Source organism: Phyllobates terribilis, unplaced genomic scaffold, assembly GCF_046119375.1.
Source record: "Phyllobates terribilis strain yellow unplaced genomic scaffold, ASM4611937v1 Scaffold_4__5_contigs__length_816908805, whole genome shotgun sequence".
In the NCBI taxonomy this organism is placed as follows: domain Eukaryota; kingdom Metazoa; phylum Chordata; class Amphibia; order Anura; family Dendrobatidae; genus Phyllobates; species Phyllobates terribilis.
This window is the reverse complement of record NW_027362764.1, coordinates 583,415,522-583,992,237: the sequence shown is the minus strand read 5'-3', so window position 1 is coordinate 583,992,237 and position 576,716 is coordinate 583,415,522. Positions and strand designations below refer to the sequence as shown.

Genomic DNA, 576,716 nt, shown 5'->3' with positions numbered 1-576,716 from the left:
ACTCACATTTCTCCAGCTTAGCAAAAAGCGAATTGTCCATTAATAACTGTAATACCTCACGCACGCTCCGCCAATGAGACTCCAGATCCGGCGAATAAATCAAAATGTCATCCAAATACACAACCACATTTTTACCGATCAAAGGTCTAAGGATGTCATTAATCAGATTCTGAAAAAATGCAGGAGCATTAGTAAGACCAAAAGGCATAACCAGATTCTCAAAATGACCCACAGGAGTGTTAAAAGCAGTCTTCCATTCGTCACCCTCCTTCATGCGCAACAGATTGTATGCCCCCTTAAGGTTAATTTTAGAGAACCACTTGGCCCCCATTAACTGGTTAAACAGATCAGGAATCAATGGCAGTGGGTAAGGATTGCGTACAGTAATTTTGTTAATCTCACGAAAATCCAGACAAGGACGTAAACCGCCGTCCTTTTTTTTTACAAAAAAAAATCCAACCGCCACAGGAGACTTAGAGGGCCTAATGTGACCGGCGGCCAAACTTGTCTGTATGTATTCCTCCAAAGCCTTCCTCTCAGGAATAGTAAGGTTAAATAAACGACTTTTAGGAAGAGTCGCTCCAGGGACAAATTCAATAGAACAATCATAGTTTCTATGGGGAGGCAAAACCTGCGATTCCTTCTCAGAAAAAACTCTCCAAAAATCCTGAATAGGAACAGGCAATTCTCCCCTATCCAAAGCTGCAATACGCCCATTACAACACTTGTCATAACATTTATGGCTCCAGGATTTAATTTCACTGGTAGACCAATCCAGTACAGGATTGTGAAATTTTAACCAGGGCAATCCCAATATTACTGGAGAAGGCAAGTTATTCAAAACTACCAAATCCAATTTCTCATGGTGAACACCATTAATAGTGAGAGGAAATTCACAGACCTTGAGAGTAATATTCTTCAAAGGGGAACCATCCACAGAAACCACAGCAATGGGGGATGATAAAGGTTCAGGTTTTAAATTGAGTCTTTCCACGAATCCCCCATCAATAACATTCAGAGTAGACCCACAATCGACAAACACCCGAAATTCCATTAATTTTTCCTGAGCAATCGTGGAAGCAGCTAAAAATACACCCTTGGAATTTAAACAGGCAATACGGGCATGACTGACCATTTTTTTTTTCTTTCTTCATACGAAGCTCACAGCCTTTAATCAAATGACCAGATTTTCCGCAATAGAAACACAAGCCTTCAAAAAATCGACGGTCTTTTTCTTGAGAGCGAGGTGCCACCGATCCAATCTCCATCGGTTCACCACTGTTAGTACACACATTCTCATAACCAGAAACTGACATAGCAGAGGATTTTCTCTCATTAACCCTTGCACGCAGTCTTCTATCCACCCGTATAGCTAATTGCATAGCCTGTTGCAAATCTTCAGGTGTAGGATAAGCAATTAGCAGGTCTTTAACCCTTTCACTGAGCCCAGCAAGAAATAGACTTTTCAGAGCAGAATCGTTCCACCCTGTTTGAGTAGACCAACGACGGAAATGAGTACAATATTTTTCCACATTACCTGATCCTTGTTTTAAACGTCTCAACTCAGTCTCAGCTGATGCGACACGGTCAGGATCATCATATAATAGTCCCAAAGCAGAAAAAAAACTATCCACTGATCTGAAGCATGTATCACTAGGTTGCAAAGAAAAGGCCCACTCCTGAGGCTCTTTGCGCAAAAGTGACATTATGAACCCTACGCGCTGGGATTCATCCCCAGAGGACTTAGGTCTCAAATGAAAATACAATAAGCAAGCATTTTTGAATGAAAAAAATTCTCGGTGTTCACCAAAAAATAAATCCGGCAAACATACCTTAGGCTCCAAGAAATGTGCTCCAGGACAGTTACTCACGTGCTGATGGAGCTCGGCCACCTCCAGAGAGAGTCCCTGCAGGCGATGAACCAAATCCTGAACCGACACCATGATGGAACAGAAAAATCTTTCCTTAGAGAATTTGCTGGCTGGACTTACTGTTATGTTCTGCTACCAGAGCTAAGGAAAGAGAGGAGATCTGTCCCTACGATAGAACTCAGCTTAATCCCTACGATGTAACAGGGGACCTGATCCTGCGATCAGACCTGCTAAAGTCCTAAGCTAGTCTGTACGGAGACCTATAGATGTGGGGAATTAATCCCTACAAGTACTAAGGACTGGGAGGAATATGGGACACCTCCTAACAGAAATAGTAGCAGACAGACGAACAAACAAAATATATAGAACATAGAGGTCAGTAGACCAAGCAAACTAACAGAGCAAGACACAGAGCACAGGCTAGCTAGAAAGTAGATATACAATGAAGTCCAGCAAAGCCAGAAGGGCGGAGCAGGATTAAATAGGCCAACAAGGTCATGTGACCAGCAAAGGAAAAAAAAACTAAGAGCAAGGTTCTAACACTCCCCACCCACTGCCAGTGACTGACAAGTCTATATTATTACTGTTTGCTAGTGATGGGCGAGCACTAAAATGCTCGGATGCTCGATGCTCGGGTCGAGCAAATTGGGATGCTCGGGTGCTGGACCCGAGCAACGAGCCCAATGTAAGTCTATGGGAAACTCGAGCATTTTTCTGGTGGCTCCCCCCGGCGGTCTGCAGAGCCCTAAAAATTGCCCAAATCGATGGGAACAGTACTCAAATGACATGGGAACAGCATGGAGAAGACCCCTGGAAGCATTTCTGACTCCCAGGTCACTGCTGTCAACAATGTTGTCAGAGGTATTATGCCACTTTTACGGACTCACAAAAGTGACAAAATAAATAACCAAAAACAAAAATACTCCTCCACACCTTGGGCTATGTTCACACGTAACGTTTTTGATGCGTTTTTGTACTTTTGCATTGCTTTCAACCGTGACAAATGCATTCACCGGGAAATGTCATTTTAACATTTAACAACCTTATCTGGCCATGTGGTGTGTGAGACATGATCAGACACATCCTGTTTCATTTATGAAGGAGGGACTCTGAAAGTCACAAAGCCTATTTTTATAGGGCTTTCAGGCGGCCTTTACTATTCTTAAAGGGCCAGCAGTCGGCCCTCGCTATTCTTAGAGAGTCATCAGCGGGTTTTGCTTTGTTGTTCCCATTACTAAAAAGTGGGTCTCCTATACTGTTATTGCAAATGAAGTGAGTGGCAGGGCAGCCCAAAATTAGGACACACCCCAATATTCCTTTGAAACTTTGGACGCACCCCAATACCCCTTTGAAGAGACTTAGAGGAGGGCCTCCTGAAAACAATGTTCCCATTATTAGGAAGTGGGTCTCCCATTCTCCTATACTGTTTCCCTATGCAGTGAATGCAAGGGCTGCCAAAAATTTGGACCTACTCCATTGGAGGATGAGGAGAAGGAGGAGGACAAATAACCAAAATAAGGAAGCGTATATCCATGTGTGGGTGTGAAAAGGTGCATGGGATACACCTCCCATAAAAAGACACTGGATTTGAGTTTATGTTACGCTGCTATCATTTGGTGGTGTTGAGAAGTCTGGCCCAATCCAGTCCTTGTTCATTTTTATAAGAGTCAGCATGTCAGCATTTTCAGTTGCGCTTCTCAGTTATAATTCCACCAGAGGCACTAAAAACCCGCTCTGATAAAAAACTAGCGGCAGGGCAGGCCAGGACCTCCAAGGCGTAGAGAGCCAGTTCATTCCATGTCTGCAGCTTGGATACCCAGTAATTATAAGGCACAGAGGAATCACGGAGGATGTTGGTACAGTCGGCAAGGTACTCCCTCAGCACCTTCCCAAACTTTGCACTCCTTGTGAGAGTACCACACGCTTCAGGGCCTGTGGGATGGGAGGGGCTGAGAAAACTCTCCCAGAACTTTGACAGCGTTCCCCAGCCTTTGCTGGATTGGAGTTGTGTCTCTCTCACCTGTACTCTTTGGTTGTCCAACGAACTGTGACATCTGCCGCCAGCGTTTTCAGATGGGAATTTTTTTAATAGTTTTGCAACAAGGGCCTTCTGGTACTGCCCTATTTTGGTAGACCTGTCTGCCTCAAGAATAAGAGATATAAAGTTCTCCTTGTAGCGTGGGTCACCAACCAGTAATGAGTGTCACCAAAAATTTTCAGAACGCGAGGGTCACGGGAAAGGCAGCGTAACATAAACTCATCCATGCATGCCAGACTGCTAACAGGCAAGACTTCCGTGTCCTCACCAAGAGGACGACTGACCATGCTCTCCTCCTCCCTGTCCTCAGGCCATCCACGCTGAACAGACGGTATGACAGTTGTGCAGGTAGTACCGTCTATAGCGCATGAAACTAGCTCCTCCTCCTCTTCCTCACTGTCACTCAATCCACGTTGGGATGAGATGAGGCTGGGTTGTGTGTAATCACCCTGTATGGTTCCTTGCTCCATCTCATCGTGCTCCGCCTGCAATGCATCCTCTTTGATTGTGACCAGAGAGCGTTTCAGAAGACAGAGAAGCGGGATGGTAATTATGGCGTCATCGCTGCTCACCATCTTGGTGGAGTCCTCAAAGTTTTGGAGGATGGTACAGATGTCTGACATCCATGTCCACTCTTGAGGTCTTATGTGTGGAGTCAAAAATTAGGACGCACTCCAATACACATTTGAAGAGACGTAAAAAATGAATAAAAAATAAAAATAAAAACACAGTAGGATCTTTCTTTAGTATAAAAAACAGACTCACTAATGTAACCTCATTGTTCAGCTCCTTTACCTCCTCCTCCAGTTCGGCCTCCATCAGTCACAAGCTGAAATTACTGCAGCACTGCCTTGGCCAAGTGGCAACAGGCTGTGCTGAAGATAACATGCTTAATGCTTAGGTGACAAACCACCCACCATTGCAGAGTTGTTGAAAGCTGTAACACAGCAGCCTGATCTGTGGCTCTCACCGCTGAACATATAGCCAGGCATGGTCATGTGTGACAATGGGTGGAAACTGGTAGCAGAGAAATGACAGCTGGAGTAGATACGGTTTCCCTCTATGCCAGTGCTTTCACCGAGCTAAAGAATATGGCTGTGGTGAAATACAACTCTCACGGAGAAGCAGTGTCAGACTGAAAAACATTGGGCCCACCAGAGGATTTGATTCTGATGGCTCACCTTTCTCCCCCACTCAAGAGCCCCATAGCAGCTGCAAAGTTTGCACTATCATGAACTCTCCTGATGGAGAAGCCAGGACTCACCTGAGGATTCTCTGGTGGGACCGTCCAACCTTGTCGAGAAGCAGCCCTGGCTAAAAAAAGGGTGTGGAAAGGTTCCCGGACACCCTATGGCTGCTTTTTTACTGAGGGGGAAACCCACGCAAACAAGCAGATGTTGTCCTTGCTGGGATTTAAACCCAGGATCCCAGCGCTGCAAGGCTTCAGTGCTAACAACTGAGCCACTGTGCTGCCGTTCACCCAATGATATCTAACAGGCTGGAGAAACTTGCACCTACTGCCACTCTATTTTAGCTCATTTGTGAGAAACTAATGTATTTGGGCAGCCACTCAGTCTACCAAATAAAATTCCTGAGAAGGAAATTAGGGATGGCTTTGCTACTGGTACTGGGGGCAGTGCTAATACCATGGTGTCGTACCATAGTTTACTGGAAATATTCCAGGTTGGTAGGAGGCAAGCAGATTCCCACAGAAAAGTACCAGCAGTAATGTTCAGGGACCCCCGTTTGTGGAAGGCGGGGACGACACCGGGAGAAATAATGGCGGCAGGGGACCGAGTATGGACACCCGGCCGCCGCCGCCATGAGGTTGTGGACAGCTTCCACCTCCACGAGCCTAAAAGGCAACACTTCAAGTGCAAGCAAACAGTCCAGAAATGTGGCAGTTTAGTATTGCGGCCTGTGGGTAGGTGGCTGGCTGCATACTTGCGCTTGCATTCCAAGTAACAGAAACCTAAGCAGATGGTGGCCTCTATCATCATCACAACCTCACCTCAGCACCATGAACTCTCCTGATGGAGAAGCCAGGGCCCACCGGAGGAGTCTCCAGTTCTCTGGTGGGCCCGTCCAACTCTGCCGAGAAGCAGCCCTGGCTAAGAAAAGTCTGTGGGAAGGTTCCTGGACACTCTATGGCTGCTTTTTTACTGCGGATTAGACGTGCTTATGCATGTTATTTCTCAAACCGCATTGCAGATCAGGCCATTGCCCAACTCTGTAGTCATTAAATTAAAGGCGCAAAGAGAGATGTTTGTGTGTCGAAGCACCACCGACAAGTGTGAGCTGATGTTGGATGGGCTGCCATTGCTTATGCAACAAGCTGCATTAGAGGACTTCCTGGGAGTAATGACACCTGGAGTAGATACGGTTTCCCTCTATGACAGTCCTTTCACCGAGCTAAAGAATATGGCTGTGGTAAAATACAACTCTCACTGAGAAGCAGTGTCAGCCTGAAAAACATTGGGCCCACCAGGGGATTTGATTCTGAGGGTCCACCTTTCTCCCCCGCTCAAGAGCCCCATAGCAGCTGCAAAGTTTGCGCTATCATGAACTCTCCTGATGGAGAAGCCAGGGCCCACCCGAGGATTCTCCGGTGGGCCCATCCAACCCTACCAAGAAGCAGCCCTGGTTAAGAAAAGTGGGTGGGAAGGTTCCCGGACAGTCTATGGCTGTTGTTTACTGTGGATGGGCTCCGTACCATCCCTGGCCACATTCTTCTGTCCACGTGTTTGTGGTTAGGCGGTCCTTCCCAGTAAGTGCACTGGGGAGGACACGGATAATGTTCTGGGACCCGTGCTTGTGGAAGGCGGAGACGATACCGGCAGAAATAGTGGCGGCTGGGGACCGAGTATGGACACCCGGCCGCCGCCATGAGGTTGTGAAAAGCTTCCGTCTCCACGAGCCTAAAAGGCAACATTTCAAGTGGAAGCAAGCAAACAGTCCAGAAATGTGGCAGTTTAGTATTGCGGCCTTTTTGGCTGCATACTTGCGCTTGCATTCCAAGTAACAGAAAACTAAGCAGATGGTGGTCTCTATCATCATCATGGCCTCACCTCGGCACTATGAACTCTCCTGAAGGAGAAGCCAGGGCCCACCGGAGGAGTCTCCGGTTCTCTGGTGGGCCTGTCCAACCCTGCCAAGAAGCAGCCCTGGCTAAGAAAAATGTGTGGGAATGTTCCCGGACACTTTATGGCTGCTTTTTTACTGTGGACTTGGCTCTAATGAGATGTACCGTCCCTGGCCACATTCACCTGTCCACGTGTTTGTGGTTAGGTGGTCCTTCCCACTTAAATCCACTGGGAAGGGCATGGGTAATGTTGTGGGACCCATGCTTGTGGAAGCCGGATACGACACCGGAAGAAATAGTGGCGGCAGGGGACCCGGCCGCCGCCATGAGGTTGTGGACAGCTTCCACCTCCACGAGTCTAAAAGGCCTCATTTTAAGTGCAAGCATCTGCCCAGAAATCTGGCAGTTTACTATTGCGTCCTGTGGGTAGGTGGGTGGCTGGCTGCATACGTGCGCTTGCATTCCAAGGAATGGGGTAAGGACAACTGAACGCTGTGCTGGGACAAGGACGTGGACTGTGATTGTTGCTAGTCTGCAACGACAGGTGCATGCGCCAAGGATCACTTATGATGGGCACACTTTTAGGCAGTGACCTGAGAGTCAGAGATGCTTCCAGGAATCTTCCCCATGCTGTTCCCATGTCTTTTCAGCACTGTATGCATGTGTCTGATGATGTGTCACACACCACATGGCCAGATAAGGTTGTAAAATGTTAAAATGACATTTCCTAGTGAATGCATTTGTCTTGGTTGAAAGCAATGCAAAAGTGCAAAAACACATAAAAAACGCTACGTGTGAACATAGCCCAAGGTGTGGAGGAGCATTTTTTTTTTTGGTTATTTATTTTGCCTTACATACAAGTCATTACCCTGGAAAGGATGTTCCTTAACATATTTCCCAGCAAAATCCATTTTGGTTTCGTTTTTGCATGTTTTATTGTGAGTCCGTAAAAGTGGCATAATACCTCTGACAACATTGTTGACAGCAGGTTGGGAGTCAGAAATGCTTCCAAGGGTCTTCCCCATGCTGTTCCTATGTCATTTGAGCACTGTTCCCATCGATTTTGGCAATTTTTAGGCCCTCTGCAGACCGCCAGGGGGAGCCGCCGGAAAAATGCTCAAGTTTCCAATAGACTTACATTGGGCTCGTTACTCGGACCGAGCACTCGAACATTCCAATTTGCTCGACTTGAAAAACGAGTACCCGAGCATTTTTGTGCTCGCTCATCACTAGTTTTAATCTGCACTTAAATAGCTTTTAAATCATTCCTATCCGGAGCAACTGCCACAGGAAGTACATTACGTATTTTCCCTGTTCGTTTTCTGGCATCAGGCAGCGCAGGTGTGGCGCCCTGCTGCGCATTAGTGCCACAGATCCTAGAAGGGTGCATGGACGGATTCCTCCACAAGAGGCCCTCATAACATACACACACCTCCACCTTCCACCTCAGACCACCAGACGGAGCCCATTAGGGATATAAATAGGGAAGGTGGAGCCAGGCAGTCAGTCCGGTCTGGAGTAAGTCTGAAGTCCAGTTTCCTCAGGGGACAGAGCTAGTTCCAGTCTGTGAGAATCCAGTCTGTATAAGAAAGCCTGTTGAGAGGAGCTCCTGTAGAAGCCATCCTGCAGTGGAGCACAGTCCAGACTCAGAGAGCTCAGGTTAGTGAGCCCAAGGCGTGCCGACGCCATAAGAGCGGTGAAGAGTAGCGAGGCCTACTGCTGTATGTAGCCTAGTGAGGGCCCGGGCGTGGCCGAAGGCAAGTGGAGTAAGCGAACTACATAGGGGGCAGAGGAACTTAGCCAGCTAACCCCACAACCATATACCGGACACTGGGTCCGTGTCTGCAAGGATCTCTAGGACCAGGAGAAACCACCAGAACCCCTGGCGAACTACAATACAGACCAAAAGTTTGCACACACCTTCTCATTTTAAGATTTTTCTGTATTTTCATCACTTTGAAAATTGTACATTCATGCTGAAGGCATCAAAACTATGAATTAACACATGTGGAATTATATACTTAACAAAAAAGTGTGAAACCACTGAAAATATGTCTTATATTCTAGGTTCTTCAAAGTAGCCACCTTTTGCTTTGATGACTGCTTTGCACACTCTTGGCATTCTCTTGATGAGCTTCAAGAGGTAGTCACTGGAAATGGTCTTCCAACAATCTTGAAGGAGTTCCCAGAGATGCTTAGCACTTGTTGGCCCTTTTGCCTTCACTCTGCGGCCCAGCTCACCCCAAACCATCTCGATTGGGTTCAGGTCTGGTGACTGTGGAGGCCAGGTTATCTCGCGTAGCACCCCATCACTCTCTCACTTGGTCAAATAGCCCTTACACAGCCTGGAGGTGTGTTTAGGGTCATTGACCTGTTGAAAAATAAATGATGGTGCAACTAAACGCAAACCGGATGGAATAGCATGCCTCTGCAAGATGCTGTGGTAGCCATGCTGGTTCAGTATGCCTTCAATTTTGAATAAATCCCCAACAGTGTCACCAGCAAAGCACCCCCACACCATCACACCTCCTCCTCCATGCTTCACGGTGGGAACCAGGCATGTAGAGTCCATCCTTTCACCTTTTCTGCGTCGCACAAAGACACGGTGGTTGGAATCAAAGATCTCAAATTTGGACTCATCAGACCAAAGCACAGATTTCCACTGGTCTAATGTCCATTCCTTGTGTTCTTTAGCCCAAACAAGTCTCTTCTGCTTGTTGCCTGTCCTTAGCAGTGGTTTCCTAGCAGCTATTTTACCATGAAGGCCTGCTGCACAAAGTCTTCTCTTAACAGTTGTTGTAGAGATGTGTCTGCTGCTAGAACTCTGTGTGGCATTGACCTGGTCTCTAATCTGAGCTGCTGTTAACCTGCGATTTCTGAGGCTGGTGACTCGGATAAACTTATCCTCAGAAGCAGAGGTGACTCTTGGTCTTCCTTTCCTGGGGCAGTCCTCATGTGAGCTAGTTTCTTTGTAGCGCTTGATGGTTTTTGCAACTGCACTTGGGGACACTTTCAAAGTTTTCCCAATTTTTCGGGCTGACTGACCTTCATTTCTTAAAGTAATGATGGCCACTCGTTTTTCTTTATTTAGCTGCTTTTTTCTTGCCATAATACAAATTCTAACAGTCTATTCAGTAGGACTATCAGCTGTGTATCCACCAGACTTCTGCACAACACAACTGATGGTCCCAACCCCATTTATAAGGCAAGAAATTCCACTTATTAAACCTGACAGGGCACACCTGTGAAGTGAAAACCATTTCTGGTGACTACCTCTTGAAGCTCATCAAGAGAATGCCAAGAGTGTGCAAAGCAGTCATCAAAGCAAATGGTGGGTACTTTGAAGAACCTAGATTACAAGACATATTTTCAGTTGTTTCACACTTTTTTGTTAAGTATATAATTCCACATGTGTTAATTCATAGTTTTGATGCCTTCAGTGTGAATGTACAATTTTCATAGTCATGAAAATACAGAAAAATCTTTAAATGAGAAGGTGTGTCCAAACTTTTGGTCTGTACTGTATATGTCCCAGGTTAACCCAAACGCTGACAACGTACCAGGGTCAGGAGTTACCAAAACCCCAGAAACCAGGGAGTGTGAACTCCAACAGAAGGCCCTATCACCGGGATCAGCAGATGCAAGACAGAGACAAAGTTAGGCCTAGCTCCAGGCAGGTCAGAAACTTATTAAGGAAAAGGCAAGAAACAGGAGGTCCCACACCCGCTCACTGGGGAGAGTCCTGAAATGCACCCTTCACCTTACAGTGCCCTGGATCGTGCCTGAAACACCACCAGTAAAGGTACTGAAGTGAACTATTGTGTGTGTGCCTATTCTTCCTCCGACCCGGCTGGGTCCCCTCTGTCCTGCATACCCCCTTCTACGCTGCCCTGAGGCCCTGCTCCACCTGTGGGGAGCCGCACCATCTAGCTGCCTGATCACCGGCCTCAGAGGACTGCAGCAGCGCTGGTGGTCTTCACCAGACACCACGGGTGGCGTCACGAACTTTCACATAATTACCCACCCTTTTAAAGAGAGGCCCAGGGTACGGTGCCGGGAGCCGACCACCGCGACATCCCCAAGACCAGGCAACAAGGCCCGGGCGCCGAGTCGTCCCCATCTCCTGGGCGCGTCACAGGGAGCTGTTACTGTCACTGCTCACTATACAGTGAGTGTACTGTAATAAATCTTAGGCACAGTCTGTTGCAATGTGTGCAGTGAAAGGCTGGCAAGCAACATGCCGGGGGTTCATTTCAGCACTCACTACAGTGCGGAAAATAAGTATTTGACTCACTGATGATTTTGCAACTTTTCCCACTTACAAAGAATGGAGAGGTCTGTAATTTTTATCGTAGGTACACTTCAACTGTGAGAGACAGATGACGCGCCCCCTGGGGCCATGGGGTACTTGGTAGCCGGGCCGGTCCTTTTTGGGGTAGTCACGGTGACAGTGACCCAGTCCAAGGTCCAGGGCGGTCAATAAAGTAAAGTCAATTGGGGAATAAAGATTCGGGGATAAAGTTTGTGATGCCACCCGTGGTATGCAGCTATAGGGGGTCGCCACTGCTGTGCAGATCCACTGGGGCTGATGTAGTGTAGTGCAGGGCCGGTGACGCAGCAATTAAGTCAAGGACACAGCGGGTGCAATCTTCAGGCATTACTCACAGTTATTAAGATGCTCCAGGTTACAACTGCCAGATTATAACCGCCCACGTCGTCCTGTGTCCTGTGGGGAAGTGATCCAGCCAACTCTCAGATAACTTGGGTGCACTTGAACAGGACCCCTTTCTTATGTACCTTTCCAGGTCATCTCTCTGCGCTGTCTCTCGTCCTCCTGCCCTGCGCCTCACACACAGTGTCCCGAGCCAGTGGCCGCAGGCCTTGTTGGGCGACGTCCTATCTGTCCCCTTTGTCCTATATGGCCACCTTTTCAGCGATTGTGTGTGGATTTTGTCTATGGCACATGAAGATACTGCAACCTCTGGTTTGCTAGCTGAGCCTTAAAGTACTCCACTTGTCTGGGGCCGGTCCCCTCCACGGTCAGCGTGAACTCAGGCGCATGGGTGGCCTCCGCACTCGCCGTGCCCCTAGGATCCTTTCTTTCTCTGGAGCCCCTCTCACTGCTTCGGTGTTCTCTCCTCACTCTCCTCCTGGGCCCATTTGACTGGGCCCCCTCGCCGTCAGGACCTTACTCCTCACGGTCCTCTGAAGAACCAAACTCCCTTCTAGATGTTTTCACCCTCCTTTTATACTCTTCCTTCAGTGCTTCCCTAAACTACTTCCTCCACCCACCTCCTCTACTTAGTTCCACCTTCCTAACTGGGACCAGGCCTGTGCTCTCCCTTAGGAGCTATCTGGACCTTCCCTTATGAAGTGGTGTAGTGTTGGATGTGAGTGGGTGGGTCCCGGGAAGTGCTCCCTCCTTACATACCTCTGGATGAGATGCAGTACCTCTGTGGCAACTGGAACCGCAGGGGCGCCACACAGAATATTAAAAAAAATCCAGAATATCACATTGTATGGTTTTTAATTAATTAATATGCATTTTATTGCATAAAATAATTATTTGATACAATAGAAAAACAGAAAATAATATTGGGTACAGAAACCTTTGTTTGCAATTACAAAGGTCAGACATTTCCTGTAGTTCTTGACCAAGTTTGCACACACTGCAGCAGGGATTTTAGCTCACTCCTCCATACAGATCTTCTCCAGATCTTTCAGGTTTCGGGGCTGTCGCTGGACAACATCGAGTTTCAGCTCCCTCCAAAGATTTTCTATTAGGTTGAGGTCTGGAGACTGGCTAGGCCACTCCAGAACCTTGAAATGCTTCTTATAGAGCCACTCCTTAGTAACTCTGGCTGTGTGCTTTAGGTTATTGTCATGCTGGAAGACCCAGCCAGGACCCATCTTCAATGCTCTTACTGAGGGAAGGGGGTTGTTGGACAAAATCCCACAATACATGACCTCATCCATCCTCCTTTCAATATGGTGCTGTCGTCCTGTCCCCTTTGCTGAAAAGCACCCCCAAAGTATAATATTTCCCTCATCATGCTTCACAGTTGGGATTGTGTTCTTGGGGTTGTACTCATCCTTCTTCTTCCTCCAAACACGGCGAGTTGAATTGATACCAAATAGTTCTATTTTGGTCTTATCTGACCACATGATCTTTTCCCATGCCTCCTCTGGATAATCCAGATGGTCATTGGCGAAATTCAAACGGGCCTGGACATGGGCTGGTGTGAGCAGGGGGACTTTGCGAGCCTTGCAAAATTTTAATCCATGAAGTGCATTGAGCTGTAGGTTGGATTGCTGCTAAATGGGGGGAAAAAAAACCTCTTTAAATCTTCTTCCTTAGCGCGTGTGAACGAGCTGAGTGTGACCGGAGCATAAGCGCAAACGGAAGTAAGTGTGTGACTTGTTTTTCAGTGAATAGGTAATTGGGAATCCTGCAGAAAATACCTGTGTGAATTGCTGTGAGTTGCTGAATTGTGAACCGCTGAGTGCTTTTCTACCTGTTTAGTTTTATTGGGCTTTTTAAAACCTATTTTCTCTCTACAGTTTTACAGTCTCTTATTTTACTACCTGTGTGTTTAAGGGTTAACTACATTGCACTTAAATCCTGAGGTGTAGCTATACTCACAAGGGGTTAATTAAGGGTGAGGGGTCATAATTAAGGGTTTATAAGGGGCAGCTGGTTGGGGCATCCAGTCCTTTGGAAGTGCATTGAGCTGTAGGTTGGATTGCTGCTAAAGGGGGAAAAAAAACAACAAAAAAAAACTCTTTAAATCTTCTTCCTTAGCTATTGGACCTGTGCACAATATATACCCTATGGGAATTAACATGCTAGAAATAGGAGGAAACCACTATGGCTAAATAGAGCTGTAAGGGGCGCAATAAGTGACAAAAAGAAAGCATTTAGAGAACTAAAGCAAGTAGGTAGTGATGAGGCAGTAAATAAATACAGAAAATTAAATAAATTCTGTAAAAACCAAATCAAGGCAGCAAAGATTGAGACAGAGAGACTCATTGCCAGAGAAAGTAAAAATGATCCCAAAATATTCTTTAACTACATAAATAGTAAAAAACAAAAAATGATAGTGTTGGCCCCCTTAAAAATAGTCTGGGTGAAATGGTGGATGAGGATGAGGAAAAAGCCAAGATGCTAAATGTTTATTTTTCAACAGTATTTACACAAGAAAATCGCATGACAGAAAACATGATCAGTGATAACAAATATTCTCCATTAAATGTCACTTGCTTAACCCAGCAGGAAATACGACGGCGTCTAAAAATCACTAAAGTTGACAAATCCCCGGGCCCGGATGGGATACACCCGCGAGTACTGCAGGAATTAAGTAACGTCATAGACAGACCATTATTTTTAATGTTTAAAGATTCCATAATAACAGGGTCTGTACCACAGGACTGGCGTATAGCAAATGTGGTGCCAATATTCAAAACAGGGACAAAAACCGAACGTGGAAATTATAGGCAAGTAAGCTTAACCTCTACTGTGGGTAAAATCCTGGAAGGTTTCCTAAGAGATGCGATATTAGAGTATCTGAAGAAAAATAACCTCATGACCCAATATCAACATGGGTTTACGAGGGACCGTTACTGTCAAACTAATCTGATCAGCTTTTATGAGGAGGTAAGTTCCGGACTGGACCAAGGAAAGGCAGTGGATGTTGTGTATATGGACTTTTCAAAAGCTTTTGATATGGTTCCACACAAAAGGTTGATACATAAAATGAGAACAATGGGGATAGTGGAAAATATATGTATGTGGGTTAAGAACTGGCTCAATGATAGGAAACAAAGGGTGGTTATTAATGGAACGCACTCTGACTGGGTCACAGTTAACAGTGGGGTGCCACAGGGGTCAGTATTGGGCCCGCTTCTTTTTAACATATTTATTAATGACCTTGTAGGGGGCATACAGAGTAGTATTTCAATATTTGCAGATGACACTAAACTCTGCAGGGTAATCAATACAGAGGAGGACAATTTTATATTACAGGAGGAGCTATGTAAACTAGAAGCTTGGGCTGATAAATGGCAAATGAGCTTTAATGGGGATAAATGTAAGGTAATGCACTTGGGCAGAGGAAATAAAATGTATAATTATATGCTTATGACGCGCCCCCGGGGCAATAGGGTACTCGGCAGCCGGGCCTATGGATGCTGGTGGGGGATAGGGATATGTCACAGTGGCTGGCCCGGTCCATGGCCCAGGACGGTCAACCAAAAAGGGGATTGTAACTTGGATAGAAAATAAAGATAAAGTAAATAGTTTGTGACGCCACCTGTGGTACCTGGTAAGGTTTACTGCAGACCTCCGGGGGGTGATGGGATGGCAGCTGAGGTGTTTCTGCTCCCCACAGGTGGAGCAGACCCCCGGGGCAGTGTGGAGTTTGATGGTGGTGATGCTGGGACTTGTAGTGCAGGCGGATGGCGCAGCAGGAGTAACTGACAGAGACAGGGGATTCGCTTCAATACCTTTACTGGTGCGGATGTCAGGTACGGTCCAGGGTACTCAGTAGGATGGGTGCACTGCAGGACTTCTCCCCAGTCAGTAGGTATAAGGCCTTCTGGTCCATGTCTGCCTCTCTGTATGCTCCTGGCCAGCCTGCAACTGGGCCTAGCTTATGTGTCGTGCTGTTCCTTCACCTGTCGCTCGGTAGTAGGACCTTCTGCTGGTAACCACTCTCCCTGGATGCTGGGGCCTTGTGGTTCCTGGTCCTGTAATGGGTCTAGCCTCAGGTCGTCCAGGGACTTGTAGTCCTCCTTGAATGCTGGTGATCCCTACTGGGTATAAAGGGACCCTGTAGGCGCAGACCCGGTGTCTGGTTTGTATACTGGGGTGAGCCTATGATGCTCCTCTGCCCCCTCAACTCCTCTCTCCTTTCTCCTCTTGCCTTCGGCCACACTCGGGGCCCTCAGAACTCAGCAGCAGACGCGCTGCGTCTTCGCTGCTCTCAGCGTCAGCACGCTCTCAGACTCTCTCTCAGTCTGACTACTCACTGAGCTGCCTGGCTCCACCCTCCATATATATATCCCTATCGGGCTCCCTCTGGTGGTGTGAGGTGGAAGGGTGGAGGTGTTTGTATGTAATGAGCGCCTCTTGTGGAGAAGTCCGTCCATGCACCCTGGGTTCTGTGGTACCTGTGCGCTGCAGGGTGCCACACTTAATTGTAAAACACTGGGCAAAACTGTCACTGAAAAAGACCTTGGTGTATTGGTGGACAAGAAGCTCACGTTTGGTGGCCAGTGTCAGGCAGCTGCTGCAAAGGCAAATAAAATAATGGGATGCATTAAAAGAGGCATAGATGCTCATGAGGAGAACATAATTTTACCTCTATACAAGTCACTAGTGCGACCACACTTAGAATACTGTGTACAGTTCTGGTCTCCGATGTATAAGAAAGACATAGCTGAACTATAGCGGGTGCAGAGAATAGCGACAAAGGTTATTAGAGGACTGGGGGGTCTGCAATACCAAGACAGGTTATTACACTTGGGGTTATTTAGTTTGGAAAAACGAAGGGTGATCTTATTACTATGTACAAGTATATGAGGGGACAGTACAAAGACCTTTCTACTGATCTTTTTACTCTGAGGCCAGAGACCTGGACAAGGGGGCATCTTCTACGTCTGGAGGAAAGAAGGTGTAATCATAATCACAGACGGGGATTCTTTACTGTAAGAGCAGTGAGACTATGGAACTCTCTGCCGCATGATGTTGTAATGAGTGATTCACTACTAAAATTTAAGAAGGGCATGGATTTCTTTCTTGAAAAGTATAATATTACAGGTTATATATACTACATTCCTTGATAGGGCGTTGATCCAGGGAACTAGTCTGATTGCCGTATGTGGAATCAGGAAGGAATTTTTTCCCCAATGTGGAGCTTAGTGTTGCCACATGTTTTTTTTGCCTTCCTCTGGATCAACATGTTAGGCTATGGGTTGAACTAGATGGACTTAGTCTTCCTTCAACCTTAAAAACTATGTTACTATGTTACCATGACGGCGTAGTAATGTTTGATACTGTGATCCCAGCTCTCTTCAGGTCATTGACCAGGTCCTCTCGTGTAGTTCTGGGCTGATTCCTGACCTTTCTCAGAATCATCCTTATCCCACGAGGCTAGATCTTGCATTGATCCCCAAGATCAAGGAAGATTGACAGTCATCTTGTGTTTCTTCAATTTTCTAATAATTGTGCCAACAGTTGTTGCCTTCTCACCAAGCTGCTTGCCTATTGTCCTGTAGCCCATCCCAGCCTTGTGCAGGTCTACAATTCTATCCCTGGTGTGCATAGACAGTTCTTTGGTCTTGGCCATGGTAGAGAGGTTGGAGTGTGATTAATTGTGTGGATAAGTGTCTTTTATACAGGTAATAAGCTCAAATAGGGTTACCATGTCAACGATAGGGCCCTCACTATGACGTCGTGGGGGGCGCTGATCAGAGGGGAGAGGGAGCCCCCTCAGTCTCTGTGGCTTCTAAATTCTGCGATCAATATTGATTTAGGGGGTTAAACTGCCCGGAGTGGTGCGTGAGAGCCGGGTGTCCACTGTCAAATTCGCTGAACACCCAGCGACGATCGGGCGCGCACAGGGCTTGTACCCAGAAATAGGTATTTTTTGTAAAAAAGAAAATAAACAAATAAAAAGTACACATATTTGATATTGTCGCGTCCGGAACGACCTGACCTATAAAACTGTCACACGAGTTAACACACTTCAGTGAACACCGTAAAAAAAATTATATATATTAGGCAAAAAACTATGCTTTTTCATCATACCGCCGAACAAAAAGTAGAATAAAACACGATAAAAAAAATGTAAATTAAAATGGTATAGCTAAAAACGTCATCTTGCCCCACAAAAAAACAAGCTGCCATACAGCTCCATCACAGGAAAAATAAAAAAATGAAAGCTCTCAGAATACAGTGATGCAAAAATATTTTTTTTGTCTATAAAATAGTTTTTATTGTGTAAAAGCACCAAAACATAAAAAAATTATATAAATGTTGTATAGCTGTAATCATACTGACCCGAAGAATAAAGCTGCCTTATCAATTGTATCACACGCGGAACGGCATTAAAAAAAAAAACAATTTCTGAATTGCATGTATTTGTTCATTCTGCCTCCCAAAAATTGGAATAGAAAGCGATTAATAAATGTCATGTGCCCAAAAATGATACCAATAAAAAAATCAACTCATCCCTCAAAAAACAAGTCCTCACATGACTCTGTTGGCAGAGATATAGGAAAATTATAGCTCTCAAAATACGGTGATGCAAAAACTTGCAAAAAATATATATTTTAGTGTGTAACAACAGCAAAACAGAAAAAAACTATATAAATCTGGTATCGCTGTAATCGCACCGACCTGATGAATAAAGCCGTCTAATCCCTTACGAGAACCAGCGTTAAAAATAAGTAAAACCAATTATTGACCTACTATTGATTTGTTCATTCTGCCTCCCAAAGGTTCGGCTCACATCTATCCTGCGCTCTGCGCTGAGCGCTTACACTGGGCTTTCCATGTAAATCTCTGAAATACGTGATTCAGACGGAACCCCCGACGGTAAATTCCCTATAATGAGGCAGATGGAAGCACTGTGGACGCCATCTGGCCTGTGATCCGGCAGTGTTTGTCTTTTTAGGAGTGCATAAAAAAGCGGTCAACCACAGTTTTGAGGCCAGACGGAGTCCAGAGTAACTCTGCTGCCTCATTATAGTGAATGGATCTCTCATGGGTTTCATCTGAATCACGTCATACGGACATTTAGATGGAAACCCTGATGTTAGTACTCAGCATAGAGCACAGGATCAATGCGATTTAAAATGTTATGCAAAATGTTCCCAATAAAAGCTTAAACTCAGTCCACACTCAGGTCCGTCATCTGTCAATGGAAATATAGGGGACTTCCATGTTACTGGTAGTATAAAGGCTCTGGAAAATCACTTTGGTTCCTCACCCCCCAAAAGAAATCCAGCAAATTTGGCACTCCCAAATCCAAATGCCCCTCTCCCTTTTCAGCCCCATAGTGTGCCTAAACCACATTTAGCATCCACATGTTTGGCATTTCTGTAGCGATGAGAGCCAGCTTAATTTATGGGTGCATGTCTCCAGAAGCATGAGCTGGGCACCACAACATACTTGTCACTACAATGTATGGGCACTACAATGTACGTCCACTACAATAGCAGATTTGCAATTTTCACTCAGCCAGATCCACTGCTGCTTGTTTTTGGAAATCACCCATGGAGTCAAATAATCACTACACCTGTAGATAGATTCCCAAAGGGGTATAATTTCCAAAATGGGGTCATTTGAGGTGGGTATGCTGCTCTTCTAGCACTTAGGGGCTCTGTATATGCAGTCTGCAAACTATTCTAGGAAAAACTGTGCTCCAGTAGGCAAATAGTGCTTCGTCCCTCCCGCGTCTCGCCGCGTGGCACACCCATGGTGTAAATACGATCGCTGCACCCTTAGATGAATTTATTGAGAGGTGTAGTCTGTATAATGGGGTCAATTGTGGGGAGTTCTGCACTTCTGGCACCTTAGGGGTTCTTCCAGTGGGTCATGGCACCCGCAAACCATACCAGTAAAATCTGAACTAAATTATGGCGCTCCTTCTCTTTTGAGCTTTGCACTGTGCCTGAAAAGTAGTTCCCGATTACATGTAGGGTATTGACTCACTCAGGAGAAATTGCACAACAAACTAAGAGGTCAATTTTTTTCTTATTAGCCCTTATAATTTTGGGCTGAAACAACATCTTAGGGGTAAAAATGTAATTATTCTTTCTTCAGCGCTCAATGTTATATATTTCTGTGAGGCACATGTGGCATACAAATGCTCACATGTGCCTCACAGATGCACCCCTAGATTAATTCATTGAGAGGTTTAGTTTGCAAAATGATATCACTTATGGGGGGATTCTGCTGTTGTGGCACCTCAGGACCTCTGCCAATGTGACATGGCACCTTCAAACCATTTCAGCAAAATCTGAACTCCAATATGGTGCTTCTTGCATTCTGAGCTTTGCACTGTGCCTGAAAAGTAGTTTTTGACCACATAAGGGGTATTGGTGTACTCAGGAGAAATTGCACAACAAATTGTATGGTCTATTTTGCTCTCGTGAAAATGAAAAATTTGGGGCAAACCAAAATTTTTAAGGGAAAAATCTATTTTTTTATTTTCACAGTTCAACGTTATAAACTTCTGTGAAGTATCTGGGGGTTTAAGGTGCTCACCACACATCTATATAAATTCCTTAAGGGGTCTAGTTTCCAAAATGGTGTCACTTGTGGGGCGTTTCCACTATTTAGGCACATTAGGGGCTTTCTAAACCTGACATGGCGTCCACTAACGATTACAGCCAATTTAGTGTTGAAAAAGTCAAATGACACTCCTTCCTTTCTGAGCCCTGCCGTGCGCCCAAACAGTAGTTTTCTAACACATATTAGGTATCAGAGTACTCAAAAGAAATTGCACAACAAATTGTATGGTGAAATTTCTACTGTTACCCTTATGAAAATCAAAAAAATGAGGCTAAAACAACATTTTTGTGGGAAAAATATGATTTTCATTTTCTTGGCTCAACATTATAAACTTCTGTGAAGAACCTTGGGGTTCAAGGTGCTCACCACACATCTAGATGAATTCCTCGAGGGGTCTAGTTTCCAAAATTGGGTCACTTGTGGGGGGTTTCCATTGCTTAGGCACATCAGGGGCTCTCCAAACGCAACATGGCGTCCGTTAATGATTCCAGACAATTTTGCATTCAAAAAGTCAAACGGTGTTCCTACTCTTCAGAACCCTGCCATGCACCAAAATAGTAGTTTTCCCCTACATATGTGGTATCGGCCTACTCAGGAGAAATTGCACAACAAACTAAGAGGTCAATTTTTTTCTTATTAGCCCTTATAATTTTGGGCTGAAACAACATCTTTGTTAGAACCTTGCTCTTAGGTTTTTTTTTCCTTTGCTGGTCACATGACCTTGTTGGCCTATTTAATCCTGCTCCGCCCTTCTAGCTTTGCTGGACTTCATTGTATATCTACTTTCTAGCTAGCCTGTGCTCTGTGTCTTGCTCTGTTAGTTTGCTTGGTCTTCTGACCTCTATGTTCTATATATTTTGTTTGTTCGTCTGTCTGCTACTATTTCTGTTAGGAGGTGTCCCATATTCCTCCCAGTCCTTAGTACTTGTAGGGATTCCTTCCCCACATCTATAGCTCTCCGTACAGACTAGCTTAGGACTTTAGCAGGTCTGATCGCAGGATCAGGTCCCCTGTTACATCGTAGGGATTAAGCTGAGTTCTATCGTAGGGACAGATCTCCTCTCTTTCCTTAGCTCTGGTAGCAGAACATAACAGTAAGTCCAGCCAGCAAATTCTCTAAGGAAAGATTTTTCTGTTCCATCATGGTGTCGGTTCAGGATTTGGCTCATCGCCTGCAGGGACTCTCTCTGGAGGTGGCCGAGCTCCGTCAGCACGTGAGTAACTGTCCTGGAGCACATTTCTTGGAGCCTAAGGTATGTTTGCCGGATTTATTTTTTGGTGAACACCGAGAATTTTTTTCATTTAAAAATGCTTGCTTATTGTATTTTCGTTTGAGACCTAAGTCCTCTGGGGATGAATCCCAGCGCGTAGGGTTCATAATGTCACTTTTGCGCAAAGAGCCTCAGGAGTGGGCCTTTTCTTTGCAACCTAGTGATACATGCTTTAGATCAGTGGATAGTTTTTTTTCTGCTTTGGGACTATTATATGATGATCCTGACCGTGTCGCATCAGCTGAGACTGAGTTGAGACGTTTAAAACAGGGATCAGGTAATGTGGAAAAATATTGTACTCATTTCCGTCGTTGGTCTACTCAAACAGGGTGGAACGATTCTGCTCTGAAAAGTCTATTTCTTGCTGGGCTCAGTGAAAGGGTTAAAGACCTGCTAATTGCTTATCCTACACCTGAAGATTTGCAACAGGCTATGCAATTAGCTATACGGGTGGATAGAAGACTGCGTGCAAGGGTTAATGAGAGCAAATCCTCTGCTATGTCAGTTTCTGGTTATGAGAATGTGTGTACTAACAGTGGTGAACCGATGGAGATTGGATCGGTGGCACCTCGCTCTCAAGAAAAAGACCGTCGATTTTCTGAAGGCTTGTGTTTCTATTGCGGAAAATCTGGTCATTTGATTAAAGGCTGTGAGCTTTGTATGAAGAAAGAAAAAAAAATGGTCAGTCACGCCCGTATTGCCTGTTTAAATTCCAAGGGTATATTTTTAGCTGCTTCCACGATTGCTCAGAAAAAATTAATGGAATTTCAGGTGTTTGTTGATTGCGGGTCTACTCTGAATGTAATTGATGGGGGATTCGTGGAAAGACTCAATTTAAAACCTGAACCTTTATCATCCCCCATTGCTGTGGTTTCTGTGGATGGTTCCCCTTTGAAGAATATTACTCTCAAGGTCTGTGAATTTCCTCTCACTATTAATGGTGTTCACCATGAGAAATTGGATTTGGTAGTGTTGAATAACTTGCCTTCTCCAGTAATATTGGGATTGCCCTGGTTAAAATTTCACAATCCTGTACTGGATTGGTCTACCAGTGAAATTAAATCCTGGAGCCATAAATGTTATGACAAGTGTTGTAACGGGCGTATTGCAGCTTTGGATAGGGGAGAATTGCCTGTTCCTATTCAGGATTTTTGGAGAGTTTTTTCTGAGAAGGAATCGCAGGTTTTGCCTCCCCATAGAGACTATGATTGTTCTATTGAATTTGTCCCTGGAGCGACTCTTCCTAAAAGTCGTTTATTTAACCTTACTATTCCTGAGAGGAAGGCTTTGGAGGAATACATACAGACAAGTTTGGCCGCCGGTCACATTAGGCCCTCTAAGTCTCCTGTGGCGGTTGGATTTTTTTTTGTAAAAAAAAAGGACGGCGGTTTACGTCCTTGTCTGGATTTTCGTGAGATTAACAAAATTACTGTACGCAATCCTTACCCACTGCCATTGATTCCTGATCTGTTTAACCAGTTAATGGGGGCCAAGTGGTTCTCTAAAATTGACCTTAAGGGGGCATACAATCTGTTGCGCATGAAGGAGGGTGACGAATGGAAGACTGCTTTTAACACTCCTGTGGGTCATTTTGAGAATCTGGTTATGCCTTTTGGTCTTACTAATGCTCCTGCATTTTTTCAGAATCTGATTAATGACATCCTTAGACCTTTGATCGGCAAAAATGTGGTTGTGTATTTGGATGACATTTTGATTTATTCGCCGGATCTGGAGTCTCATTGGCGGAGCGTGCGTGATGTGTTACAGTTATTAATGGACAATTCGCTTTTTGCTAAGCTGGAGAAATGTGAGTTCGCTGTACAGAGAATTAGTTTTTTGGGCTACATTATCTCCAGCAAAGGTTTTGAGATGGATCCGGTTAAGGTTCAGGCTGTGCAGGAATGGCCTAGGCCTATTGGTTTGAAATCGATACAGAGGTTTTTGGGTTTCGCCAATTACTACAGAAAATTCATAAAAAAATTTTCTAGTATTGTCAAACCTCTGACTGATCTCAGCAGGAAAGGTGCTGATGCGGTTCAGTGGTCTTCTGAGGCCATTGAAGCTTTTGTGTATCTCAAGGAGAGGTTCACCTCTGCTCCCATCCTTATGCAGCCTGATGTTACTAGGCCGTTTTTGGTTGAGGTTGATGCTTCCTCTGTGGGGGTTGGCGCAGTATTGTCTCAGGATAACGGGGATGGATTACATCCCTGTGCCTTTTTTTCAAAAAATTTTCGGAGACTGAACTGAATTACGATATTGGTAATCGGGAATTATTGGCTATTAAACTCGCATTTGAACACTGGCGCCACTTCTTGGAAGGTGCGGAATTTCCCGTTCAGGTTCTTACGGATCATAAAAATCTGATATATCTTGATGCTGCCAAGCGCCTGAATGCCCGTCAGGCTAGGTGGGCACTGTTTTTCTCGCGGTTTAATTTCTCCGTTACTTACATCCCTGGTACTAAGAATGTTAAGGCGGATGCCTTGTCTCGCAGTTTTTCTCCCATAGTCGGTGCTGAGAAAGAGGAGAACATTTTACAAGAAGGTGTTGTGATAGCTGCTTTGGACTCCGTTTTGGAAAATGAGATTCTTAAAGCACAGGAGAATGCCCCTTCTAACACTCCTCATGGGAGGTTGTTTGTGCCTGGGACCTTTAGGAGAGATTTGTTTGTTGAGTGTCACGAATCTCGGTTGGCAGGTCATCCCGGAATCTCTGAGACCAAGAGACTGGTGGGTCGCAGTTTTTGGTGGCCTGGATGGCAGAAGGAAGTCATTAAGTGGGTGCGTCAATGTACTATATGTGCTAGATCTAAGTCCTCACATACTCCTGCTGCGGGGTTGCTTTGTCCTTTGGAGGTTCCCAGTGCTCCTTGGACACATTTGGCTATGGACTTTATAACTGACCTTCCCCCCTCTGAGGGTTTTACTGTCATCTGGGTGGTCGTGGACCGTTTTAGCAAGATGTGTCACTTGGTTCCTTTCGTCAAACTGCCCTGCGCTAAAACTCTCGCTAAGGCCTTTGTCAAGGAAATTGTCAGACTTCATGGCGTTCCTACTGACATTGTTTCTGATAGGGGTCCTCAGTTCGTGGCTCGCTTTTGGCGTGCCTTTTGTGATAGGTTGGGAGTTCATTTGTCGTTCTCGTCCGGATATCATCCTGAATCTAATGGCCAGACAGAAAGGAAAAACCAGGATGTTGAGCAGTTCTTGCGTTGTTTTGTGGCAGACAATCATGAGGGGTGGTCTGAGTTTCTGCCACTTGCTGAATTTGCTCTGAACAATCATACATCTTCTTCTGCTGGTTGTTCGCCTTTTTTTTGTTGTTCTGGGAGACATCCGTCGTTTGGGTCGTTCTCCAAGTTGGGATCTGCCGTGCCTGAGGAGGAGAATTTTTCCGGTGATTTGGAGAGAGTTTGGACGGATGTGCGTGGTAATCTTCAGGAGGCCAACAGAAAATCTAAAGACTACTTTGATAGGAAACGACAGGAGGTTTTGTTCGCTGTTGGTGACATGGTTTGGTTGTCCTCTAGGAATCTGCGGTTGAGGATTCCTTCAAAGAAATTGGGTCCCAAGTTTGTAGGGCCCTTTAAGGTGCTTCAGGTTGTCAACCAATCTGCTGTTAGGTTGGAGGTTCCTACCTCCTGGAGAATTAATCCGGTATTTCATGTCTCTCTGTTGAAAAAAGCTGTTGTATCGGATTGTGACGCCTCTGCCTCTGTTCCTCCGGTGGTGGAGGACGGGGAATATGAAATTTCTCGCATCCTTAACTCTAGACGGTATAGAGGTAGTTTGCAGTATCTTGTGGCCTGGAAAGGTTTCGGTCCCGAGGATAACTCTTGGGTGAGGTCGGATGATGTTTCCGCGTCCAGACTTATCAGAGCGTTTCACAGGAGATTTCCTGATAAGCCTGGTCCTAGGGGATCCGGAGGATCCTCTTAGAAGGGGGGGTACTGTTAGAACCTTGCTCTTAGGTTTTTTTTTTCCTTTGCTGGTCACATGACCTTATTGGCCTATTTAATCCTGCTCCGCCCTTCTGGCTTTGCTGGACTTCATTGTATATCTACTTTCTAGCTAGCCTGTGCTCTGTGTCTTGCTCTGTTAGTTTGCTTGGTCTTCTGACCTCTATGTTCTATATATTTTGTTTGTTCGTCTGTCTGCTACTATTTCTGTTAGGAGGTGTCCCATATTCCTCCCAGTCCTTAGTACTTGTAGGGATTCCTTCCCCACATCTATAGGTCTCCGTACAGACTAGCTTAGGACTTTAGCAGGTCTGATCGCAGGATCAGGTCCCCTGTTACATCGTAGGGATTAAGCTGAGTTCTATCGTAGGGACAGATCTCCTCTCTTTCCTTAGCTCTGGTAGCAGAACATAACAATCTTAGGGGTAAAAATGTAATTATTCTTTCTTCAGCGCCCAATGGTATATATTTCTGTGAGGCACATGTGACATACAAATGCTCACATGTGCCTCACAGATGCACCTCTAGATGAATTCTTTGAGAGGTTTAGTTTGCAAAATGATATTACTTATGGGAGGGGGTGGAATCTGCTGTTGTGGCACCTCAGGACCTCTGCCAATGTGACATGGCACCTTCAAACCATTTCAGCAAAATCTGAACTCCAATATGGTGCTTCTTCCATTCGAGGGGTTTAGTTTCCAAAATTGGGTCACTTGTGGAGAGTTTCTGTAACGGGTCTGGGAAGGAAGCGGGTGGCTCCCAGGGAAGGCGGGCAGGTAGTCACGGCTAGTGACGGAGACCATCTCTGGGTAGAAGGGCAGGAGGACACGGCAGGTGACGGGGACAGTCTCTGGGTAGAAGGGCAGGAGGTCACGGCAAGTGACGGGGACAGTCTCTGGGTAGAAGGGCAAGAGGTCTCGGCAAGTGACGGGGACAGTCTCTTGACAGGCGGGTGGTCACGGCAAGTGATGGCAGAGCCTCCAGGTAGGCTAGCAGGCAGGTAGCAGGTGGATGCTCCCAGGTGAGCGGGCAAGAGTCTCTGGACAGGCCGGTGGTCACAGCAAGTGACGGCTCCAGGTAGGCTAGCAGGCAGGTAGCAGAGGAGCGCTCCCAGGTGAACGGGCAAGAGTCTCAGGACAGGCAGGTGGTCACGGCACGTGACGGCAGAGCCTCCAGGTAGGCTAGCAGGCAGGTAGCAGGTGAGCGCTCCCAGGTGAGCGGGCAAGAGTCTCTGAACAGGCAGGTGGTCACGGCAGGTGACGGCAGAGCCTCCAGGTAGGCTAACAGGCAGGTAGCAGGTGAGCGCTCCCAGGTGAGCGGGCAAGAGTCTCTGGACGGGCAGATGGTCACAGCACGTGACGGCGTAGCCTCCAGGTAGGCTAACAGGCAGGTAGCAGGTGAGCGCTCCTAGGTGAGCTGGCAAGAGTCTCTGGACAGGCAGGTGGTCACAGCACATGACGGCGGAGCCTCCAGGTAGGCTAACAGGCAGGTAGCAGGTAAGCGCTCCCAGGTGAGCTGGCAAGAGTCTCTGGACAGGCAGGTGGTCACAGCACGTGACGGCGAAGCCTCCAGGTAGGCTAGCAGACAGGTAGTAGGTGAGCGCTCCCAGGTGAGCGGGCAGACTGATCCATAGACAGACTGGCAGGGCTGGTAGGCAGACTGTCGGACCGCAGATAGATAAGTAACAGGCAGGAATCTGGCAGGTGACTGGCAGGTGACTGGCAGGTAACTGGTAACGGGACCTGAGGGCTGAAGCAGAGTTGAAAGGCTTTGCAACAACATTGCTCGGGCACCTCCATTTTGGAGGAGGTGCCTTATATATGGTGAGGTCCTCCGGCCATTGGCCGGGGACTCCTTAGGACGGCGCGCGCGGCCCCTTTAAGAGAGGGGAGCGCACGCGCACGCGCCCTAAGCACAGAGGCCGGGAAGCAGTGCGTGCTGCCAGCAGAGCGGGAGGAAGCCGCCGGGCACGGAGCGGAGAGGTGAGGGGAACGGCGTCCCTGCCTAGCAGGAGGCAGGGACGCCGACGCTACAGTTTCCATTGCTTAGGCACATCAGGGGCTCTCCAAATGCAATATGGCGTCCGCTAATGATTCCAGACAATTTTGCATTAAAAAAGTCAAACGGTGTTCCTTCTCTTCCGAGCCCTGCCATGCACCTAAATAGTAGTTTTTCCCTACATATGTGGTATCGGCGTACTCAGGAGAAATTGCACAACAATTTTTAGGGTAAATTTTTTCCTGGTGCCCTTGTAAAAATAAAAAATTAAGTGCTAAAAGAATATTTTTGTGGGAAAAATTTGATTTTTTATTTTCACGACTCTACGTTATAAACTTTTGTGAAGCACCATGGGCTTCAAGTTGCTCACCACACATCTAGATACATTCCTTGAGGGATCTAGTTTCCAAAATAGAGTCATTTGTAGGGGGTTTACACTGTTTATGCACATCAGGGGCTCTCCAAGCACGACATGTCCGCTCTCGATTCCAGCCATTTTTGCATTCAAAAAGTCGAATGGTGCTCCTTCCCTTCCGAGCCCTGCCATGCGCCCAAACAGTAGTTTTTCGACACATCTGGGTTATCAGCATACTCAAGAGAAATTGCACTACAAATTTTGGGGTAAATTTTCTTCTTTTGTGAATATAAAAAATTTGGGGCTAAAGTAACATTTTTGTGAAAAGAAGTAAAATGTTCATTTTTTCCTTCCAAATTGCATTAATTCCTGTGAAGCACATGAAGGATTAATAAACTTCTCGAATGTGGTTTTGAGGCATTTGAGGGTTGCAGTTTTTAGAATGGTGTCACTTTTGGGTATTTTCTGCCATATAGGTTCCCTAAAGTCACTTCAAATGTGATGTGGTCCCTAAAAAAATGGCTTTGTAAATTTTGTTGGAAAAATGAGAAATTGCTGATCAACTTTTAACCCTTCTAACTTCCTAACAAAAAAAATTATGTTTCAAAGATGATGTAGATGTAAAGCAGATATGTGATAAATGTTATTTATTAACTATTTTGTGTGACATAACTCTCTGATTTAAGGTCATAAAAATTACAACTTTGAAAATTATGAAATTTTAAACATTTTCGACACATTTCTGATATTTTCAAAAATAAGCGCAAGATATATTGAACAAATTTTACCACTATCATGAAGTACAATATGTCACGAGAAAATATTCTCAGAATCACTGGGATCCATTGAAGCATTATAAAAATTATAACATTTTGCCTGGTCATGAAGGTGAAAACTGGCTTTGGGGGGTGAAGGGGTAAAAATTAGATGCCAACTATGCAATATATTTGACATCTGCCCAGTCTGGAGCAGGCTCAGACCCTAAACCCGCTCCAAACACCCTAAACACCCTAATACACTCCATGATATAATAGTATGTCATGGAGGGTTAAGGCATAGCTCCCAACCATTACGTATTCGGCGGGACTGTCCCGACTTGAGGGCTCAGTCCTGCGTCCCATCACGGCACAGCTGTTCTCCTGGCAAGTGCCAGGGCCCTGAGGAAGTGGGTGGCCCAGTCGCCATCGGGGACCCTGGCACGCTATGGGCCCGGCGATTTATGAGCCCAGGGCCAGCGCCCACAAGTGGGCCCCCTCGGCTTCCTCAGGGCCCCAGCATTTGCCATAGTAACTTACCTCTCCCCGTTCCTCCACAGCTCTGGCGTCTTCCGCATCTCCTGACTCAGTGACGTGTCAGGGCAGAGAGCACGCTGACATCACTACAGTGCCCCCTCTGCTCTCACAGTGCAGAGTGCAGGAAGATGCTGAGGAGTCCTGACCTGCTGCCAACAAAGAGAAGTGAGTATTTGATTTTTTTATATATATATATATATATATGGGGCCCATGCTGTATGTGACTACATATGGGGCCCATACTGTAAGTGGCTATATATTGGGACCATACTGTATGTGGCTATATATGGGGCCCATACTGTATGTGGCTATATATGGGGCCCATACTGAATGGAGCAATATATGGGACCCATACTGTATGCGGCTATATATGGGGCCCATACTGTATGGAGCAATATATTGGGCCCATACTGAATGGAGCAATATATGGTGCGCTTACTGAATGGAGCAATATATGGCCCCATACTGAATGGAGCATTATATGGGGCCCGTACTGTATGGAACTATATATGGGGTCCATTATTCTGAATGGAGAATTACATGGGGTCCATTATTCTGTATGGAGCATTATATGGGACCCATTATTCTGTATGGAGCATTATATGGGGCCCATTATTCGGTATGGAGCATTATATGGGACCCATTATTCTGTATGCTCAATATATGGGGCCCATTCTGTATGGAGCATTATATGGGGCCCATTATTTTGTATGGAGCATTATATGGGCTCGTTATTCTGTATGGAGCATTATATGGGGCCCATTATTCTGTATGAAGCAATATATGAGGTCCATTATTCTATATGGAGCAATATATGGAGCTCATTATACTGTATGTAGGACTATGTAGTGCCCATAATACTGTATGGAGCATTATATGGGGTCCATTATTCTGTATGGAGCATTATATGGGGTCCATTATTCTGTATGGAGCATTATATGGGGTCCATTATTCTGTATGAAGCATTATATGGGGCTCATTATTCTGTATGAAGCATTATATGGGGCCCATTATATTATATGGAGGACTATGTGGTGCCCATAATTCTGTATGGAGGACTATACTGTCCGGTCTGCACTGTGCACTGTGAGGATTCCCCGGTTTCTGAGCTATTGTGGAATTTACAATAGATATCTCTCATGTAATGTAAGAAGTGAAATCTTTGTCATTGTACTATATATATATATTTCTCTGCCGTATCTGTGCATCATGAATCGTGGTATGTGTTAAAGGGGCCCACTGAGAACTCTTTTGCTTGGCGCCCGTGAAAACCTGGAGCCGGCACTGGGAGAAAGAAAAGGTAAATGGGCATGGATTGGGATGTGGCCAGAGACGTGGCCAAAATTTGCCAGCTGCAAAAAATAGCTTAGATCAAATAAACAGTTTACATCATTATATTATATTAACAAAGGCTATTAGTGTGCATAAATGCAAGAATATAACTAGCTGTAATGTGTCATTTTGAAAAAGGAGATATATCAGATTCAGAAAGAATTAGGGATTCTTAAACCTATCTTCCACTTCCTAAATTGATATACCTGCCAGCATAAACTGGGGATTAATAAGCAGGTCCTGCAGGATTGGTTATTACCTTTGATTATTGGATATATATATCTCAGAAGAAAAGTCCCCAGTGAATTAATCAGTCTATATAAACATGTCAGACAAAACTCTGGCCATAAGGTATATAGATTTACTGGCTGCCTAAAGCCAGAAGATCTTAAGGTCTGTTAAAATGTATGCAATTGTTTAGAAGTATTATGTTACATAAATGTTCTAATTGAGGTATGTGTGTTTTCACAGTAATATCCTGCCAAGAGGCATATGATGCTTGCCTACCACAACAATGGATCCTGGAATTATGTTGGAGATAGAAATGTTACTGCTGGTGAAGAACAAACTAACAAAACTCGCACTGTGGATGATGTGAGAATCTTCCAAGCTGTTCTGATGTCTCTTGTGATCAGCGTGACAAGCACAGGGAACGCGTTGGTCATACTTGGGTTTATGACCAACAAAAAACTCAGAACTTCAAGTAACTATTTTCTCTTAAACTTGGCTATTAGTGACTTTTTCACAGGTAAAAACACAATTATAGTATTTTTTTATGTAACTGCACAGAAAATATTAGAATGTATATTTATTGTTGATTTAAAGGAAGAAGAGAAATATACCTGACTCTATCTGAGGCTTCAACATCTACACATGCAAAAATTAGCGTCATTCACTTTTTCATCCCTATTGTTTCTGGATTTTACAAAACAATGCTAAACTAATTTTCATTTATACAGTATAATGCTGACCCTGTTACATTTTGCAAAAGAATTACTCTCGCTAATCTCTGCGGCACAGACCTGACTAGTTTTCAGTGTACAAAGTGTTTTTTGTCACATTCTGTTCACTATTTACCTTTAGGCAGCACAATTTTCATAGCAGCCACTTGTCTTCCTGCCTGGATGAAATCCACACATGTACAGACAAGCATTGAATCATTCATTTATAAAACACGGCATCTTGCACCCAGTTGTACTTTCTAACGGGAGATTCTGATTTTTTCTCCAATAGAACACTATTGTAATATAGTGTACTACCAGGTTAATGACACAGATACACATTGGATGAAAAGTGGCCAAAGTTGCCAGTTTCGGCAGGGATTCCCAACTCTACTTCAACAGATGATGTAGAAGATGTGACATTTTAAAGTCGAGAAAAAATATATAAAATTCCAGACAAGGATTTTTATTGTGTAAAAATCTGCTTACAATTATATGAATCCAGAATAAGTGGAAAGCTATGACCCTGCAAACTTTATCTAAGCGTTAATGTATTATCTACAGTTAGGTCCATATATATTTGGACAGAGACAACATTTTTCTAATTTTGGTTCTAGGCATTACCACAATGAATTTTAAACAAAACAATTCAGATGCAGTTGAAGTTCAGACTTTCAGCTTTATTTGAGGGTATCCACATTAAAATTGGATGAAGGGTTTAGGAGTTTCAGCTCCTTAACATGTGCCACCCTGTTTTTAAAGGGACCAAAAGTAATTGGACAGATTAAATAATTGTAAATAAAATGTTCATTTCTAGTACTTGGTTGAAAACCCTTTGTTGGCAATGACTGCCTGAAGTCTTGAACTCATGGACATCACCAGACGCTGTGTTTCCTCCTTTTTGATGCTCTGCCAGGCCTTCACTGCGGTGGTTTTCAGTTGCTGTTTGTTTGTGGGCCTTTCTGTCTGAAGTTTAGTCTTTAACAAGTGAAATGCACGCTCAATTGGGTTGAGATCAGGTGACTGACTTGGCCATTCAAGAATATTCCACTTCTTTGCTTTAATAAACTCCTGGGTTGCTTTGGCTTTATGTTTTGGGTCATTGTCCATCTGTAGTATGAAACGACGACCAATCAGTTTGGCTGCATTTGGCTGGATCTGAGCACACAGTATGGCTCTGAAGACATCAGAATTCATTCGGCTGCTTCTGTCCTGTGTCACATCATCAATAAACACTAGTGACCCAGTGCCACTGGCAGCCATGCATGCCCAAGCCATCACACTGCCTCCGCCGTGTTTTACAGATGATGTGGTATGCTTTGGATCATGAGCTGTACCACGCCTTCGCCATACTTTTCTCTTTCCATCATTCTGGTAGAGGTTGATCTTGGTTTCATCTGTCCAAAGAATGTTCTTCCAGAACTGTGCTGGCTTTTTTAGATGTTTTTAGCAAAGTCCAGTCTAGCCTTTTTCTTCTTGATGCTTATGAGTGGCTTGCACTGTGCAGAGAACCCTCTGCATTTACTTTCATGCAGTATTCTCTTTATGGTAGATTTGGATATTGATACGCCTACCTCCTGGAGAGTGTTGTTTTCTTGGTTGGCTGTTGTGAAGGGGTTTCTCTTCACCATGGAGATTATTCTGCGATCATCCACCACTGTTGTCTTCCATGGGCGCCCAGGTCTTTTTGCATTGATGAGTTCACCAGTGCTTTCTTTCTTTCTCAGGATGTATCAAACTGTAGATTTTGCCACTCCTAATATTGTAGCAATTTCTCGGATGGGTTTTTTCTGTTGTTTGCAGCTTAAGGATGGCTTCTTTCACCTGCATGGAGAGCTCCTTTGACCGCATGTTTACTTCAGAGCAAAACCTTCCAAATGCAAGCACCACACCTCAAATCAACTCCAGGCCTTTTATCTGCTTAATTGAGAATGACATAGCGAAGGGATTGCCCACACCTGTCCATGAAATAGCCTTGGAGTCAATTGTCCAATTACTTTTGGTCCCTTTAAAAACAGGGTAGCACATGTTAAGGAGCTGAAACTCCTAAACCCTTCATCCAATTTTAATGTGGATACCCTCAAATGAAAGTTGAAAGTCTGAACTTCAACTGCATCTGAATTGTTTTGTTTAAAATTCATTGTGGTAATGTCTAGAACCAAAATTAGAAAAATGTTGTCTCTGTCCAAATATATATGGACCTAACTGTATATAAGTGTCCTTATGGAATTTGTAGATAAACTGTTTTCAATATCAAATGCCTTTCTTTAGCCAGTTAAAAAAATCACTTGAAAGAAATACTGAAAATATGTCTGTCAAAAGGAATGAGCAAACTGCACTTTAACATAGACAAACTGTCAAGCTTTTGGGTTCAAACCCTTGAGCCTGTGTTTTGAGGTCAACTTTTCTGTCCACTGAGCCACAGCAGACACACCTTTTTTCTGGGTGTCTAGGTTCTGCTATCTTGGCTGCAGTCTGTTTACCATAACACAGGTGTTTTCATTTGTCTGTCCTATCACCTTTTGGGTACGGCTTTATATTCTTTTCCCTCTGCTGGTATTTTCTGTTGGTGATAGTCTCATTTGGAAGTCCAGCAATTCTGCTCTCATTTAAAGGCAGTTAGTGAAATTCCAGCTAGGGTTTATTTCTTTGCTGTTTCAGTTTCTTTACTCTGCACCTAGCTTCTGCTTCTTTTTGGGAAGTAATATTTTCTAACTACATCCTTTATACTTAATTTTGTATGTTGTGGTTTGTTTTACTCACTCTGGAATTTCTACTTTTTCAGCACACTTTCCCTTTTGTAGGTAATTCACACTCTGCTCTGCCCTCCGGTTCTTTAGGAGGAACATGAAGCACTCAACGGCCTTTCAGGTAGCCTAAGTCCGAGTTGCCATCGTCTAGACTGTGCTTAGGGCTATCTCAGCTCACGCAGGCACCATTAGGGACTGCGGGGTCAGGATCTCTTGTCTGTACAGCAACCAGCAGGGTCAGTTGCAGATTTTAGCTTTACCTATTATTCCGAGTGAGTTGCTACATTAGCATAATAGAAGTAATATAAATCCACAAAAACATAAGGTACCGTTTAGAACAAAACACCTCTCTTAATTAATTGGGCACCAGGGGTACATAAGTGTTTATAAGTAAATTAAAGACAGTTCTGTGGTCATAACAGACTAAACAATAAATGTGTTAGAATTAGAAAATTATACCTATACAAAATGTCTCGTTAACTAAAACAATCAAGTTCCCCATGTACTTTATGAGCTATTTAATTTGTTGTTGAATACATTTCTTATAATATGTCCTGTACAATTATTTAAAGTGGTTGCTTAGTTTAAGAAATCATTAAGAATCCATGGTCTCCATTATCTTAGTAGGCAGTCTACAATGACCAGTAACTATTAGGCTAAGTACACATGACCGTATAAAAAATCATCAGCTTCATCCAGAAAAATTGGACAATTTTTTCTCACTTGACATCTGTACGCAATCCGTATGCAATCTTTTTTTACAGCAGCAGTTATAAATAATTTGCCCACTTTTCCCTAAGAGGTAAATTACCCGACTGATATACAGTTATATGAAAAAATTTGGGCACCCCTATTAATCTTAAGCTTAATGTTTTATAAAAATTGGTGTTTTTGCAACAGCTATTTCAGTTTGATATATGTAATAACTGTTGGACACAGTAATGTTTCTGCCTTGAAATGAGGTTTATTGTACTAACAGAAAATGTGCAATCTGCATTCAAACAAAATTTGACAGGTGCATAAGTATGGGCACCCTTATCATTTTCTTGTTTTAAATACTCCTACCTACTTTTTACTGACGTACTAAAGCACTTTTTTTGGTTTTGTAACCTCATTGAGCTTTGAACTTCATAGCCAGGTGTATGCAATCATGAGAAAAGCTACTTAAAGTGGCCACTTGCAAGTTGTTCTCCTGTTTGAATCTCCTCTGAAGAGTGGCATCATGGGCTCCTCAAAACTATTCTCAAATGATCTGAAAACAAAGATTATTCAACATAGTTGTTCAGGGGAAGGATACAAAAAGCTGTCTCAGAGATTTAACCTGTCAGTTTCCACTGTGAGGAACATAGTAAGGAAATGGAAGAACACAGGGACAGTTCTTGTTAAGGCCAGAAGTGGCAGGCCAAGAAAAACATCAAAAGGCAGAAAAGAAGAATGGTGAGATCAGTCAAGGACAATCCTCAGACCACCTCCAGAGAGCTGCAGCATCAACTTGCTGCAGATGGTGTCACTGTGCATCGGTCAACTATATAACGCGCTTTGCACAAGGAGAAGCTGTATGGGAGAGTGATGCGAAAGAAGCCGTTTCTGCAAGCACGCCACAAACTGAGTCGGCTGAGGTATGCAAAAGCACATTTGGAGAAGCAAATTTCTTTTTGGAAGAAGGTCCTGTGGTCTGATGAAACCAAGATTGAGTTGTTTGGTCATACAAAAAGGCGTTATGCATGGCAGCAAAAAAACACAGCATTCCAAGAAAAACACTTGCTACCCACAGTAAAATTTAGTGGAGGTTCCATCATGCTTTGGGGCTGTGTGGCCAATGCCGGCACTGGGAATCTTGTTAAAGTTGAGGGACGCATGGATTCCGCTCAGTATCAGCAGATTCTTGACAATAATGTTCAAGAATCAGAGATAAAATTGAAGTTACGCAGGGGATGGATCTTTCAGCAAGACAATGATCCAAAACACCGCTCCAAATCTACTCAGGCATTCATGCAGAGGAACAATTACAATGTTCTGGAATGGCCATCCCAGTCCCCAGACCTGAATATCATTGAACATCTGTGGGATCATTTGAAGAGGGCTGTCCATGCTCGGCGACCATCAAACTTAACTGAACTGGAATTGTTTTGTAAAGAGGAATGGTCAAAAATACCTTCATCCAGGATCCAGGAAATCATTAAAAGCTACAGGAAGCGACTAGAGCCTGTTATTTTTGCGAAAGGAGGATTTACTAAATATTAATGTCACTTTTCTGGTGAGGTGCCCATACTTATGCACCTGTCAAATTTAGTTTGAATGCAGATTGCACATTTTCTGTTAGTACAATAAACCTCATTTCAAGGCAGAAACATTACTGTGTCCAACAGTTGTTACATATATCAAACTGAAATAGCTGTTGCAAAAACACCAATTTTTATAAAACATTAAGCTTAAGATTAATAGGGGTGCCCAAACTTTTTCATATAACTGTACATAGAAATAAAAATGTACTGACCCTTAAGCCATGAACCATAATCATCTTCACTTCCTTTGTGTTATTGTTGTAGTATACTGATGTAGTATTTGATCATTACTATGCAGTGTAAAAAAAATAAAAATTATTTATAAAGCATAATAATGTAGTAATTTATTGTCATTACATAAACTGAATAGTCCTTTGACACATAAAAACATGTTATTTTCCCTTAGGTTCTTTCTCTCTTCCACTGTACTTAAAGAATTACATTATTAATGGAGAATGGGTCCTTGGAAGACGCATCTGTAAATTTTGGCTCACTGTTGATTATACCTTGTGCCAGTGTACAATATATAATATTGTTCTCATCAGCTGTGACCGTTTTATGGCCGTCACCAAAGCTGTAAGTATCTTATATATATACATATAACAAATGGCATATCCAGCAAAAGGATCCGTAAACATTCAGAAGTTTATTATAAATCCATTAAAATTCAATCCATCGCCTAGAAATCGCAGAAGCGTTTCAAACTACGTCTTTACTCATTGCATTATATATACATATTACATATACACCATTAGCATACATCGTGTATGGTGAATATATACATAAGGACTCGGCTGCTACAGGGGTATTACGCCTCAAGCCAGAGGTGTGGTATTCCACTCCCGGGTAAGGATGGAGTGTGGAACTGAGCTAGTAGGCTGCATGCACTACACACATCCCATTTCAGAGGAACAGACCGATGGTACTCCCACTAGAGAAATGTGCAGGTACGACAGTGTCTGTTCCTGGCTGGAGTGGGAGGGGGGTGGAACATCCCAGTAGTGTAGGGGCAGATAGGGGGAGCAGCCTGGGTAAAGCTAGGAGCTCATTGGGTGCTGGTCACCTGAGCTCACACATAGAGGGAGTATATAAGGTGGGCACCATCTTAGATCAGGGTCAGTCTGTGAGACGTCGGTCAGTCTGTGAGACGTCGGTCAGTCAGTCTGTCTGAGAGCCTGAGAAGCAGAGCAGAGGAGAAGGAAGAGAGACCCAGAGGCGCAGAGGTGACCCCAAGATCCCAAAATAAGGACAAAAGGGTGAAGGGTCGGCAAAAGGGTACCGGATCCCAAGCTGGCAGAGGCTACAGCACACCTTAGCCAGGAACCGGAGGTCGTGGGCAGGATCTGCCACGACCACCCACTAAATCCACCCGGAAGGCAGACCAAGAATAGGGTCAGGGAACCCAGAGACAAGGGTTTACCACCAAGAGGCCCGAGGGAGCCGGACTTAGGTGGATCCCTGGTGGGAACGGCCAGAAGAAGGGAGAGTCAGAAAGGAGCTCAGGACCACACTCCGGAGTTGCCTGGGAGTTGACCGAGTCCAGGACCTGGTGGACGCAGCACGGCTCGGGTGGTCACTGCTGTACACAGTGACCCGAGCAACACCAGTAAGTAAAACCCTGGAACTGCATTTTATGCCTCTGAGTCTCTTTGCTGCACCTTCACAACCACCATCCTCCACGGCTGACCCCCTGAGGCTATACCCCTCCCGTTGGGGGTTATACTACCAAAGCTGCACACATACCAACAGCCTCAGCGGACCCTGCTGCAGCGGCGGCCTTTTGACCGCAAATCAACGGGTGGCGTAGTCGACAAAAAGAACTAATAACATCTGTAGGACTGCCACACACTGAGCTTGACACCCTGGGCACGGACCGGGTCACAGCCACTCGGAGACTACAACCCCCATCTGATCCGGTTCCGGGTATCCCCAACAACACTGGCCCAGGGGGCGCGTCACATACATCTTATCCATACACCATTTATATTTATAGTCTTTACGCATTGTATTATATATAGGTGAATCTCACTAAATTAGAATATCATCAAAAAGTTAATTTATTTCAGTTCTTCAATACAAAAGATGAAACTCATATATTATATAGAGTCATTACAAACAGAGTGATCTATTTCAAGTGTTTATTTCTGTTAATGTTGATGATTATGGCTTACAGCCAATGAAAACACAAAAGTCATTATCTCAGTAAATTAAAATAATTAACAAAAAACGCCTGCAAAAGCTTCCTAAGCGTTTAAAAACGTCCCTTAGTCTGTTTCAGTAGGCTCCACATTCATAACGAAGACTGCTGATTTGACAGATATCCAGAAGGCAGTCATGGTCACACGCCACAAGGTCCCAGAGTTCCAATTTTCATTTGGAAATCAAGGTCCCAGAGTCTGGAGGAAGAGTGGAGAGGCCACAATCCAAGCTGCTTGAGGTCTAGTGTGAAGTTTCCACAATCAGTGATGGTTTGGGGAGCCATGTCATCTGCTGGTGTAGGTCCATTGTGTTTTATCAAGACCAAAGTCAGAGCAGCCATCTACCAGGAAATTTTAGAGCACTTCATGCTTCCCTCTGCCGACAAGCTTTTTGGAGATGGAAATTTCATTCTCCAGCAGGACTTGGCACCTGTCCACACTGCCAAAAGTACCAATACCTGGTTTACAAACAACAGTATCGCTGTGCTTGATTGGCCAGAAAACTCACCTGACCTTAACCCCATAGAGAATCTATGGGGTATTGTCAAGAGGAAGATGAGAGACACCAGACCCAACAATGCAGACGAGCCGAAGGCTGCTGTCAAAGCAACCTGGGCTTCCATAACACCTCAGCAGTGCCACAGGCTGATCGCCTCCATGCCACGCCGCATTGATGCAGTAATTGATGCAGAAGGAGCCCCGACCAAGTATTGAGTGCATTTACTGAACATACATTTCAGTAGGCCAACATTTCGGATTTTAAAAACATTTTTCAAGCTGTTGTTATAAAGTATTCTAATTTACTGAGATAATGACTTTTGTGTTTTCACACAAAATTAGTGGAACACAGGCACCACTTATAGCATGTGTCTAATAAAAACACCCTAAAGTGGTCATCTAATTGTTTTTTTGTTCATTGGCTATAAGTGCCCATTTTACTAGAAATGAAAATAAACTTTTTTATGAACTTTTTCTCACTTTATAATTTCTGACATCCCATCTGGCAGGCTGCAGCCACATGGCACATTGCAGCTGTGTTCAGCCCGTGCATGCTCCATTCCAGTGTACATTGTACAGACTAAAGCTCAGTATCACAGGGCCCAAAGATAGTAACAGATCTGCCATACACACAGCACCCAGTGAATCAGAAGAAGCAGCCATATGACAAGGTGACATTTTAATTATATAGTTCGTCTATTGTGTATCATACAGAAAGCGAGAATGTACAGGAAACAAAGTTCTTCTGTCCATGTTTAACCCCTTTGGGACAAGCCCATTTTTAATCTTGTGCTTTTGTTTAATCTCCCCCCTCTACCTTCTTCCAAATGCAATAACTTTTTTTCATTTTCCATTGACACTGCCACATAAAGGCTTGTTTTAAGTGGGACGAGTTGTTGTTCTGAATGACACTATTCATTTCACAATGTCATGTAGTGAAAAATAGGAAACAAATTAAAAAAGGAGATGAATAAGAAAAAATTAATAAAACACAGAAATGCTGCCATTGCTTTTTGTTTTTTCTTCTTGCAGCCTTCACTTTATGGTATAAATAACCTGGTAGCTTTGTTCTACAGGTCAGTTTAGTTACGGTGATACTAAATTTATAGTTTTTTTTAACTACTTAGAAAAATATATTTGGTTTCCGTCGCTATATAATTGCTGAGTTGTAGTTTTGAATGCCACCATCATTTTACCATATAATGTACTGAAAAATTGGGAAAAAAAAGCTTTACAGGGAATCTGTCAGTAGGATCAACCCTCCTAAGGGTGCTTTCACATTGCCTTCTGTGTCCCTATCGGGGAATACATCCGAAAAACCCCCGCAAAACAGGGTCCGGATTTATGTGCCAGCGTGGCCATAGACAAGCAGACAGAGCGAACGTGCGCTATGACATTGCTTCATCTCTGGGAGTGTCTGCCTACATGAGGCGGACACTCAGACATAGTACAATGTGTCTGGGTGTCCGCCTCCTGTAGGCGTACACTCCCGAAAGTGGTGCATGTCAGAGCGCAAGTTCGCTTTGCCATCACCATTGTGGTCTATGGCCCCACCGGCGCATACCTCCGGACCCCGTTTTGCAGGCAATTTCGGAAGTATGCCCGAACAGGGACACAGAATGCAATGTGGAGCACCCTAAGCTGTCAATATGGGCATGTAGGTGATAGAAAGCTGAATAAAACGATACCTTGATATCTGCGGTCTGATGTCTTATTCCAGAGAAATCCACGTTTTTCTTATAAAGACATACTGATAGGGAATGTACATTGTGAGCCCCAATGGGGACAGTGCCGCTAATGTCTGTAAAGCGCTGTGGAATTAATGGCGCTATATAAGTGAGTAAAATAAATAAATAAATATGTAAATGAGCCCCAGACAGACTATGGGAGAACGCTGCCTCCAGAGCTTATTTTATATGAAAGGGGTGGCAGATTCCCTTTAAATGAAGTGAAATAATGAATGCAATTTTGCCATGGTATTTTTGGGTTTAGTTTCACTATGCACAAAAAATTACCTGGCAAACTGATTCTTCAGGTCGTTATTATATTGATACCACACTTTTTTTGTTTATTTTAAATCTTAATTGTTAAAAAAAAATCAGAACTTTATAAAAAAAAAAATAGTTTAGTGTCACCATTTTCAAAGACCAATAACGTTTTTATTTTATAGTTGATACAGCTGTGTGAGGCCTATTTTCTAGCATGGCAAACTGTAGTTTTTATTGAAACTATTTTTGGGTATATAAAAATATATATTTGTATTTTTGAGGCGTTGCGGTGACTGAAAAACATCAGTTTTAGCATTTCTGACTTCTTATTTTATGAATGTTTTACTGTATGGGTTAATTAATTTTATATTTTCAGAAATCAGACTTTTATGAACTCAACAATATCAAATACGTTTATTTTTTGTTTTATTCCTTTATTTTTGTTTCGGTAAAAGGGGATTGATTTTATTTTTTTTTCTTTTAATATGTTTGTAAACATTTTTTTTATTAATTTCACTTTTCACTTATTTTTAGTCCCCCTATTGGGCTTGAAAATCCAATCATTGAACTATATATACTGCAATACTAAACTATTCCACTATAATGGTAAATTACTAGGCTCCAACAAAGCCCAGTCACAGACCACAATGTGGAGGGGATGGTGGGCCCTTCAACAGGCCTCTGGCTACCAAGGCAAGCCATCATCACCCAGCAATTTTGTTTCAGGGTGTCAATGGGTGCCTTAATGTACATTTAATGGCAATAGAACCATTTAAATTCCACTGTTGGTGATTGACAGTGACATCTAAATGGTTGAATACCAGTGATCATAGCTCTAATTTCAGCTGTTCGAGGCAGGTGCTGGCTGTATAACACACCTGGTTTGTGCTTGTAAGGAGCAAGCTCAGCTCCTGAGCCTTCTCTACAAACCAGCACCTAGGGACATCATGGACATCCATGGACATCATGGTGCAGGAAAGGGTTGAGTGAAGATTACAAACTAATTTATACACTAAAAACATTCAGCCTGCCTGTTTGTACTTTTGATCTCTAAGGGAGGAGTGATCTCCTGGAGGCGGACTCTGGACATAATCGGTTTCCTTCAACTTCTGACAGCTGACAATATAACCCATTCTTATTTGCAGCAGAAAGAATTTTCCCAACTATACTATCACACGTGTCTACAAAGGCTCTGACCCATCAGCCCATTAAATGGACCTGCTCATTGCTATACATTTTTATACCTTTTGGTGTTATACTCTGTAAGCAAATGTCACTATTCTTCACTTTTATTTAGCAGTAGACGTGCATTTTGTATGTTCTATACAATGAATATGATATTTAAAAGGGTTATCCAGGACTAAAATAGTTTTTTACTATGAGCCACAAAAAATTACGGGTAGGTAGTTGCTAACTAGTTACCAAATACCTGCCTATTCTATCCAGTCCCGGCTCAGAGCGGTCCTGCCGGTTATTTAGCTGCTCCATGTCGACAGAGCAGCTCTTCTTCTTCTGTGCTATTTTATCTACAGGATGTTACTGCCAACATCATGCTGATTGACAGCCGATGTCCCGCAGTTAGTCAGCGCAGAGACGGCTTTCAATCAGCTTGACATCGGCAGTCACGCCCGTCAACAGAGCAGAGCGGAAGAGAAGCTGCTGGTCTGTTGATGTGAAATCAGTGGAAGCAGCAGAATCACCATCAGGAGTGGTCAGTGACCGCTCTGTGTCAGCAGAGATTTGCCTGTTAGCTCTTAAGCCCACAGTATAAAATTAATATAGTCTTAGATAACCCCTTTAATGGATGAATGGATGTATCCTCCTACCATAGCAAGGCCAAGTGATTCATATATTCACAATACCAAAGAAAAATAACTAGTGTTGAGCGAGTATGTTTTGTTAACCCTTTCGCCGAGTATGCTCGGGCCGAGCACCGAGTATTTATAGCTGCTCGGTGATATGCTTGAATCGCTCCCGTGTGCACGATTTGCGACTGTTTGACAGTTTTATTACATGGGAGGAATATCTATTTCTTACACATTCCTCACATGTAATAAAGCTGCCACACAGTTGCAAATCATGCACAAGGGAGCGATTTAACCATATCACCGAGCAGCTGTAAATACTCGGAGCTCGGTCCGAGCATACTCGGACAGAACATACTCGCTCAACACTAAAAATAACATGTAAATGGACACTTTGCACATTGTGTCAAATAATTGTTATTTTCTATTCTAGAAGTTATTTCGAGCTTACATCAGATTACTTTTTTTTGTAGGTAACGTATAGGGATCAGCAACACAGATTGAAACCAGCTTTGATGAAGATGGCAGTAGTATGGATTATAGCTTTCTTAAATTTTGGACCAGCAATTGTTTTTTGGGAATATGTGGTGGGTTATAGTGTGATACCAGAAAGTGAATGTAATCCAGAATTTTTCTATGGAGGTCGATACATGCTCTATTCTTCTATTTTTGACTTCTTCACACCGATATCTATAATAGCCTTTTTCAACCTTAGTATTTATTTTAATATAAGAAGTCGAATGAGGAATAAAGTACAAAACTCTAGTAGTCCTAACTCTAGTGATTTATATGGAGACAAGAGGAACAATGATGTATTTGTTATAGATTGTAGAGATCATTCCCACTGTCCACAAGCTTCAACACAATGTAATCAAGAGAGTGGAGCAGAGAACAAAAAGGGACACCTACAATATTTGTTTTCAATATTTAAAAATAAAAGTCACCATTCAGCTGCAAAAAATGGAAGAAATGAAGAGGCAAATGGAGGAAGAACTGTTGATTTAACAAAAAATTCTGCATTGGCCAAGGATAAGCAAATGGCGAAATCTTTAGCATTTCTTGTGAGTACCTTTTGTATCTGCTGGGCACCATATTCTTTCTTAACAATTATTGCAGAGGGGTTTTGTAATGTTTGTGTGTCGCCCATTGTGTATGATATCACAACTTGGCTATTCTTCTTAAACTCCTCAATTAATCCATTCCTGTATCCTTTTTGCCACCCTGCATTTAAGAAAACCTTACTACAATTGATCTGTTTTAAAAAAACATAGCTGAGGCCAAGAATTATTTTTGAGCTTTTACACACTCAGCTACAATACAGTGGAACTCACTGATCATCTGAATACCTAAGGTTTCATGTACATGGTTTCATAAAAAAAGATATATTTCCTCTTGACATCTATGGTGATGTTTAGGAACTACTAAAGATGTTGTATTTAATAGTTCCAAGTCATGTACAGAACTTACGATCCTAGTCAAGAAAAGGCAGTAGAAAAAAGTGTGAAAATATGACGTTTGTGTAAATATTCACTTATTTTACATAGTAGCTATATTTGTATATCTGTCTACACTGTATAGCCAAAGTATTTACACCCCCACTAATTATTTAGTTCAGGTGTTTAAACCATACCCATTGAAAATAGATGTGTGACACCCCAGGGGTCTGGTTGCCACAGTAATAGAGATATTATGTCTGAGAGCAAGTGGGAGGTTTCTCTGGTCAGGAGCCCTAAACATGCAACACGGCCCACCCAGACTTGGGAGGGGAGGAAACTGCCCTTATAAACTGGGTCTGGGGCGGGATTAGAGTAGTCAGAGTCAGAGCCAGAGTGGAGCTGCAGACAGTTCCAGACACAGGGAAAGCAAGAACAGGAGCTCTGTAGGAGCAGTAGCAGAAGTCCAGGGGCTGGAGCTGAGCAGAGTTCGCCCTGGACGAAGATACTAAAGCCGGACACAGGAGTTCGAGGCTGTGGGGACTGATATACACCCAGCAGCAGAAACCAGCCGGCAGGGGATTCCAGGTCCTCTGGCCATAGAAGCCCGGAGGCTCAGTCACAGAGAAGGGACCAGCGCCGCCATCCAGGAGCGGAGGCTAACAGAAGGCCCCAAGTCACCAGCCATACGGGTGAGCACCACACGGTATACTCAGGGACGTGGGCTACTTGTAACCGCTGACAGCAAGGTAGCCAGGAAGAGTGCAGATAAACGGGGAGGCCTACAACTCCACCTGGCCAGGGGAACTCCTGCTTGCTCGCAGACTGACCAGGCCCCTTACACTAGCCAGTACTCCCGGGAGGGTCTGCCTTGTACCATCAGTAAAGACCCTAAACTGCACCTCACGTCTCTGTGATTCCTTGCCGCTCCAGTACCATTAGCACTGGGACACTCACACCATCACTCCCATCATCTCTCACATTAGCTGCCCTGAGGCAATACTCCTCCCGTGGGGAGTTATCCCATACGCAGCTGCGCAACCAACATCAGCCTCAGCGGTCGGCAGCGCAGCGGCGGTCCCCACTGACCGCAATCCACGGGTGGCGTAGTCGGACACTTATTCCAATACAAATAGACTGCCACTGGTTTGACCACCCTGGGCACGGACCGGGTCACCGCCACGGAGAACTACAACCCCCAGCGATCCGGCTCCGGGTATTCCCCCTGCACAGCAGCAGCAGCACAGGCCCAGGGGGCGCGTCAGATGCATAAAATCAAGCATCCAGCAGCAATCCATTGACATAAAAGTTGTACAGAAACAACTGATTAAAAAACTTATTTCAGCTGGATCTGTTTTTTCAATCCCTTCATCCCCAAGCCTGTTTTCACCTTCATGACCAAGCCAAATTTTACAATTCTGACCACTGTCACTTTATGAGGTAATAACTCTGGAACGCTTCAATGGATTGCACTGATTTTGAGATTGTTTTTTGTGACATGTTGTGCTTCATGATAGTGGTAAAAATTTGTTCGCTATGACTTGCATTCATTTGTGAAAAAATGGAAATTTGGCGAAAATTTTGAAAAAGTTTGCAATTTTCAAACTTAATTTTTATGCCCTTAAATCAGAGAGATATGTCACACAAAATAGTTAAAAAATAACATTCCCACATGTCTAATTTACATCAGCACAATTTTTTAAACATATTTTTTTTTGTTCGAAAGGCTAAAAGTTGTCCAGCGATTTCTCATTTTTCCAACAAAATATACAAAAACATTTTTTTTTAGGGACCACATCACATTTGAAGTGACTTTGAGGGGTCTATATGACAGAAAATACCCAAAAGTGACACCATTCTAAAAACTGCACCCCTCAAGCTGCTCAAAACCATATTCAAGAAGTTTATTAACCCTTCAGGTGCTTCACAGGAATTAATGAAATGTGGAGGGAAAAAATATACATTTAACTTTTTTTCACAAAAATGTTACTTTATACGCATTTTTTTTACTTTCACAAGTATAACGGGAGAAAATGGACTCCAAAATGTGTTGTGCAATTACTCCTGAGCACGCCGATACCTCATATGTGGGGGAAAACCACTGTTTGGGCGCCATGTTGCGTTTCAATAGCCCCTGATGTGCCTAAACAGTAGAAACCCCCCACAAGTGATACCATTCTGGAAACTAGACCCCGCAGGGAACTTATCTATATTTGTGGTGAGCATCCTGAACCCCCACGTGCTTCACAGAAGTTTATAATGTTGAGCCAGGAAAAAAAAATCACATTTTTCCCAAACAATATTATTTACCTCCAAATATAGCATTTTCATGAGAGTAACAGGAAAAATTGCACTGTGCAATTTGTTGTGCAATTTTCGATACGCCGATACCCAATATGTGGAGAAAAACTACTATTTGGGTGCACAGCAGGGCTTGGAAGGGAAGGAGAGCCATTTGATTTTTTGAATGAAAAATGTGCTGGAATAATTAGTGTTCGCCATGTCACGTTTGCAGAGCCCCTGATATCCCTAAACAGTGGAATCCCCCCAAAATCAGGGAACTTATCTGGATGTGTGGTGAGCACCTTGAACCCCAAGGTGCTTCACATAAGTTTATAACATGAAGGCTTGCAAGGCTATCAGCAGGATACCCCGGACATGGGTCCCACTTTCTCCTGGTGAACCCAAATCCTATGGGGAAACGTGTCGAGAAAACTAGAAACATAATGGGGAGGTGAGATCCCTCTATAATGAGATAAGTAACCGGCTCTATTCTGATCTTTGTCCACCAAAATGGAGTTTACCTGATATCATCTATTGTCTCTAATGATCACTTTTGTTACTATCTCGCATAACCTAGCTGGGGGACCTGAAAGCTATATGGGATGGAGTGGTCCCCTTTTCGTACACTTATATAAATTGGTGATATTGGCTTGCCACCCCTTAATTACCAAAAAGGGAGGCTTTTTTCCACATGCCAACTCGGGGTATATGACCATCAGAATTATCGAGATTTGTGATGATACCCCTGCTTGATTATGTCTGCATGTTGAGTTTACTAGTGCAGGCTCAAATATTTGCATTTATGTACACTCCAGACCCAATTTTTCATTTATGTGTCTTATTCTAGTGGTGACGAGTAACTATATTATAATCATATGTACTACAGTCATCTAATAAGACTATCTATGCCAGTAATAAAAGTCCTGACTCTTGGTCCTAGAGTAGCTATTTATACTTAGACTTTAGCAATTGACTGTAGGATCATTTTGTTTGAGCACTATGTCACTTTAATTATCGTGTTCCATTTTGCTACACACAGCACTTATTGTGTGCCCGTTAGGGCATCTTTTTAGCTATATCTATTAAAATGTAAATTTTAATGGTGTTATTCTTTTTTGTTATAGTATAGGAATGCAGGAACATTGTTATGCTTTACAAACTGACTGTCAGCACTGCACTGACAGACAAACTTGATACATTATGCATTGTGCATGATCTAGCAAGGTTGCTAGCTTTGGTGACCCGGATGTCATCATGGCGACATTGGGCCACCATTGCAAAGATCGGGCCCCCCGCATTGATGTTGCGGGAGCGCCGATCCAAGAGCAAAGGGGGTTTCTCCCTCTGCCTGCTCTCTAAATGCTGTGATTGATTTCGGAAGGGAGTTAAAGTGCCAAGAGTGTCAGCTGTCAGAATCACAGCACAGCTGTCTGCACAACTTTTTTGTCAATGGATTGCGGCTGGATTCGTTCCAACTGATGATTACTGGACATGTGAATATAGCCTTAGTAAAAGTTGTAATCTGATAGATGTGTCACAGTTAATTGTTTCAGGGAATTTAAAAGTTGCCATGACATCTTGATAGCTGAGCCGAATTCATAGTCAGTGTACTTAGCATGGTGAATGCATAGGCAGTAGACAGTTGTTTTATAGCAACATACAACTACATAATTCCAGTTGGCACCGAGCACAAAAGCAGAGTACAAAAAGGTTTTTTTATTAATACAATTAGTATGCTAGTTAAAAAGCTTACTTTGAAAGCCTATTTTAGCTTTCAGAACTCCAGGATCAGTCACATCTTCCATTATTACCATCTTCATGCTAATTTTTAATTATTGTTACTAAAAATATTGTTCAATTAATATATATACGGTATATATTAATTCATTCATTTTTGGTGGAGAAGCTTAAGAAATAACAGTAATTTGGAAATGTATTCTTTTGAATTGGTTGGGATTGTTTATTGAGCAGTATAAATAACATAACTTTATTAAACAAGGTTTTCCATCTATGCAAATACCATATTTGTATATACTTGTTTTTAATATGTTTGATAAATAAAAGCACTTTCATATAAAATATATATTGTAGAACAACTACTTTAAACCCCGTTCCTGGCTCTGTAAATAAGTTGGTGGAGTGAAACCTTACATGACTTGTCTTCCAACAAGCAATAAACACAACATTCCTGCTTATTGGGGGGTGGTGTGCTTTCCCTCTGCAGCTCAGAGTAACACAGGGGGGCTTCTGTTGATATGATCCAGCCAGCTTCCCAGCAGCTCCTACAAGCTCCGAAGCATAGAATTTGCAAGCGCTGGATTCTTTGCCTAGGAAACAGGCAATCTCCGATACACTGCAGAGGTGGCTGGTGACCTAGGCAATTAGCAATAAACTATAGAATTAAAAAAATCATTCATTTTTGAGAAAGGAGATGATTTCACAGAGAGGATTTTAAATAGCAGGAAAAATGCAAAGTTAATTGTTTTAACTAACACTTTGCAATTTTACCCATTTAACAAGGTAAGACAATACCTTTAAGTTTAATGAGACTCTCTCACTAGTTCTAACAATATTATTCATATACATCATGAAATAGATCACCTGGCCCTGATGAGTACTGTGTATTTATTATGCAAATCTATCCCAGAACGACTTTTTAATCTGTTTTTTAACACTTTGTTACACGCACGCCGCTAGGTTCAGATAGGGCGAGACGGGTTTCATGCAATTCAGGGATATTACAGCAACAATCTTCTTTATAGTACGGTCTAATAAAGCAGGCACAGTAAGGTCAGTCTCTTCAGTAGTATAATTTAGCATAGATTAGATCTCTTAGGATAACACTTCTATGCATACACAACCACAGGCTTTTCCTTCACAAGGACTCAATAGTACACAGCATTCTTTATCCTGCATGGAGATGGAGGGGGGGGGGGTTTGATGAAGGAGAAGATCCCTATGACACGATTCCTTCTAGTCCTTATCTTTCTGCCCGATAATATTCTACACTGTTAGCTCAGGGAGTCTATTTGACCTGTGTTTAGCTTCCCTCCTGACCTGAATTCTGCTCCCTTGCCTTCTGTGAGATACAGATAACACACCAGCTTTCTCTTTGGCTCCAGCCAGACAGTAAACAACTTCCCCACAATCCCCCTGGGGCTCTGCTAAAACACTCCCTGTCTCCTGTGACTGTGTTAACCCCTCTAGTTGCTGGATGCTTCTGGAGCACAACACTTCCTGTCTCCTGTGCTTGTGTTACTTCTAATAGTTGCTGGATGCTTTTGAAGCAACAGCACTACTTCTGCATGTCACAACTTGCATTTTATCAAAAATGTCAAACTATATACTGCCAGATGTTATGAGTTCAAGTGTATTGAGGCTGTAAACTGAATCTCTGACCACTTAGCTTGAATGACAAAATTATTCAATTGGATAAGGATGGAAAGGCTTAGGCTATAGAGCTTATTGGTAATCATGTGGGATCGTGATAAGTTATTTTGAACAAATAAAGCATAAGATGCAGACTGGTTTTCAGCTTTGGTCTGGATCCTTTGTCAGGCAATGAATATAACCCCATTCCATGCTCTTTCCACTGTCCTCCTCCAGCTTCTGCTGATGAAATCTTGTACATGCTCATTAAAAGCTGCAGTCTACATAGCAATACTGTATAGAAAAGTTTTTATCCGAGCAGCACTCTCAGTGTGGAGTAAAAGTTTGGCATATCACATCCGATGCAAGAGCATCGGATGTGATATGGTAATGACACTCTGCTCCTGCTCTGCAGCTCAGATCGTCTCTCATGAGAAGATCGCAGCACAGCTGCGGAGGAGATGGAGAAATTCATTGGGGGGAATCGCACTGCACTCGGTTGATATCAGAGTGCAGTGCGATGTTTCACACGCACCGATAGACTTATATCCGATCCAAATTTTGCATGCAATCGCAGCATGCTGCGTCTTTTTTCCATCCAATCGCGATCCGAGTGGAGCAGGAAAAAAACGCCATTGAAAACACAAGCATAGGATTAAATTGGTACGAGTGCAATCCGATTTTTAATCGGATTGCATTTATCCGATTTAATTTCAAGTGGGAGAGAACCCTTTCTAACACCACCTTCTGCTAGAACCAAGTACACCAGGGTAACGCTGCGTGCGTGTGTGTTACGCTACTGGCGTAGCAGTGCTAGAAACCAGTGGCTAAAGGCACACGAGCAGGAACAGCAAGCGGTTATAGATGTTCTTGGACATAGCAAAGGAGTTGTAGGTAGAGACAACTTCGTCTGGAACCCCATGAAAACTAAACTTCTTGTGTTTTTTTTAATTCCTTTCTGTCCAGCTAACTTGGAGTCATAGATTAGTTTTAATACTTTAAGTCTCACAGTTTCTGGAACATAGATGCAATACTAGTGTTGAGCCACCCCCGTAGTGTTCGAGTTCGGTTCGGTTCGTCGAACACCCGTGTGTTCGCCGAACTGTTCGTCGAACTGTTCGTCGAACACCTTCGAACACCGTTAAAACCAATGGCAGGCAAACAAAAACACATAGAAACACATAGAAAACACCTTCAAAGGTGTCCAAAAGCTGACAAACTGCTCAGAAGACATAACTAACACATGGAAAAGTGACAAGTACATATAGTCATGCGAAAATAAAAGAGGTGGAGGAGTAAAAGGAGGGGGAGACACAGATATAGGCATGTCATGCCCTTCTAAAATCCAAAAAGTGAGAAGCCGACACGGCCAGTCCGCTCCTGCCCGTGCCACCTCCGTGTCGCCGGGTTTGTGCCAGAGCCGCGGTGAACCCTGACGGCCAGCCCCCCTCTCCCAATACTGGTGCCTGTCCGCTGGTGGGTCGAGCGAGCCCCCCTGTGGTGGAGGCAGCTCTAAGCTTTTTAATTTAAATTGTCTCTCTAATTTGAATGAATACACTTTAAATCCATTTACAAGGATCTATTGGAGGGCAAGTCTCATGCCAGCAGCCGCGGTAATTCCAGCTCCAGTAGCGTCCACTAAAGCTGCTGCAGTTAAAAAGCTTTTATAAGGATCGAGCTCGGCTGTCCACCGCAAGGCATCCTACTGCCAGTCCCAGCCCCTATGCCTTGGGGTGCCTCCTGATGCTCTTCACTAAGTATCCCATGGTCCCGAAGCATTTCCTTTGAAAAAATTAAGTGTCTAAACTACAGGTGGTGCAGCTTGCTTAACAGCCGGGATAATCCGCTTACTAGCAGACACTGCTACTAGGCACAAAGTATTTCCTGGGCTAGATGCAGTTAAAAATTTGTAATTAGATACTCTCGTTGGATGCTGAGAAAGCATTCCATAGAGTCTCCTGGCACGCCATATATGATTCTCTTAAAAAGCTTGGGGTAGGGGTCTAGGGGACCCTTTTATAGCCAAAATCACGGCCCTGTATCGCAATACGTCACCTAGGCTGAAGATAAATGGAACTGTAGCACCCTGAGGGCTCGGTTGCTAAAGACGTATTGCACCTCACCCAGAGGTGTGATATCTCACTCTCAGGTAAGGATGGAGTGTGGATCAGGACCCGACACCTGCATGCATTACACCACATTGCCGTGGGGCAGGGCGACCAATATGCCCCTGAGATGGGCACGACAGTCCCTGTCCCTGGCTGGAGTGGGGGGAGGGAACACTGAGGAAGGGGAACCCTGTAGTGCAGGAGCAGGGAGGAAGCAGTTCCTGGGTGCATTGAGAAGGGAGTATAAAAGGTGGGCACCATCTTAGTTCAGTGCAGAGAAGTCTGAGCAGAAGTGGCAGGGAGCAGGGGCTCTGCATGAGCTCTGCTCCGGAGGCGGGCCTAGTAACAGAGGCCCAGGCCTGGAAGAGGGAGAAGGAAGGAAGAGGAGCGGAGAAGGCTCCAGGAACGAGGAATGAAGGGATCCCAGGGGTGCGGACGGGCGAGTCGCCACCGCATGCCCGAATCCACCTGCGTGGAGGGGTCAGGCCAAAGGGGGAGACCGGTCCCCGAACTAGTGGAGGCAGGAAACGACCCTCAGCTAGAAACCGGAGGCTCTGACATTTTATGTGGCGCAGCCCCTCGCTACACCCGCTAGGAAGGCACCACATAGGGTCAGGGAAACTGGCGCCAAGTTTACCAAGAGGAGGCCCGAGGCAGCCGGACAGAAGTGTTGGTAAGAAAGGCCAGACAAAGGACACACAAAGGGGGTCCTGTGAAGTGCTCCAAAGTTATCTGGGAGTTGTCTGAGCCCCTCACCTGGTGAGCACAGTACGACGTGGGCAGCCGTTACCTGCAGACGTGGTCTGGATAATAAGAACTGTGAGTAAAGGCCCTGAACTGCATCACTGACTCCGTGTCGTTACTGCTGCTGCCCTGCACCATCACCCCCATCCTCCGCATACACTGCCCTGAGGCTATACTCCTCCCGTGGGGAGTTATGCTACGCTCTGCTGCACCCACAACACCAGCCTCAGTGGTCTGCCCTGTAGCGGCGGTTCACTCTGACCGCAATCCACGGGTGGCGTAGTCGGACATTTAAACATGAAAACCACATAAATAGTTCCGCCACTGGTTTGACCGCCCTGAGCCACGGAACTGGGTCGCCGCCACGAAGACTACAACCACCAGCATCCACCAAAAAGGGTCCGGCTCCGGGTGTCCAAAGGCCCAGGGGGTGCGTCAGAACATTTTCATCACCTTTCACAATCACCAATGGGACAAGGCAGTGATGTCCTCTGTCCCCTCTCTTATACATCCTAGTGACGGAGCACCTGCTCTCATCAATTCGCCATAACCCCAATATTAGGTGGATTGAGGTGGGAGGCACCGAGTACAAGTGCTCTCTATTTGCTGATGATGTCCTAGTATATATCACTCAATCACATATATCCATCCATGCTGTTATGGCTGAAATAGATCACTTTGTTACATGGTAAAATTTTAAAATCAATGCAGCGAAGTCTGAGGCCCTCGATGTCTCCCTCCCCAAATCCATATAGGATTCCATCCAGTCCAACTTTTCCTTTGCCTGGCCCTCACAGGGTATCAAATACTTAGGAATTCCTATTCATAGAGACCTCTCCCATCTATGTTATCTTAATTTTGGGCCCTTTATTGAACAACTCCATACAGACCACGGTTGGCAAGTTAGAACTGTAAGATTCACTACGTGAACCACTGGTGTTTTGTGGAAAAGCACATGTACACTGCGTTCCAAATTATTATACAAAAAGTGTTTAGGAGTGATAAGGGAAGAATTTGTTTGTTTGTCAGTTAAACTCATTGATGGTGATGTGTGTCAGGGCTCTTTATATCACTGTAAGCAATTGCAGACACCTGTGCTAATTAGTTTGGCAGGTGTGTCCAATGAAAGGCAAGACTACTTAAGAAGGCTCTCTCACATTATTAAGCAGCCTACATTTTCTGCCAAAATGGGAAAGAAAAAGGATGTGTCGGCTGCTGAGAAGCAACAAATTGTGGAGTGTTTAGGTCAAGGCATGACTACAATCAACATTGTGCGATGATCAGGATGAAGTGTCCTGGCAATCAAGAAGTATGTAGCTGATTCACAGTACACACGTGTGCGTGCTGATAAGGGCAAATTGAGGACTCTTTCCTACAGGCAATTACGTCAGGTTGAAAGAGCAGCGGCAAAAAAGCCTTGTCATAGCAGCAGACAAGTTTTTGAAGCTGCTTGTGCCTCCAACGTCCCCCGAACAACAAGATGCAGGGTCCTTCAGAGGTTTGCAGCTGTGCATGCGCCATCCTGTCGACCTCCTCTATCCACTTCACACAAGCAGAAACGGCTCCAGTGGGCCAAACATTACATGAAGACTGATTTCAAAACTGTTTTGTTCACGGATGAGTGCCGTGCAGCGCTCGATGGTCCAGATGGATGGAGTGGAGGATGGCTGGTTGATGGACACCCCACGCAAACACGGCTACAGCGCCAACAAGGAGGAGGTGGAGTAATGTTTTGGGCTGGAATCATGGGGAGAGAGATTGTCGGCCCCTTTAGGATCCCTGAAGGCGCTAAAGATGAACTCCATAATGTATGTGGATTTTCTCAAACAGCACTTCCTGCCGTGGTTCAAGAAGAAGAACCGTGTATTTCACAGCAAGATCATTTTTCTGCATGATAATGCACCATCTCATGCTGCACATAAAACATCTGCATCTCTGGCTGATATGGGCATAAAAGGGGACAAACTTATGGTGTGACCCCCATGCTCCCCTGACCTCTACCCCATTCAGAACCTTTGGAGCATCATTAAAAGGAGTGTCTATGATGGCGGGAGGCAGTTCACATCTAAGCAACAGCTCTGGGAGGGTATTCTGTCCTCATGCAAAACAATTGAAGCAGAAACCATCCAAAACCTGACAAATTCAATGGACGAGAGAGTTCAGAAGCTCCTTTCGAACAAGGGGTCCTATGTGAAAATGTAACATCACCTAGAATAAAGTTTTGAGTTGAAAACTGTTTGATTTCAGTTTCTAACAACCTGCTAATGCTTATAATTTCAAAAATGACCATTTTTTTGGTCTTTATTAAAATGAAAAGGTTGATCGAAAAGTTTGGGGGATCTAAGAGTGTGGCAACCCAGTAGTCATGATTACTTCGAATTCTGACAATATGAGGGTCATGCTGCAGGTAGTGCAGCAAGAAGGCACTTATGTGCCTTGCGCATCTCGGAGCCCCAAAATTATTTTCCGGGCTAGATGCAGCTAAAAATTATTTTTAATTTTAAATCTGGTGAAGCTTTAGTATAGATGGCCTAATAGGATCAGTGCTGCACACTGCTACAAAGCCCAAATTATTTTCCAGTCAAGATACAGATAAACATGATTAGTAATTTGAAAGCTTAAAACGGTTGGTAGGGTGATTTTAACCAATCATCAAGCTTTTACTCTCCCCAGGATGACACAGGGGTAGAAAAGTCGTTTCGGATCCATGATTTGTTCATCTTTATGAACGTGAGTCTGTCTACATTATCAGTGGAGAGCCGCGTGCGCTTATCTGTCAGCACACCACCAGCAGCGCTGAACACACGTTCAGACAGAACGCTGGCTGCGGGGCATGACAAGATCTCCAAGGCGTAAGTGGCTAGCTCCGGCCATTTATCCAGATTGGAAGCCCAAAAAGAGCAAGGGTCCAGTGACACAGTCGTGGCTTCAATGTTTACTTGGAGATACTCCTGTACCATCGTCTCTAGGCGTTGACTATGTGTCAGACTTCTTGTCTCCTGTGGCCTTGCAAAGGATGGGCTAAAAAAGTGGTGAAATGATTCCGCAAAATTGATGTTACCAGCAGATACTGTGGTTCTGTTACGGTTTGAGTGCTGAACACTTGACGGTCCCACGGTTGGCAAGTTGGAACTGTGAGATTCACTACGTGCACCACTGGTATTTTGTGGAAAAGCACATGTAAGATTCTGCAACAGTCTCTGCTGATACTCCTGCATGCGTGCATCCCTTTCTATGGCAGGAATAATTTCTGCAAATTTACTTTTGTACCGGGGATCTAACAGTGTGGCAACCCAGTAGTCAGGATTATTTCTAATTCTCACAATTCGAGGGTCATGTTGCAGGTAGTGCAGCAAGAAGGCACTCATGTGTGTTGCGCATCCAGGAGCACCAAGTCCCTGTTGTGTTGGTGGCGAGGTAACAATCATGCTTCCTTCCTCTGTCCTCTCCCCCCAACCTCGCACAACAGAAATGTGATCAAGGTCTCCCTCATCTGATGAGTCTTCCATCAGTTCGTCCTCCACTTCTTCCTGGGCTCCTGCACCTTCCTCACTAGTTTGGCTGCTACCATGCGCCCTGGTAAAACCATCTCCCCCACCCTCACATGCCTGCCGCCTTGGTGCTGCCGACCGTCTGGACCTTGCAGATGTTAGCCCTTCCGCATACAACTCCTCCTCCTCTACTTCCTCCACCTCCTCTTGTGCCACCACCTGACTCCGAATTCTGTTTAACATGTGCTCCAGCATGTAAATCACCGGAATAGTCATGCTGATAATGGCATCGTCAGCACTAAACATCTTCGTCGCCATTTCAAAACTGTGCAGAAGGGTGCATAGGTCCCTGATCTGAGACCACTCCTCCAGCGTGATTTGCCCCACCTCTGAATCTCGTTGGCCCAGGCTATACGTCAGAACGTATTGCACCAGGGCTTGTCGGTGCTGCCACAGTCGCTGCAACATGTGCAGAGTTGAATTCCACCGGGTAGGCACATCGCATTTTAGCCGGTGAAGTGGCAGGCCCAACGACTTCTGTAGAGATGTAAGTCGCTGAGCTGCGGGATGCGAACGGCGGAAGTGAGCACACAGCGACCGTGCCCTCTGCAGAAGGCCATCTAGTCTGGGATAGTGGGCTAAAAATTGCTGGACAACCAGGTTCAACACGTGAGCCATACAAGGCACGTGTGTGACATTGCCCCGGCGAAGGGCCGCACCCAGGTTTGCAGCATTGTCGCACACGGCCTTCCCTGGTTTCAGGTCCAGTGGAGACAACCATTCATGAAACTGGTTCTCCAGAGCTGACCACAACTCCTCAGCTGTGTGACTCACATTTCCCAGACATTTCAATGTAAAAACCGCCTGATGACGTTGAGCCCTACTGCCAGCATAGTAAGGAGGTGTGCAGGATCCCTTCTGCGCAGTTAGAAAGCTTGTGGCATGACCAGACAGGCTTTGGGTGCAGGTGGAAGACCGAGAGGAGGTTGAGGAGGCAGAAGCAGTGGAGGAACTTTGACATAAAGAGGATTGACGCACAACTCGTGGGGACGGCAAGACTTGGACAGCAGCCCCTTGTCCTGCTGTCACCATAGTTACCCAGTGCCCAGTCAGCGACATGTAACGCCCCTGTCCATGCCTACTCGTCCAAGTGTCTGTGGTGAAATGCACCCTGTCACACACAGAGTTTCTCAAAGAAGCGGTGATGTTGTGTGCGACATGCTGGTGGAGCGCAGGCACACCTTTCTTTGAGAAGTAGTGCCGACTGGGCATCTGGTACTGGGGCACTGCGACGGACATAAGGTCTCGAAAATCCTCTGTGTCCACCAGGCGGAAAGGCAGCATTTCTGTAGCCAAGAGCTTGCAGATGGTGAAATTCAACCTCTTAGCTTTCTCATGGCTAGGAGGAAATGGTCTTTTACTTGTCCACATCTGAGGGACCGAGGGCTGGCTATTGTGCTTAGACGGGGTTGATAAGGGTGTCCCCGGCAAACTGCCGGTCTGTGAGGAAGATGCAGGCGGACATGTTAGGTTGCCTTGATCCAAAGGTGGTGCTATCGATGTCGGACAGCGCTCAACACCAGCTGGTGTTACCACCTCCAAAGAAAATGATGACCTGCCAATCACGCTGGCTGTTGCGGGTAAAGAGGTGGCAGGTCTGCGCCCCAAAACAGGTGTGACTGCTGTCCCCCCAGTCACAGAGGATGAAGAGGCCGCGGATGCACAAGATATGGCAGACGGTGATTGGCCCGGCCGGCTAGGCCGCATTGTAGCACACTGAGCTTCCCACTGCAACTTATGCTTCATGTCCATGTGCCGGTTCATGCATGAAGTACTCAAACTATGTATTTTTTGGCCTCTACTTAGCTTTTGCTGACAAATGTTACAGATAACACGAGTTGGGTCATCTTTATCGATCTGAAAAAATGCCCAGGCTATGCAAGGCTTAGCACCCATGCGACCTGAAGAGCCACCACGACTTGTGGTGAGAGGCAGAGTTGTGTTTGAGGATGCAGTTGTTGACGTGCTTCCAGTACTACGTCTCTGTCCAGGAAGGCGCAACCTGACCTCGTCGTCACTAGCATCTTCCTCCACCTCCTCTGCTGACCTCATCTCTTGGCTGACTGTGGGTTGACAGTAAGTGGGATCTCCGACCTCATCATCATCACCCTGTGCGTTATCACACCCGTCGTCCTCAGAGCCAACCTGTTCCTGCCCTGACAAAAAACTAAAGTTGTCGCTCCAATCAGGTATTTGAGTCTTATCATCGTCTTCCTCATTGTCTCCACCAACAGGAGTTACAGTTTGGGAATGAGGGTCTACATTATGGTCAGAACCTTCTGCGTCTGGTCCTGGATCCGACTCATAAAGATTCTGGGCATCAGTGCAGATCATTTCCTCGTCTGGATTCACAGAAGCGCTGGAGTCGACCTCTGATTCCCAGGCTATAGTATGAGTAAACAGCTCTGCAGACTCAACCATCTGTTCTACCTCACACTCAGACGGGCAGCTGGAGATTTGGGAGCTGTGAGGAAGCAAGTGCGATTTGGGTGACACCTTTGAGGACTGGAGTATTTGTGATGTTGAAGTTGATGTGGAGGAGAGCCCACTTAAAGGAGCACTTGATATCCGTTGAAGCACCTGCTGTTTTTGTGCCTCATCTGGAATTTGTAGCGATTGGCGTGGCCGTAAGAAAGGGATCTTATCACATTGTCCGCTAAAAGAAGTAGACATTTTAGTTTGGCTGGAAGATGGTCTTTCTTCTGCACCTACCCCACGGACACAACCTTTTTTCCCCTTCCCAACACGCCTATTCCCCTTTCCACCAGCAGCAGGCCTTTTTCCACTCATTTTGGTGGTTAACTAATTCACAACTCTGGAGTTGTTTGCACAAAAAAACAATGGATGGTAACCGAGCAGAGCTGAGTGGCCAAACTGTGGTATTAGGCCAAAACTATTGGCTGGGTTAGATGCAGAAAAAAATTATTTTTAATTTGCAACCTGATGGAGGTCAGTATAGATGGACTAATAGACCAAGTCCCACACACCGCTAGAAGCCCAAATATTTTTTCAGAGCTAGATGCAGAAAAAAATTATTTTTAATTTGCAACCTGATGGAGGTCAGTATAGATGGACTAATAGACCAAGTCCCACACACTGCTAGAAGCCCAAAAATTTTTTCAGAGCTAGATGCAGAAAAAAATTATTTTTAATTTGCAACCTGATGGAGGTCAGTATAGATGGACTAATAGACCAAGTCCCACACACTGCTAGAAGCCCAAATATTTTTTCAGAGCTAGATGCAGAAAAAAATTATTTTTAATTTGCAACCTGATGGAGGTCAGTATAGATGGACTAATAGACCAAGTCCCACACACCGCTAGAAGCCCAAATATTTTTTCAGAGCTAGATGCAGAAAAAAATTATTTTTAATTTGCAACCTGATGGAGGTCAGTATAGATGGACTAATAGACCAAGTCCCACACACCGCTAGAAGCCCAAATATTTTTTCAGAGCTAGATGCAGAAAAAAATTATTTTTAATTTGCAACCTGATGTAGGTCAGTATAGATGGACTAATAGACCAAGTCCCACACACTGCTAGAAGCCCAAATATTTTTTCAGAGGTAGATGCAGAAAAAAATTATTTTTAATTTGCAACCTGATGGAGGTCAGTATAGATGGACTAATAGACCAAGTCCCACACACCGCTAGAAGCCCAAATATTTTTTCAGAGCTAGATGCAGAAAAAAATTATATTCAGTTTGCAACCTGATGGAGGTCAGTATAGATGGACTAATAGAATGATGCTATGCCCAAAAGATTTTACTTCACTAGGTGCAGTAAAAAAATTGGTATTCTATACACAGGTGTTATATCTTGCAACACAGATAGGCTACTCCACTGACTAACACACTCTGCAATAGGCCAAAAAGGATTAGCTTTGCTAGATTCAGCCAAATGCTGTGAAAAAAACTTGCACAGCACTGGCACAGACCTGCCTGGCAAAAACTGATAGGAACTCATGTAACCTAGTCCTGAAAAGGACTCCAATTACAATTAGTCTTTACTCCCACAACCTATCTATTTAAGAGTACAGACCTCCCTGATAAAAGTCGTAGGAAATGCTGTAACCTAGTCCTTAATAGGACTGCAATCACAACTATTCCCTACTCCCAAGCTATCTGTATATTTGTGCGAAAATTGGCTTGAAATTAACAAGGTATAGCACACACAGCAACAGCGGTGCCGTCTAACACGCAGCTGCAGCAGTGAGAAAATGGTGGCGACGGGGAAAATGGCTTGGTCTTATAGGGCAAGGACATGTGACATACACTGCCAATCACACATGCCCTTGCTTGTGTGAAAAAAAGCACTTCGCTCCGTGTGTGCGCTGCTGATAGGCTGACAGATTGCACCTCCCCACTGCAAATGCGGGAAAGAGAAAAAAAAATGGAGATCTTCATTGTTCCTGCAGAGATCCATCCCCTGCCCCTCCCCCCGCCCCGCTGTACACTCAAACTGCGTATTAACATTAATTTTCATCATTACTGAGAAAAAATCCAGTTATGATTTTGGTGCACGAACAGTTATCGAACATAACCTCGAACAGCCGAATTTTTCTCAAATTGTTCGTGTTCGCCGACCGGCTCGAACACCGCCCAAAACAGCTCGAATTTGAGATTGGCGAACAGTTCGAGTAGATCAACGCTCATCTCTAGTCCATACGTTATTTTGAAAGGTAAGAGATATATCATCTGGTGGATGCATAAGAATTGGGTCTGTCTCGTATGCTTCCCGTGTATCTTCTAGCAAGTCTTTGTTATGGATCAGGAAGTTGTTGGTGATGCAGCTGTAGAAGGATCTTTGGAGAAGATCCTAGATAAAGCATCAGCCTTACCATTACGGGAGCTAGGTCTGCAAGAGATAACAATGTTGAATCGGTTAAGAAAGAGTCTCCATCGAGCTTGGCGGGGAAATAAACATTTGACAGACCTGATAAATTCAAGGTTATGATAGTCAGTTAGAACAACAATTTGTTGAGCTGCTCCTTCTAGATGATGTCTCAATTCTTTGAAAGCAGCTATGATAGCTAAGAGCTCTTTGTTCCCCACATGATAATTCTTCTCTGACACAGTTAAACTTTTGGAGAAATAGGCACAAGGATGTAGCAAATCGTTTGTTCCTGTTCTTTGTGATAGAATGTCCCCTATTGCACCGTCTGAAGCATCCACTTCTACAATAAAGGCATTTTCAGGATTGGAATGAATCAGTATAGGAGTTGTGGTGAACTTCGTCTTCAGGCAAGAAAAAGCATCTTGTGCTTGAGGAGACCAAACAAACGATTTGGCTTTCTTTGTTAACTCAGTGATTGGTGCAATTATACCTGAACAATTCTTAATGAAACGTCTGCAAAAATTGGCAAAGCCCGCAGGTCGTTGGACTTCTTTCACATTTTTTGCCATTGGCCACTCAGTGATGGCTTAAATCTTGCTAGAGCCCATTTGCAATCTTTGAGTAGAGATTATATAGCCCAAGAATTGGATCTCTGTTTGATGGAACTCACGTTTTCCACCTTAATATAAAGATGGTGGGTTCTTAGATGCTCTAGTACAGTTTTCACATGATTCTGATGCTCTTCTGCAGAATTAGAAAAGGTTAGTATATCATCCAGATAAATGACTAGAAATTGATCAAGCAAGTCTCTGAAAATGTCACTAACGAAATGCTGAAACGTTGCAGGAGCATTGCACAGTTCAAACGACATGACTAAGTACTCATAGTGTCCATAACATGATCTGAATGCCGTTTTCCATTCATCACTTGGTCTAACACGAATCAAGTTATATGCCCCTCGAAGATCCAATTTTGTGAACAACTTTGCATGATGAACTCTGTCCAGCAATTCAGAGATCAAAGGCAGAGGGTAATGATTTTTATAGTAATTTTATTCAATTCTCTGTAATAAACGCAAGGTCTCAAGGAGCCGTCTTTCTTTTTAACAAAAAATATAGGTGCACCTGCTGGTGATGAGGATGGATGAATAAACCCTTTAGCTAAATTTTCATCTATGTATTTCTTGAGTGTTTTTAATCCTTGCTCGGCCAGTGGGTAAATGCTTCCCAAGGGTATTGCTGCTCGAGGAAATAGATCAATTGGACAATCATACGGCCTAAGAGGAGGGAGTTTGTCTGCCTTTTTCTTGTCATATACATCATCAAATTCCTTATACATAGATTATTATTATTATTTATTTGTATAGCACCATTGATTCCATGGTGCTGTACATAAGAAGGGGTTACATACAAAATACTGATATCACTTACAGTAAATGAACTAACAATGATAGACTGGTATAGGGGGAATATAGCAGTTTAAAAGATTGTTCAGGATCCTCTACAACCTCTTCATTTGGTGAAGCCTGTGGGAAGTGTACAGTAGATGGAAAAGACACTTCTTTGGTTTCCCAATTGATTGTTGGATTTTGAGTATGTAGCCATGGCAACCCTAGGATTATTGGAAAATGTGGAGATGAGATTAGTAAGAAGGATAAGACCTTATGGTGAATAGGTTCCATAACTAGAGTTGAAACCAGAAGTTTACATACACTGTATAAAAAGACACATATACATATTTTTATCAATATCTGACATGAAATCAGAATAAACCTTTCCCGTTTTAGGTCAGTTAGGATTACTATAAATTTTAATATTTGCCAAATGCCTGAATAAATAGAGAGAGAGAATGTTTTAAGGTATTTTTATTACTTACTGCAAAGATTAAAGTGCTATAGTGCTATACAGTATTAGTGCGCATGTCAATTGGCAAATTAATCACCTAAAATCTAATAGGAAAACGCTGCAAAAATGTACATAGAATTGACATGCTGCAGATTTAAACGCAATGACAATCCTGACAGGAAAATTCCTGATCATGTGTACAGCATTTCAGGATTGTCATTGCATTAGCTTGCACAAGGATTCCCTAGCATTTTTGGCCCAATTCCGCCCAGAAAAAACGCTGCAAAAATGCACCAAAAAAGTGTGCACACAGCCTTAAAGAGTAAATTGCTTAGTGCTGTAAGATAATTATATACTGGTCAGTCACTACCTTACTCCATCTGGACCCAAAAAATGAGTGTAACAGACCCAAGCATGCCGACCCACCATAGTAATGTGTCATCCAGTAACTCTTGATGCATGTTTCACATCAAGCTTCATCAGAAAGGGTTAGCTGGATGATTGGGAGGCTGATGTTATATCTCGTCCACATACCTGATTCAGCACACGTATTTGACGCCTGTGTTGGCGAGTCCGGAGGTTCCGGCCACGGCGTCCAGTGATGTGAGAACACACCCCTGAGACACATCATGGGTCTGGTGTCTCTCATCTTCCTCTTGACAATACCCCATAGATTCTCTATGGGGTTAAGGTCAGACGAGCTTGCCGACCAATCAAGCACAGTGATACTGTTGCTTTTAAACCAGGTATTGGTACTTTTGGCAGTGTGGACAGGTGCCAAGTCCTGCTGGAGAATGAAATTTCCATCTCCAAAAAACTTGTTGGCAGAGGGAAGCATGAAGTGCTCTAAAATTTCCTGTTAGACGGCTGTGCTGACACAGTGGACCTACACCAGCAGATGACATGGCTCCTCAAACCATCACTAATTGTGGAAACTTCAGACTATACCTCAAGCAGCTTGATTTGTGTGCCTCTCCATTATTCCTCCAGACTCTGGGACCTTGATTTCCAAATGAAAATTGGAACTCTGAGACTTTATGGAGTGTGTCAATGACTGCCTTCTGGACATCTGTCAAGTCAGCAGTCTTCCCCATGATTGTGGAGTCTACTGAAACAGAGTAAGGGACCTTTTTAAATCCGTAAGAAGCCTTTGTAGGTGTTTTTTGTTAATTATTTTAATTTACTGAGATAATGACTTTTGAGCTTTCATTGGCTGTAAGCCATAATCATCAACATTAACAGAAATAAACACTCGAAATAGATCACTCTGTTTGTAATGACTCTATGTAATATGTGAGTTTCACTTTTTGTATTGAAGAACTGAAATAAATTAACTTTTTGATGATATTCTAATTTAGTGAGATGTACCAGTATCTGTTACAAACAGCAAAGGACAAGATTAGCCTTTAGAAGGACTGTTAGTATGATGGTTCAGCTTCAGCACCAGTATCAACACCACAGGACTCTGATTAAACTGTGTGCGCAAATGCCTGGAGAAGCCCTCTCTCCCTCCAATAACAACTGTCTCTGAGCTGTGCAATAGTGTCAGTGTGCCGAGCGTGGTGGCACTTGTCCTTTTGTTACACGCACGCTGCTAGGTTCAGATAGGGGCGAGACAGGTTTCATGAATTCTTTGGCACTCTGGGAGAACCGTTACTCAGGGCGACCATGTATTGCAGTTTCCTCAGGCACAGAGGGGGGTATTGACTCCCAGACACAAGGTATATTCACTTGCTGACCAGACATACTTGACAGAGTCCTCATAAATGGTTGAACAGTAGAGTTTAATGCAACAGCACGACCAGTCCAAATCATTAGTCTCTTGAAGCAACAGGCTTCATCAAGAGTAGCAGCTTCTTCTTACAGGTACATTGACTAACAGTCTATTTACAGCACAATGCAGCACAACCACGCTCTCAGTCTCTTGAGTCCCACTATTCAGTACACCCACCAGTGTCCCTGTCCACAGTGTCACAGGTTTTAGCTTGGAATGCAGTCAGCTATGAGGGGGGAGTTAGAAAGGAAGGATGAGTCCAGTCCTCAGACGTGGTGTTCCATCCTTGCTTCTGTTAAACAACAGTTAACTCCTGTCTCCACTACTTTCTCCTGTAAATACCACTAACAACCAAACGGCAGTTGCAGTGAGAGAGTCCCAGAACCCTCATCAGCCTGGTGAAGAGGTCTGCATCCTTTAAACTCGCTCTCCAGCTCAGAACTGACACTACCCAGTCTCTCTGAGGCAAGCCTGGCCACTCTCCCCTAGCTGCACCCTGTTAACCCCAGTTGCTGGATGCTTAACAACACCATGTGTGGTATCTACCTGTCATACTCTTCCCTCCTTTTTGAATGTCATCCTTACCTTAACCAGCCCCTTGGAGTTGTGGTAGTTCTCCTCTAACTATCCTTGGATAGTGTTCCTCCAATACTGCCCCTTTAAATAAAGGTGAGGTGTTGGTTGGACACTGTAGACACTCTTTTTAGCACTTTACAAAAGCAACACATTTACCCTATCTAACTCTCTTGTTGGTCGTCCTCCTGCAAGGAAAAAGCATTTATAACCACAATTTAAACCAACAGTCGCTTCTTCAGCCGGAGCTTTTCGTACGTCTTCAACCGGCTCTCCCTAACTACTGCTAAACATACTTATCAATTTCAAGTATAAAACAGTTCAAGTATAAACATTTAAAGGCTGCAACAGTTTTAAAATTAAGTGGCAGTCAACAAACACATATCATCAATACATTCAATGTTCCTGAAAAGGGTTGTGCCGCTTAAGAACACAGTCCTTTGTTTCCTAAGGCACGGGGTCCTCGGTCCTTCTGGGTAAAAACCCTGGAACAGGCAAAGGGGAGAGTCCTTTAAAATAGGGGCAGAAACAATGTCTGTTTCTTGTAAACTATTAAGGCACAACCCATAAAATGCAATTGGGAAAACAGTTCCTGGACAGGATACGGCACAGTCCATAAGTTGAGAGTGAGGACTCCCCAACTTGCTTGAGGTGTCCGCATATCCAGCAGAAAAGAGCACAACAGGTGCAAATAAAAGTAAAGAAAAACAATAATAAATTGTAGCTTGTCCAGCTACCGAAGTCTTTTTTTTTTTAACAAGGTCTATTCAGCCTTAACAAAGAACAGGTTAGCAGCAACAGTCCTTTTACTGCGGCAACAGTCACTAGTGACTTTTCCAGCCTCTAAAGGAATTCATACTCACCACCTCGGCTCTGTGGGTTCAAGTCACATCACCTGGGCAGAGACGGGGAAGTATCCCTGGCAACAATAGTGCAACAAGCACAACTTGGTAACTCACAGGTGGGGTCCCACAGCCTCAGTCCATCTTCTCTTTATTTGGAATCTTCGCTTGGCCCGAGGGCACGCAACAGGTTACGCAGACCTGGCTGTTTGTAGCCTGGATGGTGGGTAGGTACACCGAGACCGCCGGTGGTCCTGTGCTCCTAGATGCGGTTAGAGCAGCGGTCTCTCTGGTTTGTGGGGCAGGTTTTTTCTCTTGAGGGGGTCGGACCCCAAATTGGTGTACTGGGAAGAGTCCACTTACCTGACCCTCTGCCTTAGGGTCCTCCGGTCACTGCACAGATGGCTTCTCTGGCGTATCTTGTGGCTGTGCTGTGGGCAATTGTCGCATGTGGGGGTCTTGAACTTCCAGTTCCCTGGCTTTGGTGCTGCTGGGCGCTGCCATTTTCTCACCGCATGACATCTCGGTCTGGTCCCGAAGCCCAGCCCCTCTCGTGAGAGCAGGTGTCGGCCATGCGGACGTGGTGACGACGTCAGGCTGCAAGCCTGTCCTGGCCTCCTCTCCGGTGAGTACCTTCCATTGCTGGTCGGGGTAGGCGGCTGTCGGCTGTACCTGCCTGAGTATGCCTCTGGTCAGATACAACAGTAATAGGAGATGCAGCCTCTTCCTCCAACTCTCCTGACAGGAATGGTGTTCTTCCCACATGGAAAGCTCTTGTTCCTCTTTACTCCTCCCCCTCTGGGACAGTACCTTACTGGCCATTGGTCCTGCACTTGGGTGGGTGGGGTTGCTTTCCCTAGAAGACAGCCTTGTCCTGACTGCGCCTCCACAGGGGGTTTGGCTCTGTTTGGCGCGCTTTTATCATACACTCCTACAAGATGTAATGTCCTTCTTCTTCCCCACTGTGCTGTCGCGCGTCATTTTAACAAATACCATCGCCATTTTAACTGTCCAACATGTGCCAAGTCTTGCATCTTGCAGGTGCCTGGTTCTCTGTACTTGACTTCCTCTTTCTTCCTTTGCCCTTTTCACTGGTGTAGCAGAGTTGAGTTGAGGTATTTTCCAGACACTTTGCCTCTTCTCCCTCTACACGCTAATTCCCGTGCAGAATTCCCCATACGGGCCACCAATGTGACACGCAAGCCGCTAGGTTAAGATAGGAGCGAGACAGGTTTCATGAATTTTTTGGAACTCTGGGGGAACCGTTACTCAGGGCGACCATGTATTGCAGTTTCCTCAGGCACAGAGGGGGGTATTGACTCCCAGACACAAGGTATATTCACTTGCTGACCAGACACACTTGACAGAGGTCTCATAAACGGCTGAATAGTAGAGTTTAATGCAACAGCACGACCAGTCCAAATCATTAGTCTCTTGAAGCAACAGGCTTCATCAAGAGTAGCAGCTTCTTCTTAGAGGTACGTTGACTAACAGTCTCTTTACAGCACAATGCAGCACAACCACGCTCTCAGTCTCTTGAGTCCCACTATTCAGTACAACCACCAGTGCCCCTGTCCACAGTGTCACAGGTTTTACCTTGGAATGCAGTGAGGTACGAGGGAGGGTTACAACAGGAGGATGAGTCCAGTCCTCACTTGGTGTTCAATCCTTGCTTCTGCTAAACAACAGTTAACTCCTGTCTCCACTACTTTCTCCTGTAGATACCACTAACAACCAAACGGCAGTTGCAGTGAGAGAGTCCCAGAACTCTCATCAGCCTGGTGAAGAGGTCTGCATCCTTTAAGCTCAGAACTGACACTACCCAGTCTCTCTGAGGCAGGCGTGGCCACTACCCCCCTAGTTGCACCCTGTTAACCCCTCTAGTTGCTGGATGCTTAACAACACCATGTGTGGTATCTACCCGTCACACTTTTATAACCCCTGATGATGTCATATGGCTAGCCAATCACAATAATGCCACTAACAAGATGGTTATGGCATTACAGTGCTAAGCAGGCAATCCTGGCATGCTTATTGGCTGTGTAAAAGGCGCCAAACATGCGGGGCAGGGATTCAAGTTTGAAATCTAAAGCTAATGTTTGCACATCCGAGTACCCAGATACTCAAGTGATGTCCGAGTTGTGTTGCAGCCAATGGCACAGGGAACTTTCACAGGTAGAGGAAAGAATGGATTAAATGAAATTTCAACCAATTCTTGATGCAAACATAACACCATCTATAAAAAAGCTGAAATTGAAAAGAGGATGGCTACTACAAATGGATAATGATCTAAAACACATGTAAAAATTCACAATAGACTACCTCAAAAGGCGCAAGCTGAAGGTTTTACAATGACCCTCTCAGTCCCCTGATCTGAATATCATTGAAAATACAAAGGAAATGTGTCATTTTTAACTTTAGACCTTTTAGAGATAATTTCATCGCCATCTTACTTAACTGTTCACAATAACAGTAAATTTGAGCAGGGGTGACCAAACTTTTATATGCCACTGTATATGTATATATATATATTATTTATATATATATATATATATATATATATATATATATATATACACTGCTCAAAAAAAATAAAGGGAACACTCAAATAACACATCCTAGATCTGAATGAATGGAATATTCTCGTTGAAAACTTTGTTCTGTACAAAGATGAATGTGCAAAAAAAAGGAGCATGGACCGCACCTCCAAAAATCATACATTTGATCTAATGCCTCTCGGCAAAAATATATATAACTGAACATGAGGTTCTTAGTTTAACATTCTGATTAGACTGTATGAAGCCCACTGCCACGTCACGGCAAACCTTGTAGTGGGTCCTAACATTTCCTACCTGAACGGGAGCAGAGCCGTGCGCCAACCACCACCGCAGCGACAATGCACCAGCAGGGTGGGCGGCCTGGTGCCTCACAGCACCCATGCTGCAAGACCGAGTCCCCATGACTCCAGGCCACGCCGCCACACAAGCACAAAACCACAGCAACAATGGCCGACACACTGCACCAACACCACAAGAAAGGAGCATTGTGACTCACCTTCCTCAGGCTCTCAAATGAGAGCAAAAATAAGCTAGACCCTCTTTGCAGTCTCCTGCTAATTAAAATCACCTGTGCCAAATGGGAGGAGTGCTTGTCCAAGAAAGGGGAAAGAATATGCAATGCAAAAAAAAGGAGCATGGACCGCACCTCCAAAAATCATACATTTGATCTAATGCCTCTTGGCAAAAATATATATAACTGAACATGAGGTTCTTAGTTTAACATTCTGATCAGACTGTATGAAGCCCACTGCAATGTCGCGGCAAACCTCGTAGTGGGTCGAGATGACGCTCCCCCAGGGCAGTGGGGTACTCGGTGTCCGGGCCTATGGATGCTGGGGGGGATATGTCACAGTGGCTGGCCCGGTCCGTGGCCCAGGGCGGTCAACAAAAAGGGGATAGTTTATATGGGATTTGTAGTTTGATCATGACGCCACCTGTGGTTTCTGGTCATTTGTACCAGCGCTGCTGCAGACCTCTGAGGCAGTTGATAGGGCAGCTAGGATGGAACAGCTCCCCACAGGTGGAGCGGGCCTCAGGGCCGTGTAAAGTTTGATGGTGGGTGGTGATGCTGGGGCTTGTAGTGCAGTCGGGATGGCGCAGCAGGAGTAACTGACAGAGACAGGGGATTCGCTTCAATACCTTTACTGGTGCGGATGTCAGGTACGGTCCAGGGTACTCGGTAGGAAAGGTGGACTTCAGGACTTCTCCCCAGTGAGCGGGTATAAGGCCTCCTGGTCCGTGTCTCCCTCTCTCTAAGCTCCTGGCCAGCCTGCAGCTGGGCCTAGCTTCTGTGTCGTGTTGCTCTCTTCACCTGTCGCTTGGTAGTAGGACCTTCCGCTGGCAACCACTATCCCTGGGCGCCGGGGCCTTCGTGGTTCCTGGTCCTGTAATAGGTTTAGCTTCAAGTCGGCCAGGGACTTGTAGTCCTCCTGGTATGCCGGTGATCCCTATTGGGTATAAAGGGACCCTGTAGGCGCGGACCCGGTGTCCGGTTCGTGTCTTGGGGTGAGCCTATGATGCTCCTCTGCCCCCTCAACTCCTTTCTCCTCTCCTCTTTGCCTCGGGCCACACTCAGGGCCCTCCATACAGCAGCAGCCGTGCTGCGTCTTCGCTGCTCTCAGCGTCAGCACGCTCTCCTCAGACTAACTTCTGACTCTGACTGAACTGCCTGGCTCCACCCTCCATATATATATATCCCTAACGGGCTCCCTCTGGTGGTATGAGGTGGAAGGGTGGAGGTGTTTGTTTGTAATGAGGGCCTCTTGTGGAGAAGTCCATCCATGCACCCTTTTGGGTCCTGTGGTACCTGTGAACAGCAGGGTGCCACATTCCCCCCTAGTACAATTGTACAATTCAGTACTCCTGGACGGAAGCATTTTGTAAACAGGTTACAACAATAACAACAATTATAATAACAATAACAATAATAAAGTTACCGTAACCAGGTGTCCATTTCACCGATGAAAGTGCAAAAATGAGTAACATGAGGGACCCGCCTGAAAACCCTCAACGTAGGCCCTGGGCGTGGCTACAGGGCATAAGTGATCCAGGTGCTGGACCACGTCTTTGGCCACGCCAAAGGGGTTTTTGTTCAGTGGTCAAATAAGGGGCACTTTTGATGAGTGCAACTATTTACAAGAACAGTTTTTGGCTGCTCACAGTCCTCAGCCTACAAGTCTTTATACCCTTACGGGTAACTAAATGCACATATTATTTCAGTTCATACAATAAACAATAGTAGGAAATACCCAACTGGGTAACTTTTTATAATATAGGCACTTCGTACTTATTCCCTAAACCTTGCAGGGATTTGTCCTTGTGTGCTGCGTGTGGACCTTCGTAGCACTGGGGTGTTACTAGTGTCTGTGCATGCACTCTCTGTTAATCTAGCAGGTGTACGTGCTGGTAGATTATAAAACTGCCTTAATCTCTCTATGGGACTGGCAAGTGCACTGATTACTGGGCCTTCAGGCTCTGCTTCAACGGTTGATCCTCCTCTTACTGGGGACTCTTCCCGTTCCTGAGCAGGTTCTTCCAGAGCTCTCACAGGTTCTTCTTGTGGCTGATAGAAGTGTATTACGGGTATAATAACTGCTCCATCAAGTTGAGGCCAGTCCGCAGGGAAATCTCCTAGAACTGTGTGAAGCACTTCTTCCTTGGGTTCTTCCGGTGCTATAGGAGGTACTTCTTCCTCTGTTGTCTTCAGTAGACCTGGGCACACTTTCAAGTGGTCTCTTGAGACTGTTGCGGTTGTCTTACCTCCATCTTTACTAATGAGGCAGGTTTTACTGTTGTCAAATCTGGAGTTCAACACTGTGTAGGGCTCTCTTTCCCACTGGTCATCAAGTTTGTGACCTCTCCTTTTCCGTTTTAGCACTATCTCTCCAGGTGCCAATGTGACACCCCAGGGGTCTGGTTGCCACAGTAATAGAGATATTATGTCTGAGAGCAAGTGGGAGGTTTCTCTGGTCAGGAGCCCTAAGCATGCAACACGGCCCACCCAGACCTGGGAGGGGAGGAATCTGCCCTTATAAACTGGGTCTGGGGCGGGATTAGGTTAGACCAGGGGTCTCAAACTCGGCTGGGTATATGGGCCGCACATGGAAAAAATTTGAATTTGGGGGGCCGCATTCTTTGTTCAATGTGACATTTTTAGTGATACCATTTTTTTTGTATACACCTTTTGAACATTTTTGCCGTGTTTATTTTTTTATGGCTTGGGTCGTTATGGATGTGGCGATAATAAACGTGCACTTTTTTGTGTTTACTTTAGTTTACATATAAAACAGCATTTTTAGTGCCCAATATTTTTTCATGCTTTATTTTATTTTTTATTTTTTTTACAATTTTATTTCCCCCAATTGGCCACATACAGTAATATTGTCTTACAATTAGCATCATATAGTAATAATGGAAAACATCTTGTAGTAATGTTCCCCATCCAAGTCCCCATCTTGTACTAATGTGCCCCATCCAGGTCCCCATCCTGTAGCAACGTTCCCCATCCTGGTGCCCATCTTGTACTAATGTGCCTCATCCAGGTCCCCATCTTGGGGCTATGTGCCCCATCCAGGTCCCCATCCTGTGGCAATGTTCCCCATCCAGGTCCCCATCTTGTGGCTCTGGTCCCCATCTTGTGGCTCTGTGCCCCATCCAGGTCCCTATCTTGTGGCTCTGTGTCCCATCCAGGTCCCCATCTTGTGGCTCTGTGCCCCATCCAGGTCCCCATCTTGTGGCTCTGTGCCCCATCCAGGTCCCCATCTTGTGGCTATGTGCCCCACCCAGGTCCCCATCTTGTGGCTATGTGCCCCATCCAGGTCCCCATCTTGTGGCTATGTGCCCCATCCAGGTCCCCATCCTGTGGCTATGTGCCCCATCCAGGTCCCCATCTTGTGGCTATGTGCCCCATCCAGGTCCCCATGTTGTGGCTCTGGTCCCCATCTTGTGGCTCTGTGCCCCATCCAGGTCCCCATCTTGTGGCTATGTGCCCCATCCAGGTCCACATCTTGTGGCTCTGTGCCCCATCCAGGTCCACATCTTGAGGCTCTGTGCCCCATCCAGGTCCCCATCCTGTGGCTATGTGCCCCATCCAGGTCCCCATCTTGTGGCTATGTGCCCCATCCAGGTCCCCATCTTGTGGCTATGTGCCCCATCCAGGTCCCCATCTTGTGGCTATGTGCCCCATCCAGGTCCCCATCTTGTGGCTATGTGCCCCATCCAGGTCCCCTCTTGTGGCTATGTGCCCCATCCAGGTCCCCATCCTGTGGCTATGTGCCCCATCCAGGTCCCCATCTTGTGGCTATGTGCCTCATCCAGGTCCCCATGTTGTGGCTCTGGTCCCCATCTTGTGGCTCTGTGCCCCATCCAGGTCCCCATCTTGTGGCTATGTGCCCCATCCAGGTCCACATCTTGTGGCTATGTGACCCATCCAGGTCCCCTCTTGTGGCTATGTGCCCCATCCAGGTCCCCATCCTGTGGCTATGTGCCCCATCCAGGTCCCCATGTTGTGGCTCTGGTCCCCATCCAGGTCCCCATCTTGTGACTATGTGCCCCATCCAGGTCTCCATCTTGTGGCTCTGTGCCCCATCCAGGTCCCCTCTTGTGGCTATGTGCCCCATCCAGGTCCCCATCCTGTGGCTATGTGCCCCATCCAGGTCCCCTCTTGTGGCTATGTGCCCCATCCAGGTCCCCTCTTGTGGCTATGTGCCCCATCCAGGTCCCCATCCTGTGGCTATGTGCCCCATCCAGGTCCCCTCTTGTGGCTATGTGCCCCATCCAGGTCCCCTCTTGTGGCTATGTGCCCCCTGTGTTGTTCTTCACACACATAAAATAGAAAAAAAAAAAGATGATTCTCACCTGTCCTCCGTTCCCTCGGCGGCCTTCCTGCAGATGTGGCCCGCAGGCACCACAGAGTCCGACCCCTTGACGATCCCGACCTGGTCCAGGAGGAGCCGCCGACAGCAGCGCTGCATTGCCGCACAGAGACTGTCTCCCAGCACTGCATTTCCAATGCCAGCCGCTGGCCAATCAGCACCTGACATCTGCATATGGCAATGACGTCATACTCGCTGCGCCGACACGCAGATATCAGCTGCTGGCCTCTGATTGGCCTGCGGCTGGCATTGGAAATGCAGTGCTGGGAAACAGTCTGTGTGGCAATTCAGCGCTGCTGGCGGCGGCTCCTCCTGGACCAGGTCGGGATCGTCAAGGGGTCTGTGCCTGCGGGCCGCATAAAGCAGCCTCAGGGGCCGCATGCGGCCCGCGGGCCGCGTGTTTGAGACCCCTGGGTTAGACAGAGACAGAGCCTGCAGAACAAGCAGAGCAGTCAGAGCCTGGAGTGAAGTTCCAGACACAGGGAAAGGAAGAACTAGGAGCTCTGTAGGAGCAGAGACAGAAGGCCAGGGGCTGTGAGCAGAGATATAGCTCGCCCTGGCTGAAGTTACTAAAACCGGACACAGGAGTCCGAGGCTGTGGGGACTGATATCCACCCAGCAGCAGAAACCAGCCGGCAGGGGATTCCAGGTCCTCTGGCCATAGAAGCCCGGAGGCTCAGTCACAAAGAAGGGACCAGCGCCGCCATCCAGGAGCGGAGGCTAACAGAAGGCCCCAAGTCACCAGCCATACGGGTGAGCACCACACGGTATACTCAGGGACGTGGGCTACTTGTAATCGCTGACAGCAAGGTAGCCAGGAAGAGTGCAGATAAACGGGGAGGCCTACAACTCCACCTGGCCAGGGGAACTCCTGCTTGCTCGCAGACTGACCAGGCCCCTTATACTAGCCAGTACTCCCGGGAGGGTCTGCCTTGTACCATCAGTAAAGACCCTGAACTGCACCTCACGTCTCTGTGATTCCTTGCCGCACCAGCACCATTAGCACTGGGACCCTCACACCATCACTCCCATCATCTCTCACATTAGCTGCCCTGAGGCAATACTTCTCCCGTCGGGAGTTATCCCATACTCGGCTGCGCAAACAACATCAGCCTCAGCGGTCGGCAGCGCAGCGGCGGTCCCCACTGACCGCAATCCACGGGTGGCGTAGTCGGACATTTGCTATACATTAAGACTGCCACTGGTTTGACCACCCTGGGCACGGACCGGGTCACCGCCACACGGAGACTACAAACCCCAGCATTCTACAACAGGCCCTGTTCCGGGTTCCCCTGCACAACACAGGCCCAGGGGGGGCGTCAACTTTGGCGTAGTTGGCAGGATTTCGTGCCCGCAACCACCGGGTACTGCGTGCCTGAAAAAGAGACTTTTATACTTACCTGTGGTGAAGTTTCCCGCCGTCCGGAGTCGTTTCCCGCCATCCGGAGCCGATTCCCGCCATCAGACGCCATCTTGGACCGTTTCCCGCCGTCTTCTGCCTTCTTCCCGCCATCCACAGCTGCTTCCCGCCTTCAGACGCCATCTTCGGGACGCCGCACAGGAAGAAGAGGGGCGTGGACGCCGAAAGCGCGCGAGATCCGAAGCTCCGCCCCACGCTCTGACGCTGCGCAAGGTCCTGGAAGGGAGGAAGAGCGACGCTGACGTCATCGGAGCGCGACGCCAGGTCCTCAACCCCGACGATCGACTGCGGAGCCGCGGCCTATGGAAGAAGAGCATCGCAAGGTAGGCCACGGTCCACTAGGGGGGAGGAGGATGCCGGATACCGAGGGGAGCTCCACTGCCACAGCCACCGCCAGCGCAACCGCTGCAGCAGTCGTGCCATTCACCATGCCCTATATCCCGGGGGCAACCTGGCTACCCCAGTACTCAGGGGAGTCACATACTCTAAATGACTTTAGAGAAAGACTGGATAGTCTCTTCCAGGTGTACCCCCTCACAGAAGAGCAAAAAGTGAGCATCCTGGTGGCCCAATTAATTGGGGCAGCCCAAAGGGAGGTAAAGTACTGGCCACCTGGGAGGAAGAGGACTGTCAGAGAAATACTAGCCCGGCTGAAAGACACATTTGATACCCGCACCTCAGCCGAAATAAAGCTCAGATTTTACGGGTGTAAATAGCGGGCACATGAGAGTATAAGAGACTATGCTCTAAACCTACAAGAGGCCCTGAGAGCCATTAAGCAGGCAGACCCTGACAGCGTGGGAAATGAAGATAAGCTGTTGACTGAACAATTTATTGAGGGTCTACTGTGCAATGCCCATCGAACCCAGTTGCGGGCAATGGCCTTACAGGACCCTGACCTGGACTTTGCACAGTTCAAGGACAGAGCCATCCGGGTGCTCCGAGAACCAGCACCAGGTGGCGCTGTGACCCACAGGCGCCCTGCTATCACTTACCACCAGGAGACGGCGCCCTTGTCTGCAGGGCCTGTGGGAGCTGATGCGCAGGCTTTAAACAGTGACCCGGCTACAGACCTGCACCATCAGGTCCAAGAGCTGACTAAGAGCGTTGCCGCGCTAACCAGAACTGTGCAGTCTTTACAGGTCTCTTCTCCAGGAAAGATCCAGCTGGCATCCGGACCGGAGGACGTCCCGTGGCACCGACTGAGGAGGACCCCACCGGCCAGAGGAAGACCCAGCGACAGATACAACGAGGTCGGACGACCCATCTGCCGCCGCTGCAATCAACCCGGACATGTGGCAAGGTACTGTCATTTAAACGGGCACAACCTGGGGTAGAGGGTCAACCCCCAGGCATAAGACCATCAGGCCCATCAAACTGGCGTGATAAATACGTAGGGGGACGTCCAATCTTGCCTGTGGTACTGGATGGCATTCCTATGAGTGCCCTACTAGACACTGGGTCACAGGTGACCACCATCCCGTACATGCTTTTTAAACAGTACTGGAATGACTCGGACATAACCCGCTACCCAGGTGACGACCTGAGTATCATCGCCAGCAATGGTCAGCCCGTGCCGCAGGTGGGATTCAAAGAGGTGACCATTAAGATCGGTAAAGTCGAACTGGCGGCACAAGGACTGATTATAGTGGACATAGACCGTCATGAGAGTCACCCTAGAATAACCTTGGGAACTAATGTGATTGAAAATTATCTTGCAGAGGTGATTCTCATTTTACAGCAGGTTGCCAAGAACGCCAGTTCCGGCCAGCAGCGTGTGCTCCAAAAAGAGATCCGGGCACTGATGAAGCGGCAACAGGTGGAACTATCTGGTGGTGAGATAGGTAGCGTGAGAATGTGTGACCCGTTCCCTATTGCCATGCCCCCAAAAAGTGAGATGATGATTTGGTGCCGGGCAGCTATTGGTCTAAGAGGTAGAGACTACCAAGCAATGGTAGAACCCGTCTACTCAGACAGTAGGCCCACCATTTTGACAGCACGGGGGGTGGTCGATGTACGCCATGGGAGGGTGCCCGTTCGCATCATAAATATCGGGGAGAGAGAAGTACACCTGCCCCGGTATGCCACGCTAGCCAAATTGTTCACCATCAACCAGAACTCTGTACAGGCCGTGGAACCCTTGCCTCCATCTCAACCAGAGGAAGGTAACGGCTCTAAGAAACCAATGGAGGACTGGTGTCAGCAACTGCATTTGGGTACTGACTCCACTCCCTCACACCAGAAACAGGGAGTCTATCGGGTGGTTCGAGAGTACGAGAGAGTGTTTAGTAAACACCCGCTAGACTTCGGGCGAGTAAAGGGGGTAGAACACCACATCCCCACGGGAGACCATCCTCCCATAAAGGAGAGATACCGACCCGTACCCCCTGCACACTATCGCCAAGGGGATGCTTAGAGACATGAAGGAGGCTGGGGTACTCAGGGACAGCTGTAGCCCCTGGGCAGCTCCACTAGTCTTAGTGAAAAAGAAAGACAACACCATGAGAATGTGTGTAGACTACAGGAAGGTCAACCGTATCACACACAAAGATGCGTACCCGTTACCAAGGATAGAAGAGTCCTTAGCTGCATTAAAATCTGCTAACTTCTTCTCTACTTTGGATCTCACTAGCGGGTACTGGCAGGTTCCTGTAGCAGAGGCGGACCGGGAGAAGACCGCATTCACCACCCCGATGGGTCTCAGCGAATTTAACTGTATGCCGTTCGGGCTCTGCAACGCACCAGGAACCTTCCAACGGTTGATGGAATGCTGTCTGGGACACCGGAACTTCGAGACGGTCCTGTTATACCTGGACGATGTCATCGTCTATTCCAAGACCTACGAGGACCACCTGAAACACCTGGCGGAAGTGTTCGAAGCTCTGGCAAACTACGGCCTAAAGGTGAAACCCTCCAAGTGTCACCTCCTGAAACCAAAGGTGCAATACCTGGGACACGTGGTGAGTGCTGACGGAGTGGCTCCTGACCCTGATAAGATCACCGTGATTAAGGACTGGCCAAGACCCTTCAGCATAAAGGAAGTGCGGCAGTTCCTCGGGTTGGTAGGCTACTACCGAAGATTCATTCCCGGTTTCACCAAAATGGCAGCCCCTATGCAGGACCTCCTGATAGGTCAATCTCGGAAAGCCAAAAACCAGAAGCCGCCTTTAGGTGGGAAAAGCTGGAAGAGGAGTCCTTCTGCCAGCTGAAGATGGCCCTCACGGGGGATGAAATCCTGGCATATCCAGACTACAGCCAGCCCTTTATCCTCCACACGGACGCAAGCAACATCGGGCTAGGAGCCGTACTGTCCCAGATCCAGCAAGGGAAAGAACGGGTAATCGCTTACGCCAGCCGAAAGCTACGGCCCACGGAGAGGAACCCTGAGAATTATAGCTCATTCAAGCTGGAGTTCCTGGCAGTAGTGTGGGCAGTGACCGAACGTTTCAAGCATTACCTTGCCTCCTCCAAATTCACCGTGTACACGGATAACAACCCGTTGACACACCTGGACACTGCAAGGCTCGGTGCCCTGGAACAGAGATGGATGGCCCGCCTGTCCAACTTTGAATTCACCATCAAATACCGGGCAGGACACTCAAATGCCAACGCGGATGCCCTGTCTAGAATGCCGAACTTACCGGACGTAGGGGAAGATCCAGAAGATCTGGAAGAAGTTGAGCTCCCTGCGTTCCACCGTCATGGGATTACCCTGTATTCCCACCGTGTGAAGGACAGGCGCTCCGTGACGTTCAATCCCTTGCCCCACTACAACTGGGCGGAGACGCAAGACAGTGATCCCGCAGTCCATTTGGTGAAGGAAATGCTGACCCAGGCCGATGCCCGTCTTGACCCAGATGCTCCGGAGGAGACCAAGCAACTGTGGAAGGAGAAAAGTAAGCTGTTCCTCTACAGGGAGAAGCTGTGCCGGAGAATGGTTAACTCTCGAACACATGAGTTGACCTGGCAGGTAGTGGTCCCAAGACGAGACGCGGCTATGGTTCTGGAGGCATACCACAACGGAGCAGGGCATTTCGGATGGAAGAAGCTGGAGTTCTTGTTGCGTGAACGGTTCTACTGGGTAGGCATGAGAGGAGCCATCGAGAGGTGGTGCAGAGACTGTGGCCCGTGCCACCTGAGAAGAAAAGACCGAGCCAGCCAGAAGACTCCCCTGCAGCCCATCATCACCAGACAGCCACTGGAACTGGTAGCCCTGGACCATGTGAAACTGGCTCCAAGCAGATCTGGGTATGTCTACGCCCTCACAATCGTAGATCATTACTCCCGGTTCCTGGTGGTGGTCCCGGTCAAGGACTTAACGGCTCAAACAGCAGCTAGAGCCTTCCAGCAGCACTTCTGCCGTCCACACGGGTACCCAGACCAAGTGTTGACAGACCAAGGACCAGCCTTCGAAGCGGAGGTCTTCCAGGAGTTCTGCAACCTGTATGGCTGCAAGAAGATAAGAACAACGCCCTATCACCCTCAAACCAATGGACTCTGCGAGAAGATGAACCAGGTGGTGATAGATCTGCTAAAAACATTGCCCCTGGAAGAACGCAGTCTGTGGCCTGAGAAACTGCCCGATCTGGTGGACCTGTATAACCACATCCCTGTAGGTTCCACCAACTGTACCCCGGCTTACCTAATGAGAGCAAGACCTGGTAAGTTGCCTATTGACCTGGATATGGGAGTCCTGACGCCTTAGGACACCTCGCCAGAGGCAGACTGGGATACAGAACGGCAGCAGCAGTATCGGAAAGTACAGGAGAGCGTCGAGCGAAGTCTGTCTCAAGCTAGAGAAAGGCAAGAGAAGGCTTATAACCAGTATGCTCCCGCTGTTCCCCTGGTACCTGGAGAGCAGGTCTTGAAGAGGAAGAGGCGGCTCCACAAGTTGGACGACCAGTGGGAGAAGGACCCGTACACCGTACTGCCATCAAGCCATGAGAACCCAAAAATCTGTGTAATCAGTAAGGATGGAGGAGAAACCACAGCCATTGTCTCCAGAGACCACCTGAAGAAGTGTCCCGAGCAGCTGCAAAGCCCTGAAGAAGATCAAGGAAACCCTCAACCCGCAGAGGAAAGGGAAGAAATGATCAGTACCGTACTCGGAGACTTCCCCCGGTCTTGGACACAAGTAAACGGCGCTGTCGTGGTACCCGTCCTCACCTTTCTCCAGCCAGCCCCGCAAGTGCCTACAGAGGAACCGGTAGAGCTGGAAGAGCAGCCGGCCCAAGAGGCAGAAGAGTCCACACCAGCAGTACAGGAGGATCAACACTCTGCTAGTAGTGAGCCTGCCGTGCCCCTAGTGAGCCAAAGAGTGCGCAGACAGCTGCCCAGCTTACCCATAACACCTCCTACACCCTGTAGTGCAGAACCAGTTAGTGAGCTCCGTAGGTCCACTAGAGTCACTAGAGGTCAGATGCCCGCTCGCTGGAGAATCTAAACTAATGCACTGTGAATTTATCTGTTAACTGTTTATGGTTTATGTTTGTTGCCTGTTATTAATTATGTTTCTCAGTTACCCTGCAGATTTTTATGGACTAACAGGTTATGGACTCTGGATAACCGGAACAGTTTTGTAGATAGTTGCACCTTGGTGCCTCTTGCGAAGACGGCCGCGGAAGAGAAAACCTGTCTGGCGTGGCCTCCTTGCGGCCCAAAGTAGTTAGTCTACCCTTGCAGCCACGCCCAAGGCCAACGCAAGGGGTTTGCTTTGGACAGGTCCCCTACTTCGCTTAAAGCTTCACCTTGGGTGATATGGACACCCGGTTGCAGACACGCCGTGACCTTTAAAGAACTAAAGCTTCTTGTAAATATGTTATCGTATTATTGTTTATACCCTGTTATTATGTTTTAAAAATGTGTTTAGTCCCGGAGTACTAAAATTTACTAGGGGGGAATGTGACACCCCAGGGGTCTGGTTGCCACAGTAATCGAGATATTATGTCTGAGAGCAAGTGGGAGGTTTCTCTGGTCAGGAGCCCCAAGCATGCAACACGGCCCACCCAGACCTGGGAGGGGAGGAATCTGCCCTTATAAACTGGGTCTGGGGCGGGATTAGGTTAGACAGAGACAGAGCCTGCAGAACAAGCAGAGCAGTCAGAGCCTGGAGTGAAGTTCCAGACACAGGGAAAGGAAGAACTAGGAGCTCTGTAGGAGCAGAGGCAGAAGGCCAGGGGTTGTGAGCAGAGATATAGCTCGCCCTGGCTGAAGTTACTAAAACCGGACACAGGAGTCCGAGGCTGTGGGGACTGATATCCACCCAGCAGCAGAAACCAGCCGGCAGGGGATTCCAGGTCCTCTGGCCATAGAAGCCCGGAGGCTCAGTCACAAAGAAGGGACCAGCGCCACCATCCAGGAGCGGAGGCTAACAGAAGGCCCCAAGTCACCAGCCATACGGGTGAGCACCACACGGTATACTCAGGGACGTGGGCTACTTGTAATTGCTGACAGCAAGGTAGCCAGGAAGAGTGCAGATAAACGGGGAGGCCTACAACTCCACCTGGCCAGGGGAACTCCTGCTTGCTCGCAGACTGACCAGGCCCCTTATACTAGCCAGTACTACCAGGAGGGTCTGCCTTGTACCATCAGTAAAGACCCTGAACTGCACCTCACGTCTCTGTGATTCCTTGCCGCACCAGCACCATTAGCACTGGGACCCTCACACCATCACTCCCATCATCTCTCACATTAGCTGCCCTGAGGCAATACTTCTCCCGTGGGGAGTTATCCCATACTCGGCTGCGCAAACAACATCAGCCTCAGCGGTCGGCAGCGCAGCGGCGGTCCCCACTGACCGCAATCCACGGGTGGCGTAGTCGGACATTTGCTATACATTAAGACTGCCACTGGTTTGACCACCCTGGGCACGGACCGGGTCACCGCCACACGGAGACTACAACCCCCAGCATTCTACAACAGGCCCGGTTCCGGGTTCCCCTGCACAACACAGGCCCAAGGGGCGCGTCACCAATGGTCGGCTGGTGCATGTTTATTGTACTGTTCTTCTTGTTTTTCCCTTACTCTGTTTAGACTGTCTTCGACACAGGCCTGTACTCTCCTGTACTGCTCCTGCCGGTTTGTATCCAAGTCTTCAGTGGACATATCTGCTTCAGGTTCTACCACTCCGAGTTCCAGGTCCAGGGGCAACTTCCCGGGTCTTGCTCTCATGAGGTACGCTGGGGTACAATTAGTAGAACTCACAGGTATGTGATTGTACAGATCTACCAGGTCAGGTAGTTTGTCTGGCCACTGGTTCCTTTCTTCCAAGGGTAAGGTTTTCAGCAGGTCTATGATGATGTTGTTCATTTTCTCACACAAACCATTGGTCTGAGGGTGATAAGGCGTAGTCCGGATCTTCTTGCACCCATACAGATGACAGAATTCTTTAAACAGCTCGGCTTCAAAGGCAGGGCCTTGATCCGTCAGCACTTTGTCCGGGTATCCATGGGGCCTGCAGAAGTATGCTTGGAACGTTCTTGCTGCAGTTTCTGCTGTCAGATCCTTGACAGGGGCTACCACCAGGGACCGGGAATAATGATCCACCATGGTCAGTGCATAGGAATAGCCTGACCTGCTGGGTGACAGCTCGACGTGATCCAGAGCGACAATCTCCAGGGGCTGGGTTGTTTTGATGGATTGCAAGGGTGCTTTCTGGCTGCCGTAGTCTTTCCTTCTGAGGCTACAGGGCCCACAATTCCGGCACCACCTCTCTATGGAACTCTGCATTCCAACCCAGTAGAACTGGTCCTTCAGCAGGGTTTCCAGCTTCTTCCAGCCAAAGTGACCTGCTTGATCGTGGTAGGCCTCTAACACCATCTGGATATCTGTCCTGGATACAACAATCTGCCACACCATTTCATGGGTCTTGGGGTTGACATACCTTCTGCACAGCTTCTCTCTGTAGATGAACAGCCGGCTTCTCTCATTCCACAGGTGTTTGGCTTGTGGAGGAGCATCCTTCTCCAGGTGAGAACCTTCTTGGGTTATCAGTCCTTTGATGAGGCTGACAACCGGGTCACTGTCCTGGGTCTCCTTCCAGCTGTGATGAGGTAGAGGGTTTGGCGTCCTACCATGACATCTTCTGGAGGCGTGTTGCTCGTGGACCACTTCGCTTCTGTGGAAGGCAGGTAATTCAACTTCTTCTAGGTCATCCACTTCATCCTCGGTGTGTGACTGGTGGGGCATTCTTGACAGGGCATCGCCATTGGTGTTCTTGTGACCTGCCCGGTACTTGATGGTGAACTGATAATTCGACAGTCTGGCCACCCAACGCTGTTCCATGGCTCCCAACCTGGCTGTCTCCAGGTGTGTCAAAGGATTATTGTCAGTAAAGGCTGTGAATTTCGTTGAGGCTAGGTAATGCTGGAACCTTTCAGTGATAGTCCAGACCAAGGCCAGGAACTCCAGCTTGAAGGAACTGTAATTATCCGGGTTCCTCTCAGTAGGGCGAAGCTTCCTACTGGCATACGTAATTACCTTTTCTCTGCCATTTTGCTTCTGGGACAACACAGCTCCCAGGCCCTCGTTGCTGGCGTCGGTCAGGAAAGGCTGGCTGTAGTCAGGGTATGACAGGATTTCTTCACCGGTTAGGACTTCCTTCATTGATGCAAAGGACTCAGTCTGCTCTTTGCCCCACTGGAATGGGGGACTTTTTCCTCTTTTGGACTGTCCTACCAGGAGATTTTGTAGAGGTGCTACCTTTTTGGTATAGTCCTTTATGAACCTCCTGTAGTACCCGAGAAGTCCCAGGAATTGCCGTACTTCTTTGATGCTTCTCGGTTCAGGCCACTTCTGGATGGCAGTGACCTTCTCCGGGTCTGGTGCTACTCCCTCTGAGCTGACTACGTGTCCCAGGTACTGAACCTTCTCCTTGAGCAGGTGGCACTTAGAAGGTTTTAGTTTCATCCCATATCGGGACAATGCTTCAAATACCTCCGCCAGGTGCTTCAGATGGTCTTCATACGTCCTCGAGTACACGATAACGTCATCCAGGTACAGCAGCACTGTCTCAAAGTTCCGGTGTCCTAAGCAACACTCCATCAGCCTCTGGAACGTTCCAGGTGCGTTGCAGAGCCCAAACGGCATACTGTTAAATTCGCACAGTCCCATCGGGGTGGTGAAGGCTGTCTTCTCCCGATCTTCCTCAGCAACAGAAAAAAAGAGAGGGGTCGCTCACTGGTCTATTCGGGTGCTCTGAAGAAAAAAGTCATCTCAATTGCAAAAAGAACTTCGGCACTCCATACATGAATATATAAGAAATATTGTATCTAGACTAATGTCACTTTGAAAAATGAAGGTTTTTTGCGCATAATTTGGCCAATTTATGTGTGCCCATCAACCACGACAAGGTCACCTTCGTATGATGGGAAACTACGCTACCCTACCACTAGATATGCCACTCTTGGGCTGTAAGCCTGTATGGACAATATGTCTCTGCTTGGGCTTTTAACCTACAATGTATGGGCTGTTAGAGCTAGTTAAAACCACCTGTGACTGAATGGGAGGGACACATGGTCAGAAAAAAAGCTGTCAAACTTCTAATAGTGTGAACACGTACCTGCTGCAATGCTCCAGGAGCGGGATCCCAAAAATGATTAATAGAAAAAAAGAGAGGGGTCGCTCACTGGTCTATTCGGGTGCTCTGAAGAAAAAAGTCATCTCAATTGCAAAAAGAACTTCGGCACTCCATACATGAATATATGAGAAATATTGTATCTAAACTAATGTCACTTTGAAAATTGAAGGTTTTTTGCGCAGAATTTGGCCAATTTATGTGTGCCCATCAACCACGACAAGGTCACCTTCGTATGATGGGAAACTACGCTACGCTACCACTAGATATGCCACTCTTGGGCTGTAAGCCTGTATGGACAATATGTCTCTGCTTGGGCTTTTAACCTACAATGTATGGGCTGGTAGAGCTAGTTAAAACCACCTGTGACTGAATGGGAGGGACACATGGTCAGAAAAAAAGCTGTCAAACTTCTAATAGTGTGAACACGTACCTGCTGCAATGCTCCAGGAGCGGGATCCCAAAAATGATTAATAGAAAAAAAGAGAGGGGTCGCTCACTGGTCTATTCGGGTGCTCTGAAGAAAAAAGTCATCTCAGCAACAGAGACTTGCCAGTACCCGCTAGTGAGATCCAATGTAGAGAAGTAATTGGCAGATTTTAGTGCAGCCAGGGATTCCTCTATACTGGGCAAAGGGTAAGCATCTTTATGTGTAATTCGATTAATTTGTCTATAATCTACACACATCCTCATGCTACCGTCCTTCTTTCTGACCAGGACCAGGGGAGCTGCCCAAGGGCTACAGCTATCCATTACTACCCCTGCCTTTTTCATATCATGCAACATTTCCTTGGCTTTTTGGTAATGTGCTGGTGGTACGGGTCTGTAACGCTCTTTAATGGGTGGATGGTTACCGGTGGGTATGTGATGTTGTACCCCTTTAACCCTTCCAAAATAAAGTGGGTGTTTACTAAACACTTGTTCATATTCCTGAACCACTCTGTAAACACCGTGTTTTTGATGGACAGGAGTGGCGTCAGTTCCAACATGGAGCTGTTGACACCAATCCTCCAGCTGAGCTTCAGAGTCATTGTCCTCCACTATATCCGGTGGGGTCAAGGATTCCACTGTGTGTATAGCATCATTATCCACAGTATACAATCTGGCAACAGTGGCGTATCTTGGCAATTTAACTTCCTCCTCCCCACAATTTAGGAGACGTATGGGTACCCTCCCATTGCGTGTATCAACTACCCCTCTAGCAGTTAGGAGTGTAGGTCTGTGTTCTGAACTGATGGGCTCCACTACCGCCTGGTAGTTCTGTCCCTTGAGACCTATTGCTGCCCTACACCAGATCAGCATTTCACTCATTGGGGGGATAACAATGGGTATCGGGTCTGTCACCCGTACATTACCGATCTCACCACCTGTTAGCTTTACCTGTTGCTGGTACAGGAGGGCTCAAATCTCTCTCTGGAGCACCTTCCTCTGCACTGGTCTGGCAGTGTCAGCAATCTGTTGGAGTAAAAACAACACTTCTCCCAAACAGTTACCAACAATATTTGTACCAAGTATTATATACGGATTGGTATCACCAGGGTTAGATTCTATAACAATTAGTCCTTGGTCCTTTAGTTCCACTCTCCCCACCTTCACTGTTACGTCCTTAACCCCTACTAGGTTAAGAGGAAGGCCGTTAGAGGCATACACAGAGAGGTTCGGGGCTGGCGGGTGGAGTTCATCTATGGACCAGTACCTTTTGTAGAGGACATCAGGTATGATGGTTACCTGTGAGCCGGTGTCCAGTAACGCAGGTGTTGCTATGCCGTCCAGCACGATGGACAGGAAAGGCCTTCCTCCTACAAACCGGTCGTACCAGCTTGATGGGCCTGGTTGAGTTACTCCTGGGTGTCGGCCCTCGGCCCCAGGGTTTGCCCGTTTAAAGGACAGTTCCGCGCAATGTGGCCTGCTTTGTGGCAACGGTAGCAGATGAAGTTTCCTGGAGGGCTTCGTTGGTCGTTGGTCCTCCCACGGGGTGGCGTTGTCTTCCTACGGGGTGGCGTTGTCCTCCTTCTTCTCCTCATCCAGGGGACATCCTCAGGACTGTCGGCGAGTAGGATCCTTCCTTCCGGCTCAGGCTCCGTCTATAGCTGCAGGGTGCTCAGGACAGTGGCCAGGGTTTTACTTAGCTGACGCACTTCAGAGCGCAGGCTGTCCAGCTCACTAAGGGGCACTATTTGCATCTTTGTCTCAGCCGTTAATGAAGTAGCAGTGGGTGCTGCGGGCACTGGGGTGGCCCCACCCTGGTAATGCTGGATAGCAGTCCCTGATATTTCCAGGGGCTGAAGGCCCTTAATAGCCATGTCCTTCAGGGTGTCAAAGGTGGCATTTGGATGATCTAAGGCCCACCACCGTACGGTTCTGCTCTCCTCCTGGGACCTCAACCCCCGGATGAATTGTTCTGCCAGCATTTTATTCTCATCTTGTATGCTGGTTGGACTAACCTGTTTCAGGGCCCGCAAGGCTTCCTGTAAGTGCCAGGCATAGTCCCGGATACTGTCCTCAGGTTTCTGGGTACAGTGGTAGAACCTCATCCGGAGATCTGTCTCAGTGCGGTTTTCAAAGACAGTTTGCAGTCTCTTAAATATGAACGATACTGATTCCTGGTTTGCGGCTGGCCAGGTTTCAACTTCCCGCTCTGCGGCACCAGTCAATTGTCCCAGCACAACAGCGGCTCTCAGCTTACCAGTCATTGAATACATGTCCAATACACCGCATATCTTTCTCTTGAATCCAGACAGGGTGTCTGGTTTGCCATCATACTGGGGAAGCCATTTTGCTCCAGGGATATACCGCAGGGCCAGGGCTCCGGCCTGTGCAGCGCCGGGCGCGAGTTGAGCATCAGGAGCGTTAACCGGTGCTCTGGCGTTTTGCTGGTCATCGGCCATGGTTGCGCCCCCCTAGTAAATCGTAGCCTACCTTCTGTTTCTTTTTCGGGTAGGCCACAGCTCCGCAGCTCCGCAGTCCTTCCAGGACCTGCCGCTTCCAGGTGCTGCGTCAGAGCGCGAGGCGGGGCTTGAGCTTCGGGCGCTTCCAGCAGTCAAGCCTCTCCGATTCCCGCGGTTACACCCCTCTTCTTCCCGCGCGGCGGTAATGGCGGCGATGTTCACCACAATAAAAACACAGTTCAATTACAGCACACAGTACCCGGTGGCAACAGGCACGAAATCCTGCTCGTGACGCCAGAGATGACGCGCCCCCAGAGCAGTGGGGTACTCGGTGTCCGGGCCTATGGATGCTAGGGGGGATAAGTCACAGTGGCTGGCCCGGTCCGTGGCCCAGGGCGGTCAACAAAAAGGGGATAGTTTATATGGGATTTGTAGTTTGATCGTGACGCCACCTGTGGTTTCTGGTCATTTGTACCAGCGCTGCTGCAGACCTCTGAGGCAGTTGATAGGGCAGCTAGGATGGAACAGCTCCCCAGAGGTGGAGTGGGCCTCAGGGCAGTGTAGAGTTTGATGGTGGGTGGTGATGCTGGGGCTTGTAGTGCAGTCGGGATGGCGCAGCAGGAGTAACTGACAGAGACAGGCGATTCGCTTCAATACCTTTACTGGTGCGGATGTCAGGTACAGTCCAGGGTACTCGGTAGGAAGGGTGCACTTCAGGACTTCTCCCCAGTGAGCGGGTATAAGGCCTCCTGGTCCGTGTCTCCCTCTCTCTAAGCTCCTGGCCAGCCTGCAACTGGGCCTAGCTTCTGTGTCGTGTTGCTCTCTTCACCTGTCCCTTGGCAGAAGGACCTTCCGCTGGCAACCACTATGCCTGGGCGCTGGGGCCTTCGTGGTTCCTGGTCCTGTAATGGGTTTAGCTTCAGGTCGGCCAGGGACTTGTAGTCCTCCAGGTATGCCGGTGATCCCTACTGGGTATAAAGGGACCCTGTAGGCACGGACCCGGTGTCCGGTTCGTGTCTTGGGGTGAGCCTATGATGCTCCTCTGCCCCCTCAACTCCTTTCTCCTCTCCTCTTTGCCTCCGGCCACACTCGGGGCCCTCCATACAGCAGCAGCCGTGCTGCGTCTTCGCTGCTCTCAGCGTCAGCACACTCTCCTCAGACTAACTTCTGACTCTGACTGAACTGCCTGGCTCCACCCTCCATATATATATATCCCGAACGGGCTCCCTCTGGTGGTATGAGGTGGAAGGGTGGAGGTGTTTGTTTGTAATGAGGGCCTCTTGTGGAGTAGTCCATCCATGCACCCTTTTGGGTCCTGTGGTACCTGTGAACAGCAGGGTGCCACACTAACATTTCCTACCTGAACGGGAGCGGAGCCGTGCGCCAACCACCGCCACAGCGACAATGCACCAGCAGGGCGGGCGGGCTGGTGCCTCACAGCACCCATGCTGCAAGACCGAGTCCCCATGACTCCAGGCCACGCCGCCCCAGAAGCACAAAACCACAGCAACAATGGCCGACACACTGCACCAACACCACAAGAAAGGAGCATTGTGACTTACCTTCCTCAAGCTCTCAAATGAGAGCAAAAATAAGCTAGACCCTCTTTGCAGTCTCCTGCTAATTAAAATCACCTGTGCCAAATGGGAGGAGTGCTGGTCCAAGAAAGGGGAAAGAATATGCAATGCAAAAAAAAGGAGCATGGACCGCACCTCCAAAAATCATACATTTGATCTAATGCCTCTCGGCAAAAATATATATAACTGAACATGAGGTTCTTAGTTTAACATTCTGATCAGACTGTATGAAGCCCACTGCCACGTCACGGCAAACCTCGTAGTGGGTCCTAACATTTCCTACCTGAACGGGAGCAGAGCCGTGCGCCAACCACCGCCACAGCAACAATGCACCAGCAGGGCGGGCGGCCTGGTGCCTCACAGCACCCATGCTGCAAGACCGAGTCCCCATGACTCCAGGCCATGCCGCCCCACAAGCACAAAACCACAGCAACAATGGCCGACACACTGCACCAACACCACAAGAAAGGAGCATTGTGACTCACCTTCCTCAAGCTCTCAAATGAGAGCAAAAATAGGCTAGACCCTCTTTGCAGTCTCCTGCTAATTAAAATCACCTGTGCCAAATGGGAGGAGTGCTGGTCCAAGCAAGGGGAAAGAATATGCAATGCAAAAAAAAGGAGCATGGACCGCACCTCCAAAAATCATACATTTGATCTAATGCCTCTTGGCAAAAATATATATAACTGAACATGAGGTTCTTAGTTTAACATTCTGATCAGACTGTATGAAGCCCACTGCCACGTCGCGGCAAACCTCCTTTTTTTTGCATTACAAAGTTGAATGTGCTGACAACAAAATCACACAAAAATCATCAATGGAAATCAAATTTATTAACCAATGGAGGCCTGGATTTGGAGTCACCCCCAAAATTAAAGTGGAAAAACACACTACAGGCTGATCCAACTTTGATGTAATGTCCTTAAAACAAGTCAAAATGAGGCTCAGTATTGTGTGTGTGCTCCACGTGCCTGTATGACCTCCCTACAATGCCTGGGCATGCTCCTGATGAGGTTGCGGATGGTCTGCTGTGGGATCTCCTCCCAGACTTGGACTTAAGCATCCGTCAACTCCTGGACAGTCTGTGGTGCAACGTGACGTTGGTGGATGGAGCGAGGTCTGAAGAACGGGCGGGCCAGTCCATAGCTTCAATGCCTTCATGTTGCAGGAACTGCTGACACACTCCAGCCACATGAGGTCTGGCATTGTCCTGCATTAGGAGGAACCCAGGGCCAACCGCACCAGCATATGGTCTCACAAGGGGTCTGAGGATCTCATCTCGGTACCTAATGGCAGTCAGGCTACCTCTGGCGAGCACATGGAGGGCTGAGCAACCCTCCAAAGAAATGCCACCCCACACCATTACTGACCCACTGCCAAACCGGTCATGCTGAAGGATGTTGCAGGCAGCAGATCGCTCTCCACGGCATCTCCAGACTCTGTCACGTCTGTCACATGTGCTCAGTGTGAACCTGCTTTCATCTGTGAAGAGCACAGGGCGCCAGTGGCAACTTTGCCAATCCTGGTGTTCTGTGGCAAATGCCAAGCGTCCTGCACAGTGTTGGGCTGTGAGCACAACCCCCATCTGTGGACGACGGGCCCTCATACCACCCTCATCGAGTGTGCAGACACATGCACATTTGTCGCCAGCTGGAGGTCATTTTGCAGGGCTCTGGTAGTTCTCCTCCAGTTCCTCCTGTCACAAAGGAGGTCCTGCTGCTTGGTTGTTTCCCTCCTACGGCCCCCTCCACGTCTCCTGGTGTACTAACCTGTCTCCTGGTAGCGCCTCCAGCCTCTGGACACTACGCCGACAGACACAGCAAACCTTCTTGCCACAGCTCGCATTGATGTGCCATCCTGGATGAGCTGCACTACCTGAGCAACTTCTGTGGGTTGGTAGAGTCCATCTCATGCTACCACGAGTGTGAAAGCACAACCAACATTCAAAAGTGACCAAAACATCAGCCAGAAAGCATTGGTACTGAGATGTGGTCTGTGGTCCCCACCTGCAGAACCACTCCTTTATTGAGTGTGTCTTGATAATTGCCAATAATTTCCATCTATTGTCTATTCCATTAGCACAACAGCATGTGAAATTGATTGTCAATCAGTGTTGCTTCCTAAGTAGACAGTTTTATTTCACAGAAGTTTGATTTACTTGGAGTTATATTCTGTTGTTTAAATGTTTCCTTTATTTTTTTGAGAAGTGTATATATATCTATAATATAATGCTACAAGCATCCCTCAGTCTGAAGCCTCTATAGACTGCGCAAGTACGACACGTGTGCGCAGTCTGGCTCCAGACAGAAGAACGCATGGAGCCGTTACAGGTAAGAGGAGTGTATGGCGCCGGAGATCGCGGTATGCGTAGACACTGAACGCATATCGCGATCTCCGGCACCATACTTACATACTTAACTGACCAGGAGGAGCGTTGCCGTGGCGCCTCTCTTCTCGCCGGAGACCAGGGTAGGAGTGAAGGCGTCGGAATCGGCGCATGCGCATAGCGCGATCCGGCGCCATTTTACTGAAGACACATTTGCAGTGTGTCTTCAGCAAAATGGCGCCAGACAGCGCAGTATGGGCACGTGCGTACTCCGGCGCCACACCCCTCCCCCAGCCTTCGGCAGAACAGGGCACCGCAGTGCTGGACCACAGGGAAGAAAGGTGAGTATAAGTGGGGTTTTTTTGTATGTGTGCAGCGTGAAAGGGGTGAGGGGGGTACACATACCAGGATTGGGGGATGAGGGGGCCACACATACCAGGATTGGGGGATGAGGGGGCTACACATACCAGGATTGGGGGATGAGGGGGCCACACATACCAGGATTGGGGGATGAGGGGGCCACACATACCAAGATTTGGGAATGAGGGGTACCATACATACCAGGATTGAGGGGTGAGGGGACCATGCATACCAGGATTGAGGGGTGAGGGGACCTTGGATACCAGGATTGGGGGGTGAGGGGACCATGCGTACCAGGATTGGGGGTGAGGGGTACCATGCATACCAGGATTGGGGGGGTGGGGGGACCATGCATACCAGGATTGGGAGGTGAGGGGGGCATGCATACCAGGATTGGAGATGAGGGTGCCATGCATACCAGGATTGGCGGGTGAGGGGTGCCATGCATACTAGGATTAGGGATGAGGGGTGCCATGCATACCAGCATTGGGGATGAGGAGTACCATTTATACCAGGATAGGAATGTGAGGTACCATGCATACCAGGATGATGGATGGGGTGCCATGCATACCAGGATGAGGGGTACCATGCATACCAGAATAGGAATATGTGGTGCCATGCATACCAGGATTGGGGGATGAGGAGTGCCATGCATGCCAGGATAGGGATGAGGGGGCCATACATACCAGGATTGGGGATGAGGGAGCCATGCATACCAGGATGAGGGGTTGGGTGCCATGCATATCAGGATTGGGAGATGAGGCCATACATACCAGGATTGGGGAATGAGGGGTGCCATACATACCAGAATTGGGATGAGGGGTGTCATGTATACCAGGATGAGGGGTACCATACATACCAGAATAGGGATGTAGGGTACCATGCATACCAGGATGAGGGATGGGGTGCCATGCATACCAGGATGAGGGATGGGGTGCCATGCATACCAGGATGAGGGGTACCATGCATACCAGAATAGGGATGAGGGTTACCATGCATACCAGGATAGGAACGCGGGGTACCATGCATACCAGGATGAGGGATGGAGTGCCATGCATACCAGGATTGAGGGATGAGTTGGCCATACATACCAGAATTGGGATGAGGTTTGCCATGTATACCAGGATGAGGGGTACCATACATACCAGAATAGGGATGCGGGGTACCATGCATACCAGGATGAGGGATGGGGCGCCATGCATACCAGGATGAGGGGTACCATGCATACCAGAATAGGGATGAGGGGTACCATGCATACCAGGATAGGAATGCGGGGTACCATGCATACCACGATGAGGGATGGAGTGCTATGCATACCACGATTGAGGGATGAGTTGGTCATACATACCAGAATTGGGATGAGGGTTACCATGCATACCAGGATAGGAACGCGGGGTACCATGCATACCAGGATGAGGGATGGAGTGCCATGCATACCAGGATTGAGGGATGAGTTGGCCATACATACCAGAATTGGGATGAGGTTTGCCATGTATACCAGGATGAGGGGTACCATACATACCAGAATAGGGATGCGGGGTACCATGCATACCAGGATGAGGGATGGGGTGCCATGCATACCAGGATGAGGGGTACCATGCATACCAGAATAGGGATGAGGGGTACCATGCATACCAGGATAGGAATGCGGGGTACCATGCATACCACGATGAGGGATGGAGTGCTATGCATACCACGATTGAGGGATGAGTTGGTCATACATACCAGAATTGGGATGAGGGGTGCCATGTATACCAGGATGAGGGGTACCATACATACCAGAATAGGGATGCGGGGTACCATGCATACCAGGATGAGGGATGGGGTGCCATGCATACCAGGATGAGGGGTACCATACATACCAGAATAGGGATGCGGGGTACCATGCATACCAGGATGAGGGATGGGGTGCAATGCATACCAGGATGAGGGGTACCATACATACCAGGATAGGGATGAGGAGTGCCATGCATAACAGGATTGGGGGATGAGGGGTGCCATACATACTAGAATAGGGATGTGATGAGGGGTGTCATGTATACCAGGATGAGGGATGGGGTGCCATGCATACCAGGATGAGGGATGGGGTGCCATGCATACCAGGATGAGGGGTACCATGCATACCAGAATAGGGATGAGGGGTACCATGCATACCAGGATAGGAATGCGGGGTACCCCATGCATACCAGGATGAGGGATGGAGTGCCATGCATACCAGGATTGAGGGATGAGTTGGCCATACATACCAGAATTGGGATGAGGGGTTCCATGTATATCAGGATGAGGGGTACCATACATACCAGGATAGGGATGCGGGGTACCATGCATACCAGGATGAGGGATGGGGTGCAATGCATACCAGGATGAGGGGTACCATACATACCAGGATAGGGATGAGGAGTGCCATACATACCAGGATTGGGCATGAGGGGTACCATGCATACCAGGATGGGGATGAGGAAGCCATGCATACCAGGATGAGGGATTGGGTACCATACATACCAGTATGGGGGATGAGGGGTGCTATGTATATCAAATTTGGGATGAGGGGGCCATGCATTCCAGGATGAGAGATGGGGTGCCATGCATACCAGGATTGGGGATGAGGGGTGCCATGCAAACCAGGATTGGGGATGAGGAGTGCCATGCATACCAGGATTGGGGATGAGGGGTGCCATGCATACCAAGATTGGGGATGAGGGGTGCCATGCATACCAGGATTGGGGATTATGGGTACCATGCAAACCAGGATTGGGGATGAGAGGTGCCATGCATACCAGGATTGGCGATGAGGGGTGCCATGCATAACAGGATTGGGGATGAGGAAGCCATGCATACCAGGATGAGGGATTGGGTACCATACATACCAGGATTGGGGGACGAGGGGTGCCATGTATATCAAATTTGGGTTGAGGGGGCCATGCATACCAGGATGAGAGATGGGGTGCCATGCATACCAGGATTGGGGATGAGGGGTGCCATACAAACCAGGATTGGGGATGAGGAGTGCCATGCATACCAGGATTTGGGATGAGGGGTGCCATGCATACCAAGTTTGGGGATGAGGGGTGCCATGCATACCAGGATTGGGGATGAGGGGTGCCATGCAAACCAGGATTGGGGATGAGGGGCGCCATGCATACCAGGATTGGAGATGAGGGGTGCCATGCATACCAGGATTGGGGATGAGGAGTGCCATGCATACCAGGATTTGGGATGAGGGGTGCCATGCATACCAGGATAGGGATGAGGGGTACCATGCATACCAGGATAGGGATCTGGGGGGGCCATGCATACCAGGATTCGGATGAGGGGCCATGGATAACAGGATAGGGATGAGGGGTGCCATGTACATCAGGATGAGGGATGGGGTGCCATGCATACCAGGATAGGGATGAGAGTTACCATGCATAACAGAATGAGGGGTACCATACATACCAAGATAGGGATGAGAGATGGGGTACCATGCATACCAGGATTGGGTATGAGGCAGCCATGCATACCAGGATGAGGGGCGCCATGCATGCCAGGATTGGGGATGAGGGGTGCCATGTATACCAGGATTGGGGATGAGGGGTGCCATGCATACCAGGATTGGGGGTGAGGGGTGCCAGGGATTGAAGCTTGAAGAGGACAATTTGCATATTCCAGGTGCCTTCTGGGAAAAGCAAAGAGTCTCTTTCAGCTAGAAGATCGTTGGGTACAGCCGGGACCAGCTGCTTGGAAAGCATCACCAAACCAGGGATTGAAGCTTGAAGAAGACAATTTGCATATTCCAGGTGCCTTCTGGGAAAAGCATCGCCAAACCGCGCGCCGTCAGGGTATCACAAGAAAGAAGACAGACGTCAAGTCAGCAGGGACAAGGAGCAGCATGGCAGATGTGACAACCTACATGGTGAGCTGCAACATGTGCTACATGTTCACAGATCAACCAGAAGCTGAAACCAACTTCACCTGCCAGAAGTGTAGATTACTGGCTCTTTTAGAAGAAAAGGTGCGGGGACTGGAAGAAAGAATTGCGACATTAAAACTCATCAAGGAAAATGAAGACTTCCTGGACAGAACAGAAGCGTCACTACTGGTCACGGAAAGTGAAGGAAGCGTCAGAGAACCTCCAGAGGCAGACAAGTGGAGGCAAGTGACCAAAAGAAGCAAGAAGACCATGGAGACACCACCAACCACACAACTGAGAAACAGATTCCAAGGACTTGTGGAGGACGAAGATGGCACACCTAAGGATGAGGAACTACCAGCAAGCAAAAAAGAAAAGAGTACCCAGAAACATCCAGAAGCGACAAGAAAAGGGACAGCCAAGAAGGGAAGAAGAGTGGTGGTGGGAGACTCACTACTGAGAGGAACAGAAGTAGCTATCTGCAGACCGGACATAACCGCAAGAGAAGTATGCTGCCTCCCAGGGGCGAAGATCAAGGATGTTACCGATAGGATACCGAAGCTAATCAGTTCCAAGGATGTCCACCCATTTCTTCTGATACATGTTGGCACCAATGACACGGCAAAGAAGGACCTACCGACAATCTGCAAGGACTTTGAAGCATTGGGGAAGAAAGTAAAAGAACTGGATGCGCAGGTAGTTTTTTCTTCTATCCTTCCAGTAGACGGGCATGGCGTCAGGAGATGGAACAGGATCCTTGATGTGAACAACTGGCTGAGACGATGGTGCAGACAACAAGGATTTGGATTCCTGGACCACGGTGTGAATTACCTCTGTGACGGACTCCTTGCCAGAGACGGACTACACCTCAACAAACCCGGGAAACACACATTCGCCAGGAGACTCGCAACACTCATCAGAAGGGCGTTAAACTAGAAGAAGAGGGGATGGGAAGAAAAACGCCGGACACGAACATGCAACCAGAGAACATACTAATGAAAGATATGAAGTGCGACAAAGAAGGTCCAAGACAAGATACTTGGAAGGGAGGTAAGAAAATTTCTAATACAATCCACAGGGAGAAGATTGGAACAAAACAAAATCGTGTAAACTGCGTGCTAGCAAATGCCAGGAGCCTGACAAACAAGATGGATGAACTGGAAGCAGAAATATCTACAGGTAACTATGACATAGTGGGAATAACCGAGACATGGTTAGATGAAAGCTATGACTGGGCAGTTAACTTACAGGGTTACAGTCTGTTTAGAAGGGATCGAAGAAGTCGGAAAGGGGGTGGAGTCTGTCTATATGTAAAGACGTGTCTAAAGCCTACAGTACGGGAGGATGTATGGGAGGGAAATGAGGAGGTCGAGTCCTTATGGGTGGAGATACATGAGGCAAAAAACAATAATAAAATTATCATAGGAGTCTGTTATAAACCACCAAATATAGCAGAAGCCACGGAAAGTCTATTAATGAGACAAATAGACGAAGTAGCAAAAAATAACGAGGTGATTATTATGGGGGACTTCAACTACCCCGATATAGACTGGGAAACCGAAAGCTGTAGATCTCAGAAAGGAAACAGGTTTCTGTCAATTATCAAAGACAATTATTTGTCACAACTTGTGCAGGAACCAACTAGAGGGACGGCCCTTTTAGACTTAATATTAACTAACAGGCCAGACAGAATAACTGGGGTGCAGGTCGGGGGGCACCTGGGAAATAGTGACCACAACATTATACAATTCCACATGTGCTTCAGTAGGGTGCCCAGCAAGGGAGTCACAAAAACACTGAACTTCAGGAGGGCAAAGTTTGATCAGCTAAGAGATGCCCTTCACTTTATAGACTGGGATAGTATCTTTAGTAATAGGAGCACGGATAGAAAATGGGAAATTTTCAAAACAGTCCTACATAGTCACTGTAGAAGGTACATACCTTATGGGAATAAAAGGGCTAGGAATAGGAGGAAGCCAATGTGGCTATATAAGGAAGTCAAGAGGGCAATGAAAAACAAAAAAAGGGCTTTTGGTAAACTTAAACAAGAAGGCAGCGAGGAAGCGCTAATATCTTATAGGGAAAAAAACAAAATCTGTAAGAAACAAATAAGAATAGCAAAAGAGGAGACAGAGAGACTAATTGCCAAGGAAAGTAAAATGAATCCCAAACTGTTCTTTAACTATATAAACAGTAAAAGGATTAAAACTGATGGAGTTGGCCCATTGAAAAATAACCTGGGTAAAATCATAGAGGGTGATGAGGGTAAAGCAAACCTACTCAATAGCTTCTTCTCCACTGTTTTCACAAAAGAAAACAATTTATGGGAGGAAATGAGAGTGAAAAAGTAAACCCTCCGCTAAATATCACCCACCTAACCCAGGAGGAAGTTCAGAAACGCCTAAATAATGTCAAAATAGACAAGTCACCAGGCCCAGATGGCATACACCCCCGGGTACTAAAAGAATTAAGTAATGTGATAGACAGACCGCTGTATCTTATATTCAAGCACTCTTTATGGACAGGGACTGTCCCACTAGACTGGCGCCAAGCAAATGTGGTACCAATATTCAAAAAGGGGTGTAAAAGTGACCCTGGGAACTATAGACCAGTCAGCTTAACGTCTGTTGTGGGTAAATTGTTTGAAGGATTTCTTAGAGATGCTATTGTAGAATATCTTAATGATAATAACTGTCTAACTCCATATCAACATGGATTCATGAGGGATCGCTCCTGCCAAACAAACCTGATGGCCTTCTACGAGGAGGTGAGCTCACAGCTGGACCAGGGAGAGTCAGTGGATGTTGTATACCTTGACTTCTCCAAAGCGTTTGATACCGTGCCACACGAAAGGTTGGTATATAAAATGAGAATGCTTGGTCTGGGGGATAATGTGTGCAACTGGGTAAATAGCTGGCTGAGTGATAGAAAGCAGAGGGTGGTTATCAATGGAGTAAGCTCGGGGTGTGTCAGGGTTACTAGCGGGGTGCCTCAAGGGTTTGTCTTGGGCCCTATATTATTTAATATGTTTATTAATGATCTAGTGGAAGGGTTGCATAGTAAAATAGCAATATTTGCAGATGATACTAAACTTTGTAAAGTAGTTAATACAGATGAGGATAGGGCACAGCTACAGGAGGATTTAGATAAATTGGGGAGTTGGGCCAAAAAATGGCAATTGGGGTTCAATGCCGATAAATGTAAGGTTATGCACATGGGAAAGAAAAACAACAGTCACCCATACATATTAAATGGGAAACCGTTGGGGAAATCTGACATGGAGAAGGACCTGGGCGTCTTGGTTAATAGCAAATTAAATTGGAGTGCCCAGTGTCAGGCAGCAGCTGCGAAGGCAAATAGAGTCATGGCATGCATCAGAAGAGGAATATGATGAGAACATTGTTCTTCCTCTGTATAAAGCGCTGGTAAGGCCGCACTTAGAATATTGTGCACAGTTCTGGGCTCCGGTGCTCAGGAAAGACATATTGGAGCTAGACAGGCTACAAAGGAGGGCGACTAAGGTAATAAAGGGAATGGAGGGACTAGAATACCCAGAGAGGTTGTCAAAATTAGGCCTATTTACGTTGGAAAAGAGAAGGCTTAGGGGAGACCTCATAAACATGTATAAATACATCAGGGGGCAGTACAGAGATCTCTCCCATGACCTGTTTATACCAAGGATGGTGACAAAGACGAGGGGGCACACTATGCGTCTGGGGGAAAGGAGGTTCCTGCACCAGCATAGAAGGGGATTCTTTACGTTCAGAGCCGTGAGACTCTGGAACTCTCTGGGAGAGGAAGTGGTGATGTCCAACTCACTTAATGAGTTCAAGAGAGGCCTGGACGCCTTTCTTGAGAACAATAAAATTACATATTATGCTTAGTGATAGTTAATTAATCCTGGGATTTAATCTGACTGCCAGATTGGTGTCGGGAAGTGAATTTTTCCTCAATGATGTAAATTGGCCTATACCGCATGGTTTTTTTTTGCCTACCCCTGGATCAACGCTGCGGAATAGCTGCAGTGCACAAGAAATAGGCTGAACTGGATGGACGCTTGTCTTTTTTCGGCCTTATAAACTATGTAACTATGTAACTATGGATACAAGATTGGGGGTGAGGGGTGCCATGCATACTAGGAATGAGGTGAGGGGTGCCATGCATACCAGGATTGGGGATGAGGGGTGCCATGCATACCAGGATTAGTGGTGAGGGGTGCCATGCATACCAGGATAGGGATGAGGGGTACCATGCATACCAGGATAGGGATCTGGGGGGGGCATGCATACCAGGATTCGGATGAGGGGCCATGTATAACAGGATAGGGATGAGGGGTGCCATGTACATCAGGATGAGGGATGGGGTACCATAAATACCAAGATAGGGATGAGAGATGGGGTACCATGCATACCAGGATTGGGTATGAGGCAGCCATGCATACCAGGATGAGGGGCGCCATGCATTCCAGGATTGGGGATGAGGGGTGCCATGTATACCAGGATTGGGGATGAGGGGTGCCATGCATACCAGGATTGGGGGTGAGGGGTGCCATGGATACAGGATTGGGGGTGAGGGGTGCCATGCATACTAGGATTGAGGTGAGGGGTGCCATGCATACCAGGATTGGGGGTGAGGGGTGCCATGCATACCAGGATTAGTGGTGAGGGGTGCCATGCATACCAGAATAGGGATGAGGTGTGCCATGCATACCAGGATAGGGATGAGGGCAGCACTTAACAGGATGAAGGAACAGGATTGGGGAGCACAAATACCAGGATGGGGGCAGCAAAAATACCAGGATGGGAGACCATATACCAATAAAAATGCTCGCCACCCAGGAGTAGAACGGGCTCAATAGCTAGTATATATATATATATATATATATATATATATATATATATATATATATATACAGCTCTGGCAAAAATTAAGAGACCACTGCACAGTTTTATAAAAATCACCATCTTTACATGTCTGACAGCCATTCCAGTGTCAGTTGAATTCCAACCAAAGTACACCTCATTCTACTTAATGTGCTTCTGATTAGTTGATCACCTGAACCAAATCTTATGTAACGAGGGAAAGTATTAAAAACACTGCTGTGGTCTTCAGTAGGACAAGCTGGATGGCAAAACAAGTGCTAGGAATAGTACAAAAGAAAAATACCTTTTAACCATGCCAAAGGAGTTGAAAAGTAAAGTCTTGAGTGAGGAAAAGAAGGGCTCAATTCTGGCTTTACTAGCAGTGGGATACAGTGAGCGTCATGTTGCCTCCATCCTTAAAATTTCAAAGACGGCAGTCCATTAAGGCAGCAGACATTGGGGACAACAAAGCTACAGACCGGCAGAGGGCAAAAGCGACTCTCCACTGACCGGGATGACTGTCATCTTATTCGAATGTCACTCAGCAATCGCAGGATGACATCAAGTGACCTACAAAAGGAATGGCAAATGGCAGCAGGGGTGAAGTGCATGGCAAGAACAGTTCATAACGGGCTCCTAGAGGCAGGTCTTAAGTCATGTAAAGCTAGAAAAAAGCCTTTTATCAATGAGAAGCAAAGCAGAGCCAGGCTGAAGTTTGCCAAAGACCATAAGGATTGGACCATAGAGGACTGGAATAAGGTAATCTTCTCTGATGAGTCTAATTTTCAGCTTTGCCCAACACATGGTCGTCTAATGGTTAGATGGAGACCTGGAGAGGCATAAAAGCCACAGTGTCTTGCCCCCACTGTGAAATTTGGTGGAGGATCGGCGATGATCTGGGGATGCTTCAGCAAGGCTGGAATATGGGCAGGTTAATCTTTGCGAAGGACGTATGAATCAAGCCGCATACAAGGTTATCCTTGAAAAACACTTGCTTCCTTCTGCTCAGGCAATGTTCCTCAACTCTGAGGACTGTTTTTTCCAGCAGGACAATGCCCCATGCAACACAGCTAGGTCAATCAATGTGTGGATGAAGGAGCGCCACATCAAGACCCTGTCATGGCCAGCCCAATCTCCAGACCTGAACCCCATTGAAAACATCTGGAATGTAATCAAAAGGAAGATGGATAGTCACAAGCCATCAAACAAAGAAGAACTGCTTAAATTTTTGTGCCAGGAGCGGCATAAGGTCACCCAAAAGCAGTGTGAAAGATTGGTGGAAAGCATGTCAAGACGCATGAAAGCTGCGATTAAAAATCATGGTTATTCCACCAAATATTGATTTCTGAACTCTTCCTGAGTTAAAACATGAGTATTGTTGTTTCTAAAAGAATAAGAACTTGTTTTCTTTGCATTATTTGAGGTCTGAAAGCAGTGTTTCTTTTTTATTATTTTGACGATTTCTCATTTGCTCCAAATAAATACAAAATTTTTAGCCTTGAATTTCGGAGACATGTTGTCAGTAGTTTATAGAATTAAACAACAATGTACATTTTACTCAAAAATATACCTATAAAGAGAAAAATCAGAGAAAATGAAAATTTTGCAGTGGTCTCTTAATTTTTGCCAGAGTTGTGTATATATACAGTGCCTACAAGTAGTATTCAACCCCCTGCAGATTTAGCTGGTTTGATAAGATGCAAATAAGTTAGAGCCTTCAAACTGCAAACGAGAGTAGGTTTTATGAACAGAAGCATAAATCTTACAAACCAAAAAGTTATGTTGCTCAGTTGAATTTTATTAAATTTTAAACATAAAAGTGTGGGTCAATTATTATACAACCCCTATGTTTAATATTTTGTGGAATAACCCTTGTTTGCAATTACAGCTAATAATCGTCTTTTATAAGACCTGATCAGGCCGGCACAGGTCTGTGGAGTTATCTTGGCCCACTCCTCCATGCAGATCTTCTCCAAGTTATCTAGGTTCTTTGGGTGTCTCATGTGGACTTTATTCTTGAGCTCCTTCCACAAGTTTTCAATTGGGTTAAGGTCAGGAGACTGACTAGGCCACTCCAACACCTTGACTTTTTCCCTATTGAACCAGGCCTTGGTTTTCTTGGCTGTGTGCTTTGGGTCGTTGTCTTGTTGGAAGATGAAATTACGACCCATCTTAAGATCCTTGATGGAGGAGCGGAGGTTCTTGGCCAAAATCTCCAGGTAGGCCGTGCTATCTATCTTCCCATGGATGCGGACCAGATGGCCAGGCCCCTTGGCAGAGAAACAGCCCCACAGCATGATGCTGCCACCACCATGCTTGACTGTAGGGATGGTATTCTTGGGGTCGTATGCAGGGCCATCCAGTCTCCAAACGTCACGTGTGTGGTTGGCACCAAAGATCTCGATCTTGGTCTCATCAGACCATAGAACCTTGAACCAGTCTGTCTCAGCGTCCTCCAAGTGATCATGAGCAAACATGTAGACGAGCCTTGACATGACGCTTTGAAAGTAAAGGTACCTTACGGGCTCGTCTGGAACGGAGACCATTGCGGTGGAGTACGTTACTTATGGTATTGACTGAAACCAATGTCCCCACTGCCATGAGATCTTCCCGGAGCTCCTTCCTTGTTGTCCTTGGATTAGCCTTGACTCTTCGGACAAGCCTGGCCTCGGCACGGGAGGACACTTTCAAAGGCTGTCTTGGCTGTGGAAGGCTAACAGTAGTTCCATAAGCCTTCCACTTACGGATGATGCTCCCAACAGTGGAGACAGGTAGGCCCAACTCCTTGAAAAGGGTTTTGTACCCCTTGCCAGCCTTGTGACCCTCCACGATCTTGTCTCTGATGGCCTTGGAATGCTCCTTTGTCTTTCCCATGTTGACCATGTCTGAGTGCTGTTCACAAGTTTGGGGAGGGTCTTAAGTAGTCAGAAAAGGCTGGCAAAAGAGATCTTTAATCCACACATGTGAAGCTCATTATTCTTGGTGCCTGAACTACTTCTTAATACTTTAGGGGGACCAAACAGAATTCTTGTTGTTTGAGGGGTTGAATAATAAATGACACTCTGAATTAACTTTTTACGTTTTAAAAAAACAAACAAAAAAAAAACAAAAACAAAATTTGCTGCAGTGCATTTCCCACTTCCAGGCTGATCTACAGTACAAATGTCACAATGCCAAGTTAATTCCGCATGTGTCAACCAGCTAAATCTGCAGGGGGTTGAATACTACTTGTAGACACTGTATATATATATATATATATATGTATATATATACATAGTATGTATGTATGTATATATATATATATATACAGTACAGACCAAAAGTTTGGACACACCTTCTCATTTAAAGATTTTTCTGTATTTTCATGACTATGAAATTTGTACATTCACACTGAAGACATCAAAACTATGAATTAACACATGTGGAATTATATACTTAACAAAAAAGTGTGAAACAACTGAAAATATGTCTTATATTCTAGATTCTTCAAAGTAGCCACCTTTTGCTTTGATGACTGCTTTGCACACTCTTGGCATTCTCTTGATGAGCTTCAAGAGGTAGTCACCGGAAATGGTCTTCCAACAATCTTGAAGAAGTTCCCAGAGATGCTTAGCACTTGTTGGCCTTTTTGCCTTCACTCTGCAGTCCAGCTCACCCCAAACCATCTCGATCGGGTTCAGGTCTGGTGACTGTGGAGGCCAGGTCATCTGGCGTAGCACCCCATCACTCTCCTTCTTGGTCAAATAGCCCTTACACAGCCTGGAAGTGTGCTTGGGGTCATTGTCCTGTTGAAAAATAAATGATGGTGCAACTAAACGCAAACCGGATGGAATAGCATGCCGCTGCAAGATGCTGTGGTAGCCATGCTGGTTCAGTATGCCTTCAATTTTGAATAAATCCCCGACAGTGTCACCAGCAAAGCACCCCCACACCATCACACCTCCTCCTCCTTGCTTCACGGTGGGAACCAGGCATGTAGAGTCCATCCATTCACCTTTTCTGCGTCGCACAAAGACACGGTGGTTGGAACCAAAGATCTCAAATTTGGACTCATCAGACCAAAGCACAGATTTCCACTGGTCTAATGTCCATTCCTTGTGTTCTTTAGCCCAAACAAGTCTCTTCTGCTTGTTGCCTGCCCTTAGCAGTGGTTTCCTAGCAGCTATTTTACCATGACGGCTTGCTGCACAAAGTCTCCTCTTAACAGTTGTTGAAGAGATGTGTCTGCTGCTAGAACTCTGTGTGGCATTGACCTGGTCTCTAATCTGAGCTGCTTTAACCTGCGATTTCTAAGGCTGGTGACTCGGATAAACTTATCCTCAGAAGCAGAGGTGACTCTTGGTCTTCCTTTCCTGGGGCGGTCCTCATGTGAGACAGTTTCTTTGTAGCGCTTGATGGTTTTTGCAACTGCACTTGGGGACACTTTCAAAGTTTTCCCAATTTTTCGCACTGACTGACCTTCATTTCTTAAAGTAATGATGGCCACTCGTTTTTCTTTACCTAGCTGCTTTTTTCTTGCCATAATACAAATTCTAACAGTGTATTCAGTAGGACTATCAGCTGTGTATCCACCTGACTTCTGCACAACACAACTGATGGTCCCAACCCCATTTATAAGGCAAGAAATCCCACTTATTAAACCTGACAGGACACATCTGTGAAGTGAAAACCATTTCCGGTGACTACCTCTTGAAGCTCATCAAGAGAATGCCAAGAGTGTGCAAAGCAGTCATCAAAGCAAAAGGTGGCTACTTTGAAGAACCAAGAATATAACACATATTTTCAGTTGTTCCACACTTTTTTGTTAAGTATATAATTCCACATGAGTTAATTCATAGTTTTGATGCCTTCAGTGTGAATGTACAATTTTCATAGTCATGAAAATACAGAAAAATCTTTAAATGAGAAGGTGTGTCCAAGCTTTTGGTCTGTACTGTATATATATATATATATATATATATATATATATATATATATGTATATATATATTGTACCCATAAATAAGTGATTTTATGCAAAAAAAAGAGTACACTTAATTGGTATCATTGCGTCCGGAATGACCCGACCTATAAAACTGTCACACTAGTTAACCCCTTCAGTGAACACCGTAAAAATAAAAAAACGAGGCAAAAAACTACGCTTTTTAATCATACTGCCTAACATAAAGTGGAATAAAACGCGAAAAGATGAATGTAAATTAAAATGGTATAGCTAAAAACGTCTTCTTGTCCCACAAAAAAAAAGCCGCCATACACCTCCATCAGCGAAAAAATAAAAAAGTTAGAGTTCTCAGAATACAGTGATGCAAAAATAATTATTTTTTCTATAAAATAGTTTTTATTGTGTAAAAGCGCCAAAGCATAAAAAATAATATAAATGTAGTATTGCTGTAATTGTATTGACCTAAAGAATAAAGCTGCCTTATCAATTTTACCACACGCGAAATGGCATAAAATTAAAAATTCCTGAATTGCTAGTTTTTGTTCATTCTGCCTCCCAAAAATCAGAATAGAAAGCGATCAATAAATGTCATGTGCCTGAAAATGGTACCAATAAAAACGTCAACTCTTCCTGGAAAAAAAAAGTCCTCACATGACTCTGTCGGCAAATATATAGGAAAATTATAGGTCTCAAAATATGGTGATGCAAAAACTAGTTTTTGCAAAAAAAGGTGTCTTTTAGTGTGCAACAGTGGCCGATCTGGTATTGCTGTAATTGCACCAATCCGAAGAATAAAGTGATCTAATCACTTATACCGCACGAGGAATGGCGAAAAGAATAAATCAAAACAATTCTTGATTCTTGACTTTTTTTTTCATTTGTTCATTCTGCCTCCCAAAGATCGCAGTAATGCTCAGCTTACATTTATCCTGCATCCCGGTGTAAGCTGAGCGCTTACACCGGGTTTTCTATGTAAATCTCTGAAATACATGATTCAAACGGAACCCCTGAAGGAAAATTCCCTATAATGGGGCAGACAGAGGCACTGTGGATGCCGTCTGGCCTGTGATCTGGCGGTGTCTGTCTTTTTAGGCATGCATAAAAGCGCAGTCTGCCACAGCGTCAAGGCCAGATGGAGTCTAGAGTAACTCTGCTGCCTCATTATAGTGAATGGATCACTCAGGAGTTTCATCTGAATCACGTCATTCGGAGATTTAAATGGAAACTCTGATGTAAGTGCTCAACATAGAGCACAGGATAAACATGATCCAAAACTTTATGTAAAATGTTCCCAATAAAAGCTTCAACTCAGTCCACACTCAGTCCGTCATCTGTCGATGGAAATATAGGGGGCTTCCACGTTACTGGTAGTACAAAGGCTCTGGAAAAGCGCTTTGGTTCCTCACTCCCAAAAGAGATCAAGCAAATTCTGCACTCCCAAATCCAAATGCCCCTCTCCCTTTTGAGCCCCATAGTGTGCCTACACCACATTTAGCATCCACACGTTTGGCATTTCTGTAGCGATGAGAGCCCGCCTAATTTACGGTTGCATGTCTCCAGAAGCACAAGCTGGGCATAATGTACTGGGTACTACAACATACTGGGCACTACAATGTATGAGCACTACAATGTGCGGACACTACAATAGCAGATTTGCAACTTTCACTCAGCAACATCCTCTGCTGCTTGCTTCTGGAAAACACCCATCGAGTCAAATCATCACTACTCCTGTAGATAAATTCGCAAAGAGGTATAATTTCTAAAATGGGGTCACTTGAGGTGGGTATGCTGCTCTTCTAGCACTTATGGGCTCTGTATATGGAGTCTGCAAACTATTCTTGGAAAATCTATGCTCCAGTAAGCAAATAGCGCTCCGTCCCTCCCGAGCAGGCCTAGGGTCAGCACCAGGTGCACCCGGGCAGGTGCCGGAGCCCTGAGCAGGCAGGGGGCCCACTCGTCGTCAGGCACCCCGGCACGCTATGGGGCCCATGAGCAGAAGAGCTCGATGCCAGCACTCACGACTGGGCCCCCCTCCCGCTTGCTCAGGGCCCCGGCATAATACTTACCTCTACCCATTCCTCCGCAGGTCCTGTATCTTCCGTGTCTCCTGACTGTGACGTCTCAAGTCAAAGGGCGTGATGACATCTTTTCAGCGCGCCCTCTGCTGAGCAGTCAAAGCACAGAGAGTGGGAAGACAGCGGCGCTGAAGAGTCTGGAGCAGAGCAGCTACCGTGGCAGCAGGAGAGGTGAGGTGAGTATTTAATTTTTTAGTTTTTTTATTTATGGAGGCATGGGGCATTATATGAGGCCCAGCCAGAATTGGGCATTATATGGGGCCCAGCCTGCATGGGGCATTATATGGGGCCCAGCCTGCATGGGGCATTATATGGGGCCCGGCCTGCACGGAAAGTATTCAGACCCCTTTAAATTTCACTCTTTGTTTCATTGCAGCCATCTGGTAAACTCTAAAAAGTTCATTTTTTTTCTCATTAAAGTACACTCTGCCCCCATCTTGACTGAAAAAAAATAGAAATCTAGAAATTTTTGCAACTTTATTAAAAAAGAAAAACTGAAATATCACATGGTCATAAGTATTCAGACCCTTTGCTCAGTATTGAGTTGAAGCACCCTTTTGAGCTAGTACAGCCATGAGTCTTCTTGGGAATGGTGCAACAAGTTTTTCACACCTGGATTTGGGGATCCTCTGCCATTCTTCCTTGCAGATCCTCTCCAGTTCCATCAGGTTGGATGGTGAACGTTGGTGGACAGACATTTTCAGGTCTCTCCAGAGATGCTCAATTGGGGTTAGGTCAGGGCTCTGGCTGGGCCAGTCAAGAATGGTCACAGAGTTGTTCTGAAGCCACTCCTTTGTTAATTTAGCTGTGTGCTTAGGGTCAGTGCCTTGTTGGAAGGTGAACCTTTGGCCAAGTCTCAGGTCCAGAGCACTCTGGAAGAGGTTTTCATGCAGGATATTTCTGTATTTGGCCGCATTCATGTTTCTTTAAATTGCAAGCAGTCGTCCTGTCCCTGCAGCTGAAAAACACTGCCATAGCATGATGCTGTCACCACCATGTTTCACTGTTGGGATTGTATTGGGCAGGTGATGAGCAGTGCCTGGTTTTCTCCACACATACCGCTTAGAATTATCACCAAAAAGTTCTATCTTCGTCTCATCAGACAAGAGAATCTTATTTATCATAGTCTGGGAGTCCTTCATGTGTTTTTGAGCAAACTCTATGCAGGCTTTCATATGTCTTGCACTGAGGAGAGGCTTCCGTCGGACCATTCTGTCATAAAGGCCCGACTGGTGGAGGGCTGCAGTGATAGCTGACTTTGTGGAACATTCTCCCATCTCCCTACTGCATCTCTGGAGCTCAGCCACAGTGATCTTGGGGTTCTTCTTTACCTCTCTCACCAAGGCTCTTCTCTCACAATTGCTCAGTTTGGCTGGACGGCCAGCTCTAGGAAGACTTCTGGTGGTCCCAAACTTCTTCCATTTAAGGATTATGGAGGCCATTGTGCTCTTAGGAACCTTGAGTAATGCAGAACTTATTTTGTAACCTTGGTCAGATCTGTGCCTTGCCACAATTCTGTCTCAGAGCGCCTTGGGCAGTTCATTTGAGCTCATGATTCTCATTTGGTCTGACATGCACTGTGAGCTGTGAGGTCTTGTATAAACAGGTGTGTGCCTTTCCAAATCAAGTCCTATCAGTTTAATTAAACACAGCTGGACTCCAATGAAGGAGTAAAACCATCTCAAGGAGGATCACAAGGAAATTGACAGCATGTGACTTAAATATGAGTGTCTGAGCAAAGTGTCTGAATACTTATGACCATGTGATATTTCAGTTTTTCTTTTTTAATAAATTTGCAAAAATTTCTACATTTCTGTTTTTTTTCAGTCAAGGTGGGGTGCAGAGTGTACTCTAATGATAATAAAATGAACTTTTTAGAATTTACCAAATGGCTGCAATGAAACAAAGAGTGAAAAATTTAAAGGGGTCTGAATACTTTCCGTACCCACTGTATATGGGGCCCATACAGCATGGAGCATTATATGGGGCCCATCCTGCATGGAGCATTATATGGAGCCCATACAGCATGGAGCATTATTTGGAGTCCATCCTGCATGAAGCATTATATGGGGGCCAGTATTCTGTATGGAGCATTATGTGGGGGCCAGTATTCTATATGGAGCATTTTATGGGGGCCAGTATTCTGTATGGAACATTATATGGGGGCCAGTATCCTGTATGGAGCATTATATGAGGTCCATTATTATGTATGGAGCATTATATGAGGTCTATTATTCTGTATGGAGCATTATATCAGGTCCATTATTCAGTATGGAGCATTATATGAGGTCCATTATTCCGTATGGAGCATTATATGAGGTCCATTATTCTGTATGGAGCATTATATGGGGTCCATTATTTTGTATGGAGTATTATATGGGGTCCATTATTCTGTATGGAGCATTATATGGTGTCCATTATTCTGTATGGAGCATTATATGGGGTCCATTATTCTGTATGGAGCATTATATGGGGCTCATAATACTATATGGAGGACTTAGTGGTGCCTAGAGATGAGCGTTGTTCGACTCGATCTGTTCACCAATCTCAAATTCGAGCTGTTTTGGGCGGTGTTCGAGCCGTTCGGCGAACACGAACGATTTGAGAAAAATTCGGCTGTTCGAGGTTATGTTCGATAACTGTTCGTGCACCAAAATCATAACTGGATTTTTTCTCAGTAATGATGAAAATTAATGTTAATACGCAGTTTGAGTGTACAGCGGGGTGGGGGGAGGGGCAGGGGATGGATCTCTGCAGGAATAATGAAGATCTCCATTTTTTTTCTCTTTCCCGCATTTACAGTGGGGAGGTGCAATCTGTCAGCCTATCAGCAGCGCACACACGGAGCGAAGTGCTTTTTTTCAAACAAGCAAGGGCATGTGTCATTGGCAGTGTATGTCACATGTCCTTGCCCTATAAGACCAAGCCATTTTCCCCGTTGCCACCATTTTCTCACTGCTGCAGCTGCGTGTTAGACGGCACCGCTGTTGCTGTGTGCGCTATACCTTGTTAATTTCAAGCCAATTTTCGCACAAATCTACAGATAGCTTTGGAGTAGGGAATAGTTGTGATTGCAGTCCTTTTAAGGACTAGGTTACAGCATTTACTACGACTTTTATCAGGCAGGTCTGTGCTCTTAAATAGATAGATTGTGGGAGTAAAGACTAATTGTAATTGCAGTCCTTTTCAGGACTAGGTTACATCAGTTCCTATCAGTTTTTGCCAGGCAGGTCTGTGCCAGTGCTGTGCAAGTTTTTTTCACAGCATTTGGCTGAATCTAGCAAAGCTAATCCTTTTTGGCCTATTGCAGAGTGTGTTAGTCAGTGGAGTAGCCTATCTGTGTTGCAAGATATACCACCTGTGTATAGAATACCATTTTTTTTACTGCACCTAGTGAAGTAAAATCTTTTGGGCATAGCATCATTCTATTAGTCCATCTATACAGACCTCCATCAGGTTGCAAATTGAATATAATTTTTTTCTGCATCTAGCTCTGAAAAAATATTTGGGCTTCTAGCAGTGTGTGGGACTTGTTCTATTAGTCCATCTATACTGACCTCCATCAGGTTGCAAACTGAATATAATTTTTTTCTGCATCTAGCTCTGAAAAAATATTTGGGCTTCTAGCAGTGTGTGGGACTTGTTCTATTAGTCCATCTATACTGACCTCCATCAGGTTGCAAACTGAATATAATTTTTTTCTGCATCTAGCTCTGAAAAAATATTTGGCCTTCTAGCAGTGTGTGGGACTTGTTCTATTAGTCCTTCTATACTGACCTCCATCACGCTGCAAATTCAAAATAATTTTTTGTCTGCATCTAGCTCTGAAAAAATATTTGGCCTTCTAGCAGTGTGTGGGACTTTCTCTATTAGTCCATCTATACTGACCTCCATCAGGTTGCAAATTAAAAATAATTTTTATCTGCATCTACCTCTGAAAAAATATTTGGGCTTCTAGCTGTGTGTGGGACTTGTTCTATTAGTCCATCTATACTGACCTCCATCAGGTTGCAAACTGAATATAATTTTTTTCTGCATCTACCTCTGAAAAAATATTTGGCCTTCTAGCAGTGTGTGGGACTTCCTCTATTAGTCCATCTATACTGACCTCCATCAGGTTGCAAATTAAAAATAATTTTTATCTGCATCTAGCTCTGAAAAAATATTTGGCCTTCTAGCAGTGTGTGGTACTTTCTCTATTAGTCCATCTATACTGACCTCCATCAGGTTGCAAATTAAAAATAATTTTTTGTCTGCATCTAGCTCTGAAAAAATATTTGGCCTTCTAGCAGTGTGTGGGACTTTCTCTATTAGTCCATCTATACTGACCTCCATCAGGTTGCAAATTCAAAATAATTTTTTGTCTGCATCTAGCTCTGAAAAAATATTTGGCCTTCTAGCAGTGTGTGGAACTTTCTCTATTAGTCCATCTATACTTGACGCGCCCCCTGGGCCTGTGCGGTGCTGCTGTGCAGGGGGAATACCCGGAGCCGGATCGCTGGGGGTTGTAGTTCTCCGTGGCGGTGACCCGGTCCGTGCCCAGGGTGGTCAAACCAGTGGCAGTCTATTTGTATGGTAATAAGTGTCCGACTACGCCACCCGTGGATTGCGGTCAGTGGGGACCGCCGCTGCGCTGCAGACCGTTGAGGCTGATGTTGTTTGCGCAGCTGAGTATGGGATGACTCCCCACGGGAGAAGTATTGCCTCAGGGCAGCTAATGTGGAAGATGATGGGAGTGATGGTGTGAGCGTCCCAGTACTAATGGTGCTGGTGCGGCAAGGAATCACAGAGACGTGTGGTGCAGTTCAGGGCCTTTACTGATGGTACAAGGCAGACCCTCCCGGGAGTACTGGCTAGTATAAGGGGCCTGGTCAGTCTGCGAGCAAGCAGGAGTTCCCCTGGCCAGGTGGAGTTGTAGGCCTCCCCGTTAATCTGCACTCTTCCTGGCTACCTTGCTGTCAGCGGTTACAAGTAGCCCACGTCCCTGAGTATACCGTGTGGTGCTCACCCGTATGGCTGGTGACTTGGGGCCTTCTGTTAGCCTCCGCTCCTGGATGGCGGCGCTGGTCCCTTCTCTGTGACTGAGCCTCCGGGCTTCTATGGCCAGAGGACCTGGAATCCCCTGCCGGCTGGTTTCTGCTGCTGGGTGTATATCAGTCCCCACAGCCTCGGACTCCTGTGTCCGGCTTTAGTATCTTCGTCCAGGGCGAACTCTGCTCTACTCCAGCCCCTGGACTTCTGCTACTGCTCCTACAGAGCTCCTGTTCTTGCTTTCCCTGTGTCTGGAACTGTCTGTAGCTCCACTCTGACTCTTACTGCTCTAATCCCGCCCCAGACCCAGTTTAAAAGGGCAGATTCCTCCCCTCCCAGGTCTGAGCGGACCGTGTTGCATGTTTAGGGATCCTGACCAGAGAAACCTCCCACTTGCTCTCAGACATAATATCTCTATTACTGTGGCAACCAGACCCCTGGGGTGTCACATTCCCCCCTAGTAAATTTTAGTACTCCGGGACTAAACACATTTTTTAAAGAAACATAAATACAAGGTATAACAATAATACAATAACATATTCACAAGAAACTTTAGTCTGTAGAGGTCACGGCGTTTCCGTGACCGGATGTCCATATCACCCAAGGTGAAGTTTATGAAAACAAAGGGGGTGTCCATGTCACCCAACAAGGCGAAGTCTTGGCACAGAATAGGGGACCTGTCCAAAGCAAACCCCTTGCGTTGTCCTTGGGCGTGGCTGCAAGGGTAGACTAACTACTTTGGGCCGCAAGGAGGCCACGCCAGACAGGTTTTCTCTTCCGCGGCCTTCTTCACAAGAGGCACCAAGGTGCAACTATCTACAATACTGTTCCGGTTATCCAGTGTCCATAACCTGTTAGTCCAAATAAATCTGCAGGGTAACTGAGAAACATAATTAGTAACAGGCAACAAACATAAACCATAAACATTTTTCAATAAACAGTCAACTTTACAGTGCATTGGTTTAGATTCTCCAGCGAGCGGGCATCTGACCTCTAGTGACTCTGGTGGACCTACGGAGCTCACTAACTGGTTCTGCACTACAGGGTGTAGGAGGTGTTATGGGCAAGCTGGGCAGCTTTCTGCGCACTCTTTGGCTCACTAGGGGCACAGCAGGCTCACTACTAGCAGAGGGTTGATCCTCCTGTACTGCTGGTGTGGACTCTTCTGCCTCTTGGGCCGGCTGCTCTTCCAGCTCTACCGGTTCCTCTGTAGGCACTTGCGGGGCTGGCTGGAGAAAGGTGAGGACGGGTACCACGACAGCGCCGTTTACTTGTGTCCAAGACCGGGGGAAGTCTCCGAGTACGGTACTGATCATTTCTTCCCTTTCTTCTGCGGGTTGAGGGTTTTCTTGATCTTCTTCAGGGCTTTGCAGCTGCTCGGGACACTTCTTCAGGTGGTCTCTGGAGACAATGGCTGTGGTTTCTCCTCCATCCTTACTGATTACGCAGATTTTTGGGTTCTCATGGCTTGATGGCAGTACGGTGTACGGGTCCTTCTCCCACTGGTCGTCCAACTTGTGGAGCCGCCTCTTCCTTTTCAAGACCTGCTCTCCAGGTACCAGGGGAACAGCGGGAGCATACTGGTTATAAGCCTTCTCTTGCCTTTCTCTAGCTTGAGACAGACTTCGCTCAACGCTTTCCTGTACTTTCCGATACTGCTGCTGCCGTTCTGTATCCCAGTCTGCCTCTGGCAAGGTGTCCTCAGGCGTCAGGACTCCCATATCCAGGTCAATAGACAGCTTACCAGGTCTTGCTCTCATTAGGTAAGCCGGGGTACAGTTGGTGGAACCTACAGGGATGTGGTTATACAGGTCCACCAGATCGGGCAGTTTCTCACGCCACAGACTGCGTTCTTCCAGGGGCAGTGTTTTTAGCAGATCTATCACCACCTGGTTCATCTTCTCGCAGAGTCCATTGGTTTGAGGGTGATAGGGCGTTGTTCTTATCTTCTTGCAGCCATACAGGTTGCAGAACTCCTGGAAGACCTCCGCTTCGAAGGCTGGTCCTTGGTCTGTCAACACTTGGTCCGGGTACCCGTGTGGACGGCAGAAGTGCTGCTGGAAGGCTTTAGCTGCTGTTTGAGCTGTTAAGTCCTTGACCGGGACCACCACCAGGAACCGGGAGTAATGATCTACGATTGTGAGGGCGTAGACATACCCAGATCTGCTTGGAGCCAGTTTCACATGGTACAGGGTTACCAGTTCCAGTGGCTGTCTGGTGATGATGGGCTGCAGGGGAGTCTTCTGGCTGGCACGGTCTTTTCTTCTCAGGTGGCACGGGCCACAGTCTCTGCACCACCTCTCGATGGCTCCTCTCATGCCTACCCAGTAGAACCATTCACGCAACAAGAACTCCAGCTTCTTCCATCCGAAATGCCCTGCTCCGTTGTGGTATGCCTCCAGAACCATAGCCGCGTCTCGTCTTGGGACCACTACCTGCCAGGTCAACTCATGTGTTCCAGAGTTAACCATTCTCCGGCACAGCTTCTCCCTGTAGAGGAACAGCTTACTTTTCTCCTTCCACAGTTGCTTGGTCTCCTCCGGAGCGTCTGGGTCAAGACTGGCATCGGCCTGGATCAGCATTTCCTTCACCAAACGGACTGCGGGATCACTGTCTTGCGTCTCCGCCCAGTTGTAGTGGGGCAAGGGATTGAACGTCACGGAGGGCCTGTCCTTCACACGGTGGGAATACAGGGTAATCCCATGACGGTGAAACGCAGGGACCTCAACTTCTTCCAGATCTTCTGGATCTTCCCCTACGTCCGGTAAGTTCGGCATTCTAGACAGGGCATCCACGTTGGCATTTGAGCGTCCTGCCCGGTATTTGATGGTGAATTCAAAATTGGACAGGCGGGCCATCCATCTCTGTTCCAGGGCACCGAGCCTTGCAGTGTCCAGGTGTGTCAACGGGTTGTTATCCATGTACACGGTGAATTTGGAGGAGGCAAGGTAATGCTTGAAACGTTCGGTCACTGCCCACACTACTGCCAGGAACTCCAGCTTGAATGAGCTATAATTCTCAGGGTTCCTCTCAGTGGGCCATAGCTTTCGGCTGGCGTAAGCGATTACCCGTTCTTTCCCTTGCTGGATCTGGGACAGTACGGCTCCTAGCCCGATGTTGCTTGCGTCCGTGTGGAGGATAAAGGGCTGGCTGTAGTCTGGATATGCCAGGATTTCATCCCCCGTGAGGGCCATCTTCAGCTGGCAAAAGGACTCCTCTTCCAGCTTTTCCCACCTGAAGGGCGGCTTCTGGTTTTTGGCTTTCCGAGACTGACCTATCAGGAGGTCCTGCATAGGGGCTGCCATTTTGGTGAAACCGGGAATGAATCTTCGGTAGTAGCCTACCAACCCGAGGAACTGCCGCACTTCCTTTATGCTGGAGGGTCTTGGCCAGTCCTTAATCACAGTGATCTTATCAGGGTCGGGAGCCACTCCGTCAGCGCTCACCACGTGTCCCAGGTACTGCACCTTTGGTTTCAGGAGGTGACACTTGGAGGGTTTCACTTTTAGGCCGTAATTTGCCAGAGCTTCGAACACTTCTGCCAGGTGTTTCAGGTGGTCCTCGTAGGTCTTGGAATAGACGATGACATCATCCAGGTATAACAGGACCGTCTCGAAGTTCCGGTGTCCCAGACAGCATTCCATCAACCGTTGGAAGGTTCCTGGTGCGTTGCAGAGCCCGAACGGCATACAGTTAAATTCGCTGAGACCCATCGGGGTGGTGAATGCGGTCTTCTCCCGGTCCGCCTCTGCTACAGGAACCTGCCAGTACCCGCTAGTGAGATCCAAAGTAGAGAAGAAGTTAGCAGATTTTAATGCAGCTAAGGACTCTTCTATCCTTGGTAACGGGTACGCATCTTTGTGTGTGATACGGTTGACCTTCCTGTAGTCTACACACATTCTCATGGTGTTGTCTTTCTTTTTCACTAAGACTAGTGGAGCTGCCCAGGGGCTACAGCTGTCCCTGATTACCCCAGCCTCCTTCATGTCTCTAAGCATCCCCTTGGCGTGTTGGTAGTGTGCCGGGGGTACGGGTCGGTATCTCTCCTTTATGGGAGGATGGTCTAAGGTGGGGATGTGGTGTTCTACCCCCTTTACTCGCCCGAAGTCTAGCGGGTGTTTACTAAACACTCTCTCGTACTCTCGAACCACCCGATAGACTCCCTGTTTCTGGTGTGAGGGAGTGGCGTCAGTACCCAAATGCAGTTGCTGACACCAGTCCTCCATTGGTTTCTTAGAGCTGTTACCTTCCTCTGGTTGAGATGGAGGCAAGGGTTCCACGGCCTGTACAGAGTTCTGGTTGATGGTGAACAATTTGGCTAGCGTGGCATACCGGGGCAGGTGTACTTCTCTCTCCCCGATATTTATGATGCGAACGGGCACCCTCCCATGGCGTACATCGACCACCCCCCGTGCTGTCAAAATGGTGGGCCTACTGTCTGAGTAGACGGGTTCTACCATTGCTTGGTAGTCTCTACCTCTTAGACCAATAGCTGCCCGGCACCAAATCATCATCTCACTTTTTGGGGGCATGGCAATAGGGAACGGGTCACACATTCTCACGCTACCTATCTCACCACCAGATAGTTCCACCTGTTGCCGCTTCATCAGTGCCCGGATCTCTTTTTGGAGCACACGCTGCTGGCCGGAACTGGCGTTCTTGGCAACCTGCTGTAAAATGAGAATCACCTCTGCAAGACAATTTTCAATCACATTAGTTCCCAAGGTTATTCTAGGGTGACTCTCATGACGGTCTATGTCCACTATTATCAGTCCTTGTGCCGCCAGCTCGACTTTACCGATCTTAATGGTCACCTCTTTGAATCCCACCTGCGGCACGGGCTGACCATTGCTGGCGATGATACTCAGGTCGTCATCTGGGTAGCGGGTTATGTCCGAGTCATTCCAGTACTGCTTGAAGAGCACGTACGGGATGGTGGTGACCTGCGACCCGGTGTCTAGTAGGGCACTCATAGGAATGCCATCCAGTACCACAGGCAAGATCGGACGTCCCCCTACGTATTTATCACGCCAGTTTGACGGGCCTGATGGTCTTATGCCTGGGGGTTGGCCCTCTACCCCAGGTTGTGCCCGTTTAAATGACAGTACCTTGCTACATGTCCGGGTTGATTGCAGCGGCGGCAGATGGGTCGTCCGTCTTCGTTGTATCTGTCGCTGGGTCTTCCTCTGGCCGGTGGGGTCCTCCTCAGTCGGCGCCACGGGACGTCCTCCGGTCCGGATGCCAGCTGGATCTTTCCTGGAGAAGAGACCTGTAAAGACTGCACAGTTCTGGTTAGCGCGGCAACGCTCTTAGTCAGCTCTTGGACCTGATGGTGCAGGTCTGTAGCCGGGTCACTGTTTAAAGCCTGCGCATCAGCTCCCACAGGCCCTGCAGACAAGGGCGCCGTCTCCTGGTGGTAAGTGATAGCAGGGCGCCTGTGGGTCACAGCGCCACCTGGTGCCGGTTCTCGGAGCACCCTGATGGCTCTGTCCTTGAACTGTGCAAAGTCCAGGTCAGGGTCCTGTAAGGCCATTGCCCGCAACTGGGTTCGATGGGCATTGCACAGTAGACCCTCAATAAATTGTTGAGTCAACAGCTTATCTTCATTTCCCACGCTGTCAGGGTCTGCCTGCTTAATGGCTCTCAGGGCCTCTTGTAGGTTTAGCGCATAGTCTCTTATACTCTCATGTGCCCGTTGTTTGCACCCATAAAATCTTAGTTTTATTTCGGCTGAGGTGCGGGTGTCAAATGTGTCTTTCAGCCGGGCTAGTATTTCTCTGACAGTCCTCTTCCTCCCAGGTGGCCAGGACTTTACCTCCCTTTGGGCTGCCCCGATTAATTGGGCCACCAGGATGCTCACTTTTTGCTCTTCTGTGAGGGGGTACACCTGGAAGAGGCTATCCAGTCTTTCTCTAAAGTCATTTAGGGTATGTGACTCCCCTGAGTACTGGGGTAGCCAGGCTGCCCCCGGGATATAGGGCATGGTGAATGGCATGACTGTTGCAGCGGTTGCGCTGGCGGTGGCTGTGGCAGTGGAGCTCCCCTCGGTGTCCGGCATCCTCCTCCCCCTAGTGGACCGTGGCCTACCTTGCGATGCTCTTCTTCCGTAGGCCGCGGCTCCGCAGTCGATCGTCGGGGGTGAGGACCTGGCGTCGCGCTCCGATGACGTCAGCGTCGCTCTTCCTCCCTTCCAGGACCTTGCGCAGCGTCAGAGCGTGGGGCGGAGCGTGGGGTGGAGCTTCGGATCTTGCGCGCTTTCGGCGTCCACGCCCCTCTTCTTCCCGTGCGGCATCCCGCAGATGGCGTCCGAAGGCGGGAAGCAGCTGCGGATGGCGGGAAGAAGGCAGAAGACGGCGGGAAACGGTCCAAGATGGCGTCTGATGGCGGGAATCGGCTCCGGATGGCGGGAAACGACTCCGGACGGCGGGAAACTTCACCACAGGTAAGTATAAAAGTCTCTTTTTCAGGCACGCAGTACCCGGTGGTTGCGGGCACGAAATCCTGCCGACTACGCCAAAGTTGACGCGCCCCCTGGGCCTGTGCGGTGCTGCTGTGCAGGGGGAATACCCGGAGCCGGATCGCTGGGGGTTGTAGTTCTCCGTGGCGGTGACACGGTCCGTGCCCAGGGTGGTCAAACCAGTGGCAGTCTATTTGTATGGTAATAAGTGTCCGAATACGCCACCCGTGGATTGCGGTCAGTGGGGACCGCCGCTGCGCTGCAGACCGCTGAGGCTGATGTTGTTTGCGCAGCTGAGTATGGGATGACTCCCCACGGGAGAAGTATTGCCTCAGGGCAGCTAATGTGGAAGATGATGGGAGTGATGATGTGAGCGTCCCAGTACTAATGGTGCTGGTGCGGCAAGGAATCACAGAGACGTGTGGTGCAGTTCAGGGTCTTTACTGATGGTACAAGGCAGACCCTCCCGGGAGTACTGGCTAGTATAAGGGGCCTGGTCAGTCTGCGAGCAAGCAGGAGTTCCCCTGGCCAGGTGGAGTTGTAGGCCTCCCCGTTAATCTGCACTCTTCCTGGCTACCTTGCTGTCAGCGGTTACAAGTAGCCCACGTCCCTGAGTATACCGTGTGGTGCTCACCCATATGGCTGGTGACTTGGGGCCTTCTGTTAGCCTCCGCTCCTGGATGGCGGCGCTGGTCCCTTCTCTGTGACTGAGCCTCCGGGCTTCTATGGCCAGAGGAGCTGGAATCCCCTGCCGGCTGGTTTCTGCTGCTGGGTGTATATCAGTCCCCACAGCCTCGGACTCCTGTGTCCGGCTTTAGTATCTTCGTCCAGGGCGAACTCTGCTCAGCTCCAGCCCCTGGACTTCTGCTACTGCTCCTACAGAGCTCCTGTTCTTGCTTTCCCTGTGTCTGGAACTGTCTGTAGCTCCACTCTGACTCTGACTGCTCTAATCCCGCCCCAGACCCAGTTTAAAAGGGCAGATTCCTCCCCTCCCAGGTCTGGGCGGACCGTGTTGCATTTTTAGGGATCCTGACCAGAGAAACCTCCCACTTGCTCTCAGACATAATATCTCTATTACTGTGGCAACCAGACCCCTGGGGTGTCACATACTGACCTCCATCAGGCTGCAAATTAAAAATAATTTTTATCTGCATCTACCTCTGAAAAAATATTTGGCCTTCTAGCTGTGTGTGGGACTTGTTCTATTAGTCCATCTATACTGAACTCCATCAGGTTGCAAACTGAATATAATTTTTTTCTGCATCTAGCTCTGAAAAAATATTTGGCCTTCTAGCAGTGTGTGGGACTTTCTCTATTAGTCCATCTATACTGACCTCCATCAGGTTGCAAATTAAAAATAATTTTTTGTCTGCATCTAGCTCTGAAAAAATATTTGGCCTTCTAGCAGTGTGTGGGACTTTCTCTATTAGTCCATCTATACTGACCTCCATCAGGTTGCAAACTGAATATATTTTTTTTCTGCATCTACCTCTGAAAAAATATTTGGGCTTCTAGCTGTGTGTAGGACTTGTTCTATTAGTCCATCTATACTGACCTCCATCAGGTTGCAAACTGAATACAATTTTTTTCTGCATCTACCTCTGAAAAAATATTTGGGCTTCTAGCTGTGTGTGGGACTTGTTCTATTAGTCCATCTATACTGACCTCCATCAGGTTGCAAATTGAATATCATTTTTTTCTGCATCTAACCCAGCCAATAGTTTTGGCCTAATACCACAGTTTGGCCACTCAGCTCTGCTCGGTTCCCATCCATTGTTTTTTTGTGCAAACAACTCCAGAGTTGTGAATTAGTTAACCACCAAAATGAGTGGAAAAAGGCCTGCTGCTGGTGGAAAGGGGAATAGGCGTGTTGGGAAGGGGAAAAAAGGTTGTGTCCGTGGGGTAGGTGTTAAAGCAACAGTAACATCTGCAGAAGAAAGACCATCTTCCAGCCAAACTAAAATGTCTACTTCTTTTAGCGGACAATGTGATAAGATCCCTTTCTTACGGCCACGCCAATCGCTACAAATTCCAGATGAGGCACAAAAACAGCAGGTGCTTCAACGGATATCAAGTGCTCCTTTAAGTGGGCTCTCCTCCACATCAACTTCAACATCACAAATACTCCAGTCCTCAAAGGTGTCACCCCAATCGCACTTGCTTCCTCACAGCTCCCAAATCTCCAGCTGCCCGTCTGAGTATGAGGTAGAACAGATGGTTGAGTCTGCAGAGCTGTTTACTCATACTATAGCCTGGGAATCAGAGGTCGACTCCAGCGCTTCTGTGAATCCAGACGAGGAAATGATCTGCACTGATGCCCAGAATCTTTATGAGTCGGATCCAGGACCAGACGCAGAAGGTTCTGACCATAATGTAGACCCTCATTCCCAAACTGTAACTCCTGTTGGTGGAGACAATGAGGAAGACGATGATGAGACTCAAATACCTGATTGGAGCGACAACTTTAGTTTTTTGTCAGGGCAGGAACAGGTTGGCTCTGAGGACGACGGGTGTGATAACGCACAGGGTGATGATGATGAGGTTGGAGATCCCACTTACTGTCAACCCACAGTCAGCCAAGAGATGAGGTCAGCAGAGGAGGTGGAGGAAGATGCTAGTGACGACGAGGTCAGGTTGCGCCTTCCTGGACAGAGACGTAGTACTGGAAGCACGTCAACAACTGCATCCTCAAACACAACTCTGCCTCTCACCACAAGTCGTGGTGGCTCTTCAGGTCGCATGGGTGCTAAGCCTTGCATAGCCTGGGCATTTTTTCAGATCGATAAAGATGACCCAACTCGTGTTATCTGTAACATTTGTCAGCAAAAGCTAAGTAGAGGCCAAAAAATACATAGTTTGAGTACTTCATGCATGAACCGGCACATGGACATGAAGCATAAGTTGCAGTGGGAAGCTCAGTGTGCTACAATGCGGCCTAGCCGGCCGGGCCAACCACCGTCTGCCATATCTTGTGCATCCGCGGCCTCTTCATCCTCTGTGACTGGGGGGACAGCAGTCACACCTGTTTAGGGGCGCAGACCTGCCACCTCTTTACCCGCAACAGCCAGCGTGATTGGCAGGTCATCATTTTCTTTGGAGGTGGTAACACCAGCTGGTGTTGAGCGCTGTCCGACATCGATAGCACCACCTTTGGATCAAGGCAACCTAACATGTCCGCCTGCATCTTCCTCACAGACCGGCAGTTTGCCGGGGACACCCTTATCAACCCCGTCTAAGCACAATAGCCAGCCCTCGGTCCCTCAGATGTGGACAAGTAAAAGACCATTTACTCCTAGCCATGAGAAGGCTAAGAGGTTGAATTTCACCATCTGCAAGCTCTTGGCTACAGAAATGCTGCCTTTCCGCCTGGTGGACACAGAGGATTTTCGAGACCTTATGTCCGTTGCAGTGCCCCAGTACCAGATGCCCAGTCGGCACTACTTCTCAAAGAAAGGTGTGCCTGCGCTCCACCAGCATGTCGCACACAACATCACCGCTTCTTTGAGAAACTCTGTGTGTGACAGGGTGCATTTCACCACAGACACTTGGACGAGTAGGCATGGACAGGGGCGTTACATGTCGCTGACTGGGCACTGGGCAACTATGGTGACAGCAGGACAAGGGGCTGCTGTCCAAGTCTTGCCATCCCCACGAGTTGTGCGTCAATCCTCTTTATGTCAAAGTTCCTCCACTGCTTCTGCCTCCTCAACCTCCTCTCGGTCTTCCACCTGCACCCAAAGCCTGTCTGGTCATGCCACAAGCTTTCTAATTGCGCAGAAGGGATCCTGCACACCTCCTTACTATGCTGGCAGTAGGGCTCAACGTCATCAGGCGGTTTTTACTTTGAAATGTCTGGGAAATGTGAGTCACACAGCTGAGGAGTTGTGGTCAGCTCTGGAGAACCAATTTCATGAATGGTTGTCTCCACTGGACCTGAAACCAGGGAAGGCCGTGTGCGACAATGCTGCAAACCTGGGTGTGGCCCTTCGCCGGGGCAATGTCACACACGTGCCTTGTATGGCTCACGTGTTGAACCTGGTTGTCCAGCAATTTTTAGCCCACTATCCCAGACTAGATGGCCTTCTGCAGAGGGCACGGTCGCTGTGTGCTCACTTCCGCCGTTCGCATCCCGCAGCTCAGCGACTTACATCTCTACAGAAGTCGTTGGGCCTGCCACTTCACCGGCTAAAATGCGATGTGCCTACCCGGTGGAATTCAACTCTGCACATGTTGCAGCGACTGTGGCAGCGCCGACAAGCCCTGGTGCAATACGTTCTGACGTATAGCCTGGGCCAACGAGATCCAGAGGTGGGGAAAATCACGCTGGAGGAGTGGTCTCAGATCAGGGACCTATGCACCCTTCTGCACAGTTTTGAAATGGCGACGAAGATGTTTAGTGCTGACGATGCCATTATCAGCATGACTATTCCGGTGATTTACATGCTGGAGCACATGTTAAACAGAATTCGGAGTCAGGTGGTGGCACAAGAGGAGGTGGAGGAAATAGAGGAGGAGGAGTTGTATGCGGAAGGGCTAACATCTGCAAGGTCCAGACGGTCGGCAGCACCAAGGCGGCAGGCATGTGAGGGTGGGGGAGATGGTTTTACCAGGGCGCATGGTAGCAGCCAAACTAGTGAGGAAGGTGCAGGAGCCCAGGAAGAAGTGGAGGACGAACTGATGGAAGACTCATCAGATGAGGGAGACCTTGATCACATTTCTGTTGTGCGAGGTTGGGGGGAGAGGACAGAGGACGGAAGCATGATTGTTACCTCGCCACCAACACAACAGGGACTTGGTGCTCCTGGATGCGCAACACACATGAGTGCCTTCTTGCTGCACTACCTGCAACATGACCCTCGAATTGTGAGAATTAGAAATAATCCTGACTACTGGGTTGCCACACTGTTAGATCCCCGGTACAAAAGTAAATTTGCAGAAATTATTCCTGCCATAGAAAGGGATGCACGCATGCAGGAGTATCAGCAGAGACTGTTGCAGAATCTTACATGTGCTTTTCCACAAAACACCAGTGGTGCACGTAGTGAATCTCACAGTTCCAACTTGCCAACCGTGGGACCGTCAAGTGTTCAGCACTCAAACCGTAACAGAACCACAGTATCTGCTGGTATCAATTTTGCGGAATCATTTCACCACTTTTTTAGCCCATCCTTTGCAAGGCCACAGGAGACAAGAAGTCTGACACATAGTCAACGCCTAGAGACGATGGTACAGGAGTATCTCCAAGTAAACATTGAAGCCATGACTGTGTCACTGGACCCTTGCTCTTTTTGGGCTTCCAATCTGGATAAATGGCCGGAGCTAGCCACTTACGCCTTGGAGATCTTGTCATGCCCCGCAGCCAGCGTTCTGTCTGAACGTGTGTTCAGCGCTGCTGGTGGTGTGCTGACAGATAAGCGCACGCGGCTCTCCACTGATAATGTAGACAGACTCACGTTCATAAAGATGAACAAATCATGGATCCGAAACGACTTTTCTACCCCTGTGTCATCCTGGGGAGAGTAAAAGCTTGATGATTGGTTAAAATCACCCTACCAACCGTTTTAAGCTTTCAAATTACTAATCATGTTTATCTGTATCTTGGCTGGAAAATAATTTGGGCTTTGTAGCAGTGTGCAGCACTGATTCTATTAGGCCATCTATAATAAGCTCCACCAGATTTAAAATTACTAATCATGTTTATCTGTATCTTGACTGGAAAATAATTTGGGCTTTGTAGCAGTGTGCAGCACTGATCCTATTAGGCCATCTATACTAAGCTCCACCAGATTTAAAATTAATAATAATTTTTAGCTGCATCTAGCCCGGAAAATAATTTTAGGGCTCCGAGATGCGCAAGACACATAAGTGCCTTCTTGCTGCACTACCTGCAACATGACCCTCATATTGTCAGAATTCGAAGTAATCATGACTACTGGGTTGCCACACTCTTAGATCCCTCAAACTTTACGATCAACCTTTTCATTTTAATAAAGACCAAAAAAATGGTCATTTTTGAAATTATAAGCATTAGCAGGTTATTAGAAACTGAAATCAAACAGTTTTCAACTCAAAACTTTATTCTAGGTGATGTTACATTTTCACATAGGACCCCTTGTTCGAAAGGAGCTTCTGAACTCTCTCGTCCATTGAATTTGTCAGGTTTTGGATGGTTTCTGCTTCAATTGTTTTGCATGAGGACAGAATACCCTCCCAGAGCTGTTGCTTAGATGTGAACTGCCTCCCGCCATCATAGACACTCCTTTTGATGATGCTCCAGAGGTTCTGAATGGGGTAGAGGTCAGGGGAGCATGGGGGTCACACCATAAGTTTGTCCCCTTTTATGCCCATATCAGCCAGAGATGCAGATGTTTTATGTGCAGCATGAGATGGTGCATTATCATGCAAAAAAATGATCTTGCTGTGAAATACACGGTTCTTCTTCTTGAACCATGGCAGGAAGTGCTGTTTGAGAAAATCCACATACATTATGGAGTTCATCTTTAGCGCCTTCAGGGATCCTAAAGGGGCCGACAATCTCTCTCCCCATGATTCCAGCCCAAAACATTACTCCACCTCCTCCTTGTTGGCGCTGTAGCCGTGTTTGCGTGGGGTGTCCATCAACCAGCCATCCTCCACTCCATCCATCTGGACCATCGAGCGCTGCACGGCACTCATCCGTGAACAAAACAGTTTTGAAATCAGTCTTCAAGTAATGTTTGGCCCACTGGAGCCGTTTCTGCTTGTGTGAAGTGGATAGAGGAGGTCGACAGAATGGCGTATGCACAGCTGCAAACCTCTGAAGGACCCTGCATCTTGTTGTTCGGGGGACGTTGGAGGCACCAGCAGCTTCAAAAACTTGTCTGCTGCTATGACAAGGCTTTTTTGCCGCTGCTCTTTTAACCTGACGTAATTGCCTGTAGGAAAGAGTCCTCAATTTGCCCTTATCAGCACGCACACGTGTGTACTGTGAATCAGCTACATACTTCTTGATTGCCAAGACACTTCATCCTGATCATCGCACAATGTTGATTGTAGTCATGCCTTGACCTAAACACTCCACAATTTGTTGCTTCTCAGCAGCCGACACATCCTTTTTCTTTCCCATTTTGGCAGAAAATGTAGGCTGCTTAATAATGTGAGACAGCCTTCTTAAGTAGTCTTGCCTTTCATTGGACACACCTGCCAAACTAATTAGCACAGGTGTCTGCAATTGCTTACAGTGATATAAAGAGCCCTGTCACACATCACCATCAATGAGTTTAACTGACAAACAAACAAATTCTTCCCTTATCACTCCTAAACACTTTTTGCATAATAATTTGGAACACAGTGTACATGTGCTTTTCCACAAAACACCAGTGGTTCACGTAGTGAATCTTACAGTTCTAAATTGCCAACCGTGGTCTGTATGGAGTTGTTCAATAAAGGGCCCAAAATTAAGATAACATAGATGGGAGAGGTCTCTATGAATAGGAATTCCTAAGTATTTGATACCCTGTGAGGGCCAGGCAAAGGGAAAGTTGGACTGAATGGAATCCTATATGGATTTGGGGAGGGAGACATCGAGGGTGTAACGGGTCTGGGAGGCGGAACCTCTGAGCTACTATACAAGGGGGCGGTCCTTGTAAGGGAGCGGGTGGCGACCAGGGAAGACGGGCAGGCAGTCACAGCAGGTGACCGGGACAGTCTCTGGGTGAACGGGCTGGAGGTCACGGCAAGTGACCGGGGTAGTCTCTGGATGAACGGGCAGGAGGTCACGGCAAGTGACCGGGGCAGTCTCTGGATGAACGGGCAGGAGGTCACGGCAAGTGACCGGGGCAGTCTCTGGGTAAAGGGTAGGTACGACCTGTGATGGCTGAGCCTCCAGGTAGGCTAGCAGGCAGATGGTAGATGTGTGCTCCCAGGTGAGCAAGCGAGAGTCTCTGGATAAACGGGTGGTCACAGCATGTGACGGCGGAGCCTCCAGGTAGGCCAACAGACAGGCAGCAGATGAGCGCTCCCAGGTGAGCGGGCAGGAGTCTCTGGAATGGCAGGTGGTCACAGCACGTGACGGCGGAGCCTCCAGGTAGGCCAACAGACAGGCAGCAGATGAGCGCTCCCAGGTGAGCGGGCAGGAGTCTCTGGAATGGCAGGTGGTCACAGCACGTGACGGCGGAGCCTCCAGGTAGGCTAGCAGGCAGGTAGCAGATGTGCGCTCCCAGGTGAGCGGGCAGGAGTCTCTGGAATGGCAGGTGGTCACAGCACGTGACGGCGGAGCCTCCAGGTAGGCCAACAGACAGGCAGCAGATGAGCGCTCCCAGGTGAGCGGGCAGGAGTCTCTGGAATGGCAGGTGGTCACAGCACGTGACGGCGGAGCCTCCAGGTAGGCTAGCAGGCAGGTAGCAGATGTGCGCTCCCAGGTGAGCGGGCAGGAGTCTCTGGAATGGCAGGTGGTCACAGCACGTGACGGCGGAGCCTCCAGGTAGGCTAGCAGGCAGGTAGCAGATGTGCGCTCCCAGGTGAGCGGGCAAGCTGGTCCATAGACAGACTGACAGAAGTAGGAAGGCAGACCGTCGGACCTCAGGCTAGCAAGCAGGTAGGAGGAATGTCAGGCAGGAAACAGACAGCAAACTGGCAGGATTCTGGCAGGTAACTGGCAGGTAACTGGCAACGGGACCTGAGGGCTGAAGCAGAGTAGTGAACAGTGCAACAACATTGCTCGGGCACCTCCATTTTGGAGGAGGTGCCTTATATATGGTGAAGTCCTCCGGCCATTGGCCGGGGACTCCTTAGGATGGCGCGTGCGGCTCCTTTAAGAGGGAGGGAGCGCGCGCACGCCCTAAGCACAGTGGCCGGGAAGGAGCGCGCGCTGCCAGCAGAGCGGGAGGAGGACGCCGGGCTCGGAGCAGAGGGGTGAGGGGAACAGCGTCCCTGCCTAGCAGAGGGCAGGGACGCCGGCGCTACAGTACCCCCCCCTTTAGGCCCCCCGTTTTTTAGGCCAGAGAGAAATTTAGCTAGGATGAGAGGGGCATGGATCTTCTCCCGGGGCTCCCACATTCTCTCTTAAGGACCAAACCCCTTCCAATCTACTAGAAAAAAGGTCTTCCCTCTTACCCTTTTGGTGGCCAGAATGTTCTCTACCTCAAATTCGTTTTCAGCGGAAACCGGAGCAGGAGGCGTACCTGTAGACTTGGAAAAAGAGTTAAGTACCACAGGTTTGAGGAGAGATACATGGAAGGAGTTAGGGATCCGCAAGTTGGCCGGGAGTTTCAATTTATAGGCCACCGGGTTGATCTGACTGATGACCTCCAGAGGACCGATGAACCGAGGCCCTAACTTATAGGAAGGAATCTTGAGCCGGACATACTTGGACGAGAGCCAGACCTTATCCCCTGGACGGAATTGAGGAGGATCCAGACGTTTTTTGTCAGCATGTCTTTTCATACGCTCGGATGACAGAAGGAGTGCGGACCGGGTACTCTCCCATATGGAGGAAAATTTGTTAACAAGAGATTCCGCAGCCGGATTGTCCACCGAGGTGGAGACGGGAAATGGGATCCGAGGATGCTGACCGAAGACAACAAAAAACGGGGATTTGGAGGAAGATTCGCACTCGTGATTGTTGTAAGAAAATTCAGCCCATGGCAGGAGATTCACACAGTCTGAATGGTGGGCATTAACATTAACGAAGTGCCGGAGGTAACTGGTCAGGTCCTGATTGATCCGCTCCACTTGACCATTAGACTGTGGGTGGTAAGCGGAGGAGAAGTCCAGGGTGACGTCTAGCAGTTTACAAGTGGCTCTCCAGAAGCGTGAGGTGAACTGTACCCCACGATCCGACACAATGTGGAGGGGCAGGCCATGAAGACGGAAGATGTGGCGGAAAAAGTCTTTAGCCAGCTCGGGTGCAGACGGGAGGCCTGGCAGGGGAACGAAATGAGCCATCTTGGAAAAGCGGTCAGCGACCACCCAAATGACCGTACAACCGGCAGAGACGGGGAGATCAGTTATAAAGTCCATTGCTATATGCTGCCAGGGGGCAGCAGGTACTGGGAGCGGAAGGAGGCGACCGGCTGGCAGGTGTCTCGGAACCTTGTTGCGGGCGCAGGACACACAGGCAGAAACAAAGTCTATTACGTCCTTGTGCAGGGTAGGCCACCAGTAGTGCCGAGTAATAAGCTGGAGGGTCTTTTTCTGACCGGCGTGGCCAGCTAGTTTAGACGAGTGACCCCAGTGTAGGATCTTCTCCCGATCAGGTACTGATACGAACGTCTTACCGGGAGGGAGACGATTTAGACTCACGGGAGCCACCTGCATTACTCTGGCGGGATCGATGATGTGTTTCGGTTCTTCCTCGAGATCAGACACCAGAAAGGATCGGGACAAGGCGTCCGCCTTGATGTTTTTGTCAGCCGGGCAAAAATGAAGAATAAAATCAAAGCGAGCAAAAAACAAGGACCACCGAGCTTGGCGCGGGTTAAGTCTCTGGGCATGCTGGAGGTAAGCCAAGTTCTTGTGGTCAGTGTAAATTATTACCGGGTGAAGAGCCCCTTCGAGCAGGTAACGCCACTCCTCCAATGCCAGCTTGATGGCCAATAACTCTCGATCTCCTATGGAATAGTTGCGCTCAGAAGAGGAGAAGAGTTTGGAGAAGAAGCCACAAGTTACCATTCTCCCGGAAGATGATTTTTGGGTAAGTACCGCTCCGGCTCCAGAGGAGGAGGCGTCAACCTCCAGGAAGAACTGCTTGTTGCCATCTGGGCGATGCAGCACCGGGGCGAAAGAGAAGGCCTGTTTTAAGGAAAGAAAGGCCTCCTCTGCTTCAGGCGGCCACTCTCTGGGATTAGTGCCCTTACGGGTGAGCGCGGAAATTTGGGCAGTCCGGGAAGAGAAGTGCGGTATAAAGAGGCGGTAGTAGTTGGCGAAGCCCAGGAACCGCTGAATGGCCTTCAACCCCTCCGGTCGGGGCCATTTCTCGATGGCAGACAGTTTCTCTGGATCCATTCGTAGGCCGGTCTGAGAAATAATGTAGCCCAAAAACGGAAGCGAGGTCTGCTCAAAGAGGCACTTCTCATATTTAGCGAAGAGGTGATTCTGCCTGAGCCTGAGCAGGAACTGACGAACGTCTCTCTGGTGAGTCTGGAGATCCGGAGAGAAGACCAAGATGTCGTCCAGGTACACCACTAAGCAGGAGTAGAGAAGGTCCCGGAAGATGTCATTGACCAACTCTTGAAAGATGGCAGGAGCGTTAGAGAGACCAAAGGGTATTACCAGATATTCATAGTGGCCGTCCCGGGTGTTGAATGCAGTCTTCCATTCATCCCCTTGACGGATACGGACCAGGTTGTACGCCCCACGGAGGTCCAGTTTGGTGAAGATTCTAGCCCCCCTCAGACGATCAAATAATTCTGGAATGAGCGGAAGGGGGTACTTATTCTTCACCGTGATCTGGTTAAGGCCTCTATAGTCTATACAGGGACGGAGAGAGCCGTCCTTCTTTTTTACGAAAAAGAAGCCTGCTCCCGGCGGGGAGGTAGATTTCCGGATGAATCCCCTGGCCAAATTCTCCTCAATATATTCGGACATCGACCTGGTCTCAGCAGCGGACAATGGGTAAATACGCCCACGGGGAGGCGTAGTACCGGGTAACAGGTCGATAGGACAGTCGTATGGTCTATGAGGGGGTAAAGTCTCTGCCTCCTTTTTATTAAAGACATCAGCAAATGACCAATAGGGAATCGGAAGTCCAGGTAGATTAGTTGGGGTAGGAGAAGGACGGGCGGGATGAACAGGAACCAAACAAGTCTTATGACAGTCCTGTCCCCAGCGAAGGACTTCTCCGGTCTGCCAGTCAAGCACGGGTGCATGTCTCTGGAGCCAAGGTAGACCTAGTAAGAGGGCGTGAGAGAGTCCAGGCAGAACGTGAAAAGAGATGCTCTCAGAATGCAGCATTCCCACCTGCAGAGTTATGGATTCGGTGATGAGTTGGATGGGACGTGGTAAGAGGCCCCCATCCACAGCAGCGACAGATAATGGTATAGCCAGATGTTTGGTGGGAATGCGGTATTTTTCTACCAGGGCCTGTGAAATAAGATTCCCGGCCGCTCCAGAGTCAAGTTGGGCTAGTTCGAAATAACGATTCTCCCCGCAGATAATTGAGACTGACAGCAGCAGAGATGGAGAGGATTTATTCTTGTCTAGGTCGACCTCTCTGAGCGAACCTAGACACAGGCGTTTCCCGACCTCTCCAGGCAGGTACGGATCCGGTGCTCCTTACTGCCACAGTAGAAGCAGCTCCCCTCGGCACGGCGTAAGTCCTGACGGGTTTTGACCATCTTGGTCTGGTCGACCTGCATAGGCTCAGGAGAGTGTACCTGGGGAGAAACGGAGGGAGTGACGAGTTTCTGAAAAGTAGGAGCTAGACGTGGAAACCTCCTCTCACGGGTGACTTCTTTGGCACTCTCCTGGAACTGTAGGTCAATCCGGGTGGCAAGAGTTATTAGGTCATCGAGAGTGGTAGGAATGTCTCGACCGGCGAGTTCATCTTTAATACGGCCGGACAGACCCTCCCAGAAGACAGATACCAGAGCGTCGTTATCCCAGGCCAGCTCCGAGGCAAGGGTACGGAACCGTATGGCATATTGGCCCACGGTGAGACTTCCCTGACGGAGGCGTAGCAGAGATGATGCGGATGAGGTCTTCCGTCCGGGTTCGTCGAAGACTTTCCCGAAAGCCGTGAGAAAGGCAGGCAAGTCGGACACCAGGGGGTCTCCTCTCTCCCATAGAGGATTTAGCCAGGCCAGGGCCTCCCCGGTGAGATGGGACATGATGAAGGCAATTTTGGCCCGGTCAGAGTTAAACTGGTGGGACAGGAGTTCAAAGTGCAGGGTGCACTGATTTATAAAGCCCCGAGCCTGAGCGGAGTCACCTCCGAAGCGAGGAGGTGCAGAAAGCCGGGGTCCGGGGTAGGATACCATAGTATTGGTGGGCAGCGGAGCTGCAGGATTGCGAGTCATGGCACTGGCGGTGGTTGCTGGTGGAGCAGTCAGAGTGTCCAGGCGAGAATTGACATTCCGCAGGTGACCCAGGATGGACTCCTGTTGGGACCTCTGACGGGACAGTTCATGACACAGGTCCGAGAGTGAGGGAGCTTGGGTGCCACCGGGTTCCATGGCCCGAGCAAACTGTAACGGGTCTGGGAGGCGGAACCTCTGAGCTACTATACAAGGGGGCGGTCCTTGCAAGGGAGCGGGTGGCGACCAGGGAAGACGGGCAGGCAGTCACAGCAGGTGACCGGGACAGTCTCTGGGTGAACGGGCTGGAGGTCACGGCAAGTGACCGGGGTAGTCTCTGGATGAACGGGCAGGAGGTCACGGCAAGTGACCGGGGCAGTCTCTGGATGAACGGGCAGGAGGTCACGGCAAGTGACCGGGGCAGTCTCTGGGTAAAGGGTAGGTACGACCTGTGATGGCTGAGCCTCCAGGTAGGCTATCAGGCAGATGGTAGATGTGTGCTCCCAGGTGAGCAAGCGAGAGTCTCTGGATAAACGGGTGGTCACAGCATGTGACGGCGGAGCCTCCAGGTAGGCCAACAGACAGGCAGCAGATGAGCGCTCCCAGGTGAGCGGGCAGGAGTCTCTGGAATGGCAGGTGGTCACAGCACGTGACGGCGGAGCCTCCAGGTAGGCTAGCAGGCAGGTAGCAGATGTGCGCTCCCAGGTGAGCGGGCAGGAGTCTCTGGAATGGCAGGTGGTCACAGCACGTGACGGCGGAGCCTCCAGGTAGGCTAGCAGGCAGGTAGCAGATGTGCGCTCCCAGGTGAGCGGGCAAGCTGGTCCATAGACAGACTGACAGGAGTAGGAAGGCAGACCGTCGGACCTCAGGCTAGCAAGCAGGTAGGAGGAATGTCAGGCAGGAAACAGACAGCAAACTGGCAGGATTCTGGCAGGTAACTGGCAACGGGACCTGAGGGCTGAAGCAGAGTAGTGAACAGTGCAACAACATTGCTCGGGCACCTCCATTTTGGAGGAGGTGCCTTATATATGGTGAAGTCCTCCGGCCATTGGCCGGGGACTCCTTAGGACGGCGCGCGCGGCTCCTTTAAGAAGGAGGGAGCGCGCGCGCGCCCTAAGCACAGTGGCCGGGAAGGAGCGCGCGCTGCCAGCAGAGCGGGAGGAGGACGCCGGGCTCGGAGCAGAGGGGTGAGGGGAACAGCGTCCCTGCCTAGCAGAGGGCAGGGACGCCGGCGCTACAGAGGGCCTCAGACTTCGCTGCATTGATTTTAAAATTTGACCATGTAACAAAGTGATCTATTTCAGCCATAACAGCATGGATGGATATTGATAGTGATAGTGATTGAGTGATATATACTAGGACATCATCAGCAAATAGAGAGCACTTGTACTCGGTGCCTCCCACCTCAATCCACCTAATATTGGGGTTATGGCGAATTGATGAGAGCAGGTGCTACGTCACTACGATGTATAAGAGAGGGGACAGAGGACATCCCTGCCTTGTCCCATTCGTGATTGTGAAAGGTGATGAAAATGTTCTGATGCACCCCCTGGGCCTTGGGACACCCGGAGCCGGACCCTTTTTGGTGGATGCTGGTGGTTGTAGTCTTCGTGGCGGCGACCCGGTTCCGTGGCTCAGGGTGGTCAAACCAGTGGCGGAACTATTTATGTGGTTTTGATGTTTAAATGTCCAACTACGCCACCCGTGGATTGCGGTCAGAGTGAACCGCCGCTGCAGGGCAGACCGCTGAGGCTGGTGTTGTGGGTGCAGCAGAGCGTAGCATAACTCCCCACGGGAGGAGTATAGCCTCAGGGCAGTGTATGCGGAGGATGGGGGTGATGGTGCAGGGCAGCAGCAGTAACGACACGGAGTCAGTGATGCAGTCCAGGGCCTTTACTCACAGTTCTTATTATCCAGACCACGTCTGCAGGTAACGGCTGCCCACGTCGTACTGTGCTCACCAGGTGAGGGGCTCAGACAACTCCCAGATAACTTTGGAGCGCTTCACAGGACCCCCTTTGTGTGTCCTTTGTCTGGCCTTTCTTACCAACCCTTCTGTCCGGCTGCCTCGGGCCTCCTCTTGGTAAACTTGGCGCCAGTTTCCCTGACCCTATGTGGTGCCTTCCTAGCGGGTGTAGCGAGGGGCTGCGCCACATAAAATGTCACAGCCTCCGGTTTCTAGCTGAGGGTCGTTTCCTGCCTCCACTAGTTTCGGGGACCGGTCTCCCCCTTTGGCCTGACCCCTCCACGCAGGTGGATTCGGGCGTGCGGTGGCGACTCGCCCATCCGCACCCCTGGGATCCCTTCATTCCTCGTTCCTGGAGCCTTCTCCGCTCCTCTTCCTTCCTTCTCCCTCCTCCAGGCCTGGGCCTCTGTTACTAGGCCCGCCTCCGGAGCAGAGCTCATGCAGAGCCCCTGCTCCCTGCCACTTCTGCTCAGACTTCTCTGCACTGAACTAAGATGGTGCCCACCTTTTATACTCCCTTCTCAATGCACCCAGGAACTGCTTCCTCCCTGCTCCTGCACTACAGGGTTCCCCTTCCTTAGTGTTCCCTCCCCCCACTCCAGCCAGGGACAGGGACTGTCGTGCCCATCTCAGAGGCATATTGGTCGCCCTGCCCTACGGCAATGTGGTGTAATGCATGCAGGTGTCGGGTCCTGATCCACACTACATCCTTACCTGAGAGTGAGATATCACACCTCTGGGTGAGGTGCAATACCTCTGTAGCAACCGAGCCCTCAGGGTGCTACAGTTCCATTTATCTTCAGCCTAGGTGACGTATTGTGATACAGGGCCGTGATTTTGGCTATAAAAGGGTCCCCTAGACCCCTACCCCAAGCTTTTTAAGAGAATCATATATGGCGTGCCAGGAGACTCTATGGAATGCTTTCTCAGCATCCAACGAGAGTATCTAATTACAAATTTTTAACTGCATCTAGCCCAGGAAATACTTTGTGCCTAGTAGCAGTGTCTGCTAGTCAGCGGATTATCCCGGCTGTTAAGCAAGCTACACCACCTGTAGTTTGGACACTTAATTTTTTCAAAGGAAATGCTTCGGGACCACGGGATACTCAGTGAAGAGCATCAGGAGGCACCCCAAGGCATAGGGGCTGGGACTGGCAGTAGGATGCCTTGCGGTGGACAGCCGAGCTCGATCCTTATAAAAGCTTTTTAACTGCAGCAGCTTTAGTGGACGCTACTGGAGCTGGAATTACGCGGCTGCTGGCATGAGACTTGCCCTCCAATAGATCCTTGTAAATGGATTTAAAGTGTATTCATTCAAATTAGAGAGACAATTTAAATTAAAAAGCTTAGAGCTGCCTCCACCACAGGGGGGCTCGCTCGACCCACCAGCGGACAGGCACCAGTATTGGGAGAGGGGGGCTGGCCGTCAGGGTTCACCGCGGCTCTGGCACAAACCCGGCGACACGGAGGTGGCACGGGCAGGAGCAGACTGAACGTGTCGGCTTCTCACTTTTTGGATTTTAGAAGGGCATGACATGCCTATATCTGTGTCTCCCCCTCCTTTTACTCCTCCACCTCTTTTCTTTTCGCATGACTATATGTACTTGTCACTTTTCCATGTGTTAGTTGTGTCTTCTGAGCAGTTTGTCAGCTTTTGGACACCTTTGAAGGTGTTTTCTATGTGTTTCTATGTGTTTTTGTTTGCCTGCCATTGGTTTTAACGGTGTTCGAAGGTGTTCGACGAACAGTTCGACGAACAGTTCGGCGAACACACGGGTGTTCGACGAACCGAACCGAACTCGAACACTACGGGGGTGGCTCAACACTAGTGGTGCCCATAATACTGTATGGAGCATTATATGAGGTTCATAATACTGTATGGAGGACTTAGTGGTGCACATAATACTGTATGGAGGACTATATTGTCCGTTCTGCACTGTGCACTGCGAGGATTCGTCGGTTTCTGATTTAATGTAGAATTTACAATAAATATCACTCAGGTAATGTAAGAAGTAAGTGAAATCTTTGGCATTTTACTATACCTATATTCCTCTACCTTATCTTTGCATCATGAATCGTGGTATGTGTTAAAGGGGCCGACTGAAACTCTTTCGCCATGGGCCCATGAAAACCTGGAGCTGGCCCTGCTCCTGAGTCTCACCGTGTTGCTAAGCAGTACTGTACAGCCACATATGGGGCATTTCCATGTTCAGCAGGGATTGTGTGACACATTTTGGTGCCATTTTTACCCATTTCCCAGTGTGAAAATGTAAAATCTGGGGTTAAAACAAAATGTTTGTGGTAAAAATTTAATTATTTTTTCTTCACTGCCCAATTGGTATAAAATTCTGTGACACACTCGTGGTGTCAATATGATCACTGCACCCTTAGATGAATTCATTGAGAGGTGTAGTTTTTAAAATGGGGTCACTTATGGGGGGGTTCTGCTGTTCTGGTACCTCTGGTACCCAGTGGGTGATGGCACCCACAAACTATAACAGTAAAATCTGCACTAAATGATGGCGATCCTTCCCTTCTGAGCTTTGCACTGTACCTGAAAAGTAGTTCTCGATTACATGTAGGGTATTGACGCACTCAGGAGAAACTGCACAACAAACTGAGAGGTCCATTTTTTCCTATTAACCCTTATAAAAATTTTAAATTTGGGGCTGAAACAACATTTTAGCAGTTAAAATGTAATTATTTATTCTTCACCAATCACCACCCAATGGTATGAATTTCTGTGAGGCACACGTGGTGTCAATATGATCACTGCACCCCTAGAAGAATTAATTGAGAGGTGTAATTTGTAAAATTACATCACTTATGGGGGGCTTCTGCTGTTCTGGCACACCAAGGACTCTGCCAATGTGACATACCGTGTTTCCCCGAAAGTAAGACACCCCCGATTGTAAGACGTATCGGGGGTTTCAGGGGGGCTCGGCTAATATAAGCCGTACCCCGAAAGTAAGACATATGTCTTACTTTCGGGGAAACACGGCCGTCTCCCTCTCATCTAGCTGCGCGCCGCCTCCTGCCCACTTCCTCGCCGCCCCCCCCCCTTCATACGTCACCGCGTCTGCCGCCTCCGTCTGACCCACGCCTGCGCCGTCCCCCTCTCCATACGTCACCGCGCCGTCCCCTGCACTTGTCACTGCCGCCTCCTGCTTAAAATACGGTAATGCACACAGTATTACATCAGTAAAACATACACATTGGCATACTGGGGTATCATCTGCTGTATGTAACCCAGTGGGTATCAGCAGGTGTCACACTGGATTAAATACAGCAGGTGGTACTGTATCACACTGGGTTAGATACAGGTATAGGTACAGGTTTGCACTTTGCTGTGCCCACATGAGCTGTTTGACGGCTTAGGACGCGCCTATGCAAATTTACTCGGGCACGTCCCTACTCCAAAGAAACCTCCCCCCCCGCCCGTCACAGAAGGTAAAATGCATATACACTAAAAAAACACATTTTACACAGTTTTTTTAGCTGTCAGTGCCCCTTTAACTGCGGGATGCGGACGGTTAGAGCGGGATGAGCGGAGGGATGTGGAGGCCGCGGGAGCAGCAGTAATGTTTTCCGTGGTCCATCAGGACAACATACAAAAACACGCTGTGTGGGATACTGTATGGGGCTGTAACCCTATGGAAGGCGGTGTGGGATACTGTATGGGGCTGTAACCCTATGGAAGGCGGTGTGGGATACTGTATGGGGCTGTAACCCTATGGGAGACTGTGATACAAGCAGTGCTTATACCGTATGCTATATTTTAGGCCCTAGACATGAGCGCTTCCGGTTCCAGTGGTAAAAGGAAGAGTTACACCGTGGAGTATAAAAAAGCGATTGTCGAAGAATCTTGGGGCAAAAATGTAGTGCAGTTCTGCAAGGAGAAAATGCTGGATCACCGACTGGTCCAAAAATGGCGTGCAGAATACACTAACCTGAGTGAAAAAGTGGAGAGCGGAATGGCTAAAAAGCGCAAGATTGGATGTGGTCGGCAACCAATGTATACAGAGCTGGAAAGCCTAGTCTCTGAGTGGGTTGCAGACAGGAGAGCAAAGACATTGGTGGTGACCAGGGCTCAGATTCAGGAATATGCCCTTGCAGTGTCGCCACAGTTTGACATTTCCCCTGAACAATTCAAGGCATCACAGCACTGGGTGGATAACTTTCTTGAACGCAATGACCTGTCTTTGAGAAGATCCACAACCCTCTTTAGGTTGGAAGATGCTGAGATTGTTAAACGTGCATTAGCCTACAAGAAGTTTGTGGATGACATTGACTTCTCTAAATACAGTCTTTGCAACATGATCGCCATGGACGAAACTGCCGTGTTCATGGGCCAAGCAGCTCAAACCACCATTGATCAACGAGGTGCCTCCTCAGTGTACGTTCCCTCCACCGCTTATGAAAGTGCACGTGTCACCTGCATTTTAACGATTCGTCTGGATGGCACTAAAGCAACACCGCTACTCATTGCAAAGGGCAAAAAGGAGAAGATTGAGCGGGTTTCTGGCATTTATGTGCTGGAAACTGAAAAAGCCTGGGCCACACAAGATGTTATAAGAAAGTGGCTTGATTTAATGCTGCCGCTTGTAATGCGCGGGAACAAAAGAGGGATGCTGATCTGGGACACACAGCGCGAAAACCATGAAAAACTTCCTTCATGAGCGGAGAATCGACCAAATCATGATTCCTGCAGGGATGACGGCTTATCTTCAGACTCTCGATATCGCCATTAACAAGCCGTTCAAGGACTATCTGCGTGTGGAAATCAATGACTACATTGAAAACCGAATGGAGAGAAATGTACGTGGGAACTTTGTGAAGCCCAGACTGTCAGAGATTGTTAACTGGGTGAAGAATTCTTGGAATAAGATCACTAACACCTGCGTTGCAAATGCACTGCAAGCTGGCTACCTGGACAAAGCCTGCTCATTTCAGGACAGTGCCGTTGCTACCCATGAGAAATATGGGCCAATGATTCGGCAAGAAATGTCGTCCCGAGAGTCCCAAGAAAATCCACAGGAACCTAAGAGTGTGGATGTTTATGATGATATTCCTGAGGATGATGACATGGTTGTCATGGAATAAATCTGTTTTATCTTCCAGTATTCCACTGTTCGTTCTTACCATTTTTCATTGTTTTACATGTTATGCAATGTTGTAACAAGACATTCTTGGCACTTCCTTTTATAAAACTGTTTTGTGGTGAATACAATACTGTTCAGGTTGTTAATAAATGTTAATTTTATGGTTAAAACAAAAAATTCGACAATTTTTTTCCAATATAAGACATACCCCGAAAGTAAGACATAGTGGGGCTTTTGGGGATAAAAAGAAAGTAAGACACTGTCTTACTTTCAGGGAAACACGGTAGTACCCTCAAACCATTCCAGCAAAATCTGAACTCCAATATGGCGCTTGTTCCATTCTGAGCATTGCACTGTGCTTCAAAAGTAGTTTTCGACTACATAAGAGGTATTAGTGCACTCAGGAGAAATTGCATAATAAATTGCATTTTTTCATTTCCACAGTTCAACGTTATAAACTTTTGTGAAGCACCTGAGGGTTCAAGATGCTCACTAAATGTTTAGATAAATTCCTTGAGGGGTCTAGTTTCTAAAATGGCATCACTTGTGGGGGGTTCCCACTGTTTAGGCACATCAGGGGCTCTCCAACCCTGACATGGTGTCCGCTAAAGATTCTAGTTAATTTTGCATTGAAAAAGTCAAATGGCGTTCCTTCCCTTCTGAGCCCTGTCGTGCGCCCAAACAGTAGTTTTCCAGCACATATGAGTTATCAGCGTACTCAGGAGAAACTGCACAACAAATTGTATGGTGAAAATTTTCCTGTTACCTTTGTGAAAATCAAAAATATGAGTTAAAACAACATTTTGTGGGAAAAATGTGATTTTTTATTTTCACAGCTCAACTTTATAAAATTCTGTGAAGCACCTGGGGGTTCAAAGTGTTCACCACAAATCTAGATGCATTCCTTGAGAGATCTAGTTTCCAAATGGGGTCACTTGTGGGGGGTTTCCATTGTTTAGGCACATCAGGGGCTATCTAAACACGATATGATTCCAGCCAATTTGGCGTTCAAAAAGTCAAACAGTGCTCCTTCCCTTCTGAGCCCTGCCATGCGCCCAAAGAGTAGTTTTCCCCCACATATAGGGTATCGGCGTGGAGAAATTGCACAACAAATTTTGGGGTCCATTTTTTTCTGTTACCCTTGTGAAAATAAAAAATTTGAGCCCAAAAGATAATTTTTGTGGGAAAAATGTGATGTTTTATTTTCATAGCTCTATGTTATAAACTTCTGTGAAGCACCTGTAGGTTCAAGGTGCTCACCCTACATCATGATACATTCATTGAGTGGTCTAGTTTCAAAAATGGGGTCACTTGTGGGGGGTTTTCACTGTTTAAGCATGTCAGGGGCTCTCCAAACGTGACATGGCGTCCGCTCTGGATTCCAGACATTTTTGCATTGAAAGAACCAAATGGTGCTCCTTCCTTTCTGAGCCATGCCACGAGCCCAAACAGTAATTTCTTCCCACATATGAGGTATCGGCGTACTGAGGAGAAATTGCACAATAAAGTTTGAGGTCCTGTTACCCTTGTGAAAATAAAAAAAATATGGATAAAGTAACATTTTTGTGAAAAGAAGTAAAATATTCATTTTTTTCCTTCCACATAGTATTAATTCCTGTGAATCACCTGAAGGATTAATAAAGTTCTTGAATGTGATTTTGAGGCCTTTGAGGGATGCAGTTTTTATGATGGTGTTATTTTTGGGTATTTTATGTCATATAGGCCCCTCCAAGTCACTTCAAAGGTGATGTGGTTCCTAAAAAATAATGGTTTTGTAAATTTTTTGTGAAAAATGAGAAATTGCTGATGAACTTTTAACCCTTCTAACTTCCTAACAAAAAAATTATGTTTCAAAGATGATGCAGATGTAAAGTTAACATGTCGTAAATGTTATTTATTAACTATTTTGTAAATGTGCTGTTGACTAATGTTTGCATAATATTTAAATGTTTGCATTGTCTGGATGAAAATATACCCTTAAATAAGTAAAATAGTTCTTTTGGGATCAAACTGTGTAATAGTTGGTTTTCTCGCCCATGGCTCCGCCGTGTCCTGAAGAACACTCCCGGTACACGACTTACAAAGATACTCTTTGGCAAAGATCAGTCGTTCCATTTTATGCCTTTTCTTCAGCAATAGTTTCTTCCTTGGCCTTGGCCCATAAAGCTCTGCTTGGTTTAGTGTGCGGCGTATGGTACTTGTTGAAACCATGACCCCCGACTGTTCCAGGTTGGCCTTCAGGTCTTTGGATGCTTGATGGGGTGTTTTTTCCACCATTAGCACCATCCTTCAAAAACATCTCTTGTCAATTTTCCTCTTTCCCCCATGTCCAGGGAGGTTCTGTCACGCCAAGTGTAAGTGCAACACAGAGGGAAAAGGGAGAGGGAGCCCAGACACACTGAGTAAAGGCTTTCTGTGCAAGTGGCGCCGAGTCAATGGCAAAGATGGGAATAGGCTCAGCTATAGCGAAGCAAGCAAGACCATGAGTTTTCACAAACTCAGCATCAACCATGCAAACCCCAGCTCCACTGTCAACAAACACAGAAATGTTTTCGGTTTTGCTCTCTAGCACCACCTCTGCTGTCAGCACAAAGCGGGAACTGCAGATTGGCCCCAAATGCACCCCTTGTTTATCCAACCCCAGACTACCGAGAGTTAATTGAATCTCCTTTTGTTTAGGAATTGAAGGACAGGTCCCAACAAAGTGTCCCTTTTTCCCACAAAAAAAACATACTCCCTTTTTCTTGCGAATCTGCAGGGAGGTGTATGATGTATAGACACCCCCTAACTGCATGGGTTCCTCCACCTACCCCAGTACTGGCTCACCCCAGACCGCTCCCCTGGCAAAGGAACACAACCCTGACCAGAAGGCCCCGGAGAAGGTGGTCGCACCCGTCTATCCCGAAGGCGCCTGTCCAGGCGTATGGCCAAAGACATGGCAGCCTCCAAGGACTGAGTGGTTTCATATACAGCCAAGGCATCTTTTAACCTTTCAGTAAGCCCCTCACAAAATTGACTTCTAAGGGCTGAGTCATTCCATTTGGAATTTGTTGCCCATCTACGGAATTTCGAATTGTACGTTTCCACTGACCGAATCCCCTGCTGAAGGCGACGAAGCCTAGACTCAGCCAAGGTGACTCAGTCAGGGTCATCATAGATGAGGGCCAGAGCTCCAAAAAAAACGTCCACAAATTGGAGACAAACTGAGTCCTGCGGTAACGAAAACGCCCATGACTGAGGATTGCCCTGCAATAGAGAAATCACAATACCAACCCGTTGCTCCTCATTACCGGAGGAGTAGGGACGAAGTTTGAAATACAATTTGCATGCCTCCTTAAATACAAAAAACCTGTCCCTACCTCCTGAAAACCTGTCCGGGAGGGCAACCTTGGGTTCAGGCTGGACAGGCCTACCTGTAGAGACCCTTACATTGGCAGCCTGTAACCGCTGATGCTGCTGCTGAACCTCACAGCGGAGGTCATTCACCTCCAGAGACAGGCAGCGAGCTCTGCAACTGATCCCATACCAAGGGAGAAAGGAGAAAATTGTGCATGCCCAAAAACACACAAAGAAAAAAAACAAACAAAATGTGAGGTTTTTTTTCCTAAATGTTATTCCAGGTGTAAGTGCAACACAGAGGGAAAAGGGAGAGGGAGCCCAGACAATAGGGAAAAGGGGGAAGTGGAGACCTAATAGTCTGGTCTAGCATCACCCTGTCTCAACTAACGTCCCTGTATAACCTCCTCAGCTATCACCGATCGCGTGCCTCGCCCTACTTTCCCTGGCATATGGCTATGGCTAGGGATGGAAGGAGATGAGCACTAGTCAACTCTCCACTAAAACTCTAAAGAAAACAAGACAAAACAGGGGAAAATGGCTTAGCTTTAGATGAACTCCAAATGTACACAAGGCCTCAAGCTCCAGAGAGGACGAGGTACTGCTCCTGCTAAGCTTCACAAGTAGAAATGAATATAACTGGCGACGCCCTGTCAGACACACCAGGTATATATACACCCAGGCCAGAGAGCAAATTAGCAAGAGAGAGGTAGTCACTCTGCCCTAAAGACAGCCTCCTATCTAAGCAGCTGTCTGCAATGCCAAACATGGAGATCTCCTGTAACCCACTGCAGGGTGACTGTCTGTCACCTCTGACACACCCGTGACAGGTTCTTCACGGTTCCATGCTTGGCAAACTTCTTAATAACATTGTGCACTGTTGAAACTGGGGTACCAAGGTCTTTGGAGATGGCCTTCTACCCTTTGGAAGTCTTGTGTTTGCAAATAAGAGCAGTTCTAATGTCCCCAGACAGCTCCTTTGTCATCACCACTGTGGCAAAGCAACAGGGCCTACCAGATGGCTTTTTAAAACACTGATGTCATCATTCATTGGCTAATTCATGTTGTGGCACCCCAGGGGTCTGCTTGCCACAGTAATAGAAATATTACGTCTGAGAGCAAGTGGGAGGTTTCTCTGGTCAGGAGCCCTTAAGCATGCAACACTTCCTGCCCAGACCTGGGAAGGGAGGAATCTGCCCTTATAAACTGGGTCTGGGGCGGGATTAGTGAGTCAGAGCCTGGAGTGAAGTTCCAGACACAGGGCAAGAAACAGCAGGAGCTCTGTAGGAGCAGGAGCTGAGTGCCAGGGGCTGGAGCTAAGCAGAGTTCGCCCTGGCAGAAGAATCTAAGTACCGGACACCGGAGTCCGAGGCTGTGTATCACACACAAAGATGCGTACCCGTTACCTAGAATAGAAGAATCTTTAGTTGCATTAAAATCTGCTAACTTCTTCTCCACTTTGGATCTTACTAGCAGGTACTGGCAGGTTCCTGTAGCAGAGGCGGACAAGGAGAAGACTGCATTCACCACCCCGATGGGTCTCAGCGAATTCAACTGTATGCCGTTTGGGCTCTGCAAAGCACCAGGAACCTTCCAGCGGTTGATGGAATGCTGTCTGGGACACCGGAATTTCGAGACGGTCCTGTTATACCTGGACGATGTCATCGTTTATTCCAAAACCTACGAGGACCATCTGAAACACCTGGCAGAAGTGTTTGACGCCCTGGCAAGCTATGGCCTAAAGGTAAAACCCTCCAAGTGTCACCTGCTGAAACCAAAGGTGCAGTACCTGGGACACGTGGTGAGTGCTGACGGAGTGGCTCCCGACCCCGATAAAATCACCATGATTAAAGACTGGCCAAGACCTTCCAGCATAAAGGAAGTGCGGCAGTTCCTCGGGTTGGCAGGCTACTACCGAAGATTCATTCCCGGTTTCACCAAAATGGCAGCTCCTATGCAGGACCTCCTGATAGGTCAATCCAGGAAGGCCAAAAACCAGAGGCCGCCCTTCAGGTGGGAAAAGCTGGAAGAGGAGTCCTTCCGCCAGCTGAAGATGGCCCTCACGGGGGATGAAATCCTGGCGTACCCTGACTACAGCCAGCCCTTTATCCTCCACACGGACGCGAGCAACATCGGGCTAGGAGCCGTACTGTCCCAGATCCAGCAGGGGAAAGAACGGGTAATCGCTTACGCCAGCCGAAAACTAAGGCCCACGGAGAGGAACCCTGAGAATTATAGCTCATTCAAGCTAGAGTTCCTGGCAGTGGTGTGGGCAGTGACTGAACGTTTCAAGCATTATCTTGCCTCTTCCAAGTTCACCGTGTACACGGATAACAACCCGTTGACACACCTGGACACTGCAAGACTTGGTGCTCTGGAGCAGAGATGGAAGGCCCGCCTGTCCAACTATGAATTCACCATCAAATACCGGGCGGGACGCTCAAATGTCAACGCGGATGCCCTGTCCAGAATGCCAAACTTACCGGACGTAGGGGAAGATCCAGAAGAACTGGAAGAGGTTGAACTCCTTGCGTTCCACCGTCATGGGATTACCCTGTATTCCCACCGTGTAAGGGACAGGCGCTCTGCCACGTTCAATCCCTTACCCCACTACAGCTGGGCGGAGATGCAAGACAGTGATCCCGCAGTCCATCTGGTGAAGGAAATGCTGACACAGGCTGATGCCCGTCTTGACCCAGACGCTCCGGAGGAGACCAAGCAACTGTGGAAGGAGAAAAGTAGACTGTTTCTTTACAAGGAGAAGCTGTGCCGGAGAATGGTCAACTCTAGAACACATGAGCTGACCTGGCAGGTAGTGGTCCCAAGACGAGATGCGGCTATGGTTCTGGAGGCATACCACAACGGAGCAGGACACTTCGGATGGAAGAAGCTGGACTTCCTGTTGCGTGGACGGTTCTACTGGGTAGGCATGAGAGGAGCCATCGAGAGGTGGTGTAGAGACTGCGGCCCGTGCAACCTAAGAAGGAAGGACCGCGCCAGCCAGAAGACTCCCCTGCAGCCCATCATCACCAGACAGCCACTGGAACTGGTAGCCCTGGACCATGTGAAACTGGCTCCAAGCAAATCTGGGTACATCTACGCCCTCACAATCGTAGATCACTACTCCCGGTTCCTGGTGGTGGTCCCTGTCAAGGACTTAACGGCTCAAACAGCAGCTAGAGCCTTCCAGCAGCACTTCTGCCGTCCACACGGGTATCCGGAGCAAGTGTTGACTGACCAAGGGCCAGCCTTCGAAGCGGAGGTCTTCCAAGAGTTCTGCAATCTGTATGGCTGCTGGAAGATAAGAACAACGCCCTATCACCCTCAGACCAATGGACTATGTGAGAAAATGAACCAGGTGGTGATAGACTTGCTAAAAACGTTGCCCCTGGAAGAACGCAGTCTCTGGCCTGAAAAACTGCCTGATCTGGTGGACTTATATAATCACATCCCTGTAGGTTCCACCAACTGTACCCCGGCTTACCTAATGAGAGCAAGACCTGGTAAGCTGCCTATTGACCTGGATATGGGAGTCCTGACACCTGAGGACACCTCGCCAGAGGCAGACTGGGATACAGAACGGCAGCAGCAGTATCGGAAAGTACAGGAGAGCGTCGAGCGAAGTCTGTCTCAAGCAAGAGAAAGGCAAGAGAAGACTTATAACCAGCATGCTCCCGCTGTTCCCCTGGTACCTGGAGAGCAGGTCTTGAAGAGAAAGAGGCGGCTCCACAAGTTGGACGACCAGTGGGAGAAGGACCCGTACACCGTACTGCCCTCAAGCCATGACAATCCAAAAGTCTGTATAATCAGTAAGGATGGAGGAGAGACCACAGCCATTGTCTCCAGAGACCACCTTAAAAAGTGTCCCGAGCAGCTGCAAAGCCCTGACGAAGATCAAGAGAACCCTCAACCCGCAGAGGAAAGGGAAGAAATGATCAGTACCGTACTCGGAGACTTTCCCTGGTCCTGGACTCAAACGCAGTCGTGGTACCCGTCCTCACCTTTCTCCAGCCAGCCCCTCAAGGGCCTACAGAAGAACAGGTAGTGTCAGAAGAGCAGCCGGCCCAGGAGGCAGAAGAATCCATACCAGCAGCCCAGGAGAATCAACCCTCCGCTAGTAGTGAGCCTGCCGTGCCCCTAGTAAGCCAAAGAGTACGCAGAAAGCTGCCAGACCTACCCGTAACACCTCCTACACCCTGTAGTGCAGAACCAGATAGTGGGTTACGTAGGTCAACCAGGAGCACTAGAGGACAGATGCCCGCTCGCTGGAGAATCTAAAATATAATGTGAATTTGCTTGTAAATTGCCAATGTTGAAAAAGGTTTATGTTTTTGTTACCTGGTTACTAATTATGTTTCTCTAGTTACCCTTCAGGTTTATTTGGACTGACAGGTTATGGACGCTGAATAACCGGAACTACATTGTAGATAGTTGCACCTTGGTGCCTCTTGCGAAGATGGCCGCGGAAGAGAAAACCTGTTTGGCGTGGCCTCCTTGTGGCCCAAAGTAGCTAGCCTCAGCCTTGCAGCCACGCCCAGGGCCAACGCTTGGGGTTTGCTTTGAACAGGTCCCCTACTCTGTGCCAAGACTTCACCTTGTTGGGTGATATGGACACCCGGTCATGGACACGCCGTGACCTCTAAGACTAAAGCTTCTTGTACATATGTTGTTGTATTATTGTTTATACCCTGTATTTGTGTTTTCTTAAAAATGGGTTTAGTCCCGGAGTACTAAAATGTACTAGGGGGGAATGTGGCACCCCAGGGGTCTGGTTGCCACAGTAATAGAAATATTATGTCTGAGAGCAAGTGGGAGGTTTCTCTGGTCAGGAGCCCTTAAGCATGCAACACTTCCTGCCCAGACCTGGGAGGGGAGGAATCTGCCCTTATAAACTGGGTCTGGGGCAGGATTAGTGAGTCAGAGCCTGGAGTGAAGTTCCAGACACAGGGCAAGAAACAGCAGGAGCTCTGTAGGAGCAGGAGCTGAGTGCCAGGGGCTGGAGCTAAGCAGAGTTCGCCCGGGCAGAAGAATCTAAGTACCGGACACCGGAGTCCGAGGCTGTGGGAACCTCTAAGTCCAGCAGCAGAAACCAGCCAGCAGGGGATTCCAGGTCCTCTGGCCATAGAAGCCCGGAGGCTCAGTCACAAGGAAGGGACCAGCACCGCCATCGAGGAGCGGAGGCTATCAGAAGGCCCCAAGTCACCAGCCATACGGGTGAGCACCACACGGTATACTCAGGGACGTGGGCCACTTCCACTCGCTTACAGCAAGGTAGCCAGGAAGAGTGCAGATAGATGGGGAGGCCTACAACTCCACCTGGCCAGGGGAACTCCTGTTTGCTCGCAGACTGACCAGGCCCCTTATGCTAGGCAATACTCCTGGGAGGGTCTGCCTTAATATCATCAGTAAAGACCCTGAACTGCACTGCAAAGACTCTGAGTCATTCCTGCTTTCTCACCGCATACAGCACTACTAGTACTGGGACGCCCATGCACCATCACTCCCATCTTCCACATTCCCTGCCCTGAGGCCATACTCTTCCCGTGGGGAGTTATCCCATCTTTTGCTGCGCACACCACACCAGCCTCAGCGGACTGCCTCGCAGCGGCGGTACACCCTGACCGCAATCCACGGGTGGCGTAGTCGGACAATTAACCTAAAACCCATAAAAGACTGCCACTGGTTTGACCACCCTGAGCCACGGGACCGGGTCGCCGCCACGGAGACTACAACCCCCAGAGACCCGGCTCCGGGTAACCCACACACGTCCACACTCGGCCCAGGGGGTGCGTCAATGTCACATGGGCACCGACAATTAATAACAGGAGAATCCTTTTTGTGATTTACCACAGGCGAGTCAAAATGTGTTTCCATACTAAATCAATGTAAAGGGTGCCAATACCAGTGACACAGCAAGCTTTAGGTTTTTCTATTTTTCCCTTCTATTTTTTTTTATTTAAATTATTGCTTATAATTTGGTCTTTTATATTTAACATGAGTGCTCTGTACAAAAAAACTGTTTCACTTGATTAATTTTTTTTAGGAGATATTCCACATTATGTACTTAAACTTCATGGGTGCCAATAACGATGAGCAAGACTGTATATCAGATTCAGAAAAAATTAAGGATTCTTGAAATTACTTTCCACTTCCTAAATTGATATACCTGCCAGCATAAACCAGGGAATTATAAGCAAGTCCTGCAGGATTGGTTATTACCTTTGATTATTGGATATATACATCTCAGAAGAAAAGTCCCCAGTGAATTAATCAGTCTATATAAACATGTCAGATAAAACTCTGGCCATAAGGTATATAGATTTACTGGCTGCCTAAAGCCAGAAGATCTTAAGGTCTGTTAAAATGTATGCAATTGTTTAGAAGTATTATGTTACATAAATGTTCTAATAGAGGTATGTGTGTTTTCACAGTAATATCCTGCCAAGAGGCATATGATGCTTGCCTACCACAACAATGGATCCTGGAATTATGTTGGAGATAGAAATGTTACTGCTGGTGAAGAACAAACTAACAAAACTCGAACTGTGGATGATGTGAGAATCTTCAAAACCGTTCTGATGTCTCTTGTGATCAGCGTGACAAGCACAGGGAACGCGTTGGTCATACTTGGGTTTATGACCAACAAAAAACTCAGAACTTCAAGTAACTATTTTCTCTTAAACTTGGCTATTAGTGACTTTTTCACAGGTGAAAACACAATTATAGTAATTTTTTTTTATGTAACTGCACAGAAAATATTAGAATGTATATTTATTGTTGATTTAAGGGAAGAAGAGAAATATACCTGACTCTATCTGAGGCTTCAACATCTACACATGCAAAAATTAGCATCATTCACTTTTTCATCCCTATTGTTTCTGGATTTCACAAAAAAAATGCTAAACTAATTTTCATTTATACAGTATAATGCTGACCCCTGCAACTTTACTCCTCTGATACTATATCAGTGTCCGTATGTTTTTTCCAAAAAAAAATTACTCTCTCTATTCTCTGTGGCACAGACCTGATTAGTTTTCAGTGTACAAAGTGTTTTTTGTCACATTCTGTTCAATACCTACCTTTAGGCAGAACAATTTTATAGCAACCACTTGTCTTCCTGCCTGGATGATATCCACACATGGACATACAAGCATTGAATCATTCAAATGAGTTGTTTTCCGCCATACAAAGTACTGCGTATTTGTACTGAACAGATTTATTTCAGAACTCAATCAGGAAAGCACAAAAAATGTTTCCCAGGAAATGTCCAACTTCTGGATAAAATAAGACAAGATTTTTTTTTTTTATGAACCATGTGTGACAAACATGACATTTCCACTTTATGTACACATCTATATCACCTCTCTAGCTAAGCCTTTATAAAGCACGGCGTCTTGTACCTGGCTGTACTTTCTTAAAGGAGATTCTGGTTTTTTTTTCTAATAGAACACTATTATAATATAGTGTACTACCAGGCTAATGACACCGATGCATATTGGATGAAAGGTGGACAAAGTTGCCAATTTCAGCAGGGATTCACGATTCTACTTCAAATGATGGTGAGACCATTCACAAAAAATTTACACAAGAACCATATAGTAAAAAAAAGTAAATATTTATTAATCAAACAAAGCAGAAAAATAAGACTGATAAAAAAAAGTGGGAAACCACAAGATGGCGACACACAGCCACAGGAGCTAAGATATTGTACCATATGTGCTTCTCTATTTACCTACGTTTATATCTGGCTCTATGAGACATAGGACACTTGTACCATGGAACAGTGAAGTGATTTACTGCTACATTTGGAGCATTTTGGCACTATCTTGTTGTTTCCCACTTTTTTATCAGTCTTTTATGAATTTTTCTGCTTTGTTTAATTAATTAAAAAATTACTATTTTTCACTATACAGTTCTTGTGTACATTTTTTTGTATATGATCTGATCTTACCGTACTGAACATCTATTCTTTCCATGTAGGTTAGTTGGCACTCTTATACTACGTTACACACATAGTTTTTCATAGGTGCCGTAACCGTTGATACAAACCCCCCTTCCTCTTCAACAGATGATGTAGAAGAAAATAAGACATTTTACATTCGAGAAAAATATATAAAATTCCAGACAAGGAGTTTTATTGTGTAAAAATCTGTTTACATTTATATGAATCCAGAATAAGTGGAAAGCTATGACCCTGCAAACATTATCTAAGTGTTACTGTATGTTATGCACACGCCCGGGCTGAGCGGCGTGTGCGTGTGATTGTAGTGATTCCACTGGACCATGAACCGGAGAGTGCCTGGAGGGGCGTGACTAAGTATCTGGCCGATCCGACCAAGATGGCACGACGGCATACGACGCCAGTGCACCAGGGAGAAACCGGGCAGAGGGACCAGGTGCTACTCCAGGTCAAACTCCGGACACGGGGGTTGACCCACACAGGGATTACTGGATCAGGCTGGTTAGGCTGGCGCACAGACTGGAGGGTATAGGCAGGCACGACTGGTATGCAGGCAGGCGGGTAAAGGCAAGCGCAGCTAGAGTGCAGACAGGGAGGCACTAGCAGGTAGGAACACAGGCGGGATAGGACCCAGTAGACACTGGGACTCAGGAACAATACAGGTAGAGGGGTACAGGCAAGCACAGCTAGAGTGCAGACAGGGAGGCACTAGCAGGTAGGAACACAGGCGGGATAGGACCCAGTACACACTGGGACTAAGGAACAGGCAGGTTAGGCTGGCACAGACTGGTGGATATAAGCAAACACGGCAGGTATGCAGATGGGTGGATACAGGCGAGTATGCAGGCAGGGAGGTACTGGCCGAAAGGACGGGCTGGAGCACAGAAAGGTTAAGACCCAGTACAGACTGGGTCACAGAACCGCAGATGCGGTAGACAACCACAGCAGAGAGGGAACGCCCGAAGCGGTGGGCAAGAACAGAGCAGGACAGGGCTGCAGGAGCAGCGAGCACAAGCAGGGCAGGACAGGACTGCCGGAGCAGCGAGCACAAGCAGGGCAGGACAGGACTGCCGGAGCAGCGGGCAGAAGCAGGGCAGGACAGGACTGCCGGAGCAGCGGGCAGAAGCAGGGCAGGACAGGACTGCCGGAGCAGCGGGCAGAAGCAGGGCAGGACAGGACTGCCGGAGCAGCGGGCAGAAGCAGGGCAGGACAGGACTGCCGGAGCAGCGGGCAGAAGCAGGGCAGGACAGGACTGCCGGAGCAGCGGGCAGAAGCAGGGCAGGACAGGACTGCCGGAGCAGCGGGCAGAAGCAGGGCAGGACAGGACTGCCGGAGCAGCGGGCAGAAGCAGGGCAGGACAGGACTGCCGGAGCAGCGGGCAGAAGCAGGGCAGGACAGGACTGCCGGAGCAGCGGGCAGAAGCAGGGCAGGACAGGACTGCCGGAGCAGCAGGCAGAAGCAGGGCAGGACAGGACTGCCGGAGCAGTGAGCAAAGGAGTCAGAGCAGGCTAGGCTGAGTAGGGGGGACAGGGCTCTGTTCACACGGAACAGACAGGAAGGGAAAGGCAGAGCCAGACACCCACAGGGTACTTGCAGTGAAGTAGCGAGTGGACCACAAACTCACAAACGGGAGTACAGAGACAACAAGCAGGAGTTAGGTACGAGTTCAGACTCTGCAGAAAAAGGAAGGGAACGGACATAGAGGCAAAACAGGTAAAGGATAGGAGAGAGTTCAGACTGGAACTGAGTGTACGGAGGAGACCGACACTGCAGCGGGATACAGGAGCGGGTCTGGGAATACGGCCCCGAGAGAGGCAGGACAAACAGGCAAGGAGCGTGTTCAGACAGGACAGACAAGATACAGGAACAGGTCTAGGTAATCGGCCCCTAGAAGGCAGGAGGAACAGGCTAGGAGCGTGTTCAGACAGGTCAGACAAGATACAGGAACGGGTCTAGGTAATCGGCCCCTAGAAGGCAGGAGGAACAGGCTAGGAGCGTGTTCAGACAGGTCAGACAAGATACAGGAACAGGTCTAGGTAATCGGCCCCTAGAAGGCAGGAGGAACAGGCTAGGAGCGTGTTCAGACAGGTCAGACAAGATACAGGAACAGGTCTAGGTAATCGGCCCCTAGAAGGCAGGAGGAACAGGCCAGGAGCGTGTTCAGACAGGCCTGGAAATACAGCCTCCAGGATAGGCAGACAAGAGAACACAGAACGGGACCTGGCACCTTCAGAGTGCAAGCACACACTGAAAGAAACACTATGCTCAGGCAGGGATAGATGGGCGCAGCTGAGCTATATACCAGGTGACAGACAGCAATAGGCTGAGGACGCACAAGGGGTGTGACCCACAGCAGGTACAAAAAGCAGGAAGTGATCGGGCGTTGCCCTTAAGCAGCAGAAACAGACACAAACAGACAGCATGGAGGGAAGCCAGAGAGACATTCTGGACAGGAGATCAAGTGCGCGCTCTTGCACAGTGGGAGATGGACCACTATGCAAGGACGCCGCCAGGTATGTTACAGTACCCCCCCCCTTACGCCCCCTCTTCTTCAGGCCTGCCAGAATCTTCCGCAGGGAATTCGAGGGCCAATTCTTCACTTCGAAGAGATCACTTCCCCTGTCCACCGGAAAAACTGGTCTCCTCTGGGTAGCTAGGATGCTACCTCCCATCCAGCCACCCTTAGCAACAGACGAAACGGGTGGAGTACCAGGAACAGCACACAAGGAAGTCTCTCTCCACATATTTTCAGGTGGCACCCCAGAGGGTACAGGAGACAACTGAAAGTCCTCCACCGAGTTGGAGGGGGACAGAGACTTGGGGGTAATCTCTGCTTCGAGGTACATCTTGTCAAGCTCACAGGAAGAAATAGACGGGTTATCAGGTACATAATGAGGAAAAGTCACTGTCTCTTTGTTTTCTGGTGGTACCCCGGAGGATTCAGGAAACAACTGGAGGTCCTCCGCCGGGTCAGAAGAGTGCAGAGGCTCAGAGAAAACATCTGCTTCAGAGTACACTAGGTCGGACTCACTGGACGAAGCAGGCGAGGTATCGGGTACCGAGTATAGGAAAGTCTCTGTCCATTCTCCACCAGGTGGCACCCCGAAGGGTTCTGGAGACAACTGGCGGTCCTCCGCCTGGTCAGAGGGGTGTAGAGACTCACGGGTAACCTCTGCTTCAGAGTACACTAGGTCGGACTCACTGGACGAAGCAAGCGAGGTATCAGATCCAGGATATAGGAAAGTCTCTATCCATTTACCACCAGGTGGCACCCCGAAGGGTTCTGGAGACAACTGGAGGTCCTCCGCCTGGTCAGAGGAGTGTAGAGACTCGGGAGTAACCACTGCTTCAGAGTACACTAGGTTGGACTCACTGGACGAAGCGAGCGAGGTATCAGGTACAGAGTATAGGAGAGTCTCTGTCCTTTCGCTACCAGGTAGCACCCCGAAGGGTTCAGGAGACAACTGGAGGTCCTCCGCCTGGTCGGAGGGGTGTAGAGACTCGGGAGTAACCTCTGCTTCGGAGTACACTAGGTTGGACTCACTGGACGAAGCGAGCGAGGTATCAGGTACAGAGTATAGGAGAGTCTCTGTCCTTTCGCTACCAGGTAGCACCCCGAAGGGTTCAGGAGACAACTGGAGGTCCTCCGCCTGGTCGGAGGGGTGTAGAGACTCGGGGGTAACTACCACTTTGGGGTACCCATTGTCAGGCTCACAGGACGAAGCGGACAAAGTATCGAGTACCGGGTGTAGAGAATTCTCTCTCCATTTGTCATCGAGTGGTATCCCGGAGGATTCAGGAGGCAACAGGGGGTCCTCCGCCAGGTAGTAGAGGTGCACAGACTCTGAGGTAACCACAGCTTTGGAGCATCCTTGGACATGCACACCGGTTAAAGTGGGTGAAGCATCTGATGCCGGGTGCAGGAAGTTCTCCTGTGTGGTGTCTGGATGGGCAGAAGTCTCTTCGGGCAGGAGAACTGGTGCACTACCCACGCACATTACCCGTTGGGGCTTCTCCGGGATACAGGGAGATGAAGCTTCAGTAGGGACTTCAAGGTTGGGGTCAGGAGGTCTCAGGGAGGACAGACCCTGGCGTGACGGCTTGCCTCTACGTCTAGCACGTCTGGACTGCCTCTTGAGGTTGGGAGAAGTATTCCGGAAAGCGTAGTCACCCTGTGAGGATTCTGGGTGGGCAGTAGTCTCATTGGGCTGGAGGACTATTGCGCTACCCACACACATTACCCATTGGGGCTGCTCCGGGATATTGGGAAGTGAAGCTTCAGCAGGAGCCTCCGGGTTAGGATCATCGAAGACCATTAGAAAGGCCACCAGGAAGGCCATTAGGTCCAGGAGGATCGGATCCTGTGTTTCATATAGGGGGTTGATCCATTCCAAGGCATCACCCGCCAGGTAAGACATAATGAATGCCACCTTAACCCGATCGGTGGGAAAACATAGAGGGTAGAACTTGAAGTGTAGCATGCATTGCTCCACAAATGCACGACTTTGTCTAGGATCCCCATAATAACGTAGCGGATCCGCGGGAACGAGAGCAGATAGATCCATCTGGACGGGTGCGTAATTCGCCTGGAACTCAGCTAAAGGAAAAAAAAAATATTTATTTATTTATTTTAATGCATGTATTCGCTGGAAAACTTCTCAGAGAGCGAAGGCCGTGGGGCTCAACGGGAACCATGGCCTGAGCATGCTGTTATGCACACGCCCGGGCTGAGCGGCGTGTGCGTGTGATTGTAGTGATTCCACTGGACCATGAACCGGAGAGTGCCTGGAGGGGCGTGACTAAGTATCTGGCCGATCCGACCAAGATGGCACGACGGCATACGACGCCAGTGCACCAGGGAGAAACCGGGCAGAGGGACCAGGTGCTACTCCAGGTCAAACTCCGGACACGGGGGTTGACCCACACAGGGATTACTGGATCAGGCTGGTTAGGCTGGCGCACAGACTGGAGGGTATAGGCAGGCACGACTGGTATGCAGGCAGGCGGGTAAAGGCAAGCGCAGCTAGAGTGCAGACAGGGAGGCACTAGCAGGTAGGAACACAGGCGGGATAGGACCCAGTACACACTGGGACTCAGGAACAATACAGGTAGAGGGGTACAGGCAAGCACAGCTAGAGTGCAGACAGGGAGGCACTAGCAGGTAGGAACACAGGCGCGATAGGACCCAGTACACACTGGGACTAAGGAACAGGCAGGTTAGGCTGGCACAGACTGGTGGATATAAGCAAACACGGCAGGTATGCAGATGGGTGGATACAGGCGAGTATGCAGGCAGGGAGGTACTGGCCGAAAGGACGGGCTGGAGCACAGAAAGGTTAAGACCCAGTACAGACTGGGTCACAGAACCGCAGATGCGGTAGACAACCACAGCAGAGAGGGAACGCCCGAAGCGGTGGGCAAGAACAGAGCAGGACAGGGCTGCAGGAGCAGCGAGCACAAGCAGGGCAGGACAGGACTGCCGGAGCAGCGAGCACAAGCAGGGCAGGACAGGACTGCCGGAGCAGCGGGCAGAAGCAGGGCAGGACAGGACTGCCGGAGCAGCGGGCAGAAGCAGGGCAGGACAGGACTGCCGGAGCAGCGGGCAGAAGCAGGGCAGGACAGGACTGCCGGAGCAGCGGGCAGAAGCAGGGCAGGACAGGACTGCTGGAGCAGCGGGCAGAAGCAGGGCAGGACAGGACTGCCGGAGCAGCGGGCAGAAGCAGGGCAGGACAGGACTGCCGGAGCAGCGGGCAGAAGCAGGGCAGGACAGGACTGCCGGAGCAGCGGGCAGAAGCAGGGCAGGACAGGACTGCCGGAGCAGCGGGCAGAAGCAGGGCAGGACAGGACTGCCGGAGCAGCGGGCAGAAGCAGGGCAGGACAGGACTGCCGGAGCAGCGGGCAGAAGCAGGGCAGGACAGGACTGCCGGAGCAGCGGGCAGAAGCAGGGCAGGACAGGACTGCCGGAGCAGTGAGCAAAGGAGTCAGAGCAGGCTAGGCTGAGTAGGGGGGACAGGGCTCTGTTCACACGGAACAGACAGGAAGGGAAAGGCAGAGCCAGACACCCACAGGGTACTTGCAGTGAAGTAGCGAGTGGACCACAAACTCACAAACGGGAGTACAGAGACAACAAGCAGGAGTTAGGTACGAGTTCAGACTCTGCAGAAAAAGGAAGGGAACGGACATAGAGGCAAAACAGGTAAAGGATAGGAGAGAGTTCAGACTGGAACTGAGTGTACGGAGGAGACCGACACTGCAGCGGGATACAGGAGCGGGTCTGGGAATACGGCCCCCAGAGAGGCAGGACGAACAGGCAAGGAGCGTGTTCAGACAGGACAGACAAGATACAGGAACAGGTCTAGGTAATCGGCCCCTAGAAGGCAGGAGGAACAGGCTAGGAGCGTGTTCAGACAGGTCAGACAAGATACAGGAACGGGTCTAGGTAATCGGCCCCTAGAAGGCAGGAGGAACAGGCTAGGAGCGTGTTCAGACAGGTCAGACAAGATACAGGAACAGGTCTAGGTAATCGGCCCCTAGAAGGCAGGAGGAACAGGCTAGGAGCGTGTTCAGACAGGTCAGACAAGATACAGGAACAGGTCTAGGTAATCGGCCCCTAGAAGGCAGGAGGAACAGGCCAGGAGCGTGTTCAGACAGGCCTGGAAATACAGCCTCCAGGATAGGCAGACAAGAGAACACAGAACGGGACCTGGCACCTTCAGAGTGCAAGCACACACTGAAAGAAACACTATGCTCAGGCAGGGATAGATGGGCGCAGCTGAGCTATATACCAGGTGACAGACAGCAATAGGCTGAGGACGCACAAGGGGTGTGACCCACAGCAGGTACAAAAAGCAGGAAGTGATCGGGCGCCGCCCTTAAGCAGCAGAAACAGACACAAACAGACAGCATGGAGGGAAGCCAGAGAGACATTCTGGACAGGAGATCAAGTGCGCGCTCTTGCACAGTGGGAGATGGACCACTATGCAAGGACGCCGCCAGGTATGTTACACTGTATTATCTATATATGTGCCCTTATGGAATTTATAGATAAACTGTTTTCCAGATAAAATGCCTTTCTTTAGCCAGCTAAAAAAATCATGGAAAAAGAAGAGAAAATACAGCAGCCGCAAAAATATATAAAACATCACATTTATTAGAACAGTTAAAAAAAGAAAAGGTGGGAAAAATATTAAAATAGCATAGTAAAGTCGGGTCTATGTGTTTAGAGCTTTCACAGCTCTTAGTCTATAAGAGCTGTGAAAGCTCAAAACACGTAGACCCGGATGTAACTATGCTATTTTAATATTTTTTACAATTTTTTCTTTTTTCATTTTTTTAATAAATGTGATGTTTTATATATTTCTGCGGTTGCTGGATTTTCTCTCTTTTTCCATGGTTTCTCAGCTCAGGAGCCAGCCTGATGCCTCCGTGCACGGCACCCTCATTAAGGGTACTCTTCACACTGGTGAACTGATGTTAGTTCGTTTTTTTCCCAGAAAAAAAAAATCACTTTAAAGAAGTACTGAAAATATTTTTTAAACATAACACAGTCAAAACCAATGAGCAAACTGTACATTCACATAGACAAGCAATATAAATACACAAAAAAAACATAAGGTACCTTTTAGAACAATAAGGCCGCAATTCATCAAGGAGTTTTAGCCAGATATCTGGCAAGCCCACCCAACACCTACAGTGGGGTAAAACAAAACACCTCTCTTAATTAATTGGGCCCTAGGTGTGAATAAGTGTTTATAATTATATCAAAGACAATTCTGTGGTCATAACAGACTAAACAATAAATGTGTTACAATTAGAAAGTTATACCTATAAAAAAGGTTCATAAAGGATGTCTCGCTAACGAAAACAATCAAGTTCCCCATGTAGTTTATGAGCTATTTAATTTGTTGTTGAATACATTTCTTATAATATGTCCTGTAGAATTATTTAAAATGGTTGCTTAGTTTAAGAAATCATTAAGAATCCATGGTCTCCATTATCTTAGTAGGCAGTCTACAATGACCAGTAACTATTAGGCTAAGTACACATGACCGTATAAAAAATCATCAGCTTCATCCAGAAAAATTGGACAATTTTTTTCTCACTTGACATCTGTACGCAATCCGCATGCAATCTGTTTTTTACAGTAGCAGTTATAAATAATTTGCCCACTTTTCCCTAAGAGGTAAATTATACGACTGATATACATAGAAATAAAAATGTACTGACCCTTAAGCCATGAACCATAGTCATCTTCACTTCCTTTGTGTTATTGTTGTAGTATACTGATGTAGTATTTGAACATTACTATGCAGTGTAAAAAAATAATAAAAATTGATTTATAAAGTATAATAATGTAGTAATTTATTGTCATTACATAAACTGAATAGTCCATTAACACCTAAAAAAACATGTTATTTTCCCTTAGGTTCTTTCACTCTTCCACTGTACTTTAACTATTACATTATTAATGGAGAATGGGTCCTTGGAAGAAGCATCTGTAAATTTTGGCTCACTGTTGATTATACCTTGTGCCAGTGTACAATATATAATATTGTTCTCATCAGCTGTGACCGTTTTATGGCCGTCACCAAAGCTGTAAGTATCTTATATATATACATATAACAAATGGCATATCCAGCAAAAGGATCCTCAGAAATTCAGAAGTTTATTGTAAATTCATTAACCCCTTTAATCCCGGGCCATTTTCCGTTTTTGCGCTAACGTTTTTTGCTCTCTTCTTCCCAGAGTCATATCTTCTTTATTTTTTTGTCAATATAGCCATGTGAGGGCTTATTTTTTGTGGGACGAGTTGTACTTTTGAACTACACCATTGGTTTCACCATATCATGTACTGGAAAACAGGGAAAAAATTCCAAGTGCGGTGAAATTGCAAAAAAAGTGCAATTTTTTTTTTACCATGTTCACTAAATGCTAAAAATGGCCTGCCATTATGATTCTCCAGGTAATTACGAGATTGTAGATATCAAACATGTATAGGTTCTTTTTTACTTAAGTGGTGAAAAAAAAATCCAAAGTTTGTTAAAAAAATAAATAAAAGTCATCATTTTCCGAGACCGGTAGCGCCTCCATTTTTTGGGATCTGGGGCTGGTGGAGGGCTTATTTTTTGCGCGCTGAGCTGATATTTTTATTGATACCATTTTGGGGAAGATCCGATGTTTTGATTGCAAGTTATTGCATTTTAATGCAATGTTGCAACGATCAAAAAAACGTAATTTTGGCGTTTTGATTATTTTTTGCTCATTACGCCGTTTATCGATCGGATTCATTATTTTTATATATTGGTAGATCTGGCGATTTTGAACGTGGCGATACCAAATATGTGTATATTTGATTTTTTTTATTATTGTTTTATTTAGAATGGGGCGAAAGGGGATGAGTTAAACTTTTATTTATTTATTTAAAAAAAAAATTGATTGAGATTGAGACAGCGGCATTTAATATGTTAACTGCTGTGGGTGGATTGCGATTCCACCCGCGGTTGTTAGGGGCACATGTCAGCTGATCAGATCAACTGTCATGTCCCCGGAAAGGTGTGGGCTCATCGCCGGAGCCCAGGGCAAAGGGAGAGACCCGACATGTGCCGTGCATGTAAGGCACATGTTGTTAAGGGGTTAAAATCCAATCCATCACCTAGAAACAGCAGACGCATTTCAAACTACGTCTTTACTCATTGCATTATATATACATATTATATATACATCATAAACATATATTGTATATGGTGAATATATGCATAATTCTGTATATATACAGTACATCTTATTTATACACCATTAATATACATCGTCCTTACTCATTGCATTATATATATACATCTTATATATACACTATTAACCAAATCATAGCCAGAAATAGTGAGACTACATCTGCACATATTCTGTATCCTCTTATGCCACATACATTTTTGGGTGGGCAAACTCTGGTTTGTAGCCACCAGAGATTTAGGGGGAACATTTCCTATTCCTTTTTTATATTTTTTAACAAATAACTGTTAGAAACGTTGAGCTATTAGTGGAACACAGGCACCATTTATAAAAGCAAGTGTGTAATAAAAACACCCTAAAGTGGTCATCTAGTTGTTTTTGTTGTTCATTGGCTATAAGTGCCCATTTTACTAGAAATGAAAATAAACTTTTTTATGAACTTTTTCTCACTTTATAATTTCTGACATCCCATCTGGCAGGCTGCAGCCACATGGCACATTGCAGCTGTGTTCAGCCCGTGCATGCTCCATTCCAGTGTACATTGTACAGACTAAAGCTCAGTATCACAGGGCCCAAAGATAGTAACAGATCTGCCATACACACAGCACCCAGTGAATCAGAAGAAGCAGCCATATGACAAGGTGACATTTTAATTATATAGTTCGTCTATTGTGTATCATACAGAAAGCGAGAATGTACAGGAAACAAAGTTCTACTGTCCATGTTTAACCCCTTTGGGACAAGCCCATTTTTAATCTTGCGTTTTTGTTCAATCTCCCCCCCTCCACCTTCTTCCAAGGGCACTAACTTTTTTTACTTTACCATTGGCACTGCCACATAAAGACTTGCTATATGTGGGATGAGTTGTTGATTTCAATGACACTATTAATTTCACAATGTCATGTAGTGAAAAATAGGAAGCAAATTAACCACTTCGCACCAGAGCCTGTTTTTGCCTTCGTGACCGGGCCAATTTTTTCAATTCTGACCACTGTCACTTTATGAAGTAATTACTCTGGAACGCTTCAACGGATCCCCCTGATTCTGAGATTGTTTTTTCGTAGCATATTGTACTTCATGATAGTGGTAAAATTTATTCGATATCACTTGCGTTTATTTGTGAAAAATTTGGAAATTTGGCGAAAATTTTGAAAATTTTGCAATTTTCAAACTTTGAATTTTCATGCCCTTAAATCAGAAAGATATGTCACACAAAATAGTTAATAAATAACATTTCCCACATGTCTACTTTACATCAGCACAATTTTGGAACCAAATTTTTTTTTTGTTAGGGAGCTATAAGGGTTAAAAGTTGACCAGCGATTTCTCATTTTTCCAACAAAATTTACAAAAACATTTTTTTAGGGACCACATCATATTTGAAGTCACTTTGAGGTGTCTTTATGACAGAAAATACCCAAAAGTGACACCATTCTAAAAACTGCACCCCTCAAGGTGCTCAAAACCACATTCAAGAACTTTATTAACCCTTCAGGTGTTTCACAGGAATTTTTGGAATGTGGAAGAAAAAAATTAACATTTAACTTTTTTCACAAAAATGTTACTTTAGACCCAATTTTTTTTTATTTTCACAGGGGTAACAGGAAAAAATGGACCCCAAAATTTTTTGTGCAATTTCTCTTGAGCGCGCTGATACCCCATATGTGAGGGAAAACCACTGTTTGGGCGCACTGCAGGGTTCGGAAGGGAAGGAGCGCCATTAGACTTTTTGAATGTAAAATTTGTCTGAATAATTAGCAGACACCATGTTGCGTTTGGAGAGCTCCTGATGTTCCTAAACAGTGGAAACCCCCCATAAGTGACACCATTTTGGAAACTAGACCCCTTAGAGAACTTATCTAGATGTGTGGTGAGCACCTTGAACCCCAAGGTGCTTCACAGAAGTTTATAATATTGAGCTGTAAAAATAAAATTTTCACATTTTTCCCACAAAAACGTTTTTCATCCCTTAATTTTGCATTATCATAAGCGTAATAGGAAAAATTGCACCATGAAATTTGTTGTGCAATTTCTCATGAGCACGCTGATACCCCATATGTGGGGAAAACCACTGTTTGGGCGCACGGCAGGGTTTGGAAGGGAAGCAGCGCCATTTGACTTTTTGAATGTAAAATTAGTTTGAATAATTAGCGGATGCCATGTTGCATTTGGGTAGCCCCTGATGTGCCTAAACAGTGGAAACCCCCCACAAGTGACACCATTTTGGAAACTAGACCCCTTAGGGAACTTATCTAGATGTGTGGTGAGCACCTTGCACCCCCAGCCGCTTCACAGAAGTTTATAATATTGAGCCGTAAAAATAAAATTTTCACATTTTTCCCACAAAAAATGTTTTTCATTCCCTAATTTTGCATTATCCTAAGGGTAACAGGATAAATTGCACCATGAAATTTGTTGTGCAATTTCTCCTGAGTACGTCGATACCCCATATGTGGGGGAAAACCACTGCTTTGGTGTACGGCAGGTTTCTGAAGAGAAAGGAGCGCTATGTTGGCTGGGATAGGTTGCAGACACCATGTCACATTTGAAGAGTCGCTGACATGCCGAAACAGCAGAAACCCCCACAAGTGACCCCATTTTGTAAACTACACCTCTCAAGGAATTCATCTAGGGAAGTAGTGAGTATTTTTTAGTTTTTTAATTTATACCATTGGGCAGTGAAAAAAGCATAATTATATTTTTACCACAAAAAAATGTTTTACCCTCAGATTTTACATTTTCACACAGGGCAATGGGTAAAAATGGTGCCGAAATGTGTCACACAATTTCTTCTAAAAGTGTCAATACCCCATATGTGGCTGTATCGTACCGCTCAGCCATACGGCAAGATCTGGGGGGGACGGAGTGCTATTTGACAATTGGAGAACAAATTATTGTAGAATAGGCATTTGGATTTGGGAGCACAAAATTTTCTGAATTTCTTTTGGGGGGCAAGGGCCATTTCGCTTTTCCAGAGCCTTTCTGCTACCAGTAACTTGGAAGTCCCTTATATTTTTAACAGATGACGGACCTGAGTGGGGACTAGCTTTTTTTGAGGACTGAGTTGAAGCTTTTATTGGGAACATTTTACGTAACATTTATCCGGCACTCTAGGCTGAGAACTTACATCGGGGTTTCCATCTAAATTTCCAAGTGATGTAATTCAGATGAAACCCCTGCGGGATCCATTCACTGTAATGAGGCAGCAGAGTTACTCTGGACTCCGTCTGGCCTCTGTTTAGCGGTGTCCTTTTTTTCAGAAGTGCACAAAACTGTGGCCAGCCGCACTTTTATGCACGCCTAAAACAAATGACACCGTGGGATCCCAGGCCAGACGGCATCCACAGTGCCTATATCTGCCTCATTACAGGGAATCTTCCGTCATGGGTTCCAGCTGAATCACAAATTTCAGAGATTTACACGGAAACTCTGGGGTAAGTGCTCAGCGCAGAGCGCAGGATAAATGTAAGGCTCTGCGCCTTACTGCGATCTTTGGGAGACATAATAAACTAATCAGTAGCAGGTGAAGAATTGGTTTTATTTATTTTTTACGCCGTTCCCAATGTGATATAACTGATTAGATTACTTTATTCTTCGGGTCGGTGCGATTACAGAGATACCAGATTTATATTGGGTTTTTATGACTGACAGCTGTCACACACTAAAAGACGCTTTTTTTTGCAAAATCTAGTTTTTGCATCGCCATATTTTGAGAGCTATAATTTTTCCAGATTTTGGCCGACAGAGTCATGTGATGGCTTGTTTTTTGCGGGACGAGTTGACATTTTTATTAGTACCATTTTTGGGTATGTGACATTTTTTGATCGCTTTCTATTCCGTTTTTTGGGAGGTAAAATTAACAAAAACCAACAATTCAGGAGTTGTTTTTTGAGGTTTTTTTTATGCCGTTCTGCGTGTGGTAAAAGTGATCAGGCAGCGTTATTCTTCGGGTCAGTACGTTTACAGCGATACTACACTTACTGTATATTTTTTTATGTTTTGGCGCTTTTACACAATAAAACCATTTTAACGAAAAAATATTTTTTTTGCATTGCTTTATTCTGAGAGGTATAACTTTTTTATTTTTCGGCTGATGGAGCTGTATGGCGGCTTGTTTTTTGCGGAATAAGATGACGTTTTCAGCGGTACCATTTTTATTTCCATTTTGCTTTTTGATCGCATTTTTTCCACTTTTTGTTTGGCGATATGAGGAAAAAGCATAGTTTTTTGCTCCGTTTTTTATTTATTTTTATTACGGTGTGCACAGAAGGAGTTAATTAGTGTTACAGTTTTATAGCTCGGGTTGTTTCGGACGCGGTGATACCAAATATGTGTACTTTTTTTATTTTTGCATAAATATACGGATTTATCGGTTTAATATTTTATTTATTTATTTTGTAATTTTTTTTAACAGTTTAAAAACATTTTTTTTTACTTTTTTTTTACATTTTTACTTAGTCTCTGTATGGGACATTAATTTTTATTTTTCTGATCACTGATCTCATGTAATGTAATAGACATGTATTACATTACATGAGATCTTCCCTGACTGTTTCACAGTCAGTCTCCTGCCTGGCTTCAGCTGCAGGCTGAGCCAGGCAGGACACCATATATGGCAGATCTGGAGGCGGTCATGTGTCCTCCAGCTGCCATAGCAACGTCAGGTCCTGGAAGGTATAAGGGGGCCGTCGGAGACGTAAGTGGACGACCCCCTCTCCTCCTGCTGTCTTCTATATGCCGCGATCACTATAGATCGCGGCATATAGAAGACAACAAAGGGTTAACATCACTGGGACCTGATCCAATCAGGTCCCGATGATGTTCCCTGTCAGAGCTATCGCTCTGCACCGCTCCCGCAGCGCTTGCAAGACCCTGGGGGTCCTGAGCGCTGCGCGACCACCCACCATTTTTAAACGTCCGCGCTGCACAGAGCCCAGGCAGCGCGGACGTTTATCTACAGCGGGCGGTCGGGAAGCGGTTAAAAAAGGAGCCGAATATGAAAAAAAATAAATAAAACACTGCAATTCTGACATTGCTTTTTGTTCTTGCAACTTTCACTTTATGGTAAAAATAACCTAGCAGCTTTGTTCTACAGGTCAGTTTGATTACAGTGATACTAAATTTATATAGTTTTTTTTTTAACAATTTAAAAAAGTATTCTTGGTTTCCTTTTCTGAATACTGAGAGCTATACCTGCTAAGTTGTAGCTTTCAATGCCACCATCATTTTACTATATAATGTACTGAAAAAGAGGGAAAAAAACTTTAAAGATAATATGTCAGTAGGATCAACCCTCCTAAGCCGTCTATATGGGCATGAAGGTCATGGGATGCTGAATAAAATGATACCTTGATATCTGTAATCCAATGTCTTATTCCAGAGAAATCCTAATTTTTCTTATATGTAAATGACCTCTTCCAAGCTATGGGTCGGATGTTGGCTGGAAGATAACTCTGCCTCCAGAGATTATCTTATATAACATGAGGTGGCAGATTCCCTTTAAATTAGGTGAAATAATGAATGCAATTTTGCCGTTGTTTAGTTTCACTATGCACAAAAAATTACCTGGCAAACTGATTCTTCAGGTCGTTATGATTATATTAATACCACACTTTTTTAATTTACAATGAATATTATATTTAAAAGGGTTATCCAGGACTAAAATTGTTTTTACTATTATGAGCCAAAAAACTAACAGGTAGGTCAACTACCTGCCTATTCCTTCCAGCACAGGCTAAGAGGGATCACTGACCTCTCCTGATGGTTATTTAGCTGCTCCCCATCCACAGAGTAGCTCTTCTTCTCCTGTGTTATTTTATCGACGGGGTGTACCTGCCACGTCAAGCTGATTGACAGTCGAGTTCCCGCAGTTAGGCAGCGCAGAGCCGGCTTTCAATCAGCATGACATCAGCAGTCACGCCCTGTCAACAGAGTAGATCAGAAGAGAAGTTGCTAGTCTGTCGACGCGACATCAGGCACAGAATTATTGTAGAAGTGGTCAGTGCTTGTTGGTTCTTAGGCCCACAGTAAAAAAAATAATATACAGTGACATGTAAAAGTTTAAGCACCTCTGGTCAAAATTACTGTTATTGTGAACAGTTAAGCAAGTTGAAGATGAAATGATCTCTAAAAGGCCTAAAGTTAAAGATGATACATTTCCTTTGTATTTTAGGGACAAAAAATATATATATATATTTTCATCTTTTCCATTTTAATAATTACAAAAAGGAAAATGGGCCGATGCAAAAGTTTGGGCACCCTGCAAGGTTAGTACCTAGTAGCACCCCCTTTTGAAAGTATCACAGCTTGCAAATGCTTTTGTAGCTTGACAAGATTCTTTCAATTCTTGTTTGAGGGATTTTCATGCTTTCTTCCTTGGAAAATTCTTCCAGTTCTGTGAGATTCCTGGGTCGTCTTGCATGCACTGCTACTTTGAGGTCTAGCCATAGATTTTCAATGATGTTCAGATCAGAGGACTGTGAGGGCCATTGTAAAATCTTCAGCTTGCACCTTTTGAGATAGTCTGTTGTTAATTTTGACATTTGTAGTAGCCATCCTCTTTTCAACTTCAGCTTTTTTACAGATGGCGTTATGTTTGCATCAAGAATTTGTTGAAATTTTATTGAATCCATTCTTCCCTCTTCCAGTGAAAGTTCCCCGTGCCATTGGCTGCAACACAACCCAAAAGCATGATTGATAAACTTCCATGCTTAATGGTTGGCGAGATGTTCTTTTCCTGAAATTCTGTGCCCTTTTTTCTACACACATACCTTTGATCAATGTGGCCAAAGAGTTTTATTTTAACCTCATCGGTCCACAGGACTTGTTTCCAAAATGCATCAGGCTTGTTTAGTTGTTCTTTTGCATACTTCTGATGCTTGCTGAATTTTATGATGAGGATGCAGGTGAGGTTTTCTTCTGATGGCACTTCAATGATGGCCATATTTGTGCAGGTGTCTCTGAACAGTAGAACAATGTATCACAATTCCAGAGTCTGCTAAATCTTTCTGAAGGTATTTTGCAGTCAAGAGGGGGTTCTGATTTGCGTCTCTAGCAATCCTACGAGCCACTCTCACTGACATTTTGCTTGGTCTTCCAGACCTCATCTTGACCTCCACTGTTCCTATTAACTGCCATTTAATTACATTTCGAACTGAGAAAAGGGCAACTTGAAAACGCTTTGCCATCTTCTTATGTCCTTCTCTTGCTTTGTGGGCCTCCACCATTTTCATTTTTAGAGTGCTATGCAGCTGCTTAGGAGAACCCATAACTGCTGTTTTTGGGCACAAGGTTAGAGGAGGCTGGGTTTTTATAAAGCTGGGAAATATGCATCACCTGGCCTTTCCTAACGATGATAATAAACAAGCCATAACCCTAACAGGCTAATTGAAGTATGAAACCTTGGTCAAAGTTATCTGAGCACACAAATTTCCAAAAGTGCCCAAACTTTTGCATTGGCCCATTTTCCTTTTTGTAATTTTTAAAATGTAAAAAATTACAATATATAAATTTTTTGGCCTAAAATACAAAGGAAATGTGTCATCTTTAACTTTAGCCCTTTTAGAGATCATTTCATCTCCAACTTGCTTAACTGTTCACAATAACAGTAAATTTGACCAGGGTGCCCAAGCTTTTACATAACACTGTAGTCTTTGATAAACCTTTTAATGGATTAATTGATGTATCCTATCTTAGCAAGGCCAAGTGATTTATATATTCACAATGCCGAAAAAATAGAATGTAAATGGAAACTTTGCACATTGTCTCAAATAGCTTCGAAAATAGAAAATAAAATTTATTTTGAGCTTACTTCTGATCACTTTTTTTTTGTAGGTAAAGTATAGGGATCAGCAACACAAACTGAAACCAGCTTTGATGAAGATGGCAGTAGTATGGATTATAGCTTTCCTAAATTTTGGACCAGCAATTGTTTTTTGGGAATATGTGGTGGGTTATAGTGTGATACCAGAAAATGAATGTAACCCAGAATTTTTCTATGGAGGTCGATACATGCTCTATTCTTCTATTTTTGACTTCTTCACGCCGATATCTATAATAGTCTTTTTCAACCTTAGTATTTATTTTAATATAAGAAGTCGAATGAAGGGTAAAGTACAAAACTCTAGTAGTCCTAGCTCTAGTGATTTATATGGAGACAAGAGGAACAATGATGTATTCGTTATAGATTGTAGAGATCATTCCCACTGTCCACAAGCTTCAACACAACGTAATGAAGAAAGTGGAGCAGAGAACAAAAAGGGACACCTACAATATTTGTTTTCAATCTTTAAAACTAAAAGTCACCATTCAGCTGCAAAAAATGGAAGAAATGAAGAGGCAAATGGAGGAGGAACTCTTGATTTAACAAAAAATTCTGCATTGGCCAAGGATAAGCAAATGGCGAAATCTTTAGCAATTCTTGTGATTACCTTTTGTATCTGCTGGGCACCATATTCTTTCTTAACAATTGTCGCAGAGGGGTTTTGTAATGTTTGTGTGTCGCCCCTTTTGTATGATATCACAAATTGGCTATTCTTCTTAAACTCCTCAATTAATCCATTCCTGTATCCTTTTTGCCACCCTGCGTTTAAGAAAACCTTACTACAATTGATCTGTTTTAAAAAAACATAGCTGTGGCCAAGAATGATCTTTGAGCTTTTACACACTCAGATACAAATAATACAGTGGAACTCACTGACCATCTGAGTACCTAAGGTTTCATGTACATGGTTTCATTAAAAAGATATATTTCCTCATGCACATCTAGGGGGGATGTTTAGGAACTACTAAAGATGTTGTATTTAATAGTTCCATGTTATGTACAGAACTTACAATCCTAGTCAGAAAAAGGGAGTAAAAAAAGTGCAAAAATATGACGTTTGTACTAATATTTATATTAATATTCACCTATTTTACATAGTAGCTTTATTTGTATATCTGTCTACACTGTATAGGCAAAGTATGTGCACACCACTGCTAATTATTTAGTTCAGGTATTTAAGCCAAATAGGCGCATAAAATCAAGCACACAACCATGCAATCTGAATAGACAAACATTAGTTGCAATTCAGCCTGTACTAAAGACCTTGTTGACTACATGGCATTGTTTTAGGATGGCATCTTAGGCTATGTTCACATGTCCAGTAATCATCCGTTAGAACCATAGGCGGATTATAATGAGGGCAATCTGGGCTACCGTCAGGGGCCCGAGGCTCCGGGGGGCCCATGGCCAGATTGCCCTCATTACAATGTTGTGTGTGCCGCCGATATCCCAGCAGGCAACGGAGGCCCGGGGGCCCCGGGCTGCTCCCTCAGCATCTGCGCAGGGCCACCTGCTTCTTCTTCGGCAAGTCTGGACAGGGCATCAGCATTACCATATAGCCTCCTGGGCCTATGCTCCACTGAGAAACTAAAGTCTTGCAGTGCTAAAAACCACCTAGTCACCCGGGCATTCTTACCCATCCTTTCCTTCATCCATCTCAGGGGTTAATGATCTGACACTAACCTGAACTTCCGACCTAACAGGTAGTACCTCAGGGTGTCAACTGCCCATTTGATGGCCAAGCAATCCTTTTCCACAATAGCATAATTTTTCTCACAAGCCGAAAGTTTTCTGCTTGGATATAAAACGGGATGTTCCTCCCCGTTTATTTCTTGAGACAACACGGATCCTACCCCGACTTCTGAGGCATCCGTCTGGACTATGATCTCATTATTGAAGTCAGGGGCAATCAAAACTGGCAACTTGCACAGAGCGAGTTTCAATTCCTGGAACGCCATCTCAGCCCCTCTTTTGGGTGTCCGCCCTTTTGCGAACTCCAGTATGGAGATGCTACGTCCCCTTGCTTCCCCAAATAACTCTCTACCACCTCGGAAGGGAGTATATGAATCTGTCCATGACAACTTTCTCCACCATCTGAGCTGGGGAGGAAGATTCAGGTTGCAACAACTTCTGGACGAGGTGAAGGAGGTCGAACATTTGGGACCGGGGAGATTTGTCATTGCAATAGGCCCAGTAGTGCACCCGTTGCGCCCTGACAATCAGAGTCAGTCCCAAGCATGCCAAGATCTCAGTCTTCAATTTGGCGTACACCTTTGTGTCTTGCAAAGCCAGGTCATAATAGGCCTTCTGCGGCTCCCCTGTTAAATATGGCGCCAGAACTTCCGCCCACTGCTCCGGAACCAATCTCTCCCGTTCCGCCACCCTTTCAAACACAGTCAGGAATGCCTCAACGTCATCCCTCAGGGTCATCTTTTGTAATGCTCTTCTTACCGTCTTCCAGTCATCACCTGGATTTGGGGATGGGGCGGTTGACCTGCTACGGATCTCCCCCTGCTAGCTCCATCTGTCGTTGCTGCAGTTGGATATGCTGCATCAGGAGTTTGTCTCCTGCTGTACCTGCTGGCCCTGTTGCTGCTCTCGTTTCTGCTGTAGCTGCTCCCGGTGCTGCTGCCGCATGTTGTTCTGCCTCTGCAGGTGCTGCTGGTGCTGCTGTTGTTGGTTCCGGACCAAGTGCTTGATTAGCTCTTCCATGCTGTCAGACGTCTCCTGCTGGCTGATAACCTTTACCCAGGACATCTACCATTCTCTGTGGCAGGTACACATGCTCCTGGAATCTTGCCCGCATTCTCCACCACTTGTGCTGACTGTACCTGGAGGTAGACACAGGACATTGTCTCTTTAAATTTAGGGTCAGTTTATTAAGCATCATAAACTAACCTGGAGTCCATAAAGAAAAATACAGCCCATTCGGCTAAAAATGGCAAAGCAAAATACAAAGTTGCAGCACAGTCCGTGTATCGGCCAAGGTCTGGCCACTCAGGGTTAATCACACACTGTTCAGCACAGCACATGCGAGCTCCCCTCTGGAGCAAGTCCCTCTAGACACTGAACACCACCTGAGTCAAAAGGCTGGCTATTTAAAGTCCACACCACTCCCTGGATTAGAGATATGGTGGATGGCATCTTGCCCTGCACTTCGCCATCCACTAAAAACATGCCCTTGTAAACCTAGGCCGTTAATCCTCTCTGCACCTAATGTTCAGGAGAAACTTCCATGTTTCACATCACTGAGGCTAACAGCCTCAGTGAAACATATCTCCCCTCCAGTATTCTGCCATTGACTTTGTCACAATGTCTTCAAATATGTTTATGTCTGTATGTGTCTTTGTATATGTCTGTATATGTTTGTGTGCATGCAAATTTTTGTGACCCATATATGTGCAAGTCTGCATGTGTATACGTGACTGCGCGTGCGTATGTACGTGACTGCATGTGCATGACTGTGTGTGTGCATACCTGCTGGTGTCTGACTGCGTGTGTGACTGCATTTGTGTGTGTGTGACTGCATGTGTGTTTATAAGACTGCATGTGCGTGTGTGACTGTATTGGTGGGCAGTGGTGCTGCCGGAGCGGAAGTCACACGACTTCAGGTGGCTACAGGTGGGACAGACAGCGTGTCCAGTCGGGAGTTGACATTCCGCAGGTAATTCAGAATGGTTTCCTGTTGGGATCTCTGACGAGAAACCTCCTGGTACAGGTCCGTAAGCGAGGAGGCTTGGGGGCCACCGGGTTCCATGGCCCAAGCAAACTGTTACGGGTCCGGGGGGTGGAACCTCTGTGCTACGGTGCAAGGAGGGACCCAGAGGGGCGTAACTAAGTGTCAACTCGGACCGACCCTGGTCGTACGGCGGCTAATGACTCCATGACCAGGGAGGGACCGAGCCGAGGGACCAGGTGCTACTCTGGGGACGACCTTGTAAGGGAGCAGGTGACTCCCACGGTACAGATGGCAGGGACTGACCGATATAACAGGTAGGCACAGCAGGCAGGCTGGCGAGCAGAAGCCTCCAGGTAGGCTATCAGGTAGACCAGGCAAGTGACGTCAGGAGTCTCTAGGTGGGCTGGCAGGTGGTCACGGCAAGTGACGGCAGGAGTCTCCGGGAAGGCACGGCAGGTAACAAGCAGGTAACAGGCAGGTCACAGGCAAGTGCTCCCAGGTGAGCGGGCTGGTAGGCACGGCAGGTAACAGGCAGGCAACAGGCAAGTGCTCCCAGGTGAGCAGACTGGCAGGCACGGCAGGTAACAGGCAGGCAACAGGCAAGTGCTCCCAGGTGAGCGGGCTGGCAGGCACGGCAGGTAACAGGCAGGTAACAGGCTGGCGGGCAAGACTGGTAGTCAGGCTAGCAGCGGGACCTGAGGGCTGAAGCAGAGGTAAGAAACACTGTGCAACAACTTTTGCTCGGGCACCTCCATTTTGGAGGAGGTGCCTTATATATGGGAGGACCCTCGGCTATTGGCCGGGGACTCCTTAGGACGCCCTGAGCACAGTGCCTGGGGAGCTGCGCGCGCCAGCAGCAGGAAGAGGAGCGCTGTTGAACGCAGAGCGGGGAGCGCGAGGAGCGAGGAGGTGAGTGGGATGGCGTCTCGGCCTTGCAGGGGGCAGAGACGCCGATGCTACACTCAGGAGAGAATAGTGAGGAGGTTTTATTGGCCAGGATGTTACCGTGAGATCTTAATCTATTCTTGGTCCTGCCCCACCTCCCAGATAACCGTGCCTACCTCACACTTCCGTAGCCCCTTAGTTCCACTACCTGTGATAGAAGTTCACATTGAGAGGATTGCCATGGACCTTGTGGGCCCCTTAGTTAAATCAGCCCGGGGCCACCAATACATTTTGGTCATCATGGGCTATGCAACGCGGTACCCCGAAGTGGTACCCTTAAGGAACTCGTCCAGTAGGAGCATAGCTCGGGAACTTGTCCATATCTTTGCCAGGACCGGCCTGCCGAAGGAAATCCTGATGGACCAAGGAACCCCATTCATGAGCAAGGTGATGAAAGAGCTGTGGAAAGTGCTTCGAATTACCAGCTGCAAACCTCCGTTTACCATCTGCAGACCGATGGCCTGGTGGAGCGCTTTAATAAGACTCTAAAAGCAATGCTCAAAAGGTCGTCAAGAAGGATGGTCGAGACCGGGACTACCTGCTTCCGTTTCTATTTTTTTCCATCAGGGAAGTTCCCCAAGCCTCCACTGGCTTCTTTCCGTTTGAGCTTCTATATGGCCGGCATCCAGGGGGTCTCCTAGACATCACCAAGGAAACCTGGGAGGCCGAGGTCACACCCCACCGGAGTATCATCAAACATGTCGCCCAGTTACAGGAGAGAATGGCGAAAGTGATGCCCATCAGTAAGGAACACCTTCTCCGGGCGCAGGAGGGTGTACAACCGGTCGGCAAGGCTGAGACAGTTCCAGCCTGGGGATCGCGTTCTGGTTCTCCTTCCCATTGTCGAAAGTACAGTGGGTACGGAAAGTATTCAGACCCCTTTACATTTTTCACTCTTTGTTTCATTGCAGCCATTTGGTAAATTCTAAAAAGTTCATTGTTTTCCCCATTAAAGTACACTCTGCACCCCATCTTGACTAAAAAAAAACAGAAATGTAGAAATTTTTGCAAATTTTTAAAAAAAGAAAAACTGAAATATCACATAGTCATAAGTATTAAGACCCTTTGCTCAGTATTGAGTAGAAGCACCCTTTTGAGCTAGTACAGACATGAGTCTTGGGAATGATGCAACAAGTTTTTCACACCTGGATTTGGAGATCCTCTGCCATACTTCCTTGCAGATCCTCTCCAGTTCCGTCAGGTTGGATGGTGAACATTGGTGGACAGCCATTTTCAGGTTTCTCCAGAGATGCTCAATTGGGTTCAGGTCAGGGCTCTGGCTGGGCCAGTCAAGAATGGTCACAGAGTTGTTCTGAAGCCACTCCTTTGTTATTTTAGTTGTGTTCTTAGGGTCATTGTCTTGTTGGAAGGTGAACCTTCGGCAAAGTCTGAGGTCCAGAGCACTCTTGAAGAGGTTTTCATCCAGGATATCTCTGTACTTGACTGCATTCATGTTTCCTTCATTTGCAACCAGTCGCCATGTCTCTGCAGCTGAAAAACACCCCCATACCATGATGCTGAAACCACCATGTTTAACTGTTGGGATTGTATTGGGCAGGTGATGAGCAGTGCCTGGTTTTCTCCACACATACCACTTAGAATTATCACCAAAAAGTTCTATCTTCGTCTCATCAGACCAGAGAATCTTATTTCTCATAGTCTGGGAGTCCTTCATGTGTTTTTGAGCAAACTCTATGCGGGCTTTCATATGTCTTCACTGAGGAGAGGCTTCAGTCGGGCCACTCTGCCATAAAGGTCCGACTGGTGGAGGGCTGCAGTAATAGTTGACTTTGTGGAACTTTCTCCCATCTCCCTACTGCATCTCTGGAGCTCAGCCACAGTGATCTTGGGGTTCTTCTTTACCCCTCTCACCAAGATTCTTCTCCCACGATTGCTCAGTTTGGCTGGATGGCCAGGTCTAGGAAGACTTCTGGTGGTCCCAAACTTCTTCCATTTAAGGATTATGGAGGCCAATGTGCTCTTAGGAACCTTGAGTAATGCAGAAATTCTTTTGTAACCTTGGCCAGGTCTGTGCCTTGACACAATTCAGTCTCTGAGCTCCTTGGGCAGTTCCTTTGAGCCCATGATTCTCATTTGGTCTGACATGCACTGTGAGATGTGAGGTCTTATATAGACAGGTGTGTGCCTTTCCAAATCAAGTCCTATCAGTTTAATTAAACACAGCTCGACTCCAATGAAGGAGTAGAACCATCTCAAGGAAGATCACAAGGAAATGGACAGAATGTGATTTAAATATGAGTATCTGAGCAAAGGGTCTGAATACTTATGACCATGTGATATTTCAGTTTTTCTTTTTTAATAAATTTGCAAAAATTTCTACATTTCTTTTTTTTTCAGTAAAGATGAGGTGCAGAGTGTACTTTAATGAGAAAAAAATGAACTTTTTAGAATTTACCAAATGGCTGCAATGAAACAAAGAGTGAACAATTTAAAGGGGTCTGAATACTTTCCGTACCCACTGTAAGTTCCTGGTCAAGTGGCAAGGCCTGTATGAGTTGGTGGAGAAACTCAGTGAAGTGAACTACCGAGTCCACCAGCCTGGCCGAAGAAAGCCGCACCAAGTATACTATGTGAACTTGCTCAAGCCGTGGCGGGACCGGGAACCTGTGGAAACTCCTTGCCTGGGAGCTGCTCCTGAAGGCAAGGTGGAAGAGGTCACTATAGCAGAGACTCTATTGCCGGCCCAGAAGCAACAGTGTCAAGAACTACTACAGCGAAATATACAGGTGGTAGAGCATGACGTACTGACAGAGCCAAAAGTAAGAGTGAATCTGAAGCCGTACCGGATTCCGGAAGCATGCCGGAAGGTGATCTCCGACGAGGTAAAGAGGATGCTAGACCTCGGGGTGATAGAGGAGTCAAAGAGTGGGTGGTCGAGCTCAATCGTCCTCGTACCAAAACCCAACAGAGAGTGGGGGTTTTGTAATGACTACCGCCGGCTGAATGAGGTGTCCAAGTGTGACACATATCCTCGGCCCACATCAACAAACTCATCAAGAGGCTTGGACCGGCAAGGTACATCACCACTCTTGACCTGACAAAGGGCTACTGGCAGATCCCCATGTCCCAGACGGCCAAGGAGAAGACGGCTTTCTCGACACCTGATGGGTGCTTTCAATACACCCGGATGCCGTTCGGACTACAGGGAGCCCCAGCCACCTTCCAGAGGGCTATGGATCAGATCCGACCCCCACATAAGAAGTATGACTACATTGTAGTCTTTAGCCCAGACTGGGGTAATCATCTACCTAAGCTACAGGTCATTCTGGATGCTCTAAGGAAGGCGGGATTTACAATAAATCAAAAAAAATGTGCCGTTGGAAAAGAGGAGGCCAAGTACTTGGGCTATGTCATCGGGAGAGGCGAATAAAGCCGCAAGTTAATAAGGTGGAGGCAATCCAGACCTGGCTGAAACCGCTCTCCAAGAAGCAAGTGAGAGCGTTCCTGGGAATGGTGGGATATTACCGGCAGTTTATCCCAAATTTTGGCATGATGGCTGCGTCACTGACGGATGTTCTAAAAAGCACCTGATCAAGCATGGTGAAGCGGATGGAGGAAACAACGACTGCGTTTCAACTGTTGAAGTCAGCACTGTGTAAACAGCCGGTCCTGGTCGCACCAGACTTCAAGAAAGAGTTTGTGGTCCAGACAGACGCTTCAGAGGTTGGTCTGGAAGCCATACTCTCTCAAGAGATAAATGGTGAAGAGTATCCCATTCTCTATCTGAGCCGGAAGCTTTCGTCCTGTGAGAAAAACTACGCAATAGTAGAAAAAGAGTGTCTAGCCATAAAGTGGGCCGTAGATACACTAAGATACTACCTACTAGGCCGGAAGTTTAAGTTGGTGTCAGACCATGCCCCGTTGAGATGGTTGTGGGAAAAAAGGGGTAAAAATGCCAGGGTAACTAGATGGTTGCTACCTTTTCAGGACTTCAACTTTCATGTAGAGCATAGGCCCGGAAAGTTACACGGGAACGCTGATGCCCTTTCTAGAATTCCCTGTCTGGTATCGAAAAGTGGCCAAACCCCTGGCTTTGGGCAGAGTGGGGGAATATGTGACAGAGTCACTGGTTTGATTTATGAGGGGAGGTATGTGTCACACAAGTTGCTAAACTGTGTTTACTGAAACCAATAAACTTTCTGCCAGCATGTTATATGCTGGAGGGTTAACTCACTTAAAGGGTGTGGTTTTATGGGAATGACTTAGAGAGAGAGGGAAGTCATTCCCCATACCTCCACCTCAGGGTGTGGCTGAGGAGGGTTTAAATGCTCAGTCACCATTTTTTCTGTTGCTGTGTTTGGAGAGGCAAGGTATCCAGACTGGACAGCCATAGCTCAGGAAGGAGCTGAAGGCTTGACATAACCCTTGTGGACGAACCGCACACATATATGGGCTGTGCTACAGTTTATCTTTTGTTTTGTTATTTTGCCAAGTAAGGCTGTACTTATTTTACTGGAGTGCAGAGCTTAATGCTGTTAATAAAGCCTGCAGAGAAAACGCGGGTTCCTGAGTCTACTTCCAGAAGCGGCCAAGCGAGGCGTCTTGCCACAGTAGGCTATGTGGGGGCTCATACTGTATCTAGGGAGCTACATCGGGGCTCACACTGTATATATAAGTGGATCCGTGCGGCCTCATACTGTATATAGGAAGCCATGTGCAGCCTGATACTGTATATAGGGAGCTACGTGCGGCCTCATACTGTATTAAAGGGGTTTTCCCATGAACAATATATAGGGAGCTACCTGCAGCCTGAAACTGGATACAGGGAGCTACGTGCGGCCTCATACTGGATATATGGAGCTACGTGCGGCCTCATACTGTATTAAAGGGGTTTTCCCACGAACAATATATAGGGAGCTACCTGCAGCCTGAAACTGGATACAGGGAGCTACGTGCGGCCTCATACTGGATATATGGAGCTACGTGCGGCCTCATACCGGATATAGGCAGCTATGTGCAACTTCATTCCATATATAGATGGCTACATGGGGGCTCATGCTGTATCTAGGGAGCTATATGGGGGCTGATACTGTATCTAGGAGGTTATATGGGGGCTCATACTGTATATAGGGAGTTATATGGGGACTCATACTGTATAGAGGGGGATTAAGTGGGGGCTCATTCTGTATGTAGAGGGTTATGTGGGGCTCATACTGTATGTAGGGGGGCTATGTGGGGGCTCATATTTTACGTAAGGGGCTATGTGGGGGCTCATACTGTATATAGGTGGATGTCAGCATACTTAATTGTGCTCAATATTAAGTCATACAATTAAAAAAATATTATAATTAATATGTTAATATTAATATTGAGCACAATTAATTTCAGTCTATTGGTTCGGCCTCCACAGCAGTCACAGTCTCTCATGTGGCCCCATGGGAAGATTAATCTCCCACGCCTGCTCTATTTTATATAGTAGTATGTCATGTATAGTGATGTACACAATTTGCGCCTCGTGCTATGCGCACCACTATCTCCTTCTTTTTCCATTTACAGTTGGGCACCAGAGCACCTGTGTGTTACTCACATGGCCTATCACATGATTTATCAAAGGGGATCATCTGACATGTCATGTGGTACATTTGGTACCTTGGGGAGCCCACGCCTTCTAAATTGCCCGGGCCCCTGGCTACTCTTAATCCACCCCTGGTTAGAACAGATCCAGCAGCAATCCGTTGACAAAAAAGTTGTGCAGACACAACTTTTTTGTCCTTTTTTACAAAACTGATTTCAGCTGGATCCGTTTCGTTAACATTGAAGTCTGTGGAAAGCAGATCCATTATATAACCATCTGCTTTCTTCCATTTGAAACGGATCCAGTAAGCAAAAAACAGTTCCTTTTCAACTGAAAGCAAAAACAGTTGGCTGTTTAACGGATCCGTTTTTCATAGATTTTAATGTTGAAAAAAATGGATCCAGCTGAAATCGTTTTGTTTTTTTAAACGGACAAAAAAAACTGTGTCTGCACAACATTTTTGTGAACGGAATTGCTGCTGGATTTGTTCTAACTGATGATTACTGGACATGTGAATATAGCCTTAGTAAAATGTGTAATCTGATAGATGTGTCACAGTTACCGTAATTATTTCTGGGAATTTAAAAGTAACATCTTGATAGCTGAGCCGAGTTCACAGTCTGTACTTAGCATGGTGAATGCATAGGCAGTAGACAGTTGTTTTATAACAATATACAATTGCATAATTCCAGTTGGCACCGAGCACAAAAGCAGAGTACAAAAAGGTTTTTTTACTAATATAATTAGTATGCTGGTTAAAAAGCTTAGTTTGACCCCATAAAGACACAGCCAATTTTAGCTTTCAGAACACAGTGCTTTTTTTGTTCTATTCATCAAAGCCATCTGAGAGCAGTAATTTTCTTTCACCGCCATGTCTGTTTTTTTTCCAGGATCAGTTGTATCGTCCATTATTACCATCTTCATGCCTAGTTTTAATAATTGTTAATTAGAATATTGTTTAATTATATGTACTTGTTAATTAATTTATTTTTGGTGGAAGAGCTTAAGAAAAAACAGTAATTTGGAAATATATTCTTTTGGGGGGGTTGGGGTTGTTTATTGGGCAGTATAAATAACATAACTTTATTCAACAAGATTTTCCAATGACATAAATACCATATTTTATATACTTTTTTTAATATGATTTATAAATAAAACCACTTTCATCTAAAAATACAGTGGGTACGGAAAGTATTCAGACCCCTTTACATTTTTCAGTCTTTGTTTCATTGCAGCCATTTGGTAAATTCTAAAAAGATCATTTTTTTTTCTCATTAAAGTACACTCTGCACCCCATCTTGACTGAGAAAAAACAGAAATGTAGAAATTTTTGCAAATTTATTAAAAAAGAAAAACTGAACTATCACATGGTCATAAGTATTCAGACCCTTTGCTCAGTATTGAGTAGAAGCACCCTTTTGAGCTAGTACAGCCATGAGTCTTCTTGGGAATGATGCAACAAGTTTTTCACACCAGGATTTGGAGATCCTCTGCCATTCTTCCTTGCAGATCCTCTCCAGTTCCGTCAGGTTGGATGTTGAATGTTGGTGGACAGCCATTTTCAGGTCTCTCCAGAGATGCTCAATTGGGTTTAGGTCAGGGCTCTGGCTGGGCCAGTCAAGAATGGTCACAGAGATGTTCTGAAGCCACTCCTTTGTTATTTTAGCTGTGTGCTTAGGGTCATTGTCTTGTTGGAAGGTGAAACGTTGGCCAAGTCTGAGGTCCAGGGCACTCTGGAAGAGGTTTTCATCCAGGATATCTCTGTACTTAGCTGCATTCATGTTTCCTTCAATTGCAACCAGTTGTCCTGTCCCTGCAGCTGAAAAACACCCCAATAGCATGATGCTGCCACCACCATGTTTCACTGTTGGGATTGTATTGGGCCGGTGATGAGCAGTGCCTGGTTTTCTCCACACATACCTCTTAGAATTATCACCAAAAAGTTCTATCTTCGTCTCATCAGACCAGAGAATCTTATTTCTCATAGTCTGGGAGTCCTTCATGTGTTTTTGAGCAAACTCTATGCGGGCTTTCATATGTCTTGCACTAAGGAGAGGCTTCCGTCGGGCCACTCTGTCATAAAGGCCCGACTGAAGGAGGGCTGCAGTGATAGTTGACTTTGTCAAACTTTCTCCCATCTCCCTACTGCATCTCTGGAGCTCAGCCACAGTGATCTTGGGGTTCTTCTTTACCTCTCTCACCAAGGCTCTTCTCCCACGATTACTCAGTTTGGCTGGACGGCCAGGTCTAGGAAGACTTCTGGTGGTCCCAAACTTCTTCAATTTAAGAATTATGGAGGCCACTGTGCTCTTAGGAACCTTGAGTAATGCAGAAATTCTTTTGTAACCTTGGCCAGATCTCTGCCTTGCCACAATTCTTTCTCTGAGCTCCTTTGGCAGTTCCTTTGAGCTCATGATTCTCATTTGCTCATGCACTGTGAGCTGTGAGGTCTTATATAGACAGGTGTGTACCTTGCCAAATCAAGTCCTATCAGTTTAATTAAACACAGCTGGACTCCAATGAAGGAGTAGAACCATCTCAAGGAGGATCACAAGGAAATGAACAGCATGTGACTTAAATATGAGTGTCTGAGCGAAGGGTCTGAATACTTATGACCATGTGATATTTCAGTTTTTCTTTTTTAATAAATTTGCAAAAATTTCTACATTTCTGTTTTTATTCAGTCAAGATGGGGTGCCGAGTGTACTTTAATGAGAAAAAAAATGAACTTTTTAGAATTTACCAAATGGCTGCAATGAAACAAAGAGTGAAAAATTTAAAGGGGTCTGAATACTTTCCGTAACCACTGTATATTGTAGAATGTGGTCAACCACTTTAAACCCTGTTCCTGGCTCTGTACATGAGTTAGTGGAGTGAAACCTTAGATGACTTGTCCTGGATCAAGCAATAAACACAACATTCCAGCTTGTTGGGGGGTGGTGTACTCCTGAAAATTAACAATTTGATCCAGTGGCCCAAAAGAGCGTTCCCTCTGCAGCTCAGAGATACACAGGGGGGCTTCTGTTGATATGATCCAGCCAGCTTCACAGCAGCTCCTACAAGCGCTAAAGCATAGAATTTGCAAGCGCTGCATTATTTGCCTAGGAAACAGGCCATCTCTGATACACTGCAGAGGAGGCTGGGGACCTAGGCAATTAGCAGTACTCTATAGAATTAAAAAAAATCATTCATTCTACAGAAGGGAGAGGATTTGACAGAGAGGATTTTAAATGGCAGGAACGTTATTTGTTTTTACAAACACTTTGCAATTTTACCCATTTAACAAGGTAAGACAATTCCTTTAAGTTTAGTGAGACTCTCTCACTAGTTCTAACAATATTATTCATTTACATCATGAAATAGATCAACTGGCCCTGATGAGTACTGTGTATTTATTATGCAAATCCAACCCAGAATGACTTTTTAATCTTTTTTTGAACACTTGCATTTCATAAAAAAAAATGTCAAACTATACTCTGCCAGACGCTATGAGTTCAAGTGTATTGAGGCTGTAAACTGAATCTCTGACCGCTTAGTTTGAATGACACTTGGATAAGGATGGAAAGGCTTAGGCTATAGCGCATGCAATTGGTAATCATATCGGATTGTGGTAAATTATTTGAACAGAAAGCATAAGATGCAGACTGGTTTTCAGCTTCGGTATGGATCCTTTGTCAGGCAATGAGTATAACCCCATTCCATGCTCTTTCCACTGTCCTCCTCACAGCTTCTGCTGATGAAATCTTGTGCATGCTAAGTAAAGCAGCAATCTGCATAGCAATACAGTATGGAAAAGCTTTTCTTCTCTGAGCCGCATTCTCAGTGTGGAGTAAAAGTTTCTAACACCATCTGCTGCTAGTGTGGCACCCCAGGGGTCTGGTTTCCACAGTAACAGCAATGTTATGTCTGAGAGCAGGTGGGAGGTCTCTTGGTCAGGAATCCTATGCATGCCACACCTCCTGCCCAGTCCTGGGAGGGGAAGAACTTCCCCTATATAAACCTGGGGCTGAGGCAGGGTTAGAGAGTTGAGAGGGAGAGTTCAGCCAGGAGGGCTGACAGGGAGCTGTGGCTCCGGCTGGGCCCAGCTCCTGGGCCATGCCAGAAGTAGAGAAGAGAAGCAGCATAGGAAGAAACAACAGGAGCTCTGTGGGAGCAGTGTTACAAAGAGTCAGGGGCTGGCAGCTGCAGAGCTCGCCCTGACTGAGAAGATTTCTTACCGGACCCGGAGTCCGAGGCTGTGGGGACTAACTCCTACCCAGCAGCAGAATCCGTCAGGCAGGGGATTTCAGGTCCTCTGGCCAAGAAACCCGAAGGCACGGTCACACGCATGGGACCAGCACCGTCGTCGTGGAGCGGAAGCTACTAGAAGGCCCCGAGTCACCGGCCATACGGGTGAGCACCACACGGTACACTCAGGGACGTGGGCTACTTTTACCCGCCTCTAGCAAGGTAGCCAGAAGAGTACAGTTAGCTGGGAAGGCCTACAACTCCGCCTGGCCAGGGGAGATCCCATCTGCTCAAGGACTGACCAGGCCCCGATCGCTAGCAAGTACTCCGGGAGGGTCTATCTTTGTCACCAGTAAAGACCCTGAACTACACGCATCGTCTCTGAGTGGTTCCTGCTACCCCCATCATCCACGTCGGCTGCCCTGAGGCCATACCCCTCCCGTTGGGGGTTATACCATCCCCGCTGCACCATCCTTCCACCGGCCTCAGCGGTCTGCCCTGCAGCGGCAGCTCCAAAGCTGCATTCAACGGGTGGCGTACTCATCCAACATCCACTGCTATTTTACCGCCACTTAGTCTGACTCCCTGGGCACGGACCGGATCACCGCCACGAGACTACAACCCTCAAGAGATCCGGCTCCGGGTAAGCTCCCGCGTGCGCAACGCAACGGGACACAGGCCCAGGGGCGCGTCAACTTTTGGCGTAGTCGGCAGGATTTCGTGCCCGCAACCACCGGGTACTGCGTGCCTGAAAAAGACTGTTCAAACTTACCTGTGGTGAAGATTCCCGCCATCCGGCGCCATCTTCCGCTTCCTTCCCGCCATCGGTGGAGTTTTCCCGCCATCCGGCGCCATCTTCAGCCTTCTTCCCGCCATACGTGGAGTTTTCCCGCCATTGGACGCCATCTTGAGGACGCCGCGCGGGAAGAAGAGGGGCGTGGACTCCGAAAGCGCGCGAGAACTGAAGCCCCGCCTCACGTCCGGACGTTGCGTAAGGTCCTGGAAGGAGCCCAGCAGACGCCGACGTCACAGTAGCGCGACGGAAGGTCCTCAACCCTGACGATTCACTGCGGAGCCGCGGCCTACGGAAGAGGATCATCGCAAGGTAGGCCACGGTCCACTAGGGGGGAGAAGGATGCCGGATACGGAGGAGAGCTTCACCGCTTCAACCCCCGCCAGCGCCACCGCTGTTGCGGTCATGCCTTTCACCATGCCCTATATCCCGGGGGCAGCCTGGCTACCCCAGTACTCAGGGGAGTCACATACCCTGCATGACTTTAGAGAAAAGCTGGATAGCCTCTTCCAGGTGTACCCCCTCACAGAGGAGCAAAAAGTGAGCATCCTGATGGCCCAATTAACCGGGGCAGCCCAAAGGGAGGTAAAGTCCTGGCCACCTGGGAGGAGGACTGTCGCAGAGATACTAACCCAGCTAACCGAGGAGGAGCTGCAGTACTACCAATACGAGGAAAGCCAAGAGGACCCGGACGGGTCTGAGGACTACCCTCAGGAGGGAGCACAAAGAGGACATAGCTACTGAAGGGAAGTAGCGTGAATAAAGAGCTGTAAATAGTTACCCGTAAGGGTACAAGGACTGCTGCTAATTAAAATATGGTCCCCGTTGGGATTAGTGAATTGTTCCCCATGTGCCCCTATCTTAAACCAGGCTGAGGACTGTGAGCAGCCATTCCTTATCCCCACTGGCCGAGGACTGAGAGCGGCCATATCCTGTAAATAATTATGTGTTTCTAGTAATTTATGGGAGTCTTTGGTGGATTTGCCGGGAATCCTTTGTACATAGTTGGAGCGTAACCCAGGACGGACTAAAGACTGTTAAGGACTCGGGGCAGGACAGACCCCTACCTGGTTACGTCTCCCTGTTTTGGTGAAATGGACACCTTACTTTTCTTCAAAGACTGCACCCGGTTGCGGACACGCCGTAACCATCTTTATGTGTTTTTCTTATTGTATTATTATTGTTTATACCTTGTTATGTTTTTCTAAAAATATGTTTAGTCCCGGAGTACTAAATTTCACTAGGGGGGAATGTGGCACACCAGGGGTCTGGTTTCCACAGTAACAGCAATGTTATGTCTGAGAGCAGGTGGGAGGTCTCTTGGTCAGGAATCCTATGCATGCCACACCTCCTGCCCAGTCCTGGGAGGGGAAGAACTTCCCCTATATAAACCTGGGGCTGAGGCAGGGTTAGAGAGTTGAGAGGGAGAGTTCAGCCAGGAGGGCTGACAGGGAGCTGTGGCTCCGGCTGGGCCCAGCTCCTGGGCCATGCCAGAAGTAGAGAAGAGAAGCAGCATAGGAAGAAACAACAGGAGCTCTGTGGGAGCAGTGTTACAAAGAGTCAGGGGCTGGCAGCTGCAGAGCTCGCCCTGACTGAGAAGATTTCTTACCGGACCCGGAGTCCGAGGCTGTGGGGACTAACTCCTACCCAGCAGCAGAATCCGTCAGGCAGGGGATTTCAGGTCCTCTGGCCAAGAAACCCGAAGGCACGGTCACACGCATGGGACCAGCACCGCCGTCGTGGAGCGGAAGCTACTAGAAGGCCCCGAGTCACCGGCCATACGGGTGAGCACCACACGGTACACTCAGGGACGTGGGCTACTTTTACCCGCCTCTAGCAAGGTAGCCAGAAGAGTACAGTTAGCTGGGAAGGCCTACAACTCCGCCTGGCCAGGGGAGATCCCATCTGCTCAAGGACTGACCAGGCCCCGATCGCTAGCAAGTACTCCGGGAGGGTCTATCTTTGTCACCAGTAAAGACCCTGAACTACACGCATCGTCTCTGAGTGGTTCCTGCTACCCCCATCATCCACGTCGGCTGCCCTGAGGCCATACCCCTCCCGTTGGGGGTTATACCATCCCCGCTGCACCATCCTTCCACCGGCCTCAGCGGTCTGCCCTGCAGCGGCAGCTCCAAAGCTGCATTCAACGGGTGGCGTAGTCATCCAACATCCACTGCTATTTTACCGCCACTTAGTCTGACTCCCTGGGCACGGACCGGATCACCGCCACGAGACTACAACCCTCAAGAGATCCGGCTCCGGGTAAGCTCCCGCGTGCGCAACGCAGCGCGACACAGGCCCAGGGGCGCGTCACTAGAACCATGTACACCAGGGTAATGCGGCGTGTGTACATTATATCTATGGTAGAACATGGTAGAGTTGCCAATTCTTTAGGAATGACTGCTGGGGGCCGGAGGGAGGAGATGAAATTGAATATTGATGAGGCACCAGCATGCTGAACCACCACTTAAAGAAATACTCCCATCAACGTTTTTATCCTCTTAATATATTGCAATCATCATATTATATGGCACAATGTACTTACAATTGCTCATTTTGCCTTTCAACCCAGCTAATTATTCTCTTTTCTCTGCTCTATGAGGAAACAGGAATGATCTTGTCCCTAAATTTATCATTCCCCTCACAACCTCCTGACCTAACTGCTCCCTCCTCCCCCCTGCAGTGACTTATGCCTCATACAGGGAAAATTGACCCCTGTTTCTACATAGAGCTTAAAAGGATTCAACTAGTCAGCTTTTAATCACATGTTGTCATAGATGGGCAAGAGAAAAACTCAAAAGTAAGAATTAATATGCATACAGACAGTGGCGTATCGCCAATGGCGGCAGGCAATGCCACTGCTATGGGGCCCGTGAGCCGGGAGGGCCCTGAAGCACCAGGGGAATGAGGAGGATAGGTGAGTATTGGGGGCAGGGAGGTTGTGGCGGCGGAGGAGCAGGCACACGCAGTAGCCAGCTGCTGCAGCTGCCACGTGTGCCCACTGCTAAAGAGAAATGAATATTCCCTCTTCTCCACTCCAATGGGCATGGAGACGAGGGAATATTCATTCTCTTTAGCAGTGGGCATGGAGGAGTGCTGAGCTCCTGCTGACAGAGCCCGCTACTAAAGAGAATGCATATTCACTCTTCTCCACGCCCAAAGTCCCGGCATGGAGAGGAGTGAATATGCCGGCAGCAGCAGTTCACCTCGGCATCTGAGAGTGAACGCTGCTCAGATGCCAACATGAGCTGCCTGGCAAACAGGACACAGCAGCGCTGGAGCAGAGGTGAGGAAGGAAGGTGAGTAGAAGTGTTTATTTTTTATTTTGTGTGTGCAATGATGGGGCCACACATACCAGGATTGGGGGATGAAGGGGCCACACATACCAGGATTGGGGGATGAGGGGGCCACGCATACCAGGATTGGGGGATGAGGGGGCCACGCATACTAGGATTGGGGGATGAGGGGGCCATGCATACCAGGATTGGGGATGAGGGGTTCTACACATACCAGGATGGGGGGATGAGGGGGCAACGCATACCAGGATTGCTGGATGAGGGGCAGGGCCGGTGTCAGCACCCGGCGCACCTGGGCAAGTGCCGGGGCCCTGAGCAGCCGGGGGGCCCACTCACTGTCGGGCACCCCGCCATGCTATGGGACCCATGAGCAGAGGAGAGCGGTGTCAGCTCTCCCCTCCCCACTTGCTCAGGGCCTCGGCAGCTGTCGCAATACTTACCTCTCCCCGTGCCTCCGCAGCAGGTCCTGTCTCTTTCGCGGCTGCTGCACTGTGACGTCTCAGTTCAGAGGGCCTGGTGACATCTTTCCACCGCGCTCTCTCCTGAGCCGTCACAGCACAGAGCGGGAAGACGCCGGCGACGCTGAGGGGTCCGGAGCAATGGCAGCGGGTGAGCAGACGTGAGGTGAGCATTTGATTATTTTTTTTGTATGGAGGCATGGGGCATTATATGGTGGGGTGGGGTAGGGGTGTGTGACATCCTGCATGGAGCATTATAAGCGAGGGGGTGTGTGACATCCTGTATGGGGCATTATAAGGGAGGGGGGTGTGACATCCTGCATGGGGCCCTTTTAGGGGGGGGGTGACATCCTGCATGGGGCATTATAAGGGAGGGGGTGTGTGTGACATCCTGCATGGGGCATTATAAGGGAGGGGTGGGTGTGTGACATCCTGCATGGGGCATTATAAGGGGGGGGTGACATCCTGCATGGGGCATTATAAGGGGGGGGGTGTGACATCCTGCATGGGGCTTTATAAGGGAGGTGTGTGACATCCTGCATGGGGCATTATAAGGGAAGAGGTGTATGACATCCTGCATGGGGCATTATAAGGGAAGGGGTGTGTGACATCCTGCATGGGGCATTATAAGGGAGGGGGGTGACATCCTGCATGTGGCATTATAAGGGAGGGGGAGTGTGACATCCAGCATGGGGCATTATAAGGGAGGGGGGTGACATCCTGCATGGGGCATTATAAGGGGGGGTGACATCCTGCATGTGGCATTATAAGGTGGGGGGTGACTTCCTGCATGGGGCATTATAAGGGAGGGGGGTATGACATCCTGCATGGGGCATTATAAGGGAGGGGGGGGTGACATCCTGCATGGGGCATTAGAAGGGGGGGTGACATCCTGCATGTGGCATTATAAGGGGAGGTGTGACATCCTGCATGTGGCATTATAAGGGAGGGGGTGTGACATCCTGCATGGGGCATTATAAGAGGGGGTGTGACATCCTGCATGGGGCATTATAAGGGAGGGGGGGTGACATCCTGCATGGGGCATTAAAAGGGGGGAGTGACATCCTGCATGGGGCATTATATTGGGGGGGAGTGACATCCTGTATGGGGCATTATAAGGGAGGTGGGGGTGACATCCTGCATGGGGCTTTATAAGGGGGGGTGACATTCTGCATGGGGCATTATTATGGGGGGTGACATCCTGCATGGGGCATTATATTGGGGGAACAGCCTGCATGGGGCATTATGTGGGAGGAACAGCCTGTGTGGGGCATTATGTGGGGGGGGAGCCTGCATGGAGCATTATGTGGGGGCACAGCCTGCATGGAGAGTTATATGGGGGCCAGTATTCTGTATGGAGAATTATATGAGGGCCAGTATCCTGTATGGAGCGTTATATGGGGGCCAGTATCCTGTATGGAGCATTATATGGGGGCCAGTATCCCGTATGGAGCATTTTATGGGAGCCAGTATACTGTGTGGAGCGATTGGCCGGTTTCTGAGCTATTGTAGAATTTACAATAGATATCACTCATGTAATGTAAGAAATGAAATCTTTGGCACTGTACTATATATATATTTCTCTGCTGTATCTGTGCATCATGAATCGTGGTATGTGTTAAAGGTGCCCACTGAGACTCTTTTGCCCAGGGCCCACAAAAACCTGAGCCGGCCCTGATGAGGGGGCCACTCATACCAGGATTTGGGGATAAGGGGGCCATGCATATCAGGATTGGGGGTTGAGGGGGCCACGCATACTAGGATTGGGAGATGAGGGAACCATGCATACCAGGATTGGGGGATGAGGGGGCCACACATACCAGGATTGGGGGATAAGGGGTGCCATACATACCAGGATAGGGGGATGAGGGGTACCATGCATACCAGGATTTGGGGATGAGGGGGCCACACTTACCAGGATTGGATGATGAGGGGGCCACGCATACCAGGATTGAGAAATGAGGGGTGCCATATGTACCAGGATTGGGGGATGAGCGGTGCCATTCATACCAGGATTGGGGGATGAGGGGTGCTATGCATACCAGGATTGGGGGATGAGGGGTGCCATGCATACCAGGATTGGGGGATGAGAGGTGTCATACGTACCAGGATTGGGGGATGAGGGGTGCCATACGTACCAGGATTGGGGGATGAGGTGTGCTATATGTACCAGGATTAGGGGATGAGGGGTGCCATACGTACCAGGACTGGGGAATGAGGGGTGCCAGACGAACCAGGATTGAGGGATGAGGAGGACATGCATACCAGGATTGGGGGATGAGGAGGCCATGCATACCAGGATTGGGGGATGAGGAGGCCATGCATACCAGGATGGCCTAGTATGCCATGCATACTAGGATTGGGGGATGAGGGGTGCCATACGTACCAGGATTGGGGGATGAGGAGGCCATACATACCAGGATTGGGGGATGAGGGGTGCCAGACATACCAGGATTGGGGGATGAGGGGTGCCATACGTACTAGCATTGGGGGATGAGGGGTGCCATACATACCAACATGCCAACATTAGCTGCCTGGCAAACAGGACACAGCAGTGCTGGAGCAGAGGTGAGGAAGGAAGGTGAGTAGAAGTGTTTGTTTTTTATTTTGTGTGTGCAGTGATGGGGCCATGCATATCAGGATTGGGGGATGAGGGGGCCATGCATACCAGGATTGGGGATGAGGGGTTCCATGCATACCAGGATTGGGGGATGAGGGGGCCACGCATACCAGGATTGCTGGATGAGGGGGCCATGCATACCAGGATTGGGGGATGAGGGGGCCACACATACCAGGATTGGGGGATGAGGGGTCCACGCATACCAGGATTGGGGGATGAGGGGGCCACGCACACCAGGATTGGGGGATGAGGAGGCCATACATACCAGGATTGGGGGAGGAGGAGGCCATGCATTCCAGGATTGAGGGATGAGGGGGCCACGCATACCAGGATTGGGGGATGAGAGGTCCACGCATACCAGGATTGAGTGATGAGGGGGCCACGCATACCAGGATTGAGAAATGAGGGGTGCCATATGTACCAGGATTGGGGGATGAGGGGTGTTATGCATACCAGGATTGGGAGATGAGGGGTGCCATGCATACCAGGATTGAGGGATGAGAGGTGCCATACGTATCAGGACTGGAGAATGAGGGGTGCCAGACGTACCAGGATTGGGGGATGAGGAGGCCATGCATACCAGGATTGGGGGATGAGGAGGCCATGCATACCAAGATTGGGGGATGAGGGGTGCCATGCAATCTAGGATTGGGGGATGAGGGGTGCCATACGTACCAGTATTGGGGGATGAGGAGGCCATACGTACCAGGATTGGGGGATGAGGAGGCCATGCATACCAGGATTGGGGGATGAGGGGTGCCATGCATACCTTGATTGGGGGATGAGGGGTGCGATACGTATCCGGATTGGGGGATGAGGTGTGCCATACGTACCAAAATTGGGGGGATGGTGGGTGCCATACGTACCAGGACTGGTGAATAAGTGGTGCCAGACGTACCAGGATTGGGGGATGAGGGGTGCCATACGTACCAGGATTGGGGGATGAGGGGTGTGATACATACCAGGATGGGGAAATTTACCAGTAGCTGCTGCATTTCCCACCCTAGGCTTATACTCGAGTCAATACATTTTCCCAGTTTTCTGTGGTAAAATTAGGGGCCTCCGCTTAATTAAAATATACGGTATTTTAAAATCAGTGAGTATGTGGTGCCCATAATACTGCAGGACTGTGGGGTGCATTATACTATATGGAGGCTGCATTTTCCCTATGGGGTGTGTAATATACTGTATGGAGGACTATGGGGAGTACATTATATTCTATGGAGGACCATGGGAAGTTCATTATACTATATGGAGGATTATGGGGTGTGCATTATACTATATGGAGGATTATGGTTGGCGTATTATACTATTATAGCGAATGCTTGCGTTCAAAATGTTGCCTTTTAGGCTCATGGAGAAGGAAGCTTTCCGCAAACTGATGGCGGCAGCCGTCCCTCGGTACTCGTTCCCCAGCCGCCACTATTTTTCCCGGTGTGCCATGCCTGCATTACACAAGCATGTGTCCCACAACATTAGCCGTGCCCTCAACAACGCAGTTACTGGGAAAGTCCACCTAACCATGGAGAAGTGGACAAGTGCTTGTGGGCAGGGACGGTACATCTCACTGACAGCACGCTGGGTTAATATAGTGGAAGCCGGGACCATTCTGAATCTCCCTGTTTTCTCCAGTAAAATAATAACACATACTCACCTCCGGTGTTGGCGCCGTTTCAGCGCTGTTGGCACTGGCTCTCCCAGGTATCACGTGACATACCTGCAGCCAATCAGCGCTGGTTTCACTCTCCCTCCTTTGGACAAATCAAGAGATCCGGTGGAAGTGAGAGAGCAGCCGCAACTGTCACTTCTTCGAGATGTCAATTACATCCATAAGAGGGGACAGTGAAGCCAGTGGCGATTGGCCGTAGGGATCACATGACATAACAATGTCACGTGATCCCTGGGAGACGGTATGTGTTATTTATTTTACTGTGGGCAAACAGTGACAAGGACTTGTGCTTTTATTACAATACTCGCTGGTTCCGCAAAGAGGAGTTAATCCTGGAATCCTTTGCATTAACTAACTTTTCAATGATTGACTGACAGTTAACCTAGCTAGCCTTGCCCCTGACAGGATCTGATAGGCTGAGGGATATGGCAGACATGGAGATCATTCTTAGGCTTCCTTGTTGCCATAGAAACCATTAGCACCCAGCGATTGTACAGCAGGGGAGCCGGTAGGCTGACAAAGGGAGCGGTGTCTGTTTGTCAAACTCCTCATTTGTATCTCAAACTCCTCACTATTGACACAGCAACATGTAAGGGGTTAAAAGGAATCTGATAAAAAAAAATCAACCATTGAAAAAATGTAAAGTATTAAATTTGTAATATTTTTAACTTTTAAACAACTAGGGGGAGCAGCTGCTGACATGTGTCATGAAAACCTAATGTACTGCTAGCTCACATTACCACTGCAGTAAATGTGGGCTGACCCTGCTCACATGTGTCTGATGTCACTCCTCTCCTCCTCTTCTGGGTGTCTGCAAAAGGATAAGCGAGGATGGCAGGATCACAGTGCGGAGACAGAGAGATGGTGACACCAATGTGATATTGATATGCTGACAGTGTCACTGAGGACGGCTGGCAGCGCTGATTCTGGCTTCTCTGCTAACTGAAGCGAATATTGTAATGGTGCCATTTCCCCGTGATGCAATATAAGTATTCAGTGGATAAACGCAATTCCTCCATTTTTGGGGTGTTTTTATGTATGACGTTCATTGTGAAATAAAAATGACTTGCTACCATGATGCCCCAGGTCAGTATGATTACAGCAATACCAAACTTGAGACTGTGAACACTGCAGTGGTGACAGTGGCGGTCAGCACAGGTCGGGCAATCTGACATTGTACTACTAATACCAGGCAACCAACCTGTTGTCACCGCTGAGAGAAGTTACCACCGCTGTACTTAGAGTAGGACTGAAGACGTGACTTCTTCCAGCGTCTAGTAGCAGTATCTCTGGTCTCTGCTCACAGCTGAACACTGTAAGTAGCGGTGAGCAGCAACAGTGGGATATTGTAACTCAGCTGATAGCGCAGGGCTACAATAAAATGGCGCATTGCTCCAACAACTGTGAATGGGACAGTGCAGGGGGTGGACGGTTCACAGTAGAGGCAGTCATGTCCCATAAGGGAACTAATTAATATTGACAAAAACATTAAAAGCAAAAAAAAAAAATTTAATAAAAAGCAAAAAATATTAAAGTGTAAATCAGTTCACCTTTCCTAAAGCTACATAGCAAAATTAAAAAAAGACAAAAAAAAAACATATTTGGCATCGCCAATTGTAACAGTTGGAACTAAGAAAATTCAAAATCAAAATATTTATCTACTGAACATTGAAAAGGAAATAAGATGAATTGCTGGTTTTTGGTTACATCACTTCCCAAAAAAATGGAATAAAATTACATCAGTAAGTTGTATTGACCAAAATGGTATTAATACAGACTTTCACCCATCAGATTTTTTTATACATATGCTATCTATTTATTTGTCGGATTGCTCACTGACCTAAAGTCGATATACCTTTTCACATGTACTTTTTTGTGTGGTTCCTTATGTTCTAAAAAAGAAAAGCCCCACTTTGATCCATTCTGTAGACCAGGGGTCTCAAACACAAGGCCAGGGGTCAGCAGGGGACCATTACTACAAGACAAGGGACACTATTACAGGACGGGGGACATTATATTACAGTATAGGTAACCATTATTACAGAATAGGGGACCATTATTACAGGATGGGGGGCCTTATTACAGGATTGGGACTTTATTACAGGATAGGTAAGCATTATTACAGGATAGGGGACCATTATTACAGAACAAGGGACACTATTACAGGACGGGGGACATTATATTACAGGATAGGTAGCCATTATTACAGGATAAGGGACAATTATTGCAGGAGAAGAGACACTATTACAGAACGGGGACATTATTACAGACTGGGGGACAGTATAGGTAACCATTATTACAGAATAGGGGACCATTATTACAGGATGGGGGGCCTTATTACAGAATTGAGAACTTTATTACAGAGTGAGGGACATTATTACAGGGCGGGGACATTATTATAGAACAGGGGACATTATTATAGAACAGGGGACATTATTACAAAACAGGGGACATTATTACAAAACAGGGGACATTATTACAGCCTGAGGGATATTATTACAGAATTTGGACATTTTTACAGAACAGGGAACATTATAATAGAATTGGAGACATTAGTACAGGATGGGAGGGTCAGACTTGCTATATTGGGTTAATTGTAAAACTCTATTACTGTATGGAGACGACTGGGGGTCAAAAAAGGAAAACATTTAAAAAAAATGTAAAATAAAGAATGGAATAACATTTGGCCACTAAAAATACTGTTTTATGAAAAAAATTACGGTAAGTAAAAAAGAAGACCTGTACCATAACCCATATGATAAAGACCATTAAAAAGGATAAAAAACATGCCAAAAAAAACGATGATGATCAAAAGATCATAAAGAAAAATAATGGTATCACTGAAAACTTAATCTTCTCCTGCAAAGAAAATGGCCCTTAATATTCAAATTTTATCTATGTGTGGCCCATTTACCCGGATGAGTTTGAGACCCCTGCTGTACAGCATACATCTCAAATTCTGGCCCATGAGCCAAATCTGACCCGCAAGGTGATTATATTTGGCCCGCTTAGAGAGCCCCCACCTCTTTGTGGGACCATTATTCTGTATGGAGGACTTTTTGGGGCCCATTATACTGTATTATAGAAGGCAATGTGAGGCACATAATACTATAAGGAGGACTATGTGGGGCCATTATACTGTATGGAGGACTATGTGGGGCCCATTATTCTGTATGGAGGACTATGTGGGGCCCATTATTCTGTATGGAGGACGATGTGGGGCCATTATACTGTATGGAAGACTATGTGGGGCCCATTATTCTATATGGAGGACTATGTGGGGCCATTATACTGTTTGAAGTACTATGTGGTGCACATTATTCTGTATGGAGGGCTATGTGGGGCCCATTATTCTGTATGGAGGACTGTGTGGGGCCCATTATTCTGTATGGAGTACTATGTGGTGCACATTATTCTGTATGGAGGACTATGTGGTGCACATTATTCTGTATGGAGGACTATATGGGCCCATTATACTGTATGGAGGACTATGTGGGGCCTATAATTCAGTATGGCGGACTGTGTGGGGCCCATTATTCTATATGGAGGACTGTGTTGGGCCCATTATTCTGTATGGAGGACTGTGTTGGGCTCATTATACTGTATACTGGTTGGCTTTGTTCAAGTTTTTCATTTTGGCCCTCTGTGTGTTTGAGTTTGACATCCCTACTGTAGGTCAAAATAGCCCATCCATGTAAGTGGATCTGTTAAAAAAAACATATAGCACTTGAATATGTGAAACTGGCCTACAAAACTACAGCTCACCTGGAAAAAAAAGCAATACCTCATACAACTCTATAGCCAGAAAAATAAAAAAGGTTTTGCTCTCAGAATATAGCAAATTAAGCCACTTTTTTCAGTAGTGAAACAATATACAGTGGCATGTAAAAGTTTGGGCAACTTGGTCAAAATTACTGTTATTGTGAAGTTAAGCAAGTTAACATGATCTCAAAAAGGTCTTAAGATAAAGATGACACATTTCATTTGTATTTTAGGCAAAAAAAAAATAATGTAATCTTTTACATTTTAAAAATTACAAAAAGGGAAATGGACTGATGCAAAAGTTTGGGCACCCTGCATGGCTAGTAGCTAGTAGCACCCCCTTTTGAAAGTATCACAGCTTGTAAACACTTTTTGTAGCCAGACAAGAGTCTTTCAATTCTTGTTTGAGGGATTTTCATCCATTCTTCTTTGGAAAATTCTTCCAGTTCTGTGAGATTCCTGGGTCGTCTTGCATGCACTGCTATTTTGAGGTCTAGCCACAGATTTTCATTGAGTTTCAGATCAGGGGACTGTGAGGGCCACTGTAAAACCTCCAACTTGAACCATTTAAGGTAGTCTATAGTGGATTTTGACGTGTGTTTAGGATCATTATCCATTTGTAGAAGCCATCCTCTTTTCAACTTCAGCTTTTTTACAGATGGTGTTATGTTTGCATCAAGAATTTGTTGAAATTTCATTGAATCCATTCTTCCCTCTACCCGTGAAATGTTCCCCGTACCATTGGCTGCAACACAACCCCAAAGCATGATTGATCCACCCCCATGCTTAATGGTTGTGTAGATGTTCTTTTCCTGGAATTCTGTGCGCTTTTTTCTTCACACATACCTTTGATCATTGTGGCCCAAGAGTTATATTTTAACGTCATCGGTCCACAGGATTTGTTTCCAAAATGCATCAGGCTCATTTGGATGTTGTTTTGCATACTTCTGACGCTGAATTTTATGGTGAGGACGCAGGAGAGGTTTTCTTCTGATGACTCTTCCATGAAGGCCATATTTATGCAGGTGTATCTGGACAGTAGAACAATGTACCACAACTCCAGAGTCTGCTAAATCTTTCTGAAGGTCTTTTTCAGTCAAGCAGGGGTTCTGATTTGCTTCTCTAGCAATCCTAAGAACAACTCTCACTGAAATTTTGCTTGGTCTTCCAGATTTTATCTTGACCTTCACTGTTCCTGTTAACTGCCATTTCTTAATCACATTTTGAACTGAGGAAAGGGCAACTTGAAACTCTTTGCTATCTTCTTATGGCCTTCTCCTGCTTTGTGAGCCTCCACCATTTTCAGAGTGCTATGCAGCTGCTTAGAAGAACTCATGGCTGCTGTTTATGGGAACGAGGTGAGAGGATGCTGGGTTCTTATAAAGCTGGGAAATTTGCATCACCTGGCCTTTGGTAACAATGATAGTGAACAAGTCATAACCCTAAGAGGCTAATTAAGGTCTGAAACCTTGGTCAAAGTTATCTGAGCACACAAATCTCCAAGGGTGCGCAAACTATTGCATGGGACCATTTTCCTTTTTGTAATTTTTAAAATGTAAAATATGAAAAAATATATATTTTTTGTCTAAAATACAAAGGAAATGTGTCATCTTTAACTTTAGCCCTTTTAGAGATAATTTCATCCTCAACTTGCTGTTCACAATAACAATAATTTTGACCAGGAGTGCCCAAACTTTTGCAAGCCTTTGGGCTCATTAAAGTCCATTTTTTTCAAAAAATTTCTTGGAGTGCTGCCTCTTTATATTTTTTCTATTTATATACAGATACATATATAGTAAAAAAAAACTTAATATCATCATAATCATACTGACCTGTATAACGAAGTTTTTTTTACTTGACTCCTTTTAGGGTATGTGCCCACGATGCAGAATTGAAGCAGAAAATTTCTCAGCGTTTCTGCATGTTCTTGGCAGTAAAAACGCTTGCGGATTGTACACGCGTTTTTGCAGCGTTTTTACATGTGGATTTGACTTGCGTTTTTCAAATGCATTGGGACCTCAAATCCGCATGCAGAAACGCACAAATAATGGACATGCTGCAGATTTTTCTGCAAGGAAAATCCGCTGCGGAAAATTCTGCAGCATGGGCACAGAACATGCAGATTTTCATTGGGGATCATGGGGCACGGATTACCAAGCATTTTGCAAGCGTTTACGCTATGGAAATTCCGCAGCAAAAACGCTTGAAAAACGCATAGTGGGCACGGAGAATTAGAATTTTCCCGGTTTTCTGTACATGATATTGTCAAATTAATTATGTAATTTAAAACAACAACTTGGCCCGCAAAGAACAAGTTTTCGTATGGCTTTGTCAACAAGGAGATAAAAAAGTTATGGCTCTTTAGTAGAGTTGGGCCATCGGCCAGGTGAACAGTCTTTGGCTCCTGAATGGGGGACTCACTAATCTCTTACCTTCCAGGCTCTCCACCATGGCTTTTGATTAGCCGGGCTGGTGCCACATCATCATTGCAGCGTGATGCACCAGATGAGGTTGCGTCAGTCCAGTAAGTCAAAAACTGCATCCGGGATCCCGAAAGGTTAGATTTGCGAGCCTCCCCTTCAGTGGCCAGAGACTACTAACCTAGTCATTGGACTGGAGTATCACAAATCGGTGAGCATAACTCTACTCTTTAGCAAAAGTTAAAACAAAAATGAAAAAAGGCCAGGTCTCCAAGGGGCTAATAAAAACTACTTGCAAAACATTTTTCCTGCATTCCAAACAAAACACATCTGCAGTTCCTCGTGCTTGCCTGTAGATGATGCTGTAGTAGTTAGTAATAAAAATAAGACACTCAGGAGACAGAAGCAAACTAGAACAGGTTGTTCCCCAGTCTAGCACCACCCAATGCTGACTAGTAAACAGCTCCATAAATCCCACTTGTTGCACTGAAGTCACATTACCCTAATCTTGGCACTAATCCAATTACTGAGAATTACAAGAGATAGAGTTACCACAATGTGTCACTTAGTCTCAGTCTACTACATGCCATTAAATGCAATGCTAACAATTTACAGCAAAGAACATGGAAATGAGTAATAAATATTGAGTCACCAAAGGGAGTGTTACATTTGAGTTTATGATAAACTTGACCAAATTAACTAGAAACATGGAAGGAGATTGACTAATGAAAATGTGTCAGAATTGATGTGCCACATTTATGGGTTTATGTGGAGTTTTTTGTGGAAAAAAAATCCATATTCCTCCCAAAAACAAGCTTTTTGGACTTTGACTGCCAGGGGACTAACGATCATTTCCTCCAGGCAGCGGGGCTCTATGTGTGGGCGCTGCGCAGGTTCAGAACGCTATTAACCTGCAAATTAACCCCATATCTGCAGATTAATAGCGTTTTTTCACGTGACTGGTTCCCTTTAACTATGCATGGAAGCATCTACCGAGCACAGAGAGACACTCGGGGGCCCTACCTCCAACATCCTGAGTTGTAAAAAGGAGATTCTACACAGGGAGAAAATGGAACAATCACAGCGTCATCTGAGAATCTTTCTGAAGCGCAACTACCCTGTCCCCCATTGGCCTCTGTGCAGCTGACCTGGCATACAGTTATGTCCGCCCCTGCTATGGCTGTTTTTCTCAACATGAAAAAAGAAACAACATGTTATTTCAGGACACATCTTTGCTTGAAAAAAACACTCCAAATGTCACTACTAAATCAACTGATACATAGAAAAATGCCCATGTCACAAAAACAGTGCAAGAAAACCACTAAGGGCACTGAGTCCTTAATTAGGACTGAGTTTGGACGGCAGTGCATGGACTGGCCGGCAGCTCCCCCAACTCAAGTATGACAGCTTCATACATTTCTATGCAGCTGTCACGCTCAGGTCAGGAGAGCCACCGGCCAGTCCAAGGACTACGGTCCAATTTATACGGCAGTCTGACGGCGCCCTAACTAACTTGATTCATCCATAAAGTATTTCTTGCGAACATAACTGAAGGGTATGCACAAACGATGACCCGGAGAGCTTTTCAAGCAGACGTTGCTTCAGGAAACCCTGGTGTCTTTTTCCTGAAGGATCATTTGTGGGGTTTTTTTTGGTCACGTACTACAAATTTTTCTGATGTTTTCGGGTCACCAGCGTTTTTTGGAGAGTTTTCCCATTCCTACAAGGCCACGCGCACACGTTCAGTATTCGGTCAGTAATTTTTCTCAGGAGTGGGAGCCAAAACCAGGAGTGGGTGATAAATACAGAATTGGTGACTTGTTTCTATTATACTTTTCCTCTGATTGTTCCACTCCTGGTTTTGGCTTACAAATACTGATGTAAAACACTCACCAAATACTCAACGTGTGAACATGGGCTAAGACGTCTCTTTTACTGTAGTTTTCTGGTCTTTTCACTCAGTTGAATAATTAAGAAATTGATAGTGGTTTTTTTAAGCAAAAAACAATGGCAAAAGTCTTTTGAGTATTCCTGTTGCCTTGTGTTGCAAATTGCAGAGCGTCTTAATGTAAAATAACAGAAGAATGGTTATGTCACTGTTTTTTAACTAATTGATATTTTTGGAGATCTGATGCCATTAAAAGGCACTCAAAGGCCTAAATGTGCACAGCAAGTCGTGTTTACATAGAAATGATATGATTATTCTTTTAAGTATTTTCTGCTCTATTTTTCATGCCGTTTCCACTGCGGAATTCAGCTGAAAAAGACGTCTTGCGCACATAACCTAATAGCCGAATCAGGACAGGTAATATTTGTAACAGATTTCTTTGTGGTCCCTCATCACTGAATAAACAGACCGCTCCTTCATAGACGATCAAGGTGAAATAAAGTCAGGCAGACGTCATATCTCACCACCTGCTGATGAGGCTCCACATTAACTGAAACCGGCTACAATGTGCCAGTAGTAACAACATCAAACAATCCAGGATGTGGCTCAACTCTAGAGATAAGGTCAGAGATCGTGTTACAGTGGTGTGATCCACAACCCTCCTCCGACTCCTCCTCACAGCATGGGAAATCGTCACCTAAGAGGGCTGTCACAAGCTCACACTCACAATAACGGACTGCGTATTAGGCCTAGACGTCACAGTTTCTCTCATAGGCAAAAAAGACTGAGGCTATGTGCCCACGATGCAGAAATCAAGCAGAAAATTTCTGCAGCGTTCCTGCATGGTCTTGGCAGTCAAAAACACTGGCGGATTTTACATGCGTTTTTACATGCGGATTTGACTCGCATTTTTAAGTCCATTGGGACCTCAAATCTGCATGCAGAAACGCACAAATAATGGACATGCTGCGGATTTTTCCGCAGGGAAATTCCACAGCATGGGCACAGAACGTGCAGATTTTCATTGGGGATCATGGGGCACGGATTACCAAGCGTTTTTAAAGCGTTTCTGCAGCAGAAATTCCGCTTGAAAAACGCATAGTGGACACACAGCCTGACAGATTGTCATCAGCGTTTTGGATCAGATTTTTATCAGTATTGGGTCAGTGAGTCAATTTTTATAAAGCTTTTAGTCTGGATATGGGCAGGTGCAGATCCAACAAAACAAGGGGTTGCACCCGGACCAATGCTATGCTATGCTATGGGGCCAATATTATGCTGTAGGGCCGTGCACACATGAGATTATTTCAAGGGAAAAAAAATTGCTGTATGCTGAAGTTTGATCCGATATTCACTTCGCACTCAGACATGCAAGTCACTGAGTGCGTGGGAAACATCGGACTGCACTCGGATAACATCAAAGTGCAGTCTGATTTCTGTGCACTGACAGAATGGAATTTTTTTTTCTCCATCGCCGACTCATCGGAGAGACTCGGATCACACTCTGATCAGTGTCATTTCCATAATAGTCTATTAGACGCCAGTGTGCACAAGGCCTAAAGCTGGCGGCCCTGGCAGAAAATAAAACCGCAAGAATTACCCGGACTTGTCTACAAAAAAAGAAATATTGTAGAGTGGTAATGTAAGGCGCAGATGGGGGGCAGAGTGCCAGACATAACCGATGCCGGTCCTGGAGGGCAGACACTGATTTACCACAAATAATAATAAAGTGGTCACAAAGCTCAATTCACACTTGGAGGGAGGAACTCTGAGAAGGAAACTACAAGTTTATTACACACTGCGCAAAAGCACTGCAGAAAGTTACCGAGACATGAACGTGAAGCGTACGGGGCAATGTGCGCCGAGTTATGTACAATGGCGCCAAAACTGCGCCTCAGAGCCGGCACCGACAGGAGGCAGCGCCGAGTAGGGGCAGCAGAGCAGCGAATACAAGGAGCAGCAGCGATACTGCGCTCCCACAACAGGACGCTCCCGCCCAGCTCCTCCTCTCCTGATTGGCTGTCGCTCCTGTGACGCGATGGGAGCGCACGCATTGCTCGGGATTGGAAGAGGAGGAGCGTATTAGTCATCAGCGAGTGACAGTGAGAGACCGGCACCAGCAAGGAGCGGTTTCCTGCACAGCCCAGCGCCCCTCGCAGAGTCACAGCAGATACTACAGAAACATGGCGGCCAGCAGCCTCCTGCCCCTGCTCAGCCTGCTCGCTCTGCTGCATCTCCCCGGACTGGTCAGTGCTCTGCTGCGTTACTGGCGCCGTGTGTATATCGGGCTCTGCTATATTACGTGTGTGTGTGTGTGTCGGGCTCTGCTGTATTACCTGTGTGTGTGTGTTGGGCTCTGCTGTATTACCTGTGTGTGTCGGGCTCTGCTGTATTACCTGTGTGTGTCGGGCTCTGCTGTATTACCTGTGTGTGTGTCGGGCTCTGCTGTATTACGTGTGTGTGTGTCGGGCTCTGCTGTATTACCTGTGTGTGTGTGTGTGTGTGTGTGTGTCGGGCTCTGCTGTATTACCTGTGTGTGTGTCGGGCTCTGCTGTATTACCTGTGTGTGTGTGTGTGTCGGGCTCTGCTGTATTACCTGTGTGTGTGTGTGTGTGTGTGTGTGTGTGTCGGGCTCTGCTGTATTACCTGTGTGTGTGTGTGTGTGTGTGTGTGTGTCGGGCTCTGCTGTATTACCTGTGTGTGTGTCGGGCTCTGCTGTATTACCTGTGTGTGTGTGTGTGTCGGGCTCTGCTGTATTACCTGTGTGTGTGTGTGTGTGTGTGTGTGTGTGTGTGTGTGTGTGTCGGGCTCTGCTGTATTACCTGTGTGTGTGTGTGTGTGTGTGTGTCGGGCTCTGCTGTATTACCTGTGTGTGTGTGTGTGTGTGTGTGTGTGTCGGGCTCTGCTGTATTACCTGTGTGTGTGTGTGTGTGTGTGTGTGTGTCGGGCTCTGCTGTATTACCTGTGTGTGTGTGTGTGTGTGTGTCGGGCTCTGCTGTATTACCTGTGTGTGTGTGTCGGGCTCTGCTGTATTACGTGTGTGTGTGTGTGTGTGTGTGTGTGTGTCGGGCTCTGCTGTATTACCTGTGTGTGTGTGTGTGTGTCGGGCTCTGCTGTATTACCTGTGTGTGTGTGTGTGTGTGTGTGTCGGGCTCTGCTGTATTACCTGTGTGTGTGTGTGTGTGTGTGTGTGTGTCGGGCTCTGCTGTATTACCTGTGTGTGTGTGTGTGTCGGGCTCTGCTGTATTACCTGTGTGTGTGTGTGTGTGTCGGGCTCTGCTGTATTACCTGTGTGTGTGTGTGTGTGTCGGGCTCTGCTGTATTACCTGTGTGTGTGTGTGTGTCGGGCTCTGCTGTATTACCTGTGTGTGTGTGTGTGTCGGGCTCTGCTGTATTACCTGTGTGTGTGTGTGTGTCGGGCTCTGCTGTATTACCTGTGTGTGTGTGTGTGTGTCGGGCTCTGCTGTATTACCTGTGTGTGTGTGTGTGTGTCGGGCTCTGCTGTATTACCTGTGTGTGTGTGTGTGTGTCGGGCTCTGCTGTATTACCTGTGTGTGTGTGTGTGTGTCGGGCTCTGCTGTATTACCTGTGTGTGTGTGTCGGGCTCTGCTGTATTACCTGTGTGTGTCGGGCTCTGCTGTATTACCTGTGTGTGTGTGTCGGGCTCTGCTGTATTACCTGTGTGTGTCGGGCTCTGCTGTATTACCTGTGTGTGTCGGGCTCTGCTGTATTACCTGTGTGTGTGTGTGTGTCGGGCTCTGCTGTATTACCTGTGTGTGTGTGTGTGTGTGTGTGTCGGGCTCTGCTGTATTACCTGTGTGTGTGTGTGTGTGTCGGGCTCTGCTGTATTACCTGTGTGTGTGTCGGGCTCTGCTGTATTACCTGTGTGTGTGTGTGTGTGTCGGGCTCTGCTGTATTACCTGTGTGTGTGTGTCGGGCTCTGCTGTATTACCTGTGTGTGTGTGTGTGTGTGTGTGTCGGGCTCTGCTGTATTACCTGTGTGTGTGTGTGTGTGTGTGTGTGTGTGTCGGGCTCTGCTGTATTACCTGTGTGTGTGTGTGTGTGTGTGTGTGTGTCGGGCTCTGCTGTATTACCTGTGTGTGTCGGGCTCTGCTGTATTACCTGTGTGTGTCGGGCTCTGCTGTATTACCTGTGTGTGTCGGGCTCTGCTGTATTACCTGTGTGTGTCGGGCTCTGCTGTATTACCTGTGTGTGTCGGGCTCTGCTGCATTACCTGTGTGTGTCGGGCTCTGCTGTATTACCTGTGTGTGTCGGGCTCTGCTGTATTACCTGTGTGTGTCGGGCTCTGCTGTATTACCTGTGTGTGTCGGGCTCTGCTGTATTACCTGTGTGTGTCGGGCTCTGCTGTATTACCTGTGTGTGTCGGGCTCTGCTGTATTACCTGTGTGTGTCGGGCTCTGCTGTATTACCTGTGTGTGTCGGGCTCTGCTGTATTACCTGTGTGTGTCGGGCTCTGCTGTATTACCTGTGTGTGTCGGGCTCTGCTGTATTACCTGTGTGTGTCGGGCTCTGCTGTATTACCTGTGTGTGTCGGGCTCTGCTGTATTACCTGTGTGTGTCGGGCTCTGCTGTATTACCTGTGTGTGTCGGGCTCTGCTGTATTACCTGTGTGTGTCGGGCTCTGCTGTATTACCTGTGTGTGTCGGGCTCTGCTGTATTACCTGTGTGTGTCGGGCTCTGCTGTATTACCTGTGTGTGTCGGGCTCTGCTGTATTACCTGTGTGTGTCGGGCTCTGCTGTATTACCTGTGTGTGTCGGGCTCTGCTGTATTACCTGTGTGTGTCGGGCTCTGCTGTATTACCTGTGTGTGTCGGGCTCTGCTGTATTACCTGTGTGTGTCGGGCTCTGCTGTATTACCTGTGTGTGTCGGGCTCTGCTGTATTACCTGTGTGTGTCGGGCTCTGCTGTATTACCTGTGTGTGTCGGGCTCTGCTGTATTACCTGTGTGTGTCGGGCTCTGCTGTATTACCTGTGTGTGTCGGGCTCTGCTGTATTACCTGTGTGTGTCGGGCTCTGCTGTATTACCTGTGTGTGTCGGGCTCTGCTGTATTACCTGTGTGTGTCGGGCTCTGCTGTATTACCTGTGTGTGTCGGGCTCTGCTGTATTACCTGTGTGTGTCGGGCTCTGCTGTATTACCTGTGTGTGTCGGGCTCTGCTGTATTACCTGTGTGTGTCGGGCTCTGCTGTATTACCTGTGTGTGTCGGGCTCTGCTGTATTACCTGTGTGTGTCGGGCTCTGCTGTATTACCTGTGTGTGTCGGGCTCTGCTGTATTACCTGTGTGTGTCGGGCTCTGCTGTATTACCTGTGTGTGTCGGGCTCTGCTGTATTACCTGTGTGTGTCGGGCTCTGCTGTATTACCTGTGTGTGTCGGGCTCTGCTGTATTACCTGTGTGTGTCGGGCTCTGCTGTATTACCTGTGTGTGTCGGGCTCTGCTGTATTACCTGTGTGTGTCGGGCTCTGCTGTATTACCTGTGTGTGTCGGGCTCTGCTGTATTACCTGTGTGTGTCGGGCTCTGCTGTATTACCTGTGTGTGTCGGGCTCTGCTGTATTACCTGTGTGTGTCGGGCTCTGCTGTATTACCTGTGTGTGTCGGGCTCTGCTGTATTACCTGTGTGTGTCGGGCTCTGCTGTATTACCTGTGTGTGTCGGGCTCTGCTGTATTACCTGTGTGTGTCGGGCTCTGCTGTATTACCTGTGTGTGTCGGGCTCTGCTGTATTACCTGTGTGTGTCGGGCTCTGCTGTATTACCTGTGTGTGTCGGGCTCTGCTGTATTACCTGTGTGTGTCGGGCTCTGCTGTATTACCTGTGTGTGTCGGGCTCTGCTGTATTACCTGTGTGTGTCGGGCTCTGCTGTATTACCTGTGTGTGTCGGGCTCTGCTGTATTACCTGTGTGTGTCGGGCTCTGCTGTATTACCTGTGTGTGTCGGGCTCTGCTGTATTACCTGTGTGTGTGTGTGTGTGTGTGTGTGTCGGGCTCTGCTGTATTACCTGTGTGTGTGTGTCGGGCTCTGCTGTATTACCTGTGTGTGTGTGTGTCGGGCTCTGCTGTATTACCTGTGTGTGTGTGTGTCGGGCTCTGCTGTATTACCTGTGTGTGTGTGTGTGTGTGTGTGTGTCGGGCTCTGCTGTATTACCTGTGTGTGTGTGTCGGGCTCTGCTGTATTACCTGTGTGTGTGTGTGTCGGGCTCTGCTGTATTACCTGTGTGTGTGTGTGTCGGGCTCTGCTGTATTACCTGTGTGTGTCGGGCTCTGCTGTATTACCTGTGTGTGTCTGTCGGGCTCTGCTGTATTACCTGTGTGTGTCTGTCGGGCTCTGCTGTATTACCTGTGTGTCTGTCGGGCTCTGCTGTATTACCTGTGTGTCTGTCGGGCTCTGCTGTATTACCTGTGTGTGTCGGGCTCTGCTGTATTACCTGTGTGTGTCGGGCTCTGCTGTATTACCTGTGTGTGTCGGGCTCTGCTGTATTACCTGTGTGTGTCGGGCTCTGCTGTATTACCTGTGTGTGTCGGGCTCTGCTGTATTACCTGTGTGTGTCGGGCTCTGCTGTATTACCTGTGTGTGTCGGGCTCTGCTGTATTACCTGTGTGTGTCGGGCTCTGCTGTATTACCTGTGTGTGTCGGGCTCTGCTGTATTACCTGTGTGTGTCGGGCTCTGCTGTATTACCTGTGTGTGTCGGGCTCTGCTGTATTACCTGTGTGTGTCGGGCTCTGCTGTATTACCTGTGTGTGTCGGGCTCTGCTGTATTACCTGTGTGTGTCGGGCTCTGCTGTATTACCTGTGTGTGTCGGGCTCTGCTGTATTACCTGTGTGTGTCGGGCTCTGCTGTATTACCTGTGTGTGTCGGGCTCTGCTGTATTACCTGTGTGTGTCGGGCTCTGCTGTATTACCTGTGTGTGTCGGGCTCTGCTGTATTACCTGTGTGTGTCGGGCTCTGCTGTATTACCTGTGTGTGTGTGTGTGTGTGTGTGTGTGTCGGGCTCTGCTGTATTACCTGTGTGTGTGTGTCGGGCTCTGCTGTATTACCTGTGTGTGTGTGTCGGGCTCTGCTGTATTACCTGTGTGTGTGTGTGTCGGGCTCTGCTGTATTACCTGTGTGTGTGTGTGTGTCGGGCTCTGCTGTATTACCTGTGTGTGTGTGTCGGGCTCTGCTGTATTACCTGTGTGTGTGTGTCGGGCTCTGCTGTATTACCTGTGTGTGTGTGTCGGGCTCTGCTGTATTACCTGTGTGTGTGTGTCGGGCTCTGCTGTATTACCTGTGTGTGTGTGTCGGGCTCTGCTGTATTACCTGTGTGTGTCGGGCTCTGCTGTATTACCTGTGTGTGTCGGGCTCTGCTGTATTACCTGTGTGTGTCGGGCTCTGCTGTATTACCTGTGTGTGTCGGGCTCTGCTGTATTACCTGTGTGTGTCGGGCTCTGCTGTATTACCTGTGTGTGTCGGGCTCTGCTGTATTACCTGTGTGTGTCGGGCTCTGCTGTATTACCTGTGTGTGTCGGGCTCTGCTGTATTACCTGTGTGTGTCGGGCTCTGCTGTATTACCTGTGTGTGTCGGGCTCTGCTGTATTACCTGTGTGTGTCGGGCTCTGCTGTATTACCTGTGTGTGTCGGGCTCTGCTGTATTACCTGTGTGTGTGTGTGTGTCGGGCTCTGCTGTATTACCTGTGTGTGTGTGTCGGGCTCTGCTGTATTACCTGTGTGTGTGTGTGTGTGTGTCGGGCTCTGCTGTATTACCTGTGTGTGAGTTGTCGGCTGTGGTCTGTACATTTGCAGATGACGTCTCCTCCACTTGCTGTGCTGAGGTGATGATTTCCTGTAGACACCAATCATTATAACATCCTCCATTGGCTGCATCTCTGTACCAGACACTTAGTAGACTTTGGTGGATAAGGCCACGTTTACACGTTCAGTATTCTACCTCAGTATGAGTAAACCTAAACCATGAGTGGGTGATACATACAGAAGTGGTGACTTGTTTCTATTATACTTCTCCTCTGATTGTTCCAGTCCTGCAAAGTTTATATTTTTGATTTCATTTGTGTGTGTGATTGTCATAAATAGGTCAGTGTTCACATGTAGCACAAGTCTCATGGTGTGATGTTTTATATTGGGGGTCTGGGCACAGGACTTGCCCTCCAGTCGCACCATGGTTTGTGCTGTCCCTGCGTCTCCGCTGAGTGCGGTCTGCCATGCTGATAGGGGGAATAGTTCTCCAAATACAACTTTCATATGAATCTTATATGGTCCCTGTACAGCACCCGACTGTGCGAATACTGCGGTGCACATGATGGGGAGGGGGGGGGGGGGTCAGCCCTGTGTTATGGGGCCACAGGGTCCCTTTGCATTGCTGTGTAGGCTTTGTATTAGCTACTCACATCAAACATTTATTATGGCATGTTCCATAACTGTTTGATAGTTCTGTAAATGAATAGATTTGGTTGAATCAGAATCCCTAACCTGCGTCTCACGGCCCCTGTGAATAGAGGTGGCTGTGTGCTTGGCTGCCTCCATACACTTCTATGGGAGAAGCATGCTCTACTATTATGGAAGCAAAACTATCTACGGTAATTCAGGGATACTAACGTGTACTACTTGGTTCTGCAGAAACTCATTCAAGCATGAGACCCCTAACATTAACACTCTTCCCAAGACCAGACATGTATAGAATATATGCTACCCACATTCATCATCAAGTAGTTTGATAGTTTTTGTTGTATCTAAAAATCGCAAACTGCAGAATAACTCCAAGCTCCTACCAGACTTTTCCGCCGTAGATGCATATAGGAGGGGACACTGCAGTCTTCTAATGTATCTGTGACCCCAGGTCTGTGCAGTCTGGGGGGGGGGCTCTCATCCCTGGTCCAGCCTTGGACCAAGGTACGCCAGCTCATGACAGCTAACCTAGTTTATATGGAGGCGGATTGCTGGCAGATATTGGTGGTATGGGGAAGTAGACATCTTTCATTTCACTAATTTGAGTCTATTTCTGCAGAAAAAAAGCTGCCTCACATAATTGCCCAAGCGTGCCTGTTTGTGGTGTAGGCGGCAGAATAACCAGCTCAGATTTGTTCCAGTGAGGCGGTGTCCTGTTATTTAGAATTATCAAAAATTAATTTAATAAAAACTAATATATTCCTGTGTTATTGTTGTGTGCTGAACTGTAGAGCAGGGTGATTGTGTCAGAAGTTATTAGGATATGAACACGTGTATCTCGGCTGACTGTCATGTGCCCAGCAGTCACTGCTGACTACTAGAGAGCAGTGTGGTGCCTGGTCACTGCTTTCTCATCCTCCCCTGGATGTTTTTTGCCATCCTTAACCAGTTATCTACAGAAGGCATACAACATTAGCATAAATATACACTGCTCAAAAAAATAAAGGGAACACTCAAATAACACATCCTACATCTAAATGAATGAAATATTCTCATTGAATACTTTGTTCTGTGCAAAGTTGAATGTGTTGACAACAAAATCACACAAAAATCATCAATGGAAATCAAATTTATTAACCAATGGAGGCCTGGATTTGGAGTCACCCCCAAAATTAAAGTGGAAAAACACACTACAGGCTGATCCTACTTTGATGTAATATCCTTTTAAAACAAGTCAAAATGAGGCTCAGTTTTGTGTGTGGCCTCCACTTGCTTGTATGACCTCCCTACAATGCCTGGGCATGCTCCTGAGATAAGGTTGCGGATGGTCTCCTGTGGGATCTCCTCCCAGACCTGGACTAAAGCATCTGCCAACTTCTGGACAGTCTGTGGTGCAACCTGACGTTGGTGGATGGAGCGAGACATGATGTCCCAGATGTGCTCATCGGATTCAGGTCTGGGGAACGGGCGGGCCAGTCCATAGCTTCAATGCTTTCATCTTGTAGGAACTGCTGACACACTCCAGCCACGTGAGGTCTGGCACTGTCCTGCATTAGGAGGAACTCGGGGCCAACCGCACCAGCATATGGTCTCACAAGGGGTCTGAGGATCTCATCTCTGTACCTAATGGCAGTCAGGCTACCTCTGGCTGTGCAACCCTCCAAAGAAATGCCACCCCACACCATTACTGACCCACTGCCAAACCGGTCATGCTGAGGCAGCAGATCGCTCTCCACGGCGTCTCCAGACACTGTCACATCTGTCACATGTGCTCAGTGTAAACCTGCTTTCATCTGTGAAGAGCACAGGGCACCAGTGGCGACTTTGCCAATCCTCGTGTTCTGTGGCATTTCCTCATCCTCATCAGGAGCATGCCCAGGCATTGTAGGGAGGTCATACAGGCACGTGGAGGCCACACACAATACTGAGCCTCATTTTGACTTGTTTTAAGGACATTACATCAAAGTTGGATCAGCCTGTAGTGTGTTTTTCCACTTTAATTTTGGGGGTGACTCCAAATCCAGGCCTCCATTGGTTAATAAATTTGCTTTCCATTGATTTTTGTGTGATTTTTGTTGTCAGCACATTCAACTTTGTACAGAACAAAGTATTCAATGAGAATATTTCATTCATTCAGATCTAGGATGTTATTTGAGTGTTCACTTTATTTTTTTGAGCAGTGTATAAAAACCTGTTCCAAACTATTTCACGGAGCAACTTTGAATTTGCAAATAGATACGCCACCCACCCCAATTTGTTGGGTGTTGTGTTTCTCCCCCCCACCCCAGGACAAAAAAGTCACATGACTTAATAAAATGGCGCATGCAACTCTAACATTTGCGCAAAAATTTCTGGGCTACAAAAAAATCATTCCAGGAGTACAGTTGCACAAAAATTTTACAACTTTTTAAATAGTTGCAAATCGACCACAGACATCTGGATTACAAAAGCCGCACCCGCAATGGCACGCGTAGAAAATAAATTCAAGATAGGCACAACTTAAAAGAAGAACTGAAAGGGGTATTTCCATCTCCAAGATCCCATCCCAATATGTAGTAGGTGTAATAATAGTAATATTAGCAAATATCTTCAATTAGAAATGTTAGTATAGTATTTTTGATTCGCTATCTCTTGCCTCATGTGCAGGCATCGCAGGACCTTAGGTAACCATGGTTACGACCACTAGCAGCAACTGCGACTTTATCAGTGGACGTAACCATCGATACCCAAGGCCCTGCTATACCTGCACATGAGGTAAGAAAGATAGCGAATCAGAAAAAATATACTACATTCCTAATTGGAGATATTTGCTAATATTAGTATTATTACACCTACTACATTTTGGGATAGGATCTTGGAGGTGGGAATACCCCTTTAATGCAAAACACGGCCTTAAAATAAGAAAATCTAGACAAAAATTAGGCCCAATTATCGCATTTTGATATGTATTTGAAGAATGAGAATTTTTTTTTTTTTTTAAGGGAGTTCTGCCAGCAGAACCACTGTACAGATGATTCATGTCTAAGTGCATGATCAAGTGGGTCGCATAACTGAGGAATCTAAGATTTAATCCTTCTTGCACTATGACTTCAAGTGCCCAGTCTGTGGTGCCTTCTGGGGAAATATCTTGCATTTGTCTGCATTGACCATTCTCTCTGCTCTGAGTGCCATCTGTAGCAAGCAGGAGACCACATCAGTCATGACAAGGGCAAGGGTTACGTTTGGAGCACAGTAAGGCTTCATTTACACTATGCGATGCACAGCGTTAAGCGACAACCATCCGACGACAGTGCACATCAGACATTTAGTAGCCTGTATACACAGGCCAACCCTGCTGCAGATACACACAGAGCATTCAGTAATGGACCGTTTGGTTTGCATAAGCTGCTTGGTTCTCTACAGCGCAGGTCCTGCTTATGCTGGATGATGTGCTGCTAAGAAAAAGGATCTGTCTGGCAAAAGGAATGAAGCAACATTTCCTAAATGGCCTCCATGTCAGATATTTCATTACTATGAAGGTTCTTCTTTTCATCACAAGGACACTCCTCTCTGTTATCTGTAATGAATAGTTGGCCTTGGTTTCTATATCAGCTTGTGTTTACATCCCATTAGAGGCCAGAACTTGTATCCTAAGCTACAAGGTTAGTACATAGAAGGTACAAAATACAGCTCTGTCCACAGAAACCAGAGTTCACAAAGTTCATGTGTTGTTCCATAGTGGTGGCCTGAAAAGTTAAGAGGGGAAATAGGAAAAAAAAAGTGAGAAAGCTACCCAAGGTGTGATGAGCTGATCTGTGCCCCTTCCTTGACTTAAAGGCAGCTAACATTAAGGGGGGGGGGGGGGGGGTTAGAGTCTTATGCACTTTGACACATACACTCCTGAACATTTGAAATTGCAACACCTAGAAGTAAAGGTCTTTGAATTATGGAAATCAAAGGATCATTAGACATGTTAATTATCTATAAATGACAGAATGGAAACAACATTTTCAAAACCTCTTGATTTTTTTTTATGTATCAATTATAAGTGCCATGCGCAGAAATTCCCGCACTTACACGCCTTGACATGCTATCATTGAGGTTATTAATGGTTGTCTGAGGAATGTTCTGCCACGCTGAATGCACTTGGGCACACAAATCATCAAGATCTGCTTCTGGCAGCTCGCTTTGCAATTGTTGACCAATGACGTCACATATGTTCTAAATACGAGACAAGTCAAGAGACGCTACAGGTCATGGCAGTATGTTCAGGCCACTCACAGAAGCATGAGCAAAATGTGGCTTGGTGTTGTCGTGTTGAAAAACTGCTTGTTTGGAGAATGGTCCACGATTAATCCTGCAAGTGAAATTAGACATCACTTGCCAAGCTCTAAGGCATTAATCAATGTCTAAACAAACCATAAGGGCCGTTTTCGTGAAATTGGGCTACAAGCCAGATCTTCAGCTACAGGTGTTGTATTCAACTGACTCGGCTGCTCTCAAAGGCTATCGTGATGCAGAGCAAGACTGCAATGGAGGCTCCAGTGAAGATCTTTTCTTTTTAGCAAGGAGTCACTTTTTTGTCTTTGATGCAGTAATAACCAGAGTTTGGTCTGGAGACCACATGGCCAATGCCATGAAAAGGCCTTCACAAGGGAACTTCCCACTGGTCCTACTCCCAGGATTATGGTGGCGTAATTTATAGTAGCTGGACTCCTCTAGTCACCATTCCAAGTACACTAATAGCTCAGCATTGCATTGATTTGGACATGTTACCAGTGGTACGACCATTTCTTCAGTGTCCCAGGAACAGGTGTTCAACACACCAGGCCGCATGTTAATCCTGCTACTTTGAGTGGCCTACATGGCTAAAAGTTTCTACTATGCTCTGCAGCATCTCTGGACTTGTCTTCCTTCCAGCACAGCTGAGACGTTATTGGCCAGCAATTGCAAAGAGAGCTGACCGCAGTGGATTTTGATGATTTCCCCAAGTGCTCTGTGTGGCAGAACATTCCTCAATCATTAACCTCATTGATAGCAGCCAAGGTGTGTAAGTGCGGGGATTTCTGTGCACGGTGCTTACACTCAATACTAAATAAATCAAGACTTTTGAAAATGTTTACATTTTTCATCATTTGCATATTATTAACCTGTCTATTGATCCTGTGATTTCTGTAATTCCAGGACTCTTCCTTCTTGGCATTGTAATTTCAATGTTGAGGAGTGTGTATAACATGAGTCATTTTAGATAAGCGCCTGTCCTTGTAATTTAATAGCTCAAATTCTGCAGACTGTTGTTCTCCCCACTATTATATGATACACAGAAATTGTTTTTGACACCCCAGCTATGATTGGTGTTAAAGTGACTATGAAATGATCCCTCTTAAATTACCCAGAAAAAAAAAATCAGGAGACCAACCCTACTTCCTCCATGTAAGGAATAAGTTTACGGTTCTCCGTGTTGGGTGGTGATTATTGGTGTGATCAATGAAAATGTGGTGGACCCAAAATGCAGGATCTACAGCATTTATCGATCACCACAATAATCACCACCAAGCACGGGGAACCATAAACGTATTCCTTACAGAGTCTACTTAGCATCACAGGTAGACATCCAGCAGCCTATTCATATTGGTACTTATTTCAGGTATATTTAGTGCATATTATTGTTGTCCAATTATGAATCCAAGCTGTGGTTCATGCTGCCTGTGGTTTGGGCAGCATGAATAGTCTGTCAGACAATTCACGACTTCCAACAGCATGAATCAAATATCGGTTACATTATTACTAGTGTTGAGCGAGCACTAAAATGCTCGGGCTGAGCTCACCGTGATACTCGGGTGCTCTACCCGAGCAACGAGCCCAATGTTAGTCTATGGGAGACCTGAGCATTTTTGCGGCGGCACCCCCGGCAGTCTGTAGAAAGCCTAAAAAGTGCCCAAAACGATAGTGACAGTGCTCAAATGAAATGGGGACAGCATGGGGATCAGCCCAGGAAGCATTTCTGACCCCCAGGTCACTGCTGTCAACAACGTGGTCAGAGGTATTAAACCACTTTTACAGGCTCACAATAAAACATTCAAAAACGAAACTGAAACTGCTTTCCTGTGAAATATGTTAAGGAAATTCCTTTCCAGGGTAAAGACTTGTGTATAAGGTAAAATAAATAACCAAAAACAAAAATACTCCTCCACTCCTTGGGCTATTTTCACAAGTAGCATTTTTTTATGCGTTTTTGCACTTTTGTATTGCTTTCAACCGTGACAAATGCATTCACCAGGAAATGTCATTTTAACATTTTACAACCTTATCTGGCCATGTGCTGTGTGACACATGCATACAGTGCTGAAAAGACATGGAAACAGCATGGGGAAGACCCCTGGAAACATCTCTGACACCCAGGTCACTGCATAAAAGTGTGCCCATCAGAAGTGATCCTTGCCGCATCAGAAGATGCAGACTTGCAACTATCCCCGTGCAAGTCCTTGTCCCAGGGCAATGTTCAATTGTACCTCCCCCATTCCTTGCAATGCAAGCGCAAGTATGCAGCCTGCCACCCACCCCCAGGCTGCAATACCATACTGCTTGCTTGCTTGCACTTGAAATTGGGCCTTTTAGGCATGTGGAGGTGGAATCTGGCCACCACGTCATTGGTGTCTCGGCGGCCTGGTATCCATACTCGGTCCCCAGCCGCCTGGGGCGGCCGGGTGTCCATAAACGGTCCCCAGCCGCCCTTATTTGTCCCGGTGCGCCTTATACACAAGCGTGCATATCAAAACATTACCTGTGCCCTCCCCAGTGCATTTAGTGGGAATGACAGCCTAACCAAAAACATGTGGACAAGTGAATGGCCAGGGATGGTCCATCCCACTGACGCCTTCACACTGGGTTAATATTGTGGAAGCCAGGGCACAGTTGGACACTGGGATGCAACACGTCCTCCAGACATAGAGGATTGCGGGTCCTGGGTCAATCAGACTTCAACACAAAGTTCAAAAGGTAGACAGCAGCAGTGGCCGGCCTCCTACACAACGAGTAAATTATTCATTATCATGAGGCCATCCATCTCCTTAGCTTTCTGTTCCTTGGAATGCAAGCGCATGTATGTAGTAGCAGCTAGGCCTGAGATGGTCAGCGTTTTGGCGCATATCCTACCTCCTCCGAGGATTGCTGGATGTTTTCCTGCTACTATCCCAGTTCTATGACTCCCGTTAAAACAACGCTTCAGGTGATGAATGATGGATGAGCTAGTGGCAAAGGAGGGAGAGAGCAGGAGGAACAGGGACCATTCACATCAATATCAGGACAGTCAACCATACATGTCTTGTAGGATATGTTTCTGTACCAAAAGGAGCGGTTCGGCTACACAGTTATAGGGCATACAGTGAGTGCAATGCCTACCAAAAATTTCGAGGCACTCCAATGTCCCTTGGAAGTGACATGGAGGTCAGAAGGCCTTAAGTAAACCGTTTTTTCCATTTATAGCAACTGGGTCTCCTGTACACTGTTGGCCTAAGCAGTGAATGGAAGGCTTTCCAAAAATTATGAGGAACTGCAATGCCCCTTGAAACAGACGTGGATTACAGCGTACTAAAAACCTTCTACCCATTATTGGGGAGTGGGTCTCCCTTAGCGAAAAGCATTAGCTGACTAAAATTAGGAGGAAATGCAGTACCCGTTGGAAGAGTTTTGGAGGTTAGAGGTAATTAAAAACAACATTTCAATGCCCCTTGGAAGAGCTGTGGAGTTCAGAGTGGTTTAACAAGATGGTTTTAATGCCCCTTGGAAGAGACGTGGAGGTCCCTGTGGAATAAAAAGACAATATCAATGACCCTTGAAGAGACGTGGAGGTCACAGTAGCTTAACAATTCGATTTTTAATGCCCCTTACAAGAGCCATGCATTACAGCATATTAAAAACATTATTCCCAGTATTGGGGAGTGGGTCTCCCATAGTCTTTGCCTATGCCTTCCAAGCAAAAGCTGCCAAAAATGAGGACAGAGGAATTTGCAATGCTGGCAACACGGACCACGGTCACCCTGGTGGTATAGTGGTGGTGGAGGATAAGGAGAAGAGCAAAAAACAGCCGAAATGAGAGAGCCTATACCCATGTGTGGGTGTGAAGCGGTGCATGGGAATACACCTCCCGAAATAACAGTGGATTTGACTTTGTTACTCTGCTGTCATTTGGTGGTGATGAGAAGTCTGGCCCAATCCAGCCCTTGTTTATTTTGATAAGGGCCACCTTGTCAGCATTGTCAGTTGACAGGCGAGTGCGCTTATCAGTTATAATTCCCCCAGCGGCACTAAAAACACGCTCCGATACCACGCTAGCGGCAGGGCAGGCCAGGACCTCCAAGGCGTACAGAGCGAGTTCATTCCAAATGTCCAGCTTGGATACCCAATAATTAAAAGGCACAGAGGATTCACGGAGGATGCTGGTACGGTCGGCAAGGTACTCCCTCACCATCTTTTGAAACTTTCCTCTCCTTGTGAGAGAACCCCCGCGCCTCAGGGCCTGTAAGTTGGGCAGGTCTCAGAAAACTGTCCCAGAACGTTGACAGTGTTCCCCCTGCCTCTGCTAGATTGGAGTTGCGTCTCTCTCGCCTGTACGCCTTGGTTGGTCAACGAACTGTGATCTCTGCTGCTAGCGTGTTCAGATGGGGAATTTTTCTAACAGTTCTGCAGCAAGGGCCTTCTGATACTGCCCCATTTTTGTAGACCTCTCCACCTCAGGAATAAGAGAGTGAAAGTTCTCCTTGTAGCGGGGGTCTAAAAGTGTCACTAACCAGTAATGACTGTCACCCAACATTTTGACAACGCGAGGGTCATGGTTAAGGCAACGTAACATAAAGTCAGCCATGCGTGCCAGACTGGTAACGGGCAAGACTTCCGTGTCCTCACCAAGATGACGACTGATCATGCTCTCCTCCTCCTCCCCCCTGTCCTCAGGCCACCCACACTGAACCGACGGTATGACAGTTATACCGGTACTACCGTCTACAGCGCATGATACCAGCTCCTCCTCCTCCTCCTCCTCCTCCTCCTCCTCCTCCTCCTCCTCCTCCTCCTCCTCCTCCTCCTCCTCCTCCTCCTCCATCAAAACTTTGCTCTGGGCATAATGTTGGATGTGCGATTCACAGATAATAGTGTAAAAACGCTATATTGTGTGGCTGGACAAATAACTGCTGTTTGTGAAGTTGTCATGGGAAAAGCCTTTCATAATTTCAGTGCCCTTTATTAAACACAGGACAAGAGGGCACTTCATACCCAGTTAAGGACACCCGAGTGTCCTGGGTACATATTTTACTGTGGAAAGAATTTAATTTTAAGTATTAAGAGGATACAGCTGGTGCCAGTATGTCCTACAAGTGGTGATATATAATCGAGTAACTACTCAACATTTTTATTTCTGCCGTCAGTCGAATATTTGTATCTGACCATACGCTGGCCCTACGGAATAAGACCTCATGCACATGACCGTGTTACGAGTCCATGTAGTATATATGTGTGTGTATGTATATATATAATTATATTTCACTGTAACAAGACTTACATGGTGGCACATGGAGCTGTAGTGATGTTAAAATCTGATTATCTTGTCCTTCTTTTCATAGCAAAAAAATATACTTTCATTAACAGATCTGTAGGTTTTTCAATCACTCTTCCATTGTGAAAGGTTGTGTCCTTTTAAAGGGGTTGTCCCTCTTTAACTTTTTATTTCAAAAGCTTTTGTCATACGTTGTAACTATCTCCTTGTGCTCAGCCTAACCACAATTGGGTATGCTGTGATTTTTGTTAAGTCACTTGTGTACAATTGTAAGTGGGCTAACATTTATCTGTGTGCTGTACATGGTGCATATGTCAGCACATTAACCTGAAACACAGGTGTCTGAACGAAGCCATTTTCGGCACAAAACAATTTAAGACCTTTAATCCATCAATAATGTTTTTGGATAAGCCTAGGTTCACACACAAACGGTCCTCTCCTCTGAGCACAGTGCTATGACCATCAGATTCTCTGAAAAACAGGATTCTGCCAGAAAACAAGACCAAGCCATTCAATATTGAGGCCGACTGAGTCACTTTCGTCTGTCAGGCCACTGTCCCGGCAGTTAGTCCTTTTTCAGGTTTGCAAAAAAAAAAAAAGTCTGTCAATGTTACCATGTCAACCTCCTAATGGTGAATGGCTGCATCACGTCTTTGTCAAGGTTTCTTTTGAAACCCTGTTTTGCAAAGTTTTCGACAGGAACCCCGAAGCAGTGGTCAGTGGAGAGCACTGTATATGTGTAAACCTGGGAACCCTTGGGCTGCAGCTTCCAGGCGAGATCCCAGTGTGATGTATAATGTTTTTCTTCTGTGTGTATAACGAGAGAGAGGTGTATGTATAATATATATATATATTTTATATTATATTGCGCTCCCATCTCTGATGCTGTTGTCCTGAGATTTGGGAACAAAGCTTGTGTGGCACCCCAGGGGTCTGGTTTTCCACAGTAACAGCAATGTTATGTCTGAGAGCAGGTGGGAGGTCTCTTGGTCAGGGATCCTATGCATGCCACACCTCCTGCCCAGTCCTGGGAGGGGAAGAACTTCCCCTATATAAACCTAGGGCTGAGGCAGGGTGAGTGAGTAGAGAAGAAGCAGAGAAAAGAAGCAAATATAGGAAGAAACAACAGGAGCTCTGTGGGAGCAGTGTTACAAGGAGTCAGGGGCTGGCAGCTGCAGAGCTCGCCCTGACTGAGAAGTTATCACCGGACCCGGAGTCCGAGGCTGTGGGGACTAACTCCTATCCAGCAGCAGAAACCGACCGGCAGGGGATTGCAGGTCCTCTGGCCCCGAAGGCCCCGAGTCACCGGCCATACGGGTGAGCACCACACGGTACACTCAGGGACGTGGGCTACTTATACCCGCCTCTAGCAAGGTAGCCAGAAGAGTATCGTTAGTTTGGGAGGCCTACAACTCCGCCTGGCCAGGGGAGATCCCATCTGCTCAAGGACTGACCAGGCCCCAATCGCTAGCCAGTACTCCGGGAGGGTCTATCTTTGTCACCAGTAAAGACCCTGAACTACACAGTACCGTCTCCGAGTGGTTCCTGCTACCCCCATCATCCACGTCGGCTGCCCTGAGGCCATACCCCTCCCGTTGGGGGTTATACTATCACGCTGCACAATCCTACCACCGGCCTCAGCGGTCTGCCCTGCAGCAGCAGCTCCCTGGCTGCACTCAACGGGTGGCGTAGTCGTCCAACATCTACCGCTAAAACAGCGCCACTTAGTCTGACTCCCTGGGCACGGACCGGATCACCGCCACGAGACTACAACCCTCAACAGATCCGGCTCCGGGTAAGCTCCCGCGTGCGCAACGCAGCGCGACACAGGCCCAGGGGCGCGTCAACTTTTGGCGTAGTCGGCAGGATCTCGTGCCCGCAACCACCGGGTACTGCGTGCCTGAAAAAGACTGTTCAAACTTACCATCCGTGAAGTTTTCCCGCCATCCGGCGCCATCTTCCGCTTTCTTCCCGTCATCGGTGGAGTTTTCCCGCCATCCGGCGCCATCTTCGGCCTTCTTCCCGCCATCCGTGGAGTTTTCCCGCCATTGGACGCCATCTTGAGGACGCCGCGCGGGAAGAAGAGGGGCGTGGACTCCGAAAACGCGCGAGAACTGAAGCCCCGCCTCACGTCCGGACGTTGCGTAAGGTCCTGGAAGGAGCCCAGCAGACGCCGACGTCACAGGAGCGCGACGGAAGGTCCTCAACCCTGACGATCCACTGCGGAGCCGCGGCCTACGGAAGAGGATCATCGCAAGGTAGGCCACGGTCCACTAGGGGGGAGAAGGATGTCTGATACGGAGGAGAGCTTCACCGCTCCAACCCCCGCCAGCGCCACCGCTGTTGCGGTCATGCCTTTCACCATGCCCTATATCCCGGGGGCAGCCTGGCTACCCCAGTACTCAGGGGAGTCACATACCCTGCAGGACTTTAGAGAAAAACTGGATAGCCTCTTCCAGGTGTACCCCCTCACAGAAGAGCAAAAAGTAAGCATCCTGGTGGCCCAATTAACCGGGGCAGCCCAAAGGGAGGTAAAGTCCTGGCCACCTGGGGGGAGGACTGTCGCAGGGATACTAACCCGGCTGAGGGACACCTTTGATACCCGCACCTCAGCCGAGATCAAGCTTAGATTCTACGGGTGCAAACAGCGGGCACATGAGAGTATAAGGGACTATGCCCTGAACCTACAAGAGGCCCTGAGAGCCATTAAGCAGACCGACCCTGACGGCGTGGGAGACGAGGACAGGCTGTTGACTGAACAATTTATAGAGGGTTTATATTGCAATGCCCACCGAACCCAGTTGCGGGCAATGGCCTTACAGGACCCTCATCTGGGATTTGCACAGTTCAAGGACAGAGCCATCCGGGTGCTCCGAGAACCGGCACCAGGTGGCGTTGTGACCCACAGACGCCCCACTACCACCTACCACCAGGAGGCGGCGCCCTTGTCGGCAGGGCCTGTGGGAGCTGATGCGCAGGTTTTGAACAATGACCCGGCTCCAGACCTGCACCATCAGGTCCAAGAGCTAGCTAAAAGCGTTGCTGCGCTAACCCGAACTGTGCAGTCTTTACAGGTTTCCACTCCAGGGAAGATCCAGCTGGCATCCGGACCGGAGGACATCCCGTGGCGAAGACCAAGGAGGACCCCACCGGCCAGAGGAAGACCCAGCGACCGATACAACGAGGACGGACGACCCATCTGCCGCCGCTGTAATCAACCCGGACATATGGCAAGGTACTGTCCTTTAAACTGGCACAACCTAGGGTAGAGGGCCAACCCCTAGGAAAAAGATCATCAGGCCCATCAAACTGGCACGACAAATATGTGGGAGGACGTCCAGTCTTGCCTGTGGTACTGGATGGCATTCCTATGAGTGCCCTACTGGACACCGGGTCACAGGTCACCACCATCCCGTACGTGCTCTTCAAACAGTACTGGAATGACTCGGATATTACCCGCTACCCTGACGACGACTTGAGTATCAACGCCAGCAACGGTCAGCCCGTGCCACAGATCGGATTTAAAGAGGTGACCATTAAAATTGGTAGAGTTGAACTGGCAGCACAGGGACTGATCATTGTAGACATTGACAAACACGAGAGTCACCCAAAGATAACTCTAGGAACTAATGTAATTGAAAATTGTCTTGCAGAGATGATTTTCCTTTTACAGCAGGTTTCCAAGAACGCCAGCTCCGGCGAGCAGCGAGTGCTCCAAAAAGAGATCCGGGCACTGATGCGACGGCAACAGGTGGAACTCTCCGGCGGTGAGATTGGTAGCGTGAGAATGTGTGACCCTTTCCCTATTGCCATGCCCCCAAAAAGTGAAATGATGATTTGGTGCCGGGCAGCTATTGGTCTGAGAGGTAGAGATTACCAGGCAATGGTAGAACCAGTTTGCTCAGACAGTAGGCCCACCATCTTGACAGCACGGGGGGTGGTTAATGTACGCCATGGGAGGGTGCCCGTTCGCATAATCAATATCGGGAAGAGGGAAGTGTACCTGCCCCGGTATGCCACGCTAGCCAAATTATATACCATTAACCAAAATGCTATACAATCTGTGGAACCCTTGCCTCCATCTCACCCGGAGGAAGGTAACGGCTCTAAGAAAACAATGGAGGACTGGTGTCAGCAACTACATTTGGGTACTGACTCCACTCCCTCACACCAGAAACAGGGAGTCTATCGGGTGGTTCAAGAGTACGAGAGAGTGTTTAGTAAACACCCGTTAGACTTCGGGCGAGTCAAGGGGGTAGAACACCACATCCCCACGGGAGACCATCCTCCCATAAAAGAGAGGTATCGACCCGTACCCCCTGCACACTACCAACACGCCAAGGGGATGCTTGGAGACATGAAGGAGGCTGGGGTGATCAGGGATAGCTGTAGCCCCTGGGCAGCTCCACTAGTCTTAGTCAAAAAGAAAGACAACACCATGAGGATGTGTGTAGATTACCGGAAAATCAACCGTATCACACACAAGGATGCGTACCCCTTACCAAGGATAGAGGAGTCTTTGGCTGCTTTAAGATCTGCTAACTTCTTCTCTGCCTTGGATCTCACTAGTGGGTACTGGCAGGTTCCTGTAGCAGAGGCGGACCGGGAGAAGACCGCATTCACCACCCCGATGGGACTTAGCGAGTTTACCTGCATGCCGTTCGGACTCTGCAACGCACCAGGAACCTTCCAACGATTAATGGAGTGCTGTCTGGGCCATAGAAACTTCGAGACGGTCCTGTTGTACCTGGACGATGTCATCGTATATTCTAAGACTTATGAGGACCACCTGAAACACCTGGCGGAAGTGTTCGAAGCTCTGGCAAGCTACGGCCTAAAGGTGAAACCCTCCAAGTGTCACCTCCTGAAACCAAAGGTGCAGTACCTGGGACACGTGGTGAGCGCTGACGGAGTGGCTCCCGACCCTGATAAGATCACCGCAATTAAGGAATGGCCAAGTCCCTCCAGTGTAAAGGAAGTGCGGCAGTTCCTCGGGTTGGTAGGCTACTACCGCAGGTTCATCCCCGGTTTCACCAAAAAGGCAGCTCCTATGCAGGACCTCCTGATAGGCCAGTCCCGGAAGGCCAAGAACCAGAAGCCGCCCTTCAGATGGGAGAAGTTGGAAGAGGAGTCCTTCCGCCAGCTGAAGATGGCCCTCACGGGGGATGAAATCCTGGCGTACCCGGATTACAGCCAGCCCTTTATCCTCTACACAGACGCAAGTAACATCGGGCTAGGAGCCGTGCTGTCCTAGATCCAGCAGGGGAAAGAACGAGTAATCGCTTACGCCAGCCGAAAACTGCGACCCACCGAGAGAAACCCTGAGAATTACAGCTCATTTAAGCTAGAGTTCCTGGCAGTGGTGTGGGCAGTCACCGAACGCTTTAAGCACTACCTCGCTTCTTCCCGGTTCGTCGTGTACACGGATAACAACCCGTTGACACACCTGGACACAGCAAGACTCGGTGCCCTAGAGCAGAGATGGATGGCCCGTCTGTCCAACTACGAGTTCACAATCAAATACCGGGCAGGACGCTCCAGTACCAACGCGGACGCCCTGTCCAGGATGCCAAACCTACCGGACGTAGGAGAAGATCCAGAGGGACTGGAAGAAGTCGAACTCCCTGCGTTCCACCGGCATGGGACTATCCAGTATTCCCACCGGGTAAGGAGTAAGCAAGCCGCTACGTTTAACCCCTTGCCTCACTACAACTGGGAGGAAACGCAAGACAGTGACCCTGCCGTCCGACTGGTGAAGGAGATGCTGACTCGGCCAGAGGCTCGCCTTGACCCAGACGCTCCGGAGGAAGCCAAGCAACTGTGGGCTGAGAAGAGTCGACTGTTCCTTTATAAGGGGAAGTTGTGCCGCAGAATGGTTAACTCCCGGACGCATGAACTAATCTGGCAAGTAGTGGTGCCACGAAGAGACGCAGCCATGGTGATGGAGGCATACCACGACGGGGCTGGACACTTCGGATGGAAGAAGCTGGAGTTCCTGCTGCGCGGGCGGTTCCACTGGGTAGGCATGAGGGGAACCATCGAGAGGTGGTGCAGAGACTGTGGCCCGTGCAACCTAAGAAGGAAGGACCGTGCCAGCCAGAAGACTCCCCTGCAGTCCATCGTCACCCGGCAGCCGTTGGAACTGGTAGCCTTGGATCATGTAAAACTGACCCCAAGCAGAAGTGGCTACGTCTACGCACTAACCATCGTGGATCACTACTCCCGGTTCTTGGTTGTCGTCCCCTTCAAGGACTTAACAGCTCGAACAGCAGCGAGAGCCTTCCAGCAGCATTTCTGCCGTCCACACGGGTACCGGACCAAGTGTTGACAGACCAGGGACCTGCCTTTGAAGCGGAGGTCTTCCAAGAATTCTGCACTCTGTATGGCTGCCGGAAGATAAGGACGACACCCTATCATCCGCAAACTAATGGACTTTGTGAGAAAATGAACCAGGTGGTAATGGATCTTCTGAAAACGTTGCCCCTGGAAGAACGCAGTCTGTGGCCTGAGAAGCTGCCCGATCTGGTGGACCTATACAACCACATCCCGGTAGGTTCCACCAACTGTACCCCGGCTTACCTAATGAGGGCGAGACCTGGTAAGTTACCTGTTGACCTGGAAATGGGAGTCCTGACACCTGAGGACACTTCACCAGAAGCAGACTGGGACACAGAGAGGCAGCAGCAGTACCGGAGAGTACAGGAGAGCGTGGAGCGAAGTCTCTGTCAGGCTAGGGAAAGACAAGAGAAAACTTACAACCAGTATGCTCCCGCTGTTCCCCTGGTACCCGGAGAGCAGGTCTTGAAGAGAAAAAGACGGCTCCACAAGTTGGACGACCAGTGGGAGAAGGACCCGTACACCGTACTGCCCTCAAGCCACGACAACCCAAAGGTCTGTACCATCAGTAAAGACGGAGGGGAAACCACAACCATTGTATCCCGGGATCACCTGAAGAAGTGTCCCGAACAGCTACGGAACCCTGAAGAGGAACAAGAAGACCCTCGACCCGTAGAGGAAAGGGAAGACATGGTTAATACTGTGCTCGGAGACTTCCCTCGGTCTTGGACTCAAGTCAATGGTGCAGTTGTGGTACCCGTACTCACCTTCCTCCAACCAGCATCCCAAGCACCTACGGAGCAACAGGTAGAGCTGGAAAAACAGCAGGTCCAGGAGGCAGAAGATCCCACACCAGCAGACCAGGAGGATCAACCCTCTGCTTGCAGTGAGCCTGCCATATCCCTAGTGAGCCAAAGGACCCGTAGACCGCTGCCCAGTTTACCCTTAACAGCTCCTACACCCTGTAGTTCAGGGCCAGACAGTCAGCTCCGTAGGTCCACTAGGGCCACTAGGGGCCAGTTACCCGCACGTTGGAGGATTTGAAGTGTATAAATTGTTTTATTTGTGGTTACCTGTTTATTGTTGCTTGTGTATAATTATGTGTTTCTAGTTATTTTTAGGAGTCCTTGGTGGATTTACCGGGAATCCTTTGTACATAGTTGGAGCGTAACCCAGGATGGACTAAAGACTGTTAAGGACTCGGGGCAGGACAGACCCCTACCTGGTTACGTCTCCCTGTTTTGGTGAAATGGACACCTTTGCTTTCTTCAAAGACTGCACCCGGTTACGGACATGCCGTGACCACCTTTATGTGTTTCTTTATTGTTATTGTTATATCTTGTTATGTTTTTCTAAAATATGTTTAGTCCCGGAGTACTAAATTTCACTAGGGGGGAATGTGGCACCCCAGGGGTCTGGTTTTCCACAGTAACAGCAATGTTATGTCTGAGAGCAGGTGGGAGGTCTCTTGGTCAGGGATCCTATGCATGCCACACCTCCTGCCCAGTCCTGGGAGGGGAAGAACTTCCCCTATATAAACCTAGGGCTGAGGCAGGGTGAGTGAGTAGAGAAGAAGCAGAGAAAAGAAGCAAATATAGGAAGAAACAACAGGAGCTCTGTGGGAGCAGTGTTACAAGGAGTCAGGGGCTGGCAGCTGCAGAGCTCGCCCTGACTGAGAAGTTATCACCGGACCCGGAGTCCGAGGCTGTGGGGACTAACTCCTATCCAGCAGCAGAAACCGCCCGGCAGGGGATTGCAGGTCCTCTGGCCCCGAAGGCCCCGAGTCACCGGCCATACGGGTGAGCACCACACGGTACACTCAGGGACGTGGGCTACTTATACCCGCCTCTAGCAAGGTAGCCAGAAGAGTATCGTTAGTTTGGGAGGCCTACAACTCCGCCTGGCCAGGGGAGATCCCATCTGCTCAAGGACTGACCAGGCCCCAATCGCTAGCCAGTACTCCGGGAGGGTCTATCTTTGTCACCAGTAAAGACCCTGAACTACACAGTACCGTCTCCGAGTGGTTCCTGCTACCCCCATCATCCACGTCGGCTGCCCTGAGGCCATACCCCTCCCGTTGGGGGTTATACTATCACGCTGCACAATCCTACCACCGGCCTCAGCGGTCTGCCCTGCAGCAGCAACTCCCTGGCTGCACTCAACGGGTGGCGTAGTCGTCCAACATCTACCGCTAAAACAGCGCCACTTAGTCTGACTCCCTGGGCACGGACCGGATCACCGCAACGAGACTACAACCCTCAACAGATCCGGCTCCGGGTAAGCTCCCGCGTGCGCAACGCAGCGCGACACAGGCCCAGGGGCGCGTCACTTGTTTTGTGGTTCCTTCACTAGGGCTGTGTGTGCGCTCTCTGTGAAGACATTTGCACTTTGTCCCACAGTGTCCTCCATTGTGTCTGACTTTGTGCATGACTGGCTGATGAGGCCTCTCTCTGCTGGATTCAGGCAAGGACAGCTGCACACATCACTTGTGCAGTTTTCAGGATACATTGCATAGATACTGAGAATTCATGACTGCACTGTGCAGCAGGTTTTTTTTCACAAAGATGTCATACAAGAACATAAGACAGGATCAATTAAGTTGGTGAATGTTGTGCACTATAAATTTAATTTTGTTTCTAGTTCTTTTGTTTTGTATGAAGTTGTGTTAAGCGGTAAGGTTGTTATTGGTCTAAGTTGAAAAATGTAGTGCAGGAGTTGTCCTTCTGTGTTCAGCACTCCTGTGCACTCTAGTATCCACTCTGTATAACGGACGGTGCAGTGTGACGCTGAGAGTCTTCTAAGAAAGAGGACGCTGCACCGTCCGTTCTATACAGATTCCTCAGAGGACTCTCAGCGTCAGGCTGCACCGTCCCTTCTACACAGTGGTTCCTCAGAGGACTCTCAGCGTCATGCTGCACCGTCCGCTCTACGCAGTGGTTCCTCAGAGGACTCTCAGCGTCATGCTGCACCGTCCGCTCTACGCAGTGGTTCCTCAGAGGACTCTCAGCGTCATGCTGCACCGACCGCTCTACGCAGTGGTTCCTCAGAGGACTCTCAGCGTCATGCTGCACCGTCCGCTCTACGCAGTGGTTCCTCAGAGGACTCTCAGCGTCATGCTGCACCGTCCGCTCTACGCAGTGGTTCCTCAGAGGACTCTCCGCTTCATGCTGCACCGTTCGCTCTACACAGTGGATACCAGCGGATAAATCATTCACTTTGCACTTCAGACTTATGCTAGTGCAACCTTTATTTGTGCTCACCTATATACGGCGTCCCTAACAACTCCTGTGTGCATTGATTTGTTTATTCTGCTCATTTAGGCTCTTGTTGCTGTAATTTTACCTGTGGATTTACATGCGAAGTCTCAAACCATTCTATACATGCCATTGATTTGTCCATTTCTCTTGCTTTGTAAGTCAGCTGTTTAGCGCGACAGAATCTAATAATAATTTTTTCTAGTTGTCAATTCCACTACGGGTTGTCACACAGGACCTGCTGATCTGTCAGCAGCTTCCAGCAATTCCTATCCCCTTTCTGGGTGCTAGTGTTTTTACATTATTCTACTGTTATTGATAGAAGTGGGAAAACTCTAGCTGGGCTCAGGAAGCCAGCCTACCCTGAGAGAAATTGTAAAGTGAGCAGATACTCACTTTATTGGGCTGTAAATCTTGCATAGAGCCAGCTTGTATCAGGGCACTGCATATAAATCTGCTCGCCTTCTGGTAGTTATCTTAAGGCCCTGTCACACTAAGCGACGCTACAGCGATCCCGACAACGATATGCTATGTGGTCGCTGGTGAGATGTCAAACAGTCAGATCTTCCCAACGACGCAGCAGCGATGCGGCGACCCTTAACGACCTGTATAACGATGCACGTCTATGTGTTTCGGTGTCTGAGTCGTTAACAAGGTCGTTGATAAGGTGTCAAACACACCGATGCATGCTACCCAGCGGGGCTTCAACGATCAAAGAAATGTCCAGACCATTCCGACATGACCAGCGATCTCACAGCAGGGGCCTGGTCGCTGCTAAGTGTCAAACGTAGCGAGATCGCTACTGAGGTCGCTGTTGCGTCACAAAACTTGTGACTCAGCAGCAATCTCGCTAGCGATCTCGCTTAGTGTGACGGGGGCTTTAGCCATGGCAGAAGTCCTGAATTCCCCTATCCACACTGCTGAAATGTGCAAGCCTGGCTCAAAGGAAAGTTGTCACCTCATTGTACCCTACTAAACTGCCCCAATGCCATAGATGTACTGAGTAACCCTAATATGTCTGTAAAGAAACAGCAATATGGGTTCATGTAGTTTCCAAGTTGGAATAACTTCTTCCTCAGGAGAACCACAGTATTGAATAAAAAAGCAGCCAGAAAAGAATAATTATTTTAAACATTTAAAAAAATATTTAGTCTGAAATTTTAAAATATTTATTCTATTCTGGTTGCTGTTTTTATTCAATACTGTGGTTCTCCTGAGGAAGAAGTTGGTGCAACTTCGAAACAGAGCAGCGGACTATCCCACTCACCAGCGCAGGCTATCTTATCTCATTTTCCCACCAATTGCTCAGCACTACAGGGATTCCCATTCTGTGGGTGTTGCAGCTGCTGATCCATCTAGAAGCCTTTGTTGTGGGCTAATACAACCCTGATAGGTGAGCAGTTCCCTATTCTTCACCCAACATATACCTCCCTCGGGTAAGACACCCCCCCATTGCGCTTGGTTTTCATATAGAGTGGGTAGAGATGTTTGCTTGAGAGGGCTGACTCTCCTGATGGGGTCAGTCCTTTTGGAATTTAAATACCCAACACTGTTCTTCTCCGGGAAATTATCTGCTTTTCTCATTGAAAACTCATGTGAATGCACAGCCACCTTTTCATATGTATGGGGGAAGTCGGAAGAGATGGCTGTCAGCCGAACATGTTTATAGCCAGCTTTAGTCTTCCCTGCTTGCCCCCTTCAACTCCGTAGTCCTAGCAAAGCTTGTCCCAATCCAATACCCTCTGTGTAATTTAAAGCAGTGCTGCCCCCTTGTCTGACTCCCTTCCAGTGTCTCTCTTAACTTTGTTAACCTACCTCAGCATTCTTAAGGCCCCGTCACACAAAGAATCTTTCCACGATGTCCTGCTCCTGGTTACCAGCCTGCTGAAGCAGGAGCAGGCTGGTGACCATGATAAACAGCGGGTTACTAGGGGCACACGTGCACCTAGTAACCCGCTGTTTATCATGGTTACCACTCTGCTACGGTGAGCGGGAGGTTACCGCTCACCGTAGCAGAGTGGTAACCATGATAAACAGCGGTTTACTAAGTGCACGTGTGCCTCTAGTAACCCGCTGTTTATCATGGTTACCAGCCTGATCGCTGGTCACACACAGTGATGTGTGCTGACCAGCGGGAGGGCAAAGACCAAAAAATGGTCCAGGACATTTTGCAGCGATCAGCGACCTCAGAGCAGGGGTCTGATCGCTGCAAAGTGCCACACATAGCGACATCGCTGGTGAGGTCGCTGTTGCATCACCAAAACCGTGACACAGCAGCGATCTCGCTAGTTGAGACGGGGGCTTTAGTCTCAGTATAGTAACATTTGTACCAGAGCCAGCAGATCAGTCACAGAAGAATCAGGGGAACATTCTGATCAGAACTGCCCCATAGATCTCGGGCCAATGTTATTCTATCTGATAAAACATTGGATAGCACTCGTCCGATGTATATCCTCGTGTGAGTGAACCTTAAGCCTGAGACTCAGAACAAAGGTTCTCACAGACTTGCATTGAGAGCTAGTGACTTCTGGTCAATCATAGCTGCGGTCATAAGATGGCGGAGCGGCGCAGGCAATAGTAGAAGTCGGCAACTGGTAAGTCTATTACTACACAAAAAGAACAAACCTTAGTTGATACCACGACAGTGCTGAAATAAAAACCCGGAGTGGTAATTAACTAACTGTTCTAGTATCTGCCCCTTGGAGTAAAGGCCCCGTCACACTTAGCGACGCTGCAACGATCACGACAACGATACGACCTGTGAGGGATTGTTGCTGCGTCGCTATGTGGTCGCTGGTGAGCTGTCAAACAGGCAGGATCACCAACGATCAGGGGAGCAGCGACATCGTGGAAAGAATCTTTCCACGATGTCCTGCTCCTGGTTACCATCCTGCTGCTGAAGCAGGAGCAGGCTGGTAACCATGGTAAACATCGGGTTACTAGGGGCACACGCGCACCTAGTAACCCGTTGTTTATCATGGTTACCACTCTGCTACAGTGAGCGGGAGGTTACCGCTCACTTTAGCAGGCTCGTAACCATGATAAACAGCGGGTTACTAGGTGCGCGTGTGCCCCTAGTAACCCGACGTTTACCATGGTTACCAGCCTGATCGCTGCTCCCGCTGGTCACACACAGCGATGTGTGCTGACCAGCGGGAGGGCAACGACCAAAAAATGGTCCAGGACACTTTGCAGCAATCAGCGACCTCACAGCAGGGGCCTGATCGCTGCAAAGTGTCACACATAGTGACATCGCCGGTGAGGACGCTGTTGCGTCACCAAAACTGTGACACAGCAGCGATCTCGCTATGTGAGACGGGGGCTTTAGGCATTCCAAACTACTCTGCTGGCCATCAAGAGATGGCTACCATAGATATAAGATGGCGGAATGACCGATCAGCCAACGGCTATCTTCCTGGACTTTCCCATACCTCGGCTTGATCAAATGTTTGTGTGTTCTCAATGGACACAGAATAGAAAGCCGCTGCTAGACACCTTGTGCAGATTATCTCCTGGAGAGCAGTGGGATTAGCTGATTAAATTCCTGCTGCATCATCAGTTAGGAGGCTCACATACACATCACATGGTTGACCCTTTCTCCAAGTTTGGCAAGTTTGGGCAATTTTTATATGTATGGAGGTTTTAATTATAAGAAGAAAAACCTTTTCCTATTTAGTTATTTGTGGGTGTCTGGGTCCTGAGCTGAAAAGCAAACAAAAAAACTGCGCTGAAGAAGATACACAGCGGTGTACGGATCCACTAATATAAAAGGAAACTAAAAGCCGTGGAAAGTACTATCTATGCTTGTCCTCTCTGCAGTGTGATGATTACCAGAGTCTCCAATTTTTGGTGAGCTGAGCAACAATTAGAATAGAAAACCACAAGGGTTACACAGTTAGTCTCCTGACTGTCACATGCACATGATTACTTGCTCTTAAATGACCTCTTTAAGCTATTAGTGCAGCCATGTCTTGTTTTAGGGCATGTTTTTTTAAATGTTCTTTAAACCAATGACTTCTTTGCTCTGATACTCTAGGGAAATGTACACATTTTTTAAAAAAAGTGTAAAAACTTTTACTGAATTTTCCCTTTTTAACATTTAAAGGGGTATTCTAACCAACAGAATGAGCTGTCCAGGAGAGGTGATAAATATTACATGGATGGTTGCCTGACATCTAGTATCAACCATTGCCAGAAAGAGGGACCATGTCTTTAATTTTTCCCAGCCGCAAAACCTCTGCTAGGAACAGTTTGAATGTGTCGTTGGTTGTGCATGGCCCCGTGCTGATATAGCACTTATCAACAATTTTTTTTTTTTTTTTTTTTTTTTCTTTCTGTTAGTTTCTGTAGTCACTATGGATAACTTTGAAGTGTCATCTGTATTTGTGGTGTGTCATAATTACATAGGTTGAAAAAAAGACTTGGGTCCATAAAGTTCAGTCTCTCGACACCAATTATAATTTTTTTTTTTTGTCACTAAATTATCTATAACCCACAATGTTATGTGTACTGAGGAAATCATCCAGCCCTTTTTTTAAAAGCTGTTAGTGTCTGCCATCACTACCTCTTGTCGTCGTCATTCCACAGTCTGACTGCTCTAACTGTAAAGAATCCTTTCCTATTTAGCTGCCGCAATTGCCTTTCCTCCACCCGTAATGAGTGCTCCCTGGTCCTTAGTCTGGTCTTTGGAAGGAATGTCATGTGCCAGTCCTTTGTATTGACCACATATATGGCATCTCAGAAGAGATCTCATAAGCTAAACAATCCCAACTTTTTCAACCTCTCATCATATGAGAGGCCTTCCATCCCTTGTAATAATCTAGTTGCCCGCCTTTGAACTGACTCTAACTTCTGAATATCCTTTTTAAAATGTGAAGCCCAGAACTGGATCCCATATTCTAGATGTGACCTCACAAGTTCTTTCTAGGGGGGTTTAACAATAATTGGGATCTTGGGATTTTATCTCTTTATATACACCCTAAAATCTTGTTTGCTTTTGCGGCTGCTGCTTGACATTAAGTACTGCTGCTCAGCTTACTTGTAACCAAAATACCAAAGTCCTTCTCCTGTTCTGTAGTCCCGAGTATACTCCCATTTAATGTATATGCAGCAATATGATTACTCAGTCCTAGGTGCATTACTCTACATTTATGATTATCTACGTTAAATCTCATCTGCCAAGTGTTTGCCCATTCAGACATCTTATCCAGATCGTTTTGGAATATTTGTAATGTCAAGGTCAGATTTTAATTTCCTACATAGTTTGGTGTCATCAGCAAAAACTGACACTTTACTCTCAATCCCATCCCCAAGGTCATTAATAAAGAGGTTAAAAAGAATCTGTTCTAGCACAGATCCCTGCCGCACCCCACTGCTATGTCCTATTTAGAGAACGTACCATTTATGACGACTGTTTCCTGTCTTTTAGCAAGTTCCTTGCCCATCTGCATACAGTTTCTCCCAGTCCCTACTTCTGTAGCATCAGTATAAGGCTCGATAGCAGAAAAAATCCAGCTTCAAAGATCCTCTAAAAACATAGTTTTATTGCATATGTATTAAAAATCAACAGCAGAAGGGGGGTAATGGGGTCTAGCAGACGCGTTTCAGACGATAGTCATTGAATGGCTAAATACTTTATCGTCTAAAACATGTCTGTTAGGCTGCAGCATTCCTACTACTCTCACCTGAGCGCTGCCGCTCCTCAGCGGCTGCTGCTATGTCACTTGAGCACCGCAGCCTAACCAATATCACTCAAGTGCCATTCAACTCTGTGTCAACATTAATCGCGTGTGTGTGTGTATAGTGTTTTTAAATTCAGTAGTACACCATGAGAAATAAAAATGGGTAGTAGTAGAGATAATAAACCCTATATAACATACATGTCAAACTCTGGCCCACAGGGTGGTTTTATTTGGCCCTCAACCCCAGAACCACCACCCCTATGTGGGGCCCATTATTCTGTGTTGAGGGCTATGTGGGGCCCATTATTCTGTATACTGGTTGGCCCCCGACTTTGTCCAAGTTCTTCATTTTGGCGCTCTGCTTGTTAGTTTGACTTTACTTATAGAGCAGGGATGTCAGTCTGGATTCATTACATTGAAGAGCGTCTGTGTAGTTTCTTTGCAGGTTGAGCTATGTGACAATTTTTTGGAAATAACCTATTGTGAGGAATTGTTATCTTCTTGAATTTTTTCAACCATGTTTTAGATTTGCTTTTCATTCCGACAAAAGAAAAAGCAATCGCTATTCAGTCTGAATGGTTTGTTTGCTTTAAAAGACCTTAGGAGAACTAATAGTTCTGGACTGTATGGGTTCAAAATCCGCTCGTGTTATCAGTCGTGACATGATGGCTTACCTAGATAATGGTGCTAGTCTACGCAGAAAGTTGTCCTCCATTGCACATGGTATATTTATGGAATGATTTTTATGATATGTCTAAAATGAGAATACCCATTTAAGAATACTTACACACTCAGCCTAGCCAAGTGTGCGTGAGTATAGTGAGATCAGGAGGAATTTGGGGGGTTATCAAGTCTTAGAAAAAGAAAATGTAAAAACCTGGAGCAGATGTGATAAAATGGCAAAACAATTGAAACTTCAACCCACCCGCTAGTCTTAGCAACGTAGACTATTCGGCAGTGTCCCCAGCCTTATTACTGCCATCATGGTTTCCATTCCCCCCCAATGTGACATGTGATGGCTGAAGCGATCAGGTGCCAGCCGCTTGTAAACAAATACTGGGAACACCACCAGAAATTTTGTGCTGGCTCTTCATGAGAGAGAAGAGGGGAAATATGGGTCACTGAATTTACATGTTCATCAGCAGTGAACAGACATTACCGTTATATTTTGTATTGAAGCATCTTATGAGGGTTAGCTACGACACCACCTATTGTGAATGGTGTATCCTGTTTTATCAGCTGTGTCTGAAGTTGTTACCTGTGTGTATAATTTGGCCTCTGCTGATGAGGAAACTACTGAAAAATCTTCCCGAAAGGACAAGTAGTATGTGTCTTTAAAAAAAAAGAGTCCCAGTGGGCTCCTAAGAAAATTACAATCACAATCTTTATTTAAAAAAACAAACAATGTAACTATGAATTCTTTGAATCATTGTTCCATGCAGCAATTTCATATTTACTTTTTTGTATTGCAGGTATCGTCTCAACATTGTGTCTGGTATGGAGAGTGTGGAAATGCAACAGTGGGGCATTACAACTGTGAATATCTTGGCCCTCCAAAACCCCTACCCAAGGAAGGGTATGGGCTACTTGAGGTATGCTGCCATATCTTGGTTATTTCACCCTACAACTAATGCAACATGTTTGGTGGCTCATCATGTAGTCATGTGACCTCATATGGCTGGTCTGTGTCTGGTCATTGGATGCCAGAGCCAATGCAGGTACAGCGCACTGAATGGTTTGTTCTGGGTCCACAATACACAGCTGTGCATTGTGTCTTTGTCAGTGTGTGTGGAAATGTGCCAGGCCATTTTCCTTTTGCAAGCTCAGCTCTTACATTATGTGAATCAAGGTGCTTTCTTCTAGAGATCACTCTTGACCACTGATGCTGTACACAAATAGTGAGCTGCTGCTTCTCATCACCGAAACTAACCAAATGTATTAAATATTGAACTGTAAGTCCATTCACTATGGACTCTATCTGCTGTGGATTTTGCTGCCAATGTGCAGTGTGCTGTTTATTGATGCAGAGTTCACCCTATAGGTTACACCGGGTAGAAATCCACAACAAATCTGTGTCAGGACTCAGGACAGACATGCTGTGGATTGGAGAATCTCCATATACTCTGATGGCTTGCAGAAGTTTTGTTACTTGTGGATCATGTTTTTTTAACACCTGATCCATATGTATTGTACTGTAAATGTTTGCGGAATCTATAAGTAAAATCCAGAGCAATTCTGCAATGTATAAATTTACCCTTGGGATTGTCTTTGTTTTTTCTTTATGGTACAGCAGTTCGGCTGTGGGCCTGAACTAGAAAGATTCACCAAACAATACTGCTGACATTCCCAGATCTGAGATCAGTGTATTCATTGTTGTAGCAGTAAAGGAGAACTGACCCATTATGGGTTTGGAACAAAGTACTAATCTAGCACATATAAATGTTATGTTTGGTTTCCTGCATACTTTGGACTTAGGTTGTCCTGGTGTTGGTCCTTCCTTTTATAAAGGATGCATACTGATGATGTTACTTTCTTGCTGCCTTTTTTATGCAAATTTAAAAGCTGCTTTTTACAGTACCAGCAAATGCTATGAGATTTCAGAAATGTCATGCACACGCGTTGGTTTTTTTCCTGACTGAATTTTAAAACTGCTGCTTTTTTGAAAACTAAAACTGCAGCATGTCAGTTCTTTCAGCATTAATGCAGCATTTTTTTCACCAATAGAAAGCAATGGGTAAGTGTACAAACACAGCAAAAAAAAGTTGCCATCAGTTTTTGCAGCGTTTTTAGAGCAAAAAAAGCAGGTACAGCAGGATGTGAAACTCTTTTATTAGTGATTCCCCACCCCTCAAGTTTAAACTAAAATGTCTTGGTCTCTGTAAAGATCTGAGATTGTGGGTTGTAATAATCACATAGGCAGGTTAACAATGCAACAATATTTTATTTCTCACATCCATGGTAATACAGCAATTCCAGGTAAATGTCCAAAATACAATTGTCTCAGTCCACAAGATCCCCTTCCCTGGACGGTAGTTCCACTGCCTTTTGTGCCAGAATAACTTGTAGTCGCAGTCCCCGATCCTCCAGAGGACAGGTAAAACTATGGAAGCATAGGTATCCAATAGCAGCAATCCTTTTAAGAAAGTTTAAATCCAGACGACAAATCCCACAACGGTAGTAGGTTTATCCATCCTTCCAGGTCCACATCTCGATCCTCTTCCTTCGATGTCCTTCCACACAACTCTTTGACTAAACATGTGGCTGCTCTTTTCTCCCTCCCTGGGATCAGCCCCCTCCCCCTTAGACATTTTCTTTTAGCTGTAAGATTGAAAAATCTTTCAGACCCCCATCACTGGTGACTGCAGGTGAGATCCCCTGTGGTGATGGCTCCACTCAGAACAATGGTTTAAGGCTCCTGAGATAAAGTCACTTAATGGATGCATTGATACCTGAGGTTGAACAAGCAAATTTCTAACAAAACCCAACAATAAGATCAAGGACAATTGGTGCTCTGTGCTGGAAAAGTCTTTAGTAAATGGGCAGTTCCTCAGTCTCCCCACATGAGCATGGCTGTTTGGATTAGTAAAGTTTTAATTAAATTAGTGATCTGTGTAAAAGTAAACAATGCCCTACCATTGTGTAAAGGTAAAGAATGTTCTGCTAACACAATGCTCTGCCAATGTCTTAAGTAAACTATTCCCGACCAATTCATCTCTCACACAGAGTGACCACAGACTTATCGATTTGGACCGGACAACCCCTGTTAAGCATAATTATCACTGTTGCTTATTTGTGTAGATTGTGAAGTGCAGTCTTTATACAGTGTGTTGTTATATGCTGGCGGTATGCATACCACATAATAGGACAGTGTCCAGTAAAACAAAGAATTTGATGGCACTGTAGGTTACCATGCGCTGCTTAAATTTTTTTACCCCATGTTTTGCAGCAACTGTGCCCATCCTTGTACTATGGAAATGTCAGTTTGTGCTGTGATGTTCAGCAGCTGCAAACTCTAAACAGAAACCTGCAGCTGCCCTTACAGTTCTTGTCCAGGTAAGTGGCTGGTTGTACCCTGTACGCCCTCACATTGTATTATTCTACTACATAATGGCACAATATCCGTGCGGCTGACTTATCTGGGGCAAAAATAAAATCCTCCAAGAGTTACTAGAGTTCTGCATTGCGTCTGTGCTTTTACTTCCATATTCTGCTGTGCGTAGGTAGTGCTGTATTCATTGGCCAGTACAAACCAAATTTAGATTTTTGATGTCTACTTATTGTAATTGTGCGTGTTTCTAAAGTTCTAAAAAAAAGGGGGAGAAAAGGCACGGGGAAACAAATTTGAAGGAACTTGATTTCACAAATCTTTTAGTTAATAGCAGGGGTAGTAATGTCAATATTAACCTTTTTAAAAGCAATCTGTCAGATAAGAATTCCTATTTAAATAAAGGTAGCAAGGTGGTTATAATTACCTTCCAGTCATGTCTGTGTAATTATTAGTCAGCTGTGAAACCAGAAAATAGAACAGAGCAGTGCACAATTAGGTCAGTCATTGGAGTGGGGCGAAACTCTGCAGTCACAGCTGTTCTCTAATGATGCCCACTGGTCAATTGATTGACATCACTCTCAGGGTGCAGTCACTGCCGTATAACACAGATGAGGGTCGCATCGCAGTGCATGGACTGACCGCGGCTCTCCTGACCGGAGCCTGACAACTGCATAGAAATGCATGAAGCTGTCACACATAAGCCAGGAGAGCCACTGGCCAGCCCCAGCATGGCAGTGCAATCGCCATCTGACTGTGCCCTCACTGTCTGAATATGTCGAACCGACCCTCAATCAAGGAACAGTGAGTGATCACTGCTGCGCATACATTCAGCTGTGCCTCCACCCAGATGACTGGCTGCTAGAGTGGAGCTTGGCCAGGATCCGATTTCATTTTCTGGCTTATAATGACACTGCTAATTAGAATAAAAACACATTTTAAAACGTGGTAATCCTCCATGTACTACCCTGCAATTACTTATACTGAAATGTGTGATGACCGGATCCCTTTAATTGGTTAGGTCACATCCCCTAAACCCTTGGAAGTGTTCATGTTTATCAGTTGTACAGTGGGTAAATGAGATTGAGGGAAATAAGCTTTAAAAATAATATAATATTCATAAATTTTCTATCCACTTTTTTTTCCCAGGTGTCCTTCCTGTTTCTATAATTTAATGACTCTGTTTTGTGAGCTGACTTGTAGCCCTCGACAGTCGGAGTTTCTAAATGTCACGGAAACCTTACCCTTTGGTAAAAAGGAAAGCATTACAGAAATGCAGTCTTTTATTGGGCAAAGTTTTGCAGATGGTAAGGAATACATACAGAAACAGATGTGTCAATTATTTTTGTGCCTTTTTAGTTGTGTATTAAAGATGGTCATGTAGGTGAAAAATTCTCCATTCACCAGTTAGTAATTATTATACATGAGCATGTAAGCATAAAATGGTCTCTCTGGACTCTCCACCAGTGATATAATTGCTAGCAGGAGAGGAGTGGCCGGCCACAGTATGCCCAGTGATTGCCAGTAGTTGTGGCCAGGCCCATATGATCGCCAGGAAGCCTTTGCTTGCAGTTGTAATTATCCCCGATGAGATCAGCAGTCATTGTTTGACTTAGTTATTTAACCTTGGTAAGACTATTATACGTGTATGTAGGACATGACAAAATGAGCGTTTATCCTGATCCTCTCACAATTCAGCACACCATTCACAACTAAGCATGCTTCACATGTTCCTACGGCAGTGCAGAGATGTGGAGTACTGGGCTCCTGTGAAATATTAACACTCCTGTAATCTATTTCTTTCCCCTTACAATATTTATTCATCAGGAATGTACAATTCTTGCAAAGATGTGGAAGCTCCATCAAGTAATGAAAAGGCCTTGAGTATATTGTGCGGGAAAGAAGCGAAAGACTGTAATGCCACTAACTGGATCCAGTTCATGTTCAACAAGGACAATCAGCAGATCCCTTTTACCATCACTCCTATATTTTCCGGTACAGAGTTTCTCAAAATTATTTACATGCATGAATTTTTTTCACTTCTTTAATGAAGACTTTTTGTGCTAAAAAAAAAATATTTGTAGCTATGATAATCCTTCACATTGCTTGGTGTAAACCAGATCCTGATACAGACTGTTTAGTGTGAAGGACACCATCAACACTAATTGGCAAATCTACCGATTTCCAGCAGACAGGCCAGCCATCTAATGTGTATGTGGTTTTCCCATCTCTCTGCCACCAGATGTCAGGAGAGATGAGGATTGAGTCTTGGCCTAGAGATAAGCCAACCACAAAGCTGTCTGGCAGCAGCTTGCTTTATGCTGTCTATATAACAGCCGAGTGAACACATATATGGGGGAGACGGGAGAGCGAGTTATTGACTGAACAATCAGCAAAGCTTGGTCTAAGGTGTATGGACACCTTAAATTTCAGGTATTGATGCAATTGTTCTTTTTAAAGAAGAATCATTGTTTTAATTTTTTTTTCTTCAATATTACACATGAAAATAAACAGGAGCAGCTTTATACCGAACGAGTACTGGCTGTGTTACATAGTCAGCACACTAAGGAAGCTGATGCGGTCATAACTGGCACTGATCGCATCAGTTTGCCATCTTAAATGACGCTATCAAGTATGAAAAATGCAACGAGAGAGGAAGAAAATGCCATGTGTAACCCAGAATGGTATCAATAAAGAAACATCAGCTTGATGTGTTTAAAATAAAAACTATGCAAGTGTTGCTATGGTAATTGTACTGACTTGGAAAATCACGTTGCCATGTCATTACTACACCAAACAAAAGTGTAAAATAAACCCAGAAAATCGCCCTGCCCTTTTTAAAGGGGTTGTATCCAGTTTTGATGGCATCCATTTGATGGGGGATAACTGTCTGACTGCTGGGTCACCCACCGATCCTACTGTCTGAAGGAGCAGAGGTTGAGCTTGCCCACCTCCGCTCCTTCCATTCTCAATGACACTGGAAGATGTCTAAACAGGGTGCTTGACTCGTCTTTGACATTCCCATAAAGAATGAATGGAGCAGGGGTGCTTATGCTCTACCTTTGCTCCATGCCGACTGCTGGATCTGTGGGTGCTCGAGCAGTTGGACCCCCAGCTATCAGGAAGTTATCTATCCAACGGAAACATTCAAAACTTAGGACATGTTATTCCCATACACATTCATTGGCAACCCCATAAAAGGGGGAATGATTCCCCTTATAGCCAAAAACAACTGTGATGATAAAGATACAAGGCTTCACGAGATTAAAATGACTCATTATTGACATTCATAACTATTAAGGGGGGGGGAGTGAAGCATGCTCATTAGGATTCCCTGTAGCCTCTGATGTAGTTGTAGCCGGTTTTCAGAAGCCTATAGAAATTCTGAATGAATTTGCTTGTAATTACAGATGAGCCCTTCCACCAAATGATTCCCATGAATAATGCAACCAAAGGATGCAATGAGTCAGTGGATGAAGATGGTGCCCCTTGCAGCTGCCAAGACTGCACGCTGGTTTGTGGAGAAAGGCCTCAGCCTCCGCCACCTCCAATGCCGTGGCTGATTTGGGGTTTCGATGCTATGGTTGTTATCATGTGGATGTCCTATGCTGTCTTTTTACTGCTTTTCTGTGCAGTAATCACTGGAGCTTGGTGCTACAGGTATGTATTATTTGGGTTTGGTTTACATGGTAAGGCCATGTTTATCCCAGTTTAGTGAGATGAAATGCTGCCGGGATATTTTTGGTGGCAAACCAGAATTATAACCTCTCTGATCCTGTAGTGATGACACTTGTGGTCTGCTTGAAGCTGTGAGCATTGACTAAACTATGTTAGCGGAGGGTAGGAAATCACTTGCCCTCATCTGCTTTATTCTGTTTCCCTTATCAGTTTCTAAATGATAAAATCTCAATAAAAGCTTTATAATGTCAGTGGCAAACCTCAATGAAAATTAATTGTTTTGTTTCCCATTAAAATTGCATCACAAATTCTGTGTGAATTCCATCCTTTTTTTTTTTTTTTTTTGTTCTGGAAATGGGCCACCCAGCTGTATGTTTGTTGTTTTTTTTTTTTTCCTCCATATGTTACTTAGAAGCAGAAAATAACATTGAAGGTAATCTTAAAGTTTAAATATGTAGGTCCAAAAAATTGTTATACTTCTTGTAGATGGTAGTCTACTATCTGAAGACCTGGACCACTCTGGCTTGAGTAATGACAGCTGGATGCATTGATCAAATTAATTATTGATTAATGTCCGGATCATAAGTGTTCTACAATAAAAGGAAAATTTCACCATCATCCAACAGCTGTTAGTACATTAGACACCATGTATTGAGCCAAACAGGGGTCTTTATCATTCACTTCCAAAAGACCCCTTTGTGGGGTGATTATGTGGTGCCTGGTGTATTCATAGCACAAGTACCACCATTATTATATTCTAGAAATTCTAGTGCAATTTCTATTACAAAGTAGCCCACCAGTATTACAAGAAAACTATTTGGCAAAGAATTGGGGTCTATGTACCAAAGTTTTAATTATATGGTCTCCATTGACCTTGGGATGAGTGGCTCTTTCTTGTAGGTGGCTCCTTTCTCTGTCTTTCGCTAGCCGTAGTTGTCTTGACCTATAAGGGAAGTGAGTCTCTTTGCACACTCCTGGTAGGGACTGTAAGTAAGACTTTGGCTGCTAGTTGGGTGTCTCCACTCCAGGTAATAGCTGTACTTCCATCTTTTACCTGGAGTATCACTTAAAGTTTTGAAGCAGCCAGTGTCAGAAAACAATTCAGTGTGATTGACAGATTTTCACTTGGCCTTTTTTCTTTAAGGAGAAAGAAGATAGTTTCAGAATACGCCCCAATCGACACCACATTGGCCTATTCGGTCAACTACGCACCTATTTCAGGTATGTCTAAATTGTACAGCTATAATACGGGAGTAATTGTTCAGTGTGATCAGCGACCCAGAAATGTTAATGCATATGCTGCAGCACAAGTCATAAGATTATTACAAGTATGCACATCCCTTAGTGCAGAGTAACGATATCCCTATTTTATAGGTTTATGAACAGACTAACCCTTTAATTAACATTCTATCACTAGGAAGTACCATAAATGTTTGAACAATGGACGTCTAATCAGGGGGCCCTGTCGACCACTAACCTAAACTGCTAAATTTCTCTTAAGGCCCACATTAGATTATTAAACCAACGGCCATCTCAGTTGACTGAATTTTTATACCCTTAACAAAATGCAGCGGCAGATTGGATGTCGGACTTCTGCTTCATTCATGCTCTATGGGGCTGCTGGACAAAGATGAGCACAGTGCTCAGCAGCCCCATAGGAGTGGAAGGGAGTGCAGGCCAAGCATGGCACTGCCACTCCATTCTGTGGATATAAATTTCCCCTTCTGCCAGTCTGTGCCTTTCCATGTGCTCGGACCCCCCTCCGATACATAAGTTATTAGTTAGCCTTTGGATAGTCTATAACTTGTTTTCACCGGACAACCCCAACAACACTAGTGAAAAAATGCATTGGAAGTCTTGCCATAAACCTTTTGTATTGATACAGGAGAGCCTTCGTGCTGTGACAGAATTGGAGAGTGTCTTGAGAACTGTCTCCGAGTTGCTTTTACAAAATGGGGATCGTTTTGTGTCCGGAACCCCTGGACTGTCATCTTTTTCTCCCTGGCTGTTGTTGCTACGTGCTGCGCGGGGCTAAAGTTTATGCGTATTACTACGGACCCAGTGGAGCTGTGGTCGGATCCGCACAGCCAAGCTCGGAAAGAGAAGGACTACTTTGATACACACTTTGGACCTTTCTTCCGCACAGAGCAGCTGATCCTCACTGCCCCCAACAGTACGGGAGAAACGTATTCTCCATATCCATCAGGATCTCCTGTGCCTTTTGGCCCACCTTTAACCAAAGCCATTCTCTCCCAGGTAACAGCCAATTGTTTGTGCATACTTTGTATACATTTTTTTGGTAACGAATGCTGATATTCCTTAAAAGCAGCTAGAATACAAATGGATTAAGACTTTTTCTGCTTGTTTACACCTAAATCGACACATTTGAGCAGTTTTATAATATGTGGCTTTTTTCCCTTTAGATTGTATTTTGTCCACCTTTTTTATACAACTAATAATTGACAGGACAGCATAGTATCGTGTTGCCATTTTTCATTATTATAACACAAATGTGCGGTTCGTGCTGTTAATTTTATAGCCCATAATTTATGAGTGATTAGTATTGCAGAACATTTTCAAGGGAGAATCTGCTCACTTGTTTGCTTTCTCCTGGTTTGGACACCTCAAAAACTTCACTTCAGTGCACAGGATTCTGTCAGATTGTGCCCATCCCATGTTATTGGCTTCTCATGCATGCCAGTGCTTCACATTACAAAGTTAACCCTCAACTGGTGAGGTGGGGTTTGCCACACCCCAGGGAATTTTTGTTCGGCTGCTATTCTTTGAAAAATGCTGGTATGAGGATACGCGTCTCATTAGCTTCCATCCATTTGTGGGTGTCAAAAATTTGTTATACTCATGTGTAATCAATCGCCAATAAGAAAACCATTAAAACAAACGTGATCGTGGCATTTTCTGTAAAAGTAAGAGATTTCTAAACACTGAGGTATAGGAAACCGCACATCACCAGTTACGTGACAAAAACCCCACCTCACCAGTTGAGGGTTAAAGCTCCTGCTTTAATGATTCCTCCTGACTGACCGCCTCTATGCTGTGTGACTTTCAGGCAATGGAGCCCTCAGTCAAGCAGGAGGTGGCGGCCCTGGGCAGGGAATAGAGCTGGAGTGACCGAGGCTTCATATCTACCTTAGCTACTTGTATTTCTATTCAAATGCTGATTTCTCATTAACAGACTGGCTATGTAACTGTATTGTTGGACTTTTCTTTGAAAGGGCTACATTCATATACAGTGTTGTGAAAAAGTGTTTGCCCCCTTCCTGATTTCTTATTCTTTTGCATGTTTGTCACACTTAAATGTTTCAGATCACAAAACAAATTTAAATATTCAACAAAAATAACACAAAATGCAGTATCTATTATTAAGGGGAAAAGAAATCCAAACTTACAGGGCCCTGTGTGAAAAAGTGATTGCCCCCGAAACCTAATAACTGGTTGAGCCACCCTTAGCAGCAACAACAGCAATCAAGTGTTTGCGATAACCAGGTCTGTGGAGTCGGTAAGCCAAACCTCCGACTCCCTCATACATGGCTCATGTTTAATTGATAAATTTACTGTAGCACAGATTAATCTCAGCTAAAAGTCTAGACCCTTAGATCAGGAATAGGACAGACATTTATAGGACATTTCATAACTTTCCCAAATTCTTATGAAAAAATATTCCCCACAAACTGCATTGAACTACTGTACCCGATTTACTATATATTTTAGGAGTTGGAGTCTGTCCATTTTATATTGACGCCGATTCCGAATCAGACTCCACCAAAATGGGCTCCTACTCCGACTCCACAGCCCTGGCGATAACTGGCAATGAGTCTTACAACGCTTTGGAGGAATTTTGGTCACTCATCTTTGCAACATTGTTGTATTTCTGCCACATTGGAGGGTTTCCGAGCATGAACCTCCCTTTTTAAGGTCATGCCACAGCATCTCAATCGGATTAAGGTCAGGGCTTTGACTATGTCACTCCAAAGTCTTAATTTAGTTTTTCTTAAGCCATTCAGAGGTGGACCTGCTGGTGTGTTTTAGATCCTTGTCCTGCTGCTTCAGCTTGAGGTAACGAACAGATGGCCGGACATTCTACTTCAGGATTTTTTGGTAGACAGCAGAATTCATGGTTCCATTTACCACAGCAAGTCTTCCAGGTTCCTGAAGCGGCAAAACAGCCCCAGACATAACACTGCCACTACCACCACCACCATATTTTACTGTTGGTATGATGTTCCTCTTCTGAAATGCTGTGTTACTTCTACGCCAGATGTAATGGAACATACACCTTCCAAAAAGTTCATCTTTTGACTCGTCAGTCCAGAGTATTCTCCTAAAAGTCTTGGCGATCATCAAGATGTTTTCTGGCAAAACAGAGACGAGCCTTTTGTTCTTTTCTTCTCAGCAATGGTTTTTGTCTTTGAACTCTGCCATGCATACCATTTTTTTCCCAGTCTCTTTCTTGGGACAGGCCCCACTATCAGTATTTGGTCAGTAGTTTTTTCTCAGTAGTGGGAGCCAAAACCAGCAGTGAACGATAAATACAGAATTGGTGACTTGTTTCTATTCTACCTTTTCTCTGATTGTTCCTCACCTGGCTTTGGCTCCCACTCCTGAGAAAAAATACTGACCAAATACTGATAGTGGGGTAGTGGCCTTATGGTGGAGTCATGAACACTGACCTTAACTGAGGCAAGTGAGGCCTGCAGTTCTTTTGGATGTTGTGGGTTTTTTGTGACCTCTGGGATGAGTTGTCGCTGTGCTCTTGGGGTAATTTTGGTTGGCCGTCCACTCCTGGGAAGGTTCACCACTGTTCCATGTTTTCTCCATTTGTGGATAATGGCTCTCACTTTGGTTTGCTGGAGTTTCAAAACTTTAAAATGACTATAACATTTTCCAGACTGATAGATTTCAATTACTTTTTTCTTATTTGTTCCTGAATTTCTTTGGATCGCAGCATGATGTCTAGCTTTTGGGGATCTTTTGGTCTACGTCACTTTGTCAGGCAGGTCCTATTTAAGTGATTTCTTGATTAAGAACAGGTGTGGCAGTAAGCAGGCCTGTGTGTGGCTAGGGAAATTGAACTCCGCTTCCCAAAGATGTGATAAACCTCATTTAATTTATGTTTTAAGGTGGGTGTGGGGGGGGGGGGGTGTCGATCACTCTTTCACACAGGGCCCATGTATGGTTGGATTTCTTTTTACCTTAATAATAAAGACCTTGTTTTAAAAACTGCATTTTGTGTTTACTTGTGCTATGTTTGTCTAATATTTAAACTTGTTTTGTGATCTGAAACATGTAAGTGTGACAAACATGCAAAAGAATAAGAAAGCAGAAAGGTGGCAAACACTTTTTCACACCACAGTATAAATGGTGGGGGGATAAAATCCTGCTGACAGATTCTCTCTAAAAATCCTTTTTGTTACCAGCCTTGGTTCTTCACAGCCAGGAGCCCTTTGATTTTACTACATATTTCATAGGGAGCCTTCTCTGCTGGCACCCAAGAAGGCTCATTAAGTCATACAAACCCTGGGCTGTCCTAATAGATGAATTGGAGCATTTTCTTCTCATCCCACTCCAGCAGTCCGGCCTTTCCCTTTTCTTATTCCATTATATCCTCCATGAAATGTTGTATACTTGAATTGTTTTTTATTTCCTTTTTCTGTCGGCAATGTTACTAAATTTTTCTACTTTCCTTCTCCAGGTTTTGGAGCTACAAGATGCTATTGAAAACATAAGTGTTGAATACCAAAATGAGACTGTGATGCTGAAAGACATCTGCTTGTCTCCTCTGGCTCCGTATAATACCAACTGTACGATCCTCAGCGTCCTAAACTACTTCCAGAACAGTTACTCTGTACTGAATCATACTGAAATGGATCAATTTGATTTATTTGTTGCTGCAGACTACCACACCCACTTCTTATACTGTGTGAAGTAAGTCAGCATTCCTTTATCTAACCCAATACAAAGCACGAATGTTTCTTTTACTATTAAAATATTGTTTTCATATAATATGAGGAAGACTCGCTCACTGTGACAGATGCCTGCACAGTAATTCTTTCAGAGACATTGTCACTTTACCCAAAGTTATTTTTCTTTATGCTAAGGCCATGTTCACACATTGAGTATTTGTTCAGTATTTGACATCAGTATGTGTAAGCCAAAACCAGGAGTGGAACAATCAGAGGAACAGTGTTATAGAAACACCTCACCACTTCTGTATATTTCACCCACTCCTGGTTTTGGCTTACAAGTATGGAGGTAAAAACTCACCAAATACTCAACCTGTGAACGTGGCCTAAGACTAACAAACAGTCCAATATTTTTAATGATGCCATATCGCAAAAAAAAAAATCCCCCAGAGGTGTCTGTATCATTTAACATTATATAATAGGATCTCCGCAGTGGTTCTCTACCAGCAGTAAGTTTTTATATATTTTTCTGTGGCTGGAACTTTAGTTGGCATAATTACAGTGACTAGCACGATTCAGCCCAAAAATTCTTTAAAAGGGAAATATATTTATTTCAGATGCCCATAAAAAAAAAAACCATAACACAATAAAGATAATTTAGAGCACCATTTATTGCATTTGTGCCTGAATTTCTGTTCACTACGACTGATTTGTTTTACACATTTTAATGTGTCCAAAATAAAGGCTGAAGATTTCCCACTATTTTAGTGCTGGACCATGTATATTATTTTTTTTCTTTCTTTACCTGGATTGAAAACAGGTGTGTACCAGGACTGGTCTGTGCACATTATTGTAGGTGAGCTGGCAAATATCCTGCGTTATCTGTAATTACAATGACTAGTATAATTTTATTAAGACCTTTCATTGATGTCATTATTGTACTATCTTACCTGGCTTGTTCTCTTAATATGATACAGGTATGTATATGGCGAGGGATGAAGGTTAAAATCTGAACCAGCAAGCGGAAGAGTTTAAAGAGACCTTCAATAATAGTCTGCCTCCTTCATATAGTGCCACTCCTTTCCATGGGCTGCTTCTAATATTGCAGCTCCTCCCTATATAATGGAAGGAGCCTGAGTGCTGCAGTACCCGACCCAGTCCATCGACAACACTGCCACTGCTTACTAGAGGGGGAAAAACAACCTCCTCACCCCCTCAATTCTGCACAAATTTCTAAATTTTTTTGTAAAGAGCTGTATGACTTATTGTAACCACTGCATCCCACAGATCTCCCATGTCTCTAAATGATACTACTCCCCTTCATGATCCGTGCCTGGGTACATTTGGTGGACCAATCTTTCCTTGGCTTGTGCTTGGAGGCTATGATGGTATGATAAATGTATTATACATTGTTTTATATGTCCACAGCTTGAGTGCAAGTTTTGTTTTGCTCGTATGTACGTATGTGCCTGAACTCGCTTGCCATTGAAATGGAGATATATGGGAAATATTAGAAGTCAATGAGGCTAATTTATAAAATAGCTGATTTTATTGAAGCGGATAGGATTGTGCATCCTGTCGTTAGCTTTACTGATCTACGGCTTACTCACAAGATGTAGGACACGGTGCTCCACACAGCAGAGCGCTCAGTGGAGACTTCACGTCGGAGAATTACCTCCTTTGAGAGCAGTCACACTTCAGGGGTGCCATCCCCTCCGCAGACAGAATTGCATAGATCCGGAGTGTGAATGTCGCACAAAAATAAAATCCTGGTGCAAGCTCGGAAAGGAAAGAAGCCAAATCGCCTGTGCCAGTTTTTGTTTTTTCTTAGAAACTTTAGTTACTTTGTTTAAAGATACTACAGGGGTGAGGGGGAAGTGGCAGCATCTGCTTAATGTTCTGTGTGGCCAAACCATGTTAATGTTTTTACTTTTTACAAATTGCCAGCTTTTCGATTCACTATCTGTAAACGTGTGTATACAACCTCCATCATGAAATCTACCATTAGTTTACACATCTAGTTTCAGGGTATGTGCCCACGATGCAGAATTGAAGCAGAAAATTTCTGCAGCGTTTCTGCATGTTCTTGGCAGTAAAACCACTTGCGGATTTTGCAGCGTTTTTACATGCGGATTTGACTTCCGTTTTTCAAATGCATTGGGACCTCAAATCCGTATGCGGAAACGCACAAATAATGGACATGCTGCGGAAAATTCCACAGCATGGGCACAGAACATGCAGATTTTCATTGGGGATCATAGGGCACGGATTACCAAACGTTTACTCTGCGGAAATTCCGCAGAAAAAACGATTGAAAACCGCATAGTGGGCACGCAGCCTTAATACGGATTTTTTTTTTTTCTTAATTCAGACTTTTAATTACATTTCTTGCAGGAGAGAATTACAACAATGCAACAGCCCTTGTGATTACATTCCCTGTGAACAACTTCCACAATGACACAGAGAAAATAAATAAAGCAAAAGCCTGGGAGAAAGCGTATGTATAGTCTGTGTTATGCCATGTCATTGACCATCAGTAACCTCGCCTCCAGATAGTCCCCACTTCCTAAATCTCACAAGGAGCTTCCTTGTTTAGCCATATATTCAACTTCATGAAAAACACAAATAGCTGGATTGTAGGGTTTTTGGCAACAAATTATGTCTTTACATTTCTGTATTTTTTTTCTCATAGATTTATCAACTTTGTAGAAAATTACAACAATTCAAATTTATCAATTGCATTTTCTACTGAGAGGAGCATTGAGGATGAAATAAACCGTGAAAGTAAAAGTGACATAACCACAGTTCTCATCAGCTATGCCCTGATGTTTGTCTACATCTCCCTGGCACTGGGCAGCGTTAACCACTGCAGCAGCATCTTGGTGTGTATCCTGTACATGTGTTTAGCTTTAGATGTAGGGCTAAGTAGAGTCCTCCCAATACACTCAAGATGGCTCCATCGTTCAGCCGACAGCCATCTCTCCTGTCCCTCCCTCCGAGCCATTGCCAGACTCATAGCGGGTACTTATTTCTAGAGAACCAAAGGGTCAACAGTCCAAAATCGGACATGCTGGATAATTAACTTCTCCCCCATTATCATCTGTCGAGGGGCCCCCCCACACACATTTGACTGTTGGACGAATTTGTAGGTATTGATGGATTTGACAATCGTTAGCTTGTGTAGAGACCTTAAGGAATGGCATTTTTATAACCGGATATCTTATAAAAATCCCAGCATATTACATTTAGGCTGTTCTTTTTTTCCCTTCACCCATGACAGCACACCTGAGAGAGGATCCGCCCTTCAAGGACAGGAAACCATCTGAAATAAAAGGGCGGCACCTCTCCCCCGCTTCAGTTGGTTTCCTGTCCTTGATGGGAATCCTCACAAAATAATCAGGTGGCTGTTATGCTGAAGAAAACTTACCCAGGCCTGTCCCAGCGCTGGAAGAGCGGGCTGTTTTGTCCGTGGCGCCGGCCTTCAAGTGCTGTTAGAGCCGTCCGCAGGTTTCCCGGGGACCTGTCGCACGTGCTGGCGCAGGCAGTGCAGAGGTCCTGGGCTTCCGTACACCGCCGCGCCGCCCTCCCCCGGCCGTCCATGTGACCGCGGTCATGTGCCTCTGACGTCATGGTGCGGGGCACGCTGGGTAGGGTGTGCCCGATGACGTCGGGGGCGGCACCGAAGGAAAACATGGCGGCGGCCTGTATAATGCCGGCCGGCATGGCAAAAACGCTGGCGGCGTTTGCGAGGGGAGAACGGTGCCAGGGGGAGGGGCCTAATTACTGGAAGGGAGACCGCAGGGACCAGGAGGTGGCTGACTTTGCCCGTCTCCCTATAAAGAGGAGCACCTGGGGTCAGAACGCTGCTCGTCATAATGTCTGACATGGAGCAACAGCAGCTGTCGCCACGGCCACAGTCGCTACCACCTTCATCGCCACCTCTGTCTGCTCGCCGGTCTAGAGGGTCCAGCGGAAGGAGCAGCAGTCGTCCGATTCAGAGGGGTAAAGCTTCTCAGGACTCCACGGTCTCCAGGAGGGATACTTCGCTCTCCTGAAAAAGCCTTCAATTCCGGTATCCGCAGTAGCAGGGTGAGTGATCTTCGTGAATGTCACTAGATATATTTGCTAATGGGCTCCTACTGTGTGTTTAAATCACCAGGAGGAACCCAGGAAAGTAACCGCCAAGAAGCAGAACAAGAGAATGTGTGCCATATGCAAATGCCCGCTAGCAATAGACTGGCAGAAGGAGCTCTGCTCGGACTGCATTCAGAAAACTATTTGTCAGGGTACCCCGGATTTTGCAGCCAGCCTCAGATCGGTTATCAGATCGGAGGTAGAGAGCTCCCTTAAAACTATTTTGAAAAAAAGAAGGAAAATCATATCTGATCCTTCTTCTGACTCTGACTCCTCTGTATTATCGGATGGACAGTATCATAGTGGGGCCTCATCCTCATCTTCTTCCTCTTCGGACAGCAATAGAGGGGGGAGACCATGCTTCCCTCTAGAAGACAGACAAATTGGTAAAGGCCGTCAGAACCACTATGGGGTTAAAGGAAGATAAATCCGTTTAGTCCCTAGAAGATATCATGTTTGCAGGGTTAGAAGAAAAGAAAAAACGCACCTTCCCGGTGAACGCTAAGGTCTAGGCACTTATCAATAGAGAATGGAGGAAACCTGAGAAAGTAGGAGCCTTGCCTTCATCCTCAAAGAGGAAGTATCCCTTTGACCTAAAGGACTCTGAGAACTGGGACAAAGTGCCAAAAATTGACGCTGCAGTGTCTAGATCATCAAAAAGATCTGCACTCCCTCTTGAAGACTCAGGGGTACTTAGAGAACCCTTAGACAAGAAGGCGGATACCTTTTTAAAACATGCCTGGGAATCCGCAGCAGGAGGTCTAAAGCCGGCCATTGCAGGAACATGTACCGCTCGTTCCCTTATGATATGGTTACAGCAGTTGGAAGATCAGCTGAAAAATAAAAAGACCTCAAGGGAAAAAATTCTAGCCAGCCTCCCCATGTTGCATGGTGCAGCTGCCTTCCTAGCAGATACCTCTGCTGACTCAGTAAAACTGGCAGCTAGGTCGGCTGGGTTATCAAACGCGGCTAGACGAGCTCTGTGGCTCAAGGGATGTCCTGGGGACTTACAATCAAAGTCTAGACTGTGTTCTATCCCCTGTGACGGCCAATTTCTCTTTGGCAAAAAATTGGACGATGTCCTTGAGAAAGCAAGTGACAGAAAAGGAAGGTTCCCTGGGTTTTCGGCGGATGCCAGAAAGACCTATTTTCGGAGGGGGAAATTTAGTAGAGGTCGCCCCCCGGGAGAAAAAAGAAAGTGGGCTTTTAAGAACAAAAAATAGTCCGGATATATGTTCGAGGGTCCCTCCGCTGCCTCCACAATGATGCCAGGCCACAAGTTGGGGGGAGACTTTCTCATTTTTTTCATGCCTGGGAAAACCTTTCCTCCAGTCCCTGGGTCCTCAACATAGTGAGAGATGGACTAAGGATTCAATTCCTTCAGCAGCCATACCGCTTGTTTGTGGTAACTCCGGTAAGAAAATCCCCAGACGAACAACTGGCCCTAGAATCAGAGATCTTGAACCTGTTGAACAAGCAAGTGCTATGCGAGGTTCCGGTCAGTCAAAAAGGAAGGGGATTTTATTCACCTCTCTTTTTAATAAAAAAAAACGGATGGTTCATTCAGAGCTATTATAAATCTAAAGGGCCTCAACCGGTTTGTAAACAACCATACGTTCAAAATGGAATCAATAAACTCAACAATAAAGCTTCTTTTTCACAATTGCTTTATGGCAGTGATAGATCTCAAAGACGCGTACTATCACGTCCCAATTCACCCAGGTCATCAAAAGTATCTAAGGGTTGCTCTTTACATTCAAGGAAGTCTCACACTTCCAGTTCCAAACTCTTCCCTTCGGGTTGTCGATTGCTCCAAGGGTATTCACCAAGCTGATAGCCGAGGTAACAGCCTTTCTCCGCATTCAGAATACAGTTATAATACCATATGTGGACGATTTCCTTATAGTGGGGAATTCAGAGAGCCACTGTATTTCACAACTGAATCAAGTCATGGCTGTCTTGCAGAACTTAGGCCGGATGATCAATGCCCAAAAATCAAGGCTAGAGCCCGCAAAGATCCAGGCCTTTCTGGGGTTTACCCTAAACTCAGAGAGTCAGACTTGTCTTCTACCCGACAGCAAAATAGACAAAGTCAAAAATTTGGTGTCAGCAGCCATACACACCCCAGACATGTCCTTAAGGAAGGCTATGTCCCTGCTAGGTACTCTAACATCTTGCATTCCGGCGGTCAAGTGGGCCCAATTTCACACAAGAAACCTTCAGTGGGAAATCTTGTCAGCACAAAGATTGTTAAAAGGGTATTTAGAAGGAAAGGTACATCTCTCCTTGCGAACCAGGGACGCCCTCTTGTGGTGGACAGACAGGTCAAATTTATCTCTGGGGGGGGTCCAGTGGGACACATCGGTACAAGACATCATCACGACCGATGCAAGCAACTCGGGGTGGGGCGCACACCTAGAAAATCACATGATTCAAGGCCCTTGGTCATTCCTAGAGGAAAAGGGGTCATCAAATCTAAAAGAGCTATGGGCGGTGTGAAACACTTTAGAAGGCTTCCTCTCTTTACTCCAGGGTCGCCATGTTCGGGTTATGTCGGACAACAGAACCACCGTGGCCTACATAAACCACCAGGGGGGAACAAGATCTTATTCTCTTCTGGAAGCAGTAGGCAGGCTTTTTCAAATAGCAGAGAAAAATCTTATATCTCTCACAGCGCTACACATATGAGGCATAGACTACGCAAAAGCAGACTTCCTAAGCCGCAACAAGTTGAGACAAGGGGAATGGGCCCTGAATCCCAGAGTATTCCATCAGATAGTACAGCTGTGGGGTCTACCAGAGATAGATTTGTTCGCCGACAAAAACAACAGGAAAGTGGAGAAATTCTGCTCACTAGACCCAAGGGGAAACCCTTTGGCAATAGATGCTCTCCAGATTCCTTGGAGCTTCAAGTTGGCCTATGCATTCCCACCAATAGCCATGATGCCTCTGGTGGTAAGGAAGATCAGAAAGGATCAAGCGAGAGTGATTCTCATAGCCCCTTCTGGCCAAAGAGACCATGGTTCTTCCTTTTGAGGATGATGTCACAATCAGACCCATGGATCCTACCAGAGACCCCGGACCTTCTAGCTCAGGAACCAATATTCCATTCTCAAGTGAAGGGTTTCCACCTAGCAGCATGGAATTTGAGAGGGCAATATTGACGGGCAAAGGGTTTTCATCAGGTTTAGTGTCTACTCTATTAAAAAGTAGAAAGCCCATAACCACCAAAATCTATGGTAGAACATGGAGAAAATTTTTACATTTTCTAGGAAAGCCATTAAGACAAAAACCTCCAATTAAATCCATCCTGGAGTTCTTACAGAAGGGGTTTGAGTTAGGTCTAGCTACCAGTACACTTAAGGTCCAGGTTTCTGCCTTGGGTGCGCTATATAACCATAACCTTGCAGCCAATAAATGGATTACAAGGTTCATTAAATCCTGCGGTAGATCTAGGCCAATCTCAATACCCAAAGTTCCTCCATGGAACCTAAATTTAGTACTTGACGCACTAACTATGGGAACCCTTTGAACCAGTTCAGGAGTTGTCTGCAAAATACATAACTCTCAAAACAATTATTTTGGTAGCCTTAACATCGGCCCGTAGAGTAAGTGATTTACAGGCCCTATCCATAAATCCTCCATATACGCAAATATTTGAGGATAGAATAGTATTGAGGCCTGATCCAGCCTACCTTCCTAAGGTTGCGCTCAAGTTTCATAGATCTCAAGAAATTGTTCTGCCCTCCTTTTGTAACAGCCCAAAGAACCCAGGGGAGCAAAAGTTTCATAACCTTGATGTTAGAAGGGCTCTATTACAATACATAAAGGTAACTAGCAAGTGGAGGCGTAGCCAATCCCTGTTCGTAGCCTTCCAGGGGAGTAGGAAGGGGTATGGGGTGACGAAAGCAACTATAGCCAGATGGATTAGGGAGGCCATTTGCTTAGCCTGCTCTACAAGTAACATCCCAATCCTGGACGGCATCAAAGCTCACTCCACCAGGGCCATGGCTACCTCCTGGGCTGAGAAGGCAGAGGTATCGATAGATCAAATCTGTAAGGCCGCTACATGGTCATCACCATCTACCTTTTTCAAACACTACCGTTTGGATCTATCCTGCCTATCTGACTTAATCTTTAGTAGAAGGGTGCTACAAGCGGTGGTCCCTCCCTAAGGTGTTTCTTTCTCCAAAATTCTCTCAGGTGTGCTATCATGGGTGAAGGGAAAACACCAAGGTTACTTACCGGTAGCCGGTTTTTCCAGAACCCATGACAGCACCCGTATATTCCCCCCCCTTCTCTCTCACCATATGGGTGTGCTCGTGTGTTGGGTGGTGTTTGATGTGGTGTTGGATTTGTGTTTAATTCTTTTTTTTATGGAGGTCCTCTCAATGCTCTGTAACCAACTGAAGCGGGGGAGAGGTGCCGCCCTTTTATTTCAGATGGTTTCCTGTCCTTGAAGGGCGGATCCTCTCTCAGGTGTGCTGTCATGGGTGAAGGGAAAAACCGGCTACCGGTAAGTAACCTTGGTGTTTCTCCACCTTGCAATAATTTTTATATTAATCCAATACATCTAAAATATGGAATGACTTGGTTGTGTCCTATCCCTAGATGACGACCTAGAGCCTCCTGTTCTGCACACTCGCTTCCTTGGCTTCTAGACCCTGCTCCCACTAATGCTTTTCATATAGCTACATCCAACCCCTGGTAAAATGAGCTCTGAACAGAAAATGCATTGCTATCACCATGCTCAGTCTGCTGATCTGTATCACAATGAAGACTGCTGTTATATCATCATTGATCCTACATTTTTCTTTTCTTCATATTACAGGTGGACTCTAAAATCTCATTGGGTGTATCCGGTATCCTGATTGTTCTGAGTTCTGTGGCTTGTTCTCTGGGGATCTTCAGTTATATTGGTATACCACTTTCTCTCATAGTAATAGAGGTCATCCCATTTTTGGTTCTTGCCGTTGGCGTGGATAACATATACATCATTGTGCAGACTTTACAGGTGTAGTACTTTGTTTTATCCTCCATTGAATATTCAGTCTTACGAGAAAAATTGTATTAACATAGCTGCAGTACGTGGCTCTCCCCACCAAGTGGTGAGGTCCTAAAACCTTGGGTTTAATTCTTTATATGAATCTGATAAATACTATAGTGCTAACATATCACATCAATTTTGCTCACTTACATCGTCAGATACAACACACTGGGAGAAAATCAGAAAACAAAAACCCAAACTGTTGTGGTCATGGGGAGAGCAGATTCTCCAGCCAGGAGTAAATGAATAATCATGGGTTCACACTGGTTACAGGTTTTACGTCTTTATAGCTTCTTTTCTCCCAGGTAGCTTCCCCATGTACATGTGACAAAAATAAATAGTCTCCCCAGGAATCCTCTCTCTGCAGCACACTTATCTCCACCACACCGGCATGACCTCACAACCCCTAGTCTCTTGACTGTGTGACCAATAGTTATGATGTCATACCTTGCAGTCTGGCAAAGACTGTTGTACATGGCAGCGGATTCCCCGGGGAAGTATAGCAGATTTTCTTTCATCTGCATGTGTCCCTGCTGTGAAAAACCCTGTAATATTTATTTTCAGTTGCAAAATCTATTCATTTTGTTTAGTGTAAAGTACTTTGCTCGTTCCTTGGGTGATTGACAGCCTGTTTGGGCTGGTTGATAATCTGTAATGAGCGTGTCTAAACAAGCCTCCAATTACTTGATGAACTAGCGCAAGTCTCGTCTGTTGGTAAAAATGTTATTCAGCATGCATCAGGGTTTTTTTTCGTCATTTTGTGTTATGATAGTAGGTATAACATAGACTACAGTAGTATTCTTACCTTTTTAACAAAAAAAAACCATAAATCTGACAGGTTCTCTGGTTAATAGGCTGTGAAATAAATCTGCCATTCTATCAAAGCTGTCTTTGCTCAGTGACATTAATGTGATGGTTATAAATATGTACGTCGTTTTATAGAGGGATGAACGACTGCAAGGGGAGAAACTTGATCAGCAGATTGGCCGAGTTCTGGGTGATGTGGCCCCCAGCATATTCCTCTCTGCCTTCTCGGAGACTGTGGCCTTTTTCTTAGGTAATTTCTCATTGCATGGCTTGTGTAACTCCTAAATCCTGGAATTTCTACGAAACAAACTATTTATACTTGTATCTTTTTTTTATATTTTTAACATGATTGTGTTTCCATAGGAGCGCTCTCATCCATGCCAGCTGTCCGAACCTTTTCTCTCTTTGCTGGGATGGCAGTCTTTTTTGACTTTCTGCTCCAAATCACCTGTTTCGTGAGCTTACTTGGATTGGATATAAAGAGACAAGAGGTGAATATGTAGATGGGTGCAGATTTCTGTGCAGTTTTAATTTCTTAATATCGCTTTAGAAGTTAAAGGGAACCTGTCACCATGAAAATGCGGTCCAATCTACTGTTATGATATATAACAATAGGAGATGAGTAGATTGATGTATAGTTTTGTTAGAAAAAATTCAGTATAATCTGTGTTTTCATTATTTATTCCTCTGCTCTTTCTGGGATTTTTGGTTATATCAGTGACTGACTGCTATCTTTTATATAAGTAAGCATACAGATATAGCTGTCATTCACTCATGGGACTGCAAATCCCACAAAGAGTAGAGGATTAATTATTAAAACATAAGTTATACTGAATCTTTTCTAACAAAACTATTTCTCAATCTACTCAGCTCCCCCTGCTCTATAACATGGTGCTTGCAGATTGGACTGCGTTTTCATGTTGACAGGTTCTCTTCAAACCTTGTTTCCTTTTACACAGTGCAAAAAATTAAACCCCATTCTGCCTGGCTTCAGCTTCCCATTAAGGACCGGAGATGCGTTTAATGGCAGCAGTATAAAATATACATAGGTTGTGATGTTTAGCCAATTGGCTCCGACCAAAAAGACAAAATATTTGTGTTTTGAAGGAGGGTTTGCTTGGGCCTAAACATGATAGAAATTACGATGACATGTCACTTTTATTATGCCATCACTTTAGAGTGTAGACGTCAGACTTTACCCATTGCTTATTCAGATAATGAAGAGGATGCTTTGTGAGCACTACATTCCATTCAGTGATTATTTTATTTATTTTTTTCTTCTCTTTCTGCTTGCTGGCATTCCCAGTGGCCCACTATACAATGCTCCAACTACCTGCACAGGTGGCGTGGAGCACAACACTACATGTAAATCTTAAAAAGGGACACAGCAAAATTGTTGCGGTAGTCCTTTAGTACAAGGATCGGTGTGGGTCCCAGAGATCAGACCTCCCCGATCATAAAGGGATGGTAAACAAAACAATATACCAAGTTGTTTTGAGGTCTTCTTCAGGGCACAGACAGTGTATACATGCGATTGTTTTAGGATGTGGGATGTTGTCCACATAATCTGGTAAACATGCATGTCTGTTGGCTAAATGTGCTTATTACTGTTGATCAGTGTTGTTCTTTGGTGACCCTGCAGTTTTTAGTTTTGTTATTTCACAACTTTCAGTACTAACTTCCTCTCTCCTTAGCATCTAGAGATATTAGTCCTTGACCAGCAGACCATATAGATGTTGTGTATTCATCAATAACTAATTGACATTTTCTGTTTTTGCATTTCTTACTTTACATTTTGCTACGGTTAGGCCTCTTTCACATGTCCGGATATTTCCGGTACTGGAAAAAACAGTACCGGAGATGTGCATGTGTATATTATACGTGTGGCAATCGTGTGCCGCATCAGTATCACACGTACCGGCACTTGGGAATCAGCGGTACAGTTAGCGCTGTTTTCAAGCACTGGGTGCTGAACGCTGCCCTCATCATTGTCCCCTGCCGTTGCTGCGATCAGAACTGGCAGGGGACCATGTTGAGAGTAGTATTCTGCTCCCACTGTCTCCAAAATCTGTAAAAATAAGAACAAAATAAAAAAAAAACCTTATACTTGCCTGTCCGAAGATGAAATAAGTGTCCCACGCTGTAATCCATCTGATCACAAACACTGAGGGTGAGAATGACTCACTTCAGCAAGCAGGCCCTTGAACAGCGCTGAGCCCACTTAGCGGTGTCCTGTCACTCACTGAGCTCAGCGCAGTTCAAGGGCCCGCTCCTCAGCGTGTGTGGTCTCCTCAAGGCGCCGCAGACACTGATGCAGAATTGTCTGTCAGATGGATTACAGCGTGGGACAGTATGTCTGATAGGTGGGTATTATGGTTGTTTTTTATTTGATTTTTATTTTAGGGGACAATGGCTTCAGGGAATTGTGTTTTTAAAGGGGAGTAATTTTTTTACTTTTATTCTTATTTTATACTTGTTGGACACAGCGGGGGCAGAATACAACAGTCAACATTGTCCCCTGCTGGCGCTGATCTCCGGTGATTTCCAGGCGCTGGTAACCTGTCACACAGATTGATATATGGATGTCATCAGTGTTCACATGTGTGGGATGTTTTATGGCCCGTGCTACTGGTAAAAAAACCTGACATGTCAGCGTGTTTTGCCCACGGAGACACAGTACGTGAAAACATACTAATGTGTGTCAGTGTCTCCAGTACGTGTGGAAAAGGACACCACACGTACTTGAAACACAGCCGTGTGAAGGAACCCTTATACATAGAGAATCTATTGAGCTAAAAATAGAATTCATCGGCTGCTTTCAAGGGTACGGACCACTGTGGTGTTGTGGTGCGTAGTAGATATACCCAGTGCTCAAAAAGCCTAGTCCTTTAGATGCCAGACCATCCATGGGCTGCTCACAAACATCTTCCTGTACATGGTGTAGTTGGATACAGAGGCTGATTTTTTTTTTTTTTTTTTGTGTATAATTAATATAACGTGTTAGTGGTTCAGTTTGTTACATATTTTGTTTAAAACACCCAAAAATTACTTTTCTGACTAAACTGTTACTTTGTCCATAGAGAAATAGACTAGACATTCTCTGCTGTGTCCCGGGATGTGAGAGAAGTCGGGGTTCTGGAAAATCAAAGAGCTGGCTTTTCCTGTTTTTCAAAAAGATTTACTCCCCCTTTATTTTGGCAGACTGGATAAGACCAATAGTGGTATGTATATGTGCATAAAATTTATTTTAAAAAATATTTCATGTACCAGGTAACTTAACAAGTGTATAATACTGGCACTAAGAAGGCGAAAACTAAATGGCTTGGACTGGCACATCCCAAAATGTAATATTTTTATTCAATAATTCAAAATCAAAACACCAGATAGTCAAATTAAAGCCAATGTGCCACAATAAGAATAACAGTCTAAGATCAAATAATGAGATGAGCCCCTCACAGGAGATATCCGTAAATATCTAAGGAAACCTGGTAGCCAAACGTGACCAGCAAATGCAAAAAAAAATAAAAGAAAAATTGTATATATAAAAATATATATTCATCCAATGTGTTCATATTTTTCTTATTACATATATACACCAGTAATGAGAAATGATTTGAGAAATCCTAGTCCAGGGGAGGGGATAAGGGAGTTAAATGATCAGAGATTTCCTGTGAAGGGCAAACAAATCCCCATGCAGGGTAAAGCACGCACACTCTGCAGCAGTAAATTGGTAAAGCATATTTTATAGACTACTTAGAAAGTTGCTTAAAGGGTTGTCCAAAACCTAATAGCCAACCTAAAACTCCATGTCTAACTAATTCTACAAATTAAGCACTTCTGTAATTTGCATGAATTAATAATTTTCTACCATTTCCTCTCTACACCTCACTTCCTATTTTTATTCTTCCGATGGGATCGCGTTTGAGTTTCCCTCGCCGGCACTAAAGAGAAGTGGTGAGCTAGCGAGGGAGAGGGGTAGCCGAGCAGGGAGAGCATATGGATCCATGCAGTCGGAATTGACAACCCGTGCATGCTCAGTACAATAAAGACTAGACCATCCTGTTTCAGGGCGGAAAAAGCAGCTGTGAGTAGTGACCAATGCGTCAGCCCCCTGATGGCTTCCCACTTCAGGATAGGATAAGAATCTGGTGAGTGGCCGCAGCCCCTTGATGATCTGTTTGGGGTTCCGCAGTGCATGCTGGGAGACGCAAACAAAACCTCATCAGAAGTGTAAAAACAGTAGACAGAGTGGGAAAGTGGGAATGGTAAGAACTTTTTAATTAATGTAAATTACAAAAGTGCTTGGCTTTAAGAATTATAGAAGTGTCCTGTATCAGGGTTTGGCACTGGATTCTCAGACAAACCCTTTCACTTTACGTTTAGCAAGCAAATGAGCAATAAAAAAAAAATTCTGTGAAAAAGTTGTATATAGCGTTTAAAGATGTTTCTTAAGTGACTGTAACATCTTCTGATTTTGTCTGCTTTGCAGGTTTCGGTCTTTGTAGGAATGCTTTCCTGCAGTATTGCAGTTGTTAATAAAGTGGACATTGGTTTGGACCAGGCCTTATCTATGCCAGATGTAAGTTTACTTTGTTTGACAGTCTAAGAGGAAATCTGTTCTATTACAGTATGTCTAATATTTCTTATTTTTCCTGTTGTAGGATTCCTATGTGCTGAAGTATTTTGACTCCTTGAATAAATACATGCACAGTGGTCCGCCAGTGTATTTTGTGGTGGAAGAGGGGCACGATTATAAATCAAAGGAGGGACAATCTATGGTGTGTGGTGGAGCCGGCTGCAATAACAACTCACTAGTACAACAGATTTACTATGCAGCACAAATGGACGAATAGTAAGTAATTTAGGAAAGTGTAGGCTGATTATTTATGCCCTTCATAATGCAATCTTTTTTTTTTTTTTTTTTTTTTTTTTAAAGACTGAGGTCATGTGTTTTTTATTTTTTTCTCCTCTCCACCTTTTTTTTTTTTTTTTTTTTTAACTTTGTCACTATCTGCAATATCATTTTAGCACGAAAATTGGTTATTCTCCTTCTTCATGGCTTGATGATTACTTTGATTGGGTGACTCCTCAATCTACTTGTTGCAGAGTGTATAACAACACTGAAAAGTTCTGCAATGCTTCAGGTAACCTCATTTACTTGTATAGAGGGTATTAATACAGTCACACACCGCTAACTAGTATTATATTGTCACTGCGAACATTGTAGCGAGAAAAAAAAAAAAAAACTATTTTAACTAGAAAAATTAGATGAAGAAATAAGGTTATTTATTTTTGAACTACAGGAGAAAACTTAACACACAGACACATTATATAAATAGTCAAATTATAGAGACCATTATAGATCTGCCAACATATGGTGCGATTTCATGTGTTGTCAAATTAATGATTTAAAGAGTTTCTCATATTCTTAAATGGGTAAAACTATAAAGTGCTTGTAAAAACAAGCAACTTTACTGTTTTAACTCTTAATAAATATCAGGGGGACTTTTAGCTTTCTGCTCATTGCCAAAGCTACCAATCACCGCTGCAACCACCTGCAATCGGTGGCAAGGCAAGCTCTACTTTGAAGATGGCCAGTTTGGCACTGAGGCTAGCCGGATCTAGCAATGTGCTGCTCTAAAGCTGCCTCTGTCTGCGGCATTGGAGCACAGGCAGTTAAGGCAATCATGCCAGCGGCTCAGCCATGCCACCGGCCCAAACAGTCAGTATTCAAATGCGCATTCCCCCTGGCAAGTAGCAAGGCCAAGAAGAGCTTAAAAGGTGTATTCCCATCCCGTTACGACCACTCCTATAGTGACAGACAGCTCTTAGTGGTCGTAACCATGGATACCTAAGCTACTGCTATGTACTGCATGAGGTAAGCGACATATTGAATCTGAAGAACTATGCCAAATTTCTAATTGGAGGTATTTGCTAATATTGTTATTATTGCACCTACTGCAGATTGAGATAGGATCTTGGAGATGGGAATACTCCTTTATAGGTTCATAGATGGGCAACCAAGATAATTTAAAAGAAAGTTTGGTTTGTAGTTCCAGTAATTCATAATATTTACAACTCTCTACCATGATCTGCTATAATGATGTGTTGGTATTTTTCTTTTTTTCACGATTTACACTTGTTAAACTACTTTTACCAATTCAATACTCAGTACTAGATGGCCAGACACAAGTGTATAGGGATTTATGCTCATTTTTTACTCTAAGTCCCTTTATTTTTCTTTCACATGTAGGCCTTTAGTCTTCCCCTAAATCAATATTGCATGACACGAGAATGTACTGGATGAGCTTACGAACTCTGTGGCTATAGTATAGCATTCTTTTTAAAGGGGTTGTCCTCAGGGCTGTGGAGTCTTGAGTCGTGGATGTCCTGTCGACAAGTCTACAGTCACTCTGTGTGACTGCAGACTTGTGAATCCTCCCGTGCCCACTCTGTGCACTGCGGGGATTCGCCGGTTTCTGAGCCGGGAGTGAGGCCACGCCTACCAGATGGCTGCATTGCTAGCCTGGGCACGGCCCACTATAAAGTGTATGTATCAAGGCCGCGCCCGCTAGACAGGCTTTGGCCGAGATCATGTATAGCGCAGAAATACCCTCCTGTTCCGGCTCAGTAACTGGCGAATCTCGTCCGCTCACAGTGCGCGCATTGGAGGGATTCATAAGTCTGCAGGTACACAGAGTGACTGCAGACTTATCGATTTAGACCAGACAACCCCTTCAACCAGTTCATCACCAGGCCAATTTTTTTTTCCATTCATGACCAGACACATTTTAATTTTTTTCATATATGCAGCTTTAAGGTTACGTTCCCACAATGAGTATTTGAGTTTTTGATGTTGTAGATTTTCTGCAGCATTTTTGCATATCTTAGACTTCATATATTTTTCATTGTGTTTTTGAGTGCATTTTTTAAATGCACTTAGTCTTTCTGGCATGTCATGTTTTAAATAAAGCTGCTTTTCTTTTGATACTTCCTGGTATTTCGCTGTGACAAAACTTTATCAATAGTCCTGTGTCATACATACACACAACCTTAGTGCATTTCTGCAGCAAAAACACACATTTGTTTTTTTACTTGAGGATTTTTTGCAATTTTATGGGGAAAATCTGTACATAAAACTCTGCAGACCTTCAAGAAAAATTGACATGTTGCGGATTTCAAAAATGCATCCCTCCACCCCCACGACAAGGTCATAAAGAACCTTGAGGGACATTTTTACATTAAAATACGTATTCTTTTTCAATTACTTTTTTTAAACACCGATTTTCCCCTGTAACTGGGACTCGCATATTAGACCCACTTATAAGGCAAATTGAGCCTCTTGCCTACACTGCGGAGTTGACCTGGGTCTATTACAGGGGTTATCCTGGACTAAACTAGGTTTTGAGCCTCATAGTAAAAAAAAAAAAAAATACCTGCCTATTCTATCTGGCGCTAGCTTAGAGTGGTCATGACCGCTCTTGCTGGTTATTCAACTACTTCACGTTAACAGAGCAGCTCTTCTTCCGGGCTGTTCTGTCAATGGGGTGTGACTGCTGGGCATCATGCTGATTGACAGCTGGCTTCCCGCAGTTAGGCAGTGGGGAGCCTTCTGTCTATCAGCATGACATTGGCGGTCATACCCTGTCATCAAATCAGTGTCGATGTGACATCAGCGGAAGCCGCAGCGTTGTCTGCAGAAACGGTCAGTCCGCTGTGTGTCGGCAGAGATCTGTGCTGGGCAGAACAGGAAGGTAGCAAGCAATTACCTGTCTGTTGGTTCTTAGGCCGACAGTAAAAAAAATAATATAGTCCTGGATAACCCCTTTAAGATCCAGCAGTTTCTGCTCCCTCCAAGCATTGGACGATCACCTGATCGTTAGGATGAGAGGAAGAAGTTCGGAGTTTCCTATACTGTATGCACAGCACTCATTTACAGTCTGCTCTCTGCTCCTCCACCATCTCAATGCAGCTGCGCATTTTGCAAAGATGTTCTGATGCATCTTTGCTGTGTAGTTTGTGGACTGGACTGACTATTAAGACGTTGGATTGTCAACAGGTTACATTTGTCTAGGGTGTAAAAATGGCCTGATGGGAAGGGAGTCCACATAAAAGTGAATTTTTAATCTAATTATTGGGTTCAGCTTTTTCAGCCGTTGCAAACGGGTACTGAAAATCAAGCACGCAGACATATAATCAGAAGTTGCATCAGAACAAGAACTGTGCACTGGAACCTTCACAAAAAAAGTGTTCCCTTGGCTGAGCAGTGATGGAAGCCTAATTTGCAGCTCCAAGCGCTGACTAGTGCTGTGTAAAGCTTTCCATCACAGGAGTCTGAAATGCTGAAACTTGTTCTCGGGAGTGATGACTAATATTTAATTATCTGGCATCTAATGCCTGCTGTACAGTGTGGTGCAAGGGGATAATGATATGGGGTTGTTTTCAAACAGGAGCCTTATTTTCAAAAGTAATGTTGATGCTACAGCACAAAAGATCTTTTTGTAGAATTGTATACCTCCAACCTTGAGGCAACAGTTTGGGCAAGGCCCTTTTCTGTTCTTTCAAGACTGCCAAAATGCACAAAGCTTGGTCCATACAGAGAGTTCACGAAATTTGGTGTGTAGAAACCCTGACATACTTGTATAAAGTACTGGCTCAGTCGAATCCAGAACTTCTCATCCACTATCTGTCTGCCCTCACTTTTGCTCTTTTGGCCTTAATCTTATTGCGAGCTTTCTCTGATTAGTGCTATAGATGCAGGAAGGGGCCATCCTAATATAAATTGTAATTGTTTTTCATACCATTGCACATCTCTTATCGGTGTGGTGGTGTCTATATACTTCTGATCATTTAGCCAATACATTAGATGAACAGGTTAGTTTAGGTTGCGTCATCAGATTAATTTTTAAAAAAAAAGTAAAGAGAAAAATAAAAACTCGTCTTTTTTTTTATTTGTTTTTATTGCAATAGAGCACATAGTTGTGATGAACAGTGTAAGAAGAGGTGGAAAGAGTGTAGTTTTTTGCTTCAGGATGTCATTTTCCCTTCTGGGCATGGCTCTGGCATGTGGGTTTTTTGTGACATGGTCCCTTGAGCTATTAAAAACCATAATAATCAGACTCTAAAGTCCAGTGATGTTTAGAAAGTAGAAATTTAATAATTTTTACAACTAGAAGTGTTGATACTTTTGACAGAGGTTCACACTGATGAATCTTGTATCGTGAAAATTTAGAGATGCGCAGAATTCACCATTGCAACCTTTGTGCCACCCATAAGTTTCCATTATATTGAGTGCACTCAGAGATGAGACAGCCTTTCTTCTTTGTTGTACTGATTCATTCATTTGTTTCTTGTAATGAAGTCTTTTGAAGAATATTTACCTTCACATGAACATCTATATACCTTTCCCTTAAGGTCTAGAAAAATCCTTTTCCTATGATCACTGTTTTTTCTTGCATTGTTCCAGTTTTAAGAACCTAGGTGGTGTGTCTTTAGGCAGTTCTGTATCACCCTGTGACTAATGCCACCTTCGTAGAGACTATTAAAAAAAAATTAGCAAATTGGGTGAACCTAGTAAAAAAACAAACAAAAAAAACTAAACATGTCTACCACTGTATGGCGGATAAAAAAATGAATACTCGGGAGCAACAAGAATAAAATGAGAGCAAAATGTGTCACCTTTTTACCTGGTGACCAGTCCTCCAGCGATCAGATGTACATCTCTGGTGGATAGGTCAAAGCCTGTTTAGTATCAGTATGTAACTAATATGTTTTGCCTTTTTAAAAAAAGAGAACCTGTTCTTGCATCCTTGCTCAGTGCTCCTTGTCCTTTCCTTCTAGTTGAGAATCCATTATGCGTTCGTTGTCGCAGTATGACTCCAGAAGGCAAGCGGAGGCCAGAGGAAGAGGAGTTCATGAAATTTCTGCCCATGTTTCTCTCTGACAATCCCAATCCCAAGTGTGGTAAAGGGTAAGTGTATGGCTTACAATTCTTGTGACTCTGATATTGAAGAGGAGCCCAGATGATTACTTCAGTTTCTGAATTAAAAAAATGCTCCGTGTCTCTAAAGTGTCCTAACACATTAGAGCAAAGTGGACTGAAATAGCTGATTTTAGACAGAACCAGTTTATGTATGGGGAGTGTCTTGACATATGAAGTCAAGGGAAAGAAGAATTGGGCATCTTGAATTTCAAAACCTGATCGTTAAGTTCTCAGGGGAGATGAGCCTCCCTTACAGGTGTCTGGTCTCTCATTTTCCCATTGCGAACACATGCACGCTTGGCCAAACCATGGTGCGTATGAAGGAATAGCTGGTAAAGGTGTACGGGCACAGATTTCATTTCACACATTCAAAATTTTCCATAGGTAAATGCCTTGTGTCCTCACTGCACATTAAATCCTTGTCATTTAATGGTACGATCCATAGTTTATCAATGCAGAATGCAGGAAAAAAGTTAAGCTGTAGACTTAAAGCACCACTCCAGAGGGTTTGTTTTTTTTGTTTTTTTTCCAGCTCTGGAGTGGTGCTTTAAATTTAAACTCCAATCATATACTCACCCTCCGGCGTCTCACCGTTTCTCTGTCTGCTCTGGTCCCGTGACACTATCTTGTGAGCACGGCTTCTGACTAGACTGAAGTCAGAAGCTACTTGACAAGAGCTCAATGCAAGTCTGAGAGCCAGAACAAGGCCAGAACAAGGCTCTCATAGACGTGTGTTGAAAAGTGACCTCCGCCATGCTCGATGAAACACTGGAGCTTCCAGCAGGTCACTTTTCGCCAGAGATCAACAGGAGCGACTATGGAAAAGAAAACTATGAAGGTGGCGGAAGGGGAGTATGAGACAGGAGGCAGGGGAAATATATTTAAAGCACCACTCCAGCGATGCAATAAAAACAACGCTGTGGAGTGGTACTTAAATAAATCTGCAAGTAATAATGACAACACAGGGGAATTCTAAAGCATCACTCCAGCGTTTTTTTTTATTGCATCGCTGGAGTGGTGCTTTAAAATTATTGTCATTGTCATTATTACATGCAGATGTATTTGTTTTTTTTGTATGACATGACCTTTTATGTGCATCAGATTGTAATATATCGGCAGATTTGATGAGGATTTAAGCAATTGTAGTGTGCTAGCCGTAGCTTTTCAAATCGATATTCTGTTCCTAGGACACTATTTTTGGTAATTAAAAGTGAGAGCGAATACCCCTGCAAACAATTAACTCGCTGAAAAACTTAAATTCCAAAGTGAAACATGACTTGATGATAAAATAAACAACCCTGACTTTTCATACATTGGTGTATCAGCAGCTGTCTTGCTGGACATGGTAAAGCACAAACACTTGTACTATTGTAGTTGGGACATGGTGATCGGATGAAGATGCCGCATCTGACCGTCTCACAACAGAAGGCTCAGTGCTCTAAACCATTACATCCTGTATTGTTGGGTTCTTCAATGTCATACCATGTTTACTATCTTTTATCATTGCAATTTTTAAGATTATACTGTAAGTGTGAACATGGTCATTATTTGTATATAAATGTAATTTTATTTTCTTTTTTTAGTGGACATGCAGCCTATGGCTCTGCTGTTAACCTGCTCTCCAATAACACAGATGTTGGAGCCACCTATTTTATGACCTACCACACTATCCTACATAACTCTTCAGACTTCATTGATGCTTTACGAAAAGCACGAATGATTGCCAAAAACATATCAGAGATCATGGATGCCCCGAGCAAGAATATATCAGAGAACATGGATGCCCCGAGCAAGAATTACAGTGTCTTTGCTTACAGGTAGTTTTCTGAATTATATGTGTTTATGTAGATAGATGGATATATATATAAACAAAGTTTATTTTCCTGAATACAATCCTACACTGCTCAAAAAAAATAAAGGGAACATTTAAACAAAACAATGTAACTCCAAGTCAATCACGCTTCTGTGAAATCTACCTGTCCAGTTATGAAGCAACACTGATTGTGAATCAATTTCTCCTGCTGTTGTGCAAATGGAACAGATAACAGATAGAAATGATAGGCAATTAGCAAGACAACCCCTAAAAAGGAGTGGTTCTGCAGGTGTTGACCACAGACCATTTCTCTGTTCTCATCACTTTTGCATTTTGTCATTGCTCTCACACCTAGATGTACAGTAGCATGAGGCGGTGTCTGCAACCCACAGAAGTTGCTCAGGTAGTGCTGCTCCTCCAGGATGGCACATCATCAATGCGAGCTGGGACAAGAAGGGTAGCTGTGTCTTTCAGCACAGTGTTCAGACCATGGAGCAGATACCAGGAGACAGGCCAGTACACCATGAGACGTGGAGAGGGCCTTAGGAGGGCAACAATCCAACAACAGGATCTCTACCTCCTCCTTTGTGCAAGGATGAACAGGAAGAGCAGTGCCATAGCCCTGCAAAATGACCCCCAGTAGACCACTAACATCACGTGTCTTCTCAAACTTTCAGAAAAAGACTTCATGAGGGGTGATATGAGGGCCTGACGTCCACAAGTGGGTGTTGTGCTTACAGCCCAACACAGTGCAGGGTGAATGGCATTTGCCAGAGAACACAATGATTGGCAGATTCAACATTAGCGCCTTGTGCACTTCACAGATGAGAGCAGGTTTGTTGAGGAGAGCCATAGGATCAAATACTTAATTAACCTCAAGACATAGGATATTGAGAGAAAAGACCCACAGTGTATTATTTCACCTTACATAAGCTTGTTTAGATCAAAAGATGGCTGCAATTTCCTGTTTCATCACACCATGCTCTATTATGCAAGATGGCAGCTGGACCTATGACTACATCCTGTTGTACATGTGGCAAAGGTGGAGACTTTATTTATGACTACATCCTGTCGTACAAGGAAGTTCTGGGAGGAAGCTGAATTCTATAGAAGGACTAACCAATCACAGAGCGACACATCGCTTGGAGACACCCACCCTGATGACCTCATGGACCAACCCACCCTGATGACCTCATGGACCAACCCACCCTGATGACCTCATGGACCAACCCACCCTGATGACCTCATGGACCAACCCACCCTGATGACCTCATGGACCAACCCACCCTGATGACCTCATGGACCAACCCATCAATACATCTGGTTACTCCCATTCTAGGGCTAACCGAGCCCATATACAGAGTTTTTATATAAATCTATGTTCAAATTGAATAAAGGACACTTGGAGCTGTGCCATAGCTGATCAAGGAGAGCTAACATCCGACTGTGTGTGTGTCTGATGTTGTTCTTTCTTGCATGCACTTGATCATAATCATTAGGCCAGGAGCAGGCAACTAGTGAACATATCAAAATGTTCACACGGAGCACATGTGAGTCTTTAGACGCGGTGGAGAACATTCTGTTGTCTGCTACATCCTCCAGCATGACCGGTGTGGCAGTGGGTTAGTAATTGTGTGGGGAGGCATTTCTTTGGAGGGTTGCACAGACTGACTGCCATTAAGTACCGGGATGAGCTCCTCAGATCCCTTGTGAGACCATGTGCAGGTGCATCATTCCTTCTGATGGATGACAATGCTAGGCCTCATGTAGCTGGAGTGTCAGCAGTTCCTGCATGATGAAGGGATTGATGCTTTGGACTAGCCTGCCCATTCCCCAGACCTGAATCCGATTGAGCACATCTGGGACATCATGTCTCGTTCCATCCACCAATTTCATGCACCACAGACTGTCCAGGAGTTGACTGATGCTTTCATCCAGGTCTGAGAGGAGATACCACAGGAGACCATCCGCAACCTCATCAGGAGCATGACCGGGCGTTGTAGGGAGGTCATACACACTACAGAGCCGCATTTCCACTGAAGTTGGATCAGCCTGAACATTTTGATTTTGAGTTTCATTCCAAATCCAGAGCTCCATGGGATATTAATTTTGATTTACATTGATCATGTTTACGTTTTATTGTTCTCAACGCATTCCACTATGTAATGAATAAAGATTTGCAACTGGAATCTATCATTCAGTGAGATCTAGGATGTTGCATTTTAGTATTGCCTTTTATTTTTTTGAGCAGTGTATTATGGGAACTTGAGGTTTGTAGACGATTAACCCCTTAACTGCCGTTCATGGGCTACCTTCTGATCAGAAGAAGATTGCTGTGCTATCTGCCAAAAATCCTAATGCTCAGGCTGTTAATAGTCTCTAATACTGGGCACAGATCAAAGACTAATAATCTGCCTCCAACCATTCAACCTCTTCAGTGTTGCAGTTAATATCTAATGTGGCCTATAAGGTGGGAGAGAACTCCATCCTGGAAAGTTAGTAAGTTGCATGTATCCCAAAATGGCACTGGAAAATGCAACTCCTCTTGCAAAAAAAAAAATCAATCCCACATAATAAAGGTTTATCAAAGGAAAAATAGAAAGTTATTGCTCTTTGATTGGGACAATAATAAATGACTTGGTTCTTAGGTGGAGCAGAAAAAGCCTGATGACAGATTTTCTGAGAGCAGCATAGAGTAGGGACAGAAACCTGATCACTGTAATTTGGATAAAACACTGATTTATCTTGCTATGTCTCTTCTAGTCCTCTCAGTAATGAGCTCTTTATCTTATCTCTGGCTATGCTCACCCCTCCACCGACTTATCAGTTTTCCATCTATGCACAATGTAGGCATAAAGCTGTGAATCAGTGGTAGGAGGGTGGGGTTAGACAGCTCATCACCAAGAGAACTGGCACAACTACAGCAGATAATACAATGATTCTTAGGCTATGTGCCCACGTTGCATTTATGAAGCAGAAAATTTCTGCTGCATAAATGCAAGTCCTCTCCCGGAAAAACGCATGCGGAATTCCGCACGCGTTTATCGCGCGTTTTTCGCGCGTTTATCACGCGTTTTCCACATGCGGAATTGCCTTGCGTTTTTTATGCATTGAACAAAGGCAATTCTGCTTGCGGAAACGCAAAATTAAATGACATGCTGCGGATTTTTGAACGCAGCATAAACGCTGCGGAAAAATCCGCAGCATGTGCATAGAACTTGCGGAATCCCATTGGGGACCATGGGGTGCGTGTTACCAAGCGTTTTTCAAGCGTTTACGCTGCGGAAATTCCGCATCAAAAACGCTTGAAAAATGCTACGTGGGCACACAGCCTTACATGACTCCTTGCTGTTGTTTTATATAAGTGACCCAGCGCTGGAATCTTTGTCTGTGACCCCTTTCTGCTGCAATCATGTTTATTGGTAATTGGGAAGGAATCCGGTGCATTACCGTACACAGACGCTGTTCGGTGCATTGTCCCTATGGCAAGCTCACACTGGGTAGTCCAGACCAGTAACAGCTTTGTGTCAGGCGCATGCTGCATATGGAAAAGTGACCACTTCTATATTTACAGACCATCTTAGATGAGGTATCTATCTATGTATTAGCTTTGTGTAACTTTTCCCCTTTTTTCTCCTCCTTTTCAGTGTTTTCTATGTGTTTTACGAGCAATATCTGACTATTGTGGATGACACCGTGTTTAACCTTTCCGTGTCGCTGGCTGCCATATTCTTTGTGGCTGTGATCCTGCTTGGGTTTGAAATGTGGTCTGCTGTTCTGATGTGTTTCACAATAGCAATGATCCTTGTCAATATGTTTGGGATCATGTGGCTCTGGAACATCAGCCTAAATGCGGTTTCTCTAGTGAATTTGGTTATGGTGAGTTTTTTGTTTTTTTTTGTCTCATTTTTACATGTTATACCTTAATTCATCATCACACTCCACTAAACAAGTTGTATATACACTCATCAATGTTGAAATTGCAGCACAAAGAAGGAAAAGACATGGAATTTTGGAAATCACAGGCTCGATAGACATGTTAATTGTATGGAAAAAATGGAAACTCCATTTTTGAAATCTCAGTTTACTCAGGATCGAGTGTGAACAGCACACACACTTGCACACCTTGGCTTGCTATTAATGAGGTTATTAAACCCTTCCCAACATCCGCCATACATGTATGGCACAAGTCGGGAGCTGACTCGCATGCGGAGCCTGCCATATACATGGCTGATAATGACTGCGTATCACAGCCAAGATCTCTTTCTAACACCCATGGGTGGAGCCGAGCTACGCCTGCAACTACTAAAGGGATTCGGTCAGCACAGAATGACTGTTAAAACCCAAGTACTGGTGCTCGGGGCTTCATGGTAGGGCTAACCATTTATATACACCTTCCCACCTGCTTATATTCAATCACACTCGACCCTCCTTTTGCACTATCAAGTCAAAGCTGTCAATCAAAGGGGGGGGGGGGGGTGAAGGAAAACAAAGCGGGTGTGTAAGTGTATTTAAATGATTGGCCCCACTGTAAAGGGCAGGACTTGGTTTGAACAGTCATCTTGTGCTGACAGTCATCCTGTGCTCACAGTCCCTTTAAAGGAACTGTCAGCATAGAATGACTGTTGAAACCAAGTACAGGCGCTCAGTGCTTCACGGCAAGGTCGGTCTTTTAAATACACCTTACCATCTGCTTGCTTTCAATCTATCAAGCCTGAGCTGTCAATCAGAGAAGGGGGGGTGTAGAGAGAGGGAAAACAAGCAGGAGAGAAGGTGTGGTTAAATGTTAGGCCACGCCATGATGCAGAGTGCCAGTCATTCTGTGCACGCATAGTCCCTTTAAATGCTGCTTTCAGACCTCTGACACCAGAGGGAATGCCATACTGATCCTTCTCCCAGGATTATGCTGTGCAGTAGGCATAATGTATAGTAATAGACCCCTTTAGTCTTCATTTCTGGTACACGCTACTGTGAGCAGCCTGCATGGCCTAAATGTGCTACCGGGGCCTAGGTGTCTCCTGACTTGTCTCCTATCAGTCACTTCTAGGATATCATTAATAGGCAATTGAAAAGGAAGCTGCCAGAAGTGGATCTTGATGATTTGCATGTTCAAGTGCATTCAGCGTGGCAGAACATTCCTCATAAAACCAATAAGTTCTTAAGGATATGGCCATGCTTTTTTTTTTGTTTGTTTTACCACCCTTTCTTTTCAAGAGAAATTACTTATTTTTCCAGTTATTGTTGAAAAGTATTTTATTTGTAAATACAAGCACTTTTGTAATTCACTGTCAATGAAGGTGTAAATAACCTTTTAAGACCTAATTAAGTAATAAAGGTAAACAAAATTGTACAAGCAGTAACCAGTGTGTTTCACTTGCAGTGCTGTGGGATCTCTGTGGAGTTCTGTAGTCATGTGACACGGGCGTTTTCAGTGAGTACAAAGGGAAATAGAGTGCAGCGTGCACAGGACGCCTTGGCACACATGGGCAGCTCGGTGAGTATGTCATGTTCCCTTCAAACTGGTTTCAATTTAAAAATGAAAAATTCTTTGACTAACCATCGAAATGGCTACACTTCATATAACGGCAGCGGGGTCAGGTTTATGGAGTACACTAATGCCAGCAAAAATCTAATGGGTGCATATATAGATTAATTTAATTTAAATTGTATCAATGATGGTTTCAGAGGTATGTGATATTACAGAGATGCCGGATTTCTCGTGTCTGATTCTGATTTTTTTTTTTTTATTTGTAGGTCTTCAGTGGGATTACTTTGACTAAATTTCTAGGTATTGGGGTGCTCGGCCTCTCCAAGTCTGAGATCTTCAAGGTCTTCTACTTCCGCATGTACTTGTCCATGGTGCTGCTGGGAGCTGCCCATGGCCTCATATTTCTGCCAGTTCTTCTCAGTTACGTAGGTGAGTGCTAGAGCTGTGATGATCAGTAAGAAGACACATGGACATTTCAGTTCTCTTGAGAAAATGTTCACTTGCTATGGACACTTATGTTGTATTAATAAAGCATGTGTCTGCATTCCCATAGATGTATTTTTTAGATTTATGCATGCAGCTGAATGATGTCCATAGGAACACGGGTGTGTACGTTTATTGTTACTGTTAAACCTTTTGACAGACATGCTCTCAAAAGCCTTATTTAACCCTGTTATCTCTTTCTAGCTCCATTTACATTTTTTTTTGGCCATATATTGTTTTGCATATATTTTTATAGGAGAATCTTCTTTTTTGGCAGAATATTTAATAGATAACTTCATTTTAGGTTTTCTCTTGACGACGCCGTATGTTATTACTTTTTAAACAATATATGCAATCTCTGAAAATATTAAAGCCAAGAAACTTTACTATAGTCCAACCTTAGAGAATATCTGACTTGTTAGCACCCTGTACACAGAGTCCATCTTTCTCTTTAAAGGGTTGAACTTTGTTTTTATCCTGGTGCAGCTCTCCAAATAAATGCCTTTACAGGGATCGAAGAATGTTATGGACTATTAAGTTAGGACATTTGTCAGCACCACAATTCAGACAATGTTCCATTTTGATGCACGATTGCACTAGACTCCATAGTGCTTCTTTAAAATCCCTAACCACTCCTCTTGGCTTTCAGTTGGAAGGTAAAGTCTGAGTTGTAGAATCTGGATAATGTCTGTTCTTTTTCAACAGTGAGCCTGTGCGAGTCTTTTTTTCTGGATTTAAAATGGACAAATTTTTCATCCTTACGGCACCTGTTTTTTTATATGCTCAATTACCCATCTGTATGTCATGTGGCTCTCACAGATCTATTCCAATTAAATGTAAACTGTCTTAAAATTGTATAAATCAATACTACATATGAAAATAAACTAATGTATCTCTGAGATCTTTTTTCTCCTGTTGGACTGATCTTTCATTTTCAAATCTGTATTCAGTGAATACAGATAATCAATGTAGCGGAGAGGGGGAAGGAGCGCTGCCTCACGTTCCTCCCTCCTCCTCTCCCCACTACTGGTCAGATGCTGCCATCTGCTACCTCAGTAATGTAAAGAACCATTTGCACTGAATACAGATTTTACCCGGATATGAGAATGAACAATCCAGGAGGAGAAACTGATTTTTCTGATTAAAATATATTGAAGTTTATTTTCATGTGAACTATTGATTTTTATGAAAGTTTTTTTAAAGTGGGGAAACTCTATTTAATCCAATTTTCACTCCCATTTATAATGGTCGAGTCTGAGCTGAAATACGGATCCATTTGGCGTATATGGTGTTTTTTTTTTTTTTTAGCTTGCAGAGCAGCAGTCCATGTGGAAAACTTTGACTTGCATATGGATAGCACACGTACCAATTACTCTTTTTTTAAACAAGCTCTTAAGCCCATTTAACATATGTCTTTTGGAAACTAGGTGAAGTATTTATATTGTTTCTCGTCAGCAGACAGTGGTTGGATTTATCAGATTCTCCTCATATTCTCATAGCGCAAAGTAATTAATCTGGTCGTTGTATATGGCTATAGGTCACTTAATGACAGCCGATCAGCTTATGTAAGGGGTCACACAGAATGCTGAAGCTCTGATTGATCTGTGTGCATAGATCATGTCAGGGGCATCACATCTCCTGCTTAGAGGGAGAAAATTCAGCTGACTGATCTTGCACTTTTTTTTGTTGTATAATTGCTAGCCAGTTTCGATGGACTGATTAGTCAGGAAGAGTTCCTATGAATTATGCCTTTATTCTCCCATCCTCACTTGTACTGAAACATGCAGCCTGGCTCTGTGGTGATGCTGGCATGTGCTTGAGTCCAGTCATTGGGCTGTAGTGGTCACCTGAATGATAAATGTGATGGCATGGTCATAGAACCATAGGATAGTACTGAATCGCAGAGGTATGAATAGATGTTTTGTTTTTCCATTTCACGCCCTTATGCCAATTTCGGACAACGCCATATGAATCATGTCAAGAACGTGCAAAGATTATTAGATAGTCTTTTGGAAAACTATGTAAAATATGACTTTAAAAAAGTGATTAAGTCACTCACTGGCCACTGAATGACCAAATCTGTCCTCTCTGTGCAATGGGTGCTGTTTCAAATCCTGCTGACAGTCAGGAAATTAGTCCAACAAATGTGACCTCACTGTGTGGCACAATAGCTCAATATATCTGACTGCCAAAACCTTAGGGATTGGTCACCAACTGCCTTTTTTCTGAGAAAAACAGTATTATACAGGGACTGGCAAAGCAAATGAGATTTCTGTAACTTCATGCTGCTTTTTTTCATTGTTGCAGATTTGAAATGAAAGTTTTGAGCTTCCAAATCTGCATGTGAAACTCATTTGAATAGGTGAAATACACTGCAAAAATGCTGACAGCTTCTGTTTTTCCTGTAGCAAAAAAAAGACCACTTTCTGCATTGCATTTGCTCTTGCTAGACAATGTAGTATTTTACACAGAGGAATTGGTTGTGTTGTAATTAAAGAGACACTCCCATAAAAACTTTTATCCTCTTAAGATATTGCAAACATTATAGCAATTGCTCATTTTGCCTTTCTACCCAGTAAATTATTTTCCATTTGGCCCATGATATCATGTGATTTAAAACTGGATCCTTAAGCTGTGTAGAAACAGGAGGTCAATTTTCCCTGAATGAGTCACTGCAAAAGTCCCTGGTAGGGGGGAGGAGGGGAATGATAAATGCAGGGACAAGAGCCTTAGAGCAGAGAAAATATGTAGAAACAGGAAGAATTAACTGGGTAAAAAGGCAAAATGTGTAAATTGTAAGTACACAGAGCTATATAATGATTATTGCAATATATCAAGAGGATAAAATCGTTGATGGGAGTGCTCTTTTTTTTTGGCTATGTGCACACGATCAGGAATTGCTTACAGAAGTTTCTGCACCTCGGCTATATGTACACCGTGCATTTTTTTTCCCCCGTGCAGAAATGAGTCAAAAACGCATTCCAAACCTTATCCTATGATTTCCTATGACATTTTGCAGGTTCTGTGCACATGATCAGGATTTTTCCTGACAATTTCATGTGCAGAAAAAGAAGCAGCACATCCATTCTTTGTGTGTTTTTCCAATACAATGCATTGGAAAAAACACTGAGGAAAATAGTGTTTTTGTTTAGGATTGTAGTCAGTTTTGCACTTGCTGTTAATGGTGAATATCTTTATTTCGGATTTTGACTATATAGTAACACCATGTATTTTTTCTTAGGGCCTCGAGTGAACAAAGCTAAAGCCCAAGCTGCACAGAGGAGAATAAGGGGCACAGAACAAGAACGACTGCTTTACCACTAGTATGAGTGATGGACAATTCAATCCCTGGAAGAAGGGTTCATGAACGCAGTAGGGTTACACAGCACGACTAAGTATGGTATCTGTCAGACTCTGGAACGGACTCTACCAGGACAGCAGTGTTAACACATACTTGAGAGGTTTAGTGAAGTTACATTTTTTTTTGATACTTTTAATTTATGGGAAAAAAACAAATGTTTTTATCAATGCAAGAGATCCTGCTCCTTCTTATTTCACATTTATAATTATCAGAGGCTGAAATAGTATATTTTACTAATTAACTTGCTGAATTAACTATTTTACATAAAACATGCTGAAGGAAAACAAAGCAATTTTATACCAGGAAGGGTATAGACTTTTATTAATACAGTAATAAATAAACTTTCTACAGCTTTTGTATGCAAGCTAGGAAGCAGAGCTCTTCAGCAGGGACTGTTCACCAAAGAGTTGCTTGAAGAAAACGACATGTTCTTCACAGTGTTCTCCTAGATGGAAGACAAGACGACGTGAGCCTGGACATCTGATGTGTGCATCCCCTAGCAGCAGGGTTTTTAATGAAACTCTAGAGTGGATGGAAACTGACCAGTTATTTCCAATTAATTTTATTTGTAAGGGAAACTAAACTTGATTTTTTTCTTTAAAAAAAAAAAAATTGACCATGGTTTGTAACTTTTATTACATCTGTAAAGGTATCCTACGGAAGTGATTTACTCCAAAAACTTAAACATTGATGAATCTGAGCTAATCAGAAAGGTCATGTCACACCTCAAGGTTGTGCAAAAACACTTGTGACTTTTGGCGTTTTATGCCAGCTGTGGCAAAATGGCTCATCAAATTCATGATCAACTTATGCATATCTTACTCCAGTGCCTGACTGGAGTAAGATGTGTTAAGGGGCACTGAGGCATATGCCTCTTGATGATGGGGCATGTTGGAGTTAGATGCTCCCAATTTATTAAGACCGGTGTTAATCTGGGTCTTTGTATTGCATGTTTACCCAGTTGGCTTGTTCCTTACAGGGGTGTCCAAGCCCTGTATATTGAACTATACCAAACTTTTTTAAAAGCTGAGTTTTGTCAGCACTGGAGTGTATCTTTTAATTGAAGGTCCCTGACCCTAGTCTTGTACTCCAGCCACCAGCGTCTTCACCTTTTTAATCTGCACTGCTACAGTCCCATGGTGCTATCTTGTAACCACAACTTCTGAGTGGTCAGAAGTAATGTGACAAACTATCACTGCAAGTCTATGAGAGCCAGAAGGTTGTCCTCAGACTTGCATTGAAAAATTACCTCCGGCTCGCTCCAGCAAACAATGCAGGGCAGGAGCTGCAACAGAAGGTGAAGACAGCAGCTGGTAAGTATAACCAGGGACAGGGACCTTGGTTTGGACGCATCACTCTAAAGCTGTAATAAAAAAAAAAACCACTAGTGCCCTTTACTCACCCACCCCAGGTCCAGCAGTGAATCTCAACCACTACTCCCAATGCTTATTGATTACAGCACCAAAGTCACATCGATAGCTCTGCCTGCAATAGCTTAGGTCAGCACCTCTGTTTAAGTTGACAGCAGGAGTCAGTTTGCTCTTTCTTGCCTACAGACAATGGCACAGGGGTGGGGGGAGCAGCAGCAGAAATTCAGCACAGAACCCAGGATAGGGGAGCAAAGCACAATTGTTTATTTCAAAACCAGAAAACCTAACCCTGAGTAGGTCCCTAAAAGATTACAATAAGATGTATTACAGTCCAGTGTGTACTATGGCCACGTGTACACGTTGGAGCGCATGTACTATAGTCAGTATTAGTTATTCTAGGTGTGGGAAAACTGTCACCCAATCCTCAGCACCATAGCAAAGAATTCTACAAGTTTGGTGCAGAAATGCGACTAATCTGTTCCATTCAGCTGAAGAGTGTTACTTCATATGAACAGCTGCAGATTTTTCCACAAAATCTGAAGTAAATATAAGACCTTACTGGTACTTTGTGACAAAAGGCAAGTTTTAGGTCTTGTCACAAAGTAATGAGTGCAAGCAGTAAGGTTACAGGAGAAAAGGTAGCACTACACAAAGGCATATTAAACATAAAGATGCTATGTAACTAGCACAAAACTTTTCAATTTTATATTGAATAGTAACACAAAAGTTTACATAAATTGATATTGTACTTCACAAATCTAACAAGAGTAATGCAAACACTTGCCAATACTGCAACTAACCTGGTGTGAAATTAGGGTTTCCACGAAGACGCAAGTTTCTTTGTTCAAAAAAGCGGAAGACTGTATAGAAAAGCATATCATCGCTAGTCTGCTTAGCTGCGTCTAAGAATTTACGGGCGGAGGCACAGTCATGTCCCCCAATGCTGCGTACAAACCTCAGCGCTGCCAGAACTTGGTGCTTTGATAACAAAACCTCAACAATTTCATCATTTGCTGTAGACAGTCTCTGTAAAATCAAAGCTTTGCTTCAGAAAATTAAACAACTTTGCAAATAGTCTGGCTTCAAACTATCCTACTACTTATAAGATCCCTGTGTAATCTATTTGTCCTCCATGAGGCAGGTTAGCAAAAAACTGAATATGGGAGTAAAACATCAGGATTCAGACTACATAAAATATATCTAGTTTAACTACAGTGAGTCTATATGGAGCGGTTTCATCAAAATGGTACATTTTAATCCTATTTAGTAGCCGGCATTAGATGGAGATTCGTTACCATTTAACAGCAGCTCACTGCTGCTCCAGAATCAGTCGACCAGAGATGTCAAATACAGAACTCGACTAACAGTCCTAATGAAAAGAGATGGCGGCTTTTTTTTTTTCTTTTGAACGTGCGCACTACCTCGCCATTTATTCAAACAGGAGACAGGTCACCTCTTCTAGCAATGGGTGGAGGTGTCAGAGCCCCATTAATCCACACATTATCACCTATCCTGTATATAGGTTTGTAACGTCATTACCAGAATACATTTTTTAAGCTTAAAAATTCACCCAATGATACTATATGCAGCTGTGGTACTTTATGACTGAATATAATTTGCTGGCAGCACTTTAGTCCCCTTTATTTTACCTTTAACATGTCGAGGGAAAGCTGATGTGCTGGTGGGTAAACACTTTCTAAAGACAGCAGGAGACAGGCCTGGAAACAAAGAGCATCGTGCATCAACATACTGGAGACAAAGATTAATTTCTATATTTTAGCCAAAATAGTTTTTTTTACAGTAAGACATACATACTAGTAGGTAGACAGTCATCTACAATACTGTATTATAGCAAAAGTACAGACATGCATTTTCCATGTAAAGTGATATTTCAGCCCACATCAACCCTCCGGCATGTCCAGTGTAGATTTAATAAGTCTGTGTTGCGATGGCGCTACATTAGAATACTGCATTAAAAGCGATTCACACTACTTTGCCAATAACTTCTAGAAGTGCTGAAGACCACCTTTATTTTTGCATTGCATATTTTTCACCAAGAAAGGGAGGAAGGCCTCCTCCATCCACCTCATGGATAAAGCTTTCCTAGCTCAAAAAATTTCTTATCCAAAATACCAAGTAGCAAAGTTCTGGTATACGAGCAACGTGGCTATTGCTTCTATACAGAAATTAAGTTTATTACTCATTTACCCCTAAACCTGTTATAGCCGTGTACAACTCCAAATAGGCAACCAGAAATGTGCATAGGGTTCCAGTCATCTGACATGTCATTCGGTAATTTGCCAAACCTATGCATTCTAAATGGAGATTGTAAATTAATACAATTGTTGTATACCAGTTTGCTGCTGTGAATGGGCTTCTAGTGTCATTTCACTGCTCATCTGTCAATTTTAAGATTAAGAAGACACAGGGAAAACAAATCGGTGGTAAGGCACACTTTTAGGGTATGTGAGGAGCTGCCTGCGATCCCGATGCTGCGTTTTGTCCCCCCACATGTGGACTTTCCTCATAGATGTTAATCTAGAGGGAAAGTCCACATGCGGACCGACAAGAGAAATTGACATGCTGTGGGTCTGAAAGAAGCGCCGCGTGTCCGTGTTCGCAGGTGATCCACAGGTGCACAGAGACGCATAGTGGACATGGGCACATACCCTAACTGTTTGGCCCTTACAAGGATGCACAGACCATGCATACTTGGTTCGCATAGTCATTCTGTGGACTTCCTTTAAAAAGGTGCATTTAGGAAAATAGAGCATCCATGGTACATGCCAAACCATCCAGATAAAGAAACACTGGAGGCAGCAGATCAAAAGTTGATTATTTATAAGGCAATTGTGGTGAGGTTTCGATTCCAATATATGAATTTTTTTTTTTTTTTTTTTTACTTTAAAAAGGTGGTTAGAAATGTATGTTCAACGACATTTATGTACTGCGGAAAAGATACAATCAGCTCACCACTCTTGCATTTGGGTGTTCCTCCCCCTTCAGCATAGAATGAAATGATCCAGCACGTCAGAAGTTCAGTAAAAATAAAAAAATACATTTTTTTCATTTCACATGTATACATAATGCCATAAAATTACAACCACTTGCATTTTCACTCAATGAGTTTTGAACAGCAGTTCTTTTTCCAAGACATGCTGGATGATTTCATTGTGGATAGATATATATACACATACACATATACACACACATACATACATACATACATACTCCTAAAAAGGCCTTAACCCCTTAGCAAGAAGGCCAAGTTTTTGAAATCTGACCCTTGTCACTTCATGTTATAACTCTGGAACGCTTCAACGTATCCCAGTGATTGGGAGAATATTTTTTCATGACACATTGTACTTTGGTGATAAATATAATTCGATATTGTTTTGCGTTTGTATTTGAAAATATCGGAATTTTGGGAAAAATGGTGAAAAATATACAAGTTTTCAAACTTCCAATCTTTAGATCCTTAAACCAGTTAGTCATGCTGTGCAAAATAATGAAATAACATTTCCCACATGTCTACTTTACATCTGCATGATTTTCAAATGTCATTTTATTTTATTAGGATGTTAGAAGGGTTAAAAGTTTACTAGAAATTTCTCATTTTTTAAATACATTTAAAAAACCTTGTTTCTTTAGGGACCTATTCAGATTTAAATTGACTGAGGAAACTCCCCAAAAGGGATACCATATTAAAATCCGCACCCCTCCAATTCAGGACATTTCATAACCATTCAGATGCTACACAGGAATTAATACAAAGTTAAAAAAAATAATTTTTACTCTAAAATGTTGCTTTAGCCCCAATTTCTTCACTTTTACAAGGAATATCAGAAGAAAATGGACCCCACTATTTGTTACCTAGTTTCTTCTGAGAGCACTGATACCCCACATGTGGTCAGAAACCTCTGTTTGGACACACAGGGCTCAGAAGGGAAGGAGCACAATTTGGTATTTGGAATGTATATGTGACTGGAATAGATTGCATACCAAAACATCAGAAACCCCCACAAGTGACTCCATTTTGGAAACTACACCCATCAAGGAATTCATATTGGGGTGTGTTGAGCCCTTAGGTGCTCAGAATTTTTTTTCCCCTGCTAAAAAAATTAAAAAAAAAAAACCCAAACAGACCCTATAATTTATGCAATTTCTTCCGAACATGAAGATACCCCCAATATGTGGTCAGAAACTGTTAGGGCAAATGGCAAGAATGCTATTTGATTTTTGGAGAGTAAATTTGTCTGGAAGAGATTGTAAATGCCATTTCACATTTGCAGAGCCCCTGACATGCAAAAACAGAAACCCCCCCCAACAAGTGGCCCCCATTTTGGAAACTAGACGCCTCAAGAAATTCATCTAAGGGTGTACTGAGCATTTTTTAACCTACAGATGATTCACAAAACTAACATTTAGATGTCAAAAGAAAAAGTTTTTTTACTTAAATACTGTTTTAGCACCACATTTATAGTTTCCACTAGGGGTAATAGGAGAAAATAGAGCCCATAAATTTGTTATGCAATTTATACTGAATGTGGCAGTACCCCATATGTGTTTGTACACTACTGTTTGAGCACATGGCAGGGATCGGATGGGAAGCAGCGCTACTTGGCTTTTATGACACAGATTCCGTTTGAATAGATTTTGGGCTCTATTAACCAAGCTCCTGAGGTGCCACAACAGCAGAAACCCCCCCAAGTAACCCCATAATGGAAACTTCACCTCCTAAGGAATTCATCTAGGGTTGTAGTGAGTATTTTAAATGCACAGATACCGCTCAGATTTTTTAATATTGGGAAGAGAAAATAACATTTTAGAGGTAAAAATTAATTTTTTTTTATTTGTTGAAACAGTCAGCTACACAAGGGTTAATAGGTGAATCTGGACCCCACAATTTATTGCGCAATTTCTCCAAAAACACAGTGATGCCCCATATGTCATCAGAAATTACTGTTAAGCCACACGTCAGGGCTGAGAAGGAAGGAGCATAGATTTTGCTAGAATAGCTTGCAGACGACATTTGCCCCTAAGGTCATCAGAAAAACCCCAAAAGTGACCCCATTGTAGAAATTGCACCTCTCAATGAATTTGTCTACTGCTGCAGTGACAATTTTGTAACATCCACGCCAGGCTTTATTCTGGAGAATTGCAAATCTGCCAGTTTAGTGGCCATACATTTTGCCCCCATACAGTGTAGTGCCCCCATATATTTTAGCACCCACATACATTATGCCCAGCTTGTGCCTCTAGACACACACACACTGTAAATTGTTAAGTGCTCTCCCCGCCACTTACTGCAATTTATGCACAATGGGGTTCAGAAGGAGGGGGGATTTGGGAACACAGATTTCACTGGATTTTATTTGAGGGGGTGGGCGCCTTGTCGCTTTTCCAGAGTCTTTGTTCTACCAGTAACGTGGGAATACATTCTAGTTCCAGTGGCAGATGACGGACCTGTGTGAGGGCTGGTTTTGTGCGGTTTAAGTTAGGGATTTTATTGGTAACATTTTGGGATTTTGATTGCTTTCAGGATAAGGCTGGGTCACTCTTGTGTTCTACGCTGAGCACTTACGTTGGGGTTTCTGTGTAAATACCACAAACATGTTATTCAGACGAAACCTCTGATGGAACCATCCACCATAATGAGGCAGATGGAGACCATTTGGGATGAGTTTGCCGTTGCTTCCGGTGGTATCCATCTTTAGAAGTTCATAGATCTGTGGTCGCCCACACTTGTGCGCTAAAAAGACACCTAAAATGATGTGACACCGCCGAAACAGAGACCAGGTGGAGACCTCTGCCTCATAAGTGAGCGGTTCCATAGTTTCCGTGTAAATCCTAAAAAATGTGATTCAGACAAAACCTCGGACGTAAGTGCTCAGCGGAGAGCGCAGGATAAATGTGAGCCAAGTCTTCTTCTGATTTTTCGGAGGCAGAATGAACAAGACAGTAGTGCAAGAATAGTTCTTCTTATTTTAGTGTGGTTTACCGTGCGGTAGAAGTGATAAGACAGTTTGTAATCACACCGACCTGAAGAATAAGTGATAGCATCAAAACAGAAAAAACCTTTAATATAAAACTATCACACAGTAACAATGCTTTTTATAAAAAGCATAGTTATTTTTATTGCCGTATTCTGAGAGATGTAACTATTTTTGGGCAAACAGAGCTGTATGAGGGCTTATTTTTTGCACGATGAGTTGGAGATTTTTATGTTACCATTTTGGGTTTACATACATGCCACATGGAATAAATAGTGCAATAATTTTATAGATGGGTTTGTTCTGGATGCGGCAATACCAATTTTGTGCATTTATTTTAACGCAAACGCTGTGTTTTTTGTGGAAAAACTACTGATTTAGGTCCACTTTTTTGCGTTTTTTTTTCCTTTTGCACGTTATTTTTTTCTTTTCTTTTTTTACTTTTTCAGTAAGTATTACTGTGGGACATGTATAATTTTTACTCTGATCGTTGCTCTCATGCATTGCAGTACTCGTGTACCGCAGTGCCTGAGCCCTGTCATTGAGTCACTGACAGAGCCTGCGAGACCCAGCTTCACCGTACCCTGCGATTACGATTGTGGGGGTAGGTCGATCCTGCCATAGGGAGTCTTAACTGCCATTTTAATGAATATTGGGGGTAGTTAAGGGGTTAAACTGTACCTTTTGTTCTGGAAGAACACTATGGCCAAGATTCAAAGTATTTTTACCAGATTTATGGCATAAAACACTTACTGAAAAGTCGAAAAATCTTGCCAAACTGGGCAAACCAGGGGCATGGGGTGGCGAACTTTTAGTGGCATAACTTACACCAGTGCCCAGCAGGAGTAACATTTCTGGTGAGGTACATGCCAGTGATCATGAATTCGGCACATCTTATCACTGGCATACGAAACGCTAGTCTTAACAAATCGGGCCCTACATTTCTTACTGCTGTATCGTAGTTACAGGGAAGCATTTCCCAATATTTGGCATTCATTTAGAGTACACCTCGGCTTTTTTGTTTTGTTTATGGAAATCAATGTTTTGGCGAGAGGAATAACATCTCACTCACTTAAGCTAAAATTATGAAGGATTACAATTTTTTCCTCCAGAAACCGCACCATTGATCTGTTATGCTATACAACCATTTTATTGTAAAAATATTTGTCTTTGTAAAAGCAACCAAGCAATAGTACATGCAAGTCATTGTCCTAGAGAATGAAAACTCAGTTGAACATGGGATAACTCAATGTAAGATTTAAAAAGGAAAAAAAAAAAAAAAGGAAAAAATGGCGCCTTAAAACTGCACCACAAGTTCTGATGATGGTACACATACATACCAGAGGCTTGGAGTCACTGAGCACATGATACTGCAGGAACTGGTGAAGCATATAGAAGAGGTTGTGATGCACCAGGGTCTTAATCACCAGCTCATATAGATAGTGCTAGAACAGAAACACATGGGATTAGCACCATTTTGTGATATAAAAGCCATATTTTCACTAGCAGGAAAGGTCACCACTATACCTCATTGCTCAGTGTTGGTGGTGCATGTACCACTAAGAAATACTTGTACTCAGCCCAATACATGTATATAGATAGAATAAAATAACTGTTGCTGAACCAAGAAGTGGATATATTGCACGTGTAAGAAATGTCCAATGCAGCTTGAGTCACTTGAACACCCAGTTGGGTCCAGGACAAGTTTTAGGACTGGGATAGAATTTTTATAGCCTCTGTCCACCAGCAGAGTGGATAGGAAACGAAGCCTGAACATGTTGATTGAAGTGTAGACTTTAAGCTTAAAGGGAACCTGTCACCAGAAAAAAAAACACTATTAACCTGCAGATATAGGGTTAATCTGCAGGTTAATAGCTTTACTAACCTGCCCAGCACCTGCACTTAGCCAAGTGCTGCGGGGAGAAAATGAACTTTATCACACCCCCCCCCCCCCCCCCGGCAGCATTTGGTTTCAGTCACAGGGGCGGCGCCAATTCAGTCACCGTTCTGAGAATACACAGCCGTGGCTGTAACCGCGCCCCCGGCCCTGACTGACAGCCAGCCCTAATACAGAGCCAGTGTCAATCAGGGCCGGGGGCGCAGTTATAGCTCTCTATACTCAGAGCGGTGACTGAACCCGAATGCTGCCGGGGAGAATAAAGTTAATTTCCTCCCTGCAGTGTTTGGCTACGTGCCCCATATCTGCAGGTTAATAGCCTCTTTCGCTGGTGACAGGTTCCCTTTAAGTTCAACAGGTTTTACAAAATGTGATAATGTAAGAATTACTGATGGTTTTTACAATTCAATTCTCATAATTTCATAGTTTTAAGGTTGAAAGAAAACACAAATCGATCGAGTTTAACTTATAACCCAACATGTTGATCCAGAGGATGACAAAGACCCATGAGGCAGATGCTCATTGCCCCATATTAGTGGAAAACTTCCTTCCCGATTCCACATACGGCAATCAGATGAGTTCCCTGGATCAATGTCCCATCACAGAATCTAATAATCATAAGGTATAATTTTTTTTTATATGTGATTGGACTTGTTAACAATTAGAAATATTAGCATGACTTAATACTTTGAGACAAATCTTTTGCAGTTGATGACTGCCTGCTGTCTGGAGGGCAGGGACATCACCAAATCCTGGGTTTCCTCATGGAGAGGCTTTCCAGGGCCTTTACTACAGCAGTCTCCAGTTGCTGCTGGTTTCGAGGTCTGTCTGTCTTCAGATTTGTTTCAGTGAGTGAAAATCATGCACAACCAGGTTTATATTAGGGACTGTCTGCCATTAGTTTATCTTAAAGCCAGTGTTGCTTTTGCAGTAAGTTTGGTCATTATCAGTACTCTGCCCAATCAGCATACGACTGCAAACGAGCACAACGTACAGCTTTGCAGACTATACAGAACTCATCCTGCTATGTAGAGTATATCTGCAGTCACATCAGTAAAGCCTACTGCCCTGGCACCATTGGCAGCCATATGTGCCCATACTACAACTGCCTCCACCATATCGGACAGATACATTGGCTGGTGAACGCTTTCCTTTCTCTGTACTGTCCTCTTCCCCTCACTCTGCTTAATCTTGTTTTCATCTTCCCTGGGAATCATGTTACAGAACTGGGCAGCTGTTTTAGAGGTTTTCTAACAGTGTATTCCGGCCTTTTGGTTCTAGCGTTACCAGCAGTTTCCACCTTGAGCTCAATCTCAGGATTACACTCATGGATACATCTCGAGTGGAGATTTTGACAATGATTTTGACCTCCCAGCAGGTCCTCTTGCTTGGCTAGAAGCTGTGACGTGGCTTTTCTTTAGCAAGTAAAGGAATCTGATCATCTACTTTAGTTGCCATTCCTTCATTTTAGGAAGTGCTGAACCGAATTTGGCCGATTCTAAAATCTCTGCCATCTCACCGATTAGACTGAGGGAAACTAACCAACAAGTATAAGATAAGAAGTATAATGCATTTACAGAGCTTCAACTTTTTTTCCTAAATGACAATTAAAATATTAAATGCATTTGATTTTTTTATATTGTCCAGAATTCAATGACGTTTCACCATGATGATTGACCCAATTTACAAACCGCAGCATTTTTAAAGAAAAAAAAAAAAAAAAAAAAAGAGAGCTCAGGAACATCTAGTGTGTGTATTCTCCATAGCAGTTTCCTTCTACCAACAGTGAGAGCAATGTGAACACACCTGTACAGGGATCTGGCACTGGTTCAGAGAGCGGATGTACTCCATGAGAACAGCTATGATGAACCTATGTGGAGCCTCCTAATCAGAAGAAAAACATTTATACAATCACCTCCTCACATATCAATGTTAATCTCAGATTCAGAGAACATCACGCAGGTAATACAGGCCAACAGGGACACTGATCATATATTTGAACTTTTGCAACAAAACCCATCAAAAAGACAGCCTGTGTGAACCCAGCCTAATGAAACAAGCCACATAATGTTGACAGTCCATATCTATCAGATATATAGTGGTCGCTGCAGAGTACTGCAGATCAGCTCATATTGAAAATAAGTGGGAGCTGGTCAGCAGCACCCAGTAATCAGTGTAGGGAGCGGTGGTGTTCTGCTCCATACACAGCTTACATCTGGCCAATGCAGGAAGGTGAAAACAGCTGATTGAAGGTCTGACACCCCCTCAAATGCCTACTAAAGAATAACCATCGTTTTACATTTTTATGTTATAAATCAATAGTACATGTGAAAAGAAGAAACTTTGTAATATACCAGAAATATCTGCTTCTTTCTCTGCCAGGACCGATCATTCATTCTCAAAATTCTCAATTCCTGGGTAAAATATGTTTTCAGTGAAGACTGACCCTCGTATTACTGAGACTTATAAAAAACAACTGTCATCTGTGTAGAAGGGAGGGTGGAGGAGGGAAGAGCTCTGTCTCCAACTCCTCCCTCCCCTTTATATAGAATCTTATCAGCACCAACTGTCATCTCCTATCTCAGTGATGTAACAATCTTTATTCACTGAATACACTTTTTTTTTTTTACATTGAAAGATCAGTCCTGCCTAAGAAAGAAGCAAAATTCTTAGATAAAAAAACTTATGGAAATAAGAAACTTATTTCCATGAGTACTATTGACTTATAAAATAAAAATTTAAAAATGATGGTTACCCTTAAAAGGTTCACACCTTAAGTTTCTGCACATTCCACATTAAAAAAAAACCCAAACAAACAAAAGCTGACAAGACTCTGAGGCTGTTATTTGACTGTGAATTGCCATGGCATCCATCAGGACCACACAATTATGATGTCAAAGTGCAGATGAGGGTCAAGAGGAAGCCCCCACACTCTGTTAACTATCTAGATGCCATAGTCACTAGTGATAGCAGCATCTAAAGGGTTAAACTGCCATGGTCGGTGCAAACATCGATCGTGACTGATGCAGCAGGGTGTCAGCTGTAGTGTACAGCCGACAGCTGCTGCATTTATACCCATCAGGAGGATGCTAGTCACATATCTCAGGTTTGTTTTGGTGGTCACTAAAGGGTTAAAGGTTTAATCAGACGGCCCACAGGTCAGAAGTGGCAATCTGTGCCAGGACTTTTAGAACATTGTCTAATGCTAAGTACCCATGATGCAGAATATTTTTCCCGCTTCTTCCTGGCAGGAAAAACGCATGCGGATTTTACATGCGTTTTTTCCTGCAAGGTAGAAGCGTTTGTCTTTTTGCATGCGGGTTATCAAGCGCTTTTCCAAGCAATTTTAGCATTATTTAGAAAAGTGCTTGACAACTTGTTCACACTATATAAATCCATGCAACCGGCATGGATTTATATAGTGTGACCAAGTAATAGTTTAAAAAAATAATAAGAATGGTAAAAAATAAAGATTATACTCCTCTTCCGATGGCCCCCGGTATTTTCTCCGCTGCGTCCGGTCTGTTGTATGGGTCGCGGTGGTGTGAGAGGACCTGCCATGACGTTATTTAGTCATGTGACAGGTCACGTGACAGCCGACGTCAGCAGTCGAGTGACCTGTCACATGACTAAATGACGTCATGGCATGTCCTTTCACACCACCGCGACCCATACAACAGACCGGACGCATCGCTGAGGAGGCCGGGGCCATCGGAAGGTAAGTACAATATTTATTTTTTATTTTAAATTCTTTTTCTTTTTTTTTTTTTTTTTTAACAGGTTCTATGGTACCCGGGTCTGGATGAGAGTCTCCTCTTCTCCAAACCCGGGTACCATCCGCACACTGAACCGTGTGATATCTGCATGTGAAGATGCAGTGATGCAGATGTCACGCGGTCCAATTCATGTCAATGGCGGCAATTACGTGTTCACAAAATTAATAGACCTGCTGCGTATTTTTCCGCAATGATAATCTGCAGCATGTGCACAGCACATGCAGATCATCATTGGGGACCATGGGGCACGTACTACCAAGCATCTTCGCTGTGGAAATTCCGCGGCAAAAACGCTTGAAAAATGCATAGTGGACACGCAGCCTTACATTTACTCACTTTCAAGTCTGTGAAGACAGATAAGACATGGGTGTACATATCGGACTGATCGATGACAGCCTGTCCCCGCACAGGTCTTTTCACCAGTGTATTACTTCTCCCCTGACTGCTCTCCACAGCCTGCAGGACAAAAATTAATGAATGGTGCTTAAACAGATAGGAGGAAATTACCAAAAATAAAATTTGCATTTTATATTATATCTTTACTTAAACCAGAACATTTTCTTAACTCTTCTTACCAATGTGTAGCTGTGCTCGGCCTCCAGATATTTCTTATATTCACAGTTAAGCTTATCGAAGACGGTGGCAATGACGGGCAGAGACGCTCTATCCTTCTCAGATAATACTGAAGAACAAAACCCATTAGCAGAAAGCACATCTTTGCCAGCGGAGGCGGTTTGTCACAAAAAAAAATAGAGGTTGGCACTTACTCTGGGAGCAAACGGATAAGATAACAGATTTACAGTCTTTGCGCTGAAGTAGGAAATCCATCAATCGACCTTTGTCAATGAGCAAGTGAACAATCGGCGGAAGCTTAATACGCAAGTACCAGAGGTAACCTGTGTATAGAGAACAGGGGAGGTGAAGATTCATACTCACCCCTGGGAATCTACACTGCTTGGAGATCACTCAGTTTTTAGTGTCAATTCCATTATTTATGTCATTTCATAGAAATATGATTGTTTAAGAGGCCATTATTCTACTAGGTTTGTATCCTACACTGACTGTGACAAACGCATCTGTCTGCAGGGGAGTCCAGGAGTTTTCACATCCTAGAAAAGGAATAAAGTTCCCATTCCAGTTACGAAGAGCGTTCATTCAAGATGTGAATTATCCATCCAGTCATCAACATCTGAAACGCGTTAGGCCTCTGGCACCCATGATAAGTGTCCAGTAGGAAAGCGGGAGCATATGAGCATGCCTATCTGATCACTACCAGGTGGTCCATCAACTCAATGTAAAGCATTGCCAACATACTCCAGGAATATAAAAATCCAGTCCTACCTTCACTAGCACTGATGATGATGTCCGGCTGGAAAACAATCCAGGAAGAGGAATCTGTTGCAGGTGTTAAGGAGATGTTCCACACCATGTCCAGACAAGTTTCCATAATGCCGTAGACAGGGGTGTAACTGGAAATTCAGGGCCTCAATTCCAAATGTTACAGGACCCATTTATAATACTGGGGTCTTCTTATGTGGTGGGGTCTTTGAGCAGCTAACTTTGTACCCCATATAGCTACTCCCCTGGCAGTAGCCATATTGCTTCTTCATTGGTATATTTTTTACCCTTTTTCAAGTCAACCAAATAACCAAGCCAGAAGAAAAAAACAACAAAAAAAAAAAAAACACAAAATATGGCATGTGTTCATGCATCTCCAATTCTGCAGGTGCAAAGAAATACCCGATATGGTAAAAGGATACAGAGCTTACATTGTATGGGGGTCTGTCCAGGCACGGCTGATGGACCTGCAGGAAGATCATGTATTAATGCTGTCAGGTCTTAACAAGGACATTGCTTGTATGTGGGACAATACCCAATTTATGGACTGTGTGACCACAATTTGGAAGTCCACCAAAATGCCATTTTGGCCCCAGGCCTTTGTACCTGCTATGGGTATCTGGTAAGGGTGGATGGAGCGAGCAGGAAGCACTGGCTGATGCAATACAACGGATCCATCAAACTCCCCCCGAAGGCGAATGTCAAAGATTACAGAGGTCTGAAAAAGTGCAGAAAATTCACAATTACTGACAACTTCTATCAACTCCAGTACTATGCCTGTTACCTAAACCCAATGTACCTCTGTATCTTGGTGATGAACAACAACCAGATTATCAACAACATTTAGAGCAAATTTTCCAGTTCTGTTCAGTTTCAAGATGTGCATCTTTTTACATGATCCTTCCCTAACAAAGAAAAAAAAACATAAAGGTCATAAAAGGATAATCATGAAAAGAAACTTCTGCCTATGCCTTAGGACAGACCCTACATAAAATTCAATTTTTACACCCAATTAAAGGGGGTCTGTAACCAGATTTCACAATGCAAACTGCAATACATGATTAAGTAGAGCAGTTAGTCCCAATGAAGCTAATGTACTTACTTGGAAAAATCATAAAACTGTTATTCTGATATTATGCAGAGCATTCTGAGAGCTGGACTAATATTGATGATATGAAATTTGGTGACAAGATCACCTTTATTCGTGTTCACATTGTTTTATGGAATGCCATTTTATATGTAATGTAAATAAAGGTTTTCCAACTTCATAAATGCATTAAAGAGAGTTGGACAGCACAAAATAAGTGTTTAAACCAAGCAGAGGTGTTCGGGGCACCCTTGGCGTGACCACACAGTTTAGTAAATCTTCCCAACAACCTGTTTTTCATTCATCCTTGACTGACAGCTCTGGCTTTAAAAGATCCAAAGGGCTGAGACAGATGAAAAAAAGGTGGGAATGTGCACTGAATGCTCGGCCACCTCCGGGAGCACCGCACTCCGGTGCTTGAAGACGCCCTTTAATTATATTCCAGAGTTGCTGTTACGGTTTTACTGATTATCGCTGAACAGGCTGCAAAACTTGCTGCACGTCACAACCCTAACAGGTTAGCAGAGCCCTGTAACGCTGCAGAACAATAGGTTTCCGAGACACAAGATTGAGGTACCGCTACTGTAGCTGATGTGAAGGCTTCCTGACCAGGAAGTTACGGGAATATGCTCAGTCTATTCATCTATATAAGAGATTTCAGCCGTGAGGCCAGTGATACGGTGAATGCATGTCTGGGCTATTATACAGTATCAGTACAAGACAAGTACATGGCCTCACTGTACCTGACAATTTATACAAAGGATCAGAAACACCCAGAGTGAAGATAAGCTACAAGAAGAGGATAGAAAGAATATGCAAGACAGTTACAGTAATTACCGAGGTAGATGGTAGAGGACGACCTCCGCTCCTGGACTACTGGAGGCTTTTGCATGATGTCTTAGGAACAGAACATAAAGCTGTCCATATCTGAGAATGGATAAAAAAACAAAACGCGATGCAAATACAGGAAACAATATGGACACTGTATGACCTATAACATGATCCTGCACTCACAAGAGGACTATATAATCAATGAATGGGCAGAAGGGGCATTTTGCAATTCAACGCAGAAAGCCAATACATCAAAATATGATGTACTATTTAGGACAGTATAGGTTCACCAGGTCAGACACTGATGGAGAACAAGGGAGCCACAGTTATCTCAATGGAGCCTCATACAGTCAATTTGGATGAAAGTCGTCCTGCAATTCCGAACAAGTCGCAGCGAGGGGAAATTTGGGATTTGATGTCCACCAATTACACACCCTGAATGCTCAGAATTAGGACGCAGTCAGATAACCATATAAAATCAGACCACAGACTGGCCGGCGGCTCTCCCAGCCAGAGTGTGACAGCTTCATGTATTTCTATGCAGCTGTCACACTTGGGTCAGAGAGCGGCCGGCCAGTTCATCCACTATGTTCCGATCTTGGTCCGCCTGAAAGAGTCCTAAGGCTCTCATTGTTAGTTGCAGAGAAACTTGTAATGAGGAAATCAAGTGTCTCATCTGGTCCCAGTCAAAAATAATAGTACGGATGATTAACGCTTTGGCAAGAAAGCTAAAAAGCATAGGTCAATAAAGAAAGCATGGAGACCTATCAGATATGTTCAGCTTTTTTATATATATTTTTTTAATTTTGATACTTTATCATTTACTTAACACTTACATAGTTGCCATTGCTATATCTCTCTCAGAAATCTTCGCCACCTTTGCAGCAGATGCCGGCAGCTCTATTTCAAACTTTGTCATTTTTGCCATTGTTCCACTCTGAGAAAAAACAGAAAAAAAATTATTTCATAAGGGAGTTATTACATTGTATGGCTGCTACATTCAGAGTTCAATACACTGAACTCTAAGGCTAGCTTCACATGTTGCATTTTTGCTGTGTTTTTTTCTGCAGGCTAAACCTGCTCTCTTGGCAGTAAAGAAGCTGCTTGGAAAAATACAGGTTATTGTCTCTTGCATATGCTGATAAAGTTTAGTGTTCCAAAAAAAAGGAAAACGCAACTGGGAAACTAAGAAATTAAATATGCAAATTGTCTTTTCTCAGAGGAAGAGGACTAGAAGTCTAGCGCCACCTACTGGAAGTAGCAATCCAAGAGTCATGATCGACCCTTGACACATGACTTAGGATAAAAGCCAAACCAGAATCTCAATTTACAGGAACTGTGTTGCTGCCCCTCATCAGTGCAAAGTGTGAGATCAGGTTTGGCTGGGTGAGAGGCATCTGACCGGGAACCCTGGGGGGTAACGTTTCTCCTTGTAGGTCACTCTTCACAAAGAGAAATGTTACCCCCAGCATCCCAATCAGATGCCTCTCACCCAGCCAAACCTGATCTCACACTTTGAACTGATGAGGGGCAGTACCCCAAAACACTGTCTGTAAATTAAGATTCTGGTTTGACTTTTAACCCAAGTTATATTTCAAGGCTCATTAAATGGTTGATATTGACTTTTAGGATTGCTACTTCCAATAGGTGGCACTAGAGTTATAGTCCTCTTCTTCTCTTAAGAGACAATTTGCACAGTACACAGTTTCCCAGAGGAATGATGACCAGGAGGGTGGCCCATTGATCCTGTGAAGTTCAAACATGAAGTCCTAGCAAAGAGGTCAGCCAGGGTCTTGGGAGCGCGCATTCTGGATAATGCACAGCAACTCCTGCTCCGTGTCGGCTCTCTAGCTGCTTAAACATCAGTAGAATCCAGAGGAAGGGAAGAGTGACTTCTGTCAGCTGCTGTGACAGTAAGAGCAGTCAGAGTCAGCCTCCAGGGGCCATGTCTGCTGTCCTATGCTGGTCCCATGCTCTCCTTCAGCTGCAGATCACAGTCCTGTCCCTACTGCTTCCTTTCACCCCTTCTTCTTGGACACTTTTCCCAACACCCCCCCCACTTTAGGTACAGAGGGAGACCTTACATTACACCTCACCTCTGCTCTTTGTCCCCCCCACTCATTTGCAAGTCTGAAGAAGAATAGATAAGATCGAATCAGATCAATGCAAGCAGACAGATCAGATAGTGGGGTGCTTTGAGCATGAACACTGCTATTCTTCAAGCAAAATATTGTTGAGGAATGCCATTTTACATCTGGGAGACAGGAGGAATCATGTCGTCCACACTTATTCCTGTCCAAGCTCCAATACTGAAGATACAGACAAATTTAATAAATCAGTATCAGGAGCACAAAGCTCAAATCAGCAATAGCGCTGAGCCATTGATCTGAAGTGTCAGTCAAAAGGGAGTGCCTTCCCCAGAAACCCAAAAGTGCCAGAGCCTGTGGAGCAGTGCGCTCCTCAAAAGCAAACTTGAGAACACCCCTTTAAATATCAAGCATGACAGCAGCACTCAAAATGACTACAACATGGTGGACGTCAGTACTAATGGCCGTCCGCAATGCAATTGCAGGGTGCCAATTGATTGCCATGGCAGATGAGGGTCTACTGAAGAGAACAAAATTATCACAATAGACTGCAATAATAAAGTAGAGAGCGATGTCGGCAGCTGACCAGCCATAAGGGGAAATGACATGCTGTCTAAAATATAGCTTGTGGATCTCAAGATGTCAATTACTTAAAGATTTAGGCTGTGTGCCCACGATCCGGAGCCGCTGCGGGTTTGACGCTGTGGACTTAAGCAGCATTAAACCCGCAGCAGCCAGATATTACAGCATAGTAGATGGGATTTGTAGAAATCCCATGTCCGCTATACGCATCTGGACACCTGCGGAAACTGACATGTAGCGCGTCTTTCCAGACCGCAGCATGTCAATTTCTCCTGCGGGTCCGCATGCGTACTTTCCACACAGACCTAATCTCTATAGGAAAGTCCGCATCTAAAAAAAAAAAATGGCAGCCGCTCATTTGCATTTGAAGCTCTTCTGCAGCATCTGGGCTGCAGGCTTGGACGCATCATGGGCACATACCCTTATTAAAATTAACCTTTTTTCTACACAAGGACAAGAAAATAAAACTGGGTCCAAGCATAAGCGCTAGATCAGCACGGATTAAAGGAGAGAAGCTGTTACTTTACTTATTTTATAACATGAATCAGTAACATTTGTAATAAAAGTACTGACGAGGGGCAGTACCCTGAAACACCGCGTCTGCAAATTGGGATTCTGGTTTTGGCTTTTATCCCAAGTCACATTTCATGGCTCGTTAAAAGGGTCGAAATTGACTTGTAGGATTGCTGCTTTCTAGTTGGCGCTAGAGTCCTCTACCTCTCTGAAGAGACAATTTGTGTAATAAAAGCACAAAAGGCAGAAATAAATAGGGCAGAAATAAATAGGGCAAAAATATGTAACCATGTTACGTACTGTCAGCTGAGCCTAGAGCAGAAAACAAATGGGGAGAAAACAGCAAACCGCAGCCTGTCATATGACTGACATTTGCAGAGGCAGCTCCAGAAGAGATCCTCCTGCTATTAACCATTATGAATGGAGTCTATCACACAACACCATCATCTTTCATAGACAAGGAAAGAACAGAGGATCCCAGCTCACCCTGAAATGAAACGGCTGCAGCACATTGCAGAGGTTCGCCGTAGACAGCAGGATCACACAGCTCTCTGGACAATACATGTACCAGTTCACATTGATATTCTGACTCTTCAACAGCTTCAGGGAGCGCTTCTCCGCCAGCACCTGAGAAACAATGGAACAGCAGAGGATCCAGCAAAACATAGGAAAACATTGTTTTCTTTTTAAACTCACCTAAAACTAAAACATCCACCCATGTAAAAAAAAAAATGACAGGAGAACTGGAATTTAGGCTGCATTCACACATTGCGTATTTTCCTGCGTTTTTTTACGCAGGTAAAAAAAGCACCTCCATTCACACACTGCGTTTTTTCCTGCGTTTTTTTTTACGGAGGTGCAGGAGAAATGAAGTGTGAGGAGCATGGACACCTGTATGTAATGTAATGTATGTGTCTGTATGTATGTAATGTAATGTATGTGTCTGTGTGTCCTGTCTGTGTCTGTGTGTCGTGTGTGTGAGTGTCCCCTAGCAGTGTATGTACAGACAGCTTCTGGCTGCAGTACATACACTGCTTTAAAAGAAAAAAACTATGGATACTCACCTATCCGATGGATGGGAGAGGCGTCCGGTCCGGTCCCGCGGTTTCCAGCATCTGCCATGAAGCGATCAGCTGACTGTCAGCTGACCAGCTTGTAAATCAGCTGACCGGAAGCCGGTAAGCTACAGTCAGCTGAACGGTTCTCTGGCAGATGCTGGAAGCGCGGGACAGGACCGGACGGCTCTCCCATCCATCGGATAGGTGAGTATCCATAGTTCCTCCCGCGCCTACATAAAAAAGGGCTGGAATTACGCAGTGTCTGAACACTGCTGCGTAATTCCATTGCTTATAATGGGCACAATAGGAGAAAGCGCGGGACGCAGCTGCATAAAGAATTGGCATGTCAATTCTTTACGCAGCTGCGCTTTCGCGCTGCGTAAAATCACACAGTGTCTGAACAGCAAAGTGAATTTCCCATTTACTTTGCTGGCAGACACAAGGCACATTGCGTATTTTGAAAAAGCGCACGCAAAAAAGCGCGTGAAAATACGCAATGTGTGAACGCAGCCTTAGGGTGCTTTCTCAGGCTTAACATACTGATGACCTGTTCTTGGGAAAAGCCATCAAAAATGAAAGTGTAGGGGGCCCAAAATCCATCACCACTCAGCTGTTACCTGGTATAATGAATAGTGGTGGCTATTCATTTCAAATGGAACCTGACAGCAGGTTTTTGCTAATTTATCTGAGAACAGAATGATTTCGCCGCGCACGCGTGGGAGTCGATAGTCACCGTGCACGCGCGGGTGACGGCATACAGTATGCAAGCGTTGGACCACAACAAGCCTATTCATTTGAGGTCGGCGCAAACCGGACTGAATAAAGAAAGGAACACCCCTAATACTAAACGAGCAAGTAAGATGTAAGTATATAAAGTGGATTTTCCAGAAGATTATAGCACCGATTTTAATGCAAAAAGCGTGTTAGTGATGCACATTGCATCACTAACAACAACAACAACCTGGGGGAAGTTTACATACTCCAACTGACATGACAGGTTCCCTTTAAAAGGATCACTATAGTATCATGCTACCTGCAAAAAAGCAGTCTAAAATGTCACTTCTGGATGAGCTGTGCAGCAGCCGTACCTGATAGAACTCAATTCCTTGGTCAGTTATGAACACTATTTCTGTAGCGCTCGTCCAGCAGAAGCCCAGAATCTTTGCATTTTTGGTCTAGAAAAGAAAATATATAAAACTTTTTGTATTGCTCAACCAATATAAAGTATAACCCTCTCACTGTCCCCCTGAATACTTCTATTTTCTTTCATTCCTCATCTTTAAAGTGGACAATCCAAAAATACGCCATACAAAAATAGTAGTTAGATCACTATTCCTGTTAACATCGCTGTAAAAAGGCTTATTTTTTTATGGATTATTTTCTTCAGGTTTTTTTTCCAAAAATTAATGCTATAATTTACAATCGTGTCCAAAACTTGAGACTAGCACAGATTTTGGTTTTCACAAAGTTTGCCGCTTCAGAAACCAGTATTAGGTCAGGGCTTTAAAAGGTTAATGTGGACAAGTTGAAAGGCTAGAATTTATTTTCAATAGAAAATTCAAGGTTGCTAGGCTTACCTTACATTCCTGGGAATATTCCAACTGAGAATAATCTTGAATTAAATTGATAAAATCCTGTGAAAGAGCAGAAAAAAATTTTTTTTTTCATTTTTTGAAAGCGATGTTATCTGTATTGTTATCCATATGACATCTGGTTTTATAAATCAGCAGTTATTAAAAGTTACTAGACCAAATACAATCTCCTATGTTAAAAAACTGCAATGTATCCATAAAATACAATTTTTTGGGGCACATCTATAGCCTTGAATAGGCCAGTATCATTTGACATAAGGAAGAGACTGGTGTTTGCTGAAAAATTTCACGCAGAAAATTGGTGAGTGAAAAATATTAGTCCGAATGCCGTTAGCTTTTCCATGGGTAGTACTCACACAGACATATGTGCAATCCGGGTCTAAGGAAACAGACTGTAAATGTGACCATGTAAATAAGGAGACAGATACGTGTCCTGGCAAAATGTGGGTACAAGTAGCCACCATGCCTCCAGAGAAGTGGCACAGTTGGTCAGTTGAATGGAGGTCTATAGGGTCAGTGTGTGTATGAGCGTCTACCTTACTAGGTCTGTAGCAAACCAAAGAAAAAGTAGTGTGTATGAATAAATTCAGGATCACCAAACTAAATAACGGTTAATAAAGTTTATTGTTTACATAGATACGGTACAAAACTGACAATTAAAAACATTTGAAAAGCCCACAAAGATAGGGCATAATCATCCCAAGTCAGTGTTAGGGCTCTTATCTTAATTCAGCTATCTCACTGAACTGACATAGTGTTATGAACAATTGATTGACAAATTATCTATATGTACAATATGATTACATCCCTATAGAGCTAGTATTGCCTTTGGGGTTAATCATATTGTACATATCGATAATTTGTCAATCAATCGCCACCCAGACACCTAGAGTGGATACCACTATTCCCCTGATGAAGCCACGCATCTAGGTGGCGATACTCATGGGGCTTCCCCTTCAGCTGTCCAGCCATGACAGGTTTACCCTTTATTTTATTTTTTGCCTTGATTGACACATTTGCAATCTATTCTGCAATACTTACTGCTATCAAGCATATATTTGAGTCTCTGTTTTTCCATGATGGCAGTCGTCGCACGTTCACTATTTGCTGTATTGCACATATGTATTTCGATATGAACTGCACACTTGGCATCACTATACTCTATATTTTGTATGCATAGTCGGCACAAAGGCAATACTATATTAAGTGTGTTTTCAGTGATCCCATTCATAGATAGGGGACTGAGGGCACAACCAGTTTTCACCTTACCATGTCCATTACAAACATTGAAACCTACAGAGCTGATAACAGTAGTCCCTCCCTGTACAATGCCAACGCTAAACTGAATCTATCTATCAATGACGTGCTGCATCCCAGCATGTAACTTCAGTACAGCAGCGTGTGCCTGTGACCGGCACTTAGGGGGCAAATCACAGGGTACAGTGCAGTGCTATAAAGTGCAGCAAAATATTACGACCGTCGGATGTCATAATTCTACTATGCTTGATAAACTCTAGGGCACATACTCACCACAGTCTTATTTGTCCTTTGCACGGCCAGAATTTTGTTTCCCAGGGAAAATTTTATGCACTTCACCTCTCCCTTATCTTCCATCCTGTAGAAAAAACAGTGTTCATAAATTGAGAATTTCCAAAAGTAAAGAATATGTATAAAAAAAGTACACAGTGATTATAATACAGGACGTATGGAGGCCGAACACTGACTTATGACGTCTATACCATACACTACACGGCTGGCCTGTCCTCAGTAGTAGAAGAAGCAGCAGCGACCATGTGTGCAGCCGTTCTCCGGACGACTGGCAGTAATCTCAGCATAGTACAAGCTGCCTCTCGCCACAATGATGTGGATACAATCCAGCAGAGGCAACAAAGGAAATCTCAGCACATAAAACAGACTTTATTGCCCATGTAAACAGCAATGTTTGAGCCCCTGGGTCTTTTTTTAGGCTTCAAAATGTCCCAATACATTAGGATTAAATGTTGCTATTAGCATGTGCAATTAATCTCAGTTTTTGCACCGAAATTTCCTTGTAGTGCTGCCTCCCTACCAGGAGCACCCCACCCACATCTCAGAAACAGAGGCGCAGGAGAAAGACAAAACGCCATATTCAGGAGAACAGTGGCATTTACACCAGGTAACATTGCATGTTTATAGCAAGTGACAGGTTCTTGGATCTTAAAGGGAAGGTGCCGCATTTTTACATTATGTAGAATAAATTAAAATGTTAAATTCCTTAATGTTATAACATATTTTCAAGTGCCCAGTATTTATAGTTTATTTTTTATTAATTTGTTTTGCAGCTACTGGGGGCTGCCATCTTGCTTTTCAGGAGTGTAAGAGTTACTACACTGTGAACTGGGCACGCCTCTGTGGGCTGCTCAATTCACAGCTGTAGGTGTGTCTAGGCGCCATTTCATTGTGGCCCAGAGCTTCCACACTGAGGACATGTAATTGGAAGCTTTTTACACACGCGCACGCACGCACGCAAGCACCCCCAGCTCTGCTCTCATTCTCCCATCCTCCACTGCCTGTGCAGTAAAGCTATGGACCCTCACAGCTGCTCTGTTTGGTCTCCTCGGTCATGGCCTAGCAGCTGCTCTCTTCTCCACTGCATGCAGCTCTGCTCCTCAGGTCCACGTTGCTCCACAGTCCGTTGTCTTCCTTCTGCTTGCTCTTCTGTAAATATACAGAGATCCACTTCCTGTTTAGCAGCTGGTTGAGATTAGATCACAGTGCAGTCACCAAGAAAATGGCGGTGCATTGTCTCTAGTCTTTATTCTGCCTCTGCCACTTTTGGGTGTAGTATAACATCTAAAAGGGAAGGGAAACATTGATGTCACAAGGACACTGCCCCAATTTTGCAGCTAAAGTAATGCAAGTAAGCATTACTGTAGCTGCTTGAGGTCTATACAGGAAGATGCTCCCCCTAGCTGCAAGTATAGGTAATTTTTTTTTTATAGATATTTTGCATGTTGCAGTGTTTGCAATCTATGCAAACACTGCATTACAAAGCTTCAATTAATATTATAATGTTATTTTCACAAAAAGAAAAAAACAATTGATGGCACCTTCCCTTTAAGAAACTTGATCACAAGTAGAGAATGTTAATACATAACTTTACCTGACCTCCTGAATCCCTTCTGCTCCAGTAGTTACCTCCATGCCTGTAGTGATGATGCCCCATCCGTCATCCACAAGAGCGCTGCAGCCAATCATTGGCTTCAGTGGTCATGTGCTGAACATGCACACATCATAGCTAAGGCCAGTGATTAGCCACAGGGGTCATGTGAATAATGTTTGGCACTTGATCATTGCAGGGTAGGTGGAGGACGGATCAGGTACCTCATAGTTATGTCTATATTTTATACCATTCCCTCCTCTTGGCTCAGTTTATCAAAATTTTAAGGAGCTTTGCAGAACTAAAGTATTAAGAAAAGCCATCCATACCAGATCTGTGCGGTTCTAACCCCCGACAATCCAGCTGATCAGCCATCTGATAGAACTTCTGCATCTTAGGGAGTCAACATCCCCTTCAATGTTTATTAGGTCATGGCCCCACTATCAGTTTTTGATCAGTATTTTTTCTCAGGAGTGGGAGCCAAAACCAGGAGAGGGTGATAAATGCAGAATTGGTGACTTGTTTCTATTATACCTTTTCTCTGATTGTTCCTCACCTGGCTTTGGCTCCCACTCCTGAGAAAAAAATACTGACTGAATACTGATAGTGGGGCCGTGGCCTTAGAGTCAGCTCATTACATCTTGTAGAGGCAGTCCTTGGTATTACAGCTGGTGCTGGGAGTCAGACCCCCATCAATCTAATATTAATGATCTATCTGAAGGAGAGGCCAGCAATATTACAGTCCTAAAACGCCTTTAATTTTATCATTTAAAGGGAACCTGTCAGGTCCGATAGCACTATTACCCTGCAAATATAGGGTTAATCTGCAGGTTAATAGCGTTATGAAGGTGTCCGGCTGCTGTACTGAAAGTGAGGCACCGAAGAAAAAATAAAACTCTCTCACAGGAGCCACAGTCTTTCAGTCATGCAGGTGTGCACAAAGCATTTATAGTCACCGCTAACAGTACTGAGAGCAACTGCTGTATACAAGCCCCAGCACTGACTGACAGCCGGGCCTCTACTGATGCACTGCTGAGCTGGCTGTCAGTCAGTGCTGGTGGCTACAGGAGAAATCAATTTTGCTTTCTCTAGGGTTCTGCACTTTCTCAGTACTGCGGCGGGACATATTCATAATGCTGTTAACGTTAAGCTTCAGATACAGGGTTAATCAGGTTATTGGACCTGACAGGTTCCCTTTAATAGCTTCCCATAATTTAATTTCAGAGCTGTCTTACAGGGTATGTATAGTTATGTATCTTGTGCGGTGTTCAGGGTGGGTTCTTCTATGTTATACTTTCTGATATAATAAAATTTAGCAAATAACCAGCAAATACAGTAATAAATACATTATATACTGGTAACAATATTACCTGAATAACTGAAATATACCTGAAAGAAATGGGAATTCTGTCTTCTGGCCCTTTAACTACAACCCCAGTGGCTCCACCGGAACGCACCGCAAATACCTTCAAGAGAACAGTTATACATATTTGTGTCTTTATATAATAAGAATATGGCACTCACCAAACAAAAAGGGAAAAAACATTTCGGTTGTATGCAACATGTTATGGAAAAAGTTCCTGGCGATCGGGAAAGTATAGACCATATAGACTCCTTTTGACTTGTCTTTTGTTAGAAATGCATTTAGCACGCCCGATGGATGTCCATTAAGGGGGCGGAAACGGAAAGGAAACACGGGGGGGTTCATGAATGAATCAGAAAAGGAATCTATGGATAATTTTGGATCTGTCAAAACGGTGTGTGGGGAAAAAGCAAGTACAGAGGGGTACAGGGAGATATATACACTGCTCAAAAAAATAAAAGGAACACTCAAATAACACATCCTAGATCTGAATGAATGAAATATTCTCATTGAATACTTTGTTCTGTACAAAGTTGAATGTGCTGACAACAAAAATCACACAAAAATCATCAATGGAAATCAAATTTATTAACCAATGGAGGCCTGGATTTGGAGTCACCCCCAAAATTAAAGTGGAAAAAACACACTACAGGCTGATCCAACTTTGATGTAATGTCCTTAAAACAAGTCAAAATGAGGCTCAGTATTGTGTGTGGCCTCCACGTGCCTGTACAACCTCCCTACAACGCCTGGGCATGCTCCGGATGAGGTTGCGGATGGTCTCCTGTGGGATCTCCTCCCAGACCTGGACTAAAGCATCCGCCAACTCCTGGACAGTCTGTGGTGCAAAGCGACGTTGGTGGATGGAGCGAGACATGATGTCCCAGATGTGATCAATCAGATTCAGGTCTGGGGAACGGGCGGGCCAGTCCATAGCTTCAATGCCTTCATCTTGCAGGAACTGCTGACACACTCCAGCCACATGAGGTCTGGCATTGTCCTGCATTAGGAGGAAGCCAGGGCCAACCGCACCAGCATATGGTCTCACAAGGGGTCTGAGGATCTCATCTCGGTACCTAATGGCAGTCAGGCTACCTCTGGCGAGAACATGGAGGGCTGTGCGGCCCTCCAAAGAAATGCCACCCCACACCATTACTGACCCACTGCCAAACCGGTCATGTTGAAGGATGTTGCAGGCAGCAGATCGCTCTCCACGGCGTCTCCAGACTCTGTCACATGTGCTCAGTGTGAACCTGCTTTCATCTGTGAAGAGCACAGGGCGCCAGTGGCGACTGCCAATCCTGGTGTTCTGTGGCAAATGCCAAGCGTTCTGCACGGTGTTGGGCTGTGAGCACAACCCCCATCTGTGGACGTCGGGCCCTCATACCACCCTCATGGAGTCAGTTTCTAACCGTTTGTGCAGACACAAGTACATTTGTGGCCCGCTGGAGGTCATTTTGTAGGGCTCTGGCAGTGCTCCTCCTGTTCCTCCTTGCACAAAGGCGGAGGAGCGGTCCTGCTGCTGGGTAGTTGCCCTCCTACGACCCCCTCCACGTATCCTGGTGTACTGGCAGGTCTCCTGGTAGCGCCTCCAGCCTCTGGACACTACACTGACAGACACAGCAAACCTTCTTGCCACAGCTCGCATTGATGTGCCATCCTGGATGAGCTGCACTACCTGAGCAACTTCTGTGGGTTGTAGAGTCCGTCTCATGCTACCACGAGTGTGAAAGCACAACCAACATTCAAAAGTGGCCAAAACATCAGCCAGAAAGCATTGATACTGAGATGTGGTCTGTGGTCCCCACCTGCAGAACCACTCCTTTATTGTGTGTGTCTTGATAATTGCCAATAATTTCCATATATTGTCTATTCCATTTGTACAACAGCATGTGAAATTGATTGTCAATCAGTGTTGCTTCCTAAGTGGTTAGTTTGATTTCACAGAAGTTTGATTTACTTGGAGTTATATTCTGTTGTTAAAGGGAACACTTAATTTTTTTCTGTATTTTCATGACTTTGAAAATTGTATATTCACACTGAAGGCATCAAAACTATGAATTAACACATGTGGAATTATATACTTAACAAAAAAGTGTGAAACAACTGAAAATAGGTCTTATATTCTAGGTTCTTCAAAGTAGCCACCTATATATGCAGGGGTGCAGTGCGTATATATGCAGGGGTGTTCAAAGTGCTGCCCATTGTGTTGGATTGTCAATGCAACCCTCTTCTCCCACTCTTGACACACTGATAGCAACACCGCAGAAGAAATGCTAGCACAGGCTTCCAGTATCCGTTGTCTCAGATGCAGCACATAAAGTTGGATTCAAAATGGCCACCATGATCACCACCCATCTGGAAAAGTTTTCCCCCCTCCCATATATTAATGCGCCACAAACAGGAAGTTGATATCACCAACTATTCCCATTTAATTTAGGTATATCCATATAAATGGCCCACTCTGTATAGTACAGTGCATGTATATATCTATAGGTCATACAGTATGTATAGGGCATACAGGTACAGTGTATATATTAATATATAGGGTACCGTGTATATGGTGTGTGCAAATTATATATATATATATATATATCTCACATAGAGATAGTGATATATATTTGTGCGTGCAGTGCGTATACATGCAGGGGTGCAGTGCGCATACAGTACAGAACAAAAGTTTGGACACACCTTCTCATTTAAAGATTTTTCTGTATTTTCATGACTATGAAAATTGTACATTCACACTGAAGGCATCAAAACTATGAATTAACACATGTGGAATTATATACTTAACAAAAAGTGTGAAACAACTGAAAATATGTCTTATATTCTAGGCTCTTCAAAGTAGCCACCTTTTGCTTTAATTACTGCTTTGCATACTCTTGGCATTCTCTTGCATCTTATGCTTAGTTAATTAATCCAGGGATTTAATCTGACTGCCAGATTGGTGTCGGGAAGTGAATTTTTCCTCAATGATGTAAATTGGCCTATACCGCATGTTTTTTTGTTGCCTTCCCCTGGATCAACGCTGCGGAATAGCTGCAGTGCACAAGAAATAGGCTGAACTGGATGGACGATTGTCTTTTTTCGGCCTTATAAACTATGAAACTATATACGCAGGGGGTGCAGTGTGTGTACATACGCAGGGGGTGCAGTGTGTGTACATACGCAGGGGGTGCAGTGTGTGTACATACGCAGGGGGTGCAGTGTGTGTACATACGCAGGGGGTGCAGTGTGTGTACATACGCAGGGGGTGCAGTGTGTGTACATACGCAGGGGGTGCAGTGTGTGTACATACGCAGGGGGTGCAGTGTGTGTACATACGCAGGGGGTGCAGTGTGTGTACATACGCAGGGGGTGCAGTGTGTGTACATACGCAGGGGGTGCAGTGTGTGTACATACGCAGGGGGTGCAGTGTGTGTACATACGCAGGGGGTGCAGTGTGTGTACATACGCAGGGGGTGCAGTGTGTGTATGACGCGCCCCCTGGGACATATTCCTTTTTGAGGGGAATACCCGGCACCGGATCAGATGGGGGGTTGTAGTCTCCGAGCGGCTGTGACCCGGTCCCGTGCCCAGGGCGTCAAGCTCAGTGTGATGTGGCAGTTCTACAGATGTTACTAAAGTTCTTTTGTGTCGACTACGCCACCCGTTGTGATGCGGTCACTGTGGCCGCCGCTGCAGCAGGGTCCGCTGAGGCTGATGGTGGGTGCGCAGCTTGGTGAGATAACCCCCAACGGGAGGGGTATAGCCTCAGAGGGGACAGGCGCAGAGGATGGGGGTTGTGGTGGTGTAGTGCAGACGGCAGTGAAGACAGAGTCGGGTTGTGCAGTTAAGGGTGTTTACTTACTGCAGATGTTGTACTGGTCACTCCAGCTGCTAGTGACCACCCGAGCCGTGCTGCGTCCACCAGGTCCTGGATCCAGCCAACCCCCAAACAAGTCCGGAGCGTGGCCCTGAGCTCTCCCTCTGTCCTTTCTTCAGCCGTCCCCACCAGTGATCCACCTAGGTCCAGCTCCCTCGGGCCTGCTGTTGGGACACCCTTGGCCTTGGGTTCCCTGACCCTTCATGTGGTGTGCCTTCGGGGTGAATGTGGTGGGTGGCCGTGGCAGATGCTGCCCACGGCCTCCGGTCTCTGGCTGGGGATTGTTTTTACCCCCACCAGTTTGGGTTCCGGTACCCTTTTGCTGACTCCTCACCCGGTGCTCTAATTTGGGTTCTTGGGTCCCTTCAGTCTTCCCCCTCTGGGTCTTTCTCTGCTCCACTCTCTCTCTCTCCAGGGCTGCTGTTTCCTTCTCTCTGCCGATTTGTTCTCTGCATCAGACAGGCTCCTCTCCAACTGACTTGTTCTCTACAACTGACCCTGATTCTAGTTGGTGCCCACCTTATATATCCCTCTATGTGTGAGCTCAGGTGACCAGCACCCAATGAGCTCCTATCACTACCCAGACTGCTCCCCCTATCTGCCCCTACACTACATGGGATGTTCCACCCCCCTCCCACTCCAGCCAGGAACAGACTCGGTCGTACCTGCACATTTCTAAGTGGGAGTACCGTTGGTCTGTTCCTCGGAAATGGGATGTATGTAGTGCATGCAGCCTACCGAGCTCAGATCCACACTCCTTCCTTACCCGGGAGTGGAATATCACACCTCTGGATTGAGGTGCAATACCCCTGTAGCAGCCGAATCCTCAGGGTGCTACATGTACATACGCAGGGGGTGCAGTGTGTGTACATACGCAGGGGGTGCAGTGTGTGTACATACGCAGGGGGTGCAGTGTGTGTACATACGCAGGGGGTGCAGTGTGTGTACATACGCAGGGGGTGCAGTGTGTGTACATACGCAGGGGGTGCAGTGTGTGTACATACGCAGGGGGTGCAGTGTGTGTACATACGCAGGGGGTGCAGTGTGTGTACATACGCAGGGGGTGCAGTGTGTGTACATACGCAGGGGGTGCAGTGTGTGTACATACGCAGGGGGTGCAGTGTGTGTACATACGCAGGGGGTGCAGTGTGTGTACATACGCAGGGGGTGCAGTGTGTGTACATACGCAGGGGGTGCAGTGTGTGTACATACGCAGGGGGTGCAGTGTGTGTGTATATACGCAGGGGGTGCAGTGTGTGTGTATATACGCAGGGGGTGCAGTGTGTGTGTATATACGCAGGGGGTGCAGTGTGTGTGTATATACGCAGGGGGTGCAGTGTGTGTGTATATACGCAGGGGGTGCAGTGTGTGTGTATATACGCAGGGGGTGCAGTGTGTGTGTATATACGCAGGGGGTGCAGTGTGTGTGTATATACGCAGGGGGTGCAGTGTGTGTGTATATATGCAGGGGGTGCAGTGTGTGTGTATATATGCAGGGGGTGCAGTGTGTGTGTATATATGCAGGGGGTGCAGTGTGTGTGTATATATGCAGGGGGTGCAGTGTGTGTGTATATATGCAGGGGGTGCAGTGTGTGTATATATATACAGGGGGTGCAGTGTGTGTATATATATACAGGGGGTGCAGTGTGTGTATATATATACAGGGGGTGCAGTGTGTGTATATATATACAGGGGGTGCAGTGTGTGTATATATATACAGGGGGTGCAGTGTGTGTATATATATACAGGGGGTGCAGTGTGTGTATATATGCAGGGGGTGCAGTGTGTGTATATATATATATATGCAGGGGGTGCAGTGTGTGTATATATATATATATGCAGGGGGTGCAGTGTGTGTATATATGCAGGGGGTGCAGTGTGTGTATATATGCAGGGGGTGCAGTGTGTGTATATATATATATATATATATATATATATATGCAGGGGGTGCAGTGTGTGTATATATGCAGGGGGTGCAGTGTGTGTATATATGCAGGGGGTGCAGTGTGTGTATATATGCAGGGGGTGCAGTGTGTGTGTATATATGCAGGGGGTGCAGTGTGTGTGTATATATGCAGGGGGTGCAGTGTGTGTGTATATATGCAGGGGGTGCAGTGTGTGTGTATATATGCAGGGGGTGCAGTGTGTGTGTATATATGCAGGGGGTGCAGTGTGTGTGTATATATGCAGGGGGTGCAGTGTGTGTGTATATATGCAGGGGGTGCAGTGTGTGTGTATATATGCAGGGGGTGCAGTGTGTGTGTATATATGCAGGGGGTGCAGTGTGTGTGTATATATGCAGGGGGTGCAGTGTGTGTGTATATATGCAGGGGGTGCAGTGTGTGTGTATATATGCAGGGGGTGCAGTGTGTGTGTATATATGCAGGGGGTGCAGTGTGTGTGTATATATGCAGGGGGTGCAGTGTGTGTGTATATATGCAGGGGGTGCAGTGTGTGTGTATATATGCAGGGGGTGCAGTGTGTGTATATATGCAGGGGGTGCATTGTGTGTATATGTAGCACCCTGAGGATTCGGCTGCTACAGGGGTATTGCACCTCAACCCAGAGGTGTGGTATTCCACTCCCGGGTAAGGATGGAGTGTGGAACTGAGCTCAGAAAGCTGCATGCACTACACACATCCCATTTCCGAGGAACAGACCAACGGTACTCCCACTTAGAAATGTGCAGGTACGACCGAGTCTGTTCCTGGCTGGAGTGGGAGGGGGGTGGTACATCCCAGTAGTGTAGGGGCAGATAGGGGGAGCAGCCTGGGTAAAGATAGGAGCTCATTGGGTGCTGGTCACCTGAGCTCACACATAGAGGGAGTATTTAAGGTGGGCACCATCTAAGATCAGGGTCAGTCTGCCACAGTCAGTCAGTCTGTGAGAAGTCAGAGGAAGAGAGCAGAAGAGCAGCTCCAAGCCCAAGAGTGAGAGAGGAGAGAAAGAGAGACCCAGAGGGGGAAACAAAAAGGAACTCTGAGAACCCATATACAAACCTAGGGTGAAGAGTTGGCAATAGGGTACCGGATCCCAAACTGGTGGGGGCTAAAGCACACCTCAGCCAGAGACCGGAGGCCGTGGGCAGGATCTGCCACGGCCACCCACTAAATCCACCCTGAAGGCAGACCACGTGTAGGGTCAGGGAACCCAAGGCCAAGGGTCTCCCAACAGAAGGCCCGAGGGAGCTGGACCTAGGTGGATCCCTGGTGGGGACGGCCAGAAGAAAGGACAAGAAGGAGGGCTCAGGGACACGCTCCGGACTTGCTTGGGGGTTGGCTGAATCCAGGACCTGGTGGACGCAGCACGGCTCGGGTGGTCACTCAAGGCCGGAGTGACCGGAATATCTGCAGTAAGTAAACACCCTGAACTGCACAACCCGACTCTGTCTTTACTTATCATCTACGCTGCACCACCACAACCCCCATCCTCTGCACCTGACCCCCTGAGGCCATACCCCTCCCGTTGGGGGTTATACTATCTAAAGCTGCACCAACACCATCAGCCTCAGCGGACCCTGCTGCAGCGGCGGCCGTAGTGACCGCAATCCAACGGGTGGCGTAGTCGACATAAAGAACTTTGTAACATCTGTAGGACTGCCACATACTCTGAGCTTGACACCCTGGGCACGGACCGGGTCACAGCCACTCGGAGACTACAACCCCCATCTGATCCGGCTCCGGGTATTCCCCTAAAGAATATGGCTCAGGGGGCGCGTCAACTTTGGCGTAGTCGGCAGGATTACGTGCCCGCAACACCCGGGTACTGCGTGCCTGAAGAAAAGAACGAGTTTACCTCAAAAAGAAGTCTCCTGCCGGTTCCGGAGGGTCCCCGCCATCGGACCCCATCACAGGTCGTTTCCCGCCGGTTGTCCGCCATTAACAGCTTTTTCCCGCCATCTGCAGAGTTTCCCGCCACTGGGAGACGATTCCCGCCATTTCCGAAGATTTCCCGCCTTGGGGGAGCGGACGCCATTATGGGCGTGCCAGAGGGTGGCAAGAGGCCACCTCCCATCGTGGGCCAGGACCGAAAATGGCGCCAAAAGTGGAAACCGCCCCCACCAACAGAGACTGTGATGCTAGAGGTGTCTGTCAGCGTGAAAGAACTGCCCCTGGAGTTGACAATCACCAAGTGGCCCCGGGACCGCCCTCGAAGTGGGAGGACTGAGAAGGAGAGAGCAAAGATGGGTGTCGCCTGGAGCAGTCTGGAGAGAGCGCACCCGGAGACAAGAAGCCTAGAGCTGAGTCCAGAAGAAGCTCACCCGGAGATGGAAGAAGAGCAGAGCAGCACCGGCCCGCTGGCCAGGAGCCTGCTGGAGACAACGGAAGGAGAGCAGAGCAGCACCGACCCGTTGGTCAGGAGCCTGCTAGAAGCAACGACCCCACTAGGCTTAGTGGAGGTCTTGGCACAGCTCCCCCGAGATCGGGAGTGTGCACAGACTGCGCTGGAGGGCCTCGCACGGAGGATGGCCCGGGTGCAGCGAGAGACGTTGGCGGAGTGGAGCCGTGAGATGGCCCAGCAGACAAGAACCCGTCAGCGGAGCACGCCACCCGAGACGAGGAGACAGACCGCCTCTGAGGATGGCGCAGGAGGACTGAAGGCCGGAGACGGCGCCGAGAAGGGAGCCGAACGAAAGGAGGCAGGTAAAGGGGACGTCTCTACCCCAAACCGGGAAACCGCGCACCTGCCCCAGCTCCCCGTCGCAGAGCCCGAAGTATCCCCTGCCGTGCCCGTAACCGCAGCGTCACCGCCACAGACTAGGCCTCAAACGGGAGCCGCGACCCCTGTGACGTCACACACCTCGACCCCGAGCGTGACCAAGCAGGAAGTACCATCGGCCTGGTCGCAAGGCCTAGTACCCCCGGGCGCCGCAATACCAACAGCGCCCCCTACCTCCGCGGAGCCACCGGCCTGGTCGCAGGGCCAAGTAGCCCAGGGCGCCGCCGTCCTTACGGTGCCCTTCACTTTCCAGGTGCCCCAGGCCTGGCCGCAAGGCCTGGGCAACCCGGGCGCCACCACCACCGCGCCCATAAAACCAAGAGTGCCGCATCTGGGAGAAGATCTGTTCGCCCAACATACGTGCCCGGATGGGCAGCCCTTTATATGGCCACCGGAGTTTCACCATCCCCGACTCCGGAAAGAGAGACCCCTAGACGAACCCCTGATTCCGGTTCCAAAGCCCGTAAAAAGGACCTCGCCCCCGCTAGAGGAGGCACAGTTTGAGTGGGACCCCACCGGAGAAGATCTCATGGGGTTCACTCAGGAGACCCGGGCAGCTGCAGCGGAGCGTGCAGAGTGCTGCCGGCAGCAGCTCGAGGTCTTCGAGAGGGAGCGGAGAGAGAGGCGGGTCCGGGAACAAAAAGCCCAAATAAAGAGCGCGGAGCAGAAGAGCCGGGCCAGGAGGAGTCCCCGTGCAGCTCATGGTCCCCCTTCCACCGGGACTGTGATCAAGTTCAATATGCAGCACGGGTGGGGCTTCATCCGAGATCACCGCACCCCAGGCGACGTCTTCGTGACAAGAAGAGACGTTGAGTCCCACCTACCGGAGGGACACAGAGGACGTGACCTGTATATAGGGGACGAGGTCACCTTCACCCGGCACAAGTGTGCCAAAGGACCCTACGCCCTCCATGTGCATCGCCTGACGGAGGAGGAGCTGCGGTGTGAAGAGGAGCAAGAGGACCCGGACGGGTCTGAAGCTAAAGTTAATCACAAAGAAAGAGCAGGAGGACGTCGTCGTTGAGTACAGCAGAGTAGAAGCTGTATATAGTTGCCCGTCGGGGCACAGTGAACTGTTGCTGCTATTATAGTCCCCGTTGGGACCAGCGAATTGAACTGTTACCCGTATTTCCCTTAATCCCTCTGACCGAGGACTGAGAGCGGTCATCCTTTTCCTAAATACCTGGCCGAGGACTGAGAGCGGCCATATCTCCTTGTAAATAGTTGCGCTTCCTAAAGCGCCCCCTACCGGTTTTATAGGAAAACCATTTTTCTAAGAGAAACTGTTGCACTTTTCCCGGGCACACGTTGCACAGTGTCCGGAGGAGGAACCAGAAACAAGAATGTTAATATGAAAAGTTTTATGATGCTGCTAATATATATGTTTTATTATGTTGTTTATGAAAAAAAATTGTATGTTTGGATGATGTTTTATATCTTACAGCCCGAGGACGTGCTGTGATTTACCAGGGGGGAATGTAGCACCCTGAGGATTCGGCTGCTACAGGGGTATTGCACCTCAACCCAGAGGTGTGGTATTCCACTCCCGGGTAAGGATGGAGTGTGGAACTGAGCTCAGAAAGCTGCATGCACTACACACATCCCATTTCCGAGGAACAGACCAACGGTACTCCCACTTAGAAATGTGCAGGTACGACCGAGTCTGTTCCTGGCTGGAGTGGGAGGGGGGTGGTACATCCCAGTAGTGTAGGGGCAGATAGGGGGAGCAGCCTGGGTAAAGATAGGAGCTCATTGGGTGCTGGTCACCTGAGCTCACACATAGAGGGAGTATTTAAGGTGGGCACCATCTAAGATCAGGGTCAGTCTGCCACAGTCAGTCAGTCTGTGAGAAGTCAGAGGAAGAGAGCAGAAGAGCAGCTCCAAGCCCAAGAGTGAGAGAGGAGAGAAAGAGAGACCCAGAGGGGGAAACAAAAAGGAACTCTGAGAACCCATATACAAACCTAGGGTGAAGAGTTGGCAATAGGGTACCGGATCCCAAACTGGTGGGGGCTAAAGCACACCTCAGCCAGAGACCGGAGGCCGTGGGCAGGATCTGCCACGGCCACCCACTAAATCCACCCTGAAGGCAGACCACGTGTAGGGTCAGGGAACCCAAGGCCAAGGGTCTCCCAACAGAAGGCCCGAGGGAGCTGGACCTAGGTGGATCCCTGGTGGGGACGGCCAGAAGAAAGGACAAGAAGGAGGGCTCAGGGACACGCTCCGGACTTGCTTGGGGGTTGGCTGAATCCAGGACCTGGTGGACGCAGCACGGCTCGGGTGGTCACTCAAGGCCGGAGTGACCGGAATATCTGCAGTAAGTAAACACCCTGAACTGCACAACCCGACTCTGTCTTTACTTATCATCTACGCTGCACCACCACAACCCCCATCCTCTGCACCTGACCCCCTGAGGCCATACCCCTCCCGTTGGGGGTTATACTATCTAAAGCTGCACCAACACCATCAGCCTCAGCGGACCCTGCTGCAGCGGCGGCCGTAGTGACCGCAATCCAACGGGTGGCGTAGTCGACATAAAGAACTTTGTAACATCTGTAGGACTGCCACATACTCTGAGCTTGACACCCTGGGCACGGACCGGGTCACAGCCACTCGGAGACTACAACCCCCATCTGATCCGGCTCCGGGTATTCCCCTAAAGAATATGGCTCAGGGGGCGCGTCATATATATATATATATATGCAGGGGGTGCAGTGTGTGTATATATACAGGGGGTGCAGTGTGTGTATATATACAGGGGGTGCAGTGTGTGTATATATGCAGGGGGTGCAGTGTGTGTATATATGCAGGGGGTGCAGTGTGTGTATATATACAGGGGGTGCAGTGTGTGTATATATACAGGGGGTGCAGTGTGTGTATATATGCAGGGGGTGCAGTGTGTGTATATATGCAGGGGGTGCAGTGTGTGTATATATACAGGGGGTGCAGTGTGTGTATATATACAGGGGGTGCAGTGTGTGTATATATACAGGGGGTGCAGTGTGTGTATATATACAGGGGGTGCAGTGTGTGTATATATGCAGGGGGTGCAGTGTGTGTATATATGCAGGGGGTGCAGTGTGTGTATATATACAGGGGGTGCAGTGTGTGTGTATATACGCAGGGGGTGCAGTGTGTGTGTATATACGCAGGGGGTGCAGTGTGTGTGTATATACAGGGGGTGCAGTGTGTGTATATATACAGGGGGTGCAGTGTGTGTATATATACAGGGGGTGCAGTGTGTGTATATACGCAGGGGGTGCAGTGTGTGTATATACGCAGGGGGTGCAGTGTGTGTATATATACAGGGGGTGCAGTGTGTGTATATATACAGGGGGTGCAGTGTGTGTATATATACAGGGGGTGCAGTGTGTGTATATATACAGGGGGTGCAGTGTGTGTATATATGCAGGGGGTGCAGTGTGTGTATATATGCAGGGGGTGCAGTGTGTGTATATATACAGGGGGTGCAGTGTGTGTATATATACAGGGGGTGCAGTGTGTGTATATATACAGGGGGTGCAGTGTGTGTATATATACAGGGGGTGCAGTGTGTGTATATATACAGGGGGTGCAGTGTGTGTATATATGCAGGGGGTGCAGTGTGTGTATATATGCAGGGGGTGCAGTGTGTGTATATATACAGGGGGTGCAGTGTGTGTATATATATACAGGGGGTGCAGTGTGTGTATATATATACAGGGGGTGCAGTGTGTGTATATATACAGGGGGTGCAGTGTGTGTATATATGCAGGGGGTGCAGTGTGTGTATATATGCAGGGGGTGCAGTGTGTGTATATATGCAGGGGGTGCAGTGTGTGTATATATGCAGGGGGTGCAGTGTGTGTATATGCAGGGGTTGCAGTGTGTGTATATATGCAGGGGGTGCAGTGTGTGTATATGCAGGGTTGCACTGTGTATATACCGGTATATGGTCACCTGCTTATTGGCCTCATCGAAGAACACGCTGTTGACATTTGTGGCTTTTTCAAACAGCACCGGCCGGTCACCGAGCTCCAGGTAGAAGTCGTCGCTGTCCATAGCCGGGTGATATGCGCAGGCCCGGGTGCAGCGCTCCCAGCTCCGCCGTGCACAGCCTACAGCTCACATAAACCACGCACTGTTAGATTCAGTTCCCTCCTCACCAAAGGAACCCCCGATGACGACGTATCACATGACCGGCCTCTTCCGCGTGTGTCACATGATTACAACTGAGAAAAGCTGCGATGGTGAGCTGTGGAGCAATCCACTCTCATCCTGGCTGTAGGGGGTTATTGCGTTATCACGTGCTCATCAGTGCGCTGTGGGGCAGTCCACTCTCATCCTGGCTGTAGGGGGTTATTGCGTTGTCACGTGGTCATCAGTGCGATGTGGGGCAATCCACTCTCATCCTGGCTGTAGGGGGTTATTGCGTTGTCACGTGCTCATCAGTGCGCTGTGGGGCAGTCCACTCTCATCCTGGCTGTAGGGGGTGTTGCATTGTCACGTGCTCATCAGTTCGCTGTGGGCAGACTACTGTGGTCCTGGCAGTAGGGGTGCAGTGTTGTCACGTGCTCCTCTCTCCTCCACCCTTGTATGTACAGCAAAAAATTGTGAGGCCGGGGCTAGAGGGAAATAACTTTTAGAGCTGCTTAAATGCCAGGACTCCAAAGCCGCCTGTAGCCGCACTACAATAAGTGTCAGTGTTGTCACATTGCATTGTGTTGATATTTTTTTTTTTGTACCTTGAAGGCACCAAAACGCGTCTGACACTAGAGAACCATTTTGTAACACATCGTGATCTCGTCCTCTCTGCTACTGGCGCTGTCATTACGTCACTAATAATGGCTGTGGTCGTGTTGTGTCCCAGGAAGGGTCCACCAGCTGCGACGCCATAATGCCACACGGCTCCTGTGGCATCTCTGGGCTGTACGGCGACTTTGGCCACATGACACAAAGATCGCACTGACATCGTATCAGATGATCGGGTAATATGGTCACGTGACACCACGACCAGCGTCAGAACCGGACCTGTTGGACACAAGTCACACGTATCGCTGCCGGCACAGACACCTATGGCATTTGTGTAGTTGTCGCCATCATTGCTGCCATCTGCTTGGTTTTTTCATTTTTTTTTTAACACATCACAACTCTTAGGTAATAACACAACAGCAAGTCACAAATCTCACACATTTTAGGCTGTGACTTGTCTAAGATTTGATGTTGCATGTAGTAGTAGCCAAAGACGGGCAATGCATCACAGGTGACGGGCGGCCACAGAACAGGGCCGCTGCAAGAACAGCATATGTATAGACTGGCCTATTGCCTCACCTCACTTATCGAACTATCCCCTTTTTTTCCCATAAAAAGTTTCCTTCCAAACCAGGTCCCTCGTATCATCTGTTCACACACCCCCACATACTTAATAGAATTCTGTGTCTGCACTTGTTCACATATTGGTTGGTGACTGGTTCATTCAGCATTATGTGATTACCCTATTTATTACATTGATGGTTGACCATACAATACAAGCAATTGTTACCATCCACCTTTCATGTCTCCCCTATTTCCTCATAGATTGTAAGCTTACGAGCAGGGTCCTCTCTCCTCCTGGTATCTGTTGATTTATAGGTGCTTTTCACTAAATTAGAATATCATCAAAAAGTTAATTTATTTCAGTTTTTCTATTCAAAAAGTGAAACTCATTTATTATATAGAGTCATTACAGAGTGATCTATTTCAAGTGTTTATTTCTGTTAATGTTGATGATTATGGCTTACAGCCAATGAAAACACAAAAGTCATTATCTCAGTAAATTAGAATTAACAAATAACACCTGCAAAGGTTTCCGTTTAAAAAGGTCCCTTAGTCTGTTTCAGTAGGCTCCACAATCATGGGGAAGACTGCTGACTTAACAGATGTCCAGAAGACCGTCATTGACACACTCCACAAGGAGGGTAAGCCACAAAAGGTCATTGATAAAGAAACTGGCTGTTCACAGAGTGCTGTATTCAAGCATATTAATGGAAAGTTGAGTGGAAGGAACAAGAGTGGTAGAAAAAGGTGCACAAGCAACCGGGATAACCGCAGCCTTGAAAGGATTGTTAACCACTTCGCGCCAGAGCCTGTTTTTGCCTTCGTGACCAGGCCAATTTTTTCAATTCTGACCACTGTCACTTTATGAGGTAATTACTCTGGAACGCTTCAACGGATTCCCCTGATTCTGAGATTGTTTTTTCGTGACATATTGTACTTCATGATAGTGGTAAAATTTCTTCAATATCACTTGCGTTTATTTGTGAAAAAGTCAGAAATTTGGTGAAAATTTAGCCATTTTCAAACTTTGAATTTTCATGCCCTTAAATCAGAGAGATATGTCACACAAAATAGTTAATAAATAACATTTCCCACATGTCTACTTTACATCAGCACAATTTTGGAACCAAATTTTTTTTTTGTTAGGAAGCTATAAGGGTTAAAAGTTGACCAGCGATTTCTAATTTTTTCAACAAAATTTACAAAAACATTTTTTTAGGGACCACATCTTATTTGAAGTGACTTTGAGGGGCCTTTATGGCAGAAAATACCCAAAAGTGACACCATTCTAAAAACTGCACCCCTCAAGGTGCTCAAAACCACATTCAAGAACTTTATTAACCCTTCAGGTGTTTCACGGGAATTTTTGGAATGTGGAAGAAAACAATGAACATTTAACTTTTTTTCACAAAAATGTTACTTTAGACCCAATTTTTTTATTTTCACAAGGGTAACAGGAAAAAATGGAATACACAATTTGTAGTGCAATTTCTCGTGAGCGCGCTGATACCCCATATGTGAGGGAAAACCACTGTTTGGGCGCACTGCAGGGTTCGGAAGGGAAGGAGCGCCATTAGACTTTTTGAATGTAAAATTTGTTTGAATAATTAGCAGACGCCATGTTGCGTTTGGAGAGCTCCTGATGTGCCTAAACAGTGGAAACCCCCCACAAGTGACACCATTTTGAAAACTAGACCGCTTAGGGAACTTATCTAGATGTGTGGTGAGCACCTTGAACCCCAAGGTGCTTCACAGAAGTTTATAATATTGAGCTGTAAAAATAAAATTTTCACATTTTTCCCACAAAAACGTTTTTCATCCCTAATTTTGCATTATCATAAGGGTAATAGGATAAATTGCACCATGAAATTTGTTGTGCAATTTCTCCTGAACACGCCGATACCCCATATGTGGAGGCAAACCACTGTTTGGGCGCACAGCAGGGTTTGGAAGGGAAGGAGCGCCATTTGGCGAGATCTGGGAGGGACGGAGCGCTATTTGACAATTGGAGAACAAATTATTGTAGAATAGGCATTTGGATTTGGGAGCACAAAATTTTCTGAATTTCTTTTGGGGGGCAAGGGCCATTTCGCTTTTCCAGAGCCTTTCTGCTACCAGTAACTTGCAATATTTTTAACAGATGACGGACCTGAGTGGGGACTAGCTTTTTTAGAGGACTGAGTTGAAGCTTTTATTGGGAACATTTTACGTAACATTTATCCGGCGCTCGAGGCTGAGCACTTACATCGGGGTTTCCATCTAAATTTCCAAGTGATGTAATTCAGATGAAACCCCTGTGGGATCCATTCACTGTAATGAGGCAGCAGAGTTACTCTGGACTCCGTCTGGCCTGTTTAGAGGTGTCCTTTTTTACAGAAGTGCACAAAACTGTGGCCAACTGCACTTTTATGCACGCCTTAAAAAACTGACACCGTGGGATCACAGGCCAGACGGCATCCACAGTGGCCTATATCTGCCTCATTACAGGGAATCTTCCATCATGGGTTCCGTCTGAATCACGTATTTCAGAGATTTACACGGAAACTCTGGTGTAAGTGCTCAGCGCAGAGTGCAGGATAAATGTGAGCAGAGCCTAACTGCGATCTTTGGGAGACATAATAAACAAATCAGTAGCAGGTGAAGAATTGATTTTATTTATTTTTTACGCCGTTCTTCGTGCGGTATAAGTGATGAGATTACTTTATTCTTCGTGTCGGTGCGATTACAGAGATAACAGATTTATATCGGGTTTTTATGATTGACAGCTGTCACACACTAAGAGACGCTTTTTTTTGCAAAATCTAGTTTTTGCATCGCCATATTTTGAGAGCTATAATTTTTCCATATTTCGGCCGACAGAGTCATGTGACGGCTTGTTTTTTGCGGGACGAGTTGACATTTTTATTGGTACCATTTTTGGGTACGTGACATTTTTTGATCGCTTTCTATTCTGTTTTTTTGGGAGGTAAAATTAACAAAAACCAACAATTCAGGAATTGTTTTTTGAGGTTATTTTTTAGGCCGTTCTGCGTGTGGTAAAAGTGATAAGGCAGCGTTATTCTTTGGGTCAGTACGTTTTCAGCGATACTACACTTACTGTATATTTTTTTATGTTTTGGCGCTTTTACACAATAAAACAATTTTATAGAAAAAAAATTTTTTTTGCATCGCTTTATTCTGAGAGCTATAACTTTATTTTTCGGCTGATGGAGCTGTATGGCGGCTTTTTTTTTGCGGAACAAGATGACGTTTTCAGCGGTACCATTTTTATTTCCATTTTGCTTTTTGATCACATTTTTTTTCCACCTTTTGTTTGGCGATATGATGAAAAAGCATCGTTTTTTGCTCCATTTTTTATTTATTTTTATTACGGAGTGCACAGAAGGAGTTAATTAGTGTGACAGTTTTATAGATCGGGTTGTTTCGGACGCAGCGATACCAAATATGTGTACTTTTTTTGTTTTTGCATAAATATACGGATTTATTGGTTTAATATTTTATTTATTTATTTTGTGATTTTTTTTAACAGTTTGAAAAATGTTTTTGACTTTTTTTTTTACATTTTTGCTTAGTCCCTGTATGGGACATTAATTTTTATTTTTCTAATCACTGATCTCATGCAATGTAATAGACATGTATTGCATTGGATGAGATCTTTGCTGACAGTTTTACACTGTCTGTCTCCTGCTAGAGTTCAGCTGCAGGCTGAGCCAGGCAGGACACCATATATAGCAGATCCGGAGGCGGTCATGTGACCTCCGGCTGCCATAACAAAGGCAGGTCCTGGAAGACATCAGGGGGCCGTCGGAGAGGTAAGTTGACGACCCCCTCTCCTCTCACTATCTTCTTTATGCAGCGATCACTATAGATCGCGGCATATAGAAGATAGCTAAGGGTTAACATCATTGGGACCTGATCCAATCAGGTCCCGATGATGTCCCCTGTCAGAGCCATCGCTCTGCACCGGAACCGCAGCGCTTGCAGGACCCTGGGGGTCCTGAGCGCTCTGGGACCACCGTTTTTAAACGGCGCTGCACAGAGCCCATTTACAGTGGGCGGTCCTGAACTGGTTAAGAAAAGGCCATTCAAAAATTTTGGGGAGATTCACAAGGAGGGGTCTGCTGCTGGAGTCATTGCTTCAAGAGCCACCACACGCAGACGTATCCAGAACATGGGCTACAAGTGTCGCATTCCTTGTGTCAAGCCACTCATGACCAATAGACAACGCCAGAAGCATCTTACCTGGGCCAAAGAGAAAAAGACCTGGACTGTTGCTCAGTGGTCCAAGGTGTTGTTTTCAGATGAAAGTAAATTTTGCATTTCATTTGGAAATCAAGGTCCCAGGGTCTGGAGGAAGAGTGGAGAGGCGACAATCCAAGCTGCTTGAGGTCTAGTGTGAAGTTTCCACAATCAGTGATGGTTTGGGGAGCCATGTCATCTGCTGGTGTAGGTCCACTGTGTTTTATCAAGACCAAAGTCAGCGCAGCTGTCTACCAGGAAATTTTAGAGCACTTCATGCTTCCCTCTGCCGACAAGCTTTTTGGAGATGGAAATGTCATTCTCCAGCAGGACTTGGCACCTGTCCACACTGCCAAAAGTACCAATACCTGGTTTACAAACAACAGTATCACTGTGCTTGATTGGCCAGCAAACTCGCCTGACCTTAACGCCATAGAGAATCTATGGGGTATTGTCAAGAGGAAGATGAGACACCAGACCCAACAATGCAGACGAGCTGAAGGCTGCTATCAAAGCAACCTGGGCTTCCATAACACCTCAGCAGTGCCACAGCCTGATCGCCTCCATGCCACGCTGCATTGATGCAGTAATTGATGCAAAAGGAGCCCCGACCAAGTATTGAGTGCATTTACTGAACATACATTTCAGTAGACCAACATTTCGCATTTTAAAATCATTTTTCAAGCTGTTGTTATAAAGTATTCTAATTTACTGAGATAATGACTTTTGTGTTTTCATTGGCTGTAAGCCATAATCATCAACATTAACAGAAATAAACACTTGAAATAGATCACTCTGTTTGTAATGACTCTATATAATGAGTTTCACTTTTTGTATTGAAGAACTGAAATTAACTTTTTGATATTTTAATTTTGTGAGATGCACCTTTATATGATTATTGTTTTTCTGTAATGTCTTGTATTGTCTGTACAAGTCCCCTCTAAAATGTAAAGTGCTGTGGAATATGTTGGCGCTATAGAAATAAAAAAGATTATTATTATACAGTTGATGCAGCCCAATAGCTCATCATAACCAGGGCTGTGGAGTCAGTAAGCCAAACCTTGGACTCCTCAATTTCCCTGACTCCCTACTCCACAGCATGGCCTCACTACTGAGCATGTACATAAAGTGCAGCACAGATTCATCTCACTGCCTCACTACTGAGCATGTACATAAAGTGCAGCACAGATTCATCTCACTACTGAGCATGTACATAAAGTGCAGCACAGATTCATCTCACTGTCTCACTACTGAGCATGTACATAAAGTGCAGCACAGATTCATCTCACTACTGAGCATGTACATAAAGTGCAGCACAGATTCATCTCACTACTGAGCATGTACATAAAGTGCAGCATAGATTCATCTCACTGTCTCACTACTGAGCATGTACATAAAGTGCAGCACAGATTCATCTCACTACTGAGCATGTACATAAAGTGCAGCACAGATTCATCTCACTGCCTCACTACTGAGCATGTACATAAAGTGCAGCACAGATTCATCTCATTGCCTCACTACTGAGCGTGTACATAAAGTGCAGCACAGATTCATCTCACTACTGAGCATGTACATAAAGTGCAGCACAGATTCATCTCACTGCCTCACTACTGAGCATGTACATAAAGTGCAGCACAGATTCATCTCACTGCCTCACTACTGAGCATGTACATAAAGTGCAGCACAGATTCATCTCACTACTGAGCATGTACATAAAGTGCAGCACAGATTCATCTCACTACTGAGCATGTACATAAAGTGCAGCACAGATTCATCTCACTACCTCACTACTGAGCATGTACATAAAGTGCAGCACAGATTCATCTCACTACTGAGCATGTACATAAAGTGCAGCACAGATTCATCTCACTGCCTCACTACTGAGCATGTACATAAAGTGCAGCACAGATTCATCTCACTACCGCACTACTGAGCATGTACATAAAGTGCAGCACAGATTCATCTCACTGCCTCACTACTGAGCATGTACATAAAGTGCAGCTCAGATTCATCTCACTACTGAGCATGTACATAAAGTGCAGCACAGATTCATCTCACTACTGAGCGTGTACATAAAGTACAGCACAGATTCATCTCACTGCCTCACTACTGAGCATGTACATAAAGTGCAGCACAGATTCATCTCACTACTGAGCATGTACATAAAGTGCAGCACAGATTCATCTCACTGCCTCACTACTGAGCATGTACATAAAGTGCAGCACAGATTCATCTCATTGCCTCACTACTGAGCGTGTACATAAAGTGCAGCACAGATTCATCTCACTACTGAGCATGTACATAAAGTGCAGCACAGATTCATCTCACTACTGAGCGTGTACATAAAGTACAGCACAGATTCATCTCACTGCCTCACTACTGAGCATGTACATAAAGTGCAGCACAGATTCATCTCACTACTGAGCATGTACATAAAGTGCAGCACAGATTCATCTCACTGCCTCACTACTGAGCATGTACATAAAGTGCAGCACAGATTCATCTCATTGCCTCACTACTGAGCGTGTACATAAAGTGCAGCACAGATTCATCTCACTACTGAGCATGTACATAAAGTGCAGCACAGATTCATCTCACTGCCTCACTACTGAGCATGTACATAAAGTGCAGCACAGATTCATCTCACTGCCTCACTACTGAGCATGTACATAAAGTGCAGCACAGATTCATCTCACTACCTCACTACTGAGCATGTACATAAAGTGCAGCACAGATTCATCTCACTACTGAGCATGTACATAAAGTGCAGCACAGATTCATCTTACTGCCTCACTACTGAGCATGTACATAAAGTGCAGCACAGATTCATCTCACTGTCTCACTACGGAGCATGTACATAAAGTGCAGCACAGATTCATCTCACTGCCTCACTACTGAGCATGTACATAAAGTGCAGCACCGATTCATCTCACTGCCTCACTACTGAGCATGTACATAAAGTGCAGCACAGATTCATCTCACTGCCTCACTACTGAGCATGTACATAAAGTTCAGCACAGATTCATCTCACTACTGAGCATGTACATAAAGTGCAGCACAGATTCATCTTACTGCCTCACTACTGAGCATGTACATAAAGTGCAGCACAGATTCATCTCACTGTCTCACTACGGAGCATGTACATAAAGTGCAGCACAGATTCATCTCACTGCCTCACTACTGAGCATGTACATAAAGTGCAGCACCGATTCATCTCACTGCCTCACTACTGAGCATGTACATAAAGTGCAGCACAGATTCATCTCACTGCCTCACTACTGAGCATGTACATAAAGTGCAGCACAGATTCATCTCACTGCCTCACTACTGAGCATGTACATAAAGTGCAGCACAGATTCATCTCACTGCCTCACTACTGAGCATGTACATAAAGTGCAGCACAGATTCATCTCACTACTGAGCATGTACATAAAGTGCAGCACAGATTCATCTCACTGCCTCACTACTGAGCATGTACATAAAGTGCAGCACAGATTCATCTCACTGCCTCACTACTGAGCATGTACATAAAGTGCAGCACAGATTCATCTTACTGCCTCACTACTGAGCATGTACATAAAGTGCAGCACAGATTCATCTCACTGTCTCACTACGGAGCATGTACATAAAGTGCAGCACAGATTCATCTCACTGCCTCACTACTGAGCATGTACATAAAGTGCAGCACCGATTCATCTCACTGCCTCACTACTGAGCATGTACATAAAGTGCAGCACAGATTCATCTCACTGCCTCACTACTGAGCATGTACATAAAGTGCAGCACAGATTCATCTCACTGCCTCACTACTGAGCATGTACATAAAGTGCAGTACAGATTCATCTCACTACTGAGCATGTACATAAAGTGCAGCACAGATTCATCTCACTACTGAGCATGTACATAAAGTGCAGCACAGATTCATCTCACTACTGAGCATGTACATAAAGTGCAGCACAGATTCATCTTAACTAAAAGCCGAGATCCTTAGATCAGGAACAGAACAGACATTTATAGGATATTTCATAACTTTCCCAAATTCTTATGAAAACATTTACAGCACATCCTGCATGGTACTACTGTACCCAATGTATTATATATTTTAGGAGTCCGAGTCTGTCCATTTTATACTGACACCGACTCCACCAAAAGTACACGAACTTCATAGCCCTGATCATAACACATCCTTTATGTGTCAGTGACACAAGCTGCTTTGCAGGTGGGTGCAAAAACCCTCAGTGTAGTAAGGAAAATCATAGAGGCAGCAAAATAGTAAAATAGCCGTGTACAATGTCCTAGGGCAACAGAATGAATCCCGTCTGGTCAGCAGGTGGAACCCTAAGCATCTGTACGTATAGTTTTATTTGTAATGTGAAAACCAACCATTAAACAACCGTGTGTTCCTCACTGGTGGCCGAGTTCCATGCACTTTACATTCAGTCTTTCCTTAGTGTATGTGCAAACCACATCTCTTTCAGGACGGAATCCACAGTTTTTCAAGCAGAAGATACTTCAGGAAACATGCATTTTTTTTCCCTTTTTTAGCATTATTTTTCATAGCTCCCTGAGAACTTTTTTGAAATCTTTGGAAAATTATTTACAAAAATCCACTTTTGCCAAAATGCGAAGGTTTTGTAATTCATTCCCATGCAGTGCAGATTCAGCAAAATGGCACATAATGGGCACCATTTTTCTGAATTGTGAAATGCCATCAAAACATTAAAAAATAAAATCAATCTGCAGATCTCACGCACACATCTCCAGATCACTGTCCACCTTGCTGAAATCACTGGGCCTTGGCTTTTGGGCGCATTCACGCTGCACAGGTCATGGCCCACACAAAGACGTCATGACTGGTGGCAGTGAGAGGCCGGAGATCTAAGTGGGGTATAAGGATTTTTTTACATCTTACATTTGTGACATGGGGTCTGGAAAGATCCCAGAGCATAATAAAGGACATTAAATTAGGGAGGAACAACTTCTCTGCCAATTGAATTTCTTGGGAAAATTGGTGCAAACACGCAAATTGGATTTTTTGCCTGATCCGCTCCGGTCTACTGGACATAGGATGATCTTGCAAGTAGGAGGGTCACTTAAAGCTGGATGCGATATTGTGGGCGAGTGCTTGATGCAATAATACTGAATGGGCGCAAGGTAGGAACCCCTAGATGTAAGGAAATACCTATAGAGGGGATGGGGGTGGGGCATGTGGTCTTTGTGTGATTTCTGCATGGAAGCTTTGGCTGTCATTATACCACTAATGGGGGACTCTGGGTGTCACTACTGTGGTGGAGAGCTGGATGTCACTTGCGACTATCTCAAGAACTGAATGTGGTTCTTAAGGGGGTTATCTGGCCTTAGGCTATGGCCCCACTATCAGTATTCAGTCAGTATTTTCTCTCAGGAGTGGCAGCCAAAACCAGGTGAGGAACAATCAGAGAAAAGGTATAATAGAAAAAAGTCACCAATTCTGCATTTATCACCCACTCCTGGTTTTGAACAAATACTGATAGTGGGGCTGTGGCCTTAGGCTACAAGTCTGTAGGGTGCCACTCGTGTCTGCCCTCGTTTTTGGTTTTCTGTTCCTTTGATGGAACATATCACTTCTGGTTCTAACAGACTGCCTTATTGGTGAGCTTGTGCAAGGCCTTCACACACAGGATTTCTGTATTCCAGAGCTCAATCAGGTCATGATTTTAAAGATGTCCACCAGACAGAACAATGGGGACAATTTGAGGCACTGACAATAATTACATCACCGTAGAATTCTAAGGAAATCCTGAAAACACGACCTGTTGAGAGTACTTGTACTGGGAAGAAGTTCCAGACTGTTGCAGGCAAAAGAAGGACAGGGCCCAAGTCAATGCTGATTGGCTGCAGCGGTCATATGGCATCTGAGCCAGAAAAAAAAAAGTCTCCTCCTAGCTTAGATGGTACAGGACCGCTGCAGAGAGGAAGGAAACCTATACAGAATATACACAAAAAGAAAAGCCACAACCATAGTGTATAAGAGTTTTATTTCTCAGTCACTCTACAACAAGCCTCATACATAAATTACTCCACACAGTGATTGAAGCATACATTGCACATAAAAGCTACCCGCTTCTGCACATTACCTATATAGGTTTCTAGTTCTTCTTACACAGTGGACATGTGTCTGAGCTTATGTAAAGGAAAGCTTCACTGACAGTAGGCCCAATGCAATTTGCAAGACCTGCTGTCAATAAAGAGATGAAGACGACACTTTGTGCGAGCCACCCTATATGCACAGGTCTCTACTGATCCCTTTAACATCAAAAGCCACTATAATAAGTATGAGTCAAGCATTTCATCTAAACTTTAAAAACACACAGCATTTTCTGCTGCTCGAGCCATCTCAGTCTCACTTTGTGTTCAAGCCACACGTTAAAAACATGATCAGGAGTTGTCCTGTAGGGAGCACACTGATCGGGTTCAGCTCTTCCAACCTGCATTATGCAGGGACGTTACCCGCTGCATTAATGCTGTATGGACACAGCAGCCTATTTTTCCTTTCCTTTTTTTTTTTTTGCTTTTATTTTAAGCAGATGCAGCATTGGGGTTATTCATCAAAGATTGGGGGAGGGCCGTCATCATCCTTCTGGAACATCGCAATCTTCTTTCCATGATTCTGGACATGATCTTCATTCACTCTCTCCAGAGCTTCAATCTAGGAGAGACAAAGTCAAGATTTTTAGAAGACCCTAATACTGTTCAGTTACTGCAAGACCAATACCCCAAAAATCCATAATATCCTTTAATAGCTATATACATGCTGTTCCTATTGAGTCATTATGCCACCGCTACATAAATATGTCAGTATACACCACAGTCATTGGATACCACAATTTGTACAAACTGGGCCTTAATGAAAGTATAGCTTGAGTGGGTCAGGAAATTATTTACCTCTTCCATGAAGTCCACTTGATTGTCAGAAGCAATATTAAGTCCAGACACCATATTAAAGAGTTCACGTTCATTGGGCGTCTCCAAAACACCACATTTCTGGAAGAACTATTTAGAAGAAAAAAAAGGAAATTGTTATCACTTACACAAACCAGAGTCTTTCCCATATAAGAGACCAATTTTACATTCCATATTGACTTTACCTCCATAACTCATCACTCACTTTACTACAACTTACATTATACTAAAAATTAATCTGCGTTACACGGCACCAACAATATTCATAAAGGGCCCATGCACTGAACATGTCTAAGGCGATTTGAACTCACTGGGTCAAAATGACTCCCATAGTAAATATCAGTCTTCCTCCTGCAACTAGATTCAGAGTTCATTATTACTGCGGTAACTTCGCTCTGATAGTCATGGAGCGTCTATATGCAATCAGACGGTGTGAAAATCCTCCAAAAACCCAGGGATAAGTTCTCCATTTTACAGTGTTTTCTTATAGGTATATACTATATTCATCACCTCTACTGCTTCAGGTAAATCAGTAGGAGGGTGATGATTTGGCTTTTTTTCATAAAGACCCCATGCACACAGTGGTATGACTGCACACAGTCCCCACTAGGGGACTTGCCACTCTATAGTGACTCCATACTTCTAGGAAAGACTACATAAAAACTATGCAATTTATAGGAACATGCAATGAGATTTAAAGAAATTCATATGGAATTCTTAAAGGGAACAAAATAAAGAATGCTCCCATGTGTATGAAATGCTAGAAACAGCAAAATTAATTAAAAAAAAGTGTTAATTACAGTGCATTACCTATCAAAAGTGGAAACCTCTCCAGTTTCAGTCCTTACCTGAGACACGTTCCTGCAGTCCCTGTATAGGAATCCCAGCCCATGAGGGTGAGTGGGCTCCACAGACTGACTCACGTCAATAAGCCATACCTACAAGGAGAAGAGAGCTTTATACAGAATCTTACATGCAGCACTAGCAAACTATTAACAAATCAAGATCTATGCTAGAAATAGACTTCAATCATTGACCACAGAATCCAAGACTATATCTGATCCCAGCCCTTAGAGCAGGGCGTCAGCTGTACAGAACAGACAGCACTCGCAAGTGATGGCACTGATGCAACGAGGACAGGAAGGGTTTAGTGTACAATCACTAGTGCATTGCAAAACAGGTTAAAACGACATAAAACCTGACAGGCGAAGGCTTCACGTTGAATAAGGACAAATGAATATATCTTCATTTAGCTTGTGACATTTTACTAAGTTGGATAGTTACCTTCCCATCATTCCACAACATGTTATATTCACTCAGGTCAGCGTGTACAAGGTTGCACTTCTCATAAAGCTGCTTCATCATCTTCAAAAAAAAAAAAAAAAAACAATTACAATCTACATTTTATGAAAGGCCAAAAATGTTATTGCTCTGCGGGTTAATAAGGTGATAAAACCACCTTGGTTTTGTCAGGATTTCCCAAAACTGAAATAAAAACTGATCACGTAAAAACCGTGCCAACAACGATGCAGTTTTACCACAAATTTGCAAGGTGTAAACTCATCATTAGGCATGAAAGGGTAGAAGTGTAAACTCCCATACTGCTAATTCTCTACCAAGCTAAATCTGAAACTATTATCAGCAAATAAATATAAAAGAACATGTGGATTTCCATGGAAATTTTACGGAAGATTTCGCCCATTTCAGTACAATGGTTATGATCGGCTTCTCCCCAGGGCTTACACAACATGGTGCAGATTATATTTTGTGCAATGTACTCTTATATTACACACACACGTAGATTTTTTTTTAAATATATAGGGTATGTTTTTTGGCACCTCTGCTGTTTGTTTGGGCCTATGTTAAAGGAAACCTGTCAACAGTTTTGTCCTATATGACCTAAAAATATCACCGTATGCAGCGCCTGTACTGCGTCCATATAACCCTCCTGACTCCCCCTGTAGACACCCCAAAAACCTTTTTAAATTCTCCAGCGCTGCATGGTAATCCGGCCAGTCTGGTTCGATGAGCGAGGTTTCAGGCCTCTCCATCCCTCTTCGAGAGACACAAAACCTCGCCCACCGGACCGACCGCAGGAGAATTTAAAAAGGTTTTTGGTGGATCTACAGGGGGAGTCAGGATTATATAAGCATTTATGGAGGTCATAGTTTTACTTCATATTAGGACAAAACTGGTGACAGGTTCCCTTTAAAGGAGGTTGACCACAACTTTGACAGCCCCTTCTTAAATACTGCACACCCCAGTGAATGCAGTAGGGCTGATGCAGCATATCAGTGTCACGTGATTGCCGGGAGCCACGAAATCAACATTTTTTGGAAAGGCACCAGTACGAGAAGGGAGTATCTTATTTTTATTTCACATTTGGGATACAGTATTAAAGAAGGGGCTGTACAAGTAGTGGCCAACCCCTTTAAGGATTTAACCGTTCTGAATAACCCCTTTCATTATGCCATAAATTACTTAAAATAGATAAAATGTGGTTACTTACAGCGAGAACCTGGTAATAAGCGGTTTTGGAGTCCTCCAAGCCAAGCTTTGCTTCTTTGAGTGTGGGGGCAGGTATCTGATCCTTTCCAATAAAAGACATAACCAGAACATGCTTCTTTAACATGACAACTTCTGGGCAAGGAATGCCAGCCTTCTTCATCCTGTGTAAGGATTATTTTAACATAAAAACGCATTGACTCATACAAATACAAAAGACCCATCATGAATAACATGAACCTGTAGGTAATATAGTGATACATTCTCCTCTTTCAGCAGGTCTCTGCATCTGCTACACTGTTTAAAGGGCTTTTCTAACACACGTATATGGCTCATCCTTGGAATAAATCTTTGAAGGATTACTCCCAATTCTCCCCCCTCCAAACCAGCCAGGCTCATCTGTCTGACCAGCCACTACACTCATGTCACCACCATTTGATAACCACTATCCTGTCAGCCCGTTCACTTTAGGAATTCAATTTAAAGTTACCCCAAAAACTTTCCAGAGGTCCACATCACCCTATATTCCCTCCCTTAATTAATCTCTCATCCATTTCCTCAGATTGTAACCTCTATTCCCAGGGTATAATGCCATTCATTGGCATACCTCTTCAAGTTATGCTTCTCCTTTTCTGCCCACATGCGGATGATTTTACGAGGATTGAGCTTGCTGAAGCGCTCCTTGAATCTATAGTCGTCCTTGATGTACTTATCCCTGTTCTTGAACTCATTTAAGGTGGTCTTGAATACCTTGAGGGCGCATTCGGCAGGGACTTCTTGATCTTCCATACTGAATAGGGAAACAGATAAACATTTCTTATAAGAGGACATGAACTCTAGTTAAGGCTCAAGGGTGAGGTCACATGAAATTCTATATAGGCTGTCATCCACCCAAAATCAATCACCATCAGACACTTCTCGCTAGGATACAATTTAATATGAGGTGCCTTCAGTCCACTTCTCTAGGACCTGCACCGAACACGGCACTTTTATACCCGTTACAGTGGAGCAGTAGTGTGCATGTCCGACGGACGCGCCTTTTACTCTCTAAGGGGATTGCCAGAAAAAGACAAGTGCAGCGTTCAGTCCCATAGAGAACGAATGAAACGGCGGCTGAGCATGTGCACTGCAGCTCCATTCTAATGATATTAAAGCGCGCTGTGCCAATGGGTGTGGGTCCTAGCAGTCGAACACCCTCCAATCCATAAGTAATTAATCCACAGGATCACTGATAATCCTCTCGCTCACAGTATAAACCCCTTTGGGAATCCCCCCCCCCCCCCCCTCTTCTTATAATCAAAGCAAATAAGTAAAACATTTTTTTCTATCTCTTCATGGACTCTACTGGGCATGTTCAGTGATCTGAGCAGAGGTGGTGCATTTGGGCGTTATTGTCAATGGTGAAGTTTATGTTCCCCTGCTTCTTAACAGATCTTCGATAGAAATCCGCCATTTTAAGCATGTGCACATGTATTTGATAAGGCTAGTTAGACAACGTACCTTCCTCCACTTGCATGAAAAACAACAGATTCTTTCCCAGTGCTCACACAGCCATTAATGGATTCCAGAACCCCAGCATTCACCATCTTGTATAACAGCAGTCTGGTCTTTGGGTCAACTACTTTCTCCTGCACCACAAGATATTGCAAGGTTAGGCAGTAAAGCAGCAGTATAGCAGTAGACCCCATTCCCAGAGCAGGCCGCCTACTTACCGCAGTGGAGACTTCCTTCTTGTCGTGCAGTCTTGCACTCCTACGCTGCTCGGAAATAGAGTGTTGCTTCAAAACATTAAAAACTTGGTTGGACAGTTTTAGATCCATCCCAATTCCATCTCCAACCTGAAACTCTGGTGCAAACTGAGAAAAAAAAAAAAACAGAAATTGCTAAAGTGTTATAGCAAATACCAAAATTGCAATATACGAAGAAAGAAAAAATACAAAAATCGCTTGAGAAACTGCTTTTCTTCATGTAATTTTGTACAGGTTTATTAAAAGAAAAAAATTATCCACTTTTCTCAAGTCTCACACTTGTCTTTTAGCAGATTGCCCTGTCCACACATTGTACAATACAGATTGTGTCTTGGGACATTTCTTCCCATAGGAGCTGCCCCTGCCTGAGGCAGAGGAGACACCATTAATCTGCATGGTCAGTGCACAGTTCTCAGAAGACCAAAACATTCGACAAACTTTTTTTTTTTGCATTAAAAATATTGTCATATTCTAACCGATTAGTCAAGATAAAAATTATGACCACAGCAACACAATTACTTACATTTTCCATACGTGCAGTATTCTTCCTGCCACAAACCACTTCATCATGTTTCGTCGTTATGTCCTTCCCTTTTCCTGTGAACCCTCTCTTTGGAGCGGTGGTGGGCTTATCTACAGACAAAGAGTAGCGTCTGTGTAAATGATCCGTCTCATTAAAGGGAATCTGGCACCAGGTTTTTGCCACCTCAAGGGCCATATATAAGATATATGATAGGGTAATGTGCCTACCAGCCTTGTAGGGGTCGTGACGGGTGTCCTGCCAATCCACTTCATCTTCAGAACTCTCACTTTCTTCACAAGGATGCACTTTTCTATAGTTTTCAAAAGATATTGAAACTAGGAGAAACAAGAAGAGGTTATTCTTCCAGTCTGTCTGGACTGTTCCGCCATCTCCGCATGCACAACGCTCGTCTCTCCGTACCTTTACTGTCACCATTAAACTTCTTCTCCTCTCTCATCAGCTGAGCATCGTACTCCTTGTCAAACTGCATCTGCAGCATCTGAGCCAAAACCTCATCACTGGACGTATCGATGTTGTCAGACGTCAAGAAAGGTCCGTCATCAGAACTACAGCGTGACAGACACACAGCCATTATAGGTCCGCAATATATTAGGCCAAAACAACGTAACCAAGCAGAACGTTCCTTTTTTTATTCCTTTTTGTGACCATTATAGAGGTCACGGTGCAGCTTCAGTATAACAAAACACATAAGGAGTGGATCACCGACTGATGGCCACTCCTGAGGTCATACATGTAACTTACATGGCTTCTGGTGGGAACAAGTGGTTCTCGTCTTCCAGCTGAAGTTCTCTGGCCAGCTCCTCACTCATGACATCTGCCAGTGAGCACTGCGTCATTGGTTTTGTAGGTAAACCCCAAGGACTCTATAAGAGAAAGACGTACAGTAGATTCACAAACTGGGAAGCATCAGCTCAACATCTCATGGTACCTTTATTAGGCCGCATTCACACAAGAAAAATGCTCAGGAGATGTGGTATGATCCCCTGCTGTAATGTCTGTATACCCCCCATTGCCCAGGAGCTGTGGTATGATCCCCTGCTGTAATGTCTGTATACCCCTCATTGCCCAGGAGCTGTGGTATGATCCCCTGCTGTAATGTCTGTATACCCCTCATTGCCCAGGAGCTGTGGTATGATCCCCTGCTGTAATGTCTGTATACTCCTCCCCCCTCATTGCCCAGGAGCTGTGGTATGATCCCCTGCTGTAATGTCTGTATACCCCCCCATTGCCCAGGAGCTGTGGTATGATCCCCTGCTGTAATGTCTGTATACTCCTCCCCCCCCCCTCCCCCTCATTGCCCAGGAGCTGTGGTATGATCCCCTGCTGTAATGTCTGTATACTCCTCCCCCCTCATTGCCCAGGAGCTGTGGTATGATCCTCTGCTGTAATGTCTGTATACCCCCCATTGCCCAGGAGTTGTGGTATGACCCCCTGCTGTAATGTCTGTATACTCTCTCTCCCCCACATTGCCCAGGAGCTGTGGTATGATCCCATACTGTAATATCTGTATACTCTTTTGCTTCCTCCCCTGCACAGGAGCTGTGGTATGATCAGACCATGTTCCTGCACAGTCAGACACAGCCATTACACAGTACACAGCAGGGGCACATTTATAAGATTATCTCAGCACAGGAACATTTTATTTAAACACATCCAATTGTGTAAGTTATTATTCAAAGATCTATTGATTAAAATTAACTTTTGTTGTGGGAAAACCCTTTTAATGTCCACCAATACATCTTATTACTGAACTGAGATACAAGAGAATAGCATCCCTATAGAGATGACAATACTGTAGCTGTCAACTGTACACTATAGCCGACAACTTTCTCCATCAGTCACGATCGGTGGTGGCACAAACCATGGCTATTTAACCCCTTCGATGCTGCTGTCAATAGTGACTAACAGCATCTAGATTGTTAACAGAGTGTGGGGGCTCCCTCTTTAACCTCATTGGCACCCTGAGATCATGAATGTGTGGTCCTGATGGATGCCATGGCAATTCATGGCCAAATAGTGGCCTCAGAGTCTGTCAGCTATAGCCTGTTCAGAAATTCGCAACATTTAGGTGGCAAAAAAATGTTTTCTTTCCAGTCATGCCACTTTGCATTAATTTCTGAAAAGCACCTGAAGGGTTAATAAACTGACATCAGTTATGAATATGTTGACTGATGCTGCCACCGATAGCGCCGCTTACAGGCATTATCAGCAACACAAGGCATTTACAAATATACTTATGCCCACATGCTAAATACATTGGGCAACTTAAAAAAAAAAAAAGAGTACCGGACAACTTCTTTAATGTTTGTGTGGTATGACTGTTTACATTAAAGGGATACTCATTGAAACCAGGGCTGTGCAGTCGATAAGCCAAACCCCCGACTCCTCAATTTCCATGACACCGACTCCCTCATACATGGCTCATGTTTAAGTGATAAATTTACTGTAGCACAGATTAATCTCAGCTAAAAGTCTAGACCCTTAGATCAGGAATAGGACAGACATTTATAGGACATTTCATAACTTTCCCAAATTCTAATGAAAACATTTACAGCACATCCTGCATTGAACTACGGTACCCAATGTATTATATATTTTAGGAGTCGGTCCATTTTATACCAACTCCACAGCCCTGATTCAAAGTTAGAAAATGGGAAATTTTAGATATTTTTGTTAACAAAACATATCAACCTAAATTTCCCATGATCATAAAAAAACAATGTGCCACAAAAAAAAACAAAACACAATCTTAGAATCACTGGGATATTTCCGGAGTTATTACTACATAAAGTGACACTGGTCAGATTTTAAAAATTTGGCCTAGTTATTAAAGAGTTAATGGAATATTACCAACAGATCTGTCCACAGTCTACTGACTACTTTACTATTGTGCAAAAGATAATCGTAAACAAATAATGAAAACTCTTCTGACGTTATTTTAGCCAAGTGGCTCTTTCTGGCATCGCACCCTTTTCCTATATGACTACCGGCAGATCATAATGGCAGAGAGCTTGTGTAGATCTGGTGACTCACTGTGAGGTCAGCACTTCCTCCTCTCCTCCTGGTGGAGCAGACTGACATCCTTAGTGACCAATCAGGTGACAGTAATGGTGTTTGCACCTTGGTTACTCGCTGTATGACATTAGACATGAGGAGATCAATGACTTCTACATTGAGCGTCTGTGTCTGCATTGTAACCAAGCCCTCACATTGTGCGGATCTTATGTGGATATACAGCTGCTGCTATGAATGATGATGTATATATTGCTACCTGCACTGTATATGACAAGTCACTGTTATGCATCCTGATGTATCTTCCAGAGTGTATTAGTATTTTTTTTAAAACTAGTTTAATACACATCTTTTCGCAACACAATGTCAGGATGTAGAACTAATTGATCAAGTTTTCAGCTGGGAAGATGAAACGTTGCTTGTAGATAAGTGAATAAAACAACATTTTTTTTCCACTTGGATCCCTTTGGTGCCATTTACTCCATGCCCAAAGTATACATTCTTCATTCTGTATTATGTATAATATGATCTAACAGCCAGTAGATTGAGTGCTTAGTTATTTATATTATATATATATATATATATATATATATATATATATATATATATATATATATATATATATATATATATATATATATATATATATATATATATATATATATATACACACACACATAATCTATCTATCTATATCTATATACATACATAAATACATACACACACACACACATACATACACTTGGCCGGTCTGGCTGACATGCCTCCGTGTTCAGCCACTTGCCAGCAGTCAGAAGGAGAGCGGTACATGAGCGGCATTCACCAGACATATAGTCACCACCCCGGCTCCTGCCTGATCTCTTTACATCCACCTTCAATGAATGAGAAGAATTCGGCACAGTTTAGGAAAACATTACTGTAATCTGTATGATGTGAGGATTCGGTCACTGAGGTCTGAACTGGACTCTATACCAGTTTCTGGGAAACCAGGGTGACAATCTGGCCAGACGCTGGCTCCGGACCCCCAGCTGCCCCGTAGCCTTGGGCCAGTCCTGGCATTATACATTAGGGGTCTGTAAGAACAGCCATACAGCTTCACATGTACATAAGAATAAGGCAGCTACGAGCTGATGGATTTTAACCCCTTGCCGACAGCCAGTTTTGCCCTTGTTCCTCTTGGTGTCCTCCCCTCCCAAGTGCCACACATTTCCCTTTATGTTTCCCCATTGTCAGAGCCATGACTGCGGTCTTCCCTCGGGGCAGAGCTGTGTGGGGGCTTTCTGTGGGACTAGGGAGAGCTGTGTGGGGGCTTTCTGTGGGACTAGGGAGAGCTGTCATTGCTAAACGATTATGAAATCGCTTATTATTCTACAGGATGAACATCCTAATCCGGGTCATTATGAGCAGCACCGAATGTCTGCGGAGCCATTCATCTTCAGAGATAAAGTGTTATATATATATATATATATATATAAAAACATTAAAAAAAAAAATTCTCCTTGGCAGATTAGCCGCCAGGCTTCCAGCCGGGACAGTGCGGCACATAGACGGCCATCCGCAGCCCGTAATAACACTGTGCCCCCTAGTGTGATTACAGGGTGGCAGCGGGGCTCTACAACACCCAGGGCCACAGAGCCCCATCCTCTGCCTCCTAATAGGTGACAGAGAACCCCCCTCCCTCTAATTGCTGGGGTCGCATGGACCGTGGCACGACCTGCAGTATCCAGTACACCTCCCTATGGTCACACGTCACTTACCGGCCGGGCTTCTGCTGTTATGATCCCCACTTGCTCCATCTTCTCATTCAGGCTCGGGCTGGTGCTGTGTAGCGGATACTGGACGGGTGTGAGAGCTGGAGATCGCAATATGTCGGCGAGCTATTGGCCTGATGTAATCCTGGGATTGTAGCACGGACGCTGCGATGTAGCTGGACCTGTGACAACCGACAGCCGGGATGAACGCTCTGCAACTGCACGTCTCCTACCGGTGACTGACCAACTAGCGCGGAGCCTGCTGGGAACTACAGCCTGAGCTCCGCCCATAGCTGCCACACGTGACTGTAAAATCCCAGTGACGTTGACGTTCTCTCATCGCTGAAGAATGTGAGCGTCAGTCGCCAGAGGGAAAGAGGGGTAATACCGGCTGTGTGTGTAATGTCCGCTACAACAGCGCGTAGCTTTATACGCAGCGGCTAGAGACTGAGGCTGCAGCCATATTGTACGTGTTGTCATGCGCTCAAGTTCATAGTCTAGGAAAGCTAAAGCCAGACTATAGAACAATGGCGGCCGTGCGGACTTATAGAGAGTCAGACTTGTTCTCTGCTGTCCACCATGTGTCAGTCAGGGACTCTACACCTAGAGCACAGGGCGTTGCCATGGACACTGACAGACGTGCTCAGGTGACGTCATCTCGTCTCCGCACGCACAGGTGAGGTCACAGCTCCTGACAAGCAGGTTTATTATTGACAGAGGCTGAGGCGTGTCCTCACTGTGCGGCAGAAGACGTGTCCGGACTTGTTCTCTCACACTGAGCTCATTGAATCTTTTACTTTCTTATATGTTACATTTATTGGTTCATCAACATTCAAAATGCATAAGAAAGCCATCACTGTGTGTCCATAAGTAACAGCACCGCGGTAATAATAATAATTTTTATTTTTATAGCGCCAACATATTCCGCAGCACTTTACAATTTTAGGCTATGTGCCCACGTTGCATTTATGAAGCAGAAAATTTCTGCTGCATAAATGCAAGTCCTCTCCCGGAAAAACGCATGCGGAATTCCGCACACGTTTATCGCGCTTTTTTCGCGCGTTTATCACGCGTTTTCCACATGCGGAATTGCCTTGCGTTTTTTATGAATTGGACAAAGGCAATTCCGCTTGCGGAAACGCAAAATTAAATGACATGCTGCGGATTTTTGAACGCGGCATAAACGCTGCGGAAAAATCCGCAGCATGTGCATAGAAGTTGCGGAAACCCATTGGGGATCATGGGGTGCGGGTTACCAAGCATTTTACAAGCGTTTCCGCTGCGGAAATTCCGCATCAAAAACGCTTGTAAAACGCTACGTGGGCACACAGCCTAAGTGGGGACATATACAGACAATACAGAATAAGCTTATCTCATATCGAAAGGAGTGAGGGCCCTGCTCGCAAGCTTACAGTCTATAAGGAAATGGGGGAGACACAAAAGGTAGAATGTACATATATTGTATAATGCAGCCTTGATATACTAAATAGGATAAATAATAATACATGGACTGGTCGCCAGCCAGTATGTGTGCAGTCCTGACCGAGGCTATTAAGGACATAGATGGTATGAACCTGAAATTCAAGAAGATTTTAATATGGGGGAAAACTGGGACGGACAAATAGTGTGTGTGGAGGCGATACACCAGTCTAAAGAATTGGGTTTTTAGGGTCTGCTTGAAACTGTGGGTATTGGGAATTAATCGAACTGTCCTGGGTAGTGCATTCCAAAGAATTGGCGCAGCACGCGAGAAATCTTGGAGACGGGAGTGGGAAGTTCGGATTATTGAGGATTTTAGTTTTAAATCATTGGCAGAACGGAGGGCACGTGTAGGGTGGTAGACTGAGACAAGGGAGGAGATGTAGGGACGTACTGAAGCATGGAGCGCTTTGTGGGTAAGCGTGATAAGTTTAAATTGAACTCTATATTGGATGGGCAACCAATGCAATGACTGGCACAGGGAAGAGGCATCGGTGTAGCGGTTGGCGAGGAATATGATCCTGGCTGCTGCATTAAGGACGGATTGGAGAGGGGAAAGTTTAGTAAGAGGGAGACCGATTAGTAGAGAGTTGCAGTAGTCCAGACGAGAATGAATAAGAGCTACAGTAAGAGTTTTGGCCGAGTCAAAGGTGAGAAATGTCCTGATTCTTGAGATGTTTTTGAGGTGTAGATGACATGAACGAGCGAGTGATTTGATGTGAGGAGTGAAGGAAAGATCTGAATCAAAAATGACCCCAAGACAGCGGGCTTATTGCTGGGGAGTAATGGTTGAGCCACAAACAGAAATGGCAATATCAGGCACAGGTAGGTTAGTGGAGGCAGGAAATACGAGTAGTTCAGTTTTTGACAGATTCAGTTTTAGACAGAGGGAGGACATAATGTTAGACACAGCAGAAAGACAATCACTGGTCTTTTGTAGTAATGCAGGGGTGATGTCTGGAGCAGAGGTGTATAATTGGGTGTCATCAGCATAGAGATGGTACTGAAAACCGAATCTGCTGATTGTTTGTCCAATGGGAGCAGTGTATAAGGAGAAAAGAAGGGGGCCTAGTACTGATCCTTGAGGGACCCCGACAATAAGGGGAAGGAGAGAGGAAGAGGAGCCGGCGAAAGCCACAGAGAAGGAGCGGTCAGAGAGATAGGAGGAGAACCAGGAGAGAACAGTGTCCTTGAGGCCAATAGTGAGGAGGAGCTGGTGATCCACAGTGTCGAATGCTGCAGAGAGATCCAGGAGAATCAGCAAGGAGTAGTGACCATTAGATTTAGCTGTTAGTAGATCATTAGAGACTTTAGTGAGGGCAGTTTCAGTAGATTGTAAAGAGCGGAAACCAGATTGTAAAGGGTCAAGAAGAGAGTAGTCTGAGAGATAGCGGATTAGACAGGAATGGACCAGGCGTTCCAGGAGTTTAGAGATAAAGGGAAGATTGGAAACAGGTCTGTAGTTGGCGGTGCAGTTCTGGTCAAGGGATGGTTTTTTAAGTAATGGATGTATGCTGGCATGTTTAAAAGAAGAGGGAAAGATACCAGATGAGAGGGAGAAGTTAAAAATTTTAGTTAGGTGAGTGGTGACAGCTGGAGAAAGGGACTGAAGGAGATGTGAGGGAATAGGGTCACTGGTGCCAGTGATAGGGCGAGAAGATGCAAGGAGCCTGATCACTTCATCTTCCGTGACTGGTTCAAAGTCAGAAAGTGAGCAAGATACAATGTGGCGGGGGAGAGCATGCATAACGTTTGGGGATTGGGAGAAAATTTCATGTCGGATATGGTCAATTTTTTCTTTGAAATAATTGGCCAGATCGTCAGCGCTGAGGTTGGTGGTCGGGGCCTGTGCTGTTTGATTGAGGAGAGAATAAAACGTGTCAAAGATTCGTTTAGGATTTTTGGAAAGTGAGATGATGAGGTTGTTAAAGTAGGTTTGTTTGGAGAGGTGAAGCGCAGAGTTATATGTTTTCAGCATAAATTTATAATGAAGGAAATCTTCGGGCAGATTAGATTTTCTCCACAGCCTTTCAGCGCACCTGGAGCACCGCTGGAGAAGACGTGTTTGAGGCGTGTGCCAGGGTTGTCGCTGTCTATGCCGAATTGTTCTTTGTGTAGGAGGTGCGGCTTCATCCAGGGCGCATAGCATTATTTCGTTATAATGCTTCAATGCAGAGTCGGGACATGAGAGGGAGGAGATTGGGGCCAATAGAGACGGACCGCCATCTCCTGACGTTTTCACATAGTAATCTTCATACATTTCGATGGGTTACGCTTGTTACAATGCTGAAGTTGGTTTCTTATTCGGCAATTTCTTTTTTTCTGTTTTTACAGGCAGGTATAAAACTGGCACAAAAATGGGCATCAAAGTGGGCACTGAAGGGCGTGATTGAAAGGGTTACATGATTTTGGGCCACTGATCTAACAGTGTAGACACACAGATCAGGGTGCCCCACATCACATTCATGTCACTCCAGCCTGGCCCAAATGGGTTCTGGGCATCAAAGTGGGCAAATAGTGGGGCACCCTGATCTGTGTGTCTGCAGTGTGAGATCAGTGGCCCAAAGTCATGTAACCCTTTCAATCACGCCCTTCAGTGCCCACTTTGATGTCCATTTTTGTGCCAGTTTTATAAATTTTGCAGCTGCTTTTAAGCATATTGTAAGGCGGCGGTGTTCACACCGTGCAGTAACTGAGGCAGTGACCCAAGCATGTCCAACATAAGCAGCTTTTATTCAGCAAAACTTACAGGTAAACAGAAAGTCCTCCGGTTCGCAGCCGGGTTAACACAAGTCCATAACAACGGTTGCCGGGGGCAGCGGCCGGGCAGCTCAGAGCCTGGTGGGTGCAGAGCCTTCCCAGGCGTGGGTTCAGCTACTCACAGGCCCGCCGAGCTTTCCTGCAATGTTCCTAGCAGGTCCCAACACTGAGCATCACTAATCCTTAATGCAGGGTTTTTAAAGGACCTGTGGCCAGAGCCACTGGAAAACCCGAGTTGGAGGGAGGAGGCCGCCCCACTGCCTTCCTGTAGCCTCCCCCAAGAAATGAAGGCCCTGCCGGGTTTTACTTAATCTGCCTTAGCCAGATAGCCTGACCACGTGTTCAATTATACTCCTACAGTACAAACCAAAAGTTTGGACACACCTTCTCATTTAAAAATGTTTCTGTATTTTCATGACTATGAAAATTGTACATTCACACTGAAGGCATCAAAACTATGAATTAACACATGTGGAATTATATACTTAACAAAAAAGTGTGAAAGAACTGAAAATATGTCTTATATTCTAGGTTCTTCAAAGTAGCCACCTTTTGCTTTGATGACTGTTTTGCACACTCTTGGCATTCTCTTGATGAGCTTCAAGAGGTAGTCACTGGAAATGGTCTTCCAACAATCTTGAAGGAGTTCCCAGAGATGCTTAGCCCTTGTTGGCCCTTTTGCCTTCACTCTGCGGTCCAGCTCACCCCAAACCATTTCGATTGGGTTCAGGTCTGGTGACTGTGGAGGCCAGGTCATCTGGCGTAGCACCCCATCACTCTCCTTCTTGGTCAAATAGCCCTTACACAGCCTGGAGGTGTGTTTGTCCTGTTGAAAAATAAATGATGGTCCAACTAAACGCAAACCGGATGGAATAGCATGCCGCTGCAAGATGCTGTGGTAGCCATGCTGGTTCAGTATGCCTTCAATTTTAAATAAATCCCCAACAGTGTCACCAGCAAAGCACCCCCACACCATCACACCTCCTCCTCCATGCTTCACAGTGGGAACCAGGCATGTAGAGTCCATCCGTTCACCTTTTCTGCGTCACACAAAGACACGTTGGTTGGAACCAAAGATCTCAAATTTGGACTCATCAGACCAAAGCACAGATTTCCACTGGTCTAATGTCCATTCCTTGTATTCTTTAGCCCAAACAAGTCTCTTCTGCTTGTTACCTGTCCTTAGCAGTGGTTTCCTAGCAGCTATTTTACCATGAAGGCCTGCTGCACAAAGTCTCCTCTTAACAGTTGTTGAAGAGATGTGTCTGCTGCTAGAACTCTGTGTGGCATTGACCTGGTCTCTAATCTGAGCTGCTGTTAACCTGCGATTTCTGAGGCTGGTGACTCAGATAAACTTATCCTCAGAAGCAGAGGTGACTCTTGGTCTTCCTTTCCAGGGACGGTCCTCATGTGAGCCAGTTTCTTTGTAGTGCTTGATGGTTTTTGCAACTGCACTTGGGGACACTTTCAAAGTTTTCCCAATTTTTCGCACTGACTGACCTTCATTTCTTAAAGTAATGTTGGCCACTCGTTTTTCTTTACTTAGCTGCTTTTTTCTTGCCATAATACAAATTCGAACAGTCTATTCAGTAGGACCATCAGCTGTGTATCCACCTGACTTCTGCACAACACAACTGATGGTCCCAACCCCATTTATAAGGCAAGAAATCCCACTTATTAAACCTGACAGGGCACACCTGTGAAGTGAAAACCATTTCCGGTGACTACCTCTTGAAGCTCATCAAGAGAATGCCAAGAGTGTGCAAAGCAATCATGAAAGCAAAAGGTGGCTACTTTGAAGAACCTAGAATATAAGACATATTTTCAGTTGTTTCACACTTTTTTGTTAAGTATATAATTCCACATGTGTTAATTCATAGTTTTGATGCCTTGAGTGTGAATGTACAATTTTCATAGTCATGAAAATACAGAAAAATCTTTAAATGAGAAGGTGTGTCCAAACTTTTGGTCTGTACTGTATGTGGAGTTGGCTCTTGTTCCCACGTCTCAAAGAGCCAATAACTCAAAGGGAGAGAACCCTGTGGAAGCCTGGGGTACCTCACGGACGGCGAACATCAAATAGAGTAGTAACATGTCCCAATCCCTTCCGTCCTTAGAAACCTCCTTTTTTAACATGGGCTTGAGGGTTTTATTGAACCGTTCTACTAGCCCGTCGGTTTGAGGGTGGTACGCCAAGGTGCGCAATTGTTTTATTTTTAGCAGTTTGCACAGTTCTCTCGTCACATATTCTGGGGGATATATAACGTTCCTCGTATACGATCCCAGTCACTGCCTCACAATAGTCACATCTGGAAACCTCGCTGCATTATACTTTATTATTGCATTTTTTTATTTTTGTCGTTAAGCCTGTAAAAAACAGAAAAAAATAAATTGCCAAATAAGAAACCAACTTCAGCATCGTCACATTGTTGGGGTCTTAATGTCTAGAAGGGACAGGTCTTGTCAGTGATGGGGGATCGGTCACGTCTTTAAGGTTCATCATCACTTCAAATACGGGATGTAAAGGAAAACTGTCACCTGATTCATGCTGCCTCAGGCTATGTCCCCACGATCAGGAAATAGCAGCATACTTTCTAATCCAGGGTCGTGGAGTCGGTAAGCAAAACCTCAGACTCCTCAATTTCCATGACACCGACTCCAACCACGACTCCGACTCCCTCATACTTGGCTCATGTTTAAGTGATAAATTTACTGTAGCACAGATTCATCTCAAATAAAAGTCTAGACCCTTAGATCAGGAATAGGACAGACATTTATAGGACATTTCATAACTTTCCCAAATTCTTATGAAAACATATTCCCCACAAACTGCATTGAACTTCGGTACCCAATTTATTATATATTTTAGGAGTCGGAGTTAGTCCATTTTATACCGACTCCACGACTCCGACTCCACAGCCCTGTTCTAATCACGCAGTTAAATCTGCATGTGTTCAGTGAACCATGTGGATTTACCGCACTAATGAATGGTTAAGGGTGAAACTACGCAGCATTTACACTGCAGTTAATTGGACATGCTGCAGCTCGTAAACCCACACCGCCGGTGAGTTTACACAGCGTCATATAGAAGCACAGTGGGCATGGGATTTCTATAAATCACACCCACTGTGCTTGTATTGTATAATGCAGCGGTTTGGGCGCAGCGCAGGTGAACTGCATCCAAAACACTGCTATTCCTGATCGTGGGCACATAGCCTTACAGTCAAAGTGGATGAAATTTATAGAAGTCTCATGCCCTCTGTTCCTTTTTTACTCAGTGTAATCTGACCTGCGGTGCGTTTCAAATCCGCAACATGTCAATTTCTCTTGCAAGTACGCTGAGTTTTCTGTTTGGATTTTCCCCATAGACTTGCATTAGATGTTGAAAATCCACAGGTAAAAGTTCACATGCATTTTTAGTGCATTTCCACAACGGAAACACATCAAATACTCATGTAATCCGCACATGACTGTATCAATAAAGTTTTGTCAAAGCCAAAAAGTATGAGTGCTATCCATGAAAACCACAGATAGCACTAGTACGAGAAAATCTGTTGTGTGTACGAGCCCAATAACCATGGCATGTCCAAATTTTAACAGAGGAAGAGGGCCCTCTCTGTTACCTTATTGGTGCCAAGGAAAAGCTGTTTCTTTGGCTTGGAACAAAATGTGAATGCTGTAGTCAGTTTGCAGCTGCTGAATGGCTGCAGTGCTCATGTGCGCCCTTTTGAGATATTGATCCTAGCAATCCAGCGGGGCACCCCAAGCTGACTACGAAGGAGCGATCAGATCTGGAAGTAAGGTTTTTTTTCTGACCTATCTGGACCTTTAAACCAAGGCTGGACAACCCCTTTAAAACATTTATTTAAAAAATATATAAAACAAATGACAAATGTCAGTGATTATGTTAAAACTGCAAACTACCATACACACTCCTGTAGATACCCAAGTCCTCAAGTGCTTCCTGACTGTGCTTGACCACAGTGTTAGGCTCATCTGGTCAAGAAGGAGCAGATTACGGTGAACATACAGACGGAGTGCAATGGCAATGCAGCGAAGACCTACAGGCAATACTGGATGACAAACAAGTGGATCACGACACACTGAAAGCCACAGAGTCAGGAGTGACAATCACAGGAGAGACTATAGGTTAATCAGCAGGTAGTAAGCAGCGAATTAATCAGCAGGTCTGAGGGTTTGGAAAAATAAAGGGATTATGGGAGGCCTCAAATGTCTAAACCTCATACAGAACATTATAGCCCTTTATCATCATACAGTGATCCTTGGAAGGACATCAGGCCTGTTAGAGGCAATGTGATAACATAGGACTACTTAACAGATGTTCTTACAGCCTTTGGAAGTGTATCCAGATTAATATGGGAAAGCAGCTATTCACATCCAAGTATCTATCAAATGTTTCAACCAAAAAGTGGAAAAAAAATTGAACTCTTGGAACATTCTAAAATCAAAATAAAAGAGGACCAGAAAGACTTGAAAGATACACCAAGTTTTAGAACCAAAGTGGCAGATTTCAAGGACAGAAGTAGAAGAAGCAATGTAAAAATGAAGGGTATCCATGAGACTTCTACCTTATATACAGGATTTAAGAAAAAAAAAAAACCTTTCCAGAACTACACCTTAATAATGCCACTATTGACAATAAACAGACTCCCGAGACACAAAAATGTTTCTTCTGAACTTCCAAGAGACATCATCATGAGATTTCACTATTTCCAGACAAAAGAAAAGTTAATCATCTACACGAGAGATATCACCAAGCTTCATATTCCATTTGAAGAAATCAATATCTTTTCAGACTTTTCAAAGGATACTACGTCATTACGGAAATCCTTTGGAGAAGTGACAGCACATCTGAGAAGAGAAGAAATTCCATACAGATGGGGATTCCCAACTGAACTTTTAATTCTCTACCAAGGGAAAGTTATTCCTGTTCAAGGTCCAGGAGAGGAAAAGGAATTTCTCAGAAGCATCGAAAAAGAAATCCTGACTTCTTTCAATAAGAAAAACTGATCTGCTAACCCTTGATTTCTTGTTGCAGTTTACGCTGGATGCTTCTATTTGTTTAACTACTGCTTTTGCTTCTGGATATAAATCCCATATTGATTCCAGTTGGAACTTTCTAAATACTTTATCTTCTTGTTTTTTTTTCCACAACATTCTCCTCCAGCAACTACGTCTGAACTTTACCCAAGAGGTCAAGAGCCGATATTGTCAACTTCAGCCCCGCCTGCAGTTTGATAGTTTTGAATATAAATATGATTTTCTAGTTGTTCTACCACTGAACTTCTTTTTATCAACAATTGTTTGATTTGTTTTATTGTGTTTGAATTATTTAACTTGTATTTTTTTATTCCAGCATACTTAAGTTTAATTTTATCTATTTCATTGGTTCTCTCTGGAAAACTACATAGCGTTGGTGCCCAGTCGTCTACGAGGAACTTTTCAACATGGAGATAACAGTTTTGTCATTAAATGTGAAGGGCCTAAACAACCATTGAAAAATATCCATGCTATGGAAAGAGATTGAAAAACCCTGTGCCGATATTGTTGGACTTCAGGAAACTAAATTCGACTACCAGTCCAGTCCGCCAACCTGACTACCAGTCCAGTCCGCCAGCCTGACTACCTGTCTCCGCCAGAAAGTACACTCTCCAGCCCGACGGTCTGCCTACGGTCCAAACCCGCCAGTCTTGTCTATGGGCTAGTCTTGCCCGCCTACCCGGAGAACACACCAGTTACCTGCTGTGCCTACCAGCCAGCCTACCTGGAGGCTCCTGCCAGTTACCCGTGGTGTCTGCCAGTCGTCTACCCGGATCACCCGTCAGCCTGCCGTGCTCTTCTGCTGTACCGGTCAGTCCCTGCCTTCTGACCCGTGGGAGTCACCTGCTCTCATACAAGGACTGGTCCAGAGTAGCACCTGGTCCCTCTGCTCAGTCCTTCCCTGGTTCATGGAGTCGATTGAGCCGCCGTGCGACCTTGGTCAGTCCGAGTTGATACCTAGTTACGCCCCTCTGGTCCCTCCTTGCACCGCAGCACAGAGGTTCCACCACCCGGATCCGTAACAGTTTGCATGGGCCATGGAACCCGGTGGCCCCCAGGCTCCTTCGCTTGCTGACCTGTACCAGGAGGTTTCGCGTCAGAGATCCCAACAGGAAACCATCCTGACCTACCTGCAGTCTGTCAACTCCCGCCTGGACACACTGTCTGTCCCACCTGTGCCCGCCTTGAGTCGAGCGACACCCACTCCGGCAGCGCCACTGCCTACCAGTACCACGGCATCCAGCTCAGGACCCCGTCTCTCTGCGCCTCCTCATTTTGGGGGTTTTCTGAACCAGTGTACGCTGCACTTTGAACTACTGGCACATCAGTTTCCCTCCGACCGGGCCAAGGTGGCATTCATCATGTCTCACCTCACCGGGAAAGCATTGGCATGGCTAAACCCTCTATGGGAGAGAGGGGATTCCCTGGTGTCTGACCTTCCGGCTTTCCTCACTGCCTTCTGGAGGGTCTTCGATGAGCCCGGACGAAGGACTTCTACTGCCTCCTCATTGCTCCGTCTCCGCCAAGGGAGTCTCACCGTGGGCCAGTATGCCATACAGTTCCGTACCCTCGCTTCTGAGCTTGCCTGGAACAACGAGGCCCTGGTGTCCACCTTCTGGGAGGGTCTTTCCGGTCGGATTAAGGACGAGCTAGCTGGCCGGAACATTCCTACCACCCTGGATGACATGGTGTCACTAGCTACCCGGATTGACATCCGTTTCCTAGAACGTGCTAAGGAGACTACCCAGGAGAGAAGATTTCCTCGTCTTGCTCCTGTTTTCCAGAAACGTGCCTCCCAACATGCACCCCCCGGGCACGCTCGCCCGAATCCATGCAGATCGACCAGTCCAAGATGGTCAAGTCTCGACAAGAAACACACCGAGCCGAGGGGAGCTATTTCTACTGTGGTAGTAAGGAGCATCTGATCCGTTCCTGTCCGGTGAAGCTGGGAAACTCCAGTGTCTAGGACCGCTCGGAGAGGTCGTCCTAGGCAAGAGTAAATCCTCTCCGTACTTGACTTTATCCGTCTCTATATCCTGTGGAGAGAACTGCTTCTTTGAAACCGCCCACCTGGATTCCGGAGCCGCTAGGAATCTCATTTCCCAATCCCTTGTAGAGAAGTATCAGATTCCTACCAAACCTCTGGCTGAACCATTGGCAGTCGCTTCTGTGGAAGACTCCTTCCGGTGACCATCTTGCTCGTCACTGAGCCCGTAAACGTTCAGGTGGGAATGCTGCACTCGGAGAGGATCTCCTTCCATGTGCTATCCGGACTCTCTCACTCCCTTTTGCTAGGTCTACTCTGGCTAAAGAGACATGAACTTGTTCTGAATTGGCAATCCGGTGAGGTGCTCCGTTGCGGGCAGGATTGCCATGAGACCTGCCTGGTTCCGGTTCGCCCAGTTCGTCCTCCATCTTCTCCGGCTAATTTACCTGGTCTACCGGCACCTTACTGGTCCTATGCAGATGTCTTCGACAAAAAGGAAGCAGAGACTCTGCCACCTCATAGGCCATATGATTGCCCTATCGACCTGGTACCCGGTGCCACTCCACCTCGTGGGCGTATCTACCCTTTGTCGTTGGCCGAAACCCGGGTCATGTCGGAGTACATCGAAGAAAATCTAGCTAGGGGATTCATCCAGAAATCTACCTCCCTGGCTGGAGCTGGATTCTTCTTCGTAAAAAAGAAAGACGGTTCACTACGCCCCTGTATTGATTATAGAGGACTCAACCTGATTACTATCAAAAATAAATACCCCCTGCCGCTCATCTCTGAGCTGTTCGACCGCCTTAAAGGCGCGAACATCTTTACCAAGCTCGATCTTCGTGGGGCGTATAACTTGGTCCGGATCCGCCAAGGAGACGAGTGGAAGACAGCTTTCATTACCCGGGACGGAGTCTATGAATACCGTGTGATGCCCTTCGGTCTCTGTAATGCTCCAGCTGTCTTCCAAGAACTAGTTAACGACATCTTCCGTGACCTCTTATATTCTTGCGTGGTGGTGCACCAAGATGACATCTTGGTCTTCTTTCCGGATCTTCCCACACACAGGAGGGATGTTCGTCAGGTCCTGCTTAGGCTCAGTCAGAATCACCTATACGCAAAATTTGAGAAATGCCTCTTCGAGCAGTCCTCTCTTCCTTTCCTGGGCTATATTATCTCTAAGACAGGTCTACGGATGGACCCTGAGAAGGTCTCTGCCATCTTAAAGTGTCCCCGTCCGGAGGGCTTGAAAGCTAACTATTACCGTCTCTTCATCCCACATTTCTCTTCCCGGACTGCACCCATCTCTGCGCTCACCCGTAAGGGAGCAAATCCTAAGGAATGGACGTCTGAAGCTGAGGAGGCCTTCCTTTCTTTAAAACAAGCCTTATTTTCTGCCCCGGTGCTGCGCCTTCCGGATTGCAACAAACAGTTCTTTCTGGAAGTTGATGCTTCCTCTTCCGGAGCCGGAGCGGTGCTCACCCGGAAATCTCCGTCCGGGAGATTGGTAACCTGCTGCTTCTTCTCCAAGCTCTTCTCCTCGTCCGAGCGCAACTATTCCATAGGAGACCGAGAACTGCTAGCCATCAAATTGGCGCTGGAGGAGTGGCGTTACCTGCTTGAGGGGGCTCTGCACCCGGTGGTCATCTACACTGACCACAAAAACCTGCCATATGTACAGAATACCCAAAGACTCAATCCGCGTCAGGCCCGGTGGTCTTTGTTCTTCGCTCGTTTCAACTTTACCCTACATTACCGCCCTGCGGACAAGAACGTTAAAGCCAACGCTTTGTCCTGATCCTTCCTGTCTTCCGATCAAGAGGGGGAGCCTATGCATATCATCGATCCATCCAAAGTGATGAATGTGGCTCCCTTGGACCTGTCTCGTCTCCCACCCGGTAAGACGTTTGTGGCGGTCCCGGATCGTAAGAAGGTTCTACACTGGGGTAATTCGTCTAAACTAGCCGGCCATGCTGGCCAGAAGAAGACCTTCCTGCTCATTTCCCGGCATTACTGGTGGCCTACCCTGCGCAAGGATGTGGTAGACTTCGTCACGGCCTGTTCATCCTGTGTCTGCAACAAGCTTCCCAGACATCTTCCAGCCGGCCGTCTCGTGCAACTTCCCGTACCTGCTGCCCCGTGGCAACACATTGCTATGGACTTTATTACTGATCTCCCTGTTTCTGCTGGTTGTACTGTCATTTGGGTGGTCGCTGACCGCTTTTCTAAAAAGGCCCACTTTATCCCTCTGCCTGGTCTCCTGTCTGCATCTGTGCTGGCTAAGGACTTCATCCATCACATCTTCTGTCTTCACGGCCTACCCCTCCACATTGCGTCTGATCGCGGGGTCCAGTTTACTTCGCGCTTCTGCAGAGCTATGTGTAAGCTGCTGGATGTCACCCTGGATTTCTCCTCTGCTTACCATCCACAGTCCAATGGCCAAGTGGAACGTATCAACCAGATCCTTATCAGCTTCCTCCGGCAGTTCGTCAACGCTCACCATACCGATTGGGCAGAGCTCCTACCATGGGCCGAGTTCTCCTATAACAACCATGAGAGCGAATCTTCTTCCAAGTCCCCGTTCTTTGTGGTCTACGGTCAACATCCCCGGATTCCGTTTCCCGTCTCCGCTTAAGTGGACAACCCTGCTGCGGAGTCTCTGGTCAGCGAATTTTCCACCATTTGGGAGGACACTAGATCCGCACTTCTTCAATCCTCTGAGCGGATGAAGAGACATGCCGACAAGAGACGTCTGGACCCACCTCAATTCCGTCCGGGAGACTAGGTTTGGCTCTCCTACAAACATGTTCGTTTCAAAATATCCTCCTATAAGTTGGGTCCACGGTTCATCGGTCCATTTGAAGTCCTCAAGCAAATCAATCCAGTGGCCTACAAGTTAAAACTCCCGGCCACCTTACGGATTCCCAACTCCTTCCACGTATCTCTCCTCAAACCAGTTGTTCTTAATTCTTTTTCCGACGATCCAAGTACCTCCCCAGCTCCGGTCTCCGCTGAGGACGTCTATGAGGTAGAGAACATTCTGGCCACCAAGAGGGTAAGAGGAAAACCTTTTTTTCTGCTGGACTGGAAGGGGTTTGGCCCAGAGGAGAGAACTTGGGAACCCAGGGAGAACATCCACGCCCCGCTTCTCCTTAAAAAATGTCTTTCAGACCTAAAAAAGAGGGGGCGTAAAGGGGGGGGGTACTGTAGTATCGGTGTCTCTGCCCCCTGACAGGCAGAGACGCCGTCCCCCTTACCGCTGCGCTCCCCGCTCGGCGTCTTCCGGCTCTCCTGCTGCTGTCGGCGGACGCAGCTTCCCGGGCACTGTGTTCAGGGCACGCGCGCTCCCTCCCTCTTAAAGGGGCCGCGCGCAGTCCTAAGGAGTCCCCGGCCAATGGCCGGAGGACTTCTCATATAAAAGGCACCTCCTCCAAAATGGAGATGTCCGTGCAAGGTTGTAGCTTTGTGTTCTAAACTCTGCTTCAGCCCTCAGATCCTGCTGCTAGTCTGACTACCAGTCCAGTCCGCCAGCCTGACTACCAGTCCAGTCCGCCAGCCTGACTACCAATCCAGTCCGCCAGCCTGACTCCCATTCCAGTCCACCAGCCTGACTACCAGTCCAGTCCGCCAGCCTGACTACCAGTCCGCCAGCCTGACTACCAGTCCAGTCCGCCAGCCTGACTACCTGTCTCCGCCAGCAAGTACACTCTCCAGCCCGACGGTCTGCCTACGGTCCAAAACCGCCAGTCTGTCTATGGGCCAATCTTGCCTGCCTACCCGGAGAACCAACCAGTTACCTGCCGTGCCTACCAGCCAGCCTACCAGGAGGCTCCTGCCAGTTACCCGTGGTGTCTGCCAGTCGTCTACCCGGATCACCCGTCAGCCTGCCTGGCATGCTCTTCTGCTGTACTGGTCAGTCCCTGCCTTCTGATCCGTGGGAGTCACCTGCTCTCATACAAGGACTGGTCCAGAGTAGCACCTGGTCCCTCTGCTCGGTCCTTCCCTGGTTCACGGAGTCGATTGAGCCGCCGTACGACCTTGGTCAGTCCGAGTTGATACCTAGTTACGCCCCTCTGGTCCCTCCTTGCACCGCAGCACAGAGGTTCCACCACCAGGATCCGTAACACTTTATTAACTAAAAGCTCTGTCAACTATCAACATACAGAACAAATCATTGATAATGAAGGGAGGTATATAATTCTATCCTGTAAAATGAACAAAGACTATACTATAGTAAATGTCTACTCCCCAAACAAGGGCCAAATAGCTCCTAGAAAAGCTGAAAATATCAAAAACGGAGATCAGATTATTTTTGGGGAATTTAACATGGTGCCTTATGAGAGTTTAGATTCCACAGCAAAAAAAATCAGGAATACAACCTACAATGTTAGTAACTGGCTACCTGAGGTAAATCTTTTTAACACTTTCCGTTGCTTGAATTCTTTTTCTAGAGACTATACTTTCTATTCAGATAGGCACAAAACTTTTTTCAGAATATATTTACAGTAGTTTTAACCGATATTCATTCCCTACAAAAGATTATCTTGGTTGAGATAGGCATAATAACTTGGTCTGATCACACGGCAGTAAAATTTGTATTACACAAAATTGTGTTTGTGTATCCTTAAAGGGGATATCCAGGACTTTATAAAAAAACAAAAAATGTACCTAAGGACTAACATGCCGGTAATTGCAGCTTACCTGCCTGTTGTGCACGGCGCTGTAGCCTCTGTTGTCGCGACGGTGCGGAACTTCCGACACCATTCTCATTGGGAGATGGATCCCCGCTGCCTAACTGGGGGAGCCGGCTGTCAATCAGAACAATACCAGAAGTCCCGCCCCGTAGCGACAACAGAGGCATCGGAATCCTCGGAGAGGTCTGTGACCGCTCCGTAGCGGGGAAGTACGGCACCGTGTACAATATGCAGATAAGTTGCAATTACCTGCCTGTTAGTGCTTAGGTACATTTTTTGTGTTTACATAAATTCCTGGATATCCCTTTTAAATAAGCAACAAAACATAACAAACTAGAGATGTAACCCCTTTTTATTTCAATTATAAAACAATAGAAAAAAACATTAGAAAACTATAAAGATGATACTTCCACCTGGAATTATCTGGAATGCACACAAAGCAATTTTAACCCCTTCACACCTCAAACCTTTTTTCACCTTCATGACCAGGCCGAATTTTACAATTCTGACCACTGTCACTTTATGAGGTAATAACTCTGGAACACTTCAACGGATCGCACTGCTTCTGAGATTGTTTTTTTTCCACACATTCAGTTTATTAACCCTTAATAACCTTCAGGTGCTTCATAGGAATTAATGGAATGTGGAAGGAAAAAATAAAAATTTAATTTTTTAGCACAAAATTTTACTTTTGATCCATTTTTTTACTTTCAAAAAGGAGAAAATGGACACTAAAATTTGTTGTGCAATTTCTCCTGCCTGAGCACGCCGATACTCCATATGTGGGGGAAAACTACCATTTTGCCGCTCGGAAGGGAAGGTGCATCATTTGACTTTTTGAATATAAATTTTGCTGGAATAATTAGTGGATGCCATGTCACATTTGGAGAGCCCCTAATGTGCCTAAACAGTATAAACCCCCCACAAATGACACCTTCTGTAAACTAGACCCATCAGGGAACTTACCTAGATGTGTGGTGAGCACCTTGAACTCCCAAGTGCTTCACATAAGTTTGTTACGTAGAGCCATGAAAATAAAAAAATCTATTTTTTCCCACAAAAATGTTCTTTTAGCCCCATTTTTTTTATTTTGACAAGAGTAACAGGGATTTGCTCTGCATAGAGGTCTGTACTATACTATCTACTGCCTATCTGTTACATACTGCTACCTTGCACTGATGCACTATTGACACTTTGTACCCACATTTTTTGTTTACAGATATAAGCACTAGCACTTTTCATGTATATTTATGATTATGTGGATACCAATGTATTTATTAATCCTATGACTAATTGCACTGTGGCACTTTTTATGGATATATTTGGTCATTAGTGATTTAAACCTAATTTATGTAGAAATGGCTATTGACTATGTAGAATTATACCTCTCATCCAGCCATTTTAATTGTGTATCCCCCCTATCTTTTTGTGTGATATATCTGCATCTTCTTGTTCAATAAATATGTAATTTAACTGATATTTGAGCAACGTTCCATTTTTTTATAGGATTTAATATGCATATGGATATGTGCTGTATGTGACCAACATACTTATACTGTATATGCAATAACTTGCATTTTTTGGTTAATAAGAGTAACAGGAGAAAATGAACCTCAAAATTTGTTGTGCAATTTCTCCTGAGTATGCAAATAGCCCATATGTAGGGGACAACTACTGTTTTGGTGCACGGCAGGGCTCAGAAAGTAAGGCTTGACGTTTTAGAACGCAGACTTTAATGGAATAGTCTGTGGGTGTCATGTCGTGTTTGGAGAGCCCCTGATGTGTTTAAACAGTGGAAAACCCCCACAAGTGACTCCATTTTGGAAACTAGACCCCTCAAGGAATTTATCTAGATGTGTGGTGAGCACCTTGAACCCACAGGTGCTTCACAGAATTTTACAACGTTGATCTGTGAAAATGAAAAATATGTATTTTTCCCACAAAAATGTTGTTTTTGCCCCAATTTTTTTTCATTTTCACAAGGATATAAGGAGAAGATGGACACTAAAATTGGTTGAGCAATTTCTCCTGAGTACGCCGCTACCCCATATGTGGTTGAAAACTACTTTTGAGGCACAGTGCAAAGCTCAGAACAGAAGAAGCGCTATATTGGAGTTCATATTTTGCTGGACTGAGGGTGCCATGTCACATTGATAGAGCCTCTGAGGTGCCAGAATAGCAGAACCCCCCATAAGAAACACCACTTTGCAAACTACACCTCTCAATGAATTCATCTAGGGGTGCTGTGATCATATTGACACCACAGGTGGGTCACAGAATTTTATACCATTGGGCAGTGAAGAAAAAAATAATTACATTTTTACTACCAAAATTTTGTTTTAGCCCCAGATTTTACAATTTCACATTGATAAATGGGTAAAAATGGCACCCAAATTTGTCCCACAATTTCTTCTGAATTTAGAAATGGCTGTCCAGTACTGCTTAGCCACACAACAAGACTTCGTAGGGATGGAGCGCTATTTGCATCCTATAATAGTATGCGGACTCAAAATACAAAGCCCCTAAGTGCTAGAAAAGCAGAATCCCCCCTCAAGTGACCACATTTTGGAAACTATACTCCTTTGGGAATTTATCTACAGGTGTAGTGACTATTTTGACTACATGGGTGTTTTCCAGAAACAAGCAGAAGCGAATGTTGCTGAGTGACAATTGCAAACTGCCATTGTAGTGATCAGTACGTTGTAGTGACTAGTATGTTGTAGATCCCATGTATTGTGTCCAGCTCATTCTTCTGGAGACATGCTCCTGTAAATTAGGTGTGCTCTCATCGCTACAGATATGCCAAACATTTGGACGCTAACTGCGGTTTAGGCACACAGGGGCTCAGAAGGGAGAGGGGCATTTGGATTTGAGAGCGCAAAAAAATGGAGCAATTTAGCTTTTTCAGAGCCTTTGTGCTACCAGTAACGTGGAAACCCCCTATATTTCCGATAACAGATGACAGATCTGAGTGGGGGCTTTGTTTTGTGGATTGAGTTGAAGCTTTTATTGGGAACATTTTACATAACATTTTGGATCACATATATCCTGCGCTCTACACTGAGCATTTACATCTAAATGTCCGAGTGACGTGATTCAGATGAAACCCCCAAGGGATTCATTCACTATAATGAGGCAGCAGAGTTACTCTGGACTCTGTCTGTCGTCCTTTTTTTTCAGAGGTGCACAAAACTGTGGCCAAAAGCACCTTTATGCATGCCTAAAAAGACAGACACCGCCAGATCACAGATCAGACAGCGTCCACAGTGCCTCCATCTGCCTCAATAAAAGAAATCTGCTGCCAGGGGTTCCGTCTGAATCACGTATTTCAGAGATTTACACGGAAACCCCAGTGTAAGTGCTCAGCGCAGAACGCAGGATAAATGTGAGCTAAGCCTTATTGCGATCTTTGGGAGGGAGGCAGAATGAACAAATCAATAGCAGGTGAAGAATTGGTTTTATTTTTTACAGTTTTTTTCATGCAGTATAAGTGATTAGATGATTTTATTCTTCGGGGCGGTGCGATTACAGCGATACCAAATTTATATATTTTTTTTCTGTTTGGCAGCTGTCACACACTAAAGGACGCTTTTTTATGCAAAAAAATAGTTTCTACATCACCATATTTTGAGAGCTATCATATTTCAGCCCACAAAGTCATGTGAGGGCGTCTATTATGCAGGACGAGTTGGCATTTTTATTGGTATTCAGGCACATGACATTTTTTGATTACTTTCTATTCCAATTTTTGGGAGGTAGAATGATCAACAACCAGAAATTCAGGAATTTTTATTTTTTTTATGCCGTTCTGCGTGTGGTAAAATTGATAAGTCAGCTGTATTATTCAGGTCAGTACGTTTACAGCTGTACCACATTAATATAATTTTTTTAATGTTTTGGCGCTTTTCTGCAATAAACTATTTTATAGAAAAAATAATTATTTTTGCATCGCTTAATTCTGAGAGCTATAACTTTTTTATTTTTCGGCCGTTGGAGCTGTATGACGGCTTGTTTTTTTGTGGGACAAGATGACTTTTTCAATGGTATCTTTTTTAATTACATTCATCTTTTTGATTGCATTTTATTCTGCATTTTGTTCGGCGGTATGATGAAAAAGCATAGTTTTTTGCCTCGTTTTTTATTTTTTTACAGTGTTCACTAAAGGGGTTAACTAGTGAGACAGTTTTATAAGTTGGGCTGTTACCTGACTACGCCTTTGTCTTTTCCCTGTTTATGACGTCCCCTCCTGGCTCTTGGCCTTGGACTCCTTCACTATCCCGACGCAAGGTTTCTCCATGAGAAGTGACTCAGCATCACACACTCCTTTATATCTACAAGGCTATACATTTCGGAATGTTTAAACTTTAATAACAATTATTTAAACCATAAAAAGCTGTGTGTAATGCTTACAGCAAACAATGGACAAGATAGCAACAAAAGACACTGCATCGTGGTGAACTCCAAACAAACAGCAATGTCTGTGGTGGGACTGTGGACGGACCACAGAAATGATGTGGATGAGGAATGTGGCACATCACAAGAGACCCATGCCTTCTGTGTGCCTCTTGTGATTGCAGTTCACGCTGGTCGCCAGCAGGGGGAGCTCGCCAGTTCGTTCCTCTCTCTCCTGCTCTGCGCGCTCCTCTCTTGCCTGTGTGCTGATTGGTGCAGCTCTTGGTAAACGTGGAGGTGTCATGGCCGCCTGCAGCTGAGCGCTGCCTGTGCCGGTGCAGGACATAGATGTGAGCTGAAGTCCGTGTTCTGCCTGCGCTCAGCACTGACCTGTAATGCGGTGACAGATGTATTCTAGGGGTCCCGCCGTGGGGCTCAGCTACTGCTGCTTCTACCTGGCTTTTTACTTCACTAACAAGGTAATTCCCGGACTGAGCCCCCTCCTGTCAGCGTCTCCGGTGTGTGCTGTCAGTGTCAGACATGCAGGAGGCTGCGATCTGCTCAGCCTCCCGTCACATCCATCCGTACAGCCTCCATCGCATCCGTCCGCACAGCCTCCATCGCATCCGTCCGCGCAGCCTCCGCCGCATCCGTCCGCGCGGGCTGCCTCCCGCCGCATCCGTCCGCGCGGGCTGCCTCCCGCCGCATCCGTCCGCGCGGGCAGCCTCCCGCCGCATCCGTCCGCGCGGGCAGCCTCCCGCCGCATCCGTCCGCGCGGGCAGCCTCCCGCCGCATCCGTCCGCGCGGGCAGCCTCCCGCCGCATCCGTCTTATTATGGTAAAATGACAGTTACAGTGACAGAAGTACATCAGACCTCTTATGGTCATTGGCCTTTGGCACTGCCATTGTTGTTGTATCACTGTTCTTCTAGATTACAGAAATGACAAGCGCAGGTGTGAACTGTGTCTTATACATTCATGTTTTTCTCTGAACGTTTACAATATCTACTGTCAGGAGTGTTTCTCTATATTTTATATGTTTGTGTGTGTTTTTTTTTTTTTTTTTTAAGTATCTTATTAGATTCTGCGTTTTAACATTGATGTCTGTCAAATTAACCTGGTCTTTGTCTTCCAGTATGTTCTGTCTATTCTGAAATTCACCTATCCTACCCTTTTTCAAGGGTAAGTATGTATATCTGCATGAAACATCCACTTGTAATAAGTATCACTGAAAGTCTCTGATTCTTAAAGGGGTTCTTAAGCTAGAAGTCTTCAATCAATCTATGTGACTACAGACTTGTGAATCCTCACATCGCTCTTACTGCGTGCTATGAGGATGTGCCGGGTCCAGTGACCACGTTCCGACTAGACGCCTCGCTCATTGCAAATGTACTGAGTGACGCTGGAAACAGTATAGTTGAACTGTGGCCAGGAGTATGCAAATAGCATACTTGCGGTCACATGACCATCCAGCGCTGGCGAATCCTCACAGTGCACGCAATGTGAGGATTCACAAGTCTGCAGTCACATAGAGCGACTGAAGACTTGTAGCTTAAGACCTAACAACCCATTTAACATTGTGAGTTATGTTAACTGTTATGAGATTAGATTGTATTATATGTGTTTTCTATTAAATGTGACATTCTATTATGGACACTAGTAATATACACTGTGTGCAGAATTATTAGGCTAATGAGTATTTTGAGCACTTGATACTTTTTATACATGTTGTCCTACTCCAAGCTGCATAGGCTCGAGAGCCAACTACCAATGAGGCTATGTGCCCACGATGCAGAAATGAAGCAGAAAACTTCTGCAGCATTTCTGCATCTCCCTGGCAGAAAAAACGCATGCAGATTGTGCATGCGTTTTTCCTGCAGAATACATGCGGATCCACATGCGTTTCCGCATGCAGATTGACAAGCGCTTTCCAGGCGATAGCATCACTTGGAAAGTGCTTGACAACTAGGTCACACTGTATAAATCCATGCAAACAGCATGGATTTATATAGTGTGAACCGTAAAAATTAAAACAAATAAAGCTATACTCACCCCCGAGGCCCGGCGTGGCTGCAGCGCTCGTTCCTGTCTGGTTCCCGGCTGCTGGCATATCGCGAGACAGAGCGGTGAAGGGCCTGCGGTCACATGACTGTGACCTAGTTGTCAAGCACTTTCCAAGTGATGCTATCGCCTGGAAAGCGCTTGTCAATCTGCATGCGGAAACGCATGTGAATCCGCATGTGGATCCGCATGTATTCTGCAGGAAAAACGCATGCACAATCTGCATGCGTTTTTTTCTGCCAGGGAGATGCAGAAATGCTGCAGAAATTTTCTGCTTTATTTCTGCATCGTGGGCACATAGCCTAAAGGTCTAAAAGAAGAAAAAATAATGACATGGCCCCCTTGTTCACCTGATCTGAACCCCATAGAGAACCTGTGGTCCATCATAAAATGTGAGATCTACAGGGAGGGAAAACAGTACACCTCTCGGAACAGTGTCTGGGAGGCTGTGGTGGCTGCTGCACGCAATGTTGATCAAAAACAGATCAAGCAACTGACAGAATCTATGGATGGAAGGCTGTTGAGTGTTATCATAAAGAAAGGTGGCTATATTGATCACTAATTTTTTGGGTTTTCGTTTTTACATGTCAGAAATGTTTATTTCTAAATTTTGTGCACTGATATTGGTATACCTGGTGAAAATAAACAAGTGAGGTGGGATTATATTTGGTTTTTATTAAGTTGCCTAATAATTCTGCACAGTAATAGTTACCTGCACAAACAGATATCCTCCTAAGATAGCCAAATCTAAAAAAAAAAAACACTCCAACTTCCAAAAATATTAAGCTTGGATATTTATGAGTCTCTTGGGTTGATTGAGAACATAGTTGTTGATCAATAATAATAATAATCCTCTAAAATACAACTTGCCTAATAATTCTGCACACAGTGTACTGTTGGTGTGATACCTACTTAGAGATCCTCCACACTGAGTGATGCTTGCTTTTCTGTAAAGGGAATGTGAAAGATGATTCATGCTGCCTGAATCAGATACTGGCTAAATAAATGTCGTCTAAATAGTTATTTTCTGCATCTTGTGTATTGAATCCTTCAGCATTCCTACCAGTAAATCTCTAGCCCTAACTTAGAGAGAAACGAAAATGACATCTACAGAATCGGAGAAATAGAACTAAGCAACAGCACGTGTGAAAAAGACTTGGATATACTAATAGATCACAGACTGCACATGAGTCAGCTGTGTGATCCAGCAGCAAAAAAGACAAACACAGATCTGGGATGTATTAAGAGAAGCATAGAGTCTAGATCACGTGAAGTAATTATCCTCTCTACTCCTCTATCCCCTCTACTCCTTGGTCAAACCTCCTCTAGAATATCGCGTCCAGTTGTGGGCGCTACATTTTGAAAACAACATAAAAAAACTGGAGCAAGTTCAGAGAAGAGCTACCAGGATGGTGAGCAGACTGCAAAGTATGTCCTATGAGGAACGGTTACTGGATCTGGGAATGTCTAGCTTGCAAAAAAAAAAGACTGAGAGGAGACTTAATAGCTGTCTACAAATATCTGAAGGGATGTCCCATTGTAGAGTGATCATCCTTATTCTCATTTGCACATGGAAACATGATAAGCAACTGAATGAAACAAAGGGAGAAGATACAGATTAGATACAGTTGTGCTCAAAAGTTTACATACCCCGGCAGAATTTTTCCTTTCTTGGCCTTGTTTCTGAGAATATGAATGATACCTTGGTTTTTTTGTTATCATTAATCAGTGTAATGTCGCCCACCTGACAGTGTATGTAGTTTACTGAGCACAATCCTGCTGACAGGTGCGCTTTAAGCAAAACAACCATCACCGCTTTCACCAGAGTGGGGTTAATCCAAATATAATCTGTCCTATTGGATTACGCCCAAGTTATTGAGATGCTCTGCGATTGACACTTCGCCTCTGCCCCTGTTCAACGTTTGAGAAAGGGGAGGTTCCTGAAACGTTGCAACTGGTGGGCATGCTGAGTGTCATCTGTGCAGCGTCTCTGCGGGTTATGGCTTGAACCTAAACCTACTGGACAGCTGCTAACTGGATTAACTCCTCTAATGTGAAAATGGTGGTGGGTGTTTTGCTGACACCTTACATGCATTGAAGATTGGTATGGACAATTAGAAATATTGTTGTTGATATAAATGAGCATGGAACTTAACTTTGGTTTTTGGGGAATAACCCTTTATCCCCTATCCATGAATAGGGTATAAAATGCTCATTGCTGGGGCACCGGACCCCTAGGATCAGAACTCTTCTTGAATGAAGTGGAGGTACGTATGCTCTGCCTCTGCTATTTCTGGCACTTCAATAGACAATGAATGTAACGGAGATTGCACATTCACACCTCTGCTCCATTCAAACCAGGGGTCCAAAGCCATGAGCTTGGGATTAATGGGATTCCCAGCAATCCTATGGATAGGGGATAACGTGTTTTCCTGGGAATAAGCCTTTAATTGAGAGTCTCTGATGTTTATTATTTGAAGGATGGTTCTACAACCATTCTAAAAGTTTAAAGGAACTGCCAGCACATAATGAGTGTTCAAGCCAAGTACAGGTGCTCGGTGCATCACGGCGCGGCCAGTCGTTTATATACACCTTCCCACCTGCTTGGTTTTCATGCATCTTTGCCCTTCTCTGGCTCTATGAAGTGAAAGCCGTCAATCAAAGAGGGGGTGGAGATTGAACGAAAACAAGCAGGTGGGAAGGTGTATTTAATTGATTGGCCACAACTTTGTGCACCAAGAAGTGGTATTTATCTTGAACAGACAGTCCCTTTAACTACTTCTTTACTCACCTAGCTTGATTGACAGCTCCTCAGTGTCCCTCTTGCTGCTGAGATCTCACTGCTCAGTACAAGCTGCGGCTGACTCATGTTTGGCTGAATTTACACCTGTTCATCATTTTAGGTTTATTTATTTAAGAAGCACTCCCACTAATATTTTTTTTCATTAAATCTGTGTATATGTGCATATAGTGAGTGTATTAATATACTCGCCTACTGTCGCCGCCTTCGGGATTCAGCTTTGTTTTGCTCCACTTCTCAGTGACATCACAGCTCGGCAGACTCACTGGGTCACACTGAGCTCTGCGTGAGCCGGAAGTAGTTTTTACAGTGTAAGTCTATGGAGCGTCAGAATGAGGCTTATAGACTTACATTGTAGAGACTTCCAGCTCACGCATAGAGCTTAATGATCTGGATTGTGGGAAGAGCGGTGACGTCACTGAGAAGAGGAACGGAACGGTGTTGGATCCCGAGGTTAGTATATGATCACACTACAGTACATGTACTTATTCAGATTTTTGAAACAGAAAGTCTTCATGGGAGTGCATCTTTATTGTGCGAGGTTTGTATTGTGAAGTCCACTTTTATAGGCCTGTTAAAATGATGCTTAATCACTCTGTATTTGTTTGCACGGCTTTTTAAATATTATTTCTTCTTTTCTGTAGGTGGCAGACTTTGGTGGGTGGCTTGTTTCTTCACATATGTTGGAAGCTAGGCTGGGTGGAGATCAATTGCAGTTCCAGGTAATCAGACCTATTTCTCAGTGTACGTTATGCTGACCGCAGCCTTTACTTGCATTTGACTAAGATCATTATGTGAACAAGGTATTTGTAGAGTAATCAGAAAAAAAGGAAAACCTATGAAGATCAAGTGCCACACAATACTTTGCTAATGGTGTATTTTTTATTTAATATTTTATGTAAATAGACTGATACAAATGGTAATAAACTGAACTGTCAATACAATAAATAAATCTCAGTAAATAAGAGAAAGGTAATTGTAGTGTCGTCTTTCTCGCCAAGGCCTTTTGTGACCTAGTTCATATTCTTTGGTGACTCGGGTTTGTGACAAGTCAGTTGAGCAGTGACGTGCTACATGGGGATCATATCTTTAATTCTTTTGTACCAATGGGAGTCTAGTGTTTTCCCAAAAATGAGTTTTGTGGCATATGACGGCCAATAAATGAAGTAGCAGTAGTCTTCTTTATAGTTTATACATTCCTTATGGCAGGATATTGACGGGAATGGTAGTTATTGGCTACTTTAATCGGCCAATAGCAAGTTATATCACCCATAGGATGCTGTGTTGCAAAAATGCACATTAAGTGGTATATCCTTGGAATATACTTTTTGTTTTTCAGGATGCCTATATTTAGAAAATAATTATCAATATTTTTTTTCCGAATTAAAGGACCCTTTTGGATGACAGCAGGAAAATCTTTTACATCTGTAATTGGGACCTTGTGGATATGACTGGTTTATGTGCTGGCAGTTTACCTGGCACATACTGCATACAGATAATGCAAAGCAATGTGAACCTACCCTTACTGGAATTATACAATAGTTAAAGGGGTTGTCCACTATTTTGTATGTAGAGCTAAATTAACTTAAATTGGGGAGAGTTTACTAATTATAAATATTTAAAGGGAATCTGTCAACAGGATTTCGCTATATAATGAAAGCAGCATGATGTAGGGATAGAGACCTTGATTCCAGTGATGCCACTTCGTTAACGTTGTGCAGCATTTATGGTAGAATCACAGTTTTTGCTGCTGCAGATCTAGCAGAGCTCAGATGTTGAGCTGTGTATAACCCCACTCACAGCTCAGCTTTCTGTGTACATTGTATAGGGACAGAGAGCTGCTAATCAGTGCTGGGGGCATGGTTGGACTAGTAAGCACGAGGCCAGTTGTCCTGTGGCGATAATCTCCTGCTTATAAAACATTGATTGTATTGAAACTGCAAAACACGGCCCAGTGAGTTGACACATCACTGGAATCGGGGTCTCTGCCCTTGCATCATGGTGTTCTCAGATTACATAGCAAACACCCGGTGACAAATTCCTTCTTAAGAGTAACCGTTGTCTTCATTTTGCTTTCCATACATCAATACTACACATGAAAATAAGCAACTCTGTAAAATATCTTATCGGATAAATTTTCTTTTTCCTAGATAAATCTTTTTTTGAGGGGTGCAGTTTCCAAAATTGGGTCACTTGTTGGGGTGTTTTTGCTGTTTCCGCACCTCAGGGGCTCATCAAATGCGACATGGTGTCCACAAGATACAGGTGCATCTCACTAAATTAGAATATCATCAAAAAGTTAATTTATTTCAGTTCTTCAATACAAAAAGTGAAACTCTTATATTATATAGTCATTATAAACAGTGATCTATTTCAAGTGTTTATTTCTGTTAATATTGATGATTATGACTGACAGCCAATGAAAACACAAAAGTCATTATCTCAGTAAATTAAAATAATTAACAAAAAACACCTCCAAAGGCTTCCTAAGCGCTCCTAAAACGTTTAAAAAAGTCCCTTAGTTTGTTTCAGTAAGCTCCATAATCATGGGGAAGACTGCTGACTTGACAGATGTCCAGAAGGCAGTCATTGACACACTCCACAAGGTCCCAGAGTTCCAATTTTCATTTGGAAATCAAGGTCCCAGAGTCTGGAGGAAGAGTGGAGAGGCCACAATCCAAGCTGCTTGAGGTCTAGTGTGAGGTTTCCACAATCAGTGATGGTTTGGGGAGCCATGTCATCTGCTGGTGTAGGTCCACTGTGTTTTATCAAGACCAAAGTCAGCGCAGCCATCTACCAGGAAATTTTAGAGCACTTCATGCTTCCCTCTGCCGACAAGCTTTTTGGAGATGGAAATTTCATTCTCCAGCAGGACTTGGCACCTGTCCACACTGCCAAAAGTACCAATACCTGGTTTACAAACAACAGTATCACTGTGCTTGATTGGCCAGAAAACTCGCCTGACCTTAACCCCACAGAGAATCTATGGGGTATTGTCAAGAGGAAGATGAGAGACACCAAACCCAACAATGCAGACGAGCTGAAGGCTGCTATCAAAGCAACCTGGGCTTCCATAACACCTCAGCAGTGCCACAGGCTGATCACCTCCATGCCACGCCGCATTGATGCAGTAATTGATGCAAAAGGAACCCCGACCAAGTATTGAGGGCATTTACTGAACATACAGTTCAGTAGGCCAACATTTTGGATTTTAACCCCTTAAGCCCCGCGGGTGGTTTGCACGTTAATGACCGGGCCAATTTTTACAATTCTGACCACTGTCACTTTATGAGGTAATTACTCTCGAACGCTTCAACGGATCCCCCTGATTCTGAGATTGTTTTTTCGTGACATATTGTACTTCATGATTGTGGAAAAATTTCTTCGATATCACTTGCGTTTATTTGTGAAAAAAACGGAAATTTGGCGAAAATTTTGCAATTTTCAAAATTTGAATTTTTAAGCCCTGAAATCAGAGCGATATGTCACACAAAAGAGTTAATAAATAACATTTCCCACATGTCTACTTTACATCAGCACAATTTTGGAACCAAAATTTTTTTTTGTTAGGGAGCTATAAGGGTTAAAAGTTGACCAGCGATTTCTCATTTTTCCAACAAAATTTACAAAACCATTTTTTTAGGGACCACATCACATTTGAAGTCACTTTGAGAGGTCTTTATGACAGAAAATACCCAAAAGTGACACCATTCTAAAAACTGCACCCCTCAAGGTGCTCAAAACCACATTCAAGAACTTTATTAACCCTTCAGGTGCTTCACAGGAATTTTTTGAATGTGGAAGAAAAAAATGAACATTTAACTTTTTTCACAAAAATGTTAATTTAGACCCAATTTTTTTTATTTTCACAGGGGTAACAAGAAAAAATGGACCCCAAAATTTGTTGTGCAATTTCCCCTGGGCACGCAGATACCCAATATTTGGGGAAAAAATACTGTTTGGGCGCACGGCAGGGCTCGGAAGGGAAGGAGCGCTATTTGACTTTTTGATTGTAAAATTTGCTTGAATAATTAGCGGACGCCATGTTGTGTTTGGAGAGCCCATGTGTGCCCAAACTTTGGAGCTCCCCCACAAGTGACCCCATTTTGGAAACTAGACCCCCCAAGGCACCTTTCTAGATGCATAGTGAGCACTTGGAACCCCCAGGTGCTTCACAAATTGATTCGTAACAATGAAAAAGTGAAAAAAAAAAACACTTTTTCATTTTTATGAATCAATTTGTGAAGCACCTGAGTGTTCCAAGTGCTCACAATGCATCTAGATAGGTGCCTTGGGGGGTCTAGTTTCCAAAATGGGGTCACTTGTGGGGGAGCTCCAATGTTTGGGCACACAGCGGCTCTCCAAACGCAACATGGTGTCGCTAACAATTTGAGCCGATTTTCCGTTAAATTTGTTAGAGGACACCATGTTGCATTTAGAGAGTCCCTGTGTGCCCAAACATTGGAGCTCCCCCACAAGTGACCCCATTTTGGAAACTAGACCCCCCAAGGCACCTATCTAGATGCATAGTGAGCACTTGGAACCCCCAGGTGCTTCACAAATTGATTCGTAACAATGAAAAAGTGAAAAAAAAAACACTTTTTCATTTGTATGAATCAATTTGTGAAGCACCTGAGGGTTCCAAGTGCTCACTATGCATCTAGATAGGTGCCTTGGGTGGTCTAGTTTCCAAAATGGGGTCACTTGTGGGGGAGCTCCAATATTTGGGCACACAGCGGCTCTCTAAATGCAACATGGTGTCCGCTAACAAATTTAACGCAAAATTGGCTCAAATTGTTAGCGACACCATGTTGCGTTTGGAGAGCTGCTGTGTGCCCAAACATTGGAGCTCCCCCACAAGTGACCCCATTTTGGAAACTAGACCCCCCAAGGCACCTATCTAGATGCATAGTGAGCACTTGGAACCCCCAGGTGCTTCACAAATTGATTCGTAACAATGAAAAAGTGAAAAAAAAAACACTTTTTCATTTTTATGAATCAATTTGTGAAGCACCTGGGGGTTCCAACTGCTCACTATGCATCTAGATAGGTGCCTTGGGGGGTCTAGTTTCCAAAATGGGGTCACTTGTGGGAGAGCTCCAATGTTTGGGCACACAGGGACTCTCTAAATGCAACATGGTATCCGCTAACAAATTGAATGGAAAATCGGCTCAAATTGTTAGCGGACACCACATTGCGTTTGGAGAGCTTCTCTGTGCCCAAACTTTGGAGCTCCCCCACAAGTGACCCCATTTTGGAAACTAGACCCCCCAAGACACCTTTCTAGATGCATAGTGAGCACTTGGAACCCCCAGGTGCTTCACAAATTGATTCGTAATAATGAAAAAGTGAAAAAAAAAACACTTTTTCATTTTTACGAATCAATTTGTGAAGCACCTAGGGGTTCCAAGTGCTCACTATGCATCTAGATAGGTGCCTTGGGGGGTCTAGTTTCCAAAATGGGGTCACTTGTGGGGGAGCTCCAATGTTTGGGCACACAGGGACTCTCTAAATGCAACATGGTATCCGCTAACAAATTGAATGGAAAATCGGCTCAAATTGTTAGCGGACGCCACATTGCGTTTGGAGAGCCCCTCTGTGCCCAAACTTTGGAGCTCCCCCACAAGTGACCCCATTTTGGAAACTAGACCCCCCAAGGCACCTTTCTAGATGCATAGTGAGCACTTGGAACCCCCAGGTGCTTCACAAATTGATTCGTAATAATGAAAAAGTGAAAAAAAAAACACTTTTTCATTTTTACGAATTAATTTGTGAAGCACCTAGGGGTTCCAAGTGCTCACTATGCATCTAGATAGGTGCCTTGGGGGGTCTAGTTTCCAAAATGGGGTCACTTGTGGAGGAGCTCCAATGTTTGGGCACACAGGGACTCTCCAAATGCAACATGATATCCGCTAACAATTTGAGCCGACAATTTGTTAGCGGATATCATGTTGCATTTGGAGAGTCCCTGTGTGCCCAAACATTGGAGCTCCTCCACAAGTGACCCCATTTTGGAAACTAGACCCCCCAAGGCACCTATCTAGATGCATAGTGAGCACTTGGAACCCCTAGGTGCTTCACAAATTAATTCGTAAAAATGAAAAAGTGTTTTTTTTTTCACTTTTTCATTATTACGAATCAATTTGTGAAGCACCTGGGGGTTCCAAGTGCTCACTATGCATCTAGAAAGGTGCCTTGGGGGGTCTAGTTTCCAAAATGGGGTCACTTGTGGGGGAGCTCCAAAGTTTGGGCACAGAGGGGCTCTCCAAACGCAATGTGGTGTCCGCTAACAATTTGAGCCGATTTTCCATTCAATTTGTTAGCGGATACCATGTTGCATTTAGAGAGTCCCTGTGTGCCCAAACATAGGAGCTCCCCCACAAGTGACCCCATTTTGGAAACTAGACCCCCCAAGGCACCTATCTAGATTCATAGTGAGCACTTGGAACCCCAGGTGCTTCACAAATTGATTCATAAAAATGAAAAAGTGTTTTATTTTCACTTTTTCATTTTTACGAATCAATTTGTGAAGCACCTGCAGGTTCCAAGTGCTCACTATGCATCTAGAAAGGTGCCTTGGGGGGTCTAGTTTCCAAAATGGGGTCACTTGTGGGGGAGCTCCAAAGTTTGGGCACAGAGGGGCTCTCCAAACGCAATGTGGTGTCCGCTAACAATTTGAGCCGATTTTCCATTCAATTTGTTAGCGGATACCATGTTGCATTTAGAGAGTCCCTGTGTGCCCAAACATAGGAGCTCCCCCACAAGTGACCCCATTTTGGAAACTAGACCCCCCAAGGCACCTATCTAGATTCATAGTGAGCACTTGGAACCCCAGGTGCTTCACAAATTGATTCATAAAAATGAAAAAGTGTTTTATTTTCACTTTTTCATTTTTACGAATCAATTTGTGAAGCACCTGGGGGTTCTAAGTGCTCACTATGCATCTAGATAGGTGCCTTGGGGGGTCTAGTTTCCAAAATGGGGTCACTTGTGGGGGAGCTCCAATGTTTGGACACACAGGGGCTCTCCAAACGCAACATGGCGTCCGCTAACAATTTGAGCCGATTTTCCATTCAATTTGTTAGCGGACACCATGTCGCGTTTGGAGAGCCCGTGATGTGCCTAAACAGTGGAGCTCCCCCACAAGTGACCCCATTTTGGAAACTATACCCCTCAAAGATTTTATTAAGGTGTATAGTGAACATTTTGAACCCAGAGGTACGGCACATTATTTGTTTACATTAGGTCATCATATTGAATAAGTTTTCATTATTCTTGAGCGCAAGTGCTCGCTACTTGAGTTTGCATCGGGTACTCAGGTATGCACCATGTACAGCGTGTGCTCGAGTGACATGCTCGAGTCCCTGCTCCGCATGTTTCACGGTTATTAGACACCCAAAAAAAAACATGCGGGGATCGCTCGTGCATGGCAGGCAATCCCCGTAAAGTTTTTTGGCCGCGAAGCATATGGGGCAGAGACTCGAGCATGTCACTCAAATACCCACGATACTAAATGCATACCAGAGCACCCGATGCAAACTCAAGTAGCGAGCACTTGCTCTCAACACTAGTCGCCATATTGTCATCTTTTTTTCTTACTTTTGAAAAAAATCCCAACCCCAGCCCTAACCCTAGCACAACCCTAGCCCCAGCACAACCCTAGCCCCAGCACAACCCTAGCCCCAAACCCAGCCCTAACCCTAGCCCAATCCTAACCCAAGAGTTTATTTTTGACGCCGTTCCTTGTGCGGTATAAGTGATTAGACGACTTTATTCTTCGGGTCGGTGTGATTACAGCAATGCCAGAATCATATGGGGTTTTTATGACTGACAGCTGTCACACACTAAAAGACGCATTTTTTGTAAAATCTAGTTTTTGCATCGCCATATTTTGAGAGCTATAATTTTTCCAAATTTTGGCAGACAGTCATGTGACGGCTCGTTTTTTGCGGGATGACTTGACGTTGTTATTGGTGCCATTTTCAGGCACGTGACATTTTTTGATCGCTTTCTATTCCGATTTTTGGGAGGCAGAATAAACAAAAACCAACAATTCAGGAATTGTTTTTTTTTTTTTTTTTTTATTCTGTTCCGCGTGTGGTAAAATTGATGAGGCAGCTTTACTCTTCGGGTCAGTACGTTTACAGCGGTACCACATTTGTATAATTTTTCTATGTTTTGGCGCTTATACACAATAAAAGCTATTTTATAGAAAAAAATATTTTTTAGTATCGCTTTATTCTGAGAGCTATAACTTTTTTATTTTTCGGCTGATGGAGCTATATGGCGGCTTGTTTTTTGCGGGACGAGATGACGTTTTCAGCGGTATCATTTTTATTTATATGCGTCTTTTTGATCGCGTGTTATTCCACTTTTTGTTTGGCGGTATGGTGATAAAGCATTGTTTTTTGCTTGGTTTTTTTTTTTTTTTTTTTACCGTGTTCACTGAAGGGGTTAACTAGTGGGACAGTTTTATAGGTCAGGTTGTTCCGGACGCGGCGATACCAAATATGTGTACTTTTATTGTTTTTTTTTTATTTTTTTTATAATAATATTTATTGATGGGTACATTATATTTTTATTTTTGGTGTATTATTTTTTTTATTTTTTTAATATATTTTTGCACATTTTTTTTTTTTTTTTTTTCCACTTTCACACAGTTTATACACTTTATTACTTTGTCCCACTCTGGGACTTTCACTTTTTTTTTTCTGATCGCCTGCATGGCACAGGAATGGAGCACCATCCCTATGCCATGAAGGCTGTCAGAAGTGCACAGTGTGAAGATTGCTTGGAGATGCACTGCGCATGTCCAAGCAATCTTCCTGCTCTCTGGTGACCCGGATGTTGTCATGACGACATCGGGTCGTCATGGCAACACCCGGGAAGCCTTTGCAGACTGCGCTGGAAGCCGGAAGAGGAGGTGAGTATCGGCGATCACCTCCCCTTGCCCCCGCAATGCCGCGATCGACTTCGATCGACTTCGATCGCAGCATCGCGGGGGTTAATGTGCTGGGAGCGGTGCGTGACCGCTCCCTGCACATAGTACCGGGTGTCAGCTGTGACAATCAGCTGACACCCGGCGGCGATCGCGCCCGCACAGCCTGTGTGCGCGCGCGATCGCCATGACGTACTAATACGGGTCTGGCTCTTAAGTCCCAGGGCACAGACGCGTATTAGTACGTCAGATGTTATTAAGGGGTTAAAAACATTTTTCAAGCTGTTGTTATAAAGTATTCTAATTTAATGAGATAATGACTTTTGTGTTTTCATTGGCTGTAAGCCATAATCATCAACATTAACAGAAATAAACACTTGACATAGATCACTCTGTTTGTAATGACTCTATATAATATGAGTTTCACTTTTTGTATTGAAGAACTGAAATAAATTAACTTTTTGATGATATTCTAATTTAGTGAGATGCACCTGTATTCCAACCAAAATTTTGCACCAAAAGTCAAATGGCGTTCCTTCCTCTCTGAGCCCTAACGTGTGCCCAAACTATAGATTCCGACCACATATGGGGTATCGCAGAGGCGTAACTAGGGGTTGAGCTCCAAGGGGGGGGCGATACATCTGAGTGGGCCCCTAATCGATAACCCTTATTACAACCACGGTGTTGCACCCTAATTGTGGTATAGGTAAACCACAGCAGATGACCGCACTGTTACTGAAAATAATTTTCCTCCTATACAAAGACCAACACTGATATTACCTCCGTATGGTGACATATAGTGGTAGATACCAGTCCTGCAGAACATATAGCAGATCACAGTACAGTTACAGATAGTGACTTACAGATTGTGTTCCTACTGATAGAATCTTTCACTTTCCCTGTCTTTTTCACCTGGCCCAGACCAACTTGGCAACTTCTTTCAGCCAGGACTTGTCTGCAGAGATTACAGCAAAGACGCACGTAACCTGCAATAAAATCAGGGAGTCTGGGTAATTCAAAATTTATAAATGCTATAGTTTGAGCTATAGTTTGATACAATAAAATGCTATGCATAAAATACAAAGAGAGAGAGAAGAACCTATGTAAGGATTCCAAAGCTACAATATCACCCTGAGATATGAAGTAGGAGATGTCTCTCCTAAGGATATCAAAACATGGCTACTAATAATGACAATGCACCGCAGTTGTGAAAGTGAATACTAGACATTAGAAAAGGCAGGATGCTGCAAAAAAAAAAATACATTGAATATTCAACCAGGTGATGATTTTGCCCAGAAATAGTATATTGATATTAAGGTAAATATCCCCAATAATAGCATATATCTGAACAAAAAGTAAGAATCAATACATACTCAAATGAGCAAAATGCTGCAACAAAATGTATCAAATACACAAAAAAGTGGTATGTTTCCAAAAAACTGAATATTAATATATAGGTAGATATCCCCAGTAAACTAGTACATGGGAAAAGAATATACCTTTAGCCATTAAGACATCAAAGAGAGAATGTAACCTCAGACCCCTTCTTGACGTGCATTTCACCGCCACCTGCGGTTTTGTCAGGGGTTAACAAGGTTTGTGTTTGTCGGGTTTTTATATCTGCTACCTGAAAAACCCAACAGACACATACCTTATCTCCTGACAAAGCCGCAGGTGGCGGCGAAACGCGTGTCGAGGCGGGCGCTGGGGTTACATTCTCTCTTTGAAGTCTTAATGGCTAAAGGTATATTCTTTTCCCATGTACTAGTTTACTGGGGATATCTACCTATATATTAATATTCAGTTTTTGGGAAACATACCACCTTGTTGTGTATCTGATACATTTTGTTGCAGCATTTTGCTCATTTGAATATGTATTGATTCTTGCTTTTAGTTCAGATATATGCTATTATTGGGGATATTTACCTTAATTTTGCCCAGAAAAAGTATATTGATATTATCATTTGGATGACTATCCAATGTATTTTTTGCAGCATCCTGCCTCTTCTAATGTCTAGTATTCACTTTCACAACTACGATGCAGTCGTTATTAGTAGCCATGTTTTTATATCCTTATTAGACACCTCCTACTTCATATCTCTGTGTCCTATTGTAGTCCTGCAACCCTTATATGGGTTCTTCTTTCTCTCCTTTTTGTATTTTATGCATAGTATTTTATTGCATCAATAAAACATAGCATTTCTATATTTGAACTAACCAGACTACCTGATCTTTATTGTAGGTTATATAATACAATCCCCAAAAAGAGAATAATTGTTTTTGAGGACATATTCCCAACCTGCACTAGCTCCTTATCCTGCTGATACCCCAATGCTGGGTACGTCAGAGTTACCTACTCAGAGCTCCGATGTCCTGTGCGTGCTCCTGCCACTGTATCGCCCTGCTGCTATGTAGAGCACAGGCTTAAAGCGACCTGCGGTCTCCAGAACGGAGAGCGGTAGTGCAAGAAGCTCATGTCTCCCCGTCCTACCGCAGAATTCGACCGCTCCCTCTGCTCTCCTCCCCCTCCAGTAACTATGTTAGGGTATGTGCACACGATGCAGAAATGCTCAGGATTTTTTCCTGAGCGTTTCTGCATCTCTCTGGCAGGAAAAAACGCATGCGGATTGTACATGCGGTTTCCTGCCAGGGACATGCGGAAATGAAGCGGTCTTCACTTTCATTTCCGCATGCGGGTTGACAAGCGCTTCCCAAGCGATTTTAGCATCACTTGGAAAGTGCTTGTCAACTTCACACTATATAAATCCATGCAACCGGCATGGATTTATATAGTGTGTGATGTCAAAAAATAAAAAATAAATCTATACTTTACCCTCTGATGGCCCCCGGTGTCCTGCTTCATCGGTCCCGGCTGCCGGCAGTGAAGACTTTAGGACCTTCCGACGTCAGCGTCACGTGACCCGTCACATGACTCTGATGTCAGCGAAGGTCCTTCTTCATTCAAACGCGAAGTGCCCGGGAAGCCGGCAGGACGCAGCGCGGGCCGTCAGAAGGTGAGAATATATATATTTTTTATTTTATTCTTTTGGTACCTGGGTCTGGATGAGAGTCCTCTCATCCACACCCGGGTACCATCCGCACATTAGACCGCATGAAAAGCGCATCAACATATACAGTGATGCGGATTCCATGCGGTCTAATGCAAGTCAATGGCGGCAAAAGAGCAGCGTTTCCGCAAAATTAATTGACATGCTGCGGATTTTTGACCGCAGCGTTTACGCTGCGGAAAAATCCGCATCATGGGCACAGCACATGCGGATTTCCATTGGGGAACATTGCTGCCCTTCTACCATGCGTTTTTCATGCTTTTCCGCGGCGTTTACGCAACTGCAAAAACGCCGCGGAAACGCATGAAAAACGCATCGTGTGAACTCAGCCTAACTGGGGTAAATTGCTTTACAAATTGTGGGGTCCATTTTCTTCTGCTTCCCTTGTGAAAAGGAAGGATTTGGGGATAGAACAACGTTTTAGTGCAGATAAAAGTAATTTTTAATTTTCACACCCCACTGTTTGACTCCAACCAGATACGGGGTATCATAGCGTTCAGTAGAAATATTGTAGCCAAGTTTTCAGTGCATTTTTCTCACATTTCAGCTTCTGAAAATGAAAAATTTTAAGGCTAAAGCAATATTTTTAGTTGAAAGAATCTGCAAACTGCCTCTTCAGAGAAAAAGAGGACTTGTACTCTATAGCGCCACCTGTTGGAAGTAGCAATCCTACAAGTCACTATCTACCCTTTAACAAGTCTTGCAATATGACTTGGGATAAGTCCTATTGGCATGACTCGTTAAAGCAGACCTGGGCAAACTGCGGCCCGCGGGCCACATCCGGCCCTTTGACCGCTTCTGTGTGGCCCGCTGACACAGTCAGCCAGACGCAGGAGAAAGCCTGAGCTATTATCTTACTCAGACTCAGCATTCTGATTGTAGCTCCGCCCCCCTGTGGATGCCATCTTCTCATTGGTGGATGTGGGGATGCTCAGTTCCTTGCTTGCAGAGCAGAGCTACTGTAATGTCTTCAGGTCAGGAGTGTTCAAGAAGAGGGAAACTTGGACTACTACACCCATCTGCTGCACATAGTGGGCAAGTGACATCTAAGTTGAGCCCCATGGTGTAAAATAACAGCTAGGAGCTGACATTGTGTCTACTGTGCTGATCAGTTCACAGCACAGCACTGCCTCCTTTCTCAGACCGCAGTTTACACTCAGTGAGAGCAGCTAATTATCTGCAGCTTACGGAGTCTTCCCCTGGCAGCTCAGACTGATCGGAGAGAACATTTGTATTCCTAGTAAATGACTCCAACAGTGAAGTGCCCCTCCTCACCTGGGATATTCTATGTGCTCCCCAAACTGCACCCCACATACTCTGCTGCCTCTCCACCTTTGAGTGAGGGTTAACCCTTACCTCACCCTTTACACTGAGCTTTTGAGTTATTGCGCTGTGTTCTATGTCCTGTGCAGGTGAGGTAAGTGTTAAGCTCCTCACAATGCTCCCTGCTGTGATCTGTGACTTATCACAGCCATAGACTTTAATAAAGATCCCCCCCCCCCACCTGCCTGTTACCTCCTGCCCCACATGTGATGTGGATCTATGCATGTGGAACAGGGGTGGGCAAACAACTTTTTTTTTCCACATGCTCCCAATTTATGTATTGATTGATCAATTGCCAATGCTTGCTATGATCAACTTTATTGTAGCAAGTATTATCAGGGTGTGTTCACACAACTGTATTTTCGGTCCTAGTGCTTTTCGTGAAAAAAATAAAAAAAACCTGACTTCACACGGACAGGACTAGTAGCAATGCTTTGCAATTGAGCTATTCAGATTACAGTTTAAGTCCATGGCCCCACTGTCAGTATTTGGCAGAATTTTTTTCTCAGGAGTGGGAGCCAAAACCAGGTGAGGAACAATCAGAGAAAAGGTATAATAGAAACAAGTCACCAGTTCTGCATTTATCACCCACTCCTGAGAAAAAATACTGACTGAATACTGATAGTGGGGCCGTGGCCTAACACAGACCAAATATCCGTGTGAAAAAGATCACAGCACGCACCAGTTTCTTCTGTGTATCGGATAACACTCACTTATTGAAGTCAGAGTTTGCAAAAAAAAAATTGAATCACATATTAATCATCTGTATGGCATCTGATTTTTACAGATACATTTCGATTACAATCATACGAAACTGTATTTGTTTTTGTACATTTTATTCACTTCTGATATATAAAAATGGATCACAATACAGATGATAAAAATAGTCTGCCTTTCTGGATGACAATCATGACATCGCTCGTGTAAACGTAATCATATAATCACCTTCTTTTTATAAAGCGATAAAATTAATATTGAGCAGAATTAAAGGGGCGGCCTAAAACAGAAGGTAAATTTCATACTAAATGTCTATTTAATTCAATCCAATCACTTATCTAGTACAGTTCAATTAAAAATTCCCTACCGTTTCCTCTCTACTCTAACTTCTTGTTTGTTTTTTCTCATCCAATGATGTTTCGTTGAGAATTCCAGTGCATTTTGGGATACTCACATGGGACGTCATCAAGGGGAAAAGGATGCGATCACTGACGCTGCTTTCCTCACATTTAAACGAAGCACCATCAGTGACCTCTGTTTCGGAGTCTGGGTTAGTCCCTGCTTGCTGCGTGGTGTCCGTACAATTTCCACTGACAGTGCACGCTCTTGCTGGCTCATCACTTCTCTTTAGAGCCAGCAAGGGAGTGCACTGTCACTGTTCATTCAAAGGAATATAGTGCCGGGAGCTCATACTGTCCATAGGTCATAATTTATAACCGATGCATTATCAGTAGAGCAGGGACTAGCCCAACCTCTGAAACAGACATAATTGATGCCACTTCATTTCATGGAGGGGGCAGAAGCTGCGGAAGTGACCACAGCTTCTACCACCTTATGACGTCCTGTGTAAGTATTCCAAACAAAATGCCATTGGAGGTTAAAAAAAAAAGACTGGAAGTCAGACTGGAGAGGGTATATTAGGGAATTTTCAATTGAAGTATATAAAAAAAGGAGATTAGAAAATTACATTATTTAGATAAATGTTTAGTATGAAATTCACCTTTGGTTTCAGACCACCCCTTTAAGTTCAGCCGACTGGTTCGGCCCTCAAAAGCAGTGCCAGTTTCTCATGTGGCCCCTTGGGAAAATTAATTGCCCACCCCTGCGTTAAAGGGTTGATTGTGACTTGTAGGATTGCTGCTTCCAACAGGTGGCGCTATAGAGTACAAGTCCTCTTTTTCTCTGAAGAGGCAGTTTGCAGATTACATTTCCCGCAGGAGCATTGCATGGTAATTCGCCTCCTTTCCTTGGCATACCAGAGCCGGTGTGTCACTCTCCACAAGGAGAAACGTTACCCCTTAGACCTTAGTTGAAAGAATGTAATTTTTCATTTTTTTTCCCCATTCCACTTTCATCAATTCCAGTTAAGCAACTGATGGGTTATCTGACTTCCTGAGTGCGGTTTTGAATACTTGGGTTACAGATTTAAAATAGTATCATATTTGGGAGTTTCCCAACAAAAAAGGCCCATCCGAAGTCACTACAAAATTGAAGCTGAAAAGGTCTGTTTAAAAAAAAAAAAAAAAAGAATTGCTGCTAAAATTTTAACCCCTCTAACATTTTAACATAAAGAATAAAAGGGCCTTTTAAAAGTGATGCTGATGTAAACAGAAGATAGGGTCAGTGTTACTATTTGGTGTGTTGTGATTTATAAGGCCATAACAATTCAAGTTTTGAAAATTGCAAACAATCTCAATCACTGGGATTGAAAGGAGCATTTCAAATAATGTGACCGCTTTGAAAAATGGAGCTGTCAAGGAGATGAAAACTGGCTTTGGCGGTAAGGGGTTAAAAAAGGAAAGGGCAAGGCAAAAAAAAAAAATAGGCATAAATCCAATAGTGAATCTTGGTTAAGCAGGGAGGTTCATTTCCTTTCAGCACAGTAAGGGTATGTTCACGTGTAGCATTTTACGGAGTCAACAAAGTGAACGAGATTTCTGAAATGTTATGCGCATGATGCTTATTTTTTCCTTGAAGATTTGAAGCAGTTTCTAAGCCTGCAGCATGTCAGTTCCTGCAGTGCTTTTCACCCATTTCCCAGTGAATGGGGAAAAAAACGGTTAAAGAAAGTGAGAAAAACAAGCGTTTGTTGTTTTTTTTTTTCCTGCCAAGAGACATGTTTTGATGTAGAAATGTCTGCAGCGAATACTTAAAGTGGTTGTCCGGTCTTAGGCTACAAGTCTGAAGTCACTCAATATGACTGCAGACTTGTGAATGCTCACATTGCGCACACTGTGTGCTTTGAGTTTTCTTAGGCGCCGTGAGCAGGCGGTCATGTGACAACAAGTAAGTGATTTGCATACTTTCGACCATATTCCGACTAGACTGTTCCTGGCCTCGCTCAATACACTTGCATTGAGCGAGACCGAGCCCATCTAGTAGGCATGTGATTGTATGTATACAAAGCACATACTTGCAGTCACACGCGCAGAGAAAACTGTCAGTGCGCAGTGCGCGCGCTGTGAGCATTCCCAAGTCTGCAGTCTCTAAGGCGGACAACCCCCTTAACTTATGCATACCCTTAACCTGCAGTGCTGTGGAGTGTATTACCTGTTTAAATAGGTGGCAAGAACTGTCATTAGGGTAATATAACACTGAGTACAAAGTGGCTTTTCTGTGGCAGTTTTGAAGATGGTTAGCATGCTCAAGTTGAGATTATTTTTTTGTTTGCTTTTTTTCCCTCCAATACTATGCTATAGGAGTAAAAAAATAACCACGTGTGTAGAGAAAAATAAAACACTTTTGGGAAAATGCATCAGCAGCATAGCACACAGTCATCATTTACGTTGTTGTTTTTTTTAGACACTTTCCTTTTTGTCTTGTGTCATTAGTTGCTGTTTTGGCACCAAATTGATCAAAATGGTGCACACAATTCATGAATTTGGCACAAAGTCACATATGGGCCTTTTTTCTGTCTGTAATTGCTTTTATGACTTTTATTGGCAAAAATTGCGACAACTTTTTGGCAGATTTGAAAATACTCCAGAAGGGACTGGAGTGAAATTGCGACTTTTTAAAAAGTCCCAAAATATGGTGCAATTTAGCCTTATTGGAGCATCCCTTTATCTGGATCAGGGCTACATTAAGGGAACGTGCTTAAAATATTCACAACAAAATCTGCAGTGAAATCCATGTGAGATTTGATATTTCCACATTCTACGTGAAAAAAGAAAAAAAAGTTTTCAATGCAGGAAAATTCAGATCAGGTTAAAAAGCCTTGGCCATGCCATGGCGGCTGGTAATGTGCCAGTAGACAAGTCATGCACTTTTTTTTTTTTTTTCAAGGACTCTCTTGAAGTTCTGATAAGTGACTTGCAGTTTGTACTTGTTAGAGGTAAGTAGGACATGAGGAGCGATTTGTTGACCCTGTTTTTGTTTCTTATGCTAACTAAATAGGAGATTCTGTATATTTTTATGCTATGTTCACATCTGCGTTAGCAATTCTGCTCTTCTGTTCTTTTAAAGATGGTGAAAAAAAACTGTTTCGCGCATAGGACAGATTCATCACACAATAGACAAATGTTTCCTGACACACCCCATTGACTATAATGCAGTTCATAGTTTTACTGGGGGGAAAAAATTGTGCAGCAAGTGATGTTTTTCTGGTGAAAATGACGTCATTTTGTGCAGCATGCTCTTTATAGTTCAGATTGTTCCATTATCTCTCCACCAGAGGGCAGCATATGGCTGAGAATCCCATTGACTAATGGTGCATAGTCCAGAACAATGGCATATGGTAATAAATATTAGAAAGCCATTGAGTACGGACGTGCACAGAGGCGCAGATATGCCACTGCTATTTCCTGGGCAGTCAGTTTTGTCAGCTTAGCTTATTTTCTTTTAAGTTCGTAAAGGAACCCTTCTGTGGTCAGTCACGCTTTGTCCTGTGTTTGGTTACAGATCTGATCGTAAAGCTGTAATGTTTCCATTGTACTCAAAATAGAAAATCTATTATATCAGCATTTCACTTCATCATAGAAATACACTTTGTCTTTTGCTTTTTGAGAAAAGTTTCCTTAAGGGTGCTTTCACATTGTGCTTTTCTGCACGTTCGTGGGCCCCGTCGGGGCTTACATCCGAACCACCCTGCAAAACGGGATTTGGTCGTATGCGCCGATGGGGGCCGTAGACTATAATGGTGCTGGCAGAGTGAACGTGCTCTCTGTCGTGCATCATTTTCGGGCGTATACTCCTACTGGAGGCTGACACCCAGATGTAGCAGACTGGATATGGGTGTCTGCCTCCGGTAGGCGAATGCGTTCGCTCTGCTGGCACCATTATACTCTATGGCACCATCATAAAAGAACAATGTGAAAGCACCCTAAAACAGTCTCTTTATTTCTTATTCCACCATTTCCCCGCTGCCTAAAAACAGAGGAGCAAACATATAATTGCAAGTCAAGTTTCTACCATTTTGTATTCAACTTTAGAGTGGTTTTGCTTCTAAAGGGAATCTGTCACCAGGTTTCTGCCATGTAATCTTAGAGCAGTATGATGTAGGGGCAGAGACCCTGATTCCAGCGATGTGTCACTTACTGGGCTGCTTGCTGCATTTTTTTTTTTTTTTTTATATATATAATAAAAGCTTTCTCTGTGTGATATGGTAAGGCAGGTCACACAGACTTCACGGTCATCGTCTTCTGTAATGATGAGCAGATCTGTTTTGCCTTTACAAACACATCTCTGAATCTATTCCAGGCATCAGGGAATATAATGCCCTGCTAGCAGGCACAAATCCAGAGTGATGGACAAGTGTGTGACATTCTGCAGCTTTTATTTTACAGCACTGTTGGCTCTACTTTCCTCCCCCTCTTCCCAACAACTGTCAGTGCCATGAGATGAGATCTGCAGTGTGACACATATCACTCTGGATCTGAGACAGCTCTCATAACATTCATCCACAATGCCTGGGATAGATAAAGAGGTGTTTGTAAAGTTGAATTTAGCTATTTTATGCAGGTAAAACCTTAGGAATAAAGATTAAAAAAAACCACTGAAAACTCATTTAAACACAATTGCATATATCACAGATCAGCAAGCTTGATTAGTTGTGGTTTCAAGTTAGAATTTAAATTTCTGGCCCATCATAAGTTGATAATGTATCCTTGGATGACTGGTCCCACAGGACAGAGAACTAAATATGATGTGCGTGCATAAGGTTCTTGGGTCATGAGCGGGCATTTCTTGGTGAGAAACATGGCACATGTAGACATAACTGTACATACAAATGTATATATAGTCATGTGGAAAATAATAGCAGTCTAACATCATTAATGTGTTTAATCACTGTTTTTGGCAGAAAAGATCATGGGAAAAAAAATCATGACAAGGAATGGGCAACCAACAGAATCAACAGTCATGATATATAAGCTGGTAATTGGGTGAAATTGACTCATTTAATGAAAGGGGGGTAGTCTAATAGCATTGCGGAGTTCAGTTAGTAAGGTCATTCATTTTGTAAAGAAACAGGTGTCAATTATTTCCCTTATTTAAAGAAGGGCAGCAAATGTATCTGTTTGTTTTAGCCCTTGCTCAATGAGTAAAATGGGACATTAGTAGAATGTAAACATAAATCCTCTAAAACTAAATTTTATTAAGCAATATTAAAAACTCAAAAATCCCTTTTGTGATAGAAAGGCTCTATTACAGTCACAATAATGCGACTGAAAAAAGACAATGATAAAGAAAAAACCAACGTCCCTACGGGATTTGGATAAGCCCAATCAGGCACCGATAGTATATAATACACTTAACTCGCCCTAGTAAAAGCTTGATCAGTTCCTGCCTAGCATGGGGGTTGGCACCCTATGACAATGATTTTGGCGCCCCCGTTCCTCGGCGGCTGTCCCTACCTTACTCTGTTCCGTCCTATGATGGTGAGCTATACACAGAAAAAGGTGACTGCCTATTCTAATACATTGTAGCTACTGAACTGAGATAACACATAGGTATATTGATCAATTGGTCTCCTCTTATGGTAAAACCTAATTGGTACTTTAACCCCTTTAAAGCCCAAGACGTACTGGTACTTTTAAGCGCCCTGGGCTTTAAGAGCCGATTTGCGATGGCGCCAGCATACAGGCTGTGCAGGTGCAATCGCCGCCGGGTGTCAGCTGATAGTACCGGGTGTCAGCTGTGACAATGTGCAGGGAGCTGTCCCGCACCGCTCCCGGCACATTAACCCCCGCAAAGCTGCGATCGAAGTCGATCGCAGCTTGCGGTGGCAAGGGGAGGTTATCACAATACTCACCTCCTCTTCCAGCCTCCAGTGCTGTCTGCCGCGGCTTCCCGGATGTCGTCATGACAACATCCGGGTCACCAGACAGCAGGAAAATATTTTGGTCATGCGCAGTGCATGACCAAAGTATCTTCTGCAGCTGCAGCACTGACAGCCTGCATAGCACAGGGATGGTGCTCCATTCCTGTGCTATGCTGGCGATCAGAATAAAAAAAGTGAAAGTCCCATAGTGGGACAAAGTATAAAAGTAAAAAAAAATGTCAGAAAGTGAAAAAAAACAAACAAAACTAATTGTAAAAATATAAAAAAACAATAACTAAAAAAATTAATCCACCAAAAATAAAAATATAATGTACCCATCAATAAATATTATTATGAAAAAAAACCAAAACAATAAAAGTACACATATTTGGTATCGCCGCGTCCAGAATGACCTGACCTATAAAATTGTCCCAATAGTTAACCCCTTCAGTGACCATGGTAAAAAATAAAAAACAAAGCAAAAAACAATGCTTTATCCTCATACCGCCAAACAAAAAATGGAATAACACGCGATCAAAAAGACGAATATAAATAAAAATGGTACCGCTGAAAACGTCATCTTGTCCTGCAAAAAACAAGCCGCTATACAACTCCATTAGCCGAAAAATCAAAAAGTTATAGCTCTCAGAATAAAGCGATGCAAAAAATTTTTTTTCTATAAAATTGCTTTTATTATGTAAAAGCGCCAAAACATAGAAAAACTATATAAATGTGGTACCGCTGTAAACGTACTGACCCGAAGAATAAAGCTATCTTATCAATTTTGCCACACGCGGAACAGAATGAATAAAAAACAACAAAAAAACAATTCCTGAATTGTTGGTTTTTGTTTTTTCTACCTCCCAAAAATCGGAATAGAAAGCGATCAAAAAATGTCACGTGCCTGAAAATGGCACCAATAAAAATGTCAACTCATCCCGCAAAAAAAAAAGCAGTCACATGACTCTGTCGGCCAAAATATGGAAAAATTATAGCTCTCAAAATATGGCGATGCAAAAACTAGATTTTACAAAACAATGCGTCTTTTAGTGTGTGACAGCTGTCAATCATAAAAACCCGATATGATTCTGGTATTGCTGTAATCACACCGACCCGAAGAGTGAAGATGTCTAATCACTTATACCGCACGAGGAACGGCATAAAAAAATAAACTCTCGGTTGGGGTTAGGGTTGGGGTTAGGCTAGGGTTAGGGTTGGGTTGGGCTAGGATTAGGGTTGGGTTAGGGTTGGGCTAGGATTAGGGTTGGGCTAGGGTTAGGGTTAGGGTTGGGCTAGGGTTAGGGTTGGGCTAGGGTTAGGGTTGGGCTAGGGTTAGGGTTGGGCTAGGGTTAGGGTTGGGCTAGGGTTAGGGTTGGGCTAGGGTTAGGGTTGGGATTGAGCTAGGGTTGGGATTGAGCTAGGGTTGAGGTTGGGGTGGGGTTGGGTTAGTATTGGGGTGGGGTTAGGGTAGGGTTAGGGTTGGGATTTTTTTTCAAAAGTTAAAAAAAAAAATAAAAATGATGCGCTCAACACTAGTTGCCATAAGTGCTCGCCACTTGAGTTTGCATCGGGTGCTCGGGTATGCATTGAGTATCACGGGTGCTCGAGTCTCCGCCCCATATGCTTCGCGACCAAAAAAATCTCGCGGGGATTGCCTGCCATGCACGAGCGATCCCCGCATGTTTTTTTTTTGGTGTCTAATAACTGTGAAACATGCGGGCGGGGACTCGAGCACCCGTGATACATGGTGCATACCTGATGCAAACTCAGTAATACTAATAATGCAACCCTTCTATAGCTATATTGGTGTTTGTGGGAGAAGGTACTTCCCACAAGCCCCAAAGAGTGCCGATTCATAATATACATACTCAATGAGAAAGGAGAGTTTTATCGGCATACAACATGAATTTTATTACATCATTTAATAAATATAAAATAGTACAGACAAGGATGGAGGTAAGGTGCATAGAGATAGCAGCAAAAACCACTGATGTCAAAAATCTTAACGTTAGATAGAACTCATGTATTCCACAAAAAGTGAGTAGAACAGAGTATAGCCAAGCCTACACTATATGGCAGATTTTTAGGTCAGTGAGACAAGTTACTAGTAAAAAGTAGAATAAATAATTTCAAGCTAGGAGTAATGTATTATCCATATGCCATACAGTGTTGGTGCATGGCAGGGGAGAGCTATCTATTACAAATATAGCAAATCATTATTGCTCTTACCAGATAAGCAAACAAATAGGCATCAGCGGTTGTGAGATTGTGTTGGCGTGCCCCGACGTGCGTTTCGCGGCCACCAAGGGCCGCTTCCTCAAGGGGAATAAGGAGAAATAGAGGAACGGGTCTCTTAAACCCCATAGTGTTGGTCACGTGTGGCCTCACGTGACCGATCACATGGGGTGTATCTAGGTGTGGCCTGATGCTGATATACGGAGCATGCCCCGCCGCACCCGCCCCGGCCGCGCGCCCAGGCCGTCAGGAGCCAGTGCGCACGCGCGGGTGCGCGGCACAATTAGTGCCTGAGCGCCCGACTGATCACCAGCCCCGCAGAGGCAGCCGGGCGCGCACCAGTAGCAGAAGCAGTAGCGCATGCGCACCGCATCACAGTGTGCCAGCGTCCCCAGTAAGTAGAGAACAACTCTACAAAGCATATTATGAGTAGATACATATGAAAGGAAAACACATATGAAATACATATAAAAGGAGAACATTATGACAACATATGCTGTTATCAGATCTTGTCCAGTGTTATATTCGTATTTGACTCCGCAGATAGTCAGTCCCCCGTTATGCAAAGAAATTCTTGTTCTATCCAGGCTGGTTAAGGGCACATACAGGCAATATAGCAGGGATCCGGTCCTCGACACATATGATAAAAACTAAGAAAGATACAGAGAATAATAATAAAACCAAAAGGAAACAAAAAATCCCAAAGTATACGTTAAAAACAAGAGACGCCAACGCAATAAGAAATTATGGAGAAAGACTGAGGGGGAAAGAGGGTGGGGATATGGAAGCCCACAATGGTAGGCAGTAAACTGAGATATAATCACAGGAAAGAAGAAAATGATAAAGATTCGTTTAAACCTTTTGGTGACACGGTGTCCAGCATAATGATCCACTTGGTCTCTGCTTGGGCCAGAGCTCTAACTCAAGTAGCAAGCACTTGCGCTCAAGACTAATGACAACTTATTCAATATGATGACCTAATGTTATCAAATTCTGTGTCGTACCTCTGGGTTCAAAATGTTCACTATACCCCTTTGATAAAATCCTTGAGGGGTCTAGTTTCCAAAATGAGGTCACTTGTGGGGGGTTTCCACTATTTAGGCACATCAGGGGCTCTTCAAACGCGACATGGCGTCCGCTCTCGATTCCAGTCAATTTTACGTTCAAAAAGTCACACAGTGCTCCTTCCCTTGTGAACTCTGCCGTGCGCCCAAACACTGTATTTTCCCCACATATGGGGTATTGGCGTACTCAAGAGAAATTGCACAACAGTTTTTGGGGTCCATTTTCTCTTCTTACCCTTGTGAAAATAAAAAAAATTGTGGCTAAAACATCATTTTTGTGGAAAAAGTTTGATTTTTTTATTTTCACGGCTCCATGTCATAAACTTCTGTAAAGGACTTGGGGGTTCAAGGTGCTCACCACACATCTAGATAAGATCCCTGAGGGGTCTAGTTTCCAAAATGGTGTCACTTGTGGGGGGTTTCCACTGTTTAGGCATATCAGGGGCTCTCCAAACGCAACATGACGCCCGCTAATTATTCAAGCAAATTTTACAATCAAAAAGTCAAATGGCGCTCCTTCCCTTCCGAACCCTGCCGTGTGCCCAAGCAGTGGTTTTTCCCCACATATGGGGTATCTGCGTGCCCAGGGGAAATTGCACAACAAATTTTGGGGTCAATTTTTTCCTGTTACCCCTGCGAAAATAAAAAAAAAAATTGGGTCTAAAGTAACATTTTTGTGAAAAAAGTTAAATGTTAATTTTTTTCTTCCACATTCCAAAAATTCCTGTGAAGCAGCTGAAGGGTTAATAAAGTTCTTGAATGTGGTTTTGAGCACCTTGAGGGGTGCAGTTTTTAGAATGGTGTCACTTTGGGGTATTCTCTGTCATAAAGACCCCTCAAAGTGACTTTAAATGTGATGTGGTCCCTAAAAAAAATAATAAAAAAAAAAAATGGTTTTGTAAATTTTGTTGGAAAAATGAGAAATCACTGGTCAACTTTTAACCCTTATAGCTCCCTAATAAAAAAAAAAAAAATAAAAACAAATTTGGTTCCAAAATTGTGCTGATGTAAAGTAGACATGTGGGAAATGTTATTTATTAACTCTTTTGTGTGACATATCTCTCTGATTTAAGGGCATAAAAATTTAAATTTTGAAAATTACAAAATTTTCGCCAAATTTCTGTTTTTTTCACAAATAAACGCAAGTGATATCGAAGAAATTTTACCACTGTCATGAAGTACAATATGTCACGAAAAAACAGTCTCAGAATCAGGGGGATCCGTTGAAGCGTTCCAGAGTAATTACCTCATAAAGTGACAGTGGTCAGAATTGTAAAAATTGGCCCGGTCATTAACGCGCAAACCACCTTTGGTTGTAAAGGGGTTAAAATGGGACTTCCAGACATTGTACCAGAGGAGAAAGAACTTTGGTCAAGAAGTTGATTGGAGAGGGGGAAACATATAAAGAAGTGCTCAAAATAATTGGCTGCTCAGCTAAAAAGATTGCCAATACTTTACAATGGCAAAGAAATCCCAAAACATGTGGTAGGAAAAGAAATGCTTCCATCCGCATATATCATAGAATCACAAGAATGGCAAAGAAGCATCCAATGATCGGCTCCCGAGAGATCAACGAAGATCTTCAGTTACCTGTACGTCCTGCAACCATCAGAAGACGTCTATGTGAAGCCAAATTGTTTTCAAAAAACCCTTGTAAAGTACCATTGCTGAAAAAAACGTGTTGAAAAGGTTACTATTTACCAAAGAAGACATTGACTGGCCTAAAGAGAAATAGTGCAACGGTCCATGGGCAGATGAGAACAAGATTGTTCTTATTGGGTCTAAAGACCACCGACAGTTTGTGATACGACCCATAAACACTCAATTCAAGCCACAGTACACTGTGAAGACTAAAACATGGAGGTGCAAGCATAGTGGTTTGGGGATGTTTCTCATACTATGAGGTTGGAACCATTTATCGCTTACCAGGCAACATGGACCAGTTTGAATACATCAAAATACTGGCAGAGGTCATGTTGCCTTAGTGAAGAAGAAATGCCCTTGAAATGGGGGTTTCAGCAGGACAACAACCCCAAACACACCAACAAGGGGTCAACGTCCTGGTTCCAGACCAACAAGATTGTTTGCTATTATGAGGATTGAGCTTTTTCTCTGTTGTTTTAAACACACTATTATTTTGCACATAAGTATATATTATATACATTCCTAGTAGGTGGAACACTGTTTTTGAAAATAAATAGTGTTGAGATAGTATGTTCTGTTCCGAGTATGCTCGAGCGAGCACAGAGTATTTACAGCTGCTCGGTGATATGTTTGAATCGCTCCCGTGTGCATGATTTGCAACTGTGTGACAGCTTTATTACATGTGAGGAATGTCTATTTCTTACACATTCCTCACATGTAATAAAGCTGTCAAACAGTTGCAAATCATGCACACGGGAGCGATTCAAACATAACACCGAGCAGCTGTAACTACTCGGAGCTCGGCCCGAGCATACTCGGCGAAAGGGTTAACAGAACATACTCGCTCAACACTAAATAAATAAATGTGTGTGTCTAGTATGCAACTTTAAACATACACCTGTGCAGTTGAAGAATTTGAGGGAAATCAACTTTTAGACCATGCAAATGATTGTGCAGAAATATTGGACTAATCTGTAATTTTGTATTTGGGTAATTTATGGAATCTCCAAATAGAAGAAACTTATTAAAGGGGAGGTCCACTTCACTGAACACCTATTTATGCATTCCCAGACCAGCCTGGAAGAGCTAACTCATCTGTGTGTGCCAACAACTCTTTTTTTTTTTTCTCCTGAGAAAAAGCTTGACACACCAATTAGTGATTGCTGAGGGTCCTAGCCCATCCCAAGGATTAAGAAGCTCCTACATTGGATCTTTGTCACAGTTTTTCTCTGCACAGCACCTCTCCTGCTGTACAGAGCTGGAATAGCTTGGGTCCATACAATGTGTAGTGGCCTTTCTCAGGTACTATGGCTCAGCTCCTGGTGAAGTGAATGGGAGCTAGGATGCAACACTTGAGAACAGCCATTACACTGTGTATGGAGCTGTGCTGTTACAGCTCTATACACTGTTTACATTCAAACATATTAGCTGCTAACAGTAGATAAGTGGTGGTGTTTGGCATCAGACCACACCGATGTGAGATGGATGATGATTTTAAGGATAGTCTTGGGAAAGAACTTTAAAGTGAATCTGTCACCAAATCTGAGAGCAGCACAATGTAGAGTCAGAGACCCTTATTCCAGTGATATGTCACTTACTGGGCTGCTTTCTGAAGTCTTGATAATCTCCTGCTGATAAGTGATTTTATTGCTAGAGAACTAGTAAGCATGCTTCCATGCAGTTCTCCATATTTATGAGCTCTGTATAGCCCCACCACTGGCAGCTTTCTGCCTATGCATAGTGTGCACAGAAACCTGCCAATCAGTGAAGTGGGCGGGGTTATACAGACCAGCATTCAGACAACTGGTAGATCTGCAGTGGCTCAAAGTGTTTTTTATCCAAACTGCAACGAGCTGCCCAGTAAGTGACTGTAATCAGGGTCTCTGCCTTTACATCATGCTGCTCTCAAATGGGGTAGCAAAAATCTGGTCATTGATTCCATTTAAGTTATAGTATATCCACGAAATTGCAATTAGTCTACAACCAGAAAATCTTATTTTTTAAGTTTTTGTGGCGTGTTTAGAGCTTCTGTGGCTGGAGTGTGTATAAAATAATGTTTGGATCTGTACATTACATGACCCCTTCTTACCTGTTTTGCAGGGCGGACATTGTGTCTTGGCTTCCAGCGTCTGCATTCTTTGTGGGCATTATTTATGCAGGTTCCAGAGCTCTATCGAGGCTGGTATGTGACATTGCCCATGTTCTGTACTTTGATCCTGGTAACCAGCTACGTCTGGTTTTTATAACATCTTATACACCTGTCACTTTCTCTGCCTGCTATTTAAAGGTAACCTGTCACCAGATGTTTGCTACTGCATCTGAAAGCAGCTTGATGTAGGGGCAAAGATTCTGATTCTAGTGATGTCACTTAATGGGCTGCTTGCTGCAGTTTTGATAAAATCATAGTTTACTCTGCTGCACATCTACCAGTTCTCTGAATGCTGAGTTCTGTATAACCCTGCCCACACCACTGATTGGCTGCTTTCTGCCTATGAAGAGTGTACACAGAAATCTGCCAATCAGTGGAGGGCAGCGGGGTTATACAGAGCTCATGAATATGGAGGAGTACATGGAAGTAGGTTTACTAGATTTACTAGTCCTCTAATGATTAGCTTTTTTTTCAGCTGGAGAGTATCAAAACTTTTGCAAGCAGAGTCTCTGTCTCAACATTATGCTGCTCTTTGATTTGGTGGCAAAAACCTGGTGACAGATTCCCTTTATGGAGCATCTGTCACCTCTTTTTGACAAGTTTTCAATACTTGTATTTCCAATTAAGGGGGTTATCCAAACTTTTCTTAGTAGCCATTCAGCTTCTATCTCCAAGAGTAGCTGGGTATGGTGTTATATATCACATGTTGGCTTTTCCATAAAATAGAAGTGCTATAGCTTTTACCAATAGAGGCAAATTACAACATAAGTGGGGTGTCGCGTCTGTTGTCGGGTATCCCGGGGCCAGGGGCTCCTTCCCTGTCCCTAATACTAGGGACATTCTAGCTATCCCTGTTCCCCGGATTACTTTTAATGGTGAAGACGCCTGGGCCACGTACCTTGCTGAACTCCTGAATCCGCCCTCACTGTTCCCTACCCCTACCCAGGGAAGAGGGGAGTAGTAGTGTATGGCAATACACCAACCAGACTAACAAGGTAATATGAACAGGGATAAAGGAAAATACTAATCATACAAATATGCACTCACAAACAAAAGAGGGAAACACCAGAGAGTGAAGGATGGGAAAAAACCAAGGTAGGAGAAGGAAAAGATTTGCACACAACCAAAACCAAGCAAAAGTCTTAGATAAATCCAGCAAACGCCTTCTCAAACAACCAAACTCCACCAACTCCTGAACCATGCAGCAATGAAGCTAACTCTAGCAATGCCTGATTGCCTAAGCCAATATATATATATATATATATATATATATATATATATATATATATATATATATATATATATATATATATATATATATATATATATATATATATATATATATATATATATGAGAGGGGAATGGTCAACTCTGAACAACTGAGAGCATCAGCACAAGCAAGCTTCCAGGAGCTCTCAACTAAACAGATTAATCCCTGCACTGCTATAAGAAACCTGCACTGTTTAATATGAAGGTGAAGTGCTTCTAATCCGTGCAGGAGAAGTAGAAATCAGACAGCGCCGTCTTCTTGTTGCTCTCTGTCACGGTAAACCCGTGATATGGGGTATTCTTGTCATGATGTCCATATTATTAATGCCCATAGGCCCTATTTAAAAAAAATGGTGTACTAGTCAGAATCTGGCTTCTCTTACACCTAGTGACCGACTTTTCCACACCAGACGTTATGTCTAATTGCTCCTATAGGTAATCTTAAATGGGGAATCCTTTTTTATGTCCCCCGTATGAGATCACCATTTCAGTTAGTGTCCCTTTAGTGTGTGCTTTGACCGGAATATCAACACTAAGGCCCAATGCAGTGTTGCAGCCCTCCTCTTCAGTTATTTCTGGACAAGTTACCTAAAATTCATGGATGGGCCAAAAAAAATAAATCTAAATTTAGTGGTAAAGAAAGATCATAAGAAACACTGTTTTATCACGAATCTGAATGAAAAATGCAAAAAAATGACATTCAGATAGGGCCCATTATATCACTGTGGTGTCCCAGGGCCGAGCCCTGGCGGAGAGTAGAAGGGTGTGTGTCCTCCTATCGCTGGCTGACTGTTAAAGAGGACCCGTCACTGCAATTTTTAATTTTAAATGAGTGCCTCCTCCAATTGCTGCCACTCCATTGATTATGGAACAGGTGTGTTTTTTTTGTGTGTCCATGTTAATAAAGGTGCAAATGTTTCCTTCAACCAACTGCTTTTGAAGCACTAGAGCACATGAGAAAAGCAACACCATGCATTGCCTGTAACAGTTGGGTCAGGCGCTGCTGCGCTCCAATAGCAGGAAGCAAAGCGGCGACTGCAGGGCTCTTAGCGTGGTCACATGAGACAAATCTGGTCTTAGGAGAACCTGCTGGGCCAGGCTGCAGCTGTGACCTCCACTTTGGATAATTTCTGTTTGACATAGCCATGTTTTTTGATTGGGCAGCCTCAGAGGAGAAACCGCAAATGCCCACTAAGAAGTTCTGTGGTATGCAGCAGTTGGTTGAATCGAAAATTTGCATCTTTATTGCTGAGAGGAGGCAGCAACAGTTTGGAAAGCAGGGGCACAGAACCAAAAAGGAAACTTGTTCCAGAATCTGTGAAACAGCAGCAATTGGAGGAGGTACTTAATTTAAATTTAAAAAAATTTGTGAAAGATCCTCTTTTAATTCGGTCATTAAATGAGCAACTTGGATTAATCAGCTCAGTCTGTCAGACTATCAATCACCCAACAGAACAGTAACGCGCCTGTCATCCATGACTCTGCAGCAGCAAAGTCACTCACTGTGCCCACCGAAACAAATCGTTATTAGCAATGGTATGTCTGCTGGCAACAAGAGACAGCATGATCAGACCAGACTAGCAGTGGCACAACCAGGCTCTCGCTGCAAAACTGCAGTCATGCTCCCATTCTGCTGCATGCAGTCTTTACTGTACTGCCAAGTAACTATGATATTCATAGGTTTTAGTTTTTCTTTTCCTTGTTTCCATGAGATGTATACTTTTTTTTTGCAGGTGTCGCTATGGCAGTATTTTCCCTGCACAACTGTGATTACACCATTACACACACGTTTTCAGATGAACAGAGCGACACATTCATAATGCCCAGGACACTGCCAGCTACTCTTAGAGATAGATAGAAGCGGAATGGCTACTGAGAAAAGTGGTCGACCAGTTTGGATAACCCCTTTAATTGGAAATACACCACCAAATCAAAGAGCAGCATAATGTAGAGATGGAGACCCTGATTTCAGAAATGTGTCATTGTTCCCACATGTTGTGTTTTTTTTTCAGTCAGAAATCTGCAGCAAAACTGATCTCTGGCAAGAAATCCGCTGCGTCAAATCTGCAGGTTTTGCTGCTTTTTTTGATGCATCGGTCTGTCCTTCTGTCTCTATTTATGCATGTACATAAAGTTCTGTGAAAAAAAAAAAAAAAGAACCCCATTCTAATTTGCCATCAAAAACGCTGAAAAAATTTACCTGCGTTTATTCAGCGTTATTTTCATCATCCATTACTTCCTATGGGTGAAAAAACGCTGAAAGAAGTGCCATGCTCTATTTTCCAAGAACACAACCAAGGCACAAAATACGCAGAAAAAGAAACACAAGATGTGAGAACAGAGAATTCTGGTTTCTCATAGACTTTGCTGGTACTTCAAAACACAGCTGAAAATTTGCATAAAAATCTGCAGCAAAATGCGCTGCAAAACACAACGTGTGGGAACATAGCTTTAAGCTACTAAATATAAGGAATGAGAAAGGGGAATGTCCTGGTTCTTATCAGATATCAACCATTGTTACAATTGCAATGTGTTAATGAAGGTAAAGTTGTATTCTCTCTCCTTCCTTTCCTTGTAGCCGATTCCTATATTTTTGACTTTGCACAATGCCTCTGAAGTCGTGGCTTATGTAGTCCAGAGAATTTTCTTCAGAGAGGTAGGTTATTTTATCTATTTTTAGATTTTTCTTGGCTATTAGTTTTAATGAAAATACATAATCTGCAAAAGCTGCTAACATCTTTGACAAGACTGTTTTAAAGGAAGTTAGTCACTCCCAAAATACATCCTGAGAAAATAACTTTTAAGTCATATACCAATCAGAAAACTCGATGAACCATTTTACCTCCTCATTTGCATATTGGAGCCCTACCTCTGCTTCTGATTGACAGTGCTAGTTTCTTGGAGTAATGAAGACCATCAATTGCTATAATGAAACTGGCTGTAATGAAGACCGCATCAGGAAAGGAAGACCCAGAATTATCTTTGCTGCAGAGGATAAGTTCATCAGAGTTATCGGCCTCTGGAACTGCAAATTGTCAACACCTCAAATAGCATCCCTCATAAATGATGCACAGACATCCAGTATCAGACACAACTCAACATCAACTTTCCAAAGGAGACTGTGAGAATTAGGCCTTTATGGTCAAATTGCTGCAAAGAAGCCACTACTAAAGACTGCAAAGAAGAGATGGCCTTTACAATCGTCCAACCTCAACCCAATTGAGAGTTTAGGATGAGTTGGACCTCAGAGGCAAGGCAAAGCAGACAAGAAATGCTAAGCACCTGTGGGAACTCCATAAAAATTGTAGGAAAGTCATTCCATTTGACTACTTAAGGAAGCTGCTTGAGAACATGCCAAGGGAGTGTTTCGGCGTGGAAGGAGATACTTTGAGGAATCTAGGGTTTAACAAACATTCTTGTTGGTTTCACACTTGTTTCTTTACTCTTTGTTTCCATATGGGTTGCTTCATGTTTTTGCTGTCTTCATATTAAATCTACAGTGTGTACTTTCCAATAAGAACAAGGAAAACCATTGCATGAACAGGTGTGTCCAAACTTTTGACTGATACAGCATGTAATAGAAATACATAGAAACATGCTTACTGGATTGCAGAGGTAATGAACAGTGATGGGCGAGCGTGCCCTGTTCGGTACACGATTGAGCATCCTGGTGGTCGAGACTCCGTACTCGATCGAGTATCCGGATACTCTGGCACCATGCTCAATGCCCCGCATGTTTGTCGTCTGATTTTAAGCCACTAAACATTCCGCTATTGCCTGCCAAGCACAGTAATGCTGTAGCCATGTTGGCTACTGGCATTACTGTGATTGGCCGGCCACATAGCGTCATCTGGTCTATATAAGACCCGATGATGCCATCTTGGGTGCACTGTACCCGGAAATAGTGTGGGGAGAGTCGCTACTGCAGAACGGACAGTGTGTTGTATAGCATTCCAGTACCTGCTGGTGCAACATTAAACCAACTGCCCTTTTCAGGGCTAATTCAAATAGATTCTATTCTGTAATACCGCTCTTAGCTGAAATTAGGGTAGGATTAGCTGCTGGTGTGGGAATAGTGTTTTAGAGGCACTTAGAGCAGGGTTGATTGCATTACATACCTTGGTGCTGCCAAGTACAAGCAAAATTCCTTTCAGTGACAGTTTAAATAAATTAGATTCTCTAATAATACCGCTCTTAACTGCAGTTCGTTTAGGTTTAGTGTATTACAGGCATCTACTCGGGGTTGATTGCGTTACAGTCCTTCATGCTGCCACATACAAGCAAAAGTCATTTCAGGGACCATTTAAATAGATGCTGTTCTCTAATAATACCGCTCTTAGCTGCGTAGATAATTTAAAATACTCAAGGCCTGCGGTAAGGGACGGGGAAGTGGACGTGCTACTGATGGTGCACACAGAGGCCGTGGTCCAGGTGAAACTATGCCTTCTATGGGAGCACAACAAACATGCTCATCCACAAGACCTAGCTTCCTGTCCCACTTTTCAGAGGGACATGGGAAACCACTGTTAAAACCAGAACAAGTGCGATCAGGTTGTGGGTTGGATGGCAGATAATGCTTCCAGTCTGTTTCCTAGCACTATCCTCTCTTCCACTCAGTCCAGTCTCTCTAGCTAAGATTCTGGGCACATAATCCTCACCCTGATCCTCCTTCCTCCCACCATGGTGAGTCTCAGGAGACAAGTAACCCCATACTTGGACACTCTGAGGAGCTCTTTACCTTTCTATTTATGGCTTCTTCTGGCCTCTCACTGTGCTCATTTCAAGAGGGACATGAAGAGATTGTTTGTAGTGATGCCCAAATATTTGAGCAGCCACAATCAGCCAATTGTGGTGAACGGTAATTATTGTCTCAAGAGGTGGATGATGATGACACAGTTGCCCACAAGTCATTTAAGACAACAAGTCAGGAGAATGACCAGAGTGAGGAAGTGGAAGACAAAGTGGTGAATGATGAAGTCACTGACCCAACCTGGCAAGGTGGCATGCAAAGGGGGAGAGTTCCGCAGCACCGCAACAGGCAGGAAGAGGGGCTGACAGAGGGAGAAGGCGGTTAACTGTTCCCCAGAGCACCCACACACTGATGTGCACCCACAGGCCGATGGTTAGGTGTTCCCCAGTCTGTTTTTTTTTTGTTTGTTTTTTTACAGAAAGTGCTTAAGACAAGAAAACGTTCATTTGCAACCTGTGCTGTACCAAGCTCAGCAGGGGACAGACCACTACCAGCCTGACCACCACATGGATGTTTTTGGTTGTCATTAAGATTTAAAAAGAGAAAACTCCGTAGTTTGACAATAAATGGCTTTACCCAACCAATAACCATGCGTGGAGAAAAAGTTTTTTTGTTATCATTCATATTCTCTGAAACAAGGCCAAGAAAGCAAATATTCTGCCGGGTTATGTAAACTTTTGAGCACAACTGCATGTAGTGTTGAATTCCAGTGCGTGGGCAGGTCGCAAACCAGTCGGTGAGGTGGTAGTTGCAAGTGCTGCTGCAGCACTGCCAGTCCAGCAGCAGCTGTAGGTGATTTGCGGAAATGGGCGCACACGCGGCGTACCTTCACAAGTAGCTCTGGCAAATTCGGGTAGGTTTTCAGAAAGTGCTGAACCACTAAGTTGAGCAGATGGGCCAGGCATAGTACGTGTGCGAGGTTTCAAAGCTTCAGATCCGCCACCAGGTTATGGCCATTATCACACACGATCATGCCTGGTTGTGTAGGTTCAGCGGCGAGAGCCACAGATCTGTCTAATCTGTTAGATCTTTCAACAGAGGAACAGGAGTTTCTTACCTGTGCTAGAGAGGATACTACCAACACCAGCTTCTCGTCTGTTCAGCATGGATGGCCTGAAGAGAAGGAGCAGGAGGAGAAGGATATGGAGAGTCATCCTTCTGGTGGGGACAGGGAAATCTTTCGTGTTGGGGAGTCTGCCACACATGGCTGACTTTATGTCCCGCTGTCTTTCACGTGACCCTCGCATTATAAATATTTTGGCCACCACCGATTACTGGTTGTTCACCCTTCTCAACCCATGTTACAAGGGGAACTTTCCATCTCTCCTTCTTGCGGCAGAGAGTGCCACTAAAATGGTGCAATACCAGAAAGCTTTAATTGAATTGGTCAAAAAATTCCCATCTGACAACACTGGCGGCAGAGGTCAGAGTTTTTGAACAACCAAGGAGTAGAGAGGAGGGAGACGTACACCAGGACTTATTCATTTTGATAAAGAGCCAGCCTTTCAGCATTTTCAGTTAACAGGCGGATGTGCCCATCAGTTATTATGCCCCCGGCGGCACTAAAAACACACTCTAACAAAACACTATCGGCAAGGCAGACCAGCACCTCCAAGGCGTAGAGGGACAGTTCATGCCGCGGCTCTAGCTTGGACATCCAATAGTTGTAAGGCACAGAGGACTAACGGAGGACGCAGATATGGCCGGCTAGGTACTTCTTCACCATCTTTCAAAATTTTTCCTTCCTTGTCAGAGTACCCTTTGCAAATCAGGCCCTGGGCGCTGGGAGGGCCTAATGAAACTGTCGAAGACATTTGATCGTGTTCCCTTGCCTCTGTTGGACCTGGATTGGCCCAGACTTATCACCCCACCGGATGACAGCAGCAGAACATAGTCAATTAAATGTTCCTTTTTTTCTGGTGTATAATAATGCACCCCTTCCCACCCAAATAAGAGTATGCAGTTCTTGTTTTGGAAAAATTTTTGTGTCCTTCTCCTTCTCAACCATATCTACTAGGTCATGATCTGACACTCGCTCCTAATTTTTCAAGGGTCTGTATGATTCCCTACTATATAATTTTTAGAGGCCTACCTATAAAATTCTTACATAAATATATGTATACCCCCTCTGCATAGGACTTGTGAGTTTCAGAGTTCCTCCTTCATAAATTAAACAGGATGTGTCTGATCGTGTTACACACACCACATGCCCAGATAAGGTAGCAAAATGTTAAAATTACATTTACCGGTGAATGTTTTTTTACACCATTGAAAGCAATGAGAAAATGTAAAAACACTACGGGTGAACATAGCCTGAGGGGTAGAGGATGCAAGTTTTTTATTTTTTTATTTTTTTTTTCATTTGCCTTATGTACAAGTCATTATACAGGAAAGAATGTTTACTCATTTTTTCCTGTAAAATCCATTTTATCTTAGGTTTTGGATGTTTTATTGTCTTTACGTAAAAGTGGCATAATACTCTGACAACATTGATAAGAAGTAACCAGTAGAGCGACTTCTGTCACTATATGATGGCACTCTGAACCTTCCATTCTTGGTTACATAAATTTGATTCTTTTTCTTAAGAACATCCAGCAATGGAAATAGGATCTAATGCTCTTTTATTTTTTTTTTAATTGCAGCAAAGTTCTTACATACGACTGTGCAGGTAAGTCATTTTCCAAACACTTTACTGTTGCTATGATAACTTGAATATGTAGAGGATGCATAGATTATAGGACAGGGATTTTGCAAATCCAGAATTCTGTTAGCAATCCACCATACTTCTGCTTTTTATAGACATGTTGTGTGATGCATATAGTATACAAAATGCCTTCTACCCGGTTTCGGTGTAGACATGTAAAAGTTTTCACATTTTGAACATTATTAGGCACATTATTATGAGAGCTGCTACTAATAAGATGCTATGTAGATAGGAGGAGGGAGGAGCTCTGCCTCTAGCTCCTCCCATCTACATAAATTTTTCTCAGTAGCAGCTGCCATCTCCTATCTCAGTAATGGGAAAGTGTCTTCTCTGAGTGAATACAGATTTTACCTTGCAATTGAGAATTTTTATAATGACTGATCAATTCTGTAGGAGAAAGAAGCATTTTTTCTGATAAGATATATTACAAAGTTTATTATTTTCATGTGTACTGCTGATTTATGAAATAAAAATTAAAATGACGATTAAGCTTAAAGCTAGGTTCACACGGCATGTATTTAGTGGAGATATTGCATGTTGATTCTCTGCATGTAAAATCTTTTCTGCAGTTTACCGTACCAGCGAAGTGGATGAGTTTTAACTTAATCTCATCCTCCTCATCTGCAGCTTGTCAATTTTTCTTGCAGAAACGCACCTGGTTAATGTGGATTTTACCCATTCATTCAGTGTGGACTCTAGATCCACAGATTAAGCTGCTGGCCTGGCACTATTTATTAATTTATTTATTTTTTCTAGTTGTTTGGTGCAATTTCACAACAGGGCAAAAAATATGTGGATTTTAGGTGGAGAAACTGCGGATTTCAGTTAAAGGGAATCTCAGCAAAATTTCACCTGCCCTTCCCCGATATGCAGATTTAACGCTTTTAAAGATGTCCAATCCAAGTCCAGCAATACCTTTACATGACCAGTTCGTCCGTTACTGAAAAATCTGCGTCTGAATTGATATGAAAAATAGGCGAAAGATGGGAAGCCTCTGTCACTCCAGCTCTATTTTCTGCCCAGCGTGGATTCCCACTGCTTGACTGAGAATGCCTTCTCTAAAGTCACAGAGCATAGAGACTGCCACGCAAGCAAGAGGAATGGAGTTGGAGTGACAGAGGCTTCTCAATTGATATGCTAATGAGGTTGTAGGTTTGAAGCCTCTATCACTCCAGCTCTATCCCCTGCCCAATATTCCTATTCCTGCTCTACTGACAGCCTGTACGCTGAGTGATTTCAGCCCAAGAACCTGTCATTCAAGCTGGAGCATACACTACTGAGCAGAGATTAGGGAATAGAGCTGGAATGACAGAGGCGTGTCAATTCAAACACTACGGCGGAATGGACTGGCCATATAGACTTATTACTTGTTTAGTCTTTGAAAGAGCTACATGCACATATAAATAATTTGAGGTGTGAAATTCGGCATACAGGTTCCGTTTTTTAAGAAATTTACATGCAATATTCACACCAATAACGCAATGTGTGAACTTAACCTTATAGTGCCATCCTGCTCATTTGGAAATCTGATGTGCCTATATCAAAGCTAACTATACTCCTTAACAGTGTTGTCAATTTATTCAAAGTACACCTCTAGTAATGGACACCATTTACCCAAAATGTAGTGCAGCCTTGTAGAGCTGCTTCAGCTATTTCTTCATACTTCTTCTATGCAGTTTGTATTAATAAAGTACTCCCATTCACTTTAGCACTGAACGTGAAACGATAGTCAGTCTATCTGACCACGTGTTCATTTTAAGAAACAGATGACCCCTTATATTAAAATTGTAAGTCTACGTTCTGGGATTTTTTTTACAGAACATAATTTGTTAAGTGTTACTGCCTCTTTTGTGGTAGTGAAATAAACCGCTGTAATAAAAAGGCATGTGTTCCTTGGACCATAGCCATTTGTCTTGGAAAAACAAAAAATTGCTTGCAGAACAAAATATGTAGCGGAGGATGGAGCAACAATCTGCACAAGGTTTCTAAGAGAAACAAGACTAATTATATTTTTTCAATAAACTGTTCCTTTTGAAAAAGCTACTAAACGTAAAATATGCGGTTGTTGGTATACAGAAGATGCTAAAAATGTCTGTCTGTATATATACGGCTACTATACTAGTCACATTTAGATTCTTTCATCCCAGAAAATTCTCCTCTGCCACCTACATTTCCTGTTTGTGAGGAAAGGAATGTCCCTCTAAGTAAATAATTTGCAGCGAAGAGCCTGAAAAGTACTTTTGACCATTTTTCAAGAACTGTAGAAAATTAACACAAAATTTGCAAAATATGAATCAATCTTGATGCCATTGGACTCCCTCTTGTGTGCAGGGGTTCCTTTTTCCGTTTTGACACTATTAATAGAATAGGGCAAGCATGTGGCTCTGAATTTGTCATCTCCATTACCGAAAGGGAAGCATCAGAGTGCCTCAAGGTTTGCCATTTTGGAAATGGATTCAGCCTGCTGCCAGGGATTAGGCAGTGTGAACTTGTCTATAAGAGCCAGTTTGTAAAGGTACCCAACTGTACAATGTAGATCTGAGAGGAGAATTTTTTTTTTTTTTTTTACTTTAAGGTTTGACATTTTTTACAAAGTGTGTTTTCCAGGCCTGGCTTTATTATTTTCTTGCCATGTCTGATATTGCAGTAAAGAGAAATACAATTCACACTGCCACCACATAATAGTACTGGGAAACTGTGCCATACACCAAAAAAGAACCTTGTGGGTAAACAAAGAAGAGATTGGCGTATGTACAGCACAAGATATCTAATAATATAGATGAAAAACATATATAGCCAAAGTTTTTTTTTAATTATCAAAAAAAACATACACCACAGATAAAAATAATTATAAAAAAGGTGGACAAAACCACAAACACACTGATTTTGTTACAATAGACAAAAATACAGCGCTGTTGGAACCCAAATCCCACAGTATACATGCAAGGAAGTGGGGGATTGTAAATGGCCTGTAAGATTGTCACATACATGAATGTATAAGTTTATATAGTAATAATAAATGTATGTGTATGTATATACAGTTAGGTCCATATATATTTGGACAGAGACAACATTTTTCCAATTTTAGTTCTAGACATTACCACAATGAATTTTAAACAAAACAATTCAGATGCAGTTGAAGTTCAGACTTTCAGCTTTCATTTGAGGATATCCACATTAAAATTGGATGAAGGGTTTAGGAGTTTCAGCTCCTTAACATGTGCCACCCTGTTTATAAAGGGACCAAAAGTAATTGGACAGATGAAATAATTGTAAATAAAATGTTCATTTCTAGTACTTGGTTGAAAACCCTTTGTTGGCAATGACTGCCTGAAGTCTTGAACTCATGGACATCACCAGACGCTGTGTTTCCTCCTTTTTGATGCTCTGCCAGTCCTTCACTGCGGTGGTTTTCAGTTGCTATTTGTTTGAGGGCCTTTCTGTCTGAAGTTTAGTCTTTAACAAGTGAAATGCATGCTCAATTGGGTTGAGATCAGGTGACTGACGTGGCCATTCAAGAATATTCCACTTCTTTGCTTTAATAAACTCCTGGGTTGCTTTGGCTTTATGTTTTGGGTCATTGTCCATCTGTAGTATGAAATGACGACCAATCAGTTTGGCTGCATTTGGCTGGATCTGAGCACACAGTATGGCTCTGAATACATCAGAATTCATTCTGCTGCTTCTGTCCTGTGTCACATCATCAATAAACACTAGTGACCCAGTGCCACTGGCAGCCATGCATGCCCAAGCCATCACACTGCCTCCGCCGTGTTTTACAGATGATGTGGTATGCTTTGGATCATGAGTTGTACCACGCCTTCACCATACTTTTCTCTTTCCATCATTCTGTTAGAGGTTGATTTTGGTTTCATCTGTCCAAAGAATGTTCTTCCAGAACTGTGCTGGCTTTTTTAGATGTTTTTTTAGCAAAGTCCAGTCTAGCCTTTTTATTCTTGATGCTTATGAGTGGCTTGCACCGTGCAGTGAACCCTCTGTATTTACTTTCATGCAGTCTTCTCTTTATGGTAGATTTGGATATTGATATGCCTACCTCCTGGAGAGTGTTGTTCACTTGGTTGGCTGTTGTGAAGGGGTTTCTCTTCACCATGGAGATTATTCTGCGATCATCCACCACTGTTGTCTTCCGTGGGTGCCCAGGTCTTTTTGCATTGATGAGTTCACCAGTGCTTTCTTTCTTAGGATGTAGCAAACTTTAGATTTTGCCACTCCTAATATTGTAGCAATTTCTCTGATGGGTTTTTTCTGTTTTTGCAGCTTAAGGATGGCTTATTTCATCTGCATGGAGAGCTCCTTTGACCTCATGTTTACTTCACACCAAAACCTTCCAAATGCAAGCACCACACCTCAAATCAACTCCAGGCCTTTTATCTGCTTAATTGAGAATGACATAACGAAGGGATTGCCCACACCTGTCCATGAAATAGCCTTGGAGTCAATTGTCCAATTACTTTTGGTCCCTTTAAAAACAGGGTGGCACATGTTAAGGAGCTGAAATTCCTAAACCCTTCATCCAATTTTAATGTGGATACCCTCAAATGAAAGCTGAAAGTCTGAACTTCAACTGCATCTGAATTGTTTGGTTTAAAATTCATTGTGGTAATGTGTAGAACCAAAATTGGAAAAATGTGGTCTCTGTCCAAATATATATGGACCTAACTGTATGTATATATGTGTGTGTGTGTGTGTGTGTGTGTGTGTGTGTGTGTGTGTGTGTGTATATATATATATATATATATATATATATATATATATATAATATATATTACACACAGTGCAGACCAAAAGTTTGGACACACCTTCTCATTTAAAGATTTTTCTGTATTTTCATGACTATGAAAATTGCACATTCACACTGAAGGCATCAAAACTCTGAATTAACACATGTGGAATTATATACTTAACAAAAAAGTGTGAAACAACTGAAAATATGTCTTATATTCTAAGTTCTTCAAAGTAGCCACCTTTTGCTTTGATGACTGCTTTGCACACTCTTGGCATTCTCTTGATGAGCTTCAAGAGGTAGTCACCGGAAATGGTCTTCCAACAATCTTGAAGGAGTTCCCAGAGATGCTTAGCACTTGTTGGCCCTTTTGCCTTCACTCTGCGGTCCAGCTCACCCCAAACCATCTCGATTGGGTTCAGGTCTGGTGACTGTGGAGGCCAGGTCATCTGGCGTAGCACCCCATCACTCTCCTTCTTGGTCAAATAGCCCTTACACAGCCTGGAGGTGTGTTTGAGGTCATTGTCCTGTTGAAAAATAAATGATGGTCCAACTAAACGCAAACCGGATGGAATAGCATGCCGCTGCAAGATGCTGTGGTAGCCATGCTGGTTCAGTATGCCTTCAATTTTGAATAAATCCCCAACAGTGTCACCAGCAAAGCACCCCCACACCATCACACCTCCTCCTCCATGCTTCACGGTGGGAACCAGGCATGTAGAGTCCATCCGTTCACCTTTTTTGCGTAGCACAAAGACACGGTGGTTGGAACCAAAGATCTCAAATTCAGACTCATCAGAACAAAGCACAGATTTCCACTGGTCTAATGTCGATTCCTTGTGTTCTTTAGCCCAAACAAGTCTCTTCTGCTTGTTGCCTGTCCTTAGCAGTGGTTTCCTAGCAGCTATTTTACCATGAAGGCCTGCTGCACAAAGTCTCCTCTTAACAGTTGTTGAAGAGATGTGTCTGCTGCTAGAACTCTGTGTGGCATTGACCTGGTCTCTAATCTGAGCTGCTGTTAACCTGCGATTTCTGAGGCTGGTGACTCGGATAAACTTATCCTCAGAAGCAGAGGTGACTCTTGGTCTTCCTTTCCTGGGGCGGTCCTTATGTGAGCCAGTTTCTTTGTAGCGCTTGATGGTTTTTGCAACTGCACTTGGGGACACTTTCAAAGTTTGCCCAATTTTTCGGACTGACTGACCTTCATTTCTTAAAGTAATGATGGCCACTCGTTTTTCTTTACTTAGCTGCTTTTTTCTTGCCATAATACAAATTCTAACAGTCTATTCAGTGGGACTATCAGCTGTGTATCCACCAGACTTCTACACAACACAACTGATGGTCCCAACCCCATTTATAAGGCAAGAAATCCCACTTATTAAACCTGACAGGGCACACCTGTGAAGTGAAAACCATTTCCGGTGACTACCTCTTGAAGCTCATCAAGAGAATGCCAAGAGTGTGCAAAGCAGTCATCAAAGCAAAAGGTGGCTACTTTGAAGAACTTAGAATATAAGACATATTTTCAGTTGTTTCACACTTTTTTGTTAAGTATATAATTCCACATGTGTTAATTCATAGTTTTGATGCCTTCAGTGTGAATGTACAATTTTCTAAGTCATGAAAATGCAGAAAAATCTTTAAATGAGAAGGTGTGTCCGAACTTTTGGTCTGTACTGTGTATGTGTGTATATATATATATATATATATATATATATATGTATGCATACTAATCAAGGAGACATGATAGTAAGGTGAATCAACCTATATCAGTATAATTAGAATGCCCACATGATTAATTGACATAGAATTCTGGTATCAAAAATAGATTAAAGCCATATATAATAAAAAGAAGGACCTACTAAAAGGTTCATGATGCACTATATACAGACCAACTGATGGATGAATGCAGCCTCAAAAATTGGGAACAGGAGAGGATCCCACGCGTTACGCTACCAGCATGTAACTTCCTCAAGGGTAGAAAGCTGATATTGCAGTTCAGACTCTGTAAAGAGCTGCAATACCGGGCACAAGATTAAACCTACACAAAAGTTGAGTATAAAACCCTCAAGGACAGTTATAAGCGTAAAAGATAATCTTTATTTATAGAAAAATTAAAATCACATATATACCACACATAATAAAAGGTCAAAACGGGGTAGGAAAGAGCACAATACAGTACCGGCAAGTATGGGTGGGTCCCTATAGGGGTGCACAGCCCCCCGAGGAAGCTACGCGAAACGCGCGTCGGGGCTGCAGTCTGGCTGGGTGGTGACTTGTGTCCCTATGGGTAAGACTCTCATTACATGCACTTTATCAATATGATTGTCTGGATTCTTCTCTCCGTTACTTTGGTCTCCAATGTACAATATATTACTCTCTGTGCGATTTCACATGTTTAGATTGACGTACTAGCATCCCTATAGGGACCCACCCATACTTGCCGGTACTGTATTGTGCTCTTTCCTACCCCGTCTTGACCTTTTATTATGTGTGGTATATGTGTGATTTTAATTTTTCTATAAATAAAGATTATCTTTTACGCTTATAACTGTCCTTGAGGGTTTTATACTCCACTTTTGTGTAGGTTTAATGTTTGCTAGGGAGTACCCTGACCACCTATTATGACTTTGTATGGTGATGTTCGGTCCAATTTTTTTCAATACCGGGCGCAAGAGCAGCGCTGTTTCGGAGGTAAAACTGTGCAGACCTCTGTCCAACCCCTATAAAGTTTAGGAAGGACTCACCCTGCATTCATCTCCGAACCCAGTGAATATGTGATCACTGGGTACAGGCAAGGAAGCAGGAGCTGTTGGGTCCTTGGAAACCCATAGAGCTCTGCTTATAAGCCAGGAGGCTGAAATTACACTGTAGCTTAGGCTCATATTTTAGCTCCAGTTAAAAGTGAAATCAGCCAAAAAAGAATATTTTGATGTGTTAAAATGCCCCCCCCCCCCCCCCACACACACACACACACATCCCTTCAGGAATATAAAAATAGCAGAAAAAAGCACCACTTGTCATGAAAAAAAGAGGGAAAATTATTTGAACATCTGAACAAGAAACAAAATTGTATGTACGTTAAAATCCCCAAATGTCCCTGGACAGGAAGAGGGGGGAGTAAATGTCCAGGTCACAAACTGGTTAAAGGGGCTTTCCGGCCTAAGGGTACAATTGCACGCTGTCAAGATTCTCCAGTACTGGTGGCAGGCGCATAACTGCAAGTATACTATTTGCATACATGTGGTCATGTGCCGACTAGTCGTGTGTGGCCTCTGTCAATGCAAGTGAATTTAGCGAGGCTGGAAACGTCTAGTCAGAATGTGGCTGGAAGTATGCAAATCGCTTAGTTGCGGTCACCTAATTGTCCGCATCTGGTATCGGAGAGTCCTCACAGCACACTGCAGTCACATAAAGTGCCCTGAGGATGAACAGCCACTTTAAGGATATCTAGGGACATATCTACTGTGAAAGTTGTTTCCTTCTCCAATGCTGTTGATGCTAATTGTAAACATTATATAACTTGATATAATAGATCTTGTCGCTAATACATGCATTTATGACAGCCCAGGAGCCATTTTTGGCTTTGTACAGAGTATTGCCAATTTTTACATGCTGCTCATACTGTCTAACTTGTACTGTGGAGAGTGTCGTACGGTTTTCTCTTAATCTTCCTTTGTAATTACAATTATGTCTCTTTACAGTGTATTAACTTTCATAGTATTTTTTTTTTACTTCCCAGTGTCACTTTGTTGCTTATCTCAGCTGGATCCCTTCCAATACATGACAAACAGGTATAATTTTTTTATATTTTTTTTTTCTGCAGTCAGTAGAGCAGCATTGGAACCAACTGATTCTTTGTGGCTCTTTTGGATACACAATCTAGTGCAGGCTTTCTGCAGATCACAATTTTTAGCTTTTTGTGGTACACCTCTACTTCTTCATAAGACTTGCACTGTAAAAGAAAATATTACATTTAACATGTATATTTTATGTTGGTGTATTTTTTGTGTGCTGTATACCGATGTATATTCCAACCTTGTTGAGGAACATAATCTTACTCCGGTGTTTATTCAAAGACCAAATTTGATACGATGCTAGAAATGAAAAAGAGCACAGATTCTTGCAATCTGACACGCTTGGAATCTCTAATGCTGAGCCGGCTGTCAGTCAGTGCAGGGAGCGTGGTTACAGCCGCCGCTCACTAACCACCAGTGACTGAAGCCACAGCGGCCTACCCCTATAACTTTAGGCCCGAGGCTGCCGGGAGGAATAAAGTTCATTTCCTCCAGTCAGCGGGGCTCTCAGTGCAGATTTCGGGCAGCTTCAGAAAGCAACTAACCTAGCTATTAACCCCACATCTGCAGGTTAATAGCTTTTTTTTTTTTTTTTTACTTGACAGGTTCCTTTTAAATGGATCTCAACAAGGGCAATCTTTATGTGAGGTGACCATTGATAGTTTAGAATGTACTTGTCACACAAGGTGTGGGAAAGACTAGTGGAACACAGAGGGAAGAGGGAAAGGGAGCCCAGACACTAGAGAAAGGGGGTAGTGGAGACCTCCTAGTCGATCTCCACTAAACTCTATAGACAACATGGGTAGACAAACGGGGGGATTGCTTAGCATTAGACGACTCCAGACAAATGCGCACACGTCCTCAAGCTCCAGAGAGGACTAAGTAGTGCTCCTGCTAAAGCCTCACAAGTAGTAATGAATCTCACTGACACCTCCCTCTCAGCCATACCAGGTATTTATACACTCATGCCAGGGAGCTAATTAGCCAGAGGGAGGTAGCCGCTGGGTCCTAGAGACAGCCAGCCTCTAAGAAGACGTCTGTAATGCTAAACGTAGAGATCTCCTGCAACCAACTGCAGGGCGACTGTCTGTCACCTCTGACACACCTGTGACCGTACCCCCTCCTTTACCCCCCTCTACAACTGGCGTCCGGACACTCAGGACCGGGTTTCTCACAAAAAGAGGTGTGAAATGGGTGAACCAATCTGGAAGCGGTCACCTCTGATGCTGAAATCCACATCCTCTCCTCTGGACCATAGCCTGTCCAGTGCCCCAAGTATTGTAGAGGACGACGTTGGAGCCGAGAATCTACAATCCTCGAAATCTGGAGCTCCAGATTACCATCAACCATTACTGGGGGTGGTGGTAGAGATGAGGGCTCAAGAGGTTCCACATATTTTTTAAGTAAGGACCTATGGAACACGTTGTGAACTTTAAGGGCCTGAGGAAGTTGAAGATGAAACGCTGCTGGGTTAATGACGGTAGTTATTTTATAGCGACCAATAAACCTAAGTCCCAGCTTCCAAGAAGGAACTTTTAATCTTAAATTCCTGGTAGACAACCACACAAACTCATACACATTCAGGTCCGGACCTGGCAAGCGTTTTCTGTCAGCCATACGTTTATACCGGTCTCCCATGATCTTTAAATTACTCAGCACACCCTGCCATACCGAGGAGAGCAACGAAGAAAACCGTTGCTCCTCAGGAACTCCTGAAGCTCCTCCCCCACTAAAGGTACTAAACTGTGAGTGATAACCATATGCACCGAAGAACGGTGACCTGCCAGTGGATTCTTGACGATGATTATTAATGGCAAATTCTGCCAGTGGTAGTTAGGATGCCCAAACCTCCTGATTTTCGGAAACGAAACACCTGAGGTAGGTCTCCAAATTCTGATTGACCTGCTCGGTCTATCCATTCAACTGAGGGTGGAAGGCAGAGGAAAAGAACAGCTGCACCCCCAGTCGAGAACAGAATGCCTTCCAGAACTTGGAAACAAACTGCGTCCCCCGATCTGACACCACATCGGAGGGAACCCCGTGAAGCTTCACGATCTACTATATGAACACCTGAGCTAGTGTCTTGGCATTCGGAAGTGCAGGCAATGTGACAAAATGAACCATTTTATTGAACCTATCTACTACCACCAAAACCACCGTTTTGCCTTCAGAAACCGGTAGGTCAGTAATAAAATCCATGGACAAGTGTGTCCATGGCCTACTAGGGATAGGTAGCGGAAGAAGTGTACCATCCGGGCAGGTATGCGAAACCTTAGAATGCGCGCAAATGCTACAAGCAGCTACGTGTTCAATTACATCCCGATGAAACCCCGGCCACCAAAAACGACGAGAGAGGAGGTCTTACCACTTGGATGCCCAGCAAGCAGAGTTATGATGTTCCTTAATTACTTTGCCGCGCAGATCAGATGGTCCAAATAACCTCCTGAAGGGCAGGAGGCAGGGTCATCCAACACCTCACCCTCCAGTTCAGGATACAGTGCTGAAATGACTACCCCTTTCTGTAATATCAGGGCAGGGTTCTCATGGTCACCACCACCAGGGAAGCTCAGGGACAAATCATCAACCTTGACATTTTTGACCCCTGGACGAAAAGTGACAACAAAATTGAACCTAGTAAAAAACAGGGACTGACTGGAGATATGACAAGTTCTTATGGTCAGTAATAACAGTAATAGGATGGACAGTCCCCTTCAACCAATTTCGCCATACCTCGAATGCTAATTTGATCGCCAAAAGTTCCCTATTACCCACATCATAATTTCTCTCAGCTGAAGACAGTTTTTTAGAAAACAAGGAGCATGGACCCCATTTACCAGGGGACGAACCCTGAGACTACACAGCCCCAGCTTCGACCTCCGACGCATCAACCTCCGCAATAAAGGGTTGAGAAACATCGGGTTGACTGAGTATAGGTGCAGTGGCAAAATGATTCTTTAAGGAAGAAAAAGCCTGGAGGGAAGCAGGGTCATTAGATTAGATTCAAGCAGCTGGTATCAGTGGGATGTTCGGCACAGGAATAGCTGAGCTGTGCTACAAACCTGCTTTCATATGTTTTATTAGACAGTGTCATTAGGTGCATCTGAGTATGTGCAGCATTAGAGCTCCTGGAGGATGGATCCAGTGACAACAGAGGTTAATAGGGTCACCATTAAGGAGCTGATACCTGGAAATTACTACAGATTTAAAGAAGTTGTTCACTATTTTATCATTGATGACCTATGCTTAGGATAAGCCATCAATGTCTGACAAGTCGGGGTCCGACACCCGGCACCACCACCGATAAGCTGTTCCCTGCCGGAAGTGCTCAATTGCGGAGCTGCTCCTTCTTCGGATAGTGGTCACGGCAGGGTACTGCACATCCACCTCCTATTGATTTGAAAAGGGGACTGATGTGCAGTACCCTGCTGCAGCCACTATCAGATGACGAAGCAGCTCCGCATTTGAGCACCTCCGGCCCGAAGCCGCTGCCGCCGACACAGAGAACAGCTTATCAGTGGTAGTGCCGGGTGTCGCACCCCGACCGATCAGACATTGATGGCCTATCTGAAGGATTGGTCATCAATGATAAAGTAGTGGACAACCTGTTTAAAAATAGGTTCTATTGGAATGCATTATTAATTCTGTAGGTACAGAAAACTGAGACCACATTATGATTTTAGGAATAACCCTTTAATACAAACATTTTTTGCCAGTCGACTTAAAATAAATAAATAAATAAAATGTAACATTGGCAAATGATCAATGGTTAGATAATTTGTGTGAATATTTAGATAGACATTTCCGTCATTTTTACCATCCAAGTTGTAGCCTCTTTTGTGGACACTAAAAAGTTTATAAGGTGCAAACATCTGTTCTTTTTTGCTGTAAATAAGTAATACATTTGTTTTAAATATATTTTTGGCAAGATTTTGCAACAACTATAGCAGAAATTCTGACGTAGCAGCAATAGTAAATATGCCCAATGGTTTGTGGTCAGAATCCACCAATTAACCGCAGAATTCTCTCGACCAGTTGCAAATGTGAACAGGAGTGAAACAAGACTAAGGAGGTTAAATAGATACCAAGGAGTGTATTTTTATATTCTTGTCTATAGGTGAACTTGGAAAAAGTTTGATGACGAACATTTTCATTTATTGTTGATCACATTATCCTTTTTACACTGACCAGTAATTATTACCGTCACTTAGAAATGTACAAATTGTACCGATAATCGAGACCTGGAAATTGACCTTCATTTCTCTGTTTATTGTTTTTTTTGGAAATATTATTGGAAATAAATGGGCCAAGACAACAGATTAAAATATTATTACAGCGCATTGTATTATATGTTTGTTTTTTTAAACAAAACTGAGCCTTTTAGAAATGTAAGAAGAGGTGACAATACAGAGAGGTCTAGAATCTACAAATACTTGGACAGGAGGAAATCCTTTAAAATAAGTTGTTCGGCCTTAGGGTACAAGTCTACAGTCTCTTTATGTGACTGCAGACTTATGAACCCTCAGAGCCCATTGTGAGGATTCTCCAGTGCTGGGAGCAAGAGGGCGCATGACCTGCAAGTATATGATTTGCCAACTAGACGTGTCCGCGCACTGCTAGTCGGCACGTGACCGCATGTATGCAAATCACATACTTGTGGTCATGTGCCCTCCAGCTCTCGGCACCGGAGAATCCTCACTGCGCACATTGCGCGCTGTATGGGTTCATAAGTCTACAGTCACATAAAGTGACTGCAGACTTGTACCCTGAGGCCGGACAACCCCTTTAAGGAAAGGAGTGCATATAGGGTTAAACCTTGAAACTGAGAAATAGGACACTGCCTCTGTGAGTTGGCTTAATACTATGCCCACTATGTTGCTTACCTTACTCTGCTCTATTTTTTTCTTTATTAAACCTTTCTCTGGTCACAGTGATGCTGTTGCCAGATGGGTGTTTTAATGCACCTCAGATTAATTTTCACCAGAGGTCGCTGAAATGGAGATTTCACTTTGTTCTATAGCAATAAACAGAGCGTTAAAGGACCCAGCGTGCAAAGACTGGTTTCATTTTTCCTAGTGTGATGGAACGTACAAATCATATTTCAGAGACGGCCATCTGTATTTTATTCTCTGCAGAGAAGACGCTTTCATTTAGTAATGACTGCAGCCACTGTGTACATTGCCTGTGATATACACTGTGTTCCAAATTATTATGCAAATAATATTTTCTCAGATTTTCCCAAATTACCTATATGAATTGCAGTCATTGTAATTTTCCAGTCAAATAACTATTAGAGTACAATTGAAAGGTTTTTGTACAAACTGCCTATGATAACAGTATATTTTTAAAAAAATAAAAAACTCAAACTGCACTCAAAATGCATGTTCCAAATTATTATGCACAGCAGAGTTTTCAACCTTTTCCTTTTAATAAAGAACAAAAAAATGGTAATTTTTGAAATTATAATCATTAGCAGGTTATTACAAACTGAAATCAAACAGTTTTCAACTCAAAACTTTATTCTAGGTGATGTTACATTTGCACATAGGACCGCTTGATCGAAAGGAGCTTCTGAACTCTCTCGTCCATTGAATTTGTCAGGTTTTGGATGGTTTCTGCTTCAATTGTTTTGCATGAGGACAGAATACCCTCCCAGAGCTGTTGCTTAGATGTGAACTGCCTCCCGCCATCATAGACACTCCTTTTGATGATGCTCCAGAGGTTCTCAATGGGGTTGAGGTCAGGGGAGCATGGGGGCCACACCATAAGTTTGTCCCGTTTTATGCCCATAGCAGCCAGAGATGCAGATGTGTTATGTGCAGCATGAGACGGGGCATTATCATGCATGAAAATGATCTTGCTGTGGAATACACGGTTCTTCTTCTTGAACCATGGAAGGAAGTGCTGTTTGAGAAACTCAACATACATTATGGAGTTCATCTTTACCCCTTCAGGGATCCTAAAAGGGCCGACAATCTCTCTCCCCATGATTCCAGCCCAAAACATTACTCCACCTCCTCCTTGTTGGCGCCGTAGCCGTGTTTGCATGGGGTGTCCATCAACCAGCCATCCTCCACTCCATCCATCTGGACCATCGAGATCATTTCATGCATGATAATGCCCCGTCTCATGCTGCACATAACACATCTGCATCTCTGGCTGCTGTGGGCATAAAAGGGGACAAACTTATGGTGTGGCCCCCATGCTCCCCTGACCTCAACCCCATTGAGAACCTCTGGAGCATCATCAAAAGGAGTGTCTATGATGGCGGGAGGCAGTTCACATCTAAGCAACAGCTCTGGGAGGGTATTCTGTCCTCATGCAAAACAATTGAAGCAGAAACCATCCAAAACCTGACAAATTCAATGGACGAGAGAGTTCAGAAGATCCTTTCGAACAAGCGGTCCTATGTGCAAATGTTACATCACCTAGAATAAAGTTTTGAGTTGAAAACTGTTTGATTTCAGTTTGTAATAACCTGCTAATGCTTATAATTTAAAAAATGACCATTTTTTTGGTCTTTATTAAAATGAAAAGGTTGAAAACTCTGCTGTGCATAATAATTTGGAACATGCATTTTGAGTGCAGTTTGAGTTTTTTATTTTTTTAAAAATATACTGTTATCATAGGCAGTTTGTACAAAAACCTTTCAATTGTACTCTAATAGTTATTTGACTGGAAAATTACAATGACTGCAATTCATATAGGTAATTTGGGAAAATCTGAGAAAATATTATTTGCATAATAATTTGGAACACCGTGTAGTGCACCGAGACAGATAATGGTGTGCGTGGAGCAGACATCATCTGTTTTTGTGTAAGTGAGCCCTATAGCTGCAATAATCCTAATGCACTTTCCTTCTCAGTTACTATACTAAATTATACTGAGCTCTGCTTATCATTCCTTACATCTTACCTCTGTGTGTACAGTCCTTACTGCAGTTACTTTACATTTTCTGGATAGAATGTCATCATAATGTAACACCGAATATGTACTTTAGCCTTAATAATACTCCACCCGGCTGTTTCCATATCTCCAGTGGAGTTGTATAGGGTACAAGCGCTTAAGCATTACTCCACCACTGTTGTGCTGCTGGAAAGGAACGGGCTAAGGACAACTCAGTGGTTAGCGCTGCCGCCTAGTAGCGCTGGGGTCCTGGGTTCAAATTACACCAAGGACTACCCGTGTTTGTGTGGGTTTCCTCCGGGTTTTCCTTCAAAGACATACTGATAGGGAATCTATATTGTGAGCCCTAATGGGGACAGTGCCCATAATGTCTGTAAAGCGCTGTGAAATGTGATAGTGCTATATAAGAAAACATAATAAATGTCTGTGCTTTGTATCTTACAGCACATGGACTAATGCAAGTCACTGTGGTAGTTTATATGAATGTGTTTACACACGAGTCAATGGTCTGCATGTAAAAATCGCAGCATTCACTACTTTGATGTATATTATGGATCAGATTCACCCATTATCAGTCAATGGATGTGTAAAATCCGGATCACATATGGGTTATCGTTCATGTCATGTGTTTTTCTTGAATTTATTACAATTATAAAGATAGAAAACTGAATTTGTCCTTCATTATCTATTAAATTAATCATGTAAAAATGGACACAAAACTGTGATACGGATTGCATACGGGCGTAAAAAAAACTGACACACGGATTGCTTATGGATGACAAATCATCAGTATTTTCTGGACATAAAACAGATGATTTTGCATACGCTTGTGTGAACCAGGCTTAAGGCTGCGGAGTCCCAACAGATAGTCACCCACTGATCTTACATGTAGACCACGGCCCCACTATCAGTATTTGGTCAGTATTCGGTCAGTATTTTTTCTCAGGAGTGGGAGCCAAATCTAGGTGAGGAACTATCTGAAAAAAGGTATAATAGAAACAAGTCACCAATTCTGCATTTATCACCCACTCCTGGTTTTGGCTCCCACTCCTGAGAAAAAATACTGACCAAATACTGATAGAGGGGCCGTGGCCTTACCAACTATTCAGTGGATTGGTAATGCATGTTATTTGCTTAAAGGGAATGTAATGTAAAAATTACCTTTTAGTTTAAATCTGGTTTTAATGTAAAAAAAAATAAAAAAATCATGAGCTGAGGTTCAAGATGAGACACCAGACCCAACAATGCGGACGAGCTGAAGGCTGCTATCAAAGCAACCTGGGCTTCCATAACACCTCAGCAGTGCCACAGGCTGATCGCCTCCATGCCACGCCGCATTGATGCAGTAATTGATGCAAAAGGAGCCCCAACCAAGTATTGAGTGCATTTACTGAACATACAGTTCAGTAGGCCAACATTTCGGATTTTAAAAACATTTTTCAAGCTGTTGTTATAAAGTATTCTAATTTACTGAGATAATTACTTTTGTGTTTTCATTGGCTGTAAGCCATAGTCATCAACATTAACAGAAATAAACACTTGAAATAGATCACTCTGTCTGTAATGACTCTATATAATATGAGTTTCACTTTTTGTATTGAAGAACTGAAATAAAATAACTTTTTGATGATATTCTAATTTAGCGAGATGCACCTGTATATAGATAGTTATTTTTTAATTGTAATCCTGTCTGTGATGATAATGAGAATGCTGTAAAGTCATCTGTATGGAGCAGGAGTTGTGCAAATAGCAAGAGGTTTTTTATGTATTGTTAGTGGTATGGCAAATTGAGAAAACGCCTTTTAAAAAAAAATATATATATATATATATCTTGATGGGTCATTTTTGATCACACATTACCTCTGCATACTGATGTAATATACAAAAATGGCAATGTTTAATGCATAAAGCCGAGGTCTTCAACCTAATGTAGCTCAAAATGTTATATCTTAGTATCCTCATCTTAGGGTTCATAGAGAATACAAGGAATGGTATGAAATCACTGCCTTCTGCCAGTTGCTCCAATAATGCACATTCATGCCAATAATATTTTGTAAGCTTTTGTTGTTTGTTTTTTTTGTTTTTGTTTCCGACGTTGGCAATAAATGATTGCATATATAATATTTAATCAATAAAGTGATTCACCAAAAAAACGAAGCTCCAGTCTAAAATCGGGTTATAGTAAATGCCCAGAAGGTCCTTGTGCCCACAGCCTGGCATCCCCTCACTTGTTATATAGCATCTTTTCCAATGCTCTTGCTTTAGTAATCAATAAGCAGAGAACCAGCGATATGTGTTTTTCTCCATAGCAATAAAACATTTTGTTTCACATGTGTTCATCGAAACCAGAAATAGAGGCAGAGTGTTTGCCTGGCGAGCCGTATGAAGTGGCAATTATCCAAGCTGCATGTTGTACTGCAGGGAATTCTTCATATGAAACTGTGCAAATTGGCTTTTACTAAATTACCATGTTTATTTTGTGCTTTATATCAATGCTGAGAGCACCACATGGATTTTCAGTAATTAAGCAACAATTTAACACTGCAGTATCTAAAAGTTTACCCGAATACAGATTTGTTGTCTTTAATTTCCATAAACCTCATGGGAATAGTAATAGCGGGTGATAAATAACTATATGAATCTGGTTAAAGCAACATGTCGGTAACGAAAGGTTACGTTCTGGGTTGTTTTAATACAGGAAACAAATCTCTTGATTTAAGAAAGTTCTTTGTAAAGTCTTCAAATGTATACTGTCACACCATGCCCTGTTACAGAAAAAAACGAGATAGTGATGGCGTCTTAATGAGTTTGTCGGCACATACGTTTTATGTAACCCTTTCATGCCATATGACGTATATTTACGCCATATGTCATGTCCCTGACTTTGATGCGGGCTCTGACGCTGAGCCCGCTTCTTTCCCCTCACATGACAGCTGATTTAATCAGATTTGGATCTGAGCTCCACCCGAGGCTGTTGACCAGTTAAATCCCCATGTCAATCTCTGCTATCCCGCTATCAATCACTAATCGCAGGGCTCCGATGGGCTATCATGACAGTTAGGGGTCTGCATTAGACCCCTGTGCCTGTGATTACGACACTCCTTTGAATGCTGGCTCGTGGCCGGCGTTCATAGGAGATAGTGATTTCTGCTATACATAGCACAGGCGATCAGAAGATCGCAGCTTCAAGTCTCCTAAGGGCACTATTAAATAAAATAAAAAGTTTTGTAAGATATGAAAAAAACCCATAAACGTTCAAATCACAACCCTTTTGCCCCATTGAAAATAAAACAAAAAATACACGTTTTGTATCGCTGCATTCAGAAACGCCCGATCTATCAAAATATAACATAAATGAATCAGATCGGTAAATGGCATAATGAGAAAAAAAAAACTCCACAATTACGTTTTTTTTTTGGGCAGCCGCAACATTGCAATAAAATGCTATTAACAGGTGATCAAAACATCATCTCTACACCAAAATGACATCAATAAAAAACGGCAGCACAGAGCACAAAAAGATAAGCCATCACCCCCTGATACCGAAAAATGTAAACGCTACAGGTCTCGGCAAATGGTGAGAGACGCAAAAAAATTTCATACAAATAAAAATGAACTGTACATGTTTGGTGTCTGCATACTCATAATGACCTGGGGAATCAAATTGGCAGGTCAGTTTTACCATATAGTGATCAGCGTACATGTAAAAAAAAAAAAAAAAAAAAATCGTGGAATTGAACTGTTTTTTGCTATTTCACCACACAATTTTATTTCCAGTTTTCCAGTGCACTATATGGTAAAATCAATGGTGTCATTCAAAAATACAACTCGTCCCTCAAAAACAAGCCCTCATACGGCCATATTGACGGAAAAATAATAAAGTTATGGCTCTTGGAAGAAGGGGAGCAAAAAAACAAAACGGAAAATGGCCATGGCGTGAAGGGATTAATGTAATGGTAGACAGCATGAGGCCATTAAAATCAGTCAGCAATTAGACAGCGGTACTCCTTACAATAACCTCTTTTTACAAACTAACAGCTTACACATATATTTTACTTCTGTTTATTATACTAATATACAGTGATGATGTATTCCTAATCCCCGATCGGATGACAGGTTATTTGGAGCGAAGCTACAAGTCTTTTGTTTTATATGAAATATATATATACACTGCTCAAAAAAATAAAGGGAACACTCAATAACACATCCTAGATCTGAATGAATGAAATATTCTCATTGAATACTTTGTTCTGTACAAAGTTGAATGTGCTGACAACAAAATCACACAAAAATCATGAATGGAAATTACATTTATTAACCAATGGAGGCCTGGATTTGGAGTCACCCCCAAAATTAAAGTGGAAAAGCACACTACAGGTTGATCCAACTTTGATGTAATGTCCTTAAAACAAGTCAAAATGAGGCTCAGTATTGTGTGTGGCCTCCATGTGCCTGTATGACCTCCCTACAACGCCTGAACATGCTCCTGATGAGGTTGCTGATGGTCTCACTGTGTGTGTGTGTGTGTGTGTGTGTGTGTATATGTATGTATATATATATATATACACACACAGTACAGACCAAAAGTTTGGACACACCGTCTCATTTAAAGAGTTTTCTGTATTTTCATGACTATGAAAATTGTACATTCACACTGAAGGCATCAAAACTATGAATTAACACATGTGGAATTATATACTTAACAAAAAAGTGTGAAACAACTGAAAATATGTCTTATATTCTAGGTTCTTCAAAGTAGCCACCTTTTGCTTTGATGACTGCTTTGCACACTCTTGGCATTCTCTTGATGAGCTTCAAGAGGTAGTCACCAGAAATGGTTTTCACTTCACAGGTGTGCCATGTCAGGGTTAATAAGTGGGATTTCTTGCCTTATAAATGGGGTTGGGGACCATCAGTTGTGTTGTGCAGAAGTCTGGTGGATACACAGCTGATTGTCCTACTGAATAGACTGTTAGCTGCTTTTTACTTGCAATAATACAAATTCTAAGTAAAGAAAAACGAGTGGCCATCGTTACTTTAAGAAATGAAGGTCAGTCAGTCTGAAAAATTGGGCAAACTTTGAAAGTGTCCCCAGGTGCAGTTGCAAAAACCATCAAGCACTACAAAGAAACTGGCTCACATGAGGACCGCACCAGGAAAGGAAGACCAAGAGTCACCTCTGCTTCTGAGGATAATCTGTGCTTTGGTCTGACGAGTCCAAATTTGAGATCTTTGGTTCCAACCACCGTGTCTTTGTGCGACGCAGAAAAGGTGAACGGATGGACTCTACATGCCTGGTTCCCACCGTGAAGCATGGAGGAGGAGGTGTGATGGTGTAGGGGTGCTTTGCTGGTGACACTGTTGGGGATTTATTCAAAATTGAAGGCATACTGAACCAGCATGGCTACCACAGCATCTTGCAGCGGCATGCTATTCCATCCGGTTTGCGTTTAGTTGGACCATCATTTATTTTTCAACAGGACAATGACCCCAAACACACCTCCAGGCTGTGTAAGGGCTATTTGACCAAGGAGGAGAGTGATGGGGTGCTACGCCAGATGACCTGGCCTCCACAGTCACCAGACCTGAACCCAATCGAGATGGTTTGGGGTGAGCTGGACCGCAGAGTGAAGGCAAAAGGGCCAACAAGTGCTAAGCATCTCTGGCAACTCCTTCAAGATTGTTGGAAGACCATTTCCAGTGACAACTTCTTGAAGCTCATCAAGAGAATGCCAAGAGTGTGCAAAGCAGTCATCAAAGCAAAAGGTGGCTACTTTGAAGAACCTAGAATATAAGACATATTTTCAGTTGTTTCACACTTTTTTGTTAAGTATATAATTCCACATGTGTTAATTCATAGTTTTGATGCCTTCAGTGTGAATGTACAATTTTCATAGTCATGAAAATACAGAAAAATGTTTAAATGAGAAGGTGTGTCCAAACTTTTGGTCTGTACTGTATATATGTATGTATATGTATAAATTTGAAAATATATAATGTATGTATTTATACAGACTTGAGTGTAATATATTTTTTCTACCTTTCTGTAGTTTGATGTAGATGGTTACTTCTGGGCTGTCATTCACCTGATTTGCTCAGGTAAGTCACTATAATCATAGAGGATTTTTTTTCTTCATTTTTTATAAACTTGAAGGGAGCTTGTCATGTTGAATCTTATTAACCTACAGATATAGGACTAATCTGCAGATTTAGGGCCTGTGCACACGCTGCAGATTTGTCATGTTTTTGTAGTTTTTTTTCTGTGCAGATTTGTCACAAAACCTGAATACCAGCAGTGTATAAAAACCCTGAAGTCTCATGTTGCTTATTTGTGACATTCAGATTTGGTGCTGATTTAAATCTGCAGAATGTCAATTCGTTCAGTTTTTGCTGCCGGTTTTACCCATACTAATAAGTGGGGAAAAATCTGCAACAAAAAAGCAGGTAAAAACCGCATCAAGAAGATGTCAAAAACTCCCCTAATTTACGCTGTTTTTTACCTGCCAAGAGATGCAGAAATTCCTGCACCAAATACTTAGCCTTAGGGTATGTGCAGAAGTTATGTTCACAGGTCGCGTTTTTTCAACATTTTATTCTGCAGGCAAAACCTGCTCTCTTGGCATTAAAAAGCAACCTCAAAAAAGAAGCTTTTGCTGCGTATTTTACTGCATTTTTGTCAGGGTACATTTTTCTCTTGCGCACGCTGATGAAGTTTAGTGCATAAAAAAATAACCTGATTCAACTTCATCAGGTTTTGGCACCAAAAACGCAGCAAAACCTGATACCTGCGTTTTTGCAAAAATGCTGAAAGAAGTGACATGCTGCATTTTGCAAAAACGTTTTTTTGACAAAATAGACTGGGAAAAAAAAAACAAGCTGTGTGCATGACATTTCTGAAATCTCATAGACTTTGCTGGTATTGTAAATGCAGCTGAAAATTTGCATAAAAAAAAGCAACAAAAAAAAAAATTCTGCAGTGAACATGGCCTAATGGTGCCAAACTGCTGTACTGAAAGTGCATCATTCGAGAGAAAATGAACTTTATTCCTGCAGATAGCCGCTGCCTTTTACTTGTGTAGTTGCACCAGCGCGGCTACAGTCACAGCTCCCTATATACACCCTATATTTGCAGGTTCATAGCGTTGGCCGATGTGACAGGTTCCCTCTAAAGTAGTCAGAAAATGAAAACCGCAGGTAAAGTGGAAAGAGATTCAGTCATGTAAATGTCTAAGACCACATTCACATGTTCAGTATTTGGTCAGTATTTCACATCAGTATGTGTAAGCCAAAACCAGGAGTGGGTGATAAATGCAGAAGTGGTGACGTGTTTCTATTATACTTTTCTTCTGATTGTCCCACTCCTGGTTTTGGCTTACAAATACGGATGTAAAATACTGACCAAATACTCAACGTGTGAACATGGCCTTATGATGCCATTATTGTTCCACCATCTATAAGACCTCATTCCGACGTCCATGTTTTTTTACATATACAAAAAGTCCACTCTTCATCATGGTCTTTGATTGGTGTTTCATCAGTGAGTATCATGTGTAAAGAAATAAATGAATGACAAAGCTTCTCCTATCCATTACGACATTAATCACAGACAGCAGACGGACTGCACACTGATGCCATTCGTATGCAGCCCATGATTTTCACAGACCCATAGGGCCTGATTCATCACTGCTTTCACACCAGAATTCTGCCATGAAAGCTTTGATCTATTGCAACATTTTGGTGCAACTCTGAGTTCAGCTAAAGTTTGGCGACTTTTGGCATTTTTACCCCAGTTTCTCCCATCTCTGACAAAATGGGCAGATCTGGAGCTGGAGCGGGACACCACAGGTCATCTTATTTATGAGTTCCCTACTCCAAAAATCTCACTACAGCACCTAACTGGATGAGGTTTCTGTCGTGGCGCACAGAGACACACACCACACGTCAAACGCTCCAGATTAAGAGACGTGCACCTCTTCATGAATCTGGAGCATCTGACTCCATTACGCCCCTTCATCAAGGCCTTTGTGAACAACGCCGTTCTTATAGATGAAAGCATAGCACTTCAATTATTTAATTCCTAACAAATAGAAGTATATGGAACTAATGGACTTTAGACATTTTCATCATTTCTACTTTTCCATCGTTTCCTATTATCAGGATGCTACAAAGTTTTCCAAAAGTCTCATAAGTCCAGTTTACTAAGGTGAGTGCTCTGCTTTTTTATTTCCTTACACATATCCAATGATCTGATAGACATCCACATTACACAAAGGGAAAGATTTAGGGTGTGTTGACACACAGTGGATGCACGGAGGATTTTCTGGGTGGAAAATCTGCATCAAATTACAGTACAGAGCAAAGTATCATAACAGAAGTTACTGCTCATGGGATTTTAGAAGATCTCTTACTCAAACTGCAGGGAAAATCAGCAGCATAATGGAGCAGCTACAGTTATATGAAAAAGTTTGGGCACCCCTATTAATCTTAAGCTTAATGTTTTATAAAAATTGGTGTTTTTGCAACAGCTATTTCAGTTTGATATATGTAATAACTGTTGGACACAGTAATGTTTCTGCCTTGAAATGAGGTTTATTGTACTAACAGAAAATGTGCAATCTGCATTCAAACAAAATTTGACAGGTGCATAAGTATGGGCACCCTTATCATTTTCTTGTTTTAAATACTCCTACCTACTTTTTACTGACTTACTAAAGCACTTTTTTTGGTTTTGTAACCTCATTGAGCTTTGAACTTCATAGCCAGGTGTATGCAATCATGAGAAAAGCTACTTAAAGTGGCCACTTGCAAGTTGTTCTCCTGTTTGAACCTCCTCTGAAGAGTGAAATCATGGGTTCCTCAAAACAACTGTTAAATGATCTGAAAACAAAGATTATTCAACATGGTTGTTCAGGGGAAGGATACAAAAAGCTGTCTCAGAGATTTAACCTGTCAGTTTCCACTGTGAGGAACATAGTAAGGAAATGGAAGAACACAGGGACAGTTCTTGTTAAGGCCAGAAGTGGCAGGCCAAGAAAAACATCAGAAAGGCAGAGAAGAAGAATGGTGAGATCAGTCAAGGACAATCCTCAGACCACCTCCAGAGAGCTGCAGCATCAACTTGCTGCAGATGGTGTCACTGTGCATCGGTCAACTATACAACGCACTTTACACAAGGAGAAGCTGTATGGGAGAGTGATGCGAAAGAAGCCGTTTCTGCAAGCACGCCACAAACAGAGTCGGTTGAGGTATGCAAAAGCACATTTGGAGAAGCCAATTTCGTTTTGGAAGAAGGTCCTGTGGACTGATGAAACCAAGATTTAGTTGTTTGGTCATACAAAAAGGCGTTATGCATGGCGGCAAAAAAACACAGCATTCCAAGAAAAACACCTGCTACCCACAGTAAACTTTGGTGGAGGTTCCATCATGCTTTGGGGCTGTGTGGCCAATGTCGGCACCGGGAATCTTGTTAAAGTTGAGGGACGCATGGATTCCACTCAGTATCAGCAGATTCTTGACAATAATGTTCAAGAATCAGTGACAAAGTTGAAGTTACGCAGGGGATGGATCTTTCAGCAAGACAATAAACCAAAACACCGCTCCAGATCTACTCAGGCATTCATGCAGAGGAACAATTACAATGTTCTGGAATGGCCATCCCAGTCTCCAGACCTGAATATCATTGAACATCTGTGGGATCATTTGAAGAGGGCTGTCCATGCTCGGCGACCATCAAACTTAACTGAACTGGAATTGTTTTGTAAAGAGGAATGGTCAAAAATACCTTCATCCAGGATCCAGGAAATCATTAAAAGCTCCAGGAAGCGACTAGAGGCTGTTATTTTTGCAAAAGGAGGATCTACTAAATATTAATGTCACTTTTCTGGTGAGGTGTCCAACAAGAAAATGATAAGGGTGCCCATACTTATGCACCTGTCAAATTTTGTTTGAATGCAGATTGCACATTTTCTGTTAGTACAATAAACCTCATTTCAAGGCAGAAACATTACTGTGTCCAACAGTTATTACATATATCAAACTGAAATAGCTGTTGCAAAAACACCAATTTTTATAAAACATTAAGCTTAAGATTAATAGGGGTGCCCAAACTTTTTCATATAACTGTATGTGGACATGATATGATCAACCTACCTGTTTCTGCTTGAGAACTTCACATTTTGCTGCAGGACATATGAGAATGTCCAAGGTCGTATCCCTGCACCCCATGGGGGTCCGGCGCTGAGCCCACATGTTTTCGGGCACATGACAGCTGATCTGTACAGCTGACATGTGCCCCTAACACTCGTGGGTGGATTCGCAATCCACCCATGGCTGGTAACATGTTAATTGCCGCTGTCAAACTCTGACATTTGCATTTAACAGGCAAGCTACAGAAGCGCGTCGCTAACCTCGCCCATCGGCTACTGTGTCATATGACTGCGGGTCGCTGATGGGTTGGCATGACAACCCGAGGCTTGCAGGAAACCCCTGTGGTTGTCATTGCCGGGAGGCTATGAGTGCCGCCCTGTATTGAAAAATGACCTCCGCTCTGCTCCTTGAAACACTGGAGCTGCCGGCAGGTCACTTTTCGCCAGAGTCCGACAGGAGTAATGCTGGAAAATGAAGACGGCGGCAGGTGAGTATCAGACAGGGGTCTGCTGCTGACACTGTTATAGGAGTAATGTCCCCCAATTCTATACTAATATCCCCCATCCTGGTGTGTGTATGAATATATATACAGTGCCTACAAGTAGTATTCAACCCCCTGCAGATTTACCTGGTTTGATAAGATGCAAATAAGTTAGAGCCTTCAAACTGCAAACGAGAGTAGGTTTTATGAACAGAAGCATAAATCTTACAAACCAAAAAGTTATGTTGCTCAGTTGAATTTTATTAAATTTTAAACATAAAAGTGTGGGTCAATTATTATACAACCCCTATGTTTAATATTTTGTGGAATAACCCTTGTTTGCAATTACAGCTAATAATCGTCTTTTATAAGACCTGATCAGGCCGGCACTGGTCTGTGGAGTTATCTTGGCCCACTCTTCCATGCAGATCTTCTCCAAGTTATCTAGGTTCTTTGGGTGTCTCATGTGGACTTTATTCTTGAGCTCCTTCCACAAGTTTTCAATTGGGTTAAGGTCAGGAGACTGACTAGGCCACTCCAACACCTTGACTTTTTCCCTCTTGAACCAGGCCTTGGTTTTCTTGGCTGTGTGCTTTGGGTCGTTGTCTTGTTGGAAGATGAAATTACGACCCATCTTAAGATCCTTGATGGAGGAGCGGAGGTTCTTGGCCAAAATCTCCAGGTAGGCCGTGCTATCCATCTTCCCATGGATGCGGACCAGATGGCCAGGCCCCTTGGCAGAGAAACAGCCCCACAGCATGATGCTGCCACCACCATGCTTGACTGTAGGGATGGTATTCTTGGGGTCTTATGCAGTGCCATCCAGTCTCTAAACGTCACGTGTGTGGTTGGCACCAAAGATCTCGATCTTGGTCTCATCAGACCATAGAACCTTGAACCAGTCTGTCTCAGAGTCCTCCAAGTGATCATGAGCAAACTGTAGACGAGCCTTGACATGACGCTTTGAAAGTAAAGGTACCTTACAGGCTCGTCTGGAACGGAGACCATTGCGGTGGAGTACGTTACTTATGGTATTGACTGAAACCAATGTCCCCACTGCCATGAGATCTTCCCGGAGCTCCTTCCTTGTTGTCCTTGGGTTAGCCTTGACTCTTCGGACAAGCCTGGCCTCGGCACGGGAGGACACTTTCAAAGGCTGTCCTGGCCGTGGAAGGCTAACAGTAGTTCCATAAGCCTTCCACTTACGGATGATGCTCCCAACAGTGGAGACAGGTAGGCCCAACTCCTTGGAAAGGGTTTTGTACCCCTTGCCAGCCTTGTGACCCTCCACGATCTTGTCTCTGATGGCCTTGGAATGCTCCTTTGTCTTTCCCATGTTGACCATGTCTGAGTGCTGTTCACAAGTTTGGGGAGGGTCTTAAATAGTCAGAAAAGGCTGGCAAAAGAGATCTTTAATCCACACATGTGAAGCTCATTATTCTTGGTGCCTGAACTACTTCTTAATACTTTTGGGGGACCAAACAGAATTCTTGTGGTTTGAGGGGTTGAATAATAAATGACACTCTGAATTAACTTTTAACGTTTTTTTAAAAAAAAAAAAAAAATTTGCTGCAGTGCATTTCCCACTTCCAGGCTGATCTACAGTACAAATGTCACAATGCCAAGTTAATTCCGCATGTGTCAACCAGCTAAATCTGCAGGGGGTTGAATACTACTTGTAGGCACTGTGTATGTGTGTGTATATATATATATATATATATGTGTGTGTATATATATATATATATATATATATATATATATATATATATATATATATATATATATATATATATATATATATATATATATATATATATATATATATATATAAATATAATGTACCTGGTATATATGCACCCCCCCTTCCTGATATGTATATATATATATCCCCATCCAGGTATACATGTTCCCCAATCCAGGTATATAAGACCCCATCCTAATCCTTGTATGCATGGCCCCCTCATTCCCATCCTGGTATACATGGCTACCATCCTAAACCTGGTATGCATGACCCCCTCATTCCCATCCTGGTATACATGGCTACCATCCTAATCCTGGTATGCATGGCCCCCTCATTCCCATCCTGGTATACATAGCTACCATCCTAAACCTGGTATGCATGATCCCCTCATTCCCATCCTGGTATACATGGCTACCATCCTAATCCTGGTATGCATGGCCCCCTCATTCCCATCCTGGTATACATAGCTACCATCCTAAACCTGGTATGCATGATCCCCTCATTCCCATCCTGGTATACATGGCTACCATCCTAATCCTGGTATGCATGGTCCCCTCATCCCCATCCTGGTATGCATGGTCCCCTCATCCCCATCCTGGTATGCATGGTCCCCTCATCCCCATCCTGGTATGCATGGTCCCCTCATCCCCATCCTGGTATGCATGGTCCCCTCAGCCCCATCCTGGTATGCATGGTCCCCTCAGCCCCATCCTGGTATGCATGGTCCCCTCAGCCCCATCCTGGTATGCATGGTCCCCTCAGCCCCATCCTGGTATGCATGGTCCTCTCATCCTGGTATGCATGGTCTCCTCATCCCCATCCTGGTATATATGGCCCCTTCATCCCCATCCTGGTATGCATTGCCTCTCCTTCCCATCCTGGTATGCATGGCCCCCTCATCCCCATCCTGGTATGCATGGCCCCCTCATCCCCATCCTGGTATCCATGGTCCCCCATCCTCATCCTGGTATGCATGGCCCCCATCCTGGTATCCATGGCCCCCCATCCTCATCCTGGTATGCATGGCCCCCCATCACTACACACTTGAAAAAAATAAAGGATTCTACTCACTTTCCTTCCCTCTGTTTATTGATCTGCTGCAGTGTGTAAGTAGCGCATGACGTCACTGCCATTCGCCCTCAGACGCTGAGGTGAGCTGCCAGAATATTCACTCCTCTCCACGTCGGGACTATGGGCGTTGAAAGGAATGAATATTCATTTTTCTTTAATAGCGCACACTGTCAGTCTCAGCCGCGGCTCCTGCTGCTGCTTGGCAATCACGTGTGCCCGCTGTTAAAGAGAATGAATATTCACTCCTCTCCACGCCCATAGACCTGGGCGGGGAGAGGAGTGAATATTCATGCTCTTTAATAGCGGGCACACAGTATCGCTGAGCAGTAGCACTATTAAAGAAAATGAATATTCACTCCACTTGCCTCCCAGAACTATGGGCAAGAAGAGGATTGAATATTCATTTTCTTTAGCAGCAGCAGCAGCCGCTCCTCCGCCGCCGCACCTCAGCCCATCATCCAGAGCCAGAATGTATTGTCCGGACTAAAATTTTGGAGGAAAAAAGTGCATCTCATAGCCGAAAAATACGGTATGTAGAACACACCTTTGATTACTTCTTGCTCTTCTCTTTGCAGTGACCTCGATCAGCAATATATAAACTATTTCTTCAGGTATGTGTTATTAGTCTAGTACCGATATCGTGTAAGGGCTCACTGAATTATTCTGTACTTGTGCCAAGTCACCAGCGCTAATAACTACAAGTCAATTGTAAGTTTACCGTACTTTCCTAATTCTGTACTATAGCAGCTCCAATTCAATGTGGGGATATTGGGCCCCACAGTAATTTATCAAAATCCAACATAAATTATTTTAGCAAAGATTTGTGAGACTCCATATCCTTATGATAACACTCCTCTTCCAGCGCACATACACAGGAAGTGCTGACTTGCAGGACGTAAACCATTAATAACTTGACACAGGAATGAGATTTGATTTATTTAATTTTTCTAAACATGCTAGAGAAGCGTTATTGTGAGCCTTGTATTATTTCTGCTTCACATATACCCATTATATGTAGAACACACCATGGCCCACCTGTATCACATTGTGTATTTCTCGTCGGCTCCCATAGATGTTTTAACCATGTGGTTTAAATGGGAATGTTGTCTTTAAAAAAAAGACTGCTTAAATCAGTTGTACAAGTCAATATAATAAACTTTGTAATAATTGTTAACATGAATTCTGCTTTCTTTACTTCTTCCCTCCCCCTTGACTCCTGAACTAGCATAGAGTCTGGGGGAAAAGAAAAAAAAACAAAACACACATATCCGTCCTTGTCAATACAAGACGGACTGCCAAAAAATTGAGGCTATACCTCCTATTTTATTTATGGGTAGGCAAGGAGTAACCAGCAGAGGGAGAAAGGCTATGTGCAGTGTTTCTTCACCTCTTGTAATCAAAAATGCTGCGGTTGATGCTTTTTCATGCGTTTTTTGATGCGTTTTCCCATGCCATGGACATGCTGCTTCTTTTTCTGCATGAAATTCAGTCAGGAAAAATCCTGATCATGTGCACAGAACTAGCAAAATGTCATAGGAAACCATGGGATAAGGTTTGCAATGAAATTTTGGCCCATTTCTGCACGGAAAAAATGCACCAAAAACCAGGGCTGTGGAGTTGGAGTCGGTATAAAATGGACCGACTCAGACTCCTAAAATATATAATAAATTGGATACAGTAGTTCAATGCAGTTTGTGGGGAATATTTTTTCATAAGAATTTGGGAAAGTTATGAAATGTCCTATAAATGTCTGTCCTATTCCTGATCTAAAGGTCTAGACTTTTAGCTGAGATTAATCTGTGCTGCAGTTTATGTACATGATAAGTAGTGAAGCTCCTCCTCTAAAGAGAAAAAAACAAACACACTGAGAAGGAATGCCTTCACTCATCTCAGAACTGCTGGAGTGAACAGGAAAGCAGGATTAAAAACAAAAAAAAGAACAGGTTCTTGCTATTATAACTGATAATGCTTCAAACATGATAAGTACAATTAAACTGATGAATGAGAATAATGAAGGTGAACAGCAGCTTGAAGAGTATTTCTGATTCAGTATGTTGGAGATGGAAGGCCGCAGTCCTGTTCCCATAACAGAGGAACAAACAGATATTACTACAGAAGAACAGCAAAATGATTCTTTACAATTACGTGATCTTGTTGAAGCTGCTTCACACCTCCCTCCTATTCATCACATGCACTGTGTTGTTCGCACACTGCAGCTAGCAATAAGAGATAGTCTGCAAGAGGGACATGCTGCAACTCTGAGTAGCAAAGTGAGGAAATTGGCTATTGCTGCCAGAACCCCTAAAATTGATTTCATCTTGGAGACGTGCTGGGAAAGGGGCAATTGTGGAATTACAAAATTTTTTACTTACTTTCAAAGAAGTAGAAGAGTTCAATCGTTCATCAAAACTGACTGTACACGGGGCAATTCCTTTATACCCGGAAATTGTTAGAGATGTTGCCCATGTGGTTACTGCTTTGCCACCTACCCAAGTTAGTGTAGAGAGGTTGTTCTCTAGCCTTAAAATAATTAGGTCAGATTTGAGGTCATCTATGAAGGAGGATCTGATGGAGGTGATACTATTTCTCAGAACAAATTCATAGACTGCGCAAATGTTATTCAGTACGTTTTTGTTGAAAACAGTTTTTTTTCCACTTACTGCATAGTGTATAATAAATTGTAAATATGCAAAAGTTTTTTTGTTCTAAAGTTGTATTCCAATAAATATATTTTATGTTCTAAATAGCTTGATTATTGTATCATAATAATGATTAAAAGACTGATGTTACCATTTTACTACAGTAAATTTATCACTGAGGCTGTGTGCCCACGATGCAGATTTAATGCATTTTAATGCGGAAACGCCGCCGTGGAAACGCATTAAAATCGCTTGTTAAGATGTCTGCCATGTTTCCCAATAATAATCCGCATGTGCTGTGCACATGCTGTGGAAATTTCCGCTGCGGATTATCATTGCGGAAAAATCCGGAGCACAACCAATTTGGGCACGAAATCGCGCCCATTGACTTGCATTGAACCCCATAACATCCGCATGTATACATACGGATATTATGCGGTTCAACGCGCAGATGGTACCCGGGTTGGGAGAAGACTCTTGTTGAGCCTGTGGGTGCTTCACAGAACTTTTTAAAATGTGGATGTGAAAACGAAAATGACATTTTTTCTGCTAAAATATTGTTTTAGCACCAAATTTGTAGTTTTCCCAATGGATAATGGGAAAAAATAGACCCCATAATTTGTTACGAAATTACGTAAAACTGCTGTTTTGGCAAATGGCAGGGCTCGAAAAGGAAAGAACGCTATTTGATTTTTGGAGTGTAAATTTGGAATAGATTATGAATGACATGTCGCATTTGGAGCACCCCTAACATGTCAAAACAGTAGAAACCCCCACAAGTGACCCCATTTTGGAAACTACACGCCCAAGGAATTAATCTATGGGTGTTCTGAGCATTTTTAACCTATAGGTGATTAATGAAATTTTATAACATTTAGATTTGATAACAAAATATGACATTTTTTCCACTAAAATACTGTTTTAGCGGCAAATTTATAATTTACATGAGGGATAATTGGAGAAAAAGAACCGCATAATGTAATTTCTCCTTGAACATATGTGGTCAAAAACGAATGTTTGGTCACATGACAACACTCGGAACGAAAAGAGTGCTGTTTAATTTTTGAAACGCAAATTTGAACACTGTGTTACATCTGCAGAGCCCCGAAGGTGCCAAAAAAGCAGAAACACCCACAAGTGACCCCATTTAGCAAACTAAACCCCATAAGGTATTGATCTAGGGGTGTGGTGAGCATTTTTCACACCCAAACTACATCACAGAATTTTATAAGATTGGGCTGTGAAAACAAAAAAAAACATGGGTTTTTTCCACTAAAATTTTACTGTTTCTCAGTTTTTTATTCACACACGGGGCAATAAGAGACAATTTGTTATGCAGTTTCTCCCAAAAGTGGTTTTCCACGCTCTTTGTTTCCCTGCACATTAAACTTTCATGTCATCTATGGAGATAAACAGCTAAACTTTCTGGTTAGACCATCAAAACTGAGCTCACTGACATATTTTCAGTTAACCCATTCTGCAGCTAGCAATAGACAGAGCAACACAGAGTCTATAGAAGGCAAATGGTTTAATTTGTAATGAAAAATATTTTTTGCCAAAACTACATTCATTTAAGTAAGAAAAATAAGTCCCCAAAATATGGACAGCGACTTTGTGGTGACAATATCCGGTTAATATATCTATAGTGCAGTGTGTGTAGTATAAGTATAGTGATTCTTTGCGCCCTACTGTTCATGTTTTCGTGTACTTTCTGTTGCTTTTTTAGTAGTACTAGATTTCGAAATACCCAAAGGGAAATACTTTCTAGAAAATCGTGATGTGACCTTTCGGAAATGTTTTCTCTTGGTTTCCGGTTTCTGACTAAATGGCTGCCCTTGCCCTCATGTAAAATTTAATTATGAGGTGATATTGCTGCGGTTGAATCATTTTGCAGGGATTTCTTGTTAATAGATGATGGACTGTGTGATTTCTCCGAGCCACAGGAATGTGGTAGGATTATAATAAGGAAAAAGTTCAGCTTCTCCACCAGAATCTCATGTTCAGAATCTTTTTGTTTTCTTTTACAGTTTAGGAAAGTGAGTTCTGTTTATTTAAAGGGGCAGTACACTACTGAAACATCAGGCGAGGCCTCTTCTATTAAATAAATGGAGAAATGATACTGATTTTATATATTCATACATCTTTGTTAGTAACTTCATTGTTTTTAGCCAATGCTCTAGTAAAAAAAAAATGCTTTACATTTATGCTTTCTTCAGGTTTTGCACTGATTTAATGTGCTTTTTTTTGTTTGTTTTGTGAAACTTTTTTAATATTTTAAATTTAAAGGGAACCTGCCACCAGTTTTTTTTCCTTCTAAACCCTGCCCATCATCAGGTTCCTACAACCCCTTTATAACCTTATAGGTCCCACTGCATAACATAGGAGCTTTATTCATGTTCTGTGCTGCATGCAAATTGTGTGGTCTGGTCCAGTGGGCTAATCGAGATCGTACCTAGCGCAGCCCCGGTCCCATCAAACGCCGCCTCTTCTATTTGGTGGGAAGTGGATGATGTCTCCTACGTCATCCACACTGTGCACGAAGTCATGTAATGCGCCGACGCCAGCTTTACTTGTACGTCACCAGCTCCCTGACTGTCCAGTAAGGCAGAGTGAGGCATGCCGGCGCAGGTCTTTGATTCCACTGCGCAGGCGCGAGCCTTCGAGTACTGTGTACATGACATTGGAGACATCATCCACTTCCAGTCTAATTTTTAAAATGTAAAAGATAAAAAATATATATATATTTTTTCCTAAAATACAAAGGAAATGAGTCATCTTTAACTTTAGACCCTTTAGAGATTATTGTACATACCCTCATTGTAAAGGTGATGGGCAGGGTTTATAAGGCAAAAAAAATAGTGACTGGTTCCTTTTAGGCTGAGTTCACGCGATGCGTATTTAATGCGTTTCCGCTGCGTTTTTGCAGTTGCAGAAACGCATTAAAAGCGCATGGTAGAAGGACAGCAATGTTCCCCAATTGAAATCCGCATGTGCTGTGCCCATGATGCGGATTTTTCCGCAGCGTAAACGCTGCGCTCAAAAGTCTGCAGCATGTCAATTAATTTTGCGTAAACGCAGCGTTTTCGCCGCCATTGACTTGCATTAGAACGCACCAATTCCGCAAGACTGCATTTGTACTTGCCTTATTGGCGCGTTCTAATGTGCGGATGGTACCCGGGTGTGGAGGAGAGGAGAGTCTCATCCACACCCAGGTACCATTAAAAAAGCTGTAAAACAAGAATAAAATAAAAAATAAATGTATACTTACCTTCTGTCGGCCCGCGCAGCGCTCCTGCTTGGTTCCCGGCACTTTGCAGTGAGTTGAAGGACCTGCGCTGACGTCAGAGTCATGTGACGGGTCACGTGACGCTGACGTCGGCAGGTCTTTCAATTCAAAGTTGCCGGGAGAATGGATTGAGCAGGACAGCGCGGGCCATCGGAGGTAAGTATATACACTCTCTCGGGTCACACTATATAAATCCATGCTGTTTGCATGGATTTATATAGTGTGACCTAGTTGTCAAGCACTTTCCAGGTGATGCTAAAATCGCCTGGAAAGCGCTTGTCAATCCACATGCGGAAACGCATGTGAATCCGCATGTATTCCGCAGGAAAAACACATGCACAATCTGCATGCGTTTTTTCTGCCAGGGAGATGCAGAAATTTTCTGCTTCATTTCTGCATCGTGTGCACATACCCTCAGGCCTCTTTTTTTCTGCCCAGAAACAAACTGGTTTACAACAGGTGATATGCACTGCAGGATCAGCAGAGCAAAGGCTGCCATAAAGAACTGCACATATTTTGCTGATGGACATCGGTGGGAAATTTTACATCCAAATTTATGACACAACTGACAACTATCATCTGTAAATACTTTGTTAGCATATCTCTTAAATTTACTAGCTGTATTTTTCAAATTTCAGTTAAAAGATTTGGTGCAGCTGCTTTTTGGAGTTATCTACACTTCTATTGCTACAATGTGAACGCTTTACATAGCTAAATGTTGTGGGGGCAAAATATGTGAATGCTCCACTGTGCAAAACAAAATAAAAACACTGAAACAAAATATGAAAACATTTCCTCCCAAACCTGCGCCATTCCTTTGCTCTCTACACTGTTTTCTGGCCACTCAGGGGACGTAAACAATGTCACTTGACTGCTGCAGCTGATCAGTGGAGGCCGATCGGCTGCAACAATCACTGTTCCTTCAAAGCAGACTTCTGATCTGACAGAATAATGAAGCCTATATACATTCAGCAGCCACTGAATCACTACAGATGTCACATGACATTATTCAAAACGTTTTCTTCTATTATAAAAAATAGACACCGATCTGAACCCAGACGGACCCCATAATAATCAATGTTGCACTTCTGATTATGTAACTGATGCAGTCAATCACTTTTGTAAATTACTTTTGCTGGATGTTGAAGGCTGCAGCCGATCTGCGCCTGCTGATTGTCTTCAGTAGTCATATGACATTTGCTAGGAGGCAAGTACACAGTGTTTTTGTTTGCAAAGCTATTATGAATTAGTTTTTCAATAATGGAAAAACACTTTAATTTTTTTGTTAAAGGAGTTGTCCACTACTTTAACATCGATGCCCTATCTGTGGGATAGGGCATCAATGTATGATCGGCCATGGTCCCGCACGTGGCATCCCCGCCGATCAGCTGTTACCGCCGGCCATAGGTGCTTACCTACGGTGCTTGGCCGTCAAGTTGTAGTGGCTGGCGCGGGGTACTGCACATCCGCCTCCTATTCAATTGTACTCGTTTGTCACTTGAGAAAAATTATGCAAAGCTTTTACAATATTGCTAACTTTGGATAATGCTACATGCTCTTTTTTTCTACATTTTTACTCCATTTACTATAAAAAGTTTCTAGAACTATTTCTGCAATAAAAGTTATAAAAAATTCAAGTAGCGGTAATCTGGCAGCAGCTCTTATACTATATACTCTATACTAGCACAAGTAATTCCCCCCCCTATGGAACAAATCGACCATAAGCAGGATATAGCGGTGGTGCACACTTTAGTGTTTAAGTAGCAACATTTCAAAAGAACAAAAAGAAAATGGCACTCACCAAAAACTGCAAAAAAATTGAATTCTTTAGTCCATTACTAAGACAAACAAAATGACAGGCAGGGAGTGAGCAGAGAGACTGTGCTGGACGACAGCCATTTCATTCTGTAATGGTGCTTCTACGGGTCCAAATCATGCAGTGACATGGTACTTGTGAAGACCCTGGGTTTTCCGTGGGCTTAATACCACTCAGACAGCACAGGGTGAGGGTAAAACAGCGTGGCAATACTTTATTGAACCACAAAGTGCACAATAAACACATAGAACAGTCCCAGCATAAATCCAAGTTGGTACAACATTACAGTCTCACCCTTCCGCTCCGCCCGCCTGGGATAGAACAGCTGCCACTTTGGGACTTCCAGGGCCAACTACCTCAAACAGTGGCCCCCCGCTTCTGGCGGGCCCCCACTGAGAGAAGGTAGTGGCAAGCTTAGGAAGCTAGTAGTCCATCGAGGTACAAGGCCAGGAGAGCCGAGGGTCCCACCCTTGCCTTTCCGAGAGTTTCCATGAGGCCAGATGACCGGCTGGTCCCAATCTGGCTTCTCCGATCGTCTCCATGAGTTCCAGGCGACCGGACGGTCCCTTCTGGCTACCCCAAGCAACATATCCATGGGGCCAGGTGACTTCATCTTCCCAACCTGGTCTCCCCAAAATGTATCCATGGGCTCTCTGATGGTCAATGGGGCAGATCCATATCTTTCCAGTCAGGGCTATATACCCTTAGATTAGAATCATGTAGAATCCAAATCTGTGTCTTTTGGTTAAAGCCATACTTCCAAGCTGATGGTGTGAAGAGAGTCAAATTTAGAGAGGTATAAAAACTTTCCTGCTGATTTTTTCATACGGAAGTACTTATTGTTTTCCCTATGCAAGTTTTTCTACATAGGGAAAACAATAAGACCTCTTTTGTGCTGTTCAGGGAGCACTGTAAATCAATATTCTTTGGAAAAGGATCCCCCTGACTCATTAAACATATATGTGAGTCTCACAACGCCTACCTGAAAGTCCTGCGATTTGCAGGAATTGAAAAGGTAAAATATTTTGTATAAGGCTGCAATTATAATGAATTGTTGTTAAAACATTAGGGAAGATGGATCTTTAAAACTGATGCCCAAGGCCCATTGGGGTTTAACGATAGATTAGACATGTCCGTATTTTTATGAAATGTTTTTAAATCTTTTTAATAAGAAAATTTCTAGTAATTGTTCTACAGAGTGGAATGCTGTGACGGATGTTACGTACTTATCCTGTTAAAAAGGAAGCAGTACCATGTCACTGCAGGATTTGGACCCGTAGAAGCGCCATTACAGCGTGAAACAGCCGTCGTCCAGCACAGTCTCCCTGCTCACTCCCTGCATGTTGTTTTGTTTGTGTTAGTAATGGATTAAAGAATTCAATTTTTTGCACCTTTTGGTGAGTGCCATTTTCTTCTTGTTCTTTTGAAATGTTGATACTTAAATATAAATTATAAATTTGATTGCATTTTTGCTCTGGTTTTCCCTATGTGTTTAGGGGCAGTTATGAACTTAAAGGGGTATTCCCATCTCTAAGATCATATCCCAATATGTAACAGGTGTAATAGTAGTAATAATAATTAGCAAATACCTCCAGTTAGAAATGTAGTATAGTTCTTCTGATTGGCTATGTTGCCTACCGCATGTAGCATTACAGTAGCTTGGGTATCCATGGTTACGACCACTCATATAATGACAGTTGTTAGTGGTTGTAACTATGAATACTTAAGCTACTGCAACAGCCTGCACATGGGATAACAGACTTAACCCCTTTACCCCAGAGGGTGGTTTGCACATTAATGACGGGCCAATTTTTACAATTCTGACCACTGTCACTTTGAGGTAATTACTCTGGAACGCTTCAACGGATCCCACTGATTCTGAGAATGTTTTTTAATGACATATTGTACTTCATGATAGTGGTAAAATTTCTTCGATATCACTTGAGTTTATTTGTGAAAAAATCTGAAATTTTTGCTAAAATTTTACAATTTTCTAAATTTGAATTTTCGTGCCCTTAAATCAGAGAGATATGTCACACAAAATAGTTACTAAATAACATTTCCCACATGTCTACTTTACATCAGCACAATTTTCTAACCAAATTTTTTTTTTGTTAGGAAGCTATAAGGGTTAAAAGTTGACCAGCGATTTTCTAATTTTTCCAACAAAATTTACAAAACCATTTTTTTAGGGACCACATCACATTTGAAGGGGCCTTTATGACAGAAAATACCAAAAGTGACACCATTATAAAAACTGCACCCCTCAAGGTGCTCAAAACCACATTCAAGAAGTTTATTAACCCTTCGGGTGCTTCACAGGAATTTTTGGAATGTGGAAGAAAACAATGAACATTTAACTTTTTTCACAAAAATGTTACTTTAGACCCAATTTTTTTTATTTTCGCAATGGTAACAGGAAAAAATGGACCCCAAAATTTGTTCAAGTTCTCTTGAGCACGCCAATACCCCATATGTGGAGGAAACCACTGTTTGAGCACACGGCAGGGTTTGGAAGGGAAGGAGCGCCATTTGACTTTTTGATTGTAAAATTTGCTTGAATAATTAGCGGACGCCATGTTGCGTTTGGAAAGCCCCTGATGTGCCTTAACAGTGGAAAGCCCCCACAAGTGACACCATTTTGGAAACTAGACCCTTCAGGGAACTTATCTAGATGTGTGATGAGCACCCGGAACCCCCAAGTGCTTCACAGAAGTTTATAATGTAGAGCCGTGAAAATAATTTTTATGGAAAAAGTTAAGATTTTTTTATCTTTTAGCCCCAAATTTTTTATTTTCACAAGGGTAAGAGGAGAAAATGGACCGCAAAAACTGTTGTACAATTTCTTTTGAGTATGCAGATACCCCATATATGGTGAAAAAACACTGTTTTGGCAAATGGCAGGGCTCAGAAGGGAATGAGCACGGTGTGACTTTTTGAACGCAAAATTGGCTGGAATCTAGAGCGGACTCCATGTTGCGTTTAGAGAGCCCTTGATGCGCCTCAACAGTGGAAACCCCCCACAAGTGACCCCATTTTGGAAACTAGACCCCTCAAGGATTTTATCCTCAAGACTAATGACAACTTATTCAATATAATGACTTAATGTTATCAAATTCTGTGTTATACCTCTGGGTTCAAAATGTTCACTATACCCCTTGATAAAATCCTTGAGGGGTCACTTGTGGGGGGTTTCTACTGTTGAAGCGCATCAGTGGCTCTCCAAACGCAACATGGCATCCGCTCTCGATTCCAGACAATTTTGCTGTTAGAACCTTGCTCTTAGGTTTTTTCCTTTGCTGGTCACATGACCTCGTTGGCCTATATAATCCTGCTCCGCCCTTCTGGCTTTGCTGGACTTCATTGTATAACTACTTTCTAGCTAGCCTGTGCTCTGTATCTAACTCTGTTAGTTTGCTTGGTCTACGGACCTCAGTGTTCTATATATTTTGTTTGTTTGTCTTTCTGCTACTATTTCTGTTAGGAGGTGTCCCATTTTCCTCCCAGTCCTTAGTACTTGTAGGGATTCCTTCCCCACATCTATAGGTCTCCGTACAGACTAGCTTAGGACTTTAGCAGGTCTGATCGCAGGATCAGGTTCCCTGTTACATCGTAGGGATTCAGCTGAGTTCTATCGTAGGGACAGATTTCCTCTCTTTCCTTAGCTCTGGTAGCAGAACATAACAGTAAGTCCAGCCTGCAAATTCTCTAAGGAAAGATTTTTCTGTTCCATCATGGTGTCGGTTCAGGATTTGGCTCATCGCCTGCAGGGACTCTCTCTGGAGGTGGCCGAGCTCCGTCAGCACGTGAGTAACTGTCCTGGAGCACATTTCTTGGAGCCTAAGGTATGTTTGCCGGATTTATTTTTTGGTGAACACCGAGAATTTTTTTCATTTAAAAATGCTTGCTTATTGTATTTTCGTTTGAGACCCAAGTCCTCTGGGGATGAATCCCAGCGCATAGGGTTCATAATGTCACTTTTGCGCAAAGAGCCTCAGGAGTGGGCCTTTTCTTTGCAACCTAGTGATACATGCTTCAGATCAGTGGATAGTTTTTTTTCTGCTTTGGGACTATTATATGATGATCCTGACCGTGTCGCATCAGCTGAGACTGAGTTAAGACGTTTGAGACAGGGATCAGGTAATGTGGAAAAATATTGTACTCATTTCCGTCGTTGGTCTACTCAAACAGGGTGGAACGATTCTGCTCTGAAAAGTCTATTTCTTGCTGGGCTCAATGAAAGGGTTAAAGACCTGCTAATTGCTTATCCTACACCTGAAGATTTGCAACAGGCTATGCAATTAGCTATACGGGTGGATAGGAGACTGCGTGCAAGGGTTAATGAGAGCAAATCCTCTGCTATGTCAGTTTCTGGTTATGAGAATGTGTGTACTAACAGTGGTGAATCGATGGAGATTGGATCGGTGGCACCTCGCTCTCAAGAAAAAGACCGTCGATTTTCTGAAGGCTTGTGTTTCTATTGCGGAAAATCTGGTCATTTGATTAAAGGCTGTGAGCTTCGTATGAAGAAAGAAAAAAAAATGGTCAGTCATGCCCGTATTGCCTGTTTAAATTCCAAGGGTGTATTTTTAGCTGCTTCCACGATTGCTCAGGAAAAATTAATGGAATTTCGGGTGTTTGTTGATTGTGGGTCTACTCTGAATGTAATTGATGGGGGATTCTTGGAAAGACTCAATTTAAAACCCAAACCTTTATCATCCCCCATTGCTGTGGTTTCTGTGGATGGTTCCCCTTTGAAGAATATTACTCTCAAGGTCTGTGAATTTCCTCTCACTATTAATGGTGTTCACCATGAGAAATTGGATTTGGTAGTTTTGAATAACTTGCCTTCTCCAGTAATATTGGGATTGCCCTGGTTAAAATTTCACAATCCTGTACTGGATTGGTCTACCAATGAAATTAAATCCTGGAGCCATAAATGTTATGACAAGTGTTGTAACGGGCGTATTGCAGCTTTGGATAGGGGAGAATTGCCTGTTCCTATTCAGGATTTTTGGAGAGTTTTTTCTGAGAAGGAATCGCAGGTTTTGCCTCCCCATAGAGACTATGATTGTTCTATTGAATTTGTCCCTGGAGCGACTCTTCCTAAAAGTCGTTTATTTAACCTTACTATTCCTGAGAGGAAGGCTTTGGATGAATACATACAGACAAGTTTGGCCGCCGGTCACATTAGGCCCTCTAAGTCTCCTGTGGCGGTTGGATTTTTTTTTGTAAAAAAAAAGGACGGCGGTTTACGTCCTTGTCTGGATTTTCGTGAGATTAACAAAATTACTGTACGCAATCCTTACCCACTGCCATTGATTCCTGATCTGTTTAACCAGTTAATGGGGGCCAAGTGGTTCTCTAAAATTGACCTTAAGGGGGCATACAATCTGTTGCGCATGAAGGAGGGTGACGAATGGAAGACTGCTTTTAACACTCCTGTGGGTCATTTTGAGAATCTGGTTATGCCTTTTGGTCTTACTAATGCTCCTGCATTTTTTCAGAATCTTATTAATGACATCCTTAGACCTTTGATCGGCAAAAATGTGGTTGTGTATTTGGATGACATTTTGATTTATTCGCCGGATCTGGAGTCTCATTGGCGGAGCGTACGTGAGGTATTACAATTGTTAATGGACAATTCGCTTTTTGCTAAGCTGGAGAAATGTGAGTTCGCTGTACAGAGAATTAGTTTTTTGGGTTACATTATCTCCAGCGAAGGTTTTGAGATGGACCCGGTTAAAGTTCAAGCTGTACAGGAATGGCCTAGGCCTATTGGTTTGAAATCGATACAGAGGTTTTTAGGTTTCGCCAATTATTACAGAAAATTCATAAAAAATTTTTCTAGTATTGTCAAACCTCTGACCGATCTCACCAGGAAAGGTGCTGATGCGGTTCAGTGGTCTTCTGAGGCCATTGAAGCTTTTGTGTATCTCAAGGAGAGGTTCACCTCTGCTCCCATCCTTATGCAGCCTGATGTGACTAAGCCGTTTTTGGTTGAGGTTGATGCTTCTTCGGTGGGGGTTGGCGCAGTATTGTCTCAGGATAACGGGGATGGATTACATCCCTGTGCCTTTTATTCAAAAATTTTTTCGGAGACTGAACTGAATTACAATATTGGTAATCGGGAATTATTGGCTATTAAACTCGCATTTGAACACTGGCGCCACTTCTTGGAAGGTGCGGAATTTCCCGTTCAGGTTCTTACGGATCATAAAAATCTGATATATCTTGATGCTGCCAAGCGCCTGAATGCCCGTCAGGCTAGGTGGGCACTGTTTTTCTCGCGGTTTAATTTCTCCGTTACTTACATCCCTGGTACTAAGAATGTTAAGGCGGATGCCTTGTCTCGCAGTTTTTCTCCCATAGTCGGTGCTGAGAAAGAGGAGAACATTTTACAAGAAGGTGTTGTGATAGCTGCTTTGGACTCCGTTTTGGAAGATGAGATTCTTAAAGCACAGGAGAATGCCCCATCTAACACTCCTCATGGGAGGTTGTTTGTGCCTGGGACCTTTAGGAGAGATTTGTTTGTTGAGTGTCACGAATCTCGGTTGGCAGGTCATCCCGGAATCTCTGAGACCAAGAGACTGGTGGGTCGCAGTTTTTGGTGGCCTGGATGGCAGAAGGAAGTCATTAAGTGGGTGCGTCAATGTACTATATGTGCTAGATCTAAGTCCTCACATACTCCTGCTGCGGGGTTGCTTTGTCCTTTGGAGGTTCCCAGTGCTCCTTGGACACATTTGGCTATGGACTTTATAACTGACCTTCCCCCCTCTGAGGGTTTTACTGTCATCTGGGTGGTCGTGGACCGTTTTAGCAAGATGTGTCACTTGATTCCCTTCGTCAAACTGCCCTGCGCTAAAACTCTCGCTAAGGCCTTTGTCAAGGAAATTGTCAGACTTCATGGCGTTCCTACTGACATTGTTTCTGATAGGGGTACTCAGTTCGTGGCTCGTTTTTGGCGTGCCTTTTGTGACAGGTTGGGAGTTCATTTGTCGTTCTCGTCCGGATATCATCCTGAATCTAATGGCCAGACAGAAAGGAAAAACCAGGATGTTGAGCAGTTCTTGCGTTGTTTTGTGGCAGACAATCAAGAGGGGTGGTCTGAGTTTCTGCCACTTGCTGAATTTGCTCTGAACAATCATACATCTTCTTCTGCTGGTTGTTCGCCTTTTTTTTGTTGTTCTGGGAGACATCCGTCGTTTGGGTCGTTCTCCAAGTTGGGATCTGCCGTGCCTGAGGAGGAGAATTTTTCCGGTGATTTGGAGAGAGTTTGGACGGATGTGCGTGGTAATCTTCAGGAGGCCAACAGAAAATCTAAAGACTACTTTGATAGGAAACGACAGGAGGTTTTGTTCGCTGTTGGTGACATGGTTTGGTTGTCCTCTAGGAATCTGCGGTTGAGGATTCCTTCTAAGAAATTGGGTCCCAAGTTTGTAGGGCCCTTTAAGGTGCTTCAGGTTGTCAACCAATCTGCTGTTAGGTTGGAGGTTCCTACCTCCTGGAGAATTAATCCGGTATTTCATGTCTCTCTGTTAAAAAAAGCTGTTGTGTCGGATGGTGACGCCTCTGCCTCTGTTCCTCCGGTGGTGGAGGACGGGGAATATGAAATTTCTCGCATCCTTAACTCTAGACGGTATAGAGGTAGTTTGCAGTATCTGGTGGCCTGGAAAGGTTTCGGACCCGAGGATAACTCTTGGGTGAGGTCAGATGATGTTTCCGCGTCCAGACTTATCAGAGCGTTTCACAGGAGATTTCCTGATAAGCCTGGTCCTAGGGGATCCGGAGGATCCTCTTAGAAGGGGGGGTACTGTTAGAACCTTGCTCTTAGGTTTTTTCCTTTGCTGGTCACATGACCTCGTTGGCCTATTTAATCCTGCTCCGCCCTTCTGGCTTTGCTGGACTTCATTGTATAACTACTTTCTAGCTAGCCTGTGCTCTGTATCTAACTCTGTTAGTTTGCTTGGTCTACGGACCTCAGTGTTCTATATATTTTGTTTGTTTGTCTTTTTGCTACTATTTCTGATAGGAGGTGTCCCATTTTCCTCCCAGTCCTTAGTACTTGTAGGGATTCCTTCCCCACATCTATAGGTCTCCGTACAGACTAGCTTAGGACTTTAGCAGGTCTGATCGCAGGATCAGGTTCCCTGTTACATCGTAGGGATTCAGCTGAGTTCTATCGTAGGGACAGATTTCCTCTCTTTCCTTAGCTCTGGTAGCAGAACATAACATTTGCGTTCCAAAAGTCACACAGTGCTCCTTCCCTTCTGAAACCGGACGTGCGCCCAAACAGTGTTTTTTCCCCACATTTGGGGTATCTGCATACTCAGGAGAAATTGCACAACAGTTTTTGGGGTCCATTTTCTCCTCTTAGCCTTGTGAAAATAAAAAAATTAGGGCTTAAAGATCATTTTGTGGAAAAAGTTTGATATTTTTATTTTCACGATTATAAACTTCTGTGAAGCACCTTGGGGAGTTTGTGGTGCTTACCACACATCTACTTAAGTTCCTGGAGGGGTCTAGTTTCCAAAATGGTGTCACTTGTGGGGGGTTTCCACTGTTTAGGCACATCAGGGGCTCCCCAAACGCGACATGGCGTCCGCTAATTATTCAGGCAAATTTTACATTCAAATGGCGCTCCTTCCCTTTCGAGCCCTGCTGTGTGCCCAAACAGTGTTTTTTCCCCACATATGGGGTATCTGCGTGCTCAGGAGAAATTGAGCAACAAATTTTAGGGTCCATTTTTTCCTGTTATCCTTGCGGAAAAAAAAAACCTTGGGTCTAAAGTAACATTTTTGTGAAAAAAAGTTAAATGTTCATTGTTTTCTTCCACATTCCAAAAATTCCTGTGAAGCACCTTAAGGGTTAATAACCTTCTTGAATGTGTTTTTGAGCATCTTGAGGGGTGCAGCTTTTAGAATGGTGTCACTTTTGGGTATTTTCTGTCATAAACGCCCCTCAAAGTCACTTCAAATGTGATGTGGTCTCTGAAAAAAAAAAAAAAAAAAAATGGTTTTGTAAATTTTGTTGGAAAAATGAAAAATCGGTGGTCAACTTTTAACCATTATAACTTCCTAACAAAAATAACTTTGGTTCCAAAATTGTGCTGATGTAAAGTAGAGAAATGTTTTTTATTAACTAATTTGTGTGACATATCGCTCTGATTTAAGGGCATGAAAATTCAAAGTTTGAAAATTGCAAAATCTTGACTGAAAAAAACAGAATTGTAGAAATTTTAGTAAATTTATTAAAAAAGAAAAACTGAAATATCACATGGACATAAGTATTCAGACCCTTTGCTCAGTATTGAGTAGAAGCACTCTTTTGAGCTAGTACAGCCATGAGTCTTCTTGGGAATGATGCAACAAGTTTTTCACACCTGGATTTGGGGATCCTCTGCCATTCTTCCTTGCAGATCCTCTCCAGTTCCGTCAGGTTGGATGGTGAACGTTGGTGGACAGACATGTTCAGGTTTCTCCAGAGATGCTCAATTGGGTTTAGGTCAGGGCCCTGGTTGGGCCAGTCAAGATTGGTCGCAGAGTTGTTCTGAAGCCACTCCTTTCTTATTTTAGCTGTGTGCTTAGAGTCATTGTCTTGTTGGAAGGTGAACCTTCGGCCAAGTCTGAGGTCCAGAGCACTCTGGAAGAGGTTTTCATCCAGGATAACTCTGTACTTGGCCGCATTCATGTTTCCTTCAATTGTAACCAGTCGTCCTGTCCCTGCAGCTGAAAAACACCCCCCTAGCATAATGCTGCCACCACAATGTTTCACTGTTGGGATTGTATTGGGCAGGTGATGAGCAGTGCCTGGTTTTCTCCACAGATACCGCTTAGAATTATCACCAAAAAGTTCTATCTTCGTCTCATCAGACCAGAGAATCTTAATTCTCATAGTCTGGGAGTCCTTCATGTGTTTTTGAGCAAACTATATGCAGGCTTTCATATGTCTTGCACTGAGGAGAGTCTTCCGTCGGGCCACTCTGCCATAAAGGCCCGACTGGTGGAGGGCTGCAGTGATAGTTGACTTTGTGGAACTTTCTCCCATCTCCCTACTGCATCTCTGGAGCTCAGCCACAGTGATTTTGTGGTTCTTCTTTACCTCTCTCACCAAGGCTCTTCTCCCACGATTACTCAGTGTGACTGGACGGCCAGGTCTAGGAAGACTTCTGGTGGTCCTAAACTTCTTCCATTTAAGGATTATGGAGGCCACTGTTCTCTTAGGAACCTTGAGTAATGCAAAAATTCTTTTGTAACCTTGGCCATATCTGTGCCTTGACACAATTCTGTCTCTGAGCGCCTTGGGCAGTTCCTTTGAGCTCATGATTCTCATTTGGTCAGACATGCACTGTGAGCTCTGAGGTCTTATATAGACAGGTGTGTGCCTTTCCAAATCAAGTCCTATCAGTTTAATTAAACACAGCTGAACTCCAATGAAGGAGTAGAACCATCTCAAGGAGGATCACAAGGAAATGGACAGCATGTGACTTAAATATGAGTGTCTGAGCAAAGGGTCTGAATACTTATGACCAGGTGATATTTCAGTTTTCCTTTTTTAATAAATTTTCAAAAAAGTCTACATTTCTGTGTTTTTTCAGTTAAGATGGGGTGCAGAGTGTACTTTAATGAGAAAAAAATGAACTCTTTAGAATTTACCAAATGGCTGCAATGAAACAAAGAGTGAAAAATTTAAAGGGGTCTGAATACTTTCCGTACCCGCTGTATATGACTCGCCCCCTGGGCCGTGGGGCACTCGGATCCGGGCAATAGGGAACGATGGGAGTAGTAGTGGCAACCCGGTTCCGTGGCTCAGGGTGGTCAGGCCAGTGGTAGTCCGTTATGTGCTATTGATTATGTCCGACTACGCCACCCGTGGATTGCGGTTATTAGGAACCGCCACTGCATGCAGACCGCTGGGGCTGATGAGGTGTGCAGCTAGGGTAGTGTGACTCCCCACGGGAAGAGTGCGGCCCCAGGGCAGTATAATGGATGGTGGGAGTGATGGTAGTGAGAGTCCCAGTGTAAATAGTGCTGGAGGAGCAAGGAGCACACAGACAACAGGTTGCAGTCCAGGGTCTTTACTAGAGCAGGTAAACTGACCCACAAACAGTCCCGGCTAGGAGGGGACCTGGATGTCTGAGAGCAACAGGGAAATTGGCCCTGGTCAGGGTGAGGGTGTAGGCCTACCATGCTTTCTGTGCTCCTTCTGGATATCTCCTTGTTATAGGGTAGCAGCCCACGTTTCCGAGCTTTCCGTGTATTCTCGCCTGTATGGCCTGCGACGTGGGTTCCTTTCTGCTCCCAGCCTTGTACGGCTCTGCTGGTCCCTTCTGTTGTGGCAGGGCCTCCAGGCTTCTTAGGCCAAGGAATATACAGTCCCTTGCGGACTGGTTCTCTGCTGGAGGATGTGGAATCCTCCCAGCCTCAGACACCAAAGTCTGGTAAATTAAGTCCTCTTTCTGCCAAGACAGGCTCTCTTCGCCTCTTGTCTCTGGCTTGTGGCTCTCCTCCTGCCACACTTCCTCTTAGGTGCAATACAAAACTGTCTGTCCCTGCTCTGCTCTGGGACACGTCTCAGTCCTGAGACAGGCCTTCAAGTTCTCTCTAACCCTGCCCCCAGCACCAGCTTTTATAGGGGCAGCCTGCTCCCCCTACTGGCCTGAGACAGGAGGTACTGCATGCTAATGTTCCCCTGACTAGAGAACCTCCCCCTTGCTCTCAGACACAGCTTTATTACATTTTGTGGCATCCAGGCCAGGCTGACACATTCCCCCCTAGTAAAATTTAGTACTCCGGGACTAAACAGTAAACAAAGACAATATGCATGACTATAAAACATTAACAGACAGACGACGCACAGCTTGAGTTCTTAAGGTCACAGTGTGGTCTGTGACCGGGTGTCCATATCACCAATACAACGGGGAGCCTTAACCAGGTGGGGGTCTGTCCTACCCCAAGTCCTTTACAGTCTTAGTTCCTTCCTTGGTTAAGCTCCGAACGCAGTCCATAAAAGGTCCCGGTTATAAATAGTCTATAACCTATGAGTCCTTACGGTAACTGCAAGAAACTGAAACACAGAATTACCAAACAAGCATGTAACTAGGCAAACATTTCAACAGTTGGTAACGGTTATTTACTATTTTAGTACACTCTATATTTTCCAGCGAGCGGGTATCTGCCCCTTTGTGCTCCTGGTTGACCTCCTTAACCCCCTTTCTGGTGGTGGACCAACCTGGCTTTCCCCACTAGCGTTAGGGGTACAGCTACCAGCTGGGTGTACAGGTAGGGCAGGCAGCTGTCTGCGGGTTCTTTGGCTTACCGCAGGCATGGCAGGCTCACTGTCAGCAGAGGGTTGACTCTCCTGGGCTGCTGGTACAGGCTCTTCTGCCTCTGGAACCGCTTGCTCCTCTTCACCTTCCGGCTCTGGTGTTGGTTGTTGCTGTGCCGGTTGCAGGAAATGCAGGACAGGTACCACTATGGCATCATTTATGCGAGTCCAGGACTGAGGGAACTCTCCGAGAACGGTGCTGATAATTTCTTCCTTGTCCTCTGCGGGTTCAAGGTCACTCTGATCCTCTTCTGCACTACGGAGTTGCTCGGGGCACCTTTTGAGGTGGTCTCTGGAGACGGTACTAGTGGTTTCTCCTCCGTCCTTGGTGATCACGCACACCTTCGGGTTGTCGTGATCAGACTGCAGTACGGTGTAGGGTTCCCTTTCCCACTGGTCGTCCAACTTATGTAGCCTTCTCTTCCGCTTCAGGACCTGCTCACCAGGTTCTAGGGGACCAGCAGGGGCGTGTTGATTGAAGAGTTTTTCTTGCCTCTCTCTCACCTGGGCCAGGCTATTCTCCACACTCTCCTGTACCTTCTTGTACTGCAGTTGCCTTTCCGTATCCCAGTCCGCATCCGGGGAGGTGTCCTCAGGTAGTAGGACTCCCATCTCCAGGTCTACGGGCAGCTTACCGGGTCTGGCTCGCATCAGGTAAGCCGGGGTGCAGTTTGTAGCGTTCACCGGGATATTGTTGTATAGGTCTATCAGGTCCGGCAGTTTTTCTGGCCACAGGCTGCGTTCCTCCAGGGGCAACGTCTTCAGGAGATCGATATCTATATTGTTCATCTTCTCACACATCCCGTTGGTTTGTGGATGGTAAGGCGTTGTACAAATTTTCTTACAGCCATAGAGGTTGCAGAACTCCTGGAAGATTTCAGCCTCGAACGCTGGACCCTGGTCTGTCAGGACCTGTTCCGGATACCCGTGTGGACGGCAGAAATATTGCTGGAAGTCTCTGGCCGCTGTTTGGGCTGTCAAGTGTTTTACCGGGACCACCACGAGAAAACGGGAATAGTGGTCCACGATTGTCAGGGCATAGATGTATCCTGACCGGCTGGGAGCCAATTTGACATGGTCCAGAGCTACCAGCTCAAGAGGCTGCGTGGTGTCGATGGGCCTCAAGGGTGTCTTCTGGCTGGTGCGGTCCTTCCTCCTTAGGTGACAAGGGCCACAGTCTCTGCACCATTTTTCTACAGCTCCTCTCATGCCGACCCAAAAGAATCTTCCTCTTAGCAGGAACTCCAGTTTCTTCCAACCGAAGTGCCCCGCTCTGTCATGGTAAGCCCCCAGGACCATAGCTGCATCCCGCCTTGGGACCACGACTTGCCAGGTCAGCTCGTGCGTCCGGTGGTTAACAATCCTTCTGCACAACTTGCCTTCGTAGAGGAACAGCTTGCTCTTCTCCTTCCATAGCTGCTTGGCTTCCTCTGGGGCATCTGGATCTAGGCGGGCGTCTTCTTGGGTCAGCAGATCTTTCACCAGGCGGATGGCAGGGTCACTATCTTGGGTCTCGGCCCAGCTGTGTTGAGGTAGGGGGTTGATCATCACGGTTGTTAGATCCTCCTCCTTCACGCGGTGGGAGTATTGAGCGGCTCCATACCGGTGAAACGCGGGGAGTTCTACCTCCTCCAGCTCTTCTGGGTCTTCGTCACCTTCAGGTAAGTGAGGCATTCTTGATAGGGCGTCCGCGTTGGCATTGGTTTTGCCTGCCCGGTACTTGATCACGAAGTCATAGTTGGAGAGACGGGCCATCCACCGCTGTTCTAGGGCACCCAGTCTTGCATTGTCCAGGTGTGTCAACGGGTTGTTGTCCGTGTACACGGTGAACTTTGCGGAGGCCAGGTAATGCTTGAAGCGTTCCGTCACGGCCCACACCACCGCCAAGAATTCTAGCTTGAAGGAGCTGTAATTCTCCGGGTTCCTCTCGGTGGGCCTCAGCTTCCGGCTGGCGTATGCGATCACCCGTTCTCTGCCCTGTTGGTTTTGGGACAGTACGGCTCCCAGTCCCACATTACTGGCGTCTGTGTGGAGAATGAAAGGCTGGCCGTAATCAGGGTAGGCCAGGATCTCATCCCCCGTGAGGGCCATCTTTAGCTGGCGGAAGGACTCCTCTTCCGGTTTATCCCACTTGAAGGGTGGCTTTTGACTTCGGGACTTAGACTGTCCGATCAGGAGGTCCTGCATTGGAGCTGCCATCTTGGTAAACCCGGGGATGAATCTTCGGTAGTAGCCTACCAACCCGAGAAACTGTCTCACCTCTTTGATGTTCGAGGGGCTTGGCCAGCTCTTGATTGCCGTGACCTTGTCAGGGTCGGGGGCCACTCCCTCCGCGCTTACCACATGCCCTAGGTACTGGACCTTTGGTTTCAACAGGTGACACTTCGATGGTTTCACCTTCAGGCCATAGCCTGCCAGGGCTTCGAACACCTCAGCCAGGTGCTTTAGGTGGTCCTCGTAGGTCTTCGAATAGACGATCACGTCGTCCAGGTAAAGGAGGACCGTCTCGAAGTTTCGGTGCCCTAGACAGCATTCCATCAGCCGCTGGAAAGTCCCTGGTGCGTTGCAGAGCCCGAAAGGCATACAGTTGAACTCACTCAGTCCCATCGGGGTGGTGAACGTGGTCTTCTCCTTGTCAGCCTCTGCCACAGGAACCTGCCAGTACCCGCTAGTAAGGTCCAAAGTAGAAAAAAAGTTAGCTGATTTTAGTGCGGCTAAAGACTCCTCTATTCTAGGCAGCGGATATGCGTCTTTGTGGGTGATACGGTTGATTTGTCTATAGTCCACGCACATTCTCATGGTGCCGTCTTTCTTTTTGACCAGAACCAAGGGGGCTGCCCAGGGGCTACAGCTGTCTCTAATGACCCCAGCTTCTTTCATCTCTCTTAGCATGCCCTTTGCGTTCTGGTAGTGTGCAGGGGGTACAGGTCTGTGTCTTTCTTTTATCGGTGGGTGGCTCCCTGTGGGGATGTGGTGTTCTATCCCTTTTACTCTGCCGAAGTCTAGCGGGTGCTTACTAAAGACTCTCTCGTACTCCTGTACCACCCGGTAGACTCCTTGTTTTTGGTGCAGGGGAGTGGAGTCAGCACCCACATGGAGTTTCTGGCACCAGTCCTCCTTTTGTTTCTGGGAGCCATTACCCTCCGCCTGTGGAGATGGAGGCAAGGGTTCCACGGCCCTGATGGCTTTGTGTTCGACAACAAACAGTTTGGCGAGTGTAGCGTACCTGGGTAAGAGTACTTCCCTCTCCCCAATTTTGAGGATGCGGACGGGCACCCTCCCATGACGGACATCAACCACCCCCCGGGCTGTCAAAATGGTGGGCCTGCTGTCTGAGTGCACGGGTTCTACCATGGCTTGGTAGTCTCTACCTCTCAACCCGATTTCAGTCCGACACCAGATCATCATTTCACTTTTGGGAGGCATGGAGATGGGGAATGGGTCACTCAGTCTTACGCTACCGATCTCACCACCAGACAGTTCTACCTGCTGCCGTCTCATCAGGGCTTTTATCTCCTTGTTGATGATGCTCAAGTTACTGTCTGGATACCGTGTGATATCAGCATCAGTCCAATACTGCTTAAAAAGTACATAAGGGATAGTGGTTACTTGTGACCCAGTATCCAGCAAGGCGCTCATGGGGATACCGTCCAGCACCACGGGTAAAACCGGGCGCCCCCCAACGTACTTATCACGCCAATTATAAGGGCCTGGTGATCTTATGCCTGGGGGTTGGCCCTCTGCCCCAGGTTGGACCCGTTTAAATTATAGTACCTGGAAATATGTCCGGGCTGGTTGCATCGACGGCAAATGGGCTGTCCATCCTCTGCGTAGCGGTCTGTGGGCCTCCCTCGGAACGACGGGATCCTCCTCTGTCGACGCCACGGGACATCCTCCGGACTTGAAGCCAGCTCGATGGGTCTTGACGGGTCCACTTGCAACGCCTGGACGGTCCTGGTCAACGCCGCGACGCTCCTGGTCAGCTCCTGGACTTGGTGGTGCAGGTCTTTCGACGGGGCTTGGTTCAGGGCCTGTGCATCAGCCCCCACGGGGTCCATAGAGGAGGGCGCCGCCTCCTGGTGGTAGGTGAGAGCAGGGCGCCGGGGGTTTATAGCGCCACTGGTTGCAGATTCACGGAGCACCCTTATGGCCCTGTCCTTAAATTGGGCAAAGGTCAGGTCGGGGTTCTGAAAGAACATGAGGCGCAGTTGGGCCCTGTGGGCGCTAGACAGCAGACCTTCTATGAATTGTTCTGTTAGCAGCTTATCCGTTTCCTGCACACTGCCAGGGTCAGTTTGTTGAATAGCCCTCAAGGCTTCCTGCAGATTTAGGGCATAGTCTCTGATGCTGTCCTGTGTCCGCTGCTTACATCCATAGAACCTCATTTTAATCTCAGCGGAGGTACGTGTGTCAAAGGTACCCCGCAGCCGGGCCAGAATACCCTTCACAGTCCTTTTCTCCTCAGTGGGCCATGATTTTACCTCCCTTTGGGCTGCGCCAGTTAACTGCCCTGTTAGTATGCTGACCTTCTGTTCCTCTGTCAGAGGGTAGACTTGGAACAAACTGTACAGCCTTTCATTAAAGTCAGGGCATGGGGCTCCCCTGAGTACTTGGGCAGCCAGGCCGCCCCAGGGATGTAGGGCAGGGAAAAGGGCATCACCGCTGCTGCAGCTGCGTTGGTGGTAGTGGGCGCCTCTGTGTCCGACATCTTCCTCCCCCCTAGTTAATCGTGGCCTACTTTCCGACGATCCTCTTCGGTAGGCCGCTGCTGCTGCTCTGGACGAGGACCTTGCGTCACGTCCTGATGACGTCAGCGTCGCTCTCTCTCCCTTCCAGGACCTTGCGCAGCGTCGGTGCGTGGGGCGGAGCTTCAGGTCTCGCGTGCTTTCGGCGTCCACGCCCCTTTTCTTCCCGCGCGGCGTCCTGAAGATGGCGTCTGACGGCGGGAAAACAGCTGAAGATGGCGGGAACCGATATGGAAGATGGCGGGAGACGGCTGGAAATGGCGGGAAACGGCTCCGGACGGCGGGAAACCTCTTTTCAGGTAAGTGCAAAGTCTCTTTCAGGCACGCAATACCCGTTTGTGGCGGGTTGGTTGCAATCCTGCCGTCTACGTCAAAGCTGACTCGCCCCCTGGGCCGTGGGGCACTCGGATCCGGGCAATAGGGAACGATGGGAGTAGTAGTGGCAACCCGGTTCTGTGGCTCAGGGTGGTCAGGCCAGTGGTAGTCCGTTATGTGCTATTGATTATCTCCGACTACGCCACCCGTGGATCACGGTTATTAGGAACCGCCGCTGCATGCAGACCGCTGGGGCTGATGAGGTGTGCAGCTAGGGTAGTGTGACTCCCCACGGGAAGAGTGCGGCCCCAGGGCAGTATAATGGATGGTGGGAGTGATGGTAGTGAGAGTCCCAGTGTTAATAGTGCTGGAGTAGCAAGGAGCACACAGACAACAGGTTGCAGTCCAGGGTCTTTACTAGAACAGGTAAACTGACCCACAAACAGTCCCGGCTAGGAGGGGACCTGGATGTCTGAGAGCAACGGGGAAATTGGCCCTGGTCAGGGTGAGGGTGTAGGCCTACCGTGCTTTCTGTGCTCCTTCTGGCTATCTCCTCGTTATAGGGTAGCAGCCCACGTTTCCGAGCTTTCCGTGTATTCTCGCCTGTATGGCCTGCAACGTGGGTTCCTTTCTGCTCCCAGCCTTGTACGGCTCTGCTGGTCCCTTCTGTTGTGGCAGGGCCTCCAGGCTTCTTAGGCCAAGGAATATACAGTCCCTTGCGGACTGGTTCTCTGCTGGAGGATGTGGAATCCTCCCAGCCTCAGACACCAAAGTCTGGTAAATTAAGTCCTCTTTCTGCCAAGACAGGCTCTCTTCGCCTCTTGTCTCTGGCTTGTGGCTCTCCTCCTGCCACACTTCCTCTTAGGTGCAATACAAAACTGTCTGTCCCTGCTCTGCTCTGGGACACGTCTCAGTCCTGAGACAGGCCTTCAAGTTCTCTCTAACCCTGCCCCCAGCACCAGCTTTTATAGGGGCAGCCTGTTCCCCCTACTGGCCTGAGACAGGAGGTACTGCATGCTAATGTTCCCCTGACTAGAGAACCTCCCCCTTGCTCTCAGACACAGCTTTATTACATTTTGTGACATCCAGGCCAGGGTGACACATATACAGAGTCAATTATTTTACAGTGAATGTTGATTTGCAATCCTAAGCTTATTGTCAGTTCTGGCTTGTTATACCCACTCCCCAGCATTGTCTTCCTCCTGGAGGGTTGAAACGCCTATATAAAGTGACGGAATAGCTCATTGTTGGAGGTGTATTTTAAAAATAGTCTTGCATTTTTTATAAAGTCCTTCTGAAATATGCATGCTGAAGCTTGACTATTTTGCTTTAAGCGTTCGATACACTATACGAAGATTCACTGAAAGAGGTTCCAGGCTCGTGGAAAATGTATGTCTTTGCATCATGAGTACATATGTGCTGAAACTGATAAATAACTACCGTATATTCTCAGCCTCTAAGTTTGTATATGATATATCTTTTGCAAAAACCAAATGAGCTTCCATTACTGTGTCTTGTTTGTAGACACCATTTGTTAGCTGCTGCTGTTATGATAGTGTGGGGTCCCAAATGGGATACTCAACCTTACAATGTCTATGTGCCCATATATGATATATTTTTCTGTATCAATGATTTGTCTTCTAAACAGAATTATCGCTTAATTTAAGGAGTGGCATACATGCCATGCACCACATCTGTTGTCTGTTTTAAACTCTTTTTTTTGCTTCTCGGCAAGTAGGCAGAGGCAAACAGGGTAGCAAAACATTTTGCTCCAAAATTATGGCGCACCAATATTGGTGTAAACTAAGGCAGCCACAAGTTGTTATACAGTTAGGCAAATGTGTCTAAAGATGCGTAAAATTTAAAGTTGACCGCATTTAACACATCTTACAACAGTCTAGTCGAAGTTTAAAGGGGTTCTTCGAGAAATGTGATAAAAGAAAGAGAAAATATTTGTAAATGTTAAACATTTTTTTTAATTACTTTTTATTTAGCAAAAGGTTATGTTTTATGTAGTGCACTTTGTCAGGATTGTAAAGATGGCAACTTCCATCTAGCATTGTGCAGCTGTCCTAGGACGAACTGCGTGAAAAGCAAGACAGACGTCCTCACTACACTGTAGTAAAACTGTCAGGCTGGCTGAGATGGATGTTCATTCTCTGTCAGCTAAAGAAAGGTGTTTATGGTCTCCTTTATTCCAAATTCACTCAGTGTCCTGTCAGGTTGACTTAACAGAGGAATGTAAGTTCAGGTATGCCTGACAGGACGCTTCTCTGACCTGACGAGGACATATGTCTCAAGCAGATATTCTTTACTCAGCCCGTCCTACTGCGTGTCCTTTGAAATCTTCGACAGGTGTGCACTGAATTATGGCATTTCCCATTTTTAAAACCCTGACTGAGTGAAGTAGATGAAGCATACCTTTTTGCTAAATAAAGGTATTTAGAAAATATGTTAATATTTAAAGTACCACTCCATTGGGTTTTTTTTTTAGCCCTGGAGTGGCGCTTTAGATGTAAGCCCCCTGCCCCCATTCTTGTACTCACCTTTTGGCAGCTTCACCTTTTACCAACGCCTCTTCGGTCTCGCTGTGCCATCTTGTGCCCATAACTTCTGATTGGCTGGAAGTCAGAACTTGCGTAACAAGAGCTCAATGCAAGTCTATGGGAGCCAGAACGAGGCTCTCATCTATAATATAATCAGGGATGTGCCCTTCTGTCCGAAGCTTCTATAGACAGCGCAAGCGCAATGCTCCTGTGCAGTCTGGCTGCAGACAAAACGACACATCCACATCCCAGACAGGAATGAGCAGTCTGGTGCCGGAGATTGTGGTATGCGTAGGCACTGAACGCATACTGCGATGTCCTGCGCCATAAACACATACCTGTTCAGACCAGAGGCCGGGGGAGGCGTGTGGCACTGGAATCGGCACCTGCGCACAGCGTGATAATCTGCGCCATTTTAGTGTAGACAAATTGTCTTTAACAAAATGGCGCTGGACAAGGGGTATGCAGCATGTTCGTACTCCTGCACCATTTTGATGAATATACTCTGTACATTTGTCTTCAATAAAATGATGCTGGATATCGTGCTATGCGTAGGCGCTGATTCCGGCACCACTTTAGTAAAATAATGCAGGCGACGCACTGCAGGGGAGCGATGGAAAGGTGAGTAGGAGTGTTGGGGTTATTTTTATTGATGGATGGGGGAGCACATAACAGGATGGGGGACCAGGATTGGGGAGCATATTCCAGCATAGGGGGCCAGGATGGGGGACCATAAAAATGCTCACCACCCGGGCATAGAACGGGTTCAATAGCTACTAGAGATATACTGAAAAGTGACCTCCGTGCCGCTCCATGAAACACTAGAGCTGCTGGCAGGTCACTTTTCGACGGGAGCGACACTGGAAAAGGATGAAGGCGGCAGGTGAGTATGAGACGGGCAGGGGAATTACATTTAAAGCACCACTCTAGCAGTGCAATAAAAAAAAAACTCTTTAAATGTGTATTACTTATTTTAACCCCTTTAAATATTCGACAGCTTAAACCACTCTGCCCCAGTGTTACCAATGTTGGAAGACCCGTATAATTTTTCTTTTATTTATTCCTCTTTTTTTTTTTTTATCTTTGCAGTGTTTTATTTTTGGCCTTTGCTTCACATCCTACTGGTAAGTCAATTATAAATGTAATATTTTTTTTATTTCCTTTAAACAAAGCTAATATTTGATGTTTTTCATTATTTGTGTTGTTCTGTAGAGCTGACATATGTTGTAACAGGTTATCTCACCATAGTCATTTAAGGCATATGGCATATTAGTGAAATACAGTGGATATAAAAAGCCTATACACCCCTGTTAAGATGCCAGATTTTTGTCATGTAAAAGTCACTCCGAGAAGCAGTGTCACATTTCATCTGTACAAATCCATTGAGAAACAAACAAATAATTTTGAGGGGGAAAATAAAAATGAAAAAAACTAAACTAATTTGGTTGCATAAGTGTGTACACCCTCTTGTAATTGGGGTTGTGGTTCTGTTTAGAATTAGCCAATCTAATTTAAACTCATGTTAAATAGTAGGCATTACACAACTGCCATCATTTACAGTGATTTTCATTAACCCCATATAAAGTTTACCTGTTTTAGTAGGATTTCCCTGACATTTTCTTAGTTGGATTTTACCTCAAAAGTTATATTCTGTTAACAGCTTACAACACAGCAAAGGGATCTCATTGTTTAAAGTTATCAGTCTGAAAAGGGGTACAAAATGTGTTTCCAAAGTATTGGATATACCATGTAGCACTGAGAAGATGGTAATCAAAAAGTGGCTTAAGTTTGGCACAACAATGACATCAACTTCAACTGGACACCCTCAAAAATTGATGAAAAAAGAAAAGAAAACAATTGGTCCAGGACACTGTGAAGAGGCCTACAGAATCATTAAAGGAGCTGCAGGAATTTCTGGCAAGTACTAGTTGTGTATTGCATGAGACAAAAATATCCCATATTCTTCATATGTCTCTCTTGTGGGTTAGTGTGGCAAGACAAAAAAATTTTCTTACAAAGAAAAACATTCAAGCCTGGCTATGTTTGGCCATAACTTACATCAAGTCTGTCAAAAGCATGTGGTAAAATGTGTTATGGTTGATGAGACCAAGATTGAATGTTTCTTGCCATAATTCCAAAAGGTATGTTTGGCGCAAAGTAATCATTGCGCATCACCAAAAGAACACCGTACCCACAGTGCAACATGGTGGTGGAAGCATTATGCTTTGGGACTATTTTTTAGCAACTGGAACTAGGACTTTAGTCAAGGTGGAGGGAATTATGAACTGTACCAAATATCAGTCAATTTTGCAACAAAACCTCCAGGCCTCTGCTAAAAAGCTGAAGATGAATAGGAATTTCACTTTTCAGCACGAAAACAACCCTAAGAATACCTCTAAATCAACAAAAGTATAGCTTCACCAGTAGAAGATCAAAGTTTTGGAATTGCCGAGCCAGAGTCCAGACCTGAAAATCTGTGGGTTGTCCTGAGAAGTGTGCTATGCACAGGAGATGCCCTTGCATTCTGACAGATTTGGAATGCTACTGCAAGGAAGAGTGTGCACGGGTTGCCAATTCTAGATGAGCCGTGCTGATAGACCCTACCCAATAAGACTGAATGATGTCCTAAATACGAAGGGTACTTCAACAATATATTAATTTAAGGGTGTGCATGTTTATGCGCCACATTATTTTACGTCTTTATTTATCTTTTTCCACCTGAAAATATTTGTTTATTTTTCAATTGAATTGTACAGATTATGGGTGACATTAAAGGTGGAAAACGCCCTGAAAGTATTTTATTTTGTATGATTTTTTTTTATGTGAAAAAATTTGGTATTTTAACAGGGGTATGTAGACTTTTTACATTCACTTTATGCCTTTAAAGGGAATCTGTCATCAGCTTTAGACCCTGCTTCCAACAGAATACATGGCTGTAAAGGTCTTGATAATGGATACTTGTAAAGCCCTGAGGCTTTTCTCCAGTTTTGAGAAATCCTATTTTGAACTGATACGCTAATGGGGTTGTAAGGGCACTGAGGGCGGACCAATATAGGGCAAGTGTATCAGTCGTCTTCACTGACCTGCCTCCTATTTTACCTAGCCCCGCACTACTAGATGCATTATGTAAAATAGGAGGCAGGTCAGTGAAGGTACAGTGAGCTGTCATAAGAGCATACAGATGAATATATAAGAAGAGCACCAGATAGAGCGCCCCCCACAGGCCGCCCCGAATCACGAGCATATCATTATCTCCAAACTGAAAGTAAAGATTACACAAGAACCACAGGACAGATTTCATCAACCAAAGTATCATTTTAATCAGTGTAACGGCGCCCAACTGACAGTGTATGTAGATTACTGAGCGCAATCCTGCTGACTGGTGCGCTTTAATGAAGACCTGCTACCACCAGGTCAGTAGAGGCCTGTTTTATTCCTGCTACTCCCCTGAGTATTCAGTTTTTGTTTGTTGCATGTTTTTGTATTTTCTTTTAATCCGACATGTCGTTGCAGAGATGTGGGACTTTTTGTTTAGTACTAAGTTTTGTGGTCTTTACCAAGGATTGTGGAAGGGGATAGATATATCTCACAGCTTTTATGGAGGAATCTTTAGGCTGTTCTTCATTATTTCCCTTTGATTTTTTATGTCGAATAAAGTAGAATACACGGTACTTTCACGAAAATTTAATGATAAAACCATTGACAACAAAATATAAGACAAAGCATGATTCATACATGATTTGCAATGAGTGGGAACATTAGTGGAAGCTAGTCCAGTAGTATCCATTAGTAGTATCCAGCTGGAACTATAGATGTATCGAGCATTCAAACATTAATGATAATAATGGGAAATCCCAAGTAGAAGGTCTGCCTAGTGCCTGCAATGAAAAAAGGTATATATTTAGATTTAAAAAGGGCACTTACTGGATTGCTGTCATGAAATGAGGTATATTCGTTACTATATATATTTTATATCATATGTATATTATATATATGTACTATATGTATTTGTTCAAAATTATTTTATACATTTACTGTCAGTTTCTGCTGAAGGTCTGATTATATAAGTCCGAAACGTCATATGATTATTTGTGGATTATCACAGTAAAATCTGAATTTACTTTCTACACAAGGAGTGCCAAGTCCTGTATATTTCTACTCTTTAGGGCTCATGCAGACAAGTGTATAAATCGGACGTGTACTGTCCAATTTTTAGTCGAACATCACACTGACCCATGTTATTCAATAGGGCACTTCAGATGAATGATTTTTTTTTCTCCGTCCGACTGTCTGTGGCAAAAAAATGACAGCTTGCACCACTTTCTTCTAAGTCTTGGATAAGACTCACCCATTCAAGTCTATGGGTGCGTAAAAAAAATAACATATCCCACATCGACCATCCATGTAGCATTTTACGGATACATTTCTATTATAAACCTAGAAGTACATTTTTTAGTATAGTTGTATGAAAATGGATCTCATGGAACTTCAGATGGATGTAAAAAATGGACATGAAATGTATGCAATTCGGATGAAAATTCGAAAAAAATGTTTGAGTTCTCTGGATGAAACTGGATTAGTTTTCATATGCTTGTCTGCAACCGGTCTTAAAGAGGTTGTCCACTACTTTATCATTGATGACCTATCCTTAGGATAGGTCATCAATATCTGAACGGTCAGGATTTGACACCAGGCACCCCTGCCGATCAGCTGCTCTTGACGTTGTTGGTGGCGGCGACCACCGGCCGGAGCTTCTCAATTACGGAGCTTCTCCGTCTGCAGATTGACTTGAATATGAGGCGAATGTGCAGTACCCGTCCGCGGTCATTATTAGAACGCAGAGCAGATCTGCAATTGAGTAGTTCTGGACGCCGAGAACAGCTGATCAGCGGGAGTGTCGGGTGTCCGACCCCAATCGATCACACATTGATGACCTACCCTTTGGATAGGTCATCAGTGATAAAGTAGTGGGCAACCTCTTTAATATGAGAACTCAACAGCAATACACTCTTTATTAACCCTGCATTCTGCTAAAGTGAAAGAATTCTGTTTTCTGTTATTTGAAAAAAATGTAACATTCTGTTCCCTCTTAAGGACCAAAAGTATGCCAAATACAGAACCTTCTAAAACTATACAATGTAGGGCCAGCTCCTCATTATCTGGGAGCACTGTTTGGGGTATTTTTCATGATACTTTTGTCTTTATTGTGATTTTCACTAGCAGTGTTCACTAGGGTTTTGCGATATGATGAAGGGGAACTTTAGTGTTATGTAACTTTCCTGATTAAGACAGAAAACCGACAGTGTAACAGAGAGGAAAAATGCTTCCTGACTAAACCGCCCCATGGAAAAAAGTATAGAAGACAAACGGTGCCCAGAAATCTATATTAGCATATATTTTCATCCCAACCCCTCTATACACATACTCAAACAGCTGAAACCATGTTCTCAGTTGGCAGAAGGGTGTTAATCTTCTGCCAGACACCTCTGAGGGATGCCTGCTCTCTAAGATGTATAGACACCATTGGAAACACTTATTTTTTTTATTACTTAAATTCTTGTACTTTGGACTAAAAAGAAAATCAGTTTTGCAGTTGGGTTTCATTAACTTTTGCATCACTTGGCTTATGCAAGCTTTGTTTCACATTGGTGGGTGCTCAATGACTTAAAATGTTTTCCATTGCAAGGAAAGTGGACCTCAAACACTTTTATATACCTAACATTACAAACTGAGCAGGTAATCGCCCTCCCAGAGTCCATTGCTGGCTCTCCTCTGCTGTTCTCGGCGTTTTGGCTGCAGCTGTGATGTCAGTGCACATCGCTGCTGCAGCCAATCACTTAGCTTACTGGCTTATGCAGTCTGTTTTGGCTCATTGATTGTCTGCAGCAGTGATGCAGACTGTCAAATAATGGTTCCACTGCTGCCAAAACACCTAGACCCAAGCCGCAGTGGAAAGCCAGATCTAAACCCTGGGAGAAGGAGAGTACCTGCTCTGGTTGTATAATAGTGTTTCGGATCCAGTTTCCTTAAAGTGGAAAACCCCTTTGGCTGAGCTTGATGACTATTATCAGCATTTTTCTGAGCTGATTTATGAAGATCAGCTGTGGTTTGTCATCATAAATTAGGACACAGGAACTCTGAAAAAAAAATAAAGGAATTCTTAGACACCTCATTGTGCAGCCAGCGATATACGGTGCAACAAAGAAACTATAGAGGGCACATGATGTAAAATTTATTTAAAAAAAACACCTGCAACGATGACTTTAAGCGCAAAACACATGCATTAAATACATTATTAAAACAAATCCCCAAAAGGTGTGCCTAACTGGTGAACTCCTTTGATATTCTAAAAACAATAAATTCCTTACAATTAGCAAAGTCTCAGGAAAACTTATTTTTTTTCTCTGACTATTAAGTACAAAGAAGACTATTACAGCTGATTATGACAACCGTTCACTTTCCATTTTGCAAGTGAAGTAATTACATTCTGTATATACAGGGATCAATGTATGCAGCACGTTCATATACAATGAAATGTAAAAGTTTGAGCACCCCTGGTCAAAATTACTGTTATTGTGAACAGTTAACCACTTCGCGCCAGAGCCTGTTTTTGCCTTCGTGACCGGGACAATTTTTACAATTCTGACCACTGTCACTTTATGAAGTAATTACTCTGGAACGCTTCAACGGATCCCCCTGAATCTGAGACTGTTTTTTTGTGACATATTGTACTTCATGATAGTGGTAAAATTTCTTCGATATCACTTGCGTTTATTTGTGAAAAAATCGGACATTTGGCAAATTTTTGAAAATTATGCAAAAAATCACTATAGATCGCGGCATATAGAACATAGCAAAGGGTTAACATCATTGGGACCTGATCCAATCAGGTCCCAATGATGTCCCCTGTCAGAGCTAACGCTCTGCACCGGAATCGCAGCGCTTGCAGGACCCTGGGGGTCCTGAGCGCTGCGGGACCACCCACCGTTTTTAAACGTCGGCGCTGCACAGAGCCCAGCAAGCGCCGACGTTTATCTACAGTGGGCGGTTGGGAACCGGTTAAGCAAGTTGAAGATGAAATGATCTCTAAAAATCCCAAAGTTAAAGATGACACATTTCCTTTGTATTTTAGGCAAAAATATATATATATATATATTTTCATCTTTTACATTTTAAAAATTATAAAAAGGAAAATGGGCCAATGCACCCTGCATTGTTAGTACCTAGTAGCACCCCCTTTTTCAAGTATCACAGCTTGTAAACACTTTTTGTCGCCAGCCAAGAGTCTTTCAATTCTTGTTTGAGGGATTTTCATCCATTCTTCCTTGGAAAATTCTTCCAGTTCTGTGAGATTCCTGGGTCGTCTTGCATGCACTGCTATTTTGAGGTCTAGTCACAGATTTTCAGTGATGTTCAGATCAGGGGATTGTGTGAGCCATTTAATACCTTCGGCTTGCACCTTGTGAGGTAGTCTATTGTGGATTTTGATGTGTGCTTAGGATCATTATTAGTGCTGAGCGAGCACTAAAATGCTCGGGTGCTCGAAGCTCGGGCCGAGCTCACCGTAATACTCGGGTGCTCAACCCGAGCAACGAGCCCAATGTTAGTCTATGGGAGACCCGAGCATTTTTGCGGCGGCACCCCCGGCAGTCTGTAGAAAGCCTAAAAAGTGCCCAAAACGATAGTGACAGTGCACAAATGACATGGGGACAGCATGGTGATCGCCCCAGGAAGCATTTCTGAACCCCAGGTCACTGCTGTCAACAACGTGGTCAGAGGTATTAAGCCACTTTTACGGGCTCACAATAAATGTTCAAAACCGAAACTGAAACTGTTTTCCTGTGAAATATGTTAAGGAACATCTTTTCCAGGGTAAAGACTTGTGTATAAGGTAAAATAAATAACAAAAAACAAAAATACTCCTCCACACCTTGGGCTATGTTCACAAGTAGCATTTTTCATGCGTTTTTGCACTTTTGTATTGCTTTCAACCGTGACCAATGCATTCACCGGGAAATGTCATTTTAACATTTTACAACCTTATCTGGCCATGTGCTGTGTGACACATGCATACAGTGCTGAAAAGACATGGGAACAGCATGGGGAAGACTCCTGGAAGCATCTCTGACACCCAGGTCACTGCCTAAAAGTGTGCCCATCAGAAGTGATCCTTGCCGCATCAGAAGATGCAGACTTGCAACTATCCCTGTGCAAGTCCTTGTCCCAGGGTAGTGTTCAATTGTACCTCCCCCATTCCTTGCAATGCAAGCGCAAGTATGCAGCCAACCACCCACCCGCAGGCTGCAATACTATACTGCTAGCTTGCACTTGAAATGGGGCCTTTTAGTTTGGAGGAGGCCGAAGCTGGCCACTACCTCATGGCTGCGTCGGCGGCGAGGTCTCCATACTCCGTCCCCAGCCGCCACTATTTGTCCCAGGAACCTTCCCCACTCTTTTCTTAGCCTGGCCTGCTTTAGGGCAGCATTGGACGAGCCCACCAGACAACCAGAGACTCCTCCTGTGGGCCCTGGCTTCTCCATCAGGGAAGTTGAGAGTGCCAAGATGAGGAGCATGATGATGATGATAGAAGTTAGCATCTGCTTTGTTTTCTTGGAAAGCAAGCGTAAGTGTGCAGCCTGCCACCCACCCACCCCCAGGCTGCAATAGCATACTGCTAGCTTGCTTCCACTTGAAATGAGGCCTTTTAGGCTTGTGGAGGCAGACGCCGGCCACCATGTCATGGCTGCGTCGGCGGCCTGGTGTCCACACTCTGTCCCCAGCCGCCCCTATTTGTCCCAGTGCGCCTTATACACAAGCGCGCATACCAAACCATTACCTGTGCCCTCTCCAGTGCATTTAGTGGGAAGGACAGCCTATTCCGCTGTAGTGTGTGCACATGCGAAGATGCCTCCCGCCCTGCACCTGTCGTTGCAGACTTGCAACTATCCCCGTTCTAGTCCTTGTCCCAGGGCAGTGTTCAATTGTACCTCCCCCATTCCTTGCAATGCAAGCGCAAGTATGCAGCCTGCCACGCACCCACCCCCAGGCTGCAATACCATACTGCTTGCTTGCTTGCACTTGAAATTGGGCCTTTTAGGCATGTGGAGGCAGAATCTGGCCACCACGTCATGGCTGCGTCGGCGGCCTGGTATCCATACTCAGTCCCCAGCCGCCCGGTGGCCGGGTGTCCACGCTTGGTCCCCAGCCGCCTGGGGACGGCCGGGTGTCCATAAACGGACCCCAGCCACCCCTATTTGTCCCGGTGCGCCTTATACACAAGCGCGCATACCAAAACATTACCTGTGCCCTCCCCAGTGCATTTAGTGGGAAGGACAGCCTAACCAAAAACACGTGGACAAGTGAATGTGGCCAGGGATGGTCCATCTCACTGACGCCTTCACACTGGGTTAATATTGTGGAAGCCGGGACACAGTTGGACACTGGGATGCAACACGTCCTCCAGACATAGAGGATTGCGGTTCCTGGGTCAATCAGGCTTCAACACAAAGTTCAGAAGGTAGACAGCAGCAGTGGTCGGCCTCCTACACAACGAGTAAATTATTCATGATCATGAGGCCATCCATCTCCTTAGCTTTCTGTTCCTTGGAGTGCAAGCTCATGTATGTAGTAGCGGCTAGGCCTGAGGTGGTCAGCGTTTTGGCGCGTATCCTACCTCCTCCGAGGATTGCTGGATGTTTTCCTGCTACTATCCCTGTTCTATGACTCCCGTTAAAACAAAGCTTCAGATGATGAATGATGGATGACGTGGTGGCAAAGGAGAGAGAGCAGGAGGAACAGGGACCATTCACATCAATATCAGGCCAGTCAACCACACATGTCTTGTAGAATATGTTTCTGTACCAAAAGAAGCGGTTCGGCTACACAGTTATAGGGCATACAGTGAGTGCAATGCCTACCAAAAATTTCTAGGTACTTCAATGCCCCTTGGAAGTGACATGGAGGTCAGAGGGCCTTAAGTAAACCGTTTTTTCCATTTATAGCAACTGGGTCTCCTGTACACTGTTGGCCTAAGCAGGGAATGGAAGGCTTTCCAAAAATTATGAGGAACTGCAATGCCCCTTGAAACAGACGTGGATTACAGTGTACTAAAAACCTTCTACCCATTATTGGGGAGTGGGTCTCCATTAGTGTTCGCCTATGCATTGAAAAGCAAAAGCTGACTAAAATTAGGAGGAAATGCAATGCCCGTTGGAAGAGTCGTGGAGGTTAGAGGTAATTAAAAACAACATTTCAATGCCCCTTGGAAGAGCTGTGGAGTTCAGAGTGGTTTAACAAGACGGTTTTAATGCCCCTTGGAAGAGACGTGGAGGTCACAGTAGCTTAGCAAGACGGTTTTAATGACCCTTGGAAGAGACGTGGAGGTCCCAGTGGAATAAAAAGACAATATCAATGCCCCTTGGAAGAGTGGTGGAGGTCCCAGTGGAATAAAAAGACAATATCAATGCCCCTTGGAAGAGTGGTGGAGGTTACAGTGGAATAAAAAAATAATATCAATGCCCCTTGGAAGAGACGTGGAGGTCCCAGTGGAAGAAAAAGACATTATCAATGACCCTTGGAAGAGACGTGGAGGTCACAGTAGCTTAACAAGACGATTTTAATGCCCCTTGGAAGAGTCGTGAAGGTCTCAGTGGAATAAAAAGACAATATCAATGCCCCTTGGAAGAGACGTGGAGGTCCCAATGCAATAAAAAGGCAATATCAATGACCCTTGGAAGAGACGTGGAGGTCACAGTAGCTTAACAAGACGATTTTAATGCCCCTTACAAGAGCCATGCAGTACAGCATATTAAAAACATTATTTCCATTATTGGGGAGTGGGTCTCCCATAGTCTTTGCCTATGCCTTCCAAGCAAAAGCTGCCAAAAATTAGGATGGAGGAACTTGCAATGCTGGCAACACGGACCACGGTCACCCTGGTGGTGTGGTGGTGGAGGCTGAGGATAAGGAGAAGAGCAAAAAATAGGCGAAATGAGGAAGCGTATACCCATGTGTGGGTGTGAAGCGGTGCATGGGAATACACCTCCCGAAATAACACAGTGGATTTGACTTTGTTACTCTGCTGTCATTTGGTGGTGATGAGAAGTCTTGCCCAATCCAGCCCTTGTTCATTTTGTTAAGGGTCAGCTTGTCAGCATTGTCAGTTCACAGGCGAGTGCGCTTATCAGTTATAATTCCCCCAGCGGCACTAAAAACACGCTCCAATAACACGCTAGCGGCAGGGCAGGCCAGGCCTCCAAGGCGTACAGAGCGAGTTCATTCCAAGTGTTGAGCTTGCATACCCAATAATTAAAAGGCACAGAGGAATCACGGATGACGCTGGTACGGTCGGCAAGGTACTTCCTCACCATCTTTTGAAACTTTCCACTCCTTGTGAGAGTACCCCGCGCCTCAGGGCCTGTAAGCTGGGCGGGTCTGAGAAAACTGTCCCAGAACGTTGACAGTGTTCCCCTGCCTCTGCTAGATTGGAGTTGCGTCTCTCTTGCCTGTACGCCTTGGTTGGGCAACGAACTGTGACCTCTGCTGCTAGCGTGTTCAGATGGGAATTTTTTTTTTAACAGTCCTGCAGCAAGGGCCTTTTGGTACTACCCTATTTTTGTAGACCTCTCCACCTCAGGAATAAGAGAGTGAAAGTTCTCCTTGTAGCGGGGGTCTAAAAGTGTCACCAACCAGTAATGACTGTCACCCAACATTTTGACAACGCGAGGGTCACTGTTAAGGCAGCGTAACATAGTCAGCCATACGTGCCAGACTGGTAACGGGCAAGACTTCCGTGTCCTCACCAAGATGACGACTGACCATGCTCTCCTCCTCCTCCTCCTCCCCCCTGTCCTCAGGCCACCCACGCTGAACCGACGGTATGACAGTTCTACAGGTACTACCGTCTACAGCGCATGATACCAGCTCCTGTTCTTCCTCCTCCTCCTCCTCTCCCTTATTGTCCCCCAATGCACGTTGGGATGAGATGAGGCTGGGCTGTGTGTAATCGCCCGCTACGGCTTCTTGATCCATCTCATCATACTCTGGCTGCAATGCCTCCTCCTTATTTCTCTGCAGAGAGCGTTGCAAAAGACAGACAAGTGGGATGCTGACTCTAATGATGGCATCATCGCCACTCACCATCTTGATGGACTCCTCAAAGTTTGTCAGGATGGTACAAATGTCAGACATCCAGGCTACACTCCTGAGGTGTTATGTGTGGAGTCTGACCTGAATATCGACAGCCTTGTTATAGCTGGTACTCCACAGCTGCTCTCTTCTGCTCACAAATCCTTTGCAACATGTGGAGGGTAGAGTTCCAACGTGTGGGGACATGACACACAAGTCGGTGTGCCGGAAGCTGCAAACGCTGCTGTAACACAGCAAGGGTGGTAGAAGCTGTAGCCGACTTCCGAAAATGAGCTGAAAGGCGGCATACTTTGACGAGCAGATCTGTTAACTCTGGGTACGATTTAAGAAACCGCTGAACCACGAGGTTAAGCACATGAGCCAGGCATGGTACGTGTGTGATCTCGCCTCGCCTCAGAGCCGCCACCAGGTTACGGCCATTGTTACACACGACCATGCCTGGATGTAGGTTCAGCGGTCTCAGCCACAGATCTGCCTGCTCTTTCACAGCTGTTCACAACTCACAAGCAGTGTGAGGTTTATCACCTAAGCTTATGAGTTTCAGCACAGCCTGTTGCCGCTTGGCTGAGGCTGTACTGCAGTGCTTCCAGCTTGTAACTGATGTGGTGATATCTGAGATGGAGGCTGAACATGAGGAGGAGGAGGAGGATGATGCGCAGGAGCTGTACACTGTTGGGGGCAACTCTGACTGACATAGGGCCCGCAGTCCTCGGTGTGGGGAGGATGTGTTCCGTCCCAAGGTCTGACTGGGTCCCGGCTTCCACTATGTTTACCCAGTGTGCCGTCAGGGAGATGTACCGTCCCTGGCCACAAGTACTTGTCCACGTGTCCGTTGTCAGGTGGACTCTCCCAGTAACTGCATTGTTGAGGGCACGGCAGATGTTTTGAGACATGTGCTTGTGTAGTGCGGGGATGGCACACCGTGCAAAATAGTGTCGGCTGGGGACCGAGTACCGAGGGATGGCCACCGCCATAAGGTTGCGGAAGGATTCCGTCTCCACCAGCCAAAAAAGCAGCATTTCCAACGCAAGCAGTCGTGAAATGTGCGAATTTAGGACTGTGGCCTCTGGGGCGTTGGCTGCGAATTTGTGCTTTCGTTCAAAGGTCTGGGATATGGACAGTTGAACGCTGCGGTGGGACCTGGACGTTGATGCTGTTTCTTGAGAAACTGCCATAAGAAGTGAAGACTGAGAGGAGGGGGCATCTTTGCATGCAGTATGGACAGGGGTTGCCCTGCACGCACAACAGGGGGTTCTCTTACACGCACAACAGCGGAAGAAGCAGTGATGACACCCGCTGACACTGGTCGTGGACCCTGGGGTTCGCCCCACAAAGTCGGGTGCTTTACTGACATTTGCCTGGTCAGGCTGGTAGTTTTGTCACCCCTGCTGATGCTGGCCTGGCAAGTGGTACAAATGGCCTTTTTGGGGTTATCAGCAGAGTCTTTAAAAAAATTCCAGACTCTGGAAGACCTACCGGTTGTACTGGCAACGTCCCTCGTGTTGGTGTTACGGGGAACGGTTGCCCGCCTTCTGTGTGCGGCCACCACACTGCTTCTTCCTGCCTGTTGGAGTACTCTGCCTCCCTCCCCCTGTGTGCTGCTGGCCTCGCTCTCCATGTGCTCCTGCCATGTTGGGTCAGTTACTAGATCATCTACCACCTTCTCCTCTTCCACTTCCGCACCACGGTCCTCCTCCTCACTTCGTGGCAATTGTGTCTCTTCATCGTCCACCTCTTGTGACAAATTGCCAGCATCGCCTTCCTGTGGCCGTGGCTGTTCAAATATTTGGCCATCGCTACATCTGATCTCCTATTCCACCACTTCAAGCGGAGCAGGCGAGGGGCCCAAATATGGAATTGGACCAGTGAACAGCTCTTCAGAGTGTCCAACTGTGGGATCAGTTGCTGTCTGTCGACACTCGGCATGGTGGGAGGAAGGAGCATCAGGGTGAGGAGGAGTATGCAGTCGAGACTCACGGCTACTAAGACTTGACCGTGTGGAAGACAGACCGGAGGTGGTGGTGCCCAGGTGACTGGAAGTATTATCTGCTATCCAATTAATAACGTGTTCACACTGATCAGTTGGCAATAGTGGTGTTGTTGTGTGCTTCCCTAGTAATTTGGTCAAGAACTGGGAGCGAGAAGATGTGGCTGTTGGTTGTGGCACATTTTCACCTTGGCCACGGCCCCGTCCTCTGCACGCACCATCACCAGAACGTCCAGTTCCACGTCCCTTGCCATGTTCCTTGCCCATTGTAAATTAAGTAAAATAGCTTACACTCGCACTATCAATGGCAAAAGGGTAATAAAAAGGAGATTAGAACCGTGGAAGAGGAAAACCACAGTTCTAGTTCTCTGGCATACACCAGAATCTTTTAAACAGATATATTTGTGTCTGAACAGTCAGCGAGACACTCAAACTGTTTTTTTTTATGGGAAAAAGGTGGATAACACCCAGATTTGAACCGTGGAAGAGGAAAACCACAGTTCTAGTTATCTGGCCGAAACCAGACTCTTTTAAACAGATATATTTGTGTCTGAACACTCACAGACACACTCAAATTTTTTTTTGGGGGGGGGAATACCAAAAGGTTAATAAGACGGGTATTTGTACAGTCTGACTGAGGAAAAAAAAGAGGATTTAGACGAAAAAAAAGGATTTTTCCTGGCCCCTGAGACCTGGGGCTAAGTCTAGCAATTTGAGCAGCAGCAGCACACAGGACTGTAATGCAGTGTCTATTGGTATAACCACTGCGTCTCCTATACAGCCTGCCTGCCTGCCTGATATCTGGGATGGATATGAGTCCTCAGAAGGACTGTTTGTTTGATTTTGCCGGCTTTAGAGACCCTACACTACCTATTTCGCAGTGTAAATCTCTCCCTAGCTCAGCAGCACTCTCCCTACACTGTCTGATCTGGAGCGACTGTGTCCAAGATGGCGCCGCCCGGTTTTAAATACTCGAGGTGATGCTGTGCGGCCAGCCAATCACTGTAATGCCCACAACCAACATGGCTGCGGCATTACAGTGACTGGCTGGTAATCCCTGCATGTTCATTGGCTCTGTAAAGAGCGCCAAACATGCAGGGCGGAGACCCGAGCTACCGCCCGAGTAACCCGAAAATGGTCGGTGCTTGCCGAACATCCCGAGTAGTGAGATGCTCGGGCGAGTACCAAGCAGTGTCGAGCATGCTCGCTCAACACTAATCATTATCCATTTGTAGAAGCCATCCGCTTTTCAACTTCAGCTTTTTTATAGATGGTGTTATGTTGGCATCAAGAATTTGTTGACATTTCATTGAATCCATTCTTCCTTCTTCCCCTGATATGTTCTCGGTGCCATTGGCTGCAACGCAGCCCCAAAGCATAATTGATCCACCTCCATTCTTAATGGTTGGCGAGATGTTCTTTTCCTTAAGTTCTGTGCCCTTTTTTCTCCAAACATTCCTTTGATCATTGTGGCCAAAGAGTTCTATTTTAACCTCATCGATTCACAAGACTTGTTTCCAAAATGCATCAGGCTTGCTTAGATGTTCTTTTGGATACTTCTGACCCTGAATTTTATGGTGAGGACGCAGGAGAGGTTTTCTTCTGATGATTCTTCCATGAAGGCCATATTTGTGTAGCTGTCTCTGAACTGTAGAACAATGGACCACAAGTCCAGAGTCTGCTAAATTTTTCTGAAGGTCTTTTGTAGTCAAGCGGGGGTTCTGATTTACCTTTCTAGCAATTCTACAAGCAGCTCTCACTGAAATTTTCTTCCAGGCCTTATCTTGACCTCCACTGTTCCTGTGAACTGCCATTTCTCAATTACATTTTTAACTGCGGAAAGGGCAACTTGAAAACACTTTGCTATCTTCTTATAGCTTCTCCTGCTTTGTGGGCCTCCACCATTTTCATTTTGAGAGTTCTAGGTAGCTGCTTAGAAGAACCCATGGCTGCTGTATTTTGGCACTAGGTTAGAGGAGGCTGGGTTTTTATAAATCTGGGAAATTTGCATCACTTGGCCTTTCCTAACTATGATAGTGAACAAGCGATAACCGGCTTATTAAGATCTGAAAGCTTGGTCAAAGTTATCTGAGCACACACATCTTCAAGGGTGCCCAAACTTTTGCATTGGCTATTTTTCCTTTTTGTAATATTTTAAATGAAAAAAATGAATATATATACAGTACAGACTAAAATTTTGGACACACCTTCTCATTTAAAGATTTTTGCTGTATTTTCATGACTATGAAAATTGTACATTCACACTGAAGGCATCAAAACTATGAATTAACACATGTGAAATTATATACTTAACAAAAAAGTGTGAAACAACTGAAAATATGTTTTATATTCTAGGTTCTTCAAAGTAGCCACCTTTTGCTTTGATGACTGCTTTGCACACTCTTGGCATTCTATGAGGAGCTTCAAGAGGTAGTCACTGGAAAAGGTTTTCACTTCACAGGTGTGCCCTGTCAGGTTTAATAAGTGGGATTTCTTGCCTTATAAATGGGGTTGGTACCATCAGTTGTGTTGTGCAGAAGTCAGGTGGATACACAGCTGATAGTCCTACTGAATAGACTGTTAGAATTTGTATTATGGCAAGAAAAAAGCTGCTAAGTAAAGAAAAACGAGTGGCCATCATTACTTTAAGAAATGAAGGTCAGTCAGTGCGAAAAATTGGGCAAACTTTGAAAGTGTCCCCAAAAAACCATCAAGCGCTACAAAGAAACTGGCTCACATGAGGACCGCCCCAGGAAAGGAAGACCAAGAGTCACCTCTGCTTCTGAGGATAAGTTTATCTGAGTCACCAGCCTCAGAAATCGCAGGTTAACAGCAGCTCAGATTAGAGACCAGGTCAATGCCACACAGAGTTCTAGCAGCAGACACATCTCTTCAACAACTGTTAAGAGGAGACTTTGTGCAGCAGGCATTCATGGGGCGGTCCTCATGTGCGCAAGTTTCTTTGTAGCGCTTGATGGTTTTTGAAACTGCACTTGGGGACACTTTCAAAGTTTTCCCAATTTTTCGGACTGACTGACCTTCATTTCTTAAAGTAATGATGGCCACATTAGTTTTTCTTTACTTAGCTGCTTTTTTCTTGCCATAATACAAATTCTAACAGTCTATTCAGTAGGACTATCAGCTGGGAATCCACCAGACTTCAGCACAACACAATTGATGGTCCCAACCCCATTTATAAGGCAAGAAATCCCACTTACTAAACCTGACGCCCTGGTGCCCTACACCTATGAAGTGAAAACCATTTCCGGTGACTACCGCTTGAAGCTCATCAAGAGAATGCCAAGAGTGTGCAAAGCAGTCATCAAAGTAAAAGGTGGCTACTTTGAAGAACCTAGAATATAAGACATATTTTCAGTTGTTTCACACTTTTTTGTTAAGTGTATAATTCCACATGTGTTAATTCATAGTTTTGATGCCTTCAGTGTGAATGTGCAATTTTCATAGTCATGACAATACAGAAAAATCTTTAAATGAGAATGTGTGTCCAAACTTTTGCTCTATACTGTATATCTATATCTATATCCATACAAAAATGGAGGCAGCACACAGAGTAGAATAAAGTGATAAGGTTTAATAGCCCATATGGCAACGTTTCGGTCCAAAATTGTGGACCTTTCCACAATTTTGGACCAAAACGTTGCCATATGGGCTATTAAACCTTATCACTTTAATCTACCCTGTGTGCTGCCTCCATTTTTGTATGTATATCTAAGGGACTGGTATGTACCTGGGGGGCTTTTTTGCACCGAAAACATAATTTTTGTGCGGTTTCCTATTTTTTGATTTTTTATATATATATATATATATATATATATATATATATATATATATATATATATATATATATATGTGTGTGTGTGTGTTTTGCCTAAAATACAAAGGAAATGTGTCATCTTTAACTTTAGGCCTTTTAGAGATCATTTCATCTTCAACTTGCTTAACTGTTCATAACAGTAACTTTAACCAGGGATGCCCAAACTTTTACATGTCACTGCTTGTATGACTTCTGTGACTACACATGGACAATCTTGGAGGTCACAGGACTCTATACTGGGGTAGTGAGTTTTGACAGAATGTATATTTTAAATAGGGTAACACTTTATTTTTCATGGTTAGCTGGAGTTGAGTGTAGATTCCTAAAATGATTAAAGGGAATCTGTCACCCCCTGGCACTTATTTGACCTCTAATATGGGCATACAGGTGATAGAAATGTGAATCTATACTTACCTTGTTGGTGTGAAATTGCTTTTTATTTCTTCTGGCTCATGATGTGTTCCCATCCGGGAGACGCCTGTTTTAATTAAAATATTTCCCCCCTCCACTGCACGGCACAGTGCCCTGTGACGTGCAGTCTTTATGGCCAGATCCTGTGCCTGCCCACTTCACCTTTTTCTGCAAGGCCCATTTCTTCCTGCTGTCTATGTACCATTGTAGAGCAGGGATCTCTTGCTCAGGCGCCGGCAAGTCTCTCTCGCTTCCCGGCACCTGCGCTGTATCACCTTTGTTTACAGGTAGGTAGGTGATACAAACACCTATACTATCCCTCAGCGGTGGATCCAATTACACACCTTTGTTTTATTTATTTTTTTACTGAAATCTGGCCAGAATTATGGGAGTGAACATATGAGTAAAGATCACAGGATCCGCCATTCATAATAGTTGCTGTCACAGCATTTCTCCATGCATAATGTGCGCGGGCCATCGCCATGACATATATATAACTCATCGGTCCGGAAGTCCTTCCCTTACATGACGTGTATATATACTGCAAATGTTGTGAAGGAGGTTTAAACAATAGGTTACTTTTTATGACACATTCCCTTTGGATCTAAGATAAAGTGTTTGTTGATAACCAAACTGCTCTTGGATCATTGCAAGAAGTTCTTTGATGATGTTGAAATACCATTCTTTATTCACAGCAGTGTTCTTAGGCAAAATTGTGAATTCAAAGCACTCCCTTGGATAAAAAGTAAACCCACACATGGTGCTTTAGGCTATGTGTGCACGTTCAGGATTTGATTGCAGAAATTTCTGCAGCGTTTCTGCATCTCTTGGCAGGAAAAACGCTGCAGAAAAAACACACTTTTTATGCGGTTTTTAATGCTTTTTTTAAAGTGTTTTTGTAAATCATTGAATGCTTTTTGGAGCTAATTAATATTATTTGAAAAAAGAAACTTGGGACATTGCTTTAAATTGCGGATCCACCGCATATAATGACACTTCAATCGATCAAAATCTGCAGCGGAGACTGTTGGTGAGTTTGGGTACGTGGCCACGATCAGGAGCCTCTGCAGGTTTGAAGCTGTGTATTTATGCAGCGTCAAACCCGCAGCGTCTAGATGTTACAGTATAGTGTATGGGATTTCTAGAAATCCCATGTCCTCTATGCGTGCACCTGAGGCTGCGGATCACCCGCAAACACTGACATGCGGTTCGTCTTTCAGGACCGCAGCAGGTCAAATTCTCTTGCGGAGTCGCTAGTGTCCGCAACAGAAATTTGTCCACTGGAAAGTATTGAATGCAATAAATCCGCAAGGTTCAGTAAACACATGCGGATTTACTTGCATTAAATAGTACGCAGCGTTTTGGACGCAGCAAAAATATGCTGTATCCAAAGGGCTGCTACGTCTGGATTGTGGGCACATAGCCTAAAAATGTTTTTTAAAAAATGGCGTGGGCTCAAGCGTCATTTTTATAACCAGCAGAGGGTAAGCCGACCGCTGGGAGCTGATATTAGTAGCTGGGGAAGGGCCCACTAGTCAAAAATGTTCCCTGGCTATTAATAACAGCCCACAATGGTTTGCTTAGCCTTTACTGGTTAGATTACAGGGGGACCCAAGAAAAAAGTTGACATAGGGTCCCTCTATAAAATCTAAACAGACAGCTGCGGGCTGATATTAATAACCAGGGAAGGGGCCATGGATACTAGCCCCCTCCGCGGCTAATATCACCCCTCAGCAGTTCCAGAAATGGCGCATCCATAAGATGCACCACATCTGTCGCTTAGCCTCCAGTCTTCCCACTGCCATGTAGCGGTGGCGTGTGGGGTAATGGGGTTGGGGTTCATGTCAACCTTGTATTGGCAGCTGATATGAAGCCCAGGTTACTAGTGGAGAGGCGTCTATAAGACGCCCCCATTACTAACCCCACAGTAAAGTTTTTGATGCTTTTTCAATAAAAGACACAGCCAGAATAAAGTATTTTATTGAAATAAAATTACACATAATTTTTTTTATAGTTTTTTTTATTACACTCCCAGTCCCCGAATCCCTTGATCTTCTGTAAAAAAAAAAAAAAGAAAAACAACCATATCCCTCACCTGTCCGCCGTCACGACGTAATCCAGATTGTCCCTCGGCGATCCGGGTCACTTCTACAGCAGCCACATCAATCACTGATGTGACTGCTGGACTGCTGTACATCTGTAATCACTCCTGTCAGTGTACATTGCTCTGCTGCGGGAGTGAGGTCACTTGGGTTCAACAGCTGAAAATCAGCTGATCAGCCCCGGTGTCCTTAGCATCCATGGTACATGGGAACATTCTCACGAATGTTCCCACGCAGCACCGGTGCTGTAAAGTTAGGTCCCGAGCTCATCAGCTGATCTCCAGCTGTGAACTCGCGTGACCTCAGCCGGCAAGTGCACGCAGCGTAAAATTAAAGATTACGTTGTGACACTGACCAGTGCCAGCATCAGGGCATACTTTGTGGGTGGAGTTAGGGTGCGATGCGCTTCCGTCCCACAGAAGAAGCAAACAACGGCAATGTCTCCTGTGATGTCCATGCCGAAGCCCCATGTCTCCTGTGATGTCTATGCCGCAGCCCCGTGTTTCTTGTTATGTACACACGTGGTCAAAATTGTTGGTACCCCTCGTTTAATGAAAGAAAAACCCACAACAGTCACAGAAATAACTTGAATCTGACAAAAGTAATAATAAATTAAAAATTATGAAAATGAACAAATGAAAGTGAGTCATTGCTTTTCAACCCTGCTTTCACAGAATATTTAAAAAAATTAAACTCATGAAATAGGCCTGGACTGAAATGATGGCACCTTTGAAAATAATGTGACAAAAGGGACATGCTAAATCAAGTTGGGTCCACTAATTAGCATCACAGGTGTCTACAAACTTGTAATCAGTCAGTGGGCCTGTATATAGGGCTACAAATACTCATTGTGCTGTTTGGTGACATGGTGTGTACCACACTCAACATGGACCAGAGGAAGCAAAGGAAAGAGTTGTCTCAGGATATTAGAAAGAAAATTATAGACAAGCATGTTAAAGGTAAAGGTTATAAGACCATCTCCAAGCAGCTTGATGTTCCTGTGACTACCGTTTCACATATTATTCAGAAATTTAAGATCCATGGAACTGTAGCCAACCTCACTGGACATGGCCGCAGGAGTAAAATTGATGACAAATCAAAGAGACGGATAATACGAATGGTAACAAAAGAGCCCAGGATAACTTCTAAAAAGATTAAAGGTGAACTTCTAGCTCAAGGAACATCAGTGTCAGATCGCACCATCCGTCATTGTTTGATCCAAAGTGGACTTCATAGGAGACGACCAAGGAGAACACCATTGTTGAAAAAAAATCATAAAAAAGCCAGACTGGAATTTGCCAAACTACATGTTGACAAGCCACAAAGCTTCTGGGAGAATGTCCTATGGACAGATGAGACAAAAATGGAAGTTTTTCGCAAGGCACATCAGCTCTATGTCACAGACGGAAAAATGAAGCATATCAAGAAAACAACACTGTCCCTACTGTGAAACATGGGGGAGGCTCTGTTATGTTCTGGGGCTGCTTTGCTGCATCTGACACAAGGTGTCTTGAATCTGTGCAGGGTACAATGAAATCTCAAGACTATCAAGGGATTCTAGAGAGAAATGTGCTGCCCGGTGTCAGAAAGCTTGGTCTCAGTCGCAGGTCAAGGGTCTTGAAACAGGATAATGACCCAAAACACAAAACTAAAAAGAGCCAAGAATGGTTAAGAAGAAAACATTGGACTCTTCTGAAGTGGCCTTCTATGAGCCCTGACCTAAATCCTATTGAGCATCTTTGGAAAGAGCTGAAAGATGCTGTCTAGAAAAGGCAACCTTCAAACACGAGACAACTGGAGCAGTTTGCTCATGAGGAGTGGGCCAAAATACCTTTCGAGAGGTGCAGAAGTCTCATTGACAGTTACAGGAATCGTTTGATTGCAGTGATTCCCTCAAAAGGTTGTTCAACAAAATATTAAGTTAAGAGTACCATCATTGCTGTCCAGGCCTATTTCATGAGTTTAATAATTTTTTTTTATTCTGTGGAAGCAGGGCTGAAAAGCAATGTCTGACTTTCATTTGTTCATTTTCATAGATTTTTAATTTTTTATTACTTTTGTCAAATTCAAGTTATTTCTGTGACCATTGTGGGGTTTTCTTTCATTAAATGAGGGGTACAAACAATTTTGACCACTTGTGTGTATACAGCAGCTCCGTGTCTCCTGTGATGTATATACTGCAGTATTCGTGTCACCTATGTGATGTATACTACAGATCTCCCACTGCTTGGGTTCTACAAATGTAACGTGAGCAGTGATGAATTTCCCACTGTGAGAAGACCTACAATGTAATATACAACTGTGTTCGGTACAACTTACTGCTGCGGGTTCTTTAGAAAAATTATCATCTCAAACTGTCGCCTGTGCTCCAGACCAATGCAAACCTGGAAGAGCAGTTATGAGCAGCAACATCATCAATACAAACGAACATCACAGCCGCACCAAAGAGAAGTAGCTCCAGTCATCAAATTAGGGGTGAGTTAATTAAATGTTTAACCAAATATAGCAGGATAATTGTCAAGTTGATAATTTTGTACGGCCCCGAAGGATAGTACAAATATCCAAATGGTCCTTGTCAGAAAAAAAGTTCTCCAGCCCTGCAATAGCTGAATCCTCTTTAGGAGATAATCCTGGCACTTGCTGGACTTTATTGCTCCCATTGAAGCCTTCATCACAGCATTAAAGGGACAATTTGCATTAAAGAGGTTGTCCAGTACTCTATTGATTATCCTTACAATAGATCATCAGTATCAGATCGGTGGGGGGTATGACACCTGGCACCCCTGCCAATCAGCTGTTCTTTTTGCCGCCGGCCGGATGTGCTTAGTTGCGGAACCTTACTTCACAGCTCTGTCAACTGTATAGTGGCCACAGTGAGGTACTGCAGCTCCACCTGTATTCAAATGAATAGCCATAGATGTGCAGTATCCAGACACTATAAAGTTGATAGTGTTGTGTAGTTCCGATCTGCAACAGAGCATATCGGTCCCTGGTGGCACCGAGAACAGTTGATCGACAGGAGTGCGGGTATTGCGCTCTGAGCGATGTGATATTGATGAACTATCCTAAGGATATCCTGGCAAAAAATGATGACCGTGTGATGGCGGAAAGTTGGCTACGCGTGCAACTTCACTCTATGAATGTTATACTGTTACATTAGCTACCATAGAGCTCAATGAAAAGTGAGCAGTCCCTGCCTAGACACAATGTTGCATTTGCAAGCTTAGAGTGAGCAATAAGGAGTATAAAATGCAAGTCATGCATCTTTTCTCACATGCATCTGTCCACTCCCTGTCCTACATCATCCCGTCTGCACATGGAGCAGCATGGTCAACATGACGGTTCCTACTAATATTCCAAGACTGCTATTCCACAATGCCGTTATTATCAGAGGAAAGATTACCCATATTTACTAGTTCTAGGTATCATCATGAGTTACTAGAGACTTTTTATATCCAATGTGATGTCTTTTTAGTATCAGATGTTGTTTTCTTAGTCGTCCAGACAAATGTGACGTGATTTAGAATTGTAATGCTGGCCATACACATTAGACGGCCATCGATAAGTTATGCTTCTGCCTACCGCCATCTTAGTTGATTCTCCCATATACAGGAGTGCTAGTTCGGCCTCTATGGCTGGCAACTTATCTCGGGGAATACATTGTGAAATCGACATCTCTCCCAACGATCAGTGGGCTGGCGCTCCAATACACATTAGACCGTTGGCCGAGCACTTCGATATCATCCGTTTCGGCTGATATTAGTCTAGTGTGTATGAGGGCATTAGCACTTGTTACATGTTGGCCTTTTGGTCTATTTTTTTTTTTATTTAAAGGAAACCTGTCATCAGGATTTAGCCCTATAAACTAAAGGCATGGCTATAATGGCGCTGTGATGCTGATTAATCTGATACCTGATGTGAAGGGATACGCTCAGTGGTTGTGTTCAGAAAATGATGTATTGTGTGCTTCAGGGCGGGACATGGGGCAGGGTCCTCTTCTTGTTCTCCGCCCCTCTACCAGCCTCCTCTATTTCTTGTGCAGGTCACTGATTATTCAGAGACCTGCCTCCTTTTTAAAATTCAGCGCCACCATCATTGTGTGGGTGGCGCATGTGCAGTGGGAGCCGGCGTCCTGTGTGCAGGACTTCAATAAAATGGCGCATGTGCAGATCGAGATTTCGGCTCTAAACTGAACTGAGATCTAGATCTGCGCATGCGCCGCCTCTGGCGTTATTTTATTGACATCCTGCCCTCAGGATGCCGGCTCCCACTGCACAGCCGCCGCCCACACAAGGATGGCGGCGAGGAATTTTACAAAAGAATAATCAGTGACGTGCACAAGAAGCAGAGGAAGACTGGTGGGGAGCGGAGAACGAGGAGAAGATCACCTGCCCCCATGTCCTGCCCTGAAGCACACAAGACGTAATTTTCTGAAAACTTCATAAGGTGAATATTCAGCAGCCACTGAGCGGATCCCTTTACATCAGGTATCAGATTAATCAGCATCACAGCGCCATGCCTTTAGTTTATGGGGCTAAATTCTGATGACAGGCTCGCTTTAATACACCAATGTAAATAAAAATAGTAGATTGGATAATTTGTACCATACATATCTCTGTGTAGATTTTGTGTACTTTTACCTATCGTGCAGTCACGAACTAATATCTACATCCTATAAGATAAATTTGTGCCATTTTCAACAATTCTAGTTAGTAAATCTCGCTCAAACTCCTTTACATACCACGCTTACCCGACTGCTCGTTTTTCAGATTTATGTAGATAGAAAATTTGCAGATTTTGCTTGTAAAACGTCGCACTTCATTAGTTGGAACAATTGCATGATGCAGTTCACACCTAACACTGGTGGACGCTGCTTTATGAATGTGTGCCGTTTGTTTCATGCGGTCTTGCACATTCTATTAATCCGTTGTTCTTTGCATGCTTGTTTATGCAATCTCCTCTTCTACTCTTAGGTGACCTTATCAGTGCCTTGGAATTTCCTTTCCTCTACTTTCATACATTTCACAGTGGATGTTGTGCTAGGTAAGATGGCCAAGTCTTTTTTTAATTTATTTTTTATTTTTATCTAACAGCAATTTATATGATAAAGCCGCACTCTTGTGGTGGTCTAAAATTTTAAAATCATAGCAAAACAACGTTGTTTGACTGCAACGTGTGAATGCATCCTTGTAGATTAAAACTTACCTACATATTCACAAAAATGATGAAAAGTGCAGTAAATAGTGATTTTGAAAAAGAATTATAGTGTAGAGTCCTGCACTATATATATAGGGTTACTAGCGGGGTGCCTCAAGGGTCTGTCTTGGGCCCTATATTATTTAATATATTTATTAATGATCTAGTGGAAGGGTTGCATAGTAAAATAGCAATATTTGCAGATGATACTAAACTTTGTAAAGTAGTTAATACAGATGAGGATAGGGCACAGCTACAGGAGGATTTAGATAAATTGGGGAGTTGGGCCAAGAAATGGCAAATGGGGTTCAATGCCGATAAATGTAAGGTCATGCACATGGGAAAGAAAAACAGCAGTCACCCATACATATTAAATGGGAAACCTTTGGGGAAATCTGACATGGAGAAGGACCTGGGCGTCTTGGTTAATAGCAAATTAAATTGGAGTGCCCAGTGTCAGGCAGCAGCTGCGAAGGCAAATAGAGTCATGGCATGCATCAGAAGAGGAATAGGGGCATATGATGAGAACATTGTTCTTCCTCTGTATAAAGCTCTGGTAAGGCCGCACTTAGAATATTGTGCACAGTTCTGGGCTCCGGTGCTCAGGAAAGACATATTGGAGCTAGAGAGGGTACAAAGGAGGGCGACTAAGGTAATAAAGGGAATGGAGGGACTAGAATACCCAGAGAGGTTGTCAAAATTAGGCCTATTTACATTGGAAAAGAGAAGGCTTAGGGGAGACCTCATAAACATGTATAAATACATCAGGGGGCAGTACAGAGATCTCTCCCATGACCTGTTTATACCAAGGATGGTGACAAAGACGAGGGGGCACACTATGCGTCTGGAGGAAAGGAGGTTCCTGCACCAGCATAGAAGGGGATTCTTTACGGTCAGAGCCGTGAGACTCTGGAACTCTCTGGGAGAGGAAGTGGTGATGTCCAACTCACTTAACGAGTTCAAGAGAGGCCTGGACGCCTTTCTTGAGAACAATAAAATTACATCTTATGCTTAGTTAATTAATCCAGGGATTTAATCTGACTGCCAGATTGGTGTCGGGAAGTGAATTTTTCCTCAATGATGTAAATTGGCCTATACCGCATGGTATAGGAATAGCGGAATAGCTGCAGTGCACAAGAAATAGGCTGAACTGGATGGACGCTTGTCTTTTTTCGGCCTTATAAACTATGTAACTATGTAACTATATATTGTTTTCTCTTGAAAGCGGAGGTATTCTTTAAGGCCGAATGCTATTTAAAATAAATTTATGAAAATCTAAAACATTCTGCATTTGTAGTCTAAACATTGTCTGTCATTCAGCTGGATCCTCTTTGGGGCTTATTCAGACGTCTGATTTTTCCACTTACGAGAAAAACGGATCGATTATTCTGATCGTACCCTGATCAGAGTTTGATCAGAATGTGGTACGAGTATCATCCAATTTTCTCATACATGGACAAATTAAAAAAAAAAAAAATCTCCATTTTGACAGTCTGTGAAAATCGGACCGCACTCTGATGTTATCTGAGGGCAGTCCGATCTTTTCATGCATGAACTTGCATTGTTTATTTTGATCTGACCCTCAGGCCAAAATTGGACATCTTTCCGAGATCTTCCGTGGACCTCTCTGCGAAAAATCATGCACATGTGAATGGCCCCATAGACTATCACAGGTACTAGTGCTATCCATGAAAATCACAGATAGCACTCGTACGCAAAAATTGGACGTCTTAATGAGCCCTTGATTTGTGGGTTTATAAAGGGAATTATAGATGTTCACATTCTCTTTGTTTCCGTTTTTCATCCTTCCTACAGTGCTGCAATATTTTAAAGACTATTTCATTCTATTGAGGTGAAATTCTATATGTATTTTTATATACGGTATTTCAGTTATTTTACGCCACTTTTGTGGCATAAATTGTAGTGTATCTAGGCCAAATCCCTTTTTTAAGTTGCAAATTTACATGCTGCACACAAAAACTGCGACTTTTCTACACCAGTTTTCTGGAGAAGAGGGCTTAATGAATCGACCCTTCATTGTTACCAAGATTAGTACAATGTTCTTCTTCCCTTGCAGTGGAATTTTTGGTTTCCTGCTTATGTTACTGTCAGTGAAGTTAAGGAGTAGTCTCTCTTCTGCACTTCATCTTTCATGGAGTTTCTTTGCTAAGGTAAGTAACCTGCTGACGAGATTGTCGTGACATTATCAATATATACATGTTCTGCTGTCTGGATCTCTGAAAACAAGGCTGTATACAGTATCCAATACATGAAACCTGAATGATGGACAAGGTGCAATACAAGAATATATATACCCAACAGTCCATGCTGAGGCGTGGAGCGGGTTGTAATACAGTGTCAGTATTATACTTTGTTTTGCAATTTACACTTCTGTGTCATTAGAGGGGGCTTCCCTGCAATAAAAACATATGAGTAATATTTGCAAATATTGTTAATTAGCAAAACTTCATGTCTTTTCTTCAATTACTCCCTATAGTGCCCCAATGGATATGTTGACTTGATACTTTCACCATTGAAGTCTATGGAAAACGGACCTGCTAAATAGCCATCTGTTTTTTCCATTTGAAACTGATCCAGTAAGCAAAAAACGGATGGCTAATTAAAGGATCCGTTTGCCATAGACTTCAATGTAAAAAAAATGAATGAAGTTGAAATCAATTTATTTTTAGTTGGACAAAAAAAGTTGTGTCTGCACAACTTCTTTTGTCAACAGATTGCTGCTGGATCCATTCTAACAGATGATTACTGGACATGTATTTATTGAAAAAATATATTTCTTAAAATATATAAACACACACACACATATATATACAGTTAGGTCCATATATATTTGGACAGAGACAACATTTTTCTAATTTTGGTTCTAGACATTACCACAATGAATTTTAAACAAAACTATTCAGATGCAGTTGAAGTTCAGACTTTCAGCTTTCATTTGAGGGTATCCACATTAAAATTGGATGAAGGGTTTAGGAGTTTCAGCTCCTTAACATGTGCCACCCTGTTTTTGAAGGGACCAAAAGTAATTGGACACATTAAATAATTGTAAATAAAATGTTCATTTCTAGTACTTGGTTGAAAACCCTTTGTTGGCAATGACTGCCTGAAGTCTTGAACTCATGGACATCACCAGACGCTGTGTTTCCTCCTTTTTGATGCTCTGCCAGGCCTTCACTGCGGTGGTTTTCAGTTGTTTGTGGGCCTTTCTGTCTGAAGTTTAGTCTTTAACAAGTGAAATGCATGCTCAATTGGGTTGAGATCAGGTGACTGACTTGGCCATTCAAGAATATTCCACTTCTTTGCTTTAATAAACTCCTGGGTTGCTTTGGCTTTATGTTTTGGGTCATTGTCCATCTCTAGTATAAAACGACGACCAATCAGTTTGGCTGCATTTGGCTGGATCTGAGCACACAGTATGGCTCTGAATACATCAGAATTAATTCGGCTGCTTCTGTCCTGTGTCACATCATCAATAAACACTAGTGACCCAGTGCCACTGGCAGCCATGCATGCCCAAGCCAGATGATGTGGTATGCTTTGGATCATGAGCTGTACCACGCCTTCGCCATGCTTTTCTCTTTCCATCATTCTGGTAGAGGTTGATCTTGGTTTCATCTGTCCAAAGAATGTTCTTCTAGAACTGTGCTGGCTTTTTTAGATGTTTTTTTTTAGCAAAGTCCAGTCTAGCCTTTTTATTCTTGATGCTTATGAGTGGCTTGCACCGTGCAGTGAACCCTATGTATTTACTTTCATGCAGTCTTCTCTTTATGGTAGATTTGGATATTGATACGCCTACCTCCTGGAGAGTGTTGTTCACTTGGTTGGCTGCTGTGAAGGGGTTTCTCTTCACCATGGAGATTATTTTGCGATCATCCACCACTGTTGTCTTCCGTGGGCGCCCAGGTCTTTTTGCATTGATGAGTTCACCAGTGCTTTCTTTCTTTCTCAGGATGTACCAAACTGTAGATTTTGCCACTCCTAATATTGTAGCAATTTCTCGGATGGTTTTTTTCTGTTTTTGCAGCTTAAGGATGGCTTGTTTCACCTGCATGGAGAGCTCCTTTGACCACATGTTTACTTCACAGCAAAACCTTCCAAATGCAAGCACCACACCTCAAATCAACTCCAGGCCTTTTATCTGCTTAATTGAGAATGACATAACGAAGGGATTGCCCACAAATGTCCATGAAATAGCCTTGGAGTCAATTGTCCAATTACTTTTGGTCCCTTTAAAAACAGGGTGGCACATGTTAAGGAGCTGAAACTCCTAAACCCTTCATCCAATTTTAATGTGGATACCCTCAAATGAAAGCTGAAAGTCTGAACTTCAACTGCATCTGAATTGTATTGTTTAAAATTCATTGTGGTAATGTCTAGAACCAAAATTAGAAAAATGTTGTCTCTGTCCAAATATATATGGACCTAACTGTATATATATATAGTACAGTACAGACCAAAAGTTTGGACACACCTCATTTAAAGATTTTTCTGTATTTTCATAACTATGAAAATTGTACATTCGCACTGAAGGCATCAAAACTATGAATTAACACATGTGGAATTATATACTTAACAAAAAAGTGTGAAACAACTGAAAATATGTCTTATATTCTAGGTTCTTCAAAGTAGCCACCTTTTGCTTTGATGACTGCTTTGCACACTCTTGGCATTCTCTTGATGAGCTTCAAGAGGTAGGTACCGGAAATGGTCTTCCAACAATCTTGAAGGAGTTCCCAGAGATGCTTAGCACTTGTTGGCCCTTTTGCCTTCACTCTGCGATCCAGCTCACCCGAAACCATCTTGATTGGGTTCAGGTCTGGTGACTGTGGAGGCCAGGTCATCTGGCGTAGCACCCCATCACTCTACTTCTTGGTCAAATAACCCTTACACAGCCTGGAGGTGTGTTTAGGGTCATTGTCCTGTTGAAAAATAAATGATGGTCCAACTAAGCGCAAACTGGATGGAATAGCATGCCGCTGCAAGATGCTGTGGTAGCCATGCTGGTTCAGTATGCCTTCAATTTTGAATAAATCCCCAACAGTGTCACCAGCAAAGCACCCCTACACCATCACACCTCCTCCTCCATGCTTCACGGTGGGAACCAGGCATGTAGAGTCCATCCGTTCACCTTTTCTGCGTCGCACAAAGACACGGTGGTTGGAACCAAAGATCTCAAATTTGGACTCATCAGACCAAAGCACAGATTTCCACTGGTCTAATATCCATTCCTTGTGTTCTTTAGCCCAAACAAGTCTCTTCTGCTTGTTGCCTGTTTTTAGCAGTGGTTTCCTAGCAGCTATTTTACCATGAAGGCCTGCTGCACAAAGTCTCCTCTTAACAGTTGTTGAAGAGATGTGTCTGCTGCTAGAACTCTGTGTGGCACTGACCTGGTCTCTAATCTGAGCTGCTGTTAACCTGCGATTTCTGAGGCTGGTGACTCGGATAAACTTATCCTCAGAAGCAGAGGTGACTCTTGGTCTTCCTTTCCTGGGGCGGTCCTCATGTCAGCCAGTTTCTTTGTAGCGCCTGATGGTTTTTGCATCTGCACTTGAAGACACTTTCAAAGTTTTCCCAATTTTTCGCACTGACTGACCTTCATTTCTTAGAGTAATAATGGCCACTTGTTTTTCTTTACTTAGCTGCTTTTTTCTTGCCATAATACAAATTCTAACAGTCTATTCAGTAGGACTATCAGCTGTGTATCCACCAGACTTCAGCACAACACAATTGATGGTTCCAACCCCATTTATAAGGCAAGAAATCCCACTTATTAAACCTGACAGGGCACACCTGTGAAGTGAAAACCATTTCCGGTGACTACCTCTTGAAGCTCATCAAGAGAATGCCAAGAGTGTACAAAGCAGTCATCAAAGCAAAAGGTGGCTACTTTGAAGAACCTAGAATATAAGACATATTTTCAGTTGTTTCACACTTTTTTGTTAAGTATATAATTCCACATGTGTTAATTCATAGTTTTGATGCCTTCAGTGTGAATGTACAATTTTCATAGTCATGAAAATACAGAAAAATCTTTAAATGAGAAGGTGTGTCCAAACGTTTGGTCTGTACTGTGTATACACATATATATATATATATATATATATATATATATATATATATATATATATATATATATATATATAAAATATATAATTATAATATTTTTTTAAGAGCTTGCTGCATGGTTTTTAACATAAGATCGTTGATTGTTTTCCCGAACATGACCTATTATTTAAATCGTTTTTTTTGTGTTGCAATTTCTTTTTAGATCCTCTTCCTTATTGAAAATAAAATTTAAAATTAGTAATCTTGCAATTTTCACACTGACCACTGTGGATTTTTTAGACTCTTACTCCCTGTCCTCTCAGGAAGTGTTTACAGCAGTTTACTTATCATCAGAGGCAGGATTACAATTAGAGATAACACCTTTATACACAGCTGATAACACAGGGTCCATCAATCAGAATAGGTGATGTCACAGCTGACCTTATCATTACAAAAGGTTTCAGGTGATATTAGTAACATGTATGGTCACAAGCCTCTTCAGTGCTCCTCACCTTTCTCTGTTTACTATTTTACAGAGGTCAGCAGTGTACACACATGACCACTGCAGCCAATCACTGGCATCAAAGGTAATGTTGAGCTGGACAGCACTAGACTGATGAGGCCAGTGATTGGCTGCAGTGGAGTAAATGGAGACCTGCAGGTTACTGCAGTGCTGGGGTGACAGGAGATCCACTGGGTAAATTTTGTCTGTTTTGTTATTTTATTGCATAACTAGGTTTAGACAAATTTTCATTAATCTTGGAAATTCGCTTTAAGGTTTAAGCATTAGACAAAACGAGGCTAAATCCACTGATTTAAGGAATGTTTGATAACATTATACGTATGAGGTACACCGAAAGCAGATGTAATGGGGGAAAAGAATTAACATTTTTGGCATGATATTTTTTGTACCATCATCGGTTGAGTTACTTCTGACTGTGGCTAATTGTCCTTTCTCCATAAGAAAAAACTCCCACACTTGGCTTAAAATAAATCCAGTTATTAAATCTTTATGTCCACCGTTACAGTATATTCCCACGGGTGCTGATGCAGTGCTGTGTCCCCACCACTGTTTTTCTCATTACAGCAGCGTTCTTAGCCCACTCAACTGCACTGCTGCTCCCCCCATTTACTTAAAAGGGGTATTCTCATCACCAAGATCCTATCCCAATATGTATGTAAACAATAGAACCGAACTCTATAGTAGTGCAACATCCACATATTTAGTATTACGGGTACTCTACTGTATTACACATATCCTATAAAGAATATAGAGTATCTACCCAAACAGAGACAATTCTGAAACAGTACATGAATGGTATTAAAACATCAAAAATTTATTAGAACATTTAAAAGACATATCAGTATAGATAAAAATAGAAGGCCATCCGGGGTGAAATGCACACAAACAGAGCAGCAAACAAAGGTAGGTCTTCATGGGACGATCTGACCAAAAATGCACAGGCTTGCAAAGTAATGTATATTAGTACAAACCATAGATATGTTACATACATGTACAAAAAGGCTGAATATATACAGGCTATAGAGCCACCAAAAGCAAAAGCCTACAAAACATCAGAGGTCAGCAAGAGCATCACTAAATAATAAATAATCGCGTGATCATGTATCCGATCACAAGGACAAGTTTTTTTGTGAGGCCTTCTATTTTTATCTATACTGATATGTCTTTTAAATGTTCTAATAAATTTTTGATGTTTTAATACCATTCATATCCTATCCCAATATGTAATAGGTATAATAATATTAGCAAATATGTTCTCCCCGTGTTTGTGTGGTTTTCTGCAGTTTCCTCCCACACTACCAAGACATACTGATAGGGAATGTAGTTTGTGAGCCCGGATGGGGACAGCGATGATAATTTATGTAAAGCGCTGGGGAATTAATGGCGCTATATAAGTGAGTAAAATAAATTTTAAAAAAATACATCCATTTAGAAATTTAGTATACAATGTCTCCTTCTTCATGTGCAGGGCATTGCAGTAGCTTAGGTATCCATGGTTACGACCACTAGAAACTAGCGAACTGTCACTAGATGAGTGGTCGTAACCATGGATCTCTAAGCTACTGCAATGCCCTGCACATGAAGAAGGAGACATCGCGAATCAGAAGAACTATACTAAATTTCTAATTGGAGGTATTTGTTAATATTATTATTACTACATATTGGGATAGGATTTTGGAGATGGGAATACGCCTTTAAATGGAGCCGTGCCATACTTCCCTGAACCATGGGACGATCTCGCCATTACCTTCCACAGTGGGGCCACAGTGATTAATCAGGACTCGGACCTGTTCTTTCTCTATGATCAGTGGCGGGGTCAGACCTCAAACTCCTTCACTAGTCCAAAGTGATAGCATATTCTGTCATTACTGTCTGCCCTGAAGTTCCCTGGTAGCCACAACAGGCAAGTGACTGTCCGTCATGATACCTTCACTCATGAATTACAAGTAGGCATGTAACCTTGGTATGCACAATGCAAACAGAAACATTACCCAATGAATAATGGGATCCCCTATTACATTAGCCTTGGGATTAGACCTGTGTCATGTATTTATAGGGTGCTGTTCATAGCTGCTCCTTCTATGGCTGCTCACCTCCTGTTTGATTAATGTATGTCTATCCCCATTACTTTAGCCCACGAGTGCTCAGTCAGCCACTAAATATATATTGCATTAATGTACTGTAGTTACTATAGCAGCACTGTGTCTTGGTACTTCCAACACTAATTATAGTGTGGAAATATTGAGACTTTCCTGTATAATCCTTTTAAGATGTTTTGATATTTCATATTGCCAACACGCCATAGGGCGCATTTACTGTTTCATATGTTACACGCTCTTGACCACGGAGATCATTTTCTCCTTATATATGAATTAATTCATGTATATTAATTTAGGTGTCTGTTTTTTTTTTTTTTTTTAAAGCCACAATGTATATCCGTAGCATGGAAATTCATATATAGTACTATTTATTAATTATTATTTTATAGTGTATAACTCGATTGCAGTTTCAGCCCCTTCCATTGCCGGATTAAAAGATTTTTTTTTCAACAGACTGTAATGGGACTATTGGGGTTTCCAGACCATTGCACTGATGTTATAATGTGACATTAATAAAATGAATATGTTTAACAATATTAAATACATTGTACACCATGTCCATCTTAAGCAATTAGTTTATTAACAACATTTAAGTGATATACTCAAATTAGAAAATGTAGAATAAAAAGAATTTAACAGGACATAGTAATTTACATGTATGACTTTTCACTTGCCCTGAAAATAGACCATTGATAATAAAAATAAGAATTATTTTGTCATTCCTATTATTTTGTAAAATGCTTGTTCAGGTTATGAGCAGTTGAATTATAAGGGACAATTCATCAAGAGTGGTGCAGCAGACGCTCGCACTATCCTAGTTTTGCTGGAGTATGCGGCTCTGAATACTTGATGCCGTGCCAGGCATACTACTCCAGTCAGGGGCATTTAATGAATTTGACGGGCGGGAGAGGCCACGACCCCACACAAGCGTCTCCCCAGCTCTGCCTATTTCGAAGTAGCTGATTCAAACTGACGTGAAAACGCCAAAAGTCGCAAAAATGTTGCGCAAATTCCCGCTGCTCAGATTGCTTTTGGATTTTCTAAGCTTTTTCTGGCGTAAAAGCTTTTATGAATCAGAAACAGTTTTTTTGTTTTTGCTTTTTTAGTGGACTGTAAACATGGGAAAGCATAAAGGCGAGATATCTACTTATCCTCTCTGTGGATTCAATGTATGCTTTTGCTAAATTAAAAAATAACTTCCAACAAAACTACATTGTGTTAATAAGCAAAACCAAAGAAATGAGCTGGAGAACATGTTGGTATAAGTGCAATGTCACGCTGCGGCCTATAACAAACACCACCTAGGATAAAAATAAAATGAGCAAATACCCTTCAGTAAGTAAATAAATGGTGGTAATACATGTAAATAACAGGGTATTTAGATGACACTAGTTTGATCAAAAAAGCATAAAATCCATCCCACCATGACCAGGTCTATCCAGTGACGTTTATGCTTTTTTTGATCAAAATAGTCAACTAAGTATTATTTATTCTCAGTGTTATTTATTTATATTACTGACTTATATAGCACCACTATATTCCACAGCGCTTTACAGATGTGATCATCACTGTCCCCATTGGGGCTCACAACCTACATTCCCTATCAGTATGTCTTTGGAGTGTGGGAGGAAACCAGAGGAAACCCACGCAAACACGGGGAGAACATACAGACTCCTTGCAGATGTTGTCCTTGGTGGGATTTGAAGCCAGGACCCCAGTGCTGCAAAGTAACAGTGCTAATCACTGAGCCACCGTGCTGCCCTACATGTCCTATTTACTTATGGCAGCGTATTTGCTTATTTTGTTTTTTTTCCTAGCTTATGATTGTGTTAATAAGACCTGATACATATTTATCCTTGGAGAGAAAAAAATATTTAGTATACTTTTCTTACCTAAAAGCTGAAATTTTGGTTCAATAGTCAGTAAAACTAACATGTGAAAATAAACTCCTGTCTCTTTATTTCTGTTGATCTGACACATCTTATCTGTTGTATACTTCTTGACTCCTGACTTGTAGAAGTCTTGCAAGGAATGAATAGTGTTAGGGAAATGTTATTTGTGCTGTTAGGCGAGTTGAATACTTTAGTATGAATGATTCCTTTTTCTTTCTTTAAAAAAAAAATTGTATTTGTTTGGAGATTGCAAATCCCCCAGAATCAGGATTTTCCAGTCTCTAATTAGCATGCCTGTTCTTTCCATGACATCACTTCTAAGACAGTGTGAACCCTATATGAAGGCTCAGGATTCAGCTCTTTCAGCTATTCCCCAGTAACATGAATTTCTATTAAAATCCATTGAAGCTTAAGGAAATGGGAAGTCTTTTTACACCAGTCACACTTATGTGCTTTTAATAGGCAGTGTCTGTGAGGTGTCTTACGTTATTAACCCTTAATGATGGTTGTCACTTGCAGAGGGCAAACTAGGAAGGGTATAAACTGCTTGATACAAAGTAGCATGCTCCAATTTAACAAAGCAGACAAGCTGCTTGTACACTTTTCTTGGGAGCAATGACCTATCCAGAAATTTCAGGGATGTGAAAGTATGAGAACAATTTGGCTTTGGATTTGCCTGGAGTATGTCTTTCCGCTCCCTTTGTTTTAATATAGACACGCAGACTCCTGTGGAGCCATGTGCTTCATTATATTACAGCTCTAGAGTTGCGAAGAAGACGTACGTATAAGTGTAATGCAGATTTACTATGTGTTAATAGTTTCTGTAGGAAGTCGTATCCCACTGGCCTTGTTGTTGTTGGGTCTTTGGAATTGTTAATGGGGAACTTCTTATTTTGGAGATTTTTGCTCACTTGAATATCATGGATCACTTATTGTTCATTTGCACAATATATTTTACTGCCTGCAAAATAGAAATGTGCATCCTGTTTTTTTTTTTGTGTTGGGAAGCATTTATTGCCTCCTGATTTTTCGTGTTATTTTTTATTCTCATATAGATCTTTCATTTTAAAGAATTAAGCTAATTAAAAGGAGTATTCCAGCCATTACCAACATTTATAAGCTATGGACGCTGTAGATGATGTTTCTACAGTGAGGATCTGAAAGCTGGGACTTCACGAATCCCAATTCACTCCTTTCTCTTTTCCAGCAACTCCGCAGTGAGGAGGCAATGTGTAGGACTCAGTATGTGCGATGCTCCATACAACTCTATGGGAGCTACAGAAACGTGCGGCCGCGGGGATTCGAACATGTCACTCAAGCACCCGCGATACTCGGTGCATACTCGAGCACTCTTATCGATAATTTTGATAGGAAAAAAATTAACTGTATCAGCAACATGGTGACTGTTTTCTAATATCAGGTAGCAGAACTGCCAGTGTGGCCTTTAGTTATGATCATATACACCTCTGTTATGATCAATTTTGTAATGACCAATATATTTGTACTTCTGCTCATTATTGACCAGTTTTTCTTCCAGACACTATACATTAGGCCGTCTTATACTTGCAGTATCCAAAATTCAGTAACAAGCTTAGAAAGCCCTCCCTCTATTTCAGAGTAGAAATACCAAGTCATTCATTGATACAATACGAAACAGTGGTATTTCAAAAAAGTGGATGAGTGTATGCTGTTTGACAACTTAGAATAATTCTCAAGAACTTACCACTGGAAAACTCTCCAGATATGAACTCAATAAAACATAGAGGGTTTCCACTTCTGGAAAATCTCTTATTCATTTCCCCAGTGTGCTGCATAAATAAAAAAATATGTATACTGGCCTAATGGTTATCTGAATTAGGCTACAGTAGCACTATCAGTATATATTTGATCAGTATTTCACATCAGTATGTGTAAGCCAAAACTCACAGTGGGTGATAAATACAGAAGTGGTGACGTGTTTCTATTATACATTTCCTCTGACTGTTCCACTCCTGGTCTTGGCTTACAAGTACTAATGTAAAATACTGACCAAATACTGAATGTGTGAATGTGGCCTTAAACTAAAGGCCCCGTCACACATAACGAGATCGCTAGCGAGACCGCTGATGAGTCGCGGGTTGGTGACGCAATAGCGATCTCGCTAGCGATCTCGTTATGTCTGACAGGTAGCAACGATCAGGCCCCTGCTGTGAGATCGCTGATCGTTACAAAGCTTCCTGGACCATTCCTGGGTCGTTGCGCTCCCACTGGGCAGTGTGCATCGCTGTATTTGACACCTTGTCAACGACCTCACTAGCGATTCAGAACTGAGACACGTAGAGGTGCATGAATTGGACTTTTCTGCGTTCATCGTCCCCGATTGGTGGTCGCTACTGCGTCCTTGTTTTTTCAGATCTCACCAGCGTTCTCCGGCTGTGACTCCACTTTGAACAAATCAGACATCTTTAGCGAAGTAGGTATTGTTTGGGGTCTCAAATGAGTTTCCATTTTTTTTTTTTTAAACCAATTATTTTTATTTAGGTTTCAAAAATTTTACAGCAAACCGTTATCCATATACATATAACAATTCACATAACGTGTAATAATACAGTCAAAACCCTCTCCCCCCTCCCGCCAATACTCCTTATGCCGGGCATACCTGGGATCATTGACAATCATATTACCGCCATCCATGCGGACCATATTTTCCCAAAAGTTCTCTCTCCATGCCTCCGCCTATAAATGCTTTCCTCTAAATGCATTATCGTACGTGTCTGAGCAATAAATTCCCTCCTAGTGGGGGGTTCCGAATCTGTCCATTTTCGTGCTATTAGTTTGCGTGCCACATATAGCAATCGCGCTATCGCCACTTTGTAATGTTCTGAGACAGGTATTCCATCCACCTCCCCCAAAACACACAGCACCGGGTTTCTGTCAATTGTACATGTATAAGCCCTCTCAATTTTGCTGACAACGAACAACCAATAAGCCACCAACCGTGGGCATGACCATAGCATGTGTAGCAGTCCGGCCTGGTCCGTGCCACATCTAGGGCAATTGGAATCTCCCCTCAAGCCCGCCTTGTACAGGCGCAGCGGTGTTTTGTATGTCCTATGTATTATGTATAATTGGGAAATCCGTGCCTGCTCGCTTAAAGAGATCTTCGGGACATATTCTAGAATCGCCTCCCATTGTTCTGTGAGTTTCCATTTTTAATTCATTTATGGGACATCTACCAATTATCTGCTATCATTGCTCTTCAGGGAGTGAGGGCTTGGCTTCAATAGCGATCTCGTTAGCGATCTCGTTATGTGTGACGGGGCACCAGGACCGTTAAAATACTGGCAGCAGTTGTCGCGGCAGGTTTTCGCATCATGGGTGTTTCTGCCATGTCCCACTGGTTGAAGGCCTGCAATTGCAGGATCGTTTGCACGCTATTCACCGAGCTCCACTTCCCCATTGGCTCGGTCCACAGAGTCCACAAAGCCAGGCGGACAGTACGTAATTGCATCACGTCGACGAAGAAAGTTTTGAAGCGTGCAACAGGCCAAAAGAACAGAGTCTATTGATTTAAGCTTCATGTTAATTGGCGTATGAAAAACTCTGAAGCGGTTGGCCACGACAGCGTGTCAGAAAACGTGCTGTGTGGGTGTGTGTGCACGAGACCCCTAAAATATCTGCCCATGCAAAAGCATATATATACAGATAGAAGCCAAGCCCTCCCTCCCTGAAGAGCAATGATAGCAGATAATTGGTAGATGTCCTATAAATGAATTAAAAATGGAAACTCATTTGAGACCCCAAACAATACCTACTTCACTAAAGATGTCTGATTTGTTCAAAGTGGAGTCACAGCCGGAGAACGCTGGTGGGATCTGAAAAAACAAGGACGCAATAGCGACCACCAATCGGGGACGATGAACGCAGAAAAGTCCAATTCATGCACCTCTACATGTCTCAGTTCTGAATCGCTAGCGAGGTCGTTGACAAGGTGTCAAATACAGCGATGCACACTGCTCAGCGGGAGCGCAACGACCCAGGAATGGTCCAGGAAGCTTTGTAACGATCAGCGATCTCACAGTAGGGGCCTGATCGTTGCTACCTGTCAGACATAACGAGATCGCTAGCGAGATCGCTATTGCGTCACCAAACCGTGACTCATCAGCGATCTCGCTAGCGATCTCGTTATGTGTGACGGGGCCTTTAGGCTTCACTGCAAAGAAATCACATCTAGATGACTAAAGGGGTTTACTCGTGAAGATAAGCCTTATTAGATGATATGAAGCTCATGGCACTCTCTCCTGCTTATGAATCTGCTTGTACTAGAATATTATATCAACTCTTTTTGATTTGAATATCTGTCTTCAGAGTTTGCATGTTTTTGTGTATTGGGGGAAAAACCCTAATTTGTCAGTAAGATCAAACCCCACCTGCAAACAGCTTAAAGTACCATGCAGGTCCTTGAAATGTAAATCCATCAACATCTTAATATCTTCTATCTGTTGCAGCATTCCTGAGTAATTGTTGTCTGCTTTGCATATGAATGAAAATGCTAAGTATCCTGGTGTGACTGAGCACTTAATGGGGTCTCTGCCTCCTAAGGTTGTTTCCCAGCACTAGCCTCATTAGCTTGATTGATAGCTCACTGTCTGTGTGACATCAGGCACCTGGCAAGAAAAACAGACCATGGCCTATCAATCAAGCTAAAGATGCTGGTGCTGGGCGTGGAAACAATCTCTGGAGGCAGTCTCTCCTTAAGGCTCTGTCACACCCAGAGCCCTTCAGTGGTTTCACCCATATGCAAATGAGGCATTAAGTGCTCTGGGTGTGACGTAGCACTTACAAAATTACTTCTTCCAGAGCTTATTTCCTACCCCAGAACAAGCCTCTCTACATTGATAGCTCAGAGTCTGATTTCCTTGCTTACTGTCTGACATCACACAGTCAGTGAGCGATCAACCAAGCTAAGGAGGCTAGTGCTGATATGGAAATGACCTTGAGAGGCAGACACTTAGGAAGTGCTCTGTCACGCCCAGAGTACTGAATTTGCATATGAATGAAAATGCTAATTACTCAGGAATGCAGCAACAGATAAAAGATATAAAGGTGCCAATGGATTTACATTTCAAAGACCTCCATGTAGTTTAGGGGCGGAGGATTGATCTTGTTGACAGATTCTCTTTATGTCCTATTGCTTGTTAAATCCAGTATAAGTGTACTACTATATATCAGCAGGTCACTGAATAGTTCATGGTCACTCTGTTCCGCTCAGTTTTAGGCGGACATAAAGACCAGACCCATAGTCTGTGTTTTCAGCTTTTGTTAGGATACAGGAAATAAGCATTTGTTTTTGCATTTCCAGTCATTTCAGTTTCTAGCTGAGTCAGATGCAGCAGATTTGTGTTTGCTTTGTGCGAGCTAGTGCTAGTTAGTCATAGGAAGGGGAAGTGTTCTTGGATGCTGTCTAGCCGAGGTGCTGCCACGTGCTTCTTGCCTGGCTGCCTTCTCATGGTGCCCTTCACTGAATTATTCTGGGTGGAGTTGTTATTTAAGCGTAACATGTAATTTCTTTTCCAAAGCAGAAAGTCTGCGCTGTGTGGGATGTTGAGACTAGATAATTAACCTTTTCATTGCTGCTTGTGGTGGACTGTCCGGACCTGTACATTTTGCAGTTTATTTTTAGTTTATCTAATGTGTATAGTCAGCCTAAAATAGTTACAGTAACAGAAGGCATCTGCTGCTACCACAAGGGGATTTGCAGTGTCCCCATTTGCGTTTGCAGATTTACTTTATGTTCAGTTTTGCACATGAATTCTGTATGTCTATATCTCTCAACAGATGTGTTGCATTATTGATGTTAATGGAAACCGAGGCGCCCCCCACTGATTAGTATGGGGTCCCTCTGGGTGCCCTTTTCTGTTTGTTTTTAGAATGAAATAAAAATGTTCTGCAATCTGCGTTTTTTTTCTTCAGTTTTAAAAACTGGCACAAAATGGAACCCAGGCGGACACCATAGAAATCAATGGGGTGCAGCTTTTTCCGTTTATAGCAGTTATGCAATGCATATGTTTTTAATATGAATCCTGTTTGTACCTCTAAAAGAAATGGACAAAGAGAATGGTCAAACAGAAAAGTGACCGTAGCCTAAAGGAAATATGAAAAATCATATCACTTACTTTGTATCAAACTACAGTTGTGTGCTGACAGGGCTTTAGCCACCACATGGAGACAAGCATGTATCCTTTTACTAACAGCCACTGGTACTCCAAAGCAGAAATCCATGTTATGGGCTTGTTCACACGTTGAGGTTTTGCCGCATCTCCCCCTCACCCCTCCCCACACACACACACCTTTTTGTCACAAAAAAACAGCGTTTTACTTTATCAGCAAAGTGAATTAGATTTCTGTAATCTCATACACATGCTTATTTTCTTCCTTGCAGATTTGAATCAGTTTCAAATCTGCACTATGTCAAATCTTTCAGCGTTTTTGCAGCATTTTTCACCCGTTCAAATGAATGGGGAAAAAAATGCGGATTTTATGCAGCATTTTACCTGCCACTAGGCTCAGTTTTGGTGCAGAAATGTCTTCTGCAAATACTCAAAAGCAGTATTAAGACTAAATTAAGATTAGGAACTAACACTAAGTAATGGCCCAACTACAATGTGGACCAACCAAAAGACGGGTACTAGGAATACCCTAGGCTAGATAATGAACATACATGACCAAGATCCCAATAAAATAGTAACCTCCAGATGAGAACCCCTGTTATGGTGATTAGCTACCAAATGTTAGGGGAAGAAAAACTCTCTGTAGGTGACCTTGGGGAGAAATACTAACATGCAAGCAAACACACCGTGGTCAGAAGGCAAATGTGCTCAGTTTATCATGCGCATAGGATCACATATAAGTATCATCAGGCAAAAAAGTACATGTCAAAACAATATAAATGCATTGAGCCCTAATGCTTAGTCGTACGTACCCGAGGCTCACAGGGTTCAGCAAATTTGGTACACGACTAGTGAAGTGCTGAAAACACAATCCCCAAGCAGAGGATCTGTATGGCACAAAAAGCACTTCAACGCAGGAGGCTCCTGCTGGGGTACAAATTTAAACAGTCTTATCGAGTTCTGTCGTGAAGTTAGGCTATATGCATACCGGTGTGGAGGCTACATTCATGAAATCCACATCTTGGAAATGTCAAAGAAAAAGTGAATGCGCGATGCTCCCTATTCGTTTCCTCTTAAAATTCATCATGGGAGGCTTGCAAGGTCAGGGGTGCTCACTCATGGCTTCCCAATATTGACCTATTGCCACTGGTCCTATACTTAGACCCGGGGCGCCAATACTGAAAAGCATGCACATGCCCTTAGGGTATGTGCGCATGTTCAAGATTTTAAGCAGAAATTTCCACAAGGTTTTTGTGCATTTTTTCAAATGCATTGTATAGGCAAAAACGCATGCGGAAACGCACAAAGAATGGACATGCTGCGTTTTTTCCGCACATGAAATCCGCTCGGGAAAATTCCTGATCGTGTGCACAGACCTTGCAAAATGTCATGGAATAAGGTATGCAATGAGTTTGTGGCCCATTTCCGCGCTGAAAAAATGCACCAAAAACGCACTGTGTGCACATAACCTTAAGCATATCTTCATGTCTGGTTGGTTGTGTATCAAAGAGCTAAGCAGACAAACTCTATTTTCCAAATGCTTATTAAAGCCCCAAATGTACGTTAAAAAGAATATGAGTTTGATAAACCTTTTAGATACTTCAGTTGTCTGTCCAGCAGCATCTTCCCATATGAAAACATATTGAATGCTGATGTAACAATATTATCATTCTTGTTTTGTGTTGCTGCCAATGTGCCAAGTGATACGTTGAAGGGGTTTTCTCATGATATGAAATTGGAATGGTTAGCATGAAAATAAGCAAGTTTACAATTGACTTGCTTTTTCTTTCTGCTGTCATTCTCCTGCTATTAGAGCTTTTATCTTACATTGTATGCAGCTTATTGCCAAGGTGATTGATCACCAGAGCTGACCGAGTGTGTGCAGTAGCTACATTCCAGGAGAGGAATTTGTTTCTTGGGATCTAAGAAGTTATCTCCTGCCAATTGATTTCTATATAGCAGTTAGCTGCTCACCTCCCCCTCCCTCTCAGCTCATGATCAAGCTGCTATCAGTCCTGCAAAAATAAATTCCTCCCTCTCCCTTTCATCCTTCCCGGAGTTCTCTTAATCACTGCTCAATTGAACTGATGCTTGTTAAAAAGCCCTGTAATCTTTTGAAGCAAATATAGTGATAACAGTGTAGATTCCAGAACAAGCACTGACAGATCGCTAATGTGTCACAGTAGCAGGATAAACTAAACAGTAGGTTCCATGTTACTGAACCAGAACTGTCACTCAGTGAGATGTTCCCGCCCCCCAGAAACAGGGAAGTGGGGAGACTGGAGAGATGTGTGCTGTTCACAACACTAGTTGAGAATAACCCTTTAAACTCCAGTATTGTTTGATAAAACTGCCATGCAGTCATATCAGGAGTAAGTCACTTCTTATGTATGTGTAATAAATTACAGTTAACCTGTTTTTGATTGTTCCTTTCTGATAAAGATTGCAGATGGTTGACAGGTGATAATCATTGTTCTGTGTCTCCCATATACCAAACTAGACAGTGACTGCGCATATGCGCCTTCATCTCTGGCTGGGACCAGTCCAGATACCCCAGATTTAGGACACATGGAGTGGATAAGATTTCCAAGTAACTTTTAACTGCAACGGATAGTAAAACTTCTATCTTTGGAGTTCTTTTTATCTGAATCACGGGCCGCCCCCTACGGACCTGCATGTGACATAACACATTTTTTCCTGGAGTATACTTTTTAAGTTCAGAGATGGTCATAATATTAAAATGTTCAGAATCCCGGTCTAATCTTGGAAGACAGCTGTTTTGCGTGGGTGTGGAAGAAAAATTCACATTAGGTACTGTTACTATAGACCTCCATACATTGTGGGATTAAAGAGGGTTGCAATTTAACACAGATGTCTGCAAGGAAAATATAAAACCGCTCAGGCTGCTGATACATAACGGTCATCATAAAAGAAATGATGCTGTATGTGAAAACATGACACTTCGAAAGTAACATGATCAGCTCTCCTGCCTTTGGTTGTCTCTTTTTTGCACACAAACAGTTGCCATGTTGGTTAGTTAAGGAAACCCTTGTGTTGAATGCCCAAGAAAGTATTTACTCACTGTCTGAGAATACAGACAGCTGGCATTACTCGAGGAATGTAAGATTGCGTGTTTTTGCTTTGTCAAGAGACCCTCCGATTCACAGATGATAATGTGCAATATTGGCTGGACCTTCCAGCTGTGATACATGCCCTGCAAATAAAGAGCATAGGAAAGCACAGAATGTCCATTGAAAGTAAATAGAGGTAAATCACACTGCCATTCATAGTGTATGCATTTGTGATTTATACATATACATTGACCATAACGTGCAGATCAGTTAACAAGAGAGTATAATGATATATAAATATAATTATGACGGCATCCTGTCTTCTTCTTTATGGTGTCTGCGTGTTACTGTAATGTCTTGGTTCTTTCCAGCGGACTAGGATGAGTCAGGGTTGGAATGACTCCATGTCCAGATTATAAATGGACTGGATGCTGCCAACATTTTACACTTATGAACTATGTATTGAAAGGCATGTAAAGCCTTTGAAATTGGCTGAATTTTGAGAGTATATCTTTATCACCTACACCTGGTAAATCGCCATTTGGCTACATAATGTTATGTCACAACCCCCTGAAAAAGCACTTGCTAAACGCTCAAAAGAATGATTGTGCATTTCTATGTAGAAAGGACTTGCGGTCCATATGTTCAGTATGTTGAGCGTCTTTTAACCACTTCTTGTTTCTAAAAGATGCCAAGTGGCTAAAAGAAGTAAGCTGATCATTCTGCAGATGTTTTCCGCTCTGAAGACACTCTATACTTTTATAATGTAAGTCAATGGGAAGGCTCAAAAGATGTCCGAGAGTCTTTTTGAGCATTTTGCCAGTGTTTTTACTTAAAGATCTGCTAGCAGTTTCATTATTTTTGAATGGAGTTTAAAAAAAGCAAAAAAAAAAAAAACAGAAAACACCAGTAAAGCGAGTCAGTAAAAAATGCTGGGAAAACTACTTAAAAAAAAAAAAAACACCAATCAAAGATATAAAAAAAACGTAAGAATTCCAAAAAACTAAAAACACTAAAAAAAGAGGTCTGTGGAGAAAAAATGACTGCATTTCCTGAAGCGTCTTCCGCTTGAAAAACATTTCTGGTTCGCCCACCTGAAAAAGAGGTCGCGTTCACATATCCTCAGTATAGGCCTTTAATTTTAAAGAATCCGATAACACTTTTTAAAAACTATATGTGAAAATGGCATGTTTGGTTTTCACATTGCAAGCGTTAAAGCAGATTTATTAACAGCTGAAGCTTACTACAACTTCTTGATTAGTAGTGTAGTGCTGCCACTATTTGTGGCAACCAATTATGGATTTGTTTTTATGTCCTTGTAGAAAACAAGAATAGTCACCAATAAATTGTAGGACAAATGGCTAGCACAATTTACCTTAAGGGAACACCTAAACAACATAATAAAATGTACAAAAACTAAACTATCCCAGCACTCCCTCCCTTAAAGGGAACCTGTCAGCAGGTTTCTCCCATATAAACTAAATCCATCACCTTTAAGTCCTCTTTATTAGCACTGTAGCATCCTGTCTATAACAGCCAAGCTCCCCCGGATATCAAAGGAAATACCCTTTATAATCTTCTCTGGGTGTCACTGGCCTGTGCTTGGCGCCTCCTCTGTCCCCGCAATCTCCGTTCTCCGGCCTTCATTGACGTGGCTGACGTCATCCACAAAGTCTGAGCACAGACCAGCGACACCCATCGGACCAGACCTCACTGGAGTGCTAGTAATGACTGCTTGAAGAGGGTCGAGTTGGTTTATATAGGGAAAACATGGTGAAAGGTTCCCTTTAAACTCCTTTTTTCCTGTTTTGTATCATTTCATTTTAAACTGTAATGATATAAAGAAATCTTAAAGAAGAAAAATGGAACTGGCAATTCAGATTAACCTGTGTTCCAGGGTTTCTGACTCTGCATCCTCTGGAAATGGTCAGACTAATGAACAGTACGATCAAGAATATCTCCTCTGTACTGATATCAATAATTTTTAGGATTCGTGTTCCTTTAATCTAACAGTTATTTTTTTTTTTTACTTGAAGTGTTTTTTTTTTTTCCTCGTGATGACCCAAATCCCTTAACCGTGCCCCTGCCTGCACTCAGTAGCCCTTCAGTTTCATTCAACCGTGTTGGGGGTTTAAGGACTGGGGATCTTTTTTTTTGGCTTGGAGACCTTATTCATCCCTTGGGCACAGTTAATTGCCCTTTATGCTGAATGTGGATGAACTAAACATAGTCACCAGCTGGTATTCGCTTTATCTTGTTTTTGCTATCTGGACTTGAAAATGAATTACATTTTTTGCTGCTGGCAACGTTCCGAATTTGTGGAGCTTTAACATCTAGTGAAGCTGCTATAAAGTTTCTCTGTGAATGTCCCTTCTCCATTCATTTCTTGATTTTTTGCCTTGAGTAGATTATATGACCAGATGCAAGTAATATAGTTGTTGAGCGTTTAAGTGTAGATTATAACCGGTGTATAGACCCATTTGTATTTCACTTTTATTAGGTCTCATTTTTGTTATCTTGTATACAGGCAAAATACTTGGCAGAATATAAAAAACCAACACTGCTCTCTGTATATAAAGACATTTGTAGTTGGAAGCCACAAGCTTAGAGTTTATACAACATTGGCAGCCGTTAAGGGCCTTCTGGATTTTCTATTGCTTTTTTTTTCCCTTCAGTCCTAATTTATTTTTAATTGGTATAAAACTTTTTTTATGCAGGGTGTAGGTCACATTAGTAATAATTAGCCTTGTCCCATTTGGTTAAGCCCTAAACAGGACTGTACCTATACTGGGATGGAAATGTGACATCATGGCGAAGTATGAATGTTTTCAACGTTATGTCTTTCTTTATAACGGATGCAACAGTATTATGCCAGATCTGTCATATGATGGATTTCAGATGCATAAACAAAAATGGAATAGCACTACTCCGACACACCAAATAGGGAAAATTTAAAAAAAACATACTAATAGATAAAAATTCCGAAAATAAATTGAAAAATACTTTTAAAAATGTACTAAATTATAAATGTTATTAAATATTTAGTCATTCTTTCTTAGTCTCAGGAAAAAAATAGATCATAATACTCATATAAGTGCATAGTCATGTCTAGATCATATCCCCCCCGTATATCTAAGAATAGAGCATATTTCAGTTGCATCTGATAATTCCCATTGACTTTTAATAGGCTCCATTAGGGTTTTATTGTGTTTATGGCAAGGATTATTTTGTATGAACATTGCCTTAACAACCTGGTCTCGCTTGGTTGTAGCCTGCATAGATATAGCCATGCCTTCATGTGTAATAATGTAACTTTTCTTATCATGGGTGTTCCTGTGTAATAAGGTAACACCTGCTCACCTGAGCAATGACGTCCTGAAGCAAGGTGCGATGAACCATTAGCAGTAGTTCCACAGCATAAGGAGAAAGGATTACCAGCTTCATGAATAGTTCAAAAAATAGGTTTCTTTATTGTGAAAAAAACTCTTTAAAAACAGATTCCATAGTCACATAGTGTAGCCAGGGCAACGCGTTTCGAACGCTAAAGATGCGTTCTTTGTCAAGACAAAGAACGCATCTTTAACGTTCGAAACGCGTTGCCCTGGCTACACTATGTGACTATGGAATCTGTTTTTAAAGAATTTTTTTCACAATAAAGAAACCTATTTTTTGAACTATTCATGAAGCTGGTAATCCTTTCTCCTTATGCTGTGTTCCTGTGTAAGATGCATTCAAAGCGGAACGTGTCTATAACCTCTTTAACGTGTCACAGCGAAATGTCATCCCTCACATAATGCTTTGTATGTGTGCTCGGATCACATCCGTTCCGACCTTTTAACCAACATTTGCTGTGCATTTCTGGTTTAAGACAAAAGAAGTCTGGAAAAGTCTTCTCCTCCACCCAAAACAATTGTTTAAGATTTTACCATTAACATGAGATTGTAGAAAACTTCAGTGGAACTTTTTGTTAATTTTAATTTCCGCAGCGACAGCCGCTCCATGTAACAGGGATCAAACAGGTCGGCTTCCTTTACTTCTCTGAATATAGAAATAACTTGTTAATAGTGGAATCTGGTATCAATGCTCCTTCAGATAGCGGGTATTTCATGTCCTCGATAGGTGGCTCTGTTAAAGAAGCACTCCTCTCATCAAAATTTTCATACTCTTAATATATTGCAATCAACTTGTATTATATAGCACTGTTACAATTGCTCATTTTGCCTTTCTACCCAGATAATTCTTCTGTTTCCCATTAGGTCTGTGACACCACGTGATTAAAAACTGACTAGCTGAATCCTTCTAAGCTGTATGTAGAAACAGGAGGTCAATTTTCCCTGTAAGAGTCATGAGTCCCTGGCAGGGGGAGGAAGGATCAGTTGGGTTCTGGAGTTGAAGAAGGGGATGATAAATGCAGGGACAAGAGACTTCCTGTTTCTACTTAGAGAAGAATTAGCTGGGTAGAAGGGCAAAATGAGCAATTGTAAGTACACAGTGCTGTATGATAACTGCAATATATTAAGAGGATAACAACTTTGATGAGAGGAGTGCTTCTTTAAGGTTTTTCAAGATATGTTATAAACTTTTTAATAAGGATGAGGTTTTCATTAATTTGAATGTTTGTTGTACTTGTTTCTGTACCTATGTTCTGTATTGGTAAATAGATTTAGAAAGTTTATCGAAAGAAACTCTCCGCGGCAATAAAATATAATTTATTGTAAACGACTAAAAAGGTTCCATTGAGTAGAGTTCACATAAGTAAAGTAGTGGCCCTGCAGGTTTCAGCCTTGGTACCATAGCTTTTTAATTGTTAACAATAAAACCTCACATTTATTTTAGTGTAGAGTTTCTTTCACTTTATACTTTATCCATTTACCTGTATATCTGGAGCTACTCTGACCGGTCTTGGCAAAGCCTCCTGTGTATGTATGGAGCTTGGTGAGCTGACTTTCCTCCTTTTCTCACTTGTGTTCTGTATTGTTATACATATGTACTGTAAACCAGTTGGCACTGTTACATGGCATTCTTGAATTAAGTGTGCGCTAGTATTAATAATAGTAATCACTTTACCAAGCTATATTTATTACATGTCATTTCCTTCTTAGTAATTGCTCATAGGTATTTTTATACTAGGTCCCCATATATGCACTTTTGTGATATTGTACGTGGACCAAGTAGCTGTTAGTGGTATAAAGCTTTGGAAGACAATTACAAAGAGCTTTTTGATAAGCATTGCCTACTAACATTCAAAAATATTGAATGTCCTGAAGAAAAATAAAAAAAAGAATTGGTGTTTTTTCTAGAGCCTCCCTAAACAGTTCAAGGAACCATTGTGCAAATATTTTAGTGGAAACATCTGAACAATGCTAAATGAGGAAAGTCGCCAAAGAAAAGACGCCAAATCACTCCCCCTGCATTTAGATTGCCAACTTTTCTAATTGTGTTTTCTAAACAAGTAGGCACATGATTTCTCCTGGCCTCAACCTGTGATCCTTTTGTGAATTGGCATCGGTCAGGAAGTCATGCAAGGACACGGGAGAACAATCTGTTCCTCTCTGGCCAGCCATTGTGAAATTGCATTCTTCTTCTTTCTCGTATTTTAAGACAAAAAGAGCATGTTATCATTTCTTCACAATGTACAGGACCCACATTGGAGTGTGAAGTTTTTATGTCCTATAAATAATGATTTTGTTTCTTCTTTAACAGAGCTTATGTCGGAGATCACTCTGAATGTCTACAACATTGTTCAGATATGATTGTATTTATTGATCTATCCACTTGCTATAATCATGTTTGAAAAGATACATTCAGAAAATACCGTTTTTGTTTTAATATTTTAAAATCATGATGAGAATAAAACTGAGATTATAAAGAAGTGAGAAAAGGTTGAAAAGTTTAAAACAGACTATATTCCTTCTTGATTCTCTTTCTTTTTTTGCCATCTACTTCATTCTGCACATACATGCATAGCTAAAAGTGTTGGCGTCTTTGAAATTGTTCCTGAAAATGGAGTATTTCTCCCAGAAAATTATTGCAATTACACATGTTTTGTTATACAAATGTTTATTTCCTTTGTGTGTATTGGAAGAACACAAAAAAAAACTAAGAAAAATCAAATTGGACATAATTTCACACAAGACCCCAAAAATGGGCGGAACAAAATTGTTAGCACCTTTCCAAAATTGTGGGTAAACGACTTTGTTTCAAGCATGTGATGCTCGTTCAAACTCACCTGTGGCAAGTAACAGGTGTGAGCAATATGAAAATCACCCCTGACACCAGATCAAAAGGTGAGACTTTGACTCAGTTTTTGCATTGTGTGTCTGTGTGTGCCAGCATGGAGAAGAGAACTGTCTGATGACTTGAAAACCAAAATTATTATAAAAGATCAACAATCTCAAGGTTTCAAGTCCATCTCCAGAGATCTTTTGTCCACAGTGCACAACATAATCACGGAGTTTACAACCCATGGCACTTTAGCTAATCTACATGGACATAGACAGCAGAGAAAAATTGATGAAAGGTTGCAGCGCAGAATAGTCCAGATGATGGATATGCAGCCCCAATCATGTTCCAAAGAAATTCAAGCTGTCCTGCAGGCTCAAGGTGCATCAGTGTCAGAGGGAACTATCCGTCGACATTTGAATGAAATGAAATGCTATGACAGGAGACCCAGGAGGACTCCACTGCTGACAGAGACATAAAAAAGCTAGACTCCAGTTTGCCAAAATGTATGTGAGTAAGCCGGAATCCTACTGGGAAAGCGTCTTATGGACATATAAGACCAAAATAGAGCTCTTTGGGAATGCACATCATTCTACTGTTTACCGAAAACAGAATGAGGCCTACAAAGAAAAGAACACAGTAACTACAGTGAAATATGGTGGAGGTTCAAAGATGTTTTGGAGTTGTTCTGCTGCCTCTGGCACTGGGTGCCTTGTCTGTGTGCAAGGTATCATGAAATCTGAAGATTACCAAAGGATTTTAGGTCACGATGTAGTGTCCAGTGTCAGAAAGCTGAGTTTGCGTCTGAGGTCATGGGTCTTCCAGCAAGACAATGACCCCAAACATATTTCAAGAAGGACCCAGAAATGGATTTGAAACAAAGCGCTGGAGAGCTTTTGAAGTGGCCAGCAATAAGTCCGGATCTAAATCACATTGAACACCTGTGGAGAGATCTTAAAATTGTGGTTGGGAGAAGACGCCTTTCAAATATGAGAGACCTGGAGCAGCTTGCAAAAGAACAGTGGTCCAAAATTCGAGTTAAGAGGTGTAAAAAGCTTGTTGATGGTTATAGGAAGTGATTGATTGCAGTTATTTATTACAAAGGGTGTGCAACCAAATATTAAGTTGAGGATGCCAACAATTTTGTCCAGCCCATTTTTGGGGTTTTGTGTGAAATTGACGTATTTTCCGGACTGTAAGACGCACCAGACCATAAGATGCACCCCAAGTTTAGAGGAGGAAAATAGGGAAAAAAATGAATTTTTAACCTGTTATCATGATCAGGCATGTCAGGGATCACATGTGCGTCTTTCAGTCCGAATGTAGCTTACCGGGGAGAACAGCAGCAGGAGTGGGCTAGGAGGAGAGGATGTCCTGGCGGTGCGAGGCAGGAGTGGAGACCCCACTGCACATGTTAACCTCACATAGGCTTCAGGAAAATGGCGCCGGTTGTTGGTGCATGTGCAGATTGAGATCTCTGCCCCTGCTCCTAGCCCAGGGCCCCCAGCATTGCCCCACTCTTGCTGCTACCGGCATCATACAGCAGCGATCCTGCTCCGCCGCCACTTTCGGTAAGCTACATTCGGACTATAAGACTCACCCCCATTTTCCTCCCAGATTCGGGGGAAAAAAAGTGCGTCTTACAGTCCGAAAAATATGGTATATCCAATTTGCCTTTTTTTTCCTCACTTTTTTTGTGTTGTTCCAGTACACTCAAAGGAAATAAATGTGTATAACAAAACGTGTAATTGCAATAATTTTCTAGGAGAAATTCTTAATTTTCAGGAACAATTTCAAGGGTGCCAACACTTTCGGCCATGACTGTATTTTACTGTTGCACCAAACTAAACTGTTATGCCACATGTCTGTCATTTTGAACACTTGATTTACATGTATTTTGGGCTTGAATTCGTATTGAAACCATGATTTTATTACAAACCTTGAACCATTTAGTTTCTACACCCGCTGTGTTTTACTATACATAGCTGGCTGCAGAATGCGCTAACTGTGTATCTGTCAGTGAGCTCATTCTAACAGTAAAGTTTGTAGTTCCTATTATTATTATTTTACTATCACTCATCTCAACTCCTCTAAGCCAATTTATGACCACTTGAAAATTTGAGCTAAATCAACCCGAGAGAAGAAAATGCGCCAGAACGAGGTTACTGAGAGTTTTTATTTAAATTATTCTGCAACAAGCTATGTAGAGTGACGCTATGGAAGTCAAATGGTTAAAAATTTGTAATCAATCTTAGTAACAAAGAATGTTAAGATTAAAAATTTTAAGCCAAAAAATCATGCATTTAAGTAAAAAGAAAATGCCCCCCACATTCTATACATTAGAACTATTAGGCTATTAACATTTTTATATGTTTGTTTTACTTCTGAAAATTGCTATGTCTTGTTTGGGCCTCATTCAGTTATTTTTCTGACACACAAACAGTCTGATTTTCATCATTGTTTGGTCAGTCTTTCCATTTTAGCCATCAGTGATTTTCTTGTATGAAAAAAATAAATTGCAAAGCTTCTCTTATATATGGGTAATGTTACTCTGTGACTCAGATCAAAAACAGACATGTCTACTTTTTTTTTTTTGCTGACTACTCTGACGCAAAAAAAAAAAAAATAGGAAATATGAACAGCTGCATAGACTATAATGAATACATGACTACACAATAGGGTGAATAACCAAAGAGAAATATAAGAATATATTAAAAAGATAGAGAAAAAGAAAGCTAAGGGCAAAACGTACGTCGGGGTCCTATACTTTGTGCAATTTCTCTCCTACATGGTATGTCGTTCTTGTAATATGTATATGCAGTGTATCTATTTATCTATTTTTTGTATCTACACATTTATTGATTTATTTAATAGATAGCCTGTATCTTTCATCTCATATATAACTGATGCAATGAGAGTATAGCCTTTAGCCCAGGGCTCGGGAACTTATGGCTCGCGAGCCAGATGTGGCTCTTTTGATGGCTGCATCTGGCTCGCAGACAAATCTTTAATAAAAAAATAATAACGCTTAAAATATAAAACATTCTGTCCCTCACGAACGGGAGCAGAATCATTAAGCGCCGACCGGAGGCGAGCTCACCAGCAGGTATAGGAAGTTCCCGCGCTGTCAGCCATCGTTCTCCTCACCCCAGCGTAGTAGCAACTGAGCTCCACTCACTCAAGCGCCGCTCTAGCTGTCAGGAGAGTGGGCACCTTATATCCCGAGTGACGGCTTCCTGTGGTGCGGATCAGAAGCGGCGGCGCCATTTTAAACTCCACTGGCGGGAATCAGCAGCCGCATCAGTCAGAGAGCGCCTGAATACAGGTAACGCTCTTACTTCATACCACCTACGTTTCTGGTAACCAGTCAATTAGGGGGACGCCAGTTACCCCTTATATACACAGTACTGCGGGGGTACAGTTTGCCCTTCCCCTTAAGAGCAAAGATGCCATCTCTGTTCCCCACATGGAATCAGCCAGGGACACCTCACAGTAGGCTAAGTAACACTAGTCTACAAGCTGCCTCCTACCTGCATAAAACATTCTCAGGCATTTCAATCACTTCATTTCCTACCGCTCGTGTTCATGGTGGCGGGTGGCTGGAGCCAATCACAGCTGTCCTCCGGGACAACACCAAATTTTTATCACGTTTAATGGATGGAAGTCTCAACTCCTGCATGAAGCTTAACCTCCCCACGTATCAACCAGACTACAAAGCCATCAGCAAAACCATGCAGCACCAGAAGTGACATTAATGGTAGGAAGTAGTTTATTCATCATTGGTTATTAACAGCATAACAACGTTATTAAAAAGAATTCAGAGACTTATTGTACTTTAAAAGTGTTGGTCTTGCATAAAATGCACACATTTACTTGTATTTAGTTTTAAACATATTGTATGGCTCTCACGGAATTACATTTTAAAATATGTGGCGCTCATGGCTCTCTCAGCCAAAAAGGTTCCCGACCCCTGATTTAGCCCCTCTTACTTATACATTTAATGCATACGTTTGTAGTGAACTTTCTTATATTCCTGCTGTCTATTGCTCCTCACAATTTTATATATTTTAAATTGTATGTGCCAATAAAATTTATATCTTTTTAATATAATTTTTATCTTTATCTTTGGTTATTCACCCAATTATGTAGTCATATATATTTTTTCGTGAATATCCATTCATATCAAATAAGACTAAATTTCTTCTATTTGGGTGAGTTTCTATAATGGATACTGTACATGTTCTGTCTGTGAAAAACACAGATTGAACCCGTACGATATTCATGGATGTCTGAATCAGGCCGAGAGGTGAGCTACCAAAAGGTTCAGTATAACTTGTAATTTATTGGTCTACATTTCTGCTTATTCTGGGGATGATGATTCACAAACGTCCATCATGGTTATGGACAGTCTTTCCTGTTCATGGGCACATACCGAGATACCAGTCACTTTAAACCAGTAATTTCAAAGTTAAACTAAATATTCTCAGTAACAACTAAAAAAATGCAAATTGACATGTTTTTGATCATGAACTTTTTCTTCTGTTCTTTATTGTTTAGGTTCTGACAGCGGTTTTATCACTGTTTCTTTTTGAAATGATTGTGAATGTTCGTTTGGCTCTATGGTAAGGAAACAGTATTTGCTATACATTTTACAGTAGTTTCAATAAAAAGAAAATCTGATTTCAGTTTGGACAAAGAGGGAACCTCCAGGCTTTGCAGACGATCTGTCAGAGAGCTTCACTCTGGAAAAGCATGTCAATTCTTCCTGCGGATTTCACTCTTTGCAATGCTTTAGGCTAAAATCTAGATTTTGTTGCGAATCCATGACAAAATAATTTTCTATTCGGTATGGACACATCCAAATAACTACATTCACACCTTGAGAAATTGTGGTAAAACTGTATTATTTTTGTTGCAAATTTTCCAAAATTGTAGCAAATCCGCATTGTTTGTTTTGCAATGAGTTTGTAGAATTACATAAAAAAAAAAAAAGATTTGGGCCCCAATTCATCAAGACTGGAGTCTGAAAAGTGGCGTGTTCCACATCCGAAATCTTACTCCAGTCAATGGGGACCCAAACTTTGGTGCTGTAAAATGGTTGTAATAAGGCCTACAGGGCTGCCAAAGGCTGGCTAGTACCCCCACATAGTCTCTCTCTGTTCTTCTGGAACTCCAAACACTGAAACGGACTTCTGGGAGAAGTCCATGTTCGGAGTTCAGCACCGGACACCTAGTGTCCGGTACGAACCTTGAACTTTACAGATCGAGTTCGCTCATCTCTACTCTCCAGCACCATGAGCTGCATGTACTCCACCAAAACATGACATCCAGAGTCCTGCTCTCTGGGGTCTACATTGCTGAGCACAGGCCCCATATATTCAGGATGCTGTTTGCCAGTTAGCAGAGCCACATAGTTTTCACATAAGCTCTCCTTTCAGAATAGATAGTTGCTGGTTTTGCCCTACAAGTGTTGCTTGTAGATGGGCCCTTTTGTGCAATCCTTGTAACGTCTCTGTGGTAGAAGGCAGACAACTTGGCAGATATACTTGGCAGAGTGCACAATTCCTTCATTTTTAAAGAGTTGTTTGAAAGTGTCAGAAGGCTCCTTTGTATTCTTGTCAGGACGTTAATTACAACCTGATACTGGCACGTGCCAAGGTAACGCTTTGTTTTTCCCTCTTGGCTTCATAAAGATTTCTGCAATTGGTGCTGACGTATGCCTGATGTAGTTTTCCCCCCTACCCCTGTGTGACACAAATGTCAAAAAAATCATCTCACACATCGTTGTCAATATGAAAATGCCTTTGAGATTAAACCAAAAATCACTAAAACCAAAGGAATTAAGATGAAGAAAAGTATCAGATTCCAAATACATCAAATATATTAGTAACATATTTAGGAATGAGCACAGCAGTGATGTAGAACAGAGCATACAACCTCGATAATAAAATGTTCTCTCTCTAGTAACAACACAACAACCGTAAACTAAAATAGTCAACAATTTTACTTTAAACTTTCACATCCTGTAGAAAAATATGATGTCTTTCCTAATGCCTCAAACAAGTTAAAACTGAGTTTGGTGAATGTAACAGTCTAATATGTCCAGGAATTATTACTTGTTTTTCATGCTCTGTAACTTGCCATCTGCTCTACTTTTCAGTGCTTTTTTTCCTCTTCATAAGTATTCTGCCGGCACTATAGCTGCTGGAACTTCCTTTCACTTCCCAGCATGCATTCATTCTGTCATTGTCCAACAGCTTGCCTACCCTGGTGCTGCAGCAATACACAGTGTATGAATGTCATTCAGATATACACAAATAGGCTTCCTGGATGGGCCCAGCTCCCCATAGGCCTATGTGATAATGATTTAGAAAAGATGCAGTTGTGCAAAATAAACTGAAAGCAAACACAGCACTAAAAGTCTAAATAATAGCAGTTACTATTGAGGGAGGTCACAACAGTAACGCTTTCTGTAAGGAAAATAGGTAATTTAAAGGGGTTGGTCAAACATATGATATTGATGACCCATTCTTAGGATATGTAATCAGTATCAGATCGGTGGTGGTCGGACATCCCCATTGATCACCTGTTGTTAACTTCAGTGGTGGCCGGATGTAAACATTGGACAGCGCTGGAGTTCTGCACATCAGCTCCTATTCAGAAGAATCAGCCGCTCTGCATTAAATGGAGCTGTGCAGTGTTGACGCTGTAGCTTAGAACAGCTGATAGGTGGAGGTGCTTGGTGACTGATCACCACCGATCTGATATCTTAAAGATAGGTCATCAGCGTCATATAATCGGCCAGCACATTTAAAATAACATTTTCAGCTAGAAAAACCTTTAATTGGTAATGGGAAAAATGTTTTTTTTCCTGAAAGGATTTTATTTCATCTGCACAGTGATTGGCTTTTTGCTCTGTAACATCTTTAACATTCATTTCATTGCTGGGAGAGGAAAGGTTACATTTTTCCATAGGCGGCACAGCAAGTGTAGAATAAACTGGAGGATCAATGTAAAAATGTCCATCTTGTGTTCTGCAGACCCCATTTCTCTGGTGTGTTTCAGAAAGGCCTCTTCTCACTTGTTTCATGAAGGAATACAATCCTGCTGCTCTGATCTACTCTAATCTACATGACTTGTAACTTGGCTTCTTTCCCAGGCACAGCGCTCAATGAAGGAAGGAAAAAAGTTACAAAGGTCACACATAGTATGTAAAGCTCTTGAACTGCAAGTGGGAAATATTTTGCTGAATTTTGTCAGCATTGCAGACCATTTTTTTTATTTATTAACTTGATTTGCAAGAAAATACAGTAAAAAAAAAAATGTGGTCAAGTGTGGAGATTCGCAGTCTACATTTTAAAAAAAATATAACTAATGTGCTAATACATAACTTAAAGCACCACTCTAGAGTTTTTCTTATTTCACCGCTGGAGTGGTGCTTAAAATCCAGATCCCCTGTCTGATACTCCCTTTCCGGCGTTTTCATCTGTTTTTGCTGCCTAGTTCTGGCTCTCATAGACTTGCATTGCGCACTTGTGACGTAGCGTCTGAGTTCTGGCCAATCAGAAGCTGCGCTCACAAGATGGCGCCATGGGACAAGAGTGGCGCTAAAAAAAAATGGACAAGACGCCAGAGGGTGAGTTTATGACCGGGGGCCTTACATTTAAGGCACCACTCCAGCGGTGAAAAAAAAAAACAGACTTAGTCGTGCTTTGAAGGGAATGTCCAGGATTGGGAACAAAGTATCCAGTCACTCAGACTGCAAACTGCTAAATCTTTACCGCCTGTGGTGCACAGTATTTGTGGTGCAGAACGTATGTTTGTAATTTGCGGTCATTTGACCTCCTGTCCCCACCGAAAGTTCGGCAGTATGCAGTCACACAGGTTGTCTGCAAACTTTTGTCTCAAACCTGGACAACCCGTTTAAAACTCTCTGATGAATTCTGACCAGCTGCAGCCACCACTAGAGGGGGAATAGGAGCTTTCTTTATACGGATGACACAATGTACCCAGTGATAAGTCAGTTATCAGTAACCTCCCCCTAGTGGCGGTTACATGCAAACAGATTTGGAGCAGTGAACCAGAAAAAAACAGCTCAAATCTGCATATTAAACAATATGGGAATTAAAAAAGGGTTAAGGCAGAAACTAAAACACAAAGTCAGAATTTCAAAGTGAAAACACAAAAGCCATCCTTGTATCATGTGCGTAGAAGGAACGTGAGTGAGGCTATGTTCATATCAAGTGTTAGTCATAGAGAGAGATATTTGATGCAGCATGGACGAGATGACCTCCATGCTGCTGCTAAAGGGCTTTTTTCTATTTTGAAGTTGAATAGAAAGCTCCGTAATGTTTGCACTTATTTTTTTTACCAATTTGACTTACTATTTTCCTCAAATGATAAATATTGTATTTCAGTTAAAGAGAATCTGTCACTTGCTCAACAAAAATTGAGTTAAATACTTTGCAATAATCCCGGAGCTCCCCTGATTCTTTTCTATTTGTGCTGCGTCACTCAATTGCAGAGACATTCACAGTTGTTTCTTCTTGAGTACAGTATGTGAAATCTCTGCTTGTAGTGCAGCTGAACATTTGTTCAGAGTCCACTCTGGGGTTGTGCGCTTCCACACCTCCCTCCCAAATGCTCCCAATCACAGCTCCGCATCATCTGAGACCGATCAGCTGCAAGTGATTGGTCCCCTTTTAAAGGGTTAAAGGGGTTGTCCACTACTAGGACAACCCCTTTTTGAACTAAGTGTTTGGCCCAATAAAATAGAAAACCTATACTCTCCTCTCGTGCTGACGCCGTTCCAACAGTGTCAGCACTCGCGGTCCCAGAGTTCTGGTGTGGTGGAATGACACGTGATGCCTGGCGCCCAATCAGCTCTGGGGTCACTGTCCCTGCCTTTGTACGGATTGCACATGAAGAGGAAGTCAGAGATCAGTTGCCAGTGACAGTGACGCCAACGCTGATTGAGCGCCGGGCACCACGTGTCATTCGACCGCACCAGAGCCCCGGGTCCACGAGTGCTGACACGGCTGGAACGGCGCCAGGATGAGAGGGGAGTATAGATTTTTATTGGGGCCAAACATTTAGTTCAAGAAGGGGTTGTCCTAGTAGTGGACAACCCCTTTAATCCCTTCATGAGAATTTTGTACCCCAACAGAATGACATTAATGCCTAATAACTGCAGATCCATTTGCTTTTTTCCTTAAACTCCATAGAAACTTAACATGTTGTGCAGCCACTTTTCCACTAATTTTAGTGGGAACAGCAGCTGCTAATGGCAGTTTTGATTTAGCAAAACGTGGTCACAGATGCAGATTCAACCTCTGGAACATTAAGCTATCACCTGTAGGGCACCTACGAGATGGCAATACCTCTTTAATTATTGCTAATTACATAATCACAAGACTAAAGCAATGATGACAAAAAATATATATATTATACACTGTACATGTAACTATTATTCAAGGCCATTTTAATGAGTTGTTTACCGGCAGATTGTACCCCGTCAATCAGGGATTATGGATTACTGTTTGGTCCTATTCTGCAGGCCAATGCCAAACACTTGACAAGAACTCTTATCGTGATTCGTGTTATGTAGATGGCAGTGAAGCATGAAAAATGAAACCTTACAAGAGGTTCACATGCTGTGAAGGGCTGAGCGCCCAGACATAGCGCCATCCAAATTACATCTACAATTATTTCATAGTAAGGAGCTTTATTGTTTCTTAAATCAAGTATTTGCAAAATGTAAACCCAAGATTGCTTTAATTTTAGTTTTACATGGGTTTTGTGATGCAAGGCGTGTTAGCTAGCCAAGTTCATGCTGACAACTAAAGAAATTAAGGGTCGAAGTACAGTGGCATGTAAAAGTTTGGCCACACCTGATCAAAATTACTGTTATTGTGAACAGTTAAGTTGAAGATGACATGATCTCAAAAAGGCCTAAAGTTAAAGATGACACATTTACTTTGTATTTTAGGCAAAAAAAAAAAATGTCATCTTTTACATTTTAAAAAGTACAAAAAGGAAAATGGGCTGATGCAAAAGTTTGAGCACCCTGCATGGTTAGCACCTAGTAGCACCCCCTTTTGAAAGTATCACAGGTCAGCACGGTGGCTCAGTGGTTAGCACTGCAGCCTTGCAGCGCTAGAGTCCTGGGTTCAAATCCCACCAAGGACAACATCTGGAAGGAGTTTGTATGCTCTCCCCGTGTTTGCGTGGGTTTTCTCCGGTTTCCTCCCACACTCCAAAGACATACTGATAGGGAATTTAGATTATGAGCCCCAATGGTGACAGTGCCAATATTGTTTGAATTGTAAAGCGCTGTGGAACATGTTGGCGCTATATAAATAAAAAAGATTATTATTATTATTATCACAGCTTGTAAATGCTTTTTGTAGTCAGCCAAGAGTCTTTCAATTCTTGTTTTGAGGGTTTTTTCTTACATTCTTCCTCTGAAAATTCTTCCAGTTCTGTGAGATTCCTGGGTCGTCTTGCACTGCTGTTTTGAGGTCTAGACACAGATTTTCAATAATGTTCAGATTAGGGGACTGTGAGTGCCATTATAAAACCTTCAGCTTGCGCCTTTTGAGGTAGTCTATTGTGGATTTTGACATGTGTTTTAGGATCATTATCCATTTGTAGAAGCCATCCTCTTTTCAACTTCAGCTTTTTACAGATGGAGGTATGTTTGCATCAAAAAATTATTGAAATTTCATTGAATCCATTTTTCCCTCTACCCGTGAAATGTTCCCCGTGCTATTGGCTGCAACACAACCCTAAAGCATGATGGATCCACCCCCATGCTTAATGGTTGGCGAGATGTTCTTTTCCTTAAATTCTGTGCCCTTTTTTCTCCAGACTTACCTTTTGATCATTGTGGCCAGAGAGTTCTACTTTAACCTCATTTTCAGAATGTATCAGGCTTGTTTAGATGTTCTTTTGCATACCTCTGACGCTGAATTTTATGGTGAGGATGCAGGAGAGGTGTTCTTCTGATGGCTCTTCCATGAAGACCATATTTGTGCAAGTGTCTCTGAACAGTAAAACAATGTACCACAACTCCAGAGTCTGCTAAATCTTTCTGAAGGTCTTTTGCATTCAAGCGGGGGGGTTCTGATTTGCCTCTCTAGCAATCGTACGAGCAGCTCTCACTGAAATTTTGCTTGGTCTTCCAGACCTCATTTTGACCTTGACCTCCACTGTTATTGTTAACTGCCATTTCTTAATTACATTTCGAACTGAGAAAAGGGCAACTTGAAAACACTTAGCTATTTTCATATAGCCTTCTCCTGCTTTGTGGGCCTCCACCATTTTCATTTTCAGAGTGCTGGGCAACTGCTTAGAAGAACCAATGGCTGCTATTTTTTGACACAAGCTTAGAAGAGGCTGGGTTTTTACAATATAACATAATTTTTATAGATATTTATTTATTTTTATGTCTAAAATACAAAATGTGTCATCTTTAACTTTAGACCTTTTAGAGATCATTTCGTCTTCAACTTGCAGAACTGTTAAACATTAATTTTGACCAGGGGCGCCCAAACTTTTACATACCACTGTACAAGCAAAAAGTTTATCAAGTAAATTTAGGATGGATAATTTTATTTTATCATGAAGCTAGTGCCATCATATTATACAGTTTGTGCAAAAACCCCAGAACCAGGTTACAAGTAAGATATTATGAAATATATAGTAATCATCTATAGAAAAATATAATCCCTTCATTCAGGCGACATATCTAACCTACAGAGTCCAATAAGAAATAATGGGATCCAATTTTTAAAAAAGCGTATCAAAATTTATTTACAGCCAAATGCATTAATATTACAAATAATGGTGCACCTAAATGGGTCACCACAAATATTTTATATTTGAGAAACTATGGACAGAAGACAAAGAAATGTCACCCCAGGATATATGGCAAAAAAAACCTCCACATATAGATGGTCGTATATCATGCATTTAACTGGCATACACAGAATGCAAAAGATAGCTGGATGAATATCCTAAATACTAACAGCTGTGCGAGGTCAAATCAGAGAACCTAGAATGAATCAGTCGGCCATGTATATGATAGAGCTATATTATTAATAGAACATCTAAGTACAACAGTGGAAGGTATAAATAACTATAATAGTCTCCATAACCTATGCACAAAACATCATGCAACCATAGATAGAGACACAAGGCAGATATATATAATAATCCAATATGCTGTGCTGATTAGTTAAATTGATCACTCCCTGCGGTCATGCTGTTTGAAAGGGGCTATTGCACAACCTCGATGCTCGTTTCACCACCTACCCACGGTTTCGTCAGGAGGTCTACAAGTCAAACATTATTGTCCATGCGTTTCCCATGTTCCAGTTTTTTAACCAGACACAGGGTTGTGTAGAGGTGGTATCGTATAATACAGATGACCTGACAGTGATGCAGAATACTGCTTCACTCAGGGGTGGACGCAGACAGAAGGCCCATGTGCAAGAACAGAATATGGGCCCTTTGCAGTCCAATAACTCATCATATTGAACCCTTTATGTGACACTGACAGAAGCTACTTTTGCAGGTGGAAGTGACCCTTTTAATTCCCGGGCCCCTTTTCGGCTGTGGCTTCACTGCAGTATTATTGTTACTTTTGTTGATGTAGTAAAGGAAGGGTTGCGCCCTGAAAGCAACATCTATAGTGTTCCCTACCATCTCAAAGATCCAAGTTCACAAGCAAGGGCTGTCACAAGCTGCCCGGAAACCTGTATAGCAGATAGTACAAAAAATAATAACACTGACCAGCACCTCCAAACAGAATAAGGCAAGTGTGAACAGGTGCAAGCTGTCACGACTATTCAATATAGCCAAGAAAATACAGCCGCACTCTGAAATACTATAATATGTAGACATTGAATATATGAAATTTGAAATACATTACTGCTATAGAAAATATATAAAAAAATGAAAGTACTTAGCGCACAAATTGGCCAAAGCAATGAGCCCACAAACCGCAACAAGGCGTACCCCTTTGATGGGATCCTAACCTTATATGCCTCTTCTGAGCTGAAAGCCTACAAATTTAAGGGCAGGCAGGATCCAGCTCTAATTAAAACCACGTTAGGCTGATGAGGAGTGCTCAGTCAGAAAGGAGTATTATGCAAAAACTAAAAAAACTGACCAGCACCTCCAAACAGATTAAGACAAGTGTGAACAGGTGCAAGCAGTCATGACTATTAAATATAACCAAGAAAATGCAGCTAGACTCTGAAATGCTATAATATGCAATATATAAATGAGAAAAATACCCTCATTAGTTCACTAAGTACCAAATTACCTTAAATTAGACACCAAATAGCTGCATAACACTCTATCCCTTACGAGCGTGTCTGGAACCAACCCTGGTCTTGTTGTTCTATTTTGAGAGCTGCAACTAAGATGTCTTTAAAAAAGTAAATTTCTTGTACAAAAGTAGAATATATATACAGTACAGACCAAAATTTTGGACACACCCTCTCATTTAAAGATTTTTCTGTATTTTCATGACTATGAAAATTGTACATTCACACTGAAGGCATCAAAACTATGAATTAACACATGTGGAATTATATACTTAACAAAAAGTGTGAAACAACTGAAAATATGTCTTATATTCTAGGTTCTTCAAAGTAGCCACCTTTTGCTTTGATGACTGCTTTGCACACTCTTGGCATTCTCTTGATGAGCTTCAAGAGGTAGTCACCGGAAATGGTTTTCCAACAATCTTGAAGGAGTTCCCAGAGATTCTTAGCACTTGTGGCCCTTTTGCCTTCACTCTGCGGTCCAGCTCACCCCAAACCATCTCGATTGGGTTCAGGTCTGGTGACTGTGGAGGCCAGGTCATCTGGCGTAGCACCCCATCACTCTCCTCCTTGGTCAAATAGCCCTTACACAGCCTGGAGGTGTGTTTGGAGTCATTGTCCTGTTGAAAAATAAATGATGGTCCAACTAAATGCAAACCGGATGGAATAGCATGCCGCTGCAAGATGCTGTGGTAGCCATGCTGGTTCAGTATGCCTTCAATTTTGAATAAATCCCCAACAGTTTCACCAGCAAAGCACCCCCACACCATCACACCTCCTCCTCCATGCTTCACGGTGGGAACCAGGCATGTAGAGTCCATCCGTTCACCTTTTCTGCGTCGCACAAAGACACGGTGGTTGGAACCAAAGATCTCAAATTTGGACTCATCAGACCAAAGCACAGATTTCCACTGGTCTAATGTCCATTCCTTGTGTTCTTTAGCCCAAACAAGTCTCTTCTGCTTGTTGCCTGTCCTTAGCAGTGGTTTCCTAGCAGCTATTTTACCATGAAGGCATGCTGCACAAAGTCTCCTCCTAACAGTTGTTGTAGAGATGTGTCTGCTGCTAGAACTCTGTGTGGCATTGACCTGGTCTCTAATCTGAGCTGCTGTTAACCTGCGATTTCTGAGGCTGGTGACTCGGATAAACTTATCCTCAGAAGCAGAGGTGACTCTTGGTCTTCCTTTCCTGGGGTGGTCCTCATGTGAGCCAATTTCTTTGTAGCGCTTGATGGTTTTTGCAACTGCACTTGGGGACACTTTCAAAATTTGCCCAATTTTTCGGACTGACTGACCTTCATTTCTTAAAGTAATGATGGCCACTCGTTTTTCTTTACTTAGCTGCTTTTTTCTTGCCATAATACAAATTCTAACAGTCTATTCAGTAGGACTATCAGCTGTGTATCCACCTGACTTCTGCACAACACAACTAATGGCCCCAACCCCATTTATAAGGCAAGAAATCCCACTTATTAAACCTGACAGGGCACACCTGTGAAGTGAAAACTATTTCCGGTGACTACCTCTTGAAACTCATCAAGAGAATGCCAAGAGTGTGCAAAGCAGTCATCAAAGCAAAAGGTGGCTACTTTGAAGAACCTAGAATATAAGACGTATTTTCAGTTGTTTCACACTTTTTTGTTAAGTATATAATTCCACATGTGTTAATTCATAGTTTTGATGCCTTCAGTGTGAATGTACAATTTTCAAAGTCATGAAAATACAGAAAAATCTTTAAATGAGAAGATGTGTCCAAACTTTTGGTCTGTACTGTATATATAAAAATTTGGTAATTGGAATGACCGTAATAACCTTAACATGTCACTTATACTGTGGTAAGTAGTGAAAAAACAGAGACAAATCTAGATTTATTGCTGTTCAAATTTGTTCCTCTTTATCCACCCTACAAACAGAATAAAAGTTGCATCTATCCAAAAATGGCTCAAGTGAAAACTATGTGTTATCCCACGAAAAAAAAAATGAGAATTAGGAAAGTAATTTTTATTTGTGCAAATGTAGGAAAACCTTTAAAAAAAGAAAAAAAGTACATTTGGTGGTGTTATCTTTTTGACCTGCAAAATGAAGTACCGTTATTCCAGATGGTGAATGCTATTTTCTCATTTTTGTATGCAATTTTGTTTCTTTGTGCAGATTTGATACCGCTTTTTTTTAACTGCTTTATTTTTTTTCCCAAGAACTGCATGAATTCTACCCTTAAAAATGCAGTTGTGATGTTTATGGCTCTCCATGGTACCCTATAGGAAAATAACACCCTCCAAAAAACATACAGTTTAACTGTGTCTTTAAATGCACTGTGGGCATGTAATTTTTTATGAAATCACATCCACTTTGCAAATTTTCTGCACAAAAAAAAATTGCAGTGGAAAAAAAAAGGTTTAAGGCCACATTCCCACATAGTGTAAATGCCACTTTTTTTCTTTCTCCCAAAGGGTAAGGTCACACACACATTTTCTCCACATCCAAGTAAAACGATCCAATTATAGAATCTGATCAGAGTGCCATCTGATTTTCTTGGATTTGGAGAAAAAAAAAGTTTCTCTACCTTCTCCATTCTGTCAGTCTGTTTTTTTTTCATGAACCCATAGACTTGCATTGCTGATTGTTATCTGACACTTGGATCAGAATCGGACATGTCCCTAATCTTTTCTGTGGACCACTCGGTCTGAGGAAAAATATGTGCACAGCCCCATAGAATATTATAGGTACGAGTGTTATCCGTGAAAACCATAGATAGCACTTGTCCAAGAAAATCAGTTTTGTGCATAAACCCAAAGAGTGTAAAAATAAGTCAAAGCTTGTATCTCCGTAAGGCTATGTTCACACGTTGCATTTTTGCTGCGTTTCAGGATCCCATAGTGTAGCTTTGCTTCCACCACTGAAGCATGAACAGTGCAAGATGTTGATCAAATTATTTAGTGGAAAAAGATTTTTATGTCTTAAATAGTGACTATTCTGAACAAAAAAGTTCACATGAGTTCATGAAAAAATATACAATTACAAATGTAACAGCTGGGGGGGGAGTGTAGGTTGAATTGGTCAGGAATAATTTACCTAAGACATTGGCAGAGCATTGAGTTTGTAGGACACTGCTTACTTTCACACTTTGGTCAGCCCTTGAGTTGGTCAGGTATTGTTGAATTTCACACCTTGGTCAGCCAATGTTTACTTTACACACATCACTACTTTAATTAAACTGTTCCAATCCTAACTGCCATCTCAGGTGAAGAGCCAAGACATTAAACTTGGGAAAATCACAAAAATAAATGTCTTTCACATACTGCTGTATTTGCTTTTTTACTAAAAACGCAGCAAAACCTTATACATGCATTATTCGCTGCGTTTTTATACTTACAAATTGCTTTCTATGTGTGAAAAAACGCTGAAAGAAGTGACATACTGCAGTTTTAAAAAAGCAGCAGTTTTCTAATTGTCAGGAAAAAAAACCAATGTGTGTGCATGAGATTTCTGAAATCTCCTAGCTTTTGCTGTTACTGTAAAAAGCAGCTTAAAATTTGCATTAAAAAAACCACAGCAAAAATGCAACGTGTGAACATAGCCCAAGACTGTTTTCCCACAATGTAACAGACTGGCCATGTAAAGGTATTGCTGGACTTGTCTTTGAAAGTGCTACATGTGCATATAAATAATTTGGATGTGAAATCCTGCTGATTTCCTTTAAGGCCAAAATAAGCCTGCTACTTAAGAGGCTTTATACTTTTGACTACTCCTTTATGGTTCTTGCAGACATCAGCTTTGGAGTACAGCGAGATACTGTATAGCTGACTCTGTGCCCCAGTCAGACAGACCATTTTGTTTGAGCCAAGTAGATTTATTTTTTTCTGTATCTCTCCACTGTTGTATCTGGAATGTTACTTTAAGTAAAGTTGGTTTCATTGCTGTTTCTTAAAGTCTAAAAACTCAATGGGGTTGATATTTTAAGCAAAGGGGTGAGTTAATACGACCTCTAATTTTATGTATAATAAGTGAGTATCATAATTGCTGACCGTTAAGATTGACTGTTTAAACATAACTAACTAATTTGTATGTAATAAAATAATTAAAATTCATTCGATGTCAAGCCAATTTTGGTTCTTGAATTTGAGCAACCTCTGCGAAAACTATTTATTTTTTGTAATTTTTTCTGTTTTCTTTTGCCAGTTTCCTGACATGCGCTCTTGGAGAGGCTCTCCTTGTGTATACAGAGAGGACAGGTGCATGAGAAGATGTTCACAAAAACATTTTTTACAGAATTGCTTAACATTAATAAGCAAGCTTGACCTTAGATTTTATACCATTGCCTGACTTCAGTAAGAATATGACTGTTTCACACCATGTGCTAGTGATCACTTGGGAGCGCTCAAGTGATAGTAGGTTTAGCTGCCTCCATTACATGAAAATGGACTATAGCTGGAAAATTCAGAAGCTAAGGCGAATGGCGTTCTACAGCCCAGATGGGGAAACATGAACACCAACCAAGTCATGGCAGCATATTTTCTGTATTAATACTGTCAAGGTAATAATTTGTTACTGTTCAATATAGAATTTCGCTATAAAGATTTTTCACTACTGGCAGGAGTTACCAGCAGATTTCGTCCACTTAAATGTATATGATTCTGCTTCTTTGGTCCCCGAGGAGCTGCTCTTGCTCCCTGTGTTCCTCCTTGTTTTGCAATCTGACCCACGCCGTGTCTTGTAGGAACTCTATGAGCTCTGGGACCTATCCCAACCCAGAACTCCGGAGTCGCTTCATATTTGGGACAAGGGATGAACACGATTCAGTTGTAACTGCATCCCAAACTGGCCGCCCAGGATGAGGAAAGCAAGCAGGAGTGTGGGCTCTGTGCCCAAAGTACCGGTCACCAACAGACTGCAGGGTGATGAGAAGGTCAAGTCGGACAGCAGTGCCCTTACATCATCCAGGGCATATCGACCAGGATCATCTTTATCAAAGCATAAAAGTAATGATGACCTCCTAGCTGAAATGGCTGGCGGGCCAGCAAATAATGGTTTGAAGGTGAAGAAAAGCAGTGCCATATCAAATTCCAGTTCTGGAGCAGCAACGCATGGGTCAGATAGCAAAACATGGGTCAACACAGGGAACACGAGCACCAAAAGAAGTAGTTCCTTGGGGACCAAAGAAGCAGGATCATCTCAAGAAAGAATTCTTGAACGTTCACATTTGAATGCACTTAAATATATATGTTAATGTCCAAAAACATATGATAAAAAATGTCCATAGTTTTCTAAATATTTGTTTAATTAATCAAAACCGATGCCTTAAAACAAAACAGATGGCATTTTTCAATGAACAAATGTTTTAATGTCTGATTCAAAGAGCCATCGTATGAAAATAAGCGGTCTGTGTTTTCTGATGGTCGAAAGTCTATGGACATTGATCTTTGAGATTGTTCCCAGAACAAAAAAAAAATAATTTAATACATTACACATACATGGCCAGATTAATTGACTGTACTTTCTAATATGGAGTAAAGCGTGTATAAATTTGTAACCATCATTTACACCACGATTATTCGTTCAACGGTTATTTATGGTCACCTTTAAAACATAATGACCATCAAAATATATGTTTTCGCTAAGGCTTATTAAATCATAAATTGTGTGACACACTTATTGCACATCATCTAAGGACACAATGGGGGAGATTTACTAAGCTAAATTGCACCAGAATTGTCTGTGCTTTATACATTTTTTTGGCCTTGCTCGAAAAGGAAGACAGTACTATGCATCAAGATTGCACCAAAATTTTAGCACAAAGTAAGCCAGGTTTAGGTAGGGTAAAGTTAAACAAAAGTGTCTAAAGATGCACTAAATGTATTATCCAATGCCAATAATGTAAAGACTAAGTCTAAGGGTTCATTCTCATTATGTGATCAGCGGCATTAATCTACTGCAAATTGGGGGTCATTATTAGCCTGTGTAGACAGGCAGACCGCATTTAATATGAACACATGCAGTGGCTTGCAAAAGTATGCACCCCCTTTGGGATTATTCATGTTTTGCTACCTAACAACCTGGAGTTTCATGTTTGTTTGTTTTTTTGAGGGTTGGCATCAGTTCATGTAAAGAACATGCCTACAACTGTGAACATTTTGTTTTTTTTTATTGTGAAACAAACAACAAATAGCTCAAAATAACTGAAAACTTCAGTGTGCATAACTATTTACCCCCCCTAAAGTCAGTACTTTTGTAGAGCCTCCCTTTGCGGCAATTACAGCTGCAAGTCGCCTTGAATAAGTCTCTAAGAGCTTTCCACATCTTGCCACTGGAATTTTTGCCCATTCCTCAAGGCAAAACTGCTTCAGCTACTTTGAGTTATATGGTTTCCTCTAGTGAACAGTAATCTTCAAGTCTGATCACAGATTCTCAATTGGATTAAGGTCTGGGCTTTGACTAGACCACTCCAAAACATTTACACGTTTCCCTTTATACCACTCGAGTGTTGCTTTAGCAGTATGCTTTGGGTCATTGTCTTCTTGGAAGGTGAGCCTCCTTCCCAGTCTCAAATTACTGACCGACTGAAACAGGTTTTGCTCAAGAATATCCCTGTATTTCGCACCATCCATCTTCCACTTGACTCGGATCATTTTCCCTGTCCCTGCTGCCAAAAAACATCCCCACATCATGATGCTGCCACCACCATGTTTCACTGTGGGGATGGTGTCCTTGGGGCGATGAGCTGTGTTGGTTTGACACCAGGCATTAGCGTTTACCTTTGTGGTCAAAAAGTTAAATTTTGGTCTCATCTGACGACGGTACCTTCCTCCATTACATTTTGGGAGTCTCACACATGTCTTTTTGCAAACTCAAAAGGAGCCTTACAATTTTTGTGCGTAAGCAAAGTTTTTTTTCTGCCCTTTCTTCCATAAAGTCCACCTCTATGTAGTGTACGGCTTATTGTGGTCATATGGACAGATACTCTAGTCTCTGCTTGGGAACTCTGCAGCTCCTTCAGGGTTACCTTCGGTCTCTGTGCTTCCTCTCTGATTAATGCCCTTCTTGCCCAGGCTGAGAGTTTTGGTGGGCGGCCCTCTCTTGGCAACTTTGTTGTGGTACCATGTTCTTTCCATTTGATGATGATGGATTTGATAGTGCTTCAGAGGATCTTCAGACATTGGGATACTTTTTTAGAACCCAAACCTGACTTGTACTTCTCAACAACTTTATCCCTGACTTGTTTGGAGATCTCCTTGGCCTTCATGTGTTGTTTGGTTAGTGGTGCCTATTGCTTAATGTTGTTGCAGCCTCTGTGGCCTTTCAGAAAAGGTAAAGTGTATATACTGACAGACATGTGACACTCAGATTGCACACAGATGGACTTCCTGTCACTAAGCATGTGAAGGTAATTGCTTGGACCAGAAATATTTAGGGGCTTTATAGCAAAAGGGGTGAATATATATGCACATGCCAATTTTTAGTTATTTGATCCTTTAAATTTTATGCCTATATTTTTCTCACTTCATTTCACCCACTTAGACTATTTAATGCTGATGCATCACATACAAATTGGATTACACAATATTTAAACACAGGTTGTAATGTAGCAAAATAGGTAAAAAGCCAAAGGGGGTGAATACTTTTGCAAGCCATTGTAAATATCAGTAATCAATTGTTCAGTGCGCCATTCTGTCTACACAGGACGATGCATTCTGTTTACACAGGACGATGCACTGCCGAGAAGGATGATTTTTCTTAAGCCAACCAAAAGATCAAGCATTTTGCTTGTGCGGCAGCTGATAGCCTGTCCATACCATACGTTTATCTGGAAGAGGGGCTACTAAAAATTCTCATTCTCAATAATCATGCATTGTAAATGCACCTTAAGTTTACAAAAGAAAATAGACAGGACTTTAAAGAAAAAATAGGATTAATAAATCTGCCCTCATGTATATGATATCACCATTTTTTTATTTTTTTTTTTATAAATGTGTTTATGATGGAATAATTATACAATCATGCCAGTTGGGGAAGGAGTACAGTTGTTAATTAATATAAATGTTATGAATAACCATGACAATAATTATTTTTTTGAGTGCCCCAACATTGTCTCTGTATATATTTGTGCATATCAGAATATAATGTATCCATGTAGAATAGCATATGTTGTTAAATACATATGTCTGTTCCAATTAAAATATATTTCATACTTTTATGTATCCGTGTGAAATCTGCAACTGCACTACACTATCTACACATGCATGCCTTAATTAGTAATGCAGACCCTTTCTAGAATAATTTACAAAGGTTATGAACATCTCTTCCAAGCGAAAAATAATTTTTGCATATAAGGCTGAGTTCACACGATGCGTTTTTCATGCGTTTCCGCGGCGTTTTTGCAGTTGCGGAAAAGCATGAAAAACGCATGGTAGAAGGGCAGCAATGTTCCCCAATTGAAATCCGCATGTGCTGTGCCCATGATGCGGATTTTTCCGCAGCGTAAACGCTGCGGTCAAAAATCCGCAGCATGTCAATTAATTTTGCGGAAACGCTGCTCTTTTGCCGCCATTGACTTGCATTAGACCGCATGGAATCCGCATCACTGTATATGTTGATGCGCTTTTCATGCGGTCTAATGTGCGGATGGTACCCGGGTGTGGATGAGAGGACTCGCATCCAGACCCAGGTACCATAAAAAAAAAAAGAATAAAATCAAAAATATATATATTCTCACCTTCTGACGGCCCGCGCTGCGTCCTGCCGGCTTCCCGCGCACTTCGCGGTTGAATGAAGGACCTTCGCTGACGTCAGAGTCATGTGACGGGTCACGTGATGCTGACGTCGGAAGGTCCTACAGTCTTCACTGCCGGCAGCCGGGACCGATGAAGCAGGACACCGGTGGCCATCAGAGGGTAAAGTATAGATTTATTTTTTATTTTTTGACATCACACACTATATAAATCCATGCCGGTTGCATGGATTTATATAGTGTAAAGTTGACAAGCACTTTCCAAGTGATGCTAAAATCGCTTGGGAAGCGCTCGTCAACCCGCATGCGGAGATGAAAGTGAAGACCGCTTCATTTCCGCATGTCCCTGGCAGGAAACCGCATGTACAATCCGCATGCGTTTTTTCCTGCCAGAGAGATGCAGAAACGCTCAGGAAAAAATCCTGAGCATTTCTGCATCGTGTGCACATACCCTTATAAAGTAAATACTGCATTATTTATTCCTTCATTTAGTTCTGAGACAATTCCTTTTTAAAAAGTTGATGCTTCTTTTTAGTCACAATTTCAGTTATTATCAGAGTGTAATAAAGTGGAGCATGTGAGGAAATGGTGCAAGCGTTCTTAACCCCTTCAGCCCTGAACCTGTTTTCACCTTCCTGTCCAGGCCAAATGTTACAATTCTAACCAGTGTCACTTTGAGTTAATAACTCTGGAACGCTTCAACATATTCCAGTGATTCTGAGATAATTTTTTCGTGACATGTTGTACTTCATATTGGTAGTAAATTTTGGTTGATATTTTTTGCCTTTACTAATGAAAATATAAAAAAATTGACAAAAAATGTGAACATTTTTCAAGTTTCAAACTTAGAATCTTTATGCCCATAAACCAGATAGTTATATCACACAAAATAGTTAATAACATTTAACACATGTCTTCTTTACATCAGCATCATTAAAAAAAAATGTCAGGAAGTTAGAAGGGTTAAAAGTTAATCAGTAATTTTTCATTTTCCAACAAAATTTACAAAACCAATTTTTTTTAGTGGCCACGTCACATTTGAAGTGACTTTGAGGGGCCTATGTGACAGAAAATACCCAAAAGGGACACCATTTTAAAAACTGCACCCCTCAAAGTGCTCAAAACCACATTCAAGAAGTTGATTAACCCTGTAGGTTCTTCACAGGAATTAAAACAAAGTGAAGGGATTCATTAAAAATATTAATTTTTCCCACAAAAATGTTGCTTTAGCCCCAATTTTTTTTTATTTTCACAAGGGTAACAGAAGAAAATGGACCATACAATTTGCTCTGCAATTTCTCATGGGTACACCGATACCCCATATGTGATGGAAAACTACTATTTGGGTGTACGGCTGGGCTCGGAAGGGAAGGAGCACCATTTGACTTTAGGAGTGCGATATTTACTGGAATAGATAGAGGAAGCCATGTCAGGTTTGCAGAGCCCCTGATGTACCTAAACAGTGGAAACCCACCACAGGTGACCCCATATTGGAAACTAGACCCCTCAAGGAACTGATCTAGAGGTGTGGTAAACACCTTGAGCCCACAGGTGCTTTACAGAATTTTATAACATTGAGCCGTGAAAATAAAAAAAAAATACTTTTATCTCGCAAAAATGTTGTTTTAGCCCAAAATTTTTTATTTTCACAAGAATAAGAGGAGAAAATAGACCATACAATTTGTTGTGCAACTTATCCTGCGTAAACCTATAAAAAACTATGGAAAGCTATTGTATGGGCACACGGCAGGGCTTGGAAGGGAAGGGGTGCCATTTGAATTCTGGAGTGCAATTTTGGCTGGAATAGATTGCGGATGCCATGTCACATTTAAAGAGCCCCTGACATGTCAAAACAGCAGAAACCCCCACAAGTTAACACATTTTGTAAAGTACACCTTTTGAGGAATTCCTCTAGGGGTGTAGTGAGCATTTTTAACCCTCAGGCGATTCACTGAATTGTATAACATTAGTCTGAGTAAATGGAAAGTTAACATTTTTTCCACTATAATGTTGCTTTGGCCCTAAGTTTTAATTTTCAAAAGGGATAATAGGAAAAAAATGAATGATGCTATTTGTTACACAATTGCTCCTGAGAAGACCAATACCCCATATGTGGTCGAAAACTACTTTTGAGGCACAGTGCAAAGCTCAGAAGGGAAGAAGCGCCATATGAAGAAAAAAGAATTAAATTTTTACCACAAAAAAAAAATGTCCCAGATTTTACATTTTCACAAGGGGAAATGAGTAAAAATGGCACCAAAATTTGTCACACAATTTCTACTGAGCAGAATGTGGGGCTGTACAGTTCTACTTGGCCACACGGTGAGACTGGAGAGAAAAAGCGCTATTTCACTCTTGCAGAACAAATTTTCGTAGAATAGTTTGCAGACCCAATATAAAGAGCCCCTAAGTGTCAGAAGAGCAGAATCCCCCCCTCAAGTGACCCCATTTTAGAAATTACACCCCTCTGGGAATTTATCTACAGGGGTAGTGACTGTTTTGACTCCATGCAGTATTGGATGTTGCTCAGTGAAAATAGCATATTTGCCATTGTAGTGCCAGTACATTGTGCCCAGCTCGTGTTTCTGGAGAAAATTAGCGGATTTCCTCGCTACAGAAATGCCAAACTTGTGGATGCTAAATATGGTTTAGGCACACTGAGGCTCAGAAGGGAGGGGGAATTTGGATTCACTGGATTTCTTTTGGAGGGCGAGGAGTATAGTGCTTTCCCGAGCCTTTGTGCTACCAGTAACATGGAAGCCCCCTATATTTCTATTGACAGATGATGGACCTGAGTGGAGACTTGCTTTTTTTGTGGAATGAGTTGAAACTTTTATTGGGAACATTTTACATAGTTTTGGATCACATTTATACTGTGCTCTATGCCAAACACTTACATGGGGGTTTCCATCTAAATCTCCGAATTACATGATTCAGATGAAACCCCTGTGGGATCCATTCACTATAATGAAGCAGCAGAGTTACTCTGGACTCCGTCTGGCCTCTGCTCAGCGGTGTTGTTCTTTTCAGAAGTGTACAAAACTGTGGACGACCTCGCTTTTATGCTCGCTTAAAAAGACGAACACCACAGTATCATAGGTCAGTCGGCGTCCACAGTGTCTCCATCTGGGTGATTATAGGGAATTTTCTGCCGGAGGTTCCGTCTGAATCACGTATTTCAGAGATTTACACGGAAATCCCGGTGTAAGCGCTCAGCGTAGAGCTTTGGGAGACAGAATGAAAAAATCAACAGCAGGTGAATTGGTTTTATTTATTTTTTACGCCGTTCCTCGTGCGGTATACACTCCCTGACAGAAGTTATGTCGCTTATCCATGTTATATAAATAAAAGCTTATAACCTGACGTTAAATTCATCCATTAGTTTTATAAATTGCTCTTTTGAAAGCTAAAACCCTCCCAAATTTGGTTTAGTTTAAGAAAATAAATTGGCATCAATGCTGAAATATTGATCATTTAATGAACACAGAATGGTCAGATTTTGGCAAGACAAAAGTTTTGTCGCCTGGTCATATAATGCACCCAAACCTAGTTTACATCCTCACCAGTGCTCAGTAAATGATCGGTTAATTAGTGGGTGTGTATAAAAAGAAACCCAGCACCCCAGACCTTCACTTGAACTGCAACTTGAACTCTGACAACATGCCAAAAATCCACCCTGTGAACAAAGCCTTGATTATCATGAGGCTGAAGACCAGATCCACTGCAGAGGTGGCTGGCACCTTTAATGTGTCTCAGCATCAAGTACAAAGAATTAAAAAAAGATTTGAAGAGACTGGAGATGTGTTTGACAAGCCCAGGTCCAGCAGACCCGGCAAGACAACTGCTCAGGAGGAAAGTTTGTTGGTTAGAAAATCCAAAGCAAGCCCCTCTTCCACTGCAACAGAGCTCCAACAGGCCTGGTCACCTCAAGTCCCTGTGTCAACTAGAACAGTTTGTAGGATTCTGTCTCGAAATGGCCTCCATGGTCGAATTAGTGCCCAGAAGCCAGCACTAAACAAAAGGCAAATAAAAAACCGTGTGGTATTTGCAAAGTCCCACAGCCTGCTAAACAGATGGACTCTGGAAAAGTGGCAGAAGGTGAATTTCTCTGATGAATCTTCAGTAGAATTACATGACAGCCGCCGCAAATACTGCAGGAGACCTACTGAAGCCCATATGGATCCAAAATACACCCAGAAAACAGTTAAATTTGGTGGTGGAAAGATCATGGTCTGGGGTTATATTCAGTATGGGGGTGTGCGAAACATTTGCAAGGTGGAAGGCAATATCAATAGCCTAAAATATCAAGAAGTATTAGCTACCTCTTACATTCCAAATCATAAAAGGGGTCAAATTCTGCAGCAGTATGGTGCTCCATCTCATACATCCATCTCTACAACAAAGTTTTTCCAGACATGAACATCATTGAGCATGTTTGGGGTAGGGTGAAAGAGGAAGCTTGAAGACAAAACCAAAGAATCTAGATGAACTCTGGGAGACATGTAAGACTGCATTCTTTGCTATTCCTGATGACTTCATTAAGAAATTGTATGAATCATTGTTGAACCGCATGGATGCAGTCCTTCAAGCTCATGGAAGTCACACAAAATATTAAATATGACTCTAATAGCACCACAACTTCATTCACCAATGTTATGCAACATATATTTGTATTTTAAGATAATTATTTGTTTGAATATCACATTACTTTCTGTGGGCGACAAAACTTTTGTCTTGCCAAAATCTGACCAATCTGTCTTCATTAAATGATCAATATTTCAGCATTGATGCCAATTTATTTTCTGTACCTAAACCAAATGTGGGAGGGTTTCAGCTTTCAAAAAAGTAATTTTTAAAACCAATGGATGAATTTAACGTCAGGTTATAAGCTTTTATTTACATAACCTGGATAAGCGACATAACGTCTGTCAGGGAGTGTAAGTGATCAGACTGCTTTATTCTTCGGGTCGGTGTGACTACAGCAATACCAGATTTATATCAGTTTTTTATATTTGGCTGCTATCACACACTAAAAAAATGCTTTGTTACAAAAAGTTGTTGCATCACCATATTTTGAGAGCTAGAATTTTTCTATGTTCCTGCCGACAGTCATGTGAGGGCTTGTTTTTTGCAGGACGAGGTGAAGTTTTTATTGGTAACTTTTTCGGGTACATAACATTTTTTGCTTTCTATTCTGATTTTGGTAGGCAGAATGAACAAAAACAGCAATTCAGGAACGTTTTTTTATGCCGTTTATGTGGTAAAAGTGATAAGACAGCTTCATTCTTTGGGTCAGTACGATTACAGCTATACCCCATTTATATATACACTGTGTGCAGAATTATTAGGCAAGTTGTATTTTAGAGGATTATTTTTATTATTGATCAACAACTATGTTCTCAATCAAACCAAAAGACTCATAAATATCCAAGCTTAATATTTTTGGAAGTTGGAGTGGGTTTTTTTTAGATTTGGCTATCTTAGGAGGATATCTGTTTGTGCAGGTAACTATTACTGTGCAGAATTATTAGACAACTTCATAAAAACCAAATATAATCCCATCTCACTTGTTTATTTTCACCAGGTAAACCAATATCAGTGCACAAAATTTAGAAATAAACATTTCTGACATGCAAAAACAAAAACCAAAAAAATTAGTGATCAGTATAGCCACCTTTCTTTATGATCACACTCAACAGCCTTCCATCCATAGATTCTGTCATTTGCTTGATCTGTTTTCAATCAACATTGCGTGCAACAGCCACCACAGCCTCCCAGACACTGTTCCGAGAGGTGTACTGTTTTCCCTCCCTGTAGATCTCACATTTTATGATGGACCACAGGTTCTCTATGGGGTTCAGATCAGGTGAACAAGGGGGCCATGTCATTATTTTTTCTTCTTTTAGACCTTTACTGGCCAGCCACGCTGTGGAGTAGTTGGATGCATGTGATGGAGCATTGTCCTGCATGAAAATCATGTTTTTCTTGAACGATACCGACTTCTTCCTGTACCACTGCTTGAAGAAGTTGTCTTCCAGAAACTGGCAGTAGGTCTGGGAGTTGAGCTTCACTCCATCCTCAACCCGAAAAGGTCCCACAAGTTCATCTTTGATGATACCAGCCCATACCAGTACCCCACCTCCACCTAGCTGGCGTCTGAGTCAGAGTGGAGCTCTCTGCCCTTTATTGGTCCAGCCTCTGGCCCATCCATCTGGCCCATCAAGAGTCACGCTCATTTCATCAGTCCATAAAACCTTTGAAAATTCAGTCTTAAGATATTTCTTGGCCCATTCTTGACAGTTTATCTTATGTTTCTTATTCAAAGGTGGTCGTTTTTCAGCCTTCCTTACCTTGGCCATGTTCCTGAGTATCGCACACCTTGTGTTTTTGATACTCCAGTAACGTTGCAGCTCTGATATTCGCGACCAGTTTTGCCATATGGCATCTTGGCAGCTTCACGCTTGATTTTCCTCAATACATGGGCAGTTATTTTGCGCCTTTTTTGGCCAACACGCTTCTTGCGACCCTGTTGGCTATTTGCCATGAAACGCTTGATTGTTCGGTGATCACGCTTCAAAAGTTTGGAAATTTCAAGACTGCTGCATCCCTCTGCAAGACATCTCACAATTTTGGACTTTTCAGAGCCCGTCAAATCTCTCTTCTGACCCATTTTTCCAAAGGAAAGGAAGTTGCCTAATAATTAAGCACACCTTATATAAGGTGTTGATGTCATTAGTCAACACCCCTCCTCATTACAGAGATGCACATCACCAGATTTACTTAATTGGTAGTTGGCTCTCAAGCCTATGCAGCTTGGAGTAGGACAACATGTATAAAAAGTATCGAAGTGATCAAAATAGGCATTTGCCTAAGAATTTTGCACGCGGTGTGTGTATATATGTGTATATATATATATATATATATATATATGTATATATATATATAGTACAGACCAAAAGTTTGGACACACCTTCTCATTTAAAGATTTTTCTGTATTTTCATGACTATGAAAATTGTACATTCACACTGAAGGCATCAAAACTATGAATTAACACATGTGGAATTATATACTTAACAAAAAAGTGTGAAACAACTGAAAATATGTTTTATATTCTAGGTTCTTCAAAGTAGCCACCTTTTGCTTTGATGACTGCTTTGCATACTCTTGGCATTCTCTTGATGAGCTTCAAGAGGTGGTCACCGGAAATGGTCTTCCAACAATCTTGAAGGAGTTCCCAGAGATGCTTAGCACTTGTTGGCCCTTTTGCCTTCACTCTACGGTCCAGCTCACCCCAAACTATCTCGATTGGGTTCAGGTCTGGTGACTGTGGAGACCAGGTCATCTGGCGTAGCACCCCATCACTCTCCTTCTTGGTCAAATAGCCCTTACAAAGCTTGGAGGTGTGTTTGAGGTCATTGTCCTGTTGAAAAATAAATGATGGTCCAACTAAACGCAAACCGGATGGAATAGCATGCCGCTGCAAGATGCTGTGGTAGCCATGCTGGTTCAGTATGCCTTCAATTTTGAATAAATCCCCAACAGTGTCATCAGCAAAGCACCCCCACACCATCACACCTCCTCCTCCATGCTTCACGATGGGAACCAGGCATGTAGAGTCCATCCGTTCACCTTTTCTGCGTCGCACAAAGACACGGTGGTTGGAACCAAAGATGTCAAATTTGGACTCATCAGACCAAAGCACAGATTTCCACTGGTCTAATGTCCATTCCTTGTGTTCTTTAGCCCAAACAAGTCTCTTCTGCTTGTTGCCTGTCCTTAGCAGTGGTTTCCTAGCAGCTATTTTACCATGAAGGCCTGCTGCACAAAGTCTCCTCTTAACAGTTGTTGTAGAGATGTGTCTGCTGCTAGAACTCTGTGTGGCATTGACCTGGTCTCTAATGTGAGCTGCTGTTAACCTGCGATTTCTGAGGCTGGTGACTCGGATAAACTTATCCTCAGAAGCAGAGGTGACTCTTGGTCTTCCTTTCCTGGGGCGGTCCTCATGTGAGCCAGTTTCTTTGTAGCGCTTGATGGTTTTTGCAACTGCACTTGGGGACACTTTCAAAGTTTGCCCAATTTTTCGGACTGAATGACCTTCATTTCTTAAAGTAATGATGGCCACTCGTTTTTCTTTACTTGGCTGCTTTTTTCTTGCCATAATACAAATTCTAACAGTCTATTCAGTAGGACTATCAGCTGCGTATCCACCAGACTTCTGCACAACACAACTGATGGTCCCAACCCAATTTATAAGGCAATAAATCCCACTTATTAAACCTGACAGGGCACACCTGTGAAGTGAAAACCATTTCCGGTGACTACCTCTTGAAGCTCATCAAGAGAATGCCAAGAGTGTGCAAAGCAGTCATCAAAGCAAAAGGTGGCTACTTTGAAGAACCTAGAATATAACACATATTTGCAGTTGTTTCACACTTTTTTGTTTAGTATATAATTCCACATGTGTTAATTCATAGTTTTGATGCCTTCAGCGTGAATGTACAATTTTCAAAATCATGAAAATACAGAAAAATCTTTAAATGAGGTGTATCCAAACTTTTGGTCTGTACTGTGTATATATATATATAATTTTTTTTTTGTTTTGCCACTTTTACACTAACTTTTTTTTTTAAGAAAAAAGAATTGTTTTTGCATCGCTGTATTCTGAGAGCTATAGCTTTATAATTTCTCCACTTATGGAGCTGTATTGCAGTTTGTTTTTTTGTGGAACAAGATGACATTTTCAGCTATAACATTTTTATTTATATTCAACTTTGATCGCGTTTTATTCCACTTTTTGTTTGGCGTATGATGAATAAACATTGTTTTTTTGCAACGTATTTTATTTATTTTAAAGAAGGCAAAAGATAAGCACTTGATGTGTAATTCTTGTATTTTTAAAATTGCTCTTTTTTTTACATTTTCAATGTAAAACCAGGTTTTTGGTCTTAGCAGTTCTGACTTCTGAATGCATGTGCTTGTCAACACAGGCAAAGGTGTATGTATAAACACATTTGGACAAAGATGCTAAGTGTCTGCTTTCAAATAGTATATAGGTATAGTGTTAGTAGGAATTTTCTTCTTTTTTTTAACCCTCGTTTTATTTATACGTATGAAAAGTGAGAACATTTTACTGGCTACCGGAGGTGCAAAATATAAAAAACAGTAGCTGTGAATATTCTGTGTATGATCTCCAGTGTATTTTCTATTAGATGAGCCATATGACCTATTCTCTTTAAAGATCAAATAAAATACTTAGTCCATAGTATAGGTGCATCGCTGAAGAAGTCTGAGGTTATGTGCACACAGAGTTTTTTGAAGAGTCTTTTGGAGCGTGTCCACCCCAGAAGAGCCTGAAAAAATTGCTTCAAACCCCTTAAAAGACTTTTCCTATTCATTTATATTGTAAAACAATTTTGCTGTTGATTTGATGAGGTGTTTTTTTTAGGTTTTTCTGCTGCTACAGGTTTCCATAAATGCCTGGTGGGAGAAAAAGTGCATGTCCCTTCTTTGAAGTGTGTCCTGATGGAAAACATTCCATAAAAGGAACATCCGATCAAAAGGCTGCAAAAAAAAAAAAAGCTTCCGTAAACAAAAAAAACTCTCCTTAAACTGCTTAAAAGCACTTCAGGAAACAAAGAAACTCCTCCAAAAAATCCCCAAAGAGCGCTTCTTAAAGCGGTTCTCACTAGAAAACTCGTTGTTGTTCGACCACCTCAAAAATAATTCTCCATGGACAGGCCCGAGGAGAAAGAACTGTCGGGTCATAGATGTAGAATAATACGAAAACTAGACCACTTCTGTCTGAGAATCTGAGTGGTCCTTTGTCAGTATTCAAGTACAGTATGAGCCCATACTAACACTGCACCATTTGTCATGCTGAGTTAGTGTAGTACAAGTAATAATACAAAGGCGTAGTTTGGGTACTTTCACTGTGCTCCATGAGGGATAAGCTGCTTCTTGCTGTTAGGAAGTTATAGGCGGTCTCTGCTGGGAAGACTGATTTGGGAGCTGGGAATTTCCACTACTTAGAGCAGCATAGCTGAACTAAATGTTTTTGGAAGAAACTCTAACCACAAGTGTGATTTCAGAGGCAAACATGCTGGCAGAATGAGCAAGCCACAGCACACATGCTAACATGTCATTGCAGACCGCATACATCAGTGTTCTGCCGGAGACTACCCAAGCCCACAATATTTACTACCAAATTACAAAGTGGAATATTCTCAATAAGCCTGGAATGTATTAGAAGGATATTTCAATTAAGATCATTCTCCCAGCCCCCATATTCTGACAAAGCAGAAACTCAGCTCAACAAACAATGAGTGGAAGGATTGGATAGTTAACAGCTGGTAAAACAACAATGTGAAAGCCAGGGGTCTTTATACAAATTATTTATATTTGTTTTGCTTTTAATTAATCTTTTTGGGTCTTTCTAATGTCTGCTACTAGAACATTCATTATGTTCCTGATATTGTTCAATACAAATAACACATATAGGGATGTAGAATAATTGCCTCTAAAAAGGGGATGATGACACTTGAATTGGAGGGGACGTCTTGTATATAACTGTGATAATGTCATAACATACAGTATTGTGATATAGGTGTTAAGATGGTATTCTCATGAGGAAAACTCCATACTACAATTATCAAAGTGAGGAAAGTGTCAGTGTCAGAACTGATTGCATAAGTGTCTGAATGTATTTCCTGCAAAATATGGCAACCTTAGGTTGTGTGCCCACTATGCGTTTTTCAAGCATTTTTGCTGTGGAATTTCTGCAGCGTAAATGCTTGCAAAACGCTTGGTAATCCGTGCCCCATGATCCCCAATGAAAATCTGCATGTTCTGTGCTCATGCTGCGGAATTTTCCGCAGCAGATTTTCCTTGCAGAAAAATCAGCAGCATGTCCATTATTTGTGCATTTCTGCATGCGGATTTGAGGTCCCAATGCATTTGAAAAACGCAAGTCAAATCCGCATGTAAAAACGCTGCAAAAACACGTGTAAAATCCGCAAGCGTTTTTACTGGCAAGAACATGCAGAAACGCTGCAGAAATTTTCTGCTTCATTTCTGCATCGTGGGCACATACCCTTAGGTTATGGTAAGGGTAAGGGTTGTATAGATACTGGGATTTGGTTTCAAAGAATATGGTCACCTTTGTATGTCATGTTATAATTTAATAAGGAATGAGTTTATCAGTACATATCAGTGTAGAGCATGGGGAAAAGGGGTTGTCCGGTCTAAAGCAAAAAGTCTGCAGTCACTCAGTGTGACTGCAGACTTGTGAATCCTCCCAGCGCACTCACGCTATACACCTATGATGAGTAAGGCTACACCCCCTAGACGGGGCGCAGCCTAGCTCCATACACTTAGATTGTTTTGGTCATGGATTTAGCCCCATTCAATGTGGTCGATATGCAGCAAAATCTGTGATAAAAATCCAAATGTAATCCATGCTGACTTTGCCACTGTTTTCACCACGTATCTGGAGTGGAATTTTTCCATTGCATTTATGTCTTGTGCGGATATATGTAAGGTGGTCAATTACAGGTGTGTGACCTATGACCTTTTAATTTGGTACTTCACAGACACAATGTTCAACTGCAAGGTATTTACAAGGAGTACATAATCTATTCAGTTATACTACAGAATAAAGACAACAAGGGGCTTTGGGTTACACAGGGAAGATGAGGCAAGTTGCTTCAGTCTCTCAGCACAGTTTACAATATAGCTCATAGCATGCAGTTGCAGGGTTTACCTCCATAGATCAGGTCATAGTCTTAACCAGGACTGTGGAGTCGGCGTCAGAGCCCATTTTAGTGGAGTCGGTATAAAATGGACTGACTCGGACTCCTAAAATATATAATAAATTGGGTATAGTAATTCAATGCAGTTTGTGGGGAATATTTTTTTCATAAGAATTTGGGAAAGTTATGAAATGTCCTATAAATGTCTGTCCTATTCCTGATCTAAGGGTCTAGACTTTTAGCTGAGATGAATCTGTGCTACAGTAAATTTATCACTTAAACATGAGCCATGTATGAGGGAGTCGGAGTCATGAAATTGAGTTGGAGTCGGAGGTTTGGCTTACCGACTTCACAGCCCTGGTCTTGACTCAGAAGATCGCAACTTAGTCTCTGCCAAAATAAAGGCTGTAGGTCAAAAGTGGTCCTCAACGCTCTACAATATCCAAGGCCATCTGCATACACAGAGAGTTCACCCCATCAGGCCCAATCTTAACAACAAGCTAGAGCAGCTCAATGGTATAGGCGGTGGTTTGTATTACCCTGTTGGATTTTGGGGTTGCTGGTCCTCTCACCAGACCTAATGCCAGCCACAGATTCTCCTTACTGCTCTAGCTCACAACTGACGCACCTTGAAAACCAATTAGCTCACTGTATCTCCGTCTCCCTATCTTTGTATGTTTTGGTCCCAGCAAAAATGAAGCCCTTGTGAGGCAATTGTATTGTGCCTTCATGTCACCTATTACTCAGCCACATAGGCAGCATAGCAGCCTTAAAGGTGCCATACGTGCAGAAAAAAATTATCACTACATTTGGAACAATTGCATGACTTTAAACAGCACATATCAATTTTTCATATTTCTGTATATATTTGAGCTAAAATAACAAGTCAATTGTGTGTAAAGAGAAATAAACCAGACAAATTAGTAAAAAATTATTAGATTTTGTTATATTTTTTTTTTATTGAGGAACATGATCCAATGTCACATATCTATGAGTGACAAAAGTACGTGAACCTTTAGGATTAGCAGATAATTTGAAGGTGAGTTTGTGGCATTCAATCAATGGGATGACAATCAGATGTGAATGGGCAAACTGTTTTATTTAAATATCAGGGATCTATCAAATTCTAATCTTCACTGAACATGTTTATAGAAGTGCATTCTTGCAAAAAGAAGGCTGGAAAAGATTTAAAAAACATCTCTTAAGAGTTTGGACTCCACCAAGGCATGGTAAGATTGATTAGAAATGGAGGAAATTTAAGATCATTATTACCCTCCACAGGAGTGGTCAACTAACAGAGTTCACTCCAGGAAATAGGCTTATAATAGTCCATTATGTCACAAAGGAACCCAAGGTCACCACTAAGTAAAAAGAGGCCCCTCTCACATTAGCTAATGTTCAAGAGTCCACTATAGGACACAACAACAAAGGTGGGAAAGTTCAGGGGAATTGGCACTCCCAGGAGAGACATAAAAGCAAAATTTCCTTTATTGATATCTTCATTAAAAAAATCACGTGCCGTTCCATGTTAACGCTCTGACACATTTGCGGTGTGTCGCACGCCCTTAGACATAGACTAAGACTACAGAACATGTGATTTTTTTTAACGAAGATATCAATAAAGAAAACCCTGTTTTTATAGCTCTCCTGGGAGTGCCAATTTCTTTCCCTTGAACTTTCCAATCTGTAGTGCAGGCCAGCAGTGAAGTGGCTCCCATATAATACTTGAGTGGAGAACACGCTAACACATGCGGTGAGTCCAGCAAACCTTCTTTCTCGTTGCAATTGGCAGAATTGCAAGGAGAAAGCCACGACTCTCCAAAAAGAACATTACTACTCATCTGCAGTTCGCGAAAGATCATGAGGATGAGCCGTAAGTCTATTGGAGCATTGTTTTGAGGATGAATGAGACCAACATATAGCTTTTTCGTTTAAATGAGAAGCGTTATCTTTGGAGAAAGAAAAACACAGCATTAGTACATAAAAACCTCATACCATCTGTGAAACACCGTGATAGTGATATCATGGCTTGCGCCTGCTTTGCTGCACCTTGGCTAGGACGGCTGACATCATTGATCGAAAACTGAATTCAGAATTATACCAGAAAATTCTAAAGAAAAATGTCAGGACATCTGTCCATGAGCTGAATTATAACCGAACTTGGGACGTGCGGCAAGACACCCCAAAGCACACACGTCGTGCTACAAAACAATGGTAATGTCTAAGTCCTGGCCTAATTCCTGTACAAATGTTATGGAAATAGAAAACCAAAGACAAGAAAAATACCCAAATGATTAAAAGTAAATGAATAAATAATAAAGGGTATTTAGTTAACATAATTTTGATCAAAATAATGTAAAAGCTGTCCCGCCACGTCACAGCATCCCTTGTGGGACAGTCCTAACTCGAATATTAAAAACCTTACCATTTGTCAAGTGACATACATATGGACAAGGACAGAGAGACTGGATCCCTGGTGCAAGCATAAAACCGAGGCAGGATCAGCGTCCCAGCCCAGACAAAGGGCGGCCACACCCTTTTATATGCACTCAAGCATACTAACTGCAAAGAAAAAACCTGAAGGTGTGAACTGGAACATAAATTGATGTGCATGCAAAATGTAAATGCATGTTCACACAAGGCCATTAGACAAAGAGAAACCAAAGACAAGAAAAATACCCAAATGATTAAAAGTAAATGTATAAATCGCACAGTGCAAAAATAATAATAAATAATAAAGGGTATTTAGTTAACATAATTTTGTTAACTAAATACCCTTTATTATTTATTATTATTTTTGCAGCTGAAGTCTCATTGAAGTAAATGGGAGAGGAAGATGTGGTCAGGATATACAAAGGGACAGCGTAGCGTGCCTTGTGGTCATTTATTAAAAAAAACAAAAACAGTGTGCCATTTGCTAATCAAGGTGCTCCAGTTCTGAACTGGAGCAATAAGGAGAATCTGTGGTTGGAGTTGGGGCTTTTGAAAGAAACGAAAAAGCCCAAAATCCAACAAGGTAGAACGAACCTCTGCCTACACTATGGAGCGGCTCTAGATTGCTGTTACTGCAGGGACTGAGTATTCTGTTTTCGGAGGTGTTCTGGCTCCGTATACTGTATTTCATGAGCTGCGGCACATGCTGATCAGTGCTGGTGAGTGTGGTCCCAGTTTGACCAGTTTTTCTTATGTGGAGAAAGGAAAAAGTTTCTCGAGATTCTCCTTTATTTATTTTAACTGCTCCAATATTTACTCCCACAACTGTCTCTCCATGTCCCACATTGATAGTTCTGCTTCACGTCACTTGTCTTATTACTGCACTATTCTACATCCTGTTGTGTATAAATATGCAAATATTCTGATTTTGTGTTATTCTATGCCTGATGAAGAGACCGGAGTAGTCTCAAAATCTTGCTATTTATTACCATCTTTTCAGTTAGCCATTAAAAGGTATCAATCACTGAAAACTCTCAAATATTAATATTTTTCTATCTGCTGGCTAAGGGTATGTGCAGACGTTCAGGGTTTGAAGCAGAAATTTCCTGAGCATTTTTGCCTCTCCCTGGCAGAAAAAAACGCATGTAGATTTACATGTGTTTTTGATGCATTTTTACATGCATTTTTTTTTAAGCATTTTTGTACATCAATGAATTCTTTTTGGAGCTAAATAAAGTTATTTGGTGGGATATTGCTTAAGCCCTTGGATTACCATAAGAACTGGGGTGAGTATATTGGTTCATTTAAATGATTAAAGAATTGGGTCTGTTGTATTTCAAATAAAGTGTTTACACTGTGTCTGTGTGTTTCTGTGCTTTAATTAAAGTTTGGTCATGAAAAGGTCTGATTGACACCTTGACATCACCAAACAAAAGAGCTGGGTGTCAGCTAGTCCCATTCACCCAATCTTCATTAGCATTTCTATTCATGTAATTTATGCGGCAAATGTGAGTTGTTATTATTAGGCAAACATGGCCATTAAATAACATCTCACAACTGGTTCGTTAGCCACTACGGCCCCCCGATCAGCACTCAGCAGTGCTTTGGACACAACGTATTTATGTTGCGTCCAAAACGCGGTGTTCTAATGCCGCACTTTTGTTGTCGGTGCATGTGAATCCACCGCATATAATGACACTTCAATCGGTCAAAATCTGCAGCGGAGACTAGTGTGTCCGCTACAGAAATTGATATGCTGCGGGTGAGTTTGGGTATGTGGCCTTGATCAGGAGCGGCTGCAGGTTTGACGCTGTGTGTTTATACAGCATCAAACCCGCAGCGTCCAGATGTTACAGCATAGTGGATGGGATCTCTAGAAATCCCATGTCCACTATGTGTGCATCAGAGGCTGCGAATCACCCATTGACACTGACATGCAGCGCGTCTTTCAGGACCCCAGCATGTCAAATTCTCTTGTGGAGTCACTAGTCTCCACAACAGAAATTTGACCACTAGAATGTATTAAATGCGGTAAATACGCATGGTTCAGTGAACAGATGTGGATTTACCTGCATTCAATAGAATGCAACATTTTGGACGCAGCAAAAACTTGCGTCCAAAGCGGTGCTACGTCAGAATTATGGGCATAGAGCCTAAAATGTAAAAAAAAATGGCATGGGCTCCCACATCATTTTTATAACCTGCAGAGGGAAAGCCGATCGCTGGGGGCTGATATTAGTAGCCGCGGAAGGGGCTATTAGCCAACAATGTTCTCTGGCTATTAATATCAGCCCACAGGTGTTTGTTTAGCCTTTACTGGCTAGATTACCGGGGGACCCGAGAAAATTTTTTACGTGGGGTGCCCCTATAAAATCTAACCAGCAAAGGCTAAACTAGACAGCTGTGGGCTGATATTAATAGCCAGGGAAGGGGCCATGGATACTGGCCCCCTCCGTGGCTATTAATATCACCCCTCAGCTGTCCCAGAAATGGCGCATCCAATCGCTCTTCCCACTGCCCTGTTGCGGTGGCAGTGGGGTAATGGGGTTGGGGTTCACTTCAGTCTTGTATTGGCGGCTGACATGAAGCCCAGGTTAGTAAATGGAGGGCGTCTATAAGACGCCCCCATTACTAACCACGTAGTAAAGTGGTCAGTGCTTTTTCAATAAAAACACGACCAGAATAAAGTATTTTAATGAAATAAAAAAAACGTTTTTTTAAAAAAAATTATTGCACACCTCCGCCAAGCCCTCGATCTCCTGAAAAAAAGTAAAATAACAAACAACCATATCCCTCATCTGTCCGCCGTCAACGACGCAGTCCACGATCACCGCCGAGTGTCCCACGACAATCCGGGTCACTTCTACAGCTGTGACATCAGAATTCACTGATATCACAGCTGTAGAATACAGCACTGTATACTGACGGGTGTAAAATCACCCCCTGTCAGTACACAGGCTGCAGAAGGTCACTGGGGTTCATCAGCTGATGAGCCCCGATGAGATAACCATCTTGGGAACATTTTTGCAAATGTTCCCAGGGTGAGCATCAGCTGATCAGTCACGAGACCGATCAGCTGATTACCTGTATCAGCGATCAGCTGATGGTTACATGACCATCAGCTGATTGCTGCCGGCATTGATCAGCTGACGTCACCGATCACCTGATGGTCACGTGACCATCAGCTGACCGCTGACGTCACTGATCACCTGATGATCGCGTGACCATCAGGTGATCGCTGACGTCAGCGCAGGTCCTGGCAGCGCAGTACACTGCTGGGAGCGAACCCGCACCCAGCAGTGTACCGCTGGCTGCCGGGAGCATCAGATTTGTGCCGGGGACCAGGAGGACACCGGGAGACGCCGGACAGGTGAGTATACAGGGTTTTTTTTTTACTTTTTCTTTTCTTTTTTTACTACCACGGGCACAGGGGCTGGGAAGAGCAGACTGCTGCTCCTCCCATTCACGCTGCTCTAGCTGTTATCAGCCAGAGCAGTGGTCGGATGAGAGGAGTACAGCCTCCTCTGCCGACCCAGGTATCACCTGCAGCGCGATTCCACCGCAGTTTCGCGCCTATTGATTTTCATTGAAACGCAGCAAATCCGCATGTATAGATCTTATACATGCGGGTTTGCTGTGATTCAATGCAAGTCAATGGGCGCGGAATCGCTCAATAAATGGTCCTGCTGCGGTTTTTGCCGCAATGGTAATTTGGAGCGAAAATTTCTGCATCATGGGCACAGAACATGCGGATTACTATTGCTATACATGGCAGACCTATTAACAAGCGATTTTAATGCATTTCCGCCTTGGAAAAACCGCCGCGTAAACGCATTAAAACCGCATCGTGTGCACAAACCCTAACACGGTACAAAGATATATTTTTCCTGTATCCAGATTCTACTGACAATCCGTCAAAATCAGACCAAACTCGGATGTCATCTGAGTGCTGTCCAATTTTTTTTCTCGAACCCATAGACTTGCATTGCCAATTCTGATCCGATGCTTGGATCAAAATCGGACACGTTTTGGATATTTTCCGCGGACAGTTTGATCCAAGGAAAAAATTGGACATGTGCACAGCCCCTAGAATATCACAAATATGAGATCTGTCCACGAAAACCACGGATATCACACATACGGGAATATTGAGCCTCAAACGAGACCTAAATTGAGTCCTTAGTGACGCGCCCCCTGGGCCTGTGTTGTGTAGCGTTGCGCACGCGGGGAATACCCGGAGCCGGATCTGTCGGGGTTAGTAGTCCTCGTGGCGGTGACCCGGTCCGTGCCCAGGGTGTCAAACTAAGTGTCGGAATTTAGCAGATGTTATAGTGTTCGACTACGCCACCCGTTGAATGCGGTTATGAAGCCGCCGCTGCAGGGCAGACCGCTGAGGCCGGTGGTACAGTTGTGCAGCGTGGGTAGTATAACCCCCAACGGGAGGGGTATGGCCTCAGGGCAGCAGACGTGGATGATGGGGATAGCAGAATTGCACGCAGGCACCAGGAACCACTCAGAGACGGTGCGGTGTAGTTCAGGGTCTTTACTGGTGGCAAAGGTAGACCCTCCCGGGAGTACTGGCTAGCGATCGGGGCCTGGTCAGTCCGTGAGCAGATAGGATCTCCCCCGGCCAGGCGGAGTTGTAGGCCTCCCCAACTAATTGTACTCTTCCTGGCTACCTTGCTAGAAGCGGGTAAAAGTAGCCCACGTCCCTGAGTGTACCGTGTGGTGCTCACCCGTATGGCCGGTGACTCGGGGCCTTCTGGTAGCCTCCGCTCCACGACGGCGGTGCTGGTCCCTTGCGTGTGACCGTGCCTTCGGGTTTCTTGGCCAGAGGACCTGAAATCCCCTGCCGGACGGTTTCTGCTGCTGGGTATGGAACAGTCCCCACAGCCTCGGACTCCGTGTCCGGTGAGATCTCTTCAGTCAGGACGAGCTCTACAGCTTCCAGTCCTGGACCCCTTTTATCACTGCTCCCACAGAGCTCCTGATCTTACTCTCCCTGCATCTGCTCCACTCCAGACCAGACTGTGTCTCTGTCTGGGACTCCTCTTCTTCTCTTCTTTTTCTTTTTCCTAACCCCACCTCAGCCCCAGTTTATATAGGGGAAGTTCTTCCCCTCCCAGGACTGGGCAGGAGGTGTGGCATGCTTAGGGTTCCTGACCAGGAGACCTCCCACCTGCTCACAGACGTAATATTGCTATTACTGTGGTAACCAGAACCCTGGGGTGCCACATTCCCCCCTAGTAAAATTTAGTACTCCGGGACTAAACATATTTTTGAAAACATAACAGGGTATAAACAGGAACAATACAATAAGGAAAAACACGTTAGGGTGGTCACGGAGTGTCCGCAACCGGGTGCAATTTTTGAAGCAAAAAGGGTGTCCATTTCACCAAAGAACAGGGAGCCGTAACCAGGTAGGGGTCTGTCCTGCCCCGAGTCTTTAACAGTCTATAGTCCGTTCCTGGGTTACGCTCCAAACATATATACAACAGAGTTCCGGTTAATCCACAAAAGACACCTATAAAATAACTGGAAAAACATAATTATTTACAAGCAACAGTAAACAGGTAAATACCAATAAGACAGTCTGAACACTTTAGATCCTCCAACGTACGGGCAACTGGCCTCTATTGGCCCTAGTAGACCTACGGAGCTTACTGACCGGTCCTGAGCTACAGGGTGTAGGAGCTGTCAAAGGTAAGCTGGGCAGCTGTCTACGGACTCTTTGGCTCACTAGGGGCACGGCAGGCTCACTATAAGCAGAGGGTCGATTCTCCTGGTCTGCTTGTGTGGGGTCTTCTGCCTCTTGGACCGGCTGCTCTTCCAGCTCTACCTGTTTTTCCGTAGGCACTTGGGATGCTGGCTGGAGGAAGGTGAGGACGGGTACCACAACAGCGCCATTTACCTGTGTCCAAGACCGAGGGAAGTCTCCGAGTACAGTACTGACCATCTCTTCCCTTTCCTCTGCGGGTCGAGGGTTTTCTTGATCTTCTTCAGGGTTTCGTAGCTGCTCGGGACACTTCTTCAGGTGATCTCGGGAGACAATGGCTGTGGTTTCTCCTCCATCCTTACTGATTGTGCAGATTTTTGGGTTTTCATGGCTTGATGGCAGTACGGTGTACGGGTCCTTCTCCCACTGGTCGTCCAACTTGTGGAGCCGTCTTTTCCTCTTCAAGACCTGCTCTCCAGATACCAGGGGAACAGCGGGAGCACACTGGTTGTAAGTCTTCTCCTGTCTTTCTCTTGCTTGACGGAGACTTCGCTCAACGCTCTCCTGTACTTTCCGGTACTGCTGCTGCCTCTCTGTGTCCCAGTCTGCTTCTGGTGAAGTGTCCTCGGGTGTCAGGACTCCCATATCCAGATCAACAGGCAGCTTACCAGGTCTTGCTCTCATTAGGTAAGCCGGGGTACAGTTGGTAGAACCTACAGGGATGTGGTTGTATAGGTCCACCAGATCAGGCAGTTTCTCAGGCCACAGACTGCGTTCTTCCAGGGGCAATGTTTTCAGAAGGTCTATCACCACCTGGTTCATCTTCTCGCAAAGTCCATTGGTTTGCGGATGATAGGGTGTTGTTCTTATCTTCCGGCAGCCATACAGAGTGCAGAACTCCTGGAAGACTTCCGCTTCAAAGGCAGGTCCTTGGTCCGTCAGCACCTGCTCTGGGTATCCGTGTGGACGACAGAAGTGCTGCTGGAAGGCTCTAGCTGCTGTTTGAGCCGTTAAGTCCTTGACGGGGACTACAACCAAGAACCGGGAGTAGTGATCCACGATGGTTAACGCATAGACGTAGCCACTTCTGCTGGGGGTCAGTTTTACATGGTCCAAGGCTACCAGTTCCAACGGTTGCCTGGTGACGATGGACTGCAGGGGAGTCTTCTGGCTGGCACGGTCCTTCCTTCTTAGGTTGCATGGGCCACAGTCTCTGCACCACCTCTCGATGGTCCCTCTCATGCCTACCCAGTGGAACCGCCCGCGCAGCAGGAACTCCAGCTTCTTCCATCCGAAGTGCCCAGCTCCGTAGTGGTATGCCTCCAGTGCCATAGCCGCGTCTCTTCTTGGCACCACTACTTGCCAGATCAGTTCATGCGTCCGGGAGTTAACCATTCTGCGGCACAACTTCCCCTTGTAAAGAAACAGTCGACTCTTCTCAGCCCACAGTTGCTTGGTCTCCTCCGGAGCGTCTGGGTCAAGGCGGGCATCTGGCCGAGTCAGCATCTCCTTCACTAGTCGGACGGCGGGGTCACTGTCTTGTGTTTCCGCCCAGTTGTAATGAGGTAAGGGGTTGAACGTAGCGGATTGCTTACCCCTTACACGGTGGGAATACTGGGTAGTCCCATGACGGTGAAACGCGGGGAGTTCAACTTCTTCCAGTTCCTCTGGATCTTCCCCTACGTCCGGTAGGTTTGGCATTCTGGACAAGGCATCCGCGTTGGTATTGGAGTGTCCTGCCCGGTATTTGATCGTGAACTCATAGTTGGACAGGCGGGCCATCCATCTCTGCTCCAGGGCACCGAGTCTTGCAGTGTCCATGTGTGTCAACGGGTTGTTATCCGTGTACACGGTGAACCGCGACGAGGCGAGGTAGTGCTTAAAGCGTTCGGTGACTGCCCACACCACTGCCAGGAACTCTAGCTTGAATGAGCTGTAATTCTCAGGGTTTCTTTCGGTGGGTCGCAGTTTTCGGCTGGCGTAAGCAATTACCCGTTCTCTCCCCTGCTGGATCTGGGACAGTACGGCTCCTAGCCCGATGTTACTTGCGTCGGTGTAGAGGATAAAGGGCTGGCTGTAATCAGGGTATGCCAGGATTTCATCCCCCGTGAGGGCCATCTTCAGCTGGCGGAAGGACTCTTCTTCCAGCTTCTCCCATCTGAAGGGCGGCTTCTGGTTCTTGGCCTTCCTGGACTGGCCTATCAGGAGGTCCTGCATAGGAGCTACCTTTTTGGTGAAACCGGGAATGAATCTTCGGTAGTAGCCTACCAACCCGAGGAACTGCCGCACTTCCTTTACGCTGGAGGGTCTTGGCCATTCCTTAATCGCGGTGATCTTATCAGGGTCGGGAGCCACTCCGTCAGCACTCACCACGTGTCCCAGGTACTGCACTTTTGGTTTTAGCAGGTGACACTTCGACGGTTTCACCTTCAGACCGTAGTTGGCCAGGGCTTCGAACACTTCCACCAGGTGTTTCAGGTGGTCCTCGTAGGTTTTGGAATAAACTATAACATCGTCCAGGTACAGCAGGACCGTCTCAAAGTTCCGGTGTCCCAGACAGCATTCCATCAATCGTTGGAAGGTTCCTGGTGCGTTGCAGAGTCCGAACGGCATGCAGGTAAACTTGCTAAGTCCCATCGGGGTGGTGAATGCAGTCTTCTCCCGGTCCACCTCTGCGACAGGAACCTGCCAGTACCCGCTAGTGAGATCCAAAGTGGAGAAGAAGTTAGCAGATTTTAAAGCAGCCAAAGACTCCTCTATCCTTGGTAAGGGGTACGCATCTTTGTGTGTGATACGGTTGATTTTCCGGTAATCTACACACATTCTCATGGTGTTGTCTCTCTTTTTAACCAAGACTAGTTGAGCTGCCCAGGGGCTACAGCTATCCCTGATTACCCCAGCCTCCTTCATGTCTCTAAGCATCCCCTTGGCGTGTTGGTAGTGTGCAGGGGGTACGGGACGATACCTTTCCTTTATGGGAGGATGATCTCCCGTGGGGATGTGATGTTCCACTCCCTTTACTCGCCCGAAGTCCAGCGGGTGTTTACTGAACACTCTCTCGTATTCCTGGATCACCCGGTAGACTCCCTGCTTTTGGTGAGCAGGTGTGGAGTCAGTACCCAAATGCAGTTGCTGACACCAGTCCTCCATTTGTTGCTTAGAGCCGTTACCTTCCTCTGGATGAGATGGAGGCAAGGGTTCCACGGACTGTACAGAATTTTGGTTGATGGTATACAATTTGGCTAGCGTAGCATACCGAGGCAGGTACACTTCCCTCTTCCCGATATTTATTATGCGAACGGGCACCCTCCCATGGCGTACATCAACCACCCCCCGTGCCGTCAAAATGGTGGGCCTACTATCTGAGTAGACTGGTTCTACCATTGCCTGGTAATCTCTACCTCTCAGACCAATAGCTGCCCGGCACCAAATCATCATTTCACTTTTCGGGGGCATGGCAATAGGGAAAGGGTCACACATTCTCACGCTACCAATCTCACCACCGGAGAGTTCCACCTGTTGCCGTCGCATCAGTGCCCGGATCTCTTTTTGGAGCACTCGCTGCTGGCCGGAGCTGGCGTTCTTGGCAACCTGCTGTAAAATGAGAATCACCTCTGCAAGACAATTTTCAATCACATTAGTTCCTAGAGTTATCTTTGGGTGACTCTCGCGCTTGTCAATGTCTACAATGATCAGTCCCTGTGCTGCCAGTTCGACTTTACCGATTTTAATGGTCATCTCTTTAAATCCGATCTGTGGCACGGGCTGACCATTGCTGGCGATGATACTCAAGTCGTCGTCTGGGTAGCGGGTTATATCCGAGTCATTCCAGTACTGCTTGAAGAGCACGTACGGGATGGTGGTGACCTGTGACCCGGTGTCAAGTAGGGCACTCATAGGAATGCCATCCAGTACTACAGGCAAGACTGGACGTCCTCCCACGTATTTGTCACGCCAGTTCGATGGGCCTGGTGATCTTATTCCTAGGGGTTGGCCCTCTACCCCAGGTTGTGCCAGTTTAAAGGACAGTACCTTGCCATATGTCCGGGTTGATTGCAGCGGCGGCAGATGGGTTGTCCGTCCTCGTTGTATCGGTCGCTGGGTCTTCCTCTGGCCGGTGGGGTCCTCCTTGGTCGGCGCCACGGGATATCCTCCGGTCCGGATGCCAGCTGGATCTTCCCTGGAGTAGAAACCTGTAAAGACTGCACAGTTCGGGTTAGCGCGGCAACGCTTTTAGTTAGCTCTTGGACCTGACGGTGCAGGTCTGTAGCCGGGTCATTGTTTAAAGCCTGCGCATCAGCTCCCACAGGCCCTGCCGACAAGGGCGCCGTCTCCTGGTGGTAAATGGTAGCAGGGCGTTTGTGGGTCACAGCGCCACCTGGTGCCGGTTCTCGGAGCACCCGGATGGCTCTGTCCTTGAACTGTGCAAAGTCCAGATGAGGGTCCTGTAAGGCCATTGCTCGCAACTGGGTTCGGTGGGCATTGCAATGTAGACCCTCTATAAATTGTTCAGTCAACAGCTTGTCTTCGTTTCCCATGCCGTCATGGTCGGCCTGCTTAATGGCTCTCAGGGCCTCTTGTAGGTTTAGTGCATAGTCCCTTATATTCTCATGTGCTCGCTGCTTGCACCCGTAGAATCTAAGCTTGATCTCGGCTGAGGTACAGGTATCAAAGGTGTCCTTCAGCCGGGCTAGTATCTCTGCGACAGTCCTCCTCCTCCCAAGTGGCCAGGACTTTACCTCCCTTTGGGCTGCCCCTGTTAATTGAGCCACCAGGATGCTCACTTTTTGCTCTTCTGTGAGGGGGTACACCTGGAAGAGGCTATCCAGCCTTTCTCTGAAGTCATTTAGGGTATGTGACTCCCCTGAGTACTGGGGTAGCCAGGCTGCCCCCGGGATGTAGGGCATGGTGAAAGGCATGACCGCAGCAGCGGTGGTGCTGGCGGTGGCTGTAGCAGTGAAGCTCTCCTCCGTATCCGACATCCTCCTCCCCCCTAGTGGACCGTGGCCTACCTTGCGATGATCCTCTTCCGTAGGCCGCGGCTCCGCAGTGGATCGTCAGGGTTGAGGACCTTCCGTCGCGCTCCTGTGACGTCGGCGTCTGCTGGGCTCCTTCCAGGACCTTACGCAACGTCCGGACGTGAGGCGGGGCTTCAGTTCTCGTGCGCTTTCGGAGTCCACGCCCCTCTTCTTCTCGCGCGGCGTCCTCGAGATGGCGTCCAATGGCGGGAAAACTCCACGGATGGCGGGAAGAAGGCAAAAGATGGCGTCGGATGGCGGGAATCTTCACCACAGGTAAGTTTAACAGTCTTTTTCAGGCACGCAGTACCTGGTGGTTGCGGGCACGAGATCCTGCCGACTACGCCAAAAGTTGACGCGCCCCCTGGGCCTGTGTTGTGTAGCGTTGCGCACGCGGGGAATACCCGGAGCCGGATCTGTCGGGGTTAGTAGTCCTCGTGGCGGTGACCCGGTCCGTGCCCAGGGTGTCAAACTAAGTGGCGGAATTTAGCAGAAGATGTTATAGTGTTCGACTACGCCACCCGTTGAATGCGGTTATGAAGCCGCCGCTGCAGGGCAGACCGCTGAGGCCGGTGGTACAGTTGTGCAGCGTGGGTAGTATAACCCCCAACGGGAGGGGTATGGCCTCAGGGCAGCAGACGTGGATGATGGGGATAGCAGAATTGCACGCAGGCACCAGGAACCACTCAGAGACAGTGCGGTAGTTCAGGGTCTTTACTGGTGGCAAAGGTAGACCCTCCCGGGAGTACTGGCTAGCGATCGGGGCCTGGTCAGTCCGTGAGCAGATAGGATCTCCCCCGGCCAGGCGGAGTTGTAGGCCTCCCCAACTAATTGTACTCTTCCTGGCTACCTTGCTAGAAGCGGGTAAAAGTAGCCCACGTCCCTGAGTGTACCGTGTGGTGCTCACCCGTATGGCCGGTGACTCGGGGCCTTCTGGTAGCCTCCGCTCCACGACGGCGGTGCTGGTCCCTTGCGTGTGACCGTGCCTTCGGGTTTCTTGGCCAGAGGACCTGAAATCCCCTGCCGGACGGTTTCTGCTGCTGGGTATGGAACAGTCCCCACAGCCTCGGACTCCGTGTCCGGTGAGATCTCTTCAGTCAGGACGAGCTCTACAGCTTCCAGTCCTGGACCCCTTTTATCACTGCTCCCACAGAGCTCCTGATCTTACTCTCCCTGCATCTGCTCCACTCCAGACCAGACTGTGTCTCTGTCTGGGACTCCTATTCTTCTCTTCTTTTTCTTTTTCCTAACCCCACCTCAGCCCCAGTTTATATAGGGGAAGTTCTTCCCCTCCCAGGACTGGGCAGAAGGTGTGGCATGCTTAGGGTTCCTGACCAGGAGACCTCCCACCTGCTCACAGACGTAATATTGCTATTACTGTGGTAACCAGAACCCTGGGGTGCCACATTAGCCTTGCACATATCAGTGTGTACAGGTGCGTTCTCATCTCCCGCTCACATCTGCAGCGGTCGCTCGCTGTACACAGGATCACACAGAAGCAGGTGGCTGATCCTGACAGGAGAGGGAGATGACAGCGTGCAAAACACTGACACTGTCAGGCCTTCTCCTCATTGCAGCAGTAAGTACTAATCTATTTTGCATCTGGACTAGTGATCTTGTGTGATAGCAGTGTGAGTGTGCAATGTATTCTTTGTATTGCACCAATCTCTAAGATGTGAGTATAACTAATCTTTGGTTTTCAACTTTTATCCTACATATGTATTTTTTTACATTCAGCTACATTGCCTCTTGTATTTATAATTCTAGTAGAGAAGGTTTTTTGCTTTTATTGTGAACTGTGATTATCCATTGAAATAAGATAATGTGATAGAGTAACCTTCAGTCCTTAAGAAAACTATGGCTACATGAACAATCTGCATATTGTATATAATAGAACTTCACTGTATTTATATTTCTATACATGCTTATCTAATTTTGAACGCTGCATCCAGCCTTACGTTCTTATCATTAAAAGCAATTTTAATGATATTTTAATACAAATGCTGTAATAGAAAATTACAATATTAAAAAAGTAATAAACACAGGATAATAGGAACTCTTGTTACAGTGGTATGAAAAAAGTGATTGTCCCCTTCCTGATTTCTTATTCTTCTGCATGTTTTTCACACTTACACTACCGTTCAAAAGGTTGGGGTCATTTAGAAATGTCATTCTTTTTTAAAGAAAAGCACATTTTTTTTCAATGAAGCTGACATTAAATGAATCAGAAGTACACTCTATACATTGTTAATGTGGTAAATGACTATTCTAGCTGCAAATGTCTTGTTTTTATTGCAGTATCTACATAGGTGTATAGAGGCCCATTTCTAACAACCACCACTCCAGTGTTTTAATGGTACATTGTGTATGCTAACTGTGTAAGAAGGCTAATGGATGTTTAGAAAACCCTTGCACAAGTATGTTAGCCCAGCTGAAAACGGTTTGGCTGATTTGAGAAGCTATAAAATTGACCTTCCTTTGAGCTAGTTGAGAATCTGGAGCATTACATTTGTTTGTTCTATGAAACTCTCAAAATGGGAAGAAAAAGAGAACTTTCATGTAAAACTCGACAGTTTATTCTTGTTCTTAGAAATGAAGGCTATTCCATGCGAGAAATTGTCAAGAACTTAAGATTTCCTACAACGGTGTGTACTACTCCCTTCAGAGGAGAGCACAAAAGGCTCTAACCAGAGTAGAAAGAGAAGTGGGAGGCCCCGTTGCACAACTGAGCAACAAGACAAGTACATTAGAGTCTCTAGTTTGAGGAGAAATCGACACCTCACAGCTCCTCAACTGGCAGCTTCATTAAATAGTACACGCAAAACGCCAGTGTCAATGTCTACAGTGAAGAGGCGACTCCGGGATGCTGGCCTTCAGGGCAAAATGGCAAAGAAAAAGCCATATCTGAGACTGGCTAATAAAAAGAAAAGATTAATATGGGCAAAAGAACACAGACATTGGACAGAGGAAGATTGGAAAAAAAATTTATGGACAGACGAATCAAAGTTTGAGGTCTTTGGATCACACAGAAGAACATTTGTGAGACGCAGAACAACTGAAAAGATGCTGGAAGAGTGCCTGACGCCATCTGTCAAGCATGGTGGAGGTAATGTGATGGTCTGGGGTTGCTTTGGTGCTGATAAAGTGAGAGATTTGTACAAGGTAAATGGGATTTTGAATAAGGAAGGCTATCACTCCATTTTGCAACGCCATACCATACCCTGTGGACAGCGCTTGATTGGAGCCAATTTTATCCTACAAGAGGACAATGACCCTCCAAATTATGCATGAACTATTTAGGGAAGAAGCAGGCAGCTGGTATTCTATCTGTAATGGAGTGGCCAGCGTAGTCACCAGATCTCAACCCCATTGAGCTGTTGTGGGAGCAGTTTGACCGTATGGTACGCAAAAAGTGCCCATCAACCAATCCAACTTGTGGGAGGGGCTTCGGGAAGCATGGGGTGAAATTTCTCAAGATTACCTCAGCAAATTAACAGCTAGAATGCCAAAGGTCGGCAATGCTGTAATTTAGGCAAAGGGAGCATTCTTTGACGAAAGCAAAGTTTGAAGGAGAAAATTATTCTTTCAAATAAATCATTATTTCTAAGCTTGTCAATGTCTGGACTCTATTTTCTAATCATTTTGCAACTCATTTGATGAAAGTATGAGTTTTCATGGAAAACACAAAATTGTCTGGGTGACCCCAAACTTTTGAACGGTAGTGTAAATGTTTCAGATCACAAAATAAATTTAAATACTAGACAAAGATAACACAAGCAAACACAAAATGCAGTCTTTAAATGAACGTCTTTATTATTAAGGGAAAAAGAAATCCAAACCTACAGGGCCCTGTGTGAAAAAGTGATTGCCCCCTAAACCTAATAATTGGCAGCAACAACTGCAATCAATCGTTTGCGATAACTGCCAATGAGTCTTTTACAACGCTCTGGAGGAATTTTGGCCACTCATCTTTGCAAAATTGTTGTAATTCAGTCACATTGGAGGGTTTCCGAGCATGAACTGCTTTTTTAAGGTCATTCCACAAGCCACTCCAAAGTCTTAATTTTGTTTTTCTTAAGCCATTCAGAGGTGAACTTGGGCTTCAATTGATTGAGCATTATGGTAAGTATAAGACTTTTTGCTAAACGTAGATTCAATAAAGGAGTCTGTGTCATTATTTCAAATAAAGGACTTTATTCTGGGTGTTTGTATTTTATTTAACAATTTGACTATAGCGTTAGTAATGGGGCATCTTATAGATGCCTCTCCATTACTAACCCCTGGGCTTGATGTCAGCTGTCAATACAAATCTGACATAAACCCCAACCCTATTACCCCACTTGCCACCGCACCAGGGCAAGTGGGAACAGTGGAGGCTAAGCTCCAGAATTACCACATCTTATGGATGCGCCTTTTCTGGGGTGGCTGAAAGCTAATTTTTTTAATCTGGGAGGAGGCCAATATCCATGTCCCTTTCATATCCAATTAATATCAGCCTGCAGCTGTCTGCCTACCCTTTGCTGGTTATTAATTATAGGGGGGGACCCATGTCTTTTTTTGGGGTCCCCCATTTTAATAACCAGTAAAGGCTAAGTATACAGCTGTGAGCTGAAATTAAAAGCCTGGGAAGCGACATGGGTATTACCCGCTTCCCAGGCTATAAACATCTGCCCCCAGCTGTCCGCTTTCCCTCTGCTGGTTATTAAAATGTAAGGGGATCCCATGGCATTTTTTTTCAGAAAATAATTTATTTTGTACTAAAATACATGTACAGTAAGCTACATACGCAAAAAACTGATTATATATCTCAATCACATATTTATTTCTATCTATATATATATAGATATACAGTACAGACCAAAAGTTTGGACACACCTTCTCACTTAAAGATTTTTCTGTATTTTCATGACTATGAAAATTGTACATTCACACTGAAGACATAAAAACTATGAATTAACACATGTGGAATTATATACTTAAAAAAAAGTGTGAAACAACTGAAAATATGTCTTATATTCTAGGTTCTTCAAAGTAACATAGTAACATAGTTTTAAGGTTGAAGGAAGACTAAGTCCATCTAGTCCAACCCATAGCCTAACTTGTTGATCTAGAGGAAGGCAAAAAAAAACCATGTGGCAAACATTAAGCTCCACATTTGGGAAAAAAATTCCTTCCCGACTCCATACGACAATCAGACTAGTTCCCTGGATCAACGCCCTATCAAGGAATCTAGTATTTATAACCTGTAATATTATACTTTTCAAGAAAGGCATCCATGCCCTTCTTAAATTTTAACAGTGAATCACTCATTACAACATCATGCGGCAGAGAGTTCCATAGTCTCACTGCTCTTACAGTAAAGAATCCCCGTCTGTGATTATGTTTAAACCTTCTTTCCTCCAGACGTAGAAGATGCCCCCTTGTCACAGTCTCAGGCCTCAGAGTAAAAAGATCAGTAGAAAGGTCTTTGTACTGTCCCCTCATATACTTGTACATAGTAATAAGATCACCCCTAAGCCTTCTTTTTTCCACAGTAAATAACCCCAAGTGTAATAACCTGTCTTGGTATTGCAGACCCCCCAGTCCTCTAATAACCTTGGTCGCTCTTCTCTGCACCCGCTCTAGTTCAGCTATGTCTATCTTATACACCGGAGACCAGAACTGTACACAGTATTCTAAGTGTGGTCGCACTAATGACTTGTATAGAGGTAAAATTATGTTCTCCTCATGAGCATCTATGCCTCTTTTAATGCATCCCATTATTTTATTTGCCTTTGCAGCAGCAGCAGCCTGACACTGGCCACTAAACGTGAGCTTGTCGTCCACCAATACACACAGGTCTTTTTCAGTTACAGTTTTGCCCAGTGTTTTACAATTAAGCATATAATTATAGATTTTATTTCCTCTGCCCAAGTGCATTACCTTACATTTATCCCCATTAAAGCTCATTTGCCATTTATCAGCCCAAGCTTCTAGTTTACATAGATCCTCCTGTAATATAAAATTGTCCTCCTCTGTATTGATTACCCTGCATAGTTTAGTGTCATCTGCAAATATTGAAATATTACTCCGTATGCCCCCTACAAGGTCATTAATAAATATTTTAAAAAGAAGGGGGCCCAATACTGACCCCTGTGGTACCCCACTGTTAACTGAGACCCAGTCTGAGTGTTTTCCATTAATAACCACCCTTTGTTTCCTATCACTGAGCCAATTCTTAACCCACATACATATATTTTCCCCTATCCCCATTGTTCTCATTTTATGTATCAACCTTTTGTGTGGAACTGTATCAAAAGCTTTTGAAAAGTCCATATACAGTCATGGCCAAAAGTATTGAGAATGAGACAAATAGTAATTTTTCCAAAGTTTACTGCTTCATTTTTTGTAATGGCAATTTGCATATACTCCTGAATGTCAAAGAGTGATCAGCTTAACAGCAATTACTGTACTTACAAAGTCAATATTTGCCCAGAAAATGAACTTTAACCCCCAAAACACATTTCAACATCATTGCAGTCCTGCCTTAAAAGGAGCAGCTATCATCATTTTAGTGATTGATCCATTAACACAGGTGTGGGTGTTGATGAGGACAGGGCTGGCGATCAATCAGTGATGATTAAGTAAGAATGACATCACTGGACACTTTAAAAGGAGGCTGGTTCTTGGTATCATTGTTTCTCTTCAGTTAACCATGGTTATCTCTAAAGAAACACGTGCAGCCATCATTGCACTGCACAAAAATGGCCTAACAGGGAAGAGTATCGCAGCTACAAAGATTGCACCTCAGTCAACAATCTATTGCATCATCAAGAACTTCAAGGAGAGAGCTTCCATTGTTGTCAAAAAGGCTCCAGGGCGCCCAAGAAAGACCAGCAAGCGCCAGGACCGTATCTTAAAACCGTTTCAGCTGCGGGATCGGACTACCAGCAGTGCCGAGCTTGTTCAGGAATGGCAGCAGGCTGGTGTGAGTGCTTTTGCACGCACTGTGAGGCAGAGACTCTTTGAGCAAGGGCTGGTTTCAAGGAGGGCAGCAAAGAAGCCACTTCTCTCCAGAAAAAACATCAGGGACCGACTGATATTCTGCAAAAGGTACAGGGAGTGGACTGCTGAGGACTGGGGCAAAGTCATTTTCTCTGATGAATCCCCTTTTCGATTGTTTGGGACATCTGGAAAACAGCTTATTCGGAGAAGAAGAGGTGAGCGCTACCACCAGTCTTGTCTCATGCCAACTGTATAGCATCCTGAAACCATTCATGTGTGGGGTTGCTTCTCAGCCAAGGGAATCGGCTCACTCACAGTCTTGCCTAAAAACATAGCCATGAATAAAGAATGGTACCAGAATGTCCTCCAAGAGCAACTTCTCCCAACCATCCAAGAGCAGTTTGGCGCCCAACAATGCCTTTTCCAGCATGATGGAGCACCTTGCCATAAGGCAAAGGTGATAACTAAATGGCTCATGGAACAAAACATAGAGATTTTGGGTCCATGGCCTGGAAACTCCCCAGATCTTAAACTAGAACTACTGATGGAGTCATTTTGACTCCTTTCATTTTTTATTTCTCTTCTGTGACTACATTTTTCAGAATTCCGGCTTGAAACTCGGTGACTTTTCCTCAAATATGATGTGAAAAAAGATTTTGTGAGAATAAATAATTTTGGTGAAAAATTTGCGCGTTTTTTTCAAAATTTACCAAGAACTACTGAAGGGAGTCATTTTGACTCCCTACTATATTTTGAGGTCCTTTTGTCACTAAATGTTGCTATAAAGTTTTATACATAATTTTTTCACTCTGTCTTGTTTACCCTGATGTTCATATAGATGTAGTTCAATTTACATGTCAACTTTTCACATTTTCCTTGTGTTTTACCTGCTTGTATTACTGTGTAATGCTGAACAAAATAGCTTGTTTACTCTAGGCTCTTATCTTATGCTAATGAAGGGTGGTGTTTTTCTAAGGTCCTAGCAGGAGACAGTATTCTGGATAGTAACTTTACTTTCAGTTCAGCTGAAGAGACAAAGAGAACAGACGCAGACATACGAGCTCTGAAGACTCATACAGGTATGAATTGTTATGAAATAGTTTAGCTGTCTGTCAACTGATTCAGCCCACCTACTTTTGAAGGTGGCAGAACAGTTATTATTTCTTTTAGTTTTCATTTCATTTCTATTTTTCAGCAGGGAACTATATAGAATTATGGAATTTGTGAGGAATATGGAGAGAAGACGTTTGATAAAGCCTCAGGATATTCTGGCTACTTTGCAATCCATACCGGAGGATGAATCGGAATCCGAATTGCAGGAACATGTATTTGATTCTGACAGTGATGAAGATTTCATTCCTCAGAACATATCAAGTGAATCTGAAGACTCAGAAGGAACAAATCCAGAAGGTAAGTAGTTATGTGTATTTATTTGTTCTTCCACACACTGAGTTAGGGCCTGTGCACACTAGCAGAATTCTGGCTGAATAGCCATCTGGATATTCTTGCCGCAATACAGGCCGTACCTGCCCGCTCATGCCTGAAGCTCCGCTCCGAACCCCGGGCTGGAGCCGCTGTCAGGGACAGAGCAGCGCTTGCTTACGCGCGAGCACGGCTCCGTCCCAGACAGCGGCTCCAGCCCGGGGTTCAGAGCGGAGCTTCAGGTATGAAACTCCGCTCTGTACCTGAGCGGACAGGTACGGGCCGGATTGTGGTGAGAATATCCGGTCGGATATTCCGCCGCTAATCCAGCCAGTGTGCACGGACCCTTACAAAACAAAAATTCTAAATATTCATCAACTTTTTTACAGATATTCCAAGCACATCAACTGGGGATCGGGCTCATGCAGTTATGTTGCCTCGTGACCATCCTCCTGGTCGTGGACAGAAAAAATCAGCAAAACGTCCCAGAAATGAAAGCAAAACAGATAACGATGGCGGTGAAGGTAATGCAACAACAAACACCAGAGAAGGCGAATCTGAAGGAATACTAGTTTCAGCGGATGGTATTCAATGGAAACCTGTTGAAATTGGAGAACACTTGCCTGGTAGGCGTGACAGCCAAAATATTCTTCGAGAAGCACCTGGCCCTACAGGATACGCCAGAAGAAATATCATTATCGATAGTCCTTTGAGCGCATGGCGTTTATTTTTTGATTCATATATATTGACACATATAAAGAACTGTACGCTTGCAGAAGCATGCAGGAACAATAATTTACAGTTTACTCTATCTGATGAGGAGCTAGATGCATTCATTGCGATATTCTATGCTCGTGGAATATCTGGCACGAACCGTCACTCGATTAGCAGTATTTGGTGTAATGACTGGGGAATACCGTTTTGCAAAGCAACAATGTCTAGGGACCGCTTTGTTGAAATTATGAGGTTTCTCAGATTTGATGAGAAATCTACTCGATCGGAGAGACTGCAAACGGACAAGTTTGCTCTATTTTCTACTGTGTGGGACAGGTTTATTGAAAATTGTATTGCGTGTTACAAACCTGGCCCATACATAACGGTGGATGAGCAACTTTTCCCAAGCAAAACTAGGTGTCCATTCACGCAGTACATGCCTTCCAAACCAGATAAATATGGCCACAAATATTGGCTAGCTGTTGATAAGAGGAGCAAATATCTGGCAAATGGCTTCCCTTATCTAGGCAAAGATGACACACGCCGTGCTGAGGACCGTTTAGCTGACCATGTGGTAATGAAGTTATTGGACCTGTTTTTGAAAAAAGGTCGCAATGTTACAACCGATAATTATTTTACTTCAGTAAAATTAGCTAAACAGCTAAAAAGCAAAGGAACAACCATCGTGGGAACACTGAACAAGATAAGGCGAGAAGTGCCTAAAGAAATAAAATCCATGAAAGAGGAATTGTACAACACTAAAGTGTTTAGAAATGAAGACAATTTTACACTTACAGTATATCAAGGAAAGCCCAACAAAAATGTTGTCATTTTGAGTTCCGTCCATCCAGATGTTGTTGTTGCGTCTGATTCCGCTAAAAAAACTCCAGAAACGGTAAAGTTTTACATTGAAACAAAATATGGAGTAGATGTAGTGGATCAGATGGCACGAAAATATACCACACGAACATGCACAAGGAGATGGCCTGTTCATGCATTTGAAAATGCCTTAGACTTTGCGGGTATAAATGCATGGATAATATTCAAGGAGATTACCCACCAAAAAATGTCACGCAAGGCATTTTTGCAAACGCTTGTGAGAGAGTTGAGTGGTCCTTATGTCACAGATAGGGAAAAGGGTTCCACGTCCCAAGTTTCTACATGCTCAGAAGTGATGGTTCAAACAAAATTTTGCCAGATCAAAGAAAAGTGCAAGAAAAATAGATCTGTCGGAAATTGTAAGACTTGTGGTAAGTCTTTCTGTGGGCAATGTACTGCCATAAATCAAAGGCAATGCCTAAAATGCGAAACACCAAATGTTTAGAAGGTGAATTCTGCGCCATATTTTCATTTTTATGCTCCTCCACCTACATTTTCTCAGCTTTTTGTTCTTCAGTTGTTGTTTATATGTGTGCACTTGAATAAAAAAAAAGTTTGAAAAACGTCTATTATAATTATTGTTATTTTCTGTAGAAAAATAAGAAAAGCAGAAAAAAAACAATCAAAAGCATTACTGTTGGATCTCACAATAATAATACATTACAAAAAATATAATTATTAATAAATAACCACAAATGAAACTCTAAAAATAAACGAAAACAAGCAAGGAGTCAAAATGACTCCTTTCAGTAGTTCTAGGCGGGGTCACGAGTCCAGTAGTCCTAGTGTTAATCCCATTGAGAACTTGTGGTCAATCATCAAGAGACGGGTGGACAAACAAAAACCAACAAATTCTGGCAAAATGCAAGCATTGATTATGCAAGAATGGACTGCTATCAGTCAGGATTTGGTCCAAAAGTTGATTGAGAGCATGCCAGGGAGAATTACAGAGGTCTTGAAGAAGAAGGGGCAACACTGCAAATATTGACTTGCTGCATTAACTCATTCTAACTGTCAATATAACCTATTGGTACTCATAATATGATTGCAATTATATTTCTGTATGTGATATAAACATCAGGCAAACACTAATAAAAACCAGAGGCCAGCAGATCATGTGAAAATATAATTTTGGTGTCATTCTCAAAACTTTTGGCCATGACTGTACACAACATCCACTGCATTTCCTTGGTCCAGTCCAGAACTTGCCTCCTCATAAAAACTGATCAGATTAGTTTGACAGGAACGGTCCCTCGTAAACCCATGTTGATATTGGGTCATGAGGTTATTCTTCTTCAGATACTCTAGTATAGCAGCTCTTAGGAAACCCTCCAGGATTTTACCCACAGTAGAGGTTAAGCTTAGCGGCCTATAATTTCCAAGTTCAGTTTTTGTCCCCTTTTTGAATATTGGCACCACATTTGCTATACGCCAGTCCTGTGGTACAGACCCTGTTATTATGGAATCTTTAAAGATTAAAAATAATGGTCTATCTATGACGTTACTTAATTCCTGCAGTACTCGCGGGTGTATCCCATCCGGATCCGGGGATTTGTCAACTTTAGTGATTTTTAGACGCCGCCGTACTTCCTGCTGGGTTAAGCAAGTGACATTTACTGGAGAATTTTTGTTATCACTAATCATGTTTTCTGTCATGCGATTTTCTTGTGTAAATACGGTTGAAAAAAAATCATTTAGCATATTGGCTTTTTCCTCATCCTCATCCACCATTTCACCCAGACTATTTTTAAGGGGGCCAACACTATAATTTTTTAGTTTTTTACTATTTATGTAGTTAAAGAATATTTTGGGGTTATTTTTACTTTCTCTGGCAATGATTCTCTCTGCCTCAATCTTTGCTGCCTTGATTTGGTTTTTACATAATTTATTTAATTTTCTATATTTATTTAATGCCTCATCACTACCTACTTACTTTAGTTCTCTAAATGCTTTCTTTTTGTCACTTATTGCGCCCTTTACAGCTCTATTTAGCCATAGTGGTTTCCTCCTATTTCTAGCATGTTTATTCCCATAGGGTATATATTGTACACAGGTCCTATTCAGGATGTTAATAAATGTCTCCCATTTGCTTTGTGTAGTTTTATGTCTCAGGATATCGTCCCAGTTTATTGCACTAAGATCATCTCTTAACCGTTGGAAATTCGCCTTCCTGAAGTTTAGTGTCCTTGTAACCCCTCTACTACACATCTTATTAAAGGTTACATGAAAACGTATTATTTTCTGATCACTATTACCCAAGTGACCCCCAACTCGTATATTTGATATGCAGTCTGGCCTATTGGTTAATATTAGGTCTAGCAGTGCCCCCCTTCTTGTTGGGTCCTGAACCAGTTGTGAAAGGTAATTGTCTCTCATAGTAGTCAAAAAACTATTTCCTTTGCTTGAACTACATGTTTCTGTCCCCCAATGTATTTCAGGGTAGTTGAAGTCTCCCATAATAATGACTTCTCCTTGAGTAGCTGCTTCATCTATTTGCTTTACGAGGATATTCTCCGCTACTTCCATTATTTTTGGAGACTTATAAGAAACTCCTATCAGTATTTTATTATTTTTTCCCCCTCCCCTTATCTCCACCCACAGGGACTCTACATTTTCATTAGATTCACATATATCCTCCCGCAAGACAGGTTTTAAGGATGATTTTACATATAAATACCCCCCCCCCCTCGCTTGTTTGTACGGTAATTTCTGAACAGACTATAGCCCTGTAAATTAACTGCCCAGTCATGGCTCTCGCCCAGCCACGTCTCAGATAGCCACCTTTTGCTTTGATGACTGCTTCGCACACTCTTGGCATTCTCTTGATGAGCTTCAAGAGGTAGTCACCGGAAATGGTCTTCCAACAATCTTGAAGGAGGTCCCAGAGATGCTTAGCACTTGTTGGCCCTTTTGCCTTCAATCTGCGGTCCAGCTCAGCCCAAACCATCTTGATTGGGTTCAGGTCTGGTGACTGTGGAGGCCAGGTCATCTGGCGTAGCACCCCATCACTCTCCTTCTTGGTTAAATAGCCCTTACACAGCCTGGAGGTGTGTTTGGGGTCATTGTCCTGTTGAAAAATAAATGATGGTCCAACTAAACGCAAACCGGATGGAATAGCATGCCGCTGCAAGATGCTGTGGTAGCCATGCTGGTTCAGTATGCCTTCAATTTTAAATAAATCCCCCACAGTGTCACCAGCAAAGCACCTCCACACCATCACACCTCCTCCATGCTTCACGGTGGGAACCAGGCATGTAGAGTCCATCCGTTCACCTTTTCTGCGTCGCACAAAGACACGGTGGTTGGAACCACAGATCTCAAATTTGGACTCATCAGACCAAAGCACAGATTTCCACTGGTCTAATGTCCATTCCTTGTGTTCTTTAGCCCAAACAAGTCTCTTCTGCTTGTTGCCTGTACTTAGCAGTGGTTTCCTAGCAGCTATTTTACCATGAAGGCCTGCTGCACAAAGTCTCCTCTTAACAGTTGTTGTAGAGATGTGTCTGCTGCTAGAACTCTGTGTGGCATTGACCTGATCTCTAATCTGAGCTGCTGTTAACCTGCGATTTCTGAGGCTGGAGACTCGGATAAACTTATCCTCAGAAGCAGAGGTGACTCTTGGTCTTCCTTTCCTGGGGCGGTCCTCATGTGAACCAGTTTCTTTGTAGCGCTTGATGGTTTTTGCAACTGCACTTGGGGACACTTTCAAAGTTTGCCCAATTTTTCGGACTGACTGACCTTCATTTCTTAAAGTAATGATGGCCACTCGTTTTTCATTACTTAGCTGCTTTTTTCTTTCCATAATACAAATTCTAACAGTCTATTTAGTCGGACTATCAGCTGTGTATCCACCTGACTTCTGCACAACACAACTGATGGTCCCAACCCCATTTATAAGGCAAGAAATCCCACTTATTAAACCTGACAGGGCACACCTGTCGAAGTGAAAACCATTTCCGGTGACTACCTCTTGAAGCTCATCAAGAGAATGCCAAGAGTGTGCAAAGCAGTCATCAAAGCAAAAAGTGGCTACTTTGAAGAACCTAGAATATAAGACATATTTTCAGTTGTTTCACACTTTTTTAAGTATATAATTCCACATGTGTTAATTCATAGTTTTGATGCCTTCAGTGTGAATGTACAATTTTCATAGTCATTAAAATACAGAAAAATCTTTAAATGAGAAGGTGTGTCCAAACTTTTGGTCTGTACTGTATGTATGTAGATATATCTATCCATCTATATATATAGATATATACATATATGATGTATATTTCCTTAGAAAACTATGTGAAATCCTTGTTAAAATCGCATTGCAATTGGATGGTGTGAGTGCCGTCCGACTTTTTAATCGCATCAATTGACTTGTATTGGCAAGTCATTTCCAAAATATGAGGACAATCGCAGCATGCTGCGATTTTTTTCTTCGCCCGATTTCAGCTGAGAAAAAAAACCGCAGATGAGCAGAGACGCATAGATTAACATTGGACACAGTACAATCCGATTTTTTTACCAGATTGCACTTGTCTGTTTTTTTATGCAGATGAGTATGAGTCCTAAGACAGAGAAACAGGATTACAACGTTGGGTGTGGCTCATCAGGCTATCATTTAATGCCTTTAAGTACTCTACCCTGTAGCCGAGCCATTCAAGTGGGACTATTGGTCAGAAGTACATGATGGCTTATAGCCACTATAAAAGTCTAAGCAGGATCTGCTGCTGTAATTATGTGGGAATATTGAGAGGTGCAGTCAGAACAGTGTTGTGAGAAGAAGAGAATGGATAGACCTAATTATAAGAAACCGGGAGAGGAACAGAGGAATGGTCACTATGACTGTTAGAGCACCTTCAGATGAGCGTATTAAACACCCATGTGCTGTCTGTACGCAAAACAGGTGACATATGGACAGCATACTGACCATTGAAAGTCAATGTGCTAGTTCCCATGAATGTTTGTATACAGTCATTGGCGAAAGCGTTGGCACTATTGAAATTGTTCAAGAAAATTTCTAGAATTACACATTTCGCTATACACGTTTATTTCCTTTGTGTGTATTGGAACACAAAAAAACAGAGAAAAAAAAAGTCAAATTGGACATAATTTCAAACAAAACCCCCAAAATGAGCCGGACAAAATTGTTGCCACCTTTCCACAATTGTGGGTAAACAGCTTTGTTTCAAGCATGTCATACTCGTTCAAGCTCACCTGTGGCAAGTAACAGGTGTGGGCAAAATGAAAAATTTCAACAATTTCCAGAGATCTGGATGTTCCTTTGTCCACTGTGCGCAACATAATCAAGAAGTTTACAAAGCATGGCATTGTAGCTAATCTCCCAGGACGTGGACGGCAGAGAAAAATTGATGAAAGGTTGCAACGCAGGATAGTCTCTATGGTGGATAAGCAGCCCCAATCAAGTTCCAAAGAAATTCAAACTGTCCTGCAGGCTCAAGGTGCATCAGTGTCAGTGTGAACTATCCGTCGACATTTAAATTAAATGAAACGCTATGGCTGGAGACCCAGTAGGACCCCACTGCTGACACAGAGACCTAAAAAAGTTAGAATGCAGTTTGCCAAAATGTATATGATTAAGTCAAAATCGTTCTGGGAAAGCGTCTTGTCTTGTGGACAGATGAGACCAAGATAGAGCTTTTTGGTAAAATACATCATTTTACTGTTTACTGAAAATGGAATGAGGTCTACAAAGAAAAAAATACAGTACCTACAATCAAATATATTGGAGGTTCAAAGATGTTTTGGGGTTGTTTCTGCTGCTTCTGGCACTTGGTAACTTGACTGTGTCAAGGCATCATGAAATCTGAAGATTACCAAAGGATTTTGGGTTGCAATGTAGTGCCCAGTGGCAGAAAGCTGGGTTTGCGTCCTAGACCATGGGTCTTTCAACAGGGCTTCAAGAAGCATCCAGCAAAAAATGGAAACAAAGCGTTGGAGCATTCTGAAGTGGCCAGCAATGAGTCTGGATCTAAATCCCATTGAACACCTGTGGAGAGATCTTAAAATTGCTGTTGGGAGAAGGCGCCCTTCAAATATGAGAGCCCTGGAGCAGTTTTCAAAAGAAGAGTGGTCCAAAATTCCAGGTGAAAGGTGTAAGAAGCTTGTTGATGGTTATAAGAAGCCATTGATTGCAGTTTATTCCAAAGGGTGTGCAACCAAATATTAAGTTGAGGGTGCCAACAATTTTGTCCGGCCCATTTTTGGGGTTTTGTGTGAAATTATGTCCTAATTTGCCTTTTTCTCATTTTTTTGTGTTGTTTCAATACACACAAAGGAAATAAACATGTGTAATTGCAATAATATTCTGGGAGAAATACATCATTTTCTGGAACAATTTCAAGGGTGCCACCACTTTCGGCCATGACTGTATGTGAATTGATGGTTCCCCTATATTAAATAGCAGCATGCACCTCTTTGATCTATTTTGCAGAGCAGACTCACCTATCTTAAGTCAACGAGGGCATAAAAAATTAATCGCATACAGGTTACCACCCATGTCATGCATTTTTTTATGGATCCATTCCAGTTATTAACATAGAAAATCATATTTGTCATATTTATTCATTTTTTATTTTGTGTAAAAAAAATGCCATATGGATGACAAAGCAAATGAAAAATTGTCTGTTCTTTATGGATGAAAAATGGATGATTTTGCTTAGGCTTATATGAACCTGGCCTTAGGCAGGGAGCTGCTGCTATCAGTGCTGTAATTCACTTATTCTGCACAGCACTATTTTTTTTGCATATGTATAGTGTGCTTTCGTTGCATCCAATATTGGTTTATTTTCTGCATTAGTAGCATCAGTGATAAACATAGCTGCCAATGTACGACCAAAAGATCAATACCTTCTACGGGCAGATCTACTTCTGTTGTCTGCTCGGAAGCAAGTGAAGCGGCTGCTGCTGTTGGAATAGGCTCATAAGCAGTCAGACTTAGGGAAAGCATTGGTGGCAGAAATGAGCATTGATTGTGGCGACTATGTGTGGGCCTCTCTAGTGTGGGAATTTTTCTCTGCATTGCCAAAGGAAATAATATTGCAGTGTGCAGGCTCTGCAGGAAGAGAATAAGCCATAGCCATCCAGGCACAAATTTAGGCATTCTAGGTCTCCATCCACACGTGAAGCAGTATCATTTGCTCACATGGGAAAATTGAGCTGGCCATCAATGTGTGCAAGACTATCCCCCTACTCCTCATCGTCATTGGAGTAGACAGGCTGCAACCACAAGTATTACACAGTCATTATAGTCATCATCTACTGCTTGTCATACTCCTCCTCCTTTGTTCATCATCAGTTATCCATACCTGAATGCACAGCCAGGAAACAACAATATGAGCCCAGTCACCTGCTTGTGAGCCAACTAATCTCCCATATGATCAAATTGCTGTCGATTCACGTAGCAGAATCCACTGCCATTAGAGAATTTATGGCGTGTGCACAGCATCAATGGAAGATACCTAGCCATTATTATTTCTCCAAGAAAGCCATTCCTGCCATTTACTCTCAAAAGAGGAGAACTTGGGCCTCTCATTGGAATTGTTTTTCAATAAGGTACACTCCACCATCAACATGTGCCCCAGCAACTACAGCCAGTGACAGTACATGCCTTTCTCAATCCACTGGGACAATGTTTTGCGAGGCAGTGATGACGATGCACCAAGGCAATGAGTCCAAGTGCTTGTGACACCTCCCTGGTTGGGCAGGTCGGGTTACAACATTAGGTGGCACTTGTCCAGTGAGGATTGTAGAGGAGTTGGCTATCTCATCCCCAGCAGCAATATGGCAGAACATGACTTCCAGTTCCCCCCACTTTCATATGTGTAATGTAATGATTCACTCGCTTTTAGGCCACTTGTAGCATTCACACAGACACAAAGCTTCTTGGTGCAAACTTGAAAGTTTATTAGAGTTCATAAACTTTCCAAATTAATACAAAACAACCCTTTCCCAGCAAAAAAATAGTAAACCAAAGAAAGAGAAAATAAACAGTCCATATAGCAGTTATGGCTTCACAGAGCTGGCTCACCCGTTCACCAATATATCCAAACTTAATCAGCCACTGGCAGGGGCTGATCAGTATAAGCAGGTCTTTCACCTTCACACACAGAGCCAAGTCCCAGAGGCATTTCCACCTCTCCTCCCAGACAATTCTGAGGCAGTTCAGCTGCCCTTTGAACCCAGCTGCAGCTTCTGGATTGGAGGATGGGAAAGACCAGTCACGCCCAGCTCTATTAGTCGTTCCTAAAACCCGGACCCAAAAATCCGGGCCCATTAACAAACCTCTCAGCACCTATCCGTGCTGGAGAACTTCTTCTCCAGGGTTGACATCACCGAGGCTAGGCACCTCAGTGACACATACACTCTTTCTAGTACATGCCCAGTGCTAAGCCTTCATACTCCACCTTCTGCCATCATACAATATACAAGTGACAGGGCATCTGCTTTCGCGTGTTGCTTTCCGGGCCCATGCTACATCTTTATAGTTAAAATCCTGCAGAAACAGAAACCACCGGGTCACATGGGCATTGTTCCTCTTCTCCCGCATCCACCTCAGCAGGGCATTGATGGACACTAACCTAAATTTTCTGCCCAACAAAGAACATCCAATACCCATTTGATGGCCAGGCATTCTCTCTTCACTATGGAGTTCTTCTTACACATGGACAGCTATCGACTTAGGTGCATGAGACAGGGTGCTCCTCCCCTTTAATCTCCTGTAACAAGAGCGCACCAGACCAACATCCGACACATCCGTCTGGACCACAAACTCCCTGGAAAAGTCTGGTGCCACCAACACTGGCTGCCTGCAGAGGGCCAGCTTCAGTTCCTGAAAGGCTGCCTCAGCTTCCGGGGACCATTTATCCATTGGCAACTTCATACCTATCAGAAGATCTGTCATAAGGACTGCTATTAGATCATCAGCATTGTGGGGATCTCCCTGGGCAACCCAGCATTGAACCAGCCTCAGCAGACAGTGTATGAACCGGTCCATCACAACTCTGCCCACCATCTGCGCTGTGGAAGAAGTCTCAGGCTGCAGCCATTTTTGCACCAAGTGCAGGAGGTCAAACATCTGGGACTGGGGAAGTTTTTACTTGTGGTAACCCCAGTGATGCACGCATTGTGTCCTGACTGCCAGGGCTACGCTTAACTGATCCAATATCTCTGCCTTCAGCTTGTTATACTCCGTGGAGTTCTGAAAAATCAGGTCATAATATGTCTTCTGTGGTTCCCCAGTCAGCTATGGCTGACTTCCGGTCTGCTACTCTCTCGAACACTGTCAGGAAAAATTCTACGTCGTCACCCGGACTCATTTGTTGCAATTCCCCTTTTACAGTCTTCCACAACTGGGTCTCGTCACATCGGCGTTGGACGGGGCGGTTTGCCGGACTCAGACAACTTTTGCCAGAAGATCCATCTGCTGACCAATCTGTTGTTCCTGCTGCTGTTGTTGAATCTTCTGAATTAAGCATGTTGGGCTACCGCTGTGCCTGCTGCTGCTGGACCAGTTGCTTGACAACCTCCTCCATTTTGTCCAATCCTGCTTTTTCTGCTGCAGCCGCCTTAACTAAAGACATACGGATTTACTCAGTAATCGCTTGTGCGCCTTGGGACTTATGAACACATTCTATACCAATTGTAAGGATTCACTCGCTTTTAGACCGCTGGTAGCATCACTCACAAAGCTTCTCGGTGCAAACTTGAAAGTTTTTAGATCTCAAACTTTCCAAACGAAAACAAAACAGCCTTTTCCCGGCAAAAAATAGTAAACAGAAAATAAACAATCTATATAGCAGTTATCGCTCCACAGAGCTCAAAAAGTATATCCAGACTTCTTCAGCTACAGGCGGGGGCTGACCATTATACAGCAGGTCTTTTACCTTCACACAAAGAGCCAAGTCCCAGAGGTGTTTCCGCCTCACCTCCCAGATAATTCTTAGGCACTTCAGCTGCCCTTTTAACACAGCTGAATCTCCCTAGATTGGAGGATGGAAATGACCAGTCGCACCCAGCTCTACTAGTCGTTCCTAACACCCGAACCCAAAAATCCAGGCCCATTAACAAACCTCTCAGCACCTATCCGTGCTGGAGCCTTCTTCTCCAGGTTTCTCATCACCGAAGCTAAGCACCTCGGTGACATGTACACTCCATCCAATTTAGGAATGTATGAGGGCACCACCCAATAAATTGGGATCAACCTAGCACACTCTAGTAATTATAGACAACAATTGAGAAAAAGAAGTATGCGCATGCTAAGGGATTATCATATAAAATATATTTATTAATATAAATAAGTGACAAGAAATGAGACAATACACAAAAAAGTTCTAAAAACAGTTAAAAGAGGCCAGAAGCCCCAAAAGTTGCAAACAAGGTGAGTATATATAATTAGTTGCACACTGACACTTTGCCACTCGAACATGCGCAATCTTTTGTTCCGGACACCGACCTGTTGTCTCCGGCCCTCGCCTCTCTCCAGTAATTATGTTTCACTCATGTGTTTTTAATTTATGCAATCTGTGCACATTCAAAAGTGACACCATGTGGCATGCACACTTACCCTTACCCCTGAGGAAGCCACAACAGGTGTGGCGATATGTGTGGGGTTCTTGGTTCTCATTCTATTCCATGCCATATTCCAGGTTCCATATTGGGTTCTTGGTAATTATTCTGTCGTATGCTATATTCCAGCTTCCATATTGGGTTCTTGGTAATTATTCTGTCCTATGCCATATTCCAGGTTCCATATAGATTGGGGTTCTAAGGGTCTATCTTGGCCTTTTTTTATAGGCACACTTCAAGCAGCATATATAAGGTTTTTACTATGTACATTTTTTGTGATATCGTGTTCATTATGCTATGATGATTATTATAGTGTCTTTATATAACTGCATATTGAACATTATGTTTATTTTGCGTATCGTTCGTACTCTACTTTTGTACATTGGTATTTATTCCATTAATGTGACCCACAGATACCTTGTATGTCATTATAATTTTTTGGCTAATGAGGATAAGTATTAGTCTTATTATAGTCGCTCACCTTGTTTGCAAGTTTTGGGGCTTCTGGCCTTTTTTAATTGTTTTTAGAACTTTTTTGTGTATTGTCTCATTTCTTGTCACTTATTTATATCAATAAATATATTTTTAAATGGTGAACCCTTAGCATGTGCATACTTCTTTTTCTCCATTGTTATCTATACATGCACTCCATACAGTACCTGCCCAGGTGCAAGCCTACAGTAAGCTGAAGAGCTGCCATGCTTACAGCTGTTGAGCCTGGGCGAGAGCAGCTACACAGCGTAGTTGCCCCTTGCATCAAGCGGTTAATGATTCCATTATGCATCAGAAAACAGGGAGGATGTATTATTTTGAAATCAAGCATTGGCAGATCATCAGGGACACGTCACCTACTCAGCCACGTCAAAAAGGGACACAGGATTTGTGAGTAGAGACAAATTGTGGAATCAACAATATCATCCCACCGATATGTATGTTAGAGCAAACGCTTATATTAATGCAACAAATAAAGTAGGAAGAGCAGCTTCCAGATCTTGCTCGCCGCTCTGGGG

General features: G+C 44.5%; 6 protein-coding genes across 16 annotated transcripts; 4 read left to right on the top strand and 2 right to left on the bottom strand.

Moving 5' to 3' along the window:
- The first annotated feature begins 30,989 nt into the window (after nucleotides 1-30,989).
- Nucleotides 30,990-61,402, top strand: LOC141264689 (histamine H3 receptor-like). The gene is made up of 4 exons (XM_073676954.1): nucleotides 30,990-31,242; nucleotides 36,877-37,046; nucleotides 43,433-43,771; nucleotides 61,199-61,402. The coding sequence occupies exons 1-4, from the start codon at nucleotides 30,990-30,992 to the stop codon at nucleotides 61,400-61,402; spliced, it is 966 nt and encodes a 321-aa protein (XP_073533055.1).
- Nucleotides 61,403-149,001: 87,599 nt separating this feature from the next.
- On the top strand, nucleotides 149,002-173,319 carry LOC141264688 (histamine H3 receptor-like). The gene is made up of 4 exons (XM_073676952.1): nucleotides 149,002-149,254; nucleotides 158,932-159,101; nucleotides 168,066-168,666; nucleotides 173,246-173,319. Exons 1-4 carry the CDS (start codon nucleotides 149,002-149,004, stop codon nucleotides 173,317-173,319), a joined length of 1,098 nt encoding a protein of 365 aa, XP_073533053.1.
- Nucleotides 173,320-201,402: 28,083 nt separating this feature from the next.
- On the top strand, nucleotides 201,403-277,476 carry NPC1 (NPC intracellular cholesterol transporter 1). Its single transcript, XM_073679170.1, has 25 exons — nucleotides 201,403-201,593; nucleotides 234,019-234,138; nucleotides 236,493-236,599; nucleotides 237,741-237,898; nucleotides 238,419-238,586; nucleotides 240,002-240,251; nucleotides 241,414-241,490; nucleotides 242,155-242,525; nucleotides 245,980-246,212; nucleotides 247,478-247,578; nucleotides 248,585-248,687; nucleotides 248,883-249,072; nucleotides 255,156-255,338; nucleotides 256,314-256,428; nucleotides 256,542-256,669; nucleotides 259,259-259,399; nucleotides 260,668-260,757; nucleotides 260,840-261,030; nucleotides 261,207-261,322; nucleotides 266,019-266,148; nucleotides 267,744-267,977; nucleotides 271,621-271,852; nucleotides 273,354-273,467; nucleotides 273,728-273,890; nucleotides 277,186-277,476. Exons 1-25 carry the CDS (start codon nucleotides 201,531-201,533, stop codon nucleotides 277,266-277,268), a joined length of 3,861 nt encoding a protein of 1,286 aa, XP_073535271.1. The 5' UTR covers nucleotides 201,403-201,530; the 3' UTR covers nucleotides 277,269-277,476.
- Nucleotides 277,477-277,597: 121 nt separating this feature from the next.
- Nucleotides 277,598-316,904, bottom strand: RMC1 (regulator of MON1-CCZ1). Of its 5 annotated transcripts, XM_073679175.1 has the most exons (21): nucleotides 316,455-316,896; nucleotides 303,958-304,034; nucleotides 300,960-301,044; nucleotides 299,415-299,471; nucleotides 298,926-299,012; nucleotides 297,266-297,406; nucleotides 294,434-294,534; nucleotides 293,604-293,693; nucleotides 292,479-292,584; nucleotides 292,286-292,397; nucleotides 292,102-292,146; nucleotides 291,683-291,736; nucleotides 291,109-291,237; nucleotides 290,917-291,023; nucleotides 290,678-290,797; nucleotides 288,372-288,449; nucleotides 286,009-286,113; nucleotides 280,325-280,393; nucleotides 279,631-279,701; nucleotides 279,476-279,535; nucleotides 277,607-277,750 (listed from the first exon to the last, which is right to left on the bottom strand). In XM_073679175.1, exons 1-20 carry the CDS (start codon nucleotides 316,554-316,556, stop codon nucleotides 279,520-279,522), a joined length of 1,752 nt encoding a protein of 583 aa, XP_073535276.1. In that variant the 5' UTR covers nucleotides 316,557-316,896; the 3' UTR covers nucleotides 277,607-277,750; nucleotides 279,476-279,519. The 5 variants fall into 5 exon arrangements, with proteins under 5 accessions (XP_073535275.1, XP_073535274.1, XP_073535272.1 ...); XM_073679174.1 differs by having other exon boundaries at nucleotides 277,598-277,750; nucleotides 279,476-279,701; nucleotides 316,441-316,578; XM_073679171.1 differs by having other exon boundaries at nucleotides 277,600-277,750; nucleotides 279,476-279,701; nucleotides 316,455-316,898.
- An 11,145-nt stretch (nucleotides 316,905-328,049) lies between these two features.
- Nucleotides 328,050-391,257, bottom strand: RIOK3 (RIO kinase 3). Of its 4 annotated transcripts, XM_073679161.1 has the most exons (14): nucleotides 338,558-338,855; nucleotides 337,541-337,672; nucleotides 334,530-334,651; nucleotides 334,188-334,333; nucleotides 333,995-334,102; nucleotides 333,768-333,877; nucleotides 333,209-333,352; nucleotides 332,997-333,124; nucleotides 332,104-332,286; nucleotides 331,501-331,660; nucleotides 330,276-330,356; nucleotides 329,840-329,929; nucleotides 328,974-329,081; nucleotides 328,050-328,737 (listed from the first exon to the last, which is right to left on the bottom strand). In XM_073679161.1, the coding sequence occupies exons 1-14, from the start codon at nucleotides 338,594-338,596 to the stop codon at nucleotides 328,630-328,632; spliced, it is 1,659 nt and encodes a 552-aa protein (XP_073535262.1). In that variant the 5' UTR covers nucleotides 338,597-338,855; the 3' UTR covers nucleotides 328,050-328,629. The 4 variants fall into 4 exon arrangements, with proteins under 4 accessions (XP_073535262.1, XP_073535264.1, XP_073535265.1 ...); XM_073679163.1 differs by lacking the exons at nucleotides 337,541-337,672; nucleotides 338,558-338,855 and adding an exon at nucleotides 391,119-391,257; XM_073679164.1 differs by lacking the exons at nucleotides 337,541-337,672; nucleotides 338,558-338,855 and adding an exon at nucleotides 373,583-373,705.
- Nucleotides 338,862-529,683, top strand: TMEM241 (transmembrane protein 241). Of its 4 annotated transcripts, XM_073679165.1 has the most exons (15): nucleotides 359,185-359,400; nucleotides 360,056-360,102; nucleotides 364,426-364,503; nucleotides 391,130-391,211; nucleotides 395,027-395,104; nucleotides 399,841-399,866; nucleotides 408,389-408,440; nucleotides 421,397-421,445; nucleotides 423,504-423,549; nucleotides 429,361-429,396; nucleotides 457,549-457,583; nucleotides 481,915-481,984; nucleotides 484,215-484,308; nucleotides 512,717-512,781; nucleotides 525,672-529,683. In XM_073679165.1, exons 1-15 carry the CDS (start codon nucleotides 359,329-359,331, stop codon nucleotides 525,730-525,732), a joined length of 891 nt encoding a protein of 296 aa, XP_073535266.1. In that variant the 5' UTR covers nucleotides 359,185-359,328; the 3' UTR covers nucleotides 525,733-529,683. The 4 variants fall into 4 exon arrangements, with proteins under 4 accessions (XP_073535270.1, XP_073535266.1, XP_073535268.1 ...); XM_073679169.1 differs by lacking the exons at nucleotides 359,185-359,400; nucleotides 391,130-391,211 and adding an exon at nucleotides 338,862-338,932; XM_073679168.1 differs by lacking the exon at nucleotides 391,130-391,211 and having other exon boundaries at nucleotides 359,316-359,400.
- Nucleotides 529,684-576,716: the final 47,033 nt, after the last annotated feature.

What these genes read in the sequence shown, in the direction of transcription:
- NPC1 (XM_073679170.1), top strand. Translation starts at nt 201,531, where the DNA reads ATGGCGGCCAGCAGCCTCCTGCCCCTGCTCAGCCTGCTCGCTCTGCTG. An exon ending in AAGGGTATGGGCTACTTGAG is followed by an intron (nt 234,139 to 236,492) that starts GTATGCTGCCAT and finishes CATGTTTTGCAG; the next exon opens with CAACTGTGCCCATCCTTGTA. An exon ending in AGGCCTTATCTATGCCAGAT is followed by an intron (nt 260,758 to 260,839) that starts GTAAGTTTACTT and finishes TTCCTGTTGTAG; the next exon opens with GATTCCTATGTGCTGAAGTA.
- RIOK3 (XM_073679161.1), bottom strand. Translation starts at nt 338,596, where the DNA reads ATGGAGCAAGTGGGGATCATAACAGCAGAAGCCCGGCCG. An exon ending in CTTATTACCAGGTTCTCGCT is followed by an intron (nt 330,357 to 331,500) that starts GTAAGTAACCAC and finishes TTTTTTTTGAAG; the next exon opens with ATGATGAAGCAGCTTTATGA. An exon ending in ACTGCAGGAACGTGTCTCAG is followed by an intron (nt 329,082 to 329,839) that starts GTAAGGACTGAA and finishes TCTTCTAAATAG; the next exon opens with TTCTTCCAGAAATGTGGTGT.
- RMC1 (XM_073679171.1), bottom strand. Translation starts at nt 316,556, where the DNA reads ATGGACAGCGACGACTTCTACCTGGAGCTCGGTGACCGGCCGGTGCTG. An exon ending in CATCATCAGTGCTAGTGAAG is followed by an intron (nt 291,238 to 291,682) that starts GTAGGACTGGAT and finishes CTCTATACACAG; the next exon opens with GTTACCTCTGGTACTTGCGT. An exon ending in CCGAGCACAGCTACACATTG is followed by an intron (nt 290,798 to 290,916) that starts GTAAGAAGAGTT and finishes TTTGTCCTGCAG; the next exon opens with GCTGTGGAGAGCAGTCAGGG.
- TMEM241 (XM_073679165.1), top strand. Translation starts at nt 359,329, where the DNA reads ATGTATTCTAGGGGTCCCGCCGTGGGGCTCAGCTACTGCTGCTTCTAC. An exon ending in AGAGAATTTTCTTCAGAGAG is followed by an intron (nt 395,105 to 399,840) that starts GTAGGTTATTTT and finishes TTTTAATTGCAG; the next exon opens with CAAAGTTCTTACATACGACT. An exon ending in CATGGAGTTTCTTTGCTAAG is followed by an intron (nt 484,309 to 512,716) that starts GTAAGTAACCTG and finishes TTTATTGTTTAG; the next exon opens with GTTCTGACAGCGGTTTTATC.
- LOC141264689 (XM_073676954.1), top strand. Translation starts at nt 30,990, where the DNA reads ATGCTTGCCTACCACAACAATGGATCCTGGAATTATGTTGGAGATAGA. An exon ending in TATTAGTGACTTTTTCACAG is followed by an intron (nt 31,243 to 36,876) that starts GTAAAAACACAA and finishes ATTTTCCCTTAG; the next exon opens with GTTCTTTCTCTCTTCCACTG. An exon ending in GAGACAAGAGGAACAATGAT is followed by an intron (nt 43,772 to 61,198) that starts GTATTTGTTATA and finishes TGTATCTTCTAG; the next exon opens with CAAGTCTTTGTTATGGATCA.
- LOC141264688 (XM_073676952.1), top strand. Translation starts at nt 149,002, where the DNA reads ATGCTTGCCTACCACAACAATGGATCCTGGAATTATGTTGGAGATAGA. An exon ending in TTATGGCCGTCACCAAAGCT is followed by an intron (nt 159,102 to 168,065) that starts GTAAGTATCTTA and finishes TTTTTTTTGTAG; the next exon opens with GTAAAGTATAGGGATCAGCA. An exon ending in AATTCTTGTGATTACCTTTT is followed by an intron (nt 168,667 to 173,245) that starts GTATCTGCTGGG and finishes TTTTTCCATCAG; the next exon opens with GGAAGTTCCCCAAGCCTCCA.